Source organism: Mirounga angustirostris, unplaced genomic scaffold (genome assembly GCF_029215605.1).
Source record: "Mirounga angustirostris isolate CCGP_5_RB_7025 unplaced genomic scaffold, mMirAng1.0.hap1 SCAF_14, whole genome shotgun sequence".
Taxonomy (NCBI): Eukaryota; Metazoa; Chordata; class Mammalia; order Carnivora; family Phocidae; genus Mirounga; species Mirounga angustirostris.
Genome location: NW_026991722.1, coordinates 18,791,971 through 19,368,686, shown reverse-complemented (window position 1 = coordinate 19,368,686; position 576,716 = coordinate 18,791,971). Strand labels below are relative to the sequence as shown.

Genomic DNA, 576,716 nt, shown 5'->3' with positions numbered 1-576,716 from the left:
AAAATGTGTAAGTGTCGTAACAGTTAGACCAATAAATACTACAAAAGTTCAGAGATGAGAAAGATCATGTCTGGAGGAGGTACTGGCATCCCTTTGAATAACTAGTAAGATTTCAACAGGCAAGTAAGTGCTTAAGGGTAGGAGTGAGTATAATGAGCAAGATTATAGTGGGGAAAGGAACTGGCCTTGAGCAGCAGGTCAGTGGGTAAACTGGTAACAAACCCATGGAATCTAACTGCTGCACTCATGTTAGATAAAATCCCCTAATAGAGGATAAAGAGGCATCACCTTATGGATTTCAGCTAGGTTGTGATTCCCCCAATGAGTCAGCATTCTAAATATGCAAATGTTCACCTGGCATGAGGAGGATAAAAAAGCATCATTGACTATTGCAGACTTCTGGTCCCACCCTTGCTCACTGAAGTAAAACTATCCCTTTTACTGGTGGGTGATTCCTGGGTAATTCCCATGGGCTCTTTATTCTCACTGGACAAAACCTCTCTGAGATCTAGGCATGATGAAGGATGTAAGACAAAGAGCTCATTTTTAAAAAAACTGTACTCATTCCTTTTCCTTCCCAGCCCTCAGCCTGGTTTTTTTTGGTTTTTTTTTTACATCAATAGCCCATCTCCATATAAATGTCCGATTTTGCAACACTTTAGGTACCACAATGTCTGTGTGAATGAGTCAGAATATGCATTACCAAATAGTGAAAGAGTCTAGTTTTCCTAACCAACATCTATTTTTGAATTTTTTTTAATTCACATTGCTTCTTATAATTTTTCCATAAATATCTAACTATTCTCAAAGCTACCATTTAGACTACAAATGCATCCTTCAGTTTGTTAAAGAAAATTTGCATGACTTCTGACTATAAATTTGGAAAAATGCAATAAGCTTTAATGGCTGTAAGATACAATTTTGTTTTCTTCTATTAAAAAAAAAACTACTTATTCCAGAAGTAATATCTCAGAACACAATATTTTTTTGATTTTAAAACAGATCCACACATTTGATAATTCTTCTTTATATAACATTTTTGAAAATCTTTTTATTGTCTTAGATAATGCATGCATGGAAGTTTGAGGCTAGACAGCCAGCATCATTGGTAGCCCCTGTTAATGCTAATTGAGTTAGCATAAACATGTAAATCCCCTTTTATAGATGCCTGGCTTTTCCTTTATCCAAAACCAAACTATAATCTACAAAGATAAGTAAGATCCACGTTCTTGATCTGCTTTGCATGTAAATTATTTCACATAGATAAACTGTTGATACGCATTACTCCTCTGAAAGATCAAAGATCATTCTGCAAACACCAGATTTCTCTGCTGTCCTCCAGCTCCCCTCAGATTTGTTTCTTTGCCCCTTTGCCAATGTTCTCTGAATGGCACCAAATTAATGAATGCTGACGTTCTTCCTCACTATTTTGGTGGCATCCTGTGATGACGACATAACAACGGGAGTATCATGGTACCACATCTACCTCCTGATTACTGAGCATGTGTTTGGAAATATTATGTATGCATCCACACATAAGACAATCACATGCACTACCATGCCAATCAGTACCCACGGCCAACCAGAAAACCTGAAAATTAACCCAGTGAAGATGAGAAAGTGATGGCAGTTAATCCAAGTAAGTCACTAAACAGAAAACTTTTAAAGAATCACAAGTTGCTAATATCTCCCTCTAAAACTGGTTCTTAAAAGGTTCATTATGATGAAAGCCTCTTCCATGGTGAACTTTGCACCGGGCAGCCTTGGCACTGAATTTTTAATAGACAGAAGCTTTTTGTAAGTAAAAAGCAGCAAATGAACAAAAGAAGAAAACCATGATTTTGTAAAAGGGATAAATGTGAAAATATACTGATGCACAAAGCAATTGATGTATTATTTACATTTTATGTGTAACATTTATAGAATTGCACAATTTGTATGTATTAATATGATTCATACATTATCTGATATATGTATAATGCATATGTAATGTAAGATTTGTTAACATTAACATATAACACTAATTGAATATTAATTATGTGCCAGGCACAATGTTAATCAATTACTAAACATGCTCATTTGATCCACCCTGCCCTATATATTACTATAAATGTTATGTTTCTAACGATGAAAACAACCTCAACAAGATTAATAATGTGCCTAAGTTTAGAGGCAGACTGTAAACCTCATAAAAAACAGTTACCTCCTGTTTAACTCTGTATCACCAACACTTAGCGTAAAGAATGGCATAAATAACAGGCATAAATAGTGGTATAAATAAATAATAGGAGCTCAACAAACAACAGTTAAAGGACCTAATAAAGGCAGGCAAGTAGACGGGAGAGAAAAAGTGAGATAGTCCCAGGTAAGAAGAGAACACAAAATATAAAACCCATGGAAAGACATGATTCCGACCCTCAAATAAACTATAGTTCAATCAGCAAGACAAAACACTTCAGCAGGTGTGATAACTATTATGAGGACATATGCCCCTGAAGATAAGAGGATAAATTGGAGGGGCAGCCAAATTAGTCTCGGCGTTAAGGAATGCTCCCCAGAAGAGGTGGACCGTGAGTGAGTTTTAAAAGACAGTAGGAGTTAGAGAAGTTATGTGGTCCAGAGTAAAAGGCTTTAAAGATGTCAAGCAGTAGAAAGGCCAAAGCATATCAACTCGACATGTCACTCGCAACCTTAATGGGGAATTTTTGGAAAGTGTGGTGGAAAAAAGCCAGATCATAGTTGAGTATATAGAGAATGTGACATGAAAACACTTGGTTGTGTAAAGGAAAGAACAAAATGAAGGTGAAGTTAGTCTCAAAAGTTGGTGTGTGTGTGTGTGCGTGCGTGTGTGTGTCTGCGTGCGTGTGTGTGTGTGTATTTAATTAAAGACAGGAAAGACTTGAACATATATAAAGGCTGGAAAGCCAGGAGAAAAGGGAAGTTCAGTGATTCAGGAGAAAAAGGGAAAAAGACTCATGGGAAACATACACCCCCTCCCCAGGAGTAGGAGGATAAAGAGAATAGATGATACTAGCAAATTAGGTATGGTGATTTAAAGAGTCAAGTTGGCTTTAAAAGAAGTTTCCATAGAATAGTGGTGTGGTATGTGTATGGTATGCGGGGTGTGTGTGTGTGTGTGTGTGTGTGTGTGTGTGTGTGTGTGTGGTAGGGGGAGTGTGTGTGGAGCCGGATGCTGGGCTTGATCCCACAACCCTGAGATGAGGATCTGAGCCAAAATCAAGAGTAGGACCACTTAACCGACTGAGCCACCCATGCACCCCAGTATTCCTGACTTTTAAAGGAAGCCAATGAAGTCTACTTGAAGTTTTTTGTAACATAACATGTCTGAAAGCATGGAAACTGGTTCACAGAAAATGCTCAGTAAATTTTAGTTTACTCCTAAGTCTAAAACAATACACTCTCATTTTTTTAAACAGGTTTCTAATCAAAGTGAAGAGAAAGATGAGGCTTCCCATTGGCTAAACCCAACCAGAAAACTGAGAGAAAGAGTCGGATTACACAATTGTCAAAGGTTAGCCCCTCAGAGCAGAGAGCAGGATGGGGAGTGACCTGGAGGGGCAGATGGAAAGATACAAAGCTGGCAAGGGTGAGGATGAGAATTAGTACAGGGAAGTTGTGAACATGGTGTAGGTACTTTGACAAAAATCAAAATATGTTTTGGTAACACAAAAAGTGTTTAATAGTCATTGAAGGCTTGTTGCTATAAATCTTGTTTTTAAAGTTGATGAAATTTGAGGGAATAAAGAAATGTGTCAGTGTCCCCAACTTGTTTGTTTTGCATTTTCTGACAATTATCCAACATTTTAATAAAGAGAAATGTCACCACAGGTTCTTGAAAATGAAGATTTAGTTCCCTATATTATTACCCATTTATGCATATCCAAACGTGCCATACAAAGAGGATCAAGCACTCAACCCAAACTCAGCACATTAGACCATTAGAGTGGCACTAGTCAGACCTCCAACCGTTTCACACAAGGGAGGGTGGGTGTGAAAGTCAACTACAGTAGCAACATTATCAACAACCTCCAAGATTCCCAACAAGATCTTCCATCTTGAAAAAGCTAAGATGGGTTCCAATGCTGAGAAACCACTACTCCCACTGTCTCAATTACCACAGCTTTAAAACACATGGGATTTGAAACGATCTCTGAGCAAGTTTGAGAAATGTAAGAATACTTTTTATTTCAGAACCTAAAAAAAAAATCCCACTTTTATAAATTCATAAGGCAGAATGATGCGACTGTAGACATCGTTCACATTTCTGCTGCACCGAGACACTCTAGGGTCTTTGTATTCTTCTTGGAATTTTCCGGCTTAGTACACATGTATCCTCATTGTCTCCTCTATAGCTAATTAGCTGCAGTCCCCACTGATGCCATAAATAAAGAACCTGAGAATATCCAGGTAAGTGTCATTTCCCAACTATAAAGGCAAGCTGTTAAAAATACTCTACAGAAAATATAAAGTATGAACTGTGGTTACTAAATAATTGTAAAAAGAAAGAAATTACGGGGCCTCACTTCCTCCCTCTACACTTTACCAGGGGACTGAATATTCAGTTGGGTGCTCATGAGAATCTTCTCCACTCTCCACCTTCCCATCCCCTAAAGACCCTCCCCCCAATTACAAACATACTCATAACAATTGGAAGCAATGTCATAAATGAATAATTCAAATATGTCAAGTTATCCAAAGCAAATTTTAATTTCTGTCAAAGAATAATAATTTTCCTAGAAATTCTTTACCCAATGTAAAGGGACTGGTATCACAGGAATGTCTCTAGGGATCGACTTACCCTGTCAAACTTTGACTATCAGAAGACCATCTCATTAGTAACATTTAATCATCCCAGCATTGATAAAGAACTGTAAAATAAAGCTTGTCTATAAACGCACTGAGTCACTTAAATAAAAAGCAATATGTTTCACTTCTTCAGCTATATAAATATAGACTTGTATATATAAAAACAAGCATCATCCCACATCCACATATATATGGCATGGGCATATGAGTAGGATCGATGATGTTTATAGATGTCTATATGTATTTATATAGAGATATACATAGGCTCCCAAGCAAAATGTTCCTTGTTTTTAAATTCCCTGATTTTTGTTGGTAACAGTTATTTCTTGTTAACCACATAGTAAATATGAGACTATCACATTATGTAAACCATGCAAAGCTGAGTTACATTTTTTTCCCTGAAGATCATATTCTGTGAATTTATAAATGAAGATGCCACTTTTGAACAGGAACACGCAGTTTTAGTTACAAGCAAAGAACTGGTTAAAGAGAATCTGATCATACAAAAAAAAAAGCAATAGGTAGTTTAAAGAGAATAGCAGAGGAAAGACTGCCATTCATTAGGTTCGAATCATAACATAATTTTCTTAGATTGCTCCGAGTTTTATCCTATTACTAGTTAACCATAAAATTTATGTAAAAAGATTTCACTCTGAAATCACTGTGTTCTTTAAGCCACTATGGATTTGTGATATTTCTTCATTCAGTCTATTCTTCATAATTCAGAGTCTCATTATCTAGTTGTGAAGTATCTAGGCCGTGGGATCTTTTCCTTTGCTCAAATTTCTTATTTGGTTTCTGCACTATGTCATAGTGACAAGGGAGAGAGGGTCAGGGAAACGGTGACACTCCTATCAATCAGCGTTGCTACTTACTAGGAATTCTGGAAGCAAGTTTATTTGGAGAGATTGAAACAGCTGGTTAACAATTTTCCCCTTGAAACAAAAATAAATGGAATTATCATTTGCTAACAATAGATTATAAAGTCATGCAAAAATTAGGACAAATCAGATTCAAGCAGGAGAGGAAGTATTTTTAGTATGGAAATAACTTTCTTGAAACAGTTACAGTAATAAAGAAATAATGAACTTAACTCATTACCTTAAAAGCATGTTATGTAAATGTTATCCTTCAGCGTCTAGTGAGGAATAACACTTTGATTTACATTTCATGCTCTGCAATGACCTCAAATACAGCCGTCAATAAGCCTCTTTACTGCCTTGCAACACCAAAAGCAAACTGCACATTAAGTCAAATTTCATAACATAATACATCCTTTCTCCCACATGTATCCTCCCTACCCTATCCTCCAAGAAAACCACACCAGAACTGTTCGCTTACTCTCATCTCTATTTCTCTAGCTCCCCCACTGAGAATTGGCTAATGAGGGCCATGTGCCGTTTGCTAAGCCATCCACCCCCGCCCTAAAAGATACAGGTTAACAACCCTTTTACCCTAGATGAAGTGTGACATGCACGGTATTTATAAGATACAATCAGGTTTTTGACAATAAACATCTAGATAGACTTCTTTTTAAAGATCAGAGACATCAGTATATTATCATCCTCTTTCTGAAGTCTTATGTTTTAAAGGAAGCTTCTAGAAGGCTAATGGAAGACTGCCGCCCTCCTGAACCAGTACAGCTGAATGAGTGGCTTAAGCAACATATCTACAGTTCTCTGGTGTGGAGGTAAGAATCACCCAAGAGGGGTCACCTGGGAACAGCTACATGCCCAGGGCTGGGGAAACAAAGGGAAGAGGTGGGTTTGTAGAGCCTAGAAGCCCAGGGGAGAGGCAATGAGGAGGAAGTACCAGCAGGCTGATTTCAGAAATGTAGGGGAAAAAACAAAAAATGGAAACAGCTGATGCTGTCAGGGTGCTGAGGATAGCAGGAAGGTTGAAGTTCCTTCTTGCTCCACCAGCATTCCAGTCTTTCTCTAGCGCCTCCTATTGGCAGAAGCTAACAGGGGCGCTAGCTGGAAAAGAATAAATGCAGTTAGCTCCAGCATCCTAAAGAAGGGTGGGTTTGGAAATTATCAAAGTTTAACTTATCTTAAAAAGTGTTATGAGGGGAAAACAATCTACTAATTAAAATATAGGTGGACATACTCTCCTGATTCCAAGAGAAACCAGACTTTGAAAAACATCTTCACCTACAAAAATAAAAGTGTATTTTAGAAAGTATTACCTGTGATGGTTACGTAAAATAGAGCATATCTACCAAACAGATGCCAAGACAAAACATGAGAGAAGAGACATAAAAGTATAAATGGTGATAAAACACCATCAGAAAAGTAAAACTGTGTTGACAAAATTAAAATCAGCATAAGACTGTAGAAAATATGTCAGCATGAAGATAATAAACTTGAAAAGTTCTCTTACAATAGAACAAAGAGATAGTAATAATGAAAGATGCAGTACTGAAGATCAGAGGTGGAATTATAATCTATCATAAACATGTAGCCATCACGAATGATTAGGCATGAAAAATGGCAGAAATATCATTTTGGGGGTAAGAATTTAACACATCTGTCTAGGTCCACAAAAGATGCAGTTCAGTATAAAAAATTAAAAAGCAAATTAAAATGCACATTATAGAGAATAACCCTCCTTTTCAAATATCCATTAAAGATTTCCCCAAATCATCATTAAGACACAATAAGAGTGTAATAAATTTTAAGAAGAAACCATACTATTTCTTTACTGATCACACTGCAATAAACCTAGAAATCAGTTATGAACATTTTAAAGGCCAAAGACGATAATCTATTAAAAATAAGAGTGGCACTGCAAATTGGCTGGTATTTTAAAAGGAGAACAGGGGTGCCTGGGTGGCTCAGTGGTTAAGCGTCTGCCTTCAGCTCAGGTCATGGTCCCGGAGTCCTGGGATCAAGCCCTGCATCGGACTCCCTGCTCGGCGGGAAGCCTGCTTCTCCCTCTCCCACTCCCCCTGCTTGTGTTCCCTCTCTCGCTGTGTCTCTCTCCATCAAAAAAAAAAAAAAAAAAAAGCATATGCTATTTGATAAAACACTTCTATAAAAAAAAATAAAAAATAAATAAAAGGAAAACAAAGCTACCAATAAGAACTATTAGGAAACTATTAACAATGGGAATATTAGATATCAGCATAATATTTCGTATCAACAAAACATATGGATGCAGCCAAATTTATAGTCTGGCACAAATTCATAATCTGGAAAATAAAAGTACTGAAATAATTTAACTAAAAAGCCAACTCAAGGAAAATGACTTTTATAAAACAGGTCCCAGAAAACCAAAAGAATAATGAAGCTTAAAAATATATTAATAAATTAGAAAACAGGAAAACTAAACTAGTTAAATAAATCCATGAAACAAAAATACACATATCTCTGACAGAAATCAATTTTAAAAGCACAAATATAAAAAGTGAAAATAAAGATTATATAACCATAAACAAAAGCTAAATTATCTAAAATTACATAAATATGTGTGTGTGATTAAAGAACACCAGACAACACAATCCGCTTTTATAAGGGTTAACTATTAAAAGAGAATTTTATTTTCATCTTTTTATTTTTCATTATTTGTAAGATATTTCACAATGTACATGTATCTCCTTTAAAAAACATGTTTGTACTTTTGAAAAATGGCCTGAGGGGAAAGAATTGTTCTGTGATATTCTTGCCAGATTAATAAAATTTCAGTTCACCTAAATTTAAAATGGCAAACACTATCAATATTCCAACTGTTATAGGACCACAGCTAAGTCAGTTATTCTCATAAAGCTTCTGATAATTTACACTTAAATATTCATCAGAAATTTAAAAGACATCAGTGAAATCAATTTTATAACATCCAGTTTAATAATTTTTAACGATCATATAGAAAAGAACAGACATGCTATTTTAATGCTTCTACAGAACGGAAGACCACAGTGAAGTTCTGTGATATGAGATTGAGCATATATCTAAAAACAATGATTAATCCTCTGCAAAATATGTAGAACTGGCATCTCTCCTACTAGATAATGTCCTGTTGGTCAAGAGTGTTTTCCTGCAAGATTCACAGATATATTACTATCACTTAATACAATCTTGTACTTGTGCTGAGTGTAATATTCCTTCAAAATGCTTTCATGTACATTGTCTAATTCAGTTCTTGTAAAAAACAAACACAACTACGAGTTAAGAGGGCAGATGTAGAAGAATAACATACTCTTCAACCATGAACACTTGTACTTGTGTATCAGATGAAATTGAAGATGCCCTACTAACCATTTGTAGATAGTCTTCAAATGAGCTTTTCATGGTCAGGAAGACTTGTTATTGATTAGAGCAAATCTGATAAATCTGTGTAAAATAAAAAGGCAGCCCTCTTCACCATGACAAAATAAAAACCTATTGAGGAAGGACTATCCCAAGAAATGTGTTAACCGCCCCTTAGGCTAGATCTGGCTCTCAGCTGGATTTCACAAACCCCAAGCAGTATGGTGGTGGTCATTGGCAACTATAAGGCAGAGAATAATTTCCCATCTGGTGTGCAGCTCTGAGTATCCCATTCAAGGACTAGTCTCTAAAAGTTTAAGAATAAAAAGTAACCAAAGACCTGGGAACAATGGTCAATTATCTAATTAGCATTTCAAAAGGCAGTGATAAAAAGGAATAATACTCGGAGGCCCACTACTCAAATGAACAGCTGTGTGTGACAAGATCAGTTAATTAAGGCTTCAGAACTTTTCCAGCCCATCTCCTTTCACCTTTCTGGTCCCTACTCTCTCTCTCCTCTGCTTGGGTTCTCCCTTCACCTCCCCCTTCCTACCTTTAAGTCTGAGCGTGGCTTTACCTTTCTTCTAGATGTCTGCCCTATCGCTTTTTCCCTCCTCTCTTTGCTTGTCTTCCTCTATTTCCCTTTAATTTGCTCTAGAAAGCCAGCCTTCTTAACCTTTATGTCAGATTTAGGTATAGTTTTAAATTATCTCTTGTGTCTTCTAAATAAAATTTTACATGCTCTGATCAGTTCCAAATCAAGTGAATTTATATTTTAAATCTCTACCTAAAACAAAACAACACAAAACAAACAATTAAATGACATTGTTTTTTATTTCCATGTAACCTTTTGCTGACTGGTTTTTTTTTTTCTCAAAGTCAATGACCCTCTATAAAGAAAAAATATCCTTCTAACCATACTGGAGAAATAGCACATTCTAAATTAAAGACGGTAGGTGAAATTCCCAATCCCTCAATTTTACTTTGCTTTTTAGTAATAAGGAAAAGTACATTTGAGGGTCTTATTCACAGTAGAAACCTGAAATGCATTATCTTACTTAATCACCAATACAACCCTGCAAAATACCTATAATTAACCCCATTTTATAGATTAGAAAATTAGGCACTGTGAGGTTAAATAACTGCATTAAGTCCTGAGTCTCCAAACAACTGTTGGCACCAGAGGCCAAAGAGGCCCCTACCCTCTGTTACCTCCCTATTAAAATACATGATTAAAAATGCTAAAATCAGTTAGATTAACAACCCAATTCCCAGATCACTGGCCCAAAGCTTGTACACAAAGTAAACAAGCCTCATGTATACAGAGTTGAAAAACTCCATTCATTACTTGCCCTCAGTGCTGAACCGGCAGACTGTGTGAGCTTTGCACTACACCATGAGGTTTACCCCAGTTTCATGAAGGAACAGTGAGAAATGAGAAAAGAAAAAATAAGCTGGTGGTCCTTATTGTTGATAATAATTATCTGCAAACACACTTCCCCTGGAGGTGCTGTGAAATCACTGTCAAGGATCCTGAGCCATAGGTATATGTTCTAGGATTTTTTTGTCCTTTATAGATACTGACATCAGACATCATGGAGCCGTTCATAGCACCATTCCAAGTATCTTTGTCAACCAGCTATACAATATTTTTGTGTGTCATCAGTAGCCCCTTTGGAGTTCCACTGGACTCAACAGGGTACCTACAGACCCACAAAGAGGAAAGAAATGTGCTACGCTTCAGAAAACATAAAAAATTCACTTTACTGCACACATCACTCTTGTCTATCTAACATGGGATCTGACTGTTGGTCAAGATTGCTTTGCCTCCTCATGCTTGGAGCTGACTTCACCTCTTACACTGTGTGAGGCCAGATGAGTCTTAGGTGTTTGCCTATGGAAGGTCAAGGAACTGTTCTATTATACGGAGGGACTAGGGATTTCGATCTAAAATCCTTGAAGCAAGTCAGAGAAAAGGCTGGGTGGAACCTCATGCCCCTTCCACCGCTCTGCCGTGCTTTGACGCATTCAGATTAATCACAAACAACAGGGCAGTTTGGGGGCCAGAACTACCCCTGAAGCTGGTTCTTGACCATTCTTCCGTGGCAGTATGCCTTAACATTAGGGCACTGAATTTTCTTGAGAACCTAAGAAACTCCATTCACACACTCCCCAAAACCTAAAGGGGCACATATAGATTTAGGGGCCCTTCCCTTTCCTCCATGAACCCCAAATCAAGAATTCTGCTCCAGGCTCAATCCACCAAGATGCTAGAACCAAACTATCCCAGGGAGCTCAACAAGTACATTTCACCTGAGAAGCCCAAGCGAGGCAAAACTGTACACCTCCCACGTGAAAAACAGTAAAGAAAAGAGGAGATGAGGGGAGAAGTGGCTAACTCAGGTGTGTGTCTCCCCTTGCCAACTAGGCTGCCAAGTCACCACTGACATCCCCTCACTCATGTGAACCTCTAAGGCATAACCAACACTACCTTCCCATCCACATCTATAAAACTGCAATGGCAGATTTGCCACTGTCCTGGTAGGTCACATGGAGGTTCATCTAAATCAGGTGAGCAAAGAGTAATAGGGCCTGTAACAGCAGGAGAATCTGGAAGGATCTCTGTTCTGCTATAAAATCAAAACACAACTGTTTTCTCTCCAGAAAGAAAACTGGTAAGAAATTGTTTACATGAATACAAACAAATTCCTTCAAAGAATGGGAAATATTGAGGCAGCAAATATCAGATGCACATCTCTGGTTCTTCTGAGACCTATAAACACCATCGATGGCTGGAATTTAACATCCTGGATGGCCTGGTGCAAATTCAACCAGATGATAACTGCAAACACACAGTCAATGTATGAGGTTATTTGTTTTCTCTAAATATTCAGGGTACCAGCAATTAAAAAACACAATGCACATCATAAGCACTCCATAAACACAGGCTAAGTGAACAAAATGCAGACATTATTGAGCTTCAGCATTTTGGGGCGGGGGGAAGGAGGTGAATCCAATTTGAAAATCTCAAAACTTTCTACAATGACCTTCCCCAAGATGTCCAAGTGGCAAACAAACAAACAAACAAAAAACCAATAATGACAGCAAAATATATCTTCTGTTATAAAAATGCTCAGTGTAGACACACCCTCGGTGTAAATCAACAACACTGAACCTCAACTAATTAAGCTCTCACAGACCACAGCCAATTTAGCAGAAAGCATGAAGAAGAGCTAAGATATTTGTACCTGCTTAAAGGTAACCTTGAAACTATTTTGCTGAATCTTAAGAAATTAGTTTCAAAAAAAAAGTGTATGACCATATGATTCTAATTAGTAGGGAGCAAAAGGGTTGAAATTGAAAAATCGGTCACATGAGGCTGCCACTACTCCTTCGACTGCCATTCCAAGAGCAAAGAAATATTTTCCCCATGATCTGTAAGATGTATGATATTCTGCACACACGTAAAAAATAAATGCACTGAAGGGTGGTTGTTAATAAGATTATAGGTACCTCACATTTGATAAGTAATTTGGTATGGGTAAGAAAAACAACTTCATCTAATAAAAAAGAAGTCTAGAATTTTATTCTTCTATTATGTACCCCGATTTAGAACCAGCACCATAATCATGATCCATTCATATCTAGTCAACAGCCCAGAGCTTACCTATAATATACTACATACTTGTATAGTCAATAAATCTGGAAATACACTGGAAATAAAACTGTGTTTTAACCAACGACTGTTCTTAAATGAGTGGTAATTTTTTAAATCTTCCTGAGTCTAAGATGTACTAAGAGCACATTTTTGCCAAGATGCAAAAGCAAAAATATACATAAGCTACAAATTTGGATCCGTGCACATCTAATGATCAGAATTCCACGGAAATTCAACAACAGCAAAAATATTAAACATAATTGGCTGATGCATCAGTGTCGTTTAAAAGAAGACTTATGACCCTCAGCTAAATTTCTCCAAGAAATTCACATTTTCTCATTACTGACTGACTTGAAATTCCAAAAAGAAACCCAATCAGTAATATGCACCCCTTTGTTGTTTTTAGTGTCTTTTCAACATTTCTCTCTTTTTTTGGTTCTGATGTTCTTGTTGCAGTTAAAACCTGTTTCTTGAATATAAACAAAAAGAACTCTTTAGAAAGTCAGAGGCATTTGAAACTAAATGCCTTATTCTTTAGAGACTTCTGATTTTGTTCCTGGTAAAATATTTAGCTCCCAAAGGACTCCAGGAGAGCTACAGAGTTTAGATTTTTCTCAACATCTCGGGAGTAAACAGTTCCATCTTTCATTTTTACCATGACATTTCACCCTTACTGAAATAGAGTGTGAATCATTTTAATCGGTAACTTCTTTTCTTTCACCACAGAGAAGGGGGCGGGTGGGGAATGAGGTCCTAGCTATTGCGTTAACTTCTTATTAGCCCTCACTAGTTAGACCATATAATCAAGTTAGTTATCCCTCAGATTTCCTTTTTAAATAAATGGAAAAATATAGTTAGCATTTATAGTTTTTTAGATCAACTTTCAAGGCAATCTTACCTAGATCTACTTCCTGCTGAGCTAAATCTCTGCAGGGACTCTGTGAGTAAAATTATCACTGACACTGGGAAGGAAAAACATTAACAACTTTCCGATGGCTACAGTAACACATTTCTAAAGGGAAGCAAATTGCCAGTGTTTACTCTTGAATGGTGAGGAGGGAGGGGACTGTCGCTAGTACACAATGCTAGGAGGAGGATGTGGGACATCTTAAATTTCTAGAACCTCTGAGAGTCCTCAGCCTTGCCATTTCTGCGGGTTCTTGTGCGACATTCCTCTGGCAGCACATATTCTAGAACTCAGACTTGCAAAAGAACATATCTACCGAGTTTCGGGTTGCCAAGCACCCGGGCAGGGAGACTGCTGTTTCTGACATATTACGTTAATTTCTGAAGAACAAAAGGTTCAAACGTGACTCCTCCGAGAATAGCAACCGCTAGGCAGCAGAGAGAGATTGAGTAACTGGTTAGGGCAAAATGGTCTGCCAGGAAGAGGCAACAACTTTCCCATGAAGATATTAAATAACTTTGCATCCAGTACTACACAAAAATTGAAAAGGAACTGTGGAGATATTACAACGTAGGCAAGCAGCGAAGAGCAGGATTGAAACAGGTGATGGGAAGGAGAAAGTCTATTCTAAATCACAACTATGCTGTGCATCTTGGCTCTGTGCACTTTGGGTTTATTTGCACACTCTTTTTAGAAAGAGTGGGGGTTGGGGATCCAAAGCGGATGAAAGAGTTATTTATGAACAGACGGGACACCAGGATGGGGTGGTTAGAAAGCCTTGGAGGAGTGTCTGGACTTGTGGATAAAGGCAGAAGCAGACATATGGGGAAATCTATATAGAAGAAACAGAGAGAGTGAGGAAGAGGCTAAAACAGGCAGATGGCTGGACTGTAAAGGAATAGCATAATGCGGGGGCTCTAAAGAAAGGGAGATGGCCCTGGGAGGGGGGGATAGCGAAGGGAAAAAGAGGGTCAGGAGGTGACTGCTTGGGGAAAGTTTTTTAAAAGTTGCAGAAATTAGATATGGATAAAAATATTTTTAAAAAATATATATAAGAGCCAGGAGGGAAGTAAAGCAAAATGAAAGAGAGAACCACTTTAAAAAAAATCCATGAAAACAGTGTTCAAAATTAACAGCAGTTTTTACAGAAGCATGAAGAAATTAAAGCTAATAAAAACTAAAGACGTAGGGAAGGCCCTCTTGAGAAACAGACATTCTATGAAAATACCACTAGATTGCAAATGATACTGTCAAAATTTTTTGACTGCATTTCTGAGGCAGAGTAGGTACTTTCTGGGCTACCAGAGTATCTTCTATACAGGTTTCTTATACCATTGGGTGTGTGTTGGATAATAAGTAGTTACTTTCACTCCTGAGGGCAGCAACTGTGTCTTATGATCTTTTTATTCTCAATATTTAGCACTACGGTTGGCATCAAAAAAGGATTCAATAAGTAAACAATGGAGGAAGGTGAACAATTAAGTTAATTTATGAGTCCCAACAAAGATAGCAAATAGAACGAAGCTTTCCATGTCACGGTTTTGATATATATGGTCAGGAATACAGATACACGTGTGTGTAAGTGTGTGTATGTGTGTGTGTGTGTATCTGATGCATAACATATTAGGATAATTTTTCTACTGATATGGCCACTACTATTTTGTGAGCAGCAATATATCAGAGCTAATATTCATTAACTCAGTGTAATCAATAATCATCACTTAATAAATGGTGTCTGTATTCTCCTGCCTATCATGTGAATGACTCCAGTCTTCATTGGGTGGTTAGGGACATCAATAGAGCCTAAAGGCACCCCCTTAAACAGCCCCTTAGAAGCTGGTGTGATTAGCAGATGGTACCTAAGGTTTAGGAACTTAGGTCTAGCCATGGCATACCGATGATGAGAATATGTGATGGTGATGATTATTAGCTCCTTAATCCATTTTTAAGGATTTTTAAGGATAAGTTGCATTTGGCTGTATTCTACCTTTGAAGAATTATTATCGAGTTCATTAATGTTTAAGAATAAAAAGCCTCCTAAGACAACAAATACAAACATACTTAGTCTGATGATCATCATCAGACATGACCAATCAATACTATATTCAGGGCACCTGGGTGGCTCAGTCGTTAAGCGTCTGCCTTCAGCTCAGGTCAATGATCCCAGGGTCCTGGGATCGAGCCCCGCATCGGGCTCCCTGCTCCGCGGGAAGCCTGCTTCTCCCTCTCCCACTCCCCCTGCTTGTGTTCCTGCTCTCGCTATCTCTCTCTCTGTCAAATAAATAAATTAAAAAAAACTCTTAAAAAAAATACTATATTCAAACAGAGAACATAATATGGCATACCTGTTTAGAAAAAAAAATTATTTCTTCTCCCTGATTAAATAGAAAACCATCAGTAATATAAAACTGCCTTAGGACAACAATGTATCAAATTTACATTTCATTAATTAGAGTTTGCGCCCAATGTATGACTTCAAAGTTGGATTTATACCACTAATAAATTCAAACAAATAAGAAAGTAATTAGGAGTAAACAAGGGAAGTGGGTCATTTTTAGCAGTGTAAGGTCTACACACTTCAAGCCCACAGTATTATTTCTGAAAAGGAATCACCTAGCTTATGATTCATGAGGTGAGTCTTCCACAAACAACTGTCAATTCTAATGATGTGGTTAAAAATGCATTAAGGAGCTAATAATCATCACCATCACATATTCTCATCATCGGTATGCCATGGCTAGACCTAAGTTCCTAAACCTTAGGTACCATCTGCTAATCACACCAGCTTCTAAGGGGCTGTTTAAGGGGGTGCCTTTAGTTGCTCTTCCAAACCAATCTCTTCCAAATTAAAGGCAGAACACAAAGGAGGTGATTTTTTTTGGAGGCCTGGTGGCCAAGAAAGGCTGGAAAACAGAGGAAGATAGAAAAGCATGATGTGACCACCTCTGATAAGTGCTGGTGGCCACAGCATATGGAGACTTGTCCAATTCTCTCATTAGTTTGATATATTTAGAACATAAACAATGGAGAGATCCAAGCACAGCTGAGTCCCTCACAGTGCAGTCTCACTTGAAGAGATAAGGTCAGCTCAAGAGTGCAAGGTGCCCGGGGCACCTGGGGAGCTCGGACAGTTAGGCATCCAACTCTTGGTTTTGGCTCAGGGCATGATGTCATGTGTTGTGGGATCGAGGCCCACATCGGGCCCTGGGCTCAGTGCCAGAGTCTGTTTGAGGTTCTCTTTGTCTGCCCTTCCCCCTACTATGCACACACACTCTCTCTCTCAAATAAATAATAAAATCTTAAAAAAAAAAAGTGCAAGGTGCCCTTAAAGACCCTTCAAATCCCAAGGTTCTATGATTCAATGTCTATACTCTGAGTTCTAGTTGGAAAAGGCAAACACTCTCCCCTTTTGCCTTGAAAGAGTCCATAGAAATGTGATGACCATCTTCTATTTTTTTCACAAACCTAGTGGTAAGAGCGCTGAATTCTAATTTAGGTTCCATCCACAAAAAACAGTGAGCCGGTCTCCAAAATTCATGTGCCTTAACTCTGTATCTGTGAAATGGATATATAACAACTGCTTTCTAATGCGGATATAGATACAGATATAATACAGTAAAAAAAATACAGAAAATCACAACCACCATACAGTTCTATAAGTACTGCCATTTGTGTCCCTGAATGTTCCTTTCCATCCTACCATCTTTTCTAGCAAGTGGCCACATTACACAAGATGTGATGAAAAACAAAATACCAGCAGGACTACAGGTCTATCTTTAATATACTTCATTTTCAAAAATAAGACAAGAAACACCCACGATTTAAGTCTGCCCATCAACAACCTCAAGAAAAGCTGCACACTAAACCAGCCTCCCCAGGAAGCCCACTGCCACAGGGCATGCGACCCCCCCCATCATTATTAAACACAGGCCCAGGTAAAGCACTCTGGCTTCTATCAAAGGGCACATCAAAGAGCAAATACGTACCCTCACATGTTTAGAATTGTTATAAAACCTGAAAATGCAAGATCAATGCAACAGACCACAGGGACCCATAAAGCCCAAAGGAAACCAGGGAGGGCAGGGGTCTACCCGGCTAATGTTATCCCGAGAAGGTACATTCTCTGGGTACACAGCTGGACCCCATTAGAGCCTCTCCAGCTGCCCTCAAGATCACCTAGCAGCCTCAGCCCCCAAAAGCTGCAAGTCTGAGCTGGAAATTCATGAGAAAGTATCTTCAAAGATAAGTTCCTAGACCTTCTGCAACCCTTACTGACTTTTCCAGGAGGAAACATTTAACAAAAATGTTTAACTTTGAATCTCCAGGTAACACTGCCTAAACCCCTTACAACACACAAGACTAGGGCAACCATAATTTTTTAAATGGTGAACATTAATAAACTCCTTCAGTACTGACAATTTTCCGTTATCTCAAATGAGTATAAGACTACTCTTCATCACCATATTTCCGTCTTCTTCCTCAGTGTTGCTCCACCTCTCAATGTCTCATTTCTCCTTCTTCATCCCTTTATTCTTTCTTTTAACAAAATTTGCTGGGCATCTACTCTGTGTGCCAGGCACTGAGGATGCATAATGCACAAGACGGGGCCCTCACGGGACTTACATGGTGGGGATGGAAAGGAGAGAACAGAGATGGAAGGGAGAGAACAACAAAAGAATGCACAAATAGGTCAGGTAGTCAGTCAAGCGTCATGAAGAAAAATGCAGCAGTGAGGGTACTGCAAATGCTTTACTGGGCAGGGACATGTAACTGAGGGAGGGGCAGTATATCCATGCAAGGAATGGAAAAATGAAAAGGGATGGAGGAATTGAGAAGTCTCTCCACTTCCTGGTCAGTTGCTCCCCACTCTCCTTCTCCCTGATGGGAAGAGAAAGCTTAGGTTTCTGACCACCACAATGTCACCCAGACTTCCCCACTGTATGACAAAGTAAGACAGTAGAACAAGAGTTGGGGCCTAAAAGTTAGTAGCTGCCTTAGGTCCTTCCTGCAACCCTACTGTTCTTTGAGCAGGCAAATTAGGACTCTTCTCAAATTAAATTTAAATTTCAGTTTAAAAAGCCTTTTTTGCAAGCCTGTGAAATCTATCATATCTATAGCTTTTAGAATATCATGATGTGAACCTTAAATGCATATTACTAAGTAAAAGAAGCCAATCTGAAAAGGCTACATACTGTCTGATTCCAACTACATGACATTCTGGAAAAGGCAAAACTATGGAGACAATACAAAGATCAGTGATTGCTGGCAGCAAAGTGGAGAGGGGCACGCAGAGCACAGAGGATTTTTAGAGCAGTGAAAATATTCTGTATGATATTATCATGATGGATATATGTCATTACACATTGGTCCAATCCCATAGAATGTACAACCCCAAGAAGGACGCTAATGTAAACTACAGACTTTGGGGGATTACGTTGTCTCAGTGTGGGCTCATCCTCGATAACAGATGTGCCACCCTGGTGAGTGATGTTAATAGCGGGGGAAGCGGTGCATATGGGGGACAAGGGGTATGTGGGAGATCTCTGTACCTTCCTCTCACTTTTGTTGTGAACCTAAAACTGCTATAAACAATTTAAATCTTGAAAGAACCGGGGCCCTGGGCGGCTCAGTTGGTTAAGTGCCTGACTCGGTTTTGGCTCAGGTCATGATCTCAGGGTTGTGAGATCAAGCCTGCACGGGGGCTCCATGCTCAGCGGGGAGTCTGCTTCCCCTCTCTCTCTCTTTCAGCCCCTCCCCCCACTCGCGTGCACGTTCTCTGTGTGTGTGTGTGTGTGTCTCTCTAACACAAATAAATAAATCTCTAAAAAAGCCATGATGTTACTATATATTCCACTACGTTCCTGTGAGCACATGAACATAAAGACACAGTGGAGAATGAGTGAAAAAACTCTACAGTATGCCAGTCTAGCGTGCCTCAGCCGTTCTCAGAACAAATGTGCAAGAGCAATTCTTACCCTCACTGTACAGACAAGAAAACAGAGGTTCTGGTTCCTTTCTTCATGCTCTGTTGCACTCTCCAAAAAGAGACCTCACCATAGCTAACACCTTCTGGCTAACAGCGGTTATAATCTGCACTGAGGCTGCCAACACCACCACACTTTGTGGGAAAACTGTTCTGATACTCCACTAGGAATAGTCTCCATGTCCAGCATTTCAGGGCTGGTGCTCTCAATTCTTCAACTTCAGTGTGATCTCTACTGGCATTATTTAAATCATGATTAGCAAATGCCTACAGTACACGCAGATATGAGATTCTGCCATGAATTGTCAAGGTGGGGAAATCTTAGCAGTCTACAATGAATCCAAATTCTCTACTAAAATGGGAAAATATAAGTGTAGAGGCCATTCTTTTTTTAGTTAAGATAAAAGCGACAGAAAAAGAAAGAGAAAGATGTAAGCATAAATTTTCAAAACTGCCCTTTTAAAAACAAAAGTAGTACACATTTTTTATTTCTGACTTAGTAGAAGGAAAGAAGAAAATTGTAATACTACCAAACCTTAAGGATCCATTTTTTTAAATTCTTTTCATTGTCTGTGAACCTTACTAGATCAATGAGAACAGCGACAATAAAATATATATGTATATATATATATGTATATATTTTTAGAGGCAAATCCTAAAAAAGAGCAAAATCATCTCCGTTTTTGCTAGACAAAAACTAATTGAAGCAGAAATAAATATGGAATAGAAAAAATGACAAAAATACAGAGTTTAGGCCTTGGTCCAATTAATAGGTAGAGAAACAAATTATCAGTTGAAGGCATTCTATGAGTTTCAGCATTAAAAATCAGAAGAAAAATGGCTATAAAACAACATACACCTGGTCTTGATAGTAGTATAATCCATAGCAATTGCAAGAAAGTAATACTTTACATCTGGAAACGGTCCAATGACAAATGAGAACAAACCAGTAAATCCATAAAAGGATCTTAGTGAAGCTTTTATTAAAAAAAAAAAAAAAATGTGTTTCTACTTTCTAGATCCAAGATCTAAGATACATTCTACATAAAACTATACTTCATATTTTTAGCAGGCTAATCTGGCCCCAGTGTAAAATATTAAAGTCATTATTTTTTGTCATCTTGGTTATGTTTCAAGTACTCCCTAGACTTTAAAATTATAAAGCCTTCATTAGCAAATACAGAGAAGTAATATCAACAGTAATATTTTGTTATGTTTCTCATGTCATGATCTTGAAGGATCTCAGAACATTTAAACTATTAATACGTCCATTTTTTTCCTACTGTGAAATATAGAAAAAATATTACTCTTAAAAGTTCTAAAAACTTAATTCCTCCAATAGTCAAAAATGTGTTCTTATATAACAACAGTAGCAGTGTGAGGGGCAAAGGAGGGGAGCAATAGTAAGCTCCAAAAACCTCTTTTCAACTTCAGGCTATGAAACCGTAGCTCCATGGGAATAAATCTATAAGAACAGAATTATCATGAATATAATTATAGTAACCTAGTGCCACCCTAAACATACAAAGACTTTCAAAAACTAGTGACTTTGCAAAAGTACAACTGTAGTCAACACAATTATTCAGAAGTATCAGAAAATAGAAAATTTATAGTTATTAGAATGCGGCCCCACTATATAAGACATTATGACAGAATACTGTATTCAAGTCATATTATTGGAACTACCACAAGACAGATTTCCAAAGACTGAGGATATAAACAATAAATGAATATTTTAAAATTTCAGGGGAGTCTATATTTTGAGATTTGTTGCTGGTACAATTGAAAAAATGTGGACCAAGAGCATTCTTTCTTTGTGTGTGCCATCATACTTCTAAAAGTACTTCCAGACTTGAAAGCTTTTAAGAGAAAGCAAAGTACTATGGTATCGCTCTTTGCAAAAAAACTGAAAACAAGTGTTCTAGCATTCTGGCCACACTACCTTCCTTTCTCAACTGTTTCCTTCCCCTTTTGCCTGGTACTTTGAATTATGTGTTGTTAATAATAGGAGATTCTCATTCCCATGAAATAGGAAGATGTATGTGTGCACGTGTGTGTGGGCATGTGTGCACACGCTGAGGAACGGGTCTTTTTTGTTAGTTGCCGTGGCCAAGGATCTTAAGAAGTTTTAAGTTTTCATAACTTAGAAGCTGTTTTTGGAGGGCCTGCTGGGCATTTTGTCCCTTGCAGGACAGGTTACTGAGGTCCACCTAAACGACTCCCCTTTGCCTCCCATGTTATGGGACTTTTGCTGCCAGGAGTGATGAACAGATTTTAATTCAAGAGAATACACTGCTCCGACAGTACATGGAGAGTTACCCAGGTAATGGTTAACTTGATGGTGGGCCCTCATTTGCTTGTCTGGATTTAGAGGGCAGACACAGGTCTTTAGCTCAAATCAAGAGAAAAAGGGCAAAGGTGTTAGGAGTGATTGTGTTATCACTTGCTCCTTTGATTTGCATTACTGGTAAGTGAGTACGCTATCATTTGGCTCTGCTTTGCTTCACAGATGTCTACAATAAAATCAACGTGAAATGCAGTCTTGCAGGCTTTTCAACTGAGCCACAATATTGAATGTATCTCTAAAACATAATCCACCAGTGCCCCTCCCCACTAACAGGCAACCTAAATAAAATAAATCTTGATGATGTTCCTAGACCCTCTCATTGGTTGGGAACATTTGTCCTATGTAGTAAGACGACGATAATTTCAAGGCCCTCTTTTTTAATAGATTGATATTTATCTTTACTATCTGGATATATTAAAACATGGCCTAACAAAGAAGTCTGAATATAACACCATAGCTGGTGCCTGAGCCAGGAGGCTACACAGTAGGAAAGTCTTGAAAGGATTTCTTTAGTCTCTGGAAGGGATCCCAGATTAGGGTGACAAACTGTCCAGGTTCTCCCAGGACTTTTAGTCTTGGTTATCATACTGATTTGCCAGTGCCTCCCAGCTAAATACTAAATTCATATGAAGCAACAGAAAAATTATGGCAATATGAGGCATATCTGATGCAGTGATCCATTAGCAAACAACAAATACAAAAACGGACAACAAATTCATTTTCCATATCTTCTCTAGATAGCTATCTCTCTATCTAAGAAGACTATAGGAAGATTTCATAGACTAAAATGAAAGAATGAAGGTTCAATACTTCAGACAGAAACCCTCCAGATTCAGGAGTCATTTCATACCACATTCAGAAGTAAAAAGCAAATATCTACACAATAATTGAGCTTTGAAATGAAAGACAACTTCTCATTTCAGCAATATAGTGATTAGAGATTATGCACTCTTGCTCAAACACACACACACATGCATGCACACAATCCTGGATAAAATATAATAGTGGGAAAAAAAGTTAAATACATACCCAAACTCAAAAGAAATGAGATTCCCAGAGGTAATTCACAGCCAGAGTGGAAAACACATAAGTGGAAACTATAGCAGAACTATAGGCTCTAAGGGATAGGGGCTGGACTTTTAATGCCCACTGAGAAACGGGTCTTATGATTCAGTCACAAAGCCAAAGATTTGGAAAGGCTATTGACTCCAAGTCATTGATTCAGGGAAGTGGCAAGGTACATAGTTTTGGCAATGGCTCTGGTGGGCAAAAAGAGAGTTGCCTATGAGAAATCAAACCTCTAAACATTTTCAATATGTAGCTGCAAAATCTGAATTTATACTATTTGCATAGTTAGGGAACTCCAAGCCATAAAATTAATGTAAAAACTGATCCCAGACCAATGGAACTCCTGGGAAACTGACAGGAGCTAACATAAAACCATGTTATAAGAACTCCCATAACCCAGAGCACATGAAACTTCCAAAGAAAATGAACACCCAGATGAAGATGAGCTCACAATCAAAAATTAGAAACATATGCAAAGCAATCCACTGTGGAAGAGTCAGCAGAAACAAGATAGAAGATTAGCTTCTGTTTGTTTAGATCTTGACAAATACAATAATTTGAAAGAGATTAAACAAACAAATGTATTTAAAATGTTAGAGACAAAGAAGGAAAAGAAATCACAATAAAAGGACAAGTTTGAAAGGGAAACAACTAGAACACTGACAAAAAGATAACTTTTGAAATTAGGAAAACAGAAATTGGGTTAAGCAGCAGATCAGATACAATGAAAGCATATTAACTAAAAAACAGAATTATGCAGAAATCATTCATTCATTCAACAAATACTTCTATTGTACATTGTACATCCATTCTGAGTTAATCACTCTTGTAAAAACTTGGTTTATATTACTGAACAAAACAAAGACTTTGATCCTAATAGAGCTTAGATTTTAGTGGATGAAATTAGAGAAGTAAAAATGAGAGAAAATATAAGATAGATATCAAAGGACATGGTATAGAATGAAAAGTTCCAAAAACCTTCTAAGAATTCCATTAAAGAAATGGAGAGAATGAGGAAGAGGTGATATACAAATTATTAGCTGAGACACTTTCAGAATTTTTGAAAGATAACAAAATCAGCATACTGAAGAAACAGAATAAATAAATTTAAAAATAGATGTGGACATATCACAGGAAATCTATAGACCCTCAAAACAAAGAGAACATCTCAAAAACAGAGAACAAAATTTTTTTCACTAAATAATTATGATATTTTGTCTGAGAGTAAATGGATGTTCAACACAATGCAATTAATTTTAGATGACATCTCTTTTGACTAGTTACAAAGATCTTTACTTATTTTCAGGTCCTCATTACTGAGAAATGTAATTGATTTTTTTTGTATTTTATTGAATTTTTGTGTATTTTTTATACCAGTCCCCTAGTTTGCCTGATCAAGAGTTAAACTATATTTTCTGAGAAATTATAAAAGCCATTGTTACTACATTTTTACAACAGGTTAGAGAAATTCCTTACATATGAATTTACTATTCCTCATACAGGCTGGTAGCTATCTAAATAAGTCAACAAATATGTTCCTGTTCTACAAGGATTAAGTCTGAGACATATGAAAAACCTCACAATTAAGAAAGCAAAGGAAAGGATACATCTTCTCTTTCACAAACACCTATTTTATCAATAAACCATTGTTATTGGTCTATCAAGATTTCTTCTATATCCATAAGACTTCGCTCATTTTTTCCACTTTATAAATTCAATCACTGATTATTCCTTTGAAAGACTATGTCCCATATTTATTTTGTCCAAATTATTTCATTTAACAGAAAAATATAATACAGCAAAACAAAATATATTCTGAGAATAAGACCTCCACCAGTGCTAAGGTCATTGAGTATGTATGCCCATGTATGTAAAAATATATCTATCTCTTTCACATGATTAACTCCAGGATATGCTATTTGAAGACCACTGAATTCGAAAATGCTACCATGTGAGTGAGTAATAATGGCAATGCAAAGATCCTCTATTGCCTTCCACATCATAAAGAGATAAATTCCTGTTACATGCTCTTTTCTCAATTTCATTATATACATATTATCTCTAACATCGTTTAACCTTTATATGGCATTTTATGTTGCAAATTGCATTTTTAATATAGTGTTCACAATTTTAGAACTAGTCCTTTTTTATGCTATTCGTATATTATCCTAATTCAGCTAATTTGATCAAAATCACTATAAATTAAGAAAGCATGATCATTTTGATATGTAGCAACAAAATACTTAAAAACACAGGTACCTATATTTTATAGGATTAAAATTTCTTAATCTGTATCTGAACTAAAAATTCTCAACATTACATTCTCTTTCTTCTTTTTTTTTTTTTAAGATTATATTTATTTATTTGACAGTAAAAGACACAGCGAGAGAGGGAACACAAGCAGGGGGAGTGGGAGAGGGAGAAGCAGGCTTCCCACTGAGCAGGGAGCCCGATGCTGGGCTCGATCCCAGGACCCTGGGATCATGACCTGAGCCAAAGGCAGGCACTTAAACAATTGAGCCACCCAGGCATCCCTAAATTCTCTTTTTAATAAAAATAATTTTAATGCTACCACATTAGATTCTGGCTCACTATTAAATGTGTCCTTTAAATGCTTATGCATACATATTCTAAGCAAACCTCTCAGAAATAAATCAGCTATACAAGTAAAATTTTCAAAATAAGTAGTTATATAATTTACAATAAAAATTTAATTATAAAACATCAAGAAAGATGAGTTTATCTACCAGCACCTCTGCTACAAAATTAATAGTATTCTTACTATCTAATGCAATTGTGAAATAATTCATCTGCTTATTGGATCAAGATGGACGATAACATGTTCATCCCTGATTATGGCCACTCGACCCTTCTGTACTTATTTATCTCTTCAGCTGATTCAACTTATCAAAGGAAAAGAAAATATGACATTATTTAGCATAGTTAGAAAACCATTAGGCAATAATGCTCATTCACTTTTTTACCTATGCTTGACTAAGAAAGACTAAGACCAACATTAATCTAGATTTATATTTACTACTGCAGCACCATCACCACCACCACCAAAAAATGTATGAAAAATATGAACCTAGGAATATATGATTTTATATTATTCTTTAGTTCAAAAGATACTTAAGGAAGATACACTAAAAGTCTGTGAAATTGGTAGCAAGAGTTTGTTTCTGTAAGTTTCCATGAGCATAGTCTCCATAAATGCCATCAATGGAAGGCTGAGTATAAATAGAGCAAAATATCCACCGGGAATCTTAAAAATTAATTTGCTTGACTATTATTTAAAACACATATTATTTAAAACATGCAGTGGCAGGTAGTTGCACTAATAGCATCTCTGTATTTTATGTATTTGGAATTACTTGTACTTTGTGGATTTAAGAAAAAGAAATCTGCAAACTGGCACCCAAAATGTAGTGTAAAAGAGATACAAGTAAGTGCAGTAGCCACCACATAAAATGTGTTTCATATATACCACACAGATAAAAAATGGTTGCACAATACTTTACCAGTAATAATATTCTTTTACAGAGATAACATAATGAGAAAATAAAAGAATATTTGCTTCTGATTTAATTTCCCCACCATTTACAATTTTACCCTGCTACAGACATAGCAATGACCAACACACAGACATATATATGCAAACACATGCCCCAGCAATTTGTCACAATAGTACTAAGATCATGTCCAAATTTATTTATTTATTTATTTATTTATTTACTTAACTTACTTATTTATTTTTGAGAGAGAGGGTGAGAGAGCACATGTGCAAGTGGGGAGGGGCAGAAGAGGGAGAATCTTAAGCAGGTTCCCCATCCAGCACAGAGCCCAGTGTTGGACTCCATCTCACAACCCTGAGGTCATGACCTGAGCTGAAATCAAGAGTCAGATGCTTAACTGACTGGGCCACCCAGGCACCCCATGTCCACATTTATTAAATAAATTGTTACACATTTATGAAGGCAAATCCAGTGGAAAATTCATGATACTTTTATCAACCCCATCACTATTTTAATCTGTAAAATATGGTTAGAGAAACTCAACAGACATAATTTTGAATTTACAGACACAATTGAAGACTGAATGAATTAAACATAACCTAAAACTCTTAAGTTATGGTCAGCTGGGAATACACCATTTGTCAGTTAGTGATACTTAAATCTCTCAGGCACTCTCCATTTGTTGTGTGCTATGCACTGAGCAAAGAGGCTTACACATATTTTCTCCTTTAATGCTCACAATGACCTGATTGTTCCCATTCTACAGAGGCTCAAAGAAATTAAACCCTTTTGGACACACCTATTCTATAGGAAAGGATATGAAATTAGCATCTCGGTGACAATGGAGACAAACAAGACAAGGGGTGGGGTGCCTGGGTGGCTCAGTCAGTTGAGCATCTGACTCTTGGTTTAGGCTCAGGTTGTGATCTCAGGGTCCTGAGATGGAGCCCCAAGTTGGGCTCTGCGCTCAGCGAGGAATCTGCTTGTCCCTCTCTCTCTACTCCCTCCCCTCATTCTCTCTCTAGAATGGATAAATAAAATCTTTAAAAATAAAAATAACTAAATAAATAAAAAAGGTAAAGAGCGTGAACCCTGATGCCAGATCCTATAGGTCTGCACACTAGATCTTATTAGCAGCTGTGTACCTTGAGGTAAGTTATTCAAATTATCTGGGCCTCATTTTTCTCACAGGTAAAATGGGAATAATGTCACCTACAAGGCTGGGAGGATTAAGTAAGATTAAATGAGATAATGGACTGCCTTGGCTAATAACTAGCACATAACAAGTGCTCAACAAAGATAAGGTTTCCTCTGATCTTCTCCAACAAAAATTATCTTTGACAATATACCATAAAGGTAAAATGCTCTCCTTTTCCATTAGAAAAGCAGCAGAAATCAGCCATAGTCTGAATTCATCAAACTTGTCAAGCTGTTCAACGTCCATTATTCTTTTTTATTATATTTAAGGCACTTAAAATAATCTCCCAGTGATTTATTCTCCTTTTAACTAGATGCAGTAATTAGAATATCTTTTATGATACAGCGGTGTTTTCATTTCAGTCAAGGTGTGACTGTTTTAGAAAGCCACCGTTCACTGAAGAATATTACAACCCAGAAACTAACTGCTTTTATTCTCATTCTGAATAGAAGCACAAACACAAAATGAAGAGGATACATAGTGTATTTCTATAGCTGAAAGATGAAAACGCTCAAGCATACAGGAGCCAATAATTCCCAAAATACCTTTCATGAACTGAAAAACAGATATGTACGTTGCCATGGCATTCGGCAAAATTAATACATTTGAAATTTGGATTATGTATGAAAAAAAGTATGGTAAAGTTCTTTCCCCCCTTCTCATATTGCTGGCATATAACCATTAAATAAAAAAAAAAGTCAGCCCAATATCTATTTTCCCAGAATTAAAAATAAAGGACAGCAGAAAAGTTCAGCATATATTCAGGATCCAAAGTAAATGTGGAAATTATGCATCATTACTTGTCAAGTGAAGACTTGCTTCACAACAATTCTATTGAACATGCTAAGAGCAGAGACCACATGTGTGTCAGGATTCCATCCCGGCTCTGTTACTAACTAGCTGGGTTAACCTTGAGTAAATAATTTAATTTCCCTGGGATTCAGTTTCCTCAATTGTAAATGATAACTGCAACAATAATGTTTATTAAGCACTTCCTGTGTGCAAGAACTGTTGTAAGTATGCTGTGTGTGTTTATTCCCTCGTTTAATCCTCACAATATATTAGGGAGCTGAGCATTACTATTATCATCCCATTTTGGAGGAAAGGAGAATGAGTCACAGAGAGGTGAAATTACTCATTCTAGAGCTGGACTCCCCCGATCCGAAGGATTTTACCTATTTGCCTCACCAATGTGAGGTTTAGATCATTTCAAACATTCCTCACAAGAATAAAGATTCCAAGACTCCATGCTTTCTCTTTGGGGACTCGCTTTCATTCTTACTTCTGTAAATTATCTGTTTATCCTCCTGAACTTACTATACGTTTCTTGGGGTCAGATCCTAATTATACAGTTTTATGCACACCTACCACAAACGAGGACTGAATTCTGTAGGTTATAAGCATACTCTGCTTTGCAAGGAAATTCCTAAAGGCAAGAGCTGAATCTTTATGAGGCAGGAATGAATTACCTGTTGCCCTGGGGTCCATCAGCCAATACTTTCGAGAAACAAATATACACACCTATTAGTCAACTCAAAAGACTGGAATAAACAAGCAAAAAATGACAAGATCAGCACTCAGGGAGCTGATATAAGAGTTTTTTTGCTAACAGTTAAACGTAAGTGTATTTTTAGAGAACTTCCACAGTAGGTAAGATAAATCATGTGCAGGCACATGCTATGTAGAAGTGTGTATATGATACGTTGTCCGACGCAGCAAAGAGCCATGACTGCAAGTCAGGACTGTAGAACAAAACTGTTCCAATCAAATCGGGCCCAGCCAATTAAAAAGCCCAGGACCCTGGAAATTCGACTTAGCCTATGTGTCCCTCGGTCTTCTCATCTGCAAAATAGGAATAAGAATAGCTGCTACCTCACAAAATAGTTGCGAAGAGTGCCCGAATTTGTAAATGGAATGTGCTCAGAACTGTGTTTGGCATAGTTAAGTACCACCTAACCATTAACTAGTATTATAATGTGTGTACGTATTCATACAATTCTCCCCCACGTTAGTACATGTGGACATTCTTTTTATCACTTACGGCCAAACAGTTTTGTCTTCCAGTCAAGGAAATGAACCTTTGCTCTTATATTCAGCAAAGTTGTTCCATTTGCTTTTCCATTCATCCTTTCAGCGAATAATAATTAAATAACTTCCCTGGTGAAAGAATATACCAGGAACAAGAGATATAGCAATGATGGAGGGGGACCTGGATCCTCCCGCTAAGGAACCAATGCTATAGCAAGCAAGACAGACTTTAAAAGCAGTTTGACCCTTGGGTTGTTTGGGGTTTTTGTTTTGTTTTGTTTTGTTTTTCCCATAACTTAAGAGTTCTATTCAGGATCATAAGTTGCTTGCTTTCAATTTCTGTTGGCTTTTTAAATCCAACATGACCTCCCAGATAAAAAGACATTTCACATTTTAAAATGCAGATCTCTAAACAAAAACAGCCATGAATTAAATATTTAATGGAAAAAAAAGAGTCATGACGAGCAGTTTCAACAGACAATGCTCTTCATACTACATTTGCAAAAATCAATGATAAATCAACGTTTACGAAAATATCTTCATTGTAAGCATTAGTAATAACAATGAGAGTAACCAGGAAACAAGGGGCAGCCAAGTACGTCTGTAGTGGATTAAATTTCAACTTGTTGTTCAGTGATAGGAGGGGCCTGGAGAAGGTATAAAGGACCAAGTCTAAGTTTTGAAAATCTACAAATAAGTCCCCCCAAATTAACCAGATGCACAGCATGTTCCTATGATCAAGTATCAGCAACCAAAAGGAGGTGAGAAAAATAATAAATTTTCAGCTTTGAAGGCTGTAATAATATCACCATTATAATTCATCCCAATATATCAACACAGGCTTTACATTCACAGCCTTACGTTCAAAAATAGACATAGCACCACCCTAACATTTCATACTTTCAGTGTTTGGAATGAACGTCAGGAAAAGCTCCCAGCACGTGTTTCCATCAATCAGAGTAAGTGAAGGAGGGTGTGGGGTGGGGGGGGGGGGAGAAGGGAGAAAAATAAAGAATCGGGAAAGGAGAGCACAGATTCTGCATTGTGTGGGCCGCGGGAGGATCGTGTTCCAGCGCCCGAGGAGAAACATTCTCCCCAGTGCCGTGCCCATTCCAGACGGAGTTCCAACAGCTGTTGAGTCACTAGTACTTTGAAACAGACAGAGCTTTACTACAAATCCACTTTTACAGTTTTTAAACTTCAAACACCTTCTTTGCTGAGGCAAAGCTGCCTGCACTGTCATCGAAAAACGCACTTCCATTTAATTGTACTTTTCCTCTTCACTGGGATCAGTGTTGTCTTTTTAAAATGTGAGGGTATAAAATAATGTTCTGTGACGGGATTCCTAAAAGGCCACGGCTGGATGCATTTCAAAATCACATTATAAATTATTCTGTGAATAACGATTTTTGTCAAACCGACATCCGTGCTTATGTTCACAAGAAAACATTCTGAGGGGTTAGACTGAACTGGTCACCTGTTTGACAAAATTTATTAACATTTTTAGTTTTGACATCCTATAGATCGAGTCAACATAACCATCTACAACTACCACTGGTATCTATTTATACCCATTGTGTGAAGAATTTAAGGATTAGAAGGCCTCCTCAGAAGTGGGGGGGGGGGGGGCGGGGGGGAAACAGGTGCAAACTTCCCTAACAAAGCCTGTCTTCATCCAAATTTTCTAAGACACTGAACATTTCCTAGGCCATCTTTTTTGATGCACTATTTGAGAGAGTTGTGAGAAAACTTTTGCCCGGGGAAATTCAATTCAGCCAAAAGAGGCTGGAAAACAATGCTATAAAAACCCTTGCTTTGTGACCTGCTGCTCTGGTCCCAGACCTCTTTGGAAAACAGACTGCCATTTGTGCAGTAATTTGGTGATGTACAAAAATAAGGATGAGGACATAAAATAACACCTCTGCTTTATCAATTTAGACCAGAATTTTTTAAAAAGATTTTATTTATTTATTTATTTGACAGAGAGAGAGAGAGAGGGAACACAAGTGGGGGAGAGGGAGAAGCAGGCTTCCCGCTGAGCAGGGAGCCTGATGCGGGGCTCGATCCCAGGACCCCGGGATCATGACCTGAGCCGAAGGCAGACGCTTAACGACTGAGCCACCCAGGCGCCCCTAGACCAGAATTTAAACTACCGTAGAATATCTTAGCACTCATGCTCTTTGCCATGTAACCAGGGAGCTGAGCGAGGTTTTGTGACCTCACCAGCCCCACCCTTCCCATTTCAAGACCCCAGCGATCTTCTGGGTATTCAGATGAACCTCTTATTCTTCTCAGTAATTTGAACAAGTCTGAATAATGCTTAAAAAATGTGAATATGTAAAATTTAGGATAAGATTTGAATCCCAATTTCTTGAAATAGCAAATGTGTGAAATGATTTGCTGGGCATACTGCACTTAGCTTATTTTAATGATTCACATGTGGATTTATTGCTTTGTTTTCTGACAATTCTGAAAGGGAGTTCCAGGGGGGAAGATACTCCATCTAGGGGGTAATCTTCGTGTAGGTGGTAATCTCCAAGCAGTGGTCAGCAACTTAAATGATCTGTAAAATAATCAGATGCTATAGCAGCACAGAGATCTTGCCCAGGATGGAGTCAGAATAATTTATTCTTTCTGGTTCCTTGTGGCATGCTAGCATATGCTGAATAAATTTTGACCCCGAATGCTTACGCTGCCCTCGATTCGGATTCCTCCTGCCAATCTCAAGATCTTTTTTACTCTATCCAAAACTACTAAACCAATCATGAAACTACCTCCTGCACTTTACAATCAATTATTAGCTTACTTCCTGGCCCTGAAGACTCTTTCAAAAACCAAAACTAGAATCAGAGAATAGTCAAGTCCAACCCATACACACTGTGCTTACGTGGCCCATGAGATCGCCATGGAGACAACTCATGATTTCTAGAGGTAAATACTATTCATTGACAGGCCACTTGGGTTGGAACTCGTAACTTAAACCACTTGCTGGGATCTACAGATTCTCCAAGTAAGACGTCTAGAGTTTTCTAGAAATCTTATTCTCTCTGCTCTTGGACACACACCGGAAGAATCATTTTCTAATTTGTATTTCCAAAAGTGTGTCAAATGAAATAAGTTAAATGCAGTGAGAGAAAGACGACTTTAATCATTATTTTAATAGTTTGCTCTTACAGAATAGCACCCAACTTGGTGGCTATTTTCTCAGATTTCAATATTCAAAAACTCTTTTTCGGGACTCCTCCAAAACTCTGATTTTATATGTAGTATGACATGGGCTCCTTAACCTTCCTAGCACTATTTATTCCACATCCTGACCCTTTATTTCACCTCCAACGATATGCAACCCCTGCTGATCGGGACCATGCGACCCAGTGGTGGCAGGTCACCGAGCAGCAGTCCGTTTACTTAAGTACAAATATTGCAATGACAGCATATTCTCTGGTGAAATTACACAGGCCAGAAATTTGGTCTTGTGTGTGTGCAGTAAAGTGCCACGTATACTGTGTTATATAAATAATGAAAATTAAATTATAGGATTTTAAGGACACATTCCAAACAATCCACTTTACTGCCAAATACACTGGGCTCATGACCAGCTGTGGAGAAAAGAATATCCCCCTCCTCTTAAATCTTTATGTATCCATTCTCATCGATTCCCATAAACACAGACAGAATCGGGTATCCATCGTGCCCAACCTTCTAAAATATCAGATCAAAATCACTATGCTTCTCCCACAAAATCTTTTTGTTGAATGTTTAGTGCTGCATGGTTTTCAGTGAAACATCCTTTCTCCCCTCACTTCCGCGTGACCAAAACGCCAAGGCCAAAAACCTCTTCTTTATACGTGACTCTTCCAAACACTTTGAAAATTATTGTCCCCCTCCATGATGTTGCACATATAATCAATCATAGCTAACACTGTCAGTCTTGTTGTTTTTTAATAGATGACGTTGTGGTCAGTGCTGTATATGGATTAGCTGATTTGCTCCTCGCAAATCCATAAAGCAGACACTTATATTCTTGCCATTTTACAGATAAGCAAACTGAGACTCAGAGAGGTAGATTAACTCTTCTAAGTCACACAGCTGCTGAATGACAGAGGCAGGCTTTAAACTTCCCAGTCTAACTCTGGAACATAGCCTCCCAACTCCTACTGTGTCTCTTCCAACCTGTATTAAGCATGGTCCCAGCTCTCCTGTTTCCTGTCTCCACAAGATTTGACCCTCCGTTGCTCTTTACCTCTGAGGTGTCTTTCACTGTCTCCCCCGTACAGGGATTAACCTTGCATTTCACACTTGCCAAGTCACTTTCCTCAACTTATTTAAAAGATACCGGAGAATATATCATTCTCCACAAAAGCCTGGGGGGAAATAAGAGGAGGGAAATAAGATTTTTTTTAAAAAAAAGCACAAGGAGGAAAAAAAACAAAACCTTCTGGCTTCTACTTTTTCCTGGTAAAACGGGAAAAACTGTGTATTTTCTACGCTGAATTAAGTCCTAGCGTGTTAGACTAAACAACATCAAATGGCAATCACCATTTCCAGTCCGCTCTCGGGAAGTTCATGGTGACATACAAACAACTGAAATTCAAAGGTAATTCTTTAACACACTTTACTTCAACAATCATTTATTCAGGGCTTCGTACAGGCAAAGACTCCTCTACGTAGCTCCTTCAAATACCTTTTATCCTTCGGTCTAATATCCCAGTTAGTTTAAACCTAGGTGTCCAACCATGCTGTACAAAAAAGCTTTGTGAAATCAGGAAGTATCTTGTGCCCATCGTTTTATTCCTTACAGAAACTAGCAGGAGCTTTACACTGGTCTGCGTGCAGAAATGATGGTTAAAATTCAACTAAACTGAATTTCTGTTACATCGAACATAGCTTATGAATAAAATTAAGGTCACTAATATAAATAATGTAGGTTTAATCCTGACATTTATGCCATGGGAAAAACTTTACACCTATCTTAGAAAATTAGCTACTACCCTTCTTTGTCAGCCCCAAGATTAATTTACTTTAAAATAAACTAATTACTGGCTTGTGACCAATTTTTCAAATGTTAAAGAAGCATCTCTTGAGTAATTTCATTCATGCTTTTAACAGCACCTTAAAGTAGTCAGGTGTTTTTTTTTTTTTTGACTCACCAAGAAGAGAAAAGTGAGTGCAGGGCAGACAACATACCAGTGCTGACCCTGAAAATCAGGCAGAAATGAAACATACTGTACCAGTAATACGGCTTTTATACATCGCTTAATGGGCAAAATGCCACCGACTGGCTGGCGGCGGTACCATTGACGTGTTCTCCTGCCATCACAAACAGCTGCGGAACCCGGGACTCAACAGCAGCCTCTCCATTGAAGCTCATTTCATCCATTGTTACTCATAATATGATCCAAAGGAACACTTACAGGATCTCATAGAAAGTTTAAATGTTGTTTGATGAGAGTCATTAGATATTTAAATCAGAAATGAATGGAACAGCAAGAGAAGCAATCATAGTACACATAAAGTAGAGCACGAAACTTCCAGTGTATTCTCTCCACTTGCTCGCTGCTCATATTTGTACTTCTATATGTTAATACAAACCACAGAGGGAGAAAAAAATACACACACACATAGGTGTCAGATCCTGTTTCAGGTGTGTGTGTGTGTGTGTATACATATTTCAAAAGAAAAGAAAATTACATTTTAAAATCCGCCCCCCCCCCAAAGAATTTCCACTATTTAGTAACCCATATAAGCTTTTCACATGAAAAGGCATGGATCATTTTTACAAGAGTAACTCAGTCAGAGACATCACCAAAATTCCACATTTGCCATCAACCAAAGTATTCAAACAATTCTGAAGAAAATCATGTCACATATGGCCATCACTTAATGTCCTCTTTTGGTGGTTTTGTTGCCTGGACTTCATTCAGGTAACAATATTTGTTTCCAGGAAACCCTTAAGATCAAGACTCTCATGGTATTTCACAGCAGAGAAAGCACAGCACCCTGGGATAAAGGATGACTGGGACTTCTGCAAATGGACCCTTCAATACCCAAGAGCATTCCCACTGGGGTCTATGGATATACCCTTCAATGCCCAAGAGCATTTCCATCTGGGTCTATGGAAGCGGTACCCTGGAATACACAGTGACACAGGAAAAACATCAAACATCAGACGTCTTCCTGAGCTTCAACTTCATAGATATTTTTGGTACCAGATGCAAATAAATTTCAAGCTTTGGGTGGCAACTTTCAGCCAAGTCCCCGAGCCCCCTGTGTTTATGTTTTTATTTTCTGTCTTTAGTTTGGGTGGAAAAGTTTACGAAGCTCTACAGTCTATTGTGTACACAGCGAATATCAAGAATGAGTAGTATGGTCTATCACAATATTCAAGGCTTTCAGTGTGGTGAAGCTAGTGGCTTGCTCTCAGCACACGTAGGTGATAGAAAAGACTTAAAAGCTGTATTAAATATGCAAGTCTTAAACTAAGCCTCATGGAACCCTAAGATGTTATAACATTAGACAAGCCCAACTCAATGAAATCAAACATTTCCATTTACTTTAAGAGAAACAGAAAAGACAGAGATGATATTCTGAAGAGAAAGGAAGAAGAAAGGGAAGTAGAGAGGGAAGGAAAGAAGGAGGGAAGGTAGGTATGTTTAATCCAAAGTACAAAGTCATATTATTAAACAAATTTCTGAAAATACATATTGAAAGAAAAATCATAATTAACTGGCAAATAGTTATAATCTTATCTAAATTCAAAAGAAAAATATAAAGTGGCTCAGAATTTTTAAAAAGATTTATAGAACAGCTTTAATGAGTGATACCTAAAGCCAGCATAGTATACTGAGAAGTCTATCTTCTCTAATTCCACTTTAAAGGATTACAAATGTCATACATTAGACTCTTGGGGGTAATGCAATTATATTCTGTACTTAGTTATCCCAGTAAAATTTTAAAATGTAATTTTCTATTCTTTTGATTTTAGTATAGAATAAGGTTGAGGAGAGAGAGTAGAGCATCTATTTGGGGAAGCAGGAAAAATTTTAAGGGGTGTATTAACCAGTGTCGTTAATAAAGAATACACTTTGAATTCAAATTCCCTGTAAGTACTTCTTGGGCCACAGTCAATGAAAGCAGTAGTGACTCCCTCTGTAATCCTATGGCATCTGAAATTCTTATTGTATTTTTATATCTACCTTCTACTAATTCATGTGTACTTCACTTAGATTAGGTAAGTCACTTATAAGATCTCTGGGAACACGGTTTCTAGTTTGTGAAGCTGAAATAATCAAGCTATTCCTGAGGATCTAAAAGGACTAAAACTCTATTTGTGAAAGTCTCCTGGAAGCTCAGTGATGGGTATGGTTATCATCGTATGCTTCTAGAAGACACCAACCAGGAAGGCATGTGGAGAGCTGCCCATACACTTTCAAGGAGCGCCATGAGGTGGCCTGACCCTACCTAGAATCTTTCCCAGGACCCAGAACAGACCCTTCACACACATTTATTCTTTGATAATGGTTTGTAAAACCAAAGTGAATTCTAAAGTAAATGGAAACTAAACCAAAATGTGAATATAAAACCATTTAGCTAACAGCGGAGGCCGCCTGTTAATACAAAAATCTCATGAGGGACAAGGATCAATAGCAAGTGTTTCTTTCCTGTTCTGTCTTCAACTCAAAAAAACTTTGACTTGATATTATAACTGCAGGTAATTTTTTCCTGATGCATACCCATACTTTGATTATGTTTAAATAATTCACAAGGAAAACAATGTTTTGAGGAGCTAGCATTCCTTTATGTTTCCTTTCCAAAAATGTTTTTGTCCTTCCACTGAACTTCAGAGGCAAATGATTGACTAAATCAATCAGCATGTGTTCTTGGATTAACAATAATTTGTTAAACCTGGAAACTCAACTCACAACACACAACCTGTAAAAACATGAAAATATGATCCTACAAATTCAAACAATGTGAACACCAAAGAGAAAGCTGCCCATCCAGCCAGTGAAAGCCATCAGTTTGACTCCCTGAGCTAGATGCAACTCTCCAGCAGACTGAGAAATTTTCAAATTAATTTGGTCACTAGTATATCCATATACCCAAGGTACAAAACACAGTATAATTCAACTTAGATGGGGAGAAATCATAAACTGGTAACATTTTCAGAAATGTGACTTATCTAATAGAAAAATATTTGCCTGGAGATTTGACTTGATAGTACTGACGTTGCAGATTTGCAAAAAGTGGTAATATTAAGTACACTGAACAAAATGCAGCCCCTCGACAACCCGCTCACCAAGTATTTTATGTACATTGTATGCGTTCTCATAAAAATTGTTGTTATCCCCATGCCTACCACAGCCAGAATTAAAGCCATAAAACTCTCAGCTAAAACGGAGGTAGAGAAAAGTCCCTAATTCTTCTTTCTCAATATGTTATATCAAATGTCTCTTAGTAACTGCATTAGAAAGCAATTACAGCTTAATAGCTGTCTAAATCCATTATCAGTGTACATTTAACCTTTCAATATTTAAAGATAATATTTAATTTGAGCACATTAATGTACTGCCTGTGAGACCAAATACATCTATTTAGTCTTTCTGGTTTTCCATCAACGATATTTCTCTTTAGAGACTGGGTCTTGTGACAAGAAGTCTGGTAAAAATGCAGTTCTTTCTATTTGTAGTTTAAACAGATATTAATAAATGAGAGGCCAGCCTAACCCCAAATGAGAAGTAATGTCCTTATTAACTGCATGTGTCTTCTACCATTAACAAAGCTGCTTTTAATTCTCTGCAGATTAATTTGTATCATTAATAGTTAAGTGAGCTTATATACCTTTATCTTTCAATGTGATTTTTTTTCAAATTCTAAATTGTTTAATCTCTTTGACTTTAAAAGGATTGAGTGGTTTTCCAGAACAGCATTTTTTTTTCCACAATGCCCTGTATTTCACATCCCTGTTCAAGAATAATAATGTTTAAGAACTATGATAATGGCTTTAGTACTTAGTTATATTTTTAGGGACTAGATCAATCAGCAAAAATACCACCAATAAAGGAATGTAGCATAATTTCCCAATAATGTCATATTAATAAATGCAAATAAGGAAGATACTGAATTAACAATAGTAGGCCTTCAGGGTGCCTGGGTGGCTCAGTTGGTTAAGCGAGTGCCTTTGGCTCAGGTCATGATCCTGGAGTCCTGGGATCGAGTCCCGCATCGGGCTCCCTGCTCAGCAGGGAGTCTGCTTCTCCCTCTCCCGCTCCCCCCTCTTGTGCTCTCTCTCTCTCTCTCACTCTCTCTCTCTCAAATAAATAAATAAAATCTTTAAAAAAAAAAAAAAACAATAGTAGGCCTTCAGCTATCAATAAGCAAATACAAATTCTCCAGCTAAACAGTTTAACGTTTTAAGGCCTATTGAGAATTTCAAAGGGAACTTTTCTCATAGTAAAACAAATACACACATCCATATTACCTTTCTTTTCTTAAAAAAAAAAGGTTAAATCAATTACATTACTTATCAAAATAAAACTACAGAATCATCTCCTTTCATTACTGTTACTCAATTCAAGTGCATCACCTTCTACAAATCTGGAAGACAGATCTTTGTTGAGATCTTAGTCACATTTTGACAGGTTAAAATAATTCTAATGTAATCTAATGTAAGTAAAATGCTATAAGAATTATTTAAATTTTAGCCTGTCCCGAGCACTTACTTCTCCCAATCCCAACTTTATGTAAATTCCTATGGTCCCTGAATCCAGGAACAAACCCCTTCATATCAATTCCTAGTATTTCCATCTCCAAAGACCACTGGATCAGCCAAACCATATGTAAATGTACAATTCTTGTTGGAGGAGGTCATCTTGATGACATGACCCCTGGTTGACCCTCAAGCTGGACTCAGACAATTAGGAAACTGGAGGCTCCTTAACCTCTCTCCTCTCCTTGGAATGTATGTTCTGCTCACTGTTCCCATAGTAGGAGCCATTTCAAGGATGTAGCCTTGAGAGGGAGAGGTGTTGTTAAGGCCATCTGGACTTTGTATGTGACTGAACCCCATTAAGGACTCTATATAAACTCTTAAGATTCTGGTGGGCAGATGCAGAGATCGACTCATCTTGTGGCCACCCAAAACAAGCCTGATATGCAACTTCCCTTGCTTATTAAAACTGCCACCTCCCAGTGTGGGATGGTCCGCTTCTTTCCTCTCAATCTCTCCTTGCCCTCTGTGTACAGGGGCTAGTTTGCAAACCAACAAATTCTTGTTTAGCCCAACAATTTTCTTCCTCAGAGCTGTCACCAGTGTGATTTTTAATATTGCTGCATTATACAAATCTATGCTTTACAGTATCTAATATATTGAAATTGCCCCAAAGCTAATGTGAAAAAATGACCACACTAATAGGAATGTAATGATGATTACACTCTTAATTGCATCCATTTGTTTCTTATATTTTTATTAGAATTCTGAACAAAACAATCTAAAAGATATTTAAGATGTTTGCAACTGTCACCAAATTGTTTGTCTCAAAAAGTCTACATATAGTTATGAAAATACATTTACATGGTCCAGGAGTCAAAATTCAGTTACCCCCCACTTTCTGAAAGTTCACGTTACACCGATTTGCTCTTATAAAAGACCACATTAATACCTGTTGCCACTAATGGAAGGATATCCAAAAAATATACTCACTTTTACAAAAAAGAAAGGTGAAAAGTGAAAAGAGCATTCAGCATTTGTTTTGCAACAAAATATAAATATATATTCTTATTCTCCCCTTTTTACATAAAAGGTAAATTGTCAATTTCTACACTGACATATCCAGAATGCATTATCACTTTAAATGGTGATATTAAAAAAAAATTATATGAACTGATGGAAACTTACATTTCCAACCAAAATGCAGAGGCTGCATTATCAATCACAGTAATACTTGTATAACTGCCCTATATCTTCCAAATTATGAATAGTAGGAAAATCTTCCTTAATCCAGCAGAAAGTCAATTTTCTAAAAAGTCTAAACTGAAATATTTCAATTGTAGTCTTCCATTGACATTTTATTACTTTCAATCACAGATTATGAAACTGGAACCATAACCAAGTAATGATAACTAAAAACTGATCTCCCTAGTTATATGCCTATACAACCAACAAAATAACCCAGAATTATTTATTCCCATACAAAACCTAAATATTTCTTCAAGAGAAAATGAACAACACTAGATTCACACATCCTTAGGTTACAAACTGGAAATGGATACACCTGAAGGATGTCCTTAATAAATGATTTTAGGCCAACCAAAACAAAAACTAAATATTGACTCATTAAAAGCCAAATGGACTGTTATTGTTGCCATTGTTTTTAGGTAAAGTTTCCATCAGAAGAGATAAAGCTGGGGCATTTCTCTTTGGAAGAATGTAAATCACTTTTTTTTTTTTTAAAGATTTTATTTATTTATTTGACAGAGAGATAGCGAGAGCAGGAACACAAGCAGGGGGAGTGGGAGAGCCAGAAGCAAGTTTCCTGCCGAGCAGGGAGCCCGATGTGGGACTCGATCCCAGGACCCTGGGATCATGACCTGAGCCGAAGGCAGACGCTTAACGACTGAGCCACCCAGGCGCCCTGTAATACACTTATTTAGGTCACTCCTGTGTGGCACAACCAGGCTTCATTCACATTATTCAAAAAAGCACATTAAGCACACGCTAATATTCATATTTCCAGATTATGAGAATCGGTTGCTCGATTGACTCTCAATGGCAGGTAAGAAGAGAGAGGGCTAAAGAATGAGCATCATTTTTGAGAAAAATGGCCCCAAATTTACTGAATAGAGATTTCTGGATAAATAAAAATTATGTGTTGTAAATATATCCCCCTTAAAAAAAATTAGCATGATCAAAGCATCTACCAACACATGCCAAACGCCAGGCATTCAACTATGAGATTGTCAACATCAAAGCCAAAGAGAATGAGTTCCCCAAAGCAAAAGAAAAAAGTAATTGTTAGTTAGACTTCCGCTTGTGGCCATCAGAAATGTTACCTTAATTTGGCCTTAATGACCTATAATCTCTTTTCACATATGGCTTTTAAGACTGCTATTATTCAGCTTGATCTATGGATATAATGGAGCAGAACAGAACTGTGGGTATAATTAAAATAAGTTCCTGTAAAAGTGGAATATGTAGTACGTTGCTAATGTGTAAATGACTAAATAACTTAATTAGGTGAAATGAAGTGCACTTATAACCACAGATACTTAAACCAAATCATGATAATGTTGTGTATATGAATATATTCTTTAAAAAAATGTTTATTAACCAAATAGTAGGACAAAGAAATACAAAAAGACTAGGGCCTGCAAAATTAACACTGGTTAACATAGAATACTGAATATAAATTGATTGAACAAAACCTAAATTATAGCTAGCTGTCAAAAATATCAAGAATAATCATAGAATATTTTTTCCTTTAAAAAAAAAAGCTGAATTTTGGTAGCAATTAAATATAAGAATGACATAGTATCTTGATTCTGGCTCCTAACTTTTATTTTGATACATACTCTCTTTTATATTGCAAATTAAGGGATTTAAGAGTAGGGGTAGAAGGTGAATGAAGGCTAAAATCTCCATACATAGTCTGAGTTAAAATTAGGCTAGAGGATGGTTTTGTAAAATAATAATAATACATACATACATACATACATATATACATATATAAATCTTTTGTTGTTCTGGGTTTTGCCATTTTATAAACACATATAAGCACAACATATGATTACATGGAAGCACCTTCCTGGTTGTACCAGGAAAAACATGGATGTTAAAATTCACCCAAAAAGGCTGCTCCCTGAAGCAAGATAAAGAAGCAGACAAGCACAGCGGGAAAAGAGTGTGAAGTGCACATGTGGGGCCTTGATTCAAAACACAGCTGCTGGATCTAATTTTAGGCCAACTGGCCTTGTCAGTGTCTCTTAACAAGGAAAATTTCCCCACTGAATATTTGAAGCTGTTAAAAAAAAAACCCACATAATAATATTCATTAGTTAACTTATCTATACCATTACTGCTGTTTTATACTGAAAATATGTAACGCAACGTATCACCGAGAAGAGCTTAACCAGTGCTGTGAAGGATATTTCAGTTAAGGAAGTTTTATTCCAAAGAAATGACCCATGAAGATCCAGAAATTCATGGGCCCACACATACATCTACGTAGCAAATAACACAATACTATTCATATGCTCAATAAAGGAATTCAAGCATTTGTGAGCGCTCCATACATGAACTTACATAAATGAAGTTGCGGATTTTTCACAACTAACAATATTAACTGCTAACATCTATTGAGCTCTTACTGTGTCTAAACCAATGGCTTCATTTGATCTTCATAACCCTATGAGGTAGGTCCTAGGAGTAGCACCATTTTTTTGATCAGGAAATTCAATCAAAAGCTATCAAATTCTATCAAAACCTCTTCACAGGGGCACCTGGGTGGCTCAGTCGTTAAGCATCTGCCTTCGGCTCAGGTCATGATCCCAGGGTCCCGGGATCGAGCCCCGCATCGGGTTCCCCGCTCGGCGGGAAGCCTGCTTCTCCCTATTCCATTCCCCCCTGCTTGTGTTCCCTCTCTCGCTGTCTCTCTCTCTCTCTGTCAAAATAAATAAATAAAATCTTTAAAAAAAACAAAAAACAAAACAAAACAAACCCTCTTCACAGCATTTAGATGACTGAGGGACATGAATATTTTCCAATAAGTAGTCATCTCTGATTTTGCTTCAACCCTCTTCAAGGAAAGTATAGATATAACAGTTTCAACACAATCTCATACACTTCCAAGCCCTTAAGTAAATGAAATAAAAAACTTTATTTCAGTTTATCAAGAGCATCTGCTGCCACCATCAAACACCACAATAAAGCATTTGTACACTAATGTATCTGTTAACTCCTTTTATTTTTCAAGAAGGGAAGCACAAAGAAAGTTTGTGATGTTCATAAAGTGATCTCTAGATCCTTATTCCCAAAACTGCATGCAAAATACTAAAATCTTCATGCTATGTGAACTTTCCTATGGAAAATGTCCTATATTTCATCAGACTCCCAAAGCATCCTATGACTCCAAAAATGTTCAAATCCCCTGCCCTTCACTCCCTGGCCATAGCCAAACATTGAGCATCACATCCCCCCTTGCTTGCGTTACTCCATTTCCAGTCCTAGAAAACAATATGAGATTTGCAAAGTTCACAGTTGCACATACCCTTCCCCCAGCTCAAATTGTCCTTCAACCTTCTGTCTAAAGATTCCCCACTCATCCTTCAAGGCCCAACTGACACGGCAGTTCTCAATGAAGGTACTTTGGCACTTACCTCTACTCACAATAATTCTGATGTCCTAGTGGTGCACCATATATACATGCTTTTTTGTTTTTTAAGATTTTATTTATTTATTTGAAAGAGAGAGAGCACAAGCAGGGGGAAGAGCAGAGGGAGAAGCAGACTCCTTGCTGAGCACAGAGCCTGATTTGGGGCTCGATCCCAGGACCCTAAGATCATGACCTGAGCTGAAGGTAGATGTTTAACTGACTGAGCCACCCAGGTGTCCCTACATATATGCTTCTAATGGAGAATTTATCATACAGTATTATATGTTATGTAAATATTCTCTCTGAATGTGAACTCCCCAAGATCAAGAACTGTGTTCTTTATCATCATTTTTAGTATCTCAAGCATTCAGCACAGTCCTTCACATAGTTAAGGCTCAATAAATTTGTTAAATTGGGCGCCTGGGTGGCTCAGTTGGTTGAGCGACTGCCTTCGGCTCAGGTCATGATCCTGGAGTCCCCGGATCAAGTCCCGCATCGGGCTCCCTGCTCGGCAGGGAGTCTGCTTCTCCCTCTGACCCTCCTCCCTCTCATGCTCTCTGTCTTTCATTCTCTCTCTCTCAAATAAATAAATAAAATCTTTAAAAAAATAAAAAAATAAAAAATAAATTTGTTAAATTAATTGATAAATGAATATATAAACAAATGCTATAAAAATAATCAGTAACTAATAAGGTACTGTATGACACAAAATATACAAGTAAGGAACAATCTTTCCCCATAATGATCTGCATGCCTAATATTTATTGATTGATCTATTTATGTCCATCTTGGTTCCACAAAGAAACTGATCTACTCCTTACAACATTCTCTCACATATATATTATTGTCACAGTTTTCTTCTTTTATTTTTTTTAAAGATTTTATTTATTTTTTGAGAGAGAAAGAGAGCATGAGCGAGGGGGAAGCGCAGAGGGAGAGAGAGAAGCAGACTCCCTGCTGAGCAGGGAGCCCAACACGGGGCTCAATCCCAAAACCTTGGGATCATGACCTGAGCCGAAGGCAGATGCTTAACTGACTGAGTCACCCAGGCACCAATAATTTTCTTCTTTTAGTTCAAGTTTTAATGTTTAAATAGTTTGTTCTGCATACAAAAGTAACACAGGCTCATTATTATGGTATTTTATGTATATTAAATACGTTTTTTAAACCAAGAAAATAGATATCATCCATACAAGAAAATGTATGAATGTCCTACTTTTCAAATGACCATTCTCACTCTCTGAGATTTAGAGTGAGTTGTCCAATATCACAGAGCCAATGATAGAGCTAGGAGGAGAAGCCCATCTTTTTAACACTTTGGTGTAAAATACATTTCTGTAGACTGAAGGTCTGCAGGCCGTGCCCTACCCCAACCCTTCAATATCCAGCTGCTATCTGTTTTGGTAAATTAAGTTTACTGGAATACAGTCATGGTCTTTGATTTACTTGTTGTCTACAGCTGCTTTCACGCTACAACAGCAGAATTCAGACAGAAAATATATGGCCCACAAAGCCAAAAATATTTATTATCTGGTTCCTTACGGAAGAAGTTTGCTGACCCCTACCCTAGTCTATGTCATTCTAGTTTCAGAAACGTGTTTATTCTGAAGTCTTTAATAGAGAAGAATGATTTCTTCTTTTCAGGAAAATTGCTTTTTTAGATGCTAGACATACAAAAGGTAAAATGGTAAAATCCATAACATAAGGAACTCAGTATTAGCATATGTTTTCTTTAAAATTTCTTTAAAATTTTAGCTTTATACAATCAAAATATCAAAATGTATATCTGAACCAGAATGCCCTGCCAATAACCAAAATATTTAGTAGAGGAAGCAAAACCATGGAAGGCACTGGGTAAGCTCTGGGTGGAGAAGTTTGCTTACCAGCACTTAAACCGCCATTCCCTCACGTCCCTCCCTTTGGTCTGTCCAAGGATACCCTACTTGGCCCCAAGAATCCAACTCACCCAATGGTGCTTTCCAAATTTCAGTTCCACTTTCTTGATTTTTTGCCATGACCAAGTACTAACTAAACATGTATATAGTTAATACTTTTCTTTATAAATAATTAACTTTAAAAACTTTAGCCTTCTCCATAGAATAGTATCTATAAAATCCAGGCCAAGTTACGCTGGTTACACTTTTTCTAAAACATATTCAATCACAGATAGATATTGATAGATAGCAGTCAACCAGACACGACAGACAAAACTATTGAAATTAAAGAAGTCTCTATGTTTTCTCCTTCTCCAGCTATGAAAAAATACCCATCAGCAATTCAATATTCCTTACGTCATTTCTCTGAGAACTGCCTTAATCACTCTTTGCTTAACTCTTATCATCTATAAACTCAAAGACCTCAGAGGGATGCTCTGGGGAATAAAAGTTAGTAAATAAAAGGCTTGATCCATGATGCAGTGTCAAAATGGCATGCCCCCTCCAGAACCTGATGTACATATTATATGAGGTAATATATGTGAAAAAACTTTGTGAACTGTACGCACTATAGCAATTTGTCAGGAGTTTGCTCATAGAAGAAATAAAGCAGAAGATATAAAACAAGCTATCCTCTTGGAGTTCAAACACCTCGACTAACCCAAGGCTCTGCCCCGACCACCTCTATGACCTTGGACAAGTCAGAGGATTCTGAGTCTTGGTTTCCTCTTTAGTGAATTTTGGATGACCAAATTTCAGGGCTTTATATAAAATAATGACCTAAGAGTGCCTAACATATAGTACTCAGTTACTCAGAGCTGTCCAATCCCTGATTAGAGAATATTTTATCTGGTAATAAATTTTACATGCAAAATGTAATGTGAAAATGCAAAAAAAAAATTATAATATGATTATCAGAAATTTATATGACTTTGAAAATCTGACAAATAAACACAAAAGGAAAGAAGTTTGGTGACTTCCAATGACAATACTATGACTAAACTTAAAACGAGCCAAGATCCCACAGAACTATCATTCCTTTTAATCAGTAGATTCAAATTAAAATACATATGTATGTTTATTAAATCATTTATTAAGCAAATCCAGGATTTATTGAATCAAAAGAATTTTCAATTTAGATTAGGAGATCAAAGAAAGCCTCTTTGCAAAAATGGCATTTCAGATGAGATCTGAATGGAGTTAGTCAGCAAAGATCAAGAGGAGAGGTGCTCCAGAGCACGTGCAAAGACCCTGAATCAAGGAAAAGCTTGGCAAAGCCCAACACCTAAAAGAAGTCCAGTGTAGCTTGAGTGAGGAGAGCATTAGAAGGGAACCAAATGAGGCTGTGGAGGTACCTCTAAGATATGTTAAGGACTACAGAAGTTATTCTTTAACACTGAACATGTTTATAAGAGTGTAAAACACGGACACTGGGAGATGAAATGCTCTGCTTGACATATTTTAAAAACTCACTCTGGCTGCTTTGGAGTATGGATTCAACAGGAAATAAGTGGAAACATGAGCATTAATTGGACCAGACAAGAAATGATGATGCCTTGATCTGGACTGGTAAAAGTAGAGGTGGAGAACAGAACTCCATGACGATTAGAGGGGGAAGAAGGAAGAGAAAGAAGTCCAAGGTGTCCAGATCTTGGTTTAATCAACTAGGTTGGACCATTCCTAAGACACATACATGTAGAGGAGGCATATATTAAGAGGAGAGGAGGGAATGACATATAACAGAGAACTGGCTCTACAACTGACACTGAAAGACACCAATGGGACTGGAGCAATGTACATGAGAGCTCTTCTCTTAGAAACAGATGAGATGACTTAGGATGACCTAGGAAAATCCACATGAGAATAAAAGTAGACATGCACTGACTGCCCAATATATGTTGGACATGGATTAAGTACATAGCAAGTATTATCTTACTGAATTCTCCCAACAATCTGTCTCTATCCATTTTTCAATAAGGAAAACAAGGTCTCACTGGTAACAACTGTATGATAACCAACCCAATCTGATTACAGATTGAGGCCTCTCAACAGAAGAGGTAAGATCCCTGGGAGATTACAGGTAGGCAGAAGAGCAGCCAGCAAAGGAGAGGCAGGAAACAACACCAGCAAATGTGGTATGGAGAAGCCGGATGCCTAGAACTCTCACCAAAAAGAAATATTTTCTCAAAAGGTTTAATGAAATAGGATTGCTAAGTACCTAAAAGAGAAAGAGAGTCAGGGGAAAAGACAGATGTCCTAAAAAGGAATGGCAACTACTTAGACAGCAGACCTCTCATGGGCTACATGGAACTCAGAAGATAATAGAATAAAATCATCAGAGTAATGAGAAAAAACAAACATCAACCTGAAATTGTGTGCCTTGCAAAATTATCTTTCAAGAACAAGGACATCTTGAATAAACAAAAATACAGGAGTTGAACTTTAACATCCTTATTCCAAAAACCTTCTAAAGGATAGACTTCATGAAATATGAAAACAATCCCATAAAGAAGATCTAAAATGCCAGGAAGTGGTGAGCAAAGAAATTAGTAAACTGGTAAATTTAAACATTGTCTATAAAAAAATATCTAATTTATAGAAAATATCTTATTTTTATTTATTTATTTATTTGACAGAGAGAGAGCAAGCAGGGGGTGGGAGGAGGGGCAGAGGGATAGGGAGAGAGAGAATCTTAAGCAGACTCCATGCCCAGCACAGAGCCTGATGTGGGGCTGGATCTCACAAACCTGAGATCACACAAGAGCTGGACACGTAACCAACTGAGCCACCCAGGTGCCCCAGTAGAAAATATTTTAAAGCTCAAAACAAATATACTCTAAGTAGGAAGGGGAGTGATAGGAGGAACGGTATTCTATGGTCCTAAAATTATTTCAGTGGAGAATTAAGACTATAGACAATCTTTAGACCTTGACAGATAACTATGTATAGTAAAATCTCAAAGGTAACCACTAAAAGATAGAAATAAATTTCAAACAATGAGAGGGGAAAATAAAGCAAGAAACAAGCAAACCCGTAATCAATTTCTTTAAAAGAATGAGAAAGGAGAAAAAAAAATGTGTATAAGAAGCAATGCAAATGGAAACAAGAATTGAGATGACAGTAATCACAGAGCTACCATGTTGCACAATTCCAAGAGGCACCTTTATAGTATATAGAAATGGCCTAAACTGAAGTACAAAATTAAATAAATGGATTTAAGTAATTTGATATTATCTGATTAGATTAAAAATAAAATTCAGCTGAAGTTGGCATACCTAAAACACAACAACATGGATGGGTTGAAAAAAAAAATGTTTGAAAAATAGATAAGCTAGCCAAAAAGAAAGTGAGATAACTATACTGAAACAGAAAAAACAGACTTTAAGACAAAAGAGCAGAAAGAGGATGACCACATACAAAGCGATAAAGAGCTTAATTTACCAGGAAGATCTAGCAATTCTAAACTTAAAAGCATGTAATATAATTTCAACATGTAAAAAGCCGAAACAGAAACACAGGGAGAAATCTGCAAAATCACCATCATAGAAGATTATTTCAATCCATTTCTCTCTATGACAAATATGTCAGGCAGACAAAACATTAGTAAAGGTATAGATGATCTTAAGGCACAATTAACAAGCTTAAATTTCTGGACACATATAGATCCTTCAATTCAATAATAAGAGGATACACATTCTTCTCAAGAATGGAACATTTATGAAAACTGATTAATTAAAACTGACAATAAAGCAAGTCTCACAAAAACCAAAGAACTGTTGTCATATAGAACAGTTCTCTGACAATTAGATTACATTAGAAGTCAATAATACAGGATAAATAACACATTCATTTGTAAAATTTCCCAGGCACCAATAAATATTGCAAAGATCAAAGAAGAAACTATATTGGAAATTTAAAAATAGTTATAAATCAAATACAATGAACATGTTACCTATTAAAACCTATGGAATACAGTGACAGCAATACTTAGAGGGTATTTTATAGCCTTAAGTTCTTACATTTAAAAAAAAATGATGACAATTTAATAAGCTAAGTGGTCAACTCAAGAAGTTAGGAAAAAAATCAGAATAAACCCAAAGCAAATAGAAGGTAGGCATAATAAGGATTATAAATTAATTAAGTAGGAAACAAACACAGACACAAAAATAATCTATAAATCCAAAGTTGATTCTTTTTGAAGACTAATAGATGAGAAAAACCTCTAGTGATCTTGATCAAGGAAAACACAAATAAAATCAGGAATGATAAATGAAACTTAATTATAGAGTCAGCAGAGATTAAAAAGCTAATAAGAAAACACCATGTATAACTTTATGGCAATCAATTTAAAACTTTATATGAAATGGACAAAAATGATATACATCATATATATAATTTTCTTCACATATATAATTTTAGAACTATCTGAAAAAGAAAGTAATATTCTCATTCTCAATACTTTTTACTTAAAAATTATAACAGTGGTTAAAATCTCACATCAGGTTCAGATAGTTGGTTATACAGATAAGTTCTACTATATTTCAAGGAAGAGATGATTTCAACCTTATACAGACTCTTCTAGAGAAGACAGAGTGGAAATATTCCCCTATTCATTTTACAGTCAATATAAACTTGTAGCCGAAACTAGACAAGGACAATAAGAGAAGAAATATTATATACCAATCTCAGTTATAAGCATAGATAGAAACTATTAGAAAACTGAGTCCAGAATATTATTTTTAAGAAAGTAATGCAAACACATCATGATCATTAATTTTACCCCAAAAATACAGGAGGGGTTTACCATAGGGAAAAATATAAATGACACTCACAACATAAACAGATTAAAGGGCATTTAAAAATAATAATTTAAATATGTAGGAAAAGCATATGATAAAACTCAATACCATTCATGATAAAACTCTTAGCAGAAAATGTATAGAAGGAAACTTCCTTAATAAAGTATCTACCATCATCAATATCAACAGGGAAAATCAGGAAAAAGACAAGGATATCCACTATTGCTGTTTCTACTTAACAATATACTTGAGGTCCTAGACAGCTCAGTAAGACAAGAAAAGAGGAGGAGGGGGAAACAGCCAAATATAGGGGTTTCGAAGGAAAAACAACGGAAGTGTCATTATCCGCACATGATATGACTACCTGTAAGGTGAACTCTAAAGAAAAGACAAAGACATTTTTAGAATTAATAAGAGAGTCAGCAACATAGCTGAATATAAAAATCGATATACAAAAATCAACTGCATTTATATATACCACCAACAAACAATTTGAACATTTAATTTTTAAAAATCATTAAAAATAATAACAAAAAATAAGGTATCTAAGAATAAATCATGAAAAGACATGCAAAACCTCATGGAGAAAATTCTAAAACCTTATTTTGTGATACCAAACAAGACCTAAAGAAATGAAGAGATGCGTAAGTGGAGATAATCTTGTTAAAAATATATTAATGCTGTCCAAGTTGATCATTAGTTTCCATGTAACTTCAATAAAATCCCTAAAAGGCTTATGAGAGACCTTAATAAGCTTATTTTTAAAATGCTATGGAAGAACATAAGCCCCCAATAGCCAAAAGTAAAATGTGTACATGTGTGACAAAAGAAGGAAGAAGGACTTTACCTATCAGATACCAAAATGTAGTATAAAACTTATGATAATTTGGTACTGAGGCAAGGGTAGACAAATTGACCAATAGATGAAAATAAAGGACTCAGAATGGAAGACGCTTACGAATGTAGAAACTTAAAATATTACAGAAGTGGCATGTGGATGCCTTGGGAAAGGAGGAAGTTTTTGATAAATGATTCTAGAACAAATGGCTATCAAGACATTTATGGAAATGGTAGAATTGGGTCCATACTTCCCACTCTACAAAATCAACCCCAACTATATTAAAAATTTAAAGGCCAAAGTCAAAACTATGAAAGCCTTTTCAGAAATATAAGGGAATATCTTTATGACCTTGGAGTAGACATGAACTTTCCAACCATGACAAAAAACATAAAAAGGCACAGGAAAAAAGTAATATGAACACATTAAATTTATGGCTTTCTGTATAGGTCATAACATAAGGGGAAGTCTTTGCAGCATGTATGACTGAGAATAATTATTATCCAAAAATGTATTAAGAACACCTACAAATCAATAGGAAAAAAACAACTCAATAAAAAAATAGAGGGTGGGATAAGACTGCAGGGGAGAACAAACACAAATTATAAATAAATACATACATATAAGATGTTTAACCTCATTAATTATCAGGGAAATGCAAATTAAGACCACAGTGAGATACATTTTACATCTTATACTGACTAGATTGATACAAATTAAGACATTTGATAACACCAAAGGTGGACATATGCATCAATAGTGATCTTTTAAGCTGCTAGAAAGAGTGTAAATTGGTAACAAACTTTGGAAAACAATTTGGCACAATCTTGTCATTTTGAAGATTTGCATAACTCTACAGCCCAACAACACAGATATCTACCCTACAGATATCAAAAAACAAGATCAAGAGTGCATCAAGAGATGTTCAGGAAAGTGTGTAGTTCCAAAAAACGGGAATCAATCCAAAGGTTCATTAACTTAATCATTAACTAGAAAGTGCATAATTAAATTGAGGCATATTCACCAGCGGTGAAATGAACTGATGCTACATAGAACAACATGGACAAATCTTCAACACATAATACCAAATGAAAAAAGTAACACAAGACAGTATAAGAATGTTACCATTTTTATACTCCTCTATCAAGTAAAACCAAACAACTTATTATTTAGAAACGCATATACGTGTCATAAAACTACTTTTAAAAAACAAAAAACAAGAGAATATTTACCTCTGTGAGGGAGGGCAGGGGGATGTGGATAAGAAAGGAACCCACAAGGAAAGGCAAATGTTCTGATTCTTACGTTGAGTGGGGGGTCATTTCATTTCATCACGAAACTTCATAATTTATACATGCTATATGCATTATTTTGTAGGTGTCAAGCATTATAAGATACAATATGTTTTGAAATGTTTGGTTGGTGTTAGACTTAAAATAAAATGGGAATGGGTGGAAAGGATTCTGAAGTAGCCAGTGTAGACAACAATTGACAAAACTTCTTGCTGTGAAGGAGGGCAAGAAAGAGGACGGTGTTCAGAAGGGAATGTGAATGAGAACAAGAGTTTTTGCTTGGTTTGTTACACTTTTGTTTTATTTTTAATTATGAAATATTTCAAGCATCGAGTTGTTAACCATAATATTCTACCATTTTTTTCCAAAAAAATAAAGCACTGCAGATACTGTGAAAGCAATCTTCATGCCCTCCCCAACCCAGAAGGAAAGTAATTATATTTCATCTTACTTTTTAACTGAGAATTGCTAATGCATGCCTAGATGCTGAAGGAATTCTCCAGGGGGCAGGAACAACACATGAGTGCTGCCCATTTACATCAACATTACCCTACCAACTGATCAGCAGCAAGGCACATGCTCTAAGGAGTTATCCACCTGGTGCAGATGGGTCCATGACTCTCTCCTTTCAGCACCCTTCTGAGGAAGAAGGCACAGAGCTCTTGGATCATGGAGCCAAGTATTACTAACTGGCATTGAAGTCAGGATCCAACCTATACTCACAGCATTACCCTAATACTCTAACTAGCTGGCTTAAGCAAAGATGGGAAGGAAGGAAGGAAGGAAGGAAAGGAGGGAGGGAGGGAGGGAAGACAGGCTATTTTTTTCTTCAACTTTAACAGTAAATATAACAAAAGAATGGTGGTATTTTTCCTAACTAAAATGGACTAACAAACATACTAGTTTGACAGGTGACTCCCAATAGGAAACAGTAAGATTAGTGAGAAAATGGAGGGAGGGGGGCAGAGAAAGAATGAGGGGGTCAGAGTAAAAGTGGGAGGCCCTCATTAGAAAAGATGGAGGAGGACTCTTTCCTGGGACTCGTAAAAGTGGGAAACTTCATTTTGTTGCTAATCGAAAGTGAACTGATGATTTTCCCCCAAGGGCCACCTCAGACAAAATACAATCAAATAATAGTGTTTCAATCTCAGACACAGTATCATATAAATCAAACCCCCCTCCTAATGTTCACCAGCAAAGACACTCAACAACATCTCACACTTGTGCTACTTGATACCTGACTTCAGGCTTTCAAGGAATTCCACAGATTTAGCCAACCCATCATAATGTTGACTGGTAATAAGGACAGAAGCTACAGGAAGCCTAAATAGTACATAATTACTGATGACCACTGAATAAGAAAGAAGAGTCCTTTTGCCTGGTTCTTCCACTCCCACCTCTGTACCCTCTCTCAAGAGAACTGCAAAATCAATCTACCACTTGCCTTGGAAAATAAAAAGCACGTCTATGGTACTTGGTTCCTAAAAAAGCAGGGATATCACAGGGCAGTTGAATTAGGTCTCACAGGTCCTTTCAGGAGGTGCAATAGATTTTCAAGTATTAAAGTTATAGAAAGTTTCGCCAAAAAAGAGCAAGTGTCCAAGTGTGAGTGCTCCCTCCCCAATGGGCTAAAGTTATAGATATCAAATAAAGTCTATAGTCAATTCTCTGAACTGCACCACCCAAGCTGTAGGACCAGCAGCACCATCTCTCATCTGGCTTTCTGAAGCCTCACAACTGGTTCCTCAGGCCACCCACACTGACCACCCTTGAGATCTGTGTTCTAGGCTGCAACCAGAGTGTTCCCAGGCACAAATCTGACTGGCAGCACACTGCAAAGGCACCCTATTGCTCAGCCTTGCAAGGTCTGGCCCCTACACTCTCCCTGGCCTTGCTCAGACCATGCTCTAGCCCCCACCCCAACCACCATGCCCAGCTCTCCACCCTGCCAACTTCGCCATTGCACTACCCCTCCATCCCTCAGACCTCAGTTCAGGTGTGCCACCTCAGGGAAGCTTCTCCTGACTCCTCAGCTTGGTCAAATATCACTATGGCAAACTTGCCCAATGCTCAAATGTAGAACTTGATATTTCTTTGGTTGATTATTCAAGTGAATGTCTGTCTCCCACAATTAGGCAATGTAGGAACAGATCTATTTTGCTCACCATTTTATTTCCAGCACTCAGCATGGTAGCTGACACATGGTAGATGCTCAATAAATAATCATTTAATTTTAGAACTAAATGAATAACTTTACTGCACATAAACTGTAAGACTAAATATTAAAAAATTCAAGCATGAAAATAAAAAAAGACAATCATGCATATCTAGTGCCCTTGAAGTAAATGAGCATTATCTGTAAATCCAAAACTCTCATTTCTGCTCAAAAAGGACAAATGGAATGTAATTATCATTGCCTCCCAAAGAATCCCTGGTACTAAATTTGAAAGTACATTCATAACAATACTCTCCCAGGTCCAATTTCCCTAATCATTGGAACCCATTCTCCTTTCTTTATACTCACGTAGAGTACACTTGTACACAAATTCCAGTATTTCTATGCTGCAGTTGGAAACGTGAAGTCTGCACTTAGTTATTTTTTAAAGTATCTTTTCAAGAAGTCTAATTCTGTATGTCAACACCACTTATTTTTAAAGTCCTTTCTCATCGAATTGGTATAGAAATTCCACCTCACAAGAGCAACGTCATGCTTGCTCTAATTGCAATGCTAACATTGAGATTTGTTCTTCTTTACAGCACCAGAGTCTAGCTCTGTAATTTGTCTTAGTTCTCCAAAACATTTACTGAATTAATGAATGAATGAGTAAACGGAAGCTAATAATTCTTAATAATTCTATTGTTATTCCAGTAAAATACATTCACACTGAAAAAAAAATTATATTCATTCATCCCTTTCACTTTCCAAAGCTCTCAAAATTCTTTACACAATCAGCCCTTATAAACGATAATGGAATTTTTTAAGTCAAATCAGTTAAAGTAATTGTAGAATACTTCTCACCTTATCCAATGCTACCAAAATTACTAAGGATGAAAGTGGGACAGTGCAAATGCACATCCCATGTATGAGAAATAATTCTACATAGGCTGAAGAGATGAATTGAATAAGAGGTTAGGAAAATCAGGGGAAAATATGGTGTCAAAAGAAAATTAACCTTGTGGCTAAAGGTAATCAGACGAAGAATCACAGTGCCCACAAGAGTAGAAAGACATTCAATGGTTTGGGATACCAGTTAGTAGATAATGATGTTCAAGAAGGCACACAACAAAGAATGATTATTCAAACGAGGATTGAAACTGATACTGTTGGTCTTTGCTTTCAAAACTACAAAATTGGGTTATGTATGAAATTTTTTAGTCAGTCTTGAAATATTACCACCTGATGACCAAAACGTTTCCTCTCTGAGTTTAAAGTTAGAGCATTTCAAAATAGTTCTACTATGAATCCCTTATTTTTGAAAGTAAAAGAAAAGTTTGGGGGATACATAGGTTCATAACTGACATTCCTTAAAAAAGGATCCAGAATACTCTCTTGTTTCTACAATGTAGCAAATACAATCATGCATTAATAAGTTCTTCCTAAGCCTATTTCAACCATCACTTGAATGTTTGGCTCCTTGTGGAAACTGAAAGCATGTGTTACACACTGAAATACTTGGATGTCACAGAGAAAAAGACAACTTCAATCTGAACTCATCAATGCTTGAGGAGAGGATGGTATTTCTATTTTTTTTTCCTATTTGTGACATAATTACGATAGATTTTAACCAAAGGTGTATCTGGCCACTCCATGATGTTTTTACAAACACTATATGAGTTTTGGCTAGGATCACAATATCCTTGAGAATGTCTTTTAAATGCATTTCTGACTGTATAATATGGCAATTATAACTATCACATTTCCCTGCTAGCTTTTGAACCAAAAGATGTGGCACTGGTGATGGTGATGATAATAATAAAAATTATCTGAAAGTATTGTTAAGTATGGTATAAAATCCCTACTGAAGTTCAATGGAAAATTTCACAGCATTTTTTTCAGCTTTAAGATGTAGGCTTTGAGGTTCTATTGCTTGGTCAATATGAAGCAGCTGTTGAGCAGCAAACACCACAAAAGAATCGAGATTTCCAGAATTCAGTTAAATAAATCATTTTCTCCACAGTAGCTATCATTTTGACTCAAGAAAATTTCCATTGCTGAATGATGTAACAGGAAGAGTCTGGACCTGGGAACATAAAAACTGTGATTTCCATCCTGATTCTACCATTAAAAACACATACTTTGGGAAGAAACTGGATTATAATCATTAATACCCACAAGGAAATCCTAAAAGCAGGAAAGGGAAAAAAGTCTTCCCAAGTAGGGACACTGCAGGTGGAATTCCTTGCAGGGGTCCAGACCAGAGCTGACTCCACAGCAGAGCTGAAGAGCTTCTCTTTCTGGAGATCTCTTTAATCCACCCTTTGCAATAGCTTCCTCCTTGCCTGCTTCGCATGGGATCTTGACACAAAATGCTCAGTCCCAATGTGCGCATGTGTCAAAATGCTTCTCCTCCCCTTCAAGGATCGGAGTTGATTTGTCCATGAAGCCTTCATTATTCATTTCCCTCCAAAAGAAATCATTTCTATTTGTCTAAACTCTCACAACATAAACGGCACTCATCTTTTGGACACTGAATATTAATTATGTATGTGGTTTTCTATCCTTTCCTTTCAGAATCTATGCCCTCTCAGGGCAGGACCTATCTCCCATAAGTCCCTCTCTATCCTATAATTGCTAACACAGGGATTTGAGCATAGCATGTACTAAAAATATCTATTAGATGAACCATCAATAAGAATTATGATAGGCAGATAAGTAGCTAGATAGAAACAACATCCTCTCTCTATTGCCAACACATTAAAACCTGAGGGGTAAAACAGAAGCTATGCTGCAAGTCTCCAGATAGTGAAAGAAATAAATATACCTTTCTAAACCATACATTATCAATTTTTACTCATCATAAATGGATATAAAAGTAATCACTGACAAGGTACACCAACTTGCATGTTTTCATGTCTTGCTCTTCAGCATTTCACACAGCATGGAACGGTCGTGTCCAGAGCTGTTATTTCAATATCCTCCTTTCTATAAGCTAGGTCTTTTCCTAGTTTAACAGTCCCTAAATATCTTGTATTTAAGTCTTGGCTTGGGAAATTTGAGATTGAAAACCTTCCATTTGGATGCCCTGCCATTCAGCCAAGTACCTCAAAAGGGAATGTTTAAATTAATGGAAGATTAAAGCAAGGAAGAACATTCTAAAAGGTATTCTGTAATGGGGCTTTGTCACCACCTTCTCTGTTTTATTGGGAAAACAGTCTTTTCCTGGGGGGCTGAAAGTTTATATGCCAAACATCAGTCTAGTTTAACTATTTAAAGTTAAAAATGTCAGAGAAAAAAAAATTTGTAATGGAAATGCTGACATGCCATGAAGTAAGGAGGCATAAGCAGGTGCTCCTGTAACCCAGGGTCATAATTCAATCAAGCTGTATTTTGACGTCATCTGTTACAGAAAAAAGCCAAATGGTTTATGAACAGCACCAGAACCCCTGAGATTAAATTACAGCCCTGATATTTAATCATGGGTCTTACTTTGTTATTTTTAATAACACAATACATTTTAACAGTTATTCGTCAACTGCCTTAGCCAAATTGGAACACGTGATGACAAGTGAGCCGGATTATGATGTCCATCTCTCATAATCTAAATTTTTATTATTTTTTTTCAGAAATGGTAGATTATACACGTTTTCCTCTTCTTAAGAAACATACAGTTGGTACCAACGGATTGAGTCCAAACCTTAATTAAAAGCAGCATGGGTTCCCTGACCAGCGGGTCAGGACATCTGTATTTGTGTCCTATTATAGCCAATAACCAACTGTATGATTTGGGCAAAAGACATTTAATCCTCCCAAACCTTGGCTCTTTACCTAAAAAATAATAGAGCAACTCTAAAGTCTCTTATAAATATAAATTTCTATAAATTATTTTACAATCAATATTGTACAGTTCCTTTGAGATTCCCTGAGGATCTAAATGCAAAAATTTTATAGCTGAAAAGTTGATGAATTTTTAAATCAATTAAAATGACTCTGATCAAAGAGGCATTTTAGTACATGAGAATTTGTAAGCTAAAATTTTTAGAGGCAATCAGCAAATGAAACAGGTTCTTTAAAAAGTAATGTACAAATACTGCTGAACATGTGAAGAGTTGTTTGCAAAACAAATCAATATGGGCACATCCAACAATGGATTGCAGTTAATAAACTACATATAGTAATTACCACCAATGACAGTCTAGAAAGTCATTCATTAAATGTTAATTGTCACACAAAAGTACAAAAGCATCCATTTGAACAATCTTGTGGCTGCACCTTTAAATAAAATACTTTCTTACGGTCCTGAAATTCATCCATATAAACTGATTTTAAGCACACCTGGGCATTTGATATGCTGATTAACTGGGCCTTTATTTATTTTGGAAATGAAAGTAAACATGACAGCCTTTTTCAACACTTTTGCTATTCCTATGAGTCGGACACTAAAAAAATAGTACATATATTGCTTATAACAAAGCGTCAACCAATCTTCTCTAAAGATCAGATGAGTACCTCTCAAATGTCTCTCTCATAAGCATTAAGAGGCATATGGTTCAAAAGTATCCACCTAAAACTCATGTGCAAACTCACCGTTGAGTCTAAATGGGCTCACAGATTTAGAAAATGGATAACCCAAGTGTAAGTTTATAAAGGTGGTGGTCAATTTTGAAAATGTCATTCAGAGTAATAAGAAACCATTGACATAAATAACCTTTAAAAAAAAACACAGCCCTATGATGTGTTTTACTTTCTCTAATACTTCGTGCTATCTAACTTGGACTAACACCTGATCATAAAATATAGCTCATAAAAATAAAAAAATAAGAAAGTGGGGATTTTTTTCTGTTCCTACGTAACTTCATTTTGATGCTGTTTCTATGCAAGATCTGACTTACTCAACATATAGATTTATATTCTAAAGGTTTGGCCAAGAACATTTTGGTTCAAGACTTGTAAACTGAAGAACATTTCAAAACACACCATGTTCCTTATTAGGCAACTTGAGATCTGTTATCTTGGCTTATGGGAACAGATCTAAATAGCATCATAATACTAAACGTTGAAAATCACAGGCCTGGGGCCACCAGGACTCAACTCTATGCCTTGGGCGAGGTTGCAAACTTCCAATATAAAATGTAGTTTACCATTAGGAGTAAATGTTTGATCTGTAAAGCTTACAAAATTACTTTGTTTATCATAGCAGATGAAAGCAAAAAGGAATAATTTTAAGCTCAAAACAAAACTGTTTATATGACAGTCTTTACTGCTCCATGATTCTAAGCATTTAAGACAGATTCGAGCAATTAACAGCATAAACTTTCATTACATAGTTCTATTATATATGTTTATGTGACTTAGCTGTTCATCTGTTATTTAAGTGATCTTCTCATTACAATAGTAGGGTAAAGATAATTTGCTGATGCTGTCAAAAATGTTAAGCATTTCTGTCTCAACAGATCTTGGATCCCCACGCTTGTTTAATGCATTTTATTTACTTAAGTCAGTGTCAAATAGAGTACTGCTTCTTCCTTCTGAATTTAGAAAATGTAGCATTTTAAGCACATGTCTGGTAATAGACACATCAAAACTTCAAAACTGCTTATTTTAGTGATGCAGATGGAGTTTAGGATTATTTTTCTTGAATATTAAGTTTCAAAGATCTAACAATGAACTGCAAAACTTTTTTTTTACAGTTAAAAATAGTAAATCTTTATTTTTTTAGATATTAACAGAGCAGGCTCAGTTACCTCAACTTTTGGTTTGATGAGGTACATAAAAATAACTGAAAACTAAGTATTTTCGTGGGCACCCATGCAGACTGTCTATTCACAACCGAATGAAAGCACAACTTTCAAAAGATCTACTATATTGTCCTCATAATAATAATAATGATGATGATAATAGGGAGACAGACTAAGTTACATTGCAATCCAACATAAATTAGAAAGCCAGCTTATCTGGATACTAAGGCAGGAAAAATATCATGGTTTATATCATTATCTTAAATATGTTTTTAAAAAGTGCTTATCTACTCTGAAGATCAGGAATAATATTACATGCCAAGCCTCAATAATATATTCTTATATCTACATAATCTTGAAAAATAATCCATATCAGACTATGTGTGCAGTGTGAAAAGGACACGGAGTTAGGCAGACCTGGCTTTAAAACCTAATTTATTACTGGCTGCCCTTAAGGGCATGTCATTGAACATCTCTGAATCTCAGTTTCCTCATCTATGAATTGAGCATGGCAATCCTTGCACCTTGTGGTTCTTGTGAGGATTCAAAAAATACAATAAATATAAGGTGCACAGTGCGCCACTTGACATATTAAGAAGGACTTTATTTTGTCAGTGTCATGCCCATCCATACCCTATTACTCAATCTAGTATCTTGCAAATGGTCACAGGGGAGGTCAGGTAAAAGAGAATGATCAATAATCCAAAACACAGTTCTAAACCTTAAAAAGCATTCAAAGGGCACATGCAGAAGGATTATCAGTACACACATCCTATACCCTATTATGCAACACAAATTATAGAAAAACATAGTAGTGAAACCAGAGTCATTCCCATAAAGGATGTGTAGAGCCATAAAGAATTAGCAAATCAAAACTTGTTTTTTAGAATAGCAAATAAAGGCACAGGTTAGAACCTCAGTTTTTGCTGTACAAGGAAGGCACTGGGTGGTCTACTCCTAAGGGGTTGCTATCCCCAAAATTCTATGATTCTAATATAATGGGTTTAATGCCACTTGACTTATTTTTAAACCTATTAAATTACTCTGCTCCTTACAAAAAAAGCCAAACCACCATTGTGAATTGTACTACAATAGTAAGGCTGTTTGAAAACACACACATACATACAAATACACACACATACACAATTAAATGATTCTACTCAACAAATGCCTTTAAGGAGAGATCAATTTTTTTTTCACACCATAACCATGAACTCAAACTGTTACGGACAGAAATTAATTCAGGATGCTGACCATTTGAATTTTCTCTGTGATACAAAAAGCACCCGTTGGATCAATTTTTTTTCTCCCTGAATTTACTAAATTGATGTGTCATTTTGGTGTGTTATGTGGATAGAGGTTAACTAACCTGTATGAACATCAAAAAATGTTTCTCCTCTTCCAAAAATGACCACGACAGGGATGTGGTGCATTTTACTGCTGCTCTTAATTGTTCAAACACCCATTCATTTGGCAATCTTTAACAAACACTGAACACCTAAGTAAAACTAAACAGTTACAGAGGAAAAAAGCTCAACTTTTAAACTAAGAGAGGAAGATGTAGTATCCATCACAGACGAACTGTAAATACATGTAACAGATGTGACCAGGGCTGTTCTTGAGTATAGATCATTTTAGTGGCCCAACTTGAAAACTACTTTTTAAGAAGATGCCAAAGCTAGTATGTTTCTCTTTTGCTCATAAAACACTCAAAGGTAACCAAATAAACTGCATTTTTGTTATAATAGAAAATTAACCCCCGTTCATCAATAAATTATAGACTGTAGGTGCATTTTTTTTTCTTTTGGTGACTTTGCCACCCTACTTTTTAACAAGAATATTTTCCAATCATCCAGGCATATGTATGCTTTTAGTTTGTTTTAAGATCAATGATATAACGGTTATTAAATCCCTTTGTATAAGTTACCATATAGGTTACAACTATTTCTTAAAAATAATTCCAGAGCCCACCAATTCATTCTGTTAAGGTCATCGAAGCTCTGAACCATCATGGCTGAATTGTTTTAGTGCTCTCTGCTGAACACCTGCAAACATCAAACAAAAACTGCTGGTCCTTTCCTGGGTTGACAAAAGCCTTTCATGTGAAAAATGCTCCCTGGGAATGTCAGGCTGTAGCTCAGGTTACATTCCATTCTCCCTAGCAGCCTCACCATTTCTTAAGGTGGTAGGGAAAACCATGTTGGTGAAATGAAAGATTAAAGGGAATATGGCCACACTTCATTTTCATTCCCACATTGCAAATCACGATGGAGCATCCTATATTAATCGACTCAAAGGCTATTGGGAACTTTAAGCATGAAATATCACCATGCCTCACTTTGAAGAAATATGGCTGGTTTTGCAAATATGAATAGTTTACTTACTTATACTTTGGGTCTTTTTTTCTTAGACCCATGTTTCAAAGCTACCCATGAAAGGGACATCTGAGCCCACTCAAGACAACAGATATTAACCTTTAGTAAATTTAGAAAATCATTTCTCTGTCCAAAGTTTCCTAGCTCATCCTTCCAGTTAATGGGCAAAGTGTAGTTTTCCTGATTTTTCTATTTGATATTCTTTAAAAGAGATTTATCTTTGTTGTAGAGTGGAAATATAAGCCATTTTTTTCACTAATAGCCCTGTGTTCAAATATGTCTTGAATAGATGAGAAAAACCAACACTACAATCTGTACTCCATATATTATAGTCACCATCATACTGCATTGGATGAATACCCTGCATTTTCAATCCAGCTGCCGGAACAAAATAGCCGCAACACTTTTTTACCTTTACAAGTAAACACTGGGGCCTGAAAACTGCAACTGTGGTACATTGTAACTTAAAGTTCAACACCTTAAAATAATCACAACATCTTCATTAGAAATATCATTAACACGTATTACTAAGGATGAAGTCTCTTCTAGGATTATGCGTGTGTGTGTGTGTGCTTGTGTGCTTGTGTGTGTGTGTGTATTTATCTTAAGAACTGTGTAAGTTCAATATATAATCACTTACTAAAATGCATTAATACATATTCATACTTATCCAGCCTGTACTCTCTGTAAACACTTAAACATCATAGCAAGGACTTTATTTAAATGTGAACACAGAAAAGGGACCAGATGCACAGTTGTCTTTTTAAATGTAACACAATTTCATGCTTCTAAATCACTTTACTTTATTAAACCATACCTAAACTGATACACTTAAGTTATTCCAAATGTGTCAGTTTTCAGAGTGCAAAAGAGTTTTTTGCACTTTGAAAGCAGTCTATCTCTGGGCCTTTCTGACATAATCTACTTTTAGATTTAAGCTGAATACATATTTTCTTAAGTAAAATCATGAAGAAAATTACTGTCAGAGATAAAGTTGGTTACTGTTTTGATACTGTCTAACATGAAAAATTAATTTGTCCACAAGAGATACTTGTACCGATCTTCACTTCAAAGTTGTGTAGAGAATACAACACCAAAATTCGGAAGATATAATACTAAGACAACAAAAAAATGTTAAGTCCCTAAATGGAAAATATAACAGGGTCCAGGACAGCAAAACACAAATATATGGTCAACAGTACTTTTAATCAAAGTGACCCCCAAAATTTAAAAGATAAAATAGATCTATAGGAAGCATCTTATATTCTCTATTACTATAAATCAAATTATAGAGATTTAACTTAGTCTTATGGGGGCCAGAAGAAGGAGAAGTAACTTATTTGGAAATGAGCAACTTTTAAAAGCCACTAATTTTATAGAAGCATACCAATTATACAAATCACAAAGGTGAACAGATTTCTTTCATTGCCAGAGCATCAAATGAAAATTAAGAGATGTGAAATTATATTCAATAGTTAATAGAAAGTTCCATTGGCATCTCACAGCTAAAAGATGTCAACATTTACCAGCCTGACTTAAGAATGGTATTCTGTCTAATGTACTGTTATTTACCACTGCCAGAACTCCCAAAATACTACAGCTGCTTAAAAAGCATAAATGAATTTAAGCCTTAAACCTAAAGGATAGCAGGCAACCATGTATGCCTCCTTCCCATATGAAATTCACTAGACAAAAAAAAAAAACAAAACAAAAACAAAAAATCACCATTTTAAGTGAATATCATATTTTCAGTTTTCACTTTAATAAGAGACCTTCAGGGAGTCCCCTATTAAAACTCCTCCTTAGATGCCAGATAATCACTGCGCACAGAGATTCCTTTGTGAATAGCGCTAACGTCTTTTTTTAAGCATCACCCAAAGACCTTTCATTTATAAAATGTAGAAGTCCTTCCAAATTTGCAACTTTAAATATAGCAAAAATTCACTGCACAAGGAAATGCTTAGGGAAAAAAATAGCTAAAACACCAAAAAGAATATTTTAAAGATAAATGAATTCATATTTTGCTCTTAGAGAGCAAGAGGCTTTCTATTTACAGCTATGGTTTACAATGCAGCATTCATCTGCAAAGTTAAGTGCTCACTTCTTTAACAGGGTTAATTATACATAGTACCTAATAATTAATATTATTTACAAGGGATTTTCCCTTTTTTTGAAAGTTAGATTTTTCCCTCTATTTTCAAATAGGGAAATAAATTCATTTTCCCCATGTCAACACTGGCCTTATCTTCACGTGTTTGATTACAACTGCATTAGAAAATTGCTTTTAACTTAAGTAATGGAATTCTGAGACAGTTTCCTTGATTGATAAAAAGGCCTAATTTTAATTTTGCAAAAGATAACATTTTGTGTAAGTTATTCTACTGATGGCTAATGAAATAACCCTATCATTACAAGCTAAAATTTCAATGACTTTTTCAAAACACTTCAACAGAGCCAAAAATACACAACGAGTGAATAAACAGCTAAGAACATTTAACTACACGCTAAGAAAAGAATTTACATACTTGAGCCAGTAAAATGTCCACTCGCCAAAGAAGTTGGTCCATTTTTCCCACTGCTCACAGGAGGTGAAAACATCTACAAGAAACAAAGAAATATTATTGTCAAAAAGAAGACATTTGTGCCTTCAGAGTTTGTCAAAGATCTTCCATACTCTTACCAAATAGCTTAAGAGTTTATGCTAAGGGTTCATTTGAGTAAAACACATCACCATCCAACTTAAAACTAAAACAAGCATAACATTACCAGTCACCCCCCCCCCCCTTTACCACTCTGTCCTTTCTTTTTCCTCAGGTTCCTTCGATTGCCAGCACTAGGCAAGACTGCTACACTTTAAACAAACACAGTCCCCATAGTGTTATCGGGATTCAAGCTGGAGGGCAGCGGCCTCTCTAGAAAACACTAGTTTTACAAAGGAGAAGAACAAAGTTGTTTGTTTTATATTGAAAACCTTGGCCATAAACGTGGCAACGTCCATTTCCATCCCGTATAGGATTTGCCTGTCATATGTGAACCCAAATAAATAGAAAAGTGCCACCTGCACTAAATTCTCATTTCGCCTCTAACATGAGAGCAATTTGTAGCAAGACTCGCTCTCTCTCTCTCACTCTCTCACACTCTCTCTCTCTCCCTCTCTCACTCTCTCTCTCTCTCTCTCTCTCCAGCATTTATTTCGACCCTAATTGGTTTCCCTCTTCTTCGACGTATCTAGTGGATAATGCGCACCTTCCCTGAGTCAGAGCCTGCAAAAAGCAAAGGAACGAATGGAGAAAGTGCAGCAAGCAGAAAGGGGGCTACAGAGCTGCCTAGGGCTACGTTTCCTGGCAAAACTTCCGAAAGCCATTTCTCCAGAAGAAGGTCCAGAAGAGCAGCAGCGGCGGCGGGGGGCGGCGGCGGCGGCGGCGGCGGCGGCGGCGGCAGCGGCACCAGCAGCACCAGCAGCACCAGCAGCAGCGGCGGCGGCGGCGGCGGCGGCAGCAGCATCAAAGAGCCCCGCTTAGGAGGCGGTTTGGATTTTACTTGTGTGTTTTGTGGGTTCCTTTTATTTTGCTTTGCAAATGCATCTTACACCAAACTCATCCGGCATTAAAAAGGAATTAATTCCCCTGACAGGTCTGGGACTTGGTTTGGGGAAAGGGGGAGGCAAAGGGATGGAGAGGGACCAACTACAAGCCGTAAAACTCCACAAGTGTGTAAGTTTTGCTTTGTGCTGATCTCACGACTGTGACATTTACCAAGACAGTCTAAAGGATTCTAGAGACTGCCTGATGCTCAGCACACATATACGAGTTCTCAGAATCCTAGGAAAAGATGGAACTAAGAGGACTACAGGTCCTACGAACCCAAAGCATCATCAATTTAAAACTTTAAGAGACAACTGGGTCTCCTATTTTCTCTTTTCCATTTCCAGAAAAAAAAAAAAAATCAAATCAAATCAAATCAAACGAGTAGTGCGCAAAGTATGAGTACTCTCATGTTCAGATAAGGCCAAGTTTTAGGGTTGTCTGTTTGTCCTTTCATTTGGGGTGAGATTCCATTATTTTGGAGGTCCGGTGGGTAGGGAATTCAAGGCAAGTAATTACACTCTGGGGGGGGGGGAGCCTGAATCGTCCATCACACCCAAAAATTGTAGTTAAAAACTTATCAAAAAGACCTTCATGTTTGCCAAGGATTCAGCCAATTAAAAATTATTCCCGTCCTTTAGACTACTATTGGTTTCTAGCTGAAGTGTTTGGGCTTTTTGTTTTGTTTTGTTTTGTTTCACAGCTGTTGTTAGTTTCCACCGTTCTTTCTTACCGCACTGAAATCCAGTAAATCACTCAGCTCTTTGTCCGTCCCTAAGGCAGCCATTCGCTGTTGGTGATGCATTTTAGCAAAATCACACAAACCTAGAAACATGGAAATAACCGCAATCAGAAAATCCAGTCCCAATCCTTGGAGAAAACACAATCGGATTTTTGGAGACTGGGGGGGTTGGGGGTGGGGATGTGGGGGCGGGCGGGATTAAGGTGGAAAGGAGGGAGGGATGGGAGAGTTTGTTGGTTTTGTTTTTTTTTTTTAAGATGGAATAGGCAGCAATAGCAAAAAAAAAAAAAAAAGCGATATTGATATTGTATTTCCAAAGAGACGATCAAAACTGGTAACATCCACTATAAAACCAAATCCGGGAAGGAAAAAAAAAAAAAAAGCCGCTCTTCAGCGCATCATTTTATGCAACAGGAGGTAGAGAAATGAATGGATCACAGAGAAAAGAGAAACTACTCAGAACGATCCGGTCTCAACTTTCCCCCCACCCTCCACCCCACCCCCCTCACACACACACACACACTCACACACACGCACACACACGCACACACACCACTCCACTCTGCATTTCAAAGTAGCTATAAAGAAATTAAAGATGAGCGTCTCTGGAGTGAAAACACGTCCAAAGGGGGAGGGGTGACAGGGTCGGCGAAAGGGGGGAGCAGAGTGGAGGGTCGGGTCCTGTAATTGTCCAGCACCCTAATTTGTGAAAGAAAGGGTTGTAAAAATTAAAGTCAGGCCCTTGGCAAAGTCATCGGTCCCTCCAAGTGGCATTGCTGGGGGGGGGCGGGGGGGTAGAGATGAGGGGGAGGGAAGAGGCGCGGGAGGGGAAGGGGTGTCTCTTCTGGGAGCGCCGGGAGCCGGGAGCCCGCGGCTCCGGAGGCGCGGAGCCGCGTGCGGAGCCGCCGAGCCCCAGCCAGCCCCGCGCCGCCCGGCGCATCAGCCCGCCGAGCCCCGCCGGCGCCGGTACCTACCGCCCGCGCGCGAGAAGGGGCTCTCCGTGCACCGCCGGCGCCGAGGCGGCGTTCATGTCTAACCACTGCCTCCACCACCACCACCTCCTCCTCCTGCGCCCGCGCCCGCTCCTGCTCCTTCCCCGCCGCCGCCGCCGCCGCCGCCGCCGCCGCCACTACAGATCCGCAGACACACAGCCAAGATCCCTGACTCTTAACACCAACTCTCTTCTCCGGGGAGGGGAGGGGACGAGGGAAGGGGGGAGGGGGAAACACGCCGAGGCGCACGGAATTGCAAGTTCAGCAAAGAAATGGGTGGGGGGGCTCCGGCGGGGAGACGCGGCTCACTCGGGTCGGGCTGGCTGGGATGCACCCCCCCAGAAAAAAATCTCAACACCTCCCCCGCCTCGCAAAAAAAATACAAACGAAAATTCATCGAGCACCTCATTTTCCCTCAGATCGTCAGTTACAATCTGAAGCCTGAACAGTTCAGTTTTTGCCCGTTTCATCCATCGGAGGCACTTTGAAATTTATTCGAGTTTACATCCCCTCACTTCTTTCTTTCTCTGACTCTCGTTCCCTCTCACTCACACATCCACACACAGCAAAGCAAGTTTATACTAGGCTGCAAATACACGTGATGCAAAAAGACTTTGCCAAGAGGAACAATATTTCTCTTTTCCATATATAAACCAAGCCACATTTTGCTGGGGAGATTTTCATTTCGGTAGTTTTGCATTGGGGGCGAAACCTAAATTGCATACTTTCTTTCCCCTCCCTTTTAAGTCACAGATTAGTATAGCTGCAAACTTCGCCAAAAAAAAAAAAAAAAAAGGCAATTTTTGAGGGTGGATGTTGTTTTGTTTTTACACTTGAGTTCCTAGCCACGCTAAGTCCCCGTTCGCCAGCACTGTAAGTTTTGAATTCAACATTTACCATTACAGGCCTTGCATGCTCTTAAAACATACTTTTTCACATCACTTTTTAGGATTAAAATTAAGCTTCATAATTCTATCGTTTCGTAATAACAAGCGTGCTTTATCCAGTATATGCAACATACGCTATTTTAACGTGTGTTAAAATACACATTCCTGAAACCCTGTAATTGCTAGATGTGCAAGTACATACACAAAATGCATGCACACACTTTTTCCCATTGGCAATTATTTAATAGGTTGTTCCTTTTGTTTTAATAAAACATTGGGATCGACATTTTAAAAATTAAATTCAATTACAAACAGTTTACTCTGACAGCAAATTGTAACGTTACCTTAAATGGCCACAAATATGCTCACAATATTCCAAGGAAAGTGACTTTAAAAAGAAAGACAAAAATCTTCTGCAAGTACTTAGTATCTCACATGTGTATCCCCCAAAAAAGTATTTTAACTGGTACTCAGTTCTGCTCCAGGGATATCCACAGAATACAAGATTATGCACCTGGCTCTGGTTTTTGCATTTTCCACCATAAAACTGCAACAAAATTCCCTCCCCCAAAAAAGAAATCATTAAAAAAAAAAAAATCCAACAACTTTTTCTTATTGTTTATAAAAAAAATATCAATACAGGATAGTTAGAATTTTTCCTCAAACAAATCTTGTTGGTGGGTTTTTTTTCTTCTCCTCTTATAAAGTCTTAAACTTGTTCCAAGTTTAGAGGTGTCTCATCATCATCATCCTCCTCCTCCTCCTCATCATCACCATTGACTCCCCCGCGGAGTCACATTGATAATAATAGGTTTCCCTGAAAGATACATTGTAATCCATTCACATCCGGGCACTGCGGGCTTATAAAGAGAAGGCGCTGCGGCCGCGGCTGCTCCTCCAGACAATGACTGGGGAGGGGCGGGGCGGGAGCGAGCGGCCATAGAGTAGTAAACAGAGAGCCTAGAGAGGCACCCAAGATGGCGGCGCGTGCGGGCCACGCCTCCTCCGGGAGCGGAGGCGGGCGGCGGGGCTCCGTCTGGTGTCGCGAGTGGGGCCGGGCCGTAAGGGCTCGTGAGGTTGGGGCCGTTCGCAGGCCCCGTGCTCTTGCGCTCTTCTTCTTGTTCCCTTTCCTTAGTCTTCCTTATTTTTTGTTTTTGTTTGTTTGTTTGTTTTACTCAGAAGGGTAGTTTCTAAATAGATTAAGGCATTATACGCCGCAGAGTTCCTCGGGGCAGTGAGATCCCCTGGCCCACCCCGAAGGGAGGCCGGGGAGAGGCCGCGCTGGTGCCGCCGACAGAAAGCCAGAGCCCGGATTCTTCCGCAGTGTGGAGCCAGTCCTCGTAGCCAGGCTTGCGCAGCCCGGGCAAAGGCCGCTGAACCACGTTGTAGTTCCTGGGCTTGAAGGGGCGTGAGGGTCCCCTCCTCCACTACCCCACCCCATCTTTTTCTAGGACCCTGGGAGAGTGCGAGCTTTGTAAGTCCAGGAGGTCTTCACTCGGAGAGGACTTCAGTTCACTGCGTCGTAGACTCAAATCGAGTTTGTACCACGAACCACTACTGACCCAACTTACCGTTCTGGCCAAGCAGTTACCTTCTCTAGCCAGTTTCCTGCTCTGTGACATGCAAATAATGATCAATTTACGAATTTCATGAGTTAAAGGGATACCGATAAAGAGGGAGCCACCACAGAAGAAAACTTCCCTCTCCATCTCGAATTCCTCGCTAAACCGACCGATATCGCGAATCCAGTCCAAGGGTTTTAAAGGGAGATTTCGCTATTCCACCAGTATATTAGTACCCCCCCCAGGAGAAAAGCGAGTAATAACAATGATGGGGTAACACCTACATAGTGGGTTTACTATGTGCCAAACGCTGTTCTAAGAATTTCTCAAATGTTGGCTGCTCTAATCCTGAGAATGACTCTATAGGGTATTTTTAAAATATTTTTATATTATATATTTTGTATACAGAGAATCAGAAGCAAGCCATGTTGAGTGGCTTGACCCACGGCACTTTGGTAAATGACACAAACTTGTCTAAAATTACACAACTTTATTAAGTGACAGAACCCACGTTTGAAGCCGGGCAGTCTGGGATCCGAGTCGACATTCAGCCACCTTCCTATACCATCTGGCAGCAGGAACCGCCTAATCTCCATTTTCTGATGCAATTTTGTGGCAGTAACAGAGTTCAGATCAATTTTCAAGATCTTTAATTCATATGTAAGTTTTTAGAAAACAAGAATTAGGGCATTTATAATTTGTTTCCTGTGTATTCACACATTGTGAAGATTCTTTTCTTCGATCCCCATTCCATGTTCTCATCTTAAAATAAATTTTACATGTAGACACTACTTTACACTGCGTTATCACTGCATTTTCTGTGATCCTCAGAGTAAGCCTCTACAGGGCTGTACTGAGATGATGTAATAAAAAGTTCACAAACATTTGTTTAGGAGAAATATTCCACTGGTTCTACCTCTAATCAACTCTGTGACCTAAGGCTTGAAGTCAATGTCTTACCGTAAAATACAGAGGCTGGAAGATAATCCCTTAAGATTCTTTCTTAAGAAAGAATTAAGAAAGAATTCTCCTGAATTTCAAGGGGAATAAATGGTCTGTTTGGAAAGAAATGGTAGGATCATGTCTCAGACCTAAATGCACACAACTGATGGCTAGCACTATTTTTTTTTAGATTTATTTATTTATTTGAGAGAGAGAGCAGGAGGAGAAGCAGAGGAGGAACAGAGGGAGAGAGAGAATCTCCAGCAGACTCCCTGCTTGGCATGGAGCCCGAGGCAGGGCTCGATCTCACAACCGTGAGATCATGACCTGAGCTTAAATCAAGACTTGGATGCTTAACTGACTGAGCCACCCAGGCGCCCCTAGCACTTTTGTTTTAACAACACCCGACAGTCTGAAAACCATGCAACCACCCTTCCTATCTGAAATTCAGGGACAAATGTGGATTGCTTTTGGTTTGGTTTTGTTTTGTTTTCCCCCCGAACTATCAGAAGAATAGATATATCTACAAAGTTATACTTATGAAGATTAGAGACACCTTAGAAAGAAAAACTCAATAGAATATTGTGAAACTTGGATAAAAAGATAAGTGAAGCAGATATGTTTTGGGATCCATCTACAGACTCCCTTCTTTAAAAACCTGCCTATAAATCCTGATATAGAGGTAGAACTTGTTGTGGGTACCGCATGACTCCTTCCTGTCCCAGTCTCACCAGCCCCAGCTGATTGGATCACAGGAACTAAAAGAGGAAGAGATTGACAGTAGTCTATGCTGAGTGATAGATCTGACTTGTTGGAGTCAGCTGGCCAGGGCTGGTGCCAGGAAGCCAAACCATGTGAGCCATGGTTATGGGGAAACAAGAACCATGAGTAAGCAGAGGAAACTGCTCTTCAGATAAGAAAGATCTTGGAAGTTCTGAGAAAAGAAGACAACTTGAGTCCTAGGAAGAAATGAGTAGTAGAGATCCTTTCCCAGTTATTATGAGGGCCACCTTTCCTCCTGTCACAAGATAGCGGACTCCTGTAGTGTTCCCCTTCCCCAACTGAGCTAACCTGAGTACTTTTCTGACCCTTGCCACTAAAGAATTTAGAAAAGCAAAAAATTCTTTAGATTTCAGCGTTTCTAAACAGTCCTTAACATTAAAAAAATATAATAAGTACTGACCACTATTCTAAGGTGTAAACACTGGTCCACTTCCACATGGTAGCAATTCTGCCCAATTAATTGTGCCTCATATAGTCAGGACAGTATATACAAATGTCATCCCCCTTTCTACTGTGTTGTAACCTTGAGCAAATTTCACATCTTGTCAGAAGTAAAAAAATTAACTTGTCTTCAGTACTTTACATGATTGGTTAAAATCAAATGAGATGGTAGAGATGAAAGTACTCTGAAAATGACAAATTATTATGAAATGTAAGGCATCATTCTTGCATAAACTAAGTTGATGCCTAAAGATAACATTTAATTCATAGGTTTATGGAAGGAGTGGCAAATATTGAAACCCAATGAGTCATACAAAAGAAGAGATATTGAAGGGGGCTTGGACCAAACCCTTGAGTTTAGTTCAAAATTTCAAGGTCACATCACTAATGAGTTACAGAGGCAGAAGTAGCTCTCCCCTGTAACTGAATGCCAGTCTAGAATGCCATACCATTCCTCTTCAAATTTCATCCAGTTGGATCTCCCCCAATCTTGTCCATGTTAAAAGAAATAAGCAGACAAAACCACACACACACACACACACACACCCAGTTCCTTGATGATCTAATTAAATTCATCCAAAAATTCAGCAAATAATTTTTGGGTGTCTACCTTGCGTCACCATTTCTTCTTTTAGGCCCTGAGGCAAAAATGTAGTCCAAAAAAATCAGGATGATATAAAAGTCAAGGACAGGCTTGACTGAATGGCGAAGGCACAGTGAGCAAAATACGGCCTGTAGAAGATATGTGGGAAAGGAAGGGCTATCCCGGTATAATTTTAGGTTGATATATCAAAAGGGCACAACCATCAAGGACCCTAGACTGAAGCCCCACAGACAATGCAAGGCTGAGTCAGACAAGAAGGACAGAAGAGGAGGGATTAGTCAGTGTGTGTGGAAGAAGTCCAGAACTTTGGGGCGCCTGGGTGGCTCAGTCGTTAAGCATCTGCCTTCAGCTTAGGTCATGATCCCAGGGTCCTGGGATCGAGCCCCGCATCGGGCTCCCTGCTCGGCAGGAAGCCTGCTCCTTCCTCTCCCACTCCCCCTGCTTGTGTTCCCTCTCTCGCTGTGTCTCTCTCTGTCAAATAAATAAATAAATAATCTTTAAAAAAAAAAAAAAGTCCAGAACTTCATGACACACAGTCCCACCTACCCAGGGCCTTTTGTATTTGCTGGTCCCATGATTCTTTCTCTTGGTGGCTCACACAACTGGTTTCTAACCATCCTTCTCGTCTCAGCTTAAACATCACTTCTTCCTAGAGATCTTCCTAACCATTCTGTCTAAAGTAAGCACCTCTCTTGTTATTCTCTGCCACATCAGTTTTATATCCTTAGTGGCACCTTTCTCAATTGGGATCCTTTTGTTGATATATTTACCTTTATATTGCCTGTCTTCACCATGAGACTGCAGACTCAGTAATGCAGTTACCACATGAATCTTGTTTACTCTATTTTTCCACACCTAATGCAATGCCTGGCACATATTAAGTATTTGATAACTATTTGTTAAATAAGTGGATCAAGAATCTGTCTTTATTCTTAATGCGCACACTTTATACTGAAGAGTATAGCTTTCATACCTTTTCAAATCAGGCTCTCTTTAAGGTTTCATGTTAGCTTGATTTCATTGTTGGTAAATGTTGCTGGTGAATATTCAGTGTGACTTGAAACAGGCCACCGGCCTCTTGTCACCTCAATCCCAGACCCTAAAGGATAACTGCCTTAATTTACCCAACCCTGAAAATAGTCTCTTCATTATTATGAATGCATTAATAGTCATAGTATTGCTGTCATAGTATTGCTTCACTATTATAACATTTTATGGATGAGAACACTGAGGCTTGGGAGTACAACAAATTTCCTGAAGTCACACAGCCACTACATGGCAGAGCTAAGATTCAGGCACAGGCCGACCATGCTTCTGTTTACAGTTCAGTGGCATGTGTCATGACTTTAACAAGCTTAACAAATCATATGGTTAACAAACCATAACAAACCTTCCTTATTGGACCTAGGCACACAATACGGCAGAATTTTTATTTTATCTATTTTTAGATGTTTTGGGGGTTTGGGAAAGGGAAAGGTAAAAAAAAACACACACACACAAAAACAACTTTCAGTCTTAGTGTCCAAGGAGTTTTTTTAAATAGGACTCAAAAAATTTAGTGCTAGCTTTCTGGAAGTTTTCCTTCTAATCATAAAACTGTTTTCTCTGCTATAGTTTGAATGTTCTATTTTAAGGATTTTGTCATTTTTTTTAAAAGATTTTATTTATTTATTTATTTATTAGAGAGCGAGCGAGAGAGAAACAGCATGAGAGAGGAGAGGGTCAGAGGGAGAAGCAGGCTCCCCGCTGAGCCAGGAGCCTGATGTGGAACTCGATCCCAGGACCCTGGGATCATGACCTGAGCTGAAGGCAGTCGCTTAACCAACTGAGCCACCCAGGCGCCCCAGGATTTTGTCATGTTTTGAAGGATTTACGGATTGGGAAAATAAGGCAGGAACAGAGTCCCAGAGGAGAAACGAAGTTGTGTATAGACCATTTTGTCTGCACCTGGGAGGTCTCATTCTCCCTTGTGTGTGCTGCAGATTTAAAAGTTCAAGATGTGCAGACTTTTTCTGCAGTTGGCCATGACCTCAAGTCATGGCACCTGTCACTGAGCTATAAGCATGGTCTCCCTGTGTCAGAGTCTCAGCTCTTTTATGTAATAACCATGTGGCCTTGGGCAATTGGCTGTATCCACAAGCTTCATTTTCTTCATCCACAATATGGGTATAACAATCTGTCATGAAGTTATTATGCCAGATTAAATGTAAGAGTATTAGCAGATGCACCTGGCACAGTGCTCATCCAATGACTATAACCTAGCAATTATAATATATACTCTTTAGTGTCACAGTTTTCAAATTTCAGACCTCAACTCTTTAATGATCAGGAAATTGATTTACTGGGTTTGTTCAAAGTGAAATAGAACAACATAGACAATATCAACATGCATTGCATGAATTAAGGGTAAGTGTTGTTTTATAAAAGCCTGTTTCAGGGGCGCCTGAGTGGCTCAGTTGGTTAAGTGTCTGCCTTCGGTTTAGGTCATGATCCCAGGGTCCTGGGATCGAGCCCTGCATCAGGCTCCATGCTCAGCAGGAAGCTTGCTTCTCCCTCTCCCACTCCCCCTGCTTATGTTCGCTCTCTCACTGTCTCTTTTTCTGTCAAAAAATAAATAAAAATTAAAAAAATAAAAGCCTGTTTCGGGTGAATATATACAGCAAAGCATGTGCATACGAAGTTAATATAAAAAATATTTAGGGTCATCTGGGTGAATCAGTCAGTTAAGCATCTGCCTTCAGCTCAAGTCATGATTCCAGAGTCCTGGGATCGAGCCCCACATCGGGCTCCCTGCTCAGCGGGGAGTCTGCTTCTCCCTCTGCCTCTCCCATGCCCTCCTCCCCGTTTGCGTTCTCTCTCTCACTCACTCTCTCTCTCAAATAAATACTTAAAAAAATATTTAAAGCTGCCACTTTAGTAAATGGGCTTCATTGCTTTGCTAGCAAAGGTATTCATGAAGCATATCCTGGGATCATAATGGAGAAGAGAAATGAAAGCAGATCACCTCCTCATTCTATCTCTTCTCTTCTCAAACTGCATATTATTTCAAAACCAACAGCTACCCCCCACCAAAGAAAAGGAGATGAATGAAAAAATAAATGTTTTTTAAAAAATTAAACGATGTAGAAAGAATACAAGGAATTTTAGAAAACAACAAGAGAAACTTTTGCCTATTCAAAAGTGCAATAAAACTGATTGAACTTAATATACTTAACCTGCTTTTTAAAAAATCCTTCAAAAGCTGTACTCCCCTCGCTACTCCCACTTACCTCTGTAACTTTATCTTGATGTCTTTCACTAAAGGAAGTTTCATCTCTAGTCAGTTAACCATACAGCATACCTTTATTGAGCGGTTTGTCTAAGAAAAGTGCTAGGCAAGATGCAGTGAGTAATTCAAGATGAAAAAACAGAACCCCTGACCTCCTAGCATCCCATCCTAGTAGGTAGGCCAGACATATAAATCACCCCAACTCCTAACACACTGAGCTGAGAGCTATCAAGACATAAAATTGTGCTACAAGATATAGGCTAATGAGTATTTACCAGGTGGAGAAATCTAAAGACTTAGAAGAGACAAGGTTAGAGCTAGATTTGGAAAGAGAAGTGGTATTCCTTTCAAGTGGTAGAGAGAGAAGCACATTGTGGGCTGAAGTGCTAAGTCTGGCAAAGACTAAGGACTGGCTAAGGACTAAGGGTCTTGTTAGGGTTCATGAGTAGAACTAATGTATTAAAATTCAGTTGGCAAACTTGGACCCATTAGCTTTTATTCCTGATGCATGGAACCAGGAGGGTCATGCACATAGGAAGAGTGATCAGATATGCCTTGAGAAGATCATTTGGGAAACAATATGGACAAAGATGAAGGTAAGAAGAAAAGGAAGGCAGAACCAGGTTAGAAACCTGTTAAACTTCTTTAAACCGGTGATTGTGAGAGTCTGAAAGAGGGCTGTGCTATGGCTGTGGAAACTAGAAGAAATCATTCAACAGACGTTGTGTCTAGGTTATTAGAAAAGTTACTTGGGGGGCTCCTGGGTGGCTCAGTTGTTAAGCGTCTGCCTTCGGCTCATGTCATGATCCCAGGGTCCTGGGATCGAGCCCCGCATTGGGCTCTCTGCTCGGCGGGAAGCCTGCTTCTCCCTCTCCCACTCCCCCTGCTTGTGTTCCCTCTCTCGCTGTGTCTCTCTCTATCAAATAAATAAATTTTTTTTAAAAAGTTACTTGCGTTACAAAGCAACATAAAAATCTATTCAAACTGGCTTGAATAGTAATGGGCCTGCAAATCTAAAAAGTCTAGCACCATCAATTAGGACTTCAGCTTTGTAATCCCACATTTTTCTCAACTCAGCCTAACTTTTTATGTTAGGCTAACTCCCTCATGTTCCCCAAAATTGTTACCATCAAACACTGAAGCAATAAACTTTTTTGTTTGCTTTCAGGAGGGGATAGTTGCTTGTTCTCCCTAAGCTTTGATACTAAAGCCTCAGTTGGACACTAAAGCCTCAGCTGGACTCTAACTCTACTATCCTAGGAAGACATTTGCTTTTAACTCAACCAAGTAATGACTGGTTACATTCACCCCTAAATAATTATGTTGATAAGGCTCAAACCAATTAAAGCCCACTCCTGGAGTTAAGGTGAAGCAAGTCCTATCCAACCCACAAGGTTTCTATACTGGGGGGAAGAGAAGATGAATACTGGAGAGGCAAGCACAAAGTTTGCCAACCTTTCTGGACATCCATGCCACTATGCATTTCTTCGCATCTCTTCTCTTGCTTGAACTGATCTCCCTCATGTAGTTCCCTTGAATAACTCCTACCTTTACATCAAATCCAGCTTAATTCTTACTTTCTCTTTGACGTCTGCTCTGACTTCTTGATCTTCCCCATCACTTCCTCCTCTGAAACTAACTCATTTACTTAAAACAAAAACTTTTTTTTTAAAAAAAAATACAGTAAAAAGTAAAAATCTACAAAGGTCGATAAATTTTTACATGCACATATACCAGTGCAACGACCACCCAGCTCAAGATACAGAACATTTTCAGCAACCTGAAAGGCTACCACCTTTACCTTCACTATCCTTACCTATGACTCTGACTTGCATTGCCAGAAATTAGTTTTGCTTATTCTTGAACTTGGAATTATCCAGTATCTATCCATGTGCATCTAGCTTCTTTCACTTATCATTACATCTGTAAGATTCATCCATGTAGTTGTGTATAGGAACAGGTTATTCTTTTTTATTGTTGTATAGTATTCCATTGTAGTAATATACAACAATGTATATGTTCATTCAACACCCCCCAAATTCAGGCTTTCCAAATTTTGACTGATACAAGTAAAGCTACTTTGAAAATTTTGTACATGTCTTTTTGTGGATATATACACTTAATCATCTTGAGTATGTACCTAGGATATCCTATTATATACCTTGAATTGTTGGGTCACAAGTAGGCATATTTTCGTTTCAGGAGACACTGCCAGACAGTTTTCCAAAGTGGTCTGACCAATTTTTACTTGCACCAGCAATGTATACAATGAACTAATTTACTTTTAAAATAAACTATTGTGATCTATTTATTCATGTGTTGGTATTGCTTCATCAATTAGACTCTAAACCTCTAGAGGGCAGAGACTGTCAGAGTTCTTCATTGTTCCAGCGCCTAACATTGTGTTCTGCATGGGCATAATGAATGATTCCATCAATTTTCAACAAAACTCTAGCTATGACTTTTTAAAATTATATATTTATTATTCTGTTATTAATTCATAATCAATAATGTAATTAATAATAACATGTTCTCCCTTCTCACTTTTGGGTATATATCCAAAGGAACTGGGAATAGGATCTCAAAGAGATATTTGCACACCCATGTTCATTGCAGTATTACTCACGATAGCCAAGAGGTGGGAGCAACTTAAATGTCCATCAGTGAATGAATGGATAAAGAGAATGTGATAGAAAGTAATATTTATTCAGCCTTTAAAAAGAAGGAAATCCTGTCATATTCTACAACATGAATGATTCATAGGATATTATGCTAAGTGAAATAAGCCAGTCAGAAAAAGACAAATATTGCATGATTATTATATATCTATGAGGTACCTAAGGTAGTCAAATTCATAAAAACAGAAAGTAGAATGGTAATTGCTAGGGGCTTGGGGGAGTCATTCAATAAGCATAGAGTTTCAGTTTTCCAGGATGGAAATTTCTAGAGATCTGCTGCGCTACAATGTGCATGTTGTTTGTTAACACTACCATATACTTAAAACTGGTAAGGATGGTATATTTTATGTTATGCGGTTTCTATCACAATAAAAAATAATGATGGATTTTCTTTTCATTTTAGAATTTTAAAAGTTAAAACTAAGTAATTTTTAAAATACTAAAATGAAAAGAAAATGCATTATTTTTCATTGTGGTAAAAACATGAAATAAAGCAAAATAAATATACTATAACACATACATATATTCACAGTAAACAAAACAATGTGGTCATTATTTCTCTCAAGTTCAATTTTTCCCAGCAAATTTTGAGGATCTAAATTTTACTGATTTGATTCTTTAATCTATTTTTGGTTAGTGACAAATTTTATCATTTATCATTTATCAACTTTATCATATGCTGTTTTACCCATTTACAGATTGAATTTAGGCTGTATAGTTCTACTAATAGGATTTTTTTTTTTAAAGATTTTATTTATTTATTTGACAGAGAGAGACACAGCGAGAGAGGAAACACAAGCAGGGAGAGTGGGAGAGGGAGAAGCAGGCTCCCCACTGAGCAGGGATGCGGGGCTTGATCCCAGGACCCTGGGATCATGACCTGAGCTGAAGGCAGACGCTTAACCGACTGAGCCACCCAGGCGCCCCCTACTAATAGGATTTGATAAAGATTACCTTTTGTATTTATTTCTTAGCTCACCCACAAGAAACTTCTGAACAGTTCTCCTTGGGTCTTCTAGGACTGCACCACCGGCAAACTCCACTCTCATTTCTTCCGTATTTCAGTTGCTTCTGTGGCTGCTTTCTCTTCCTATATATTGTTTGGGCTCTTTGTCTTTCCGCCTTAAAATTTACTGATGAGTTTCCAGATTAAACTAAACTACCCCACACTCCTCTTTCGTGGGATAAGTTGTGGCTTCTACAAAGCTACCTGTTTGGATGCCCTCACCGACTGTACTTGCACCTCTGCAGGAGACCTAGGAGCCTGCTGACTTCCATGATGCTTTGCAAACTTTCATGAGTCTCGCAGTAATCCAGGAGACTTGTTAAAACTCATCCTCTGGACCTTCAATCCCAGAGGTTCTGATTAGCAAATCTGGGGAGGGAAAGGGACCCATGCTCTAACCCATGCATTGGAGCTAGCTGGCTCAGTAGAGGCCACTGTGCACATTCTTCCCAACTCCACATTCAGTGATGTCACATAGCTTGAAATCAACCAGGTAGGAGTATTTATAGCACTGAAATCAGCAAGTGCTAACAATCAGAATTCTGCCCCCACCTCACCTCTCCTTCCCCCCAGTAAGCTAGATGTTAAACATTTACCAGCATGTCACCAAATGCATGACTTTGCAAGCAGCCAAGTGATGGTGATTTTGTCGTTTGAGTTGCATGTGTGCAGACACACACACACACACACACGCATGCACACACATGTCCAGATTTTTTAACCAATATGAAATAGTTGCACCTATTCTGCAACTGCTAGGAATTCAAACGCATGACGAGGTCAAACCGTTTCTTTTTTAAGAAAGAGAGAGAGCACGCGTGCATGGGTGGCAGGGAGAGGCAGGGAGAGAGGGAGAGAGAGAATCATCCACACCCAGCACAGAACCTGATGAGGGGCTCCATCTCACGACCCTGAGATGATGACCTAAGCTGAAATCAAGAGTCGGATGCTTAACTGACTGAGCCACCCAGGTGCCCCGGTCAAACCATTTCTTGGGTCAAAAACTCTTGATCTATCTACCTATCTTTCCATCAATCTATCATCTATCTTTAATATATCTGTACTTAATCTACATTCACATCTACATCTATTTTGATAAATCCAGTATGTGCCACTTCCCCAGATTGTCTTCATACTCTAGGTAATTACTCAATCAAAGGCATCCATTTTACTTACAAAAATCAGGAGAGAGAACTGGCAAGCCTAGTCCATTCCTGCTGGGACTTCTTTGAGTGCCCCAGAGTCACTACTGATAGCCAGTCCTAGGCCATCTGATGGCATCATCCACAGCCACGATGATGCTCTTGCCGGTGGGAGCCTCTCAGAGATCACATTCCTGCTCCTTACGTGTGAGCTCCAACAATACACACTTTTGCCCATATTCACATGTGTGACTTCCAGGCCAAGGAAGCTGGTCCAAATGGGCTTCTTACCTCAGCCATACCTGGCAGAGGTGGTCATCCCCATGTTTCCTAGACTAGAGTATCTAGGTTTTGCCACCCAACCAAGCTTCTTTTCCCTTGGGGAACATTCCACTCTGGAAGTCTTGTAACATACTCCTCCCATCAGGCTTCAGACATGACAGTTCTAACACAGCAGACAGAGAGGTTCTAACCATCCTACTCTGAAAAAGGAAGGAGCAGGTAAGATCCCTATCCTCTCAGAAGGCTCAATGAACCACATTCAACTTGCTCTCCTCTTCCCAAGTGACCAGCTATGCTTACCAAGGACTCTTAGAAGTGGTAATTTTTGTTGGAAACTTAAAAGATCCTTCTACTCTCTTGCCCTTGTTCCAACCAGGTTTCCTAGGCTTACAGTCCATTACCGAGAAAAGTAGATCTGTTTCAGAGTGGCCATCTGGGTCCACTTCCTGACCAAGAAGTGATTGTAAACTCTCTTTGAAAAAAAAAAAAAAGTTTAAGTTCTTACTCCCTATGCTATCCATAACTAACCTATCTAGTCATCAGGGGTTTTAAAATATAAATGGGACAGTGCTATAATTATTTGAATTCCTTTCCTTTCCTTTTTTCCCTTAGTATATCATGCCATGTTTTCACATCACTATACATAGGTTTGCCTGATTCATGTTAATGCCTGCATAATATAGGAAATATATAGTATTATCACACTTAATGTGTACCAAGCACATCTTTAAATACATTTAGTTCTCAGGACCACACTATATGAGGTAGGTGGTATGTGGACTCCGTTTTATAGTTGAGTAAACTGAAGTACAGAGAAATTCAGTAACTTGCTCATGATCCTAAATTTAGTAGATATCCAGAGGCAGGATTGGAATCCAGGCTGTCCATGGCCTTAACTCTCTTGCCCCAGGCCATGGTATGACTGTACCACAGCTTTTTTAGTCATTGCTTTGCTAATCCTTTCCAGGTTGTAATCTTTGTTGGCATCCCCTGCTGACTAGCACATTCTTGGATGCCTCTCCTGCCTCACAATGATGTGTATTTAGGGAATTAAAAAATAACTGTTATAGTAGCTTACCTCAAAATTAAAGTAATTATTAGATAGATGACTCTCCTTTAAAAAATGTTTTGTATTCCAAAATCTCAGTAAAAATTACTTTTGGGTTATCACCAGCTTTGGCAAACCACATTACATCCACGGGCCATTACCATCAATAATTGAGAACTCACACACGCGTTAATCAATCATTTATTCCTGCCTCCCATCTCTCCTGCATGGTTCTAGATGTTTCCTATCTCAGTGTTAGTTTGGGGGAGATAGTGAAATTGTATCACCCTTTGTAGTCCAAAACACTGTCATCGCAGATACAATGAGTTAGATGAATTTAGAAAGGTGGGTGGGAGTGGGCGGGGGTGGGGAGGGGATTATGCTGAAATCCATTTTCACTGGCAACAATTTTATACTATGTAGCAACATTTCCTTGTCTACTAAAGGTATACTTTCTACTCTTTCTCAGAAGCTCAAGAAAAAGAGAAATGAAAATGAGCACAATGTAAAATGTAATAGACTATGGTTCTCCATTCAATTCAAGATGAAACTTTCCACTTTGGGATAATAGAAAAAAGACTGGATTAAGAATAATAAAACTGAGTTCAGATCTTACCAACTGTGTGATCTTAGACAAGGTTTTCTTTTTTTTTCTTTTTTTTTACTTTCATTTTTTTATTGTTATGTTAATCCCCATACATTACATCATTAGTTTTAGATGTAGTGTTCCATGATTCATTGTGCATAACACCCAGTGCTCCATGCAGAACGTGCCCTCCTCAATACCCACCACCAGGCTAACCCATCCTCCCACCCCCCTCCCCTCTAGAACCCTCAGTTTGTTTTTCAGAGTCCATCGTCTCTCATGGTTCGTCCACCCCTCCGATTTCCCCCGCTTCATTCTTCCCCTCCCGCTACCTTCTTTTTTTTTTCTTAACATATATTGCATTATTTGTTTCAGAGGTACAGATCTGAGATTCAACAGTCTTGCACAATTCACAGCGCTTACCAGAGCACATACCCTCCCCAGACTTAGACAAGGTTTTCTTAATCTTGGCACTATTGACGTTTGGGCTGGATAATTCTTTGATGTGAAAGATGGTTCTGTGCTCTGTAGGATGTTTAAAAGCACCCATGGGGGGCGCCTGGGTGGCTCAGTTGGTTAAGCGACTGCCTTCGGCTCAGGTCATGATCCTGGAGTCCTGGGATCGAGTCCCGCATCGGGCTCCCTGCTCGGCAGGGAGTCTGCTTCTCCCTCTGACCCTCCCCCATCTCATGTGCTCTCTCTCTCTCTCTCAAATAAATAAATAAATAAAATAAAATCTTTAAAAACAAAACAAAACAAAAAAATAAATAAAAGCACCCATGGCCTCTACCCACCAAGGGCCAATAGCAGCTCCCCCTCACGCTCCCCTGAGTTGTGACAACAAAAATGTCTCCAGACATTACCAAATGTTCCCCAGGAAGCAAAGTCACTCATTCCCTAGAGTGAGAACCACTGCTCTAGAAAAACCTCCAAATTTCTTAGAACTACAGTTTCTTCGTATCTAAAAATGAGGGTCATTTTATTTACTTTATGGAGTTATTGTAAAGACCTACAAAACTGTAACTTATGAATTGTTACTTAAATATTACATTAGGTATCACTATTGTTTATTATTTAGCTTATGCTGCTTTAGAGAGCTATATATGTTCTGAAATATCTGATATATTTATCAATTTCAGAATATATTTCTATGTATATTTCTAATTATAGATAGTTATAATACATGGAGCAAGTAGGCACTAACTATTCACTATTGTCTATAAATTAATAGTGAACATTGTTCTATTTCATAACCACTGGTTGTACCCCTGCTGCTGGTTAACCCATTTTCAAAAGGCCTGCTGTCAGTCCTACAGGAAGACAGGTACCTAGAATGCAAAGCAGATCCTCACCATCCCTACGGCCAGGAAAAAAATTACAAAGAGTGTATGTTATTCAGGAGGCCAGGAGATCATCTCCATTTGGAAAGCACAACATAGGAGATAATTCCTCCTACGGAAAAAGCACTTTCTCGGATTCCTGGCTTGTACAGTCATCCCCCTTATCTGTGGGGGATCCGTTCCAAAACCCCCAGTCTCATATTGTCACAAGAAGGGTGAGTACAATGGATATTTTGAGAGTGAGAGAGAAAGACCCCCAGTAGATGCATGAAACTGCAGATAGTATGGAACCGTATATATACTATGTTTTTCCCTATGCATATACACCTACCATAAAGTTTAACTTATAAATTAGACACAGTAAGAGATGAACAACAACAATAATAAAATAGAATAATTATAACAATATACTGTAGGGGCGCCTGAGTGGCTCAGTCCGTTAGGTGTCTGACTCTTGATTTCAGCTCAGGTCATCATCTCAGTGTCTGGGGATTGAGCCCCATGTCGGGCTCAGGGTGTCGGGCTCAGCAGGGGGTCTGCCCAGAGTTTCTCCCTCTACCCCTCCCCCACCCCCTCTCACTCTCGCACGCGCTGTCTCTCTCTCTCAAATAAATAAATAAAATCCTTTTAAAAAACACAATATACCGTAATAAAGGTTACGTAAAGGTACTTTCCCTCTCACTCTCAAAGTGCCCATTGTACTCACCCTTCTTGTGACGTTATGAGACGTCAAAAAGCAGAGGTGAAGAGAGGAGGTGGGTGAATGAGGCACGGGACGTAGTGTCAGGTTACTGTCGACCTTCTGACCGTGTGGCAGGAGGAAACCCCCCTGCTCCCGGAGCGCGAGGAAAGGCGGGATGTGTGTGACCGACACGGTGGAACATGAAGCCCTGGTTAAGAGGGAATACGGTACCGCTGAATGGTCTTCTTACTCTGCGCATCATTCAGAAGCTCGAATTGTCCCCGCTGATGTCCATGCCACAAGGGCTGTGTCCTTGGAGCTCTCTAGTATGGGATGTCATGTCGTTTGAAAGCAAAAGCTTGGGAAGAGTTGACACTTTTTTGTCATTCTTCCTGAGTCTGTCTATAGTGCATACAAAGTAACAGGTCCTTTCATGGGACAGACACTGGTCACATCTTTATTGAATGACTGGATAATTATTGTGCTATATCTTAACAATAGCTTTCAAAAAGCAGTAGATACAAAGATTGTGCACATAAATACTAAGGGAAGGTTTTAATTCTGCCACTTCATCAATTTATTTCAGGCAGATTCTTCCCTTTTTCTGCTATGCTCCTAACCCCACCCCAGAATTCTTGAAGAATTAGCTCTGATATGTGTCAAGGTCACACACTGGGAGGCTTTCAGTGGGGGTGGAGGCAAGTTTCCTTCCTTTCCTCATCTTCCTCTTTTTTTCTTCCTCTGGTGTGGGTAGGATGGGCCTTGCTGGGCCTTCTGTTGGGAGGTTAAGGAAGGGTTAAGATAGGAGTGCTGGAGGCCTGCTTGGAGCTGGCTCTGGTCCAGATTGTCAAAGCAGGACAAAGAGGGTCTTTGCTTTCTAAGTATTGCCGAACCAGTGTCAGCAGGGTAAAAGAATACAGGGATTTGGGAGGGGGAGCAGAATGGCAGGGGATATGGCAGGACATGATGTCCCTAAGGAAGGGGATAAGGAAACCCCAGCATCTCCAGCAACCAATAGATGAAAAACCAATTTCTACAAAGGAACAGCAATGACCTCAGTTGTAGGGAGCCCCATTTTATCACATTGGAAAATAGAGTGGCATTAGAAGTTTGGGGGACATTCTAAAGTCTACCATTTAGGGACAGCCTACTTCGTGGTGGGACTCCTCCAGCAGGAACCATGGGAATGGAGAGAAGTAGAAGTGGTGATGGCTGGTGAAGTCGCAAAAGGCAGACCCTTGAGGGAGGTAGATTGGCACAAGTTTGAGGACCCATCTTGGCAGAAAACAACTGAGATCCCAGCCCCTCTCACTTTTTAGTTATTAGAAACTTTCAGCTACACAGGCTTTGTCCACATGAGGGCAGCTGGGATTTCTGGAAAGGGCACCTGGAGGGGCATTTGTCATGAAAGGGAGAGACAAAACTGGTAATCCTGACACCATTGCAAGGTGTGGAGGTTGGGCAGGGGCTTTGTAGGGAGCTGGTATTAACACAGCATGTGGCCAAGGCTGAAAGTCCGCCATACCGTATCACCCAGGCATGGTGACACACTTGGGGAAAATGCCTGAAGCAATGAATATGAACTAAACGAGCTGCAATCTTGGAGCTCAAATTTGGGGCACTCCACTGTGCAAAGGAATTTGGTCCATCAGGGCGTTGTGCAGTTGAAACAATTCCACCTGGGGTGTGAGCTGAGTTTTCAGTGGTGACATCGTGTGGCAGGGCAGAAGTAAAAGGGCCAATGGAGGGACGCCTGGGGCTCAGTCCGTTAAGCGTCTGCCTTAGGCTCAGGTCATGATCCCAGTGCCCTGGGATCGAGTCCCGCATCAGGCTCCTTGCTCAGCAGGGAGCCTGCTTCTCCCTCTCCCTCTGCTGCTCCCCCTGCTTTTTCCCTTGCTCACTCTTTCTCGCCCATTCTCTCTCTCTCTAACAAATAAATAAAATCTTAAAAAAAAAAGGCCAATGGAGTGATTAGATTGTCCAATTCTCTATTCTAGAATGGGGAGGGACATTGGCCCTTTAGACAGAGCAAACTCCCTGGGCGCCTTTTTTGGGGAAGGAAGAGGTCTCAAGTGACAGGGATTGGAAATCTATCTAAATTGAACATATGGAGGTATGAATGATTAATTGGAAACATAAAAGAGATGGACTTGCATTAGTACTCCAAGCTGGTGTAGCAAATCATACCAGTGACATATGCATTTTCCACACACTTACATACAGATACACACACGAACACACAGAGTCTCACATACACACACACCCCAAAACCTGATGAGGCAGATATCATTGCTTCCCATTTCACACATGAAGAAATATGGGTGCAGAGGATTAAATAACTTACCCAAAGCCACAGAGCTGAGAAGTGGTGGTCACAGTTGAAACTGAGGTTTGCATTCCTGCACACATTTGTGCTTCAGCTCTGCTCTGCTGTCTTTGGGAGCAGTGGTTCTCAAAAAGTGGTTCCCAGACCAATTGCACAGTGTCACTTGGGACCTCATTAGAAATGCAGATCTTGGGGCCTCACCCCATACCTCCTCATTGGAAACTCTGAGGTGGGGCCAGCAATGTGCTTTACAAGCAATATTTTCTTTCTTTTTTTTCCCCCACTGATTTTATTTTATTTTATTTTATTTTATTTTATTTTATTTTATTTTATTTTATTTTATTTTGTTTTGTTTTCCAGTGCAGTTAACATACAGTGTCATGTTGATTTCAGGTACACAGGCAATATTTTCATTTGAAGAATGGTTTTGTCACTCCATCGTTTGGAGAATAAAGGTCTGAGATGCTTTTGCAAAATCTTCACTCCAAACAACAGGTAACACCTATAACTTACACAGGGTAAATATTTTCTAAGCAAAAAAAAAAATCTAGGCTAGAAATAAACCAATAATCCAGGCTTGGTCCTGATTAAAATCATATTTATTCAAAGGTATTCTTTTAGTGGATAGATGAAAATTGAAATACTAGATAATATTTATCTACTGTAACAATTAAATTAATTCATAATGTTCACTCAATAACATTGTTTGCATATACTCCTCTTCCTAGGGAAGTGCTACCTAATTTATTTCTCACACATCAAAATCCAGTAAATTGATATAATTATATTATTTTCTCTAGAAATACTGATGGGGTCTGGTCTGCATGCCTCAGAGGGAAGGGGAATGAGAACAGTGGGTGACATCATGTGCCATATGTTCAGCAATATCTATAGCACTGTAGGTACAATGAGCAGAGGTGAGAGTATTTATGCCAAATTTCCTCATTGTTGGGGGACATGATGAATTTTAAGTTCATATTTTATTCATTTCCCAAGTATTGTATTTTTTTATATGCTCTTATTTTAAGAAAAAATCACTGACACACTAGAATTTGTTCTCATCTTCCAGGGAGACCTGTAAACCAATGGAAATATTTTTGACTGTCTGACCAAATGTCTGATAAAAATGTGTTATTCTCCAAGGTTAGAAGGTCAAGTGATCGATTTAATTTGATGCAGGATTTTTACGATAAATTTTCCAACAAATTATAAGAAAAATATTGTAAGATTTGGTGAGGATTTCTCCCATGTTAAAAGGACAGTCGATTCAAAAAGCAACTAATTTCTACTTAACCGTGCTTCTGGCTGCCTTTCTTTGGCAAATTTTGTCCTCAAAGAATCACCAGGACAAACCTAAGAGAATCTATTCTCCAAGAGATTAAATAAGGATTTTGGAATTAAATGCTTTGAGTCCTAATCCTAGGTCTGTCCAAAAAAAACTTTTTATATGTCACTATTCACAAGTTTCATTTCCTAGTTTTTAGAAATTGAGCAATCTCACAATCTCAGCACCAGATAGATCATGGGAAGGTTGTCACTGATACAAAAAGCTATCATCCTCTCAATAATTATCATAAAGACTTAATATGTGTAATTCAATTTAAGGAATGAACTCAAGGAAAGAACCTGCCAAGATTTTTTTCAATGTAGGTTAACATCAGCACAGAATATATAATATGCCATAGGTGTGGACTGTGTACATACTTCAGTTATATTTTCACTACACAAATACTATTTTCCTGCCCAGCTTTTCATTCAAGTGCTGGTTTCTAATACTTGTGAACAAATGTGCTTAGCCCTGCTAACGCTGATAAAAACTACAAATCTGTGTCCACTGTTGATCTACGAATGAAAGTGGTATGCCATGCACTCCATTTCACTGTACCCTTAATGGAAAATCAGCAGGGCTGTTAGCAAAATTTCATATACCACAAAAAGATAATATTAATTCAAGCACTTTAGGAAAATTCCCCAAATCCATCTTCTTCTCCTGATAACATTATAGAGGTTTTTGATATACTGATATTTTTCAGCCTACGACTTACTAGCAATGCAATTTATGACACAGTCATGATAAATCATTTTCCCCATAAGCCCAAAACTTGTCTATCTTAAACTCCCACCCACAGTAGTGTTAAAGATTTACAAAGCATGGAGAAAATTAGACCCATCTAGCATCTAGCCACCATGTTTCCACAATATGGACCTTCAATATGTTTTAGAGGAAGACATTGAGGTATGTAACTGATTCGTCTATTTGACTAATTCTGGTTAGTCTATTTGAGCCATTTAGAGAGTCAAAGAGATGAGCCCATTTATTTCTGGTTCCAGAAAATTCTTCTGTGACTTGTTTTTATAGATCATGATAGGCAAAGAAAGCCCTGGGCCATGGGCTATGGGAATAATGACAACTAAGACAGTGTCCCTCCTCCTTCCTTTAGAAGATAAACTCCAGAGGTCAGGGTCTATGTGATTCATTGAGACACTCTCATACACACTCAATAAAGAGGTGTGAAGCCAATGGGGGATGGTGGGGAGTAGGAGGTGTGGACATTAGTGTATGCAAGTGCCAGCAACTACATCACAAAAAGGTGGGAGACTGCCGTGCTCAGTATAAACTAACTAGGTCTACAGTCAGCATTGTGTTCTAAAGAAAACCACTGTCACTGGAAAAACCCATACGCAATATTGAAGAGAAGTCCAGAGACATCTCCAGAGCATTTTCATGAAATTCTTTGAGGCAACAGTCTAGAAGTGTCATTCATTAAACATACACTGAGTACTTTCTTTCTGAAAGGTGTGTGCGGAGTACTTGATGGATTCAGAGGAATGCTCTGCCTTCCAGGAGTTGTCAAGCACTGGGGGCTGGAAGGCAGGTTCAGAGCCGCTATGGTGAATGTATGTATGGCTTCTGTGTGACTTGTGAGTGGTACTGAAGAACGTTGCAGCTGCGAACCCAAGAGCTGTAATAGAACGATTAAGAGTTTGAACTTTAAAATACACTCAGGAACAGGCAAGAGTAATATGCCATGGACATGAATTAACCTTGAAGACAGAGATGATGTGTGAACTTGCCTTACTCATTCTGTTGCAGCCACTCTCACATCTTTGCGTTTGCCTCCAGCATATGGGATATGCACCCCCAGGGCCTTTGCACTTGCGGTTTACTCTGCTTGGCACATTTTCCCCCAGATATCTGCAGGCTCCCTCCCTTACCTCCATCAGCCTTTATTGTAGTGTCACCTTTGCAGGGAGACTTTGCTAATCTCTTTATTTGATATTAAAGCTTCCATGCTCTAAGCACCTAGGTGGCTCAGTTGGTTGGTTAAGCATCGGTCTTCGGCTCAGGTCTGATCTCAGGGTCCTGGGATCAGAGTCCAGCATGGGGTATCCGGCTCCCTGCTCAGCGAGGAGTCTGCTTCTCCCTCTGCCACTTGCCCCGCTCCTGCCATTCTCTTTCTCTCATTCACTTTCTCTCTCTCAAATAAATAAATAAATAAATAAATAAATAAATAAATAAAATCTTAAAAAATTACTGAAAATATTTCTACGCTCATCCCTTGTTTGCTTTCTTGCTCTTAACAGCACTTATCTCTATCTTCAGTACCCTATGTTTTATTTATTTATTTATTTATTTATTTATTTATTTATTTATTTATCAATATCCCTGCTAAAATATAAGCTCGATGAAGGTTGGATTTGTCTGTTTCTTCACCTAGAACATTGCCTAGACTGTAATAGGCACTGATCAAATATTTTTGGAATGAATGAATAGGACTTGCATCAAGAAAAGTACATTCTACAGGTCTATATGCCAAGTACTGACAAAAATGTTTAGTAAAATCTGTCACATCTTTGACGATATGCAGAAAATACATTCATGTAGGGGCAGGGATGGGGAGGATATTCATTTTCTTGGCCTAATGTTTCTATGCAAAGGGTCTTCTGTTGGAGTAACTTGTCTTTCTTCCCATGCCTTCTCCTGCAGCTTTCTTAAGTTTGATTGACATTACTGAGCATGCTCAGCTCAATGCCTTCTTGGATTCTCTTTTCCTTGGAGGATGCCACGAGATATTTGCACTCTGGTCTGCTCATTCATGCACTACACTGGGAGTAGGCCTTTTGCTATCCTGCTCTACTGGCGATTGTGTGGGTGTCTCTCTCATTCAAGGGTGAAGTACTGGGGAGATTTCTGGGCCTCTAATCTAAAGCCACATTCTCTCACCATCTGTCCTGGGTCTGTTTTTCCATCGATTCCAAATTCAGAAGGTGGTCAAAAGGATAAAAAGGATACCATATATTGACTCCTTAACAGCTACAACAGGAAGATATCCATCAAGATGGAAAGATTACAGCTAAGGAGGTGGTTGACATGGCAGCATGAGGCATTCCAGAGGAAAGAGTCTGGGACAGCACAATTTTATTGCAAGACTTGGCTCTGCCTTTTGTGACATTTGCCATGCTTTGCAATATCAATGGTATTTTACATGAGCTGGAATTAATATAAGAGAACTGAGCACTACCTACGAGTCCTGGAATGCAGCAATTCTGCCAGTACCATGCAACTCAATCACCTATGGGACTTATGTGAAGTGTTAGCACAGGGAGCCCAAGAAGGGATTCCAAGATTCCCTGACACTCACATGAATCCAAACAATGTGGCAGAGCTCTAGCTGACTGAGAAATAAGAGAAGTAGAGAGAGCAGTTTGGTGCACAAGAGTCTGGCATGAGGCAAAGACTTTGAGGAGATCAAGATTTTAATCCACAGGGTCAAAAACTGTAGCTACTGCCTCAACTCTTGCTTTAGTAATAGTTACCCAGATAAGACTTTGGTTGGGTCCAGACAACCCTGGGTTGGCTCATCTTTCAAAACTGCCACAAACCCATTGGAGCTTGATGCACCAAAACTCTAGCATTGTACCCCAAAGCAGTCTAGCACAAGAACAGCCTTGACTTATAAAATTGATCTTAACAATTTGGATTGAATATTTTCCACCACCTACTATGAATTCATGACCAACTCTGTCCCCTTTTCTTTCTAATCACCATCTATTATTCTGCCTCACTTGGCCCATTTTTCTTCAGGTATCCCCTTAGATTCTCCCAGTGGCATCCTACTTAGAGCCTTCCACCCTCTTCCAAACTTGAAGCTAGACAGCACATGGTTAAAATTCAGGTTCATTATTTTCTAAAATTGTCATAATGAAAGGCATACCATTGCTTTGTATGATTTAGATCAGTGCTGTCCAGTAGAAATATAATGTGAGGCATGTGTAATTAAAGATATTTTAGGAACCACATATAAAAAATGAAGATAAATAACTGAAATTAATGTGATAATATATTTTATTTACCTCAATATATCCAAAATATTATAATTTCAACATGTAATCAATGTGAAATATATTAACAAGATATTTACATCTTTAAACTCTGGGCTGTATCTTATACTACATCTCATCTCAATGGGGATGAGCCACATAGATTTCAAGTGCTCAGTAGCTAATGCAGGGACAGGGAAGACTGAGATGATATTACCTTACATTTCCGGGAAGATTGGGAATTCAGAGTGATGGGGATTCTTGAGTTTAGTGAGAACCTCTTAGGCTGTGTGAAGGGATTGTAAGGGGCAGAAATAGAAATGTTTGAGGATGATTGTACTAAAATCAGGTTTGTCTTTTATTTGATTCGCTTCTAAGGATTTCTACATTGTGTTTGCTGATAAAGGTTATCTGACACTGGCAAAGTAATCCCCCTGAGCCTCTGATTTCATCATATATTACATAGGAACAATAATGTAATAATAAAATATAACCGTGATACAATAAAAATAATCAGTATCCAGCTCAGTGACTGTTCAGCTTACTGGATTGTTGTGGTGAAGAAATGAGAAAGCACTAAGCAAAATTGTTCACAATATTACTTATTTATTTGGTGAAAAATTGGCCTTTTCATACTTAAAAAGACAGCTCTATTGAGGAGTACTTGACATTTGGTAAACAGCACATACTTAAAGTATACAATTTGACATACATATATACCCATGAAATCAATGAAGAAATGCACATCTCCATCACCCCCTAATTTTTTTCATGCCCCTATGTTATATATGCTCCCCTCCTCCCTGCCCCTCACCCCCCATCTCTCACCTCCAGGCCCAGGCAACCAACAGTCTGCTTTCTGCCACCATAGTCTGCATTTTCTGGAATTTTATGCACATGAAATCATACAGTGTGGAATATATATATATATATATATATATATATAAAATCAGGAAAAATATATATATTTAACAGGCTTCTTGAACTCAGCATCGCTATTTTATAATCCATCCATGTTGTTTCATGTATCAACAGCTGATTTTTTTCTTTTTAAGATTTTTATTTATTTATTTGACAGAGAGAGACACAGCGAGAGAGGAAACAAGCAGGGGGAGTGGGAGAGGGAGAAGCAGGCTCCCTGCAGAGCAGGGAGCCCGACGCAGGACTCGATCCCAGGACCCTGGGATCATGACCTGAGCCCAAAGCAGACGCTTAATGACTGAGCCACGCAGGCGCCCCCCATTGTTGATTCTTTTATAATCCATCCATGTTGTTTCATGTATCAACAGCTGATTTTTTTCTTTTTAAGATTTTTATTTATTTATTTGACAGAGAGAGACACAACGAGAGAGGGAACACAAGCAGGCTTCCCGCAGACAGGGAGACCTAGGCGGGGCTCGATCCCAGGACCCTGGGATCATGACCTGAGCCCAAAGCAGACGCTTAATGACTGAGCCACGCAGGCGCCCCCCATTGTTGTTATTTTATAATCCATCCATGTTGTTTCAGGTTGGAGTCATGACCTCTGATGGACCTGTGAACGGAAGAGGGCGATCCCAGGCCAGGGGGCCCCTGCCCTGCGCTTAGAACGTGCGTTCCCATGATTCACCGGCCGCGCCGCGCGGGGAAGCACGCAGGCCGCCTGGAGAGTCACGTGTAACCACCACCGGGAGGGTGTACGTGGCGGATGAACACAGGTAAGGGCTCCGTGTAAACGGCCAAGATTCCGGCGGGTGGTGCCCGAGTACGTCAGCTCGCTTGCCTGTTGAAACTGCCGCCTGCCATCCGGAGCGGCCGGCCTCGCGCCGCCGTGGGTCTCCCCTTGCCCTCGGCGCCCAGTGGCGGGCCGCCCGGAGAGGGAGCGATGTTTGTGGGACGGAGGCGTCCGCGGGGAGATCCGGGTCGGCCTGGGCCCCTGTGTGGGGGTGCGGGAGCCTTGCGGAGCACACCACGGGACCGCCGGGACTGGCCCACCCGCGAGGGCGGCCGGCTGGGCGCTGGTGGGGGCCCTGCGCGGCGGGGGCGGCGGAGGGGGTGCGTGGCTGCGCCGGGGGTCGCCGCCCGTGCCCAGCCGGCCGCCCAAGCCGGGGTCTGCAAGTTTGGAACAAGAGCTGCGGTGAGAGAGGGCGGCGGGGGTCCAGACTCCGCGGGCTCCCGGGCTGGCAGGCAGAGCGGCGGAGCGGAAGAATATGTTGGAGACCTTGGCGGCCATTTTGCAGAGCGAGGACGGCGTCTCCTACGCAGGGCCACCGTTTGCATGAGATGTGCCTGGGTCGGCGGAAGGGATGGGCTGGGAACTGTTGGGGGGAGTACACCAAGGACTTGGGTCGCAGCTCTGGAAGGGGCAGAAAGCCCGTGTCCTCCCGGCCCGGCAACAGCTCGTAGCGGTGCGCATGGTGCTCGGAAAGGTCGGGCCTGCGGGGAGGCGGGAGGAACGTCCCTTCCTTATCAAGCGCGGGGTGGAGAACCTGTTCCATGGACCGACCCCTGCTGGGGCTCAAACCCCCATGGTGGCTAAGTGAGTGCCTACTGCAGCAGGGGGCACCTTGTCCACCAGCCCACTGTTTCTAGAAAGGTGGGTGCTACTAAGTCATGTAGAGTATGTAGATCCTCCCAGTGCCCCTGCCCCTATTTTTATGGAAGAGAGGAGGAAATGCCTGCTGATGGCGGGTGTATATATAGATGCCTGGAAATGGGAATGAATGCAGCAGCCAAGGGGGTTGAACTCAGTGATTTTTCTGGTGACCTGTCATGAGCCCTGGTAGATTCCGCCACATTCACTAGAGAAGTGGTCTTTCATGTATGTGCAGAAAGACAGTTCTACTTCATCTTCAGTCTTGATGCCTTTCTTGCCTTACTGCTCTGACCATAACCTTAAATGTGGTGTCCACTGGAAATGGCAAAACCAGACATTTTTACCCTCTGCCTGGTTTTAGAGGGACAGTATTTGATCTTTTAGCATTAATCGTGATGCCAGTGTAGACTTTTTAATTTTTAAAATAATTATCCTTTATGAGATTGTGGAAATTCCCTTTTATTCCTAGGTTGCTGAGAGTTTAGATTGAGAATGAATGTAGTTTAAGATTTTTTTGGTTTTAATATGGTGACTTAAATTAATTGATTTTCAGATGTTAAACTGGCCTGAATTTCTGAGAGAAACCCCACTCTATCATGATATATTATCCAGTTTATAATTGTTGTATTTAATGTATTAAAATTTCGTTTAGAATTTTAGTTTAGAATCTGTGTTCATGAGGAATACTGGTCTTTGGTTTTCTTTCTTTTTTAAAATTGTGGTAAGAACACTTATCATGAGACCCTCAACAACATTTTAAGTGCACAATACAGTATTGCTAACTATAGTCACATTACACAGCACATCTCTTGAATTTATTCATCTTGCATAATTGAAATTTTATACCCATTGAACAACAACTCCCCATGGCAACCATATTCTACTGTCTGTTTCTGTAAGTTTGACTATTTAAAATACCTCATGCAGAATTTATCTTTCTGTGATTGGCTTATTTCACTTCGCATAACGTCCTCCAGGTTTATCCATTTTGTCACATACGACAGGATTTCTTTCTTTTTTAAGGCTGAATAATATTCCATTGTGTGTATACACCACATTTTCTTGATCCATTCATCTGTTGGTGGACATTTAATTTGTTTCCATGTCTTGGCTATTGTGAATAATGCTTCAGTGAACATGAGAATGCAGATATCACTTCAAGATCTAATTTCAGTTCTTTTGGATATATACCCAGAATTGGGATTGCTGGATCATATGGTAGTCCTATTTTTAATTTTTTGAAGAACCACCAAACTGTTTTCCATAATAGCTGCACCATTTTATATTCCTACCAACAGGGTACAAGGGTTCTGATTTTTCCACATAGTTGACAAAACTTATCTTTTTTTTTTTTAATAATAGCAATCCTAACAGATTTGAGGTGATACTTTATTATGGTTTTGATTTGCATTTCTCTGATGATTTGTGATGTTTGACATCTTTTCACATAACCATTGGCCATTTGTATGTCTTTAGAGAAATGTCTATATAAGTCCTTTGTCTGTAGTCCAATCAGGATTTTTTCTGTGGGTTTTTTGGTTTGTTTGTTTTGCTATTGAGTTGCAGGTTCCTTACATATTTTGATTATCAACCCTTTATCAGATATATGGTTTGCAAATATTTTCTCTCATTCCATGGGTTGCCCTTTCACTCTGTTGTTTCCTTTGCTGTGCAAAAGCTTTTCAGTTTGATATAGTCCTACTGGTCTATTTTTGCTTTTTTGGTTTGTGCTTTGGTGTCCTATCCAGGAAATCATTGCCAAGACCAATGTCAAGAAGCTTTCCTTTTGATTATGGGCACAATTCCCAGCCCAGTGTGAGCACTGAGTAATGTTCCCTCTAATTTTTTCAGGTGGTTATTTCCTGGGCCTCAGGTAGATCCATCACATCATCTGTTAATCAGTACTTTGATAAATATTCAAGTATGTCCCTCTGCAGTTCTCTGGAGTCCTAGCTGGTCCTCTGTCTTGTCAACTCAATTTGCCTTGTTCTTCCCAGAGTTTCAATTCTGTCTTCTCAATTCAGAGAACCTGCTGGGGGCGCCTGAGTGGCTCAGTTGGTTGGGCGTCTTCAGCTCAAGTCATGATCCCAGGGTCCTGGGATTGAGGCCTCTGTCATGCTCCTTGCTCAGTAGGGAGCCTGCTTGTCTCCCTGCCCCGCCCCTGATGCTCTCTCTCTTTCTCAAATAAATAAACACAATCTTTAAAAACAACAACAGGGCGCCTGGGTGGCTCAGTTGGTTAAGCGACTGCCTTCAGCTCAGGTCATGATCCTGGAGTCCCAGGATCGAGTCCCACATCGGGCTCCCTGCTCAGCGGGGAGTCTGCTTCTCCCTCTGACCCTCCTCCCTCTCATGCTCTCTCTCTCAAATAAATAAAATCTTAAAAAAAAAAAAAAATTTAAAAACAACAACAAAGAAATCAGAGCTTCATCCTCTATAATGTTGACTCTAAAAGATGACCCTTCCAGGGATATGACTTGGTCTCTATTTTATGTTTTTTCATTAGTAACAATAGCTATGGGACTCCAGAGTCTCTAGGCCTTTGTTTTCTCATCGACAATATGGGGACAATTGTAGTAGATCATTAGAGGATTCATAGTGAGGATTAAATGACAGTATCTGCAGTGCTGTTAGCTTTGTACCTGACACATAGAAGTGCTCAATAAAGATTAGGAGATCATTAATCTTTAAAGATACTCCCAGTTCTCGTACCACTGTTGAATTTGCAAAATGATCCACATTTATCTTACTCCCTGCCTTGACCTGTCATCACACACGTGCGCGTGCATACACACACACACACACACACACACACACACACACATACTCTTCTTTTCTGTAGACTTAAGAGTAACTACTTTGTTTGGTTTGTCTTAATGGTGATATTTTAGTTAGAAGCATCCAATTTCAGAGTTGGATGTGCACTTCATGACCATTTTACCCAATATCCTCCAATATCCATATTCTTCAAAGAAGTAAAGTGCAGTTTGGAGATATGAAGTCATCTGCCCAAGATAATGGAGTTGGTAGTGGTGTAACTGAGTCTCCAGATTTTCCATCCAGGTGTTTTCTCCACAAAACAATACTACCCCTCTTTCTCGTTCTCTAGTCTTCTCTCAATTCTGGTAAATACTTTGACATTCACAAATAGGAATTTCACAAAACATTACAGACCCACTTATACCATAGTTCTATATAAGATTTTAAATTTTCTTTTCCCTTTTTATATTGGAGTGTGTGTGTGTGTTGGGGTGAGGATGAGGGTGGGGAAATGGGAAAATCTAACCAGACTCACTATAAACCAAATTAGCTGTCACAAAAGAAAATCATGCACTGGCAGGTTTAAGAGATCCCCAAGTCCATATTCATTTTATAGCTGATAAAGTTGTGACTTTGAGAATTCAACTGATGGGTCTTAGTTTGATATTTGGTTAAGCTAAATTTTGGGTAAGCTAAAATTTAACATTCTGTTAAACACAGTGTCTTTTCAATAGTTTGCAACAGCTTCCAGGATAGTGAACATGGATGGTTATTAATGTAGTGTGGTACAACTGAGTAAAAATTCCCATAATTTCTTCAAATGATACTTTTGGAGAAAATAAGAGCTCCATATAACTTTAAATATTAACACTCTTGGTTATTTACACTACCTTTTTTCTCCCTTTTACTTTAAACATATATAAACAACAACAAAAAGTAGTTCTTAAGCTTAAGCATTATGGTGGTAGTATAAAAACATATTTAAAGCTTGTTCACTTTGAGCATAATCACTTTTTAATCTTTTAGGTCATAACCACCAATTGAACACACATTATTTGAAATCTTTATTTTAAAAACACAATGAGTTTGCTGAAACAAAAATACTTCATAAGTAATAAAATACTTTATGCATTAAAAAAAGAGTGCACATAAAAAAATATTTAGAATTAGATTTTGGCTTTAGGCGATCTTTGTAAATGAGACACAATTTTTATAACTTTATAAATATCTTTACAACATCCAAATTATCTTGCAATAGAAGTATGAATTTTATTACATCACAAATGTATATTATGTGAATGCAAAATTGGATGCTGTTAAATCCTAGACAGTCTGATCTTTAGAATGATTATGTGATTGAAATTTCATAATAATAATTTGTTTGGTAGTGGATCAATTATTTTTTTGAGAGTGAATTTATCATTTTCTTGACTGTGTCTGATCCTTGGATCCTTGGGGGTAAATTTTCAGTACAGCACATGGGGATTTAGCTATGTGAGTCCCATTAGTGTGAAACGGAGTTTTGCAGCTAAATCCATGAGCTGAGCAGTTGCTCTTTAATGTTATTTTAATATTTAATGGTTATTGCAGGGTTGTCAAGCTGGGACTGTCTCAATGAGAGAGATTTCCAGAACTTATGAGAGAGATTTTAAACATCTATTTAGAGCATATTGCAATATCCTTCGTTATAAGAAGAAGATTCTTTAGGGAGAAACAGTCCAATTCAAAAAAGGGTTTCCCTTTAATTGTGGCAAATTTGAGACTGAGATAATCGATTTCTTATTTTTATTAGAATTATCCAAAGGACTCATTAAATTGCTTTCATGAGGTAACTTAGATATTAATTTGGTGAAATTTTAATGGAGTATCAGAGAAAAGAATAAAGCGTTTTTTTTGTGTATGGATTGTTACTATTTTTGTCATTCATTTTACAATTTTTTGAGTTAATTGGCACTCTTGATTTTCCTTAAAATTTTCTAGGCAAATTTATAGAGGTAATCATATGTGAGAAACCTCTATGAAGGATCAATAGTCTTTACCACAAGTTAGATTATTTAGTCATCTTGGAAAATTGTCTCACTATAAAGAATACACAGCTGCATTCTTCCCAGTGGGCATCTCCCTAAGTGCCTGGTGGCCTCTAAGAAGTTGTACAGGCCTAAGTGTTTTTGAAGAATCAGAGCATCTGGTGTCAATCCTTAAAATATACCCCATATTATTTTGGTCAAATCTAAGGAACATGAAACCTGTATCTGAAGTACCCAGCAAAGTCATTTAAGGTCTCCAGGTAGAAGTGTTGGAACGACTCAAAAGAAGAAGAAAAAAAGAACAGCTGTATCCATTTATCACTTATCCCTCCTTTTGTCCACAAGTTCAAATTTTCCTCCTTTTGTTTCACTCAACTTGTAAACCTGTACAAGTTTACACATTCTGGAAACAAGCAGACAAACCAATTTTTCTGTCACACAGTGCTCCCCTCCAGCTATGTTCTTAACATCTGCTTCCACCCACCTCTTTGGAAGAGCCATCAACCTCCACAATCCCCTCTTCTACTTCCTTCCTGCTTGGTGGTATTACCATTGACTTCATGCTGGCTGATTCTGACCTCTCCTCAGTGTCTATCTGATCTATCCACCCTGAGGTTCTTCATATCCTGAAATACCACCTTCTTTTCACTTCTTCCTTTCCCTTGCTCCTTTCTTTCTTAGTTCATTCATTACTAAATACATTTTATCAGACACTGCTCAAAGTACCTTACACAGATAAATAGGCATAGTCACAATCCTTCGGGGGGAGGATGGGGGAGAGGGAGGTAAGGGTCTAATGGGAGAAATAGAAAAACATCCTTCTTTTTTCTGCTCAGTGATGCTGGAGTCTGGACTCTGGAAACAACATTTCTCCCTTGATTGCTGGTTCCCTTCTAGGTTCTTGTCAATAGGGAGTATACAAGAGAGACCAGAAGGCTGGAGTTGGGCAGAAGGGACTTACTCTTCCCTGTTTCCTTACTCTCCTTGTCAGTGATACTTCACCAAGGCCCTTCACTCGGGCAGGGATGGTTGGCTCCAGTCTCCAGCTATTTGTTGGCATTCTCAGAATCAGCTTCATTGTGCCCATTCAGTGGTATCAGGAACAGTTGGGCACTGGTCCACTTCAGAGGTTTGGGTGCCAGCTCTCTGGAGCATATCCTCCGAGATCCTAAGGTATCAGTATCTCCAGGCAGCACTCAGGAGGCATGGTTTCCAGTTCTGTGGGCCTGAGCCTTGCAGAAGGTCCACTTGTATAGCAGACTGCTCTGCCTCTTGGTTCCATTATGACCCAGCAGTTCAAGGATACTCAGTGATCTGTGGCAGGTAGGGATGCTATTAGGAGCCTCTGGTAAGCCCCAGTAGGGGAATTACGGTGCAGACCCCTAAGCCCTATTCTTTTTTGGGGGGTTGAGGGAGAGATGATTTATGGTTCTTCATTTCTTAAAATTTATTTATTTATTTATTTGAGAGAGAGAGAACGAGAGAGATCACCAGCGGGGAGAGGGAGAAGCAGACTCCCCACTGAGCAGGGAGCCCAATGTGAGGCTTGATCCCAGCCCTGGGATGATGACCTGAGCCAAAGGCAGATGCTTAACCTACTGAGCCACCCAGGTGCCCCAGTGGTTCTTCATAGGTTCTTCTTAGATATAATTTATATACCACACAATTCACACATTAAGGTGTTCAGTGTTTTTTAGTATATTCACAGGATTGTGCAACCATCACCACAATCTAATTTTGGAACCCTAAACTCTCTTGTTTTTTTTTAAAGATTTTATTTATTCAGTTATTCATTCATTCATTCATTTATTTAGAGAGCGCGCGTGAGCAGGAAGAGGGGCAGAGGGAGAGGGAAGAGAGAGAATTGCAAGCAGACTCCGCACTGAGCCGGGAGCCTGATGGGGGGCTGGATCCAACAACCCTGAGATTATGACCTGAGCAGAAATCAAGAGTTGGATGGACGTTTAACTGAGAAACCACCCAGGTGCCCCTAAACTCTCTCTGCACACATCTATTCTCTTTTTGAAAAATAGCTCTTTACTTGTTACTGGGCCCAGATAGAGTAACCATGAGCCACTGAATGACTGTGCAGTATGACCTGGCCAGCATGAACTGAGTGTTGTCTGACCCATCAAGGTTTAACACTGGGTATGTACACTAGCAATCCATCATCCTATGGAAATGTTGGAGGAGACACTATCTCCAGCAAGCTCTGAAGACTCAAGTGAGTTGAATGAGCAGGTGGCACAGACTTTTCTAACTCCTACTGATACTGCATTACCTCACTACCTCAATTCACTCCTATGGCCTCACTGGGGAATTTCTTATGATAAGTTGACTGAGGAGTAAAATCTTGGTCCTGATTTACGTATGTATTAGTCTGTTCAGGCTGCCATCACAGAATAGCACAGATTGGGTGGCTTAAAGAACAGAAATTTATTTTCTCACAGTTCTGGAGGCTGGAAGTGCAAGATCAAAGGGCCATTAGGGTTGGTGTCTGGTAAGGCCTCTATTCCTAGCTTACAGACAGCTGCCTTCTCACTGTGTCCTTTTATGGCCTTTCTTGTGTGCACGTGCAGAGATAGAGACAAGGACAGACACAGACAGAGATGTCTGGTGTCTCTTCCTCTGTGATAGTTAATTTTATGTGTCAACCTGACTGGGCCATGGGGGGTGCCCAGGTATTGGTCAAACATTATTCCAGGTGTTTCGGTGAGGGTGTTTTCAGATGAGATTAGCATTTGAATCCATAGACTGAGTGAAGTAGATTGCCCTCCCAAGTGAGAGGCAACACCTTCTGCCTGACTGCCTTGAGCTGGGATCTTTCACCTGATTTCTTACACTAATACATCAGCTTCTCCTGGGTCTCAAACCTGCTGGCTTTTAGACTAGAACTTACAGAACTGGCTCTCCTGGTGCTCAGGCCTTTAGACTCAGACTAAACTATTCCATCAGCTCTCCTGGGTCTCCAGTGTCCAGCATGCTGACTGCAGATCTTGTGCTGATTGCAGATCTTGGAACTTCTTAAATTCCATATCACATGAGACAATCTCTTGTAATAAATCTCTTTATATTGATTTTTATCTGGAGAATTTTGCCCAATACACTCTTATAAGGACACTAGTCCTATCAGATGAAAGCCCCATCCGTATGACTTCATTTAGCTTGTATTACTTCCTTGTATTTCTATCTTCAAATATGGTCACATTGGGGGTTAGGGCTTCAGCATATGAATTTTGGGGAGGACACAGTTTAGTTCATAAAAACATGGTTCTACATGATATCTTGGCACTAATCAGAAGTGTACTGCTGTAACGTTACAATACAATCTGGAATGTTTTTGAAAGATAATGATGTGAGAGAAATTCTTCAGGTGGGTGGAACTTCAAGTAGTCCACTTGGTTGTACTAACAGTAGTCCGGAAGGATGGCTATATATTAATTCATAGTCAGCAGGTAACAGTTTGACGGGTGTGGGTCAAGGACTTGGAAAGAACAGGACTGAAGATTGGCAACAAGTAGGTCTGGAGAAGAGGAATGTGGATGTTTTTTTTTGGAGTGGGCACAGAATGTAAAGATAATTTGTGTCACATGTAAAAGCTCACCAAGGGGCATCCACTGTAGAGGAGTCTCTCAGTTGTCAGAAGGACAAGGTAATATATTCTATGGATGTCAATCATCCTCTATCTTGTCCCTGTTATTCCAGTGCTTGATCAGTGGGCCTAGGTATGAAGCATCTGTGGTAGCACTGGGGAAGGCTATGCATGAGCTTATCTTCCCTTAAGCAAGGATGACTTGGCTTCTACCACTGCCGAGTGCCTTATCTGCCAATAAAAGACCAATATTGACCCTTGGTATGGCACCATTACTCTAGCTACCTAGAGACAAGTTAATAACATTGAATTCCTTCCATTTTGGAGGGGCAACAATTTGACTTCAGTGGCTATGGATATCTCTTTCCTGCCTATAATGCTTTTACTGGCACAATCATCTGAAAATATAACATCTTATTGACCGTATTCCATATAATGTTACTTCTCTCCAAGGAACTTATTTCATAACAAAAGTAGGGCAGTGAGCTCAAGTGCATGGAATCCACTGGTCATAGAACCACCCCAACACCCTTTCTCCTTTCTCTCTCCCTTTATCTCATCTCTCTCTCTCAGGTATCTTTCTCTAGGGGAATCAAGCTGCCATGTTGTGATCAGCCCTATGTAGAGTTCAAAGAACTAATGTCTCCACCAACAACCACTGAGGACCTGAGGCCTGACAACAGCCATGTTAGGGAGCTTGGAGGTAGCTTTTCCATGGTTGATCCTTAAGATGGCTTCAGCTCATGCTGACACCTTTATAGCCTCATAAGAGACCCTGAGATTGAGGAACCCAGAAAAGCCATGGCCACATTCCTGAGTCACAGAAATTGGCAGATACATGTTTGCTACTTTAACCTGCTAAGTTTTGTGTTCAGTTGTTATACATCAATAGCTAAATTATATATATTAAATAAGTGAATAAAGTCTCTGATAAATTTTAAACACTGGACTGCTATGATTAAATATGTTTAAATATGAATAAATATTTTAGAAATATCACTGGCATCAATTTTTAAAAAGACCACTTTGGCATCAATATGGCCAATTATGTTGGGTTAGCCTATGGGCAGGAGAATAAGAGGATCAGATAACAGGAGCCTAGGTGTGAAGCGAACGAACGCACTGACAGTGAGAATGGAGAAAAGCTGGATTCAAGGAGGTACTTAGAGGAGGTCATCTGTCAGACTTGGGCAACCAACAGGATATGAAACACTTTCTCTATGTAAAAAAATGAGACTCCAGTCCCCACCATATTGTGTCTCTTTTACATGGTTGCTCTTCATTCTCTTCTCCAAAACCTCCCTCTCATCTGTCTCCCCTGAAGTGGTCAGAGTTCCACAGATTTCATGTTAGGCAATCTCATCTGAACCCGTGGCTTCTATTACCAACTGTATGCTAAGGACTCCAATATTCTTCCTCCCCGCACCTCTCCTGGGAGCGCAAGTTTTATATATCCAACTCTACACAAAGTCCACGTTATCTAGTTCAGGAATTAGCACACTGAGTTTGGGCTTTGTAGGCCACACAGTCTCTGTCGAAATACTCAGCTCTGGGGTTGTAGTTATGATAGTGGCCAGAGACAATACATAAATGACTGAGCATGCCTGTGTTCCAATAAAACTTTATTTATAGGCAGTGGAATCAGAATTTCATATAATGCTCACTTGTTATGAGGTATTTTCTTTTTGATTTTTTTGTACCATTTTTTTTCAAAATAAAAACTATTCTTAGTTCTTGAGCCCTGTGGGCTGTAATTTGCAGACCCCTGATCTCCACACCATGTTTCTAGCCTCATTTTCTGGTATTCTTTGCACTTAAGAGGAGGCAAACTTAATGCCCTTTTTTATGTCCTGCATTGACTGTCTATGGAGTTTCTGTTGCCTTTGATGCCCTCTTGCTCTCTTCCACCTTGTGAACTCCTCATTGATAATTACTGGCTCAGTTGTACCCTGCTCAGTGCAGCCTTCTTGGATTCCCCCAGGCAGAATTATTTCCTTGCTCCTCTGTGCTCTCAAAGTACTTTGTTCCTATCTCTGTTATAGCAGGTATCATATCATAGTGTCATTTATCTCTTTAAGTACCTGTCTGCAGCATTGGCCTATGAACTCCTCAGTGTCAAACGTCCCCCCTTATTCATCCAGTCCTCACTTAATAATGTCTTGAAGTGACTCATACAAGAAAGCCAACATTTTGTACAAGATACTACAGATTATTTCTAGAAAATTCGACCATAAAGATAAGTGTTTTCATTAAAATGCTCACTTTTTATCTTTGAAGTCTGTTTTTTTTGGAGAATAAGTATTGTATTCTGAAAGCTAGTTTTCATAATACTTCTCCGAGGATCAAATATTAAAAATTCTTGTAAAAATATTTCATAATCCATATATAAATATAAAAATGTTAATCTTCATTAATATTATTGCTATTACTCAAACTACAGCTTCTACAGTTACTACTGCCATAGATATTGCTATAAACCTGTTTTTAAAAGAAATTTGCCTCACTGGTAGTGGAAATCAGCCCCAGTAATATAAATTTATCTTACCTCCCAAAGCATGTATTTCCTGATTTGTTTTTGCAGATATTTTTGTTAATGACATGAACTCTTTTATACTTGTTATCTTTTGTTTTCATACTAAAATTAAACCGTTTTTTCCTTGAACTTTATATTCCTGTGATTTCTTTTTTAAAAAAGAAATAAGTGTTTTTCATTTCTTTCTTAAATATGTCCATTTAAATATGATTTCTCATTCTACCTTCATAAGACATGTTCTTTTCACCAAATGTAATCCTGGAGATAATCTCAGGCACAAGGACTGGCAGCCTTCGACAGTGGACTACTTTATGATGGAGAGAAGTATTTTCAGTCTCTCCCCTATTAATTTCTATCAAAAGCCAGCTTTACTCTCTTGTTCCTTAGTGGAACTATTTCTGTTTCATTTCAATTAAAAATGAAATGTCAGCATTTCAGGATGCATTGTGCTGCTTTATGGTGCACACGATTCCAACTCATTAGGGAGAAGGCAGCATGTTTGGAGGAAACCCAGTTGGGATGGAAAAGTAGATTTGTTTCACGTTTTTGTTAGGAGTATGAACCAAATGTGTTTTACAAGGCCTCTATTTAAAGGAAGAATCCATGGCAATAGGTTTCTCAATTCCCATATCATTCACTATCTTCAGCTTGTCCGGAGGTTTCTTCTATTAGATCATATTTTCCTTATTCCCAAGCTAAATTTATCTAAAAACAATATCACCGTCATTTCTTGTCTGTGAATACCTATATACTGTTGGAAAAGAGTGCCTGAAGATTGAGGAAGTAGTTATGGTTCTTTAAAAAGTTGATTTAAAGGTAGTATTTTAGGAGGGTTGGTGTTCCAAGAAAAAAATGTCTATGCTTCAAGTTTTTTTTTTTTTTTTTTAAGATTTTATTTATTTATTTGACATAGACACAGCGAGAGAGGGAACACAAGCAGGGGGAGTGGGAGAGGGAGAAGCAGACTCCCTGCTGAGCAGGGAGCCCGATGGCGGGGCTCGATCCCAGGACCCTGGGATCATGACCTGAGCCGAAGGCAGATGCTTAACGACTGAGCCACCCAGGCGCCCCTATGCTTCAAGTTTTGACAGTCTGAGACTTGACATATAAAAATTCAAATGCATGTGAAACTTAGGAGAGTTAGTATCATTCTGCCTCTCTTCTCGCAAGGAAATGGGCATATGTAGGTAGTTATAGAAATGCATTGGTAGTGTTGACAACCTGACCAGGAGTGTAAAATGCATGATAACGGGATCACTTCTAAAAATTTCAACAAGAGTTCTATAATATTTTTGAAGAGCCAGCATCTGGAAAATGGAATGTTTTTCCACTTAAAAGCAAGTAATATATTTTTCCAATTTTATTCTTGTAAAAGAAAAATGATGAAGGAATGTGCTTTCTGACTGCATCACATTTGGCAATACAGAGTACATAAACTCGAGAAACACAGATTGTATAGCCAAATTTCATAAGGAATTACAATCACCAAACACTGAAATAACCTGGCAACAATTTCTGAATATTGACAAAAAAATGACCTTTTCTGTGGTGCCAAAGATTAGCTAATCGATGTGATTACAATGTGAAGGTTCAGAAGGGAGGGACCTTTGAATGGTAACTCTTGCTGTTAAAAAATGTGCTTTGCAGCCCTTCCTAATACTGGGCTGATAGACTTGTGCTCAAAATTGGATAACTCTAGCTTCTTACATTCTGTGACTTATGTTTCCCAGTTATTTACAGAGTGTGCTGGTATTAAAGTTTGTGTTTTCTTTCTTTGAATATGTCCAGAAGAATTTAGTCAGTGAACATGTTAAGCATTGACTGGGGGCTAGATATTGTGTGAAGTGCTAGAGAGAAATGTATTCCAGGGATCACAGGCTTTGTCATCCTCCCCAGTAGAGGAAACAGACAGGTACACAAATACATGAAGGAAGGTGTCATAGATGGCCTGACAGTGGTTTCTTTGGGATACAATGGGGACACAAGAAGGGAGTGTGCAAGTGTATCCAGGAGAGTCAAGAAAGGCTTCATAAAGGATGTTGAAGCTACTGGTTTTTGATAAGAATCATTTCTAAGGCTGATGACTACCTGGTTTCAGGACTTGATAGTAATAGGTGACCTTGACTTTTCTTTCTTTTTTAAAAAATTTGAGATCTAATTGATATGTAACATTGCTTAAGGTTAAGCATGTGTATAGCATGTTGATCTGATACATTTATATATTGTAATATGATTACCACTATAGCTTAGCTAACAGCTCTATCTCATCACATAATGGTCATTTCTTTTTTGTGGTGAGAACTTTTAATATCTAGACTCTTAGCAACTTGAAATTTATAATACAGTATTATTCACTAATTACTTCGTTCTGCGTTAGACCTCCAGAATTTATTCATCTTCTAGTCGTAAGTTTGTATCCTTAAAAAACATCTCCCTAATTACCCTACTCCCCCAGCCCCTGGTAACCACCATTCTACTCTGTTTCAATGTTCAGCTTTTTTAGATTCCACATATAAGTGATATCGTACAGTATTTGTCTTTGTCTAACTTGTCTCACTTGGTATAATGTTCTCAAGTTCCATCCATGTTATTGCAAAGGCAGGATTTCCTTCTTTCTCATGGCTGAATAAATAACATTCACAGATACATAATTTTCACATGTATAATATTCACTATATAGGATATATAATATATAATATTCACATATATATGTTATTCAGCCATGAGTAAAGAAGGGTATATATATCCATCACATCTTCTGTATCCACTCATCCACTGATGGACACAGGTTGTTTCTATATCTTGGCTATGGAGAATAATGCTGGTAGTGAACATGGGAATGTAGATACCTGTTTTCATTTCCTTTGAATACATGTAACCAGAAGTGGGATTGCTGGTTTATATGGTAGTTCCTTTAATGCCCAGAGGATTCCGAGGGAGCATTGATGAAACATTTCTAGGGGATGGATGACATAAAGAAAGGAGGCCTAACTCGTGTGTGTGTGTGTGTGTGTGTGTGAGAGAGAGAGAGAGAGTTTGAGAGAGACATCATTTTCATCACTCTCCGGGCACCTGATTTGGCCACTAACATCACAGCAATGAACCTTCCAGTTAAGCCCCTGCTTTCCTTATTTTAGCTTTCACTTTTCAGGCTGAATTTGATAGAATTTAATTTTTATTGAAGTAACATCTATTTTTAAGGTTATACTATTATAATATATAATATATAATTATGTATAACATGTGTTATACATAATATAATATATATAATATATGAGAATATATATTATATGTAATAATTATATATAATAACGTAACATTATCAAAAAGGTTACTTTTAATAACCTTTTTCACAAATATAGAATTAACTTTTCTTTTAAAAGTTTTATTTATATGAGAGAGAGAGAGGGACAGAGAACAGGAGCAGGGGGAGAGGGAGAAGCAGACTCCCTGCTGAGCAGGGGATTATGACCTGAGCCAAAGGCAGAGGCTTAACCAACTGAGCCACCCAGGAGCCCCTAAACTATTTTTAAATGTAGTGTTACTGAGACTCCTCTTTCATTATTCATTGAAAAGTCTTAGAAAAATTAAAGTAGATGTGTCCATTAGCTAAATATAAAGTGTTGATGGTCATTGAAAAACATGTTTTGGAGGCTTGGTTTTATATGAAGTAAGTATGATGATACCCTAGGTTGATGTGGAAAATGTTTATCTGGACCAGAGTTAACCACACTTTCACATCCTTAAAACAAAGTATAAGGTATTTAGATCAATTTTTACAAAAGAACCTTTTTTTGTAGGTCTGCAAAATATCTGTTTGGTCAGTGACAGCAGTTAAGTGTATGTTTGGGGCTGGCAAATGAACATCACCTTGTTCTATGAAAAAATAGTGCATGTGTAGTAAAATGCTAGAATGGAAAGTAGTTTCCTTAGAAAAATAGACACAACTTAACAGATTTCAAAAGAATTGAGGGCAAAACAATATGACATATCTTTCTTCATAAATTTATGTCACTAGTAAATAATTTTATAAATGTGTAAAGTTCCCTTGTAATAAATGTTGTATGCAGCATAAAATTTGAGACTTTATTATGGTTTACATAATGATCTTATACCAAATAATGGTTTCTTCATGAGATATTTGTTCACTCCAATTTGAAAAAACTTCCTTGCTTCCACAAACATCTGGAAAATTCATGACAAGGCCTGTTGATGTATTTTGTATGCTGACAAGGAGGGCCTGGGATCACTATTAATGGAAACGCTCTTGATATCAAGTGAAAACATAAAATTCATGCCAATGTTTATAGCTTTCTGGCAAAGCATTGGCTATTAGCATCCTAAATATACCTAATTAGAATATCTGGATGGTCATGGTGGATGAAAGTTAAGCTCAATTTCGAGAAGTCTGCCCTGTAAGTCATGCTATAATAGGCCTGGCAGCCTAGTGGCCAAAAAATTATAAATATAATTCTAAAAAGTATTCTTAAAATAAGGTATAGGATACTATTATGTTTAGGTGCTAAAATAACATCAGTATGATTCATACAAATGGCAAAGAGAAGAAGTTTGCTGAAGCATGGGACCTGGATAGGCACAAGTATGTGTGCCACTGCTATGAAATTGGATTGTCATATGGAGGTCATATGGAGGGGCTGTGCTTGAAGCCGGCTTTGAAAGCACAGAGCTGTTCTTCATAGAGGCACGGAGGAGGCCAACAAAGGCACGGGAGTAAAATCTATCTAAAAACCTCTATGTAAAAGCCCTCCCTTAGACTAAAGTCATAAACCATGCGCAATAGAAATATGAGACAGAAGTCACTCTTCTGCTTGCTAAAATCTTGGACCACAGGGCTTTTGTAAAACAAATGATTTCTAAGTGCTTAAGGTCAAAGTGGAAGAAAAGGCATTTTATCAAACTTGTTCAGGGGGAGAAAGAACCTCCAAGATGAATGTCATGTCCTTGGCTCATGTATCATTCTTAGGGAATTCTTTAGGGCCTTTCTAAGTTTTCACTGCATGTTCACCACATCTGGGTAATTTAAACCATTTTGAACACCATCTGAAGATAGTTGTGTTTTCAGCCAAAGTAAAGCATTTTAAAGTTGTTTTTTTTTGTTTTTAAATTACTATGTCATTAATTTAAAATATAAAGGGCTAGAAATAATGGGCTAACATCCATGAAACTTTGCATTGCCTGATACTGTGTTAGATAATTATAACATTTAATTACTTGAGAGAAGCAGGCTTTAAAAGTTGTATACTACTTGTGGGAATAATTGAATTAGCAAAATTCTACCATGTTGACTATAATGGCACTAAGTTCTTATCATTACGATGAATAATAAGGATTTGTGGCTTGCATATTAGTACAGTGGTACTGTGCCAGACACTTAGAATTCAAAAATAATATAGAGGCCCCTGATCCTATTCAATAATATGCTGAGAAGACTAGGCCCATGGCAGGAAGAAAGGAAATACAGCAGGAGAGTTATATAAATGTGTCACAAGTTCAGAGGAAGGGTAAGTGTTACAGGTGGGAGAACACAGAGAGAGGGGGCGTGATGCAAGGTGGTACCAGAGTGGTGAGCAGGGGTCAGGACTTGGGAACCCTTGTGGGACATATGAAGGATTTCTATCTTTATTTTAAGGACAATGGGAAGGAACTTAAGACATGATGTTCTTAGTTTGATATTCAAAAAATGTCAGCTGCGGGTGAAGAAAAGATGGTAGATATGCTAGAATGAATGCAGGTAGAAAGTCAGAAGACGATACTGATAGTCCAGGGAAGAGATGGAGATGCTATGGATTAGGGTGAGGACAGTGGAGATAAAGAAAGGTGGACAGAGACTCCTGACAAATGACAAAGCGGGTAAGGGAATAACCCCTATCTGCTCCAAACACATAGGTTTGCTTAAAGTATATAGCTGAGCTTGAAGGCAAGAGGGAAATTGACATATTCCCAAAACTTGACCTACTAGGTTCTGAGAGTAGATGAGTGGATTAGGGGATGATATTTGATGCCTATCCTGGTAGTGGCAGTTCATTCCAATGGCAACAGTTAATCCAATTTGCAGTTTTTCCAAAACTTGTATAACCAGCTTCATTGCACCCTTTTAGGAACCCAAGTACCAGGTAGCCAGCACACCCTCCTCAAAGGCAGTAGTTTTAGTCTGCAGGCTCCCTCCTCCAAGCTTTTAAATTTTAATAATCCCAACCTCATCCCTTTGTTCTCCCAACCCTAGTGGAGGATAACCTCGTGCAGGCTCCATTCCTTGCTGCCTCCTTTTTACCTTTTGCCTGATTAATAATTTTTCAGATTAACCTCTGCCTGTTAAAGTCACTGGTGTGGGTTCTGTCTCCTGAATGGATCCTGACTGATACAGAGGGAATAGAGAGGATAGTCAAAAGTCAATAAGCAGGGAAACAATGGTTGAGAGTTTCTGAGAGTTAAAGAGCTGTATACGTCTTCACACTGTAAAAAATCAGACCTAGTGTTAGGATAAATAAAAACAAATCAATCTTTGGCTTCAAGGATGCAGACAAAGTCTCAAAAGCTAGTGGAGGGAAAGACAGCTTACCTTCAAAGAATGTTGCTTTGACAGCAGACCTCTCATAAGTAATAGATGCCAGACAAAGAAATTCATCATGTCATTTACTGAGATAGAGAATATTGGAGGAAGATCATACTTGAATGGGAAGAAACCACAAGCTTGCATGTTTGGGGTTTTAAATACTTTTGAGATATCTAAGAAGAGATGTGGAATAGGCAGTTACATACAAAGGCTTGAGTTCATAGGAGAGGTCCAGGCTGTGGTTGTACATTTGAAAGTCTTTGGCTTGTGGAAGATTGGTGCATTCGTTATCTATTTCTGTATAAAAAAATTAATCCCAACTTACTGGCTTAAAACAACAATAAATATTTAGTATCCTTGCAGTTTCTGTGGATCAGGTGCTGGGGAGTTGCTTTGCCAGGAGGTCTGGCTTGTGGTCTCTTGTGGTGTTTGTAGTCAATATGAAAATTGGAGCTGCAGTCAGCAAGTTCATGTGAAGGCTGCAGGAGCCTGGAGCAACACCTTCTAAGGTGGCTCACATAGAGTGGTGGCTGTTGGCAGTGGGCCTCAGTTCTTCTCTAGCTGGGGCTCGCCCTAGGATGAATGAGTGTCTTTGTGATACGGTGGTTGACTTCCTCCAGAAATGGTGACCCTGAAGAGCATGATGGAAGCTACAGTGCCTCTTAAGACTTTCCAAGTAGTCACATGCTGTCACTTCTGCCACACTATATTTGTTATAAGCAAGTCACTAAGTCCAGTCCATATTAAAGTCGGGGAGGGGATTGGGCTTCACCTTTTGAAGTGAGTTTTATTGAAGAATTTGAGGACATATTTTAAAACCACCACACCTAGGGAGAGAATATATAATGAGGAAAGGAAGAGAGCCTAGCAAATATTTTAAGCTTTGTAGGATGTATGGTGTCTGTCACAACTACTCAACTTTGCTATTCTAGCATGAAAGCAGCCATAGACAATACTTAAATAAATGGGTGTGTCTGGGTTAAACCTAAGGCAGGCTGTACTTGACCAGTGGGCAATAGTTTGTCAACCCTTGGCTTAGAACACAGCCAGGAGAAACTACATACAAAAAAAGACAAAAATATAACAGAACATAATCATAAAACCAAAGAGAAAACAAAATAAAAAAATCTTTCTTATCTCCAGGCTCATAAAAGGGATAAACCAGGTACAGTAGGGGGTTTAGGAGCTAACAAAAATATCATACTACTGTAATTTATACATAATTACATTTAATCTCCTAAATGGTCATATTAGTTAGTTGTCATTATCTTTATTTTTGCTTTTTTATTTTTTTTTTTAGTTGTGGAAACTGAGACTCCTATTGGTTTAGGAACTTATCCAAGTTACTAGTAGCAGATTGGAATTTAAAACGAAGTATGTCTGACTTAAAGTTTATGTTCTTTTCATTTACCCCCCCCCCCCCAAATTGTCCCATCGAGTGTGGAGAAATACTTTCAAACATGGCCAGTAAGATAGTTTGGACCATACTTGGGCATTGGATGCCAGAGAATTTGTACATTGAATGTGAGGGGGTGATGAATTAGTAATGGATTTTGAGCAGTGAGTTGAGAGTTACACGATTGGAGCTCCAGCCTATATTAAGTAATCCAACAGTGGTTTATTGATTACTTTGTGGAAGGGATATCAAAAGAAGGGAGATTAGACAAAAGGCTGATTCAGCAGTCTAGACAGGAAATTGTTAGGATGTAAACTTGAAAGATGGTAATAAGAATGTACAAGTGATATTTGCACACCCAAAATAGTCCAATTGAACTTTGGAAATATACTGTAAAAGGAAGAACCAAAGATGACCCTGAAAATGGTGACTGGATTGATGGAAGGAAGAAAGTCATAAGGGGGAGCTAGTTTATGCAGAAATTAGGAGTTCCATTTTACACAAGTTGAATTTAAGACGCCAACAAGACATGCAAGTAGAGGTGTGTTAGAGAAAATACGTGAAAGCAGTTAGGGCTGGAGATGTAGTTTTAGAAATGTCCCTGTTGGCAAAGTTCTTGGAGGGAAAGAGGTGACCATGGTCTATGAATATTGAGAAGCAACCAACTTTAGGGTTATGATGGGGAGGAGGGAGAAAGACAGGAGCAGTGCAGAAGGTCAGACAAGGCAGTGTGTAGTCTCAGCAACCAGAGGAAAGGATTTCAAGAAGGCATGCCAAGTGTAATGGAAGTGGGTGCCAGGAAGGTTGAAGAGCTAGAGAAGACTGTTGTATTTGGCTATGGAGAGGTCATTTATGATCTCAGTTTCTACCAAGATACTAAACTAACCCAACTGCTGGTTCCTGCCAGCAAGATCAACCTGCAGAAGATGGAGTGGTAGTTCTCAACCCTGGCTGCACATTGTAATATCCTGGGATGTTTTTAAAAATGATGTCTTGGTTCCGTCCCAACAGCTTCTAAATTAATTGGTCTGGGGTGCAGCCCAAGCATTAGGATTTTTAAAATCTCCCCAGGCGATTCTAGGAAGCAGTCAAGATTGAGAATCATTGCCCCAGAGGGAAAATATCAAACTACGGGAAAACCTGTGAGAGATTCCTGGAGTGACACTAGCTGATCTGAAGTTGTGTGTTTGTGTTTGGGGAGCAGTGAGGCTTTGATCTGGGACAGGAGGCAAATCAGTGCTTCAGTGGGAGGATACAATAGGAATGGAGCTTAGGAGCTTTAAGTTTTGTTCTTCTCCCAAATTTTTGATGGGACGAATAATGCCCAGCCTTTTACCCACAGAGACTCCGAACTCTGATCCAGATGTCCTAAAAAATAAAATCAGAGCAGTGCCAAAGTCTTAAGTTTGTGAGGTGCTGAGGAAAGTCGTGACACAATAACCTCCTGATCACTTCTGCAGTGATCCCCAGAACAGAGGATTTACAGACTATGGAGTGTCCTTTTAATGTAGCTTCTCCCAGGAAGGGCAAACAGCAAAGCGCTGAACAGAGCTTTTTGTAGAGTGAGGACTGATGTTTTCTAGTGTTCCCATCAGACTCTCCACCCTAAGTCCCATTCAGCTACCCCCACTCCTGCACTAATTTTGTTGATGAGCCTGAAGTCTGGCTTGACAAAATAACTGAAGCCATCAGGAGAAATGAGCTCCCAGCCCCAAATAACACATCTTAGGAACAGCACAGCTATTTCAAAGGAAAACAAACATTGGATTATGTATTTCCTCAGAAGCAGAACTGTTAGAAAGACATATAAATCATTTAAATCCAACCTAACAAAAAATTCTAAAAGACACTAGGAAAGGAAAATACTAACAATATGAAATAATAACAAAACATAATAATCAAGCAGAAATATTAGATAAGAAAAATATAATAGTTGAAATAAAGAACTCTAGTGAGATAAATGACAGAATGAATACAGCTAAGAAATGATTTAGTAAATTGGAAGATAGGATTGAGGACATTGCCAGAAGGAAGAAAAGACAAAGAATTATAAATGTAAAAGAAAGGCTATGAAGAGAAATATAGTGACAAGATCTGTATAATAAGAGTCCCATAAAAGAAGTAATAGGGGTGCCTGGGTGGCTCAGTCGGTTGAGTGGCTGCCTTCGGCTCAGGTCATGATCCTGGAGTCCTGGGATCAAGCCCCACAATGGGGTACCTGCTCAGCAAAGAGCCAGCTTCTCCCTCTCACTCTGCCTGCTGCTCTGCCTACTTGTGCGCACGCTCTCTCTCTGTCAAATAAATAAATAAAATCCTAAAAAAAAAGAAATAGATTTCCCACAATTTAAAATAAAATATGAAAGCCCTCATGTTAAACGATCCCTGAAAGTGGTACACAAAGAAAACATACATTTAAACATATTACAATATAGTAGTTTCAAAGAAAAAGTTCTAAAAGAGCAGATCACATTCAGAGGAACAAAATCAGATTGATATCATATTTAAAAAACCCCAATGTAATAAATAGTGATATTTCAAAAATATTTAAGAAAAACAGTTAAGAACCTAGAATTTTGTGTCTAACCAAACTGTCATTCATATATGAGGGCTGGATAGGGGCATCTGGGTGGCTTAGTCAGTTCAGCGTCTGACTCTTGGTTTCGGCTCAGGTCATGATCTCGGGGTCCTGGAAACAAGCCCTGTGTAGGGTTCTGTGCTCAGCATAGAGTCTGTTTGGGATTCTCTCTCTCCCTCTCCCTCTGTCCCCGCCTCCCACTCAGGTTCTCTCTCTCTCTCTCTAAAATAAATAAAATCTTAACAAAAAACAAATATGAGGGCTGGATAAAAATATTCTCTCACACACAAGACCCTGGAAGGTTTCCCACTCAAAGATTCTCACTGAGAAGAGTTTTAGATGAAGTACTTAAAGATGTGAAGAGACAAATTCAAGAGAAGCCACAATAAGTAGAGAAAAGGTAATTTAATACCTTGGTAGCTCTTTGTTCTTGTTGTCCTTAAACAGTTACTAAGATGAAAGAAAATACAATAGTGCATCCATAGTAATCTGGAAAGTATAAAAGTCTGAATAATAGGGGTGCATCTGACTTTGGCTCAGGTCATGATCTCGGGGTTGTGGGATCGAACCCCGCGTTGGGCTCCTTGCTCAACAAGGAGTCTGCTTGTCCCTCTCCCTCTGCCCTCCCCCTGCTTGTGCTCTCTTTCTCTCTCTCAAATAAATAAAAATCTTTAAAAAAAAAAGGAGTCTGAATAATATCAATGAAAAGAGGGTTTGAAGAGCAACTGAGGTAAATGTGCTCAAGATATTTTGAAGTAAATACAGAAACTCAGTTAAAAAACAAAGCATAGGGGCGCCTGGGTGGCTCAGTCGGTAAAGTGGCTGCCTTCGGCTCAGGTCATGATCCCAGGGTCCTGGGATCGAGCCCCGCATCAGGCTCCATGCTCAGCGGGAAGCCTGCTTCTCCCTCTCCCACTCCCCCTACTTGTGTTTCCTCTCTCCTGTCTCTCTCCCTCTCTCTGTCAAATAAATAAAATCTTTAAAAAACGAAATAAGCATAGAATAGATTTTTAAAGAGACATAGAAAAAGTGGGAAATAAATTAGGTAGTTAGAAAAATGTTTTAAAAATCTATAAGTATAGGGCGCCTGAGTGGCTCAGTTGGTTAAGCAACTGCCTTCGGCTCAGGTCATGATCCCAGAGTCCTGGGATCGAGTCCCACATTGGGCTCCTGGCTCAGCGGGGAGCCTGCTTCTCCCTCTGACCCTCTCCCTTCTCATGCTGTTTCTCTCTCCCTCCCTCTCTAATAAATAAATAAAATCTTTAAAAAAAAAAATCTATAAGTATAAAAGGACAAAAAGACAAATGTTGACAGATTGGGGGGGGAATTGAGAATTATGCTTTTCCTACTAGGTAAACCTTAGATATTATGATATAATAAGATTGAAAGTAAAAAGATTTTTAAAATGGGAATACCAATAAAAAATTTGTATACATATATTAATAACTAATTAAGTGAACTTTAAGATGCCCCCCTCCCCCAGGGAAGAGCATCATTGGGGAAGGGAATAATGATAAATGATGAAATGACTTCAAAATATATAAATCAAAATTGAAAGAGTTACCTCAATCCTCATATTGGTATCATGTCAGAAGCATGTTGAATAGAGTATAGGTTTCTATTTCTGTTGGGCAATAATGAGACCCTCTTCCTTCATGTCAGTGGAGACCATGTAGGAAGCCTGGACTTTCCACCCCCACCTGGCAATAAGAAGTCACCCTCCCTTTCCTCACTAGAGCAGTATGAGGGAAGGCTTAACACTAGGGAATACTAAGGAAGAGAGTTAGGACTTTTGCCACCACCCATTGGTAATGAGGCCATCCTCTCTCATGGTGTTAGCAGAGGCCACCAGAGAAGTGGTAATGAGGCACTCCTACCCCTCCCTGCCAAGGAGTTATCAGTGGCACTCTGCTGGAAAACTGGACTCCCTCCCCTTCCTGGCAATAATGAGGAGTTCCACCCTTCAGACATTCAAGAGAAACCTAGACTTTTACCTCTACCTGGCAGTAACACAACATTCCTCCCTTCCTTTGCTGGAGTGGTGTTAGTAGACGCCAGCTAAAATAGAGGTTTAAGTAAGATCAGGAGTCTTATAATATAATACCCATAATGACCATCTTTCAATTGAAAAATTACTCATCATATCAGGATGACTAGAATTAGAAAGATCTCACCTGATACAAACATTAAGATGACAGAAATGTTAACATTACCCAACAACAATTTTAAAGCAGCCATCATAAAAATGCTTCAGTGAGCAATTATGACTAACTTAAAACTAATGAGAAAAATAGAAAGTCTCAACAAAGGAATAGAAGACATAAAGAAGAACCAAATGAAAATTCTCAAACTGTAAAATACAGTAACCAAAATAAAAACTCAAAGGATAGACCCAACATTAGAGTAGAGGGACAGAAGGAAGAATCAGTGAATTAGAAGATGGAACTATAAGAATTACCCAATCTGAAAAACACAGAGAAAATAGTCTGAAAGAGAGAGAGAAGAAAAGAAAACCCCCAAAACAAAAAACAATCAGAGCCTCAGGGACTTACGTGACAATAACAAAAGATCTAGCATTCATGTGATCAGAGTCCTGGGAAGAGAAGAGAAAGAGGGTAGGGCGGGGAAAACAAAACAAAACAAAACAAAACCTGCAAAGAAATAATGGCTGAAAATGTTAAATTTTCTTAAGACATAAACCTAAAGATTTAATAAGCTGAGCAAAATCCAAAGAAGATAAACCCAAAGAAGTCTGCATCAATACACATTACAGTCAAAGTTCTGAAAACTGAAGTTAAAGAAAAATTTTGAAAGTAGCAGAGAGACAACTCTAGGAGAAAATAATCAGAATAACAGTGGATTTCTCATCAATAGAAGGCAAAAGGAACTAACATATTTCAAATGTTGAAAGAGAAGAACTGTCAACTCAGAATCCTATAGCCAGTGAAAATAGCCCTCAAGAATGTTCAAATTAACATAATTGAAATCATGTAGAGTGTATTCTCTAACCATAGTGGAATTAAAATAGGAAACAAAAATGGAAAGATAGCGAGAAAATTTGCAAATACTTGCAAACTAAACAACAAATTCCCAAACAAGACACAGGTCAAAAGAAAATCTTAAATGAAAAAAAAATTGAATTCAATGAAAATGAAGTGACAACATACCAATTTTTGTGATGTAGAGCTAAAGCAGTGCTGAGAGAAAAATGTTTAATACTAAATGCATACATTAGAAAAAAGTCTAATTTTAATAAGCTAAGCTTCTGCTATAGCCTAGAAAAAGAACAAAATAAATTCAAAGAAGAAGGAAGGAACTAATAAACAGTAGGTATCAATGAAATTAAAAACAAAATACAACGGAGGAAATTAATGAAATAAAGAGCTGGTTCTTTGAAAAGAACAATAAAATTGACAAACCTCTAGCAAGACGGACAAACAAAAGAAGACACAAATCACTATTATCAGGAACAGAACAGAGTATATTGTTATACACCATATTGATAGCAAAAGGGTAGTAAGGGAACACTACTCATGGCTCTCTATGCATAATTTTAACAACTTAGATGAAATGAACAAATTCTTCAAAAAACAACTACCATAACTCATTGAATATGAGATAGATAACGTGAATAGCTCTATAATTATTAAGGATATTGAATTTGTAATTAAAAGTCTCCCCCAAAAAAGAAGTCTTCAGGACCATATCTTTTATTAGACAGTCCCACCAAATGTTAATGGAAGAATTAGCCAAATTTTACACAATCTCTTCCAAAAAATAGAAGAGGAGGGGACACTTCCCAATTCATTTTAAGAAGCTAATATTACCCTGATACCCAAACCAGGAAAAGACAGTTTGAACAAAGAAAATTATAGAAGAATATGTCTCACAAATATAGATGTAAAAATCTTTAACAAGATAGTAGTAAATAGAATTTAGCAATAAATAAAATAATTATACACTGTGATCACATGGTGTTTACTGATACAGGGCAGGTTCAGTACTTGAAATGAGACAAGGATGGCCATTATCACTCCTTCCTTTCAACATTTTACTGGAGGTCATAGCCAGTGAAATAAACAAACAAAAATGAGATACATAAGAATTGGGAAAAAAGGAAGTAAAACTTGAGTATTTACAGTAATATCACTAACATAGAAAATGAAAAACAATTTACAAATTATTAGAAATAATTGGAAAATTTAGCAAGACGAACATGAAATCAGTTGCATTTCTATAAGCACGTAGCAGACAACTGGAAAATTAAAGACAAGATGACATTTGCAATATGGTCAGAGAATATGTACCTGGAAATAAATCTAACAAAACATGACCAAGACTTCCACAGGAAAGTACAAATTCTCATTAAATATTAAAGCAAACCTACATAAATAAAGAGATGTATCATGCTTATCAGTAGGAAGAGTTAGTATTGTAAAGATAATATAGCCTTCATATTGATTTATAGATTCAGTGCAAGCTCAATAAAGTCCTACATGGATTTTAATGAAGATGAATACAATCTTTTGAAGATTTATTTGAAGTAATGAAAAGCCGAAGGTAGCCATGCAAGTCCTGAAGATGAACAGAGAGGGGAGATGTGTTCTGCGAGATATCAGAATTTATTATGAGGTTACAGTAATGAAGATAGTGTGATACCAGCAATGGTGTACCCATGTTAGCCAACAGAATAGAAAAGATGCCCAGAATACACCTGAGATGTATAGAACTTTGGAATTTGATAGAAATGTTAAGTGAGATCAGTGGAGAAAGGTGGGGCTGTCCAATAAATGGAACTGGAAAAATGGTTACTATTTTTTTATTAACATATTATGTATTTGTTTCAGGGGTACAGGTCTGTGATTCATCAGTCTTACACAATTCACATCGCTCACAATAGCACATACCCTCCCCAGTGTCCATCACCCAGCCACCCCTTCCTTCCCACCCCCCTGCACTCCAGCAACCCTCAGTTGGTTTCCTGAGATTAAGAGTCTCTTGTCTCTTTCTCTGGCTTCATCTTATTTCATTTTTCCCTCCCTTCCCCTATGATCCTTGGTATTGTTTCTCAAATTCCTCATATCAGTGAGATCATATGATACTTGTCTTTCTCTGATTGACTTATTTTGCTTAGCATAATACCCTCTAGTTCCATCCACGTCATTGCAAATGGCAAGATTTCATTTTTTTGATGGCTGTATAATATTCCATTGTATATATACACCACATCTTCTTTATCCATTCTTCTGTTGATGGGACATCTGGGCTCTTTCCGTAGTTTGGCTATTGTGGACATTGCTGCTATGAATATTGCAGTGCAGGTGCCCCTTCGGATCACTACATTTGTATCTTTGGGGTAAATATCCGGTAGTGCAGTTGCTGGGTCGTAAGATAGCTCTATTTTCACTTTTGAGGAACCTCCATACTGTTTTCCAGAGTGGCTGCACCAGCTCGCATTCCCACCAACAGTGTAGAGGGGTTCCCCTTTCTCCGCATCCTTGCCATCATCTGTCATTTCCTGACTTAATTTTAGCCATTCTGATGGGTGTGAGGTGGTATCTCATTGAGGGTTTGATTTGGATTTCCCTGATGCCGAGCGATGTTGAGCACTTTTTCATGTGTCTGTTGGCCATTTGGATGTCTTCTTTAGAAAAATGTCTGTTCATGTCTTCTGCCCATTTCTTGATTGGATCATTTGTTCTTTGGGTGTTGAGTTTGATAAGTTCTTTATAGATTTTGGATACTAGCCCTTTATCGATATGTCATTTGCAAATGTCTTCTCCCATTCTGTCGGTTATCTTTTGGTTTTGTTGACTGTTTCTTTTGCTGTGCAAAAGCTTTTTATCTTGATGAAGTCCCAATAGTTCATTTTTGCCTTTGCTTCCCTTGCCTTTGGCGATGTTTCTAGGAAGAAGTTGCTGTGGCTGAGGTCGAAGAGGTTGCTGCCTGTGTTCTCCTTTAGGATTTTGATGGACTCCTGTCTCACACTGAGGTCTTTCAACCATTTGGAGTCTATTTTTGTGTGTTGTGTAAGGAAATGGTCCAGTTTAATTCTTCTGCATGTGGCTGTCCAATTTACCCAACACCATTTGTTGAAGAGACTGTCTTTTTTCCATTGGACATTCTTTCCTGCTTTGTCGAAGATTAGTTGACCATAGAGTTGAGGGTCCATTTCTGGGCTCTCTATTCTGTTCCATTGATCTATATGTCTGTTTTTGTGCCAGTACCATACTGTGTTGATGATGACAGCTTTGTATTAGAGCTTGAAGTCCGGAATTGTGATGCCGCCAGCTTTGCTTTTCTTTTTCAACATTCCTCTGGCTATTCGTAGTCTTTTCTGGTTCCATACAAATTTTAGGATTATTTGTTCCATTTCTTTGAAAAAAGTGGGTGGAATTTTGATAGGGATTGCATTAAATATGTAGATTGCTCTAGGTAGCATTGACATCTTCACAATATTTGTTCTTCCAATCCATGAGCATGGAACGTTTTTCCATTTCTTTGTGTCTTCCTCAGTTTCTTTCATGAGTATTCTGTAGTTTTCTGAGTACAGATCCTTTGCCTCTTTGGTTAGATTTATTCCTAGGTATCTTATGGTTTTGGGTGCGATTGTAAATGGGATCGACTCCTTAATTTCTCTTTCTTCTGTCTTGTTGTTGGTGTATAGAAATGCCATTGATTTCTGTGCATTGATTTTATATCTGGCCACTTTACTGAATTCCTGTATGAGTTCTAGCAGTTTTGGGGTGGAGTCCTTTGGGTTTTCCACACAAAGTTATCATATCATCTGCAAAGAGTGAGAGTTTGACTTCTTCTTTGCCAATTTGTATGCGTTTTATTTCTTTTTGTTGTCTGATTGCTGAGGCTAGGACTTCTAGTACTATGTTGAATAGCAGTGGTGATAGTGGACATTCCTGCCGTGTTCCTGACCTTAGGGGGAAAGCTCTCAGTTTTTCCCCTTTGAGAATGATACTCGCTGTGTGTTTTTCTTAGATGACTTTTATGATATTGAGGTATGTGCCTTCTATCCCTATACTCTGAAGAGTTTTAATCAAGAAAGGATGCTGTACTTTGTCAGATGCTTTTTCTGCATCTATTGAGAGGATCATATGGTTCTTGTTTTTTCTTTTATTAATGTATTGTATCACATTGATTGATTTGTGGATGTTGAACCAAACTTACAGCCCATGGATAAATCCCACTTGGTCGTGGTGAATAATCCTTTTAATATACTGTTGGATCCTATTGGCTAGTATTTTGGTGAGAATTTTTACATCCATGTTAATCAAGGATATTGGTCTGTAATTCTCCTTTTGGATGGAGTCTTTATCTGGTTTTGGGATCAAGGTAATGGTTGTCTCATAAAATGAGGTTGGAAGTTTTCCTTCCATTTCTATTTTTTGGAACAGTTTCAGAAGAATAGGCATTAATTCTTCTTTAAATGTTTGGTAGAATTCCCCTGGGAAGCCATCTGGCCCTGGGCTCTTGTTTGTTGGGAGGTTTTTGATGACTGCTTCAATTTCCTTAGTGGTTATAGGTCTGTTCAGGTTTTCTATTTCTTCCTGGTTCAGTTTTGGTAGTTTATACATCTCTAGCAATGCATCCATTTCTTCCAGATTGTCTTAATTTGCTGGCATATAGTTGTTCGTAGTATGTTCTTATAATTGTTTGTATTTCTTTGGTGTTGGTTGTGATCTCTCCTCTTTCATTCATGATTTTATTTATTTGGGTCATTTCCCTTTTCTTTTTGATTAGTCTGGCCAGGGGTTTATCAATCTTGTTAATTCTTTCAAAGAACCAGCTCCTAGTTTCGTTGATCTGTTCTACTGTTCTTTTGGTTTCTATTTCATTGATTTCTGCTCTGATCTTTATTATTTCTCTTCTCCTGCTGGATTTAGGCTTTATTTGCTGTTCTTTTTGCAGCTCCTTTAGGTGTAGGGTTAGGTTGTATATTTGAGACCTTTTTTGTTTCTTGAGAAAGGCTTGTATTGCTATATACTTTCCTCTTAGGACTGCTTTTGCTGCATCCCAAAGATTTTGAATAGTTGTGTTTTCATTTTCATTGGTTTCCATGAATTTTTTAAATTCTTCTTTAATTTCCTGGTTGACCCATTTAATGTTTAGTAGGATGCTCTTTAGCCTCCCTGTATTTGAGTTCTTTCCAACTTTCCTCTTATGATTGAGTTCTAGTTTCAAAGCATTGTGGTCTGAAAATAGGCGGGGAATGATCCCAATCTTTTGGTACCAGTTGAGACCTGATTTGTGACCCAGGATGTGATCTATTCTGGAGAATGTTCCATGGGCACTAGAGAAGAATGTGTATTCTGTTGCTTTGGGATGGAATGTTCTGAATATATCTGTGAAGTCCATTTTGTCCAGTGTGTCATTTAAAGTCTTTATTTCTTTGTTGATCTTTTGGTTAGATGATCTGTCCATTTCAGAGAGTGGTGTGTTAAAGACCCCCACTCTTAATTGTATTGTTGTCGATGTGTTTCTTTGCTTTTGTTATTAATTGGATTATATAATTGGCTGCTCCCTTGTTAGGGGCATAGATATTTACAATTGTTGGATCTTTTTGTTGGATAGACCCTTTAAGTATGATATAGTGGCTTTCCTCATCTCTTATTATAGTCTTTGGTTTAAAATCTAATTTGTCTGATATAAGGATTGCCACCCCAGCTTTCTTTTGATGTCCATTAGCATGGTAAGTAGTTTTCCACCCCCTCACTTTCAATCTGGAGGTGTCTTTGGGTCTAAAATGACTCTTTTGCAGACAGCATATCGATGGGTCTAGTTTTTTTATCCAGTCTGATGCCCTCTGTCTTTTGATTTAGGCATTTAGCCCATTTACATTCAGGGTAACTATTGAAAGATATGAATTTAGTGCCATTGTATTGCCTGTAAGGTGACTGTTACTGTATATTGTCTGTGTTCCTTTCTGGTCTGTGTTACTTTTAGACTCTCTCTTTGCTTAGAAGACCCCTTTCAGTATTTCTTGTAGGGCTGGTTTCATGTTTGCATATTCCTTTAGGTTTTGTTTTTCCTGGAAACTTTTGATCTCTCCTTTTATTTTCAGTGACAGGCTAGCTGGATATAGTATTCTTGGCTGCATATTTTTCTCATTTAGTGCTCTGAATATATCATGCCAGTCCTTTCTGGCCTCCCAGGTCTCTGTGGATAGGTCTGTTGCCAATCTAATGTTTCTACCATTGTAAGTTACAAATCTCTTATCCTGAGCTGCTTTCAGGATTTTCTCTTTGTCACTGAGACTCGTAAGTTTTACTATTATATGTCAGAGTGTTGACCTATTTGTATTGAATTTGAAGGGGGTTCTCTGTGCTTCCTGGATTTCGATGCCTGTTTCCTTCCCCAAATTAGGGAAGTTCTCTGCTGTAATTTGCTCCAGTATACCTTCTGTCCCTCTCTCTTTCTTCTTCTTCTGGGATCCCAATTATTGTAATATTGTTTCATCTTCTGGTATCGCTTATCTCTTGAATTCTACTGTCGTGATCCAGTAGTTGTTTATCTCTCTTTTTCTCAGCTTATTTTCCATCATTTGGTTTTCTATATCACTGATTCTCTCTTCTGCCTCATTTATCCTAGCAGTTAGAGGCTCCATTTTTGATTGCACCTCATTAATAGCATCTTTGATTTTGACTTCGTTAGATTTTAGTTCTTTTATTTCTCCAGAAAGGGTTTCTCTAATAACTTCCATGCTTTTTTCAAGGTCAGCTAGTATCTTTAAAATTGTCGTTCTGAACTCTTAGTTCCAACATCTTACTAATGTCCGTATCGATTAGGTCCCTGGCAGTTGGTACTGCCTCTTGTTCTTTTTGTTGAGGTGATTTTTTCCATCTTGTCATTTTGTCCAGAGAATAGATGAATGAGAGAACAAAATGCTAACAGGGTAACAACGACCCCAGAAAAATATACACTAAACAAATCAAAAGAGACCTGAAACCGGGGGAAAAGAAAGGGAAAGAAAGAAAAAAGAAAAAAAAAGAAAAAGATAACAAAAACAAAAACAAACAAAAAAACATAATATGATCAAATATGATCAGGCTGGTGTATAGATCAGTGCCATGCACTAGATTTTGGGTGTATTTTGGTCTGTTAGAAGAAAGTGCATCCTAAAATTTTAAAGACAGAAAAATTTATGTACAAATTAAGGATAAATATGATGAAGGGATGGAATATAACTGTAAAGATGAAAATTATAAAAGACTTTATAAAAGGAATTGATAAGATAAGAAGTTGGTTGAAAAAAGAAAAAGAGGATTAAAATAAAAAAAGGGAGAGAATGTGATGAGGCAGGAGACTAGAACAAAGCCGTACACTAGAGGTTTAGGGTATACTTTGGTGTGTTAGAAGAAACTGTATCCCAAAATTTTAAAGAGAGTACACCAAAAATAAGGTTAACTGCTATGAAGGGATAGAATATGACTCTAAAAATGAAAAATAAAAAAGATTTTTTAAAAAAGGGATTGATAAGATGTTTGTTGAAAAAGGGAAAAAGAAGAATTAAAAAAAAGAAAATTAAAAAATTCACTTTGAAAGACTAAAGAATCATGGGAAAAAAGCCATGAATTCTATGTGCAGTATTCTCCTAGCGCTGGAGTTCTGCCATTCTCATTGATCCGTAAACTTGGTCTTGGAGGGCTGTTCTTGCTGATTTTCTGGGGGAGGGGCCTGTTGACGTGTTTCTCAAACGTCTTTGCAGGACACGGAATTGCCCCACCCTTCCTGGGGGCTGGGCTAAGTAATCTGCTCAGGTTCGCTCTCAGTAGCTTCGTTCCCTGCAAGCTTTCCGTGTAGCTTTGGAGGACAAGAGTGAAAATGGCGGCCTCCCATCTCCACCCAGAGGAGCCGAAAACTCGGGCCCCCACTCCTCAGTGAGCCCCCAGAGAAAAGCAGTCAATCACTCCCATCTCCCCAGTCTCCAGCTGCACTCCGTGCTCACCCGGCCTTTGACCAAGCGTTTCTATCTCTGGCACACGACTCCATTTGGAATCTCCAAACCCAGCAGATTCCTGTGGTGTGCTACTGTGCCACTCCTCCCGGGGGAGGAAGGGGAGTCTCCCCGGATCTGCCGCTTGTTGGGTCCCTGCTAGAAAGCAGTGGCCCGACTATGCCGCGGATCATGGTTTATGGCAACCCCGAGCTGAGAGCCCACTTCTTGGCTCTGTCCCTGCAGCCGGCTTCCCTGCTCCTATCCCTGGGAGCTCTGCTGCACTCAGGCACCCCTGGTCTTTCTGTGACCCCGAGGGTCCTGAGACCACACTGTCCCAGCGAGGGTTCCACCGCCCGCCCCCCTCCTCCCCCTCAGCCACTGGAGAGATGTCTCTCAGCAGAGCAGACTTCTAAAAGTTCTGATTTTGTGCTCCGCTGCTTTGTCACTTGCCAGTAGTGGCTGATGGAGGCTGCCTCCTCACCGTGGTCTATCTTCCTGAACATTGCCTCGGTTTCACTTTTCTGCACATCCTACCTTCCAGAAAGTGATCGCTTTCTGTTCATAGAGTTGCTGCTATTCTTTTCTTCGATCTCCTGTTGAGTTTGTAGGTGTTCTGAAAGGTTTGATAACTATCTAGCTGAATTTCTGGGACCAGACGAAATTTAGGTCTCCTACTTCTCTGCTATCTTGCTCCACCTCAAAGGGTTACTGTTTTTTTTTAAAAAGTACCTAATACAAAAATGGTTCCAAATGAACTAAGAACTTAAAAATTAAGATTTGAAGGCTTAGTAGAAAAAAAATTGAGTGTCTTTTACACCTTGAGATAAGACAACATTTCTTAAACACTAGAGAAAACATTGATTATAAAAGAAAAGTTTAATTAAATTTGTATAGATTAGAGTTAAAAGCTTTTGTTCATTAAACAAATCTTAGAGATAATATAGCAAGTAAAGTCTGGGTAAGATATTTACAGTACCCACAACAAGTAAGATTTTAGTATTGATAATATGTAATTAAGTTTTAAATCAAAATAAATTTCAAAGCATTGATAGTAAAGTGGGCAAGAGACATGAACAGTTATTTACAGATGAGAAATCACTTATGTCCATTAAACACATGAAAAGATACTCATTATTAGTCATCAGGGAAATGTAATTATCTAGATCTTAATTAGGTAACACTTTATATCACTTTTATTGGTAAAATAGAAAAATCTGACACCAAGTGTTGAAGAGGATTTGAACCTATAGGGTCTCTTATTTATCACTGGTGGGAGTGTGAAATTATTCAACCACTTTAGGAAACAGTTTAGTATTTCTTCTTAAAGTTAAATATTCACATTCTTTAGGATCCAACAATTCCTCTCCTAGGTATTTATCCCAGAACAGGTTTTGCACATTCTTCAAACAGCAGAAATCTGAAAATAACCCAAATGTTTATCAACAAGACAGTGAATATACTGTATTGTATTTACAGAGTGGAATATTAGCTTTTAGTTGATATAAGTGAACTATTGTGACATGTAACAATATGTATGAATATTAACAATCATCATTAAATGAAAAAGCTAAGTCCCTAAAATATTTACAAAGTGTTTTTAAAGTAACTATAACTAAAACAAAAATATGTTCCTAAGGAATGCATGTTGTTTTGAATGTTGTTCATGTGTGCGTATTAGCCCCAAATAGGAAAAAAAAATATAACCCGATAGATATGCTTGAGTTGATAGAGTAATAGAGTAAGCACCATAAAACACTTTGTAAGAGCTGCATTTTGTTTTGTGAATCTTGGACATTGATGTAGTAGAGCATGTTACTAGATAAAGGAGCATGCAAGGAAGGAAGGATTGAAAAACATTTATAAATACAATCGATGATGGAGCAAATTCAAGGATGAGAAAGAATAAACACAGTACACTCAAGAGATAGAAGAGGGGTGCGTGGGTGGCTCAGTCGTTAGGTGTCTGCCTTCGGCTCAGATCATGATTTCAGGGTACTGGGATCGAGCCCCGCATTGGGCTTCCTGCTCGGCGGGAAACCTGCTTCTCCCTCTCCCACTCCCCCTGCTTATGTTCCCTCTCTCGCTGTGTCTCTCTCTGTCAAACAAATAAAATATTAAAAAAAAAAAAAAAAAAAAAGAAGAAGAGTTGGCCAGGTACAGAAATGGGAACAGTGTTTCTATAAAGTGGGAAATCTGTAAGCTCAAGTTTCAGAGTTTTTGGTTCTATGCTTTATTTATGTATTGTTGAATTCATTCTTTTATGCCTTGTGGGTCATTATTAGATTTATTTTATTGTAATACTTTGAAATACTTGGTTAGGTTGTTATCATGTGTAAGTGGGCTTTGAAACATTTCAGAAGTGAAATGAAATGATTTTAATACTAAAATTTAATTTTTTTGTAGACTGAAGAATAAATTTTTTAAAGAATTTCTGGATTTGTTGTAGTTTTCTCTAACATTTTACCATAAGGAAGAGTTTGATTTTTTTGTTTTGTTGTCATTTCTTGCTTGGTTTTGTTTTGATAGATTCTGTAACCGAACCTCTACCAAAAGCATGTGAAGAGTGGTCTCACTTTTGCTAGGGAGTGACTATGCGTACAGAAACATGTAGATAGAATAACTTAACTGCACACTCAAAATAATGTCAGTAATTATGCCACATATAGTTCATGGGGCATATACTTAGAGCAACAATTATGGTCACACTAGAAGTGGAAAATAATCTGTCTATTCAATTAATGTTGTTCCAAACATTAGATTATGGAGTTTAGTTGTTCATGTTGCCTTCCAGAAGAGAAGAGATGAAATAAATTGGGAGGAGCAAAGTGGCTTTAGGTTGACTCATGCCCCTAGAAAGCACATCCTAAAACAGTCTGGGTCCCCTTACTATGGCCACTCCTCCTAGTGTGGGCCAGATCCCTGGATGAGCCTGGATCTTGTTACATAGGTATGTCTGGACAAACTGTGAATTAGAACAATTTCAGCTTCTTAATTTTTTGACAACTAGGATCTGTCTCCTATTGAAAGTTGCTCAGACGAAAGAAAAAATTCTCTTAAGTCTAGGAAAATTTACATTTCAGTAAGTTTAAATCATTTCCCTCCCCCATCTGTCTGTGCTTTCCACCTGTAATTGTGGAGTACAAAGTTTACCTCCCAGATAAAGATATTCTCAGAGCAGACAGCAGGCTAGGGGTGGGAGAAATCTGGCAGGAATAGGGTGGGACATAGGCACTTGCTTCCTATTCCATAAGATGTATTGTGCCATAATCTGAACTTGCACTTGTCTAGGCTCCGGACACCTACATCTGAGACCGAACTTTTTGGGGGAGGGTGGAGAGGCAGGAAATGATACACTTAGTCCTTTCTCAGCTTTCAGAATTAAATCTAATTAGCCAAAATAAGAATTCTATAACCAGCTTAAAGCCAAATGGGAAATCCACGCACAGTGGAAGGCTAGATCAGATGAATTCGAGAGATTAAAGAGAAATAGAGATGTCCTGTGGAATAAAAATGGCAAAACCAGAAGATTTTACACTTAAGCCAAAAGATGCAATAAGAATAAGAAAAGGATAAAGGCAAATATCCTTTAAGCAGATTCAAGTCAAGCAAAACACTCAGTCAGAAGGTTGGCAAGGGAAGGTACAAAGAGCAGTAGAAGAATGTTTTCATGCAGTAGATACATTTGAATATACAAACCCTGATAATTTCAGAGAAGAAAAGAAAATCCCAGCATCACTATTTTTTTTGAGCATTTGTTGCTTATAGAGAATTTATGTCATGAAAGTTAATGAAAGACCAACATGATAGGTACATTTTTTAAAAGATTATTGTTATGTAAATAGCAATTTACATAGAAATAAAACATTTGATTCAAACTGAGACCAATACTGTCATATTTCACATTTCCGGTAAAGGTCTTCAATGGAGTAGAGTTGGAAAATAAATATAAATTTAATCATATACTGATGCAGGAGAATAAGTAGCATCATGGTCAATATCGTGTTTATAGTGATCTCTCTTCTTTTGTTTCTCTGTGTGTGGGTGTGTGTACAAATACATTTTTACATCTCCACTACATATACATGTACACATTTGGGGGGAGAATGAAGAGAGTAGGGCAAATCATTAGCAATAAAAAGTTGGCAATAAAATTCTGCCATTCAGAAAGCTCAGAGACCCATGATATATTGCAAGATGATGATCAAGGCCACTAAGTGCTTTAAGAGATGACAGAAGTAAGATTTCACTGTAGTTTACTTTGAACTGCAGACCAAATAGAGGTGTTGTGATGATTAAGCCTAGGGTATAAGAATTACACCTACTAGCTTCCTCATGGCCGCGTTTACCTGGAACTGCCACCTTAGATAGATAGCGCTCCCTCCCTTTGCCCTTTTTCTTCTCCTTGTGCCTTATCCTGAATACTGTGATTCCCGCTGTCTTTCCTTCTGCCCCCACTTTGCCAGCCACCCCTTTTGCCACAACACACATGCCTTCTCCTTCAGTTTGGTTGCTCTTCTGAGATGTGGGAGAAACTCCTGCTAGTTCTTTGTGCTCAGCTTTATCTCAGATTCTCCTTGTGGGAGAACCCCCTTCTAATCTTGTGTGCTCCTTCTAGTCCTTTGTGCTGTTTTTCTGTTCCACAGGGATCTAAGTAAAATGAGAGGGCACAGAAGGAGAAAACATTGATAGCTGTGTTCACCCTTGGAATCAACCAGGACTCAGTGTGGGGAGGAGAAATGAATCCATCAGGGGGTAGCTCCTTGTTTTGCTACCACTAGTGCTTGGCTGGCTGAGTATACTTCCACTGACTGACATCAGGCTTGGTCATGTGATTTCTTTCAGCCAATGGATTGTGAGTGGAAGTGATAACATTCCACATCCACATCGAAGTTTTATAAGGCATTGCTTACTTTACTCTGCTCTCTGTATCCTCTGCCTTGTAAATAGTAAACAGGCCTGATAGGGGCTGTTCTTTAGCTCAGGTCCAGAAATATAGGCATGTAGAAGAGAACTGCAGACTTGCACCTGGTCTGCAACTGACATGTGATGTGACCTAAAATACATTGAGTGTAATACTGAACATTTGGTATCATTTATTACTGAGGTTGCTTTTGGTACCTTGAAAGTGGGTCCAGGCTGAAACAAGACCTATTTTTTTAAACTTGGAGAGGAATAGTAGAAGTTTAGGTAATTATTATTTCAAAACATAGTGTATTGTAAAAAGGGGAAAATATATACAACTTTTGGGAAGACCATTCCTTTAATGACGATTTTCAAAGATTTTTGGTAGCAGAATCTTACTCAGATGGAACTCGAAAACAAGGGGCTTTCTTCCATGAACAAAACTGATCATTTTGTTGTCATTCTTTGAAGAGTCAGTTCCCATAACAGGAATTTTCTCCTTCAAGTCTGTGGACATTTGGAGTAAGATGACCCTCGCCCCTGCTTTCTGGGCCTGGATACCAAGGAATCTGGACATACTCAAGGATATTTCCAGGTACCTGGGTAAATATGGCTCCAGTCCATAAGTACTGAAACCATCTGAGACAGTTGACAGCAGAGTGGACAATACCCTGTGGGAAGGATCTCAGTTAGCTGGCTATTTCCTGTGACCTTGAAGGCATAGGCTATAGCCTGAATAGATGAGAGAATGCAAAAGACACCTCCTCTCATTCCAGTCAACTCTCTTTGACATATCAGAAGGAACCTTGACAGTGGGTTGATGGCCTTCCATTGGTCAAGTGGGGGAACTGAGTTGCTGAAATGTAGATACACAGTTCGATTAAGTTATGTCATTTATACCTGCAAGTTGATGAAATTTGAGGATGTAGTAGATTTAATTAGTAGCCCAATATTTCATCCCCCCTCCATATTTTGTCATGTAAAGATAGCAGTCCTTCCCACAAAAGATATAATGTAATTCTACGCCACTTGAATTTGGGCTTCACCTTGCAACTTGCTTTGGCCAATGAATTGTTAACACACTTGATACAGCAGGGGCTTGAAATGTGCTTGGGCATGGGCCTTGCCCTTTTGCTATCATCCCCAAAAGAATATGCCCTGGCTGGCCTGTTGGTCTGAGGAGGAGAATGAGAGATATATGAAACAGACCCACCTCAGCTCACAGACTGAACAAGAAGTAAATGCTATTGTGTATGCCACTGAGATTTTGAGGTTGATGTTGCATGGCCATAGTTGACTAATATTGGAGGATACTTGCATTATGATACCAAAGTTCAACGGAGACAAGAGGATGGGGATAATGAGAGGAAACTGTTCTTTTTCTGAGTAGATGAAAATAGAGAAATCCTTGTGGGCAGTAACAGGTGCTTAGAATGGAGAGGAATGAAGGCAGGCCATTCTCCATGGTACCTGAAGAAGCAAAAGGTTGGAGTTCCCCAAGGGTTATATTCCTTGTTAGATGTGAGCCTCTATGGATGGAGTTTCACACTGACTTTAAGTGGATGAACGCAAGTAAAAATGAACAAAAATGCAGACTTGAAGGAGAAAAGGAAAAAGGGGGCCAGCAGTTCTAATGGCATCACTATTATAGCTTTATGCTGGAAAATAAAAGTTTCTAGGCACACTGCAACCTGGGAGACATACCTCAAAATCCCCCAACTCCTAAATCCTCACATTTCTAACCATCTGATAACCCATCCAGCTGCAAAAACCATTTGTTACCTTGCTAGGGGTTTTGCTCTTAGAGGTGGGTTGGGCTTTGTATATTGACCATAATGGGCAAATCATAGTTGGAATGGTGAGAACAGGGGGAGAGGTGCATTTCTTCTCTGTGGTGTGGTCCTCTTTGATCTTCTCATTGTCAGAGAGAAAGGTCCCCATTGACCCACAACAGAGTTTGGTTAATGTGAAGATAACAACATGTGGATGCTACAGGGAGACCTCCCTTCTGCTCCCTGTTTGTAGCTAAAGCAGATGAAGCAAACAAAAAGGAAGATATTGAGAAAGTGAAGATCCAGGAAACAAAAATAGTTTGGCCCTTCTATGGACAATTTGTCAGTGTTTTGACAATTGATGCCCTTGTTGTGGAAAAAGAAATCAGTATTTCCTTTATTTCACAAATGAATTAATCCCAATTAATATAACACAAAAATACTGCATGGCAATATTAGACAATAGGAGTTTCACATTTGAGAAGTATTTATTTTAAAAGTTTTTGTGAGATATTTCTTTCAAAGTATGATTTTTCAATAAAATAAATTATGTGGTATGATATTCTGAATTGCTTTAGCAAGAAAAGGAAATAGAAGTCTGAGATCATAAGACTTTTTTGAAGGCAGATGCACCAGAATTTGTACATTTAAATGTTCAATTTTACAACTTTACTCAAAATATTAAATATGCTTTTCTTTTAGAAATGCTTTTAGAGCTTGCAGCTCACTAACATGAATATCCTCAGTGATGGTGCATGTTTATTTTTAAGGGTGAATTTTATTTCTGAAAATAAGTCTAAGTTATTTTGATTCAAGTTTTTGGGCAACCCAAAACAAAAGCTTTTAGGCTGAATTTCCTCATATGTTTAACATATTGGCTCGGATGCATCTGTGGAATGACTTACTACTCTCGGGGAGACAAACTTCATATCTTGATATATTTGATAAAATGAAATTAATCTCACTCTGTAATCAGATCTTGTACCTGAATCAAAGGAGATCAATGATGACTCATGCATTTTTCACTTTTACTTTTGGGCTTTGATTTTTTTTTTTCTTTGAATTAAATTAAAAACTTTGTGGCTCAGTTTGACTGGGAATTAGATACCTAGACATTTGGTCAAACATTATTGTGGGTGTGTCCGTGAGGGTTTTTCTGGATCAGATTAACATTTGAGTTGGTAGGCTGAGTAAAGCAGGTTGTTCTCCCCAGTGTGGATGGGCCTTATCCAACTGAAAACTTGAACCGAACAACAAGGCTGAGTTAGAGGAGACTCCTCTTCACTTTCTTGAGCTGGGATGTTGGTCTTTTCCTGCCTTCTGACTGGAACTGGAAAACTGACTTTTTGAAAGTTTTGACCCTGATGGCTTTTGAATTGGAATTTGCACCGGTCAAGCTTGCCAACCACAAATCTTGGAACTTCTGAGTCTGTAATCCTGTGAGCCAATTCCTTATAATAAGTAAATTTCTCCTTCCCTTCCTTTGCTCCCCTTCCCTTCCCTCTTCCCTCATCCCCTCCCCTTCCCTTCTTATTGGTTCTGTGTCTCTGGAGAATGCTGACTAGCACAACTTCTCTGGCTAAGATTGGTGGAGAATAATGGAATTGAACCTTCAGACATAGAGCATTAAATGACTTCAACTTGTAAAGGCTGGATAAATCTGAGAATGATGTTTGGTTTTATCTTAGTAACTACTGTATTGAGAACAATATAGTACTAAGCCATGTCCCTGAAGACTTCCATTTAAGCAAAAAAAGTGAGTTGTATTGATTTAGTGTTTTGGTTATCTATTATATCAACACATTAACTGAATGTCTGCCAAGTTTATGTGCATTATAGCTTCATTTGCTTATTGAGAGATTTGTAAAATTAAGACTGTATCCAAAACTTAGATGTCACTTAATGAAATATCAATATTTCTATTATGGTTTTGTACTAGTTCCATTGTATTTCAACATCAGGTTTATTAAATAAACTTTAAGGTTAAAATTTTGCCATGTAGAAAGTTTATTTCAGCTTTTTTAACGTTGAGATAATTGAACTAGTGTTAATAAAATATTCCAAGTGCATTTTGTAGTTTCTCCTTTACATATTTTTAGAAATACAATCAGGAGAAGCAAGTTAAGTCTGAAGGAGATTTTCCAAGGTCATTTCCAAGTCTACATGCTCTGGGGTTAGGAATTGAGACTGGATGTTTTATTGAGGAAATGCTTTGTCTCTATGACAGCAGGGCTATTGTTCTGTATATTAAGAAGGCTTATGTGCTCTGATAACATTTTAATAACAAATCATTCTGAATATTTCTAGAAGGTTATTTTTCCAAAGAAATTTTCTAAATTATGTACTAACTTGTTATTTTGCCAGCTTTTCAATTTTATGTCATTAAAGAAATAAATGCAGATAGCAGTAGCAAATTACAGCAACATAAAACCCCTTTGTAAACCACATTCTACAAAGTTGAATGGAGAATAAAATAAAATGGGATATACTAGATAAGGCATAGTAAATAGTAAGTATATTGAATATATTGGAACTTGCTTAGAAAATTAAAGAGTAATTTTACCAAATGGAAGTATTTTAGTGTGTAAATTTTTGAATAGTAAAAAACAAAACATCAACCATAACAATGTTAAAAGCACTCATAGCTAAAATATTACCAAGAAACAGTTTAACAGATTTTTAAAAGGCCTTCTTGTAGACCCTTCACCAAAGGAATGAGATCTCTATTCCTCCTGTTGTAGAATTTTTTCAGAGTGGAGAAGAGTTCTTGCTGACCTCCCATGGCCTCCTAATCACTAATGTCAATAGGAGGTAAAGTTCTAGAGGACTCCCCCAGGAGAAGCTGATGTAATAAGAGAAGTTTACGTTATAATCAGAGTAATTACTTGAAAATGTAAATGATATACAAAAGACTCACTACATCATTTCATATGTTTAGTAGGGATATCTTTAATTTTGTGGAAGACATGCTGGTTATAACAGAACCCCTCATCAGTAATTTAATTTGACTGGCAATATGGTACCCTTCTGACCAATAGAAGAAAACAAGAAAGGAGTGGGGGGCTCAATTTTCAGTAGGTAGCTTTCCCTTGATCCTTCTGTTTCCATCAAAATTCTTCACCTATGCTCTTGGGTTTACCAGATGTTCCCATATCCAGAATTTTTTGGTTTTATTGAGGATTGTGGGCTGTGGGAGAGAAGTTTCTATACCATGATAGTTGTGGTAGAGAAGGGTGGCGGGGATCCAGGAGTTTAAGTGTTTGTTAAAACAACTTAGAACCTCTTGCGTTTTCAATAGCTGCCGTCCTCAGTGTTTCTGATGTTCTTTGGGACTAATTGGCTTACTTCTTGCTGATTTCTCCTCCTGCAGACACCTAGTTTTTAACTTTCTCCTCTCTGTGAAGTGATTGGTACTTATCCTTCTGTTTTCAAACTTCTGACATGTTATTGACATCTCGTGGACTTCTGTCAGATCTCTTCTTGGTTCATGCTTTAATGATTTTTATTTCACTTAAAAAAATCCTTTCCGGGCACCTGGGTGGCTCAGTTGGTTAAGCGACTGCCTTCGGCTCAGGTCATGATCCTGGAGTCCCGGGATCGAGTCCCGCATCAGGCTCCCTGCTCAGCAGGGAGTCTGCTTCTCCCTCTGACCCTCCTCCCTCTCATGCTCTCTGTCCCTCATTCTCTCTCTCTCAAATAAATAAAATAAAATCTTTAAAAAAAAAAAAATCCTTTCCTGGGACACCTGGGTGGCTCAGTCAGTTGAGTGTCTGCCTTTGGCTCAGGTCATGATCCCGGGGTCCTGGGATGGAGTCCTGCATCAGGCTCCTTGCTGAGCAGGGAGCCTACTTTTCCCTCTCCCTCTGCCTGCCATTTCCCCTGCTTGTGCTCTCTCTCAAGTAAATAAATAAAATCTTAAAAAAAAATCCTTTCCTATTATTTTAGTGGGATTTTGGAGGGAGCAGAGAGAAATGTGGGTGTTTAATTCCCAATGTTTCATTCAAATCTCTAAAGCATTTTTTATTTCAAGGGTATTCTCTTTTTCTTTTTCATTAGAATGCTTCCGGGCATCAGGGCAGCACTTGAATGTGTTTTTTATTGGTATAAAATGCAATTGCTAACACCCATTCATGAAAACAACTATCACTAACTAGGAATAGAAGGGGAACTTTCTCAACTTGATAAAGGCTATCTACAAAAAAACAGTAACTAACATCATATTTACTGGTAAGAAACTTGAAGCTTTCCCGCTAAGATCAAGTATAAGGCAAAGATGTCTCCTCTTACCACTCCTTGTAAACATCATACTGAAAGTTCTTGCCAGTGCAATAAGGCAAGAAAAGGAAACAAAAAGTAAACAGATTTGGAAGAAAGACATAAAATCGCCTTTGTTCACAGTGATGTGATCATCTGTGTAGAAAATCTGAAAGAATCAACAAAAAAATCTCCTGGAACTAGAAAGTGATTAAAACCTGATTTTAGGATACAAGGTAATATACAAAAAAGTCAATTACTTTTCTATATGCCAGCCATGAACAAGTGCAATTTGAAATAAAAATGCAATACTGTTTATATTAGCAGCCCCTCAAACAAAATACTTAGGTATAGATCTAACAAAATATGTATAAGATCAATATGAGGAAAACTACAAAACACCTATGAATGAAATAAAAAGGAACTAAATAAATGGAGAGATATTCCATTTCGTGGATGAAAAAACTCAATATTATTAAGATGTCAGTTCTTCCCAACTTGATCTATATATTTAATGTAATCCTAATCAAATTATTTCATGGATATAGACAAATAGATTCTGAAGCTTATATGGAGAGGCAAAAGACCCAGAATAGCCAACATAATATTGAAGAAGAACAAAGTTGGAGGACTGATACTACCCTATTTCAATAATTACTTTAAAGATATAGTAATCATGACAGTGTGGTATTGATGACAGAATAGACAAAAAGATCAATAGAATAGAATAGCCTAGAAATAGACCCTATTGAGTATGGTCATCTGATCTTAGACAAAAGAGCAAAGGCAATACAATAGAGCAAACATAGTCTCTTTGATAAATGGGGCTGGAACAACTGGTCATCCACACATAAAATAATGAGTCAAGATACAGATCTTATACTTTTCACAAGAATTAATTCAGAATGGATCATACACCTATATGTAAAATGCACAACTATAAACTCCCTAGCTAATAAAGGAGAAAACCTAGATGACCTTGAGTATGGTGATGCCTTTTTAGATATAACAACAAAGGCATCATACATGAAAGCAGTATTTGATAAGGTAGACTGTTAAAATTAAAAACGTCTGCTCTGTGAAAGACACTGTCAAAAGGATGAAAAGACAAGGCACAGACTTGGAGAAAGTATGTGTAAAAGACACATTTGATAAAGAACTGTCATCCAAAACAAACAAAACACTCTTAAAACTCAACAGTAAGAAAACAAACAATGTGATTGAGAAATGGGACAAAGACTTTAGCAGACATCTTGCCAAAGAAGATACACAGACAGCAAATAAGCATATGAAAAGATGTTTCACATCATATGTCATCAGGGAAATGCAAACTAAAACAACAATGAGATACCACTACACACCTATCAGAATGGCCAAAATCCAGAACACTGACAACACCAAATTCTGGTGCAAATGTGGAGCAACAGGAACTCCAGTGGGAATGCAAAATGGTACAGCCAATTTAGAAGATAAGTCTGGTGGGGCGCCTGGGTGGCTCAGATGGTTGGGCATCTGCCTTCGGCTCAGGTCATGATCTCAGGGTCCTGGGACCGAGTCCCGCATCGGGTTCCCTGCTCAGTGCAGAGCCTGCTTCTCCCTCTTCCTCTGCCGCTCCCTCTGCTTGTGCTCTTCTGTCTATCTCTCTGTCAAATAAATAAATAAAATCTTTAAAAAAAAGAAAGAAGAAGATAGTCTGGTGATTTCTTACAAGGCTAAAACGTACACTTACTTTACAGTGCAGCAATCATGTTTGTTGGTATTTACCCAAAGGATAAAATTGAAAATTAATGTACACATGAAAATTTGCACACAGATGTTCATAGCAGCTTTATTAATAGTTCAGCCAAAACTTGGAAGCAAGCAAAATATCCCTCCATAGATGAATGGATAAACTGTGCTATGTTTAGACAATGGAATATTATTCAGCACTAGAAACAATGATCTATCAGGCCATGATAAAACCTGGAAGAACCTTTCGTGCATATTATTAGGTAAAAGAAGCCAACTTGAAAAGACTACATACTGTGTGATTCCAACTATATGACAGTTTGGAAAAAGCAAAGCTCTGGAGATAATTAAAGCATCACTGATTGCCACGGAGTAAGGTGGGGAGGAAGAGATGAAGAGACAGAGCACAAATATTTTTAGGGCAGAGAAAATGCTCTGTATGATATTATAATGAATATTTATAATTATACATTTGTCCAAGTCCATAGAATGTACAACTCCAAGAGCGAACACTAGGGTAAACGGTGATTATGATGTGTCATCTTTGGTAACAAATGTCATATTCTGGTGAGTGCTGTTGATATGATGGGGGAGGCTGTGCATGTTTGGTGTATAGGAAATCTCTGCCTTCTCAATTTTACTGTGAACTTAAAACTGCTCTAAGAAAATAAAGTCTTAAAAAAAAAATGCAACTGCTTTGGCATGTCCAGCAGTTGAGGTAAGCCCCCAGAAGGCTGTTGCATGACATTCTGGGGACCCTCTTGAGAGGACACTGTGCTGGGTGCTTTGCCTGTATTAGCTCTGAACTTCACAACAACCCCGAAAGGCACTATGATTGCCACTTTACAGATGAGGAGACATGTTCATTGAGGATAAGTGACTTACTCAAGGACCCGCAACTAATGAAGAATATACCAGAGTTTGAAAGTGGGTCTAGTTAATCCCAGGCTTATGGATTTTCCACTTATTACTGTTTTGGTTGTTCTTTGTTACTACTATAACAGTGTTTTAGAACTATTTACAATCTGCCTGATAGTACTTTATATGTGTGTGTATACATGTATTTATGTATCCCACTTTTAAATGATGTTAACTTTCATTGTGTAATTTTTTTTAGTGGTTATTTGAGCAAAATATAGACTAATTCTTATTTTGCACAAACTATTTAGGAAGGATTATAGCCTTTTGCTTTAATTTTATAAGCTCTATTGCCATAGAATCATAATATTGGTTGGAGCCTTGGGAATGGAATGGGTCTTGGTAATGTCCTCTTGACCTTGAGTAGTATGTAGTCAAACTAGTCCACATAATTGCCGCTTTCTGGGAAGCAGCTAAAACTGCTCCAATGAGGAAAGATGAAAAGATGTTTTTGTGCAATTAATTGTGTAAATTAAAACCTGTTAGTTGAGAGCAGGCTGCTTATATATAGGCTAGTGCTTCAGCAAAATTTCACAAAGGATAGGGCTAAATAACTAAAATCATCTTCACAAATAAATGAAACTCTCTGTATACACTTGGTATTCAATTTTTTAAAAAGATTTTTATTTATTATTTATTAGAGCGAGAGAGAGCAAGCATGAGTAGGGGCAAGGGGCAGAGGGAGAGGGTGAAGCAGACTCCCCACTGAGCAGGGAGCCCAACATGGGGCTTGATCCCAGGACCCTGGGATCATGACCTGAGCCGAAGGCAGACGCTTAACCGGCTGAGCCACCCAGCAGCCCCTTGGTACTCAATTTTTAATATTGAGTTCATCTACCATCTAAATTGTAAGTCCCAATGAATGAGCATATTAGGTAGGTTCTATCAGAGGCTCCTTATACTCATTTTCCTCTATGCCTCACATTTTTATGGCAGCCTTGTTCTAACCATAACTTTTTGATTCTCAAGACATTTTCTTGAGCAAGTGGGAATTACCATTTACTGAAGCTTAAGTTAACTGAAAATTAAATTAACTTTATATGAGATAAAGGAACTTGTGCAAGATAATGGAATAAGCATATGAAATCAGAGGTTTCTCAGTGCATAGGGAGATAAAAATCTCTTGCTGTTGTATGTTATTTTATATAGTATGTATGCTAAAAAGTCTTTATTAATCTTAAGAAAATACACATTATATCACTTTATATAAGGGGAAAAAACATCATTGTCAAGTGATATATTCCAAAGGAAATATGTCAGAAAATGTAATCTTTTGTGATATCAGAAATTTTCCGGAAAACAATTCATTGATTAAAGCTGTTGTCTTTATAAAATTATGCTTACAGAGAAAAAAAATTGTTGCCATTCCTCCCAAAAGTTCTTAATAGGAATGAAGACTTTCTCTGTCTCTTCCTGACTACTTGGCCATATTAATTTATATTAATTTGCTAGTGGCAAAGACCAAGTTGACAAGGTCAGAGATGTCAAGAACAAGCTGGAATTAATAAAGATAAGCACTCAGATTCCAAAGGAGGGGCCAGGGGCTCTACAGGCATTCCATAGGGTAAAGTATAGTAAAGTAAAAAGCAACCACACTCAGGCGTCTGCCTTTACAATTTTCCTTTTAAATGGCAGGACTCTTTTGCTTTCCACCAGGGCTAAGAATCTTTATCTCATGTTAAGAGACAGATAATTTATACATTTTTAAATTAGACTAAAATCAGAGTAAGTTAGTGATCACATCCTGGACTATAAATCTGGAGCCTGTTGCTGCTCATTGGAAGCTTTTCTGACAGAAGAAAGAGAAACTCATTGTATAGGCTTCAGAAGAGTGCAAGGCCAAGCACTAATTGGCCTGAGGTTTATTATTGGCTCTACTGCCTTAGAGCAGCTGTGTGACCTCAGGGAATTCACTTAAACTGTCTGCTCTTCATTTTCCTCACATGTGTTAAGATTCACTTAGACTAACAATTTCTAAGATCTCTTAATCCCAACAGATCTATAATTCTGATTGTAAGCCCCAGAGTGGGGGATGATCTAAGCAATTATGGGTGAAGACAACTTTAATATTGAGACAATACAAAGGCATACAAATGCATGAGGCAAATGGATTGGAGAATATAAGGAGTTGGTTTTTTTTAAGATTTTATTTATTTGACAGAGAGAGACACAGCGAGAGAGGGAACACCAGCAGGGGGAGTGGGAGAGGGAGAAGCAGGCTTCCTGCAGAGTAGGGAGCCTGATGCCGGGCTTGATCCCAGGACCCTGGGATCATGACCTGAGTCAAAGGCAGACGCTTAATGACTGAGCCACCCAGGTGCCCAAGGAGTTCTTTTTTTAGCCAAGACGAAAACTATTAGACTTACTATCCTACATAGTAAAAACGAGACAAAATTTCTGAAACAATAGTTTTCAAGACATTAGAAATAAAGCAACAGACAGTGCTCTCTGAGATACAGGAAAAAATGGGGTGAGCTGTATAATGGTCCCAGCTTTAAGGCTTTGGTGTAGCCTCCAGGGCATGAGGCAGAGAGGGTGGTCCCTGAGTTCCGTGGATAGAGTTGGGGATCTGGCGAGGCAGTGTGGTTGGAGTTCACGGGACAGGATACAGAGAGGAGATTGCTGCAGAGAGAGAGAGAGAGAGAGAACAAATTCTGGAGATTTGCAGAAGGTCCTTGAGTCCTGAGCTGTTTGTGCCCGTGAGGAAACAGTGTGAGACTGGGAGAGAACTACTAGATGAGGGGGAAGGGGACAGTCCTCAGAGCTCATGCAGGGCATGGTACAGTTCCTGTTCACCCAGACCAGAGCATAAAACCTCATCGTCATGGGGCATTGGGTCAGCATCAGGACAAAATCAGCCTTAGACTAAATGCTGCTCTAATCCCACCTCACAGAGATTGAAAACAAGACCCGAAAGGATTAAACTTTTCACTTAACTGTGAAACTTCTAACTTAACTGTGTCCCAAGAAGCTCAAGAATTTTTATAGGAATGCAAAAAGATCCAGTACCCCACAAGATAAAATTCGTGAGTGGCAGTTAATAAAAATTACTAGGCGGGGTGCCTGGTGGTTCAGTTGGTTGAGTGTCCGACTCTTGGTTTCGGCTCAGGTCACGATCTCAGGTTCCTGAGATCGAGCCCTGAGCCCGGCTCCACAGTCAGAGGGGCATCTGCTTGAAGATTCTCTCCCTCAGCCTCTCCTCCAACTCACACCCACTCACTCTAAGTAAATAAATCTTAAAAAAAAAAAAAATTGCTAGGTGTTCAGAGAAGTAAAAAAAAACAAAACCCAAAACAAAAAACCCGCACAAAACCCCAAAATAAACCAACAGAAACAAACACAAAAAGATCCAACAACCATTCAATGAATGAAAAATCATTCATTGGAAGAAATTCCATTCATTGGAAGAGCCAGAAATGACACAGATGATAGAAAATCATTCATTGGAAGAGCCAGAAATGACACAGATGATAGAATTAGTAGACACTTAATATAACTCTATCCCGTATATTTAAAAAGTTGTAAGAGAGATGGAATATATTAAATAGAGACAAGGAAGACTTAAAAAGAATGGGAAAACTTCAAGTGGTACTGTAATATTTGTTTAATTGGGAGGTGAGAGGAAAAGAAATTATTTGAAGAAAAATTTCTAAGTTGGATGAAAACTATAAACCCTCAGATATAAGAAGCTCAATGAATCCCAAGCACAAGAAACATGAAGAAATGACACCAGATTGCTTAAAACTTGTGATAACAAGAAAATATTAAAAGCACTCTGAATAAAGACAAGTTATGTACAGAGAAAGAAAAAGATAATAGTAAATTTTTCATCAGAAAAAATATATGTCGGAAGACAGCGGAGCACATCTTTAACGTACTGGAGGGAACAGAGACTGTCAGCCTAGAGTCCTGATAAATTGACCTTCGACAAGATTAAGAACTTCTGCTGTTCAAAAGATACTGTTAGAGAATAAAAAGCCACAGAATGGGAGAAAATATTTATGATTTCATGTACATTGTACTTCATTGAAAATTTACAAAATTTCATGTCTAAAAAGGGATTTGTATCCAGAATATACAATGAAACCTCAAAAGTTACAGGTAATAAATACTTCAGTTAAATAATTGGCAAAGCGTTTGCACAGAGATTTCATCAAAGAAGATACATAATTTTTATTATGCACATGAAAAGATCTTCGGCCTCATTAGTCATTTGGGAAATGCAAATTAAAACCACCATGAGATACTACCATACAACCGTCAGAGTGACATAAATTAAAAAGTCTGGCCAAACCAAATATTCATGAGGATGTGGAGCAACTGGACCTTATACACTGCCAGCAAGACTGTAAAATGGTGCAACCACTTTGAAAAACATTTTGGAAGTTTCTTAAAACTTAAACCTACGTCTACCATATGATCCAGGCATTCTACTTCTAGATACTTAGCCCAGAGAAATGACAAAGACTTGAAACAAATGTTTATGGCAGCTTTATTTGTAATAACCCCAAACTGGAAACAACTCAAATGTTCATCAACAGTTGAACTGTGAACGAATTGTGGTATATGCACATAACAGAAATCTGCTCAGCAGTAAAAGGAAATGCGCTATTGATACAGGCTATGGAATGGATGAGTCTCAGACTAACGAAAGTAGTTAGTAGTCTCTGAGCTCACTAAAGCTCTTGTAGTTTATCTCTTTTTGCATCCTACTTTGTGTCGGGTGTAATGCTGGTCAATTCCATGATAAAGATTGTGCTGGAAATGTGGGGAGGACTGTAGGGGAGATATCACTTCCTAGTAGAGACTCAGAGGGAAAGACAGGCAACTCACTCCTCACACTATTTGTATAGAAGGAGGAAGCTGACTGGCTGCAAGTTCAAGGCAAAAATCAGAGGCGATATCGTGGGATCTGCAGCATCCCTAATGTCTCCTCTATCTACTTATCTACCTTTCTGTCTGTCCATCTGTCTACCTACCTACCTACCTACTTACCTACCTACTGACCCACCTATCTCTCTCTCTGCTATGGAGATTTTAGATATTTTAGAGATCTATCTGTATCTCCAAAATGTCCAAAATCGGCATGCCTGGGTGGCTTAGTCAGTTAAGCGTCCAACTCTTGATCTCAGCTCAGGTCTTGATCTCAGGGTCGTGAGTAAAAGCCCCTTGTTGGGCTCCATGCTGGGTGTGGAGCCTGCTTTAAAAAAAAAAAAAATCAAATGTCAGCTTTTTTTTTTTTTTTAAGATTTTATTTATTTATTTGAGAGAGAGAGAGAGAGAGAGAGCACATGAGAGGGGGAGGGTCAGAGGGAGAAGCAGACTCCCCGCTGAGCAGGGAGCCTGATGCAGGACTCGATCCTGGGACTCTAGGACCACGACCCGAGCCGAAGGCAGTAGCCTAAACAACTGAGCCACCCGGGCACCCCTGTCAGCTTTTTAATGTTTATTTTTGAAGTGATCATTTGTGATATCAGGAAGAGTATTTCCAAGTTTTCATGGTCCTTCAGTTCTCTTTTCTTCCTTCCCACTAGAGGTGATCAGAATGTTTCCAGAGTTTTCAGGTGAAGGTTTTTGGTCCTAGTGCCAGATATTGGGAGTGAGATCCAATTACAACAATGGATTCTTTTTCATTTTTAAATCATAATTTCAAGTTTGCAGTGCCTATTTTAGAACAATGTAAGGTGAGGTACAATGAAGGGTGCTAAGTAGAGATTTGAAAAGGGTGCTATATGAGTAGAGGCATTGGAGCCAAATTACTCTGACAGAAGCCAGGATCAGGAATGACTTCCTGGAGGAGTGAGTTTTGGGTTGCACTCTGTGAAGCAAGTTAAAACTCCAACAGGAGCACATGGCTTTGGGCCAGAGGGCATATTCACCTGGTGGAAGATGAGCATGCTCAGGGACAGGGAGCTGTGAAGGAACCTGATTGGTTGGAGTGAGATGGAGGCCCTGTTTGGCACAGAGAAGAGTAAATGCTTTTGTTCAGCCTTTCTAGTTCATACAATATTCTGCTTAATGAAATAGACGATTGTCATGTATTTCATTCATAGATTTCAAGTTAGGATGTAGTAAAATGTGCTTGCATCAGTGAGAATTCAGTTGCAAAAAAATGAACTGCCCCAAATACCTTACGCAACATGGGAGTCAGGTGCTTTCAGAACTGTTGAGAAAGCTGGAGAAGGAGATTGCAGGTATACCAACGGGCTAGGTCTGGGGGTAACTGGGAGGCGCCACAGCTTAAGTGCATGTTCATTTCCTGATGAAAAAGAGCTCTAGAATTTTTCGATGCCTCAGTTTGCCTGGGATTAACACATAGTAGGCACCCTGGGAATGTTGAAAAAAATCAGCAAACATATGTGAAGGTCAATATTCCGTAAATGTACAGATGTGCTCGTTAATAGAAATTTCATTCTTGAATCTCCCAAGGGCCTGGCACCATGGCTCACACATTAGTAGGCAGTTCATTCATATTTGTTGAGTGAATTTCATAGGCACATAAATGAATCAGATATTTACTGTTATGGTAATTTCAAATAGATTGCATCCATTTTTACCACTCTTTAAAAAGGATGGTGTATGTATCTAACCTTGTGATTCTGTCACATCAATACAATCAATGATATGATGCTGTTTATGTAATAAACTTAATGATGAAAATAGAACTGTTTGTTTTTTTAAATCCAAAAGTGATGTCAAGGAAAACAGCTTTTAAGTCATTGAATTTTGATGTCTGCTGGTTTAAGAAATGTGCCTGAACACATTTGATCTTTTTCAGGTTGGGTGGCTGCCTCAGTGCATAGCCAGAAATGGAGGAAAACACTTGGCTAATAACATCCTAACTCCCCTTAATGTTTTTGTTTACTCCAGCCTTGCATGACCAGCAGCAGGGTAATTGTGTTAAGTTTGGGTAAAATAGTTCTCAGCACACAGACCCCCAGCAGGGCACAGGAAGTTAGTTTAACTAAACTGTATCTATTCTGGAATAGAAATACATGTACTAAAATAAAAACAAAATCTTTTTCACATTAAGGACATTAAAAAGCCAAATGCACTTGGCTGGTGGCTCAGTTAATAGAAGGTAGATGTCATAACTTAAGATTCTTTATTATTTAGGAATTTTGAGAGTCCTCTTTACTGTTAGTTGAAGAGTGTTTCTTTCTAGAAGCAGATACATCTATCTAGCTATCATCTATCTGCTTTGGAGATATGGGGTATTTTATATTTTATAGATATTTTATATTTTATAGATACTTATATATATTGATATATAGTATATGTATCATATTGTGTTTATATATATCTATAAAGTAGAGAGATTTTATACGTGTGTGTGTGTGTGTGTGTGTGTGTATATATATATATGCAGAGAGAGAGAGATCTCCAAAATATCCAAAAATCAAGCATCAGCTTTTTAATATTTATTTTGAAGTGTTTATTCTGTAGCATCAGGAAAAATATTTAAAAGTCTGTTTGGAGGAGCGTAATCTCTAAATAACCTGTAATGGTGCAGTATTGGGAGTATAGTCATTGAACCAGAAGTCAAGGCAAAGCCAAGTGATGTACTCTGCCGTTTTCCCATTTCCCTGAGTGATTTCATCTCCTAGTCTAAAAATAGGATAAAATGGAGATGGCTTCACGTGCTTTCACCTCCCACATATGTCCCAATCTTCTCCATCATTGAATTAAAAAAAAATGTACTTGCAAATGAATCATTAATTCCATAAGGAGTTTTCTTCTGTTTTCCTGCGCAGGTAACATTTTGTTTCACAAGCATCAGTCGCTTAGTATTTTGGGCTTGGCTTTTCTTATAATAAACTACATTACTCATAAATGTGAACACGCTTTGGTTGTTTGTTCCAATTTGTTTCCCTTTTTTGAAGCAATGCCACTCAATCCTTTAGTTTTCAACTTGACAAGCAGGGCCAATTGAGTATCCCAAAAGGTACAGATTTTGAGACCCTGTTCCAAATGTGTGTTTCTATTTAGCCTCTAATAAGACTCTGAATATGACTTCTCTATGACTCAAAAAAATTTTAGGAATTGCGATCACACGGGATGTCTTCTGAACTCAGTTTCTAGTAAAGGAGTTTTTAAATGCTCCCAGGCCCTCTCTCTTCACTCTAACCAGGAATTCGTGAGGGGAAGTGACTGATATACCAGCTTTTCCAGGCAACTTGGGGGCTTCTGTGTCACTCCTATCTTTCATAAAGGAAAGAGGCTATTATCCTTGTGCAATTGTCATTAGGAATGCAGTGGGAACATCTTCATTAAACAGAGAGTGCGCTTGATGTGCTCTGTTGTGATAATGAGGGGAAGGGTGTGAACAAGAAGATAAGAGGAGCAAGTATCTCACTGGAAGCATTCCACCTGGCTTCTGCTTCATTTTATTTAATTGCATGAGGAACATTTTCTGCTTGTGAAAATTGCCAAATGTCCCAGATTGGGAGTCGAGAAGCCAGGATTTGAGGACATCGTTGATGGCAGTGCTTCATGTCCCTCTTTCTTCTGCCTATGGGTGTCTCAGTTTCCTCCACTTTTCAGAGAGCGAGGGGACTCCACACAGGACATTTGGAAATGTGAGAAGGATGCAGTTTAGGGGACAGAGGTACTGTGGTCTTCTCATAGTCGGTTTTGAATAGAATCATGAATTAGATAAATTCTGTTTTCAAGCCTTTTTAGATTACCTTTGTGTATTTCTTTTCTACCTTTACCGTCTCTAGGCTTTATGTCCATGCTATTTATATACTTGTCCCCTTTATAAAAGCTCTTCTCTGTCCTGCCCCTTCAGATCTGTGCTAAATAATGTTATAAATTAGTAGAGTTGTCAGATTTATCGAATAAAATAACTGGATGTCCAGTTAAATTTTAACATCATGTATACAACAAATAAAATTTTAGTCCACACAGGTCCAATGCAATAACATTCATTGTATGTCTGTGATCCAAATGTAACGGATAATCCTATAAATTAGGGGTTTGTAAATTTATTTTTCAAGCATGCCTGCAGTTCAGCAGAAGTGCCGTTGGTGGTAGGGGGAGGATTGGGGGCGGGGGTGGAGGCTGGTGCTGCCACTGAGTAAGAAGGAGGTGGACAGAGCAGGGCACACTGGCTCTTCTGTGCTGACTGAGCTCTATTCTCATCTGATTTGCGTATTGGCATTGGGTATTTAATTTCATCTGATATAAGGGTTTTGTTGCTAAGAAAAGAAACCTGAAAACTACTGGTTGTCCTGGCTATCTTCCGTTGGTCTCTACGGATCCACTTCCCATCTTTCTGTCCCCAGCTCTGGGCCCCTAGAGACTGTATACATCAATGGGCTCTCTGCCTTCTGGCTTCCGGGAGCTGGGAGGAGACTGAAGGCAGAGAGAAGAGTGAAGCCAGGTTATTTAGTCACCTGGCTTGTTGCCTGCAAAATAATTCAGGTAATTTAAAATTGGGGGTCAAAAAGAAATTATCTTATCCGTGTGGAAAGAAGAACCCATTCACTATGTGTTAACCCAACTGTGGCTTATGTGAATGAAAATTTATTTATTTATTTATTTTTTAAAGATTTATTTATTTATTTGACAGAGAGACCACTCGAGAGAGAACACAAGCAGAGGGAGTGGGAGAGGGAGAAGCAGGCCTCCTGCCGAACTGGGAGCCCGATGTGGGGCTCGATCCCAGGACCCCGGGATCATGACCCAAGCCGAAAGCAGACACCCAGCGACTGAGCCACCCAGGCACCCCAGAAATTTATTCTTCTCACATACTAAAAACTCTGGAGTCAGGCAGCTGCTGGCAGTGGTATTGTGGTGGCTCAGTGATGTAAACTTAGTATCTCTGAGAGCTCATTGATATTTCCCTTATTGATATTTCCCTCATGATTACAAGATGGCTGCCAGAGTTCCAGATATCAAGTACATGTTAAGGCAGAAAGAAGTGAGGAAAGGAAGATGTGTAACCCATTATTAGAAGAGCAAAAAAATTTCCTCAAGGACTCCCCATGGACTTCACTTATGTTTCATTGGCTAGATCTTTTTTATATGCTCCTGCCTGGTTGCAAGGGATACTAGGAACATAAATACTTAGATTTTCCAGCCTCTAAACAGTGCAGATGAGAAGAGAGTTGAGAATCATATTGGTTTAATCAGCTAACAGTGTCCGGGGTGAATTCACTTTTGACAGGGCATGTCTAAGAAGTCAATGCCTCAATTCTAGGAATAGCTTTTTTTTTTTTTTAAAGAGTATTTATTTTAGGGGGGTGGGGAGGGGTTGAGGGAGAGTGAGAGAGAGAGTCCTAGGCAGACTCCCTGCTGAGCACAAAGCCCAACACGGGGCTTGATCTCAGGACCCTGAGATCAGGACCTGAGCTGAAATCGAGTCAGACACTTAACCGACTGCTCCACCTAAGGTGCCCTTAGGAATAGCTTTTTAATGCAATCGTTTACAGACACTCTAACTTGCTTATGAAGAAGTATTTAAGGTAAGCTATTTCATCGTGGCCCCTTAATTTATACTGTGTAGGTGATTTTATCTATTCTTTACCTTTGGACATAATTTGAAAGGCAGAATAATTCAGAGGATTAAGGCCTTGGTCAAATTATATTGCAAATACTTCTATTCCCCCTTTATTCTTCCATTTTTTTTTTTCCTCTGCTCTCTCTATTTCCTAAATATACTGGTGAAATCAGAGTAAAACAAATACAAAACCGTGGGAAAAAATACGTGTTTAGAAACCAAGTGACCTACCTGTTTGCCTGCCTGCCTGCTTGCCTTCCTTCCTACATACCTACCTTCTTTCCTTCCTTCCTTCCTTCTCTTTTGCCACCAAATAGCTACATGTTGAGATAGTTTTTTCCTTTCTGAATCTCTCTTCTTCATCTGTAAAAGGAGGGTTATGTTGGATTAGATGATCATTTTGTTCAACAAATACTTATTGAACATCAACTATGAAACATACTGTGTTCCAGGCTCCGGGGACTGATAGGATGGTGATGCCCCGAAGTTCTTGTCCTTATGGAGCTTACATTCTAATGGACAGAGACCCACAATAAGAAAATAAAGAAATGATAAAAGATGTCAACTAGTGATAGGTGCTATGCAGAAAAGCAAAATAAAGTGAGGTGAGAGTAAGTGCCCTGGTTCCTATTTCATTTAGTGAGGTCCAAAGACCTCTCTGAGGAGGCAGCATTTAAATTGAGATGGGGACGGGAGGGGAGGGGAGGGGGGAGGCACCTGGGTGGCTCAGGCTGTTAAGCAGCTGACTCTAGATTTTGACTCAAGTCATGATCTCAGGGTCCTGGGATCGAGCCCTGTGTTGGGCTCCGTACTCAGTGGGGAGTCTTCCTGAGGATTCTCTCTCTCTTTATCCCTCTGCCCCTCCCCTTGCTCTCTCTCTCTCTCAAATAAATAAATAAATCTTTAAAAAATAAAAAAAATAATAAGTTGAGATCAGAATGTCCAGAAACGAGTCCCATGAGGGTGGGGTGTTAAAGCTTCAGGAAGAGGGAGCTTATAAATGCATAGGCCCTCTGGAGATCAAGCTTGACATTTTTAAAGAACAAAAAGACACTGAATTTAACCACCATTCTGATTTTCATGGCTATCTCTCCCCTTTTCTGGAAATGCAAATTCTCACTAATCTCGTTTCAGTGTATGTTCTTAAAGTATCAATAACTTACTGTCCTGGGATCATTGAGGATCTCTTGTCTCTGCCACAGGCTTAATGCTCATGGAGACAGACTGAGTATGAGGGTTGAGAGTGTTGCCCTGGTTGATCCTGGTGGTAAGTCTAGTGCACTGATGGAGCTACACAGAGAGCCTCTCATTGCTACCCCACCTTTCATAGACCTGTCATTCACATGCTCGATTATTAGAATGTTCATCTCTAATACTCTAAAGAAAATGAATCCCGTGAGTTCGCTTTGTCACCAATTTACTCCCCATTGCATATGTTGCTTCTGTTTGCCCTAAGCTCAGTGTCCCCTCCTTTTAATACCCTGGGATGTGATGATCTAGGGTGTTAATTCCCTGATGCCAGTTTGTAAATCAGCACCCAGCTGTGGATGGTGGACTGACACCGGTCCCTGATGAGGTTTGCACCAATCTGCGCTGAAACCAGAAACAGGCCAGTGAAGTGATTGTTTCCACAAAGCTAAATTTATGCAACTTCAAAGAAAATCTTTATTTTTTTTTTAAAGATTTTATTTATTTATTTGACATAGAGATAGCGAGAGCAGGAACACAAGCAGGGGGAGTGGGAGAGGGAGAAGCAGGCTTCCCGCGGAGCAGGGAGCCCGATGCGGGGCTCCATCCCAGGACTCTGGGATCATGACCTGAGCTGAAGGCAGACGCTTAATGACTGAGCCACCCAGGCGCCCAAAAAAAATCTTTTTTGCCTCCAAGATCCTGTCCTTTCTCATTTTTTGAATTAATATAAATTTTTATTGTGATGATAAAATATTTCTTTTGGGAAAAGTAAATTATGTGTAACCTTTTATCAGAAGCCCATTTTCCCCCCACGGGATTTTACTGGGTCCTGATATCCAAAGGCCTGGAAACCATAGAATTGGTTAAAGCCCACGGATTCATGTTTGTGGAGCTTTGCACTGTGTCTCCTCTCAGGAACCCTATGAACACTAACCCATGTTCTGAGTGTTAACGGGATAGGATATGTGTGCATGGGAGGAGACTTGGTTTAGGTGCTTCAACTCCATTACCTGTTCCATTGGCAAAAAGGCACTGCCATTTCCAGCTCCTGCTTGTTTATTTTTGAGGGTGCGCTCTCCATGTCTCTGCTTTTGTTATCGTCTCGAAATGTATTTAACACTGAAATAAAGTATCGCAATAGCTTAGATGTATGCTTTGCTCTAAAAAACTACTTGTGAGATGCTTCCCCCTGATTTTCTTGGCAGTTTTATTTCTTAAGATAGTGGCTTGGTTGTTGTCTTACTGACGCTTCCTTGATAAATAAAGGTACATTTTTTGTTCACCTCGGCTTCTTTTTTTCTGTCTTCTCATTCATCCATTTGCTGAGCACTGACTGAATGCTAAGTCCTGATGGGGGGCCGTTGAAGAGCTTTGTGAGGGATTCCCAAACACAACAAGTGGTCTAAGGGCGATGCCTGGGAGAGGAGGTATGTGCAAGGGACAGACTGGGAAGACCCATTCCTTCTGCCTAGGAAAAATCATAGAGAATACGGAACAGGAAATCGAGTGAACTTCCCATTCTCTCTGACCATTACTGAAGGCAGCTAGAATTCTCCCATCACCCAAATGCAGTTGGCAGCAGAGTTTGGGAGGAACATCCTGGAGTCTGGAACTGTGGGTCAGCGAGCTTGAGATTACAGCCAAACCTGCTGCTGGGCTGTTGTGGGACCACCAAGGTCAGGCAACTCCAGTTTTCTGTGTTTGTTTGTAAACCAGGCATAACATATCTGTGACCTCGTCCTCCCTTTCTTCTTCTGACTACCTTCAGAAAACCTTGTATCCCACATGGTTTTAGGCACTAGAGGTACACAGATGAATGCAGTGGCACTCACTGCACAGAGTGAGATAGGTCTAACGATGGATGAGTTCCAGTGCCCACTCGGAGTGCCTTTAGAGGAACGCCTGTCTTTTGAGGTGACTGGAAGGCAGCAGGGAAATCTTGTGAAAGCATTTTTGAAAAGACATAAAACAAGGGATAGGGCATGGTGGTGCTCATGGGGGAACTGGATTCAGGGTCGAGATGGAGGCCTGCAGGCCTGCATGCTGAAACTCCTGTCCTGGTGTTGGTGTGCAGATACTCTAGGAAAAACACATTCATTGAAAGGAATTTCAATATCCATAGGAGGCTTCTGAAATTTTCATAGGGAGGTTAAGTTTAAGTTGGCATAGGGGAATATTAGCTTTAGTGCTTAGGAGGATTTATTTTATTTATTAGAATCAAATCCAAAAAGCACAATCAGAAGGCACTTTAGCAGTAAAGATATTTCATATTGTCCCCTGGAAAACTTGCTCTTCCTCTGACTTACCAAGATGTATAATGTAGCCATTATGTTCCCCTGCCTTCAGCTCCTCCATGCTGATTTTAGTGTAAGCACATTTTGAAATAAATATTGTCATTGGTGGCATGGAACCCTCTCCCAGAGCTGTTGTCATTCAGAATTAAAGATAATGCAGTCTGCTGTTAGTGGTATCTCCTCCTATATACAAAAGTGGGGCCAAAACAGAGGCACCAGAAATACTCGGGTTCAGAGGTTTTCAGGCAGAGTTGGCTTCCTGTTCCCACCAATGGGGCAAAGGAGAGTTTCAAATTAGACAAGGCATGGTTGCGTTCCCACCTCTGTGCTCCCTTTAAGGATTTTCTAACTCTGTTTGGCCCTTGATATACCTGAGAACTTGCTGGAGTACATCAGGGATTCTACTCTTTCTCATAGATCTTGCCTGGTTTTGGTCAACCAGTGATCTTGTCTACCACATCTTTTCAGACATGCTCATCCTCATTAGGGGGTTCTGAGGAAATGTCTGAACAGGGAAGGAGTCAGGAAGCCTCGTGTGGAGTCTGGTTCTCTGTCCCATTTTTGTTTCAACCCAGGCAAATCTTTGAACCCTCCAATCTTCATTTTCTCTAGCCATCAGCAGACATAGTGTTATATGTCTTGCCTACTCACAGGCATGTTGTAAAGATCACAGTGAGATAATTTGTGGGGCAACATGTTTGGAAAGTATATACAACATTATACAAACCCTCACATATAAATAGAGTTTAGTCACCCTAGTTCACAATTACATCCTGTGATGCAGATGTACACACAAACATGCAGAGGCTCACTGGACCTACCCTGTCCTGCCTCAGCATGAAAGGTAACAGCATGGAGAATGCATGTGCCAAGGGTGTGCTCATAATTCAACAAGATGTTCCAAAATCCTGGGTAGGAAGCTGAGCTTTTTGATGCCCCATGTCCCCTTCAGGATAGAAAATAGGAAAAATGACTGGTCTGTTATTCCATTGTTACTGTAGATGGTTGCTCTGTGTTAACTCCAGATTTTCCAGTATGGTCTGACCTAGGAAGGCAGGGTGGTCAGAACAGAGAATAGAAAAGTTAACGTCTGTCTCCTGGATTTCTGCTCCTCTTTCCTGGGACTCCCATCACCCCAGCCTTGATGGGCCCCAGTGAACATGCTTTGAATATCCAGGCCAGATACAGCAAAAGGTATGGCTAGTACCTCTTGTTCTCACCCATGTGCTATATATTACTGTAAGAATGATCCTCGTAATCCTCGTAGGATCCCAAAGACTTTGTGGTAAAGTTCAAACTCCTGAACTTGATTCATAAAGTGCTTCATGCTCAGACATCACATTTTCATTTTCTTGGGGATGGGTACTTGTCCATCTGTATCCTGGGCCTCAACCAGGAGAGCCACTTGCTTAAAGTTAAAACAAATGACTTCCCTTTTCACACAGGAACCCCTTCGGAACTCATCCTTCTACTTTGCAGACCTTTCCCCTAATTAAACTTTGGTTACCTTGCAAGTCTCATGAAAAACCACAGGTATTTGAGAAACCTTCCCTGACTCACTTAAGCTGACGAATATTCTTTTTGGCACTTCCATAGCAATCTGGGCATAACTTTTATTTAACATGTATTGCTCTATGTTCCAAGTTTTAAAAATCTGATCAGCCCACTACGCCTTAAAGGCAAGGTCTGATTAGTATTTGTATTCCCCTTCCCTTGAGTGGCACCTGAGAGGCTTCCATTTGCTGAATGAATGATGAATGAGTGAATGAATGTAAACCTTCTGAGTGGAGTGTTCATGTCTGATTTGTGGGCCATTCTCCCATGCTTTCCTCCAACTTCCTTTTTTTGCCCTTTCCAACAGCAAAGTGCTCCTAGCAAACTCTTAATAAATATTTATTGGAATTACAAATGAGTAGTGTCTTTTTATGCTTTTGGTAATGGTGAGTAGTGTCTTACTCATCTGTTCTACTTCCGTATCTGCCAGCTTTGGGAATTAGATCCCTTCACCATTACTACCCCAAAGAATTACACTTACTCCTGCAGTGGCTGATGGTGCCCTGACCTGCGGGTCTGAGGAATATGGCTCCATTTCCAGCCATGACACTGAATCATGTCCTGGCCTTAAGCAATTGCTACACCATCCATTAAATGAGGGCGGAAACCATTCCCTCCTTTCTTAAAGATGTTAGGAAGATTAATGAGGTAATGTCTGCAAAGAAAGGTATTATTCTAAATACTGAGCGTTATGATAACATTGCTTTCATCTCTGTTACCCATCGGTCTGTGTTCATCCAAGCAAGATGCTAAGGTAGGAGAGTTGCTAGAGCAGTTGAATTGAGAGAGGAGTCCAAGGTCTTATTCTGAGAACTGCTGATTACCAATCCCACACTGTGGGTGTTCCTTGTGTTTCCATCTCTTCTGTCTGCAAAAGCTTGCAATAACATAGCACTTACCCACAATCAAAAGGGTATGTGGAAAATTAATGAATTTGTTTTTGTAAAGTGGATGGGTCCTTGGATAAAAAGCTTTGTAAAACCACGAGATATTATTTCAATCCCAGGTTTCTGTTTCTCTTCCTTTCTTTTGAAAGGATATTCACTGAGCTTATCACTTTCTCAGGATTTTTTTTTAAATTACCCTTAACTCAGTCTTTTATGTACAGCTGTATACTTCTATTGAACTGCTTTGTTTCCCTCCGGAGAGGTTACTGTTTGAAATTTCTCACTGTCGTCTTTCTGTTTGTTTGCTTATAAACCAATAACCCAACAAACAGCTTTTGGACAATAGTCTCCTTTTTTTTTTTTTTTTTTTTTAAGTGAGGCATTATTTTTATAAGTCACAGCCCTTTTGAAATGTGTTTATTTATTAATTTATAAACGGCTCCCATCACACATTGCACCTGTGTGACTTATATTAATTAGAATAATAATGCAATGAGAAATGAATAGGCTGTTTTGATTTCTGTGCTAATCCAAGTAAACCTAGTGTATAGTATTTGAGAGTTGGATTGTTTATTGCAACTCAGAAGAGTACACAGGAATGGAAACAGTCTACATTATCCTGTGCCTAGGATAATTTTAGAATTTTTAGAATTTTACTGGATAAATGTCCGAGTTTGTATTTTTTTTTAAAGATTTATTTATTTATTTGAGATACAGTGTGAGCAGGGGGAGGGACAGATGGAGAGGGAGAGGGAGAGAAGCAGACTCTCCGCTGAGCGCAGAGCCCCACACTGGGCTTGAGTTCAGGACCCTGAGATCATGACCTGAGCCAAAATCAAGAGTCAGACGCTTAACCGAATGAGCCACTTAGGTGCCCCAATGTCAGAGTTTGTATTAATAAATTTTAAAGAATCTTAAAGCAAGTATAATAACTAGTATATATAGTGTGTAATTCTTCCTATCAAGGTTTTTTTTTTCCTTGTAAGTGAATAATTCAAAAGGCACGGTCTGTCTATATCATAGCAATATACTTAGTAATTAATAATTTTGAGGATTAAGCAATCAGAAATAGTTGAATGCTTATTTTACACCTAACACTATGGATTAGTTTGCGCACTACAAATTCACCAGATAAGTGCTATATTTAGACTTTCAATGGAAAGACTAGACTATAGGATAGGATAGGATAGCTAGGACCTACCTATCAACTTTTAAGACAAGAAAAAAATTAACTTGTCTGAAATTGCCATATTAAAGATCTTCATTGACCAAGGTAAATTTCATTTCATCCCTATAGACACAGACTTGTTCCGTATTCACAAGGAAGAGATTGCTATTTTTAAGAATAAATGTATCTCAAACCCTGAAGATATACCAATGTACTATTGATTATCTAAACTGAACCCATCGTTTTATAGAAAAGAAAACTGAAATGCTGAAATACTGTGAGGTTAAGTGATTGCCCAAGGTCACACCACTAGTTAATAATAAAACTAGGACCCAAGTGTCCTGGTTTCTGGTTATTAGTAATACCAATAATAATAGGTTTCAGGTGAAGATATCCAGCCAGTGGTTCTTGCTCATGAGAAAACTGTGTTATGGAGTGGGGAGACAGACCAGGCACTGGGTTAAGAGGAGATAACCTGATTCCATCATGAAATAACTACTTGTCCTTAGGAATGTTACCTACCTGATCTTCAGGTTTCTCATCTTTGAAATTCAGGGATTTTACTGGCATCTCCAACTTGCTTCCTCGCTCTGGATTCTCTGATTTTATGAATCAAATTGAACCAGAAAGTTGATGTCACAAGCATGTTGGCATAAAATCTCATCCATTTGCTATCTGCTAATATCTATTTGAAAATTCAGTATTGGTAAGGCCTGATACAAATCAAATATTTAATGTCCCTTGAGCTGAGTTCTCCTTCCCAAAGGCATGTCATATTCTGTTATGGACTTTGGTTATGAGGAGCACTCCATAAGACACATTCATCATATGTAGGAGTTTCAAGCACCAACCAATATCTGATAACTGTTACATCCAAGATGCTCTGCTAGGTGCTGACTGGGTTCCAAAGGTAAAATGACTGCATCCTTCCAACTTGAACATATGCAAGAACATTGACAGTATTTTTATAGTCATTCCATATTGAATGCTCCTATCATCCTGCCATAGTATTCTAGAATTAGAAGGGATTTTTGTGGTTTTCCATCCCACATCATTCATTTTATAGTTGAAGAAATTTTTTATCTGACAACTCAGCTTTAATCCTAGCTGCATGTGTATAATATTTATAATATATAAAGATAAATATTTCACAGAAACAGTGTTAAAAAGAGAGATCATCTTTTCCCCCCATGGACCACACCAACTGTATTTCATCCTAGATATAGGTCTCTGTATTTGGTGTCTTCTTTCGGAATGTTTCTTATCTCCTGTAGCTGCCATTTTGATGAAAATCAAGGCTGATAGAGGAAAGTATGTTGAGGTCACTAATCTATTTTGTTAAAAGAAATCAAAGAAAATTGTTTCCTGGAGGTTTCATCAGATATCTTCCATAAAAAGCAATAATGTTTTTAAAAAGTTGCTGGTCTATATGATTTTGGTTGGAATGCATATTTGTTTGGAATATTTAATTAGGTATGCATTACTTGGGATGCTCAAGATTAGCATTGTAGAGCCCAGTGTGCCCACAGTACATTTGTACATGGGAAGAATATAACTTCTTTGCTTTCTACAAAGTAAGCGTGTTTTTCCTTAAGAACACACTGATGGGGTTTCAGGAAACATCAATTAAAAATAGCTCAGTGTGTTCTGGTTTCAGTAGCCTCCTTTCAGTCCAGAGTTCAACTCTCTTTGTTTAAATAGTCTCTATCCTTGATTTCTTTGGGAAAGTGGCTAGACTTTCAGAGATCTGTCCCATTCACTGTTTTTGTTTTTTGTTTTTTTCTGCAAGATGGTGCAGGTAGGAAGGTATGAAGATTTTACATCTCCTTGGTGGTAATGGAGGGGTTGACCCTTGCACTTCCTTGCTTTGGAGTGGCCAGACTGTTGGCCATTTTACTGGTTTGAGCACTCAGGGTACTGAGTGGGCCTGTGATATACTGGAGGTGGTGGCCTATCATTCGCATCTGGTCTCTGCACACATTGCAGGCTCAGTGCTCTCATTCCAAGCATCAGGGCAGGTCCTCTAGCATTCTCTGTACCTCAGTGACCCTTTATGGCAGTGAGGGGAACTTCTGTTTTTCCATCTGCTCTGTCTCAGGGACATTTATCCAAACCTCTTCCTGCCATCACCTCCACGTTGAACAAAGCATCCAGCCAAAAGCAGCAATACTTCCAGGAGCCTGTTATGCTCACTTATCCTGATATTTTCAGGCTTTTAAATTAAAAAAAATTTTTTTTGGCCCATTTTTGTTTCTGTAGCCAACTCTTTAGCTCAAGGCTTGGCTTCGAGGGATGTGGGACAAGATTTCTTTTACTTCTCTTTCTTGGCATTTTACTTTTATTTGACTTTCCCTACGTCATAGCTTTCTGCTTCTGCTTTTACTCTCATAGCTCAATCCTGAAGGCCAGCTCATGCACAGGGAGAGAAACCAGCACCCAACCAAGTAGCACAAATTACAGGACATTTCCCAACCAACACGTCTGCTATTCTATAGACTGAGAAAAAGCCTCTTCCTCCTCCTCCCTGTTCCCCTCTAATCCCGTTCTCTCTCGCCCTCTCTGGCCAGTATCTTTCCCTTCCCTCCTCCTCTCACCTTTGCCCTTCTGTCTCTCTCTTTCTCTCCACCCACCCCACATCCTTGTGCAAATCAGTTTACATTTCACATTTGAAAATCTCAGTTTCTCTACCTTTTACGTGGGGAAAATACAGCTTTAATCCATCTTTTATTTCTTTGCAATCATAGAAGAAATAATTAGTTGGTGGTTATAGATGATCTTGAACAACTTTTAACCATAATTAATTTGAACAATTAACCACAGAACATTATTAATATTGCTCAAAGTATTGTCTAATATTATTTTATTCATAGCTATCTTTATGATATAAAATTCCTTTTCTGGGGGTGCCTGGGTGACTCAGTCAGTTAAGCATCTGCCTTCAGCTCAGGTCGTGATCTCAGGGTCCTGGGATCAAACCCCACATTGGCCTCCCAGCACAGCGGAGAGCATGCTTCTCCCTCTCCCTGTTGCTCCCCCTCCTTGTGCTCTCTTGCTCTGTCTGTCAAATAAATAAATAAAATCTTAAAAAAAATAAAATTCCTTTCCTAGACAGGAAGAGCACATGAGGCAGGACATCAGGGGCTAAGGAGCATGGGATATGAAATCAGATTGCTTGGATTCTTCCTGAATCTGCCCCTCTAGCTTAAGTTACTCATTCACCTCATGCTTCCATTTTATCATCTGTAAAAGGAATAATAGTTACCACATCAGAAGGTTATTGAGAGAATTGAAGGACAGAGTCCATGTAAATCATTTAGAATTGCACTGTTCAATATGGAAGCCCCTAGCCATAAGCTGCTGTTGAGCACTTGAAATGTGCCTAGTCCAAACTGTGGTGTGCTGTAAGTGTAAATTACACCCCAGATTTAGATGGAAAACACATATGTAACATACCTCATTAATAGTTTTGTATTGACTACATGTTGAAAAGATAGTGTTTTGGATAGAATGTGTTAAATAAAATATGGTATTAAAATTAATTTTACTTGTTGGTATCGAGTGAATGTTTGTATCTCCCTCAGATTCATATGCTGACCCCCAACCTCCACTGTGATCATATTCAGAAGTGGCGCCTTTAGGAGGTAATTAGGTTTCAGTGTGGTCACTCGGGGGGAACACTCATGATGGGATTAGCGCCTTTATAAGAAGAGGAAGAGACCAGAGTCCTCTCTCCATCATGTGAGGATGCAGCCAGAAGACTGCCATCTGCAAACCGGGAAGAGGATTCTCAACAGATGCTGAATCTGCTGGAACCTTAATCTTGGACTTCCAGACTCCAGAATTGTGAGAAATAAATGTCTATTGTTTAAGCCACCCAGTCTGTGATATTTTCTTATAGCAGTCTGAACTAAGGTACTGTTTCTTTAAAAAAAAAAAAAAATGTGGATACCAGTAAATTTTACTTTTCTTATGTGGCTCACATTTGTGGTTTGCATTATATTTCTTTTGGACAGTACCAATCTATCATATAGTAAACACTCACAAATGTTAAGCTATTATTCTAGGGCACTTCTCACTTTAATGTAAACAAAAATACTTGTTTTAACATACCTCTTTATGATCTAGGGCCACATTTTAAAAAAAGATCATGTTAGCATCAACTATAGTGGAGGTAAGAGTGTTATTTTGGTTTGGGGGGAAGAATTGTTCTGAATTTTGCTCAGTGATAGGAATGCTTTGGTGTGATCAAATCAAGGTTTTTCTCCAACAGTGGACTGAGTAATGATTGCAGACTAATTACAGCATGCATATTGCACTTTGCTTTGCAGTAACAGCTTTCTACCAGCTGTTTGCTTTAGCAGTTGTTCATTTCAAGTAGGTACCAATGTTGCTGGAAGTGTGGGATGCCAGAAAGCAATTTCAATTCTTTGCTTCAAATTGAAATCTGTATGTTTTTTTTTTTGCATTTTTTTTTTTTCCTTAAGGGCCCTTCAAAATCTACATAGCTCTAAGGCTAATTTCTTAGCACCTTTTCTGGTCCCTTTTTTAGAAAAAAAAAAACAAAAAACACCTTTTGAAGATCACATACAGAATGATACAAAATCTCAAGTTTAATTAAGCTTTAGCAAAAATATCCCTTAACCATTACATTTGTTTCTTGCTTTATTCCCTCATAGCCTGCAACTCTTCTGAAGTAGACTTTCAAGTGGAGATTCAATAGAGCCATTTAGAGTAGTTGTTACTGTGGATTAAATAACTATTCCCATCTGGCTCATGAAATATATAATCTGTATTCCTCTCTGGATAATAAATACAGTAAGTAACTACTTATCATCCCATAGACCATCGCTTTTGTCTGTCCTAGTGGGTTTTTCTTTATCATCTATCAATAAGGACTTTTCATTAACTCTTTCCTTGCATAGGAACATGTCCTGTGGGCTTATTTTTACAGAGAAAGACATTAGCCTGGTTTCTCTGACCCCAATAAGGCTTCAGATATGTAACGGTGGCTAGTAATACAATGGCTGACATTTATTGAGCGCTTACTATGTAGTAGGCACAAAAGCTTAGGGCCAATGCTTAATAATTTGTTAAACATGTTTATGTAGGTCTTTTCAAAAACCTTTGAGGGCCACTATTACCTCCCCCCCCCCATCATCTAGGAAAGTGATTCAGAGTCCCACAATGTGCAAGTGGCTAAACAGATTTTAATCTGGATTTGTGTGACTCCAAGTCTGGCCTGTCATTCTCACTCCAAAGTCAGGGGCTGTGCTGCGTGATACACTGGGGTGTGGGGATAATGTGTTAGAACTTTTACATGTATATATATTTTCTCTTTTTTAAATTTAAAAATTTTTTAAATTTCTATATTTGTTTATGTTTTACACTGTCTAAGATAGAAAAATACATTGGTGCATGTAGAAAATATCTGCATGAGTTTATGGATTTGGGGAATGCATGCTCAATTTTTTTTGGTAGGTTTTTACTATAAAAAAAGAGTCCCGGGGCGCCTGGGTGGCTCAGTTGGTTAAGCGACTGCCTTCGGCTCAGGTCATGATCCTGGAGTCCCGGGATCAAGTCCTGCTCAGCGGGGAGTCTACTTCTCTCTCTGACCCTCCCCCCTGTCATGCTCTCTCTCTCAAAAAAAAAAAAAAAAAAGAGTCCCAATTTTACCACAGCCCTGGAGGAACTAATAATGCCTATCGGATCATCTACACAAAAATTATAAAACAGGAGATGCATGATGATAATGCATATGATCCAACATAAAATAAAAAAGCTTTTATTTATTTGACAGAGAGAGAGAGACAGTGAGAGAAGGAACACAAGCAGGGGGAGTGGGAGAGGGAGAAGCAGGCTTCCCACGAAGCAGGGAGCCCAATGCAGGGCTCTATCCCGGGACCCTGGGATCATGACCTGAGCTGAAGGCAGATGCTTAATGACTGAGCCACCCAAGCGCCCCATCAAAACTCTTTTAACTGAGAGAAGAGTCTTTCATTAAAGCATTATTTGTTCTTATCTTCACTATAACTCAAGCAAAGCTCTCCATTCAGGAGTTACTTTCCCTTGGGGGTAAGATAATTTTTTGCCCCTTCATGTAGAGGCTTTAGCCACATGACCACTGCTGCCTGTTCCTACCACCTAGTCTCAGCTCACCGTGGGTCTCTGCTTGCTTTACTGCTGACATCTACTTCCGGAAACTCTGAGATAAATAATTACCCATAATACCGTGTTGCTAAGCCATGTGGCTCCAGCTAAGGCAAAGAAGACTGGCACCTTTTTTGCCTTGTGCTCTAATTATCCCCATGCAACTAACACAAAGTTGCTTTCTATACAACAGCCTTTATTAAGATTGATGGCTGAGGAGGAGAGTAACTAGAGGGAGTTATGATGTAGAAAAACTGGATTCTGAATACGACCAACTCCAGAAACCAAGAGAAAAGGAGAAGTTTTGTCTCCTTGTCCTAAGAATCTCATCATTTTATTTTTCTTCCTCCTCCTCTTCCTTCTCTTTCTTCTTCTCCGGGGACAGGGTGGGAGAGAGGTATTTCTTGAATCCTTCACAGTGCAACCTTCCATTCCCCTTCAGGAAAACCTTAAATCTTCATCTCTCCTTGGCATGGTCTCACATCTTCCCTCATCAGAGTAATACATATATACAATAATTCACAGTACCAAAAGACCACACATTTGTGTCACTTAGCCTAGAATAAGGACTTGGGCAGAACAGTTTAGAGTGGGATTTACATTATAACTGCAATTCCTTCAACAATTTTCCGTGAGCAGGAGGCAAAGATCTGTGCTTGCCCTTCTTCCTGTATCATTTCCGTCTCCTGTAGGGAACTCCAAAGGACAAACAATAGTTCTCCAAGATGGTAGGACTTAGAACTATATAAAGAAGAGGAGCAGTATTTGAAAACCATATGGTCCGCAAAGATTGTCCTTGCCACAATGTGTTTTTATTTTGCCAAACTGTTACAGTCCTCATGTTCTCAGCAACCCCCCCCCAGATCTGCACCACACCCACGCTGTCAATTTCAATTTGATCAAATTCAACAACCACTTTTTTTCTAACACCTAGTTTGAGTAAGATGTTGAGAGACTGAGTGTATGGGTCAATAAAACAGTGTTTGTCCTCGAGCACCTTATAAATTAGAACGGGGAGATAGACATACATAGTTGTTGAACACAGTGTGATAAGTTGTATACTTATGTGCAGAAGGCTTTGAAAATATTGAAAATGAGCAAGAAATTTTTTTGGGGGGAGGAGGAAATGATTTACAGAGGAAAGAATAGTGATGCCAGGCTTTCAAGAATACAGAAGATTTCACTGGGCAGGGGAAGCATGACAGAGAATGCAAATCAAAGGAGAGCTTGTTCCTTACTCGTTGTACACTTAAAATATCCCATTTTCTTTATGAGGTGCAGTGATATCATCCTGTGACTGTAAGGAATGGTCTAAATGTGGGGGACAAATTGTACCCTTCCCAGTCTCTAACATATTTAACAACACACAGAAAAGAAATACCCCTACAAAATAAGAAAAAAAAATCAATTTTCTATCCACTTGTCCAAAATCGATCCATTTCAAATATCACTTCCAAATTGGAGCTTTTTTCTTACCATATTGGTTGATAACAGTGACCGTATCATTCATTTGGAAGTTTTCCTATTCCACCTAGCCTAACAGTGGTTATTTTTAGCTATATATCCATCATCTCCCCAAGAGAGGAGATTATATATAGATCACATACTCATATACATGTTGGCCAACAGTTCTCTCTAACCCACAGGGCCTGTGCATGGATTTGCATATGGTAGACATTTAGCAGGGTTTGTTGACCACAGTAAAACCTGTCTCAGTTTGTGTAGAGAGCCACATCCAGAGTTGGAGAACTCTGACATTGGTGATGTATTTGGAGGAAAATACAAAATAAAAATGTAAGAGCATACAAACAAAAATATTCCCAATGAATTTGGCCTGGGTGGAGTGGGGGGAAGCAGGGACAGGACACATGTAACAAGGGACCGAGGGCCTTAGAGTAGGACCAGAAGATGAAGACAGAGCAGGTACTAGAGCATCTAGTGGATCGTTACTATGGGAAGTCAGTCAGGACCAGAACTGAGGACTCAGAATTTACCACAGCTGTGGACCAGAGAAAGCGGTCTAAGCGTAGTTTTAATGGTCAGATCAGGAGTGCTAAGGTTTCCAAACCTCTTATCAAGATTCTTATCTAGAATAGGTGCAAGTCAATCAAGGAGCTGCCCAAAACCACCTGCTGGGTAAACAGAGTAGGTAGGAGTAAGTAATTCTGACTTTGATATCAGGCACTGGAGGTAAGGGCTTGGTAACCTAAAAAATGGACAAAATCATCAAGACCATGGGCTGAGGGAGAGGCACGGGTATTCACACAAAGACAGGATTCCAGGGCTGGTGGGCCCATCAAGCAGGTGGAAGGCAGAGCCAGGAGAGATTCCAGACCACGGTAAGGAGCGAGCTTTTTAGAGTGTGGCTGGCCCTGGGAGTGTCCAGTGAGTTATGAAAGCTGCCAAGCTTGTCTGGAGGAAGTGGCAAGACTCAGACACTAATACTGTAGAATTGAATGTTCCCATCATTATCACTGTTTTCAGGGACTTAAGTCTCCTTTTTAAGGCCAGCATGTCTCCTCAATGGGAACTTGTGGATTCCACTACAGTTTTGATTTGGTGAAAGTTACCAGAATCACAGGATTTGAGAACTGAAAGACTTACCTTTAGAGCAGTGGTCCTCAACCTTGAGCATATATCAGAACCACCTGGAGGACTGATAAAATACAATGACTGGGCTCCAACCCCAGAGTTTCTAATTCAGTCAGTCTGGAGCAAGGATTGACAATTTACATTTCTAATGTGTTCCCAGGTGATGCTGATGCTGCTGGTCCAGGGAACATACTTTGAGAACTGCTACTTAAATGCATGGTTTTCAACCTACATGCACATTAGAATCACCCAGGAAGCTTAATTTTAAAATCTCCACACCCAGATTGCATTCCAGACCAATTAAATTGAAATGACTAGGGGATGGAACCCTGGTATCAGCACTTTGTAAAGCTCTCCCGATGATTCCCATATAGCCGTGTTTGACAACAAGTAGTTGAAAAGCTATCTTAGTCCTTTTCTTAGTGGGAAATGATCACAGTGCCTGCTATGGATTGTGGAACATCAGGGTGCATGACACTTACTGCTGTCCCTTAGCTATATTCTCATTTTATAGTTGGGGAAACTGATAGGATTTTATAATCAGAATTTCTCTACCACAGGTGGTAGACTTAAAGACACTCTAATGGTCTGGCGTAGCTGAACACCATGAAGCTAAGAGTGGTCTTAAGATTGGCTGAGAAATGCTTAGGCCAGGATATTGACAATATGGAATGGCTAAAGAGGAGATGGTGGAAACTTACTTGCATATTAATTCAAACCACAACAGACACCACCATTCATTGATGGAGTGTGATGCAACTTTGAGTGTGGGAATTTTGCAAATGTTTAATTTCTGTGCATGTAGAAGTGATGTCACAATGGGGGAAGGCATGCTGTCTCATGGAAAAGTAAGTTATCGGGCAACACAAGCATTCTACTAGACAAAGACTATTTGGACATTGGCTAGTAGTGTGTATTATGTAAAGAAAATACTACAAAGTTTAGGATCTTACACCACCACGTAAAGTTGTCGATGGAACATCTCACAAGTAAGATGGAGACAGCTACCAATCACCACTCCTACACATCATGGCAAGTAGAAGGAAGAAGAAGAAGCCCATGGCCCCTTACCATCTTTGAAGGGTCATGCAGTATGCTCCACTGAGGACAAAATCACTACCAATTTCAGCAGCAGGGAAGTTATTTGCTGCCTGGCACTTATTCTACAATCATTATGCTACAAACCAAGAAATAAATATGGTTTAGTGATGTAGAGCACAGTAAAGAGCATGTAGGGAGTGAGAATTGCTTTAATTTCCTCTGTGTGAAAAAGTCAGCAAATACTCTTCAGCCCTTTAAAGGGGGCAAAGGACTTCAGAGACTGGCTTTGGCCGCTTGTGTTTTTCAATTTGATTTTCCTTTACTGGTAGCCAAAGCCCCCAGAGAGAGGGGTTCATGTGAAGGAAAAACGAAAACTTAATAGAACTTAGAAACGAAATTTCTTTTCTGTCCAGCGTAGCACTCACTTCTGACTGTCTACTGAGCTGCCCCTCCCCTCCTGTTCCTTCTTCTTCCCAGGAGAACCAATCTTTTTCCCATCTCCACCCTCCTCCCCTTGGCCACCCACTGGGAGAGCTGATTTAGGACCATCTTGTTGGTCTCGTTTCTCTTGCTAATAAATTATATAGGTGTGGACATGGGATGAATTCTGGCTAGAGAAATTGGAGATGTATGCTGGGAAAGATCACTTGATGATTTAAAAGAGATAAGCAGAAAGGTGGTGGGTTCTTTTTCCCCCCTGGATGTAGTCATGGTTACAGAGTCACTACCTTGGGGCTTTGAGAGATACTCAGAGAACAAATGCAGAATAGAAAGATGAAGATGTTGAGCCAGGGAATTAACTATGCCCAGAAAGCTTGTTATATGAGATAATAAATGCCTTGTTTTTGAAGTCTGTTTCCTGTTTCCTGTTCCTTGTAGCTGAAGGCATAACAACGGATTCATTTGGTATCTTGAGTACGTGTGTGTGAGAATTAAGCCTTCCTAACATTTGCCAGGATGGACAATATTAGAGAAAAGCCAATATATATTGCCATACTGCTTTATAATTCCTTATAGAAACTGCTCTTAATTTAAAAATAACTTCCCACATTTTACTTTTATTTTTCTTTCCATTTAACTTAATCTTAGCAATTATCTTGACAGATTTAAGGTAAAGTACTTCATTCATGTAATAAAATTTGATTGACGGTTTTAATGTGTGGAGGAGGTTAAGACATGACTTTAGCATTAATAAGCTTTAAGCTTTACATAGTACAAGCCAAACACACATTTAGAAAAATGGATGCAAACCATGAAAGTCTTCTTAAATATTACCAGGAAAAATTCTCCAAAAATTAGTTTTACTTGGTGTTAATATTTATTTTTTAAAGTTTCATATTCTGTAATAAACTTTTTGAGGTGCTATTTATATATGGTAAAATGCACACACTATAAGTGCACAGTGTGATAAGTTTGTATATTTGTGTACCCACCAACCCAGTCAATCATCCCAGAAAATTCCCTTTTACTCCTTTGAGGTCAATACCTCTACCCCCACCCCATACCAAGCAACCAGTATATCACTATAGCTTAGTTTGGCTGGTTCTATGACTTCATATAATCAGATAGCACTATTTTGTATCTGGCTTAATTTTCTCAGCAAAGCATTATTGACCCATTATTCCAGGTTGCTGAGTATATCATTAGTTTGTTTCTTTTAATTGCTGTTTAGTATTCTATTGGATGAATGTTGAAGGACACGTGGATTGTTTCTAGTATTTGGTTATTATGGACAAAGTTACTATACAATTGTGTGCAAGTTTTTTGTGGGCGTATTTTTTTCTGGGTCATGTGATAAACTTTTACAAAGTTTAACTTTGTAAGAAACTGCCAAATTGTTTTCCAGAGTAGTTCTAACTTTTTGTATTCTGCTCAGCAGTGTTTAAGAGTTCTGACCAACATTTAGTATGGTCAGCCTTTTTACTTTTAGCTATTCTGGTGAGTGTGTTGTAATAGGTCATTGTGGTTTTATTTTTATTTTTTTAAGATTTTATTTATTTATTTGAGTGAGAGCGAGAGCCTGATAGAGACAGCACAAGCGGGGTGGAGGGGCAGAGGGAGAGGGAGAAGCCTACTTCCCACTGAGCAGGGAGTCTGACATGGGGCTTGATCCTAGGACCCCAGGATCATGACCTCCACCAAAGGCAGATGCTTAACTGACTGAGCCACCCAGGCGCCCCATCATTGTGGTTTTAATTTGTGTTTCCTGATGTCCAGTGATGTTGTGTATCTTTTCATGTTTTTATTGGTCATTCATATACCACCTTTTTGAGGTCTTTGTTACACTCTTTTGCCTTTTATTTTTTCTTTTGCCGCTTGAAATTCAATTATTGTTCTTTTTGAGTTGTAGCAATGCTTTATATATATTGGATACCTGTCCCTTTCCAAATATATATACTGCAAATATTTTCTCCCAATGTGTAGGTTTCTTTTTATCTATATTCTTAATGATGTCTTTTGAAGAGCAGAAGGTTTAAATCTTGATGAAGTCCAATTTGTCAATTTTAAAATATTGGTGACTTTTTGTGTCCTAAGAACACATCTTTGTCTACATGAAGATTTTTTTCCTAGAAGTGTTCTTTTAGAAGTTCTGTAGTTTAGTTTTATGTTTGAGTCTATTATCCAATTCCAATTAAATTTTTTTGTATACAATGATGTAGGAGTTAGGGTTCATTTTTAAAAATATAAATATCCAGTTGTATTATCGCCATTTGTTGAAAAGATAATCTTAACTCATTGAATTAACTTGGTACCTTTGTCAAAAATCAACTGAACATATATATATATGTGGATCTATTTCTGAGCTCTCTATTCTGTTCCATTAATCTGTTGGTTTATACTTATGCTATTACCACTCTGCCTTGATTAGAGTAAGTATTTATAATAAATCTTGAAATCAGGTAGCACAATTCTTTCAACATTGTTTTTGGTTTTCAAAATTGTTTTGGCTATTTTAGGTTCTGTGTAGTTCCATTTAAGTCTTAGGATCATCTTGCCAGTTTAAAAAAAAAATTCCTTCTGGATTTTTGTGTGGGAATAAATCAGTATGGGGAGAATTGATATCTTAACAATATTAAGTCTTCTAATCCATGTACATGGTATATTTCTTCATTTATTTAAACTTTAAAACAAACTCAGTATGTTTGTATTTTGCAGAGTATAGATTTACCCTTATTTTTCATGTTTGATGCTATTATAAAAAATATTTTCCAGTTGTTTTTTGCTTATATATAGATACAGTTGATTTTTATGTATTGACTATGTGTCCTATAACTTTGGTAAATTTACATTTTAATATGAAAATTTTTAACAAAGAAGAGTTGAAGTAAAACAACATTAAATACTCATATACCCACCATCTGGATACAATCATTAATATTTTGCTGTGTTATCTTTATCATATTTATATCCATCTGTTCTTCTATCCTATTTATCTGATTTCTTGATGTATTTCTTACTGAGTTGTAGACATCAGTGTTTACTTCACCCCAACACTTCAGCATGTGTATCATTAACTGGAATTCAATTACTCTTTATATTTTCTTTGTTTTAAAATAAAATCTACCTATAGTGAAATGTACATATCTTGTTTACTATTTGATACCTTTCAACAAGTGCATAGTACCTGTGTTACCATGTGTTTCTTCCAAGCCAGTCTCTTCTCCCGCATCCTCAGAAGCAACCAGTGTTCTGATTTTTAAAAAATGGTAGATTAGTTTAGTCCATTTTAGAACTTTATACAAACAGAATCATGCAGTATGTACTGTTTGGGGGAAGATTTCTTTCAATCAGCATGATATTTTTGAGTTTCATTTATGTTGTTGCATGCATATGTACTTTTTAAATTGCTGGTAGTATTTCATTGTAGGGTATCTCTCTCAATTTATTTAGGCTGCTCTAAGTTTATCTTACCAATATTTTCCATTTCTAAGTGAAGTCTTGTGCATCTTTTGTTGCACTTATTTCTAAGTGTTTTTTGTTTTTGTTGCCATTATAGATGGTGTTCTTTTGATAATTTTGCTTTCAAATTGATGGCAACTAGCATCAATTGATGCTAGATGTACAAAATAATTGATTTTTGTACACTGACCTTGTATTCATTTAATAGTTCCAGTAGTTTGTGTGTGTGTGTGTGTTCTTTAGGATTTTTCTGCATAGAAATCATGTCATCTGCAAATATTTTCACTTTGTATACAATTGTCACTTTTTATTTTTAGCACTTTCAAGATGTCATTTCTGTATCTTCTGTCCTCTTTTGTTTTGGATGAAGAGTTATTGCCATTCTTATATTTGTTTCCCTCTATCATGTTTTATCCCCTGTGTCTTTTTTCCCTCTGGATTATTTCAAAATGTTCTCTTTATTTTTGATATTCATAAATTGTCTATGATGTGCCCTTCTTTGGTTTTATTACACGTAGCCTGCTTGCAGTTCATTGAACTTCTTGGATCTGCAGTTTGATGTTGTTTATCAATTTTGAGAGAATTTTAGCCATAATTTCTTCAAACATATTTTCTACCTTATTTTCATTCTCTTCTCCTTCTGGGACCACTGTTAGATATATGTTAGGCTATTTGATATTATCCTACACGTCCCACAGAGTGCTCATTTTTCATCAAACTTTTATCTGTGTTCACCAGATCAGATAATTTCTATTGATCTATCTTCTAGCTCCCAAAATCTTCCAGCACCTCCAATCTGTTGTTTGGCCCATCCAGTGAATTTTTCATTTTTCTTATTGTATTTTTCAGATTTAGAATTTCCCTTTGTTCTTCTTCTTTTGTTTTTAAAGATGTACCTATTTTAGAGGGAGAGAGAGAGAGTGTGCTGGAGGGTGGGCAGAAGAAGAGGGAGAGAGAGAGTCTCAAGCAGACTCCCTGCTGAACACAGAGCTGGATGTAGGGCTTAATCTCAGGACCCCGAGATCATGACCTGAGCTATAATCAGGAGTGGGGTGCTTAACCAACTAAGCCACACAGCAACCCTTCCCTTTGCTTCTTCTTTTAATAGTATGATTTGCAGAGAAATGTTCAGATCTTAAGCATATCATAAATGTGTTTTCATATATTCATATTAAGATTCAGAATATTTTCATCACCCCAGAGAGTTCCCTTGTGTCCCAGTGGTATCCCTTCCCAAGATAGTATTCATGTATTATACTGGGTTATTCTAGATATCATATAAATGGGACAGTGCAACATGAATATTTTATGTGTGTCCAGATTGTTTCACTCAACTTAGTGTTTTCTAGAATATGTCCATGTTGTTGCATGTATCATGATTTCATTTCTTTTTATTGCAGAGTAGTAGTCAATTGTAGGAATGTATCACAGTTTCTTTACCTATTCTGTTGTAGACGTATGTTTTAAGTTCTTTTGAATGAATACCTAGAAATCGACTTCCTGGGCTATATAGATGCATGTTTAATTTTATTAAACATTTTATTTTCAGATAGTTGTAGATTCACATTTAGTTTGAGGAGACACTACAGAGAGATTTCATGTACACTTTACCCAGTTTCCTCCAATGGTAACATCTTGCAAAATGATAGAACCACTTCATGAATAGGATATGGACATTAATGTAGTCAAGATACAGAAAGTTTATCACTATAGGGACCCCCATGTTACTCTTTAATAACCATCTTTGTTCTCTCTCAGCTCCTTCCTTAACTTCTGGCAACCACCAATCTGTTCTCTATTTCTTTTTTTTTTTTTTTTAAGATTTTATTTATTTATTTGACAGAGAGAGAGATAGCGAGAGCAGGAACAGAAGCAGGGGGAGTGGGAGAGGGAGAAGCAGGCTTCCCGTGGAGCAGGGAGCCCGATGTGGGACTCGATCCCAGGACCCTGGGACCATGACCTGAGCCGAAGGCAGACGCTTAACGACTGAGCCACCCAGGCGCCCTCTGTTCTCTATTTCTATAATTTTTTCATTTAAAGATTGTTATGTAAACTGAATCATACAAAATATAACTTTTTGGGATTGGCTTTTTCATTCAGCATAATTCCCTGGAAATTCCTACAAGTTGTTGCATGTATTAAAGGTTCATTTTTAGTTGCTGACTTATCTTCTATATGTTTAATTTTCAAGAAAGTATCAAGCAGTTTCCCAAAGTGGTTGTACCATTTTACACTTTCGCCATCCATTTGATTCTTATTTTTAGTTTCTATTTTACCAGTAAGATTCCTTATCTGTTTACTCATTAAGATCATATTTCTCTTTAATTGTTTGAACATATTTTCTCTTAGTTCTTTGAACATATTTATAGTAATTACTTGAATACATTTATATGCTAAATCAAACATCCAAGCCATATTAAGTTTGGTTTCTGTTGATTTTACTTTCTTAACTATGGATTAATCTCTTGTATGGACATTTTTCTCTGTCTTTGCATATCCAGTAATTTTTATTGTATTGTAAATGATACAGGATTTTATTTTCTTCCTCTGAAAAATGATGATCTTTGTCCTTCAGCCACTGGTTGGTTATCCTGTGTTGTGTAAGGTTGATTTTATACTTTGCTAGGTTGATCTTTGGAAAGCCCAAGAGGTTTCCTAAATCCCTCTTAATTGATGGGACTTTCTCTCCTCTGTAGATTCCGTCAGGACTTGCTTTTATCCTATTGTGGGGGGATCTAAAGTGGGACTTACTCTAGGGCACAGTCCTTACTTTTGTGGTAGAGCTTTTCTGATGTTTCAACGGGATGCCAAAAGATATTATGTGATGTTAAAAATGTCTCTCCTCTCTGACTGGGAAGGAAAATACCTTCCCCAGCACTGCTCAACTTCTAGTGGTCTGCTTCTCTCTTACCCCAGCAACGGCTGCCCTCTGCTAGGCCTCAAGTAGTTTCACCCTGTGCCCTTGGCCAAGGACTTGTAGGGAAGCCCCACATAGACCTCTGGAGCTCACTCTGGTGCTCCACCTTGCACATTCTAGCCGCTCCAGCTGCTCCAAACCCTGATCTCTGCCTTCTTGCTTGTGTAGGACACAATGCATATTTGTATTCCAGCCCTATGTACCATGGGTAGAAAGTTGTCTGTCAGCAGAGGAGTCCATTGATTGTGGAACTCCCCGTGTGAGTTACTCAATTCTCAGTGATCACAATCTTGCATTACCTGTTTTCCAATGTCTTGAATATTTGTCCAGTTTTGCGGTGATTTTATGTAGGAGGGATAGCATGGTACCAGGAACTCAATCATACCTGGAAGTTAAAACTCACATTTTACATTTTTAACCTCTTGTTTCATGTTTTAGACAGTCTTTTTGATTTATGTGAACCTTATCTATTTTTTTTTGGCAGAGTATAAATTGCATGCTAGAAGATAGCCCTTAGCATGCAATTTTGAGTAGTAGACTTTCAGAATTTTAGAGTTAAAGAAGCCTTAGCAACCACTGATTCTAACTTTCCTCTGTAATGAATGAGGAAACAGGTCCAGAGAGATTAGGTGATTTACTCAAGGTTGCACAGGTTTTTCGTGATTTAAAGCATCTGCTCATGGAGGCAATAAATACCATAAAACTGTACCATGGTAATGAGTGGAAGCTGCCTTATCTTTGCACTATATATGAAAATAAAAGGATTCCAATAGTAAGCATTTTCAGAGTATAAAGATTGCAAAAGGAACGCTTAGCCTGGCTAAACTGCTTTTAAGTTTTTAAAATCCCTTTAGTCACACTCTTTTACATAAAGCATCAAATGTGCTAATTAGAAAAGATTCAGATCAACTAATCAAAAGTTCTTTACTTGGCAAAATTGTAAGTAATGAAATAAAGTTGTTGAAATAATTCTGCTTTTGTCTACCCTCTTCCCCCCAAGAAGGAGTAAATATTGTTATTTTGACACCTGAATTTGACATATAAGATAATCTATATTGTTATGTAAATTAGCATTTCAATTTTTATCCATGAGTGTTTAAGTATAATAAGGAAGTAATACAAAGTTCACTTTCTAAACTAGTATATATGTCTAAAACTCAGGTTTCTGATTCTTACTTTATTGCTTGTTTTATTAAACTGCCTTATATTAGGTTATGTATGAATATGCCCTACCTATCTTTAAATATGCTTTTATCAGAGTGGTATGCACTATGTCATAGAAGTGCCCTACAGCATTATGCAAAAAAGAAAAGAAGAATATGAATTTGAAAACATTCTTATTAAGATCACCCACACACCAACTGCTAAAGTAATGTTTAAAATCTTGAGAAATTAAGAACTGTAAGTCTGGAACATTTAAAAAATACCCACTGTGCACTAGACAGAGCGGCATTAATATGCAGTAAGAAGAACCTATTTACCCTGCTTCTGTCAACTGTGGCATTTATAATAAGTAACAATGACCTTCCAACCCTGGATGCTCCCTCAAGAAAGCAAGGCAGAGATGCTCTTTACACATTCTATGGAAGCTGTAAGATTTGCCATCAATATATCCGCTTTCACAATTCTATGCACTTATACTCTCTAGACTTTTTGTAGACTTTATGTGTTTTTGTCTTAGAGGATAGCATTTCCAAGATTCAAAGGAAGATCAAACTCTTTGGTTGTCTCAACTCTGAATCTTTAGCTTCAGTAAATTTGTTTAAAGAACTAGGTAATGTACCATTTATCAAATTCTTCATTTAAGTCAAAAGTATTTTGCAGAGTTGCATATCCAGAAAACAAACTTCTCTTTTTTATTCCCTAAATAGAAGCTATATTGTTTTAAGAAACTGCTTAGAATATGGATTTTTACTTGTTACTTGTGTATTACTAGATATGTATTGTTAAATGTTAAAAAAAAAACCCACTGTGTGCAAGAACCAGATGTTCTTTTAGAAAGAAAGAATTTAATAAAGGAAAGAAAACATGGTAAAAATAGCCAGTTACCAAGCTTAGTGAAAAATAAATACTATTCAATGGCAATAAAACATTATAAAGCTAGGAATTAGGATATGTTGGGATCTTTTTGAAGAAGACAACTTTACTGACGGATTTAAAAAAAAGAAAGAAGCAAAAGAACAAATGTTCATAGATGAGAAGGCTCAGTATTATAACAATGCCAGTTCCCCCACAATCAGTTTTTAGGTTTCATACAATTCAACATAAATTCAAAATGGAATTTTTTTAAATTTGATGTTCAGAATTAAAATCAAATGACATCGCCAAAATTTTTCAAATGACACATTTGAAGGAAAAATTTTGTATTATATTTGATAATCAATGAAAGTTTTTAAATTCTGAAGAATCTTTACAAATCTTAAAGGAAAAAGATGAATAATTCAATAGAAAAAATTGACAAAGAACTTGGACAATTTACAAAATGACTAATAAATATATTTTAAAAACCTTTTGTCTCATAATCCACAATATACAAATTAAATAACACAATTAAAAATTTCAAATACTGATTTGGTGAAGTTGAAAACAAACAACTTAATGTTGGCAAAGGTTTGGGGAAAGGAGTGTTCCTTACACTCTCTACTGGGAATGTAATTCAATATGACAGTATGACAACAAACCAGCTTATTCCCTTTAACAAGGTAACTTAATTTTGGGAATTTATGTTAAGGAAATAATCAGAGATATTCTGAAAGATTTCAATACAAGTGGGTTCACAACAGATTTATTTATGATAATGAAACTTTGAGAATTTTTAAGTAAGTTGTCATATATTTATATATGTAATATACTTCTATGATGGGATGCTGAACAGTCTTTAAAGTAATTTGGAAATACTGGGATTAGAAAATGCTACTTACAATGTTGCTTATTCAGTATTATTAATTTTATTTAAAAATATAAAAGCTAATATGCATAAGCTTTGAAGACATGCATCAAAATGTTAACTGTGGCTATCTCTAAGGGGTGTGTTTATGGATTTCTTTTTCCAAAATTTCTTCAAAGACACATATTAATTTTGTAATCATTAATTTTTATGTGGAAAGCAGAGTGGACTAATAAAATATGCATCTATAATATAAATAATGAGATCATGAAAAAATATGCCTAACTGTAACAGTAGAGAGAGACATTCTTAGAGGGTTTCAGTGTGGGTCTGCAGAATCATTTAACATAGTGATTCTCAACTGGGGCATGAATTTGTCCTGTGAAGGACATTTGTCAATGCCTAGAGACATTTTTGGTTGGGGAAGAGGAGGTTGCTATTGGCATCTAGCTGGTACAGGCCAGGAATGCTGCTGAACATTCTACAGTGTCCAAGACCAAGACTTATCCAAACCTGAGAGTTCAATGGTGTTGAGATTGAGAAACCCTAATCTAGAGGAAAGATGGAGACATTGGGATTCTGAGATCTGCATCTCTCTTGAATCCATTAATTGTTTCCTGACCTTGGCAGAATCACTTGCAGTCTTCTGTCTCAGTTCTTTCATTGGTAAAATGGAGCTAGCAATTTCTTTAAAGGGGATAGATGACTGAAAAGGAGGTTCGGAGACCAAATGGCAGTAACACATGTAGGAGTAATTCCTATTTGAGACGAAGGAGTAATTACCAGCATTATCCATTTCTCTTTGCTTTGAAGCAGACTTATAAGGATTTAAATGTTGCATAAAGGTTTAGAGGAGTGTATGAATTTGACTGATTCAGCTGTATCTCCTGTTGTATGCATTAAGCACATAAAAGAAGAATTTCCTGCAGTCCATTACAAGGGTCAATAAAAGCCTACAAAACATTTCAAGCCAAATTGCCTCACTCTTTCCAATGTCAACTTGGAGTATTTTGAAATTATAGAAAGAGAATTTCTTTTCCACTTGGATACACAGATCTCAGTTTTCTTGCCTTTTTCATTTTAAAAATTGTAAGTTCTCTTTGAAACTAAGCATTTATCACTTTTTATTTTTTAAAGATTTTATTTATTTATTTGAGAGGTGGGGAGGAGCAGAGGGAGAGGGAAGGGAAAGAATCTCAAGCAGACTCCCTGCTAAGCATGAAACCCAACTCAGGGCTCAATCCCACAACCCTGAAATCAGGACCTGAGCTGAAACCAAGAGCCAGATGCTCAACCATCTGAGCCCCCCAGGTGCCCCAGTGATCATTTTTTAAGAGGAAGTTGCTAGATTTTTTTTAAAAACAGGACTTTTGTATTTAAGTTATTTAGATATACAGCTAGAATTTTAGCTTATGGTGCTATATGCACTTACTAATTCCACATGATAAATTCTTTATTCTTCATATAAAAAATAGGGTGATAATATTTACTTGGTGGTCACTAGGATTAAATGCAAATAGAATGTGTAGGGCAGTACCTGACATAGAGTTAGATCCTGATGGTTTCCTGTTGCCTTCACGATAGATCCTGGAGGATCTGTAATACACTCCTTAATAATCTGGTCTCCTTCACCCTTTTCTTCTTCGGGAGCCACCCTTTCGGTTCTACCAGACAAATCCCTACTCATTCTTCAGGTGTCACCTGGAGGCTACTTGCTCAAGATCTTCCCATTCTCAAGATTAAGTTAGGTGTGGCTATATGTAACCATGGCACCCTTTACTTCCCAATACACATTACCTTTATGTAATTTGATTATTTGTTCAATGTTTGTCTTGCCTTCTCGACTATAAGCTAAGATGGAGAAAGAGGGAGAGTGGAATCAAATATAACTTATTCACTGCTGTATACCTGCTCTTTTGATCCGTGCCTGGTGCATAAATAGGTGCTCAGTAAATATTGAGTTGAATGAAGCAAGGCATGATAAGATTATAATCCAGAAAGATTATAATCTATAACCCAGCCAATACTGGAGAGATGATGATAAAAGTATCCAGTATATCTGCAGTAAATCCAGTATATATTTCAGGAATAACTGAAAGCTGATTTCCTCTAATAAAATAAAGCATTAATTAGAAAGTCGCTTTGTGCTCTCTCGGGTCTCGCTACCAAGATGACCAAGAAAAGAAGGAATAATGGTCGTGCCAAAAAGGGCCGCGGCCACGTGCAGCCTATTCGTTGCACCAACTGCGCCCGTTGTGTGCCCAAGGATAAGGCCATTAAGAAGTTCGTTATTCGGAACATAGTAGAGGCCGCCGCCGTCAGGGACATTTCCGAAGCGAGTGTCTTCGGCGCCTATGTGCTTCCCAAGCTGTATGTGAAACTACATTATTGTGTGAGTTGTGCCATTCACAGCACGGTAGTCAGGAATCGCTCTCGTGAAGCACGGAAGGACCGAACACCCCCACCCCGATTTAGACCTGTGGGTGCTGCCCCACGACCTCCACCAAAGCCCATGTAAGGAGCTAAGTCCTTAAGGACTGAAGAAAAGCTGTTCTCCAGAAAAAAAATAAATGGCGATTACACATCAAAAAAAAAAAAAAAGTCGCTTTGTGGTCCCACTGACAGTGGAGGCATGTGAGTTGTATATTGGAGAGTATTTGGAAGTTGCTTGGGCTGCCAGAGCAGGGTGCATGGCCAGAGGGCAGTGGAAGATGGGATGGAGGAAGCGGGATAAGGCATCTTAGGTCTCTGGAGGTACCCCTCACACTCTCTAAAGCACTGATTTACCCACAGGGTTTCTAGCCAGCAGGGTTTATGTCCCAGGATGTTTCTGTGGCTGAACCAGTACCCACCACCTGGGTACTTCAGGAACCCATTTTCCATCATTTTGTGGACATCAGTAAGTTTTCTGATACCGTCAGGAAAATGTATTCTGAATGTATCTCCATATAGTTTCTGAAACAAAAGTTTGTTGAAAGAAAGTCACCTAAACAGTTTTGATTAGGAATTAATATTGAGTATCCAGTCTATCAGAGAAGGTTTGGGGTTCTTGGTGCCAGGTATCATCAAAAATAGGAAAAGAACTGCATTATTGAGGTAGGATTCATCCTTGTCTGAAGCTATAGGGCAGAGTCAAAAACCCCTATCTTAGTGACTGATCCGACACGCTTCCAGTTCTTCCTATTAAGGAACTTAATTTACAGATGTAGCTCAGACCTGACTACCTTTCCTTTAAACTTTTATTTTGTATTTGTTTTTATTTTTGGTTTAAAATTTGGCAATATTGCTTGTTTGAATTGCATTTTTTTGTACAAAGATTTATTCTAGTAGTATCTAAAAGGGCAAAAACAACAACAACAACAACAACAACAACAAAAAACCCAACCCAAACCAAAACCATTAACTCAAGTGTTCAGATCGTTAAGGAGACAGTTAAATAAAGCATGGCACAGCCATGTGGAAAAGTATCATGCAGTCATTAAAAAATTGTATCTTGAAGAATTGTGAACACATGCATTTTTGAAGGGGGGGGGAATTGTTTCTTCGGGGTGTGAAAAAAAAATTAGGTATTAACAATGATTTGTGGCCTCCAGAAGCACAGCACATAAAAAAGTATCCAGGATATCTGCAGTATTAAACTTTCCTGGGGGGGATGGGTTGAATTGCATGTTTGTGTCCAAAAATAAATACAATTTATACTTTTACTTATAGCATATAATACTGCTTTTGAATTTACGGGAGTGTTAAAGGTTTCCTTTTAAAATAAAAGTACTTAGGTAAAACAAATGAGTAAGAAAAATACTAAGTGTTAAGTGGTAGACTCATAAAACAAGATTTGAAAGTTTGTATATAAGTAGTATTTTAGAAATCTTGGAATACTATAAAGTACTATATAATAGGGCTAGGAATATAGTGTTATAAAATATTTTAGTAGAATGCTTTCTCTTGGTACAAAGTGTGGATGGGCATTTTCTAATGCAAGAGGACATATACACCATTCAAATGATCTGGGGGGGATCTTCAAGATCTTTTGTTTCAGGTTATGTCATAGGCACAGTGTCTATTCCAGCTGTAAGATCTGAAATCCCAGAGGCTGGGGATTAGTGGGTATCTACTCTTTCCCCAACAAAGCAGACATTGACATATAGAGATTACCCTATGCCCCCACCTAATTTACTATTGTTATAGCTCAACTTGTTACCTTAACAATGTTAGAGTCCATTTAGATCTAAAAGCACTTATAACCCAGCCAATACTGGAGAGATGATGATAAACCACATTCTTTGGTAAAATGTTATAGTGAAGAGTCAGGTTCTAGAGTCTATTGAAATTTTTACTCCGCTATTTATTAGCTCTATAACCTGGGCCATAGCTTAACCTCTCATAGTGTAAATTTCTCTATCTATAAATAAGGGACAATAAATAGTTATTATGAGATTAAGTGAGATACATAGAGCATATGCAATCTTGGTTATTATTACTATTAGCTATTGTTATGGGTTGAATTATGTCCCACCAAAAAGAGATATTGACGTCCTAACCCCTGTATGTTGGAATACGATTTATTTGGAAATAGTGTCATTGTAGATATATGCGGTCATTCTGGATTAGGATGGGCCCTTAATCTAATATGACTGGTGCCCTTATGAGAAGGGAGGTGTGGAGACAGGCACACAAGGGAATGCCATGTGACAACAGAAGCAGAAGTTGGAGCAGGGCCATTGCAAGGTAAGGAGCCCCAAGGATTGCTGGCTATCACTGGAAGCTGGAAGAGACAAGACAGGATTCTACCCAGAGTCTCAGAGGGAGGATGGCCTCACTGACACTTTGATTTTGGACTTCTAGTTTCCAGGACTCTGAGACAATACATTTCTGTTATTTTAAGCCACCCAGCTTGTAATACTTTGTTAGGAGGACCACAGGAAACTAATACAGTAATACAGTGCAAAAACTGTAAATTTTATAAAACAAATTATACACATACAGATTCTTCCCCCTTTTGCTCTCTTTTCTCTGCTAAAGTCCAACTTTTTTATAAAACCTCCTTGGTTCTTGATGTACCTCTTTGTACTAATTTTATTTTTCTCCCATATCCTTTCTTGGTTGAGGATAATATGTTAAACACACACACACACACACACACACACGCACTGGCCTAGAAATATGTTTTTTTAAAAAAAAAACAATTGCTCAAACAAACAAAAAGACCAAACAAACAACACACAGGAGGAAAACAAGAAACGACCATGCGAGAGGTAAAAATGATATTTGCTAAGTCTGAAGGTATGAGAAAAGACTAGCTGAGTGAATAACATGAGGATAAATAGAAACTGGACATGAAAACTATTATTTAGATGAGTACACAAATGGAACCTTTCCTTGTCCAATTCCAGCAACCCTGTGTTTAAGAAGGGAATTTTTATATCATAATTTCTACATGCTGAGTAGAGTATAGAAACTAAATTGGTTCTCATTTGTTTTTCAAGATAAGTTCCTAAATTTTGCTCACTTGTTCACTTTGGAAACATTTAGGTTTCGTTTCTGCAAAACAAATCTTAACCCTATCCTCAGTGAACACATGAGGATAGAAAGATACTTTTTCGTCTGTCTCCCCAGGAAAAGTAAATCTGAACAAGATACAGTCTTCTCACAAGGAGAAAAGACAAGGTGGACCCCTCAAGCAAATGAGTCCACGTAACTCTCAGGCTTCCTCCAAATCCTGTGGTATCCCTTATTCTTCCCAGTTTCCGGGGTTTAGACCGAGGGTTGCATTCCTTTGGTGTCTCCTTGGACCACTGGAGGATTTAATCTTAAAATGGGAACTCTGGAGATACGTTGGCAAGATAAATAAAACACACGTTTCAACTGCATTATTCTGGTCATGTTGATATTTAATCCAATGCAAGTTGTGATTTGCTGAAAACATTTGGTTTGGTTTCCTTCTTTACTTCTTTCCTTCCTCTGCCCTTTCCAATGGCCTTTATTTTTCAAGTAACATGGAAAACTTGGGGGGAGCAGTTGGAGAGGAAGAGGAGACAGGGGCTGCAAACAAAACAAATGACTCCAGTACTCTGTTATAATTAAAGCAAGCAGCATTATGTTTTGGGCTCTGGGAAAATATACTGCAATCCTTAAATATAATATTTGTAGGGGCATTGCCTATTATTACTTATGATGATAGTAAAAATCATCCTACTGGTACAGTAACAAAATTTGCCCAAGACTGATTATTGTCCTTGATGTCCCTGACATTTTTTAAAAAACTCAAATATGAAGGCAGCTTTTTATTTAAAAGATACTTAAAAAATATAATATATCCTATATTGACATCTTAACATACAGATAATCAGATGTATTATACATATTTGCCTCAATTTCTGAAATAGGTTTGTTATTGAAAACTTTATTATTCACTTAGTAAATACTTATATGGCACTTCCTATGTATCTGGCATTATTTTAAGGGCTTTACAAATATTTACTTGTTTAATCCTTCTAACATTTCTATGAATTAGACACTGTTACCATTAATTAACCCTATTTTAAGATGAGGAAACTGAGGAATAGAAAGATGAACTAACTTGCCCAAGGTCCCATAGCCGAGGATGGCCCTTGAACCCAAGCAATCTCCACCACAGTGCTTATACTACATTTCCCGTTTCTGTTATTTAAACTTTTTATTTGTACTTTTTTTAGTAGAAGAAATCCTGTGGTAAAATTTGAAATGGAAAAATCCGTTTTGTTAAGTGAATTTTTATCCATCAAATTTATCTTGTATGAAAACTTCTTTATCATAAACTGTTTTCCTTAAAATAAGATCTATGTATAATTTCAAATGTCTTTGTAATAAATATAAAATATAAACATATGGAATCTTTCTCTTTGAGGAAAAAAGGATTTTGGTAATCGTGTATAACAGACTTCTTTCTACCATAAAAATTCATAGTCTTCTATCTGACGTTAGTGTTAGAAAATTCTAAAATTTCTTTTGCATTTCTGTGCTTCATTTGAATCAAGCAATATGTGATAGAAAGTGCTGGCTCTTGGTCTGGCCATTTCTTTAAGAAAGGCAACCTTATCCACAGTTATTTTTTCCCTGCCCCTCCCAGATTATTTTCCAGTGAAGTAGGGGAGTAACCATGGAAGACTGCCATATGGTAACAGTGAGCCATGTCAAACACACCCACCAATGGTAAGCAAGCCACCAGTGACTAGGTGACTTTCCATTTATGACCTGATAAGGACAAGTACTATCCTAGGTACACATAGTGCATGTTGTAACATACAAATTGAGAGCTAGCTCACTTTTGAATCCAAGGCAATTCTGACTGGTTTGTAGTGCAAAATCTGAATAGTTACACTTGCAGCCAGATGACAAAGAGATGAAACACACCCAGTCATCTCTGTGTATGAAAAACCTTGTCTGGGGAATTTGAAGAAATTGCCAGAATTTCCCTACAGTTTCCAGGTATTTTCTTTTCTATGGAACATACACAGATGCTTTTCTGTTGCTCTTGGACAAATAGTGCATGTGACGAGAATGTGTCTGCTCCTTTTGTTTCATTCACATACTATTTTAATGATTGGAAATTTAGTCAGAATTGCTAAGGATTTGTTTGTTGCTGAAAATCTGCAGGAATAAAAGGGAGAGGTGTCATACACGAGCTGGAGCAGTTGGTATTGTTCATCCAGTACCAAATTTTTAAAAGTATCACCTGTCCTCCATGTCCTCACCTGTACCTCAAATAAACAGCAGCCAACAACTACAAACTCTTATCTCCACTCCCAGAGGACTGTGGGAGTTTGATGACTCAGGTCATCTCAAAGAAAACACTACATCTTAGAGAACAAGCTGTTTCTTTTAGTTGGAACAACACAGTAGCAAACAATAATACATAATAATAGCAAAGGTAATGCCGGAGCATATGACCTCACTCCCATTGTGATTTTCCTTTAGGGCTTTCTGGGATGGTCCTGAGAGTAGATTTCCTAAGCAGCTGTGCAGATTCTCCAGAAAGGCCCATGTCTTTTACCCTCTTTTTTCATGAATGGATCAACACTGGGAGGGGAACAATTGAGTTGTGTGTATCATCTCCAACAATCACAAAGCTTTCACTATAGATTTCAAAGGAATATGTTCCAACCACAATAAGCATTGAAATGTGAGTACTGAGAAAAAAATCCATTGGATTTTTGAAAGGGTGGTTTCAGTTCTGTAAAAAGCAGCAACTTTATCAGCTTATAAAGCAAGCCAGTTCTCCGGTGATTTTAGCCCATCACATGTTACTTTCCACTTTCACAGTTACCTATTCAGAACCTGGTTGTCTGGTTTCAGTAGTAGGTTTGCGTTGAGTTGGTTGATTGAGTTCGTTGGTTAAGTTGATTGGGCTGTGAGCAAGGACAATTTTCAACTGTTGAAAAGATACAACCATTACCAAGAACAGATACATTTCTTCCCTTTTCTGAGGAATTGGTTATTGGGTCATTTGTGGCTAAGAAGTGGGAAGTGATTGTTATGTTTGAGTCTGGAGAACTCTAGCAATATCAGGACCTCTTGGATAGTGCAGGGCATTCCACTCCAGGGCTTCTAGTACCATGGGCAAGGTGAGAATGTCTGCATTCCTAGAGTGGCCCACAGTCAGGGTTTTATAGTTTTTCCCAATCTGCTCAAATATGAGGTTACTGTGAAGCCTCATCCAGGAAACAGATACAGATACTTTATATGGTCAGTGATTACCCAGTTATCTGGGAGATCAAGCAGAGTTATCTTCATTAGCCAAGGGCCCCATTTCACAGAGCATGACTGTGTGAATTAGTCCGGGTCTCATGGATTTGTTTTTCCAGGAATCAGACATTGAGATGGAGGTTAGCATGTAGGAGTTTATGGAGGATACTTTTGTGATCAACACCTAGAGAAAGAGAGGTAAGGAAGCAGGATTTAGAAGAAGTTGGAGGTTGTGATGCAGTCTCATTGTAGACTCCAGCCAATCTTATGGGGGATTGGGAGGATGGGAGGAACTTTCAGAGTTTTCTCACATTTGGATGAGGGGTCAGGCCTTCATATGCCACCACCCATCATTCAGTCAGTCGTTGTGGCCTGCCCTTAGATGAGGTATAAGCTTGGGTTAGGTGACTGTCTTTAGCAGACACAATATGTATAAAGCTGTCTACCAGAAGTACTCCCAATATCCGGGAAGTAAGTCCTTCATTTGTAAGGGGGAGTCTGAGTGGAATATTACCGTGTCTACCACTCAAGGATGTGTCTCAAAGGCCATTTCCATACATGGTCCTTCCAGCAACATATTCAGTAGAAATTTCTGAGATGATAGACATACTCTATATCTGCACTAATACAGTAACCTTAGCCACAAATGGTTATTAACTCTTAAAACATGATGATAGTTATATTGAGAAACTAAACTTTTAATTTTATTTAATTTCAAGTAATTTAATTTTTAAATTGATATCTAGTTCACATATCAGAAAATTCACCCTTGTAAAGTGTATAATTAACTGGCTTTTAATATATTTGCAAAGTTGTGCAACCCTAATGACCCTTTAATTCTAGAACATTTTCAGCACCTGTAAGAGAAACCCATACTCATTAGCAGTCAATCCCCATTCCTGCCTCTCCCCAGCTCCTGGCAAACACTAATATATTTGATGTCTCTATGCATTTGACTGGCCTCATAGAACAAATTAGCAAGTTTTCTCTCCCCTTGTATTTTTTTGAAGAGTCTAGGAAGGATTGGTTTTAATTTTTCTTTAACTGTTTGATAGAATTCACCAGTGAAGACATCTGTTCCTGGGCTTTTGTTTTTGGGAAAATTTTCAATTACTGATCCAATCTCTTTACTTGTTGTAGGTCTATTTATGTTTACCTCCTGAGTCAGTTTCACTAAAGTGTATTTTTCTAGGAATTAGTCTATGTTTTCTAGGTTATCTCATTTGATGGCATACAGTTGTTCATATCCCCTTAAAATTCTTTTTATTTTTGTGAGGTTGATAGTAATGTCCCCTCTTTCATTCCTGATGTTAGTAATTGGATCTGTCCTCTTTTTTCCTTGGCCAGTCCAGCAAAAAGCTTGTCAATTTTGTTGATCTTTTCAAATAACCAAGAAATGGTTTTATATATTTTCTCTATTGTTTTTTTATTCTCTATTTTATTTATTTCTTTTTAATTCTTTATTATTTTCTTCTTTTTTCTTGTTTAACTTTAGTTTGTTCTTCTTTTCCTAGTTTCTTAAGGGAGAAGTGTAGATTACTGATTTGAGATCTTTCTTCTTTATATAGGCATTTACAGTGATAAATTTACCTCTAAGCATTGCTTTAAATATATGCCATAAGGGCGCCTGGGTGGCTCAGTTGGTTAGGCGACTGCCTTCGGCTCAGGTCATGATCCTGGAGTCCCTGGATCGAGTCCCGCATCGGGCTCCCTGCTCGGCAGGGAGTCTGCTTCTCCCTCTGACCCTCCCCCCTCTCATGTGCTCTCTCTCATTCTCTCTCTCTGAAATAAATAAATAAAATCTAAAAAAAAATAAAAAATAAAAAATAAAAATAAATAAATAAATAAATAAATAAATATATGCCATAAATTTGATATGTTGTCTTTCATTATCTCAAAGTATATTTGTATTTCTTTTGTGATTTCTTATTTGATTCATTGCTTATTTAAAAGTTTGTTATTTAATTTCCATATACTTGTGTATTTCCCAAGTTTTCTTCTATTGTCAATTCCTAATTTCATTCTATTGTAGTCTGACAATGTACTTTGTGTGATTTCAGTCCTTTTAAACTTGTTGAGACTTGTCTTATGGCTGAATATGTTGTCTATGCTGGAGAATGTTCCATATACATTTGAGAAGAACATCTTTCTGCTGTCATTGGGCAGCGTGTTCTGTAGATGTCTCTTAATTTATATTGTTTTTCAAGTTTTCTATTTCCTCACTGATCTCCTGTCTAGGTTACTAAAGTCTCTAATATTATTGCCAAAATGTCTGTTTCTTCCTTCAGTTCTGTCAGTTTTTGCTTCATACATTTCAACCTATTTGTGTCCTTGAATCTAAATTCTGTCTCCTATAGACAGCATATAGTGGATCATTTCTGGGGGCACCTGGGTGGCTCAGTCGGTTGACCATCCAACTCTTAATCTCAGGTCAGGTCTTGATCTCAGGGTCGTGAGTTCAAAATCATTTCTGCCAATCTCTGCCTTTTGATTGGAGTGTTTAATCCATTTACATTTAATGTAATTACTGATAAAGTACAATTTATGTCTGCCATTTTGCTATTTTTTTTTTCTATGTACACTATAAATTGTTTGACTATTCCTTTATCACTGGCTTCAAAAGTGTTAAATGTATATTTTGTAGTGTGCCATTTTTATTCCCTTGGTTTTTTCTTTTTATAATTTAAAATGTTTTATGGTTGTCTTGGAGACTAGAATTAACATCTTAATTTATAACAATTTAAGATGGATTAATATCTACTTAGTTTCCAATACTATACAAAAACTTTGTTCCTATATAGTTCTGTTCCCTTCCTACTCCTTTGTGTTATAAATGCCTTACAAATTACATTTTTATAGTATGTGCCTGTCAACATAGACTTATTGTTATTGCTTTATACAGTTGCCTTTTAAATCAGATAAGAGAAAAATAGAGTTACAAGCAAAAATTATCTTAATACTATCTTTTATATTTACCTATGTACTTACCTTTACCAGTCTTTATTTTTTCATGTGAATGTGAGTTCCTGGCATATAAGCCATATTTCCTGTTTATTTACATGTCTCATAATTTTTTGTTGAAATTTGAACATTTTAAATAATGTGGTAACTCTGGAAATCAGATTTAAACCCACTGTAGGATTTGTTGTTGTTGCCTTTTGTTTGTTTAGTGGTTTTCCTGAATGAATTCTGTAAGTCTGCATTATTTGTCACTGTGACCACTAAAGTGTCTGCTTGATTACATTAGTAGTCAGCTAATGTTTGTACAGAGATTCCTTAAATGCCTGGAACCAATCAGCCCCCAGGCTTTATTGAGAGGCTCTGTGTGGGTGTTGGAGCATGTCTTCTAATATTTGGGCAGACAGTTGCTTGCACAGAGCTTCAGGGTCAGCAAAAGGTGAGAATTTAGGGCTTTCTCAAGTCTTTTCTGGGCATGTACACAGTTCTGGTCATCTGTACAGCCTTACTCATGCATATAGCCTAGATTCCCAGAAATATATTAGAGCTTTGCAAAGCATCCTATGGATATATTATTTTCCAGATTTTCCTTTTTTTTTTTGCTCAGCTTTTTTTGCTCTAATTGTTAGTGTTGCCTTAGGCAGGTGTGCTATTAAACAATTGCCACTGATTGTTTTCAACAGATAACTCCTGTTTTCACTGATCAAGCTGTGAGAAATCAGGTCAAATAAAGGCAGGCCCTGCAAGTGGAGCTTGCAGGTATTTGGGGGGAGCTTCAAATCTGGTGTTTTGGGGGAGCTTCAAATCTATTCTTCTCCGTCCAGTGGATGTTAGACTGCTGGTTTCAAAACTACTACAGTTGTAAGGCTATTTTTTTTTTTAAGGCTACTGCAGAGCTGAGAGAGAAGGATTGGAATTGGGTCAGTTAAAATGCTACAAAGCTAGTTATTCTTAGCAAGAACTAGTATTTTCTTTGTATCAATGCCCTTCAGATTATCACAAGCCTTTGGTTAATTTCCAGAGTTCTAAAGATGGTTATTTTGACTATTTTTTTCCCCCAGTGTTCTTGTTGCTTTTATAGGGGATTAGATTTTCAGAGGTCCCATTCTATTCTTGCTGGTGTCACTCTACAAGAGTACTGGCTATTGTGCTGTCCAGTTCAGATCTAGAGCTTTTGAGGAAGACTTGACCTCATAGAGTTGATGTGAGTAGTGAAGACTCAAACAGAGAAGTGTAGTAAGCTTTGAATGATGTTCAAGTTGAAGCTACATTAATCTCAACATTACAGAGTGCCTCATTCTTCTTTTCAAAGAATAACTGCTTCCCTTAGCAGGAGATAGAGGAACAAATGAGTTCTGAGTAAGAGTTGGTGTCTATAGACTAACAGAAGTCTTCAGTTTTGGCTCACAAAATAAGCATCCTTGCTAGTAAGTTTGCGTTGTTTAGGCATTTGTCTGGACTTTCTCATACTTGGGACACCAGAAAGAATTCCTAAATCTTGATCTAAATCTCCTCCTTATTAATGAACTTATTAATGTTTGGGTTTCCTGGGTGGGAAAGTGGAGACCCACAAACCCATGGAGTGTACAGACAATACTATTGGCAAATGCCTTTGGTGGTAGCACCAAAAGAAGTATAGGTTGGCATTTCCCAGACAACAGAGGCATAGATAGCCAGTAGAGGACCTGTGAACAATGATTAGTGATTGACAGCTCCTTGGTATAGTTTGATTTGGATGTTTTTTCTTCTTACCACAGGGGCTACCCAGGGCCATGTTTACTCACGTAGGACTGTGCTTGGATTGGATGGCCATCTGTCACTGGACCTTCAAGGCCTGGTTTACAAAGTTGCCTTAGTTTATTATGATTTGATACAGAAACAAATGCTCACTACTACCAATTCCACATGGATGCATAATGACTTTTGGTAGCTGAGCATGGGGAATTCTGAGGACAATACAAGGTGAGGTTAGTCAGTTCTTCTTATACTACTGGGCCGTGGCTGTTTCTGGACTGGGTGTGATGCTCTAGGCCTGATCCCCAGGCTGCTTCTTCATGATTAGGTGCTGCAAAGGATGAAGCGTTTGCTCTAGGAGCACCAGCAGGAGGTGAATTAGAGAAGCTCTGACTGCATGTGTTTCTTTCTCACACTTACTCTCCAGCCAGGAGCTGAGAATAAGTACCAAACCTTGCTTCACAGAAAATTTCAGAGGAAGGGGGAAAGTTTGGTGTGTAGGGTCTTAGGATGGGACAGAATTTGTTACATGGGGTGTAACATAGGTTCTTTATAGTAGTTAGGACAACAGACCAGCCCCATACAATAATCTTCTTTCCTATTAGGATTTTATTGTGAACTAAGCAATTTGTTCCTGTGTAGAGCTGCAATATTAGGAAGAAGCTGGACAGTCTGATGGGTTTTCCCTCATCTCTCAGGGCAATGGAGTATGAAGAAATGGGAGGGTAAGAACATTTGGAAGACTAGAATGACTAGCTCTGCTGGTTGGGCTCGGAGGACTGTGAGCCTTACTTCTGGCATTGTGATTATATCTCACAGAATTGGTTGTAAGGCCACTGGGTAAAGGGCTTTAGGACCTAAGGCCTCAAGTATGATTCCCTGTCTTGGTTGAGGCCTGGCCAGCAGTGGCACTATGGGCCAGAGGCTATAAAAAATATTAATTAATTAAAGAAATACAGCTCTCACCAGATCTGTGGCTGATGCTAGGACTGTGTGGAGACAGGAAATTTAGTTGGGAGCTGAAGTTGAGAAGCTCAAGCAGAGTATACATTGGAGTTTCTAATATTAGTTGTAGGGCCTGAATAAGGAAGCTGAATATGAGAGCAGGAACATAAAGTAGAAACTCTGTACTTGGAACGGTTAATGCTTACTGAGCGTGCCTACAGTGATGGGAGATGTTCCAGGCACCAGGGAGATGTTCTAGTAACTCATTTAATTCTTGCCACAACTTTAGGACATAAGAACAATTGCTCCCATCGTTTACAGATGGGGAGACCAAGGCAGGGCTAGTAAATGGTAAACCAGGATACTGGGGCGCCTGGGTGGCTCAGTTGTTAAGTGTCTGCCTTCAGCTCAGGTCATGATCCCAGGGTCCTGGGATCGAGCCCCGCATCGGGCTCCCTGGCTCGGCGGGGAGCCTGCTTCTCCCTCTCCCTCCCCTTGCTTGTGTTCCCTCTCTCGCTGTGTCTCTCTCTGTCAAATAAATAAATAAAATCTTAAAAAAAAAACAAACAAAAACCAGGATACTACCTTCGGAAGTCTGAGTTCTTGACCACTATTCTGTTGCGTCTTCTGATGCATATTGCCTGTGGCTTTCATGTGCATACTTCAGGATTACAGTGAGTGGATTCAGTCAGGACTGGAGTGGGCTAGCAGCACCTGCAAACAAAGACGTGCAGTAATAGAACTTTTGGAATAGGATTAGGTAGGGTGAGGTGACCTGGTACTGGGAGAAATAGGATCTCATGGTTTTAGAAAGGATGAGCTCCAAGGTACGGGTGTAAGGAGTAACTGAGGCAAGGAGAAGGGACAAGATACTGAGTGGCAACAAAATGGGTCTTGTTGACACTTATGGAGCCAAATGATGTTCATGTCTTTCATTTTTTTCACTTATGTACCAATCATTTCCATTCATGAAGTTGTTCTTGGTGAATTCTGGAGTCATCCATTTTAGGTTTGATTCTAGCACAACCTCACTGAATTTGATTTCTTCACCTATAAAATGGGGTGAGAATTGAATAAAAGAATTCATTTGTAGGGCCTGGCAATGGGCCCAGCACACCCAAGGCCCTGAATTAATGTCTGTTTGCTCTCTTTATCCCTGTGTCCTCTCCCCATCCTACCTACCAGCATATAATAGATATCTGATACATATTTGATGGTTGCTTAAGTTATGTCTAGTCTTATATAAATGTGCATAGTCCTGTAGGCTCAACTAAGAAAACTGAGCAAGTGTCCCTTCATCACCTTCCGTTCTGGAGCAACTGCTAACTGGTGCATCAGAAGCAGAGTCAAGCTCTCTGTTGACAGATGCACAGTCTGCACGAGCTTCAGCCACAGTGTCAGCACTAGACACCCAAGATGACAATTAGGAAAAAGAACAAACAACTCTAGAGGAAAGGTGTCCTTAAAAGTGGTGAGCAGCAGAGTAAACAAGCCAACGGCTATAAAGGAATCAATCACTCAATCACCACTGATAGCCCGCACTGTCCAGGGGGATATTATCTTTTGGATGCAGCTGTGGAAAGGTGATCTCAAGACCCGCTTTGGATTCCCAGGCCTGTCTCAGACCTTTCTCTAGTCTTAAGAAAAATCAGTTCACCTCCTTTTGGCTTTCAGTTCCATTAATAACAGCCCACTGTTATTGAACACTTACTATATGCCAGGCATGGTTTGATTTTAGTGATAACCCTAGAAGGTAGGTAATATTAATTATTCCAATTTACATACGTGGAAATGAGTCACAGGGAGGCTAAGCACCTCACCCAAAGATGGGATTCAAATCTGGACAGCTTAGTTGCAGAGCCCATGTGCATAAACACTAAGCTTTACTATTTCTCATGTTCTAGAAGGATGAGTAAAACTGTTCACAAAATTAGTGAAGCAGATTTGTTATTAAATGTTTGGAATCATGTTTGGATTTCTTATTTTTAAAGGCTGAACAGTGTTACAATTGTAATGTGTCATATGTAGAATAACTTCCTCAAATGCTTCTTACTGAAAGCATGGTCTTGATGCACTTCAGTCTGTTAGATGAAGTGACCTGATATTTCTTTAATGCTATCTTGCAAATTATGAGTCGGGGATTCATTATGACCATACATTGCTCAATTTGAACTGGCAAGCACCCAGAATAATTTTATATATTCTCACGAGGCTAGGAGCTAATGGAGCCAGCCCTCCAACTACCTAGGAGAACACAAAAACTTCAAGACTAGGTACAACACCAGTGCACACCTGCATGTCATCAGTGAAGTCATTAGCTGAGCAGACAAGAACAGCCTGCCATCATGTCTACTTATTGTCAACACTGAAGAAGTATTGACAGTGTTGAGACAGGTTGTCACTGGAAGAAACTGAGACCAAATCAACAACCAGCAGAACATTCACCCCAGTGGAACCCGTTCCTCGAGGTGCAAAACAAAATGTATGGAGGGCCTCCATCCATGGGCAATTCTCCACCCTGCCAGTTCAGACACAGAGGCTGTGGGTTCTGTATACAGCAGGTAAAGTATTGCATAGCTACATTGGTGAAGAAGTGACTACTGAACTGAGTTCAAACTCAGAATGTAAGTGGAGTCAGTATATTTTTCCAAGGCACAGTTGAATTTTACTCCTCTCCTACACACAGATCAAATAGGAGCCACTAAAAAGTGATTATCACAGCCTTGCTGGAAGAGCAGTCCATTTCTTTTCATTGAGCACGTAAGAATTTGCAGCATTTTTGGAGGAGGCCAAGCCTCACTCACAGGAAGATTGTATTAGTTATGTGAACATATTGTTAAGGAATGAATCCTAAATGAAACACCAACATTCTTAGTGACATAAGTGACTTGGTATATTCTGGAATGGTAATGAAAAATATGAATCCATAGCATCTGAGAATTCAAGTTATGTGGAAGAAGTAAGGAAAAATCAGATTCATTTCAAACACGGGACAAAGTGAGTTAAGAGGAAACAGAAAGAGAGGGACGGAGTGAAATTGTGTGCATGTGTGTGTGTGCGCACGTTCCATCTTTGCCTGAAGATTTTGTTCCACATTTGCTTTGAGTCCCAATTGCTTAGGGGGATCCATTGTAGATGAGCCTGTTCCAGGTATCATGGAAAATAGTTCCCTCCTCCATTGTTTGGAATTAAGACTCTGCCAGTGGTGGAGGGAAACTTTTTTTTTTTTTTAAAGATTTTTTTTTATTTATTTATTTGAGACAGAGAGAATGAGAGAGAGAGAGCACATGAGAGGGGGGAGGGTCAGAGGCAGAAGCAGGCTCCCTGCCGAGCAGGGAGCCCGATGCGGGACTCGATCCAGGGACTCCAGGATCATGACCTGAGCCGAAGGCAGTCGCTTAACCAACTGAGCCACCCAGGCGCCCGGTGGAGGGAAACTTTTAAAATACAATTACACTATCAAGATGTACAGTGAATTAGTCAAAGGCCTGGATCAGCTTGGCCTGAGATGATAGAATCAGAGGTAGGTCATAAATCTCCAGCTGTGTTAGAGTGTTTGCCACGATGCAGATTGAGCCAGTGGCCCTGTTTGCGACAATGTCCCTGCAGGGGTGATGGATGAGCCAGACTGACATCAGAACAGGTGGGAATATTACAAGGAATATTAACAAGAAGTTTGATGAAAGAGCCCCAGCAATTAAGTCCATGGGAGAGGTTTAATCCAAGTCATAAAAGACATTGTAGACTGGAGATATCTTTCCATTTGACCAATTAAAAAAGGCAAGCCATACTTGGACTGGTAACCTCAAAGTATTCCTAATAAGTCCATGTCATATTGTATTATTAGAATTAAACCTTGAGCTTTGTTTTTTCCCAAATAATTGGTTGACTGGATGACTGTTTTATAAATTCTGGTCAATTGCTGCTTGCCTTCACTTAACTATCACCACCATTGGTAAAGCTGTTATTGAGCATAATCTTTTAGAGAACAGGGATTAGTTTGTTGGTATAATCTGTTTGATGTCTAGGGAAGGGTTAGTCCAAGTATGAAGTTAAATGGCACCTGAGGCCATGGTGGATAATGTCTTGTAACACTGTCCTGGTTTACCCCTGCCTTCCTCTCCTCACCCTTGCCCTCCCCTCCTGTCTTTCTCTCCTCCCCTCCCTTTCTCTCTCGTCTCCCTTCTTTCCCTCTTTTCTGTTTCCTGTCTCTCCTCACTTTCCTCAACTTTATTCAGTCTTTCCTACTGAGCCTTCCTAACATCTGACTGCCTGTCAGGCTCCTGTAGGCATCACTTTGTGTCTCTAATCATTCAGAGCTAAAGTTATGACTGAGCTTTTAATGGTTCTGAATCTCCTCATATAGAGAGATTCACCTCCCTCTGGGATGGGAAAATTATACTTTCTGCAGTGCTGGTCACCTGAGACGGGGCTAAGGAAGGATGGGGGTAACCACCCTAGACTGTAGCCACCCACATGGAAATGGTAGCAAAATCTTGGAAGAGTGAACTGCTGAGCTGCTGAAGTTAAGAATGTTTAAAAGACCGGGCGCCTGGGTGGCTCAGTCGGTTGAGCGACTGCCTTCAGCTCAGGTCATGATCCCAGGGTCCTGGGATCGAGTCCCGCATCGGGCTCCCTGCTCCGCGGGAAGCCTGCTTCTCCCTCTCCCACTCCCCCTGCTTGTGTTCCTGCTCTCGCTATGTCTCTCTCTGCCAAAAAAATAAATAAAAAAAAAAAAAAAAAAAAAAAAAGAATGTTTAAAAGACACATGGAGGCTGTGTCCTAGGGTCGCTGTATTTTCTTGAAATGAGGAATCCATTTCTACCTCAAACTCAGTCTGAAAGCCACTTGCCAAAAATAAAAACAATACAAGACCCCAACTTACGTCTTCGGTAGCTGGCAGAACACATTGCACAGGAGCAGAGCACAGAGGCAACTGGCGATGCCAACGAGAGAGAGCTCCAATTAGAGAAGGGGTGATGGAATGGAGCTGTGTCACCATGTGAGCAGAAGTCTAACTGAGGTCAGGCTTTTAGAAGATGTTTTGGGAGAAGCCAACTCTTCTACCGCTATTCATAAAAAACTGTACTTGCATCAAAATTGGGCAGTTGAATGAGCAGAGAATGCAATGTAATATAATATGATGTAATAAGGAGTCTGACGGGTGAAAATGGCATCCCAGCGTGGACTAGTGCTTGATGAAAAAGAAAGGGGCACATAGAAGAAGCTAGATAAGGCAAAAGAAGAGAGATCCAGGTCCTGATCAGAACAATGGTGATTCTCTAGTAGTTGTTGATAATTTCTTAATCATATGAAATAAGAAGTTTATATCCAAACCCCTATCTGGGTCACTTGTAGTTTTATGTATATAATTATGCTTAAGATTATTCTAGAGCAAACCTTCTCAAACTTGGCTACATTTGGAAAACACCCAAGAAGCTCTTGATGCCCAGACCCCATCTCAGAATAATGAAACAGAATATCTGGGAATGTTGCCTGGCCTTCAATATTAAAAAACAAACAAACAAACAAAAAACGTTTCCAGGTGAGATGATGGACTCTGAAAAACAAACTGAGGGTTCTAGAGGGGAGGGGGGTGGGAGGATGGGTTAGCCTGGTGATGGGTATTGAGGAGGGCACGTTCTGCATGGAGCATTGGGTGTTATGCACAAACAATGAATCATGGAACACTACATCTAAAACTAATGATGTAATGTATGGGGATTAACGTAACGATAAAAAAATTAAAAAAAAAAAAAAAACGTTTCCAGGTGGTTCATCAAGATTGGGAACCACCACTCTAGAGTAAAGAGTATTTTGATTTTATTTCATTGTGTGGTTTCAGAGCTCTTCAATAAAACTTCTGTTGTTCTCATAAAGTACTGAGTCAAGCAACCCTTTCCAAAATGGGTTTCGTAGAGTGCCAGTTCTTTGGGATATTGGAGAAAAATAAATAAAAATAATAAAAATGCATTGGGGTCTGCACTGGGCATGGAGCCTGCTTAAGATTCTCTGTCTCCCTCCCTGTCTGCTAGCACCCCTCTCCCCCCAAAAAGAGGAAATCTGGGAAGACTCTAACCTTGATGACTCATAATGCTCATTAGCATATTAGAGACTTTGGGAACTCCTGCAATACAGAAATTGACCTAATTGAGCACTTCCCAACCTCACCCGTATCTCCCAGAATGGGCAAAATAAGGAAGCCCTACAGCTTAAAGTTGACTGATTTGGATGGCAGTTCAGCTGGGCAGCCAGAGTTTGCCTTCCAGCTCTGCAACTTACTGCTTCTTTGTCTTTGAGCAACTGACCAGCTCCCCATGTGCTTCAGTTTCCTCATCAGTAAAATGGAGAAAATAACATTTTGAGTTTTGAGGAGTAAATTTTAAAAAGCACAGTGAGAGCACTGACTGAACATTCGCTAATATTAAAAATTGGAAAGCACTCTACAATTTTACCACCTTTCCCATTTCCTGTTAGACATTATCACTTCAGTGTCCCACTGACTGTTCAGTCTCAGCAAGATTTAATAGTACTTATTTGTTTCTCATTGAAATGAATGCCAGTGCTTGATTTTCATATTTTTTTTTCTCTAGGACTATCATTATTATGGTCCCTGATAGTCTCCAAACCTACATGTCATCTGTAAATTCTTCTCATTCCTTGTGGTTCACATTTAATCTGATTGCTGCCTTCTTGTTATTCACAGTGGTCATTGCATCTACCCTTCAATTTCTATTCCCGGTATTCTATTCTACTCCTAAGATCAGGAGTTCCTTTAAATCTGAACTATTGGAATAGCCTCTCTTTGTTTTCTTTCTTCCAAGACATCCAGCTCAGTAGTAACAGGTTAATCTAATAAAAATATCCACTTGAAGATATTATTATTCCCTACTAAAAGTTTCCCATAGTCTCCCCAAATAATTAGTACCAATTATTATCACCAATAATTGGTAGCTAGTTATTACTAAGGTTTCTTGAGTACTCACTATGTGCCAAGTTCCAGACCAGGCCTTCAGTGTACAAAGACAGCAAGACAGGCTTGATCCTCATGACTTGATGGGGGAGCGAGCAGACAAATAAACCACTGCTCCACAATAGGCAATGCTGAAATTTCACAACATGCTACATGAGTGTGTGTAACATGGATGACAGAGAATGTGCGTGAGTGTATGTGCACATACATGTATATAGTTAATTTTCCCTGGGGAAGGAAGACTTCAAAAATGTGTCACTTAGTTGAATGCTTACCTAGCACCTACTTGCAGGTGAGTGGGAGTGCTAGGTCATCCTGGGCTCATCTCTCCTTTCCATTTGGGTCCCAACTTACCCAGTTTAACTGAGATCTCAGTAATCGCTCTCCACATGAATCCAATTATTTTACTCCCCATTTTCTAAATATGCCTTGCCCATATACAGACCTTTGGTCATTCCGTTTTGTCTGTGAATAGTGCTCCCCTCCTCGACTCTGATATTTACCATTCACTTTATTCAAAACACATTTGTTGCTCCCCTGATAGTATCTGCATATTTTGTGTACTGAGATGCTCCTTAAGGCAAGATTCACCAAGGCAATGAAGGTGGTTAATATTTACTATTAAATTTGTGTACATCTATGTCAGTGAGGCATTGCATTTGTCTATAGCTAACAGACTAAAAAGTAACAGCTTTTTATATTTTTCATATAAAAAAGAAATCCAAAGGTTGGCAGTCTATAGCTGGCATAGTCAACAGTTACCTTGGCTTGTTCTGTAGTTCTTTTTTTTTTTTTTTTAAAGATTTTATTTATTTAATGGACACAGAGAGAGAGATAGCGAGAGAGGGAATACAAGCAGGGGGAGTGGGAGAGGGAGAAGCAGGCTTCCCGCGGAGCAGGGAGCCCGATGCGGGGCTCGATCCCAGGACCCTGGGACCATGACCTGAGCTGAAGGCAGACGCTTAATGACTGAGCCACCCAGGTGCCCCTCGTTCTATAGTTCTTGTCTATAGTGTTAAAGGAAAGCCTTTATTCTCATGCTGAGAAAATGGCTGCCATAGCTCTAGCCATCATATGAGTTTCCACATATAAAGAAGGAAGGAGAGAAAAAGGGCAGAAGGAGCTCACCAGTTGAGTCAACCCCCTTTAAAGAACTTTCTAAGAAGCACCAAGTACCAGAAGTTGTCTTAGGCCCAGGCTTTACAAGGCCCGATCTGGCCCTTCTCCAGATATGCCCTCTGTATTAAGGATTCTTTAATCTACTAGGCCAAATGTAATGCCCACCAAAAGCCCAGCCACTCCTTCTAGACAGTGCTCTGAGTGCTCTGGCATTCCAGCCAAAAGGGACCTGAGCCCACTTCTAGGTCTGTGTGGGTCTCTTCTATGGGTCTATCCTCCCATGGGCAGAATGTGCCACTGGTGTGCATAACCAAAGACCTGGGAGTTGGCTGAGGGGAGATTGTACATGGGAAGTGGGTGAGCAGAGCTATAGATGGAGCTTGGATGTGAAGACTGGAATGTCCACATGCATGGCTTATTAAGTCTCCTTGCTGTGTGGGCTGTAGCTGAGGGTAGAAAAAGCAAGTTAGCAGGCCACCTGGACTTGGAACTTGAAAGAGGCCAAATATTCCAGGCCTTCCAGATGTTAGGAAGATACACTTTCATTTAGTAGTTCAGTAACTCAATATATAATATTTAAATATTTAGACATCTACTGTGCAGACCATTTATACTTTGTGCCTATCCCAAGTGGTGGGGCAGGCTTGTCTATACTCATTAACATTTGCCAGTCCATGATCACCATGTTTGCTTGGGAGACATAGTTCTCTCTAAGCTGGAAGATGAGTAGAATGGGTATTGGATTTCGGGTAGACAGCCAGCAGCCTACGCCACGTGTATTTGTGAGGGATGTTAGAAGGAAAGATGTCTTTGCCTTTGCCCAGAAGCATTAACAATTGCATCCCTATCACAATAAATTGCAAATATGGAAACCAGTAATTCATAGATGAAAATGTGTAGATAATTTTCAGTACACACAATTTGGCAGCAGGCTTCACATTAACAGCAAGGCAAAGGTAAAGGTAAGTAAGTCTGCAGAGTCCGCCTTGCAGGTGCTGGGTGTGTGGAAATGTAGAGCTGGAGCCCCCGAGAGAACAGGCAGTGCTGTGGCTCCTGAAGGGGTAACCCAGGACACCCCAGCGGTGAGAGCTGAGATATTCTGTTAGCAGCATCCAAGGGATCAGGAAAGGAATTCAGGGTGATAAAAGGATATTGCAGATTAGGGAGGAAGCCCAATCTCAAAAGAAGCCTGGATAATTCAGCTGAGTAGGTACTTCCATGTTGAATATTCTCCTTCTCACTATTAGGAGTTACTCATGAGCAAAGTATTTTAAATAAAGGCTATAATAGATCCAAAAGGGAATATTTAATGTGGTTTTGGATAGTTAGCATGTAATAATTTTCTTCCTGTCTGTTGATCCCTTGGGTAATGAATGTTAACAAAAACAACCCAAAAAGATATATAATCTGCAAACATTAGTGATTAATGTTTGCGATCTGTGAACACAATGTTAGGATTGACTGAAAAGGACACATTTCTTTAAAAATAAGATGCTTCCAGGGCTTGCGCTCTTTAGTAGAAATGTTCTAAGGAAGAAAGACAATCTCTCTTCGTATTTCTTTGGTGAGGAAAACAGAAATGCAAAGTGTCAATAAAGGCATGGGTATTGGATAAGCGGAAAAGCTGAGTGTCTAGAGTAAAGATGTGTTTCTTGCATGAATAACTTCCGAACAATCTGCTGAAGGAGTGATTTTGTATCAAGCTGAAACCCCAAACCAGCATCATTTTAATTTGCCAAGCACCTGTGAAGGAATACAGCTGCAAGGCCATGGGAAAACAATGGGAACTGTGACAGTTCATTAATATAAACCAGCAACTAGATTTATTTGGAAAAGTCATTGATATAGAATTACCCTGGAGGATGCAGTCACATTCCTGAAGCAGGCCAGCAAGCAGCTAACTGAGATTATAGATGTGTGCACATCATTTGAAATCGAACAGTAATTTGGTAACTATTACGATTTATTGCATATGTCAAACAGAATAACAAATGTGTAAAGAGCCATGATTGCTTTAGGAAAGTTAGGTTTGTGTTGTGTTCAGTTGTTTGGCTTTTTGCATGCAAGGTTATTTTGTTCTGGAAAATCAAGATAATGGTGTTGCCTCTAAAATGATTACTCGTGTGTATATATGCATAGAAGGAAAATATGAGAGTACACATTCTTGTCTAATGACTCTGAGCCTTAATATAATGCTGATAAGAAACTAAAGAATTGTTTATTGCAATCAAGTCATTGCCGTCTTGTGTCGGTGGTGACTACAAATATTTTACGAATTATAACTCATAAGCAATCTGGCTTGCATAAAATGAAAGGTATCCACAGATCTGGAAGCAGAGAAATAGATCTGCTAACCACTCACTTTTATTGCAAACAGTAAAATGTAACTAGAAAATGGGAGGGAAGCAAGATTCTTTCATATACTTAAAGCATCTGGGAAAATCTCAGTGTCTGGCACTGAGCAACCAGCCTGTCCATTGAACTTGTTGCCAGCCCTGGGACAGGCAACATTAGCCAATAATGTGGGAGCAAATGAAGAGCATGCCCTCACATTTCTTAACGTTTCCTCTTTAAATGCAAAGGGAACGCAACAGTCCTTCAGCTAATTTCCTTAGGTGGTTTTCTTAATCCTTCTGCCGCCAGTAGTGAGCATCCCCAGTGCTGTTACAATCACTGGAAACTGACTGACTTGAACTGTTGGTTGTCAAGAGTTTATAGCGACCACTGAAGCCTTGCTGAGTGGGTAGCAGTGAGTGAGGACACCATAACAACATTGCCAACCACTGGGGCCTGGGTTTTTATGAACCCCCTGTAAAGGTGGTCATGGCACATTGGTGTTGGCAAGGGACACGGGGAACCTAGCAGGTGTGTGCGTATAATCTGCTGCTGGGAGGGAAGGCGTTTATAGACCAAGAGCATCTCACTGGTCCCTTCAAGTATTGTCTTCATTCTTAAGATACTAAAGCTCTTTTTTTTTTTAACCCGAAAAAATAAAAATGATCTCACATCCAGGAAAGATCTGATTTGAAACAGAAAAATCTGGGATTTAGGAGAGACAATCCATTAAGAGACTATTTAAATGTATGATTCTAAAAGATGGCTCATGCATTAAATTATTTGTGCTACACGGTTCTTAATTTTAGCATTACTTTCATTCCTCTTTCAAATCCTCTGATTCTAAAAGACTCTTCGAGTGTTTGGAGTTGCAAAGTACATTATGTGATGGGAGAACGTCCGAGGCTGGTTCTCATTTTGTGAAATGGCACTACTTTAAAAACACAACTTTCCAAACAAACACCACAATTTTTGTTTTGTTGTTTGTTTGGTTTTCCCATCATGATTGAAAAGCATTCTGAAAATACGAAGCAATTATAAAATTCTCCAGGTTCCCCTGTAACAATAGTGCTAATGCATTCAAAGCAAAAGCAAGTCACATAGTAAGTGAAAGATGTGGAATTTTCCATAAAGCTTTAGCCACCATATTGACTTTAGTCCTTCCAAACAATTCGACAAGGTGTGGATGTGAATTGTTTTTGTTAGTTCAGCCCTACACGTTTTACGTGGAACAGAATGCATGTCTAGCTCATGTGTGACAATGCAAGTCTCGGACAACAAAGTTCTGCTTACAGTTGTTGACAAGTGTTTGAGGAAAGAAAACAGGTTGGAACCTAGAAACATAGAAACCAAATTTGATGTATGGACAGGTTCTATTTAGATATTGCCTATAAAATGGTTGGCAACATTTAAAATTGGGACTTACGCATTCAAAGTTGGATTTGCAACTTTTCTCGAAAAATTAAAAGATATGATACTAAGCTTGTGATCCTTTGTTGCATTCCGGGGGTGGGGGAAGGAGCAGTATTTCTCAGGTGGGGCAGAGTCTCTCTGTTAATCTTTCCGGGTGCCTCTCCATGCCTACTGATTCCAGATATTCACACATGCTACTGGGACAGAAATAATCCGCTTGGTTTATTCTAAGCCATATGTCTCCAAAGATGGCCCAGTGCCCTAAGCAAGACCAGCTACATATTTGCAAGGCCCAGTGCAAAATGCAAAGATAGAACCTATTGTTCAAAACTTATTAAGAATTTCAAGATGATGACAACAGAGAATCAAACCACATGTGAGGCCCTTGTAAACGTGGGGCTCTCTGTGACTGCATGAAGCCAGCCCAGGGCCCAAGAATAGCTTTGGATCCAGGGGCTACCTTTGGTTTCATTCTGACAACTCAAGAACTGTGTTGCATGGTTTTCCTGAAAGATAAAAAGTTATCAAAGATTTCTGAAAGAACCTATTATCCTAGAAGGAATTGCAATGGGCAAATAAATTCCCAGAACATTCAAGTAAAAGGGCAAAGATATCTTAAACTTTTGTTTATTTGTTTGTAGAAGGTTTTAAACGTTCTTCTTTTTTTTTTTTAAGTTTTTATTTATTTGACAGAGAGAGAGACAGCGAGAGCAGGAACACAAGCAGGGGGAGTGGGAGAGGGAAGCAAGCTTCCCGCCGAGCAAGGAGCCCAATGTGGTACTTGATCCCAGCATCCTGAGATCATGACCTGAGCTGAAGGCAGACGCTTAACAACTGAGCCACCCAGGCACCCTAAAAGTTCAGTTTTATTAAACATAAATATTTTTAAATGATAAGAGTAGTACCTATGTACGGTAAAAATTCAGTAGTATAAAACTTAAAAAATGTTTCATTCCTTCTCAAAGCTTCAAACTCACAACCTAGTTGCTTCTTATGTATCCTATTACAGATGAGTTATTACGTATCCTTCTAGAAATTTTCTACATGCATTCATTTGACACAAATGAGAGCATACCATATTTAACACCTGAACTTGAAAAAATAGTTTTTAATCTAATTTAGAGAACATTCTGTTACCACTAATGAAACTTACCCTAATCTCTTAAACTACTGCATACTATTCCATTTCATGGATACTTAATTTTGCTTAATCCAATCTAAAAAGATGAAATCACATTGTTTCCATTATTTTTGGCTGTTCATTTATTTTGCTGTTATACATAACCACTCTTACACTCCCTGCGTTCTTTGCCTAGGATGCTGTCTGCCCAGATGTTTGCATGGTCCTCTTTCCCCATAATTTGGATTCCTGTTCAAATGTCACCTTCTCAGAGCAAACCTCCCTCTGTCATTCTTCTTCCTCCTGATTTTATACCTCTTCTCACTATCTGAAATTAAATGAAATATTTGCTTGTTTGTTCAGATAAGTTGCATGAGGGCAAGGTTTTGTCCTCTTTATTCACTCTTCTATCCCTCCTAGGGGACTCAAAATTGTTGTTTAATAAACGAGTAAAAGCTTTACATGCATGTTTCCCCCTTTGGATGGAGTTAAACATGTTGGTAATACAAAGTCGAAGTCCCTGTGTGTGTCATTTTTTTCCTAGGTAGTGGCAAATTGCTTCACTGAAGGTTGCACCAATTTATACTTCTGCTAACATTCTTGTTTCCTCTCACTGTAGTTAATGTCATTTTTAGAAATACTTCTCTGGCTTCAGCAAGTTGTTTTTTTGTGTGTGTGCACTTCTTTAAGTATAGCATGTATTTATGTGCAGAGCTGGTATTCTGTCATAGGAAGTTTGGGAGGAGGGGGATAAAAAGGGACAGAAAAGTCTGGTAAAATTATAGGCTTCCTTTCTATAGAATTCTCCCTGAACTGCTGCACCAATCTGTGTGTTTAATACTATCACACTTGTACAGTGGCTGTCCTGTCAGCCTGGTGAATTCATCGTCCCCTCCTCTAACCTGTCACCATCCTATTCATTCTTTACACAAGGATGTGCTCAGAGGTCAGTTTTTCTAAGAAGACTTTGTCTATCCCCCTTCTCTGCTCTTGGTCAGGTCGGTGACCCAGCCGGTAGCCCTATCTGGTCTGACTTAGCCTGCCTTACGTCCAGTCGAAGGCAAGCCTGACCCTTCCATGCTTCTATCTGGTGTGTTGGAAAAATCTCCCATCTGTAATCCCTCCGCATTCGAATGTGTGTTCAAATGATGACATAATGTGGCATTTTGAGACCAAGGAGCACTTTCTCCCCTCAGAGAGCCCAGCGGACAAGCCCCCAAGCTCTCACTCCCCTCTTCCTAGAGTGCCCTGGCCTGACCTGGCCCTTGCTGAGATAAACAGAGCAAATACAGTAGCAGGCCGGCCCCCACGTCACCGCCCTCCAATGCTCTGAGGCATGAGGACGCGTTTTAAGCCCACCTGGGGCTTTTGCCAGTACTTTATCTGTGTCACCCATATCTCCTCAAAGTATGAGCAAACAAAACCACAGTGCTTTATCAGGAGTTGTAATTCCTTACATCTCTCTTATCACCTGAGATTACCCAATCCTACCAGAGCTGTAGGGATCTGCGTGCAGGATAACAGGACCCTTCTGGTAGCAAGTGGTCTTATCGCCTTCACAGCACTCGAAGGGTTGGAGGAGGCTTTCGTTTCCACCCTGGTATTTTTCCTGATACACTTGCAACTTTTCTAAAAGGCCTGGCTTTCTGACATGGGTTAATTGTCTTTAGGAGACTTCTTGCCTCAAGTTTGTACGGCATTTGCATCTGAAGCAAGTAAATGCAAATAGCTGCGATTTAGGAAGTGTTTCCTGTGTTTCAGACTCCAATGTGGTCTCATTTCATTCTCACCACTACCCTGTCAGAGATACCAGGGATATTTTATAAATGAGGAAACTGAAGCTCAGGGCAGAGGAATGATGCCTCCAAAGTCACAAAGCTTTTAACTACTGGAGCCTGAATTTGAAGCTAGGAATACTATGGACTCCAAGGCTTAATGTACCCACTGTGCTAGTGTGGTTGAATCCTGGATTCTGTCTGGAACCTGGCTGCCAGCTTTGAATCTTGACCACTCCACTTAATTAGCTGTGTGACTCTAGGCAAGTTACCTAACTTCTCTGGGCCTCAGTTCCTCATCTGTAAAACGGGATTAATAATAGTATCTATTTCATGGAGTCGGGAAAATAAAATGTGTGTGTGTGTGTATTTGGATCAATTTTTATTCTGTAAATAATGGCTATTAATAATTTTATTTCCATTAAAACTTCTGCCTCTCTGAAACAAGGCAAAGGAGAATTGAAGCAATTGTCCAGATGATTAAAAAACTAATCATATGGAAGGAAGGAGAAAGATCTAAGACAAGAGAACAGTGTTTGCTTGTTTGATTGTCATGTTCTTTCTTTTGTTCTTCCTTTTTCTGGAGGTATATCTATTTCCCTTTTTGCTTTGATAATAGATTTCTGTCCTTCTTTTGACTTTCCCCCTAGAATGCTTTTTACATTGAAAAAATATGAAAACACATGGACACATAATTATTTAGTTGTCCATGCACCTTTCTCCTTTGTATCTCCCTCACGTGCACATATATAGAAACACATAAAGGCATACACGGACACATACACTTACCTTTTGTTGGCAACTGAGAGCACTCCCAAGAGGGTTTGTGTGTGTGTGTGTGTGTGTGTGTGTGATAGGAATCAATTCCTCACTTGTTATCACAGGTGCGGTAGCTTGCCTTTCATGAAGTTAAATATTTGTCTCACTCATAAACTCCTACACTCTCAGGGTTGGGAGGGATCATAAAAGTCACCTAGTCCAACCACTCTTCTGATGCTTGAATTGCTTCTTGTGATGTCCCGCCTAGGTGTCTCACTAGCCTATATTAGCATATTCCCAATGATAAGAAGTTTACTAGCTCCTAAAACAGCCAGTTCCATCTTTCCATCTTGCTAGGGTCCATAGTCAGGCTTCCAGGCTAGTAGCGTACATCTAGACTCAAATTAAGCTTTAAAGCCATTTTTGGTAGAAAGAGCTATTTTCAGCATGTCAGACATTAATGTCCTTGCTCTACAAAAAAGAACTTACAAATTATAAGAAAATGACATACACTCCAAAAGGAAAAATAGGCAAGGTGTACATATTAGTAATTTACAAAAGAAGAAATACCAGTGGTTTAAAAAGTGTGCACGGGTGCCTGGGTGGCTCAGATGGTTAAGCGTCTGCCTTCAGCTCAGGTCATGATCCCAGGGTCCTGGGATCGAGTTCCGCATCGGGCTCCCTGCTCCTTGGGAGCCTGCTTCTCCCTCTGCTTCTCTCTCTCTCTCTCTCATGAATAAATAAATAAATCTTTAAAAAAAAAAGTGTGCACAAGATATTCAACCTCAGTAATAATCAAATGGATGCTATCAAAATAACAATAACAAATCCTTTGTTAGCTTTCAGACTGGTAAAGCTAAAATTAACTCTGAGTATATTGAGGATTGAGGATGAAGGTGTGAACAGGGGAAAAGGCAGTCTCCATCACAGCAATATGGATCAATGTTAAAAGTGTGCACAGTGACCCAGAAATCCCACCTGTAGGATTTTATCTAGATTTTTCTTCAGCGGATAATCAAAGAAGCACACAAATACATATATGGACACATGTGTCTATGTACATATTCATACACACATGTAAGTATCTATCACTGCACGATTGCTCTACCAAAACATTGGTAATGATTTAAATGGTGCGCTGTAGAGCTATTTATATATATTATTATATATATATGACATGTATATATATATAGGGAAATATATTTCAGTAGGGAAATATATCCAAGACATATTTTTGAGTGAAATGCCATGTTACAAAACAGCATGAATAGCATAGTCTCATTTCCATAAAATTTATATATGTAAATATGTCTAAGACCCTAAATTCCACTATGAAAGAAATAATCATATCTATGTATATGTGTGCATATGTACATATATCTGTGTATATATATATATATCAGAGTCCTTGAAATATAATTCACATAAAATTAATCATTTTAAAGTGTCGAATTTAATGGTTTCTAGTATATTCACAGAATTATGCAACCATCACCACTAACTTTAGAACACTTCCTAAATGACCCCGAAAGAAACCCTGTGCCCATTAAGAGTTACTCCCCATGTCCCCACACCTTCAGGCTCTGGCAACTATTGACCTACTTCCTATTCTGTATGGGTTTGCCTATTCTGGACATTCCTTTAATGGAATCATACAATGCAACTAAGCTTATTTCACTTAGCTTGATTTCAAGTTTCCTCTATGTTGTAGCATGAATCAATACTTAATTCCTTTTTATGGCCAAATAACATTCCATTATGTGGGTATACCACATTTTGTTTATCCTTTCATCAGGTGGACATTGGGTTGTTTCTATTTTGGGCCCATTATGAGTAATGCTGCTATGAAATTTTGTGTCCAGGTTTTTGTGTGAACATATGTTTTCAGTTCTCTTGGGTATATATCTAGGAGTGTAGTTTTTGGGTCAAATGCTGACTCTCTGTTTTAAGATTTTGAGGCATTTCCAAACTATTTTCCAAAGTGGCTGCACCATTTTATATTCCCCACCAATGAATGAGAGTTCTAATTTCTCCACATCCTCTAGGCTTATTATTGTGTGTCTTTTTGATTACAGCCACCCTCGTGGGTATGAGGTAGTTATATTTACTTTTTTTAAATAACTTTTTTTTAAGTAGGCTCCATGCCCAGCACAGAGCCAAGGGCGGGGTTCAAACTCACGACCGTGAGATCAAGATCTGAGCTGAGATCAAGAGTCGGACACTTAATCGACTGAGCCACCCAGGTGCCCCTATAAATATTTTTTAATCAATACAAATCCAAGTCCAAGCCTTTGTCCCTCTGTTTTGGGATGAAATTCAAACTCTATAATTCTTGAGGCCACAGATTTGTGGAAAAAATAGAAAGAATGGAAAGATAGAAGGAATCAGAGAATTGTTTTAAGGTAGAGATGACCAGGAGAGAGAATGCTGAAATGTTAGAGAGAGCTAGACAAGAAGGTCTCTTGTTTGATTCTAGATCAAGATGCTCCACATCAATTTGTTTGATGATCAAATTGCTGAACTTAGATATTTACCCAAAATGTTTCTTTTAACTGCTATAGCAATTCATACTGAATGGGATGGTTTTAACAGATGTTAAAGATTAAAGATTCTGTAGACTTTTAGTTGATTGGTTTTTATTCCGTCTTCATAGCAGTATTTTAAATATTCTACAGGTAGATGCTAACGGACACAGGGTGGTTTAATTTTATGAAATATTTAACATTCAAAATGCATTATTAGGAGCCAAATTTCTATATTTTAAATACATATTCAAGCAATTCATACTGATTTCTTTCAGGTCTTCTAAAAATAATTTTCTACTTTGCCAATGTTTTTGCATTTTTTTTTTTAGGTCTCTTTTGCCAATTTTTTAAAAAGTATATCCCATTGCCTTTTTAGTTTATTGCTCTTATTATTATTTACTTTTATCCATCCTTTGGCACTTTTTGGATTTTAAGTCAAATTATTTTTTAATCCTTTTAAAATAATTTCACAGTTATAGATAATGTATATCAAAATTTGAATCCTATGAATCAGTTTAGCAATCCTCTCAAGGTGACTTCAATCCCTTGGAACAGATTTATCCTTTCAAGTCCTGCCTTCTTACAAGCTCTTAGTAAGTCAGTATATCCCAACCTGTTCTTTATTAGAAACCAACTTTTTTGCATTTCACGAAATTCAAGAATTATATAATATTTGTTGCAAATCATAGGATTTGGTGGTTTTTTGGAGTTTTAGGTTTAATTTGGTTTATTTTGGATTTAGCTTAGGCTAAGTGCAGTCATTTTGCCAAGTGGTTTTTCAGTAATTTGTCAGACTACCTTCACTTAATGTCCATTTCATGTGTGATTCAAATTTCAGACACTGGCCATTTCTCAAATGCTTAAAACTAATGGAAAATATTCATTTCATTAAGCAGATTTTATGTAACTGTAAGTTTCAAAATGTGCAAAAGGCAATGATTTAACTCCTGAATACCACAAACAGTTAAAAGTGGATGATTAGGTGTCCATGATAAGAATTGCCCCCAAATCTATTTTTTTAGTAAACATTTTTGGAGAAAATTATAACTGTGTACCGTGCTGTGCCATTCTTTAAATTAGATTTGTCTAAATATACTTCCTTGAGCATGACCTGCTAGTGCCACCACAATCTGAATAAGCAGCATGTCATTCTTAGATAGTGTCCTCTGTGGAAGTAAGTTTCAGTTAGTGACTGACCCAGGACAGCATAACGTTAAATCAATGGAAAAGTAAATCAAAATAAATTCTTTTCATTTCAAATAAAGGGATTTCTTTTAGAGTTGGCTTCTAACATATGTCTTCCTCATAATGATAGAATTGAGGATCTGGTTAGAACTTATATTTAATGTTAAATTGGAAGATTCTAAAGGGAGGCTCTGTACCAGTAGGTGTTTACCATACAGTGATGTAATGGGCATATGATCCACTTTAGGAACTACAGCAGGGTTCCCCCCCACACACCCCCAATACCAGCATGAAACAAGCACAGTGACTGCTGACTGAAGGTGATAAAAATGGCAATGGCGTTATGGGCTCTGATTCTAGAAAACGTTCCTAGGTACAGATAAGGCTTCTACATTTTTTTTTTTTTTTTTTTTAAAGATTTTATTTATTTATTTGACAGAGAGAGACACAGTGAGAGAGGGAACACAAGCAGGGGAAGTGGGAGAGGGAGAAGCAGGCTCCCCACAGAGCAGGGAGCCTGATGTGGGACTCGATCCCAGGATCCTGGGATCATGACCTGAGCCGAAGGCAGTCGCTTAACCGACTGAGCCACCCAGGTGCCCAGGCTTCTACATTTTGATGCAAGGAAGAAAAAAAATGAATCCATATGCTCCACAGACCTTTATATGGGCTGAATTTTGCCCCTTGCCCCACCAAATTAATATATTGAAGTCCTGACCCCTAGCACCCCAGAATGTGACTGATTTGGACAGTGGTCTTTAAAGAGGTGATTAGCTTAAAAGGGGATCATTAAGATGGCCCCTAATCCAGTATGAGTGGTGTCTTTATGAGAAGAGATTAGGGGCGCCTGGGTGGCTCAGTCAGTTAAGCATCTGCCTTTGGCTCAGGTCATGATCCCTGGGTCCTGGGATTGAGTCCTGCATTGGGCTCCCAGCTCAGCGGGGAGCCTGCTTCTCCCTCTGCTTGCTGCTCCCCCTGCTTGTGCTCCCATCTGTCTCTCTCTCTGACAAATAAATAAACATAATCTTAAAAAAAATCCTATTATATTTTAAAAACTTATTTAAAAAAAAAAGAGAGAGATTAGGACACAGACATATACAGAGAGAAGACTATGTGAAGACACTGGAAGAAGCCAGCCATCCACAAGCCAAGGAGAGAAACCTCAGAAGAAACCAACCCTGCTGACACTTCGATCTTAGACTTACTCGCCTCAGAATTGGGCGAAAATAAATTTCTGTTGTGTAAGCCCTCCAATCTCTGATACTTTGTTAGGGCCGTTCTGGCAAACCAATCTCAAATCTCAAACTTTAATCTCAGATACTCAGCTTTGTGACATATGATATGGAGTGGATTTCCATTAATAATGATAAGCAGATATTCTTTTGTTTTAAGACACAAAGCAGTGTTGTTGGGCCTTTTCTTGACCAGTAGCTGTTAAAGCAGCAAGTTTGTTCTATGTGGATAAGGTGGAAGCCATATCCTGTATATCGGTAAGCACTTGAGGACAGTCATTGTGGTTTCTCTCATGCAGGGTAGTAAGGTGTGGGCAGCGTGGTGCAGTGGTCACAGGCATAGCTTGGGGAGTTTAAGGGCACCTTGCTCAGAGGGTGGCAGTGAAGATTAACATCATGAATATGTGTTAAGCAGTGCCTGGCATGCAGTGAATGCGGTCAAGGTGGTAGCTGTTATTTTTATTATTGTGGAGTCAAAGAAATTGGAAATAAAAGGGGCCTCCTAAATTATTATTCTTATTTTTTCCTCCTAAATTATTATTACCATGAGCAGTAGTAATAAAAAACTAGATAAGCAGCACTGAGTAAAAGCATAAGTTCTAGTGGTGGGATGCAAAAGTCTTGGTGTGGTGGATAGCCTATCACCATTTGCTACAACCTCTTCTCCTAATTTAACACATCTTCCTTTGGTACCTAGTCTCTGCAGTTCTTTTAATTTTTTTTTTTTAAGATTTTATTTATTTATTTAAGAGAGAGAAATCGAGCACGAGTGGGGAGGGGAGCAGAAGAAGAGGGAGAAGCAGACTCCTCACTGAGTGGGGAGCCCAACACAGGGCTCCATCCCAGGACCTTGAGATCAAGACCTGAGCTGAGATCAAGTCTGAAGCTTAACTGACTGGGCCACCCAGGCTCCCCTTCCCCAGTTCTTTTAAACTTTCACTAACTTCACCTTTTGTTTTTTTTGTACATCTTTTTGGCCCTTTTGATACACTGTTTTCTTTCTTCTGAATCTTGAGCTGCCTATGTTTTTTCAGTCCTCACCTCCAGCACCAGAATCTGACTTGGGGGCCTGCAAGAATGCTCAATTGTTCCTAGAATCTTCTCCATCTGGAGCAGATTTGAACAAATGAAATCCTCTGGGCTTCTAACTTAGGGAAAGATGACACCAATATAAAAAATTACAGTGCCTTGCAGGTTACCTCAAGACTAAGAATATGATACAGTTACAATTTTGAGTTTCAAATTGATGATGTCTACATCGGAGGGTAGCTGATGTTCTCCTGTCCCTCCTGGCAACATCCAGACCTGATCTTTGATGTCTATATTATCTCTGGTGTGCTCAGGAGAGTGGGTGTCTCTTCCAAGACTGCAAGGTAGCCACTGGTCATTCTATAAATGAATTCCATTTAAGTTCACTTACAAAACAAGAAAAAGAATCACACCACCAATTCACAGAACTTTTCTTCCAGGAGTGCGGGTAGCAGGGCTCCGGGGCAGAAAGGTTGGGAGCATCAGCTTTAGGCCCTTTTCTTTAACATGTCTCAGGAAGTGACAATGGACTGGAGACCTCCAGGGGGCTTGCTTTGTGAGGAGTTTAGGGAATCAACAAACCTCACACCATCCCATCCCACCCCAGTCACTCAGCCCATGTGGTGACACTGATGTGGCCAGAACACTGCAGTCCCGCTGACCTCTCAGGGCCTTCCAGCAGCAGGGCCCAATCCTGAGGGGAAACCAGCAGCCTGCAACATTTGAAGCATGTGGAATTTTGCCGCACCATCACTACTTTGCATCTTGTCTGTGTGGATATTTTCCTCTGGAATTGTGCCGTGTGGAGCCTACACAGCCATACACAGTAGCCCCTTTTCAGTTCCGACTTCTATGCCTTAGCCCCTGTCTGAACATCTTCCACTGAGTACCTCGGTCCTCATCTTGCTTCCTAGGGACCCAGACTCTCTCTTAGGGGACTTTCCATGGACCCTCAGCTCCCTGCTCAGGACCTTATATGCTCCCCAACCCTGCCTCTTTCCATTAGTACTTGTCTGTCCTTTGGGTGTTGGCCTTATAAAAGGTGAGACTAACCTGAAAAATCAATTTATAAGAAGTTGTGAATTGCTGTTGCTGACATTGTATGTATAGTATGGAGCCTGGATTCTAACGAGATTTCAGTAGAACTTGTTAATATTACTCTCATTGACGTTTTACTGTGTGTTGCCTTAGCCATGCTATTTGCCTTTAAACAGTGGTCTCTAAACTGTTGACTGAAGAAATGAATCTCTAACAGTAGAAATCCCAGCACTGAAGAAGTTAATTTTGTAGGAAACCTTTATATAAGGATGATATTGGAAGACCTAAAAAAAACAAAACTAACCAAACAAACAATCACCCCTATTTGATCTACTATAGTATCAGGAATTCTGTTATCAGGCAAATAGTTCCTTTAGTTCCTTTAATGAGTGGGAACATTGTGTAGTGTGGGAGTTCTTAAACATGAGGTGAGCATCAGAATGAGTCCTGAGCTGCATCCTTAAAGTTTCTGAGGCCTGAGGTCTGGGATGGAAGATGGGACTTTGCATTTCCAACAGTCTCCCAGGTGACAGTGATGCTCGGGGTCTGGAACCACTTTGAGAACCACTCATGTAGTGGAAAGAACAGTGGGTTGGCCAGAGGAGATACAGGTTCTAGTCCGTCCGAGTCTCCCAACATGTGAGATCCTAATCAAATTTCTTAAATGTCCTGGGCCTCATTCTTCTCATGTGTAACCAGGGGGATGGCCTGGATAGTCTCCAAGTCTCCCTCCAGCTCAAATTCCTTCCAGTTCATATTCTGAGCTGATCACACCACATGGCCCAGGATGTGGTGGGGACCTGCCATAGCCTCACTGGGGGCAGCTTCCCTTATTTCATTCACAGGTGCAGCTGCCGCCTTCAGGGGTCCAAAAGAGGCTTTTCTCCAAGGAAGCGGGTCCTGGAGGCTCAGAGGCAAGAACTCGCTGACTTTGGCAGCTGCACCTGCAGGCGCCACTGCTCCCCACACTCAGGGCTCCTGTCCTAAAAATCATCTGTGTTCCACCTATTCATCCCTCCCCTTTTCGCCTTCCCCTGAAAGCCACTCATCTTTGTACTGCCTCCATAGTTTTGCCTTTTCTAGAATGTCATATAGTTGGAATCATACAGTATGTAACCTTTTCAGATTGGCTTCTTTCACTCGGTAATATGCATTTAAGTTTCTTCCATACTTATTCATGGCTTGATAGCTCAGTTCTTTTCTTTCTTTCCTTATTTTAAAAATTTTATTTAAGTAGAGTTAACACACAATGTTAAATTAGCTTCAGGTGTACAAAATAGTGATTTGACAAGTCTGTAGGTTATATTGCGCTCACCACGAGTGTTAACTTCTGTCACCATGCAACACTGTGACAAACTGGGCTGTGCCTTTCATCCCCATAACTTACTCATTCCATACCTGGAAACCTATATCTCCCACTCCCCTTCATCCATTTTGCTCCCTTCCCCACCTCCCAGCCCTCTGGCAATCATTAGTTTGTTCCCTGTATCTTTGGGTCTGTTTCTGCTTTTTGTATGTTTTGTTTTTTAGATTCTGCGTGTAAGTGAAATTATACAGTATTCATCTTTCTCTGTCTGACTTATTTCACTTAGCATAGGTCTATCTAAGTTTTTGCAAATAGCAAGATTTCATTCATTTTTATGGCTGAGTAATACCCCATTGAATATATATATACTGCATCTTCTTTATCCATTCATCCACTGATGGCTACTTAGGTTGGATAGCTCATTTCTTTTTAACACTGAATAATATTCCACTATCTGGATGTATCACTTCTTTCTAATCCATTCAGCTACTGAGGGACATCTTAGTTGCTTCCAGTTTTGGCAATTATGAATAAAGTTGCTATAAACATCTGTGTGTAGGTTTTTGTGTGGATAGAAGATTTCAACCCCTCTGAATACATACCAGAGAGTGTGGTTGCTGGATCATCTTGTATGTTTGGTGCCTGACTCTCTTCCCAGTTGGGTATACCATTTTGCATTCCCACGAGCAATGTATGAGAGTTCCTATCAGTCTACATCTTTGACAGCATTTGCTGTTCTTAGTGTGTTCTATATTTTGGCCGTTCTAGTGGATGTGTAGTGGTATCTCCTTGGATTTACTTGTTCTTAGTAAACCTATGTTAGGTTCAATGATTGCTTCTTCTTTTCAAGGTTATTCTTCTCTTCTAGTCAATGATTAAAAATTCATTAGAAAATATGAATGAACGTAAGCATTAAACTCACTAGTCTAGTAGTTTCTGAAATTTGCCTTTTATCTTCTCCCCTTCTTTTTTGGGGAAGACAGGACAATATTTCCTTATATTGTTCTGGTATTTCTCTTCTTCTCCATTATTTTTCAAAGACTTTTAACATTGATTTTGAGATCACATTTGCAAGTACTTTGGGCATCCAGGGATATAATTTGTTTGGGCCTAGAGATTTGAATACTGTCAACATGGCCTGTTTGGGCTCTGGATGATCTTTTTCTGTATTTGTTTCTGATTATACAACTACATTGTTAACTCCTTGAAAACACAGACCCTTTCCTGTACCACTTTGTGCCATCCTAGCTCATAGCAACCTGCTTGTTACTGATGTGGCTATGTCAGTAATATTTTGATTATTCTTTAAAGAAAAATCTAAGAATTTAAAAAAATTGAGCTCTGGAGCTTTTATGCCTAATTATCCATTTATATAGAAGCATGTCTTTAACTATTACCATTTTTCCTCCATTTCCCCTAATACATACAAACTCCCACAAACATCTTGCAATTTCTACTTGGTCAAAAGATATTTAAGAGTTTAAGTGAAATCCCAGTATCATATTTCTGTTATTTCTCTGGAAACTTGTGCAGGGGAAAGTTTGCAGTTGAAGGTCTCAATTAATCTCTGTTGGATGCTTAATTCTTAGGTTTACTAAATACTTCAGGTGCAATTATAAAACTGGAGCTCAGAGAAAGATAGGGGATTAGAGAATCAAAGTGGAAATAAAAAAAAAAGCAACCTCCAGATGAGAGGCTCAGCCTGGTGTGTCATCACATTTATCTTGCAGAAATGAATGGTTTAATGGGTCCTGTATCTCAGGTCAGCAGGCTCGGCCAGCTGATGGGGCTCTGGCTGTTCTAGGATGGGCTGGCAAGCGAGACACCTGCTAGTTTAAGTTCCAAAGGTCTCCTGAGTCATACTACAAATACATTCCTGGGGAATTTCATTGGGCTGCTTTTAAAGCAGTTTATGTGCACTGCAGTAATGGGTAAACTAGCTATTTTGACACATTGCAAAAGAATGTTTTTGAAAAGAGAAGCACTCCTAGTGAAAACAGACAAATGATTGAGGGATATTCCATTGTAGCTGAACTCTCCTTGTTGATGTAGGTGTTTAAACAGCCAGTTCCCCACTCGCTATTTAAATATCTATATACTGAATTAGTTATTCACCAGGGGGAGATGTTGAAGAGAAGCAAAAATGATACAATTAAAGTTACAAATATAGGAGATACAGTCCAAAATATCCCAACTGTCCTCTTTTTCTTCTTTAACGAGTGTCATTATATTTTGATGTGTTTAATAATACAGCAGAGGTTAAATGAAACATGAAAAAGGGATGTACATTAAAATTGAGCTAACTCTTCCTTCAGTGAAGTGGAACCCAGCAGATGTAGCAGCACACTGTAATTGCTGCCTGTTTCCTGTCAGTCTGATTAAGTTGCCTTGTCCCGGCTCCAAGTGTAGGAATCAGTGGCTTCCCATAGGGCACAGCATGGGATGACGGGCTGAAGCAGTGGCATAACTCCGTGCACCTCCCGCTTCTCCTGCTCATAGTGTAGACATACAATATACATTGATGACATATAAAATCAATAGGCTGTGGAGTGTATTAAGAGCACACTGTAATCCATCTTCGCAAAGTTACATCCCAGGAAAGCCAAATAAACAGTAACACCCTGAAATCCGAGGCTCTGTGGACCAATCTGCTTGCCCCAGAGCCGACAACGATGACGGGGAGGCTCATTTTTAAAGAAACATGTATCTGTTTCGTTGTAATCAACATCTGACCAAATCTGAGATCTATCTCCTGCTTTTAATTCTTCCCCCATCCCGACTATGTCTTGTGGTTTCTGAACTATCCAGTCAATTGACAAATATTTCCCGGGCACGAAAGGAAGTCCGATCTTGTGCTAGGATTTGTAGGGGAGAGATCCCAGAAAGTTTATGATCCACTTGGGGAGACACCACCAACAGAACATGGAACAATTAAGAGATACACTGTATGAGTGAGAGTTTGGGGAAGGGGCAGCTTGGTGTAGCCTGGAATAGCAGGAAAGGCCTTGCGGGAGGATGGAACATGAAAGGGGCCTTGGAGGAGAGGTGGGTTTAAGTAAGGGAAGGGAAAGAGGGAAGGCACACCACACTGTGAAATCCTGGTGACCAAAGCCGTTCTGGTCAACATGAGCTTGGGAGACCTGGAAGAGCTCTAACTGGAATGCATGGTATAGGAATAAAGTGCAATAGGGATTTATTGTAGGAGTATCCCAATAAAGACACCACCCTGCAGTGAGTTTTCACCCTCTTTAAAAATAAATGTATCATAATAGCTATCAATAGAAGCTATTGATTTACTTTAGTTTCACTGAAGTTGGTTTAGTTTCACTGAGAAAGTCTCTGATGTGCATTTTCATATTTAACGAAATGCATGGCCGCGATAGAAATGGTTGACGGGTGAGAGGAAAGGCATCATTTGATTTGGTCCCCATGAAGTGATCTGACCAACTTTTTTCTAACTGTGTTAGAGAGATGTGCTGCTCTCATGTACATATATCCAATACTGACACATGATAAGTGAACCAAAATATACTGTATCATGTTGGATGTAAACAATTGGGACTTCTCATCTAAAAAAGGGTATAGGGACATTCAGTTCTGGAAACTGCCCTCAATGTGCTGACTTAATAAAGTCTGAGAGAAGATGAGAATTATGTTTAGTTATATATAAATGATAAACCATAACACACACAAGAATTATATATAAATAATAATACCACATAGATAGGGCTAAGAGGACAGTGTCTAAGGAAATTCAGAGGAGGGAGGGATGACTTACAGCTGCCAGCAATCAATGCATATTATTTCTTGTATGCAGGGTTTTTAAAAAAGATTTTATTTATTTATTTGTTTCTGTATGTATGTATATATGTATGTATTTGCCAGAGAGAGAGAGAGAGAGAGAGAGAGCACAAGCAGGGGGAGTGGCAGGCAGAGGGAGAAGCAGGCTCCTCACTGAGCAAGGAGCCCAATGCAGGACTCGATCTCAGGACCCTGGGATCATGACCTGAGCTGAAGGCAGATGCTTAACCCACTGAGCCACCCAGGCGTCCCAGGGATGCAGGTTTGACTCCAGTTTGACCTCAAGTTCATATCCTCAGGCAGTACCTTTCACTTGGGGGCCCTGGCAACTAAGTTCCTGGGTGTCAACAGCTTGGACTTAATAATTTCCAATCTAATGAGAAAACTTCAGACCTTGCAAAAGAGGGAAAAAAAAAAAAGATCAGCCAGTCAATCAATTATTATGCGTAAGCCCTTGATACAACTTTGGAATAATCATGGTCCTTATGGTCCTTTGTATGTCCAGAAAAAAAATATTTCCTTTGAGCTGTGTAGACACAAATTGACTGAAATGAGATTGAATTAACTGGATTCATTTGTATAGCACTCAGGTAGTAGGAAGCCAAGCTGTTTTAGATACTCTTAATGACTATACCCTGCTTCCCTAGCTCATCCCCCCCTTAGCATGACTGGAGGCAATCCAGGGACCCTTCAGTCATTTCACACTTCGCACTCTCAGGAGAGTTGGCCTCTGTTTCTGTCTGCAATACCACTGGCTTTCACGTGGCACCTGCTTTTCCTTTTCGCTGGCTCCAGTGTCTGGCCTTGTGGTGTTCTGTCAATATGCTGTCCAGGAGGGGACTTTATCTGATGGTCATGGTCAGGTGACATGCTACAAGGTGTTAACCCCTAGGATGTTCTCTGCTCCTTCCTGTCAGTCTCAGTGGTTTCATGGAGGACCAAGAGTTCCCTCCCCGCAAAGCTTTTACAAAGCCGATTTACTTTTTTTTTTTTTTTAAGATTTTTTATTTATTTATTTGAGAGAGAGAGAATGAGAGACAGAGAGCATGAGAGGGAGGAGGGTCAGAGGGAGAAGCAGACTCCCTGCCGAGCAGGGAGCCCGATGCGGGACTTGAATCCTGGGACTCCAGGATCATGACCTGAGCCGAAGGCAGTCGCTTAACCAACTGAGCCACCCAGGCGCCCCGCCGATTTACATTTTTGGTTACCATATTTATTTCTTAGCAGTCTGACATAAATTTTTGGTGGGAATGGTGGAATCAAAGGATAATACCATCAACTGTTTTTTTAAATAGCTCTTTGCCTCACACAACAGCCATTAGTCCTTGGACCAAGACCATATCTCCAAACATTGCCAAATGTCTCTTGGGGGGCAAATGGCTAGTTGAGAATTACTACTCTAGAAAAGTTACTAAAATCCATATTTTTTAAATCTAGAGCTATGCTACAACAATCATGTTCCCAACTTGAACTAATGTTGCTGTCCTGGAACTAAAACTAAGAATTTGGAAAAGGTCGTCCAATCACTGTAAATCTTTTCAAGTTTTCTACAAATTAAAGGAATTTCACATAAAATCTCCATATCAGCTGGTAATCCTTGTGAAATGCCAAAGAATGTGAAAAGAGGAGTTTGTAAGCTATGGAATGGTAGGATTGATAAACGTTCCCAGCAAAGTTATACAGCATATCATTTAACAGGTGGTTTAATTTAGAAAAGAAAGTGTAATCATAGATTCTATGATGGGTTTATGAGAACTAACCGAACAAACAAACCTAATTTATTTTTCTTTATCTTTTGGATACATTATTAGTTTGGGTAGTGCTCAGACACCAACTGGGTGCACAGCAATACAATTTTGATGCTAACCACCTGGAGTTAGCATCCGTTCTCATAAGTTAAGGGCTCAGTCCTCCATGGGATTGCCCACACTTCTGGTACAAATGGAGTCTTCAGGACACCCACACTTCTGGCAAACTGGCTTCTAGTCCAGGAGGTTCCCATGATCCCCACCCTCAGGTGTGATAATTCACTAGAACTACTCATAGAACTCCAGAAAGTGCTATACTTATAATTACAGTTTTATTATAAAGACCATACATAAGGCTAGGTCTGGGAAAGAGCACAGAACTAGCTTGCCCATTTCTTTTGGAGTCAGGACCAATCATTCTCTCAAAATATCAGTGTGTTCACCCGTCAGGAAGCTCCACTGAGCTCTGGTTTTTATTGGGGCTCAGGCATGATTGATTAAATTATTGGCCATGTGCTTGAACTCCATCTCCAATCCCCCTCCCTTCCCTGGAGGTTGAGGAGGCTGAAAGTCTCAACTCTAATCTTGTGGTTAGTCTTTCTGGTGACCAGTCCTCTTCCTGAAGCTATCTGGGAGTCTACTAAGTCACTCATTAACATAACAAAGACACTCCTATCACTCAGGAAATTCCAAGGGCTTTTGAAGCTTCCTGTCAGGAACCTGGGACAAAGACCAGAGGAATTCTTTATTATACCATAGGTAGATAGGGAGAATTGAACAAATCTATCTTTACTTTAGCAAGACATTTGATAGAGTGTGTTCCCCTCTTAGTGGAAAATATATAGAAATATTAGCTAGTTAATAGTATAGTCAGTGGAATTCATAGTTAAATAATTATATCCAAAAGGCATTGTAAAATGGACTGACCCAGAAGAATAAATATTAAATTGGGCCAAAGAAGGCATGCCTATCAAGTTTCCAGATGACATACAACTATGAGGGATAGCTAATGTTTTAGAAAAAAACAAGTAAAGGTTCAAAAGGACTTCACACAAAGAAGCAATACAAAGACATGCACCCCCATAGTCATCAAGGACTCAGGTTCCTTCCATCATTCTGCTCCACCATCTTTACTTTCCATTCTCAAGGTTACTTTATGGTCCAAGATGACTGCTGGAGCTTCAACAATAACATTCATATTCCAGGCAAGAGGAAGGAAAAAGAAGAAAGGGAAAATGGGTACATTTCCCAGTTGCCTTAGTGTCTTTTAAAAAGCCTTCCCAGAAGTTCCCCCAAACTTTCACCTACAACTCAAGGACTTGTGCTTAGTCACTTAGCTGCAAGAGAAGCTGGGAAACATAATTTTTTAAAAAAACTTAACATAAGGCTGTGCTACCTCCAAAACCAACCAACCAACCAAACAAATAAACAAACCAATAAACAATAAACTTTAACATCTTTAAAGTCTGAAATAGGATAAATACTAACAAAGTGAAACTAACAAGATGAGTAAATCATCTTGATTTTATATTAAAATGAGTTTAAAAATTATAACAAATACCACTTCTAAGTACAGGTGAAAAAGTTTGCTAAATAAAATATTAGCAAATGTAATCTGGCATTGTAGTAAAGCAATAATACTTGTCAGAGTAGGGATTATTTCAAAATGCAAAGAAGGTTTAATATCTAAATCCAATTTGTCAGTCCTCTGCTCAGAATTCAGGTGCTTGGGCTCCCCTTTTGACTCAGGAATTTTTTTTGTAATTCTTATTCTTCAAAATTAAAAGCAATGGTACAGAGAGTATACAGGCAATGCTGTGATAAATTTTTTTTTTTTTACATCTTTTAGGACAATTCATAGTTAAAAATTCTTTTTCTTTTTTTTTTTTTTTTTTTAAAGATTTTATTTATTTATTTGACAGAGAGAGACACAGCGAGAGAGGGAACACAAGCAGGGGGGAGAGGGAGAGGGAGAAGCAGGCCTCCTGCCAAGCAGGGAGCCCGATGCGGGGCTCGATCCCAGGACCCCGGGTTCACGACCTGAGCCAAAGGCAGACGCTCAATGACTGAGCCACCCAGGCGCCCCCATAGTTAAAAATTCTTAAAAATGGAATTGGTAGGTCAGAGTGCAAAATTTTACATTTGTTAAATCTGCCAAGCTGACCTTCAAGAAGACAGTATCGATTCACAATTTAAGGCATTCATTGTGCAGGAGTGCCTATTCATTCTTTGCCTAACACTGGTTATTATCATGTTTAAGGAAAAAAAAAAAAACTTTGGTAATGAGAAAACAGAAAAAAAGTCGAACTTCATTGTGATTTTAATGATTTTATTTATTTGGGAGAGAGAGATTGTGTGAGAGAGAGAGAGAGAGATCACTAGCAAGGGGCAGAGGGAGAGGGAGAAGCAGGCTCCCCACTGAGCAGGGAGCCTGATGTGGGACGCGATCCCAGGACCCTGAGATCATGACCTGAGCTGAAGGCAGACGCTTAACCCACTGAGCCACCCAGGTGCCCTATTGTAGTTTTAAATAATACTTCTTTATAAGTGAAATTACCATCTTTCAAATACCTGTTGATTATTTTTTTCCTTTTCCACATACCTCATTTTCTTGTCTTTTTTCATCTTTCCCCTGTTGATTTGGAGAAATACTTTCTATGTTAAAGATACTTTTCCCAGTTTGTCATTTACCTTTTAACATTGATTTTAGTGTCTTTTTACACAGAGATTTGTAAACTTTTTAGTTTTTTGATTTATTCAATTGTTTTTTTTTTTTCATTTTTTTAATGGCGTTTAGTCATACTGCCATGTTATAAAAAGTCTAGTATTTTCTTCTAGTATCCTTTTTTTTTCCATGTAAATGTTTAATCCATTTTAGTTTTGCCTTTGTGAATGGTATGAGATGGATATATGGTGTTTTCTCATTTAACATCTAGATATTTTTCTAATAATTATAGAAATGTCATCTTTATAATATACTAAAGTTTCATTTATATCCAGGAATAAATTTTAGCATAAACCTGTAGGACCTCTATGAAGACAATTATAAAAATGAACTGAAGAGCAATTAGTAAATGTGATAAATGGAGAGTTAGAGCATATTTCCAAATTGGAAGAATCGATACGGTATAGGTTCCCATTATTCCCACATTCATACATAGATTTATGCCACCCCTAAACGAAAGTTCCATAAAATATTTTTGGAACTTTACCAAAATGGCTTGAAATCTAACCTGAAAGAAGTAACCAACCAAGAAGAATTGGAAAAAGAAACATGATGAAGGAAAGATGACTTACAGGGTATTGAAATATATTTAAAAAGTGGAATAAATAAAATAGCAAAGTGAACTGTGCAAAAAGGAGGCAGATAAATGGGCAGAATTAAAAACCAAGAAATTGGGACGCCTGGGTGGCTTAGTTGGTTAAACGTCTGCCTTCAGCTCAGGTCATGGTCCTGGTCTTGGGATGGAGCCCCGCATCAGGATCCTTGCTCAGCGAGGAGCCTGCTTTTCCCTCTGCCTGCCGCTCCCCCAGCTCTCTCTGTCTCTCTCTGACAAATAGATAAATAAAATCTTTAAAAAAAAAGCCAGGAAACTGACTCTAGTAGTTAGTAATTAATAAAACCAACCACTTCAAACCAGTGAGTAAAATGCACATTATTCTAAAAAAGAATGAGAGAGAGTTAGGGGACTGGAATATTATGATACAGTTATTTTGCCAAAAATGTAGTTAGAGCCTTACATCACACTCATGGATAGCTTAGAGAGTTCTAATTTTAGCAAATCATTTCAAAAAATAATCAAATATGTATACATACACACACATATATATACATATATACATATATAAACATGAAGAACATGAAGAGTAAAGCAGTGAACACCCATGTGCCCAGCATCTGTTCTTTATATATTGATAAAGAAATAAATCATTATCAATAAAGTTTAAACCCTTTGTACATCTCTGTGTCCTGATGCTTTCACCCAGCTTCCCTCCAGGGGTGAATGCAGTGTTTAAAATTATGATGGGCGGGTGCCTGGGTGGCTCAGTCATTAAGTGTCTGCCTTCGGCTCAGGTCATGGTCCCAGGGTCCTGGGATCGAGCCCCACGTCGGGCTCTCTGCTCAGCGGGAAGCCTGCTTCTCCCTCCCACTCCCCCTGCTTGTGTTCCCTCTCTCTCTCTCTCTCTGTGTCAAATAAATAAATAAAATCTTAAAAAAAAAAAAATAAAATTACGATGGGCATTATTTGATTACAAACTTCCCATATGTCCAAGTTTGAGGGAACTGATTAAATAAATTATGCTACCTTAAAGTGGTGAAATGTTATTTATTAAAATAAGGAACTAAAATCTATTTAATTATTACACATATAATACATACACATTATTGGACATTTAGAAAAACAGTATCAAAATGAAACAAAATTATAAAATCACCCACAATTCCACCAGCTGGATATAACAATTATAACTTTTGTTGTAGTGTCTGTTGGTCATTTAATCTTTTAAAATATAGCTACATATTGTTTAGAAATTAAATCACACTATACATATAGTCTTACAATTTGCCTTTCCTCTTAGCAACCTTCAGTAAAACCATTTCATTTTACAAAATATTCTAGTAAAAAAATTTTTTTTTTTTTTAGGATTCTATTTATTTGACAGAGAGAGAGACAGCGAGAGAGGGAACACAAGGAGGGGGAGTGGGAGAAGGAGAAGCAGGCTTCCCGCAGAGCAGGGAGCCTGATGCGGGGCTGGATCCCAGGACTCTGGGATCACGACCTGAGCCGAAGGCAGATGCTTAATGACTGAGCCACCCAGGTGCCCCTTATTCTTGTAAAGTTTAACAGCTGTGTGGTATTTCATTGCACGGGTGAATATTTACTCTGGTTTTTGATATTTTTATATTATTTCCATTTTTCCTTGGTATAAATGAAACAGCAGTAAATTTCTTTGTTGCTAAATCTTCACTATGCAACAATAGTTACTTATTAGGTTAATTCCTAGAAGTGGGATTTTTTGGTTTAAAATTTTAAACAAAAACAATCTTTAGAAGGACATTTAGTGACATGATATATTGCTAAGTAAAAGAGTAGACTATAAAAATAATATATACAGTATGTTTGCAAATGTTAAAAGATGTATGTAAATGAAAGGCTGGAAGGAAATACAGTATATCAAAATGTTAACAAGGTATTTCTGGGCAGGTGGATACTGAGTTATTTTTATTTGCTTCTTTATATTTTTCTGTTGCTCAGTTTTTCTACAGTAAGCATTATTGCCTTTTTGATCAGAAAAAAAATAATAGTTTTTAAAATAATTGAATAAATATTGGAAAAATACACAGGTACAAAAAAGAATAAAGAAAAATTGCATAAGTACAAGGTTTGGTCAGGTTTCATAACTGTCCTTGTGAGAAAGGTCTGGAGGTTATAGTGAACCACAAGTTAACAAGATATTAAAGCTGTTTAAGAAAAAAAAATACATATTACATTGTCTAAAACAGAGCAAAATAATAGTTCTGCCACAGTCTAAGTCTGTGGGACTACAAACTTGGACATATTCTATAGAGATGATATGGTGTGTTCAGATAAGTGGCACTAGGTTGTTAAGAGGGGTCGGAAGCTGGTACAAATTACTGGGCCCAGCCATCCAGAGAGGCACCAGGGGCTGATTATATTGTATGTCAACACGAGTCCACTGTTGCTGGGGATGCCTGAACACAATTTTTTTTCATTAGGGTCCTAACCCCTTTTTTTGGCATCCTTCTCTTTTGAGCATGGAAGTGACTAGAAGCCTGAAGCACGGTATTCAAGGAGGAATGGTAAACTCAAGTTGAATCAAGGCCAGCATTTAATTCTAAAGGAGTACAATCTGGGGAATGGTGCAGTCAGACTTCCCAGGGACTGATGAGAAAGAGGCAAGTTAATGCGCCATGATGTCGCTGACACGCAGGGTTGGAACAGGCCCCGGGAGAGGACTCCCAACCCCTGCAAGAGCAGCTTAAGTTTTCCGGGAATGGCAGAGTCCAGTCCTATAGCTACACTATGGAACACAGCAAGGTTTACCCTCCGCAAAAATGCCCATGCTCAGGACCCCAACTAGTGTCACTGGTCGGACAGCAAGAAATGTAAAATGTCAGTATTTCTCTACTACACTCAATTTTTATTTTGAATTACCATTCTACCTAGTGGCAGGAAACTTAACCAGGTTCATCTTTGTTTATTCAATTACTGATCACTTCAGCATTTTTCTACTCACTTTGGGTCTATTCACAGACACTTTGGGACCTATGGTGAGGACCTACCTGCTTCTGGCTAGTCCTCCTCTCTGGGATAGAGTCTCGTCCTGTCAGCAGCCTCGTGGTTGGGATTCACTTGCCAGGTTCTGGAGTCATCACTGACCCCTGAATTCCTCACCCCTTGTTCTGCCTAATAATGGATTACTCTGCTCCCGGCTGCCCATCCAGAGTCAGACCCTGGGGCAAATGCCCCATGACGCACCTTGTCCCAGATGTCAGATCCTAGCTGGATCCTGATTCCCTCACCTCCCCGTCTATTCTTCCAGGGCTCTAGTTAATCCACAGTTCTTCATTTACAGCAACAATTGTCCTATTGTTGTTTTATTCTTACACAAGAACACTACTGACATTCTGTATTATACAGGGTGAAACCACATATTCTGAGTTCCTCCCTTGATTTCAGAAATTTTAGTAACATAATTGCACAGAGCTTGATAGAAATAAAATTTCATCATCAATCTCTCTTGAAGTGATTTAAATTATTTCAAAGCAAAAGAAAGGTAGTATGTAAAATTAGGACATCTTTCTGGTATATTTATCATGCAAAAGAAAATCCAGAGCCACATGCAAAATGAAGCCACCTCAAAAATGGCAAATATGAAATTCTTTAAAGAGCAGACAAACCATGGGAACAGATGGGCAAACCAAAAACTTACCAAGTTTATCACCTTCTAAAATAAGCTAACTGAATTATTGGTAGATGTGATTTGTGTCATATTAGGAGAGGGTGAGCTGACCAAGAGCAGATCTCAAAGAGCAGTGACAGTTATTTTAAAGGAGGGAGAAAGATCTGGCATAAAAAATAGGAAATTGATACTACTACTTATTCAGTAGCATTTGTTTACTATATTGGAGAGGAACACACACACACACGAGAGAGAGAGAGAGAGAGAGAGAGAGAGAGAGAGGGAGAGAGAGAGAGCCTAAAATAGTGCCTGCCAATAGTAGGGGCTTAACTGATATTTGTTGAATGAACACAGTGGGGCTAGTTGAAACTCCAATCACTCCAAATGGAATTGATAGAAAAGTCCCCCTCTTAAACAGCTTAAGTTCAATTAAACAGATCTTTCTTTGAAAGGAACCTCTTTTTGTGTGTGTAGGTACTTCTTAGGTCATATTTGCAGGGCTGGTCGTCAGCAGAGATATACTTACTGGCCAGAACTGATGCTTATGATGACTGGGGTCTGTTCTGATTGATGGATGCCCATGGAGTACTGGCAGTTTACTACAGTACTGTGACTGACATCTCTGCTTCTGTATCAGCCAAAAGAGATCTCTGATGTAGATGCACTGTGAATCGATGGGGAAGGGATGGATGTTGAATTGACAGTACTGGAAAAACTGCCTAGCTATTTTTGGGGAAAAAATCAGATCCTCACTTCACAACACAATAAATTATAGAAACAATAAAAACGTTTTTTTTAAAGATTTTATTTATTCGACAGAGAGAGACACAGTGAGAGAGGGAACATAAGCAGGGGGAGTGGGAGAGGGAGAAGCAGGCTCCCCTCAGAGCAGGGAGCCTGATGCGGGGCTTGATCCCAGGACCCTGGGATTATGACCTGAGCCGAAGGCAGACACTTAACGACTGAGCCACCCAGGCACCCCAGAAACAATAAAAACTTAAATGTAAAAAAAAAAAAATCATTATGAAAATACAAGTAAAAAAAAAATAGGTGAAGATCTGGTTTTCCATAGAGGAACAGAAAACAAAGAAAACAATCATCAACACATGTTTGATACATCGGTCGAAGTAAACTTTTAAATTTTATATATCAAAAGTCATGAACAAAATGAAAAGGCAAAGAATAAGATGGGGGGAAAAGCATTTGCCACAATTACAAAAAAGGATTGACGATATAAAGGGTTTATGTAAATAGATTAAAAAAGCATTAAGCCTTCAATAGAAAAATGGGCAAAGGACATTAATAGGTAATTCACAAAAGAAGAAATGGTTAATGAACATCTGAAAAAGCTGTTTGATGACAATAGTCTCGAATAAATACAAATAAAACAATAAACCTTTTTAACCTATCAAATTAAAAAATGTTTTTTGGCAATGATATTAGTCATTATTGGGGACAGTAGGAGAGAGGGCACTCTTTATATATCACTGCAAGGACTGAAAATTGCTACAACTCCTCCTAAAACTCCATTTGACCATATATTTCAAGAGCCTTAAAAAAGATTTATATATATGGATCTAGTAGTTCTAATTATAGAAGTCTATCCTACAAAAGAATCTTAAACTCAAAGATTTATGCACATGGATTATCATTTTACATAATTTACAGTAGCAAAACTGGAATCCACAAACATTCAACAAGACAGAATTATGTTATATTGGTATGATGTAAAATTAGGCAGTCATTAAAAATGAAGTAACAAATAATTTTTAGTCACACAGGAAAATAAGTGTAAAAAGCAGAATGCAAAATTTTATACACAGTAGGTTCCAACTGAGGTTTAAAAAAAGAATGAAAAGATAAAAAGACTGGGAAGAAATCATCAAACATTAACAGTGGATAACTCATTGGTGGGAATAAAGGTGTTCTTGTTTTCTTCTTTATAATTTATTCTCATTTTATACTTACGATAATTTGTCTACGATGAGATGTATTACTTTCATAAACAACAACAAAAATCATTATTTTAAAGGAAAGTCTCTAGAATTAACCTTTTACCTGACAAAAGACACTGAAGGAAAGCATTTTGATGACACTTTGTTTTGCAATACTTTTTAAAGCAGAATTTCATAGTTATTTTCAAACACAAGCTCTAAGGTAATAATAACCTTTTTTTTTTTTTTTGCAGAGGAGTAGTAAATAATAACTAGGCAAAAATTGTGTCTATTTAATTTTGTTTTTTTAAAAAACAATGGTTAAAATACCTCTATTAAAAAAACACTGAAGAATAAAATTCCCTTAGCTCAAGGTTTAAGTAAGGACACAAACATTTTTGTCTCATGTCATCTTTATTAGTTTTTTAAAAAATTACACAGGGGCATTTTGCTTCAGACTTCATTTCTCGCAGTTTCTGAAAGTATTATCGTTTGATCTCAAGATCAAGATGATTTATGATGTGGAGATAAGTTGCTCCATGCTTTCCATAATCATTCTCTTCCACCTTGTCAGACCTTCATGGCTTGCTTTTATAGCTGTCTGTCCTCTCCTTGGGAGCCATAGTAGATTCACACAGCAGTGAGAACCCATGTCTTTCCCCCAGAGCCAGCCCCAGGCAAAACTGTCGAAGAGCTGAAGTTAGTGGCACTTCCTTTCTCCAGCCCCACGTCTGGTGCATTCCCACCCTCTCAAAATCTGCTCTCACATGCTTTAATCACACTAAGCGACACTAACACTTTTGAGCATCTACTATACACCAGGCATTCTGTTAAGGGCTCTCACCCACACTATTTTATTTTATCCTCACAATAACCTTGCAAAGGTTTATTTGCCTCATTTTACGGATGAGGGTGCCGAGGCCCAGAAAGGTTAAGAGAGTTGGCTGTTGTCACATAGCTAGCCATAACCGGCCCAGTTCAAATTCACAGCCAGAGCTGTCTGATTCCGAAACCGTGCTTATTCTCAGGGGGTGGGGCTGATACTTTGGATCATCAGGACACTTTCCATGCCTTTTTAAACTCAAAGCATACAGATACTTTGTTTCCTAACTGAAATTCAAATTATTCTTAAATTTGAAAGAGTCCAAAGCTTTTTAGTTTTCTCCTGAAATAATATAAATTTCCTGAAGAATACTGACATGTACCTAATTATAACCAGTAGGTCTATCAGTTGAAAAGAACATTCCTAAATGAATATGGGCACCATTCAGTTTTCTCAAATTGTCACACCTTTCTTGATAGATAACAAGAAAATTCACAGGCTTGTCTTTCTGTGAGCTTAACATCATTTCTCCACTAATCTAAAGATCCTCCCAGAAGGTAATTAATTTCCCAGCTTCCTTCTATAACTAATTGAGATTTAAAAACACTAATTCTCAAGGAATTCTTCTTTACTCCTTAATCAGTTCTAATTCTGCTCCTAACTAGCTAGCTGCCCTCAGGCAATTTACTTTGGGCCTCTGAGCTACAGGTTTCTCATCAGTAAAAGGTGGATTGGATCAAAAATCAGACCCTTCTGCCAAGGTTGTGGGGAGAATTAAATGAGATAAGGCAAGTAACGATTTGGATATATGGGGGGCTCAGGAAGGTGTACTTCCTTATTCCACACTTCCCTCTCCTTTGCACATTGGTACTTTTTCTATTTAAAGGTCACTGGGTCCTCCTAATGGTTTTCTTGACCTTTTGTTACAAGACACTAAATAATTTCTATTTCTTAATTCTTTTCCAAGAGACCTTGTTTTTCAATCACGTACTGATCCGAATAAAGGGAGTAACAAATCTCTTTTCTGTCTCCCTTTCCACTTGTCCCCTCCCCCTCGGGAAATCCTCCCCCCAGACTACACCAACATACCCAGAGAAACAGGGAAGCAAGCCCCTCAGAGGGATCAATTACACAATCTTCCTTCAGTGGTAGAAGAAAGTATGTTTGTCAAGAAGAGTAGCTTAAAAGTAAGAAAAAAAAAAAAAAAAAAAAGCAAGCTTTTCCTAACCAGCTTTCTGTTTACCATCCATCAGCAGTGCCTTTGGAGTCCCTGCTTTGGACACGGGCAAGGTGCTGTGGGGCTGGTGAACCACCTGGCCAGTACCTAACATCTTGGGTCATAGAAATGTTTATGGTGAATATGATACAATGAGCTGGGGGAACAGAATATTTCCCACCCAGTAATATTTAATGGAAACGTTTTTGCTGGCTTGATTTTAAGGAATTCTCGGTGGCTAAAACCAAAGACTTGGGGAGCTAAAATCCTGCAGCTGGAGGACAGCTGAGGAACCCACTTCACCACTTAGAGCTTAAGGAATATGAAATCTGTGTTCAGACAACTTCCCCACACTCTCCTGTTAGTACATCTACCGATTTAGAAAGTGCCAGGGGCCCTGGAAGTGTGATGTTTCTGATGGATCTCTCTCCCTCTCTCTCTTTTAAATTTGCTCAGGGCTCCAGACAGTTGGTGCTTAAGTGTCTACAACTTAAAGTTTTACATCTCTTCCTTGGGCTGTCATATGTCTACCTATCCCGTCCAGGACATTTCCCTAAATAATCCCTGAGTGGAGAATGACGACCCTCTCCTAGGGGATCTAGCCGAGAAGGAACGCGCGCGGGCGGTTCAAATTCCGTAGCTCAGATTTCGTTGCCCGCAGGTCAGATGGTGCGGTCGGCGGGGCCGGTGATATGCGCAGCTGTCCCTGAGAGGCATGGAGCACAGGTGCTCGGCCTCCCGCCACCGAAGTCACAGGGAAACTGCTGCACTGACATGTGAGTGAGTGCCAGGCATTTTAACCTCGGATGTGCGAACCCCGTGGCAACAAGTCTGGACCACGCGCAGGGCGGCTGTCACGATTAGACCCCCTCTGTCCCTCTGCGGCCGGCCCTCCATTCACACCAACGAGGTGGCTTGAATTTGCACCTCGCTGCGGAAGCCGCCGCGCACTCCAGCCTGACGAGCATCCCGCGCTGTCTGGACGCGCGCGGCGGCGGCGGCGGGGTCCGTCCGACTCGGTCCGGGGCGGGCTGCGGTGAGCGCAGCGCTCGGCCCGCGGTGGGTGCGCCCCCCGCGCGTCCCGCACCCTCCTGGAGCGCGGCTGCCTCGGCCGCCGTCCGAGCGCGACGCGCGCTTCCTGCCGGCGGGGCTCAGCGCGCGCTCCTGGCGGGCCCCGCGCCGCTCCGAGCGCCCTCCAGCCCCGCCTCGCGTCCGCGGGAACCCGGCGCCCTGGCGACCCCGCCCGCATCCGGCCGCAGCGCGCCGTCGCCGCCGGCCCCGCCGCGCGGTGCCTCCGCCCGGGTGCCCGGCGGCAGGCGCCTCGCCCGGCCTCGCTGCAGCGCGACAACGGGGACCCAAAGGCGCCGTCTCCTCGCTGGCCCCGCGGCTCCCCTGCGGTCCAGCCGCCTCGCACCTAGGAGAAACCACATCTGATGGGGTGTTTTATCAATCCTAGCGCTTTCCCAGGTGTTTAGCCACCTCAATTTTTAATTGTTCTGCATCCCCTTATGACTCATCTCTTTCTTCTTGAGGGTTGCAGATGGTCAAAAGTCTAGGCTTGGAATATTAAAAAACGTTACCCACTGTTTTATAAGGAGGGCTAGGTGGGGATGGGGAGCTGGGTACTGAGTGGGGTTTTAATTTATGGACAAAAGTCGTTTCACTGCTGATCCAGGCTCTTAATTTCCCCCTCTGAACCTCAACTACTTCATCTATAAAATAAAATTTAAAACGGTTGTGTCTCACCTGCCTTAAAGTAGAGAGTTGGTCAGAAGACCTCTTGAAGTATCTTCCAGGTCTAGGATTTGTATGATTTTATGATCCGTGGATTGAAATTTAAGATTAAACATATACCATTTCGTTAAAGCAATGAGTGAAGAGGATTTATCTGTGAACCAAGTATCAGAAGCAGAAGGTCTTTTTCTCTCCCTCTCACCAGCTGGAGCAGGCTTGGGGTCTCCACACTCTGAATGTCAGTGTCACAAACACTTAACCAGGAAATCAGATATGTGGATTATCTAGTCCTTTAGAATTCTTTGTGCCATTGATTCTCTCTACTAATATTGATAACACAAAGTTAATTATATATTTTGAGTTTTTCCTTCTTGCCTCATGGTTCCATCCTGGAGAGATAGATAGAGAGAGAGAGAGAGAGAGAGAGAGAAAGCGACCAGTTCTCTTCTTTAAAAAAAAAAAAAAAATCAATCCCATTGATCAACATGGAATACCAAAGACCCAAACTCCTTCCATTACCCTCCACTGTGATTAAAATTGGAGTGTTCTGAAAAATGCCATTCAAATTGAAAGGAGGCAGAATCTCTCTCTCTCTCTCTCTCTCTCTCTCTCTCTCGCTGGTTTTCTGTCTTTCTCTCTCGTTTTAAAGGAGACACAGGGGCATCTTAGGGACATGCTTTTACATCTTTTCTTTTGATGCAGACATTTTAAGAGGCCACAAATTAAAGCTGGCTGGGTTGGCTGAATGCTGACTTGAGGTGTGCCCAATATGAGGACTGTAGTGTGTCTTCAGAAAGAATCCAGAGTATTTTTACAGAAGGAGCTACCTGTGTTTACATTACTGACTCATTTCATATATGTTGTTGTTTTGACCCATTCTTTCCCTGGGATGCCAGAGCCAACCCTCAGTGAAAGGGGGAGAAAAAGAAGGAAGATGTGTGAGCTCCCCCTGGTGCTCTCCTGTATTCAGGCTAACTGAAAGGAATTGCAAGGAAACAGGTCTACACAAGCATAAGGAAAAAAAAAATTATCTGGATTATTTCCTTTTGAAAGACCCATTTCTGTGCTGGTGGGCAGAATGATTCAGATCAAGGACTCCTGGCTTTGGGCTTGGGTTCTGTACATACCACCTTGTCAGTATAGACACGGCTTTATTATCTAATGTCACTTCTGTCAAGGAATCCCTGCCTTGTCAGAGAACGTGTTTACAGAGCGAAATTTGAAGTGGGGATTTGGCAGCTGCCCTGTGGATGGGATTACTCTTGGAATCAAATTGGATTACTTTTTGTCCAGAATTGTTCTCTTTGTTAGTTTAGAGTTATTCATTTGACTGAAAAATTTTCACACACTTCTCTGTGTGTGTGTAGACATTACAGACATGTTATGGGGCTCTGGTATGAGCCAAGTCAACCAGTGGAGGCTTTAATTCTAGATCGTATCTTCTGGCCCCATAATATCCTATGTTCTTAATGGCCTCTTTAACACTCAGGGTCAGAGACCTCTGAGGGCTCTGGTCATTTGTAAAGACTGGGGGAGAAATTCCATGCAGTTACTGGATAAATTCATTACGGTGGACTTCAACAATTTATTAACCTGTATTTAGTGAGTCCTGCCCTTGGTCCACGCTGTAGGAAGTATAAAAGATGCATGAAACATAATCCCTGCTGAGACCTGGTCAAATCAGCCAAGGGCTGAACTTCAGTGTTCATTAACATAGACGGGTCAATATTATCGTGATTCCTTTACCTTGTAAGTAAACGCAGAGCTTTTATTTCATTTTGTTTTGTATGTGGGATTTTGGTTGAGTGGGAATCTCTTGTAAATCCAAAAAGGGACCCCAGCTTTTCTGATGGTCCCTGGTGTACTCCTTTTCCCTGAACTTAATCACAAGACAGTGAAGCCCATTCAGAAAACCACAGCAAGGTTTAATTAATCTAGCCAGCTCATCATCTCAAATTCATTCTGCTCTCTGGTTTTTATTTCTCCCAACACATCCTGCTAATTCTCCCCTTACCTCTTCCCTTGGTTGGCACAGTGCTCCTTTCATTGACTCAGCTGTCTAGCAACTACAATTCCTTATGTCCAGGGTGAGGCTTGCCTCTTTCCTGACAATTCTTACCTGTTCAAATTCTTCCACTTTCTAACTCTTTGGGGACTTTTTGTTTGCACCCCACAAGGAGCTCTTCTTACAGAGAGCCCCATACTCTTGTTTATAAAACCCATGTGCCTGTGTTATCTCTTGTTCTGAACTGGGAGGTCTATGGAGAAGGGGTAATGTCTTTCGTTTCTTTTGTATCTTTATACTACCAAAGTGTTGCTGAGATCTTTTTTGTGTGTGTGTGTTGCTGAGATCTTTAAACAGTTCTCTGTCAAATGAGTAAACTGAAATAATAATCCTGAAGGATTTTTTTAATCTCAAAAAATTTTTAAGTCCCGTGTCTCTTAAAGGAACAATTGTCAAATTAAGGCGCCATTTCCAGGATTTTAGTTTATGTATTAGTTGTGCTTTGCCTCCACCCCAAAAGGATTTAAGGTGGGCTTAAAATATTATGAACACTAGACAAGATTATTAATTCCATTCCTGCAAGCTCTAAAATCATATAGTTTTTGATACCAATTCAAACAATGGAGAGGTTTTTTGTTTTTTTTTTTTAAAGATAAAAGGCATGCTTTATGATATCTCTCATTATCACGCTAAGGAAAAAAATCACAGATAAAAAATTTCAGAAATATTTTTGCATCTTTGCATATCGCACACACACATACATACACACTCACACTAGAACTGTACTGGCAATGAACATGGGTTGTTTAAAGTATAGCTATTCAACTGTCATATAAAGTGAAATCTATATTTTCTCTCCTTATATGACTATATATTTAACATCTCTATGCATATGTGTGTGCATACATATGTATATGTTATATACACACACTCCACATTATTATTTCAAAGGGGATTTTGCTCCTTCTGGCTACCAGCAATAACTAGTCAATATTTACACTCTTGAATATCGATGATATCGTGCATACACAGGAAAGCTGTGGAAAACATCTCCATTTTCAAACAGAGTTTTAATTATTTGTAAAGACTTCAATTGTTCACTATCTAATGTCATGGATTGGTCCTCACAGTGTGAAGTGCAACTGTCCAGAACCCCCACAGTATTATAAATAGGCTTCTAAAGCCTGCTTGATTGATGTTTGGCATAAAACGCTATTCCTCTGAGCACATATATTCCTTCTGTTCACCATTTTCATAGAAAAATACCAGGGCTGATTTTTTATTCAAATCTCCAATTTATGCAGGGTTTAAACTACTAAATACTTAAAGCCTTTTTCAGATCTTTTTTCCGTTTTCTGTTAGGTAGGTAACTAAATCTTTTGCTTCAACACAAATAAGAATTGGAGATTTAGCAGATTCCTGTGGGGGAGAGAAAGAGTTTATTAATTATATTGAGACTCAAATAATATGCTTCTTTGACACTAATGTTCCATCTTTCTCCACCCCAAGTATCCTATGGGACAACTTTAAAGCCTTTATCAGGGTCTAGATTACTGCATTTATGGTTCCTTAGAAGAAGGAATTTGATGAATGGCATTCTGTGTTGAAGGGAGAATTTGAGATGTTTTAAGATTTAAGCTGTAACAGTGAAGCGATTTTTTTCAAAGTATGTCCCAGGGATTGTAATATAAAACATAAAAAAAAAAAAGCACAATAATGTACATTTTCATGAGTTTTAATAAGTTGTTAATACTGATGAAATGTAAATGTTTCCTTCACGGACCCTTATCTGCATTTGACAGAGTCCTACAGAAACTTGAAGTACCCATTTAAAGCAATTTACAAGATAATGGAGAGATTCCCAGCAATAAAGAATGATTAGCGATCTTCTTAAAAATTTTTATATTGACAATATTAAACCAAGTGCCTTATCCGGATTGAACTGGTTCTGGCTGGTGTCTGTATTGGTACATTTATCAAGAGTGCACGTTTACTTTATAGACTCTGTATTAGAAACACATTCTACTTGAATGCCATTCTGAAACTACCCTTACCTGATGGGTAACAAAGTAGTTAATATTTACTGGGTATTTTTTACATGTCAGACACAGTGCTAGGCACATTCCCTGTATTCCTACACTGGGTTTTACTGTAATGGAGGATCATACCTAGTTATCACTCTTTTTTTTAAAATATTTTATTTATTTGAGAGAGAGCACGAGGGGGAGGGGCAGAGGGCGAGGAGAAGCAGACTCCCCACTAAGCAGGGAGCCCAACCCCAGGACCCTGAGATCATGACCTGAGCCAAAGGCAGACACTTAACTGACTGAGCCACCCAGGGGCCCCATGTTATCACTCTTTTAAGGCTGAGAAATTTGAAGCAGAGAGAGTGAAAGTGATCTACCCACTGTCTTAGCATAGGCTACTAGAACAGCATACCCTACAGCAATATACCCTAGACTGGGGGGAGTATAAATAGCATCAATTTTATTTCTCACAGTTCTGGAGGCTCGAAGTCCAAGGTCAAGGTGGAGTGGGCAAGGGATAAAACTTCGCCGTTTTTATATGGTGCTGATCCCATTTGTGAAGACTCCACCCTCGTGACCTACTCACCTTCCAAAGGCCCTCACCTCCTAATACCATCATATTGGGGTTAGATTTCAACATATGAATTCTGGGGGGACGCAAGCATTCAGATCATAGCACCTGCTTAGTAAAAGTAGTGAATGTGAGGACTGGTCAGTAGCAGTCCAGATCCACTATCTACTATCTGGAAAGGGCCAGAGAGTAACTGTTTTAGGTTTTGCAGGCCATGTCATCTCTGTCACAACTGCTCAATTCTGCTGCGTTAGTGTGACAGACATCACAGATAAGATGTAAATAAATTGTGTGGCTGTGTTCCAATAAAACTTCATTTAAGAAAAAACAGGGAGTGGGTTGGATTTGCCTTGTGGGCTATAATTTGCTAACCCCTGCACTGTCCTGTTTCGCTTGCATCTTCTATGCCAAGAAAACTCACTAAATGCACATGATTTTGGAACCAGCAGGTCTCCATGCCCGGTCAATCTTCTGAGCAGGCAAAAGCAGTGTGAAGTGAGGGCCTCAGAAACGACCTCACACCTGAGCACTTGACATAAACATCATTGTGTCAGAGACTTTGGAAGGCTCCACTTAGAATATACCATACTTACAAGAGTGGGGTCTTGAATTAACTCATGAATCCTCATTATTATTGCTTTGTGAGTTAGAATTACTATCATGAAGCTGAATTCCACGCCTGCCTGAATTTCTGGTGTCCTGAAGGCCACTTAACCTGACCCACAAGACAACCTTACTTCATTTTCCAGGGGTTGGTGGAGCCCCCAGTTACTCTTACTGTTTAATTGCAGTTTTAACCTGTTCCACTGGATGTGGCTGGGCTGGTGATTTACTGGTTTTCTAGTCCACTGAGGCCTGAAGATGTGTCTAACATGGCCAAGTCTTTAAATCAAGAACTAGATCTATTGGCCAGCCTCTCTGGTACCAGCTCCCGCCCTAGAATTCTACTTTCACCTGCTCCTAGATGCTCTGTTACAGTTCAGCCATGACCATGTGTTAGAAAGTAAATACTCTTTCCCCCTGTCAAGGCCAGATCCATTGTCCTCCTCATCAGATGCTGTATTCTACAGGACCAACTGAAGTTTTTGGCTACTAAGCCTTATCAGTGGCTGCCTGCCTACCCCAGTGGACAGATGCAGGTCTAGTCTTGGATCCTCTCAGTTCGCTCTAATGGTAGGTTATCAGCTCATGCTTGTCCATAGGGCAGGGAGAGCCACATGGGACAAGGCACGGAAAACAAACTCCCCTACTCTACAGCTTTGCCTAAAGTAAAAGGATACCTTTCTTTCATTCTCAAAAGCTAAGTAATATGATCATAGAGGTAGTTATTATAAGAAAATTGCATTAAGATTTGACTTTATATTTTCTGAAATGGGCAAGATAAAGAGAATACAGTCTTGGCCTGATTGGTAAAATTACAGATGCAACTGAGTGAAAGAGAAACCAAGATGATAGTCAATATTAAGAAGAACCAAGATTAAACTTTAGATAGCATATGATTAACAATGTTCTCTCTTCCTCACTCAGACATCTTTTATAAAACTCAATTTTTATCATAAATCTCAGTGATGATTTTTGTATTAAAGAACTAAGTGAAATTTTTAACCAGAAGGAAAATTCTCTGGTGTTGGATTTAATCCTTGAAATCAATCAACAAGTCTTTTAAGGTCCTTTAAATCATCACAACATGAAAGGGCTCTAGGGGCTCAAAGCCAAAGAAGTAATCCCTTGACCTGTGTATGACCGAAAAGAATGATTGTAAGCAGTGATCCCTGCTCTTAAGTAGATTATAGTGTCATTGCAGAGATAAAATTAAGACATGAGACAATTAGAACAACTAAACAGGTTGGCACTTAGTCTATGAGTTCAGAGTAGGAAAGGATGATGGAACAATATAATCAGTGCTTTGTAGAGAAGGTTGGGTTTGGGGCAGTTGATATCTGGGAGCCACTGATAGTTTTATACAAGGGAACAACTTGAATGTGGGTTTCTTGAAGGTAGAGGTGTCTTAATCTCTTTGGTAACTCAAATACAGGGCACACATCATGGCATTGTAGGTGTCTAAGAAAAATTTATTTAGTACGAAAATGGAATTTCAGTGGTATGGAAGATTTATTGGAGAGATTGGAGTCAGGAAAAAGAGATGATAATGTCTTGATGAGCAGCAGTATGCCTGATTGTTTTTGCCAGCCAAGACCTGTAATAGCTACCAGGATTGGGTCACCTCTCAAGACATATTCAGTAAATTCAACATATTAGTCTTGGATATCGATCAGCAAGTTTTTTCAAGTGTTTTTAGTACTCCAAATACTGTAGACTTCAAATTTAATGCAAAAAAATAGATCCCTTTCTTGAGTGAAACCACAGAATGATTGTGACTGATTGTATTTTCAAGGGAAATAGCGTGGTAGAGAATCTCATGGGCTCGGGCGTCAGGTCACAGTACATAGCTTGGTCACAGAAGTTGTGCGTTATTAGCCGGGGGACCTTTGGTAATGTCACTTTCCTGTGCCTCAGTTCTATAACCTGAAAAGTACAGATCATGGTAACTATCCAGATGGATTTTGGTGAGGATAAACATTTATGAAACATAGACTATGGTTCAGGATAAACCATTCATCGAAGCTCTTTTCACTTCCTTTCTCTGCCTACAGCATTGAACGAGAGCCTGGGCTTGGGTGAAGCCAGGGTGTCCTGAAGGTCCTGGGTCTACAAGACTGGAGCAGCATTGGGTAATGGGCACCAGTGCCATGGATGCCATCCGTGTGCAGGTCGGGACACTAGTCCTGAGCATGAGAGAACTCTTCTGGTGAGTGCAAATGAAAAGCACCGAGCACTGAGTTTGCCTTGTGGAATATCCGTTGTTACGGCTCAAGATGTAAAAGGAAAAAATGCTATATATATATTTATTTATTTGGCAGAGAGAGAGAGAGAGAGCAGGGGGAGTGGCAGAGGGAGAAGCAGGCTCCCCGCTGAGCTGGGACCCCGATGCGGGCCTGATGCCAGGACACTGGGATCATGACCCGAGCTGAAGGCAGATGCTTAACCAACTGAGCCACCCAGGCGCCCCTATATTTAAAAAAAAAATCAATTTACTTGCAATGAAAGGCAAATGAGCAAAAGAGATGATATTGTTGGTCAATAATAATACTATGTAAGTGCTTTAGATTTTTGCAGAGTTATTTCATTTGTATATACACTGGTGGGTTAACTAGTAAAAATGAGTCCTAATAGAAGAGTAAAGTGAGACGGTTGTGTTCTGCTAAAAAGGAGTTCTTTTTCTTCTTCATGGGCGCAAGAGGAGTGGGTCTGTTAAATTAAGGAGAAAAATGTTGGGGAAAATTGGGGCATGATTTTATTTCTGCAGTGGTGGAAACCAGTTTTCCAAACAATTGAAAGCAGATGCCTCCATACCAGAATTGGAAGTTTCTAGAGCCTGGGTATTTCCCAGAGGAGCTTCCATTCAATGGCTAGCAGGCTGTTCTGATAGGCAACAGTAGATGGACCAACTGAAGTCTGTGTGGAGGGTGCTGCTCAGAGAGCCCACATTTTCCCTCTGGCTTCTCCCTTTATTCTCTCAGCCCTTGCCCTGGGTGCATAGTTCTGCTGAGTGTCGTGTTTTTGCAGCGGCTCCTAAGACCCTCGGGTCTTCTGTATGTTGGTTCATCCTTGGTTGGTGTGGCCTTATCCTGAACATGGCTGGGTAGGTTCCTCCTAGTCTGGGTGTCCCAGGGCAGTGCACTGGGGCATCAGCTCAGCTGCCCACGGCCCACATGGGATCTGTTCATCAGTATGGTCTCCTCTGAAGTCGCTGAGCCATTTGCGAGCCTCACAGAATAGCAGATAATATGGCTGGGCTTAGAATACAGGTGTTCAGGTTCTCGAGCTGTTTCTGCAGACCAGTGATCATCAGATAAGGGAGGCAACTTCTCTATCCCTTCTGCCCCGACCAGGATAGCATATCATAATTAGGAGAAGAGAGTGAAGCTTGGAAAAACATATTCAAATCATTCTAAGTACCAAACCACCAAAGGTAAGGCTGCTCTGAATCTTTTTGGTTAGTGAATAAGCACATGTTGTAGGTGGTTCTAGTGACTATGTGACATAGTGACCCAAGCGTCAAAGACAGGAAGGAAAATGAGAACTGAGAAATGCCCCCTGGATTTGCCAGGTAGAAAGGAATGGTGACCTTTAAAAGCCTAGTTTTGGTTCTGTAGTGAACATGGAAACCAGGTTGCAGGGATTAAGAAAAGAATGGATAAGGAGAAAGTGTTGGTTAGGCATGAAAGAGAGGAGTAGAAGTATAGGAGGAAAGTGAAGTAGAACCTGTTGCAGGAACACAGCTCTGTCTCCTGGCAGACTGGATCAGGGGCACCTCAATGGCCCTGTCTCTCTCATTTAATGCCATGGGTTACTTAGCAGTTTATATTAGAAAAGTGGAAGAATTATATTCTAATATATTAATACATTTAATATATTAGGAGGTGTTTGTCTATCCCTGAGGTAATTTCTCTACTTGTATCCAAAGGAAATCCCCCATCCCGCTGCTCTCTGCAGCCCTCCCCCCTCCCCAACCCTCCTGCAGGACTAGACAGCTAGACAGTGAATCACCCAAAACAAAGGCTGAACACGTTTGAAAATCCTCTGGTCTTAGTGTAAATCAGAAAGATTTGGAGGCATACTTGTTGAGCAAGTTTTTCTGCCTTCAGAGACTAATCTAGTTCAGAGATTAGTTTATAGATCCCCAAGGGCAAGGGAGGGGAGGAGGTGAAGGTATCAGACAAATGAAGAGCAGGAGATTAAAAAAAAACAACCCACAGGTCTCTAGGAGGGAAGGCACCCCTTTGTCCCCCACTCCGGGTACATGGAAGTCCACTTAGCACCCAAGTTGTCCTCTTCATTGCCAACTGGTGAGAGCCATCCTTGGGCAGCATTCAGTATGTCACTCTAGAGACAGGTTTGTGCATTCCTCAAGACCCAGCCCACACGTCATCTCATTTATTATAACCCCAGGTGGTGGGGCCCAAGGTGGTGGTAACAAGGAAAGGAATGCCTTCCTCCTTCCCAAGGTGTCATTAGATGGAACCCGCTGTCCTGTTACGTAGGCCTTCATGAGTTTGTCTTCCCCACTATACTGGGATACTCCTGAAGGCAAAGACCATCTCTTTCTTACCTTTGCATACTCCAAATTTGGGATAATACCTGTCACAGAGCTTAATTAGTGTTTGTTGAATGAATAAATGAATGAATGGCTGATTGATGCATAAATAAAGGGAAAATGTTTAGAAGTGGAAGTCAGAAGAAGACAGAGGAGAGACTAAAGATGTTTGAAGAGGATGATTATTTGAACTGCACCAGGAGGTGATTGGGGAAGAAGAGGTTGAAAGATGAATCCCAAGTCCTTTGGGGGCTTTCCCTTCATAAAAGGGATAAAATGATAGATGGAGAGTCTCTGACATGTTGGGATGAAAAAAGAACAGGATTTTTTTTTAAATAGCCATAGTTAACACTAAATTTATCTTCTTCATATTTCCATTTCTGACCGTAATATGTGTCCAGTAGAGTTAGCAGGTAATAAATTATCAAGATGATCTGAGAATCTATAAAAGATAAAGTCATGGGGTATTATTTTAAGTCTTTCAGTCTTCATATTTAGAAAAGCATGTCACGATCATCATCAGATTATTTTCTTTATGATCTGAAAACAGAATTCTGCTGTACAAGTATGTTCCAAGTGCCAGATAAAAGTGTGTGTTCTTAGAGCTTCAAGGGGTTTCAGTTATTCATTCACTAATTTTTCACTCCGGTTCATTTATTCACTCATTTGGAGGCATGAACTCAGCTCCTGTTATGTGGAGATGCTATGAGGTTGCCCAAGATGCAGAGAGGAACACAACGCGGCTCATAGTCTAGCAGAGGAGACAGACAGCTGCTTGCTTCATCAGCTGCTCTCGGCCAGGATCTTCTACCTACAACTCCAGACTCCAGGACTGGAGCTCTGAAGCTCTGCTTGCTTCTTCCCAGTCTCTTCCTAGGAGCTAGATCTTGCCTCCTCTCCAGAGAATGTAGCTAGACCTTGTGTTCTCAATTGGCCTCTACCCCAATACCACCTTGTTCCAACTGTGGCTCAACCCAAGTCTGAATTTGACGTGGTCTTTGCACACTAGCTCTGGACTACCTGACTAGGGCCATTCTTGGCATTTAGGTCTAGGCATTTCTTCTCTCTCTTTATTGCAGCTCTCTCCTCCCTCATGCAGTGCCTTGCTTTGAGGTCTGCCAGCCTGTCTCAGGCTAAAGTCAGCTCCAGACAGCCCCTCTTGCCTAGCTCTGCCAGCGCCCCTGAACTGGGATGGTCCTTGTGGATACCTCTTTGGTCAGAGAAACTTCCTTTGGATACTGTTTAGAAGAAGAGAATGAGTTCTTGCTCCTGTCAGGGCAGGCCCAGGCACTGAGCAGCCTGGGCCTCCAAGGGGGCTGTTTCACTGGGTGGCCTCGAGGAAGACTGGGGAGATAAGAAATGGTATGTGAGCCATCCATTAACTCCATCACATAGAAGCGGTGCCTGGTGCCCATTTCAGGGAGGTGTAAAGCTGTGGAAGTGACTTGATAGACTATATGTAATGTTAGCAGAAGAGACATAAACGGAAGGAAATATTTCTCAATCTCTAGATCATGTTAATAAATTTTGGCATATACTTTTTGGTGTGAGAGGATATTTCATTTGGAATGTAACAAGGTTTAAGAAAAACTTTCTTTACATAATATCACTCCTTAATTTAACTAACCTTTAGAATTACTTTTGTTGCTAAACCGATTTGTCAATTTGCCTCACAATGTTATATTTCTCTGTGCAAGAATAACTGTTTAAAATATATAAAGGCACCACAAAAAAGGGAAAAAAGCAGCCCTCAAACTGTTATATTTTGGAGGCAAGGGAGCTATTTCAAAATCAGAGCGCTGCAGTCTTAATTTCCAGCCTTTCAAGTCTGTTAAAAAATAAGTATTTATGTATTTTAAAACAGGCAGAAATAACTTCTTTATTATAAACAGGATATCACTGAAAATTCAAATTTTTGAGCCGATGGAGAAAAAAATCGTGAATCATCAGTTTGTCAAATGTCAACATCAGCTCAAGCAAATTTGGGTTGACTTTTCAATAGGTTTCTAATAGCTGGGGTAGCGGAACCTGCTAGGTCTGGGGAGCGGATGAGGAGGAGCAGAGGTAGATATATTCCCTGTTTGGGATAAATGGCATCTTGCTGCTAAAACGAGCTTCACAGGTTAGCCGACAATCATTAGGTTGGTGACTTTACCGATACCCAGGAGATGCTTGCACTGGGAATAAATTTCTATCTCAAAGCATTTGACAAGCCTTAGTTCCTGATGTCTCACACCCAAGCCTTACTTTATAGTCACATCTGTTAGTTTAAAGCATTTTTAGTTTATTGAAGAAGGCTTCACAAAGAAAAAACAGATGATGAAAATCTCATCTGTCAAAACTGTTATTAAAACCAGTAACAGTGTGAAATTTTGTTTAAATTGAAAGCATCATTTATTTTTATCAAACATTTTATAAACAATCACATTTGAGAAAGATTTGGGGGACCTGGAGAGCCCTCAACAAAACGCAACTCATTATGTTGCTTTGTTCAATGTGTGGCTCAGAGATAGGCTGGGGCTACTTCCCCCTTTCCCTGCCTGAGACCAGAGGGGTGGAGAGATTCCCAAGGGCAGGGAGGGAAAGTGAGCAGGACAGAGGAGAAGGCCTGAAATGGAGGCTGAAGACCCATGTGGCGATGGCAGACAGTGGGGGCGCCTCACCTGCTCTCTTCTGATGGCCTATAGTGGGGGGACAGAGTGTGCACCCTGAAGTCCCTTAGAGGGTTTGGGGAAAAGAAAGGAAAGGAAAGAAAGGGTATTCATGGGAAGAATGAGCAAGGCTTCCTTTTCTTTTCTAGTGTGCGGACAGTTGATTTCATGCTCAGATCTGCTACTGATATCAAGGGTGTTTCACAGCCAGGATTAGAAGCCAGCCTTAAAAGGGGAAACAAGTTGAACATCAAATCCATTTAGTTGAATCTTCATTCAATCCAGATGTTTGGCAACATGGAGACAAAACATCCGACACTTCGCTATTGTGTAGACTCAACCTTAGAATATACAAAAGATCCAGTTTCACGTTCTCAACTGTGTCTCATACTCCTTTGGCTGTTTGGTATTAGCAGCGTTGGAAAAGAAAATGTATCTTAGGAAAGTAGAACCATGTAAATCTGAATGATTTGTCCAAGCAGTGACCTTTCTTTTTCTTTCTCCAGGCGATGCCGTGCTTCATTCTGTCACACTTTGAGATTCACCCCTGGGGGCCAGCAAAGGCTTCTCACGGGGCACAGCCTCTGGAATGGGGATGCCCAGAGTGTTAAGGAGCTTTCCAGAGCCTGGATTTTCCATTGATTCTTTCCTTTCCTAAAGCTCACTGTTCTAAGGACTTGTCTATTCTCCTTTCTTATCTCCCCTTCGCAATCCTTCCTGCTTCTATTTGTAGAAGAAAACCTTATCTCTTACTCATCCTGGATCTCACTGGAAAATTCTGGCCCCGGGGCGTCAAGAACTTTCTATCTGTTAAAGGAGAGTTTGTTTGTGTGTTTTGAAAGCGTATGATGGTGGATATGAAATTAGGTTGTGTATCTATAATTCAGGGGCCTGCAGGGGGTAGGTTGGCACACTTCACTGAGGGAATTGAGCTGAGTTTACTAGAAACCGGTTTACAAAGGTGTGGACAGGGTGATGTGACACCTAATTGGGGGCGAAAGTTGAATAGGTGTAAAGGGAGGGAACGGTCACCAGTTCCTGGAGAGTGATTTTATCTCAGGAGAGAGCTGGCCTGTGGTAGCCCGTTGGTGGAAGATAGAGCTGACCTGCGTTCTAGAAGGAGGGAAACCAGGAGAATAAATGTCTTGACCATACTGTGTCCCTGCTGTCCTTCCCATTGGTTCACCCCAACTTGTTACAAGTGGTGACAGGCCTTAATCTTTTACAGTTACTGCTGATAGCTGTAGGTTTTTTGTTTTTTGTAGATGTCCTTTCTCAGATCAAGGAAGTTCTTTCTCTGTTTATAGTTGTTGAGAGCTTTTATCATGAGTTTCTGTTGAATTTTGTTAAATAATTCACTGCGACTATTATGATAATCATGTTTTCACTTATATCCTTTCGATAAAGTAGATTATATCAATTGATTTTTAAATTTTAAAGTAACCTTGCATTCTTGAAATAAACTACACTTGGTCATGAAGTACTATCCTTTGTGTTTGTGGCTATGTTCATGAGAGATTTTTTTTTTCCCTTTCCCTTTCTTGTATTGTCTATGTCTTGGCTTGTTATCAGGGCAATGCTGGTATCACGAAAGATTTGGGAAGTATTTCCTCCTCCTCTGTTTCCTGGAAGAGTTTACATAGGATTGGTATTATTTCTTCATTAAATGTTTTAAGGAATTTACCATAATATCATTTAGGATGGAATCATGTGTTGTTTTTTTTTTTTGGAAGATTTTAAATTATGAATTCAATTTCTTAACTGATACAGATATTTTCAGGTATCCCTTTTTTCTTGAGGGAGCATTCATAATTTGTGTTTTTCAAGAATTTGTCTATTTCATCTAGGTTGTCAAATTTGTTGATGTATAGTTGTCAATATATTTCTTTATTATCCTTTTATTGTTTATAATATCTGTAGTAAGGCTCCCTTTTTCATTCCTGATATTAGTAATTTGTGACTTCTGTATTTTTTTCTCCTGATAAGTCTAGTTCCTAGTTTACCATTTTTACTAATCTTTTCATATTATAGCTTTTGGGTTCATTGATTTTTTTTCTATTATTTGCCAATTTTCTATTTTATTGATTTCTATTTTTAGCTTTATTATTGTCTGTCTACTTTATGTTTAATTTGCTTTTTTTTAAATCTTCAGGTGGAAGCTTAGATCATTGATTTGAGACTCTTAATTATAAGCATTTAAATCTGGAAATTTCCCCAAGCACTGTTTTGGCGACTTCCCATAACTTTTGACATGTATCTTCATTTTCTTTCATGTTAAAAATGATATTAATGTCCTTTTTGAAATTTTCTTTGAACTATGGGTTGTTTAGAAGAAGTATATTGTTTGTCAAATTTTCAGAGGTATGTTCAGGTACCTTTCTGTTACTGGTTTCTAATTTAATTACATTATGATAGAGAACATAATCTGTATGGTTTCAATCCTTTTATCTATTGAGACTTTTTTATGGCCTAGAATACAATCTATCTTTGTGAACACTCCATGTGCAGTTGAAAAGAATGTTCTGCTGATATTGGGTGAGTGTTTTATAAATATCAGTGAAATCCAGTTGGATGATGGTCTTGCTCAATCTTCTTCTGTTTTCACTGATTTCCTATCGAGTTGTTCTATCAATGGCAGAGAGAGAGATGTCTTGAGGCCTCAACTATAATTGTGGATTTATTTCTCATTTCACTAAATATTCTTTCATTTTCTGCTTCTTGTATTTTGAAGTTTTACTATTTTTTTATTTTTAAAGATTTTATTTATTTATTTGACAGAGAGAGACATAGCAAGAGAGGGAACACAAACAGGGAGAGTGGGAGAGGGAGAAGCAGGCTTCCCACTGAGCAGGGAGCCTGATGTGGGGCTCAATCCCAGGACTCTGGGACCATGACCTGAGCTGAAGGCAGATGCTTAATGACTGAGCCACCTAGGCACCCCTGAAATTTTATAATTAAGAGTGGTATTAGGTTTCTTCAGAGGAACAGAACCAATAGGATATGTATATGTATATGTATATGTATATGTATATGTATATGTATATATATAAATATATATGATAAATTAAATATTACATCATTTTATATGTTAAATTATATAAAATTAGTATAATCGTATAATGTTAAATAAATCCAATAGATACATAGATAGATGGATAGATAAATAGATAGATACATACATTTATTAATAGGAATTGGCTCATGCAGTAATGGAGGTTAAGTTCCATATCTGCTGTTTGCAAACCAGAGAGCAGGAAAGCCAGCCATGTAAGTCAGTCTGAGTCCAAAGGCTTGAGAACCAGGGGACCTTATGGTGTAAATTTCGGTCTGAGGACAAAAGATGAGCTGAGATGTCCTAGCTCAAGCAGTGAAAAGGGGCATATTCCCCCTTCCTCTGCCTTTTATTCTATTTGGGCTCTCAACAGATTTACTGAGATCACTAATTCAAATGCTGATCTCATCCAAAAACACCCTTATAGACACACCCAGAGACCATTGATTTTTAATGTGAATATTGATATGGTCAAGTTAAATTTTACCAACTTGCTGTTTATTTCTATTTGTTCCATCTGTTTTTTTTTTTAAATCCTTTTTTTCCTGTTTACCTGTCTTATTTTGATAATTTTTTTAATGTTCCACTTTATTTCCACTACTGACTTATTAGCTGTAATTAGTGGTAACTCTAGGGTCACAGTACACATCTTATTTAAATCTTATTTATACTACTTCAGATATAATGCAGCGGTTTTAAACAGTATACTTCTGTCCCCCACCCTTTATCTTTTGTGCTGTTGTTGTTATACATATTATTTCTTTGCATGTTGTAAACCCAACAGTGAGTTTTTGTTGTTTTGGCTTTCAGTAGTCAATTTTCTTTTCTTTCTTTCTTTTTTTTTTTTAAAGATTTTATTTATTTGACAGAGAGAGACACAGTGAGAGAGGGACCACAAGCAGGGGGAGTGGGAAAGGGAGAAGGAGGCCTTCTGCGGAGCAGAAAGCCTGCTGTGGGGTTTGATCCCAGGACCTGAGCTGAAGGCAGTTGTTTAAAGACTGAGCCGCCCAGGTGCCCCAATAGTAGTCAATTATCTTAAAAAAAAAAAAAAGAAAGAAACAGGAAAAATAGTTCTTTATATTTCTCCACAAATTTGGCATTTTTACTGTTCTTTATTTCTTTTAGTAAAGCCATTTTCCATCTTGTATCATTTACCTTCTGCCTGAAGAACTTTCTTTATGCTGGTAAAATATTTTCTCAGTTTTTGTTTTTCTTAAAGTCTCTGTTTCACCATTTTTTCTAAAATACATTGTGCTGAGTATAGCATTCTAAGTTGATTGTTGTTGGTTTTTTTTTTCCAATACATAAACTGGTTTCTGCTTCACGTAGTTTCTGATGAGAAATCTGGTGACCGTTTATTTTTTGTTCCTTTTTTTAAATAATGTGGATCTTTTTTTTTTCTGTCATTGCCTTTAAGATGTCTTCTTTTCACTGTTTTTCAGTGAATTTGATTGTGTCTTGGCTCCCTCTCCCTCCTTGCCCATCCTGCCTGTAATTATTTGAACTTCTTGGAGCTGTGGATTTATAGTTTTCACTAAATTTGGAAATATTTTTTGCCATTTTTTTCTTTAAATATATATTTTTTTCTGACACCTCATTCAACTTGCCTTCTGGGACTCCAATTATACTTATGTTAGACAGACTGATATTTTCACTCAGGTCAGAGTTGTGTGTGTGTGTTCTTTTTTCTCCCTTTTCTTCCTCTGTGCTTCATTTAGAATAGTTTATATTGTTATATTATGAAGCTCATTGATTTTTTTTTTATTCTAAAATGTCTAATCTGTCAATCTCATTCAGTGAATTTTTCATTTCTGATTTTGTATTTTTTATCTCTAGAAGTTATATTTGTTCTTTTTTTGTATCTTCCATTTCTTTTCTTATTATGTATATGTTTTTCTTTAAATTCTTGAGCATATTTTGCATATTTATACTGGTGATTTTAATGTTCATATCTGTTAATTCCATCATCTCTGTCATTTCTGGGTCTGTTTCTATTGGCTAGATTTCCTTCTGATATGTATCATATCACATTTTCCTGTTTTTTTTTTTCACATATCATAATATTTGATTTGATAAGGAACATTGCGAATTTATATTTCTGGGTACTGGATTTTGTTGTATTCCTTTAAAGAATGTAAGACTTTGTTCTGGTCAATAGCTAAGCTTCTTGTGGCTTAGTGGAACCATTTTAAGTCTTCAGGTTTTTTTAGAGCAGGTCTAGGTTAGTCTATACTCTTAGACAAATTTAGGCTCATTTTTAAAGTATGTTACTTCTCGAGTCTGTGCTGAAGAATATATTCAGTGGTGTATTTCATCTCTGACCAATGGGAAGTAAAATTATTCCTGGCCCTATGTGAGCTCTGAGAATTTTTTTTATCTTACAACTCCCTGGTAATTGTTTTTTCCCCAGAAGTTTTCCCATTCAAATTTGTGGAGTTTTATCCTGTATGTACATAGATTGGTATTTGGCCACAGACTCAAGAAGACCCCTTTTCAAATTTCTGGAGCTCTTTTTCTGTGTAGATTTCTTTTCTCTGATAGCCTATCTTGCATATTTTAGCTACATCTGCACTCTGAATTGTAATCTCTATTTCTTCTACTCAGCAATGCTTGAGATCCTCCTGTCTGGGCATGAGGTGTGCACACTACTTCAAGGCAGAATGCCAATGCAAGTGAAGGACTCACCTTATTTTCTCTCTCTCTCTTTTTCTCTGTCTCTCTCTGTTTTCAGAGATTACTGTCCTGTGCTGCCAACTGATATCTGAAAACAGTTGTTTCATATATTTTGTTCAGTTTTCTGTTTGTTTATGGCAGAAAGATATATCTGGATGGTGCTACTCCCTTATGGCTGGAAGCTAATGTCCTTGTGTCATCTTTAATTTCTCTCTCTTTTTTTGCTTCTGCATCCATGTTGTTTCTGTTCCCTCCAGGTCCTATCATTGCCGTATCTCTCACAAGTCACCTCCTTCCCATTGCCCTAGCCTTCCTTCAGTCCACAATTACCTGTCTCCTGATAATCATAAAAGTCTTTTGTCTGGTCTTCCTGCTTGTAGACTCCATCCCCCCCCCCCCCCCCAATATAGCTGATTCACTCTATTTGCCAGAATGATCTGCCTAAAATTCTCCCAATTGTGATTTAAAAATCTCTTAAAAAAAAAAATAACTCTTTAAAATCTTAAGTGGCTCCATCTTGGTAGCAGAGTCATTAAACACTTTTTAATATTGGTACTAAAGCAACTTTATGCTCTTCTCTTTTGCATTCATCTGTCATTTTATCTACCTTTATTTCCTTTCCCTTTCCTTCTTGTCTAACCTTACCACTATATTTTCTTTTCTCTACATATTAAAATTCTTCCTATTTTTTTGATCAAGACAAAATTTATGTCTTTTGCAATGCTGTACTCAATCTCATTTCTTAAAGTATCTCTTCCTTCTCTGAATTCTGAGAGTAAATTTTTCATACTTTTCATGGCACTTTATTTTTTTTAATTATTGAAGTATAACTACATACAGTAGTATATTAGTTTCAGGTGTAAAATATATTGATTTAACAATTCTATACATTACTCAGTGTTCATGGTAAGTATAGTCACCATCTGTCACCATATGTTATTACAATATTATTGACTATATTCCTATATTCCCTATGCTGTGTTTTTTATTTTTGTGACTTATGTACTTTATAACTAGAAGTTTGTACTTTTTAATACCATCTATGTATTTTATCCCTCCCCCAACCTCCTCTCAGCAACCACCAGCTCATTCTCTCTATTTGAGAGGCTGTTTTTTTTTTTTTGGTTTGTTCATTTGTTTTGTTTTTTTAGATTCCACATATAAGTGAAATCATATGTATTTGTCTTTCTCTGTCTGATTTATTTCACTTAGCATAATACTGTCTAAGTCTATCCACATTGTTGCAGATTGCAAGATCTCATCTTTTTTTTTAAGGCTGAGTAATATTACATCATATAAACAACAACAAAAAAAGGTATACCACATCTTTTTTATTCATTTATTGGTGGACACTTGGGTTGCTTCCATATGGATCTTGGTATTGTAAATAATGCTGCAATAAACATATCTTTTTAAAAATTCAGTTAACCAACATATCATTAGTTTCAGATGTAGAGTTCATTAATTCATCAGTTGCGTTTAACACCCAGTGCTCATCACATCACAGTAAGCCCTCTTTAATGCCCATCCCCAATTATGGCATCCCCCCACCCACCTCTCCTCCAGCAATTCTGTTTGTTTCCTAGAGTTAAGAGTCTCTCATGGTTTGTCTTCCTCTCTGATGTCTTCCCATTCAGTTTTCCCTCCCTTACCCTATGATCCTCTGTGCTGTTTCTTATATTCCACATATGCATATCTTTTTAAATTAGTGTTTTTGTTTTCTTTGGGTAAATACCCAGTAGTGGAAATACTGTATCATATGTTTGTTTCTGTTTTTAACTTTTTGGGGAACTTCCATACTGTTTTCCACAGCGGTTGTACCACTTTACATTCCCACCAACAGTGCACTAGAGTTCCTTTTTTTTTTTTTTAACATTTTATTTATTTGAGAGAATGAGAGAGAGAGAGAGCGCATGAGAGAGGGGAGGGTCAGAGGGAGAAGCAGACACCCTGCCAAGCAGGGAGCCCAACGTGGGACTCCAGGATCATGACCTGAGCTGAAGGCAGTCACTTAACCAACTGAGCCATCCAGGCGCCCCTAGAGTTCCTTTTCTCTACATCCTCACCAACACTTTTTTTCTTGTCTTTTTGATAGTAATCATTCTGACTGATGTGAGGTGATATATTACTGTTTTGATTTGCATTTCCCTGTGATCTGTGATGCTGAGCATTGTTTCACATGTCTGTTGTTCATCCGAATGTCTTCTTTGGAAAACACCCATTCAGGTCCTCTGCTTATTTTTAAATCAGATTGTTTGGGGTTTTTTTGGTGTTGAGTTGTGTAAGTTCTTTATCTATTTTGGATATTAACCCTTCATTGGGTACATCACTTGCAAATATCTTCTCCCATTCACTAGGTTTCCTTTTTATTTTATTAATGGTTTCTTTTGCTGCATGAAAGCTTTTTATTTTGGTATAGTCCCAATAGTTTATTTTTGCTTTTATTTCCCCTCCCTGAGGAGACATATCCATAAATATGCTGCTAAGGGACAAAGTCCAAGAGATTACTGCCTATGTTTTCTTTTAGGAGTTTTATGGCTTCAGGTCTCACACTTAGGTCTTTAATCCATTTTAAGTTTATTTTTGTGTACGGTGTAAGTAAGTGAGTGGTTCACTCTCATTCTTTTATGCATAGCAGTCCTGTTTTCCTGACACCATTTATTGAAAAGACTGTCATTTCCCCAGTGTATATTCTTACCTCTTTTGTCATAGATAAATTGACCATATAGGCATAGGTATATTTCTGAGTTCTCTATCCTGTTCCATTATTTATGTGTCTGTTTTTGTGTCAGTACCATACCGCTTTGATTACTATCGCTTTGTAGTATATCTTGAAATCTGGGATTATGATACGTCCAGTTTTGTTCTTCTTTCTCAAGACTGCTTTGGCTATTTTATGTCTTGTGGTTCCGTACAAATTTTAGGAGTATTTGTTCTAGTTCTGTAAAAAATGCTGTTGGCATTTTGATAGGGATTGCACTGACTCTGTAGATTGCCTTGGGTAGTACAGACATTTTAACAGTATTAATTCTTCCAATCCATTAGCATGGTATATTTTTCTATTTGTTTGTGTTCTCTTCAGTTTCTTTCATCAACGTCTATAGTTTTCAGAGTATAAGTTGTTGACTTCTTGGATAAATCTATTTCTAAGTATTTTATTCATTTTGGTGAAATTACAAATTATTAATTCCGCTTTCTGCTACTTAGTTCTTAGTGTATAGAAACAACAGATTTCTGTATATTAATTTTGCATCCTGCAACTTTGCTGAATTCACTTATTAGTTCTAACAGATTTTTGGTGGAGTCTTTAGGATTTTCTCTTCTCATGGTGCTTTTTACTTTGTGCACCTTTATCATAATTCTTTTTGAACAAGTATTATAGTCATCCCTATTGATGATAGATACTGTGATTTTTTTTTCTACATTTAACCTCCTATAACAAATAATGGCAGTGAATTTCATTGACTTGGTGCCTAATAAAGTGTTTCTGAAGAAATTATTGCCTATATGAACATCTTGACATTTGAAAATTATCTTTCCTTCAGGTTTGCTGCCTTGACTCCAGAACAGGAGTTGAATGTTGACCGCTCAATGGGGGGATAATATTTAAAAGCAACTCTTCTGTGTCATAGTCTGTATCATATCATTATTATCACTTGATATCACCTATAATATCATTAATTTGTCATTTTAAAGACAAATACTATTTTCTATTGATATTTAGTGCCTATCTTTTTCCTATTTTTATTTTTAGATGTTTATATTTCTTTTTTGCTAGACTGTGAGCTCCCCACAAATAAGTGTTTTATAAGCTCTTTAACAGTGCTTTGTATACACAATTAGAGGTAATACAGTGTAACTGTAAAAACTCTATTTTCTGAGACATACACACGTTTTGTTTTACTGAGCATGGACCATCACATATTAATGACATTATAAATAAATAATAAATAAATAGTATACCTTTAGGTAGTGCTCAATAGGTGTGCATTACATACAAAAATTGAATGTGAGAATACTGCTATTTTATTGAATATTACTTGCTTAATGTTAGAAAATAGTATTAGAATATTAGCCCTAATATGTGTAGTTCATAACTGATAGAGATACTTTAGTTTCAGTGTCTCAAATTATGAGGATTCAATTATTTTCGCTAGAAAATACTTGTTTCTCTCAACCTCATTATCAAAACACTTTCTGCATACTTTGCTTAAAATTACCTTTTCTTCATTTTAATTATACAACTCCAAATCACTTTTCCTCATTGGTATTTGATAATTATAAGCAAAGAAGCAAATATAAGAACAAGAAATACGTGAGCAATGCAGTCATGTGCCTTTCTCTTGATAGCCCTGACTTCATTGAGATGAAGTGTATTTAATTTCAATTCACTGAATGACCACATTCATAATTTGAGTTCATTTCCATTTCGGGCTGATTTCTTTTAAATTTGATTCAATATACATAATTTTTCTTTAAGCGTACATGTCTACATTCCTTTGAACTTGTTTTTATCTAGGGAAGGGGAGGAAGGAAATTAACATTCATTTTGTATCTTCTTTCGACACAGCCTGTTTTTGGCACTTGACACATATTATCTCATTCAATTCTCTCCATAATCCTGAGAAGCCAGAATTATTATTCTCATTTTAAAGATGAAAAACCGATGGCTAGAAACCAACATGCCCAAGATTGTTTAATTAGGAAATGACAGAACCAGAGTTAAAACAAAAGCATCCTCTTTTTCTTTTCTTTTTTAATGATATTACATCATTTATTTTCAGGCAAAGATTTTGCAAAAAACTCACAGGAGGTTAGAAAGTTAATAATTTTTTAAACATCATATTGGTTTATCTGTGGTGTGTGTGTGTATGTGAAGTCCATGTGTTAAAAATGTTTACCAGAACATGACACTTGAACAGGCTGCACATTAGAATTTTGTGACGTCTTCCTATTTGCTGAAGTAGGAGAGGAGACTTCAAGGAGAAACATTCTAAAACCACATTGTGAAACTGTTTCTTTCTGTAAGGGCTCTCAGGTTTGTTTTGTTTTGTTTTGAAGACAGTGATAAATTGATCTTAAAATCCTATCGAGATTAAACTAGGTGGGAACCATCTGTGCTTTTACCATCACCCACAAGTGTGTTAGGTTCTGGGTGACAATAATGGAGAACACGATCACATTCATTTCCACTCCCAGCAATTTGGTTTCATCTGACATGCCACAGGTTTCCCCAGGAGTCTTGCTTAATTGAGTTGTAACTTACCCCTTTTGGAATTATTAAAACTGTAAGCATCCCAATGAGAGACTGTAAATTGTATATTATGATGATACTTATGGTTGTTGTTATCTTAGTGACAACGCTGTTACAAGTGTGAGGCAGTCTATAGGAAACACTGCAGTCAGCTGGAAAATGTAAATTATCATCTCAAACTAGCTATATGAGCTAGGTCAAGTCACTTAACCAGTCCCTAGTCTTGGCTGTCTCCTCCATAAAATAAAGGTGTCGAACAACAAAATCACCAGTGACATTTCCTTTTTAAAACTATTTTCCCCATGAGGGAAAAAGTAATAAATGAATGTAGTAAAATATATCACACACACACACACACACACACACACATATGTGATAGAAAAGGAAATACAGTAAAAAACATTTGTCCCATTCCAGTCTCCTAGCCCTTTTCCTTAGATGCAACTGTTAGGAACAGATTTTGTGCACGTCGAAACACATTTTCTATGCCTATATAACCAGGTGTGTAGGTATATGTGTGTCATATACAACTTTTCTTTTGAGCTCAAATGGCAGTATACTATACTCACTGTTCAGCTGAATTTTATAAAATGGCATAAATCTTGGACATATTTTATATCCCCATATTTAGATCTACCACATTATTTTTAATGGTTGCATAATATATCTTTGTATGGATATGCCATGGTTTATTTAGTTTTTTGTTGGTTGACATTTAATTTTGTCACAATGACAATACTTGTATATGTGCTATTGCAAGTATATATAGGCAAAAAAATATGTAGAATGGATTCCTAGAAATGAAATTATTGGACCAAATTAATTTAAAAAATAATTTTAGGGTAATGCACAAATGATTACAATGTAATAACCTTTTGGGGGAGAAAAATTATACAAACTTATAAAAATTCAAGCAATAAACCAGAGTAAAAAGAAGAAAGCAAAAATCATTCTAATCATTTTAATTCACAACCACTTCAAAGTCACCATTTTTTTTTCATTAGGGGAATACCATAACAGACATCTATTAATGCTTATGTAAAAAGAAAGCTAGATACATAAAATTTCATTAAAAAGAACCATGATATATGTGCTAATTTAAAAGCTATATTACACTCAAATTTTATTTGGATCTAATAAAAAGAAACTAAGGTAAAACTGAAGATATCTCTAAATTTTAGATAAATGTTTTATCACCAGAAGAGATATTAGTTTCTAAAAGTTGCCTCTAAAATTAAAAAGGGGGGCACCTGGGTGGCTCAGTCCATTAAGCGTCTGCCTTTGTCTCAGGTCATGATCCCAGGGTCCTGGGATTGAGTCTTGCATGGGGCTCCCTGCTCTGCGGGGAGACTGCTTCTCCCTCTCCCTCTGCCTCTTCCAAGGCTTGTGCTCTCTCTCTGTCTTTCTCTCACTCACTCTCTCTCTCTCAAATAAATAAATAAAATCTTAAAAAAAAAAACAAAAAAACTGGCAGCTTCCATTTAAAAAAATTAAATTAAAAAGGAAGATTCCAAAAATATTGAGAATGGAATCCACTCTTCTATGATATCCCAGTTTGCTTCCCCAGAGATACCCACCTCCAGAATTTAACTTAAAAAAAATATTTTTTTTTTGTTAAGGTCTACAAACTTTACAGTTTAGTCTATAATCGTCATCACCTCAGTTTTTGTTATATTTTTATATTTAATGGATCCAAGACTCATTATATTTTTTAAATCCCATGGCTTTTTTATCTTTGAGTTCTTAATTTTGATTTATTTTTTGATTACCTGGATTTAATTGACATCATTATTTTTTCAAGAAGGAGTAAAATTACTATTTTTCTAAGTACTTTAGAACATGATTCAGCTGTTCTTATAGAAAAGGGACCAAATTGGCCAAGTATAATATTACTGGGTCCCATTTTCCTTCAGAATTTCCTAGACCCTACTATCTTTTAAAATAGAGATTTGCAGTGGAAATTGTCTGATTCCTCCTTTACTTCCCACCTTGAACATGACTTGCTTTTGCTACATAGATGCCTGAAGACTTATTTTTTCACATTAAAACAAAAATTTAATTTAGGCATGTTTTGATGTGATTTTTCTTCTATGAGAATTTCTTGGACTATGGTGTACATTTCTGATATGCACATTTACTTTTTCCTTCATCCCAAGGACTTTATAAAGTATTGTGTTCTGTAATACTTTTCTCTTTCATTTGTAAACATTTTCTAATTGTAGAGATAGAGCAAACATGTGCCAGTGGGGTTGGGGGGAGGGCAGAGGGAGAGAGAATCTCCAGCGGACTCCCTGCTGAGTGTGGAGCCAGAAGTGGGGCTCGATCTCACAACCCTGAGATCGTGACCTGAGCTGAAATCAAGAGTTGGGCACTTAACTGGCTGAGCCACCCAGGTGCCCCAACATTAATCATTTTATGTTGAGTCTTTTTTCTTGGTCCTTCATATCTACTTCCTTCTCTGTGATGTCTGTTTCATCTGTAGTTTTTCCTACCAGCAATTTGATTTTCAGGTATGTGGACTTTTCTCTTGCTGTTTCGAACATTTCTGTTAAATCTTCAGTGCTGTTTTTTTGGTTCTCTATATTCTCAACTCTGTAAGCGCCCTTTACTTTTTATTTTGTATGTTTCATTATCTTCCCCTCCCCCCCAGCTCTTACTGAAATTAATTCATGTTATTATTAAGTTCTCTTCTTCCTTTCATTGTGTTTTAGTCCATATGAAGTTTTAAATGTTTTTTATTAAATTTAGATGCCCCATTCACTCTACTTACTAGAAATGGAGCCTGTCTTTTTCCATTACTGAAATTCTGCAGGGCCTGGGAGGAGCCTCCGTTATCATTAGGTTTTGTTCCTACCATTTCCCCAGGCTGTTTATTCACCCACTCAATATGCTTCTCTCTAAATTGGGGAGTATTCATGAGATTAAAACAAAATTTTTCTCTTACATTTTTCTCCAGTTCTGTTTCTGGGCAGTAAAAGCATAGTGGTGAGTAGTGAAGAACAGCATCAATATCTTTTATTTATTTCCTTGGCCACAACATTGTAAAGATTACAGCATGAAGCTGTTACTCCTTTCTTTGGCTATTCACTGCTGATACATTTTTTTTTTTTTAAACCTTGCTTTGAGAGTTTTTATTGCTCATTTTGTTAGATATTAGTGGGATGTGTTTTAATTGCCTTTTACATAGAAATACTCTCCCTTACAAATCTCCTCCAAAATGGTAGCACTGATGTATACTCCACCCAAGGAGACAGTGTAAACCCAAACTACCAAACTTGTTAATCTTTCCCAGTTAGGCATGTAATAATGTTATTGTTTTAATGTACAGCTCTTATGAACACGTTTGGGAGTAAACATTTCCTTATTGGTTTGTAAGAGTTCTTTATTTGTTATGTGACATGACTTTTGCAAGCATTTTCTCCAGTTATGTTTGCTTTTGGCTTTGATTATGATGGGTTTGTTTTTTTTGGGGGGGGGGTATTAATTTCTAATTTTCATGGAGCCAAATGATTTATTTTCCTTATATTTCTGACTTTTGCAACTTGCTCAGAGAGGCTTTCCTCAGCACTAGACTTAAAAAATATATCTCCTGGAGCTGAAAAAAATAGATTCTTGATCATCCACCCGCACCCACAGTACACATACACACACCCACGGGCGAGGGACCTAATGTGCATTTTAAAAAGCTTTCCCTTGCTAAGACTCACTGGGCCTTGATTGTCCCTACCAGGCCTTGCAAACATGACAAGCTGTAACTGTAAGTGATATTTTACAAACAGGAAAGTAGCACAAGTCCTGTGAGGGGGCAAAAGCACTAGAGGCTTTCATTTTTTTTAGAAAAAGTTACATTTCTATATCAGGACATCGTAACATGTAGAGGTTTATAACGTACAATTTATTCCCACTCTTTAGTTTAGAAAAATGGTAAAATCTAATGCTGTCCCTCATTGGAGGACTTTGTTGAGATCAGAAAAGGGACAGGTTGGTCAGTCTTTTAACCAGAAACCTAAATATGCCTTCATGATATTAAAAAACATTTGGCGAAGAGCATGAAACGAGAATGGGTTATTGCTAGATTGGAAGGCCAGCAGATCGAAGGGACTAGAAAGGGAAGAAGAGGGGAGGGAATGAATATTTAGCAGAGCCTTATTGTTACTGTTATCTCAGGAACACATTTTATCAAAGAAAAAAAAAAAAGCTCAGTTCAATTATTACAGACATATGCCATCCCATTTTCTGAAGTGGTTCTATTCGAATATCCTATTGTTATCAAGGATGTTTTGTAGACAGGATATCTTTTCTGTTCCACCTGATAAGGTGGAGAACATGTAGCCAAGTGAAATTGTCCAAGTGGCAGAACATTCGCATATAAAATAATTTATAGTTCGCCATAAATGTGAAATCTGGGACTTGTACAAGGCTGAGTTATGAATTCAGCCCTTGTTAATGTTTCCTTTGCAAGATGTGGTGGGAAACAGCTATTAAAAATACTAGCCTCACTATTTATTCAGATTCCATATCACCAGAATAAATTGCCTGAGAGGAAACATCTTGTTCGTAATGATTTGGAATATAGAGCTTCAGGTTTCATGTGCTGAATGTTTAGCTTTATAATAAGGAAGCATTCATAATATATGTGTGATATTTGTTTGTGCTAAAGATACAACTAAATGTTTCATGAAAGACCTATTGTGCACTTGATTTTACAATAAACAGTTAAAACTCCTGGAGTAGATTGGATGCAAGTGGAATGTTTGCTTAGATTTAGCAAAGAGAAATACTGTAAATAATTCACGGGGTGTAATTTGACTCAATAGTTTCCCTGGCCTATGAGGTATATGGACCTACTATTTTTCTGTGTAGCTTTGCTCTTTTCTTCATTCAGGTAGCCACTCTTCAAGGTTTGTTTGCAATTCAACTGTGGGGTCCCCTGGAAAATAAATTCAAAAGATACATTGGTGGAAATGTGTGTGATGGATCAGAGAGAATCTTGTGGCTTCTTTTCTACATTGTCTCAAAGGCCTTCAGGGAGACCACCTGCCACCTCCTTTGAGAAAGACAGTGATGAAGAAGGGAGGTAGGAGGGCTGAACTCAGTTGGCACTCATTCATTGCCGTTCTTCAGTGGCAAAGGTCTCTGCCTCTGACGTCTCCCTCCAGCAAACCAAATGGAATTAGGTGAGAAGAGTAAGGCAAGACCAAAATAAATACAAAAACCTAGTGACTTAGGGCCATTACACTGTGGTGTAGGAGTAGTTATACATTACTAACTTGAACTCTGATGCCCAAGGCCTTCCCTAGGTCTTCTGTAGGGCTCTTTTCCTGGCAGTTATGTTCAGGCAAAATCAGGTTCCAAAGAATATCAGGGGCAGCTTGAAGGGAAAGTGGAGAAAAATGGGTAGTAGAGAAGGTCCAACCATCTTTCTTACTGATATTGAGGGCTTCCTCTGAAAACAATTCTTGGCTAATTTCCTTGCCCACTTTTACTTAAGTTACAGGGATCTAAACATGTTATTTCCATTTTTAGTGATTATGAAACTATAATGAAGTTCTTGGTTATTTCCTTTCTTTGATTTGCTATTGATATTTCTTTAGAATGCAGCAAAGCAAATATTATTTTAAAATTGGCTGGAGGACAATTTGAGTCTGCAGATGTTTTTTCTTTCAAGTAGGAGTTGTGCAGAAGTAGGCTTCTGAGAGGTGATTGCCAGGCCTTATTCTTCCTCCCTTCACCCCATTCCCCTGACCCCCACCACAAACCACTCGGAAGGAAAAATAGTCCCCAAGGCTGCAAGAAGGAAATAACCTCAACTGAATGATCAATCTCCTTAAATCAAAGAAGGAGAAACAACTGTGTAGAAAGACATCTATATCAAGAGTACTAAAGCTTTAAAATAATGAGGGAGTGGTGCATAAATCCTTTTTTATCTGCCTTCATGTGTCTGAGGTGGAGAAAGGAGTGATGAAATCATGTTTCCCCAATGAGCACCCTATAGATAGGATGCTGTTATCGAAAGCTCTGGGAGCCAGGAGATACGAATTCTGCTCTTGGCTCCAGCACCAATTAGCTAGTGAAATTGGCCCCTTTCCCCTTCGATTTCCTTATGCATAAGCTGATGGAGCTGGTGAGAAGTGATTCTCAAATCCTTTCCAGCTTTAATCTCTGCTTATTCAAGCCGAGTGTTTCCTGAGTTATGACCTGAGACCTACCAGAAATGGGCCAGAGTTGAACTACCAGGTTCAAGTGGAAGAAAATTTGCTCCCTGTAATGTGAACTAAGGAAATGTTCCCTTCACCCAGATATGAACTTGTTGAGAAGGAAGGATTCTGAGGATCGAAGTCTGGTGGGGGGGTGGGGGAGTGGGGGGCGGGGGTTGAGGGACAGTGACTTTATCTAAAAACAGAGGCTGGAAGAGGAATGGTTATTGACTTCAGGAAGCACAGAGACTCTTTGGGGTGCTTTGATGTACCCTGGAGGGCCTGGGCTATTTCAGTTACTACCAAAGACTGTAAAAAAGTCAACATATGCATCATGATATTACTGTGTGATATTGTATCATGCATGCCGCATCACGTTGCATCATAGCAGAAGGGTGTCGGAGACCACAGAGTGCTCCCTTGATGCTCTCACCCTGTGAGCACCACTGCCCTGAAGAAGGGGCCCTCAGACGTGTTTACCTACAGATCACTTCAGTTGGCCAAGCCATCCCTGTACCCCCTCCTCTTCTCTTCCAAACCATCCATGACAAAACCATTTAACTCCCTCTCCCAGTCCTGGCTCCCAATTACTAGAGCAAAATCAGCTAAACCAACTGATCAGACCAAGACCAAATTCATTTAAGTGGGAAGAAAAGGATTTTTAAATGAGAGAACAAAGAAAAAATGCAACAGATAAATCATTTTGTGCCAGGAACCAAAATACAGGCCCGGGCATATTTCAAACACTAAGATTTCAAGAGTCCACATGTTATCTTGAGGACCCTTGGGAATACACTTTGAGAACTCTTTCCTTAAAGCAAGTTATTTGTCCAGACAGGGTCATCTGCAGCTCTTTCTTCTTCTTCTTTCCTCCCAGGAGCCAGGAACTTAGGTTTTGAACCAGTTCAGGGGCTCACACATCTCTTTTTGAGTCACTACTTTCTAAGGCAACACTCAGATTTTCCTTGGAGAATGTCCATTCGGGCAGTGACTAGGATGGAACCTATTTAGCTTCTAAGACCTGACAGTTTCATAGCCAAAGGTGGGTGGGTTGAGAGGCAGTTCATCAAAGTTCAGATCATGATAAGGAATCCGGCCTGACATGGGAGACTGGGCTTGCCATAAAGGGAGGTATTATTTTGGGAAAGGTTGGCATGTTTATGATTCTTGAGGCTATGTGAGCTCAGTTTTTCCCCTTAAACATCTGCCACAGGTGCTAGGGAAACACTGCTTGTATTTTTGTATGAACATGGTGTAAATAATGTCCACTTTCAATAAACCTTTTAAACCAAAACAGCTGCCATTTGGGGCTTAAAAACAACTTGTGACTTCCCGTAAGTCTGAATGACCTTATCACTCTTACCCATTTAAACATGTTACCCCTCCCCCACCCTCACCTTTGGTCCGTAGCCTTGTAAAGTTCATAGCCCTTGACTCTGTTTTTCACAAATACAGGGCAGTAGCTTCAAGAAATAAACACACACTTGTCCTAGATTCTTGGAGGGGGTGCTGGAGTGGGAACGTATCCCCCTACCCTGGTAAAAACACCCTCAGTTTTGTGATTAAAAAAAAAATCTTTTTAAAACTCTGATACTCGGAGGGCCTTTTAAAAATGTGTGTGGCTGTCTTTCCTATCTGTGTTGTTTGTTATATATTGCCAGCTACAACTACTGGTACTTTATCTTCTAAATTCTTCTATGATTCCTGAAGGTTTAACCTAGGGCAAGGAAGCAATCTATAAAGCCTATGCATGTAATAAATACTAAGTTTGGGTTTTTAGGCACTGTATGTTTTCTTTCTTAGCCACGCAGGATTTTCTTCTTTCAACTCCAGTAGATTCAAAGTCTGGTAAAGATTTTCCTTTCATTGTAACAGCAGGCCCTTCTCAAGTCCTGGGAGCAGATTGGTGGCATCCAAGAGACCGTGGGGTTCTACTCTTACTTTTAATACAATGCGGTTTATCTCTTTAAAGATTTTCTTTCTTTTTTTTTTTTTTTAAAGATTTTATTTATTTATTTGAGAGACAGAATGAGACAGAGAGAGAGAACATGAGAGGGGGGAGAATCAGAGGGAGAAGCAGACTCCCTGCTGAGCAGGGAGTCCGATGCGGGACTCGATCCCAAGACTCCAGGATCATGACCTGAGCTGAAGGCAGTCGCTTAACCAACTGAGCCACCCAGGCGCCCCAAAGATTTTATTTCTAAAGATAAGATGTGAAACGATGGAGCAAAAATAATCCAGAATACTTTTGCATGTTGTGTGACTTTTTTGTGTATAAGGATTCTCAATCGCTGCAGGATTAAGTAGTTTCATGAAAGCTTACATACTTGGATCATTAGTTTGCCTGGTCAAGATCTCCGGCCCAGGTGATTGGGCCCAGTCCTTCTCATTTGGGAGAGTTTTACCTCACAGGGGACACTTGGCAATGTAGTTTGATTATTATAACTTGGGGAGAGGGTGTTACTGGCATCTAGTGGGTAGAGGTAAGGATTACTGCTAAATACCCTACAATGCACAGGACAGCTCTTCACAACAAAGCATTATCTTGTTAAGATGTCGGTAGTGCTGAGGTTGAGAAATTCTGGAGAGAAACGTGACAGTGGAACGAACACAGGATTGAGGGCCAACAGTTCAAGAGGGCCTAAGAGATTAACCTGGAGCTTGCAATCTTCAAATGCCAGTTCCTGGCCTGCCATTATGCAAGAAAACAGTATCCTTCAAGGCACCAGAGTAGAGTTTTGGGCAGTGGGAGACTTGGCAGCCAGCCCCAGAAAGCAGCACAGACCTCCATGGCGTTTCTCCCACTCTGCCTTTCAATCTCCAAGAGGCAGAACCTGACCTCTGTGAGAGGTATTTCTATAATTCACTGGGCATTCCCATTGCCCACTCGCCATGTTCTTTTTCTTTTTTTTCCCTTTGTTTCCTCCCCCCCTCCTTCTCCTTCTTTTTTGTTACTTGTAAGAAAATTTGTTTGTAGTATGAGAAGATACAAGCTAATGGCAACTATGTATATAATATGAAAGTGTCTAAAGTACTCTTTTCTCCCCGCTTTTCAATCATGCCCCCACTTTGCTGATGTAACATTGCATCAGCTGTAGATGCTGTAGAAACTGAAGATTTGCAAGTGGATCCACTCTTCCCCCCAAATATATGCATAACCCTGAAAACTTTTTTTCATTTAACAAATATGTGGTGGATACTTTTCAAGCTTATCTCATAGAGATTGACCTCGTAATTTAAAAATGAAAAAAAAATTAAGATTTTATTTATTTATTTGTCAGAGACTGAGAGAGAGAGAGACAGAGAGAGAGCACAAGCGGGGAGAGCGGCAAACAGAGGGAGAAGCAGGCTCCCCACAGAGCAAGGAGCCCAATACGTGACTCAATCACAGGACCCTGGGATCATGACCTGAACCGAAGACAGATGCTTAACCAACTGAGCCACCCAGGCGCCCCAAAAATTTTAAATTTTTTTAAAATTAAGTTTTTAATTTTAATTCCAGGATAGTTAATGTATTACAGTGTTATATTAATTTCAGATGTACAATATAGTGATTCAACAATTTATACATTACTCAGTGTTCATCGCAATAAGCATATGCTCTCATTATGAGACTTGGTAATTTTTAAATTGGCTACATAATATTCTGTAGAATGAATGGACCATCATTTATTCAACCATTCCTCTCCTCTATTTATCAACATTCCTGTTGTTTCTAGTGTTCTGCTGTTACTAGCTGTGCAGCAATAAATACCTGCGTACATTTTGTTTCAAATATTAGTACTCTTATTTATTTATTAATTACTCTTATTTCTGTTGGATTCCATATGGCATGACTAGGACAAAGATTATACATTTTTTTGGAAAGATTTATTTATTTATTTTAGAGAGAAAGAACACGAGCAGAGGGAGGGACAGAGGGAGAGAAAGACAGAGAGAGAGAGAATCCCTAAGCCTGACGCGGGGCTCGATCCCAGGACCCTGAGATCCTGACTTGAGCTGAAATCAAGAGTCTGACTCTGAACCCACTGAGCCACCCAGGTTCCCCAGGTTATGCATTTTTAATTCTAAAAGTTACTGCTATATTTCTTTAGAAGTTGTAATGATATAGTATTAATAGATTATGAGTGCCCATCTCCCCACAATTTTGCCAGTAAAAGTTGTTAGTTATCTTTATTTAATGCATCTAATATGCTGACATCATACATATGCTAATGTATCCTATTATCATCAAATAGTCCACTATAGTTTCTTATATATGCATATCTTTATCTATATTTATGTATATGTACATATGTGTATATTACAACATTTATCCCTTTAATCTGCACTTTATTTTTATGTATGATGTGAAATAAACACCTAATTCTATTTTCTTCAAATGGAAAACCAACTACCACAAACTCTTTATTGTATAGCCTCTCAGGTTTGCATAGACCTGAGATATGATCTTCATCACATATATTTCCATAATACCAGTGTTTATTTCTGAACATTCAGTTGTGTTATGCTGATTATTTTCACCTCTCCTAATACCACACTGTTTGACTCTTGTGGCTGTAGAGTAAATTTTGATATCTAGTAAGACAAGTTGCTCTGTTTTTATTTTGTAAAATACACATAATACAAAATTGCCCATTTTAACCATTTCTAATTATAGTCAAGTGGCATTAAGTACATTCACATTATTGTGCAGCCTTCACCACCATCTATCTCCAGGACTTTCGTCTCCCCCAGCTGAAAACCCTGCCCCCATTAAACACCAATCCCCCATCCCTTTCTCCCTGTAGCTCTTACTAGCCATTCTACTTTCTGTCTCTATGAATCTGACTACCCTAGGTACCTCCTGTAAGTGGAATCATACAATATTTGTCCTTTTGTGACTGGCTTATTTCACTTACCATAATGTCCTCAAGGTTTGCACTGTCTTAGAAAATTATCCATTTCATATACATGTTCTAGTGTATGTGCATAAAACCTATATGGCATTCTCTTAAGGTTTTAACATTTATTATACTTATAACTGAGCTCCTCTTCTCATTTCTAAAGTTACTTGTGTTTTCATTTTTTCCCAATCGTATTTGCCATACTTACTCTTCAATTAACAATCCTTTGCATTTATTGAACAAATGAACTATTTTCTGTTTTCTATCTCCATCTCTGTATACATATCTGATTTTTAATCCTTCCTCCCTCCACTCCTCCCTCCCTCCTTCCCTCCCGCCACCCCTGTCCTGGTTCTTTCTTCCTTTTAGTGAGAGGCTTATTTGTTCTCTATCTAGCTTTTAAAATGTGTGCCTAGTTCACTTATTTTCAATCCTTTCTTGCTTTCCATGAAGTTCCAAGTGTGCCTAAATTTTGATGTGTAGTGTTCTGAGTATTGTTATTTTATAAGTAATTTGCAATATAAATTATGAATTTCTTTTTAACTCAAGACTAATTAGAAAATGCATTTAAATTTCCAGTGGTTAGGGGTGCCTGGGTGGCTCAGTCGTTAAGTGTCTGCCTTCGGCTCAGGTCATGATCCCAGAGTCCTGGGATCGAGCCCCACATTGGGCTCCCTGCTCTGTAGGAAGCCTGCTTCTCCCTCTCCCACTCCCCCGCTTGTGTTCCCTCTCTCACTGTGTCTCTCTGTCAAATAAATAAATAAAATCTTAAAAAAAAATTTTCCAGTGGATGGATTTTAACTTGACCATTTGGGTTGTTAGTGTTTTAGTTTTATTGCATCATAGCTGTGGAATATGGTTTGCATGCTTTCTGCTATTAAAAAAATCTTTTGAGAATTTTTTGTGGTCGAATATATCATCAGTATTATAAGTGTTCCATGGATATTTGAAAAAGATGTTTATTTTGCTTCTTTTTGCTTACAAAGTTCTCCGTGTATTTATTAAATCAAGCATGTTAATTGTGCTATTCAAATGTTCTTGTGGTTCTTTTTTCTTCTACCAATTTCTGAGAGAGAAGTATGGAAATTTCCCATTTGATATTAAATTTGTCAATTGCCTTCTGGATTTCAAACATTTTTTAAAAATGTGGTTTGATAGTTGAATGTTCGATAGAATGAGTTTATATTTGCTTTATGTATTATACTGCCTTTGTCTTATTTAACCTTTTTGCCTTGACTAACTATAATGTTACTGCTCTGCTTTATATCACTAACTTTTGCCTACTATATCTTTGTCCATCCCTTTATATTTGATCTTTCTGGAATATTTTGTTCTAAGCGTATTTCTTGGAAACAGATATACCTGGATTTTGCTTAAAGAAAAACCTAATTTGAAATTCTGTCTTTGAATTGGGAAATTTATCTGTTACTGTTTACTAGGAAAATGGAAACATTTGGTCTAACTCTGACAACGCTGTTTGGTTTTCTATTTTTATGTAAATTAGTTTTTACCCTTTCCTGGAGTGATTGAGTTTTCTTTACTGACATTTTTTTGTTTACCCGGTTGAAAGATATACATACTACTACTATTTATCTATGGCTTAAGCTTATTTTTTATTAACACATTTGAATATGTACCCTTCTATCAATCGCTAACATTAGTTAGCATCTCTAGCCTCTTCCTTAAACAAGGCGAGACTGAAACTTAGCGTCTCTTGTCTTTTCTCCTCGACTTCCTCCTCTGGTAGAAATTTCATTTCAATCTTGTGTTCGAGTTTTTTTATTATCTTGCCTCTATTTTATAAGGCTTTATCTCTATTATAAATAATTGAATTGGGCTTAAAAGCGCCATTATGAATCATTTTGATCTAATTGTAAATTGTGTGCTATCCTTAACTTATCGTTGTTTCTTCAGTCATCTGTCTTTCTCTTCTTTGCATCTGTTTTTATTTTTTTCTGACACAAACTCTTGAATAAGTGTTCTTTAAGGGTGGTACATTTTTTGACTTCTTGAATATCTGTAATTGACTTTGTTGAGTTACTGGCTTAGGAATTGACACCCCAAATCTTTTTCCTTCTAAACTTTGAAGATATTTTTCCACTATATTTTAGGATTCCAATTTTGATTATTTTTCGAGTGAAACAACGAACGGCAGTGCAGGGACTCCTTCAGTTGGCTGGCTACTCTATTTTAGGCACAAAATTAGGCTACAGAAATTCACAGAAGGAAACACTGATCTATACATAAATGTCTGTGGGAGTAAGAGGAGTGAATACCTGAGCGTGCTGAGGGTGGTCTCCTTTGCAGAGGAAACCCTGAAACTAGACAGGGAAATTTACAACAGAAATTTACTACAGAATCTATAATCTTATCTACTCCAATTTCTGGTTCTTATATTACAATTAGGTCAATCTAGACTAGATTAGAATTCCATAGACTTAGAAATAAACATATTTTCCCCCAACTATCAATTAATCTTGTTCTAGTTCTAACATATGTAGCACTCTTCCCCTTTTCCGATTGCCTAGGCAATCGGTGAACTAAGGTGTACCTCCCGCTTTTGTAAGTAAAGTTTTATTGAAACAGCTGTGCTCATTCATGCACGTGTTGTCTGTGGCTCCTTTCATGTTAAGGCAGCAGAGTTGAGTGGCTGCAACACAGACTGCATGGTTCGCAAAGTCTTAAGTATTTACTCTTTGACTCTCTCTTTTTTTTTTTTTTATGTTATGTTAATCACCAGAAAACGTTGCTGATTGCTGCTGTAGGACGTTCATCAACACAGATGACCAGGGCTCACGCCAGTGCTCCTGCAAGCCAGTGAAGGTAGGCTACAACAGCAAATCGTGACTTCCTCGGGGTGGCCGATGACGATATTGTTGCAAATCTGGTGACTCAGTTGGCCTGTATTTTACACGGAAAGACGCCGAAGCTTCTCTCTCAGTATGTCTTGTTAATAATAACTTGGGCTTTAAAATATTTCCTTTCTTCATTGTTGTTTTTTTCTCATGTTCTAGGAGTTGTGCAATTCAGCATTGCGATTTTCATTTCTTTGCGGGATGCGAGGGAAGCTGGCGTATTTGCTAATTTGCTGTTGTGTGGGCTCGGGCTGTTGATTGCTTTTGGCCTAGGTGCTGTGCCGAGCTCCAAGGTTTGGCTTTGTGAACGCTGCCTGGCAAAACGGAAACATTTTGTGAAATTTCACAAATGTCACATGCACCCGCACACACACACATTTTAAATTGCAAAATTCTCCCCCTTGGCACACAATTTTACCCAGGTTTTTGTGGCTTATAATAAATCTTTAACTATCTTCAGTCCTACAGGAACACTTTAGTGGGTTGACTTGCTTTTGCTTTGATAAAACTTGCACTTAAAAGTCCTCGGTTTCCAGGGTGTTCGTATTGTTTCCCCTTTCTCAAACATTTAATATGATCTTTTGTTCCAGAAGTAAAGCAGCTTTATTTCAAGCCCAACTGTTCTCTCAGACAAAGATCCCTGGTTTAATTCCCAGTGAAAATCATTTTTCAAGATGGGACCCGTAGAAACTGACCTCACAACATCACTGTTCTGAACTCAGAATGAGACATGGGGAGTTGATTCAGAGAAAAACCAAGCAAATTACATTCTTTTTGTGCATAAATTAAAGCATCTAAGAAAATGTAGCAAGAGTGCTTAATCCCAATGAAAACACTTCTTGGTGTATTGCTATATTTTCCGTCATGGGTAGCTAAGAGCCTTTTAAAAACAAGTCTGTCACACAGATGAAGGGACATTATTATTGTCCCTTCATACATGACATATAATACAATTGTATTATATTAAATTATATATTAAATTACCCCCATCCTACCTGGCAATTGTATTATATGTCATGGGTCACAGATGACATTACACTATGGAGAGGTAAGCTTTTGCTCAAGGTCATTCAAGATGTCAGTGGGGGCCAGGCAGGCTTTCATTTTGTGGTTGGTGTATCTGTTCTAAGCATTCTGCCGATTTTACAATATGCCTCCGGTTTAAGAAAATTCTTTCAATTTGACTCCCCAGATTTGCACCTCTCTCTGGGCTTTAAGCTCTATAGTTTCCTGACATTCTACTTACTGAGACATAACCTCTGACAACAGCCCCCTACCCTCATTCCTTCAGCTTGACCCCAGGGTCCTTGTGCCTGTAAAGTGTCGTCCCAGCAAACAGGATTAGATGGCTTGGCTGCCCCGTTTACGAGCCGTGTCCTTCTCGGTTTAGATGTACTGGGTGACAGTAATCGGGCAGCCCTCTGGGTCCAGAGCACGCAAGTGCAACCAGACCAAATGGGACAGGCCCAGCCACACTGAAACACATCATGGTTACTGGAGAGCAGATAATGCAATTGAGAAACTCTAAAGAGAAAATTAGTGTCTTTATTTTGTCGCTTACAGATCTGGTCCCAACTGTTTGGAGAAGAAAGGAACTAAATGTTCCATTCAATCATTTAAATAGTACCTTTAGATAATGCTCAGTGTTCTGGGATAATTGCTCAGGACCTCTCATGGAAATGTTAAAGTTAAACGTGTGTGCTCTTGAGTCAGAATGTCTGTGGTTAAACCACGATTTTGCCACCGAGTAGCTTCGTGACCTTGAACAAATTACATAACTACTCTGTACCCCTGTTTCCTCGTGTGTAAACTAGAAAAAGAAATCTACCTCTGTGCGATTCAATTTGATAGTGACTAGCTACTTATGCCCATTTAAATTTAAATTTAAAGTAATTTCTGGATTACTTCGGGTGTACTAGCACATTTCAAAGATTCACTAGTCACATGTGGCTAGCGGATACTGTACTGGACAGCATAGAATAGAACATTTCTATCATAAAGTCTATTGGACAGCACCAGTCTACATCACAGGGTTAGAAGGAGGAGTAAATGAGTTAGTGCATCTAAAGTGCTTAGAACAAAGCCTGGCATATAGAAGGGGTTCAATATATTTATCATTACCATCATCATCATCATCACCGTCACCATCATTGTTTCTATACCTCTCTTCCTTCTCAAGTCCTCTTCAAAATGGTGGCTGGGTCTACTGCAAAAGGGGAAGGTTACTACACTTCCTGGTTACTAGTTTGTGTACAATGTTTTATTTCCTGTACAATCTTGTAAGCTTCCATGTGACAGGATTTTTATTTCTGAAGAGAGACACCATCATACAATAGCTATGAGTAAGGGCCGTAGAGCCAACCAGCCTGTTTTGAATCTCAATTCTGCCATTTAGTAGCTGTGTTACCTTAGGCAAATTATTCACTCCTTCTGTGTCTCAGTTTCTACATAAGTAAAAGGAAGACAAAATATAATAGAATCCCATAAAGATTGTTGGAGAGAATTAAATGAGTTAATGCAGATACTTAGAACGGGACCTGGCATTGCCCGTTCTCAAAAAAATATTACCTCTCATTTATATTATTATTTCTGCCTTGTTCTCCTCTCCTCTTCAAAATGACACTGGTGTCTACTGAAGAAGTTTGGGCTCACTCAGTCTCCTGGTGAGGAAAGATGTCAGAGTTCTTTCGTTCTTTTGGTCTTCGGGGTGAGGCCCCTTTGCCCCTTTGCTGGCTTTTGGGAGTGAGATTTGTTGTTGATTTGATCTGTGATTCAGTAGGTCTATAGCCCTTTCTGGCTGACGTGACCATTCCTTGACTCTGACTGGGGCTATAGACCCATTGCATTTCTGCCATACCTTCCTTTTGGTTTCTGTTTGGGTGGTCACTCCCAGCTTCCACTGCAAGGTCTCTCTCCATCTCATGATGGCTGGCCCCTGGACGTTCGACTCTTGTCCGCTAAGCTTGTTAGCCCCGTTTGGCAGAGCTTCAGGAACTTCTGGGCTCCATCCATATTGGATCCATAGGTTGATTTCAAGGTGACTACCATATAGGTAGATCTGAAACAGGTCCATCCTCCATACCTTCTTCAGTTTGCCTAGCGATTTGAGTTGGAAATTATCCCCATCCTACCTGGCAATCAGTTTCAGCCCATGTGGATCCTCTTAGAGGATGAGGTCATCTAAGGCAGGTCCCAGGAGAAATGAGACTTCTCCTCAGACATTCTTTAAGACTGACAGCCATGCCAAGGTGCCTTGAGGAGCCTTTGGATCATCATCTCCACCCTGGGCCTAGAGATTCCGTGATAATGACTCCACTACCCACCATTCAGTCATGACCTGAGGTTGGAACCTGGCTTTGGGCATGTGTATCCAGACATAGCAAATGGCGTTATGCCTATGGATTCCAACCTTAACTGGTAAGTGGAATTCTGAATCAATATGGTAGAAATTAACATGTCGGCAAAGGAGGGCAAGAAATAAATGCATTAAACACTGTGAAAGTAGAGTTAGTAGGTTTGGCCACTGACTAGATGTGGGAGGCAAGGAAGAGAAGATTCAAATCTGACTTCTAGGTGTTGAATTTGGTGATTGGGAAAACCAGAAGTTTACATGCTGTCCTCCCAGTTGGATCTGCCCCTAAAGCAGAGAACCCAGATATTAGCTATGTGGTATACCCTTGCTGATGATGTAAGTGTGATGGATTTGTTTTCATAGGTTCTGAGAAGGCAGGTCCAAGGGCAAAATCATACTTTAAAGGTGAGGCTGACATTTATGGGACTATATATGATGTGTAAATATAACTGGGTTGAAAAATATAATATTCAGGCAGGTAACAATTTGGACATCTTATCTCTAGTATCAGTAATTGGGGTTTTCAAATAAAGCCACAAGTAATTGAAATTAAAAAAAATGGATTCTCTCCAGGAATGGCCTGACAATGTGGGTAAGGTACCACACCCTCAGTTTAGAGTCCATTGTGTATCTCAGAAAAGGGAAGTTGCCTTTCTCTTTCTTAAATGAGAATTTGCATGGTATTTATGATTTTGGGCACTGCCATGAAAGAGTAATATGTCCCCAGGTGCACATGAATATTATTTGATGATGATGAGCACTTAATGAATAACTTTCAGAGTGTTGTTTATAATTACTCTGGTAATAGTAATTATAGATCCAAAAGCAAAAAATCCTGACTATTAGATTTAAGATAAGAGGTTAAACCTCATATAAAAGTGATCATTTTTAGTAGTTGTGGAGAAAATGTTGAAATGACTAAAGGAAACATATGGGGAACTACCAGTAGACCAATTCATGTGTTGCAGCTATTTAACTGAATTACAAATGCAAAATGCATTCTTTTCCCAGTTTCATTCCACTTAAACCCAAATGGCTATGTGAAATGGTGTCATACACCTGGTGAAAAGCTTTGCTTTTAAAAAATCTTATCGCTTCACCAAAGCGCCTGGTGTTGAACCAACAACATTCTTTCTGTATTTTTAAAACAAATTTAACCATTTTCCAGAATATCCACTTCTCTTTGCATGAAAAAACGAAGCACCACAAGAAATTTAATTTAACCCCCTTTTCTCCCTAATGGTTTTATTGACATCAGTGATGGTGCTAGTCACTGTTAGGAAAGTAAATGAGAGGAGATTTTTTTTTTTCACCTTAAATCTAGGAAAGAATATTTTGTTGTTGTGGTTATAAGTGGAAGGTTGTGTTATAAAACCGTAAGAAGCACTCTTCCAAACTGCTAAGAGAACGCAATGAACAATGGAGGAATAAAACCCACAAAGTAAAAACTTCAAATTGTACTTGAGAGTGCAACTGAAGAAAAACAGAAAGAACATTTAGTTGAGGCAGAAAAAAATTGAGCTCTCTTATAAAAACACATTAAAATAATATTTGATCTATTTGGGAACACGGGCTATATTTAGTTACAATGAGTTATATAAATTGGACGTTGCAAACTGTTGGCCCTTGAGACATATCTGGTACGCAGTTGTGTTTTATTTGGTCCATCTACTATTCAAAAAAATTCTTATTGACTACCAGCACTTAAAAATTGGGAGAATTCACATAAAGATACAGATTTTTAGTTCTTTTGGAAAAAAAAAAAAAAAAAAAAAGAACCTGGCAGCATTGGCTTGTATTTCTGCAAGTCGTCCCCTATACGGAACTGAGACCAACTGCCCCCTTGAGGTGGGGGGGTGTGTTTTCTTCCCTTTACCCACTTCCCACCACTCCCTATTGCCTCTGTCTTGCCTGGTCTGTTTCTCTAATTTTATTACCTGGCCAGTCTTGTTGGTCTCTTGAGCTTGTGATGCTGCTAGAAGTATGTAAGTTCTCTCACCATAATGTGATTGTGCGTTTCCATATAGTGTTGGACCATGGCTGTGAGGTTAACACAAGCACTGAGGCTGGCCTACAGCCCACTGCTGTGAGTCTTGGGTGGTTTGAGGGTGTGATCCTCCATGTCCTGCTGTGCCTTGGTTCACCTGGTGGCTGTTGTCTGCTTTGAACTTAAATATCAGTGGGATTGACTTTGGCTTTCTGTGACTGGCCAGGACTTTCAGGACAAAGGCAACAAATCTAGAAATATTTTTGTTAGTTGGCACCTTTAGTTGGCCTGATCTGGAGGATTAGGTCTGGAAATAGTCCACCTTCCACATCCCTTTGAGAAGATAAGGACTTTAGCTTACTCCTTGTTGAACATGAGGACTCAGTGGAGGATAGAGCCAGTCACCTTTGGTTTGATTCCAAATCGTCACTGGTTTGATTCCAAATGGTCATAGTTATAGGCTGTAGTGTTACAAGGTTGTAAATACAGGAAGTCCTAGTCCATATAAACTATGATGGAATGGGTTAATAAACTGCCACACATGTTTAAGCATCAGTGAAGATGTTTTAGGGTATAAAAAAAGTTAGTTCTCCCACATGAGTTTTAAAGTGTCTTCCAAATAAGAATCTACCTAATCATGATTCTGGCCTTTAGGGTAATTATGATTTAGTTGAGAAGCTGGGACATATGTATTAATGCCCAGTAATACTACAAGGCAGCACATATGTGCCAAATCAATGGGATAGACAGTAAGTGGTGTAGGAATTCAGAAGAAAGAGTTAGTATTTTGGTCTACATAACTTGGAGAGAACTCATTAAGGAACTAGGTCGGCCTTGAGGTATATTAAAGAACAATTCTAATGACAGGTTTGGTCAGAATAATCATTTATGGAGTTGGTTCTGGAGCAAAAGAGTCCTCGAGAAGTAGAGGAACAATCAAGCTTTTTCAATGAAGTTCTAACTATTTAAGCTTACCGGCTCTCCAATCAAGTGAAATTCATGTTAAAAAAAAAAAAAAGAAAAGAAAGAAAAGAAGAACCAAACCAGTCAATCATCCAGCCAGTATTTAATCCCTTCCATCCCATTCTTGGGAGTGTAGGGGTCTCCCCCGTCTCTCAGCAGCCTCCTTTTTCAGATGAGGAGACGAGTCCTCAGAGGTGTGTTGCCTGAGGTCACAGAGCTGAGGCTGAGGAGCCCTCGAAGGAGGGTGCACAAGGGTGAGAGAATTTATCTCCCTGATGGGGATTCTGCCTCCTCTGCAGCCTTTGGCTGCACTTAGGCAACTTTGGAGCTAGGAGTGAGCAGTCCTGATTCCGAGGCTTTCACTTGGGCCTACATCTCCCCTCCGGCATCTGAGACAGCTCAGAAAGCCAACTCAAGTGACGAAGACATAAAAATTTATACAGATACAAAGCTATGCAAATCTTTTCTTGATTTTCTGTAAGTAGATTTTTCTCATTATGACTTATCTTCAGTGATTCATATTTTAAGTTCTTTTTGATAGAATTAAACAATCCAATAATATCATTTGATGGCTCTATTCACAATTTACTTCTGGACCCCTTGTAGCCCCCAGGTGGCCTTTTAAGCAAAAGCACTTAATTACTTCCTACCACCTAAGGGAATGTGAAATTACAAATACCGCTAGCTAACTGAAGCACATGTTTGGTTCATAATTTGTTCTTCTGCTCATTTCCATCATGCGGTGGAATAATTTAGAGTAGGGAAACACGGAGAACAAGGGGACATTTTAACTGCATCACTTGTATGAACTTTAAATAAGATTAATTTATTCTTAACATAGAAAATTTGGAAAATGATGAAATGCATCGTGGCGTTCAATTTATTAATGTGACTCCATTATTTATTTAAAGAATCATAAATTTCCAGAATGTAAGACACTCCAATAGTAGATAAACATTACTGTGGAATTGCCCACTATTTATATTATCTGTATCTCTAGCCAATAATATGCAGAACTAAGAGATGGCCAATTAGTATTATGAATTAACTGGTACATAATCAGAGAGTTTATTTGTGTACTTTGAAATTTTAAATATGACTCTTCAAGTACAGCTTATGACTAGTTTGTTATGGGAATCTGAGGGCATAAAAAGTTCAGGTTTATTTTAAAAAAAGAAGTGATTTTGAATGAAGGGAATTCCAAAAGCTGAGGAACTTTAAAAAAAAAACCCAACAAAGTCAGAAATATTGCATTTTCATGACCTTTTCCTTTATGAGTAACTCAGAAAATTTGATTCAAACTTTCCAAAATAAATTTTTCTTTGGCTTCAGACTAAAGCATAATAATTTTTGGTTCAAAAGGAGCTGTTGGTGGACTTTTTTTTTTTTTTTTTTTGACAACATGAGAAAGGAAAGAAATTACAGCCCCAAATAGAGTAGTAGCTGTTGGCTTAATTAGGGAGCAGGGACCGTGCTGCCATAATTACTGGAAATGATGCACCCACATCATCCATGTTTTTAGCTGGTAAATTTACTTTCTTTTCTGAGAAAAACATGGATGTGTGATCTGAACTGAAAAATTCCTCCCGATGTCAGTCAGCATGCCATACATCTATGATTTGTCTATGCAAGGAAAGGAAGGTGGATGAGGAAAACAGAATATGCGTCTTAAACCATGAGATGAGAGTCCCGACAGAAGAGCTGGAAAGGAATGGAGAGTCTGGGAAGGTGGGGGGAGGTCGATGAAGGAGGGTAAGAACTTATGAGATCCAGAGCCACTTTGACACTTCCCTACACACTGCAATTCCAAAAACAAGACAGAACTCCTGAGAGTTCATAGGTGGGTGAGAAGACATACGAAGAGTTTTCTGGAAGCTCTGTGAAAAAGGGGGAGAAAAGATCAGAATCATGTTACAAGTATTGTGTTCACATGTGTCACGTAGCGTGGTCTTGTCTCCCCAGACCACTAGTCTGGAACCAAAGTCAGTCTCAAACATAACAACAGACACTGGGGAGCTCTCCAACAAAAGATCGCCTCCCAAAGAACAGGAGGTGCTGATGATTGAATGCCAGCCCGAGGAAACAGAAATACTGGAGAACAGCACCAGGGCCCACCGCAGCTCCTCGCTGCCTCTGAATGAACTGCTAAGAGACCAGGAAATGTGCTGGGAGATGAGAAGACCGGGGAACTGCCTTGCCTTGCAGGGGGTGCTGGGAAGCTCCAGACCCCTCTCCTGCCACCAGGCGCTGGTCATAGGCAGTGGGAACACCATTCTTGGTGCAGTGCGGGGGAGAGCAGGATCGTGACTCACATCTCCAGGTGGAGGGTGAGTCTCGGGTTTCCTCCTGGGGTGGAATAGACACAGAAGGCCCACTTGGAGGAAGGCTAAAGCAGTTCATTATGTGTTCAATTTTATACCATTTCCTCAAAACTGCCCCCTGACAATGGGCAACAGGGAAGGTGGTTTGGTTTCTCCTGACCACACAGTATAAGTTGTAACAGCCTTGTCACCTTCCATTGCATGGCTGTCTTACTGCACTTCCCTTCCATCAGTTTACACTGACATCCTCTACTGAGCACCTGCCCACCACTGGGCACTCTGTGAGACATTGATAGTAGACGAGTAACACTTAGTCCTTGGCCTGGAGAAGGTCACTGCCTGGGGTGGGGAAAAAATAATTTTGATACAAAGTATTGACTAAAAGGATAGAGACCTGCCTGAGGAGCCCTCAACTCAGAGGGGAGGACCTTACCCCAGCCAGGCCAGTAAGGGGGGCAGGGAGGCAGTGACTCATGAAATTGGCAAGTGATGAGAAGAGGGAAGCAGGTCCAGTTGTTGCTAACACAAAATTACTTAACTCTTCTTTTCACCAAGGCCAGCATTTTCGCGTCCTTCTTCCCATGCCCCTGGTTTGACTCAGTCTTGGAGTTGGCACCAGCAATGTGATTAATGCCTGTCTCAAATTCACCGGAGATGACCCACTCCCATCAGACTTCTTATTATCACCCAAGCCCGAAACCACAGAGACATCCTACCCTCTCCTTCTCCTTCACTCCTTACCCGCTGGTGAGCAATTAGTCACCAAGTCCTGACTCTTACCTGCAAGCATCTTTGGAATGGACCCTTCACTCTGCCCAGTCTCTTCTATCTCCACTTTTCCCTTCTAGATCAGAGATCTTATGTTATTCTACTGCTCAAATCTATCAATGGTTGCCTCTTGCAAACAGAATAAAATCCTAACTCTTTAGCATGATCTAAAAAAAGAATCCTTTACAAAATGCTTATACAGATACCACCAAAGTAGATGTGTAGATGTGTCAGATAAGCACATGAAAAAACGCTCATCGTTATTAGTCATTGTGAAGTGCAAATTGAAACCACAAGGAGATACCACTATACAGCCAGTAGAACGGCAGAAATTAAAAAGACGTGGGCAAAGAGGTGGAGGAAATGGAGCTATCAAGCACTGCTGGTGGGAATGGAAAATGGCACAACCACTTTGGAAAAAGTTTGGGTAGTTTCTTACAAAGTTGGACATGCATTTACTATATAATGCAGCCACTCCATTCCTCGTATTACCTAAAAGAAATAAAAGTATGTGTCCAGAGAAAGTCATACACAAATGTACATAGCAACTTTGTTCATACTAATGAGAAACTGGAAACCATCCAAATGTTCATCAATAGTGAATGGGTAAGCAAATTGTGTATTCATAGGATGGAATATAGCCATAAAAAAGAATAAACTAGGGATACACACCACAACAGAGCTACACTGAGTGAAAGAAACCATCCAAAAAGAGTATATAGTTGACCCTTGAACAACATGAATTTGAACTGCGTGGGTTTTATACTTGGATTTTTTTCAATACAGTACCATACTGTAAGTGTATTTTCTCTTCCTTGTGATTTTCTTAACAACATTCTACTTTCTCTTGCTTACTTTATTATAAAGATATAGTATATGATAGATAATACATATAACATGCAAAATATGTGTTAATTAACTTTACGTTATCAGTAAGACTTCTGATCAACCGGAGACTTAGCAGTTAAGTTTTTGGAGAGTTAAAGTTATACATGGATTTTCAACTGAGCACATTGGTGCTCCTGACCCCCTCAGTGTTCAAGGGTCAAATGTATACTTTACGTATTAGTTTGCTAGGGCTGCCATATCAAAGTACCACAAGCTGGGTGGTTTAAACCACAGAAACTTATTTTCTTACAATTCTGGAGGCCAGAAGTCTGAGATCAAAGTGTTGGCGGGGTTGGTTTCCGCTGATCTCTCTCTCCTTGGCTTGCAGACTTCTCTCTCCTCCCTATGTCTTCTCATGGTCTTCTATGCATATGCATGTCTCTATTATGTCTCTGTCCAAATTTCCTCTTTTTCTAAGGATGCCAGTCATATTGGATTAGGGCCCACCACAATTACCTCATCTTAATGTAATTATCTTTTTAAAGACCGAAGCTTTGAATGTAGTCACATTCTGAGACACGGGGGTTAGGACTTTTACCATATGAATTTTGGGGAAACACAGTCCATCCAATAAAACTGTGTGATTCCATTTCTATAAAATTCTGGAAAATTCAAACCAATTTATAGCAACAGGATAGCAGGAGGAAGGAGGGGGAGGCAGAAGGGAAAGACTTGAGGAGGGAGGAGAAAACTTTTGAGGGTGGTGGATATGTTCATTATCTTGCTGTGGTGTTGGTTCCATGGGTGTATACACAGGTCAGAACTTCCTGCATTTCACACCTTAAATATGCACAGTCTACTGTAAGTCAGTGATACCTCAGTAAAGCTGTTCTTTAAAAAATAACCTTTAACAATCTTACATTTGGATTCTTCACCACTTCTAGGTCTGGCCACTTCTTTTTAGACATCATACACCCTAGTTACACCAAATTCTTGTGGTTACTTGAATATGGCAAATGTTCTTATACTACCAAGCCTTTGCAAGTGCTGTCTGAATGCCCTTCCTCCTTCTCTGCTTAGTGATTACAACTCAGACATCACTTTGCAATAGCAACCAACTCTAGGCTGAGTTAATTGTCCCTTCTTCTTGCTTCCGTAGCTTTATTATAGCGCATTGAATATTGGCTTTTGGCTGTTTATTTTCTTATTTGTAAGAATTAGGTTAGGTTTCTTTCTTGAAGTTAAAGATTTTTGTGTTGATATCTTTTTTAAATATCTTTTTAAAATTTTATTTATTTCTTTTTAAGATTTTATTTATTTGACTGAGAGAGAGAGCAAGCACAAGCAGGGGGAGTGGCAGAGGGAGAGGGAGAAGCAGGCTCCCCACCGAGCAGGGAGCCCAAAGTGGGGCTTGATCCCAGCACCCGGGGATCATGACCTGAGCCAAAGGCAGATGCTTAACCAGCTGAACTGCCCAGCCACCCCTATATCTTTTTTTTACATAAATTTTTATTTTGGAATGATTTTAGATTTACAGAAAGATTGCAGGCCTAGTACAGAGAGTTCCCATATCCCCTCCATTCAGTCTCCCTTATTAAGGATAACGTTTCACATTGCTCTGTCAAAACTGGGTAACCAACATGGGTGCTTTATTATTAACTAAATACCAGACTTTGATGCCATTCATGCCCTTGTGTTCCAAGATCTGATGCAACATACCACATTACATTTTGTCATCATGTCTCCTTAGTCTTCTCAAATCTGTGACGGTTTCTCAGTTTTTCCTTATTTTGTGATACCTTTTCAACCTCAGAGTCTAGCCCCTGGAAATAAACAAAAAACAATGGCAAAATTTATGCTACCTGCTATGTGTCAGCCATTGTTAATGCCCTTTTGTGCCTCAACTTATTTAACCCTTGTAATAATCCAGTGGTAATTGCTATTCTTATAGCTGGTCTAGCGGAGGAAGACATTGATACTCAGAAGGCAGAAGACATTAACTAGCTTGGCTCTTAACACTATTTTGTAGGTAACTAATAAATGTTCATGAGGAAATGCATTAATTTATAACCACCTTTCTCCACTGGCTGAATTACTAGGAGGGATGAAAATGCAGAATTTGCACAGTATCAGATTTCCTTAAGTAAATAAGATACATTAAATCATGGGAGGACATTGCAGGAAAGGACGAGGCTGGGTCCTGCTTTGGCAGGAAGTGAAATCTCTCTGCCTGAGTCACTCACCATGCTACACGTAGCAGCGAGTCAGGCCAGTGTGGCGTTTGCCCTGCCTACCAGGGACAAAGACCCATTAGAAAAGACAGTGAGTTTACCAAACCATAAATGCGAAGTCCAAGACACATATTTATGATAAGGACATGATCTGCAATGCTACATTATTCTACAGGGATTGTGGAAAAAGCCCAAGTCTGTGAAGACTGGAAATCAGCTGACATGGCACTGAAAAACTGAAAGAAAACTCAACATGTGCCCAGTGAGCTTTAAACAACAAAATGGGGGAAAAACCCTAAATTAAATTAAAAATAAACAATAAAATAGGCAAGACAGCCTCAGTGATTTCTCTCTGGACACCCTTGGGGATTATTTAGAAATTGAATGCCTGACTGTCCCTCCCTCTGTGGCACTTCAGTGGGGCCTCAATCCAAGGAAATCTTTGTGAAAATCTCTTCAAATTAGATGGGTGGTACATCAAGTCAATTCACTGCCCACCTTCCAGAGCATGCTAGGGCATCCTCTACCATTGTCCTGGTCCTTCTTCTCCTCCTGGGGACAGGGGTGAGGCATGCTAGCAAGTTGAGTTCAGATAATGCCTTTGTTTAGTAAGTAAAGGGGTTTGGGTCTTGAAGAAAGACCCAATAGTTCACAAAAAGGCATTTTAACTAAGTTTCCCCCAGAAGGTTCTCATTTATGAGTTCTCATTGCAATAACAATCAAAACCTTTATAACATTTTCAAAGCCTCGAACATAGTTTAGCCAGGGAACTTGAGGGATTGTGCTACTGCTTGGCTTTTGGGGCTAAAGTCATGTGAGGGTAAAGTGGGAGCCATGATATAACACAGGTTTGGGGTTCTCTGCTGAGAGCCCTCTTGTATCCTTCTTGGATGAGGGTGCATCCCATTGCAACAGCTCTGGATCTCACAGGACACCCAGTCATATAAAGCAGGGCAATTACCTCTATTCTCTTCCCATTGTCAAGTTTCTGTCTCTGGAGGAGGCGCAATTAACAGCCCCTTCCTGACTCGGCTCAGTAGGAGAGTTGTCCCTGGAGGCAATAAGACAAGGAAGTGGCGTATAAACGTCTCTCTTTCCAGTATTTAGAAAGTCACAGAGTAATCTGCTACATATAAACTAGGGCTAATCCAATTTTCAGTTTTCCCCACTTTGATCTCTTTGTGTAGAGTCTGTTGCATCCCTTGGGCTCTTTACCTTAGATCAGGGGTTGGCAAACTTCTTCTGCAAATGATCAGAGAGTAAATATTTTAGGTTTTGCAGGCTGTAAGGTCTCTGTCACAACTACTCATTTTTGCTGTTGGATTTTCACTCTATTAACAATAAAAACATGGAAACAGCCACAGACAATATGTAAATGGATGAGCATGGCTGTTTCCCAATAAAACTTTATTTACAAAAACAGGGTAGATCCAGGGGTCATGGTTTTCAGGTGCCTGCATTAGATGACAGACTGTAAGAGCAAATAAGGATCATAACTTTTTCTTTGTAGCATATTCCTTTTCTTTGCTATTGGTATTTTTATAGCTAGCATGTTCTGGATGATGTTTATTGAAGGTACACATTATATTAGTATAAATATTCTAACTTGGAAAGGATGCAGCATTTGAATAGAATTTTATTTCTACAAAATAAAACTCAGTAGTGTCAGGGCTTAACCTTACACATCAAAGCTGATGCTTATTTGAAAAAGCCCAGTGAAATTTAATGCAAAATTTCTTCCTTGGGTAATTTTAAATATAATTATTTAGGATCTTTCACATGTGTTATGTTTTACCTTGTCAATTTTCCCAGTGCTCAGCTAGCTAATGATAATATCCTTCCTCTATACAGATGATGGTAATAATAATAGATTATTATTTTAGTTATCCCTTTGATCCTTCTGTCCCATTCACAGTTATCTCTTTGGCATAATCTTTAAAACCACATTTCTTCCGGATCATCAGGTGTGGCCCAAACCTTTCCTGAAAATTCAAACGAAGGTTTATGAAAGTCCAAATACCATAGTCTATCAGATAACCTAGATAAATAGTAACAAGAAAGAGAAATCTTTTGTAAAACACATTTAAGATAGTCTCCATTTGGCGAGCCCTGACAATGAGTTAGGTTCTTATATCTCCGATGCAGAACACTCCCCTGAGCTCATGTACCCACCTGACAGTGGATGCCTCCACTTGGGGATCTAATAGATATCCCCCCAATAGTAGTATTAATCTTAATACTCTGCGAACCCATCTTTCACTCCAAATTTATTTGAATAAGTAGTACCACCATCTATTCAGATGTTCATGCTCCAAGTGTAGGAATTACCCTTGGTTACTCTTTTCTCCTCACCCCCTCATATCAAAACCATTCCTAGGTCTTGCAGTCTGTATGGTCAGAGCATACTCCAAACCTGCCTTTTCTCTCCATTTCTGCTGCCACTCCACTCGTCCAAAGCCCCATAGCCTCTGGCCTGGATTACTTTACCCCTTTCCAACCCCCTGCTTCCTCTAAGAAGCTCACCTACAATCCATCCCCTCAGAGGGAGTTCCACCTGCATAAAGCTTCCAAAATTCCTATCTGTCACCAAGTTCTCTCAATTCTTCTTCCAAATCATAGAGTAAAATCCATCTATCTGTGTCTATCTAGTAGCAATGCATATAGACCACCATCCATTTTGGCTCAAGCCAAAGAAGGGGGGAGATGGATGTGTCACTCAATGACTTTATCCAAATTTGAACTTCAGACAGTCTAACCCTGGATCTGTCCCAGGGCCTTTGCATTTGCTGGTCTTTACCACATACAGCTGAGTGGCTGCCTCTTTCTCAACATGCAAGTCTCTGGACAAATGTTTCCCCTTCCAAGAGGGCTTCCCCTGCCATCCTAGCCAAAGCTGTGTGCCTAACCTCAGTCATTCTCTATCTCATTACCATTTATCTTCTTTGTAAAACTTACCAGTTTCTGTAACTACTTATTTGCATATGTGTTTATCATCTATCTTATCCTGATACACAGAAACACTCCCAGGGCAGAGATGTTGTCTCTCTTTTTGTTGCCATAACCCTAGGACTTATAAGTTCCTGGTACATAGAGGGTGCTCAAAAAATATTTATTGACCACCACTGGACTCGTTTCCTTCAGTCCTCAGAACAATCCTACAAGGCAGCTACTTTTATTAACATCTCATAAGTGGGCAAACTGAAGCTTATGGCAGTCTTTGACTCACGTGACAAGGCTGTTAAGTGGAAAAGGAGGGAATTCCACCTGCACACCTCATGTACTGCAGCGTTCATGCCTTTGTGCATGCTGCCCCATTGCCCTAGGATGTCTTTACTAGCCCTTTCCCACCATCTCCACAAGTTCACTTGTACCTGTTCTCCCCAGAGTAGGTCCATTGCTTCCTTTCCCTTGAGTCTTTCCTGATGCCTGCCAGATAAAAGTGTGCTCTCCCTCTGTTGTGTGAGCTTCTTATACCAGCCAGGTTAGACCTTGAATCAGAGCTATTTGGTGCTTCTAGATCGAACAGCTCTCAGATCCAGAAATGATCTCTGCTCATCTAGTTCAGGAAATACACACTGACATTCATTAATCCAACAAGTACTTATTGACAACCTACTATATTCCCACTGTTGTAAGCACAAAGGCTAGAGCATACAACAAAAGAGGACAACATTTCTGCCTTCCCGGATGTTTCGTTCTTGTGGGGAGGACAGACAGTGAGCAGGATAAATGATACATACTACATGCAGTGTAGACAGTGAGAAGTGCCAAGGAGAAAAAAACTCCAGCAAGGGAAGAGGACACCGAGTGCTGGAGAGAGAGTGGGCCTTGAAGTTTCAGGGGTTGAGGGCCAAGGCGGGCCTCCTGGAGCAGGTAACTTTTGAGTCCAGGCCTGAAGAAAGAGATGCGGAGCTATCTGAGGGCAGAGGATATAGGCAAGAAGAACTGGCCTGTCCAGTTGACTGGAATAGAGCAATCGTGCAACACAGTTGTAGGAACTGAGGTCAGGGAGGTATCGGGAGCCTTGCAGGGATGATGAGTAAGGATTTAGATTTGACTCAGTGGGATGGGAAGCTATTGAGCAGAATGACTGATTTGAGTCCCCGACTTAAATGTTACTTCTACTGAATCTAAAATAGTCTCCACTCAGCCTTAATGCCAATCATAATGCTCTTAAAAAAAAATCTCTGCATACAACTGTACACAGTCTGATACTTTTCTTGTTCATTTGTTTGACTATTTTTGGCCCCCCTCTTAAGCAAGGCTCTAGGAAGGCAGATACTGTACCTGTTTACTCTATGTCCTCAGTACCTTGTAATGGCATTTGGCACAGAGCAGGTTCCTATAGCTATTTGGTGAATGAATGAAGTAAGTACAAATGGGCTCTAGCAGAGTTTGCTAGCAAACAGTGGGATCTGACAGAATTTGGAAGGGCTTGGGAGCAAAGACAAGTTTAATATACTTCAGTGTTGGCGCTTATTGCATCCCAGCCCTGATGCTCTGGAATCATCCTTCTAGAATTAATCTTAAATGGCTGCCTCTCTTACTTACACTAAGTTACTGACCATTAAATGAAACCACTCTCGATTCTTTGATGCTGCAGTGCTTCTGAAAGTTGATGAGTTTAAGCCCATCCATGGATCTGTGGAGAAATGGTTTAAATCATGTAACTTCTGATTTCAGTCCTCCCTTCATTCCCCTCTGCAGGTAGAAGCAATTGCAACTTTGTTTTCTTGGCATATTACACAAAAATACAGCTTTCCCGATGGCAGAGTCACAGGCTAGATACGGCCCACATGACCTTGCCGTACTTACGAAGGGGGTCAAGTTAACAAATAAGAGAATGAAAGAGTACAAAACAGGATAGGAGCTACTAGGAACATGTTTCTTCAGACTTGAAATGCAATGGGAATTCAGGAGAAGAGAGTCAAATATTGGAGGATGAAATCCACCGTGAAGGAAGTTTGGAGATGGGGACTATTATTGTGGCCTGAATCCTTGGAAAACCTTGGATTGTATCATGTACATGGCTGGTGGCTCATAACCTTCCATGGTTTTTGGAACAGCTTGCCTCTGTGCCAGGGAAGGGTAATTAGACTTTGGTGGTGCGGATGTTTTAGCTCTTTTACCACTTATGTCCACTTTTAAAATTCCTTTCTCAGGTTGAGGGAATTTCATAGTAACTTCCAAACTTTTGCTCTTGTTCACGAACAAGATTTATTGATTACCCTTTATTTATCTCTTTATTTCTTTTTGTCACTTTTCTGCCCACAGAGTACCAGTCTTGATGGGTCAGATGAGGAAGTATGCTGACATGGTGGGGGGTGGGGAACTGTCAACAGAGAGGAGCTTCTGGGTCTTCAGATGGCAGCTCTCCCAGTGAGTGAGCACAGCAGTCAACTGTGTGGCAGAGCTGATGGGAAAGGAGCAGCGGGGCCAGCAGGCATCTGACGCTCTGTTTATGTAACAATCAAGAGGATAGTGGTTTGCTAGCTGGACAGGGCAGGAACTCCATCCTGCCAGCAGAGAACCAAAAAATTAAAAGGTAAAGATAGCCTTACCATGAAAAGAAACAGAAATGGCTCATCGGTTTGAAATTTCTCTAGAAGATAGCTAGTTGGGTCTCCTCTCTACCCGAAAGTAGTTCTCCTTGACCATGGGAGCCATTACCAAGGAAGCAAAGGTGCGTTAGAACAGAATTCCCAGCAGGCCTTTGCTGGCAACCCTGTTCTTATTGCTCCTCATGTATTTTTTTTTTAAGAGAACTGGTAGACCCAGGAGAAACTTAATTGACTATTGTGTGAGTTGATGGAAATTAGCAATTTTGACAGGTTAGACCGTGTTATTAGAAGTTGCAACATAAAGAGGACCATTTACTGCAGATGTCAGGGGCCACTGGGAAGGTGCTAGTGCCCAGATCCTTGGAATCACGGAGCTCAGGTGGCACATTGTGCCAGATCCCCACCTTATTTTGCTGTTAATCATTTTCTGGCCTTCTTCCACTAATGACTTTCTTTAGAAAATGGGAAATGAATTGGACTCAGAAGCATAAATGACAGCCCAGATTGTCATTGCTTTTCACAGCCCATATAACATTCTCTGATTCTATATATTTCGAGTGCAGAGAATTATCATGACTGAGCCCAGTTCAGGCATTCAGTTCGTTCACCTTTCTTTCTAATACCCTGAGTTCCTATGGGTTCCTTATTAAAATGTTTATTATGTCTAATTATGCCCTCATATTCTTCTAAATGCTGCAGTTATAATGATAAAATGAAATAAATAGGTATGGAAAGGAATTCACGCCATCCCTCCTTTATGATACCTTCACTCCCTACCTCGGCAAATGTTCACTGTAGAACATTTGGAAATACAAAACATCATAAAGAAGAAAATAAACATTAGCCATTGTCCCTTTACCTAATAAAAAGCACTGGTGACATTTTGATGGGTATATAATATAGTTTTATATCCTTTGGATAGTTTGTAGTTTCTCTAGATGATAAATTGTTTTCTATTCTAATTTATCTTGTTGTATCTATCTATCTATCTATCTATCTATCTATCTATCTATCTATCTATCTATCTTATTTTCCCTGTTAGAGTCAAGCTCTTTGAAAGAAAGGTCAATTTCCTACAACTAACATTGTACTTTATTTAAGTTAATTTATAAAGTGGTTAAGTTTGCTAATTACTAATGAATATCCATTCACCCCTTCCCCCACAATGAAGAACACTGTCAGACAGCAAAGGAGCCCAGTTAAAAAGAAAAGAAAAGGCCGGATTTCCCAGTCTTCCTTGCAGATGGGGAAGCCATTAAAAAGTTAAGTACAGGGGCGCCTGGGTGGCTCAGTTTGTTGGGCCTCTGACCCTTGATTTCAGCTCAGGTCATTATCTTGGGGTTGTGGCATCAAGCCCTGTTTCGGGCTCTGTGCTCATCGAGGAGCCTGCTTGAGTTTGTCTCTCTCCCTCTCCCTCTGCCACTCCCCACATGTGTGGGCTCTCTCTCTCTCTCTCTCAAATAAATAAATAAATCTTAAACACACACACACACACAACACGTTAAGTGCAAGTCATTGGGGGAGCTTCTGGAAAAGTCCCTTAAAAAGGGCTAACTCAGGTGGCAGGCATCTATTTTTTGTTTCCTCTTTTTTTCTCATCGTGCCTGAGATCTGAATGTATTGGCTGGAACTCCAGCAGCTATTTTGGGACCATGAGAGAAAGGCCAAGAAAATTGGAAGGTCTTTGGCCCTGACATTCTGCACTATTTGCTGAACCAACAACAAAATTGTTGAACCAGACTTTTAGTTACATGACCAAAATATGCCCTGTGTGTTTAATCCACTGTATTGTAACCTGTGGCCAGCAACTGAACTCAATTCCAAACTCACATCATCATAGCACTTTATTTCAAAAAAGGATTTGAGGAGACCACCAACTCCTCTTTATAGATCATTGTATTTTCAAAAGCAACAAGCACTGTGTATCTTCCCAGTGGTAGGTCTTCTATAAATGTGTATTGAATGGACTCTAAAGCGGTTAAACTCAACATCATTACACACATCATCTTCCTCCAGTGCCTTACCCATATCCTTTTCTTGAACTCCAGTGATCACTTTTATTTTTTCCATGTAGAAAATTTTAATGCTTCAAATCTACGAAAGGTATTCACTGTGGAAATGTCCAGCTAAGCACTTTGTTTATTTCAGGATAGCCTTCCTTTTGTAGCTTTTGTATCTTATTTCTTGCATTTTCATGTTCATTAAGTGTCCACACCATAAAAATAATACTTTGCAATTGTTCGGCATGTTTAACTTATCAGGAGCTCATTGACTCCTTTGTTTTCATTTTACCCAAACCCCAGCAAGGGATAAAAATAGTGTAAATGACTTAGGTTCTAAAAATAAGATTGAGATGAGAATGAAATCTCTTGCCTTCCATTGCTAACTTGTCTCTTTTCTCAAGAGATGTCAAAGGTTTCATCTCGTGTGCGAGCTCTGCTTGGTTGGTATAACACAGTTTGGCTTTCTGGAACACTGTGTTAAGTAGGATTCTGAAGCCATATTAGGACTCAGCAGGCAAAAAAGCAGTAATTGGTTTAACAGTGCCAGTCATAGACATTAAGAGTGAATAGGGAGTTGTCTGTGGTAACCCGTGTACCTTTTATTTGCCATCCTATCTATAACAAGATAGATTTACTGACACCCCCCTCAACACACAAAACAGCCAAAAGGCATCCCATTCTTTAGTAGGATTTGCTCAATCCCAGTCTTTCTCTGCCAACCTTTTTCTGCTCATTTAGATTTATTCAGTATAATTTATGTATTCATGTAATGTATATACATATACATATATATATACACACACACATATATTACTGTCTATTTTTCTGTGTCCCAATTTAGATGAGGTTCCCTAGTGTAAATCATGCATTTATTCTGAGTCTGTTTTTAATAGAATTACTACAATTATAACATGGTCACATTGTATGCCAAGGTAAAGTTTTCGATGACAGTAAGCTTCTGAAATAATTGGATAATGATCAGTGTGGTATGGTTTATATTTTATCCGGCTTAGGAGGGAGGAGATGCTACATGGCATCTTAGGTCCCCTTTCAAGTATTTAAGTGTACAAAAGCATAGACCAAGAGTTGACATCTTGGGGTGCCTGGGTGGCTCAGTCGTTAAGCATCTGCCTTCGGCTCAGGTCATGATCCCAGGGTCCTGGGATCGAGCCCCGCATCGGGCTCCCTGCTCAGTGGGAAGCCGGCTTCTCCCCCTCCCATTCCCCCTGCTTGTATTCCCTCTCTCGCTGTGTCTCTCTCTGTCAAATAAATAAAATCTTTAAAAAAAAAAAAAAAGTGTTGACATCTTTTCCTACAAAGAGCCAGATAGTAAATATTTTAGGCTTTGCAAATCTATCCGATCTCTAGCCCAACTACTCAGCTCTACCATTGGGGTTCAATAGTGACGGTACATAGTGCGTCAATCAGCGAGCGTGGCTGTGTTCAAGAACAAAAGGTGGAGGAGAGCATATTTGACGCTGAAGTCTCTTCGCTGACCCCTGGCATAGGGGACAGATCACTGCGGGGGGAACTAGAAATCTGGGATGGTTTTCTGCAAGGGGCTGTTTATCTCTGCATGTCATGTAATTATCTGCGACATGCCGACGATGACAAGGACGACGATGGCTATGATGATGGCTATCTTACGGGGTTCTTGTGCTGGTCAGAGGACTTGGTTACGGGTTTATCTGCATGGTACCCTATCTGGCTAAGAAGTGGACGCCTCAGTTGATTATTTAGATGTTTTATCAGCAGCAGGGCTCTCACTCCATCTACCTTCAGGGGCAGGTGGGTGGAGCAGGTGAGGCAGCAGAGCTGGTGGAGATGAGAGGAGACATCCTGTTTGAGAGGTAGGCTGCTGTTCAGCTCCAGGCCACTGTCGTCGTGTGGAAATGGGGTCTTCTTGTCCCCAGGTCTTTTGAGTTTTCAGAATCTACAAACCCACACTTTAAATAAAATTTTCTAATTTTTAAGCTTTTGCAAACTCTTTAAAATGTAAACAGACTGTAGGAGCTGAAAACATTCCAAGTATAAGGACTGGATCAAGTTGAAAAGGTGACGATTATCGACAAACATGAAGGATTGTAACAGAAGGTCTACCTATTAACCACATAGAAAGGACACTCATTGGCTGTGCTCTAGAGTCACTGATAATAAATAGGAGGAATCCTAGTACATTTTCAGGACAGGGGTTTAATAAGTAAGGTACCAAGAAGAACTTCCCAATAGCATGGTTGTTAAACAGAAACAGGTGGCTGAAGTTGATTGAGAACTCTATTCCCTGGAGTACTTTAGGAACAGGGTTGTCAACATTCATCCAAAGATACAGTATCTCTTGGGGATGGGGAGTTGGATTGCAGCCAGGGGCCTGAGTACCGTAGTGAAAAGAATTTTAATTTCTCAATTTTTTACTTTGGCCTGGGAGTCATCATGTTTAAAGTGTTTTTTAAAAGTTTGTGTTTAGAAAGGTCTCTCTTCCATAGTTCAAGCTACATAGATGAGCTCATGTAAGGAATGCGTTTTTTTAATTTTAGCACTTTCTATAAATGGGTTTTCCAAACCCTAAGCTGAAGTTGTTACCACGACGGGGAACATGGAGATAATTTTTCATTCTTTCATGCTATGCTGAATGTCAGCAGTAGAAGCTCCTAAAAATAATCATACCTTGTATTTATATAGCACCTTTCCCGAAGGTTCTCAAACTGCTTTGTAAGACATCATGTAATTAATCCTTATAAAGCATTCGGAAGACAGTTGTATAATATTCAGTTAATATTTGTCTTGTGTATAAAGGTTATGCATTTTATACTTATATGTTATTTTTATACTGTGTGCTGTGAACTCTACATCAGGTATAGAGGTTGCTGCCCAAAACCACTTTCTGATTATTGTATTGTATGGTCTGATAAGCAGGAGAGATCAAGAACATAAGCTGTAGGCTTCAGGGAGGTAAGTGTGAGGGAGTACAAGGGAACCCACACCAGGACTGCTGGGAGTTTGGAAAGTTTAATTTATTTGTAGGGTTCATGGGAAGCCATTACAGGCATATGGGAAGAGGACATGGAAAGAGGATTCTAACACCCCTAGAAAACAACTTTATGTGGCTTTTTTGAATGCGTGGAGGTAAATGAGGGCGAGAGGGCCTGGAATGAGGTAGGTGATACTGTCTATTTATTACTGTTTCTGAGCCAAGGCTCCCCTTTCTCGGCTTCCTCCCCACCATCTCCTTAAGATGCTTTTATCTTCATCTTTCTCAACTCAACTCTTCTGCACGTTTAGAAAAGATTATCCCAGGAACCGATTTGCAGCCAGCCATAAACACCTTAGCATGAAATAAGCTGGGATACCTCTGGCAAACATTTTGACACTTTAAACCTCATCTCTAATTTTGCAATGAAAAGATTCAGTAAGTTAATAAACGTCCAAGCTCTTAGAATAGCACCAGGCACATAGTAAATGTTTATGCGAGTCATTATTATTATTATTATTTTTAAAGATTTTATTTATTTATTTGACAGAGAGAGACACAGCGAGAGAGGGAACATAAGCAGGGGGAGTGGGAGAAGGAGAAGCAGGCTTCCCGCTGAGCAGGGAGCCCAATGCAGGGCTTGATCCCAGGACCCTGGGATCATGACCTGAGCCAAAGGCAGATGCTTAACGACTGAGCCACCCAGGCGCCCCGAGTCATTATTATTTTTATTTGTAAAAATATCAGACATGGTTGAGCGGGAATGACTGTATACTGGGTTCTTGCAAACATTTGTGCATCCTCGCAGTCGGGCTTCATGGGTAGCCTTCAACTCTGTCTGTGCATAAAACTGGTCCTGGCAACAACTACAACAAAGAAATGGTCACCTCAGCCCCAGCAGGTGGCTGGAGATTTGACAGGACAGAGGGAGGAGGGTCAAATCTGAGAAGCCTCGCTTGGGAGTGGGGGTGGGCTTTTGTGTGATGATAAATTGGACCGAGAAAGAAAAGAGGAGGGAAACTCTGGAGAAGACCCCCGGGTCCCAGCTTGGAGGGGTGGGCATTCAACTCATGAGGAGCACAATATGCAGGTTTGGAAAGGGAAAATGTTTACGTAGGCTCCAGCTTGTGCCCAGCCCAGCAGGCTGCATGCAGGTTTATAGCTGGACATTACCATCATGGCACTCTCTTCCCCGGAGTGGCCAAGAGGAAGGAACAGCCAGGGACATTTCCGCCAGCCCAGGGGTTCTGGTGCTGCCCTTGAGTGTTTTCGAATTGGCAAGAGTGGTCTGGTGATTTTCCACCGGCCAAGTCAATCTTCCATGCTCATGGACCCAGAATTTAGCATTTGTGTTGGTTCCAGAACTCCTTTCATTGGCTCTGATAAGCCCTTTCCAATAAGCTGAAAACTTAGCAACAAATCCACTTTCAAGTGTGAACTAGGCCTTGAGTAGAAGTCCTAGACCCTAAGCCAGAAGGATATTGTCTGTTTTTAGTTGTTTCTTCTTCAGGCACCTAACTTAGTCTTGGCTCGCCCTGAAAAGAAGACATTCTTGAGCAAAGGCCCAAGGCCATGGAATTCTGCCCCTGGCACTAAAGCAGAAGCTTTAACTGAGGCACTCAGAACAACCTCTGATGCATTGATTCTGCCATGTGGTAGCAACCTATGATTCAAGGCCATCCAAGAATAAAATGGACAAGTTTGTTTCATGAATATTAGCTGCAAGAAAAATACTGCTTTCCAAAATTTAATCATTTTTTAGACAAAAAGAAAGCCACACTGAACATTTCATTGAAAAATGGATATTTCAAAGATGTTTAAAAAATATTAAGATTAGCCTATGAGGTGATGGATACCGATATTAATGTCTATACCAACTTTATGTCTATAATACCAACTGTAGTGTCTCTCCAAAATGGGAGAAGGGAAGTTGAATGTTTGATTGTCCTAAAACCCCAGAAATTCTATTATTTTTTCCTGGAAATGTGTATTTTCTAGCTCAGTAATGGAAAAGAGAGGCCTTGCCCTATGTGGAATTGTTTTAAGTTTAATGATTTGGATGTGTTCTGCCTCCATTAGAATGATAATTATTTGGGGCGCCTAGGTGGCTCAGTTGGTTAAGCGTCTGACTCTTGATCTCAGCTCAGGTCCTGATCTCAGGGTCTTGAGTTCAAGCCCTGTGTTGGGCTCTGTGCCCAACATGCAGCCCACTTAAAAAAAAAAAAAGAATGATAATTTTTGAAGGTAATATTAGAGAGGTGTGTTCTGGGTGCAAGCGACAGAAATCCAGTTCTAACTAGCTTGAGTTGAACAGGGAATTTATTGGTTCAACTGAGAAGTCTAAGGAATAGGCATCCCTGAGTTGGTCCAGATGGTCAGTATACTTGGGTTTTCAAGGCTCAGGTTCTCTTACTCTCTGAAATCATTTTTCTTCGGTGCTTTCTCTCTTTGACAGGGATGCTTCCAGTCTGCAGATGTCCTTCACTCTTACTGCTTGGTTATTAGGCTCAGGCTAGTTTAGTGGCTGGGAAATGGGGAGGAATGCTCAGGCTGGGATGCAGTGTGGATGTCTAGGGGCAGATGGGAGGAGGAGATGTGAATCAAGAAGGTCCAATTTGAGCCCTTTCCAGGGCCTGAAACCAAGCTTAGATTCCATGATCCATCATTAAAACCATTCTCTTATCAATATTCTTAACCCTCTTGTCCCCCTCTTCCTCATATCCCCATACTCTAGAGTCACTGTCCATGCCTATGTAGAGAGGGGCAAAGATTTGTGCCTCAAAGACAAGAAACCACATAGAACAAGAAAGTGGCATACCCCAGGAGGAAACAAAGATTCTGTTTCCACAAGGAGGGGTGGTCTGCTGGGCGTTCTAGAACAAAATATGTCTACCCAGAAAGGGTAGAAGCTTACTTGTGCATTGCTATATTCTCCCCAGCACCTTCCCATGTGGGTAGCAGCGTGATCTTAGCACACTGTATAGGAGTCCTGGATAATCTTATCTTCATCAAGCAAGCTCAGGTTCAGCCCATGTAAATTGGGAAAATTAGGTGGCTTTTCTAGAGTCAACATCCCAATGCCTTTTCCCATTCCTATATACATTTTGATATGGACCAGGAGAATGAGCGTAGGTGCGCATCCTAAGACAGGGTTTCAGTATTTTGACAAATGTTTTAACTTTGGAGACTGTGGCAGAAACTACATCCTCTGCTTTTTTTCTACCGAGCAAGAGCTTTTGTTTTTATTTATATATTTGTTTGTTTTGTTGGGTGCATGGCCATACAAAATAAAGATGATATTTTCCAGTCTTTTTGGCAGCTGTGACCATGTATGTTCCTTGGATATGAGTGGAACTTAGGTGGGCACCTCTGGGTCATACACATAGGGAAGAAGCATGGTCCCTCTTTTCCCTTTCCCTATCCCACAGGTTGGAAAGTAGACACAAGATGCCCCATCTTGAGTGATGCAGATGAGGGCAAAGCCTTAAGGATGGTGAAACAACAAGAAAGAAGGCTCCTTGTAGCCCTACAGCAGCTGCTGGTTCTGACAACCTCCCCAAGTAGAGCCGCCTCTTCACAGGGATAGAGAGAGAAATAAATGTGAAAGAAAAATCACCTTTTATCTTGCTCAAGCTACTGTTATTTCGGTTTTCTATCACATGCGCCAAGCCTCTATCCTAACTAAAACAGTGAACAAAAAGCTTTTAGAGGAACATTTGGATCAAGCAATCCAGAAGGTGCAACAGTGAAAAAGTCTAAGAGAACTTACATTATCTTAAATAATTACTGTCTTGACATTCAGGGGGGGAAAACACATAGCTCAAAAAAAAAAAAAAAAAAAGAAAGTGATAAAAATAATTAATTGAACAGCCTGAGAGCATGGCATTTACAATGCATTATGGAAATCAGGGACTTATGAAGTTTTTGAGCTGGAAGGAATGGGAAAGTTCACCTGGGCCCATCACCTGGCCCGATCATCTCATTTTAGAGCTGGTTTTCTCAGTCTTGGCACAATCGATCTTCCGGGGAGATAATTCTTAGCGGTAGGGGCTTGTCCTGTGAATTGTAAACTGATTAACAGCAACCCTAGCTGTGACACACTGGATGCCCGTGGTGATGCCTTCCCACCCCCCACCAATCATGACAATCAAAAATGACCCGCAGGGTAGGAGCGGGAGGGGCAAAGTTGCTCCCAATTGGGAGCACTGTTTTAAAGATCAAGAAATCAAGAAGCAGCCAGCCAGAGAGTCAGATATCTTCTGGATGCTGCTGTATTCGCAAGTTTGAAAGATGCAAGTCGTTTATAATACTGATGTAGAATTTGGGAAAATATTAAAAGGAAAATACTTTAAAATAAATAAAGGTGAAATGACAGCAGTAGCTGCTATTTATGAGAGTATTAAGCATTGTCTTAATCTTTACTACGCCTCTAGGATTCCTCCATTTAAAGTTGGGGAAACTCAGCATGATAGAGGCTAAACAAACTACCACAAGACCACACGTCCAACAAGCAGCAGAATTAGCATTTGGACCTGGCCTCAAACACATAGGCTTCCTCACTGCTTTACTATGTAAGGTGAACAATAAGTGAAACGTGTTGTCATGTTGGATCAGATTGTCAAGTCAATAAAAATAAACTGAATATATGTGTTTGAATAAATTCACATTTTCTTTAATCAACTTACGTTATTTCCTCCGTTCAAAAAAGAGTTACCGAATGCTGATTATTTGCATAGCGTTGAAGGATAAAAAACCAAAAAGATTGAAAAAGGCTTATTGCCATGTTTATTGCCAGAGCCTGGTATAAATTTTACAGGTATTAGTTCTTTGATTCAGTACAATTACACTAAGATATTGGTTCTGTTATTATGATCATATTATAAACAAGGATATGGAGGCATCAGATATTTAAGTAAATTTCTGAAGGTCACACGAGCTAGCAAGCAGCAGAACAAGATTTCAGATTCAGGCAGTTTGACTCTTCTATTAATTTCCAAGGGCACAACAAAGGGCCACAAAGGGGGCGGCTTAAGAAATTTATTATCTCACACTTCTGGAGGCCAGAAGTCAGAAATCAAGGTGTCCTCAGAGACATGCTCCCTCTGAAACCTGTAGGAGAATCCTTTCTTGCCTCTTTCCAGTTCCTGGTAGCTTCTGGCAACCCTTGGCATTCCTCGCCTTGCAGCTACTTAACTCCCATCTCTGCCTTTATTGTCATGTGACATTCTCCCTATGTGTTTCTGTCTTTCCAAGCCTGTCTTTTGTAAGAACCAACCAGTTGTATTGGATTAGCAGACCACCCTATTCCAGTATGGCCTCATCTTAACTAGTTACATCTGCAGTGACCCCATTTCCAAATCAGGTCATATTCCAAGGTACTGGGGGTTAGGACTTCAAATATATCGTTTTTGGGAGACACAAGTCAACCCTTCTACCCAGTAGCAACTCTTAAATAGCATGTCATAGTGCCTCCCCATAAGTAAGATGGAATCCTTATTACTGGGATCTCATAGGATCACAGGACACAAATCATGTGCACAAATAATAGCAACCATACAAATGCTAGAATCCTTTGGTCAGTGTCATAAAAGAGGCAAAAGCAATGCACCATGGAAGTTCAGGGAGGTGCTGAGATTTAACTGAGGCTGTGGAAGGGGAAGCAATAGGTGGGCCTTGGCCAGAGAGAGTCACGAGATAGGTGAGGAGAGGTATAAGGACAGGCAGAACCGCATACAAAAAAATACATGGAGTTAGGAAAACCCAGAGCTTGTTCCTTAGAATAGGGTGCTACCCAATAGGACATAGAGGCTATAAGCAATGATAGAGGGGGTCATAAAAATCAAAGCTTTTCAAGAGCAGAACTTCATGAGGTCAACAAGACTAGCTCTCTTACTTAAGAAAGGGGGCAATATTGCACCACTGGGATTACTGAAGCCAAGAGAGGTTAAGTGGCGTGGCCTTGTTTGCATTAACTGGTTAGCGATGGAGAATGGTGAATTGGGACACACCTTTTCTATCTTCTATTGCAATTGCCCATTTTTTCGATATTACCAGCTAGAAAAATACACTGGGGAGGTATCATGAGGTGTTGAATGCCAGGCTGAGTCCAAAACTGAGTTACAGAGTAACAAGGTTTCAATGTCATCTTCAAAGGTTTGTGGGTAGACTGGATGCTCCATAAGAAATGGGTCCAGCAAGAAGAGGGAGGGGCTCGTAGCGATTCAGGACAGAGATCAGGAGGGCTTGAACTGGTATTGGGTAGTAGGAATAAAGGGAGAAGTAGAGAAAAGAGAATCTTCAGACATAAACGTGGGGGACAGGAGGCCAAGATGACTTTGAGGTTTAGGGCCCCAGAGATAATGTGCCATTAATAGCAATGGGAAATTCAGGGGGCAACATAGGGTGATCAACCATCCGGGTTTGCCTGGGATGGAGGGGGTTCCCTAGAAGGCAGAATTTTCTTTACTAAAACCAGGAGGATCCCAGTCAAAAGTCTTGGGATGAGTTGGTGACTGTAAAAGAGCCACAGGTCTTGCTTTTATTTTTAGAAAAATAATTTATATTTTATTTAAATATACTACTACATTACTAAATTTAAATTACTACTAAATCTGGTATTAAGGCTAATTAATGCTGGATTTAGACATAAAACCTAAAAGTAGGACACTTATTCAAAGATGTCTTTTAGCTCCAAAATTCTATAAATCTACAAATACAGCCAAGATTACTTTAACTAGTCATATTTACAGTGTCAGAGAATGGTGAAATTGACAATGAAAGAGTTCATTTCAGAGATCAGCGAGTTGGAAGGCCCCTGCCTTCTGTATTTCACAATTAGAAGTATCTGTAAAATCAGCGTTCCCTTTGCTTGGGTGTAAAAAGAATCACAAGGTTTGATAACACTTCTCTCCTTTTGCTGCGAACAGTCCTTGATCTCTGGGTTGTTCACATCAATTCTGCCCTGAGGGTATCCACTAATAATGCCCTCAGTATTTGTCTGCTAAATGACATGAGTCACCAGCTCCTCGTTCACACAGGGACTGCAAAGGTATGTTGGAAGAGCTCCTGATTTCCCAGGCTCTTCCTGAATCTTATTTTAGATAGTAAGAAGTAATTTTTCAGTGCAGTGCACATGAAATTAAGCATGCAACTGCTATTATTAATGGGATTTGTGCATCTCATTTCCCCCCCTACACAGTAACATATACACATGTGGGAGGCTGAAGCTCTGCTACAGTTGTTCTATCAGAATTATAAAATCTGTAATCTGTCCCTGGAGATAAATGTGCAATTTATTTTCTCATGGAAGGAAAACTGAGCATTGGTCTCTGACATCTCAAAGGACTTGCTCGAAAGAATCTCTTACTGGCTTTAAGTATTTGAGTTATAAGCTTAATTTTTAAAAATATCCATTTCACTAGAACGTGCTGAAAAATACACAGAGCCCTTTCCTTTGTAATGTGTTGAATTCAGTGTTGACCAGATCCTGCACACCACTTCAACCCAGGAAGAATGAATACCCTCTGTTTATTTACGGATTGCCTGGGTTTCATGACAAGAAAAGCTCTTCCATGTTGCTTTAGTGATGTGCCTCTACAATGGGGGTAAATACCTGTTTTTCTCGGGGTGTAACAGTTTTGGTCTTTGATGCCTGAATTTTGCCTAGAAAATTTTTTTACTTTTTTTAATCTTAAACCAGAACTGGGAAGCACTAGTACCCGGTAAATATTTCTGGGGACCTCATCTATTCTCATCCTATTTTGGTTGGTTCAGTTTTGGGCAGTTTACAATTTTAGTAGGAAACCTGGATCAGTTCTAGTGGACAAATGACATGGAATAAAGAAGAGAAAAGTCTAGAGACAGCAGCTCCCAAGAGCAAGAAGCCAGTGAAATGATCTGGCATGAAAGAACATCAATGACCAGGCATGATGGTACCACCTGTGATTTAGAAGGGGGGCTTACTTGTATCCCACTGAGCATTTTGCAGGTTTCTCTTGGCACCATTATTGATCGTGGCTGGAAGCCTCCGGGTGAAAGCCATTACTTCAACTACGAACTTCAGTAACTCTTCTAGCTCCATCATCTGGGCAGGCTTAGCTACCAGATCTCTTTGCTGGGAGCAGATCCACCATCCAGAAGGCCAGTGCTGTTGTTAATGTTGTTCACAGCAAAGTTCTTTTGTTTTGTTTCTGTGAGTTCCAAATTGACAATAAGTATGACTGACATTGGCTCAGGAAATAGAAAAAAGATGTAGAAACTGAAACAGATATTTTTTTCTAACCCAAATGGGCTATCAAAACTCGTAAGGTGTTTGGTTGTCGCTGTTTTTCCCCACAAAAAGAATTTTTTCTACTTAGTTTCCCTTTGTTAAAAACTTAAACTTTGAAATATGCTCTGCCACGGAGTGAAAACCACTGAACAAGTCTCTCCAGCTGCTATGGATGATTTTGCAGCCGTTCAATTAAGTCTCTTCCAGCCTTGAAAAGCTGCTTAATTTGGGGTTGGGCTTTATGTGCCACCCCATTTTGTATTTTCAATGTCACTTTTAACAGGCATGAAGATCATGACCTAGAACTGGAAACCGGGTGCTGTACGTAATGCCCATATTCCATATGCATAGAACCCTTCTCTTCTGTGGCATAAACTCAGGCTGCCCTGTGCCAGAGATGAGCTCACAAGAGCCAAAGCGAAGAGGCAGCTAATCCACCTGTCACACAGTTCCTGTAACTCTTCCAGCCAGTTTACAGCACCGCGGTCATTTCGAAAGCCCTTGATACAGAAAGCCATTTGTTTCTTATAAATGCATATCTAGATGTGGGAGAAAGTAACATCTATTTTTAAAAATTACCAAGCAGAGTATCCTGTGTAGTCCTACCAGGCGGGCAACAGCTGCGGGAAAATAGAATATTTAAAATAAGTTAGCAAAACAACAGCCCCTTGGGGACTTTCGCTCCGCCTTAAGATGGTGAAACAAAGCACCTTAAAAGGCTTAGTTTTATACACATATAAGTTATTTAATTCCCAAGGACACTGTTCTCGACATCGAGAATATGTGCATGTGTGTATTTTTTTTTCTTTGAGAACTTTCTTTATTGAAGGTTTGTGTAATCGTTCAGCAGAAATTATGCAGCATCTTTCCTCAAAGAGAGCTGCATTAATGTGCCAATGCCCTTTATTTAATGCACTTTAAAATTCTGACGCGCCTTTTAAAAAGTATGAGCTGTGTTGGGGAAGTCTAATCACCGTTCTGCATGAACGGAAATGTGCTATTTTTGTAAGGGTAGCGCTGGAGTCGAGTTTTAGCATAAGGGTGTCTCTATAGTACAGATGTCCGAAGACACTGGTTCGTTCTGATGCCCAAATCAACCAGCTAGAAATGTTACTTCTGCCAAAATTAGTCAGAGGAACTTCAACTAATCATCATTTAAGCAATTTGGGACCGAAAACTCTTTAAGTCTGTAGGGAATATTTAGAATTAATTCTGCAAAAACTCAGCTTCGAGGGCAAACTTCCCTTGCACTCTGGAGCGTGCAGCCACCCCACAAGATTATGCTGTGTGTTTGTAATGACTTCATACGGATTTTTTAGACGTCTCTTGGGATACTATCGTTTTGGTTTACTGATCTAATCCATTTCCCTTTCTTCTCCATCATGCACTCACCCTTCTCTCTCTGGACGCCTCTCTTTGGATCTCTTCCCATTTCAATCAGTGTGTCCTTTTTAAAAATGTTTCATTAAGGTTGAAGTTCCAAGGACATCACTTTTCCTCTTTGAATAAAATGTGCCTTCTTTTTTGAATGCAAACTGCCTGTGCCCTCACTCTACAATCAAAACAACGGGAAATACACCCAGTGCACTCAGGCAAAATTGGTGTGCGAGTGTCTTGGAAATATCTAGTAACAGGTGCAGTTAGATAGGCTGGCAAAGCATTCTTGTTTCATAACAATTACTAATAAGAAAATAAACGTCAAGTATGCATTATTAAAATATTTTCGGGCTTTTTTTTCCTACTAAAAACAACAACAACAACAAACCCAAACCTAGCCAGTAACCAATTCTATAGATCAAAACCCTTAATATAAACATTTGATTCCATCTCTGTTCTCAACACTCTTCTATTTAAAAAAAATTGCATAGATGTTTCTTCTTGTAGGAGGAAAATAGATATAATTTTCACCCAGATCTTTGGAATCTGTGTTATCCATCAAGTCAGTAGGAGATTCTTCTCTCTGTGGCTTTTGATGATTGAACAGTCACATTTGTGCCGTGCATGCCATGTTAATTGTAGTAAACCAGTAGGCATACGTATGTTGTTCCCCTTGTTAGTAAATGGAAACCTTTGCCAGTGATCTGGAGGTTTTGTGGTTTCTACGAATAAGGGTTCTAGACAGTCTTAGAACTGGCTCAAATGCACTTTGGTAAGGAAAGCTGCCTTTGCAATTCTTGGAGACTTCAGATGCATCTAGTAGGAAATTCCGGTGTTTAATTTGCCTTCATGCAGCCAGAAGCCTATATCCACACATGGAAATTTGATTATTTTAATGTTATTTGTGATCTTTGTGCTATTTTGTATAGAACCTGAAAAGAAAAGGAGTTTCCTTTTGTAATCAAAAGAGGAGCATAATATATGTCAGAATCTAATAACTTGTTTCTTAGACTTTGGATTTCTACATCTGAATTTAGTGTGCAAGTTTTGCTGCATCTAAAGCCAAAATGTCATATTTTGTTTAAAAAAAAAGGGATGGCTATATTATAGAGATGTTTGTAAATTGAAATAAATAGATTTTTTTTTTTGCAGATGGAGAGTATGAGTACTTGAAATATATAGCCGGAGAGTGGCGTGGGAAGGGAGAAACGGGGAAGAGCATGAAAGTGGGGGGCAAGGAGAAAATCTATATACTTCAGCAAAAATGTTTAGGAGCCTGAAATTCTAATGAATGTATTGAATTAACTGCACAGAAATGTGAAGATGTATTTGCTGGAATGGAGTTCTAATTTGACACACTCTACAGGATTTCTAGAGATTAAGGTTGAGGAAGCTTGAGAACGACATGGGTCCAGATATCATCAATGCACTAAAACAGGAAATGCTCACAGGTGAGAGGAAACAATCAATTCTGGTCCTACTTTGAGAGAGAGAGAGAGAAAGAGAGAGAGAGAGAGAAAATAAAAAGACCAAACAATTGCTCCAATTCTTTCTGTTCATAAAAGCTCTCATCACTCCCTCCTTTACTCCTAAATGTTCGCATTCGATTTAAATTCTGAAAAGCAAGGGCAGTGGCGAGTCAGTCACATTAAGCAGGGAGTGGGGAACAAACTCTCTTTAGGCCAGTCACCTGTTAAGTTTGGGATAAAACAGAAGTTGACACTGGGGAGGGTATGTGCTTTGGTAAGTGCTGTGAATTGTGCAAGACTGTTGAATCTCAGATCTGTACCTCTGAAACAAATAATGCAATATATGTTAAGAAAAAAAAAAGAAGAAGGTAGCGGGAGGGGAAGAATGAAGCGGGGGAAATCGGAGGGGTAGACGAACCATGAGAGACGATGGACTCTGAAAAACAAACTGAGGGTTCTAGAGGGGAGGGGGTGGGAGGATGGGTTAGCCTGGTGATGGGTATTAAAGAGGGCACGTTCTGCATGGAGCACTGGGTGTTATGCACAAACAATGAATCATGGAACACTACATCTAAAACTAATGATGTAATGTATGGGGATTAACATAAGAATAAAAAAATTAAAAAAAAACAGAAGTTGAAAAACGATTTTCCCCTCGAACTGTCTTAGTAGTTCCAAAGTATCGAGGACTAAAACTGTTGCAAAGTCTGCGTGTGTATGTCTGTGAGCCCTTTTGTATGAGAGACAAGAGAGAGAGACCAATGAAACAGAGGTCCAGGAGAGACAAGAGAGAGAAGAAAGTTGTCAACATGAATAAAATTGAGGAAAGATTTCCCTGAGGAGCATATATTTATATATATTCACATATTATATTCACATATTAAAGACTGCATGTGAAACTATATAAATGGAATATAAGTATTTCCAGCCACAGAATTAAAAACACAACACATATTGCGTGTGCATGTATATGTGCGTGTATTTTTGTAGTTGTTAGTAGTTCTTTGGAAAGAAAAAGGGAACAAGTGTTGCTTTACCAGTTTCATCATCATATTCACAACCACCAGCTCTGGAGCCTCCTGATTAAACCAATTAGACTTGTTTAGCTGCTCATTATGCACATTGCTCAACCTGCTGCTATGCATAATAGGGTTAATCATAATGAAATGAAATCTTTTGATTTTATTAATTTCTTATATAGTATGTCTTCCAGAATTCTTACCAATGCTTGGACATCAGGGAATACTGCTCGTGAACTAAATTTTGCTCCCTCTGCTGGCTATCTCTGAGGGAATGGTAAAACTACTGGCTCATACATAGACAAGGACTATTATTATTTGGGAACACACACACACACACTTATCCTTAGGAAAGCAGTACCATTGCATTGAGAGTTAGCCCTGTTCTCTTCTGGCACTGACAACAGAAGCACCACGAGGACATTCTCTACCCAGAATGCTATGGTCGCTGAAGGAAAAAAAGCTCAGGGTGGCGGTGGGAGGGGCAGTCAGGATGGGAGTCGTGGTATCTCTAAGGCTTAGATAAGCATAAGCTCCCACCTCATGAGCTTATTTCATCTTCTTTTCTTGCTGATATCTGTTAGTTCCTAAAGGGGAGCGGGAGAGCTTTATCCTGCAGGATACAAATAAATGTGTTACTCTTGTGGAGCATGAGAGAGGGTCCTGGAATTAGTGAAAAAGCATGTCCCCCTTATTAGAATCCCTAGTTTTATGCACATGTAAGTTATTTATATGAAATACGTAAAGTTAAAAAGAGTGAGTTAATTTTTCAAAATGAATTAGAAAATTTGAAAAAAAATCAGGGAGAATCCTGGAAACAAATTTTCATTTAAAAAGGCATTTTGTTTAGCAATAAAACTAGTTCAATGGATACTTAAGTTTCTATATATTTTATCTACAAATCTTGATGTTAGGGAAAAAATAAAGCAACTGTGGGAATATTTTAATAATGGATAGATTGGGTTAACCTAACATAAAATGTATTTTTGTCTTGAAGTTAGGAAAAACTGCCTTTCTCTCTGAAGTACACAAAATGATTTCTTGCCCTTTGTGAGAAGATTAAGGGAGCTAAATCTTAGCTTTAGATTTGGAATCATTAAGGAGATTAAAAAAAAAAAAGGAAGGAAGGACAGAGAGCATGGACAAGAAGCATGTTATCTACCATACAAATTAATTCAAATTCTTTAATAAAGTTTCTTAATATGACAGAAAATTTCACTTTCCCCTCCCCTCCTACTCGATGGCTTTCTTAGGGGGAAAAAAAAAGCCGCGACCAAAAAAGATAAAGATAATAAAAGAAATGAGTCTATAAAAATCTGAATAAATGGGAATTTATACGTTATTTAATGCTAATCTGCTCCAGTTTTTATGTTTGTTATGTGTACCCACATCCCTGCCTGGCATTGGCATTTAATGAATTGTTTTGGTATTGAAATATACTCTCTTGCCTTTTAAATTCATGCAGACCTTACTTGTCCTTCAGAAAGGAAAACATCCTGTTTTGGTTAATGGACTAAAAAAAAAAAAACAACAAAAGTAAATTGTGACAGCAATTAGGTTTCTCAGGGAGCATGCTCAGTGGGTCTCTCGTGGTTGCTAGGCAACCAGCTGAAGGTGTGTAGCAAAAGAGGGCCCCAAATGTAAAAACACGAGCACCTTTGGCATAGGTTTCACCTAGTCTGGAAGCCCATGTTCATTTATTGAGTTAATTGTGGGATGTCCTTGGATGCCTTTCATGAATTCCCTTTCCACATTTTTGGGGAGAAGTTTGGAGGTCAGGGATAGGGGACCCAGCAGGAAGGGTTCAAGAACCCTAGTGAATACTTCCAGAAAGAGCACCGCGTTTGAACCGGGTTGCAGTTTTACAGTGTGTGCGTGTGACAATTTATATTTCTTTGCGGGAAGTCGTGGTTCGCTCTTAACCACCGCACTCGGGCTGCTCAGGTGGTTCGGGCACGATCCGCATCCCACCCCGCCTGGGCGTAATGCATACGTCGTCGGACATATAAACCATTCCAATAAATCCATGTTCACATCCTCGAGTCCGATCACAGAAAATTCCCAGTTAAACCACATTGTTAAATCCAAGGTTGCAGCCCGTATTCAAAAGCCCATTCACACACTCGGGGGTTCTGGTGAAGAAGCACTTACAGTAGGTCAGAGAGCGGTGCCGTGAAGTCAAGAGGAATCAACTTTTAGAAACCACACAAAACGCTTCGTCTTTGGTGAGCACAATGCCATCTCCATCAGCACCTCTAAGTAGCAGCTCGACCAAACACCTGGTTCGGTCCACAGTGACAGCTCACTGTCTCTCCAGTGGTAACAATTTAGAGGCACAATGCTAAACAAGATATATACATGATGTCAAATATTGGCTGCACACATCTAAGCCAATCACTTCTAAATAAATTAACCATGGCACAGCCTAATACGATCCACCTGCTTTCTTCCTTGCGTCGTTCCAGACCCTACCTGAACCCCCCTTTGATTAAATGTCAAAAGCTTGCCTTGTGCCTACAGATTCCACTGAAGGCGGATAACAGAAAGGTTCCTCCTGTGACTCCATAAAACTGAAATAAATTCCACTGGCATCTTGTAAATTTTTATTTTCTACAATGACTGCAGGCCCCATCTGCGGCCCAGCTGTTATTAGAACGGAAAGCGTTGGCCCTTCTGCATTACAAAACAGCATAGAACAGTAATTGCCAGTGGAAGAGATTAAGTGTAGACACTAAAAATGTTTACTCGCAATGAATATGCATAACGATGGGTAGGAAACAGCACTGGAAGATTAAAAAGAGAGAAGGGTTTGTTTACAAGGCTGGGGAAAAAAAAAAGAGTGGAATGTCAGTTGGCCCCGAGCCTGAAATAGGAACGAAAAACCTTTGGGCAAGGCATTAGGGAGAAAAACAGATGGTTTGTGAACCTTTTATTAGATAGAAAAATCATTAATCAAGCCCAGGCTGGAAATGGCAGGGTTTTTGGTAGTTCATATTTTAGTTTATTTTTTCTTAAAGTGACAGTATGCTTTTTTTTTTTTTTTTTTTTGGTCTTTTTGGGACAGTCATCTATGGATCTTATGTCGATAGGCACCGCTTTGGTACAACGTTTCACATTAAAGCCAGCTTCACTTCATGTTAGTGTGAGCACTGATTTGTTATACAGAGAAAATTCCTCCAAAGGGTTTCACATTTCAGCACCTGTTTTTGCCTGTATAGCAATTAAAAAAAATTGCGGCATGGAAAATTTTTTTGTTCATTCATATCCTATTCCTTTGCTTTTGAAACTTGGGAAGAAAATGAAGAAGAGGAAACTTTTGCATGTAAGGCCTTGATGACTAGATTGATTCATAATGATTTAAGCAAAATATATAGTAACAATGATCACAAATTGATTCATCTCCTGAGAGGGAAATTCATTGGGAAAAAAGCTCTCAAGACATGAAGGGTCCCATTTGAAACTGTACCTCCCATAAAACTAATCGGTGCCCTTTGGGCTTGGAAAGCTTGTATTTTACATTTATTTTTAATAATAGTAGTGAAAAATCTCAGGGAAGAGCATGTCCTGGAGATTAACAAAATCCTGGAATTAATGGTGCAAAGCTCATCATCTGCTGCTAGCCAGTCATCAAACCCTAGGAAATGCCCTGTGCCAGGGACATTATTGTTTAAATGAAATGCATATAACATTAAAACACCCTCATGTGTTTTAAATACACAATGTATGTGTGTTCACATATGCATCCATTCACATACACCTATAGACACACACACACACACACACACACACACTGTGTCAACTTCAGGAGTAGTATGATGGCAGGGTAGGAAAATATCAGAATAAAAGGGCCTATAGCCAGACCCAGAATTAAGCTTGATACCACAGTCCTGGAGTTTTGCTGTGGTCTGCCATGTACTTGGAGCTCATAGCTCATTTTTACTTTGGGAAGCTCCCCTTGAACTCAACTGTAAAGGGTTCCCGGTCCTGGTCCATGTATTTAGTATAGGATGGGGATTGACTTCATCTGGGTTGTCACTCCTAGAGCTAAGCACTGTTGTTCTTCCATGAATATGCAGTGGGGCAATTTCTGTGTAAGGAATTAGAAGGTACTTAGAAAGTATCTCATTCATGTTTTCACTCTTTTAGTGGAAAAAATTTTTTAAAGATTTTATTTATTTATTTCACAGAGAGACACAGTGAGAGAGGGAACACAAGCAGGGGGAGAGGGAGAGGGAGAAGGAGGCTTCCTGCTGAGCAGGGAGCCCGACTTGGGCCCCATCCCAGGATTCTGGGATCATGACCTGAGCTGAAGGCAGATGATTAACTGACTGAGCCACCCAGGCACCCCAACTAGTGAATAAAATTATTTAAAAAAATTTTCCAGGGACGCCTGGGTGGCTCAGTTGGTTAAGTGTCCTGGGATCGAGCCCCGCGTCGGGCTCCCGGCTCAGCAGGAAGCCTGCTTCTCCCTCTCTCTCTGCCTGGCGTCCCCCCTGCTTGTGTGCTCGCTCTCTCTGTCAAATAAATAAAATAAAATAAAGTAAAATAAAAATAAATAATTTTATTCACTAGTAAATATCAGCAATTCATAGGGAAAGTTGTTTTTTTGGCAAAAAGCTCATAGAGAACCCATTGTTTTCCTGTCCTTATTTCCCATGAGAGGAATTGTGGAAGTTAAGGTCAGAAAACACCTGCTACGTCATCTGATTTTTCCTCTGATCAATGTACCTATATTCCATGTTAGGGAAAATAGACCCATTGAAATGGTCACATTAAAATGAGAAGCAGAGTGAAGAGAAGGGTTTCTGACTGCAGGTCTCTGTTCTGATGTCATTACTATCTCCCTCTGATGATCATTCCCCTGAAAGTCTGAGCCGCATGCCTTCCCTTTCCTTATCCCCTAGTCTCCTTCATGGACTTACTTATCTTCGTGCAGTTTGTTTGGGGTTAATGTCATTATCAATAAAGAATGCCAGAGAGGAGTGGGATCAGCAGTGACCTTCTGCACAGATTCCAAAACCTTGCCAACCTACCTCCGTGTCCTGGGCTGACTCATTCTAGAAACAAGTTCAAAGACATGGCTGCCATGCTCCTTTAAAACACTTTAAAGCACAGTTAACGTTTTCTGTTTTCTGACATTCTTTTTCTAAAGAGATGCTTAAAGCAAAAAAGGTTTCCTGCCACGAAAATGACACTAATATTTCGTAAATCAAGAACTAGGGTAATGTTTTGGCTGCTGCAGAGACGTTTACCTTATGTCGTTTATCTAAATGCTTTTCGATTAAAATATGACACAATTTTTGGACTGTCTTTAACCGGAAAAAACAATTCCAAGAACTTTCTTATTTCAGAGCCTGAAATTCTTTAGTATATTTCTCACCAGAATTCACTGTGGAGTATACAGTCTTTCAGCTCATTGAAAAAGGCTTCCCAAATAATAAATCTTTTCCAGTGATTATTCATGTGCACTAAGTCAAATAATTTACTAAAAGTCAAGAATAAACCTTCAGATGAAAACCATATAAATATGTTTGTAAACTTTTGAGTTAATTGCAATGTCAAGAGTTCTGTTCCTCAAAATGCTTTCTATATTGACCTATAAAAGAATTGATCTGTTTAAAAAACAGATTTTTTTTTTGTATCAGAAAGAGCAAAAACAAAACAAAACAAAACAAAACAAAGCAAAACCCCAAACACTTTAAAGGTAATAAAGCTTTCTTGAGTGAGCATCTGTAAAGGAAGTATTAAAATCACAAAAGTGATTATGAATTTTGAAGCTTTTTACCTATTTGAGAAATATGGGGGAGAATGAGGTGTTGGAGTCTGTGCTGTAGGGTAAAAATAGGATTTTCTGGTATTACATACACTTTACATTTTTTTCTTGCCTAGCTGCTTATAACGAGGATTTTATCTCTGACCCTTTCTTATCTTATTTTATCTATGGCTAATGCATTTCCTTTTCCTTTAAGGGTTTTACCAGTTGATTTTGACACATTTAGATTTTAGGAAGAAAAACACACTTATGAAGTAGCTATTTCAAAACATTGAGGAGAGTAACAGTTACCAAAAAAAAAAAAAAAAAAAAGCATTAAGATTCTGCCATAAACCATTCAGCAGCAAACGGAAAACTACAATTAAGGCCAACCTGCTTCTCTGGGGAATAGTGAAGAACAATTTCTTTTCCGTCTATGTGCACCATAGAAAACTGCCCACATAGTTCCTGAGTCCTGAGCTAATAACTCTGAAGTGAACTTCCTGCGGGAGATGAGCCCCCTCAAGTTTGCAAGGGGCTGAAGAAGCTGGCTGTGGCTAAGAGAATGAGGGAGAGGAGCAGGTTCTGGAAAGAGAATGCACAATGGCTGTGTAAGGAAGGGTAACTAGGATTGCTAGCCTTGCATATGTTATGGGACACCGTTAATAACAATGATCAAAAGAAAAAGGGTGTCTTAGCAGCTGCATTAAATTACTATGGAAATTGGCATTTTGAAATGAATCAGGGTGAGACAGTAAAGAAAGAGCCTCTCTGGGTAGTACAGGTCACATTGTAAGGCCAGAGAATAATTCTCAAAGTTAGAGTAGTTGTGATCAAGCAGAGATTCTTCTTTCATTTTTCCTTATGCTTATAGCATGAACAGGAAGATGGGCTTCACCGAAACACCTGGATGAAGTAGCATGCTTCAACAAGATTATGTTCTCTGGAAGATATGGGAAATATTCAATACCATAAAAATAGGTGAAAATACTTATAAGAAGAGCTGGGTGAAAGACTGCAACAGTCTATATTTCCAACTTAACAATTACTAAATATTATCAAACTCCAGTTTTGAAATGAAATTTTTTTCATGGAAGCAAAAGATTTTGAGAAAATTGACTTTGATATGAACACTTTGTATTAATAAAAAAAAATAAAGCACAGACGAGAGCTAGTGTATCCTTCAATGGAAAAATGGAAAAGATAAAAAATAATTTTGAGTTGCATCGCATTAGAATCTGATTGTCAAGATGTTATCTATATATTTTTTCTATCAATATTTATCAATCTCCGGTAGTCCTTTTTATGTGGGTGGGTTTTAAAAATCATGATTAAGTGATTTTACTGAAGTTACAAAACTGGTATTTTTATAAATTATCAAAGTAGCTGATGAAAAAGTGTAAAAAAAGTCAGAAAATGATGTGGATATTTGTCTCTGCAAACCAGAAATGCAAAGGCTGGCTGAATGTTTTCCCTGTTGCATGAAAGTTTTTGTCCCTGTTGTAGAGCTGACCTGGATTTCTCTAATTACCACTATGAAGCTATGAAGGATTGCCTTCTCAGAACTTTCTAGAAGGAGGGACAATTGCTTCATAGTCGATTATTAGTACTGTAAGAAGAACAAAATCCTCCATGAAACACTTAAAACTTATATACCTTAGGCAAGGGGAGCATTATCAGGCCAAGTTAAACTTTTCTTTTAAATTCAGTGGGGGTACTCTGGGGTTTCTTTTGATCCTTGACACATACTTGAAATGGATATCCGTTGACAGAAAGTAAGTAATATTTTTAATTTGGATGATCTGGATTTGGTAATTATTCTAGAAGAAGCTTTATCCAGTTCTCTCTGGACAGCAATTATATACATTCTGGGTGTACCCGTGTCTTAGGACTTTGTCGAGTGCTATCTCCCAGTCATTACTAGATGTTTAGAAATATACTTTCTGGACTATTAAAGGGAAAACCTTCCCAGGAACATCCTGAGAACCAGTTGCCATCAGAGTCTTTGTGACTGCTGATGTCACTATATTATTTGTGGGACAGGAAAAGAGCCACCAGCACAACAAACTTTAGAAGCTATCCATACATTGCTAACTATGTTCTCTGCTCGTGACCGTCTCCCAGTTCCTGCAGGATTTTAACACACAAGCCGGTAAGGACCTGCATAGCTGCAGTGGGCTCAATCACTCTGCATTTTCATGGGTCAGTAAATTTAACTTTGCAAGTGTGTGTGAGCAGCGTTTTTTGATAAACACTTAGCCTTCGTCCATGTTTTTTAGTCCTGGTTACATATTGAAAATTATCTAGGGATTTACATTTTAGAAAATATTCAGATATAGGGGCATCAGACCAATTGAATGAAAATATGGGGGTGATGCCCATACTCCTGCATTTAAATAAAGCTCTACCGGTCATTCCAATGCACAGCTATGTTTGAGAAGTACTACTCTGTAAGGTTTCATGAACCAGAATGGATACACAACCTTCAGATAGGGAAGGGCTATTTTTTGGTGCTCTCACTCATATGTTGACTGTGGAATAGTCGTTCAAATAAATAGTATACCATCAGTCAGAAAGAATTAATACACTTCTAGGAGTGCTCGGTTTATACTATAAGAATAACTTAAAGACCCAACAATTTCAAGCTCCTGGAACAAGGGGCATAGTTGTCAGAGTATAGATAAATATTTAACAGATATACTGGGAATATCCAAAATGATATTTGCAATATGTCCAAACAGCTTTGCCCTCTTGACTCCATTTGCTGTTTTTGCCCCAGTCTGAAGACTTAGCAGGTGCCTTCTACACCTCACCTTCCTCATCATCAATGACACTTTCGTCCTTGAGGAATCTTTGACTCGAGGAGAGAACTGCCGCGGCTGTGGAATGAACAGCCACGCAGCCCTTTAAAAACCCTGTGTGCACCTCCAGGTCAAAATGTCTTTCATTCACATTCTGCAAGAGGCTACATTTTCATTCCAAGAATGACTTTTGATTTTTTTTTCAACTATGTTTTCAGAATGGAAAAAATGTGGAAAGATACGGTCTTCTGGGGGAGTAGATCATCCCTGGGAATGACTTGGAATGAGTTTTCCTGATGAGTTATGAGAGCATGAATGCATATCCTGTTTTCCTTCTCAATTCAGACAGGTTTTCACAGAGATGCCTGTTTGCTCCAACTCATTCATGATATTTGCACTCCTTTTTCTAAGACATCTGAAACATTGGCTCAAAGGTTCCACCCCAGGTGTGATGAGGATTTCTGGAAGGACAGTTCTTGTTGAATGTTATTATTGTCTGCATTTGATTTTTCCTTTCTAAGGAATTCCAAAACGAGTGATCCACTCTCCACATCCCAGATGTTGTTGTAAACCAGAATTTTGGAACATTTGAACTAAAATGCAATCCCCTAAAGTTCAACTGAGTCCTAGCTCTCAAACCAAACACTGACAAAAATGTATTTGTGCAATGGTTCACATGACTTCCTCAGTGCACCGTGTTCTGGGCCGTGTGACTCAGTCCCAAATGAACTGACACACCGTACTGTAAATTTTATAACAACCAAACACCAGGATGCTAGAAATGAGGCCTTGGCTCAAGTGTTTGGAAAGACGAAAGCTCTGGAAATATCCTTTAATGTTGATTTTTATGAGACCTTTAAGCAATGTTGTTTTAAAAAACACCTAAAAAAGAACCCCTAAAAAGTTCAAGTCTGTTAAAAATTTTCCTACATAGTGCTGGCAATCATTTCAGTAAGACAAGTATTTTGAAGAACACATTCTAGGGGATGAGTGTTAGTCATTATTATCTTGTCCAAATTTAAGCAGATCATTTTGGAAAATGTAAATACCCGTGATTTAAAAGCATTCAAGAGACGGGCCAATATATAATTAATAAAAAATGCTTTTGAAGGTTTACATGCAGTCTTCAATGTTAGAATTTAACGCGTGCAAATCTCAGTTTTCCATTCCTCCTTCTGCCCGCCATTCACCTGTGTTTGTCTAATGGAAACCAGTTACTGCAGCTCTGGTTACACATCTGTTTCATGCATGTGCGATTACAAGCCGTTTTAGCAACTAGTAAAACTACAGGTGTCTGGGTTTTAATGTAACCATTTTAAAGGAGCAGTTCATGGGCCTCTGATTATTATTTTTTATAGCTGGCAATGTTCCTACCATAGACGGCCAGCTCAGGAGTTAGACGTAAGTCTGTTGTTCTCTCATCTGGTAGAATCTCTGAAGCCAGTTGTAAATTAATTTTTTAAACTTTGAATCCACACTGCTGAATACAGCTATCATTGTATTGGGCCCAGATAGCCTCTACTGCCGTTTCCACATGTCCCCAGCAACAAATAATTAACTGGATTTTGAATGCTGGATGTTAAAGGACTAAGTCTGTGTATCTAGTTGGCTTGCTTACTTCCAGACCAGAATAAAGACCACAATTACCATCACATCACTTTGATAAATAATGTTGACACATGGTTTCCTAGCAGCTGTGGAATGTCCATTCGTGCCCTTACCATCAGAAGTTCAGTCCCGTGTGAATGAAAAATCTGATTTGGAGATTTCTTCGTTTTACCTCTCATCATCTAAGTGCAGCTGGGAGATGTAAGAGTTCCAAGGACTGTCTTTTTTTTTTTTTTTTAAGATTTTATTTATTTATTTGAGAGAGAGAGAATGAGAGACAGAGAGCACGAGAGGGAAGAGGGTCAGAGGAAGAAGCAGACCCCCCGCCGAGCAGGGAGCCCGATGTGGGACTCGATCCCGGGACTCCAGGATCACGACCTGAGCCGAAGGCAGTCGCCCAACTGACTGAGCCACCCAGGCGCCCCCCAAGGACTGTCTTAACAACTACTGAAATCCATTATTTACAAATCAAATACTCAAATAACACATTCATCTGCTCTTAGAAGAGAAAGCTAGGTGTGTGTGAATTACAAGAGGAGAAACCTGATTTACAGATTAATCTAATTTGATAAAATTGGGATTTAAAATGTGTAAAAATCCTGCCCAGTGCCACCAGACTCAGCACGCATTATAGGAGGTACAAGTCAAAATCAATTACAAATTTGACTTTGCCACACAGTAATAGAGACACGTCGCACTGCTATATTTAAAGCTCCGGTGACATTTCTATTACAAATATAAGCATCATTTTCTGGGGATTTATTGCTCAGCCATAACAATTTTTAGACAGGATCATTTATGAAATTCTAGGCTCCCAAACCGGATATTTTTATTTACTTCTTTTAAATTAATAAACAGAGCTTAAATGTTCTGGATGAATGAAAACAAATTAATAGTGATAATTGTGAAAGTTTCCTTTATTAAATAAAGTTTAGCCATTTCACAGAAGCATTAGAGACTGTAGTTAATTTCTTGGTAATATATTTTCATTTGCCCTTTATCCATAACAGCATGATGATGTTTCTGTGGCAGACGTGGAACCTAGGATTGATGACACCCCAAACATTTTAATCCTCCATATGCTAATTAGTTACTCAAATTAGAGAAAAATTTCCTTCTATCTTATGATAGCTTTAAAACACAAAATAAATGAAGACAAACTTTCTAGAATATGTGGGAATTTGACTCTGGTGTTATTTTGAATAATCTTTCAAACATGTCAAATCCCTGAATAAAATCGTCAGTAGTGACTGTTGTCTTCCAGATAAAGTCGTCATTTTTAAGTCGTCAAACTCTGTTCCCACCTTCCCTTTCCTCCCGCAGATTTCCCTGCTTCACTTTATGACTCCCACTCTACAGCTAAGCTAACTCCCAGCAGCTTCTCAGACCCATCTGACTTACATGCACCACTCATTGGTTTCAAATCCTTCTCATTCTCCCAGCCCCAGTTTGACCGCCACCACTGCCAAAAATGTTTTCCCGACCCTCCTTACATAAGTAACTTCTTCCCCGTGAACGTGGAAAATATTTGCTTTTTACAGTAGCTATTTATGGATGTATTATCCGTGTCCTGTATACCAAAGAGGTGCTCAATGAAATCTTGTCAGTCCCATAAATGAATGAATGAATGTCTGCTATGGAAGACATCTCTTTTTGGACTTATTCTTTCTTTTAGGGTCAGGCAGTAGGTAACAGAGTATGACACAGAAATATGTTAATGTAGATATGTAATATATATGTTCATACTATATCTCAAGTCTTAGCCCATCCCAAAGTAAATAACATTTTGAAAAAAAAAGTATAATGGCAGCAAATTTGATTTGCTTTTGTAGGTCAGATCTTCTTATTCATCAAGGCTAGAAATACTAACCTGGCCCTTTCCATGTGATGTATCTGAAATGTCATCCTTATCTGCCCCCTGTCTTTCCTGCCTCAAGTCAGGCCTGTGCCATCTCCTGACAGCAAAATATTTTCCTAACAGTCTCTTTGATTCCAACTTAACCATCCTTCATGGACTGTCAGAGTGAACTTCCTAATATGCAGATGAGGGCATCCCAGGCCCTGCTTAGAGATCTTTGATGACTCAAAGTAAATTTCTCATGGTCCACACGTAAAGTGCAGATCCCTTCGCTGTCATTCAGTGCTTTCAGTCATTCCGCTCCGTTCCCCTCGCTTCCCATGCGTGCCCTATGTCCTGTCTCATGACAAACTTTGCCTCACCTGGAAAATGCCATTATACCTCCCTTCTATGCACAAGAGCACCCTGCCTCCCTTTTTGCTTATCAAATCCTTTCTGTTGTTCCAGGTGTGGCTGCGGAGCTCCCTTCTCCACTGTGTCTCCTCTGATCCTTCCATTCAGAACATATTGCATTTCTTTTATACCTGTTTTCTACACCTCCATTTCACTGCGCCAAGCCTTATGGTGAGGACTTGTATTTTCCACTCCACCAGATTATGTGAATACTTCTTGAAAACAGAAACCGTGTCACCAACATGTTTGGATCTCCTTGCATCAATAATGTCTTTTTTTTTTTAAGATTTTATTTATTGAGAGATAGAGAGCATGAGAGAGAGAGAGAGCATGGGCAGGGGGGAGGGGCAGAGGGAGAGGGAGAAGCAGACTCCCCACTGAGCAGAGAGCCCAACGCAGGGGCGGGGACGGGGGGACTCGATCCCAGGACCCTGGGATTGTGACCTGGGCTGAAGGCAGACACTTAACCGACTGAGCCACCCAGGCAGCCCAATAAAGTCTTCTCATATGACTTTTCACATAGTACTTCATTTCCTTGTGATGAATTCACTCACACCTTTTAGGTGTATAATATACTTTAATGAGACTTGTGTTCCTAGGTTAAAGAAATAGCTTCAGAAAATTCTGATTAATAATCATAAGTTAATAATGTGTTTAATTGATGAAGATGGAATGGATTTGACTGAATTACCTCTGTGTCAGTTCTTTCCTGCCTAAAATCTATTGATTAATGAGGAAAAAAAAAAGAAGTTTGATATTTAGCCTCTAAGTTTTTTTTTTTTGGAATGTAGGGCAGTTTGGAATAGAATGGTCTTTGTATGGGTAAGTATAATAATACCTTTAGTGTTGGTACTTTTACTTAGGTTTGGAAACTCAGGTGGAGTATAATACCTATGGAGTAAGTGATGACCTCATTCTCCATGGCAATAATCTACCTTTCAGAAAAGGTCAAACAAGCTCCTTTATTTTTTTTTATTAACCGTTTTATATTGAAACAAGCTCCTTTTGTAGAGAACAAAAGTAGGCTTGAATTTAACTTTGCTGGTTGTCTGGACTGTAAAAATGAAAGTATAAGCCAAGCCACCAAATGAAAAGAAACAGGGGGTCTCTTTCATTTGGAAGAGAAATTGTAAAACACTGGTCACACCAGCCATTTATTCATTTTTATATTTAATGCATTTTAAGAGTTGCTATTGCAACTATAATATTTTAAATGCTTAATTTTGTCTGTGTGTGTGTGTGAGAGAGAGAGAGAGAGAGAGAGACTAAGGCTAAGATTCTGAATGTAGGATGGATAGCTCATTCTCAGGTTGCAAAAGCCCAAGCACTTTTATGTATAAAGTCCTGTCCTATCGGTAAAGTTTTATAATTCCCTAAGGAGATATTCTAGCACATGTCTAATGTCAGATTTCTACAAAGGGCAAGGAACATTCCTTAGATGGGATAGAACTCTCCGATGACATTGGCAGTGAGGATGGGGGATTATTTTAGCTGGATAATCCTGGAAATTCTGCATTATGGCATTTGGTGGTATGAAACTGTGCTTGATTTATCTTCCAGATAGGAATACAATACCCGGAGAATGAAAATAACTTCTCTAGACAGGGGCCAATCTGGACCAAGAGTTGTAATTTTCTCAATGCTCAATTTTTAACACAAATCATTCTTCTCACTATTATAAATTTGGGGGGTTCCTCCTTTGTAAACACTGTGATCTATCCCTTTAATTGATTTTATTCCCTTTTGAGCTTGGCAGCAAGTTGGAGGTAAGCACAGCTGCCTGACTGCTGAGCATGCTTCCAGATGCTTTCAGATTGAGACAGAAGCTCTTTTATCCTGTAAACTCCAGCTGAATCAGGAGGCCAGAGGTCAGGACTACCTGTACACATTTTCTTTAACATCTCCAGCCAGCTTTGCTGACAGCATTGTATGGCTCCACATGTCCTAATTCAAGAGCGACTTAGTTACCCAGGGATTACTGGTGAATTACAGCATGTTGGAAGTATCACAAAGCTCTACAAATGAGTCAACTCAACTTAATTGCAAGGAAGGTATTACTTTGCATATTCTTTATAACAGTGCTGTCCGACAGAACTTTCTGTAATGATGGAGGTGTCCCGTATTGGTGCTGTTCAATGTGGTAGCCGTTATTAACATGTGACTACTGAGCACTTAAAATGTAGCTAGTGTGACTGAGGAACTGAATTTTACATTTAATTTAATTTAATTTTAAATAGGTACATGTGATTAGTGGCTACCATACTGGACAGAGCAGCTATATAAGAAATACGTGCTTGAAATGTTACAGGGACAAAAGTTTTATAAATGGTTGATAGTTATTAGAAATAACTAATCTTTCTTATATTTAATAACTGACATGTATCCTCATTGATAAATCAATGTAATAGGATGAGTAATAATGATCCATGTGATAATATGGCTAAATTATTCATTGAAACTGTAGTGCTACCATCAGATAATGAACCTGTTTGCAACATTTCTATTATTTTAGAGAGTCAGAGCCTGTTTTAGAGAACAAAAGGATCTGGAGGCAAAGGATTTGGATTTGAATTTGGCTCTACTATTTAGATCTGAATTTGGCTCTAACCTTGGGCAATTAAAAATATTTATTTAAGTTCTTTTCTTTTTTTATTGCCAGCTTGCTTTTCATTTTCTCTTCCTCTCTGTATCAGTTAGCTATTACCTCACTAATGCTGCATAAAAACCACTCCAAAATATAGTGGCTAAACATAACAATTGTTACTTCTTGTTCATGCACCTATGTTTCACCAAACTGCAGATATTCAGTAGATCGAGGCTAGGCTCAACCGGTGTTGGCACCAAGCTGCAAGTTAGTCCGGGTCTGCTCCATATGTCTATCATGCTCCTGGTCCCTGGGGGCTGGCTTGAGCATCCTACTCTCATGGTGATGGTAGAAGTGCAGAAGACAAGGCAAATTGCACCATCTCTTGATAATTTCAGGTCTGCTGAGATCTCACTGGGCAAATAAAGTCACATGACAAAGCCTGGCATCAGTGGAGCATGGTATTATATGCAAGGAGAGAGTGACTATTTGCCAAACAGTCATCTAATTGCTTGGCCACGCTCTCTAAAACCCCATCTTCCCCAATTAATTGGCATCTACCACCTGATAAGCTCAGTGTTCATTTGTAAAATAAGAATAATAGTAATAATTCCTGCTTCACAGGACTATTTTAGGAGTGCTTAAAATCTCAGACAAAAAGCTGTTTAAAAACTAAACTAAAGCAAGTGAGAAAATAATAAAAAATATTTTAAGGAATATTGTCCCCTATCATAGTTGTCACTTTATAAACAGAACAAACTTTAAAAAGTACATTTCTTTATCCTACTCTGGATAATTAAACTTAACTTAAACTTATGATCTTCCATACCCAATCAAATAATTTACCCCTGGGCATTAAAGGAAACAAGTCTCCAATATTCATTCTATACCTTCTAAGCAAGAGGCAGCAGTGTGGTTAGAAAAGCTGACTCTTGCTTAAAGAATGGAACAGGTTGGTCTAAGAATAATCCCATCCTTTTTGTTAGTCCTTTGTTTGGAAATGAATGTGTAATGTGGTTTTATCCAATGAGACCCAGCTAGAGGTTATTGGAGATTTCTAAGGATGTTTTTCTATTCTTGAAAGAGTTGTATTTCCATTCTTTCTCCCTCTAAATGTGAGTGAAGAAGCAATTTGTCTTTGTTGCTGTTAGAGGTATCCTGCAATTCTGGGTCAGAGAAAGCCTGAGCTAAGAGAATCACAGAGAAATAAAACCACAGTCCTGATAGAACTTTGCCCAAAGCGCACTCTACCTGTGAACTTTGAATTATGTAATTTATTAATTGTGCTAATCATTTAAGCCTCTTTGAGTCAGCATTTATGTCTTGGTTCTCTTTTAATTATTCATGCTACTTCATTACTTCCTTCCCCATTCATTCATTCATTCATTCATTCATTTATTCATTTGTTCATCTAATGTGATCACATCAAAGTCAGTGGAGTGCATAGGTCATTCCGGATATTAGGAAAGATGCAAACTAAATTTAAGAAACAAATTTTTAGCAATTTTGGGTAAAATCACTAAGTGAATTTATACTTTAACAAAATCCTCTATTTCAAACACTTGGCAGCCAAAGATGGAATTTTTTAAAAAAAAAGGGAAAACCAAAATGATATAGGTAAGTACAAAAATGAGTAAACATATCCGTGGATCACAAATAAAACAAGAACATAAAGTGTGAGCAGGGATGGAGGTGCAGACCTGCCAGATTCCATCTCTGGAAACAGGCAGTGGTAGCTTGGGGCCTACTGCATCAACACAGAGGGCCGATCTAGCCCAGCTTACAGCTTGAAGCCAGGAACTGAGGTAGGCCCACCACCTTCTGAAATGAGATTGAAAAAAGTTATTGCTGACTCACTGCCTGAAATTATAGCTTTATGGGACTCTATGGGCCCAGGCAGACAAGCAGACAAAAACACTGCCTCAACACAAAGAACTGAGCCAACCCCTCTATGATTAGATTTGTGGTATCTCTGAAGTCGTGATGGAGCATGAGAAAGGATACACTTTTCTATCACCTGGATGTTGATTAGGTGTCAGTCTCAACAATAGACTGGGAAGAGAGAACCCAGGAACATACACAAAAAGAGAAAAGGAGATAGAACTGAGGGAGGATAGAAAAATTCTGCATTAAAAATAAATATCCAAAACAGGAGAAGAAATCTAATGCTAAACAAAATAATCAATAAAATTACCAAACAGAAGAGGAATTAATTTAATGGTATAGTCAGAAAAAAGACGAAAATGAGAATGTTTAGAATGTTTAAAGAGATAAATAAAAAGATTATATTCATTTAAAAAGAAAAAGATTATGGAACAAAGGCAGGCAGAATTGAAACAGGGATAGAAGATATAAAAAAATAGGGATCTTAGGGCGCCTGGGTGGCTCAGTTGGTTAAGCGACTGCCTTCGGCTCAGGTCATGATCCTGGAGTCCCAGGATCAAGTCCCGCATCGGGCTCCCTGCTCGGCAGGGAGTCTGCTTCTCCCTCTGACCCTCCTCCCTCTCATGCTCTCTGTCTCAAATAAATAAATAAAATCTTTTAAAAAAAAATAGGGATCTTAAAAATAAAAATATGGCTATTGAAATAAAAGTAAGGTTCAATAAATGTAGTAACATCTATAAATGGACGGTTGGTGTTTTAGATAATAATACTAAGTAATAGCCAATGTCTCAGCACCTAAAGCTTTAAGAAATTGATGTGACATGTCTTTCTTTCTCTGTTGCAGAGAATAGAGAAGGAAGAAAAACTGTAACTTGGATAAAAATATTAAAAGGAGAATAAAGGGAGGAAATATAGATTAATCATTCTTTAAACATAGTTGCATGCATCCTAAATAAAATATCAAATTATATCTACTAGTGTATTTTTTAAAACATGAACAAATAGAGTTTACTTTAGGAATGTAAGACTAATTTAACATCAGAAAATTAATGTAATTTTCATTAGCTGATGAACAGAAAAAAGGATGTGATTATCTTAATAGATGCAACAAAAGTGGTAAAACTCTATATTTAAAAAACAAGATCAAAATACAAAACTCAGAGCAAGTTAGAAATAAAAGGAAATTTTCAGGGTGCCTGGGTGGCTCAGCTGTTAAGCACCTGCCTTTGGCTCAGGTCATGATCCCAGGGTCCTGGGATCAAGCCCCGCATCGGGCTCCCCGCTCCACAGGAAGCCTGCTTCTCCCTCTCCCACTCCCCCTGCTTGTGTTCCCTCTCTTGCTGTCTCTCTCTCTGTCAAATAAATAAAATCTTTTTTTAAAAAAAAAAATAAAAGGAAATTTTCCAAACCTGAAGAGTGAATTATGAAAAACTTTGAGCAAACATCATATATCTGTGAACCATTAATTAGAAGCCTTACATTTTGGTTAGGAAAAAGACAACAGTGGATGCCCGCTATTAATACTCTTCAGTACTCTTTACTGGCAGTCCTAGGCAGTACACTAAGACAAGAAAAAGAAATATAAATAAATATAAATATACACATTGAAAGGAAGAGACAGATGTGTTCTTATTTTAGGTAATATAATCGTTCTACATAGAAAAATCAAGGAACTCTATAGACAAATCATTAGAACTAATAGGAGATTTTAGAAAGGTTGTTGGATAAAACATCAATATACAAAAACTGAGTAGTGTTTCTCTCTACATGAAATAACTAATTAAAATGTTCCAAATAGCAACAAATACTGTAAAGTACTAGAAATACATTTAACTAAAAATGAGCAAGATTTGTGTGGAGACTCTTACAAACATTCTTGAAAGACACACTAGAATGCTCCAATAGAAAGATAAACCAAGATCCTGGGTAAGAAAAGTTAAGATTGTGAAGATCTTAATCCCTATCTCCACAATTGATCTATGAATTCAATCCTATTTGTTTTTTTTTAATATTTTATTTATTTGAGAGAGAGAGAGAATGAGCAGTGGGGAGGGGCAGAGGGAGAGAGAGAGAGAAGCAGACTCTCCGCTGAGCAGGAAGCCCGATGTGATGCGGGCTTGATCCCAGGACCCCTGGGATCATGACCTGAGCGGACGGCAGACGTTTAACTGACTGAGCCATCCAGGTGCCCCTCAATGCTATTTCAATAAAAAATCTCAACACATAATTCTAAAACTACTAAGACACAAAGAACCAAGAAAAATTAGTGTAATTCCAAAGAGTAATACAATAGTAGAACTAACTATATTAGTTCAATAAATATGACTATACTCATTGGTTTACCATGACATTAGATGCTTAAAGAAAGCAATGCTTAAAAATAGGTCCCAGGGTGATTAAATATCCAACTGTCATGGAAAACTAATACCTTCAGGAAAAAAAAGGAATATATCTTTGTGAGATCAGATATCTTCCTTAAATAAGATGCAAAAAGCATAAATCACAAAGGATATATTTCATGGAGAAGATGAAGGAGAGGGGTAAGATTTTCAGGATGGAGTGATGAATATGGATTTGTGAATGAAGAAAACACAGGAGTTCAAACAGTATTACAGACAACAAGGCTTCTGATAAAGTTGTTGCTCGGCTTCCTGAGGTGTGTTTTTCCAGGTCTTCCTGTCCATCACCTTCATCCACTTGCAGCTCAATATACACTTCTGGATTCAGACAAGTGGGGAAGGAGAAAACCAGTATTTCCAGGCACACTCTTTTTAGTGGGCAAGTGTGTGTGACTGGAATTCACTTGTCAAGATTACAGAAACAAAAGATATTTTCAGATAGTAATTGTCTGGGGCTTTAGGAGGTCATGGAGTTCTGGACTCGGTCCACAGAGGTAGTTAATAGGGTTGGGGAATTATATGTATATATTTCCAAAAGGCGAATAGAAATTTAACAGTTGCTCAAGCTACGACTACCAAGGCTAAGTAATGTTTCCTTTTTTAGCTTTGCATGGAATATATCAGTGACATGTGGTTTTACCAGCTACCTCTCGCTGTTACAGGGCTTTCATGGGCTCTTATAACATTATAGGAATGTTTGAGCATCTTAGGGAAAAATAATAGTCCAGAAGCCTTGTGGGAAAGATTGGGAAATAGAGATTTGGATCAATGTCCCTGAAAAAAGAAACACAGAGAGAATTCATGATTTATTCAGTCAGATATGGCAGAGCCTGGCTTAAGCCTGGTTCTCCTCATCCATCTGTTCAAGTGTTCTTCCCATTGGTGACAATCCTCTGTCCTGTACTACCTACAGTGTTAGGTCAGGCTCTAGTTCAAGTGTTTTGAAGCAAGCTGAGCCAACTCTGGATGCCTAGGCGGTGTGTTGTGGTAGCAAGAACACTGGACTTAAAGTTATCTATCTGTTTTGAGTCCTGGAAAGTCTACTTACTGGCTTATAGCATTGTCTTCTTCTTCCATAGAATAGAGTTGCACTGAAAAACATCTGCCCAGGTGGGGATTATTTCTTGGCACCATCCTCCCTTGTCCAGGTGCAGTTCATGTCACTTGTTCTAGCCATAGAACGAGAGCGGAAGTTATATATATCATTTCTGAGCCAAGGAGCTTAAACGCATGAATGCTTATTTCACTCCCTCTTTCCCCATCTGCTTTCTGGATGCAGAAGAGTTGGAAGTCTAGAGGAAGGTGATGTCCCAGATGCAAAAAACCTGGATCACTGAATCACTTCATGGATGACTCTCCACCAATCAGGAACACCTGTATGGGGCTGTAAGATAACAAAAAAATAAGATCTACTGTATTAAGTTGCCAAAATTTTAGTATTGTTTGTTGCAGCTGCTAGCATTACCCTAACTAGTGCAAGTTCTATGACTTTTAATGTGTCATTCATTTTTCTGTGCATCAGTTTCCTTATCTGAAAAGGGAATAATAGTCCTTAGATTCATACAGGATTAGTGTAGGTCTCCAGTGAGATGTAAGAATAGGTGCTTTATAAACTGTAAGATGGCATTATTACTATCTCTGAAGCAAATTGAGGGCAGCCACTTAGAACTCCACAATTTAAATATCCTCCTAGCAATTATAGGGAGCAGAATAGGAATCGTTCTGCAGCTGCCAACAAAACAGAATCAACTTTAGCATTTAACCACGCCACTATTTCACTGTAATTCCTTAAGCTTCATGCTCATTCCCCATTATAGTGACACCTTTTCAATCACTCACTCACTCACTCACTCAATAAAACAAACAAATAATCCATAGTTATTTAGTACCTGCTATGTTCAGGGTATGCAGTTAAACTGTTCCTGATTTTTATGCATTTAGTTCCAATGATTAATATTGACCTTGATGTCTGTTTCCTCATTTATAGAGAAAAGGATGAAAGGCATACAAAAATAAAATAAAATTAGCCATAATCCCACTTCAGTGATAATCACACATAGGTGAATATTTTTCAAGCTTTTTGTTTTCTATACATATGTAAATTTTTAATACAATAATGGAGACCATAGTCCACATAACAGCTTTTAAATATGCCTTTTCCACTCAAAATATCATGGACTTTTTTTGCAAGTCAATAAATAGACAATTACATAATCATTTTAGGATTTTAGTGTTTGGATATTTGATGATTTATTCAACCAACTCTCTACTGATAAACATTTAAGTCATTTAATATTTTTTGATATTATAAGTGACACTGCGACATTATTTTTTTTGTACAATGTACAGATCTTTGGTATATTTATTCAATCCTCCAGGGGAAAAATTCTAACATTGCATTTCAGCATCAAAATACATGCATGTTTTTAAGATTTTTTATCCAAGTGCTCAGTTACTCCAGAAACAGTTTTACTTTTCTCTTTTCCAATAAGGCTAAGTATTTACATTCTATTTAAAATTCCCTCTATATGAAAAAGTGAAAAGGCAATTAGGACCCTGTGCAGTGTTACTTGTTTTAGCCTTCACGTCTTAGAGCATATCCTGATATTTCCTCACTTCCCTCTCAAAGCTCCTTCTTTAGAGACTGAGCACCTCTGCTTCTCCTTTGCTGCTGATAGGCATCAACACGACCTGTGCTCCCAGACTCTACTCCATACTCCATACAGAATTGCTCTTTCCTCTTATTCCTCCATCAAAGCTGTCATGCTCATCGTGAAGGTTTATCTCATCTAATATTTAGTGGGGGGCATTCTTTTAATTTAGATAATTCACACTAAATGAATGTCATTTTAAGTGGCTTCATGTGTTAGCTCTCCCACCAGGCTTTACCTAAAGGATCATTTTGGTGAAAGACTTCTCTCAGTTCCAGATACCAAGTTCTAGCTACACAACAAGGCCTTACTTATAAGTACTTTGGAATTTATATTCATGCCTTTGATTGTCTTCCAAACTACCAATAAAAAAAATCCTAGCAGTTCCTTTCTGAGTGGCTAATTATTGTGTTTTATAGGCTAAAACAGGCCTAATCAATAAATAATGCATTAATCACTTGAAACAATTTTCATGATGTGGAGGTTATAATCAAGATGCTCATTGTTAATTAATATTGATCTCCCATTGCATATGCGAAAGTTATTTCTTTTCTGACGAAACAAAGAAAATGCAATCTAGCACTCATGAATTTTATAATTCAAATGAAAGAACGCAGATAATAAATGCAGAAAATGGTATAGGAAATAAGTATATTCACATTTAATATACATGAAACATCTCAACTGTCATATTTCAGTGACTGAACTGCATATTGGCTGTTTCTTGTGTGAAAAGGCACCAAGTAAAAATGAGTAAAAAGTAAAAATGAATTAAAGATTTTTTTGCATTTGTTTTCATCAGTCTCTAGGTAAATACAATTAAATAAGAATATTGAGAGGATTGTGGTCTTATTTATATTCTGAACATAAATATAATCCTTAATAGAATGTGAGCATTTGTCAGACTAACTGATATGACTTGGCAGAAACATTTAAACAGCTCTGTTCTCCCCCCACCACCACCACTTTATTGAGATATAGTTGACATATAACATTATGTAAGTTTAAGGTGTGCAAGTTATGATTTGATACATGTATATATTGCAAAATAAGATTAGTTAACACCTCTGTTACCTCACATAATTTACTCTGGGTGTGTATGTGTGCACCTGTGGTGAGAACATTTAAGGTCTATTCTCCTAGCAACTTATATATATATATATTTCTTTATATATACATACACACACTTACTCATCTTGTAACTGGAAGTTTGTACCCTTTGATCAACACCTCCCATTTCCCTCACCCCACATTCCATGGCAACCACCAATCTACTTTTTGTTTCTAGGAGTTCAGCTTTTTAAGATTCCACATATAAGTGAGATCATACAATAGGTTTCTTCTTCTGTCTGACTTATTAGCAAAATGCCCTCAAGTTTCATCCATGTTGTCCCAAGTGGCAGGATTTGCTTCTTTTTTATGGCTGAATAATACTCCGCTTTATATTCATGTACACACACACACACACACACACACACTGCATTCTCTTTATCCATTCATCCATTGAAGGATGCTTAGGTTGTTTCTTTGGTTCTGTGTCTTTGCTATTGTGAATAATGTGACCGTGAACTTCAGGGTACAGATATCTCTTTGAGAAAATGATTTCCAATCCTTCATATGTAGACCCAGAAGTGGGATTGCTGGACCATGTGGCAGTTCTGTTGGAACCTCTATACTGTTTTCCATAGTGGCTGCACCACTTTGCATTCCCACCAACATGGCACAAGGGACCCCTTTTCTCCACATCCTCACCAGCATTTGTTATCTCTTGTCATTTTGATAATAGCCATTCTAACAGGTATGAAGTAGTATCTCACTGTGGTTTTTATTCGTATTTCCCTGGTGATTGATTAGTGATGTTGAGCACCTTTTCATGTACCTGTTGATCATCTGTATATCTTCTTTGGAAAAATGTCTATGCAGGTCCTTTGCACATTTTCTTAATTGATTAGTTGTCTTTTGGGATTTTTTGTTGTTGTTGTTTGTTTTTGCTATTGAGTTGTATCTGTTACTGATGTATTTGGGATATTAATCCTTTATCAGATGTGTGGTTCTCCTATTTCCTACATTGTCTTATATTTTGTTGATTGTTTCTTTTGCTCTACAGAAGCTCTTTCGTTTTAGTCCTACTTGTCGATTTTTGCTTTTGTTGCTTGTGCTTTTGGTGTCATATCCAGTAATCACTGCCAAGACCCATGTCGAGAAGCTTTTTTTTTTTTTTTGAGAATTTTTTTTATTTTTTATTGAATTATAGTTGACATACAATATTGTATTAGTTTGAGGTGCATGACATAGTGATTTAACAATGATATACACTATGAAATGCTTACCACATTAACTGTAGTTTCCATCTGTCACCATCATAAAAAGTATTACAGTATTACTGACTATATTCCCTATGTTGTACTTTTGAGAAGCTTTTTCTTTATGTTTTCTTCTAAGTGTTTTATGGTTTCAGGTTTCACATATATGTCTTTGGTCCATTTTGAGTTAATTTTTGTGAGTAATATAAGGATCCAAATTCATTCTTTTGTATATGAACACCCAGTTTCACCAACACCATTTATTGAAGAGACTATCTTTTCCCATTGAATATTCTTGATTTCCTTGTCAAATATTAGTTGCCTGTATATGCATGGGTTTATTTCTGGGCTCTTGATTCTGTTCCATTGGTCTGTAGCATATCATTTTGATTACCATTGCTTCGTAACATAGTTTGAAATCAGGAAGTGTGATATCTCCAGCTTTGTTCTTCTTTCTCAAGATTGCTTTGGCTATTTGGAGTCTTTTGTGGTTTCATATGATATATATATATATATATTTATTTCTGTGATAAATGCCATTGCAATTTTGACAGGGATTAAATTGGATCTCTAGAGTAGTGTGGACATTTTAACAATATTAATTCTCCTGATCCATAAACAGGATATCTTTCCACCTATTTGTGTCTTTCTTCCATTTCTTTCAACAATGTATTTAAACAGTTATGTTCTTAATTATCAAGGAATCCTTCAGGGGACTTAACCTGTTTGTAATAGTTGTACACCTTTTACAGGAAATTTATTACTAAAAATTATTACTAATTTACAGTTTTTAGTTATGTGAGTTCTTGTCTAGCTGGGTGAGAGATAATTGGAGTTTGGGATATTAAAATATAATTCTTTTGACTCATTATGGTAATGAGTCAACATGTGGCTTTCATATATGTGATAAAAGATTTTATATTATGTAGCATATTAGTATCACCAATACTATATTTTACGGAAAAAGCAAGTTAGAGATTGTGGTGGCAGCCATCCAATACGAATACAAATTTTGGTAACTAGCTGGAAGTGGGATGCTGACTTATTAAGTACCTAAAAATGTGGAAGTGACTTTGAATTGGGTGATGGGCAGAGTCTGGATGAATTTTGAGAAGGATGATAGAAAAAGCCTACCATTGCTTTGAATGGACTTTTAGTAGAAATATGGATGTTAATGACTCTGCTATTGAGGACTCAGAAGAAAGTGAGAAGTATGGTAGAGAAAACATCTATCACCTTAGAGAACACCTAATTGTCATGAACAGACAGCTGGTAGAATCATGGACATTAAAGGCACTGCTGGTGAGGGCTCAGAAGGAACTGAGGAACATGTTATTGGAGATTGGAGGAAAAGAAATTTTTATTATACAGTAGTAGAAAGCTTAGGAAAATGTGGCCTTCAGTTATGTGGAAAGCAGAACTTGTAAATGATTAACTTAGATATTTAGCCGAGAAGATTTCCAAGCAAAGTGTGGAAGGTGCGGTCTGGTTTCTCTTGTTGCTGAGAAGAAGATGTGGCCCCAAAAGAGAGAAACAGAGGGAAGACTGATAAACGAGAAGGAACCATGACCTGAGGACTTGAGAAATGTTCGGCCTGTCCAGATTGCAAAAGATGCGAACAGCAATAGATGCACTGCCAGGAAACTGTGCATTGGAGAAGAAAGTGAGGTGTGAATGGAAAACCTTTGGCTAAAATCTCAGAAAGAGGGCGCCTGGGTGGCTCAGTTGGTTAAGCCACTGCCTTCAGCTCAGGCCATAATCCTGGAGTCCCGGGATCGAGTCCCGCATCGGGCTCCCTGCTCGGCAGGGAGTCTGCTTCTCCCTCTGACCCTCCTCCCTCTCATGCTCTCTGTCTCTCATTCTCTCTCTCTCAAATAAATAAATAAAATCTTAAAAAAAAAAAAAATCTCAGAAAGATTAAAAGGTCAGAGTACTCATTCACACAAAAGGCTCTTTGAAAAGATTAAGTGGGTGACTCCTACACCCCCTCAGCCAGCTCAACAGAAGCCAAAATAGAGATGGGATTATCCAGGATAGACCCGTGGAGAAGCTTCTGTGTATGAGTGACATACACAGGAGACCACAAAGTTCTTGATAATTTTTGTATCATCAGAAACACTGTCAGTGTGTACTGAGAGGGGCAGAGAGAATATAAAATGAAAGAAGGCAGGGTTGTTGGAGTGGGGGGTGGGGTGGGAGGGATGGGGTGACTGGGTGATGGACACTGGGGAGGGTGTGTGCTCTGGTAAGCGCTGTGAATTGTGCAAGACTGTTGAATCTCAGATCTGTACCTCTGAAACAAATAATGCAGTATATGTTAAGAAAAAAAAAAAGAAGAAGAAGAAGAAGGTAGCGGGAGGGGAAGAATGAAGCGGGGGAAATCGGAGTGGTAGACGAACCATGAGAGACGATGGACTCTGAAAAACAAACAGGGTTCTAGAGGGGAGGGGGGTGGGAGGATGGGTTAGCCTGGTGGTGGGTATTAAAGAGGGCACGTTCTGCATGGAGCACTGGGTGTTATGCACAAACAATGAATCATGGAACACTACATCTAAAACTAATGATGTAATGTATGGGGATTAACATAAGAATAAAAAAAAATTCTATAGGCGGGAAACGGGTTGATAAAACTATTTGGCTACGGGTATGCGCTACCTTTCATGAAAACTCAAGCCTTCCACCCGGTCTCCCTACCTCAGTCAGATTAATTTTGATCACTTGGGATATGACACTCGTCAGCTTAAAATTGAAAATGGATACCCTCAACCTAAAGAATAATGCCTCAGCCTGGCACCCAAGGTTCTGTACAATCTAGCTGCAACTTGCATAAACAGCTTCTGGTTCAGAAAAAAGTAGTTTTCGAAATTCTTCCATGAATATTGCTTATCACAACTTCCAGACATATTCTCATGCCATTTACCACACTGGGAATAAACTTCCCAATCCTCTGTTTTTCCTCTCTAACTCCACACCCAATAAATCCTTTCTTGAGATAGTAATAGCTCTTTCTGAAATTTTAACATTCTTGTCACTCTAAGGAGATTAACTCCCTGAGGCTGTGTATAATATCTTAACTTATTTTTAAATAGTACTTGATTGAGGTGTAGTTTATATACAGTAAAATGTTTAATGCATCTCAGTAATTTTTCACTTATAACCATCTCCCAGATCAAGATAAAGAACATTTCAATCAGCCCCAAAATTTCCTTGTGCTTTCAAAGGCAACCATTATTTTGATTTCTATCCCATATGGTTGGTCTGTTCTTAAATTTCATGGGAATAAAATCATACAATAATGATTAAGAATAAAATGTATTCTTTTGTGTCTGCCTTCTTTTGCTTAATATCACATTTTTTAGATTCATATATGTTGATGAGTGTATTAGTAGCTCTTTTATTACCTTTATTAATAGCTTCCTACTCAGTAACAAAGGAGAAAGAACTACTGATACATCCAATAACATGGAATGAGGGACTGACACAATCAATAACATAGATGTCCACGGATATCCCCTCTTCTTTTGATGGACATCTGTGATGTTTCTAGTTTGGGGCTATTATGACTAAAGAACATTCTTTTTCAAGCCTTTTCTGGACATAGGCATTTATCCATCTTGAGTACATTCCTAAGATGGAATGTGCATGTATGTTTAACTTTAGAAACTGCCAAGCAGTTTTTCAAAGTGGTTGTACATTTTACAATCTCATTGAGAACATATGAGAATTCCCATTGATCCATATGCATACCAGCACTTGGTCAGTCTTTACAGCTTAGCATTTGAGTATGTGTGTAGTAATATCTCTTTGTGGCTTTGATTTTCAATTCCTTGATTACTAGTGATTTGGTCTGTCTTTTCATGTGTATATTTATGGGCTATTCAGATGTTTTCTTCGGTGAAGTGACTGTTCAAGTTTTTGTTCATTAAAAAAATTTGGTCATTTATATTTTAAGTATCTTTTTAGTAACAGTTTATGACAGTTCTTTATATATTATACTCTGGATAGGAGTTCTTTGTGAAATATACCCATATATTTTTTTTTCCTCTAGTCTGTGGCTTGCTTTAACTAGTGTTTTCTGATTTTTTTAACAGCTTACAACTAAAGAGAACTGTCACAGTATTTAACCTGGTAAATAACTCAAAACTATGCATTTTTTTCATTACCTAATAAGATCCATAGGAAGGAAGATCAACAACAGTAATTATTCTGGTAGAGGTTGCTCCTGTAGGTTTTATTCTCCCTAAAGGCTGCTTATGAAACTGTATTCTACATTTTCTATCAGTCATTTATTTTCTAGATTATCTTAATTCTAGCAAATGATCATCATGAAAGTCTTTTGCCTCTTTGTTTTTGGTTGATTGGTTGTTGGAATCATTCGTGCATCACTCAGGCCTAATGAGGACAAGGTTATCTCCACGGGCTCTGGGCCATTTCAGAAATCATGTTTTCAGAATTTTTTCTCTTTCCTTTAAAAGAAGTTTTGAAAAATGGATGCTCAAAAATTGAGCAGCTCTCCCTTCTAGCATCTGAGAGTTTGGACACCTGGTCCGGTGAGGGCAGGAGCAACATGAGTAGCACTAGCCTTGGGTCCATTGGGAAGCCCTTAACTCCATGAATATCAAGTGGTTAAAAGATACACTAGTGACTTCGGAAACATAGCAATAATTTGCCTGGATGTTTGTTTTGTAGTAAACAGAAGAAATAGCATGATCTCATTTCACATAACTAACCCTGGGGATGTTTGTACCTGTGACTGAGTGGAGAGCAGCTAGAGCTGGGAATGTGACCCCATCAGGAAGAAATGCAGTTATGGCAGACTGTTGATGCTGCTACTGGGAACATCCGGTTTTCCTCCCTGGTTATATTGTTTTGGAGTCAGAGGACAATGACAACTACAGAAACAAGAGTCCTAAAAGGAGGAAGAGGAAGAGGAGGAGACTGTGGGAGAGAATGCAAGTGGCAAATGCTAATGATAGCAAACACTTATAAAGATGTTGAATGAATTAAGAGTTCGAATCTGTTCAAGTTACCAGTTGACATTTTTGGTAAGTTAGAAATCCATTCTCCATTAAACTTTCAACCACCAGGTTATTGGACATAAGTTGGCCCTAAGTTAAGTGGCTTGATAAATTTTACTTTAACTTAACAAATATTTTAGTGCCAGGGGACCATCACTGAGTTTCCTGGAGATAGTGTGGTTCAACAGACAGACAGGTTTCTTGCCCTTGGAACTTGGTCTGTTGGGGAAGACAAGTAGTGTGAACCAGAATGAGTATTGGAAGGGGCATTCAAAAGCACTGTGGGAGCTTGGGTACTTGGGTACCAATCTTAGAATGGGGGTACAGGGAAGACCTGCCTAAGGCAGAGTCACTAAAAGGAATGTGATTATAAATAGCACTTAGCCTGGTGAAGGTGGTGTGGAGGCATGGAGGCTAGAAGAGCAGGATGAAGAAAGAATTGGTAAAGAGCAAATGGGGGACACTGAGAGAAAGTCGATTTTCAGTGTATTCTTATTAAGATTTGACTCAATGGTGTGTTTTACCATTCACGAAAAACTATTACATAAACAACCTACATGAATATGACAAAGACCTTTCACTCAAAGTTCACAGTCCCTTTATATTGTTAAATTGATGCCTCCTCACAGAAACTTCCTATTGGGTATTAAAGGGTCAGCCACCTTGGGCCTCACTCAGCACACACCTCTCACCTCATCTCCCATGCAGGTACTCTTGCTTACTTATTACTCTCGTGTAATAGTCAGGATTCCATTAGATTTTCCAGGATAAAGAAACCATAAGACAAATCCCTTAAATTATCTTGGAAGTTTGTAAAGAGGAAAAATTGAAGAAGATGTCTGCATTAATTCTAACTTTTTTCAGTGCCCTAGAGCTTCTTCCTCCCTTCATAGTTAAAAGAGAAATATAAAGCCACAGAAATCATATAGAGTGATGATTGCCATAGATGACTTATTGTATTGTTGCCCCTTAATATATGCTGTATTTTATTTTAGATGGCATTATCATAATTAATTTCTTTATATTTTTTCTAGTCAGTAAAACCAACTTTATCTTGAACATATCTGCAGTATTGGTTCCTGAGATGTATCTCCATGTGTCTCCCTGTATTTATAGCAAATCCATATAATATGCAACAACCCGTCCCCCTAGAGTGCCCTGGGCTCACCTTCATTTCTCTGCGGTGACAAATGACTTTCATCCTCCAAAGCACCTCATACCTTTTTTTTTTTTTTAAATAGAAGACTTGAAACCAGAGAACTTGTAAGGCTGAACAGAGAATGAGAAGACTCTGTGAAGGAGGAGGGAGTAAAGGACAATGTTCAAGTGGTTATTTATTTTTTGAAAGACTGTTGCACAGATTCTTTGGATGCTCAAAAAGAGTTTATAAGTCTTTCTTTCTAAAACATAACAGATATGTTAAAAAGAGGTTGGATATAAGAACCCAGGAATATATTGCTGTGTATGGACATAGAGAAAACTTAGAATAAAGGAGAGGGTGTAATGTATTTTACTTTTCTCCTGCAATTTCTCTATTATTATGAATCTGTTTACTTTTTGAACATTTATTAGACATTGCTTTGCTATAACTAGCGGTAAAAACAATATGCTGATATTAGATCCATTTAAAAAAACCTAAGAGGAACAGAGGTGTTAGATAGGTTCCCCCAAGTATTAGAATGCACATTGCTTTATGAATTACCACATCTAATAAAAACTGACTTCTTGGTAATTCTTGGCCTGGGACTAGCCTTCTCCATTTCAGCTGCCCGTGTAATGTGCGCAGGTGAGGGTAACGTATTTTCAGAGCATTTTAGGTCTGGTAACTACAGTTCCTTGAGGTTACTGCACTTAAAAAGTATGTAAAAGTGAAAAAGAAGAGAGAAAAGGCGGGGCTTCTGGTGAAGAGAGGGGACTGTGGGGAAGACCGTGGAAGAGGTCAGAGAAGGTTCTGTGGGCCTGGAGGGAGGTGTCCTGGGCCAGGAAACAGGAAGAGGGACCTGCAAGCATGATAGGAATGTTTGAAAAAGAGGAAGGAATCGGCTTCTCTGTGGCATAGTGCAGAAGTGGGGACTTCGGTCAGACCTTGTTGCTGTTGTCTTGAAAGCATTTTTTATTCTAGCTGTGAAGGCAACACGCACTGTCATAGAAACCCAGGGAGGTAAATTTGCTAAGAGTAGATCTCCAGTTTCTCACCACACACAGACGGACACTAACCAGATATGTTAATTATCTTGTGGTAATTATTTCACAATGTATACATATATCAAAACATCCTCTTGTACACCTTAAATAAATATAATTTTTATTCGTCAGTCATTCCTCAATAAAGCTGGAAGAAAAAAGAAAACACAGAGAGCTATAGACTAATACAAAAGTGTTCTTAGGAATATTCCTTTGCTCCAAAGAAACCAGTTATATAATTAATAGCACCACATATGAGCACTGTTCCTTTTTGCTCTGCCCTTTGAATGGGGATCAAATAAAGGTGCATCACGGTGCTATCTTTTCCCCACACTCTGTCTAGTCCCAATCCTATTGAAGAAAATGAGGCAGCCTTTTACATTCATTACAGCAAATGGCCATTCCAGATAAGAGGGCTTCCTGAGAAGCTTCCGATCTCCGATCTCCGATTGGGGGCCTTTCAAGTCTTTATTCTATTGCTTCATTGTAGCCTTCCTCGAGGCATTCACCAAAGTTTAAAACAAAGCACAACAAACATAGCTGTTGTCTTCCAGATGAAATCTTCCCCTGATTCTGAGTATGTTCTCTTTCCATCCCGGAGCAAACCAAGAGGATATTAAGAAGCCTATAAGGTCTTGTAAGAAGCTAGTTTTCCCTTTTGAAAAATGTTAAATTTTCATAAATGGTGCTGCATTAGGGTCTGGTTTTGAATGGTCAGACTGGAAAATATTAATCTATTTCATCTTCTAACATCTTCAGTGTCCTGAAGTTTTGACTTTTGAGGGAGACGTGGAAAAAAATAGTCCATTAAAGAATCTTTTATTACGAGAACTTTATTATATAAATGATCAGCAATATATAAATATTATCAATTATATATGTATATATATGATTATATATGTACATGTGTATATAATACTGATTGTATGTATATATATCCAGTGATATATATATTATTGGGAGTATATATATTAACAATTGGGGATATTATTTTGTTAGAAAACGAACTAACTTTTGTCTTTTTTTTTTTTTTTAAAGCTCTAGCTAGCTTGAATCTAAATCTTTAAGTGGCTTACATTGGGCATCTACTGATAGACTTCATTTCTTTGGGACTTCTCAGTAAATACTCATTCTTTGTTGCTTGAGAAGTTTTATAACTTGGTTTTCCTGTAATTCCTGTAAAACCAGAAATAAAGCTCTGAAAGGTGGAGAATAAATTGCATCAATAGCCTAAATCTCTGGTGATATACTCCAAGGAATACTTTTTTCTTTTTATTGGAAAGCATGAGTTTTCTAAAAACAGTTTCTGTGTCTGCATATGTATCTACGCATGTGACATATGGCACTTGTGAATATATAGGGTTACCTTCTTACCGTGGGTTACCAGTGGCAACACGTGCACTGAGCTAAATCCTTCTTGGAGTTTAATATTCTGTCTGTAAGTCATGTGCTGGAAGATCAGAACATAATAAAATGGACTAGTCTGGCATAAATAATATGATATTTTCAGTGGTCATGTTATATGTATATGTAATGCAACTGGTGGAAAAAATAGCAAAAGGTCAAGAAAGCACCATATATATGTCAATTGAAAAAGGAAAAATAAATTAGTGGGCTTAGCGTCTCCCTGTGACCTACTTTCCATTGGACGTGCCTTTGGGGTCTCTCTCCATGACAATCCACTGAACAAGGTGTTTCCAGGTTTCTGTAGATCGAAACATGGCAGATGGTAAAGAATAAAGGCTCTGAGTGGACAAGAATGGGTCTCTTGTCTATAATGAAAATTTTTAATTTAGGGAAAGTACCCGACTAGGTTGATTTCAAGTTCCACTTATTAAGGAAAATTTAGCTATTTTTCATTCTCGTAAGTATTTGTGTGGAATATACGCATAGTATACCCTCTTGGCCTGGAAAATAGAACCCTTCTGAATGAAGTACAAGGCTAAGGACACTATCATAGAAAAATAGAAATTATTTCTCCTGGCAATTTGTATGCACATAGCTATCCATTATTCATGAGCTGCCTCTTTAGTTTTGAATGATCAGTGTCTTTGCTGTTCTTTATTCTGCCTTCTGTTTCCACCATGTTGGCATTTCACTGCTCATTAATAATTGTGGGAAGAAAAGAGGGAATACATTAATTGATGATTGCATCAATCAATACATGACTTTCCACTGGTATAGAAGTCCTGGTGGCATTTTTTAAAAGGTAGATACTGATGGCTAAACTACCAGCGTGAGCTGGGGAGTGAGTTTGTGATTATTCTTCCCCATCAGCAGAGAGTATGATGGTCATCTGGCTTTCATGAGGCATAATAAATACCCCAAATGAACATTTACAGGAAATAGAAATCCTACATCTTTGAAGCTTTTGTTTTGAAAAGAGACACGAGCAATAATTTTAGTCGAGGAAAGACAGGATTGAGAGTTTTCAAATATGTGTTTTATGTCGAGCTCCAGTATCAGGTAGCAGAGATGGATAATCACAGGGTAGCGGCGGCATGGATTTAGATGAGATACCGCCTCACCAAAATATTCGTCATCAACTGTTCTACGGTCATCCAAGAAGTCTCAGACACAGAAGCCTATCATGTGGACAAACAGAACTGTCAGTAGGTTCAGATTCCCTGTCTCAACTTTGCCCAATTTAAATGGATGATTTGCGATAAACTGGCTAACCTGATTTAGGAACATTTGCACATACTCTTTGAGGGCCATGTGCTTTTGCCCTTGCAAAAGAGCAAGAGTCTGTACAAAGCCTACTACCTGTCATACCATGTGCTAGAAACATAACGATGTAGAAAGTATCTGGAAGAGCATATTATCAAGTTAGAGTAAAATACATCTAATACTAAGAAAGCAAAGTTACAAGCAAGCCATGTGCCAAGGAAAAGGTCCAGACATTACATGTTGGTGGAATTCAAAGAGAAGGGCGAAGTCCCTGAGACCTGGAGTGTTCAGGGAAGGGCTTTAAAGAAGAGAGAGAATTTGAGTTAGGTCTGAAAGGAATGGGAAAAAGGAGGGAGCATTCCAGGGAAGGAGAATAGCAGGCCCAGTGGTCCAGATGTGGGAAGGGATGTGGCATTTTGGGGCAAAAAGGACCCCTAGGCTGAGTAGAGTAGAGAACTAACAGGAGTGATAGGGAGAGGTATGAGGGCAGAAGGTCTTGAACTAAGGCTAAGGTGTTGGGCTTTGCCCAATAGACAGTATCTTTAAAAGCAATTACAACTAATTCTGATTTTGTAGGCTTTTTTTTTTCTTTCAAAATCAGCGAAAAGCTACCCTTTTCGTCAAAGAATGTGGTAGTGGTTCCTGAGAAAGGAGTCAGTGGACTGGTTGTGACTGTTCCCTGGATTAGAACTTAAATCAGATCTGCAGAGCATCACCTCTCGGTCTATCAGGCCCGAGGACGTAGTGCCAGGAGTCACACTCTGGTCTGCTGCTTCCTGAGCTCAAGCCTAACCACTGCTTTGTACCGAAGTTTGAGTGGAAAGCACTATCCAGCAGGGATTACATTATAGGACAAATGACGTTTCATCTTTTTCATTATTATTAATAACCATAGTGATTGTCTTGCTACCTTCCTTGTGGGCTTTATAGTCTTCAGCACGTTTTCAAGTACATTCTATCTCTTGATGGCTCTGTTAAGTAAGCAAGAATTTTAAATTATAAAAGTTATTTCTGGGCTCCCAATTATCTGTGCAATTAATCCTGGTTACATATGCAGTACTCTCATTTGTATTGTCGTAAAAATTATAGTGAACAGTTTGTCCTTCTTTTTTTCCAAAATAGTTTAAAATTCAGGACAGGTTGTTGAAATTCTCTCCAAAAGAGTGCGCTTATTTTAGCATTGCATTTTTCTTCTCAGATTAAGAACCTCCGTTACGCATCAAAATAAAAGCTTGGGTGCCACGAAGAATCATTTAGAACAAGGCACTACATCTTTAACACTCCTTAATTACAACTGGATAAGGTGACTCACTTGGAAATCCTTGGAGAGTAGGCAGGTGATCTGCTACATGTGTTTATTTATCTAAAACAAGTTAGCAATTTACAACCGTATCAACTCCGGTTTGCCTGTCATGGGGCATTTTCCAGGACTCTTTGATTTGGTCTACATCAGATTTTCTTTTCACATCAACTTATCCTCCAAGTGGTATACTTTTGTTGTTGTTCCTGAGCCCAAACTTGCCCATACCCCTTGAGTAAATTAATGATAATGCTGTAAAGTACATGTTTAAAATTCCAGTCTGCTATGGACCAACTTCATTGGTATGAAACTCAGACCCTCTCTTATTAAACACTGTTAAATATTCTCTTCATTTTCAAGACAAATATGAACAGAAACACAACCAAACATGTACTGTATTAAAATCATTGATTCACAATATTTAAATTTTCAGCTAGCCTCCAATTAGCAGGCTTTCCAATATTTGAACAGAAGACCATTTTAATGTAATTACAAACACATTTTAGGCATCTAAATTTTTTGCATAATTAGTTCCCTATTAAACTATTTATGTAGCCCTTTTTCCATCAGAAACAGAGAAAGCAGAACAATTTTATTCCTTACTGTTACAATAATTAACTATGCAAGTAGAACAGCATATTAATAGAGTATAATTTGTTTACATTTAAAAGAAAATTGTGTTAGATTAGCATAGCAAAAGACTATTTCCATATCCAGGCAGTAATATGCAGGCCTAATAGCAATTTACAGTGTAGTTAAAGAATATTATTAATAAAGTAATACAGTGTAATTCTGTTTGCCCCACCATATTTCACAATGTCCTTAATTACAGCTAATTCCATCGAGACTAATTTGGTTGTTATTAAGCAGTAGACATAGGAATCTTAAATACAACCTTCGCTAATAATGAATTTAGAAGTTACCATAGAACTTGTTTTTGCAAAACCTAGGTAGAAGATCAGTATTTGGATTTTCTCCCTGGGGTGAAACCTATAAACATACACATATGTAATTGATACCTAAAAACAAGATTTTCTGGATCCAGGGTTCTGTTAACTGCTCAATGATAGGTTTATTATAAATAAATATAGTTCAGGTGAGATAGGATAGTGCATGACAATTAGGTAACAACTTTGGTGATTCTTTCAGTGAGAATTTTTACTTTATTAATGGCTTGATTTTTTTCTTTCAACTGAAGCAGTGATTGGTTTATGGGTATGTTAGTGTTTTTCCCTCAAGGGAAATTAATAACAGTACTTCCTACTTATTAAATACCTGCATTTCACCAGATACTGTGTGTGCTATATGTAGATTACCATCAGTCCTCAAATTAACCCTATAAGGTAGGTAATAGTTAATCTATTTCCCAGATGAGGAAAAACTGAGTCTCAGAGAGTTTACTAGGGATTCACTAGAAGCCACACAATTAGGAAAGAGTTAATGAAGATTCTGAGTGAGACATAGTGTGCCTTTGAAGCTCAGACTTTACAGATCTCATATTGTTTCTTTTTTGGTATATACACCTATGATCTGTTCAAAAGTGAGCTGGAAAAAAATTTACTAGGCTTTGTGGCCCTTTTGGTAAACTTCAGTTTATTTTCCTAGTTTTGAATTAAGTATAGATATGGAAGTAAATAATAAGTCTTTCTGTAACAATTGTGTAAAAATCAGTACAGATGAAAGTGTGATAATGTTCAGATTTTTCCTTTAATACATTTGTTTACTAATACATTTTTTTTTTAAAAGAAAATGTGGGATGATGAATGTGGGTAAAATTGCTGTGGTTAGAATTCCAAGTGGTATGCATTCTGGTCCTGCTTTTGCCTCTTTTTGGCTGACTCCAGATTCAGAATTAGTCTTTGAAAAGTAGAACCCTGTCACTAATGATATTTGAAAATTCTTTGGTGTTTAAAAGTCACAGAACAATAAAGACTTAATTTTCAGTTTACTAGTAGACATGCTTGAGATTTAGTTCTTTGCTCAGACCTTGAGCTCTATCACCCGGTATTTCAGTACATTCTGTAAACTCGAATGGGGCTACCTCATCATGCATCCTTTGAGGCAATATTAAAATTGGTTTGCATTTCTTTAGTGGACATAGCTAATTAAAGAGCAAGGGAACTATAGGCTAGGTGGTGAGAAGCTGTCCTGGGGTGGGGCCACTGGGACCTCAGTTCAGAAGACCAAGGCCCTGGCTCTGCCACTTACTAGCTGTGTGGAATTGGGCAAGTCACAGTCTTCTAGGCTGGCCGTCCAATAGAATGTTCGGCAATGGTGGAAATGTTCCATACCTGTGCTAAGCAATATGGTAGCCATTACCCACACGTGGCTGTTGAATGCTTGAAGTGTGGCTAGTGAGACCAAGAAACATAATTTTACATTTTATTTTATTTTAATGCATTTAAATTTCAATAGCTACATGTGGTTAATGCCTAACTTAGGAGAGAATGTAGTCTTGGAGCCTCAGTCACCGTGCTCGTAAAATGATGGTAAAAGCAAATATTTCTCATATTTCAGAATATATCTGTGGACTTAAATAAGGTGATATATATAGGTCATGTGATTCATAACCTCTAAGGCATCCCTCAAATATAAGGAATTAATAATAACCATGACAATAGCAAAACCACTAATGATGCCAGTAACTGTTATTGTTGGATATAACTCACCTAGTAGAAAATCTCAAGTTCCTGAGTGTGGACTTTATCACTACCCTCTACTCTTCTCTTTTCCATGGTTGTGTTGATCTGTGATTCCACACTTCCTGGGGCAGATGGCAATCATTGCCAGCTTAATTATATATACTATGGGGGACCGAAGTAGATAAAAAGCAGGGAGTCCAGAGAATTAGATTCTAATTGTAATTCTGCCATTGACTGACTGTATAATCCTGGCTTCCGCTAAAACTCCAGGAGCCAATTTTCTATAAGCTTTGACCAAGGAGTTCTCTTAAGGGTTTATAGACTCATAAAATGTTAGTGAGAAAAGGGACGTAAGAGATCATTTTGGCCAGTCCCTTTCTTTTCTAGATGAGGACACCGAAGTCTAGAGCTGGTAAGTGACTTGCCCAAGATGGCTTGACTAGTTGGTAGCAGAACCAAGCATAGGTTACAGGTCATTGTTCCCACTGTACTCCATACTCACTGTATGATAACTCAAGGGAGGGGGGAGTCACTGTTTAATGCCATTGAAGATAGATAGCAAATTGGTGATCACATATCCCCACAGGACTTAATCACAATTCTATAAAAGCTATATAAACCGTACTATAATTAGCTTGGCATCATGAGGTAGATTCATTCACAGAGCACACATTCCATTAACTAGCTGTGCAACTCAGCTTCCGCATTTGTAAAAAAAGTGGGGTTGGATGAGTAGATCTCTAAGGTCCCATCCTGCTCTGAAAGTCTGTAATTCTAAGACTCATGCACTGATTTTTTTTTAAATTGTAAATGAATTCTTATCTTATGATAGTGATTCCTACGAATATTTCAAGTACAATGATACATGTGTCTGTGAGTCTTATTATTCTGTCTGTAGATATGATTAGGTATACATATATGAATCTGCAGGATCCTTATGGATACTCCATAGTTCTGGAAGGGTCTGGAATCCCCAGGTTAGTATTGCTGGTCTAGGGAGGCCTTTTCTCTTGGGACCAAGATGGAATCAATCAATATTTTATGTTTTTGTATTATCTGGCACATTTTTGTCTTTTTTATCAAGTGAGTTGTTAGGGCTCCCTGTCATCATTTTATAATTTTAATTAAAATTTTTTAAATAAGTACTATATATACAATACAATATTCAGAGTTAAAGTAGGGTTTGCAATGGAGGGATCCTATCCCCAGGCACTGCTGTTAACAATAAGATCACCAACCATAGCATTTGTCCAGGACTGAGGGGTTTTTGGGGACATGGGACTTGCAATGCCCAAACTGGGAAGGTCCTGAGCAAACCAGATCAAGTTCCTCATCCTACTAGGTTTCTTGATATACCCAGTTTCTGATACCCTGGCACCAACCTTTGCAGTTGCCACTGATATGGAATTCCAGTGGGCATGAGGTATTTAGCATTTTTCTCCAGATGACATCCTGAAATAAATAAAAGTCACCACTTAAAAGATGAACATCCAAACGTCTTTGGATATTTCTTATTCTCTAAGTTTTAGAGAAAAAAAGGGTGGGGCTGAAAAACCAGACCAGCTTATTCAAGGAAAACAGACTGAAAGTGCAAACCTCCATTGTGCAACTAGTGACCTCTAAAACATTGGGAAGATTTTATTCGCAAGCAGAATAAATTATTACTTGTTGATGAAACCAGCCTCCTAAAAAAAAAAGTCACTTGAGTCATTTAATATCCATTTGTGAAAAGACTTGAAAATAGACTAAAACTGACTTCTGCTTCCAGTCGTGGTAAGGAATGGAATGAAGTCAAGATCTGGAGTTGACAGAGCGAAAACCAAGATGATCTAATAGTTCCTTTACACTTTGAATTTTGATGGATTTATGTTTGGGAGTAATGGTAATGCTTTCCATTTCTGAAGGGTGAGCTGTTCATTCCAGAATATGAATTATGTACATTCATTAAGATTTTCCCCTAAGATGAGTTTTTCCATCTACTTTTTTTTGAATGCATATTTTATGAATGTATAAGCTGTTGTGGAGCATGATGCCTTTCAAACTCTACCTCTTTTTTTATTGAAATGACATAAAATTGTGTTTTTCCTTCTTGTTGCATTTTACATTTGCATCTTATTCAAATCAGTGTGTATTTATGGAGAAGCTATTATGTCTAAGGCACTACTCAGAGTCCTGGAGGGAATACCAAAAATGAGTGAGATGCCCTGCCCTCAAGGAGCTTAAGCTTAGGTACAATGGGATAAGCACCCAAAGAGCTATAAGAACAGGCAACATAAAATAATTGCCATAAAGGATGTTTAATAAAGAAGAGATATTACATCTAACTGATGAAAAGAAACCTCTTTATAAGATAGAAATAGTATTTGAAATGAGTCTGAATAATGAGTAATGAATTTGAGTGCAATTATAAAGCATTCAGCTTAGTTTTAGGGAACTGTGATAACTATAATGGGACTGGCATGTCTAGTGTAGAGGGAGGCTCCAGAGTAAATTCAAGCCATAGGGCACAGACCCATGAAAACTGTAACAGAGAGTTAGCAATCTAATTGCTTGGGCAACAGGGAGTAAGTGCAGATTTCAGAGCAGGGGTATGATACACTCAGATGTGCATTTTAAGAGGTCACTCTAGCATTGGTTTATAGCATGAACTGAAATGAATGAAAATAGAAAAGAGGAGACGGAGAGACAAGACGAGAAGTGACAAGAGACTCAAGAAAGGTAGTAAGAACAAAAAAGGAGGGAACACACTTAGGAACGTGGTTAAAAATCTTCATGACTTGGAAGCTGGAAGTAACGAGAAGTCAAAGGTGACTCTGGGCTTGAACCATGATAAGGGGGAATCAGCTGGTGCCAGAAAGCAGAGGTGGTTGGGGGGGGGGGAGGGAGGGAAAGGCAAAGAATAAATCCCCTTGGAAGTTATTTCCATTTGTATTGCTTAATATCGATATGTCCCCTTACATATTTTCTACCTAATGTTACTTCATCTTTAATTTTAAAAATTTTTTTTTTTTAATTTCCTAATAGCCCATTGAAGATAGAATTTTATTGTGACTCCTCTTAGTATTTTGCTGTACAGACACAGGACAATATAAAAAGCTAAGCAGAGAGTCAACATTTGCATTGTACTAGATTGTATACTAATTCATGGGCTTGTACTCATTCCATCTTTCTTTTACTCCACACAAAATATCCAGTTGCTTCTCAGAATGTCAGTTGTCAAGGGGGATAACAGTCACACATTTTCAGATGACAAAATTATCATTATACTCCATACTCTGTTCCACAGAAAGTACAGTTATCCAGTGGTGCTTTGGATGGGGTCAGTATCGGCTTTATTGATACTGGGTTATCTATTGAGCTGTGAATCCTGGCAAACAAAACACTATAGTTCAAATCAAAATGTGGAAAGACTCTTGGGAGCACAAATCATTTTATTTCCCTCCTCTTTTAGACTGATAAAATATTCCATCCGTTTGATAGCAAAAGTGTTGTCCCAAATAAATGTGGGGGCTCTCCCCTGACTGCAGCTATTAGGCTGAAATCTTATCAGTCGTAGGGGTGGCGGGAGACCTACCAGCTCTCATCCTGAGTTAATCAAATTAGGGGTTTGTCATTCTTTCCCTCCCTAGCAGGAAATTAAGTTTCACTGAACCATTTGGGTCACACCCTTAGTATCTGAGAACGATCTCCCTGTAAGATAAGTTTACAGTATTCAGTTGCTTTGGGGCATTGCCTTTTGATTACTTTTCTTTTTTTTTTTTTTTTTTGTAGAAGGCCCATGTTTAAGGCAGCTTTAATACTTTACCCAGCTGTTCCACTTTTAGGATCAGGATCAGTGTGATCACGTGGTAACCCTGGCAAAGTCTCCCCTAATGTCAGAGGAGAATCTGGAAAAAATTGTACGAATGTTTTCTCAAATGCAATAAGTTGTATTTTTTCAAGTGGGTATTGTTTTAACTGTAAAATGGCATCCAGCTCTGACAGCAGTTAAGTCGTAGTGGCAGCCTAATCTCAAATGAAAACAAGATTAATCTGCCTCCAGAACGATTGCTTTCTACAAACGTGTTTTTCTCATTCCCTTTTTCTCGCCTTTTCCCCCCGATTCCTTTCCAGCAGCTGCCCAGGTCTCGCACCATGCTTGCCTGATTTCCCTTTTCTGCTTTTGAATATCTGGGGCTCACGGCTTCCGGGAGCACGTTCCCAAAACAAGTTAGACGCTCCTGGTATGTTCTCAGACATTCAAAACATGATGAAGAGCGTTCCACAGTTTCCATGTGGCACAGACTTGGAACGTCTCCTTCGAAAGTTCTGCTATCTCTACTTAGAGAAATGGTTTTAAAAGAAATCACACATGGATTGAAGAACTAGCAAATCCCTTGACCAGCTTTGTCCAAGTTTATATTCTTTATCTCACACCTGAACTCCACATGGTTTTCATGGCCATTTGATATAAAAAATTTAGAAAATTGCTCCCCCATCCCCGCCAAAAAAAAAAAAAAAAACCCAAAACAAAACCTACCAGAAGAGAGTATCAGTACTCTTTTCTACCATTTATCCATTTATTTTCTCTTTTGTTGACCCTATAAGAAAGAAGCTATGAGAGTGCGCGTACTTTTCATTTTAGAATTAAAATTCAAAATATGATGGGATCATCTGTGTTGTATTAATGCATGCGCCTGAAGCTTTTCAGGTTATGGGTCACCCAGATTTGACAACTGGAATCAATCCGAAGAATATCCATACAGAACACTTCTCTGTTTATTTCTTATATTCCTGACTTGCTAAAAAAGAGGCAGTCGATATAGTGGAGGACCCGTAGAAGCATGAGAAATTCTTAAGCTCATGGAAACCTACCACCCTGAGGATTGCTGGCAAGTCTGTACTGCCATTTTTATTTATTTATTTTTTTACACTTTGCACTTTTCAGTGGAGTCCAGAGTTGCCTAGTCAAATGTAATCTTTGTGCTTTCAAATCAATTCAAACAGTTTGTTACTGTTTGTCACAATTTTCATTTGGGCCCTTAGAATCTTGCTTTCTTTTTGTAAAAGCCACATTTTACATTCATAAACCATTGCGTGTTGCTCATTTAACCCTGTTCCCACGCTCCACTCCAAATGCATTACGGAGTGACCCCGCATGTCAGCACTCTAGCATTGTACAGTAAATAGAGTGTTTTGCTTCATAAATCAAGCATAGAACTTATAGCCAACTTCAGCATAAAAAAGTCACTGAAATAATATGGCCCAGCTGCAGGAGATAGACATTGTATTCATAAAGCTAGCCTTAAATTACTGACATTTAAATCCAGATTTGACAAAGCTAAGACTATTTTGGAGGATTCTGAGTAATCCTCATGAAATTCCAAATTTCTCTTTTGTTGTTTTGAAGGAGATTCATTTTTAAAAGGAAAGAGGGTTAGATTTTGTCCCCTCCACATTATCTTTGATGGTATCAGGAAGGCACACATGGGTGGCCAGTTCACCTAATTATGCAGGTCACTTTTGCAAATCATCTATTTTTGCGTTGGAAACCTGTTTTCTGGGGCAGAGCTCTCTTATTTTATAGCATCAATAAGCAGTAAACTGCAAAGGTGATTTGGAAAATTCAGGTTTGGATTTCTCCCCCATATAAATCAGACTGAACACAAACATCTCATTGAGGGTGTCCAAAGATAGAAACTAATTTTATTTCAAGCAGCAATTTGTATTTCTCTGTTGGGAGGGAAAAAAAAAAAAAAAAAGACAGTCTAAAAGCCCCACAATTGGCCAGACTTCCAGCTTTCCACGGTTCTCTGTTCATTTATAGGTAGCAATCTCTTTATAGGTAGCAATTTTAGCATTCAAAATTTAAAAATATGCCAGAAGAATGTATATTTACAGTGTTGTCTCTGAAAGCATGCTTTGAAAATCACCTATGATTGGAACACCTTGTCAATGGAGACTTGTCAGCATACCAGATCGTTTAGGCCAAAATCTCTCTAGCCAACACACTTGGCTGAAATGAATTAAAATTATTTTATTTTCCCATTAGATTTTACTATCCCCACCTCAAAAAAAAAAACTGAACTTTATTTAAAAGCACAAAACTAAACATTTATAACAAATGTAATTATAATAGGATGAGAATTAATGAGAGATGGGAAAAGGTAATGTCTGTATTTTATCTTTTGTGCAAATAGATTAAAAGCCATTACCACTATGTTAAAAACATTTATCTGGTAACTGTAAAATGAGTTAGACTAGATTTTTCAAAGTTTTAATGTCCTTCCTACAGGTGATTTCTTTGTTCACCTAAGATAGAAGAGTCTAACTGAATTATGTTTGGCATAAATTGCCTTCTGGAATTCAACTTCTTCTTTTAGGAAGTAGCAGTATCTTCAAATTAACCTCAGTTAACACGAATGGACTAAAAAAATTGTTCAAAAATTTATGTAGTTCAAAAATTGTCAGATTTGTTGAAATGAATAATGTGTTTGGATTTTTGGAAGACCTTTACAAATTTTGAACCTCCTGCAGTTCCATTTGGTGTAAAGAATTATACTATAAACAAGGGGCTCCATCTGTACTTTTGAAATAACTATTCAGTTTTCCATTTCAGTGCTCAGACAAATTGACACGACAAACTGAAAAGCAGAAGTTAGTGTTCAAAGAAGTTCAAGAGTAAACATTTAGTCAATTCGTCTGTCGGATGGAGAGAGATTCAGTGCACCAGAGTCCAGGATTCTGAACACAGCTTCTAGGCTGGTGGTGAAGGCAGTCTGCACTCTCTTCCCCATTGCCTCAGGTCACATGCAGAATATGCATCTACTCATAGGGTCCTCACTATTTCTGGGTGTTTTGTATACATTTTGCTACATTTATGAATGAGGAAGAGGTTTATAGGAAAATTTCACTTACTCACTTTAGTGTTTTTTCCGGTCCTTTTCACTGATGACTTAGGCAAGTATTTGGTCTTTCTGTTTGGCCAAGGGTATAAGAAATCACATCTCTAGGAAGAGAAATAAAATGATAATGGCTGTTGGAAACTTGATAGGGCTCAGCAAGACAAGTTATAGAATGCCGTTTTAGTCAAATTACTTTTCAATTCTGCTCGGCGGGAAATGACAGATCACCAATATACAAGGTTTTGTGAGAGGTGCCCTGTGATCTGCTCTTGGGAACTGTCATATTTAAGCTAAAATTTAAGGTAAACATAATTGGGGGAGGGGCAGCAATAAATCCATCCCCACCGAGAACATTTGGCACATGTCATTCTCCAGATGTCAAATTCTTTCTGTCTGGGCTCTGTTGTTCAAGGATCCAAGGATTCATGGCCTGGTCCCAGTCATTCTCGTTATGCCTGGAGCAGTGCATGCCCCAGTCAGTATTGTCTGCGTGAGACTTTACACATCCCCACATGAGCCCACTCTCCAACTGCTCGCCTTTCTTTTCCTTTGCCGTTCTTTACATGTGATTGCTCATTCTTGGCCCTACTGTAAAGTTCCCACTGTTGGTGCAGCCTGAGCCTGCTGTGCTACGCTGTGAGGCCGTGCTCTCCTTGACCTCCTACCACACACGAGGTCTTTGTCATTCATCTGGAACACGTTATGCGCAGGCCAGCATTGTGGGCTATCTTGTAATCTGTATATTTTTCTCCCCAATGAGATTATGCATTCTCTGAGAAATTATGATGCCTCTTTGTACTTTCTGGCCTTAATACCTCATAGGCTTTCAATGGCAGTGGGCTGATTTAGTGATGAAGCATTGTATGGATGTCTGTGAAATTAGGGTGAGTTGACATGGTGTATTCCCATGGCAGTTAATCTGTGCAGACTTGGGTTGGATCAAAGGCCTCATCAGGCTTAGATAAGATAAGACCCTTTTAGCTACCGAAGGATGCAGCATTAATTTTTCAGATGAAAAGACAACTAAATGTAAACCTCTCTGAAATATGGAATGCAATGGAAAGCAAATCGAGTTCTGATAAAGGTTATTTATTACAGAAATACCATTCCATTTCTCAAGTCCTCCCTTTCATGGGGAACATTATAGTGTGACTACAGCATATGCTTTTCAGGCCATCCAGAAGGTCATCATTTTGAAAATCCCTTGAACGGTTGGATTATCATCACTCAATGTCCTAAAACAGAGAGCAGGGAAACTCAGGATGAGGCTAAGGGAAGGAAATGAGCATTCGTTGAATCCAACTTTTTTGGCGTTTAATTCTCTATGGCAGCCTTACAAGGTGGATAGAATTATGTTCATTGTTTGCATGAGAAACCAGATATTTAGAGGTGTTGAATTAATTGTCCAGGATCACAGAGACAACGCACGCCTCTCTGTTTTATGTCCCTTGCCCTCTTTCACCACTGTCTCAATAAGGAAGGCTCAGCTCTTACGATAATGATTCAACATCTTAATAAAACTCTTCCTTTAGTTTTGGTCGGGACATTGCCAGCACTTTTCTCATGTGTGGTGCTTCTACGGATTTGGGAGGTTGGAGTGATTCTCTTCAAGAAAATCTGGTTTGGGGGCACCTGGGTGGCTTGGTTGTTAAGCGGCTGCCTTCAGCTCAGGTCACGATCCCGGGGTTCTGGGATCGAGCCCCGCGTCGGCCTCCCTGCTTGGCAGGAAGCCTGCTTCTCTCTCTCCCGCTCCCCCTGCTTGTGTTTCCTCTCTTGCTGTCTCTGTTAAAATAAATAAATAAAATCTTAAAAAAAAAAAAAAAGAAAAATCTGGTTTGATTCATCTAGTAGGATGAACTCCTAAGGCAAGAGACCTTAATGTCTTTTCCAGTGACGTTTTGCTTCCTGATCAGAATGTGCCGCTCCTCTCTTCTGAAGAAGTTGAAAGGTTTCCTGGTGCTGTTTGAGGGACCCTAAAGGCATGTAATACCAAGACAGGCATCCTTGAGAGGGTCAGGGTGATCACTAATAAAGAGCTTGCATGTAGAGCTTCAGTAGACAAAATTGGGCCAGATGTACAATTTTGTGTGTGTGTGTATGTTTATGTTAGACCCACCAGTGGCTATCCATCAGTCCTCTTATGGATAGCTGTGTTCCTTCAGATTGGCTGGTGGTCACCCTCATGGATTTTGGTTGTTTTGATAATGTTTTGCTTTCATAGGTCTCCAGCTGGTCGACTCTTCTCCACTTCCCTCTCTTTTCTCCCTTTTTATGATGGTTACAAAGCAAATTCTAAGTTACTTTTCATTTTTCATTTGTCAACTCTCCTGCTGACCAGTCAACTCTGCCAGACTTGCTGTGTTAGTCTCGAAAGCTGGCTACCGCAACTCCTCCTCTCCCTCTGTGTGCGTGCCATTCCTCTCCGTTCAAGGGAAAGCCTAGTTCCCTTCCTTTTAAGTCTGGGCTGGCCTCGTGACTGGCTTTAACCAATAGAATGTGGAAGAAGTGATACAGTGCTAGTTCTAAGTCTAGCCTTTAAAGGTCTGGAAGCTTCCACCTTCTCCCTAGGAAGCCAGTCCCAGGTAAAAAGTTCAACTACGCTGAGACTACCATGTTGTAAGAAAGCCCAGGCTAGCCACAGGGAGATACTCTGGGGGAAGAGAGAAAGACACTTAGCCAGCCCCCTGCTGTTTCAGCCATGATAGCTGAGGCACAAGATGAGTGAGTGAAGGAGCCAATTTGGGTCCCCGTGTCCTAGCAAACACCATGTGGAGCAGAACAACCACACAGCTTAGCTTGGCCAAGATTACAAAATTATGAGAAACAATTTATTAGTGCTGTTTTAATCCACTAAGTTTTGGGGTGTTGTGCAGCAATCAGTGATTGAAATATTGGAATCCTTGCTTAAAGTTTATATCCAAAATCCACTGCGATATTCTAGAGCTATGTGATGCAATAGAGTATTAGCCAAATGTGGTTGTTTAAAGAGAATTAAAATTAAACAAAGGTGAAATTGCAGTGTCTCAGTTTTACTAGCCACATCTGAGGTGCTCACAGCCACTGCTTTGGACAGCACATATAGGACATCTTCAACATCACAGAAAGTTCTATGAGATCTTAGTTATCTTCACGTTTTTCTGGAGTCTTATGTTACCTCTTTGTCAGGAGATGTCAATCCCAGCAAATTGCCTTAGTGGAGCACAAGGTTTTTGTAAAGCGAAAGAAGATCTCTGTGATTTACTATTTTCTTGGCAGTATCCAGAAGCTGGCCCGGGTACACATAATTGGGCTCTGTGGGGCCCTATCTAATGTCAGGTCAAGATGGTCTACCCTTGTTCTCTAGACAATGGGGTGCCTTTGAAGGTTTTTTGAGATGAGAGAAATGACCAAAAAGGTTATTTGGAAAGATGAATATCATGCAAAATGAATTCAGCTGGGTTTTACACTGAAAGAGCCTCTCTCAATCTCATTAGCTATTTGTTTCTCCAGAAATAACTTATTTTCAACTGTTTTCTGTTTTCTTCATTTATAATTTTAACTTACCTTCCTGGGGTTAGGGCAGGAGTAGAATCAAACCCATTTTCTGCTAATGGAATAATTTGGCCTTGATTATGGTAATTCATTGTACCTTGACCTAAGAGAACTGGCATAAAACACAACAAAAATTGTAATGTAGTTGAAAAGAAGTAAACTTCTAAAATATGACTGATAATGGTACATTATTTACATTCTTCCTAACTATGCCAGAAGAAATACACATCTAAAAACCCCTTAGCTCTGTGCTTTAGTCATTGTTTTTAACATGAGATAAAATTCCCTATCTGGGTTGAAATTAAATCACAAACAGCGTGTTACGATATATACCAAAGTACATTGTAAAATAATTATATTGAATATATATAATTGTAACTACAGGAAATTGTATTTGATTAATTCTCCTTTTGTAAAATGATGACATAAATATGGGTAGCAAAAAAAATCAGATTATCTCAATTAAAAAGAGAATTCTAGTAGTGTAAATAGTAGACTTAGTTCAGTGTATTTACTTACTATTTAAAGATTTATTTATTGGGGGGGGCAGGGGCAAAGGGAGAGAATCCTCAAGCAGACTCCCTATGAGCGCAGAGCCCAACGAAGGGCTTGATCTCAAGACCAATGAGATCACGACCTGAGCAGAAACAACAGTTGGACACTCAACCAGCTGAGCCACCCATGGGCCCCTCTATTTACTATTTAACAATAATAGTATGATAAGAGATCTGGAAAGCTTTAAGAATCTTCACTTAGGAGTTTGCAGATCCAGATCCTGGTTTTGGCTTGGCTATCATTGAGCTTTGTAGCCTTGGACAAGTTGATCACCTATTGGTTACATCTTTAGAGGGGGCCTGATTCTACCCTTCTTCATAAGTTTTTCTGGCTTGGGCCACTCAACAAAAGGTTCTTTTGACTGTAGTTGTTACTAAAAAATAAACCACAACTCTATTCTTGTTAGGTCCTGATTTCTTTCTCCTCAAATAGAACAAAAATATGAGAATTGAGTGTGAAGATCCACCTTATGCTAAAATGTGCCTCACTATGATTTCTTTGGGGTGGTTGAAAGAAAAGAAAAATAGGAAATCTCTGTCTTAAAACACGTTTTCCTGTCTTTGGCCCCTTGCCCTGATTTTAAAGTGCTGGAGGCTAGGTAGTTTCGTATTGTTTTGTTTTTTGTTTTGTGGCTCATCGTGAGTACCCATGTGTATCTGCAGAGAATTCTCTCCCACATAGATAAGTTTTTGTTCTCTGAAACCTTTGTAGAAGTAACCGTATGGATACTTCTCCTTTCTATCATTCTGGCCTTGGGGCTTTTCCTTACGTGCACTTACCCTTTCTCTCTTCATTCCTTCCTCCACTCTCAGTCCATAAAAAATTCATGATTACATATCTGTTCTGTTCATGGTACTGATCTAGGGCCATGAGAAATTAGAAGGTGACCCAGAAGTATCTCTCTCAAAGGGCCTTGGCTGAAGAGATTATCTTGTCTTAGAAAGAGAGGAGTCCAAGAATAGCCCTTTAGAGACTGTCCTTCAGCTCAATAGACTAATGCTGATGAACAGGACAGTGGCAAGAGACAGATTGTCTGCTTGACCCTTCTTACCTCTTTGTACCTTGTCCTTATTTCCATAGACACTAGCATCCTTTTTGATTTTGCCACTTTTCCCTTTATCCTGTTTCATCTATGGCTATTAGGGAAACATTCATCCTTCATTGTTCCTTGACGAAGGTGTACGTTGGACTATATGTGTGCAGTGCATAATGTAGAAATATCTTTGTTGAAGGTAAGATGCACATAGAGTTAGGAACATGAGTAAATAGGACACATTAGAATATTTTCTTGGCAGTATCTAGTAAATCACAGTGATCTCAAAGAGTGAAGAGCTCAGTAAGTCCGATACAGCAGCTTGAATGTGGGAATCGTTTTTCTAGGAAATCAAATTAAACATTAAAATTCTTTAATAGATAAAATTTCCTGAGCAGTTACCACATGCCAACTATTTCACTGAAAGCATCACAGTTACAAATTTACTTAATCCTCTCTGCAAATCTGGGAGGAAGGTGTCATTATTGTGCACATGTGTCAAAGGGGGAAATTGCTACTTGGTAACACGGCTAAAAAGAGGCTGAGCCATTTCTCAAATCTACGCAGTGTGGCCCTGGAGTTTCTCTCCTAGCTATCCCGTTTCCTTGGTCCGACCGTGATTATAAAACAAAGAAATAAAACCCAGCAAAACCCCCAAAACAACTTCTCTGTCATCTCCTGCTCCCACCCACAAGGAGCAATGTTAAGACTCAGGTTCGTCAATGAATAAACCCAGTAACTATGTCTGTGACCAAAAGAATGGTTATGCTTGGGGCGCCTGGGTGGCTCAGTCATTAAGTGGCTGCCTTCGGCTCAGGTCATGATCCCAGGACCCTGGGTCCTGGGATCAAGCCCTGCATCGGGCTCCTTGCTCCGTGGGGAATCTGCTTCTCCCTCTCCCACTCTCCCTGCTTGTGTTCCCTCTGTTGCTGGGTCTCTCTCTGTCAAATAAAATCTTCAAAAAAAAAAAAAAAAAGAATATTTATGCTTGGCAGCATAGGGAGTTTTAATTCTGTCTATAATGCTGATAGGACAAGTCTTCTGTGGACGATATGAGACCTTGTTTCTGATGGAGGCTCAACCACCTACAAGCTCTGTGACCAGCTCGGTGGTTGCTTTTGTTTCTCCTTTCTTTATCAGTCCACGTGGCTCTCTGTTCTTCATATTTTTCTGCTCACTCTTTGAAAAAGTTGTGACTTTAGATAGACAGGCTCTTCATTCTCATATATTTTCCCTATCTATTAAGACCCTAACAGCCTCTTCTGAGATCTGCAACAGCATCTCATGTTAGATAGTTGGATTGAGCTAATCTTATCTCAAGATTGCTAGTATCTTTTATTTTATCCTTCAATACCTCTTAGAAGCATGTCTCCTTCCCAAATAAAGAATTTTGGAGCTAAACAACAATAAATAGATCTCCATTAAGAGTTAGAGAAAATCCAGAAGCTAAGAAAAAATGAGAGTGGTCAAGAAAGTGCCGAGAAGTGAGACCTAGGCCAAGCGACCAGGTCACTCCATGAGGGTAGACTGATGCTGGGATCGAGGATGCGGGTGGGGGCATGGCAAGTGTTACCCTAGAAATTTACACAGAGTGACAGGTGTTCATGCTTTTACTTAGAAACATTTATTAACCACTCCTTATATGTCAAGCACTGATATACAAGGATAAATAAGACACAACCCTGTTTTCTGAGGACTTATATCTGATAGCGGAGGGAGATATCTAGACAAGTAAGATCAACGGTGTTAAGTGTATCCAGATAACCCCGAGGACATAGATGGGGTGATCAATTGCATGGAGTCGGTCAGCAAAGCCTTCATGTCAGCAAGGAGGGGTTTGATGTGGTGCCTGCACGTGGGCCGCGAGGACATTCCTGGGAGGGCGTGACAGCGGGAAGCAGGTGCACATCGCACAGACAGTAGGCAGCCCGGACCCATAGAGCCCATGCCAGCCAGAGTACAAGGTGCCTTTGGACTGTGGAATCACAAAGATCAGGCTGGGGGTATTGATGGACAGAGCTATTTGTGACGGACCTTGTTTGGTTGTAACCTGAGCGAAGGTGGAGCCTTGGAGCCAAGCATCGATCCAGAAGGCAGGAAGGATGGGCAGAAATGGAGGCTCTGCCAAAAATGACCCAGCTACTCCTTAGTCGTGTCAGACCTTGTGGCTTTTTTTTCCAATAATTTCAGTTTAGAATTTTAATAACAACAAACATGCCCAGAGCATGTGCCGTGTGTCCGACTCCGTTCTTAGCTCTTCACAACCAGTAAGGGTTACGTTTAAACCAACTGTATGGTTAGAAGCTGGGGAGGATTCAAAGGAGACATTACTTTCTAAACTCAAGGACCTAGAAATCTACATAGGAAGATAAGAAAACATAGAAGAAATAACTAGATAATGATATAAGAAAGTATACGGTTAATTTCTGGAACATCCTGAAAGTAGCAGCTTAGCACAATGGTACTCTTTAAACACTGGGCTGTTCTCTGGGGCTCGAAGCAAGATGGAGATTTGCTTAATGAACACACTGCAGACACCGGAGCTAAATACTATTGATTTCATGCTATTATGTTTACTCATCTCTCCTCTGTAAGCCAGAGGGTTCAAAGATGGATGAAGTCTAGAAACTGATAGGAAATAAATAGTTAACAGTCAAACCCTGGGCCCACTCTGAACCTTTCGAGGCAGCCAGTAAATTGAACGCAGCAGCGAGAAAACAGAGCCACTTCTGCTCACCCATGGAAACAGTCAAGCTGCTACAATTTGCTCAAGGTGCAAGTAACAGATCAGCCTTTCGGAGGACCCTGCACACGCTGCACATTGCGGCAGTCTCACCTCGGTCGCAGAGCCTCTGCCTCACAGCTGGCTGAAGGAATTAGCTTGCGCACCAGAATATTAATGTCAGCATCTTTTATCACATGGGCTGAGGATTTGCAACCATTTGAAAACACCCCCAACTCTGCTTGTGAATATCTGTGATTTAGAGAAAGCAGCAAAGTTATCATTAAAAAAAAAAAAACCTCTGCCTATCATCAAACACATTGATGACAGTCCCTGTGTAAATATATATGTATATTTATGCATGTATATATCTGTGTTAAAATATTTGGAATGCTTTCTTATTTATAAGCAATTGTGACAACGTAAAAGCAAAACAAACCCAAAAACATCTTCAGAAGGTGCTTTAGAAAGAGAATCAAAGGAATGCTTCCCCACTTCTACCCGTCCCCCAAACCCATCTTGCAATGAATTGCGTAAACTAGACAGAGAATTCTCATAAAATGCCTTTGGATGGTGGGCTGCTATTGGTGTATTTCCTAACACCCCTATTTATGCCTATTCCCTGGCCTCGAGGCTTCCTCTTTGGACTGCTACCCAGTCCTAACACACTGGGCAAGATAGACCACATCCCAGTGTCAAAGAAATTTCTCTTCATCCTTGGCAGATCCTGTCAGGGGCTGCCTCAGAATCAATAAGATTTCTTTGTCAATCAGTCAACTACTCTATCAAAAATCAATCAAATGTGTTCTCTGCCCTCAAGCAGTAACCATTCTGAACAGCAGGATGTTCACATCAGACACTCAGTGGCAATAAAATCGCATTCCAAGGAAACCCATTGCAACACAACTTTTAATCCATTTTTTTAAAAAAAGACCTCAAAATGAAATTCTAATACAACTTGTCTCATATGAATAATTTTTTTAATTGAGATCTTAATCTAGGTAAATCAGTCCCTTAAATGCTTCAAAAATGCAGTATTTGGTGCTTGTCATAATGTATGTGTTAACTGCATCTGGTCCTAATACCTACTGGATCTGCCCTTTGCCTTTTTAGGCATCTTGACTTGCTCTTTCCTTACTATCCTTGTTCTTGATCTCTTAAAAACTCCCAGTGTTGTGCTCATAGATGCATACTTTTTAAGAGATGAGTTAATGAATTCCATCTATCAGCAGTTACACAATCGTAATCTAGCAGTGATGAAGTGAACAGCATAAAACGTGAGGTTTTATGCTCTATCAAAAATCAATCAAATGTGTTCTCTGTGGATTAGCCACTTAGTAGCAGAATGACCTTAGGAAGTGTACTTAAATTTTCCCGACTTTAGTTTCCTCATCTGTACAATGGAATAATGGCAGTTATCCCAAAGTAGGTCATGAGAATCAACTGAAATAATGGATATAAATTACTCCAGAGTTTCTGTCACAAAGTGAATTTCCAATAAATGCCAGTCCCTACCACTTGGATTTCAGGAAATAATGGTTGATACGGATTAAATTAAGGGCCTCTTCTGGCCAAAGTTTCATGTTTGTTTATGGCATTTTCTGGATTAGGTAAGAATGTGGAATGGTAAGAGACCAGCTTACACATACATCTATTAATCTAGTATATATTTAATCAACTAATGCATTTTAGAGTGAAGTTTCTTGTCCGAGGATGATTCTTTTGTAGAAGACGACAGAGTGAATGATTGAAGCACGTTATCGTCTGGTTGAAAATACTACTTTCACCTCACTCAAAACTGCAGGCCCGAGTGGCAGTACATTAAATCACCAGCTGCAGACCCTGTAAACTCCAGGCAGATAGAGTCATTCGGGGACAATAGATGCTTTGAAAGTCTAGATGAAGAGGAGACGTCTACCACTATATTTCCAGGGACAATAACAATATTTCTAAAAGCCTGCCATAAGCTCTCATTTACAAAAAGTCTCATCAGTTTGGGACTTTATCCTTGGCATGAAAGTAGACTCTTGTCCTCTACGCTCACATACTAAGCAAATCAACAGCAGGCCCACATGAAAAGGTGGCATACTTACCATCTTAACAAAATACCTGAGTTTTAAACAAGGGAAGTTGTATATATTTTCATAAGACAACATACCAGAAATGCCAGCACAGGCAGATTCTGCAGAGTGAATCTCAATTTCCTTTCATTATTGCCTTAATCCCTTCTGGGCAGCACATGGTTAAGCACATTCCGGTTACCGCAGGATTTTAAAATTTAAGAGCAAGAAAGCAAACAAGTAGACAAGGATATAAAGAAATAGTCTGTAAGTCAGCCTTTCTTCTTCTGCGTACAGCATCTCTCCCATCCAGTCATCTAAATTATTTGGGATTTGGTCAAGGATGGACAACAAAGTTTAATGAGTCCCCCTCTGAATTTGAGAAGTATGTAGTATTTTACTGTATTGGATCTCAGGGCTTCTGTTGTCCCCTGATTTGGCCCATAACCAGCCAAAAAAGAAATTACAGACACTAGCACTGTAGTTTCTATAAAATGCAATTTCTTAAAAACATATTGAATCTTAACAATGTAACTGACAAAACATCACTAGAGATGTAAAATTAATGAGCCACGATGTTTCTAAGAATATATTTTAAAAAATGAAGAGTATCTTATCATTTGGTATATATTTCATGAACAAATGCCTACAACCAGAGGCAAATGACCTCTCTACTCTCTTGCTGTTCTTAATAAAATTTCTGTAATGCTTCCCTTTACAAAGATCTTAGACTGTAGGCTTCAGGAACAAATTTTACACCAACCAAGGGCTTTATTATAGTATGGTTCTTGCCTCTTCATTTGCTCCATTTAATTTTTTTAGAAATTAACTTCCTCTTCTTTTATCCATGTATGCTTGTCTTCCCATTAGAGTATTAACTCTTCAGAAGACAACAGACAGTATCTACACTCTTATTGACCTTCATCTAGGGCAGTGACATGCTCTGCAAAAAGCAAGCACTCCATAAAATTGATTCTGTTTCCTGTCTTTTCCATCTACATTGGAAATATCTTTGTTTCCACTCATTTTTGGAGCCAAATGGAATGTCATCCTGACGTGAGTCTATCTCTACAAGTATAAGAGGAAGGTATTTCTGAGAGTGGTGAGGGGTATTGCTCCCTCCTGTCCCCACCTGGCCTCCAGTACCACCTCCCCAATGGGACACATGTGACATCCCAGCATCCTTGAGGGAAAGTCAAAAAGTATAAAGACCAGATATGTGATAGAACACAAAACATGGTGATATACAGAATGAGCTGCACAAACTGAGAAATTTAAATCACAGTCTGTTGTTCCATGAAAGTGCAAGAATTGCAAATTTTTCTTCAAGATGGGAACTACAAATAGAGAAAAACTCTTTAGACCATGTTGTGGCGAGTCCACCACTACCACATTATACCATGTTTCCTTGCCCACTCCCAGCCATTCTAACCATGCTCTGTGTCTGTTTGGGTAGATATTATTATAGTTAATTACAAGAATTTTTTTTTTTAATTTGCTAGTAAAAAGAGTCTGTCCTTTCCATTTCTTGATTGAACAGGCAGTACATAAGTTATGGAAAGATGATTTCAATGAGAGGTGACCATACTGTAGCAAGAATTGAAAAAAAAAAGATTTTTCTTTTAATGATTGGGTCTCACTGAATTCACCAACTGGAATCAAATATCAGGGAAGCTTTCTTGCTTACTTTATCATTTATTATACACAGTAGAGCTGGAAGATAACTCAAGAAGTCTACTGTAGCCTCAGGGAAAACACTCTGAAACACTGTCCAGCAGGGTTGTTGATTGACTCCATGTGGACTAAAATGGCAAGAACACAATACTCTCAGCCTGGGCCATCTCATAGATATCTGTTCTTTTCTCCGTTATCTATGTACATTCCAAACTATTTTAGAAGGACATTCATTTCATTTGGCATGAATTCTTCTTTTTCAAAACCTTTTTGGATGTTTTGGTACATTTTGCCTTCCAGATAAAAGAGATTAATTCACCATTTTAGAAATTATAGGACCTATTTAGATGTCCTCCTACAAGCTTTCTCTTAAATATGAATGCTATCTATATCTGTACTTGACTAGTTCATAGTTTTTTGGGTTTGTTTGTTTGTTTGTTGGATTGGTTCTTCAATGAATTATTTAAGAAGATACTGATTTTAAAATATTAGCTCTATTCCTTAGAAAAACATTTTATTAACAAAAGTAATGCAATCACATTGAAGAAGGCATGGCAAATGGAGAAAATATAATCGGCAAGAATCCCACCATGCCAGTACAATCTCTGCTATTACTCCAGTGTATTTCTTTCCAGTCTTTTTACTGATACTCAATTTTGATTGCCCATAGTTATAGTAGAAGTTCTTTTTTTGCTCTTTTTTCAGTCAATATTATAGGAAGCATTTCCTAGCTTTTTATATGGTCTTTATATCATCACTTTTGCAATTAGATTCCATTAAATGGATCTGTTATTCTTCCATTGTAGGACATTCTGGGGGTTGCTCCATATTTTGATTATAGGTAATGCTGCAGTGAATATTTTCTTTTCTTTTTTTTTTGCAGTGAATATTTTCATTTGTATACTTGAGACTATTTTCTTAGAATCAATTTTCTGAAGAGGCTAAAATGTGTAAACACTTGAGAATTTTGATAGGCATTGTCAAATTTCTTTTCAAAAGAGTGGTGCTAATTCAGAGTACCATCAGCAACGTTTGAAAGTGTCCATTTCTTCTAATCCTCGCCATCAATGGGAAATATACACTTCTAAAATATGAACTTAACAGACCAAAACAATGCATCATTAAAAAAATAGATTTATTTCTAGTGAAAAGGAATATTTTTCTTTATATTTCTTCTTTGTAAATTAGCTCTTCCCTTTATTTGTCCATTTATCTGTTGACTACCCATATTAGGCTTTTAAAAATATTTGCTTCCAACCTTTTCAAACCACCAACAATGTATGGACTCATTTTTTTATAACTTGAATGTATCTGTTTTCTGCATCTTCTCTTCTGCCATTTCCCCCAGTTTTAGTTCTACTTAATTGAAAATACTCTGATTGTTAAGACAGCACATTTTTCTTGTCTCTTTTTTGGGGAGCTGTCCCTCCTTCATGATTTCATTTTGTTGATTTGTTCTCATGTAGTGACTTTGATTTTTGGCATTATTCTCCACAAATTTGGCCTGCCATAGACTATCTGCAGTTCTCATTCGCAGGACAGCACCTGCTCGAGTGTAGGATCGCCTCCTAATTATTTTACCATGCGCTGCCAATCTAATGTGACCCATCAGCCCAGTTATGGACCCCGGGCATTAGTGGAAAGGCCTCTAAGGCTGTGGCAAATAAAAAATCTTGTCATTTAGCAAGTTTTCCCTTCATTCCATGACACATCACACTGATGGGAGAGATGAGAATGTAATAGGAAGAGCACAATGATGGCGGATGTGATTTTGTTTTTTTGGCCACAGACTTTTCATTCCCAAGGTATAACACTCATGTCTGTTAGCTAAGTTCAGAAAAAAAATAATGAGAAACAGGTGACGGCCTTGAAAGCATCATGGAATCAGTTCCCTGAGCAATTGACTGCTCTCTAAAATGATGCCCTGAGCATGTGCAAGGGAAATTTAAAAGACCATAAATGCAGCAAATGGATCCAAGTCATGTCCGGAGTGAAAGATGTATCACGTTGGGACATAGAATGGCCATTAGGGTGGGCAAGAGAACAGGATCTGTGATTTCAAGAACTACAAACCATATCGATGTGAGAGCCTGACAACCTCTTAAGACAGGATTATATTACTCTTCTCTCTCCTGCGGTCCCTCTCTTCAGTCTCCTAAGAGATGGTCATTGTTATCTTTTATTTGCCTTAAATGTATAAGAGGCAACAGGGTTGAGGAGAGGGTGTGGGCTTTGTGACCAAACAGGTCTGTCTGTATATTCGTGGGCAAATGATTGAATCTCTTCAAGACACAACATTCTCAATGGTAAGATGAAAACAATAGAAATCTACCTGACCAGGCTGTTGTGAGCTTTAAGAGGCAATGTCTTAAAATATCACACTCAGATCTTAGCAAAGGGTGGGCTCCAATCAATGGTATTCTGGTTGCTATTGCTGTCTTTATTAATGTACAGAGTTAGCTCTTGAGATGTGATCTTGCTATGCATCGTACATTACCATGTGGAGAACAGAGCTCGGATTCAAGTGTGTACAAACTGTTAATTCATTTTGCAGTGTTTGAGACTGAGAGTGGAAAATATATACATTGTTCCCATATCCGTGCTTTCATTAAGGAAAAATACTTTCTTTTTATGTGTATTTTCATTGCATTATATTTTTGCAGGTTATTCTATGTTGTCTATATTGGAAAGGAGAAAGAGAAATGCTGCTGATTAGCTATTTGGGGGGTCAAGAAGGCAGAGTGATGTGTTCATTAACTTTTGAACCTCCTTCAAAATCACGGCAGTGCTTTCAGTAATTATTTTTATCACTCAAAAAGTGATATACGGTACTGCTTAGCTATAGGAAGCATCTACTTATATATCTACAAAGTAGATCTGCTCAAAAGGTCAAAATTTTACTTACTAAATTAGAAGGTAGATGTGGAAAAGTACTTAAATCTATGATCAAATTGCCCTTCTTACTACTTGGGCTAATTTTTTAAATAAATAGAATGCACTAGGAAGATGGCAAGAAAGAAAAGACATGGATCAATTATTTTGGCCCCCATAGAAAGGGAATCTTCAGAAGTCCCTTGCCATTACCTCTAACGATGTAAAGCACTGACAAGAAATTCTAGCCAACAGTGACTGAAAATGGGTTGGCAGTCATAAATTAAAATTAAGGAATTTAAATATGATATAAAATCATTTAATCTTGATGATTTATGCTGGTTCTCAGAGGCAATTATTTACCAATGCTTATGTTTATTGCTCTTTTGACTTTTTTAATTACAGTAAACCCAAAATTCAATTATACACTCCAGTATATATTTCAAGCAATAGTATTGTAAATAAAAGGGGAACCAATTAATAATGTGCTTAGTCTAGCAAAGCTAAATCAGGATAATACAAAACATAGGGCAACTTGATCCAGGTTTGAAAGCTGTGGAAAACATTCCATCTGGTTAAGTTGGAAAATCTGAAGGTTGGAAATGATGATTCCTTTTTTCTTTTTTTAAAAATAGAAGTGCTCTTTAATAAGTGACTTCTGGCAGGTAATATAAATTGTAACTTTCTAAGTTTAGACGCAATTAAAAATATATATCTGGAAGCTTCTTATCAATAACCAGGGATGTGATTTTTAGGCCGAAACTATAGTTTTGTGGTTTATCTCTTATTGTCCCCACTGGCATATGCTTTTGGAATGATATAGGCTGATCCAGCTGTGTTTTGGGTTCCTTAAACATCTCACACTATTCCTCAAATGTTTGGGGTTTGACAAAACCCCAAATGCATTTGGCCAAGCACGTTTTTCCTTGATTTTTAAACACATGTGGGTTTTATGGGAAATTTAATCCATGTGTTTTTGATTCCTTTACACTTAACTCATCAAAATGTTGTTGTGTAAGGTCTCTTTGATGTCCAAGAAGCTTTTGGAGGTTTTTTTTTCTTTATGGGACACTTTAATCCTTTTTTCTTAGAAACAGGAAGTTACATGATGCCAAGAAAAAATAAACTCTCACACTAGGATGGTGATATTTGATTGAACATTTTAAAACCTTAGGGTTCAACTTGGCTCAGAATTTGACTGAAATAATTCTCCTCGTCATTACTTTCTCATTAAATTTGTTGCTTCTTGGTGGTTTTTGAATGAGTAAAATGTTGTATTTTTCTTCAGGAGAAAAAAAAAGTGATAAAAAATCACAAAAGGTTTTTAAATTAATGGTGACCTCTTGGGTTGGCATTTTAACTATATATAGATAGATAGATCGATAGATTAAAAGAAGCTCTGTAAATAGAGCATAAATTATGTCCTTCTCCATATGCCACAAAGGAGCCCAGAGAAAAGGTGTCTGATTGGAAGTCACAATGATGGGGAAAACCCACTCAAGACGTTTTGGGAAACATGTGCATGGGTTTTATTAGCATTTTATGTTTAAGTGTGTCATGGAGAAATTAGGAAAATGTCATGCATCCACCTATAAAGGAGGGGCTTATATGATGAGAAGTGTGTCGACAGAGGAAGGCACCCTAGTGGATTTTATAGTCCATGAAATAAGAATAATGATAGTACTCACCTCCTAGAATTGCTGCAAAGTTTAAATTAGTTAATGCATAGAAGGTACTGTAGTGGCTTGCTGTAGGAGCTCAGCAGGTGTAGCTAATTTAATTGGTTACCTCTGGGTTTGAAGCCCAGCTCCAGTGATCACTGCAACCCTGAGCAAGGCCCTCCCTTCCTCAGCCTCAGTGTCCTCGTCTCTCAGAGGTCCTGTAAACACCATGTCATGTAGGCATAGCACCCAGCGATCTTCTACACGTTAATCCATGAAATATCATGTGTTTTACAGATGAATAAGTCACTTGCCCAAAGTCACAAAGCTGTGAGTAATAGCGTAAGAATTTGAACTCAGTTTCTCTGATGAAATAGTTCATGTTCTTTCCACTGCTTTTTAAGAGGACAGTGAATGTTAAAAATAAAAACAAAGAACAAGAAAGAAACACTGGTGGTTTTGTCAAGATTGTCAAGGGCCAATACCTTCATCAAAGAACTGGTATTTCTTCTTTCTTTGAGAATTTTCCATCTACAATGTGGAAGTCTTTCCAAAATCATGAAATTAAAGCCTGTTAAAGCAAAGCAAAGGGTTGTATTAATGAAAGACAATATTCTGATGCCATGATCTCTACTTTCCCAGTTCTAAACCCAGGCAAACCAGTACAAAAAGCCCATGGAACTTTTCCCTCTGTTCGCTCCAACATAAAGCCCACATTTGCAGTTAGATGGCAGATGGTAACGCTGGAGGCAGGATGGACAGGCAGACCTTACACTGGAGAGATCTTGTTCTCTTTCTAGAGTACTATGATACTGAAGGATTCTGTCTCCTATGACATCATTAGCTTCACTTCATTCCATCAACATCAGCAGAATTAACCTTCCAATTGAAATGGCAAACGTTTTCTCTTACAATATCTGGAGATAATCACTTACCATATCATCGGTGTCTCCATTACATTGATCCAGGAGACTGGAATGGTGGTGGCAGTAGACAAATGCCTTATAACATCACATGTATCATTAGCTACCTGATAGGTGAACTAAATAGAACAGGAAATACCAGAATTTTCTATTTCAAGAATAACAGCTAATTTGAGATCAGATATGAAATTAATAATGTCAGTTAATGGGAATTTTTTTCACAATCTATAAGATTACTAATTTGCACTCTACTTTCAGAAATATCTTTTGGGCAAAGTGAGAGGCCTGTATTGTATATGTAGGAAGGAAGGAACGTATGTGTACATTACTTTTTTGCTTATACTTGCACGAATCAGCAGATAAAATGATACTCTCATTTAAATTACAGGTTCCATGAACTATAATGTGGAAGAATAACTGAAATTGTTGATTAGCAGTAATAGATGGAACTTACTCAACATAATTATTACCCTGTTAACATTATTTGCTATTTACATATTTATTTAAATGACAATAATAATAACATTTATTGAGTACTTACCATGTACCAAACATCTTACTTAAAATATAAGTTACCTGAAAGGGTCACTCATTCTATGATTTCTGTGTCATTAACATAGTTTTTCTCTTTCACAAGAGCTGACTCTTGGAAGACATATTCTGTACTCCAACTGGTTCTCTGAGGTATCTCTGTCTGATTCACCTTTGTGTCCCAAAGGGCTAAGCAAGTGCCCTACTTATGGTTGTTACTTGCTGTAACCAAATCTGGACTTCCTTTTATATCAAACGAAAACTTGTTTCTACATTCAGAAAATCTAGCCATAGAGAGTTCACCATTAGGAATGTGATATCCACAGTTTTTAATAAGTCTCTGGATCAAAACACCTGGCCGGTGTAGGCCATCTGAGGGGGGGGGGAGCAAGAAAGTCTTCTGACGTCTATGCCTAGGGAGGCCTAAGAGCACACCCAGAAATGGCTGAAGGAACTGAGCCCAGTGCCCCGAATTATGTGACATTGGAACTTCTCATGGTGCTTTCCTTCATACCTTACCCAAGCAAACCAAGGATATAAGCCCTCTCCTGAAAGCCTTACTATGGAAAACCAAGCTTCAGACATGGTGAAAGCAAGCAATGAGAAAGAAAACTAAGGCAACAGGGACACTAGGTCACCATCATGCTTCATGACACAGGAAGTTACATAGTTACAGAAGTTATGTAGAAGTTAATTTTTTTCAATATACTTTTAATTTTGGAATAATTTTAGGAAAATTGCAAGGATAGTAGAGAGAGTTCCTAGATACTTTCCATCCAATTTCTCCAGTACTAAAATCTTAACATAACCGTGGTACATTTGTCAAAACTAAGCCACAAACATTGGTACGATCCTCTGAACGAAACTACAGACTTTACTTGTACTTCACCAGGTTTTCCATTAATATCCTTTTTATTTTCCAGGGTCTAATCTGGGAGACGACACTGCATATAGTCATCTTGTCTTCTAGACTTCTCTAATCTGTGACAGATTCTCCATCTTTCCTCATTTTTCATTAGCGGTTAACTTTTTTTTCTTTTCAAGATTTTATTTATTTGACAGAGAAAGAGAGAGAGAGCACAAGTAGGCAGAGCAGCAAGCCGAGGGAGAGGGAGAAGCAGGTTCCCCCCTGAGCAAGAGAGGCCAATGCTGAGCTGAAGGCAGACACTTAACCTACTGAGCCATGCAGGTGCCCCAACTTTTTTTTTTTAGCAGTAAACTTTTAAAAGGAGAGAGAGTTCTCTGTATGTATTGAACCATTGTGTGTGTGTGTGTGTGTGTGTGTGTACACGTGTACGCAAAATGGTCAGACAATGTTCTCTGGAGGTGACAGTTGCACAGAGACCAAAATTTAAAAGACGAGAAGAATCAAGGGATGAAAAAATCTTAGGAAAGAGAATTCTGGGTAGAGGGAGTCGCACAGGAAAAGGCCACGAGGGAGGAAGGCAGGAAGAAGTTTGATGTATCCAAGAAGGCATGGATAGCTAGAATGGTTGGAGTAGAGAGCCAAGCCAGATCACAGCTGGCTTGGAGGCCATGGGTTAAATGCAGTATCTTTCCTAGAGGATTTCCTTTGTGTCTTTCACAACATAAAACATAATTTTCCAAAAATCGTTCTGGGTGGAATTAAGCTGTGACTACTCTTTTCCAGACACCATCTCTTGAACCATCAGAACCAATCCATTCATGCTTCGGAGAGCGGGCACATACCTGACTATCCTCTGGGATAGACCAATGATATCCGTGTGAGGTTCTTGCAGAACAAACTGAAAGGAATTGCCAGTTTTTCTGACTACCTAGGTGCTCATTGTTGGATCTTTCCTTCCCTCTGGAAACTATTACCCTAGCTTAAGCTAACCCCACCTTCGCTGCTCTATCAGTTAAATCTATGCAAGATGACAAATTTGACAACCATAAAAAGGAGATAATTATTTTGATGGTCTGAAAGAAAGATTGTATCTGTTGTAAGAAGAGAGCAAGAAAGTATATGTCCTCAGACTGTTTATTTTCTCTCCAAATTCCCTTCCTTGAAGTGGGTTGTGCAATCTCTTGATTATCTGCTATTGAGCTAGATAGTTCATGATCTGAACACCTCTCCAGTTGCTAGGCCCTTACCTTATATGTGATAGCCAAGAAAAAAGCATGGTTTGTGAGCCATCCATGTTGCTTCTTCTGCAAAAAGCTGTCATATATATAAAATTGGAGAGTTTCAAAAGCAATAAGTAAAACTTCAACCACTTCTCTCAATAGAGCTCTTCAGATCTCTGTCATCTACAAAAATAAAGCATATAAATTGAAATTGATTTTTATAAAACCTTCATAAAAAAATCTAAACATTTGGAAACATCTGTTGGATGGCTCAGGAATTTTATTTTTATCATTTTTGAATGAGTCCAGCTTTGAAGAGCTGCAACCAATTAAATCTGGCACTATACAAAATCAATCAGATGTATAGATATACACAATAGGAATAGACCGTCATAACCTTGGTTCTCCTGTTGATCATATCCAATATCAACCTTCAACTATGTAGCATAATAGGTACGACCAGGGGCTTTGGAGATATGTAGTTGTGGTTTTTTAAGTTCTGGATCTGCCACCTATTAGCCCGGTGACCTTGGACAAGTTACTGAAACATTTCTAATCTTCAGTTTATAGATCTTTAAAATAGAGATAACAGTATTTCTGCTATCAGCCATTACAGTAATGGCTGAACAATGCTCTGCCCATTTTAAATGATCAATAAAAGTTAACTATTAATATAATTATTACTGTTAGTAAGATCAAATATTTATTACCCTTATTATGTGCGATGTAGTATTCCAAGGACTGTAGGGACTCAAGAAAGAATTGAACATGCTTTCTTTTTGGAGAACCGGGACCTGTTCACCTGGAAGGTTAACTATCAGTAGAAGATCTAAGAATAAAAATAAAAGGAATTTGGAAATAAAGGAAAGGATTAATTGTCAAAGAAGCATACAGTCAAAAGGAAGCCTCTGAAAGTGGAGATGTGCTGGATGCAAAAAGGCCAGGAGGAAAGAAGTATTCTATTATTATGTTTCGAGATTATGCAGTAGCAAATTATATATTAAAGATTGTATCAATAGAAAATGTAGTTATTGTTAAATGAATAGTTATAGTTAATCAAAGTAAGATATGGATGTGAAAATAATATGGAGATGGTTAACAACAGTTAACTAGATTAATTAATGTCAATTAAGCATACTGAATTCATTAAAGCCCGTACATAAATCAGAACTTCCCTTTTCATGAGAAAATCTCGTAATGGGTTGGGATGATTTTGTTGGACTTTGATTGCAGCTTTCACTCAGCGACTCTGATCTTGTTGAGCAGTTGTGATAAGGCTAGCTGCATCCAAAATGAGCATGTATCAGTATTGCAACACCTTTAGGTCTGTCACCCCTACAAAACCCTTGTCACTTTAGTTTAATTGGAAATTCCCCGGAGAGCCTCCTCTAATGACCCATTTACATTAAAGCTTTTAAATTAGATTTCAATCTTAATTTCACTTGAAATGTTACCCTGGAGTAATCATTCCATTATAAATCATTTTATTTGATTTTATGGAATTGCTCAATTACAAGAGAAGTATTGAAATAAAGTGCAGCTATATTGAGAAAAGCAGAGAGACAAAAGAGGAGTCTGTTTGACTTTGGGAAAATGTTATCAGTCAGGGCAAAACTTAGTCATTTATAAGCCACACAATGTCTCACAGTCCTGAACTGTGGTATATTTTGCACCAGAGATAATTGGAGGACTGTGACAGTTTGAATGGATATTAAGGCTTTAAACTTGGGAAGGAAGCTTTAGGAGAATGCCAGGACCATTCCAGATCAAGGTAGGATGCTTCTTTCTCTTCTGGAGAAATTGCTGACCCCCAGAGGCCATCTTTAATGCGTGAGTGGCATTTCAGAAATTACCTTCTTTCAATCTGTGTTCCATTTACACAGTGTATATGCTGCTGAGTATGGGTTGACAGCTTCTCACCCTATGGTATGTTTTGTTTAGGCTTTCCCTCTATACTTGGCCACATCCCTATGTGCTCAGTGTGAAAACTTTCTGACAGTGTCTTTTCAACCTACTTTCAGATGGGTCAGGATGCGTTTTATTATTTAGAAATAAGCCACACTACGACGTTCTTTGGTTAACAAATTTAGGGAGACAGAGAAGGAAAGACAGACAGGACTTTTGTATTGATAAGCAGTAAGTAAGTCTTAGAACTGGAAGGGACTGTTGGTACAAACGGCCCCACCTCCAAATTCTACAACAGGCACACTGAAGCTCTGAATTTAGTGCCTTGCTTCTGACAGAGCAGGAGCTACTAAGAACTGCAACATATTCCCTCTCTATAATGCCAATATTTCACTCTCTAGGAATACAGACTTCTTAAAAAAAAAAAAACCTGAAGGGGTCGATTTGCATTCTCTGTAAAGAAATGAGATGATGCTTATAAACACCAACTAACTAACTCTATGTCAGTCATTATCGTAGGACGCAGATTCCATCATTTGCAGTATTTTTCAAATTTTCCATATGGCCTGGTCAGTTTTATACGTGTGTTATATATACATACTTAAAAAATGTGTATTTTCTATGTGGTGGGTGCAGAGTTCCATATATTCATCTATTTTATTCATTATGATTGTGGATATATTATATTCTGCTTAGAATTCTGTCAATTTTTGCTTTAATTTTTTAGGCTTAGGTTTTAAGTAGAGACAAACATGTGATTGTTGTAGCTAATCAATTAACTGTACCTTTATTTTTATTTTTTATTTATTTTTATCTTTTAAAGATTTATTTGAGAGAGAGAATGTGCACGCATGCTCGAAGGTGTGAGGGTGGGGGAGTGGCAGAGGGAGAGAATCCAGAAGCAGACTCCCCACTGTGCGCAGAACCCTTAGGGGGCTCAATCCCAGGACCCTGAGATCATGGCCTGAGTGGAAACCAAGAGTCAGACACTTAACTGCCTGAGCCACCCAGGTGACCCTATACCTTTTATTTTTAAGAGCATCCCTGTCTTGGTGCTTTTTTGCCATAATTACATCTTGTCTGATATCAATATGCAGTTTTCTTTTGAGTTATGTGAAGTATCTCTTAATGATATTTTATTTTTAAATTTTGTGTTGTTTTATTTGAAAAGTATTTCTTTTGAACAACACACAGCTATTTTTTGTTTGTTTTCTATTTTAATTCAAACTCATAAACAGCAATTCATCAATCTCATGTTTTCCCTGGTAACCCCATATGTTACATACCCGTTTCCTTCTCTAATCTATGTTTAGTTTTCTTTAGACAAATATTGTCTTGAGATTTCTCTTTTTTGCTGTGTATTGTTGGGTGCCATATTTTACTTCTAAATTTATTTCCTTGTTTTGGGGAGCTAGCTCTTCTAGTAGCTTCGTCTAACAGCCTTGTGAGGGGTAAGCTATTTGATACTTTCTAAATTTGCCTTTATTTTGACTTCATGCTGGATTGATTGGTTGGGTATAGAAATCGTTTTCTCTTGAAAGCTTGAATTGCTCCACTATTTTCTAGCTTCTGATATTGTTCCTGAAAATCCCATGCCATCTGACTCCTAATTCTTTGTATTCAACATTTTTTTAAAGAAGATATTAGTATTGTGAAATATCTGGGAGCATTTCACTGTCTTTTTATTCTACCCCTAGGACTTTATTCATTTTATTGCTAGGTTATATTATCACTATCCCATTTTTAATTTTCAAAGCTCTTTCATGTTCTATCTTCATTTTTGAAATAGAGCTTCCTATTATTGTTTCCTGTGTGCATTGTCTTCCTTTATCATACAAAGTATGTCAGAGATAGCTTGTTGGTATTTTCTTCTGCTTCCTCCACTGTTTTCCTCTAAGGTCCTCTTTCCTCTTTGTTTTGGGTTCTGTCTTTCACGTTGCTGGCCATCTTCAAAGTTCTTGTGGTCTTTGGTTATCATTTTGTATTGAAGTGGTAGATTTTATGGTAGTGTGATTTGAGGGTAGAATAGCTTTTTTTTGTTGGGGGCTAACCAACAGAAATTTTTCCCCCCTGAGGCTTTTAGCTTCTCAGAAGAATCCTCCAGTCCTACATGGTAGCTAAAGTTCTGGGAGAAGGGGCAGGGGTGAGCGCCTTACCATTCAGTTTAGGCAGTGATTCACTGCCCTCTACTGAGCTTTGGGTCTCCAAGTCTAAGGCCTTTCGAGTTAGTTTCCCTCACCCCTGAAATGAATAAATCCCTAATGTGGCAATGGAGTCATTGTCTAGCTTGAGGAGGAGACTGTTAGATATATAAATTTTGAACCAATCCACTTATTTTTAGACCTTTTCTCATTCCTTTTCTAGCACATTCCATCAAGTCAGGTGTTTATATTTCTTGATGCCTTCTAGGTTTCTATCTGACAAATGTACTTGCTTTGCATGTTATCACAGTCTTGCATTTATATTGTAATCTCCTTTGTGCTGTCCATTCTCACCATCCTACCTGCTTCCTGTCTTCTAACATTTGGTGACACTTCTTATTTTCTTCTGAATCTTCTCCTGTTCAACTTGCCTTTAAGGGTTTATATAATTTTATCCTTTTATTTTGATGAAATTTTGGGAAGGACTGACACTAAATGCCCACATGTTCATTATTCTGTATTTAACCAGAAGTCATGTGGCCATGTTTTAACAGTTTACTTTTATTGTTGCTGACGTCTTAGGCAGAATTTCTATGAGCTGGGGAGGATGGTGTTTGTGGGAGTATGTATGTGTGTTGAAGGGGAGGTTAGGGTGTGTTCTTTCACATCAATCCGGTTTGGCAAGTTTACTCTTTATATTTATTTCTTATTAAAGCCTTCACAGTAGATATTATATCTCTGTTTTACAGATAGGGAAACTGAAACCCAGGGTTAATAAGGCACTAACTCAAGACTACAAAATCATTGTCAAGTTGCAAGGCCAGTATCTGACTCCAAAGCAAATGCATAACATAAACTGTATTTATGGTGAATGATTAACGATTTAAGAAGACAACAAGTGTGTCTATTAATAATAAACTAGTTTTATCTACCAATGGCCTGATTTGTGAAGTGTCACTGTCACTGTTTATAGTTTACTTAGATTCACCTTTCTACCATCTATTATTTAGATTCCCACCATGGGTACTAAGATATTTATAACAATAGATTTTGCCTTTTTGACTACTGAAACAACCATATATTATAGAAGGCAGTTTTTAATGACAGGACAGATAAATATGATCTAATTGGTTTACTGTGGCTGGGCTCCACCATCAATCTACATAATTAACAATTAGATATATCTGATGGAGTCATGTGGCAGTTTGATAGAGAAGCATGGTTCAGACCAGTTCAGGGAACCACCTCAAGCCCATACTTCCTCATGGAGACAACTAATAATCTTTGGATACTCACATTTTGCGTATAGTCTCTATACTCTCCCCTTTCGTCTTTCCCCCCTCTTCTCCCTTCTTCCTCTCTCCTGTCTCCTTACCTCCTCCCTGCTTTTTTATTTGATAATTCCTCAAAAATTGTGCTCAGGATAGACAAGTTGGAACAAATAATTCAGAAACATTTGATAAGAACCTAACTATAAGCACTGTGCTTAGGTAGCAAATACATGTTTTCTGAGTGAATGAATAAGGGAATGAGTCATTTCGCATTCTCTGGTGCCTTCCATGATACACACAACGAGCTCTCTAGCTTCTGTGCAATGTGAATAATCTACGCGGTGGTTTATTTTGTTTTCCCTATCTTTTCTCAAGCAACTTCAATTCTTAAAGATTATTTTTTTTTTTAAGATTTATTTATTTGACAGAGAGAGAGACAGCGAAAGCAGGAACACAAGCAGGGGGAGTGAGAGAGGGAGAAGCAGGCTTCCCGCAGAGCAGGGAGCCCTATGCGGGGCTCGATCCCAGGACCCTGGGATCATGACCTGAGCCGAAGGCAGACACTCAACGACTGAGCCACCCAGGCGCCCTCAAAGATTATTTATTGACCCAGGCTATAAACAAATACATTCATTAAAAACAAATGAATAAAAATACTACACTTTTGAGTTGGTCAAGGTATCAGGTGCTATAAATGCTTCATCGGAGAAGATATTATGATTATGGAGAATGGTGGGGCCTGTGGGAAACTATCACAGGAGTCAAACATTGAAACACAGAGAGTAAATATGTAAAAGTACATGACATGTGCTTGTAAGAAAGGCTTCAGCAACCCAATTTCAATGTATGTATGTACATGTGTGTGGTGGGGCAGTTTCCTCACACTGCCACGCAATTCTCCGATGCTAGCTGGGTGTGCTACAATTCAACTCTGTTCCGACACTGTCTACCCAGACGTAGCGTCAGATTCTGCAGGCTATGGGCTCAATCCCACACGACTGCCCTCTACTTCAGATGCAGGTCTCAAGTCCAGGTTGTTACCTGTGCTTCTGATTCAGTGGTTATAAATCAGAGGTTCCCGTGACCCTCTTCTTGTGTTTGATTACTTTGCCAGAGGGAGGATTACAGAACTCAGGCAACCCATCTACTCATTAGATGATTAGTTTATTAGAAAAGATACTAAAGGATACAAATCAACAGCCGGATGAAGAGATACATAGGGCAAAGTCCTGAATGAAAGAGCTATTGTCCCCATGGATTTTTGGGGCCTGGCATGGTGACATCTGGAAGTATTCTGCTTCCCCAACCAGGAAGCTCTCTGAACCCCCTCTTTATGGGTTTTTATGGGGCTTCATTTCATAGGTGTAATTAATTGACTTTAGCCATTGGTGTTTGATCCAGCCTCCAGCCCTCTCCCCTACCAGGAAATTGGGGTTGGAATGGAAAGTTTCAAACCTCTATTCTTGATCAGTTTCCCTGACAACGAGTCTCCATCCTTAGGTGCTTTCCAACAATCACCTCATTAACATAAACCTAGTTGTGATGGAAAGGGCTTGTTATGAATAACAAGACAGTCATTTCACCATTATGGCTCTGGAGAGATTTTAGGAACTGAGGACAAGAGATGAAATATTATAATAAAAGGTGCTCCCATAGCTCTTGTCACTCGGAAAATTTCATGAACTTTAGGAACTCATGAAATGAGTTAGATGAAGATCAAATATGTATTTCTTATTATAAATCACAATATCACAGCCTAGTATGAGTGGTCCTGCTGAATGTTGACCTATAGGAATATAAACTCAGGGTTGCCATATCTGCTGTTCCAAAATAAACCAGAAATTTGGGGAATTTGGTTAATGTTCTCAATTTTTTAAGGTTGAAAATTTATAAGTTGGATATGCTCCAGAAGAGGAGAGAATCAGTGCTAGAGTCTGAATGTCTGTGCCCCCCCATTCATATGCTGAAATCCTAACCCCTAAAGTGATATTGGGAGGTGGGGCCTTTGGTTGGGTCTTTGGGCAGAGCCCTCCGGATGGGGTAACTGCCTTTATAAAAGGGGCCAAGGATAGCTTGCTTGCTCCTTCCACCACGTGCGGACAGAGCAATAAGTCGGTGGTCTGCAACCTGGAAAAGGGTCTTCACCAGAACCTGACCATGCTGGCACCCTAATCTTGAACTTCCAGTCTTCAGAACTGTGAGAAATAAGTTCCTATTGTTTATAAGCTGCCTAGTCGGGAATATTTTATTACAGCAGCCTGAACAGATTAAGACAGTCAGTCCTAGTGATTATGCAGCCAAAAACAGCACCCAAAATATACTGCAGAGCTAGCCTAGTGAAGAGCCTACTATAGTTACCGTTGGGTATGGGCACTAAAACTCACACCAATCATGCTAACTACTAGACAGGAACTTCTGCCACTGCTGTTGTCAACCCCAGATAGACAGGATTCCTTTCAGTGCCTATTTCTGAAGTGAGCTCCACTTTAGCATATTTGACTGGGAGAACCTGTACTGTTGCATCAAGGAAGCCTGGGGAAGAGTACCAATCAGTCTGTTCTCTGGGAGAGATAAGGACGTATTGAGCAGAAAGAAAGAAAGAAAGAGAGAGAAAGAAAGAGAGAGAGAAAGAGAGAAAGAAAGAAAGAGAGAAAGAGAGAAAGAGAGAGAGAAAGAGAGAAAGAAAGAAAACAAAGAAAGAAAGAGAGAAATAAAGAAAACAAAGAAAGGAAGAGAGAAAGAAAGAAAGAGAGAAAGAGAGAGAGAAAGAAAGAAAGAGAGAAAGAGAGAAAGAAAGAGAAAGAAAGAAAGAAAAGAAAGAGAAAGAAAGAAAACAAAGAAAGAAAAAGAGAAAGAAAAGAAAGAGAGAAAGAAAGAAAAGAAAGAGAGAAAGAGAAAGAAAAGAAAGAGAGAGAGAGAAAGAAAGAGAGAAAGAAAGAGAGAGAGAAAGAAAAAAGAAAGAGAGAAAGAAAGAAGAGAAAGAGAGAGAGAGAAAGAAAGAAAGAGAGAAAGAAAGAGAAAGAAAGAAAACAAAGAAAGAGAGAAAGAAAGAAAACAGAAAGAAAGAAAGAGAAAGAAAGAAAGAGAGAGAAAGAAAGAGAGAGAGAAAGAGAGAAAGAAAACAAAGAAAGAAAGAAAAGAGAGAAAGAAAGAAAAGAAAGAAAGAAAGAGAGAGAGAGAAAGAAAGAAAGAGAGAAAAAGAGAGAGAAAGAGAGAGAGAAAGAAAAAAAAGAAAGAGAGAGAAAGAAGGAGAGAGAGAAAGAAAGAAAAGAAAGAGAGAAAGAGAGAAAGAAAGAATGAGAGAGAGAAAGAAAGAAAGAGAGAAAGAGAGAGAAAGAAAGAGAGAAAGAAAGAGAAAGAGAAAGAAAAAAAAGAAAGAAAGAGAGAGAAAGAAGGAGAGAGAGAAAGAAAGAAAAGAAAGAGAGAAAGAGGAAAGAAAGAATGAGAGAGAGAAAGAAAGAAAGAGAAAGAGAGAGAAAGAAAGAGAGAAAGAAAGAGAAAGAGAAAGAAAAGAAAGAAAGAAAGGAAAGAAAGAAAGAGAGAGAAAGAAAGAGAAAGAGAGAAAGGAAAGAAAGAAAGAGAGAGAGAAAGAAAGAAAAGAAAGAAAGAAAGAGAAAGACAGAAAAAGAGAGAAAGAAAAAAAGAGAAAGAGAGAAAGAGAAAGAGAGAAAGAAAGAAAACAAAGAAAGAAAGAGAGAAAGAAAAGAAAGAGAGAGAGAAAGAAAGAAAGAGAGAAAGAAAGAAAGAGAAAGAAAAAAGAGAGAAAGAAAGGAAAGAAAGAAAGGGAGAAAGAAAGAAAAGAAAGAGAAAGGAAAGAAAAGAAAGAAAGAAAGAGAAAGAAAGAAAACAAAGAAAGAAAGAAAGAGAGAGAGAAAGAAAGAAAACAAAGAGAGAAAGAAAGAAAACAAAGAGAAAGAAAGAAAGAAAGAAAGAAAGAAAGAAAGAAAGAAAGAAAGAAAGAAAAGAAAGAGCGAGCGAGCGCCTGGTGGCTCAGTTGCTTAAGCAACTGCCTTCGGCTCAGGTCATGATCCTGGAGTCCTGGGATCGAGTCCCACATCGGGCTCCCTGCTCAGGGGGGGGAGTCTGCTTCTCCCTCTGACCCTCCCCCCTCTCATGTATACTCTCTCTCTCTGTCATTCTTGCTCTCTCAAATAAATAAACAAATAAATCTTTTTAAAAAAAAGAAAGAAAGAAAGGAAGAAGAGAGAGAGAAAGGAAGGAAGGAAGAAAAAGAAAGAAAGAAAGAAAGGGGGAGGGAGGAAAGAGAAACAGGGAGAGAAGAAAGAAAAGAAAGAAAAAAGAAAGGAAAAGGAAAAACAAAAGAAAAAGGAAGATTAAAAGGAGTATTCAGAAGAAATGGGTGACCATAAAGCATGATGAAAATCCACTAAAACAATGAATTCAAATTTAAAAAGATAAATACCATGCTGGCCATCAAAACATGACTTTGTGTGAATTTGCCTGTCAGTCACTAGTTTGTGGACTCTGATCTGTAGGATGTTTCATCACATATATAAAAGTAGAGTAATACCATTAACACAAGGAAAAATAATTGAGACAGCCAGCCTGCCCTGTATAACAATGGCAGAAAATAGGCTCCCATAGCTCTACGCTCACTCTGCCAGTGGCTAGAGTCACTTCTAATCTACTCAGATCTGCCAGCAACATCATACACAACATCATGGTTTGTCATATATGTGTTACGTAGTTGTATAACAAAACTGTAGGGGCGCTTGGGTGGCTCAGTTGTTAAGCGGCTGCCTTTGGCTCAGGTCATGATCCCAGGGTCCTGGGATCGAGCCCTGCATCGGGCTCCCTGCTCCGTGGGAAGCCTGCTTCTCCCTCTCCCACTCCCCATGCTTGTGTTCCTCTCTCGCTGTGTCTCTCTCTGTCAAAAAATAAATAAAATCTTTAAAAAACAAACCAAAAAAAAGAAAAATAAAACTGTACTAGAAGATGAATGGAATAATGACTAAAATTTCTAAAAGATGTTGGTTAGGTCTTAGAAAAGTTTTACTTGAGCAGAAAGCAAAGATGGAATTAATAAATTCTTAGATTCAAAACATCCCTCTCATATTCAATGGCATATCCTATCCCTTTCTTCTATCTCTCCTAGACTTTAAACAGTTGAGTTTTGAACCCCCTGCCCTTGCTCCATAGGAATCCTGAATACCCTTTTAGAAACCAAGTCCTTTTTTAGAGATCCTCTTTTGAAGTTATTGCCCAGTAAATATAAGTTGTCTCCATATTTATAATTCCACATTATAAAATTAGTACCAGGAAATTAGTATGAAGCCATCTTGTCCTTGTTTACATTATATTACTGAAACATCTTTGAGACTATGATTTAATTATTCTGGTATGGTAAGCTGGGCCTCCCATCTTGTGGTTAAATTAGTCCTATGTTTACCCAGGAGGAAATTGAGAGTTTTCTATCTTTCAGAATTGAGGGCTTCCTCTGTTTTTCAGACATTACTCTCATGTTTAGGAAGTAAATGGGTTTTGAAAGGAGAACCTGATGTCATCATTATGGTGAAATTCCTTGGCCTTAAGACAAGAAACATATTAGAACTTCTGAATAACTCTAATGGTGGATTGCTTTTGAGGGTAGCTCTGAATACATCTTGATTTTTCTCTGGCTGCTGGTCTTTTATTCTATTCAAAATTCAAATGGGGAGAAAGGATGATCTATAAATAATTGTGCATTATCATGGAAATGGCAAATGGGATTAGCTTAGATTGAGACATTGCTTCAGCTTTCAATGCATACATTGTCTAATTTTCTTACCCATTAATAAATTATTAATTAAAAATTTTAAGTCTGCCCCTTAATCTTGGTGTCTTCCTCTTGATGAAAGGCCAAGACCATCTTGTTACACTCAATCCCTCCCCCAATAGAATTGCTGGCTATGTACAACATAGGCAACATACAAATAATTATAACTATTAATTACTTGAGATTTCCAAGCTCAAAATGTTACCATTTTCTGGCTGTGGGCTAGAAGAGAAACAGAGGGCAAGAAATGAGACTATATGGGTTATGGAGCAACCACTCAGGTTGGCCAATTTTCACAAGGTCATAGAGCTATAGCCATGAGTCTCCCGATGTCACACCATAGTAGAAGTCAGATCTATTGTGTCAAGAACACATGACTAGAGAAAGAACAGCAAACTGATAATTAATTGCCCCCCCAATAACCACTTTTTCTTCCTTTTAGAAGTAGAATTCTTTGGGTGGCTAGCTGGAGAAGACATATCTCAGCCTCTTTGCTGCTATATGTGTTCATGAGACTAAAATCATTGGATGTGAGTGCAAGAGAGTTGTCCAGTTTCTGGGTTGAATTGATAAAAGGAATCAGCTTGCTCTCTCTTTCCCCTTGCCAAGAACTAGCTTGACTCATACAGATGTGGAAATCAGTCTAGACAGTAAAGCAACAAGATAGAAGTGGTCTAGGTACTGATAACTTCGTGGAACAGAGCTGCCATACCAGTCTTAGAAGGCCTTTTCCTTTACTGCTCAGTGAGAGAGAAATGAATGTTTATCTTATTTATGCTTTTTTTTTTTTTTTAAAAGATTGATTTACTTAGTTTTAGAGGTGGGGAGAGGCAGAGGGAGAGGGAGAGACAGTCTTAAGCAGACTCCACGTTGAGTGTGGAGCCCACCACAGGGCTCAGTCTCAAACCCTGTGATCATTACCGGAGCTGAAACCAAGAGTTGGACATTTAACTGACTGTGCCATCCAGGCACCCGATATCTTTTTTTTTTCTAAAGATTTTATTTATTTGACAGAGAGAGACACAGCAAGAGAGGGAACACAAGCAGGGGGAGTGGGAGAGGGAGAAGCAGGCCTCCCGCAGAGCAGGGAGCCCTATGCGGGGCTCGATTCCAGGACCCTGGGATCATGACCTGAGCCGAAGGCAGACGCTTAACGACTGAGCCACCCAGGCGCCCCTGGGCACCCCATATCTTAATTATGCTTTTAAGGGTTTCTGTCATGTTTGAAATAGTTATGGGAGCTTTGTCCATAGCCTAATTAATATAGCATGGAACTTGAAAAACATTCTTTGCTTACTTTCCACTACTTCTTCAATTAGTAAAAGACTGGATACCACAGTGGAACAATCATGACATATTAAAGTTAGACACATTTGGGTTTGAATCCAAATCCTGCAACTTTTTGAGCTGCATGATCTTGAACATGTTATTAGTGTTCTTACTCCTCAATTTCTTTATTTTTGAAGAAGGCATTTTAATATCTATCTTATAGAGCTCCTGTGAGTTCAACAACATCTTTAAAATTTGTGCCACATAGTGGGTATATAATATATTACAACTATTATGCTTGAATTATCTATTGGAATTGCTCCTAAATGTGATAAAGGTATAGTGGTTATATTTTATTAAAAGAGTCCTTATTATTTAAGGACATATACTAGAATGTTTACAGACAACATTTAAAAAAAAAAAAAGGATTTTTCCTAATTGATTGCTTAGCTTCCATTCTCTTTCTCGGCCAGGCTTGCCTTCTAGCTTCTAGATTTAGCTTCCTATAAGGTTGGTTTCTAATTTTTAAAAATTGCTTTATGCTCACAGATTCTAGATACATATCTATTATCAAATACGAGATTTGCAAATATTTTTACCAGTATGTGGTTTGTCTTTTCATTCTCTTAACAGTATCATTCAAAGAGCAGATGTTCTTAGTTTCAATAAAGTCCAATTTGCCATTTTTCACTTTTATGTAGTATATTTTTGGTGTGTGTGTATAAAAAATTTATACTTAAGTCACAAAGATTTCTTCTATAGTTTCTTCTGGCAGTTTATATTTAAGGTTTCATATTTATTTCTATGATCCATTTTGAGTTCATTTTTACCTGTGATGCACATACATATTCAATTGTTTATAGCACCCTTTGTTGAAAAACCTGTGCTTTCTCCATTGAAGTATTTTTGCACCTTTGCCAAAAATTAATTGCCAGCAAATATGTGGGTCTATTTCTGGACTCTATTCTGTTCCACTGATCAACTTATGTATAATTATGCCAATTCCACCCTGTCTTGAAAACACTAAGTTTATAAATATGCCTTGAGATAAGACAGTGTAAGTCCTCCAAATTTGTTCTTTTTTAGAGTCATTTTGTCTATTTTAGGCCTTTTACATTTCCATATAGATTATAGAATCAGCTTTTTCAGTTCCTGCAAAAAAAAAAAAAAAAGCCTGCTATGATTTTGATTTGGATTGCATTGAATCTATATATCAACTTGGGGATAATTGAAATCTTAACAGTATTAAATCTTCAGATCCATGGCAATGGTATCTCTCCATTTATTTAAGTTTTCTTTTATTTCTCTCAAATTGTTTGATAGTTTTAGTATACAAGTCTTACACATCACTTGTCAGATTTACCCCTAAGTATTTCAGGTTTTTTGATGCCATTGTAAATTTTTAAAATTTCAATTTCTGATTTTTCATTGCTAGTACACAGAAATGCAGTTGACTTTGTGTATGTATCTTGTTGTCTGCAACCTTGCTAGACTCATGTGTTATACCTAGTAGTTTTCTTATAGATTCTATAGGATTTTCTGCACAATGGTCACATCATCTGTGAGTAAAGATTAGCTTTACTTCTTTCTTGTAACCTGAATTTCTCATTTCTTTTTCTTACCCCATTGAATGAGTAGGCCTCCAGCATAATGTTGAATAAGAAGTGGTAAGAGATTGTTGTCATGCTCCTGATGTTTGGGGAAAGCACTCAGTCATTCAACATTAACTGTATTGTTAACCATAGCTTTTTTGTAGATACCCTTTAGTAGGCTGAGAAAATTCACTACTACTGCTAATTTCCTGAGTTTTAAAGAGGAATAGATACTGGATTTTGTTGAACACTACCAAGAAACATAAAAGAAGAGTTTAAAAAAAAGACAAAAAACATTTTCTCTCATAGAAAAACTCAATGCCAAAAATATGCTAATTTTCATAAGTTAATCTGTATATTTACCTCAATCTCAATAAATATACAAGCAGGATTTATTTTAGAGCTAAATGTGACAAACTAAAATTTATATAAAAAAATGAATTGGCAAGAATAGCCAGGAAAATTTTTGGGGGAAAAAGAGTAATTAACGAAAACTAGATTTACCAGTTGTCAGTACAATGGTACGATGATCAATTGTGATTAAAATGGCGTGGTACTGACACACGAATAACAGTGAGGCTCTCTTGTGGGGAACGAAGCATCTTAACTGTTAATGGGAGTATAAACACCTACAACTTTCATGGATGGCACTATAGCAAAATCAGTCAAAATTTTAAAAGCATGTAACCAGTGATCAAGCAACTCTACTTCTAGATATTTATTTTAAGGATATACTTCCACAGGTAGGAAATAATTTATAATCAAGAATATTCACTATAGTGTTTTTTATAAGGATTAGTTTGAAGCAAGGGAATCTCAATGATGGCAAACCTGTTAAAAGATAAACTGAGACATATTTGAAAATTTAAGAGTCTATCTGAACAAAACTCTATTTGAACAGGATAGTGCCAAACCAAAAGTGGTTATGAGCCCTCTACCAAAAGGAGCTGGGGGAGAGATTTTAGAGAGAAAAGGCAGAAGCAAAGTAAGGAAGTTCTTGAGTGACCATAACTTCTAGCCTAGCTGGCTGTTTATGATTGGTTGTCCTTAAGTTTCAACTCTGTAATCTTGAGGCATTTACAGGCTTAGATTTTGGTTTACTTAGGTTGGCATTAGAGCAATTTCAGTGTAATGGTCTCGTTTAATTATTAATTTAATAGATTAAGTATATTGTGGTAAATCCATGCAATGGAATTCAAAGAAGCCATTAAAAATGAGTTTTTATTCCAGGGACACCTGGGTGACTCAGTTGGTTAAGAACTGGACTCTTGGTTTCAGCTCAAGTCATGACCTCAGGGTCATGAGATTGAGCCCCACAATGGGCTCCACACTCAGCTTGGAATTCTCTCTCTTTCCCTCTCCCTCCCAGTTTGTCCCTTTCCCCCGCTCATGAGTGCATTCGTGCATTCTCTCTCTCTCTAAAATAAATAAAATCTTTAGAAAAATAACTTTATTTCACGTGTATGCTATAGCTAAGAAATATTGTCAAGTGAAAAAAAAATAAGGAACAGGCAGCGTGTGTACTATGCTGTCATTTGTGAAAAACAAAAGAATATGTATGCTTATATACTTATATGTGTGCAGATTATCCCCAGAAGAGTATAGAAGAAAAGGGAGAATAGTTGTTACAGTGGCTGAGCGACTTCAGCCAGAGATTAATTTATCACTGAATATTTGTCCGCTTCTCCTCAACTTTGTGTCATATGTATGCATTATCTAAGTAAATAAAAAGAAAATCATCATTTAAAGTAATAGGCTAAAGAGTAAGGTTCACTTTAGGCTAAATTATATTATTCCTCATTTATTGTGTATCCCAGAATATCAGAAAACTGTGTTGATATTTTATTGATTGATTTTTAGTATAAATTATTATCTCATGCTCTATCCGGGATGTTTAAAGTTGACCTTCACTCTCCAAAAGGCTTCTGAGCTCGCGTTCCCTCCCATGACTTCATTAACCTTATTGAAACTGCTTAAGAATGGGATAAGGAAACCAGCACTTTGGCTAATCTTCCTTAGGACAGATCTCAACAACCTGAACCCTTAAATGGAAGTCAACCATCTTTCAGCTACACATTTTTAATATTAAACGTGTTCACTGCAATGTAAGGCAAATTAAAAATCACGAAGTCTTTTCATGCTCTTTCTATCCTCATCCACAGTGTATCCCTGTGGGATACTGTACTGTCCCCATTTGCAGTTGAGAAGAGTGTGGCTTTCAGAGGAGAGCCTGTTGGAGGTGGATGCCATGGAGCCGGCTCCCACAGAATTAGAGGTAGATTGATTTCCACAGTGGCAAGGTGTAAACAAAATTCTTTGCTCCCCTGAGAGAAGTCCCCAAAAGGAAGTAATTCATGGAAAAGGTAATTACCAATTAAATAGTAAACGTGCTACTTGGCCTGTAAGAAGAATTAAAACATATTTACACTTCAAAAAGAAGCAATTAGTGATAGTTGATTCACTAAGGAAAGTGCCAGACCAGGACAGAGGAAAGTGTGTAAATAGATAAAGACAGAGAGATTTATTATTAAATTAAAGTCCCTTAATTACTGCAAATGTTAAATATGCAGTTTTCTGACATTTAAATGATGCTTTTCACCAAAATGAAAATGAATTGTCCACCTTGGATTCCCACTTCTTAGGCAGGATGTAAATGTCAGTCCTAAATTAAAGTTAACTAGTTTCTGCTATACATTAAAATTTTTTAAATTAGAATCAATAAACCATTTAAAAAATTGAAGTCAAAGTGATCTAGTCCAAACATTCAGCCTTTTCCCTGAAAGGAGGGAAATGGTAGAAGATTCCCTGAGGTTTGGGTATTAAGGAGAGACCTCTGCTCCAAGACATGATGAGCTAAGAGCGGGTTGGACAAGTGCCCCCTCTTCCTTGGACCGTCAGTGATTAAAGAGTTATTCCCTGAATTAGAAACACATTTCTCTTTAGATATAATAAAGCTACCTTTTATGGATCATCTACTGTGTACATATATTTTCCTGATTTCAGCCTCCTCAGAGCCCTCCAAAATAAGTTCTATGATCATTAGTCTACACAACTCAGATCGGATGGCTGACTTTCCCAGGTCAAGAGGCTTAGAAAGAGCTGGGATTCAAACCCAAGTCTCTCTGCCACGATACCATACTTCCACTGTTAAAAAAAAAAAAAAGTTAAAAGAGAACAATAATAATAAACTTAAAAAATGCTTGTAATCACAGCTATAGAGAGCATTGTTGTCATTCTAGGATGTTCCTGGCTACATAGTCTCCAAACTTTTATCCCAGAGATGCTAGAAGCTACTTCCTATCCTCAAAAAAAAATTCTTTTCTGCTTAAATTTAACAAGGTTGGTTTATGTTGTTTGCCACTTAGCATCCCGAAAGCATGGTTTAGGTCCTCTACTTCCTCCTGCTCTAATCGTTCTGTGTGTTCACTGAACTCCAGAAGGACTTACAAAAGCTCTCCATGTGTTTGTTTGTTGAGTGCCAGGCACTGTGCTATACACAAAGAGATAATAAACTTCTTAACATGAGTCTTTCCAACTGTTCTCCTAAGCTGGATATTAATTAAGAAATAGTGCACAGTGATCAAATCTTTTGAAAATACTGGACAACTCTTTGTTCACCAGGTTTCTTTTTCTGCAGGACTTCTCAGACCCTTTATGTACTAATATGCCCTGTGAATCTTAAAAAAGAGATAATACATAGGAATTTCATATTCACATGAAGTTTATATGATGTGGAAGTTTTTTTGAGGATTCTCTTGTGTGAATAATGTCTAATTAAACATGTAAGGGAATGCAGTGATAACAGGGGCTATGAATGAAAGAAAAGGGAGGGATAATTTGACAAAGTTTGATAAAGACGGTAGGATTTTAAATAGGCCTGGGGAAAGAGCAGAAAGGCCATGGCAGAGGCAGATCAGTAAAGGCAGCGTTTTTAAAAAATGCTGGCTTCAGATTACTGTCATATGCAATATGTAGCAAAAACCCCTCAAAAAGAAATCTTATAAAGTATCCTCAAATCATAGCATACCCAGGATCTCAGTAGGCCTCATTTTTAAAAAATATTTATTTATGGGCGCCTGGGTGGCTCAGTTGGTTAAGCGACTGCCTTCGGCTCAGGTCATGGTCCCAGAGTCCCGGGATCGAGTCCCGCATCGGGCTCCCTGCTCGGCAGGGAGCCTGCTTCTCCCTCTGACCCTCTCCCCTCTCATGCTGTTTCTCTCTCTCAAATAAAAAAAAAATTATTTATTTATTTTTAGAGAGAGAGAGAGTGAATCATAGCATATCTAGGATCTTAGTAGGCCTCATTTTTTAAAAAATATTTATTTATTTATTTTTAGAGAGAGAGAGAGTGAGAGCACATGAGCACGGGGAGGGACAAAGGGAGAGAGAGAATCTCAAGCAGACTCCCTGCTGAGTACAGAGGCAACTCCAGTAGGGGCTGGATCTCACAATCCTGAGATCATGACCTGAGCCGAAACCAAGAGTCAGATGCTCAACCAGCTGAGCCACCCAGGTGTCCCAGTATGCCCCCTTTTTAATACAAAAGATTTCAATAAAACAAAAGTGAGATTCAGCTGTAAGTTACAGACTAGAGTCCAAGGTGGAAATCCACTTCCCTCCTGAGTTTACAGCAGGAAGGTCTTCAAGGTGCTGGTCATCATCAGAAACAAAGCAACAAATCTTATCTGTGGATGTAGTGCATCCACAGTTGAAATATATCAGGGGCTGTTCTGCTCTACTTCAAAAAATAAATAAAAAGCTGGAGAAAACTGAAAAGAAGATAATTAGAATTGTCAAGAGTATAGAGCAAATTTATATGAGGCATGAATGAAAAAAATATTTAGAGGAAAAAAAAAAGTTAAAAGACCAAAGTTTATATGTCAGTATTTATAAAGTACTTGTTACATGCAGGCCTTGTGCTAAAATAAAATCCTTAAGATATGGATAATGGGACATCAGTTTTCACATTAAATCCTGGAATAGTAAACTAACTTTCTCCTCTTGTTTCTAAAAGCTTGAAGCTTGAAGAAGTTGTTTTAGGGTTTAGGGAAAATAAAAAGAAATCCTTATTCACACAAGCCGATCTATACAGAGAAAACTCATTTTCTTAAAGGATTTCTCAAAGTGTGTTCCATGGTATTAACAGGTCTAAAAATAAAAGGGCTACCTGATTCACCCATGGCTTTTTTTCTGAGGGATTTTGATATGCTACAGAGCATCTTGACTCCCTCCAAGAATATGCGGTATTTCACAAACTTCTTTGATCATTCAGTGTTATTTTGAAACCATATTATGTTGTATAAATGTTGATTCAAGGAATACATTTTGAAAAATGTTCTTAGAGATGATAAATACAGAGCTGGAAGGGGAATTTGTGAGGTCTTACTAGATCATTAGCCTGTGGGTCTGATAACCTAAGGAAAAACTACCGTTCTTTGATTTTCCGTTAGCTTCTAAATGTTCCCAGTGGATTAGAAAGTAGGTATATGTTTATGTTCTTTTATGTATTGCTGAAATCTAAGGGAAAAAAAAGTACCTTTTTAAAATGTTAACCACTCACCTAGTGTCTGTACGTACACTCTACAGTATCCTTACAACATATTATTAGAGAATGGTTCAGAGATGGCCAGTTACTTTCCCAAGATTACACAGCTTGTAAGTGGAGAGGCCCAAACCTAATTCCACAACGTTTGTTGGCATGCTTTGTTTTCCTTCAATTACAATCACTCTTCGTAAGATTAGGGAATATGTGGCTTTATCTAGTTCAGAACTTGTCCTGAAATTTTATGTATTGCAATTTCTTGACACATGTAAGAGAAACCCAAATCTTCCTGTGGTCGGTTTAGATATTCCTTAAGTATTGCCTTAAACATATTACAGAATTCCATTCTCAGCTTTACCCCAAGGAGTCTTATAGAATTTGAACAATAAGTGATCATTACTGGAACACTTAATACATTGATACATTCATGGGAGGAAACACAGACCTGCCTCCTTTTATTGGGTTTAACAAAACCCAAAATGACTTTCATAAAGCAAGATCTTCCCTTTTAACTTTTAAACCCATGTGCACTTTAAAGGAAATTTAATCCACATGTTTCTAAATCATTTGCACTTAATTCATCAAAAGTTTGGTAAGAGCTATTTGATTTCCTAGAAGCCTTTGTTTATAGGATTTTAAAGCCTTCTTTCCTTGAACTAAGAAGTCTCATCTCATAAGGTTCTCCACTGAATTAAGCCACAAATGACTCAAACGCAGGATCCCTAATCTTGGATTTCCCAAGGAACATTTCCCAGATGGTCCTTTAAAGGCCAGTCTTTCCTTGGCTTCCATTCTATTGCACTGGAAAACCTAGTGCAACATCACAAAAGTGGAACTGAATCTCTACCTTCAGACTATTGTCATTTTTGCTGTGAATGCAAAAAATCTCTGAATTCTAGGCCTCCGTGCCTTTGTGGAAGTAACCACAAAACATCTTGTTCTGGAAATCAAATTTTTATTTCTTCAACATTCTTTCTAATTTTATTTCAAAAGTTTCCTGAAAAAAGCTACTAGGGTCTGTAGCCAAGGTGATTGGACACTGATATATGTTTCTTCTGATACTTTCATTCTTGCTTTTGAGCCGACGATAAAATAACCTAAAAGGAGGAAAGGAATAGAAAACCATTTAATTTTGCTACTTACTAGAAAAATGACAACCAAATTTCTTGTTAGAGAATTGGGAGTTTGATGTCCTTCATAATCAAGTATGTTCAGAAGGTCTAGGGCAGGGATCCAATACCTAGTATTGGTCAGTTACAGAAAAATATCTTAGCATCTTCATTAAGGAAGAAAAGACTTTTGGTAAGAGACTGGTCCCAAGCTTAGAAGTTATTTCTCCAAGGCAACAACTTTAACCTTCTTTAAAATTGTTAAAAGACTCAACTAGAGGAATTGTTTACAGATTTCTCAAAATATTTGCTGAGGTTCAGGAAAATCTGCACTAGGAAGGCAGAGAACAGATTAGAAGTTGAAAAGAAGAAAAGATGAAGTAGCTTGAATAGATAAACAATGTGTTATCTAATTAGCTTTTAGCATGCTGTTGATCCCTTAATTAATCCATTATTTGTGGTCAACTCAGACCCCTCTCAATTCCTGCTCCTTTAGCCCAGCACATTCTAGTGGCACAAACCTGCAATCTTTTCTGACATTTTTAGCAGTGTTTAGAAATCACTGAGTAGATTTTCAAAATAATGTCCCTCCCCTTTTAGTTACAACATGCTTTTAATAGAGAAGCATTTTCCGTGTATCAAGAAAGGGTACATGGATGGATTTGGCCACAAGTTAGGGATGGGAAAGCCTGGTTCATTTTCCTGTGTTTTCTCATGGTGGTGACTTCAGGGATTTTAGTCTAAGGTTTGCCCCTTAAAGAGTCCTGAAAGCCCACTCATCTTCTCCTTGGTCTACAACCCAAAACAATAAAATCACATGATTTAACACTGACCAGAAACAAAAATATCTGCCCTTAGTGTTCACAAGGATCTTCATTGCTTCCCGTCTTACTCAGTTCGGGGTGCTATAACAAATTACCATGGACTGGGGGGGCCTAAACAATAGATATTTATTTCTCACAGTTCTAATGGTCTGGTAAGCACAGATCAGGTGTCTGGAGAGGGCCCACTTCCTAGCTTATAGATGGCTGTCTCCTCATTGCATCCTCACATAGGGAGAACAGAGAGAAGCAAGCTCCCTTGGGACTCTTACGAGGTCACTAATCCCACTCATGAAGGCTTCACTCTCAAGACCATGTCAAATTTAATTACCTTCCAAGATCCCCATCTCCTAATATCATTACATGGGGTGGGGGGAGAAATACGGCTTTGGCATATGAATTTGGGGGCACAAACATTCAGTCTGTAACTCTTTCCTTGACTCTGGGTGTTGCAGATAAATGAGACCACCATGAAGCCTGATGTGAAGGGTTTGGCAGATTCATATGTTTGAACTGGAAGCATAACTGTGTCATCATTTTATTTTAATTAAAAAAACTTTAGTCTCTTTTTTTGTTGGATGCAATTGCGTAAGGCCACTACACAGCGCAACTCCGTGGAAATGAGCTTTTGAAACTGTTTAATACTGTGTGGCACGTGGCTCAGCCTGTCATCAACACAACATTGCCCCTGACTCCCCAAGCCTGAAAGAGAGACAAAACATTCTGTAATTGGAGATTGCTTTGAATTAGTTTTAATTTGATTAGTAATATCCCAGAAGGCTACACTAGTATATAGAGATTATGGACAATTAAAGCTGTGATCAATTAGATCTAAATTGTTAGTCCATTAAGAGGCACTAACTAGAACTCTGATTTTCAAAGTCTTTTTCCCTAATCCTCCCGCCCTAGTGTTCCTCATGATGACAGACAAAAGCTTTTCCTATTACTCCTGTATTATTCCATACATTTAGTCAAATCCACTCGTTTGCATTACTTAGGAGCATGCGACCAGATATCCTAGGTATAAATAATGTTTTAAAAATCTTTGCAAATGCAGCACACTTCCTTTTTATCACCATCATAAAACAAATAAAAATAATCATCAGAATGGCTTTAGCAATCCAGAATATGCAGACCATGTGTGCAGTACAAGGACCTATCATCTCTGGATAAATTAGGTACAAATGTCCTCAGATTAGTTTGTAAAAGCTTTAGAGCAATGTCTTCAAAGGGCACTTGAACTTTAAAGATATGAAGTGAGAAATAGCAATGTAGAAAAATCCTGACTTCAAAACTACACTTTATCCTTTTTCTTTTTCTATATTTAGTAATAAACTCAGAAAAAAAAAATATATCTGCTAGCGGAATTTTCAGGAACACATTTCAGTTGGCCTCTGTTCAGGCCTTGTATCTTCATCCAGGTCAAAAATATCTCTTTTATATTTCCCAGTGAAATCCTCCCAAGCCTTCAAGGCACAGCTCACGTGCTACCTTCTCCAAGAAGCTGTCCATGTTCCACCCAGAAAATGGGCCCCTAAACTCCCATAGGCCTTTATCTATGGGGACCCTTCCAGTTATGTTGCGATGTTCTATGTACACTCCATATATTTGGCATAGTATCCTGGGCCCAGAAGGCACAAATAAATATTTGCTGAATTTATCAATGATTTACTAAATTCAAATTACTAAACAAGTTTAGCCTTATGGCCTTTAGAAGATTACATATATCCTCTCTCTTTTTTTTATTACTAAAAAAAAAGTCCAAATTTGAGTTTCATTGAAATTTATTAGTATACTTGTGACCTGGATACATCTGCAAAAATATCTGGTTGTCCACTTAAGAAGGTTAGTAGATTAGATGGGCCACACCCTAGAATGACGAAGATGCTCTCAAGCTGTGATTAGGAGTAGATATGCTACATAGCCTTTGTAGGGCTTGACATTTGGAGGTATTTACCTACAACCTCTTGATAATTTATGGAATCTTATGTTCAGGGGACAAAGTCTGTATATGTGTGAGTTTTATATATATTTTGTGTGTAACAGAAAGTAAAAGATTTCAGGCAATGGTTTTTATTTGATTATACATTTCACAGGAGAACACCTATTTCTTTTAAGGCAATTGTACCCAGATAACGCAAACAGCAAAGGGATTGAAGATGCTAACAAGAGAGGAAGGTTGTCTGACTGTGTCTGTGATGACATCCAAAACGACCGCTTTCCAAGTTCAAGACTCTTATCTACATTTAATAATGAATGCTCCATAAATGTTAACAATAATCATTTGAATTTCTGGAAGGAGCCACTGACAAAGGATGCAAGAGTAATCGTTTAGGTAGGGAATCATAAGATTAGGGTTTTAATTCTACCACCATTCCATTGGAATTTCTCTTTATTATAATTGTAAAATAAGGTCAACATTTACTTTGATGCATTTACAGAAATCGAAGGGCCCACTATCATTGCAATACAGTGGGGGGCAGGGAGTACGAGAAGTGACCTTAGTGAGACCAAGCAAGAAAAGTCACTGGGGAGGAGCAGAGGTTCACTGGGAAAGATGTCCCGGTAGAGATAAGAAAGACAGAAACCAGGGGAGGACACTGAAATTGGCCTGCATTCCATCCCCAGCTTTGCCATATCACTTTGTTGATATTGTTTCACTTATTTTAGATTCTGTTTCCATAATTCTTGAAGCCTAAAGATCAGGGAAAGAAAGTGAGTTAAAATTAAGTTAGTGGGAAGAAATTATGAACGATTTGAGTTGGCAAGAACCTTAGTAATTGTATAGGGGTCAGCAAACTTTTTCTTCAAAGAGCCAGATGGTAACTATTTCTGGCTTTTCAGGCCCTGTGATCTCAGTTATAATTACTCAGCTTCTCCATGTTAGCTCAACAGCAGCTATAGACAATACATAAACGAATGGGTGTGGTTGTGTTCCAATGAAACTTTATTTATGGCACTGAAATTTGAATTTATTATAATTTTCACATGTCACAACATATTCTTCTTTTGATCTTTTATCAAGGACTTAGAAATGTAAAAGCTATTTTCAAATCATACAGAAGTAAGCATCAGGCCAGATTTGCCCACAGTCGGTAGTTTGCCATCTCCTAGTCTCATCCCACCTGCTTATTTACATATACAGAACAGAGGCCTGGAGGGGAGATGACTCGCCTGAGGTCACACGGCGAGTATCATGGACACTTTTCTTCTCCTGACCAGACTTGCTCCTTTCATTTCATTTTGGGAAAGAAAGAAAGAAAGGGAAACACGATTGATAGGGCATAGTGCTAGGGGTTGGATTGTTGAAAACTTACAATGTTGGCTTGCAGAACATAATGGTACATTGTAGGGTATCTCTGTGATTGTGGACATTCCAGACACCAATAGGGCATTGATCTGATGGGGTAAATGCTCATGTTTGTGGAAATACTGTTATCTGCTACCACGAGAAACCTCACCAAGACAGCAGCTCAGAGACCATGTAAACTTTTTAGCAGAAAAAAAGGTATATTTTTTAAATGGTGCCAAGAACATACAAAATGTGATTCTGCCCCAAAGCAAACTCCTACATTTGCCCCTGAAAATAAGATTTCATAAATTATCAAATGGTTTTATCCAATTTCTTTCAAATTTTATATAAAGCCCTATTAATATTAACTCCCAAGTGTGTTGTTAACTATCTACTCTTGGTCACAACTTCAGATACATTATTGTAATTTACTGCTTTCAATGGGATATTTCCCTAATTCCTAATCTTTTTGAGAAACTAGAATTAAAGGCTATATTAAAAGGCTAACTAGGGTCACCTGGGTGGCTCAGTCGGTTAAGCGTTTGCCTTCAGCTCCGGTCACGATCCCGGGGTCCTGGGATCGAGCTCCGTGTCAGGCTCTCTGCTCAGCAAGGGAGCCTGCTTCTCCCTCTCCCTCTGCTGCTCCCCCTGCTTGTGCTGTCTGTTTTTCTCTCTCTGTCAAATAAATAAATAAATTTTTTTTAAAATATAAAAATAAAAAATAAATAAAAGGCTAACTAGTACTTTGGCACCTGCTGTGCTGTCTAACATTGGATTAAAGATTCCTTCCATCTTCAAATATTCCTGATGTGGCCAACCCAGGCCCAACAGAGGCTGTTCGTCCAAGGTCGTATATCTGGATGCAGTTCTCATGGCCAAGGACATACAGTGCCATTACCACCATTGTACAGATGAGGAAATTGAAGTTCAAGCAGCTGAAGCAAAACCCATAGCTCATTAGTGCTATCCTTGGGAAGGAATGCTATAAGAAGACTAATTCCCACACAGGGCACAAGAAGTTAATGTTGTAGCTCCCCAATGGCATTGAATTTCATTAATTTGGTGTTAATATTTCCAAAGTGTTTATTTCCATGAAGTGTTTATTCAGTGAGAGGAGGAGTAGGGTTGATCCTCGGTGTTTTAACCACCACAGCAAAAGATTCAGAATTTCTTCTATTTAATGATTTGTGGGGCATCCTGCACTGCTGAGATATACAGATGTTTCTGTGTCAGAAATACCAACTCAAGGGAACAAAATTCCATTTTGGAAGTGATTATTTGTGCTGCAAAAGGATTCTTAACAAAAGATTTGTATTCTGTTTCCACTAAATAGCGAGTTAGTTAAGAGCATTCATAATATGATTTTATCTATGAAAATATTTGATTGATAAAATTAACAAATGGATCCATTTATTGGTTGTTATGAGATAAATGATAAATAGATAGATAGATAGATAGATAGATAGATAGATAGATAGATAGATGATAGATAGATAGATAGATGAAGAGTGAATGGAACCAAACTGAAAATGGAACCAAAGACTGAAGACTGGATGGAACCAAATGGACAGACCAATGAGTGATAGAAGAAGTTAGAAAAATAGAGATTCTTTGAAGGTAGTACCCCATTCCTCCCAAGCCATGGAAGCCCGTAATAGAGGTTGAAGCACAAAGACCAGTCTTTGCTGAAATAAGTCATAATGGGGAAACCAAATCTCTAATCTTTGGAAACATTCATATTTTGGTGAAATTTGCTTTTCTGATATCTCCACCCCATCTTTGTTCTATTCTAGCGAACAACAAAGAACAGGTTGCCCCTATTCCTCAAATTATCCTGATAATTACATGAAGACAACTTACACTTTAAAAAAAAAATCATACCCACTTCCTTGTTTCTTACAAAACATGATTTTCAAACTCCCTTCTCCCTTCAATTTGTCCTCTTCTGGACAATTCTGTTCTAATTTGTCACTGTCCCTCTTACATCTAGGGAACCAGCACTGAAAACAAACTTAATAAATGTGTTCTGAAGACCCCCGAGCAAGATCTGGACACTCTGCTTGCATTAATGCAGTCTAAGGAAAGAGTTCTTTGAGTCGTAAGCCTCTGTTCCTGCAAAAGGGTCACTGATTTACTTTTGACAGTTTTGAGCCAACATTATAATACTTGGTCCACATCTGCCAGTACTGTTTTCAATGAGTGACTGTTATGAAACATTTAATTTTAAAGCATTTTCTTTTACATTTGGTATTAATTCAAAAGAAAATAGGGGTACCAATAAATCAACTCCGTGAATGTTTACACGTACATTACAACGGAGCTGTACATGTTTCCCATACATGGACCTCTAATTCATTGAGGGAAACTAGCTCAGGGGCACTTGCCCACGGAAAGACCTTGGACTAACACAGATACCAGTGGATTGTTTCAGTGCTGTTAACTGAAGTGGAAATTCTGGTGACGAGAGACTTCTGTTCATGTGAAATTGGCCTGTGCAAAATGTGATTTCAAGATGGCTTTTGGTGGAAACCTGCTGTTTCCATGCCACTGGCTTATTACTCACATTTTAAAATGTACTCCATGCTAGGCAAGACTTACGCATGTTCAAGCACTTAAAAATTATTATGGCTGTCTTTTCATTAAAATGTTTCAATAGCCATGTGAAACTCATGAAATTAAAAACATGAAAAATATCTGGGTGATAAACTTGTATACAAAATTTCGATTAAGCAAGGTGACCTGGGCTTCCATGACAAAAGACTTAAAAAAAAATTCATGTCAAATGATGTTTAGTTCAATTCAATAAAAGGAGAGGGTGTGTGTATGCAGGGGGTGGGTGGGATGGTGGTGGTGGAAAAAGTAGGCAATCCATAGTTGTTTTAACAGTCCTGGTTATGTTGTTCGACTGTATCTATGGCAGAGAGAAGACACAGTACTCATCGATACCCAGGGGTTGTCTACAGGCATGACCTTTCTGTGAAAAACAGGATCTATGGCCCTTGTTTTCTTATTTACTTTATTACTACTTCCCTGTATGCTGGCCTGCCTTTGTAATCCAATGTGAACCCCTAACTACTGGACCAAGAATGACATAAACATGTGGCTCTTAAATTGGGCCCATGGCAGAGCTCAGTAATCATCCTTGACTGGTATTATTCCTATTGGTCCTTGATACAAGATCATACTCACTCTCAATATGAGGTTCTTGGAGCCAGTATACACAATTGGTGTAAGAATTTGCCATTCTCATTCAATCTCATTCAGGGAGTCCATTTCCTTTTAGTGGTCTCCTTCCTCCACCTTTGTTTTCTTTGAGCAAAGACTTCTAAGGAATCTTTATTCATCCTGGGCTAGTGCATTCCTGTCAACTCCAATCCAAGGGCTGGAAGACTAGATAAATTAGAGTAATAGGTGAAATATCAAGAAACAATGGGCAGCCAGGGAATGAAGGCAACCTGAAGGAGTCTTAAATAATCCCCAGCATCCTCCATTATGTCATTTTATTTTGCAATAGCTGGGTCATATGTTTGCCAGTGAGGTGCTAAAGAAAGCAAATAGTTGGAACAGGAAGATCTAGTCCCATTCAGGAAAAGTCTTTTCTATGTTTTAGTGGAGTAAAAACACTAAAGCATGGCTCATCCTTGCAGAATTGTAGCCCAGCAAATGCCGACGTGATGGATATCGGTGCACCTTAATTAGCAGGAGATGATGTCGATTAGTCTTTCTTTCTATTCTTTTAAAATTTTTATCAAATAATTTTATTCGTAAAGTCAGTTATCTTTTGCAATTCTTGCTGGCTTGCACTCCCTCCCTCCCTCCCTCCCTCCGGTCCTCCCTCCTTCCCTCCTTCCTTTCTTTTTCTATTTACTTGAGTATTTTCTCCCACTCATGAACATTTGGGAGAAATTAAGCCAATTCAGGGATGACATTTCATGAAAATTACACCTAGTAAGATAAAACATATTTTGTCCCCTTTCTGGATGCTTGAATTAGAACTAAGCAAATAAACACAGGTGGGAGGTGTCACTCATGCAACAGAAATTACTATACACTGACATCTACCTCAATATACCACAACTATTATTTCCTACATTGGAAAAGGCCTTGAACACTCACCATTGCTGTGGGTGGCGTCATCATTATAACAATAGCTAATGCGTATTGAACGCTCACATTATACCAGGCATGTTATATGCATTACCTCACTTAATCCCTAACAAACCTACAAAGTAGAAACTTTTCAAATGTCTAATTTAGTGCTGGGGACATTGAAGCTTAGAATGGTTAAAAGTCTTGTCCCAATGTCTCTGTTACCAAGTGGTGGAGAAGGATTTTAAACCAAGTCGGCTTGCCCCAGATCCAGAGCCCTAAATCACTCTGCTTTAGTGCCTCCATGAATATAGTAGGAGAAAGGATTTCTCTCCCACCTCTGTCATAAATAAGCTTTTGTCTACGAGTTTATTACTGCTACCTGTAAGAAATGAGATACATAATGATATGAATAGATTAACTCAAGTACATTTGACTCCAAATTAGGAGGTACTAAGCATTGTTGATAAACTACTAGCTCACCACCCTAACTCCACATTTCCTAAGAAGTCAGAAGGAAGTTACAACCTCTCTTAAATCTCTGGATGTGCAGGATGATAATTTCCCAATAAACTAAATCCTGCTACTATCAGAAGATTTGAAATTTTCTAACGATTATTACCGATGCCTCTAAACAACATGGGTTGGAGACAGCCAGTCAAAAGCCTTGGCTGGGTTATGCTTCAGTTTTATTTCCAAAAGGTAACTTAGCAGAAAGGGAGTAACTGTTTATTATTTTCTGTCATTTTTATATCATTTTTTGCTATGCATATTGTGCAGTAATTGCAGGAAATTAAATTTGAATCTTGTGACACAAGCATGTTGTGAATATCATAAAAAACACATATGTTCATAAATGGCAAAAAAAAAAAAGAAAAGAAAGGTGATAAAAATTACATTTAGAAAACTTTTACAATCTTACAGAACGATGGAAAAGAGAATGTTTTAAGGTTCTTTGTTCAGGCCGAATCCAAGGCTGAAGTGCTTTCAGGAGGCTTGGTGGGCATCTCTGTGTTACTGCTGTTTTCTCCAGGGCCTTTTAAATTGTATCATATGAGCAAGAGGCCATTTGAAATCCCACAGAGAGGACTGGCTTGAGAAGAAGCCCCAGCCATGTGGAGTAGATCCAGAGCCTGTGGAGGAAGCCATTTTTAATTCACCACGCAGAAGTGAGAAGAGACAGAAGATCATCATAACTCTTTTGGCTTCTGCTTTTGTTGTGTCTTTTCTCCTTTGTGGCACCTGCTACCACTCTCCCGGCTGCCTTTTCCCTCTATCTGATCCTTTTACTGCTATTGTGGAAACGTTCATGAAGCTGAATGCTCGCATCCTACTGTCTGGTTTGACCTGGAGTCAACCTTAGCACTTGACATGCTGGAAAAGCAAGTGACCGTCTCCTGAATGCTGGCATCAATACCATCTCACATCCAGCTGTCATTTTCTGATTTCTCTGGGTCCCTGGGAGGCTCTCTGGGGTTTGCAATAATCTCCCTCGACATTTTCCGATGCTGATGGCAGAAAATGAATTCATCCTAACATATTTGCACAATTATAAACCACTAGTTTTACCAAATGAATGCCATCCAGAGTTGGCAGTTTATGTAAGCACCCAACTCTCTTCTGGCCCAAATCCTCTATCAACCATCCAGACAGTATTGATGGTCCCGATCGATTCTAAGCTTTGCACGAAGAGTTCTCTGATGATTTTATTTTGCAGTAGTTCCTCCTTTTGAAGTCCTTAGTGATTGAGTTATTCATTTCAGTTTAACTGTTAAGTATTAATGACTAAGATTTTTTGTAAAAATTTCAAATCTTTGTGAGTAAGAACTAAGTCTTAATTATCCCTTAGATCCTGCAGGATCTTTAAGCAATATCTTCATCTTCATCGAAAGCCACACTTAGCCTATTTACCTTCCCCCACCAGCCCTGCTGCTTTCCTTGTTACTGTTGCTGGTGCTACCATTGTTCCAAGTACTCAGGCCCAAATCTTACAAAAGAAGTCTGGATTTCCTGTGTCCATCATGCCCCATAGCTAATAAGTCACAAAGTTCTGTAGATTGGCAATTTTTATTTTTTTTAAAATTTGATCTAGTTGTTTGTGTCTAGCATCCCTTTGTCAAAAGAAATTTTAGAAGAAAACCCAATCTGTAAGAAAAACAGAGATGGTGAGAAGAGGCTGAACTGAGAGCCTTGAGCCTACAATAGCAGCCCTCCCAGAACCTCTGAGGCTGAGCGCTCTTTGAAAGTTCACAGTTGTAGAGTTGATCTCCAGGTTGCCAAAAAGCAGGATGGGATGGTGAAAAGAACCTTGGCATAAATCAAAGGATCTGAACTGAGCCTTGATTTTCTTGTATTCTCACTTACATCACCTGGTTGTTATAAGGATGAGATCCTGTGTGTGAAAGCACATTGTAAACTGGCAAAGGCCATGTCAATTTAGGGAACCATTAATTCTTTCCTGATCCCCAGAGTCCCATTCTCCTCATCCTACCCACCATCTAATCTAACCACTCTTTCCATATTCATCCTCCTCAAGTACATCTGTTTTCATATTCTTGACTCAGAAATGTCTGACAACCACCAGTGGCTAACTAACTTAAGAATGAGCATCGCAGCTTATGTTTTAAACCCCTTCATGGTGAAGTTAACTTCCCTTTCCAATATTAGCTGCCACCATTCTTCCACATTATCCTGCTGCTTTAGCAAAATCACCCCACCACTCCTTTGTAAAGGCACTGCCTTTTCCCCATCTCTCAGCCTGTGCCCTGTCCCCTGTGGCACTATGCCTGAAATGCAATCCATGCTTCAAGTCCTGTCCTCAGTACTTCATACCCAGTGAAGCCCTTCCTGAAGCCAGCCCCCACTTCTCTCTCCTCAGATTCCTATCAGAAGTCAGGATAAATCCTCAGGTATCCCTGAAATGCAGAAAAATGTAGGATTTCAGTCACTGTAGAGAGGTAATAACAATTTATGAAATTTTCTCATCAGAGCTTAAGAAATTAAAGGGAAGAGTTAGGTTTGTGAAAACCATCTCTCTTTTTTAAGAAAGGTAGAACCTTTACTTGAGGATAATTTTTCTCAGTTTGTAATCTTCTCCTCCTTTCTGCTGAAAGACTGAAATGCAAGTCAGAGAATGCCGTTTTGGCAAATGAGCCCTGCCGTTCTGGGCTCTGTGAAGATTTTTCTTTTCTGTAAACTTCTCTTTCCTAAATGAAAGAGTGCTGGTATCTGTGCACAAAAATACTTCATTTTTTTAAATGCTGCCCATTTATCAATATATAATTTAGACTTAAAGAAGAGAAAAGCAGGCTGAATTGGAGAATATATTTAACAGAAAAAAATTGTCACTTCAAGGTATAAAAGAGAACAGAGCCATCTGCCACAGAGAGCGGTTCTTATCTGTGTTTGATGTGGTAACTAAAAGAATTTGTGGAAAACTAGTGATGAGACAGAATAACTCAAATAGGCTTTAAAAAATCTCGTTCATTTAACTATTTCATAGAGATCTTAAATAACTTATTTAAATAAATAGTGCTTGTTTTTAAATGATCAGACCTTTTGTACATAATTATCTGTTTATGTTAAAAGCAATTTTCTTTTCTTTTTTTTAAGGATTTTATTTATTTATTTGACAGAGAGAGACACAGTGAGAGAGGGAACACAAGCAGGGGGAGTGGGAGAGGGAGAAGCAGGCTTCCCACCAAGCAGGGAGCCCAATGCGGGGCTCGATCCCAGGACCTTGGGACCATGACCTGAGGCAGACGCTTAACGACTGAGCCACCCAGGTGCCCCTAAAAGCAGTTTTCTTTTAAATACTTTAAGCTTTTCTTGTTGCCATCCTTTACACTGTATCCTTGTTCTTTCTTTTTCTAATGAAGACAGAGTCAACTGAGTAAAGATAAACTTATTCTATTATCATTTGTGTGATTTCTCTTATCAATTAGAGGGTTTGAATCAATAATGTTCTACTCCAGGATACCTGGAAACATGATATTACATGGAAACTCCCCCTGAAACTTTCTATTTTCCTCTGTCAGTTAGACAGAGAAAATACTTATATTTTTACAGCACTGTCATTCACTTAGGTAACCTTGGAGACTCAATGGTGAACTGGAATGTCCAAACCATTATTTTGGAGATGTGCTAAGGACCAGAACTCTCTGTTAGCTCACAGGAAATCAATTATAGGTGCTGCTGGGGGAAGAGGCAAATTGAAAAATAATAACAACACTTCTGCTTCTGCCTAAGGTGAAATAACAGGGATCAGATTTATCTTCCTGCCTGAAACAACAAGACAAGAACAAGAATAAAAACAAACAAAAAAACCAACATCAATACCAACCAAGTATGTGAAACAATGGTTTTCAAGATACTGGCCAACAAGCTATTAAATAAAGTTTAAACCAAATTAAGTAAGCCAGCTATACAGTTGCCCCCAGATTACCACTTGGAGAGAATTTCTAGGTTACAGTACCGGGGGAGGGGAGCCCAGACTGAACCAAGTGGAGTCCCTGAGTTGAGGAGGCAGAGCTAAGAAAGTTCAAGAGGGCTGGATTATACAGGGCAGAGTATGGGTAAAGAGAGAACTGCACAGAGAAGGAACTCTGGACATTTACAGAGGGCTTCCTCAAATATTTAGCTAAGTGCTGACCAGATCATGTATGTGAAGAAATTACTCCAGGCCAGGAAAAGACCCACCTGAAATGATTAGAGGTACTAATGCTTCACATTCACACAGAGTTGAAAGTACTACCTGTTTCCATTAGCCAGATTGGAGAGTCCCTTGATTCACAGGGTATTGGGGAGGGTATACAGATGGATCTTGCCTCAGTAGTGGAGAATAATTAACCCTCCCACAAGTACTGTTATTATTTTGCCTAACAAATCTGAAAAGTAAGACTGGAAAGGATGAAATTGTTAATAAGTAACTTAGGTTGCAGAACAAAAATTAAGACTATAGGAATACAAAATTTTCAGTACCCAAAAAATGTAAAAATCTGGTATCCAATCAAAAATTACTGAGCATGACAATGGAAGGAAAATATAACCACTGATGAGGAGAAAAAAATTAATTGAAAAAGGACCAAAACTGACCTAAACATGAGAATTAGCTTACAAGGACATTAATATAGTTATTATAACTATATTCCATATGTTTACTAAGTTAAGTAGAAAAAAATGAACTATTGTCATGGATTCAGACATACACACTACAATGTGAGGTGAAAAATATACTGGGTTAGACATCACACACAAAAAAGATTAGTGAACTTGAAGACAGTGATAAAGGAAAGGAAACACAGAGAGAAAAGAGAATTTTTAAAAATGAAGAGAGCATCAGTGAACTGTGGAACAATTTTAAGTGGTCTAATATAGGTTTAAGTGGAGTTCCCAAAGTGGGGGAGGGATATTTGAAGACACGCTGGCTGATATTTTTCCAAATTTGATGAAAACTATAATCTGAAGAGGTAAGAGCCTCCATGAGCCTTAAGCACAAGAAATACAGAGAAAACCACACCAAGGAACATCATAATCAGGTTACTAAAAAACAGTGATAATGAGAAAATCTTCAAAGTAGCCCAAGGTGGAGAAAAACACTTTACATGCTGAGGAACAAATATAAGAATGACCGTACCTTTCTCATTTAAAACAACGCAAATGAAGACATGAGGCATAATTTTAAAGTACTGAAAGAAAAAAAAAAGTTCAACCTAGATTTCTATACCCAGTAAAAATGTCTTTCAGAATCAAAGGCAAACTAAACACATTTTAAACATATAAAAGGTGAAAGAATTCATCACCATCTGATTTGCAGTAAAAGAAATGTTGAAGTCTTTCAGACAGAAGAAAAATAACACCAGATGGAAATAAAAATTTAATCAAAGGAATGGAGAGGAGAGGACTGGAAATGGTATCTACAATGGTAAACCTATAAATGTTTTAAGTAATATTTGAATTATGTTAAAATGTAACTGTTTAAAGAAACATAATAAAAATTTACTGTGGGTGTTATATCTAAAAGTGAAATGTCTGAGATCAGTGGCACAAAGTATGACAGGAGAAATGGTAGGATACCATTGCAAAGTTCTAGTACTATATGTGAGTGGTATACTATCATTTGAATACACGAAGTTGTATAACATTACCTAATAAGTTAAAAATCTGTATTATGACCCTAAAGCAATCACTAAAATAACAAAATAGAAAGTTTTAGCTAAAAGTCAACAAAAAAAGATAACAAAGTTATAAAAAAAATATTGTTAATCCACAGGAAGTCAAAAAAAAAAAAAGAGGGAAAGGGAACAAAAAACAAATGAGATAAAGTGAAAACAAATGACAAGTTGATAGATTTAAATCCAACCATATGAATAGGCATATTAAATTTCAGTGGTCTTAATGCCTCAGCTAAAATACAGATGTATAATTAGATAAAAAATCAAGACCCTACTTTATGTTGTCTATAAAGACAGCATTATCTATTTATTTATTTATATTTTTTAAGTATTGCTGATACACATGCTACATAGTTTCATTTGTACAACATAGTGATTTAACAAATCTGTATGATATGCTATGCTCACAAGTGTAGCTTGCATTTGTTACCATACAACGCTACTGCAGTATCATTGTCTGTATTCCCTATGCTGTGCCTTTTATTCCTGTGACTTATTCAATCCATGATTGGAAGCCTGTATCTCCCTCTCCCCTTCATCCATTTTGCCCATCCCCTCACCCCTTTTCCCTCTGGCATCCATTAGTTCATTCTGTATTTATAGGTCTGATTTTGCTTTTTGTTTATTCATTTGTTTTGGGTGTTTTTTTTTAGATTCCACATATGAGTAAAATTATATGGTATTTCTCTTTCTCAGTTTGGCTTATTTCACTTAGCATAATACCCTCTAGATCCATCTGCATTATTTCAAGTGGCAAAATCTCATCCTTTTTTTTTTTTATGGTTGCATATTGTTCCATTATATATATAATACACACACACACACATATATATAATACATACACACATATACACACACACATATATGTATATATGTATCACATCTTTCTTATCTATACATCTATATATGGACACTTAGGTTGCTTCCATATCTTGGTTATTGTAAATAATTCTGCAATAAATACAAGGGTGCATTTATCTTTTTGAATTAGTGTTTTTGTTTTCTTTGGGTAAATACCCAGTAGTGGAATTATTGAATCATCTTTATTTCTATTTTTAATTATTTGAGGAACCTCCATACTGTTTTCCTAGTGATTGTACCAATTTATATTCCCACTAACTGTGTATGTTGGTTTCTTTTTCACCACATCCTTGCTAATACCTGCTATTTCTTGTCTTTTTTATTTTAGTCATTCTGACAGGTGTAAGATGATATCTCAATGTGGTTTATATTTGCATTTCCCTGATGATTAGTGATGTTGAGCATCTTTTCATGTGTCTGTTGGCCATCTGTATGTCTTCTTTGGAGAAATGTCTATTCAAGTCATCTGCCCATTTAATACAATTAAAAATTGGATTATTTGTTTTTTTGGTGTTGTGTTGTATAAATTATTTATTTGGATATTAACCCCTTATTAGATATATCATTTACAAATATCTTCTCCCATTCAGTATGTTGCCTTTGTGTTTTGTGGATAGTTTCCTTCACTGTGCATAAGCTTTTTATTTTGATGTATTCCCAATAGTTTATTTTTGCTTTTGTTGCCTTTGCTTCAGGAGACATATCTAGAAAAGTGTTGCTATAGCCAATGTCAGAGAGATTACTGCCTATGTTCTCTTCTAGGATTTTTATAGTTTCAGGTCTCATATATAGGTCTTTAATCCATTTTGAGTTTATTTTTGTGTATGGTAACCCATACAAGAAGTGTTTGAGAAAGTGGTTCAGTTTCATTCTTTGGCTTGTAGCTGTCCAGCTTTCCTGGCACCATTTAATAAAGAGATTGTCTTTTCCCCATTATTTATTTTTGCCTTCTTCATCATAGATTAATTGACCATATAAGTGTGGATTTATTTCTGGGCTCTCTATTCTGTTCTGTTGATCTATGCATCTATTTTTGTGCCAGTACCATACTATATTGATGATTACAGCTTTGTGTAGTATATCTTAAAATCTGGAATTGTGATACCTTCAGGCTTGTTCTTCTGAAGATTGATTCAATCAGAGTTTTTTGCATTTCCATACACGTTTTAGTATTATTTGCTCTTTTTTTGTGTGAAAAATGCTATTGGTATTTTGATAGGGATTACATTGAATCATAGATTGCTCTGGGTAGTATGGACATTTTAATAATTAAAGATGGCACTTTAAATGTAAAGTCACAAATAAGATAATAGTAAAAGGATAGAAATGATATGCCCCTCTATGACTTATCAGAAAAAAAGCTGGAATTTACTTATCAAAAGACAAAGTAGATTTCAAAGCAAATACACAAGGGATAAAGATGGTTATTTTGTTGTAATAAAAGGGCCAATTCCAGGGTGCCTGGGTGGCTCAATCAGCTAGGTGTCCAACTCTTGATTTGGGCTCAGGTCATGATCTCAGGGTTATGGGGTAGAGCCCTGCAGCGGGCTGGGCATGGGCACTCAGTGTGGAGTTTGCTTGAGATTCTCCCTCTCCCTTTGCCCTTCCCCCAACTCAAGCATGTAAAAAAAAATTTTTTTTTAAAGGACCAATTCCTCAAGAAGACATAGCAATCTATATATTATTTGACAGAGTAGTCTCTTGTCAACTTGAGGTCTCCCGTTTCCTGGTATTGTATCTAAGTTGTCAGTACTTATGGAGTACCAATAAGTGTGGGTTTAGGTCGGCTAACCTTCAATATTATCTATCCATCTAGGAGCCTATTACCTTATATGGTGCCCAGTGCTCTGTCCAAGCAGGTTGCTTTTTGAGCAGAGGATCCCACTTTCTTATTTGCCTTAACAAAGGATTTATTGACACCGCTTCTGTGCCGTCCTTAGGGGCACAGGAATTATAGCACTTTGAAGCAAGAAATTGGACAAAAATGGGTTTGTCTATGGCTCTATGGCCCTGTTGATCTAAACCCACCATGTAACCGTATCCTCCTGACTTGGTGCTTCCTTAGAGGCCTGTCACAGAAGCAGAGAGCAAGTACCACAGCTTTCAGAAATCACACACCTCTCCAAGGTTTTGCATGGGAAGCCACCCAAATAGGGCTCACCCATGACTCTCATACTCTTCTCTCTATCTTCTAGAAGACTTTTCCTACCTGGGGATTTTTTTTTTTCTTTTGAGAGAGGGAGAGAGAGACAGAGAAAAGTGTGTGTGTGTGTGTGTGTGCACTGTGCATTCAGATACAGTATAGCTGTTTTCAGATGTTCTCTGTGCCTCACTATTTCCCACTGTTCTAAAACACAAAGCCAGAATGTACATCTTTTTTTTTCTTTGCCTTTTCATCTATCTCATTCTATCTCAAGATAATGAGTACTAAAAAGCCTGATTTTGGGATGCCTGGGTGGCTTAGTCAGTTGAGCATCTGACTCTTGGTTTCAGCTCAAGTCATGATCTCAGGGTTGTGGGATCAAGCCCTGCATTGGGCTCTGCACTCAGTGGGGAGTCTGCTTGAGATTCTCTCTCCCTCCCTCTAACTCTCCCTCTCCGACCCCCTTCTTTTTAAAATAAATAAATAAATCTTTTTTTAAAAAAGGTCTGATTTCTTGAGTAGAGAGCAGATGAGGAGAGGAAAATGTAAAAAATCATGAGAAGAATGATAAAATAATGTATAATATATGATTCAATTTCATCGACCTTCCCTAGTTCTTTAACTGATGGCCATCACAAAATTAGCATTTAATCATTGTGGCTTCACTAAATATCAGTTTAAAAAATTACTATTACAGGCATATATCTCAAGACCAAAAATATGGTTTTATGGCAAGTAAGGACTATATGGCATCAACAGGTCCTCTCATCATCAATATTGGCACAAGGATGTTGTCTTGGAAATAACCTAGTATCCTGCTGTAAGTAATTAGCTGCCCCTCTTTCCACCATAGCATTCTGAAGAATATGTTAATGCAAGACCTTCTAAAGTTGGTAGCCACGTTATTCCAAAATAAGTATAAATGTATTTTAAAAGGTTTCGAATGCCTTTTTGCATTATCTTAAAAATGTGTAAATTAACTCTAGATAAAATAAGAGATGGAAATATACACCAAGGGTTAAATCACAGCACCAGAGAGAATATGACAGAATGCCAAGTAAATGGCGTAGACCAGGTTCCTCAAACTGATGTCTAAGGAACCTTGAGCATCCACAATTTCTTTGAGAAATTTAGGATTTAATTTAGCCATTCCAATACTTGAGTTTACTTCTGTTTACAAATGCATTTCTTCCAGGTGAGGGTCAATTGGCAGCACCGCTCACTGCATAAATGCACGTTTCATAGAAGTCCATATAGAGAAAACTAATGGCAGAATTGAGTCATGAAGTGTACCATATCATCATGAGGACTCTAAAAGACTTTGAACCATAGCAGAATTTCATCTTCACTGGGCCTTAAGCAGACAAGGAGGAATTCTTCCATTTCTGACTCCAGTAATCATTGGATTAAGCACCCATTTAATGCAAATTTCCATAACACCATCACCTCAACCTTTTTTCCAAGTAAACAAGTCGGTTTTACAGATAGGTCAAGGGACATTCCATTAAAATTGGTGTTTGAAGATTGCTGATCATCAGAGTTTTGGTTAAGTATGAGACTTGATTATCTTCAATTATCAAATAAAGCCTTGATGTTAGTGATGCCACTTTAGTTGTTCAGAGTTAAATGGACATTCTCTGTATCAATATTACTAAAGTGAAAACACAAAAGCAGTTTCAAGTTAAAACTAAGGCTTCATTTTTCCCCATGATTAAACCCAACATCAGAGGTCTAGTGTCAGCAAAACAACATAATCCATCACATTTGAATTCATATTGTCAAATTGTATTTTATTAGCTAGGTGGTTTCAGTGACATAATTTCATTAATACTAAAACCACAAGTATAAATATGCTAACGCACATGAAGAGCTTGGTGCAGTCCCTAGCATATGAGAAGCATTCAATAAAGGTTAACTATTATTATTTTATGGTAATTTATGGAAGTTTTATTTTAGTACCTGTTTACGGAAAATTATCAGTACATCTCATTTAGGATAGCACTGAGGTTCCCAACTTTTTTCTGCAAAAGGTCTCTAAACATTACCTGTGTAATGAACACTAAGATGGAACATAACTGCCAGGAGTTCATTAGTAACCGGGGGGTGGGGGGAGCTTCCTGGAAGATTTCAACAAAGCTGCCTCATTAATATGACAAAAACTTATGATTGAGGCAGAGAAAAATGAAGTCCCTTATTCCAGCCCATTTCTCAGGGCAGTAGAAGAGCTCCTTACATTTTTAGTTCCTGGTCTTTGGGACTAAGAATCCTTTCTTTCTCTCTTGTCACTGAAGCCCAAGAATCTTTGTACTTATTCTTTTGTCTTTACATACTGTTTTGGGAAGTAAATAACAGTTGATTATATTTGGCAAACAGTACTTCTTACTGTATTTCGATATAATAATTTTTTTTTCAGTTTGCTTTGGAAATTGACAATTATGGTGACATTGTGTAGAGGTTAGAGGTGACATTAATTATCAGCATAACCTAGATGGTTACATGAATGCCAGTTTTGATGAAGCATCAGACTCTTATTTGACATACACATTATCTCAATTGTGAGCATGAAGACCACGTGCTGTGGAAAGGCTGACAGAAAAGCTCTCAATCTGCTTGCCAAAAAAACAGAAACAAAAACAAAAACCCCCACAAAACCCACCATTTTTTTTAAATCAAGAAGTATATCACACCTACTTAAAGGCTACATAGATACCACATTTGAAAGGAGATCTATATATGTGCTTAAACAGAAATTACACCTAAAATATAAGCTGTGGAGGACAATCATAGTGATTGGAGCTCTCCATTTAGAAATCATAACATGGCAAAAACTGGCTACAAAAACTGAAAAGATCTGCCTCCCAACAACAAAGAAGTAATGTGAGACAAAACAGGCACAAAAGTAGCCATTGCTGAAGCTTTCCTTTCTGAGCTATTTAGCGAAATAGCAGAGAGGGCCTTCCATGTGCAAGATGCATTAATTAGGAATAGAACCTTTAAAAAGCTATAGATAGATATGTATGTGTGTTTGCATACATATGTGTATGTGTACATATAGGCACATGCATGCATGTGTGCATATATAAGTAACATACACATATATATACATATGTATCTATATAGGTATGTACATACATCTATATAGATACATGTTTTATATATACATGTGTATATGTATGTGTATGTATATATGCCACATACATACATATGGTGCAAACCTAGTTTTCCTTTAGGAGCTAAAAACCTACTTAGAGAAATGAGATTGATACATGAAGAAAAGTAAACAAAAACGAGTTATAGCTGCAAATTGTCTCTGAGCCCTCTAGCCTTCTGGGTCACAGTCTTTATGGTTTTCATGTTCTATATACTTATTCTTTATCCAGGCTGCTTGTTTTTGTTACTGAGAAAGATACATTAAAATTTTCCACTGTATTTATGGATTAATTTATTTCTAGTATAAGATTTATCCCAATTTCGGGGATATGAAAATGTGACTTAGAATCAATGAAAATGGGAAAATATCACACATCTGTACATATGAATAGTGTGTACATTCTTAAGCCTAAGAGAATAAGAAAAGAATTTCTGTACATTCTGGACAATGGCTAGAATGGAAAAATGCCAGAGTGTCTAGGATTGAGTTGTTTTTTGGCGGGGCGGGGCAGGGTAGGGACACTATAGAAGGGAGCCTCAAGTGTTCTTTATCTGTTCTTTGAGCCAAGAACAAATCCTAACCAGCTTATTTGTTGTTTCCTCAACTGAGGGCCTCACTCCCCACTCCTTTTCGAGGGATTGGAGCTCAACCTGGGATTCCATGGACACTCCAATTTATAGGTGTAAGGAGCCCATTCAGTTATCTTAAAAACACATAGAAAATTGTGTGTTCATAGGAATATGGGCATTTATCTGGCGAGGAGTCCCATCCTCTCACCACATTGTCAGAACTCTCTGTCTTCCTAAAGTAAAGAACACTGCTCTGGAGCCAGTGAAATTTCAGCTAGCGTTACATTCAGATCCAGATGAGAGAGGACAGGAGGGGCACAAAAAGGCACAAAAGCCTGAAGCCCACTCCCTCTTCCCTGGAATGCCCCCCCCCATCCCTCCAAAAGCCAGTCCAACTCTTCAAGATGTCTTTAGACATCATTTGCAAAGCAGGGGTGAAAAGAAGAAAGAACCTCAACAATCCCATTCTGTTCTACACCAAGGCATTAACATCCTACCATTTTTAAAAACAAATATTATGAGTGTTACATCTTTACATTTCTGCTGTCTCTTTGTCTCTTCACCAAATCTGTCTCCCCTCGATATCCCTGGTTCTTCCCTGAGGGCAAGGTGCCTGACATAGTAAATAGGGCCATCACGCAGAAAAGAAGCTGCCCCACTTCTCAGGGCCCCCTGACTGAGCATGGTCTCCATGCACGGTGATGTATGCATTCCACATGCTGGCTCTTCTGCAGCTTATAGACCATATAGGAGTCCTGATTCAAGAGTGGGTTTTGATCCTGGATACATTTCTGCTATGGCAGCAGTCCTAAAGTCTTAAGGCTTATCCTGGGCTATGACCTCATACTTTTTTCCACATTTTATTTATAAACATTTCAGGATGACAGTTGACAACAAGGTCATACACAGGAGGGAGACTGTTGTACAGACAGACTCAGAAACAGGAAACACTAATTTAAGTTCCATGGTCTTCCTCAGGTGTATGTCTTCTGGACCTCAGGCATAAAAAGCTGGATTAGTTGACTCCTTTCCCCAAAGAAATCAAGGAAAACAAATGTGCCAAAGATATCACAAGGCTTAGTAGAAGTCAGAAGGAAAAAAAAAAGGACAAAAAAGCCTTTTATCTGATAGGGTCATGTACAAATCCAATTTAAAAAGTCACCAGTAGAAGGGTACTTTTTTAACCTAAGAAATGTGGAAATACCATCTAGCTTTTCAGTGTAGGTGAGGGGAAGTCTGCAGCCGTGATCTTATGGCTTCTTAGATTTTAAAATCAGATTTGAGGAAGAGATAGTCTTTTTTTTTTTCTGGTTATTAGTGGATAAGGATGTGATGTATGGAGCTACAGCAGTTATCATGTGATGATGAAGAAAACCAGTAGACACAGAGATGGCAGAGCAGAAAGACAGAAAGAAACTCAGTCCTTATTTGAATCACTAAATAAACCCACCCTTAAACCCTTCTCCTCTGGAATCCCTGTCATATGAAATTACAGGGTTTTTTTGTGTTTTTTTTGTTTTTGGTTTGTTTGATTTTCTTTAAGGCAATTGAGTTAGGGTTTTTTTACTAAGAGGAACTGAAACCTTCCAAGAGGACTCTTCCAGGAGTCATACTGTGCAATTAATTTCCAAAGTGTTGCACCAGCTCTTCTGTCAGCAATGTGTTGATTTACCAGTTTCACCGGAACCTCAGTGGAGATTGTGTGCAATGTCAGAAGCATCTGCATGTGTGTGGGTGTGTGTACACATTTATTGATGGGGTATATGCATTTAATTTGTGCTAAATAAGGTGGCTAAATTTAAAGTATTACCTCTTGATTGTGTCTTACTGATCCTAAAGTAAATTGGGCTGAAAAAAAGGACTTCAGTGTTGAACATATTCTCTCTGCACCACCACCCTACATCCTTATTGCCCCTCTGTGAACACGCCCCTCCCATTTAGGTGCCCACACCTGTAACTTGACATCCCCTTCATATCCTCAGTTTCATCCATTTCCGAGTCCCCATGCTTCCATTTCATTTAACTTTTTTTCTTTTTTCTTTTTTACCACATGCACCGTACCTCATCTTATCCACTCATTCTCTCTTCTGAATTCCTAGAACAGTGTCCTAACAAGTCTCCTTGCTGACAATCTCAGCCCCCTCCATCCCACCCCCCACACTTCTTTCAGTAATCTTATAAGAATACAGGTCCTGTCATGTCTCTGCCTTCTTGAAACCATAATTGAGCCTTCTCTGTGTCCAGCATGTGATTGGGATCCTCACTTGGCATTTAAGGAATTATGCACCCTTCCAGTTGACCTTCCCATTCTGTCCTCCTGCCATCTTTAATTACCAGCAACTACCAAATGCACCACGTCATGTCATGTGTTCTTGCTTTGGACTTCTCTTTCTTTTCTTCCCTTACCCAACTCCTTTTCCTTATTGTTTAAAAACTTAGCGTGGACATTACCTTTTCTAGAATGTATTTAACACCTTGCTCTCATCTGTGCCTCCACACCACTTATCACCATAACTGTCTTTGTCTCCTCTTAGACTGTGAGCAGGGATTATGCTTTATTGCCTGGCACGCACTACTAATAATGCTAATTTTAATGATGACAGATTACTTACGACACGAAAGTAATGGCCACATAACTGCTTCTTATGTTTTCAGTTTAACTCTCATACCTACCATATCAGGTGAGCTATCATTATTAGTATTCTCATTTTAGATGTATTTATAGAGGTACAGAATGCTTAAAAAGTTTCCCAAGTTACACAGTCACTAAATAACAGAGCAAGGATTTGAACTCAGGTGGTCTGACTCCGGAGGCCACGTTTTTGTCCATGTTGTTGGATGGCTTCTCTGGTTGATAAATGTCTGGCTCATGAAAGTTGAGATGATGGTGGGGAGTTTGGGAAGAAGCTCCTGACTCTTCCAGCCCATTGGTACCTCTTGAAGGAGGCAAAAGGGTTAGGCTGATGTCAGGTCCCTTTCCCACTGCCAGCTTTTTTCTTGTGAGCTCTTTGATTCCACAGCGTGGCATGTGTCTTCTTCTCATCTCTGATCCTTTGAAAGCTCGGTGTTTTCTTTCTCAGGAAATCATCTGATATCTTTACAGTCGTCATCATCATAATGCTGCTGCTGCTGATGGCTAACAGTTACTGAACGTTTACTACCTCTTAAAATTTTTACCACTGGTAGTAGAATAAAGACTATAGCCCCTTGTATAGCAATTCTAAACCAGGAAAATTGATGCATGCTTTCGTGCCATGAAAGTGACTTCCCCCACTGCTTGCATGCAGGCTGCCCTTTTTAAGATGGTTCAGCTTTCTCCTGCTGTGATCAGGACAGAAAGGCTGGTTTGTTCCTCCTCTGACTAGCTCTGGCCCCCCGCCCTGAGAACCCCCACTTAACGCTTCCTCCCACCACCACCCAGTCCCACACCCAGAGCAGCTCTGAATTAATGGAAGGGGAACCAGGCTGGGAGGGAGGAGACCTTGGTCTTCCTTTAACAGCTGGGTTACCTTAGGGAAATCATTTGATCCTGATGAGCCACGGTTTCCACATTTTTAGATGAGAGTGACAATTTTTACTGCCTCAAAATTCATCTCTTCTGGGATGTACCCCCTGACCCTGTCACCTCAGGAAAGAATTATCCTCCCCTTCATGTGAGTACTTATCTACTTTGTTCAGACCCATATGTGTCACACCTTATTGTAATTGTCTGTTAATCTGTCTGTGCCATCGTCTACATTGTTACTGTCTCTAGATCAGGGGCTGGTTCATAGTTGTCTTTGGGTTTCCTGTCCCTAGAATACCTGTTGACCTAAATTTCCACAACTGTTCCCTGACTTTCCCTTGAATCTTCCATGTGTGGAAATTCCTTTCATCCTCAAACCCACCCGTGACATCTGTCTGCATCTAAAACCACTTGAGGAAAACTGATGGAGTAACACACTAGGGATCCCATCTATCCTAGACCAGGAGACCAGCAAAATGCTTCTGGTCCTGGTATTCAACTTCGGTCCCATCTAATAATACTCAACAGACCATCCTGTGTCTAATGCTAATGAATATACAAGGACTTCTGCTGATGATCCAGCCGAAATACCTATGACATAATTCAAGATGTTTTAATTTCTAAAGCAGAACTTGGATGGGGGTTATTTTCCAGTAGAGTGGCTCTAAGCAGGGGAATCAGTGAAGACACACTATTGAGGGATATTCAGACCTGTGGAATTTGTGGTGATGGCTGTTCTTCGGATATTACTCTTTCCCATCTTCTTCCCAATCCCGTGGTCTATTCTAGCTCAGGTGTCCCGAGACTTGTTTGAGCTGAATACTGTTTGGAATGTCAAAACAACCATGCATATTTTAATGATTAAGTTTACCCCTTCTACAAGGATACTACTCATCTGGATAATTTCACCTCAGAGTGTGAGGGAATGGAGCCTGGAACGCGTGCACTTCCTATCATCAAAGAGAAGAAGCGAGGGAGAAGACAGTCTAAGTGTGAGCAAGAGGAATTACTCCTACAGATGTGCCCTTTGACTCCCATTTCCTGCTCCTGGCCAACCCTTTGGAGATTATTTTCAGGGCGATCTCTCTCTTCCTGTGAGGCCAGAGACTTTTCTAGTTATAAGGCTGTTGTGTGTGACATGTCTGGGCAAGCATGCAGCAAAACCACAGAGAAACAAGGGATTAAAGAAATAAAGCTGAGCAAACTCAAAAACGCCGTCTGCAGAACTTCTCTCAAGCTTGAGGTAAACATCTCCACCCACCCTCCTCCTTCTGCAATTTCACAGTTTATTTTTCACTGCATTCGACTTGTGGCGGTTCCCTCTGCTACAGAGAAGGGGAAGTAAGTTGTCCTCTAGGAGTGGCTTTCCCAAGGAGCCCAGTTCTCTGAGTTCGGGAATGAAAGACAGAGAATGCCCTTTCCTGACTGAGACAATGCCCACAGGCCTCAGTGCCTGGAGGGTGAGCGCACTTCCCCAGTTCTCCCAGGGAGGACAGCCTTCCTTCACACCCGTGCCCTGTGTCCTCTTCATCTGGGCACTGGCTCCCCCGAAGTCAGAGAGCGGACAGCTCTGTCCCCTTTTCCAGACACGTCAGACTCACAGGGAGATTTCCTCCAAAGATTACCATCTTCTTCCCCTCACTTGGAATGAGCAGTATCTGACTGCTTCTTCCATCGGCCAAGATCCAAGTGCCATCTTTACAAGGAAAAGTCCCAGAAGTCCTCGCAAATGATCCTCAGCCTTGGCATAGGCAGCGGCCTCATCCAGATTCCAGCAAAGAGGAGTTGGCAGGGCATGAAGAAGGGCAGAAGGTAATTGAGGAGCTGGGGCTGGTTTTAAGGCAGGACAGAGCCCAGCTTCGCGAGCTGAGCTGGAAGGAATTTGCTGTATGTGCCAGATGTCGTAAGGAGCTGCTGAGCTAGCTGAGCTTTCTAGTGCTCAGGAGCGAGTCAGTCAGATGAAGTGAGGCTGCCGCTCAGCTACAGACCATGAGCTAATGTGGGCTCTACCCCAGCAAGCCAGTAGCATGGGCCCTGCAGCGGCGGTGGGAGAGGGGGAGAGCCAGCGTGGCAAACGCCGGATGCCTGGTGCCAGGAGGGAGAGACCAAAGGGGCTCTTCTTTAACTCTGCAAATAGCCCTAGAGTGAGCAGGGCCTTCAACAGCTGTGGTTGCATTCTCCTCACCGCTGGGCGAGCTGGGGGTGCTAATTGTGGAGCTGGAGAGCTGTTAAAATCAGACCAGACATGTTAAAGGAGATGAGTGACAATACTTAGACCAGCGTGTGTGGCTGAGCAGGCACAAAAGCTTTATGTCAGGAGAAGAAGTGAAAAGAGAGGAAAAAGGCCACGAGAGAAGGAAGGAAGTTGGTCGGCGATGGCTCATCTTCGTTACCTCAGCGGCTTGTCCGTATTGTGGTTATAGCCCTTATCACATGGTGATAAGCTCGTAAAAAGAGTCTCTCTCATGTATTGAGCTTTTACTCTGTGCAGCCTCCACTGTTACGGGATTTAACACACATCATTTCATTCAGTCCGGACTCAGAGAGGTTAAGTGACTTTCCCAAAGATATAATAAGTAAGTGTGTGGGTGTGTGAGCACGTTACCATTGAATGGCAGTCAGGTTTCAAAACCAGTTCTCCCTGACTTCAAAGCCAAAACCTTACCCATTATGCCACACAGTCTCTCAGTTTCAAAGCAGGTACTTTATAAGAATTTGTCAATTAAGAAACTGTGGTCAAGAAAAGAAAATTTACCTAAGTCACCCAGTTTGGGAATTAAACAGAGACTATTCCCTGGGAGCCAAAGAGAGGGACATACATTGGACATATGGTCACAGATTGAAGTTTTCCGTTTTCTCTCCCTATAATAGCCCTGGCAGACAGCTAATAAGGGAAACATATTGCAGAAGGAATCTTCTCTTCTCTCAAATCACATGGTACAGATTTCTGGTAGCAGCAGAGTTTGCTGAAAACAAATCATAATCTGACAATAGGTAAATTCTGCCCCTCTCATCCCAGTGGGATAAATACACCCAGGGAATCAGGAGTTTATCCTTTTGAGAACTGAGCCTATTGAAGGAAAAACGGCAGAGTGGGGGCATGAAAACAGTGACTGCCTTCTTCGGAAACATGTGAGTTCATCAGATACCACAACCCTCCCTCCATGCTCAGATTGTTCACTTGATGGAATCACTTGAGATTGTTTTGGAAAGATAGATGATCATCCCTACCATCTGTATGAGGGTAGACAGGCCACTATTATATTTTTATAAAACTTCCGACAAGAAAATATCCAAGCTAGCCTAGGCAAAGGAAATTACCTTTGAACGTAAACAATGGGAAAACCTTTCCTGACAACAGAAAAACTCCAGGCCCCTACAATCCTTTTGCCCCTCTGTTTTCTTTAATTTAGATCAAGGTAAAAAGATGGGAAGCACAACTCCTCCGAGTGGATAGAATCCGTAGCACCTTTTAATGAAGCTGTCTAACCAGTATTGAGTTCAGACATTTCGACCTCTTTGGTATTCCTTGCCAAGGAAAGTCCAGAACAGGCAGCTGGTTTTGCTAGATTCTGTTGGAGCTCCATGCTAACTCTTTTGCTGAGACATAATAAGAATAAGAACCATAAGAACACCTCTCCTTGACTATTCTGTTCTCCTCTTGGAAATTTCTTCTTTGAACCAGTGCCCTGTAAGCGCTTGTGTAGTGTTTAGCAAGTCATCTAAAAACCGATTCTAAAGCATCAAAGGTTGTGTCTAATTTACTTGCAAAAAGTGGATTTGAACATATTCTAAGTTTTTATTTTAAAATAAAATAGTTATTTATTTTAAAATAGCACTCTCAAAAAAATAATAAAATAAAATAAAATAAAATAAAATAAAATAGCACGCTCTCGGGGCGCCTGGGTGGCTCAGTTGGTTAAGTGTCTGCCTTCGGCTCCAGTCATGATCCCGGAGTCCTGGGATCAAGTCCTGCATCGGGCTCCCTGCTCTTCGGGGAGACTGTTTCTCCCTCTCCCTCTACCTGCCGCTCCCCCTGCTTGTGCTCTCTCTCTCTCTATCAAATAAATAAATAAAATCTTTAAAAAAATAAAAAATAAAATAGCACTCTCTCTCAAAAAACTTAAACTAAGTTACCCTATAACCCAGCAATTCCACTCAGAGGTACATACCCGAGAGCAGCAAAAACATGCTCACCCAAAAACTTGTGCACAAATAGTCATAGCAGTATTATTTGCAAAAGCCCCGGAGTGGACACAGCCCAAATGTCCATAACAGATGAATGGATAAACAAAATGTGATATGTCCATACAATAGACTATTATTCAGTAATAAAAAAAGAATAGCGTACTGATAAATGCTCTGCGTGAATGAACCTTGAAAACATTATGCCAAGTGAAACAAGCCGGACACAAAAGAGAATTGGCAAATCTATAGAGCTAGATAGTAGCTTAGTGGTTGCCTGGGTCTGGAGGGGATGGAGTGACAGCTGATGGGTCCACGCTTTCTTTTTAGGGTGATACATATGTTCTAGAATTAAACAGTGGTGTGGTGATGGTTGCACAATCTGTGAATATATTAAAAAGCTACTGAAATGTGCACTTTCAAAAGGGTAAATTTTATGGTAGGTGAATAATATTTCCATTTTTAAATAGTTTGGGAAGAAAAGAAAAAACAGTATCACCCACATCATAGAGATTTGCATGGACCATACAGTCTATGAGCCACAAGGAGGCACAGCCCATGCTTGGGATTTGTATCATCCAACCTCATCCCTCAATGAGACAATGTAGCACTGATGTTACGAACACAATCTCTGAAGCCAGATTGCTTGGGTTCAAATTCTGGAACCTGCTACTTGCCAGCTATGTGAGCAGAGTACTTAACTTCCTTGTGCTTCAGCTCCCTTCATTGCAAGATGAAGATTCTAATCGGAACACACTGGCGCTGTTACCATGACAATTAAGTTAGCTAATACGTGAATAGTGTACTTTTGTCAATCCCCGTCATCTCGAATGTCACCGTGGACACAATGTAGTGACCTATTTTCTAGAGTGCTTGCAACCTCGATTATACAATCAGCATCTGTTTCTTGATCACACGTAATTGATGATACAGATTTAATTTTATTTAGGAATCACATAATAGGGGCACCTGGGTGGCTCAGTCGTTAAGCGTCTGCCTTCGGCTCAGGTCATGATCCCAGGGTCCTGGGATCGAGCCCCACATCGGGCTCCCTGCTCCGCGGGAAGCCTGCTTCTCCCTCCCCCACTCCCCTTGCTTGTGTTCCTGCTCTCGCTGTGTCTCTCTCTGTCAAATAAATAAATAAATAAAATCTTAAAAAAAAAAAGAATCACATAATAAATAAATTGAATAATTAAATAATAATCTGATAAAGTATTTCTTTTATTTAATTTATGAGCCATGCAACGCCATTATAGATTATTTAAAAGCAGGAACCTACATCCATCCTTCATCCTTTCCACTTGTTTTACATTCCCCAGCATCCAGCCCAGCACTGGCTCATGGTCAGCACCTCACAGCTACTGGCTAGCTGTTTCCCCAGGGTCTGGGTCACCGGCTAGCTTGTGCCAGGACTACTTATGGTCCCACCACGGACCTCGGAAAGAATGCCAATCTGACTGTGGAATGAATTACAGGAATAATAACTAATGCAGCCACGTGTTGAGAATTGTGACCCCCAGGTATTAAAGTTGAAGTTTTTACATTGTCCTGGGTTCAAAGAGCTGCTTGAAGGTGCCTAGAGACTGTGGATCCTCAAACTGGCTACATTAGTTATTATTTGGGAGCTGAAGTTTCTTCACTGTCACCAAGGCCCACAGCTGGGAACAATAATGTAACCTGGACAGTAACAAGCCCCATATTGGGCAAAAGTCTTCCAAGAGAAAAGTCTAAGCAAGACCGTGAACCTCGCATGCATGTGCGCACACAGCTGTCCCTCATTGATGGGTGGTCCGGGAGACTCAACTTAAAACAGCTGTCCTTCCTTCAGTCTCTTGACCAAGATACGCTTTAACCATCAAGACAGGCTTTAAAGGAAAGGTGACTGCTTCCTAAAAGACAAACTCATGGGTTTTAATTGCATTCCAAGAGACTTCAGTGGTTTCCTAACTCTGTTTTCTTCATTAGGGTAGTGTGCTTGTTAATCTTTTTCTCCCTGCTCATTTTATTATCAAAATCAACTCAGTTGCTATTTCCTGTTTATTGTAGAACATGGGTTCTGAGGTACTTGGGAAATACCACGATCAGGTATCTTGTGATAGCTCTTCAACATCTTGGTGAGTCCTAAGACTGGCGGAGGTGGGGGGGTTTTCCCCAGCCCCTTTCTACTCCAGAAATGGCCCCAAATGCCCCCACTCCTAAGAGCAGACAGCTATTCAGAAATTATCTTCAGGGTTAAATCCAGGACCACCAGATGTATGCATTTAGAATTTTTTTTCTTCATATTATTTTGGGATACGTTGGAGATACTCTTGCTTACCTCTGTGTCCTGGACTTTGGATTCTCTATGGGTGGAAATTGCCACAGGGCATAGAGACTGACTAGGGTGTGCATGATTGTGGGGGTGTGGGAGATACTGACTTAGAGAAAACTGTGTCAGTGAGGGGATGGTCCCAGGATGTGTTCTGTGATCCTCATGGAAAACTCTGTAAGAGATCATGAAGGGATTTTTTTTTCTCTCTCTCTCTACTACCACAGATGTGGTGCTTCTTCAGTTTCGTGGTCTAATTAGCAATAAGTAATTGATGCTCAACCACCTTGGTGGGAATTGGGAGAGATGAAACTGGAGAACAAAATGGTTGTCGAGCCCCGCTCCCCACGTCTCTGGCCCTGGAAGAGTTGGGATGGGATAATGTCCCAAATTTTCCCTGGCTTCCTGCTGCTCCCTGTGAACCAGTGTTCCTGCTTCCTGTATGGTGGCTTTGGTGCAAGTCCTACTCATTCAAGTCTATAATCAAGCTCTGAAGGGGAGAAACGTGGCTTTTATAGTTGTCTCTCTTTGCTGTCATGTCAAGCCAAGAGCACTGGAGCACCAGTGCTACTCAGGAAAGATCCTTTTGCCTAGTAACCGAGAGCACATTTGGTATGCTAGCCTTCTCCTCCTTGTTTATTTTCAGGGTAAGTGATAAAAGCATGGAAAAAACATCAGGGAAAATCAGTAAATTTCAGTAATATTTCAATACATCTGCAAAGGGCAAACAGTTTAGAGTTTCTCCTGCCCCGTCTGAAGTTGGAAGCTCTCACCACAGTGGGAAGCACAGCTATTTTGACTTGGCAAACCAAACCAAACAGCACGCACCTGCAACTGTACGTCTCTGACGTGAATAGCTGTGGCCAGAGGGTCAGTCTGTTCTGTTTTTCATCCAGAAACCACATTCTGCAAATGGAGAGAAAACCACTGTTGGATTAAAGGAAATCCTTGCCATGGAGACTAAGCATACAACTTTAATTAACTCATCATTTTCTAATTAGCATCCCCAGAGCCCTGTGCATGGGCAGCTTATGTTGCAGAATGTGCCATCAAATTTTTCCAAACAGTTTCATAAAATAAAGTTTTGTTTTTATAAACATTTATTTCAGAAAGTTTGGAAAGTATAGGACAAATTTAAAAAGAGCTGCAATATCCAAAACTCATCACTCACATCAAGTCATTCAATCTTTGGTATATTTCTTTTCGGTCTTTATATATGTTTTACATTTTGTATTTTATACATAGTGGAGACTATATCATCTATAGAAGTTCTGGCTTTTTTATTTAATATTTTATATTCAGCATTTTATCCTTCAGTACAAACTTCACAAAAATCACTGTCAGTATCTGCATATTGCACCGAGTACAGGTGTGGTAATTTGCTTAATTATTCCATTATTGTGGAATTATTCCAAATTTTCCAAAATTATCTCAAAATTTTGCTTTCATAAATAATGCTGCCGTGAATTCATTGTGCATACAGCTTTGATATCTGTATTAAGAATTATTTCCTTAGGAAGGATTCCCAGAAGGGGGAACTCATATTAGCTTCTGATGCAAAATGCCAAATTGATTTCTAAAATTTTCACTGCTATCTGGAATGAGGTAGTTCTTTAATTAATAAATAACCCAATGACTTTCATCTAATAGGATAGGCAAAACTATAATTGAAATGTTGATTTACTTTGCATTCCTTTGATTTTTTTCTTCCTTTTTTACCAGTTGCAATCCAGCTGTGTAAATGATCTCTTTTAGTTCTTTGCTTATTTTTATTTTAGGATCTGTTTTCTTATCAATTTATATGAGCTCTTTTTATTTACATAAAAGATCAACCTTTGGTTCAACGTGTTTGCTGCAAATAATTTTTCTACTTTATTGCTTTTCTGTCCATTTTAGTTATGTTTTGAGATATAGAAATGTGATTTTATAGTAATCATATTATTGATCTTTTCCTTGGTGATTTTTTTTTCTACTGATCAAATGCTTAGAAACTTCTTACCCTCTAGAAACTTTATAGATATTCATCTCTATTTTCTTTTAGATTTTCTACAATTTGAAAATTTTCATCTCTTTAATCTATCTGAAATTTATTTTAATGAATCATGGGCAGTACAAATATCTAAACTAGATCTCACGTAACCCATCCTACACATATCTAACAAATTCCGTATTACTTGTCAATTTAATACATCCCTTTTACTCTGGATGCACCCATTGTCCTTATGGAGCCGGTGCTCCATCAAGGTTTTTACCCCACTTTCTACTTTGTTTTGTTAATGTGCTTGTAAATTCTTTTAAATGCTATGTTCTGTACTTACATAATTTTGTAATATATTTCAGACTCTGGTGGGGTAAGGTTTTAGCTTTGTCAAAAATTTCTTAACTGTTATTGCTGTTGCTATGCCAGGTAAACTTAGGAATTATTTTAAGTTCCTAAAATTCCTGATTTTTATTATTATTTTAATTATTTTTTAAATTATGACCTCATTCAACTGAAGACTTTCATGTGGATTAATTTCCTCATCAAAAAACATGGTAGGGCACAGCACATACTCATTTTTTCATTAACATTATCACCTTGTATTACTTAGTGTTTTTAAATACATAGGTGCATGACTATGTATTCTCATTTTTAAAAGTGGAAAGAAATGGGAAAAACTTCATGCTGGTAAATTCCACTCTGAAAGGTTACTTGGGTCAATTAAAAAATTTTACTATGATAAAAAAAGTGATGCCAGAATAAATCTGTGAAGATATCTTTGTGCTTATTTGCAAGTATTTCTCTGGGATAAGCTCCTAGAATGTGGGTGAAAGAGAATTCATAATTTTAATTTTGATAGTTTCTGCCAAATGGTCCTTGAATAAGACTGTGCCAATTTACACTCCTATTAACAGTGAATAAGAAATTCTGTTTTCTCACACTGGATGTTATGGAAATTTAAAATATTTGCCAGTCTGGTGAAAAAATACAATCTCAATGTTGTTCTAATTCATATTTCCTTAATTACTAGGGAAGTGGAACATATTTTCTGATGTATGTGACCATTTGCACTTCTTTTTCTTTGAATTGCCTCTTTTTCATTTCTTAATTTTAAGTGGGGCTTATTTTATTTATCTTTTTATACATTGCATATATTAAGCCTTCATCTGTTATATATTTTGCAGATATTGTCTCTTAATCTCTTCCTTGTCTTTTGATATTGTTTTGCCATCTTTCCCAGTAAAGCAGTTCACTCATTTTCATATGGTAAAATCTGTCATAACTTTAATTTTTGTCTTGTGATTTTCCTCCAGTTTTCTATTTCATAATTTTATAGGTTAAAAATGTTTCAACATGTAAGCTATGGATAACCTAACTTCTCTATGTGGTGTGAGAAGAAACTCTAGATTTGTTTATTCTTTCTGAGTAGCCACTTGTCTCGGTTCCAAAAGTGAGGAGTGTGTCCCCCTCAGGAAGTGTCTCCTTTACGATGTGCTAAAATTGTGTGTGCGTGTGTGTGTGTGTAACATACATATAGTTTTAGACTTTATTTCCTCCAAGATCTGTTTGTTTATTCCTATATTAATGTGACATTGTATTAATTACCAAATTAATGATTAAAATAGTTATTTGTAATAATTCAAATAATTATTATAAACATAAGTGTAATTTAAAACTGCAAAGTCACATTAATTACTGTATGTAATATTCTGACAACTTATAGGAAATATCTCTTTTACCATTATTTCTCAAAAATTTCACGGCCAATCTTGTATTTTCTCTCCCAAATTAGAGTGTAGAGCTTCTTTACAACTATTTTTTGGGGGGGATTTTGATTGGGGTTGTTTTGTACTTTCATGTTAGTATGGGGAAAATTGATCTCTTTATAATATTGTGTCTTGTGGTCAAGGCTCAGAGAGTGACTACTCCCTCACTCAGGCCGTTTTCAAGTTCCTGCAATAAGTGCTTATATTTCTCTTCATATAGCTCTGCATACTTCTTGTTAGATTTATTTTCAGGTATTTTAAAGTTCTATTGTGATAATAAATTATATACTGTTTTTCCATTGCACATAAACATTGCTTATTGCTTATGGACCTTTCATTATATTTGGGGAGGGACTTCAAATAGTTTCACAGTTGATTCTTTCTAAATTTTTGATAGACATTCGAATATAATGACAATTATTAGTTTTCATAGTTTTCCTCCTGAGATGTCCACGTATGCAGCAATTTTTTTGATGTATCTTATTAGTTTTTTATTTTTCTATTTCCTTGGATAAGCCAAGGTTCTTTGGCTTCCAGATTCTGTTATTTTAAGCAGAAACATTCACTCACAGGCTGGACCCGAGGCCAGAACAAGGCTGAGGTGAGTGAAGCAGTTTCCTCAGAAGCCAAATTTAGGGTGGTGCTAAAAATCTCAGTAATTGAGATAAGTAACACTTTAATGCAATTTTTAAGAAAATATATATATTTTTAAATCCATGATGGACAAAATACCAAAAATTTAAATAAAGTTAGGATCAGTATGGAGAAGCAGGCTCTGGAAAAGCCAGGAGCCAGGCAAATGTGGAAACCACAGTGGCAGCTTCCAATGACAGCTTTATATTGGCTGCCAATGGGATGGATAAACTTCGAGAAAGAGACTGGAATCCTTGACCGGGGGAAAGTAGGGACCTTCCATTGACTGTCAAAGATGCCACATAATGGGGTGATTCTCCAAAAGGAAACAGGGGTACAGTTGGCAAATTCAACAATTGTCTACCATGTTACAGTCCCAGGATGCACTGTTCTTATGGACCCCATCTTCAGCTGAAACCACAGACCTTCACATGTTAGGGCTACACCTCCCTTGAGGTCATGTCCCAATGTGCCAGTCCTCCTTTACTTCCTGCTCTACTATCTACTCAGAGCTGCAACCCTCACATGGATAAAACCCTCACATAGCATAAAAGACATTGATAAAGAAACTGGTGGCTTCAGAGAGCACCGTCTGTTGGAAAGGGAGTGGCAACCTACGTTCTGTTTTGAACAAACCCTGTGGGAGAGGCCAGAACCTCTTCCTTCCCAAATGGGTTGTTCTGCTTCAGGAGGAAAAGTATGTTTTGTCGCTCATTGTTTCTCAGGTCCATAGGCCTTGTTAGGATGGTGAGAATTCTTCTCAAAAATATTGACTACTTAACCTTCATGTTTAGTCATGTGATTATCTTCATTGGCATTTTAATGCACATTTAAGTGGATTACATTTACTATAATTATTGATAAGGTAGGTTTTATGTCTACCATCTTTCTATTTGTTTTCTATCTTTTCTGTTCATCTATTCCTTTATTACTGCCTTCTTTTGGTTAAATGGGTATTTTCAAGTGTACCATTTAATTACCTTGTTGTTTCTTTTGCTATATATTTTTTTACTTATTTTCTTAGTGGATGTCCTGGAGATTACAATTAGCATTTTAACTTAATATAGGTTGGATTAATACTTTTTTTCAATAGTATGTAAAATTTTGCTCAGGGTTCCAGTGTGATTCCCATTAAGGATCCCTTGTTTCTGATGAATTGCTTTTCTCATGCTTCTTTCAAGATATTTTCTTTGACTTTGTCTGTTAACAGTTTGATTGTGAGCTATGTAGGTGTGACTCTTTGGATTTATCCTACTTTACATTTGTTGGGCTCCTCAAATGTGTAGATTAATGTGTTTCTTCCAACTGGGAATTTGGGGGCTATTATTTTTTCAAATATAATTTTTTGCCCTTTTTTTTTTTTGTCCTTCTAAGACTCCCCGATGTGTATGTTGGTATGCTAGCTGATAGCCCACAGGTCTCTGAGATTCTGTTTATTGTTGTTCATTCTTTTTTTTTTCTGTTCCTTAGACCGAAGAATCTCCATTGCTTCATCATTGGGTTTGTTGGCTGTGTCATCTGCCAGTTCAGTTCTGCTACTGAGCCCTTCAATGAAGTTTCTGCTTCAGGTATTGTGCTTTTCCACTCTGTGATTTCATTTTGGGTCTTCTTTTATAGTTTCTCACTGTTCATAGCCTCTACTTGGTGAGACCTCATGATCATACTCATCCTTTTCTTTAGACACAGTCTCCTTAGTTCTTTGAATATATTTATAATATCTGATTTAAACTCTTTGATAAGTTCCAACAGCTGGGTTTCCTCAGGGAACTTACCCACACATGTCTACTGACTATATTTTTTCCTGTGTAAGGGTCACACTTTCTTATTTTTGTGTGTTTTGTGGGTTTTTTTGTTGTTGTTGGGAAGTGGACACTTTAAGTATTTTAAAGTAGGTCTTCTGAAAATCCACCCCCCATCTCCTCCCCCTGAACCCCACCCCAGGTGTATTGTTGTTGTTGTAACTGCTCTTGGTTTTTAGTCTGTTTCCTGGACTAATTCTGTCAAGTCTGTATTCTTTTTTACGTGGGGCCACTGAATTCACTGCTAGAGATTTAGTGGTCAGCTAATGATTAGTTAGTTTAGTGGTCAGCTAAAGATGAGACAGAATTTTGTTTAAATGTCTTCAGCCGAGAATTCCCCCTGCCTTTGCCAATGGATTCTGTGTGTTGGGGCACACCTTCAGTCCTCTGACAATTTACAACTCTGCCTTAGCCTTCACTTCCTGCTTGTGTAGAGCATCAAGATTAGCCCAAAAGGAGAGATTAAAGTCCTCTCGAGTCTTTCTTGAGCATTCACACAGCCCTGCACCTATGTGGGGCTTTCTAGATTCTCAGGGATATATTGGAAAATTTCAAGGTCCTGTAAGAACATCTTATTCCCCATATTTTCCTTTCATATTTTTTTTTGGTCAGCCTCTTATTTTCCCCAGCTGTTATGTGCCTGAGGCAGCTGCTTGTTTTTGACAAATACCCTAGGGACAGAGTTGTTCTCACTAAGGGAGATCAGAATTAGGTCAAATACAGAACAGGGTTTTTCTAGGGAGCTGCCAGACCAAGTAGTGACAAATCTTGGGGGATGAGCTTTGGGGGAAGCTCCAAACTCATTCTGCCCACCTTCAGTGACTACTAAGGTGCTGGCTGTTACAGCCATAATAGTTGGTCATTCTCAAGTCTACCTTGGATCTGGATAGAAGGGGATGGGAGTAGGGCAAGTTAAAACATCACAAAATGCAGTTTGTGCTAGGCAGAGTAAGGTCCCTCACAAAAAGTTCGTGTTCCAATTCCTGAATCTTGTGAATATGTTACCTTATATGGCAAAGGGGACTTTGCAGATGGGATTAAGATAATGGACCCTGAGATGGGGAAATTATTCTGGGTTATCTAGTTGGTCCCAATCTAATTACATGAGTTCTTAATAGCAAAGAATTTTTCCCACCTGTCATCAGAGGTAGATAGGACCATGAAAGGAGGATCAGAAAGATGCAGTGTGGCTGGTTTTAAAGAAAGAATGGGGGCCATGAGCCAAGGAATGTGGGTTGGAAAAAGCAAAGAAACAGGTACTCCTTTAGAGCCTCCAGAAAGGAATGCAGCCCCATTGACACCTTTGATTTTAGCCCACTGAGACCTGTATCAGACTTCTAACCTACAAAAGTGTAAAATAATAAATTTTTGTTGTTTTAAGCCTCTAAATTTACGGTAATTTGTTACATCAGCATAGAAAAACAAATGTACTGTTATTACTGAGATTCAGCCATTTAAAAAAAATAACACTCCTCAATGTTGTAAGCATTTGGTCAATATCCAGATTTCTGAAAAAGTTGATTTTGACAGTTTTTTTCCAGTGTTTTCATTGCCTTTATAAAGGGGTGGATTTTTAGACGTCTTTACTCTGCCATTCTGGAAGAGCTTTCCCCCAGTTCCTTCTGGCATCTGGTATTGCAAATGAAAATCAGATTTTTGTTGCGCTGTGGATATGTTTTTTTTTTTTTCTTTTGGGAAGCTTTTTAGACTTTCGCTTGACTGTTCTGAATTCACTACATTGTGACTAGATTTGCAAGTTTTGTTTGCTTTTAATTCATTCTGTTAAACATTTGGTAGAGACTTTCAATTTAAGAACTCAAATCTTTCTTACATTCTGGAAAGTTATCTTTTTTATTTACTTAATAAATGTTCTTTTCATTCTTGCTCATCTCTCTTTCTGGATTTCCTACTAGATAAATGTTAAACTTCTAATATGTAGAAGATATATTATGTATGTCTCTTAATTATTATTTCTGTCCTTTATTTTTTCCCCTCTTGTACTATATTTAGGGAAATCTTCATTTCAATTTTCTAACTCTCTCATTAATTCTTCAGCAGTATACCTTGTTCTGTTTTGCCCATGAATTGAATTTAAATTTCAACAAGCAAGTTTTTAATTCCCATGATATCTAGATGATTCTTTCTTATAGACACAATACTTTTTTTTGCCATTCTGAAGATAATACATATAAAAGTCCAGTACTGGAGCACTGGGTGGCTCGGGCGCTAAGCATCTGTCTTTGGCTCAGGTCATGATCCTGGGGTCCTGGGATTGAGCCCCGTATTGAGCTCCCTGCTCAGCGGGAAGCCTGCTTCTCCCTCTCCCACTCCCCTGCTTGTGTTCCTGCTCTTGCTGTCTCTCTCTCTGTCATATAAGTAAATAAAATCTTAAAAAATAAAAATAAAAAAGAAATAAAAAATAAAAGTCAAGGACTGGTTCTTCTCTTAATTTTATTTTCTCCATTATAAATTCTTTTTAAAAATTTTTATTAATTTATTTATTTTAGAGAGAGCATGCATGAGCAGGGAGAGGGGCAGAGGGAGAGGAGAGAGAATCTCAAGCAGACTCCCAGCTGAGTGTGGGGCCCAATGTGGGGCTCAATCCCACGACCCTGAGATTGCCTGAGCCAAAATCAAGAGTTGGATGCTTAACCGACTGAACCACCCAGGTGCCCCCATTGTAAATTCTTCTATGCATTGTGTTTAGTGTATCTTTCTTTGTGTTACCTTTCCCAAATGTTTGGTGATTTTTAGATGTGTGTTCCTTTAAGCAGCCTTTGTAGGAATGGGCTAGGATTCTTTGTACTACTGCTTGTTTAAAGTGACATCAAGATAGGAAGCCTGAGTTAAAGGAGGATGGATATAGCCCGTCTTCCTGGGCTTTGCCACTCACATGGGACACTGCCCTCATTCTCTAACACAAGCTGCCACATTCACTGATCTTGCCTCAAGGCAGATTTCCATGTTACTGCTATGTACAAATGCTACAAAGGGGTAAAAGGTGGAAGACAGCTGTATTTCACTCATGCTTCCTGATACAGTATTATCTGATACATAATGGTTTATAACTCTTATTCCTGCTATGTAAATTATAATTGCTACCAATATAAAGTTACCCTCTTATTTCTATTAGTTGACTATTCTACTTTATCTAATACTGACATTTCTCCATGACTTCCTTTTTCTTAGCCTTTGCTTGATATATCTCAACTTTCCTTTAATTTTCAAAGTTTCCAAGGTACCTTCCTTTGTATGTGTCTTTGGTGGAGAGAATATCATTGAGGGTTTTTTTTTTATATTACAGTATGAATATTATGTCTTTAATAAGGAAATTCAATCCAGGTCCAACATTTCCAAGTGTTGACTTTATTTGTATGTTTGCCACTGTAAGAATGTCTGTCTTTGGGCGCCTGGGTGGCTCAGTTGGTTAAGCGACTGCCTTCGGCTCAGGTCATGATCCTGGAGTCCCGGGATCGAGTCCCGCATCGGGCTCCCTGCTCGGCAGGGAGTCTGCTTCTCCCTCTGACCCTACCCCCTCTCGTGTTCTCTCTCTCATTCTCTCTCTCTCGCTCTCACTCTCAAATAAATAAATAAAATCTTAAAAAAAAAAAAAATATTTAAAAAAAGAATGTCTGTCTTTGATGGCACTCAACAAATATATGTTAAATGCATGAAAAATTTATGATATTCAGGTTTCACGGCTTTCTCTCTTTCAGTATAAACATTTAAAAATTTCCTCTTATCTTCTGTAGACATCTTGTTTATAATTTTACTAGTAGTTAATTGTGGGTTTTAAAAAATATTCTATTTATGTGTATGTTCCCAAGCTTTATTAGGCATTTGTTTATACTGTAATCACAATCCTGAAATATCTGAATGATTTTCAACTCCATAGCAGACTATGAACAATAACTAGCAGTCTGCATCTGAAAGGTAGAGAGTAAACAGAAGAATCTGCTGGATACAGCAGCAAAAAGCCAGGACCAGACATCTTGTGTTTTAACAATGCAACTGAAGTTTATAAAACTAACTCCTATATCAAGAATAATCCATATAGTATGTTAACAATAAAGGAATTACTTATACTTCACAGAAAGATCACTTCTAAAATAAGTTAAATTTCAGAGAAATGTTTGAGAAATTAATTGTGTAAGATTCAATGAGCTAATGCATTCATTATGTAGAAATGCCTCCAATGTCTTAATTATATTGTATCAGCTACCTGTTTGGGTATTTTTATTAATTTCATGTGTACAGAATCTTATTTTAAACTGACTTGATTTGGGCTCTGTTATTTATCTCTAAACTCCATCTTTTGCATGTATAAAAAATTGGAGGATGTTAATACCTAATAGGGTACTAATATGGATTATGTTGAAAATTGAATGAAATAATCCATGTAGAGGCATTTGGCACAAAGCCTGGCATCCATTACCCCCACCGCTTACTAGGTATGTGACCTTGGGAAAGTTCCTTAACCTTTCAATGCCTAGATTAATCATCCCTAATATGGGGATTATAGTAGTTTTTACCACACAGATTTACCATAAAGAGCTTAGAGCAGAGCCTGGTACATCCTAAGTTCTCAGTCATTGCAAGCTATTATTAGTATCTGAACACAGTGAGGGCTACAACATACATGCTCTGGCAGCAACAATGAGAGAGGAGAGTATTCTTTATGCACACCGATCAAGGAAGCAATAGTTGTGATATGGTCCAAAGAGTAGAGATGGGCTTGAGTCAGAAGGCTGGGGTCCAGGTCCAGGTCCACTGCTTGGCTATGGAACCTTCCCAAACTCTCGGTATCTACTTTTGTATCACAGGGAAAAATACCTAATACACATTTGATATGGGAATTATAAGATTTGTCATGTATATGAATGTTCTGTAATGTAATATCAAAACTGTACCATAGTATCAGTTACTATCAATAATTGTAGTATCAGTACTATTTAGCGGGGACTGTTTATAACCTCATTGACACCTCCTATTAATGTAGCTAGCCCCATGAACATTCAGAAAAGAATTATAGATCCTTGCCCACATAACCACCTTCTTGTTTACTTCCCCATTCCTTGGATGTATGTGTCATTAGTAAATCTGAGTACAATTACCATAAGGAATAGAACAGAGGTAATATTTTGTGAATTATAAACAAATTTCTAACTCTCCATTTTGGCAGAACAACTCTGGCCCACCCACTATAGCTGTCAGCGTGATTTATGATGTTCTTTACCAAGTTGACAGCCAGTGGAAGAGAAACTCCATGTGAGAAAAAATTCCTTATATTTATTCTACCTAGTTTAATACCTGATGAACCATGTTATAAGAACAATTCTTAAAATAGCCTTGAGGAGAGCATCTCTACATTTCCCAACACATACAATACATCATAGAAATTCTCACAGAGAATGTAAGGTGAATGGTAATAGCCTTGCTGTGAACTTGACTGGTTTACAAAACAGGCCTTGATTAGAGACTTAGCAATAAAAACAGCAGGCTCTAAATTCTAACTGGCACAGTTCTTCTTGGTTTTGATCATTTTATCCTAACAATAAGTCTTCATCATAGGCAATACTATTATCAGTATATACAATAATAAATAAGAAGGCAGGACCAATGCTTGGAAGACAAAGCATGATTACCTTCAAAGCCACTTAATTTGGAGAGAGAAGAGGGGACAGAGTCCATCCTAAGTAGGGTTGTCTCTGCTTCAGGTCTTTCCTGAAACCTTGTCTGATGACTACAGGCCGTGGTAATCTTCTCCTTCATCTATACAATTCATACGACACCCATTATATTGACTTACTTTGTAGTGCTCTCCAAGAATATGTGATTTGTGTACCTTTTCTTCTCAACCACATGGTGTCTTCAACCTCTCCCATTTCCTTTGGCCTCTTCCTCCCAGTTTATAAACACAAAATTCTCTTCATATAACAAACCAACCAAACAAAACCATTCCCTTACCTTTGTGTCTCCTTACCTGGCTGAGTTTCCCATGATCTAAAAGAGTAGGTAGCACTCATTGGTACTAGTTGGCACTCTATTCTCTTGGCTTTGAGGGCACTACTCTCTCTTGCTTCTATTCAATGCTCTTTCCTGCTTCTTTTTTTTTTAAGATTTTATTTATTTATTTGAGAAAGAGAATGAGATACAGAGAGAACATGCGTGGGGGGAAGGTCAGAGGGAGAAGCAGACTCCCCGCTGAGCAGGGAGCCCGATGCAGGACTTGATCCCGGGATTCCAGGATCATGACCTGAGCCGAAAGCAGTTGCCCAACCAACTGAGCCACCCAGGCGCCCCTCTTTCCTGCTTCTGTTGAAACTATCTTTTCAACCTCCTTCACTGGCTCCTCTCTCCCTGTCTTCTCCTTACACTTTGATATTCCCCAGTGCTTGTCTATCCTTAACAGTCCCTGGGATTCTTCATTTACTCCAATATCTTAAATATGCCAACAGGTCTCAAACACATATTTCTAGTGAGATAACCTTTCTTAAGTCTAGAATCATGTTTCTGATTGCTTATTGTATACCTCAAATGTATCAACAACGGAACTGATTTTCTCCCCAAAACATTTTCCTTTACTCACCCTCTTCATTAGGGAAACTCTGGGAATCATACTTGCTTCCTTCCTCTCCTTTATTTCTATGGCCTTGTCTATTCACTTCTAAATATCCCTTGAACATATCTAATTATTTCCATTCCGTTTCTCATGACCTCATTATTGTTCTCATTATCCTCCCCCTGATGTCCAGAACCCTCTTCATTATATCTCTTATCATCATTTTCGCCCACCTCTGATGTTATCCTCACCCATCACACATGTCATCTGGGTAGACTTTAAAAACAAAATGATGCTAAATGAAAGGCAAAAATCCCTCATTGTGTCCTTCTCTTGTTAAATGTCCTTGAATAGTACTCCACTGATTTCAAAGCAAAGTTTCAGTTCTTTGGGCAAAGTTAAAGCACTTTTCAATACAACTCTCTTTTGCCTTTCCCAGTCTAATCTGCATTATGCACCCCCCCCCATGGTACCTTTGGTTTCTATTCATGCTGTTTCTTGCCTACATGCTTTTGTACATGAACCTGGAGTCCCCTCCTCCCACTGTTCTGCCTGGCAATCTCCAGATTCTCCTTCAAAACTTCATCAGAGCACTACTGCTTCTGGGAAAACCACCCTAACCTCCAGTAGTGTAAGACACTGTGTCCTCCAAACCACTTCCACAAATCTTTATTAGAGCCCTTCTGACAATGTACTATAACTAATTATTATTCCCATGTCTGTCTTCCTTGCTCATCTGTGAACCTCCAGAGACTAGAAGTGTCTCATTCATCTTTACATCCCTATTGCCTAGCATAGATTCTGGCACACAGAAGGAACTTGATAAATATTTGTGGAATAAACAAAAGACTAAATAATTGAAGCCCCTTCCTTTATGAAAGTATGGTGCATGAAGCCATCATTACGTTTTTTGGTATCTAAAAAGTACACGGTACTAATGAGTAGATGCGCTGCTTGGCTCATTTTATTACAATCCCTTTGACACTTCTGTTAGAGAACACTGGCTCCAGGGCAAGTGTGAGGGTTCAGTATTTTTAGCTTCTAATGACCTCAGATTTGTTCCGTATGCTTCCCAGTTCCAATCATGTGTATGTGTTAGCCATGGAGATTGGCCGCGTGCACACACTTTCAAGGAATTACCTCAAGGAAACATTTGAGCAGCAATCATCAGTAGGAAGTGAGAGCCTTTAACATGTTGCTGCTGTAGGATTCCTCATTATTGGGCACTTCTCTTTGAACAATCTCTCCCAATGTTTCCCATTTCCTGTGGTTGAGCCTTAGAAAACGTCTTTGGTCCTTTTGGGGCTATATAGGGCATCATTAGGTCATCATGAGATCAAACAACAGGTTATTAAGCAGAAAGGCAGGTGCATTGTGTTAATAACCCAATCAATTTTACTATCCATCTGCATTCCTGACTCATGTAGATGACTTAAGAGTGCCTATGGCTTTCTTTAACACTCACATCCCTATTTTGATGAGTGAAAAGTCACCCAATAACTTCATATTCTGGAGACTTATTCAAAGGATGATGTCTTCATGGATAATGATGGACTTGATTTATTTCATTACCGATTGCTGGCTAATGTTTGCAAAGAAGTTTGGATGAAATTGGTCATTTCAGCATCTAGTTACACAGTGTCCTATGGTTTCACATGCTGTAGTCTTGTTTTTGGAGCTGTATATTAAGTTCCTTGATTAGAGAGTCCACATATCCAGATATAATCTATATTCTCCACAAGCCTGAGTATGTATGTGTGTATATATATATATATATATATATATATATATATATATATATATATATATATATATTTATATATATATAAAGTTACAGAGTCTTAGAATGATAGGGTTGGATGAAAATTCGTTTTCTTTATGTTTTCCTCAAAGTTTGACATAAATATTTTATGAAATGTCTAAAATAATGTCCAAAATAAAAATAGCCATTTTCATTCAAGGCTGATTATAATTACAAAAGTTTTTCCCAAAACTATATAAATTATTGCTCTGATTAAATATATGTCTCACTTTTTAATTCAGTGATTGCATGGTAGAATGATGTAAAGAGAACTAAAGCTGAGAGGGGGGTAATCTATATCCAGTGCAGTCTAATTTAAGTTGATCTTTATCTGATTTGGCTTCTCTGGGGGCTACTTGGAAATAGCTGTACCAGAGGCATTCACTAGCGTCCCACAGATGTTAATAATAGAGGCTTTCTGTAGACTTTAAAATAAAGACGATGTCTCTACAGTGCAATGACAACCAATTAGAAGATGAACATTTGGTCCATGAGTTGATGATTTTAATGCCATGCATCATGCTTGACTGATTAAACACCTTCCCTCTGCCCTGAATTAACCAATTTATTGTCCTAGGAGGTAATGTTGTAAAAAGCTGCTATCTGCATAAAACTGTGGACCCACTACCCTCAATTATGTACAATCAGAAAGAACTGTTTATTTCAAAAGGGTCTTTTAAGAAATAATAGCTTTTTTGAAATGAAACTCAAATGCCATAAAATTTACCCTTTTAAAGTATGTAATTCATTATTTTTAGTATATTTAATATATCATATTAAATATATAATATATATTAAACAGTTATCATCACTGTCTAATTTCAAAATGTGTTCAGTACCCTACCTCCCCACCACCATTAATGTACTTTCTGTTTCTGTGGATTTGTCTATTCTGAGTATTTCAAATACATGGAATTGAAACATTCAATATATGACAGACTTCCTTCACTTAGCATGATACATTCAGAGTCCATCCACGTTGTAGCAGGTATCAATTCCATTTTATTGTTAAGTAATATTACATTATAGAGATCTATAGCATTTTGTTTATCCACTCACAATTGATACACATTTGGGTTGTTTCCAGTTTTTGGCTATTATGAATAATGTTACTGTGAGTATTCACGTACAGGTTTTTGTGTGGACATAGTTTTCAGTTCTCTTGGGTATATACTTAGGAGTGGAATTGCTGGAGCATATGGTAATTCAATGTTTAACATTTTAAGAAACTGCCCGTTATTTTCCAAAGTGGCTGCACCATTTTACATGCCCACCTGCAGTGTGTGAGGGTTCCAATTTCCCCACATCCTCACCAACACTTATTATCTGTCTTTCTGATGGTAGACATTCTGGTAGGGTTGACGTGGTATCTTATTGTGATTCTGATGTGCATTTCCCTAATCAAGTGACTAATGATGTTGAGCATCTTTCCATCTGCTTCTTGGCCATTTGTATATCTTCTTTGAAGAATTATCTATTTAAATCCTTGGCCTATTTTTTAAAATTAGGTTGTTTTTTTTTTTTTTACTATTGAGTGTTTATATATTCTGGATATAAGACTCTTACAAGTCATGATTTGCAACTATTTCCCCTTATTCTGTGTGCTGTCTTTTCACTTCCTAGATATGTGTCTTTTGAAGCAAAAATATTTTTAGTTTTTGCAAAGTTCAATTTATCTATTTTTGTTGTTGTTGCTTATGCTTTGGCTGTCATACCTAAGACACTATTACTTGCTCCGGGGTCAGAAAGGATTGCTTCTATATTCTTTTCTGAGAATTCTACATGTAGGTAGAAGATTCATTTTTTAGTTTATTTTTGCATATAGTGTGAGGAAGGTTGAGAGGATTTTGTCAAGCACTCTCCCCTGATGTGTATCAGTTTAAAATGTGAATGCAGAAATCTGTCACTTTCCTGGAAGCCCACATTATAAAAGCAACTTCTGTGGCAAACCTGGCTTTATTGATTATTTATTGAGTAGAATTCTGTTCAAGATGATGGAGGGCTAAAATTGGGCTAAATGAAACTTATAGAATTTGGGGGAGGACTATGAACCAATTTTAAGGACTTTTATAAAATTTCAAATGTGATTTTAAATTCTCAAAGCTGGACTGAGAACTTGAAGAAATCACTCTGGATGTTTTTCCAAACATTTTTAACTTGGTTCAAACCGATTATTTAATATTGAATTGTATTTTCACATGATTTATTCCATATGGGTTTGGTTAATTTACGTGGAATTCTTCAAAACTCTGTCTAAACCACATTGTTGTTATCAAAGAAACTGATGAGTGTCTTCTAAAACCCTCTTAAAAGCACCACAAAATCATGGTAGCAACTCCAGGTTCTAAGTTGAAATCCTTCCACTTCGTGTAAGAACCATCAGCTTTGAATGTGTCTAGATACAAAAACCCATTTTCCCATTTTGAGGAGAAAATCCTTTTTCAGACACTCTTCCTTGAAGGTAAATTTGCTATAACATATTTGGGCTTAGGACTAAAACCTTTGGTTTGTAAGTTGAAGTTTATCTTTTGCTCTTACGTTAACCGGATATAAGCTGAAAAGAATCTTGAATCTGGTTGTCTTGAGGTACTGCAAAGGAGAAACCACTGAGAATAAGAGCATTGCAATAATCACACATCACAGATGCTGCCTGCTGCCATTGTTCTTTCATTCAAGGAGCATAATTATTTGAAATGATATTTGTAGATCATATACCTGGCACATCATAAGTTCCCCCAGAAATGTTGATTCCTCTTTTCTTTAAACACTCTTAAGGCATGGAGAGAATGAGTGTCTTAAAATGGTTTTCATTTGTAATCACTTTGGAAAATTAGGTATGGGGAGGAAAACCTGTGAATAAAGGAGAATTTACAAATGCTCTTCCACTAAGCACGTGACCCAATGGTTATGTAAGGAGTGAACATCCTCTCAGCATTAATAAGCAAATATAAACCAATAAGAACACAAGTAAGGACTTTTTTCCCAACCAGAAGTGAGGGCTAGGGTTTATAGGGCAAGAGATTAAACAATTTGTATTCCAGGCAATATTGTTGTCACCACCAATTCTAATGAGCATTTTCTAATTTATGTCTTTAATGTATTTATTATGAATATATTACATAAGTGGAAGCCTGCCTCAGGACTGGAAATGCAGGAGACTTCATTTTCAGACTCAGCCTTTTCACTAATTACTTGATCAATTGGTTACAATCTTATTATTTTACAAATGTTTGAGAGAGTGGAAACTTGCTAATAAAATATAGTTCAGTGTTGAAAATTATGCCATGTCCTCTGTCTTAGTATCTATGAGAACATTGAAAATTGGCCCAACAGTGACTTAAGAAATAATTATGCAAAAAAAGCATATTATTTTTACTATAAATGTAGTTTACTTCAAAAACACAGAGACTGATCACAATCATTGCCCTAGGTAACAAGGCAAAGCAATTTGGCAGCAAATAGATGACAAGACTTATAATAAATATTTCCCGGAGTTGATAAATGGAAGCAAGGAACAAATAGGGTGGGATTTAAGTGAGTTAAGAAATGTTTTCTAATTCTTAAATTGATTTATTTGAAATACAAAAAAGGGTCTCAAACCTTTTCATCTCAACCTAAAAATCTGGGAGATTTTTTTTTTTCAGTTATGTGTTTTTATTTAAATTCTAGTTAGCTAACATATAGTGTAATGTTGGTTTCAGGAGTAGAATTTAGTGATTCATCACTTACATATGACACCCAGTGCTCATCACAATAAGTACCCCCCTTAATACTCATCACCCATTTAGTCCATCCTCCACCCACCTCCCTTATGGTAACCTTCAGTTTGTTCTCTTTAGTTAATAGTCTCTTATGATTTGCCTCCCTCTCTCTTTTTTTTTTCCTTCCTTCCCCTATGTTCATCTGTTTTGTTTCTCAGATTCCACATATGAATGAAATCATATGGTATTTGTCTTTCTCTGACTGACTTATTTTGCTTAGCATAGTATACTCTACATGCCCATGACACTGAAAATGGCAAGATTTCATTCTTTTTTATGGCTGAGTAACATTGCATTGTATACATATACACATCTTCTTTATCCACTCATCAGTTGATGGACATTTGGGTTCTTCCCATAATTTGGCTGTTGTTGATAATGCTACTATAAACATTGAAGTGCATGTACCCTTTCAAGTCAGTATTTTTAGTATCTTTGGGGCAAATACCTAGTAGTGCAATTCCTGGGTCATAGGGTAGTTCTGTTAACTTTTTGAGGAACCCCCATACTGTTTTCCAGAGTGGCTGTACGAGTTTGCACTCCCAGGAGCAGTGCAAGAGGGGTTCCCCTTTATCCACATCCTTGCCAACATCTGTTGTTTCCTGTGTTGTTAATTTTACCCATTCTGACAGGTGTAGGTGGTATCTTATCGTAGTTTTGATTTGTATTTCCCTGATGATGTGTTTAAAAGGCAGTCATTAACTACTCACTGGGTGAGGGACACAAAGGAAAGAGAAGATACGCTCTTTAATGTGAAGAGACACAATTTTTTGGAGCCCAAAATATATAGGAATAGTTTAAACGCAAGTTTCAAAAAAATAAAAATTAATACAACATTTCCTAACATGGAATTATGAGAAAATAACTGATTCCAAATATTACCTACCTATTGCACGTGTCTTGTGAGGTCATACTTCTTTTAATGCCCCAAATCAGATTAGACTGAACTTCCAACGTACTTTCCTGAAGGGTGTCTAGGATCACTGATCCATGTGTTTCTGAGTATCCCCAGGAAATGCTTTCAGTATTCTGGTTTTTTACTGTTTGGGTTTTTTAAATTAATTTATTTACTAACTAATTAATTAATTTTGGCCTTCTGCATTTTCCTTTAGCACAACCCATTGGAATGTGACAATATATTACATCACTATATAACCCCAAATTTAGGCTATTCAGGTTTCCAGAACCACTACACCAGGACTTCAGCAGAACAATAAGGGTTGTGTTCAGGTTGTGTCTTGGCATGGACAGCGCCTCCACCATAACACAAAATGGTGAAGGTATGCTTAAGGTCCAACCTGCAGCCTTTCATTATCTACTGAAAACTGAATGTTTGGAAAAGAATACATCCAAGTCTCCCAAGAATGAAACTAAATTCTTAGAAAAGAAACTTTTCACAAAGGATTATGATTTCTCGAGATGCAATTTTGCCCACAAAACAAACAAAAACTATATTTTACTAAGATAATTCAGAATGACACCATTTAACCCACGGCACTCACCTCCTCCAACCCAAGGAGCCAAATTTCAGAGTTATAGAAGAAAGATAAAACCTTTTAAGTTTATGCCTGCCTTTCTGGAGTCTGGACAGAATCACTTGATGACTTCCATTGCTTTGGATCCTTATTAGCCAGGGAAAATGAACTTAGAGGAAATAAAGGGGAGAAGTATGACATGCAAGAAGCTGCCCCTGCAACATTCTCATTAGGCTTCCTTGCCTCACGGCACCAGTCCCTCATCATCATAATCGTCACCATCATGATCATCATCCTTATCATACTTGTGTTCAGGAGCAGCTGCAGCTCTCAATGACCATTTATGGGGTGCTGGATATGTGCTGGGCCCTGTGAAAGGTTATAGGGGCAGTGGACAACCAAGTGTTTGCAAATGGGTAGCAGAGAAAATGCTTCTCTCCCTCCATATGTGTCTTTGATGGCTAAGAATGAGGTACATTTTTGCCCGTGCAGTTGGAAAAACAACCACGTGATCTACCTTATCATGCCCCTTAACTACTGCAGGTTGTAGAGTCTCAGAGCTAGAAGAGACCTTAGCAATGACTGGATCCACTTTACAAATAAGGACACAAAGGTCCAGAGAAGTTTTGACTTATCTGAAGCCAGATAACTCAGTCATGAGAGAGCAGGGACTGGACCCCTGGATCTCCTGAGTTCAAGTTCAACAGACTTCCTGGTATATCAGCCTGTTTCTCTTGAATAATATCCCAGGGTACTCCAAAGCATCTTAGAATATATCTAATACTAAAGTTATTTTAGTACTGCTGGTAGAAGTAGTAAATAGAAAATATTTCTGAAATGCTTATAGGTGATCTAATTTTCTGGGATTCTAATTTGCTTTCATGATTTACATTTTAGAGTCTCAAATTTTATTATTAAATTATTATATAACTATTAAGTGGTATATAGTCTCATGATTGAATACAGTAATGGTGTTAGGTACGGAAAAGGTAGCATGGCCCCTCCAATAGCTTCATGGCAGAGCCCCTGTGAATGCAGAGTCTACAAATGTAATTCATAATGTAATATGGTGTATGTGTACCCCCGTCATGATTTTCTTCTCATCATACAACATTGAATTTGAACACTTTTTTGTAGATTTTGGTATGAGTTCACAGGACTTGAACAAACAGACTAGTTCTAATCTTTATAAGCACACATGACCTGTAATTCAATAAAGAAATATATAGGTTTTAGAGTTTAAGATTTGAGCTCATCTCCAAATTATTCAACCTCTCTGAATTGTAATATCCCCAACACTAAATGGTGATGATGACAGCTTTTTTAGATTATATCTGGATTGGGTACATATAAAGTGCCTGAGACATATAGGTTCTCATTAGATGGTAGCACTTCTGATATATTATTTCCCTATAGTTCCACTGCAAGGAAGTTAGACTGAGAGAATTTGGGTCGTTCACTTAGTGCCTCTCCCAGGGCCAGGTCATAAAAGAGCTGGGACTGACCTGAATTTGCCTTCTTAAATCTCAGGTAAATGTACTATTTTTTGAAACACCGTAATGGCTAGGGGAATGGGGTAGGAAGAGAAGGTAGTGGAAGACTGTAGGCCTTCAACTTTGCAAAAATTCAATACCCCTTCTCCCCCATTCCTTTGTAATTCCAAGATAGGGTACATTGGAAATCTTTGGTTCATCCAATATGTGTCCATTTTTCCATATCATTCCATATTTCTGACAAGACTATAAGTAACTCATTCCAAGCTCAAACCACACACCCTGAGATCAGTGCCAAGAGGAATTTAGTTGGTTATTAGGGGACATGCTAACATCCTGCTAACATCCCATATCCTCTACCTTCCTACCTGCTTTCTGGCTGTCAGAATGTTCTTCTTTTGCACAAGGCATCCAAGAGCTGACAGGTTGGCAAGATAATCAATAGAAGAGACAGCAGATGATTATCAGGGGTGTAGAAGGCAAAGGTTATCACTATGTGTTTAACTTCTATTTAACTTTCATGGGACCTGTATGAAAAATGGTGAGTATGAAAAAATTTGCTGTGAAGTGCAGAACTAATTAATCTATTACCATATTCTATTCTAATACATTTGAACAAGGCACCTACTCCCTTTGTAAAAGCCATGCATCCAATTCTAGCAAGCTGTTTTCCCCCTTACAATGTGAAAAAAAATTTTTTTCTAGTATGCTGAAAATTAAATTGGCCATGTGTACAAAAAAAAAGACAATAAAGGCCTATGGCACTAAAAACTCATTAAGATTTTTTTTCAGTGGCAGTGCACAAAATATTATAAAATAATGTGAAATTCAAATATTCTTAAATAATCAAAAACTAAATGAGATGGAATAGACTCTTTCAGTACCAGAGTTATGTGTCTTCCAGAAATCCTCTGTTAAAGTTATATTTATAACCAGATTTGCTGGCATAAGTTGATCTAGGATATAGAGGATAATTTGTAGAATGTTCAAGTCATAAGAAATATAAAACTATGTTATCTCTCACGAAAGACTTATGACATTCAGAATATTGTCTTAAACAGTTAACTATCACTAGAGAGTCTTCAAAAGAACATTTTTCTTCTTTGGTGTCTCTAACTCAAGCGGTAAAAGCCCTAATGCGCCTCAGCCACAGTTATTTGGCTAGTTAAAATGCTTAGCTTGGTGAATGATTTGGGAGTGGTAATATGATTAGAAGCCAGCATTTTTTTTTTCCTATTAACATTCAAAGTTTAGCATTAGGGTCATCGATCTGATTTATTAAATTCCCTGATGGCAAAACCCAAGGCAAATCTACCTGACATGCAGTATTGGCCTTATTCTTAGGCAGAGTCAATTTTTGCTACTATGAAATGATTTTAAGTTAAGATGTTATTCTTGCTAAAATAGAAGTTCCCCTCAGGCCTGTGAGTTTAAAAGTTTATCAGTTTCTAGCTAACATTGATCAGTTTTTGATTTGGGGGAATGTCTGAGGTCTAAGCGTGGAATGCAGAGAAGAAAGGTCTCTTTGGAGACTAAAGTGGACATCTGTTGTTCTGCATCCAGAATCCACAATTTACCTTCTGGTCACAGCCCCCCAGCCTCCCTTTTGGGGATTTGCCCTCTTACATCGCCTGTGGTCCTGATGGAAGTGCCCAGCAGGATATCTCACCCTCCTCGGGTCCAGGATGGCCATAGGACACTAGCCAGGATAATAGACTGTCTTGGAATTCAAATATTGAGACCATGACAATGATGATGGTGGTAACTGTGAAAATAAGAATAATAAATGATTGGGGATTGATTCATCCCAGTGCTGGCATGCTGAAAAGACATGAGTTCCTGCCATTTAGATTCCTAGAGCTACTCATAGCTTTCCAAGGCCTATTTTCTCTACATACCTTTTGGTTTTAGTTGCTACCCTAAAGGTAGTTTTTAGAAGGGTGTCCTACTCTTCCAAGGATAGGATATCCTTCCAATAAATTGTTTTCAATAAAAGTAGCCACAGTTGTTTCTGCTGCTAGAAAGGGTAGTAGGACATGCCAACCCAAAATATGCTGCTTTGGTATATTGATTATTTTGACCTGTAGGCACTTGAAATGAAAACCAGCAAATGCAGTGAGAGGCTTTCTCTGAACTCCCTTTATCTTCTTAAAGATAGATCCTCCAAAAGGAACTCAATTGTCGCAATCCCTTCCCTAGGAGTTTCACGAACCAGGGAAGACTGACTCATTGCAGGAGAGGAGACTAGAAATGGACACCACACCCACACACACCTTCATCACAAACTATCATACCTCCCATCTATTCTTCTAAGGGCCCATCCATCCTCCCTAAAAATCATTCACTCCCCCCCTAAGAGGCCTACATCTCCCCTCTTCTTTCCTTATTAAGGCTGTGTTTAAGTCTGAATTCTAAGCCACCTTGAAGTTACTTATTTTTCCCTGGGTATCTCCCATGTGTACATGAGGTATACATATTAATAAACTTTTTCTCTTGTTAATCTGTCTTTTGTTATAGGGGCTTCAGCTTAGAACTCAGAAGGGTAGAAGGAAAATTATACTTCCTCCCCTACACTTGCAACAAAGATTCCTAACCAGCACAGATATTCCTAAGGAGATGTAGAAAGTGAGGGTCCCTGGGAGACTTGGAATAAGCTCTATCCAGAAAGGGACACGGGCACACAATGAGGAGGCTAACGACAGACAAATACAACCTTCAGCTTTGTACAGACTAGTCTACTTTTGATAAAGGAAGGTGGCCCCCAAAACTTAGACTTCTGCTTTTCACAGAGTTCAGTGCCCTCTATAAATTCTAAAACCATTTGCAAAGTCTACCGAGGAAACTATATGTTTTCTCAGAGTCCTTGAAAGCCCCAGATAAAATGAGGTTCGGCCTTTGTTCAGAATTTCCCAACTATGGAAGTCTAGTGGCAGGAAGGGGATGGAACAAAAGACTTAATCTTCCCATTTCCATGTTCTCCCAATGTCATTGGATTTGTACCTTCACTGTCCTGTGGCCAGGAAAATGACCCAGCTAAAAACTTGTGAGTGTAGATCAGTAACTCCTGGACTTTCGATTTCACATGCCAGTAAACTTTTAAGAAAACATCAGACTGACTTAGGGTTGTTACTTTTTTGATATTAAAGTAGGAAAAAAATGACCAAATATTATTACCACTGATATTTAAAAAAAAAAAAGATAAATTTAAAGATCAAAAAGCAGTGCATTTACACACACAGAAAAGCGATTAGGTGAATTTTAGGAAAAACCCAGTTTATATTGTCCTTATTTTCCTCAGTTGGCTGTGTGAAAAATAGGCCCTGGTCCAGAAGTAGGCTTCTGAGGAGCTCCTGGAGGAAGAGGTTAGACCCCTTGTGGAGAGTTGGAGGATCTACCCAGCTCTGGGGTTCTGCTTTCCAGGCTCACCTTTCTGGAGGCTGATCACAAATACACTCACTGCTGGGGCACCTGGGTGGCTCAGTCATTAAGCGTCTGCCTTTGGCTCAGGTCATGATCCCAGGGTCCTGGGATTGAGCCCCACATAGGGTTCCCTGCTTTGCAGGAAGCCTGCTTCTCCCTTCCCCACTCCTCTTGCTTGTGTTCCCTCTCTCACCTGTCTCTCTCTGTCAAATAAATAAATAAAATCTTAAAAAAAAAAAAATACACTCACTGGGACAATGGCTGAGCCCAATTTTGTTCATGTATACATATAAACACACTGAGCTGATGAGGGCCTGAACTGGTTTTGTGTTGTTAACAGAAACCTCCATACCCAAAGGCAAAACCAAAAGCACGTTACAATACCCTGGGGCCCAGCTGGAGAGCCCCTGAGAACCTCTCTCACAATTCCCTCCCTTTCCCAGCCTCCTCCCAGACTCTGGTCTCATTTCTTTTTTATGCCTGAACTCCACCTCTCTGCTCAATATGGCCACTCAGGTGTTGACTCCCTGGCTCTATCCCCAGGGACCATGGCCCTACCTACCTACCCCTGGTAGACCTCTAGCCACGTCTGTCCCACCCTTGACTTCAATCTAAGTTCCAGGAACCTCTGCCCACATATAGTATCCCCAGGCCTGCCTTTTCCAGGAGGTATTTGATACAACTCCTTTGATCCCTTTTGGGAGTGACAGACAGTGAGCTCAATATGACCATGTTATCACCATGCACTACCATGCACTACTGTATGCTAGCGTAGATCAGCAAACCTTGAAATACGGCATATGGTCTCTGAATTCTTCTCTTAAGGTGGTCAGAAGGGAGAAAAATTGGTAGGCAGTAGGAGGTCAGACAAGTAAGAGAACAGGATGCACCAGCAGCTTTGCATGCAAGAGTAATGGCAGACTCATGCTGGTTGCACACTGCTGTAGGTCAACCCAAGGAATCATGTACAAGTAGAAGAGAAGGGTCAACGGCAGCAGAAACTAGTATATATATATATATATATTTTACTGAAAACCAATCCTCTTATCATCATTTGTTCAGGTTCATGGGTTGCCAATGTTAAATGTTACTGTTAAAGCAATTAGAATTAAATAGTCCATATTATCTTAAACATGTGCTATGATCTATATCAGCCATCTTAAAGTAAATTATTCTGCAGTAATAAATTATCCCTAAATCTCTGTGGCTGACAACAACAGCAGTTTGCTTCTGCTCATGGTCCGTGCTTATCATAGGTTGGCCGTGGCTCTGCTCCACAGGTCCTCACTTCAGTGCTCAGACTCGTGGAGCAGTCCCTACGTGGGGTTCATATACCTGGCACATCGTAAGTACTATCCTTTGTGGGATAGTACTGGCCTCGTGGCAGAGGGAAAGACAACATGGCAGAATCATATGATGCCTCTTAAAGCTCATGCTGAGAATTGGTGTGAGACATTTTCACTCACATTTCACGGGCAGGTCACATGGCAAAACAATGTCAGTGAACAGGGAAGCAGAATCCTCCACAGGAAGGGTCAATGAATGTTTTAGGTAATCATACAATATCCCCCGTGAGTACTCTATTTTATCTTTCTCATTAGATATCTCCTGAGAAGTACAAGTGCCAACAGTCTTTAAAAATCGTTTTTCTCTGGAATTAAAAAAGAACACAATATAGAGACCAGAGTCTTCAGAACTCCTTAAGATTTCAGATCTTTCCCAGTTAAAATGCCAATCCTTCAGGGCTCCTGTGTTCTGCAGGGGAGCCTGCTTACAAAATGGCAGGTATGCTCACATATCTGTCAGTGTTTAGAGTGGATAATGCAAGCACAGCATTTCACAACAACCCTGGTGGCTGAGTTGCAAAATTATTTATGGCTTTACCATTTATGACATGCTGCTCAGTTTCCCATGAGTTGCTAGGAAAGATTCCTGATAGCTACTATGAGCCATTGAAACCTATGAGACTTCATTTATTATGGCATAATATACACATTACCTCACTTGTGTTAGACCATATGGAGAGCTCTCTGTTGAATTTGGCATAGTTACTGGGGTGAAACGGGAATGGATTCTGTTCCTTGTCCTCTTCAATTATGCTGTATGTTGGATCAGGCAGCCAACTTCAACAGATCATCTGGGCATAGCAATCAGTCCTCAGGACAACATCACTGCCATCACCTATGCCAATGAAGAATAATAAATGTGATATTGAAGAGTGTCTGAGTGACAGGGAACAGCAAAATCTCAAGAGTGGATCAATAGGACTCCCTGTTGATATTTAGCTCCTGTTTGGAAGTTGATGGAGAAGCAGGGTACCCATTTGTCACTCATTGTAGGGTGGTATTTGGAAGGAGAGGCAAGAAGCTCAAAAGAACCTGAAAAGCACAACCAGTTCCGAGTACAAATGAGCAACTAGCAACAACTCCTTAAATGGAGAAATGTGCCCCTGGGGGGAAGCCACAGTCCACGATCTGCCATATGCCAATTTGCCTCTCGCTTAAAAGGGGAACAAATGAACACTTGGACTCTGTGGGCACCGCGGGACAGAATGTTAATCTCTATAATGTAGATATGAGGGGGACATGACCAATATACGGTTATTTCCATGTACCTTTTGTCATTCTGGGGCCTGTTTATATGATATGAGGTAAAGACTCGGTGTGTTCTCTTGAATACAGGATTGGAAAAGCCTCCTTTGGTGGGAGGCTTTTCCTATTTGGATGGCAGGATGGTAGTGGGGAACACTGACCTATTAGGAAGTCTCGGGCATTTTTCTAATCCTTATCATAAATTCACCTCAGATAGAACCACCCAATTAAAATTGGTGTGAAAAGTCACATGATAGCCTCCGAAAATCATCCTAATAGTTTTCTCCTTTTATAATTACAATTTTAAGAATTTTTCTACAATTTCCCTGTTTACATTGCCAGTCCATCTGTCTATGATGTTTGTGAATCTTTCTCTGTTTCTCTCTCCCTCTCTCTCTGTCACACAAACACCCGCACTCACACGCAGACACAAAGACACCGTGACCTAAAAATCAAAGTAAAGCTCAGCAAAGAGTAAGAAGAGTTAGCAGCAAGTACTCTACGAGACCTGCTGGATAAGTTCAATCCATTCTCATATTTCTTTTTTTTACTTGCCTCTTCGATGTTTCTCATCTGTATCAAAATGGAACATTAATAATTAAAGAGTTCCCATTGCAAGATATTATCACTAATAATGAGCTGTGGGTAAAACAGACCCTTCTCTTCCAAAGGACAAGCTCTAACTTTGCTTATGGTTGACTATTTGAAATAAAAGCAAAAGATCGGTGCCCAACCCCGCCCCCCCCGAAAAAAAAGTCTAATTAGTGTTCGTCTATTGGAGAGGAAGCTGAGCAAGCCGCTCCACCACTGCCAAATGAAATTAAGGCCCAATTATTGATAAATGAAGAGTGGTTTGTGCTGGAGCCTGGCCTGGAGTCGCGGAAATACATCTGTCATTTGGCCTGTATAGGAGTCATTCATGTGTGACATAGCATCCTGTGCATTTATCATGCATCTGTAGATTTTTGTTTTAATTCAGTTAGCTGTCTAACTAGATTCGGTGCTGGGTGCCTCGAATGGAGTCAGGATTTGGACTGACAGATGCAATTCTAGTCTGAAATGGTGTGTGGCAGGACTAGCTATCCCGCATATTAATTATTATTAAAACCATTATAGACAGTGCTTCTCCACTAATGGTCGATTCCGTTATCTGTTCTGTGGCTTCTCCCGTTAACAATTGCCCAGTTTGCTCCAGGGCAGGTAGGAGACACACTGGATCAATGGACCATTGTTGTTAAGTGCACCGACTATTACCATGAAAATTAGAATGCACGTGCTTGAAAGACAGGAATGAAAATGCCCCTGTCTTACCATTATGCAAATTACCCATTCTCTAAATGAGATAAGTGGGGGGAGAAACACTTTTCATAAATCTTAACTAGGTAAAAGGGTTTATTAAGTCCATTGTCAAAAACAAATTGAAAACAAACATTTGTTAAGTTGATAAAAAAAAAAAAAAAGAAATGTCTGCAGGGCTATTCCCAACCTAGCTTTGCACACAAAGCTTAGTTGGGTAGCACGCTAAGGTTTAATTTAAAGTTCCTGTCGTTTTATCACTCCATTGTATAAAATATTGAAAACAACTGTCACCTTCCAAAAGAAGCCACTAATGCAATTTTTGTCCCAAGTTCTGAGAAAATATTGTGTTGGGAGGACTTTAATAAGACCAACTCGCAGGGCAACTGTCTTGCCTCAACCTCTGTGGCTTCCTTCGTTATTTGCATGTTTCACGCCTATCCTGGTCACATGCCCACCTGCCTCGCCTTCTTATTTCAATCAGCTAATGACCTTTGGTAAGCCCTGCAAAAAACATTCCAGACACAGAGGACTGATCGAAGCAAATGTTGCAGAAATGTACAGTGTTTCTTGCCATTTGCTTATCAACCTCATGTGATATGAACTGTGTGATTATAAACTGTGTGAGTTCTGTCGCAGGCACAGATCGAATTACACATTTCCATTTCGTAAAGAATTTGTAGAGTTGCTGAGGACTGTAATAAAGCAAAAGACAAGATGGTAATACAATGAAATGTAATATTTTCTGTTAAATAGAAAATTAATGAGAGAGGGAAAGTAATAATGATGAATTTGCATCTTTTCAAAGATTCATATTTGTTAAAGGACATTTCATATTGGTATTTCAGGGCCAAAGAAGCTTGTGCTTTCCTAAACAATTAAAAATTTGCATCTTAGAAGAAATGCTTTTTCATCTCCTGATGTTGGAAAATGAGGTGCTTTAAAAGAACCGAACTTCAATTTGAAAGTGCAATAGCTTGATTATGATATTGGGTTGCAAGATTTTCGTTGTTAAAGATCATTTTGAGTAAAAGAGCAAGTTAGAAAGCAAAGATATATCTCAGTATAAATAGATCTTAAAATATGAATAGTCATAATATTCAGGAAATATAAGTAAATTTTGACTTTACAGTTTGGAAGCTATTATCATTTTTTTTGTGTGATTAGCTACTCCAATTTACAATGTTTGCCTCACTGCTTTATTTCTCTCAATAGGTTTTTTTTTTATAAGACTCCAAAAACTTAATTATGGCTTATGCAAATATCATTTGAGGGAAAAGAGGGTAATATTAAATCTTCGAAAGCATTATTAGGTTAAATGCTAGGAAAGTCACTGTAGGTATTAAATGGCATTCAGAGAAAAAATGGAGCTGAGGTAGGAAGGCCCCTTGGAGAGGTTTCTCATGCCTTTCTTAAAGCCATCTACCTGGATCAGTTTTTCCCAAAGTTTGATCAAAGGTGAGTCTTGTAGAAAGCTGGAGAAAGAAAGACTTTTTGCTTCTGCATTATGTACAGATTGGAAGCCAAACTAAGTCCACATGATGCTGGAACTGCTAAAAATGAATCCATGAAGCATGCAGGTACTTTTTTCCAGACATGAAACAAAACCTCTTTATTTTTTTAAGATTTTATTTATTTATTTGAGAGAGACACGGGGGTGGGGGTGAGTTGTAGAGGGAGAAGAAGCAGACTCCCCACCGAGCAGGGACCCCCCCCGCCCCCGTGGGGCTCGATCCCGGGACCCTGGGATCATAACCTGAGCCGAAGGCAGCTGCTTAACTGTCTGAGCCACCCAGGCGCCCCGCAAAACCTCTCCTTATTTCTTTATCGAATGACCTAAATTTTTCCTCCATTGGTTGGAATCACCAATAGTGTGTAAACCCTACAAAAAAAAAAAAAAATACACAGGCCAATTAGAGTAACAGTCTTGTTGAAGCGGCCAAATTAAATGTTTTACCTAAGAAGACATGAAGTGTCAGCCACTTATCAGCCTCTTACTTTTAAAGTACCCGTAGCCTACTGAGCACAGAGCTTCGAGAGTGAAGAATGCTTAATATCATGAAGTTATTAGCAAATGATCAAAGTAAAAATAATGGTTGAGAAATATGAGAGTGAAATGACAGGTGGAAAATGGGACAGACACACAAGAGAGTAGATGGAATCCTGCGGTTCCGGTGTTTCCCCAGCTGTGGCACTTGGGGCCACTGCTAGTCTCTGAGCACCCACTAGGCTGCTGCTGAAAGAGACAAAAGAAAGTGTCAGGGAGGAAAACCTTTCCTCGACCCTCTTAGGTTATATCTGGGGGCCTGTGAATTAAACTAACAAAAGATTATTAGGAGAAAGGCACCAAATTTCTATTAATATTTCTGTGCCTGGGGGGCGCCTGGGGGGCTCAGATGGTTAAGCATCTGCCTTCGGCTCAGGTCATGATCCCAGGGTCCTGGGATCGAGTCCCGCATCGGGCTCCCTGCTCCTTGGGAGCCTGCTTCTCCCTCTGCATTTCTCTCTCGCTCTGTCTCTCATGAATAAAAAATAAATAAATAAAAATATTTCTGTGCCTGGGAGTTCACGGAAAGTAATGATTTAGACTCAGGGGCTTATGAATCCTTCTTCACAAAGGACTAGGGGTTCGGGTTCAAGGGCTAACAAATTTCGGGGAAGTGACTAGGAACTATCTGGGGGAGCTAATGGAAGGTAAGGGCTATTTTAGTGAGGTCTGTTCATGCAAACTCATCTTGGTGTCGACTCCCCATCTTCAGTGGTGAGTCTCTCTTTTCCCTTTGGTGCTTGGGGTGTGGGGGCATCGTCTTCAAAGGGAAATTCATACCCTGCATTTAGGAGGGAGAAGGGGAAGGCAGAGAATTTTTCCTCAATTGCCTTCAGCTCAAAATAATCCTTATGCCAAAGTGGCATATTATGGGGTGGCATAGTCTGATCTCCTTCAAAAGGTAACGTTGTGTTTTTAAGACTATTGGATAAATTCCTTAATTACATAGGCTGACTTTTATTCTAAGATTTTCTTTCCTCATTTTCAGCTTTTAAATAACCCTTCTTTCATGAAAAGATGTCTGTAACCAGTGGCATTTTTTTTTTCCTGTCTAATGCCTTTACTTGGCAAAATAAAACCTTAGTGACTCAGTGTCATTCTGTCAAATTTTTCTTCTTTATTTTTTATTTCAGTGGTCCCCAATTTCTCAATCCCTTGGAAACAGTGCTCTATGGCACTGTCTCTAGAGGAAATGTTAATGATGGTCATCCTTTATTGAGTCCCTGCTATGCCTCAAACAATATTCAGGGAGTTGCACATATATTCTAACACTAACACTGATCGTTAAGAAGTAGACAGGGTTGTGCTGGTTTATTAAATGAGGGAGGCAAGGCTGATGGCAGTGAAGTTGCTTGCCTAATGTGGCATGACCCTAGGGTGACCTAATCATCTGTCATTTCAACAGGACACCCTTTAAAGTCCAGTTACACCAGGACATCCAGTATAAATGACGGTCTTTCCAGGACAGCGCAACACATGGGGTCACCCGGCAGATCCTCTTTGTAGGCCAGGATTTAAATTGACGTGTATCCGATGCCCAGGCATGCTCCTGTGACTGTTTAGGCTGCCTCTGAAAGTTTTACAAAAATCAGGATATCAGTGTTGGAGAAATGGGGTTCAGCAAACTGCATGACACCAGGGTATACAAAATAATAATTCATTTAGTACTCATAGGATTATTTGTATCCCAGGACACCTGCTTCCAATGGTGATTTCACAAGTGATTGGAGAATGAGAAGGAGATCCTGTGTAGAGGACATAAGGCTGTACAGAATTATGTTAATGCCTGCTCTTCCGAGAGGAATAAATTTTCCACCCTTGGAGGTTAAACGACTGTAGCGATTTGTGGACTCTGACTTCAGCTCATGGTGCACGCAGGACAAAGATAGGGATAGATGGCCCAGGTGTCACTTACCGCAGCTGAGCAAGGCACCCCCGAGATGGTTCTGGGGCTGTTTGAGCCTAACCCTCTGGGAGGGAGACAGAAGTTGGCCAGTTATTTGCCTCAAAAGGAGAGCCCGAGCGTATACAGTGGTTGGTGCTGTGTGCTTAACTTTCCCTCTATTATCTGTGGGATTGCAGGCAAGAGCTGCGTGTCTCAGACAGATTGAGGTGATAAGGGGCTGGGGCTCAGCCACACAGTCGGGACAATGCGCCCTCGCTCTCCGTGTCCCCGATGTTGTACTGAATGGGTGCGGTTCGACGTCGAGGTCAGCGCCCGGCTCTCCCACCTGCACTGTGACCTGCACCTTTTTAATTTTTAGAGAAAAGTTCCTCCCTTGCGAGAGAGGGCTTTCTGTCGGTGAAAGAATATGTAAAATAGCACCAGGTGAAGGACGACTTTTTCACCCAGTCTCGAAACCATCACAAAGAGACAAATTTTGCTACTTTTGCTTCGTGTGTGAATTTTTGTCCACACAGCTCTATTCATTGCCTGAGACAATGGGGCCAGTGTTGGCCAGCAAAGAATGGTGCTATTCACGCACCCTGTACCCTGCACAGTGCCTACACTTGTTAGTCTTGGCCGCCCTGCGCTGCTGGTTGCTGGCAAGAGAATCGGGTCTATGTCGTTGGATGGAGCAGGGGCAGATCCGAGGATGGACGTGGGCAGCCAGATTCCCAGATAACTTCAGCTCCTCTAGAAAACTCTTGTTGACATAAGCCTGTGCTTTAAGGGGTGTCTGGAATTCCAAGAACTTGGGCCAGGTGTGCGGGCAGGTGCTTGGGCTTCCATTCTAGCCTCCCCACTCCCACCCCCCCACCCCCACTGCAATCAAATGCAGCTACAGTAGAGCTTAAATGCCTGGTTTAGGGAGGAGACAATGAGATGTGAATTCTGGCTCCAGAGCTGACTCATCGTAGGCACTTGGACAAGTCTCTTCACCTCTCTGAATCTCCACTCCTTCCTCTGCAGAAAGGGGATATCAGTGCTACCTCCTTCCTGGGGATCCTGTGAAATTCCATGACGGAGTATTATGTTATGATTAGCATGGGAAAATGTTAGCTATTATTGTCATTAGCAAAAGGCTGATGTTGTGATTACTGTCATTAATGAAAGACTGGTTTAGGGCAATCTCTCGGTACAAAGTTAAATGCTATGAAACCGTGGGTAACATCACTGTAGTGATGGGTGGGTGGAGGAGGGAGAGAGAAGACAAGTGTCAGAGCTCTGCTCACAGTAGCGGAGCCGGAGAGTGTTTTGCACAGGGAAGAAAATGTACTGACAGAGGCCACTCCATTTCTCTGAAGGACAGAAGAGAAAACTGATTTGCTTTCATATGGTGTTATCCCGGGAGGGTGGTTCTGCTAATGTATGCTGGAGATGGTCTTGAAATCCTCTGTTCTATCTCTTCAACCTAGAGTGAGTGCAGCCCCAAACCTGGACCCTGTCCTTAATGTTCTTTTTCTTAAGTGAGATGAAATCTTCTAGCTCTTGTTTGACATCCGTGGGGGAGCAAACCACTAAATGCATGCAGCCTCGTGGAAAACTTAGAAACTGGTAGATTCTGAGGTCACCAAGGGCAGGAAGCCTGCTTATCCTTTCCTAGAACTACCCCAGTGCAGAGCGTAGCCTACTGCAGGAATTGAAATGTGTTGTCGGGATTCGTGCAGCAAATCAGGGGAAGTCGAAGATGGATGGAGGGCTGGAGAGAGAGTATTTCAAGTTCCTTCCAACCCAAGATGTTGTGTTTTTTGAAGTCTTCCCTCTCAATAAACGTTCTTTAGCTATGTTGTGTCTTCTGTGAAGTTGCCACCATGAAAGCCATACACATTTGGCACCAATTTGCTTAGCACGGCTTATATATCAGTACACTTGTTAGAGGATCGGTACCTTAGATTCTGTTAATGTACTATATGCAGCATAAAGAATCCTAATCATCAGGGCCACTTTCTACCGTTACATATATTACAGAGTAAAGATAATGTACTCTTGGTGCTTTTAGACATCTTAACCAGTAGTCCTGTGAACAGCAGACTTCACTTGGTGTAATCACGTAATTAGAAGACATTATTGCAGTTCATAAACGGAATTAATTAAAATTTTAATTAAATTTTCAAAAGATAATTTAATAAAAGTAGGATTGATTAGAAAATTATCAATGAATTTACAGATTCATTTGAGACATTTATCTCTGTCACTTTTAAATTTCATTGAAATCTGTTAAAAGTTAGAGTAGGTATGTCCACAGTAACATTTAAATAGTCACCATGTTGTTTTAAGAGGCAAATAGTTTCTAAGGTGTATCTTACTATCTTTCATTGAAGAGTGGCCTTTATCAGTCAACTCCATTGAACATTATCCTGAAACAAATTGACAGAAAGATGTGAACTATCCATGTTCATTCTGCAACCAAAATGTTGTTAATTTTTTTGAAAACATAAGTAAGGATTTCAGAAAATAAAATGTATGTCCGAGGCAATTTTACTGATGGCCTAATTGAGTGGTTGTCATACAGTTGACATAGAACAATCACAAATTCTAGCAGAAGATGGACGTTAAGTCTAAAATTTGTAAAAAACATAAAAGCACGGCTCTAGCACTGGCCAGAAAGCAGGAGATCTAGTATACATGCCAGAAGGTGTGGTTAACAGTATTTACGTTAGACCCACTTTAACTGCAATAGAAAAACAGGCACAGTTTTTCATAGTGTTTTGATTAGTTTTATTTATCAGTGAAAATGATGTCAAAGAGGGCCTGAAAGTTATGCATTCTTCCACTTACTCATTTGTTCAGCCAACAAACACAAAGCTAGTCTCTCTATTAAAGAGTTGGCCAGAGTCATAAAATAGAGTGATATAGTCAGCAAACCCCTCTGACTCTACCCTCAAAGTAAGTCCAGAATCCATTCACTTCTCACCACCTCTGAAGTGGATATTCTACTGAAACCACTATCCTTTTTTCCACTTAAACAATTGCATTAGCTTCTTGATTAGCCTCCCTGTTTCTGTTACAACAAAGCCATCAGCTGTAGTCTTCTGAAATGTAAGCAAGATCATTCAAAACCTTCCAGTGGCATCAAACCTCACTCGTAATAATTCCCAGAGTCTTTTCAGTGGCCCCCAAATTTTGTCTTGCCTGGCTTCTTCTCTGACCCCATTGCCTGCTCTCCCCCATCACTCATTTCTCCCCAAACACAAAGCATTAAAATTTTAATTAATTAGCATATTATTTTTTAATGGACACAAACACAAAGCATGCATCGCTGACCATACACCCATGGCTTGTTTCCTCATCTCACTCACCTCTCTGGCCAGGTTGACAGCCAACCCTGTTTCCTTCAGGTGCTAATCCTTGTATCATTCACCATCTCCTCACCAGGCTATATTTTTCTGCATAGCGTATGTCCTCACTTGTGTGTCTCATTCACACTGGCTATTGTTCATTTTCTCTCTCTGCCCCTCCCTGGAAAGACAGATGGGAAACAATTCCAGTACAGCGTGGTGGGGTTATGATAGGACAAGCAGAGAGAGCAGTGACTATAGCAAGAACTTTGTGGTTTTCTTAAGAAAGCGCTTTTAGTTGAGGACTGAAGGATGAATAGAGAGAAGACAGAGTCCCAAGAAGGGGCAACAATGTGTTTATTCTACTTACTGAGTTAGTTAATTTATCTCCAGTCATGTCTTCTTGTCCTTGTCGTTTTAATCCTGAGGATGTGACATCAGCTTCTGGCAGTAATTTAGATTAGATAATCTGAAGAAGGTCTTGTCCAATATTTAGTTTCACCTTCTTTTTATATCCTACCAAGTTATTCAGAAAGATAGACAGAATATTTATAAACATGTCTCTAAATACACAGCTGGGTCCTGAAAGTAGTCAGGAGAGGGAGAGCATTCTCAGTCCAAACAAGAAGCACTAAAGAAGTGAGCTTGACATCATCATTGTCCTGGGGTGGGGGGTTGTTGCAAGTGAGCGCCCCACCCACGATTATGGAAACTGGAAGAGATGATCCATGACGAATGGTAGGTAGCAGACACATAAACCAAAGGATGAAACCTGAAGAACTTCAAGTAATAGATTATAGAGGGAGACTATAAAATAATATGCTAAAAACAATTAAGGAAAGAAATGAACATGTCAGAAAAGCATAAAACAGTATGAGTAAGGAATGGCAAGCTTTGAAAAAAACTAATGTAGGGCGCCTGGGTGGCTCAGTTGGTTAAGCGACTGCCTTCGGCTCAGGTCATGATCCTGGAGTCCCTGGATCGAGTCCCGCATCGGGCTCCCTGCTCGGCGGGGAGCCTGCTCCTCCCTCTGACCCTCCCCCCTCTCATGTGCGCTCTCTCTCTCTCTCTCATTCTCTCTGTCTCAAATAAATAAATAAAATCTTTAAAAAAAAAAAAAAAAAGAAAAAAACTAATGTAAATTTCTAAAGTTGAAATATATAAATATTGAAGTGAAAAACACACCAAATAGTTGAGCCAAGAGATTGCTAAAATGTAGCACAGAGAGATTAAGACAAAGAAAATGTTTAAAAGAGGTTAAGACACACTGAGGAGAGAAAGAGTCCTCTAATGATTAGAGTAGCAGAGGGAGAGAACAGAATGGGGGCAGATGAAGCATGTGAAGAAGTAAGGCCCGGAATCTTCCAGATTTGATGGAAGATATGAAACGTCGGGCTCAGGGGGGGTCCAAGTGGGATTAGACAAATACATCAACCCATCTTTTAGAAATGCCAAAGACTAGCAAAAAATCTTAAGGGTGATATAAATATGTGAGTTTATATAAACAACCAGTGTAAAACAGCAACACTATATAATACACAAAGCATGCATCATTAATAAAAGAAAACAACAACAACAATAATAATAATTATGAATAATTTGGTAGGAGATAAAAATAAGGTGAAACTAAATATTGGACAAAATAACAGGTAAGGTGGGACAGGTGATCAGAAGTGTTCTAAGGCTCTAGCTGTATTAGAGCAGAATAGAAAGATCAGTTAACTTTAGACCCTATTAGATTGGGACCCATATTAAAAATTTAAGATAATAACTAAAATAATAGAAATAGAATATATGTCTTCCAAACCAGTAGAGGAAAACGTGAGAATAAGGGAAACTAAGTCACTTCAAGAAAAATTGGAAAGGGAGAAAAAAAAAAAAAGAATCTTAGAACAAGTATGGTAAGAAAGCAAAAATCAGATGGAAAAAATTGAAATACCTGTGCAATTATAATAAATCTAAACTGACTAAAATGATACCAGCAGTGGTAGCAAAAATATAACTCATCTGTAAAATTAAGGTGACAGCTAGATTTAATAGTCACCTCATGTATGAATTAGAAGGTCCCTGACAGCTGTAACATCTGTGATTAGATATAATAGATGTACAGACATAGCTATTAGAGTGGTATAATAGATACATAGATACACATATTTCCATATAGATTCTGATTTTTTGTATATAAATTTATAGATGTTATGAATACATATTATATTCATACTTGTATCTATATCTACCTGTCTGTTCATCTATCTATTATATTTCACTTAAGCAAGCACTAGATTCCATTTCCCGGTGTGGGAAATAAACGTGGCCTGAGGGTATTGGTCAACAGAAAGGCAAATGAGCCCAGGAGGGAAGGGGCTCAGCAAAGTCGAGGGTGCTCAGTATAAAATCCAGGATTTGAGGCAGTGACCAGCAGTACAGCATCTTAGGGCTGCATGTTTTAAGAACCGTGAGGATAGGGAGATGAGTCCAAATCAAAGCAGTAAAATAAATAGAGAAATAAGTAAATAAGTGTCTGTAGAAGAGGCAGGAGTTTCAACTTCAGAAGAGCCTCGGGTAAGAACAAGTATAAACGGCGCCCTATATCTCTCCAATCTGGAGACGTCTTGGAAATACTTTGAAATCTGTTCTCCCAGGTTTGTTTTTCTTCTCCATCACACCTCACAAGGAACACAGAGAGTGATGTCCTGTCACTTTGATGCATCTCTCTACTCAAATGGCAGAAACCAACCAGGTGAGTTGTCATAACTTAGATGAGGCTGGGATAAAAATACACCTTGGAGAGCTTGCTTTCTGATGACAGACTGAGAGTAGCTCTTTTTGATTTGAGTGATTTGGAGCTTAAATTCAGTGCCAACCCATATGAGTGTCTCAGGGCTCAGGGTTAGGGAAGAGATTATACCAGGAGTAGAAAGTCTTTTGTCTGTCTTCTTGAGAATTGTCTTTGACTGATAGATGGGTGACTCTGTCCAACATCCTGATTTAAAATTGTCAGTGAAAACAAACAGTCGATTTTTTTTTTTTTGAATTCAGTATTCACTTCTGGATTTACCTTTAAAAGCAGCTCAACCACTGCAGGGTTAAGCATCCTAATTAATTACACTGCCTGAGACTACATCTATTCCGTGCATCCACTTTAATCATTTTGTTTCATGAAAAGCAAAAACGCCTTCCGTGCAGTTTCAAAACAACAATTTTAAAATCCTTAACCCTAAATCTCAAATCTTGGCCTTCGGTTGGAGTAATTTGTATGTACTAGTTCGCAGGGTGGGTCTCCCAAGTGACTCAAAGAGGGGTTCAACAAGCAATGGAGGCGCGCATTGAGACAGCCAACGGAAACGCAAAGATACCTCCCACCATGGCTGCAAAGGGGCTCGTAGTGAAGTGAGCGTCCATTGTGTCGAGGGTGCTTGTGGTTGTTAGCAAAGTGGAAGGATGGCTTTTTTTCACCCTTTCACCTTACTGTCTTCGGGTAATAATGACCTTCAGCTCGTCACAGTTCTTGGCTGTTCATGGCTGGCAGGTGTCGTGTTCTGCTCCGGTGATATGCTTGCCTGGTTTTATAAATGTCTTACAAAATCATCCCTGGATTGCAGGGTATCGGTGCAATACGATTGCTTGTTTTTGATTTTTAACAAAGCAGCTATTTCATTTTTTTTATAGCCTTCTCTCACTCCAAGACCAAGGGGTGAGTCTATGGGATTGATTCTAAAGTAGCTGTGAGTGACTTAAAATCATTTCTTCCTGCAGTTATGAAACGTTTTAATTTTTAGTGGAGTCTAATGTATTGTTCTGATCTCATTCTTACCTTAGAATCAGTGATTTCCACGGAGACCTTCAGTCTCCCATGAGGGTAATCTCGCTCAACATTTTACCATATATGTACAATCATAACTGAATCCCAGTTTAGGTTCAAGGGAAGACTTCAAAACACTAATGTAAATACTCATGCAGGTCTACTCTGTGCTGGACACTTGCCATTTCATGTAGTCCTCACGTGACCAGTTTTTCAGGAGAACATCACAGAATGCTCACATTCAAATTCAGATGCAAGGACCCAGAAGCCTAAGCACTCTCTTTACACTCTGTGGATAGCCTCTTCTTCTTCCCGGATGAGGCTCTCAAAGGATTGGGAGGCAGGGAGATAGTAAGACCACATCTTCCATGCTTGCTGAAATATCTTTGCATTTTGGAGCAATAAGTTGGACATTAGCACGTCTAGTCATGGAACTTTTCCAGAAGCTTGGGAGCTAGTGGGGTTCTTGGGGGTATCGGGCACTGAGAGAGGACAAGATGGGTTCAGAGTTGAAATACTGAGGCTAACTGCTTTGGACTTGCTTCAGGATGTAGGGCTTCAGGGAGGAAAGCTGAAACCGCCCAACACTTCATTTTTTTTTTTTTTTCTGTATTTCCTCTGTTTTAGTCTTGTCCATCTTTAATCTATTTTTACATAGCTTTCAGAGTTACTCTTTTTAAAAACAAACCTAGTCGTGTAATTTTCCTGCTTACATTTTTTTAGATAACTTCTTATTGGACTAATATAAAATAAGCCATTTTAATGTGAACAGTGACATTCAGCACATTCACGGTGTTGTACAACCATCACCTCCTTCCAGTTCCAAAGCTCTTTCATTTTCTAAAAGGAAACCCCAATGCGTTCAACAGTCACGCTACTCAGCTCCTGGCAACTGCTAATCTGCTGTCTCCATGGATTTACCTAATCTGGATATTTCATATAAATGAAAGCATATACTCTGCAACATTTTGTATCTGGCTTCTTTCACTTGGCATAATGTTTACAAGGTTTGTCCACATCATAGCATATTATCAGCACTTCATTTCTTGCCATAGCTGAGTAATATTCCATTGTGTGGATATATCACATTTTGTTTAGCCTTTCATCCCCGGATGGATATTTGGATTGCTTCCACCTTTTGGCTATTATGCACCTTTTGTCTTTACCCATTCTATGCTTTCCCATTCTAACTTGGAGTTACCTAAGTGAGCCAAATTCTGGAAGAATCTGGGAGGTGGTGAATGCTATCTTTGAACAGACCTCAAAACTTTAGTGCTTAGCGATGTGTTTCCAGGCTGGTACCTTTCTGTAAAAGCCAAGCTAAAGAGTTGGGGGTTCAAGAATAACTTCTGCGTATACTTGATTCTTATTGTTTTTATGCTACTGCATAATGGTCCCAAGAGGTGAAGTGATTATTACCATTCATTCCATAGACTTTGCCTCCAGGGAGTGAGGCTAGGCACGAGGATGGTCGGTTAAACCTGGCCTGAAGAGACCTGCCACACTATCGTATATATAAATGTTTTATTCTGGAAAATTTCAAACATGCATACAAATAGAAAGGCTACTTTAATAGACTCTCACATGCCCATCACCTAGCTTCAACAATTAACATCTGCTGCTCTTTTATTTATTCCCCTGCTGTCACTTTTTTTTATTGCTTATTTGTTTTTTATTTGTTCTTATTTATTTGTTGCTGAGATATTTTCTCAGCTAATTCCAGACATACTATCATTTCACTCACATTTCAGTAGGCATATCTAACTTTTCTTTTTTAACATAGCTACAGTATTATCAGCCTCCCCAACCCAAAGTTAGTCAATATCATCAATTTGTGTTCAATTTCTCCTGATTGTCTCAAATGTACCTTTTTTATACTTGTTTTGCTCAATTCAGAATCCAAACAAGATTCTGTGAATTTCACATATGGTTAATATGCTCTTATATCTCTTTTGATGTATAATTATTTCCCTTCTTTGTTTGGTGCATTTATTATAGAAATTGAGAATTGGGTGTTTTGTCTTGAAGAATTGCTCAATTTGTCTGGTTATATCTTTTTGGTGTCCTTGAACATGTTCCTCCATCCCCCCAGAAATCAGTAGTTGGAGCTAGAGGCTTGATTACATTTAGTTGATTTGGGGAGAGGGCAGGAACAGTGTATTTGTATACATTGAACAATGTATCCCATTTTCCTTAATATTAACATTGATCAATGGTTCTGTGTTCTGGTAGGCTGAAAAATTATTCCCTAAAAAATATCTATGTCTTAATCCCTAGGACCTATGAATGTTATATTATATGGCATACATGCATACCTACACCTACACCTACACACACACACACACACACACAGAGGAAGGTCCTTGCAGATATGACTCCATTAAGAATCTTGACATAGTTATATTATCCCAGATTATATGCTTGGGATCCAAATGCGATCATGTGTCCTATAAGAGGGAAGCAATGTGACTAAAGAGATTAAAGTGACACCTCCCCCCCCTTCCCCACCAACCAATCCTATTGAATTCAAGTTATTCTTGAACCCCCAACTCTTTGGGGGTGCCAGCAACCACCAAAAAATAGAAGTGGGGCGTCTGGGTGGTCAGTCATTAAGTGTCTGCCTTCAGCTCAAGTCATGATCCCAGGGTCCTGGGATCGAGTCCCACATCGGGCTCCTTGCTCCGTGGGCAGCCTGCTTCTCCCTCTGCCTGCGGCTCCCCCCTGCTTGTGCTCTCTCTCTGGCAAATAAATAGTAATAAAATCTTTAAAAAAAAATAGAAGAAGCAAGGAGCAAATTCTCCCCTAGAGTCTCCAAAGAGAGCATAGCATTGCCAACACCTTAATTTCCACCCAATGAAACTGATTTTGGACTTCCGGCCTCCAGAACAGGGAGAGAATAAATTCCTGTTGTCTCAAACCACCGAGTTTGTGGTCCGTTGTTACAGCAGCCCTAGGAAACTAGTACAAATGTGATCTGCATGATCCATTGTTTATAAAGTTCCCCCTCAATTTTCCCAATAATAAATTTTAGCTGCCGTGGATTATGTTGCCTAGATCCATTGTTTCACTTAGGAGTGGAAAATAGCAATTTTCTAAGTCTGTCGTTTTCGTCTCCATTTAGTACACGTGATTCCTTTACATAAAGAAGAAATGTTTTCCTCATCAACTTTTTTGATTAGCCTGAGTTCTAGTCCAAGAAGGGAAAGGCAGGAGAGAATACTATGAACTCAGGCTTTTATGTATTTGATAAGTTTCAATTCATTGCAGTAATTATTATTTATAATCCTCAAACTGTCCCATCTTTAAGTCAGGGGAGCCCTTCCAAGCTTTTTAAAAACCAAAAATAGCCCTGGCAACCAAGGAAAGAGGGGGTACCCCAATTTGAAGGGTAACAGCTGGTGCTGCAACATTGACCTACATCCTGGTCTCCTTTGTGTGGGTCACACACACCCACCCTCCAAAAATGTCTTTTTCAAAACATTGGCAAAAATGAAGAACTGGGAAGACACTTAATAAATCTAACCTCTCCATCTCTTAATATACTCTCAACCCTTACTTCACAGCAGGATCACCTGGGGAACTTGTGAAAAATACTCCTGCTTGGTCACCACCTCCAGAGGCGCTGATTCCCTCCCCTGGGGAAGGGGAGGGGATTCATAGTCTGTAAAAGGTCCCCAGGTGATTCTAATGTGTAATCAGGACTGAGAACCACCGTCTAACGTATCTATCGTATTTCTGAGATGGGTTTTTCACAAAATAAGCCCTGCGACTAAGAATCTCTAATGTTGACCACACAGGTTGAAAGGCTGCTCATCATCAATGTGTTTTCGTGCCTTCTGATCCAAGGAAGATTCTGTCATTAACCACATCACCAGAACTGAATTTAAAAAGCAAAAATTACCATCCTCCCTAACACTAATGCCTCTGTTTGATATTTTAAGTCCATATTCCACCTTTCTCTCCTGGTTTTACCTTCCTTCTCCAGAATTTATCACCTTACGACATTTTCTACAGGGAAACCTCCTTCAATTTGTTGTATGCAGGGGCTGTGTCCTGTTGACCTTGTAGTCTTACTTTCCCATATGGAGCAGAGAATTAAATCTAAGTGACATTTAGTAAAGTTTTGATTGGTGCAAGAAAATTACCAGGATGGGGGCGTCTGGGTGGCTCAGTCGTTAAGCGTCTGCCTTCGGCTCAGGTCATGATCCCAGGGTCCTGGGATCGAGCCCCACATCCGGCTCCCTGCTCGGCTAGAAGCCTGCTTCTCCCTCTCCCACTCCCCCTGCTTGTGTTCCCTCTCTTGTTATGTCTCTCTCTAATAAATAAATAAAATCTTTAAAAAAAAAGAAAAAATTACCAGGATAATTCTTTTTTCTCTTTCACATCCCCCCCTTCCCCACCAACCAATCCTATTGAATTCTATTGGATAAATGAAGAATTCTTGAAATTTCCATGTTCTTTGTCTACATAAGGTATAGATAATTGTTCATTTTGTTTCAATTTATGCAGTAAGGGACTCTGGGTAAAAGATTATAAATTTTACAAAGACACATGAAATTTAATATGCTAAAAGTTTCTCTTTTTGAATATATCTAGTGATAATAAAGGTAAACAGGTGTTTGAAAACATACTGTCATGAAGTACCAACCTGGCAGAAAACCTGTAGCATTTATAACGAGAACACAATCCAACTGAATTTGTAATTAGCACTTTTGAAATGTGCTCATTATTATTGTTATTATTAGCCACAAAACTATACAGCTTTGGCTCACACCCATTGGAATTTTAGGGTGTGAATCTAGCCCAAAGCAGTCAGTATAGAACCCAATAAAAGAAATATGTTGCAGATTTTATAGAAGAAATTTTAAGTTAAATATCCAAGCAGGACTATCAATTAGGTAGACATTATTTACTGTTCTGGATCAAAGAAAATATTCACTTTTGAAGGTGCAGATCTTTATGAAAAACATCCTAATGATTTGAGGAAAATGAATGGAATGTATTTGGGAAGTAATCATGAAAAAAAAAGAAAAAAAGGAATAATCATGGTTGAAGAGACATATCCCAATGGAGCAGAGAGAATTTCAGAACTTAGGGACTTGTTTTCAGTGAGCTTCCAGAGGAAGATACATATCCAAATACTATCCAGAGCTTACAAGAATTGGGACCAACTTAATCCTGATGGCTCTCATAGGAAAAGTGACTGAACGCCCAACAAGCTTGCACCTCGCTCATTAACAAACAGGTATTGAGTAACCACAGAGCACTGTATTTGCTGCTATTAGAGAAATATGGATGATCTATTAAACTGGATACATTTGAATGGGAGGGGACCTACGGGATAATCATCGATGAGTCAAAGCAAAGATCATGGGCTTAATACTAATTGCTAAGGGAGATGCCAAGGAAAAGTAATCAGGTAAGGGCCAGGCTAGTCAAAAAGGGGAGATTTCTGAAGAAGATTCATCTTGATTCGGATTCTGAATGATACCTTGGCTTGATTGGTAGGCAGCTTAGGAGATGCCTTTCTAATAAGAGGACTGACTTGGGCTTGGTGTCACCTGAGCCTTGTGGAGAGATGGCCAACATACTGATTTGATTAGATCAGAAGAACTTACCTGGCACCATGCATGGTACATGGTCAGTAAGTGTTTATAGGTGCTCAACAAATGTAAATACTCAAAAGGTATTTGAAGGTGCTCAATAAATATTTGAGAATCAATGACTTTTTACATTCCTGTTTTCCCAGGAGGGCATATAAGTAACGCATTAAGGGAATCTGACTCAACACTTAACAATGATTTAATTCAGTTCTAGACAGGACATGCCCATTTGATTCAGTCTTCATGAACTTTCTATCAGTCCAACTCTGCTCATTTGTATTACCGACTTGACTCTGACTTTGTATGGCCCTTGGTTTGGTTGGCATGGACAGAACACATATTAAATTCACCTGTGTGATCGTAATTCTAGATGTAGAGACCACAATGCCATTTTCAAAGAAAACAAAATAAGCATATATGGAGGCCACCTTGCCTTTCAGGTAATCTCCTACTTCAGTCTCAGGGTGGGCTCTTGGTTGCCATATTTCTGCAGAATGATCCTGTCCCTCACCCCAGCCCACCATATTGCTCTTTCCCCCCCCTCAGTAAACAGTTATTGAACTCCTTCTATTTGCCAAGTCCATTCCTAGAAAATAAGACCATGGAAGTCTCAAGGATCTGTTTCAAGAGGTGAGTCAGTGGTTGATTTCACTACTAAGCAGTGATGATTTCTGTGAGTGAGTTGCAAGAGCAGACCACTCCCTAGAGATTCTGATTTTATGGGTCTGATGTGGGACAGGCCAATGATATTTAACCTCCACTGCAGGTAATCCTAATGTGTAGTCACGGTGGAGAATCACTATGGTTCTCAAATCGTGGTCTTTGGACCAGCAGCATCAGCATCTCTTGGTGACTTGTTAGAAATGCAAATTTCTGGACCGTACCCCGGACCTACTGAGTAAGGAACTCTGGAAGGGTGTGGGGAGAGGGCAATGTTATGTCTTAAGAAGCCTTGCAGGTGATTATGATGCATACTCAAGTTTGAGAACTGCTGAGCTAGAGGAATACAGATTGACTCTGTGTCAAGATATTGGGCAACTCTACTAGCACCCTCTCTGACCCCTTCTCCTCTAGTGAACCCCAGTCACATTCTTTACTGCTCCAGTACTCTCTTCTGCATATACTCTATTAACCAATTTCTTGTTTTCCTTCTGCTTATTTTTTCCCATACCTTGTATGTGCAGGGCCCTGAGGATGACAACTTCATTCAACCCCAATTCAACAACTGTCCATGTGTGAACACAACCTTGTCATAAATAACATGTGGGATTTTTAAAAAAGTATATGACATTGTTCTTGAAAGAGTCAGGAGTCAGAATCCAGAGCATTACAACAGACAATATGCTGCTTGCATAGGCATTGCATGCTTCAAGAGGTCAAGGGAATAATGGGAATTATATGGGAAACATGGCAAGGAAAATCCTAGAAAGCTTTCTGGACCAAGGCAGATGTGTGCTGAGCTTTAACGCATGAGTAGAATTCAGATCAGTGGGAAGACAGAGGGGATGTTAAGAGCAAAGAAGCTCTTTATGAATACCACTGAAGACATTAGCCTGACCAGGTGCAGAGCCGAGAGGCACATCAACCTTCCCTCCCTAACTGAGAACTCTGAAATATCGGGTATCTCAACTGACACCCCAAAATACAAGTTAAAAAGGCAAATTTTCATTTTCTTTAATGGAAATCTGAGTTCAGGCAAATTGGCTTTCAGTGGTTAGCTGAGCTGGCTACTTTAGCTTGTGAGAGCCGCAATAGGAGAGGTTGGGAATCAAGCTGAGTTGGCTTAGAACAATCTATTAGATGTGAGGCTTAACCTCTCTGAGCTTTAGTTTCCTCTTCTAGACAGTAAGGGTAATTAATATTCCCCAAGCTATTTCCAACTCCTAAATAAGCTCCCAAATGTTCAGTGGCAAGCACTGTGGTAGGACAGCCTCTGGTAGATCCATGGACATGGTCCCTCTTGGGCTCCTTTTGACCTAACTGGAATCAATTATTGCACTGGCTCAGAGGGCTGCAGTGGTGGTTGAGAGTGAAAGCTGTGAGTTCAGAGGGCTAAGCTGGATCCCAGCCTCCCACTAAAACATTGTATAACCTTGGCCACAGAGTGGAGCCTCTTGAAACATCAAGTCCCTCTTTGTTATAATCTGGAATAATGATACTATATACCTCCTGGGATTATTGTGAAGGTTTAATGAGGTCATGCTGGTAAAGTGGCTCGCTCAGTGCCTGGTACACAAGAAGTTTAGCAATTATTAAGGAGGGAAAGGCTGTCTGCTCATGAGATAAGGTGGCAGTGGGGACTGATGTTCTCTGAAGAGATTTCATGTCTCTCTAGAAAGGAAAGATGCACATTGGGGGAGTGGGTCACCTTCTTCCCCTCTGCTTTCTTAGCCCCTTTCAGGGCACCCCACCCTCGGACCCCCCACTCGTAGCTCTGCAGTCTTTTTTTTTTTTTTTTTCAGACCAGCCGTCAATTATTGAATCAATTTTAGCTATGCTGCTCAGGGCACACAATGGCTGACCTGGGAATATCTTTTTCAGTAAAATTAATACTGGGCCTGCCTGCAAGCCAATACTTAAATTCTCTTCCTTATACCCAGGTATGTGGAAAATTGTCAGTCTTCAAAAGACAAATGTTCTCATCTCCAGCGTGCTCACTCTCTCCACTCACACCCAAACGTCTCCTACAACTCCAATCCTCATTTCCATTATATCCAAGTGGAAAAATCCAATCCAGGGGTAACATTTTACAGCTGATTTACAAATCCCTTAAAAGTGCCAAATTTAGCCCTGACATTCTTCCTTATGCATCATAAAAATAAATGCATTGAGAAGCCTTTGGGGTCCTTGCTCTGCTGAAGCACTTCCTTTTTATATTTTTTGCTTCTCATTTTACCTCTTATTACTTCACATGAAGCTGCAGCTCTTGGGACGACTGCACACCCACCGTAAACCCCTGTTATTGATCATGTACTTACATGGTTGGCAGCGTTTTATGTAAGAGGAATAAATGATATAGTTGTTTCTATCCATTAAACTATATTGTTATCAAGGGATTGAAAAACTGCCCTGAACATGGCAATTATTTTGGAGGTTCTGTAATGTTTAAATATAATTGCCTAGTAATCTTTTATTTACTATGTGGTGGCAAAGTCTAGCTGGCTTCGTGTTTGCACCTTATAAAATGTAAGGACATTTAGCATGTTTTAATTCTCTGTTGTCTTCCTTCTCTCCCTGGCCTCTCCCTTTCCCTAAGGCTCCATGCCCTCCGCCAACCCACCCCTCCCCACCCCCCCGCCGGCATTTTGATATGTGGCTTCTAGAGACTTCCCAAGTGCTGTAATTTTTTTTTCGTATTAACTCATCCTTGGAGATCAGTAACTTCCTACTTAGTATGATGCGGGGCTTCCCGGGCTCTGGCCATGTGGGAAGGAAAGCTGGGGTCTCTGAGGCACAGAAGACTTTGCATGATTAGTAGGGCCCTGAGATCTGGGGAGACGTGCCTTGTGAGCGAACGCCCCAGCCTAGAGGAAGCTTAATTATAGGCAAGGGAGACTAGTCCTTCCTCAGCAGCAGCTGCCCCTGCCCACATGCACGCACACACGTGTGCACGCACACAAGCACACGCAAGCACACGCATGCCTTCATGCGCCATCCGTACGTGAATTCTTTTTGGAAGCTCCTGCGCTCCTCTCCCCTGGCAGGAAGGCCCCTAACGGTGGCATTTCCATCTTCAGCTCCCCAAACAAGCCTCTTCGGAGTTCGCTTTAATTTTTTAAGCCTTTGGTGGAGAAAGCCTTGCACCTTTCAAGCCCAAATACAACAAAATGATCCAAATAAAATAACTGAGAGGTTGCTAAACATGAGGCCAGGAGCTGCTTCCACTTTTTATTGAAGTATAACAGAGGCTGAGATTTTTTTAATGTTTTTCTGTTTCTCTTTGAAGGTGCCAGGAATTCACATGTGAGGTTTTAAATGTGCTTCTATTAACTGACTCGCAAGAGGAGATTTCTGAGCTGTTCATGCTGGTTCTGATGGTTGCAATATAAAACCCAAGTGCTTGATTCTTTCTTTCGATAGGACTTGACTTTTCTGGCCTGTGAAGGAGGAAAGAAAGGGAAGAATGTCTTCTTCTATCCCTATCAGCAAAGTGTGTAAGAGGAACCCAGAGGATTTAGTTTGATTTTAGGAGAAAGGAGCTTTAGACCTCACTGTATTTTGAGCTTCCTATGGGTGCCATCTTGTGCCTGCTTTTCCTCATCTGAAGTTCAAGGGCTTCTATCTAGCCAGATTTCCGGGCCCTGGGAGGCCGTTTGCTTCTGCTCATCCACACAGTCACCATCTAAGCCTCTATGCTCCTTTACGCTGCTTTTCCTTCAACTTGATAGAAAGCAGCTTTGGAGTTTCCCTCATCCATTTTGCATGAGCTGGCTTAGAGGAGCAGGACAGGGTTGTGGAGCAGAACGTGGACCCTGAAATCAGCTGCTCGGGTTCAAAAACCTGGTTTTTCTTTTTATAGAATGCTTTATTGTAGACACTTACCATCTCTGCCTTAGTTTCTGGTCTGAAAATGGAGACTACTGAGAGGCACTACCTTCCAGGGCTGTTGCATGAATTAGTTGACTTAACATGTGTGAAAGACTCAGAACACTGCTCCTTCTTACCATTTCCTGAAATCTCTTTTTAGACTAACTTTGGCTCTTTGCAACTTAACGTGTCTTATCGCCACTTAGCCGTCAGTTTTCATCTTGGTCACTGCATCTGTTCACAAGCCTTGACTTCACTACAAAACAATCTATTGATTGATTCAATCATAATAATGACAAGCATAAAGGCAGTGGAATTCTTCCTCCCAGAATTAGGTAGGGGTGGTGAGTCAAGCCAAGTGGTTAATTGCTTGAAATTTTTCATGTCATCCATTATTTCCTATGAAAGCCGGTTGGTTTTTCAGAGTTGCCTTTCCTAGCTACTCTGTTTTCATTTCCCCTCCTTTATACAACCTTGCCCCGCAAGGAGTTTCTTACTCCAGTGTTCCATTACAAGAGGGCAGACCCCAAAATACATGTGCTTTCTCCCAGCCCCGCTTTGAGCTTCCAGGGAGTCTGTGAACATTTTCCAGGATAATTCACCCGCCCCGGCAGAGATCCCCAAGGGACCAAGAAGAAAGTCCGAGGAGAGGAGAGAGGGCAGGAAATTCTACCTCAAGATCATTCCCAAGGTCTCCTCCTTCTCCTCCTCCTTCTAGCTGTTCCTGGTTTCTTGTTTGCAGTGCAGACTGTGGGCCTCCTGAGGCCCCAGTGGGTAGGATGCTGCACTTAAAATCTTTCAACCCTTCAAAATTAAGGTCATTTTCCTGGTTAGCTTAATTTTCCCACTCTGTTTGGGGGGCAGGGAGCTGTTTTCTGGTGAGGAGAAGGAAGAGTAAGAGAGAGGGTGGCTGTGGGGATGTGGAGGTGTGGGGATAATTCCATCGTTGCCCCAGAGGGTTGTGTATCAGGCCTGGTAAATTCTCAAATTCGACACCGCATTATGACATAGATCAGCTGTTATTTTTCCAGTCTCAGAGGAAACCTTGAAGGAATCTCATTCCTCCAACTGTATGAAATTATCTGCCAATGCTGTCCTTTCCACTCAAAGTCCTGTGATTGAAGCATTGGGCATGGGCTGCAGGAACAACAAAATCCCTTTAAAGCCATTGTTTCTTTGAATGTTTGGTTTACCTTTTGGTTCAGCAACAAAATAACTTAATAAATGAAGGGTGAGTAGAATTGTTACTATAGCTATCCCCATAGTAACATCAAAATGCCACGCACATTTATTCTTCAAACACTGGGGAAGCCTCCGCCCAGCCCTCCCCATGGTCCAGGTTCTGCATCCCAGATTTCAGCTCTGACAGGTTGAGATTTTAGGATATTAAATTAAATCCATTTTATTTCCATTCCAAAGGGTTAATAGACTCATGAAATACCAAGAATTCTTCTCCACTGAAGTCCTTTGCAGAGAAGTCAGAAGTGGATTTTCTGTGAGGCTGACAGCATGCACAAACTGCTTGCACTTGAGCTGCTCTTGCGATTGTGGGTCCGTCCTTAAAAATGACAACAACAATAATCCCCATCAAGGCATGAATTGTTCTTTGTTGATTTTATTCGTCTTACATAACCTACACGGGGGCAGGACCAGGGGAGAAAGCGTCTTCGGAATGCAGCATTGTGGGAACACACATGTTTTTAATCTCCTATGTTCCAGAAGATAGCCAGAAGGAGTCCCCAAGAGGTCATTTGGAGAAGCCTTTTGCCACCTGGTAGGGTTATAAATTGAGTCTCTGATTAACATTGCTGTTACTGGGTTGAATGAATGACTGAGAGACTATAGAAAAATTAAATGGGAGGCCAAAACTGATTTTGAACATCATGTCATATCTTTATACAATAGGTATTCATGCATACATGTAAATATGTATATCACTGTTTGTGCATATTTAGCATAAATTTATAAACCAGCTGCTGAATATCAAACAGTGGATCTGCGTATCCTGTTTCTTAGTTCATTGTATCTCGAATGTTAATATGGACACCCTCAAGGCAGAAACTACAATTGGAAAGCAGTTGTGTTAAATTCAGAACCAGTGGGGCAGCCTGGAGACCTCGGGTCAGTTCACTTCCCAAGGAGAAAGCGTCAGTAGATAAAGAGGGAAACGCAGAAGAATAAAGAGCAAGCCATAAACAGGGCAATTCATAACAAGAGAACTAAGATTATTAGTAAATATATGAAAACTGTCCAGTCTCACTACTGAGCCAAGAAGCACAAATAAAAGCAAGCGTACCAGGATGTGGAGTGGGGCTTCCACTGGTGCTCTGCAATCTGCAGCAGGCCCCCGGCCACAAACAACAGGTGCTAAGCACTTGACATGTGCAAGAGCAACCAGACCCCAGCCGCACGTCCCCATTATCTAAGCAGAGGACAGGAGGGGGGCAGGAGGGAACGAGAATCCAAGTTGGGAGTGGTCAGGCAACAGGGCTGTGTTGCTCCTCGGAGGTTACTTTCTCTCTCCCATGGATAAGGGAGGGCGTTGCCTTTGCTCCCCCAGTTCTCCTCAACCTAAATAGCAGAGGAACTTCCCAGAGGAACGTCCATTGAGAATGAAGGTACCAGCAGATAAGCAGACTGAAGTTCACTTCCCTACCTGGGACGCTGCTTTGGGAGTAGACAGACTTTCTAATGTGCACCTGCACCTGTCTCATCTGGGAAGAGAGCTATGAGGCAGTCACAAGATGAGATGACAGAGGAGCGGCTTGCCCTTATGCCAACTGGACCCCATGGATGCACAAGTTTCTGGTGTGTGATATGGGCACCAGAGACCATAGCTAGCTAGCATTGAGACACCCAGCAAGTCTGCCTGATGGGCGAGGCCATTCGTGCGTTGGGAACAGAGAGGAGACAGAGAGAGGGAGAGAGTCAGATCTCTCGTGTCAGAGAATGTGCAGAGGGGATCCTAAAAAGCCCTCCAGAGAATCCAAAACCCCAAACACCTGACATTCACCCCTTGGAAGAGCCAGGCCCCCAAATAGCTACTACACAGAGATCTCAATATCCGGTTAGTCTAAGTCATACTCCCAAAGAATGAATATTGCCATTGAGTCCATAGCAGTACAAAGATAATAAAATTGTTTCATAGATGTACCGACAGTGAATTGAGATGGCTCAACAAACCAGTCCCATAACGATGTGATTTTGTTTGCCTATTGAGTTGCCATAACTCTTTAATGACAGGCGGGTTAGGTACTGTGAAGGAAGGAAGACAAACTTGCTGCTGTGGGTGTGCATTGGTTCATCTTTTCTGGTGGGCATTTTGCCAATTATGTCTTTAAAAAGCCTAAAAACTGGCATGCTCTTTGACCTAGTGATTCCACTCCTAGGAATTTATATAAAAGACATATTCAGAAAGGTGCATAAGTATACACAAACAAAAAATTATTCATCGCAACATTATGTACAAAAGAAAAAGGAGAAAACCTGAATTTCACGTTGACAGTAGCTAACTAAATTATGGCAGATGCGTAAGATAAAATATATGCTGCCATTAAAATTATGCCCTACAGACCATTTAATGATATAGCACAATGCTCATAATATAATGTTTAGTAAAAAACAAACAGGATAACATCTGCCATTGCATAAGACATAGAAAGGGAAAGCAAGACTATCTCTAAGAGCAGAAGACATGAGTATGTAACTGCAAAATTCAAAGACTCAATGGGAAAAGCACCACAAGCAATAAGATAATTTAGTAAAGGAGCAGATAGGAAAAGAAATCAACATAAACAGACTTCATCTATACCAACTAAAAGTAATTAGAAAATATATGGCAGATACGTTTGAGATAGCAATAATGATGACAAACTTAGGCATGAGAAAAACCCAGTCATTGTATAAAAGCTGTACAAAGAAAACTAAAAATGCTCCTAGTGGATGCAGAAGGAGACATAAAGAAATGGAAAGACATGTCAGTTTCTTGGATAGTCAGGAGTCAGGTCTCCCTCAGTTAATTGATAAATTTAATATCATCCAAAAAATACCACTTGGAAGAAAAAAACTAAGCTAGAGTAGTCAGAAGTCCTTGCAAAAGTAAAGCAGAGAGGATGGTGACTGGCTGTACCAGATATTAAAACTATTATAAAGCCTCTATAATTAATGAAGAATGGTATAAGCACATGAATAGATAGATCAATGAATAGAAAATCCGGAAATAGACCTAATTGCATATGGAAATTTAATACACAATAAAGATGGCATTTCAAATTGGTGGCAAAAGATGGACTTTTAAATAAGTGGTGTTGGGATAAGTGGATAGCCATATGGAAAAAGATAAAATTGGATCCATTTCTCACATTGTACACCAGGATAAATTCCAAAAGGCTCAGAGATCTAAATGTGAAATGAATGAAACTATACATATTTGAAGAGAAGATGGGTATTTTCCTCCAATAACTGGGATGAAGAAAACGGTCTCAACTATTTGACAAAGTCCAGACGCATTAAGGAAAAATATAGTCAGATTGATAGCATTAAAAAAAATCTTTTGCCAGGAAAAAATGCTCTAAGCAATGTAAAAATAATGAAAAATGGGGAAAATTTGCAACTTTTATCACAAAAGGTTAACAGGTTAAATATATAAAGAGCTTCTTAAAATAGAGAAGAAAAAGACTATAAGTTGGTAGATAAATGGACTGGGGAAATGAACAGACTGTTCCCTAAAAAAAGAAAGGCAAATGGCTCTTAACCATATGAAAATATGTGCAGCCTTGCTCCTAATAAGAGAAATGCAAATTGTAACACCCCAAGATACTATTTCATCACATATCAGATTGGCAAAAATCCCAAAGTTGCAGAAACTCCTCCAGAAGTGGTCAAGACGAGGGCCACTGGGAATGGAGGCCCAGGTAATGGAGCAGGTGGGCACTTGGTGCCCTCTGCAAAGCAGTGGGGCATCTGCTTAAGGGGTTTCCTCTGGGGCTAAATCACTGGCTGCCCAGGGAACATGGTGGAGACTGGGGAATGAAAGAACACAAGTATAGGAAACAAGACCTAGATGCAGGATGCCCTGTTTCCAGAAACATAAGCACTGGCTGCATCATAGCCCATTAAAATTTTAAACGGACCTAATTCACAAAGTATTTTCAGAGCGCCTTGCCCATGCCAAGCACTGTTCTAGGATCCGGAGATTCAGCAGTGGGCAAAACAGCCCCAAGTCCTCATTCTTCTGGTGCCTACCTTCTAGACTTCTTTATCACCTTCTAATTATTTTGTGCCCATGCTCCGGAAATATTCTAGAACTCAAACCCAATCACCCATAAGGCTTACCTGAGGATGCCAATCACCTCTTTGGCAGCATAACTTCCTGTGACAAAAAAACAAATCCAAGTTAAAATGCTCCAGGACTTAAAGATTGTCCAATAGCAAATGGCTGACTTTTTTTTTTGGCTCATCTCTTGTAAGTCAATTATCACTAACCATTTGCCACTTTCATTTTGTAAACTTGTCAGTTTTCATTTATACAGGTGCAAAAACTGACATTCTCATAGGCATAGGGTTGTGTGCATTTTTGTTTGTTTGCTTGTTTGTTTTTTAACATTGCCTACATTTGGAAAGGGTCAAGCTGATTATTTTACAATCTGTTTACATGAACTCCCACACTGGGATGCAGCATGCCAAATCTCATCTAAGTTCAGATACTCACAAAACCTCCTGGAAAATTATAGTAGTGTTTATAACAGGAAACAGTGATCCCAAATACACGGGAACCACACTATAGATGTCCTCAGAGCTGTCCTCTGGGGCCTTTTTTATAAATGAGATTGCCTTCTAATTGTCTTCTTTACTTCCAGAAATTACCCCCCTCCCCACCCAATGAGGCCCAAGACACTTCCTGAGTGAGAAATCTGTATTGAATTCTGCTCTGTAGCATGTGGTGGGGTTGCATACAAGGATCTAGAGGAAATTTCAGACCTGATTGCCTATCTTTGTTTTGATGCCTAGTACAATGCTTTGCATATACCAAGTTGAGTCAAAGAATATGTAAATACAGTCAGTTCTCATTGTTCATGGTAGTTATGTTCTATAAAGTCACCAGGAATATGGAGTGAATCCTGAACCATTGCCCCTGGAGGAAATATAGGGTTAGGTTCCTGTGAGCCTCTGGTCACCATGTTTTGGTCAACTGATCAATACATAATCTCATTTTATGTGTATTTCTCTTTAAAGACACCTTATTTAATATATATTGTTGATTTGTCGCACTGAACTCATGGCCATAGCACTATAACTGCACCTGAATAAAATTTCTTTACCGCATAGCCTTTCTCCATAGAGCGCATCACCGCCTTCTTGAGCTTGGGACACTAGACAGCACTTCAACACTCTGCTCAGGTCCTTTTAAGCAGCACAGTCATCCCCAAAAGCACAAAAATGTGAGTCATTGGACAGGGAGCTCTCCAAAGCACCTTTCCATTGTAAATATCTATGATGTATTCCAGAAAAGTGACACATCCATAGCATTTTTGAAAATCGCGTCATAGAAAATGGGGAATTGGATATTCAGATGGATAATGAATAGTTTCATTAGTGATCTTTCCTAATTTATGTCTCCTGTGAGTTTAATTTCATTATATATCCTATTCTTTTAATATTGGACTCATCACAAACTGTTAAAATGATAGGCAAGTCAAAGAATATTCCTGAATCTGAGGGGAAATCCAATAATAGCAGCTACTCTGTTTATTAAATCACCCCTCGGCCCCATTTTATGTTTTTGATTATGCCACTTAAAACTGTGAGCCTCGGCGTCTTCACCTGAGAGATGGGGTTGGTAATATCTGCTTCACAATTGCAATGATAGATCAGTTATTATACATGAAAATACATGATGAACTATGAAGTGATATTAAATATGAAGAATTATTATGAATATTATCCCCCCCCTTCATTCTTATCCAAATTCAAGTCACTGACCAGGGCCCATAGAAAGTCCTGTCTCAGTGAAGCTTTTCATAATCTGTCCAGCCAACAACCATCTCTTTGTTTTTTGCATTCTAACTACTCACTCTAGTACTCAAACACTTGATTTTTATTTCTTTAATGGGCTTTGCGTATACATTAATTCTTGAAATTAAAATCTAGAAGAAAGAAACTCTGTCTCCTGTAGTGTAGTACTCCACACATAGTAGGTTCTTGTACTTACTGAATGACTGTTTGGAGGGATAGATGGGTGGTGGGTGAATGGATAGATATCATCATTGTTCTGTGCAATCAGATAAGCCTGGTCAGGAGGAACCTAGATGTCATTAGCTTGATAGCTCCCTTTTCTTTACTACCCAGAGGAAATGGCTCCAGCCTCCATCCGATATCTGGCGGAAAGTTCCCTGAACCCTCTGAGGACTCCTGAGGGGGCCTTATGTTCTCCTGGGTCAGTCTCTGTGCAACCTGCCTCCACACCAGCTCTCTCGGTATCCATGGCCGACATCCTCTTTCTTCACAGCTTTGACCCAGGCTGCACATCACTCTGCTTCTGCCATTCTCTTCCAACTTCCTAATACATTTCTAGACAGATCTCTACTAAGATAGATCTTTACTGAAGCTTTCAAGATGAGAAAAGGTGGTTTCACCACAGTGCAGAATGGGGAATGATTGGCTGTTGATTATTAATCACCACTCTTCTCAAAAGCCCCTTGGCCATGCTTTCCCCCTCAACTTTCGCATTAGTTGTCTTTTCTTCTCTGGCTCCTCTCCAGCCTCTTGCCAAGTTGCTTGGCCCTCTCTAACCAACAATGAGGCCTCTGTGACCAATCCCCAAATTCTAGTTAATTTTTTCGGTAGTGCAGTTTAACTCTCTCTTGTTTTCATCTTATCTTTTAAGATGGGGGAGGCAACATTTATACAAAAAGGGGTTCATCAGGATAGTTTCCCAAAACAAAATGCTATCTCCTCTGAGATTAATGATTCCACCTCTCTGCCAGGCAAAAGTAATGGAAAGTCAGTGTTCTGTGGGGCACCTGGGTGGCTTAGTGGGTTAAGCATCTGCCTTCAGCTCAGGTCATGATCCCAGGATCCTGGGATCGAGCCCCACATTGGGCTCCCTGCTCACTGGGGAACCTGCTTCTCCCTCTCCCTCTGCCTACCACTCCCCCTGCTTGTGCTCCCTCTCTCTCTTTCTCTGTCAAATGGATGAATAAAATCCTTAAAAAAAAAAAAAAAGTCAGTGTTCTGTTTTAAACAGTAAATATTTCCTGAATTTGTCATTTTAAAAGTTCTTTCACTTGAGATTCCCAGGACGATGTAAGATAAACTTGTTCTCTCTGGAGCCTTCTCTCTGGTAATCAAACACCCCAAGGACCACTCTTCCATCCATCTCCAGAAACCATCACAGAAAATTAAGTTCTCATCTCAGAATGCTGAATTCCAGTGGAAGTTAATGACATGAGGTTTGGTCTGTCTTGAATATATTCAGGAAGTTATTAATGCATACCAGATACAGGAGTGTAGATTTTTTTCACATCATAAAAATTGATTATAAGAAGTGTTTATCTTGTCACCAGCCACTCTCTACTTGGTTAAAAAAAAAATTAGCTTTAGGGTTTTAGGACAAGAAGCTTAACAATGTATATGGTGGGCCTACCAAATTTGCAATTTTAAACTACACATTTCTTTCATATAAAGTATAACTAATCCCACAATACTCCTCCCTAAAATCCAGTGTCCTATCTGCCTGATTCTGTTACGACCATTCCACTCCAGCTTATACAATGCCTCTCACATGTGATAACCTGGTTCCCCAAACAAACCGTATGATGTTTTACTGGCAGAAAACATGGATAAACAAGCATAATAAACAATACAGCGTGTTTATTATAAGTTCACCTTGATGCCTAGCATAGTGTTAAGCGCCATGGAAGCTACTAAAAAAATGTCATTTAACACGTAAGCAACATCTAGAATTGTTAAAAGCATATTTTATCATTTGAGAGTAAAATACAGAAACAGAACGAAGGGTGAAATTTAGTCCTCCCGGCTATGCCACACAGAGCAGTTGATTAACCTGGTCATTAATCAATGACTATCAGGTGCTATCAGAATCCAGTTGTCTGGTAGGAGCTGCGGCAGGTACATATGCAAGATAAGGCATGGTGTTGCTCTCATGAAGGTTAAGATTGCTATTTTCCTTTTGCTCCATTGGAAAGGCCTCCAATTTTTCATACATTTATAAGCCAAGAGCTATGAAATACCAATACATTTGAACTCAGGTAACATTATGGTAAACAAAAGGAAAAAAAGGAAGTAGCGTCCGTTAAAACATCTCACAATTACTAATTCTTTCGAGGCTAAAAACAGTTGTCTCCACAAAGTCATTTGAGTCTAGTCCAATTGTTAGACAAAAACATTTTATACCGCAGATAGTTTTGGTAGACAATTGACCAAGTCTTAAAAAAAAAAATCTGTATTTTAAAGCAAAGACAGTGGAGTGTTGAACTTTCTGTCGGGGTCAGCTCTCCAGTAGCATATGTGATGATTTCATTACTGTCTTGCCTCCACTTCTTTTAAGAAATGGTAATGAAAAGTGTTTGGTTTCTTTTCTTAAATTTTCAACACCTCGGTGAGAGACAAAAATTACAGTTTCCCCTTACAAGTGATTATTTTAAAATGTAAAAGTCAAGCAAACCATTAGCATCCTACCAGATTGTCAATCCTAATGGTCATGAAAATTGGAAGCAGGATGGTGACCCCAGCACATGCTGTCTTTTTGGAAACATTTGCAAGGGTGGCCTGGAACCTGTGGGGTTAGAGATAATTTAAGAAGTAATCTTATATGGCAAGAAAGCCAGCTTGGAATCTTCCTGGAAAAATAAGCAAAATCAAAGGCCATTCCTATAATATTTCCAAAGCACTTCACTAGAGTATTGCAATCATTAAAAAAAAAAAAAAAAAAAAAAAATCACTGATTAAAAGGGTAACATGAAACATCAAATCTTATCCAACTTTTTGACAATTAATCATGGCTATGTCAAGTATGACTGGGACTAGAAGCTTGAATTGTGTCATTAATCCTTTGCTCTCTGAAACACTGGTAGATACTTTATGTATTTCATATGTAGTGGAGCAAACCATCAGCCCAGCCTGCGTAAGAGTCTTCTCCCATTGCTTTCTTTCCCATCAGCTAAGAACTAGATGGCACAGACCTTGCCAAGGCTTTCTGGGCACTGGTAGAACCAAGTTTTTTTCCACGCAGTTCGTTCCTCCCAGTCTTGTCATTCAGTAAACAGCTCGGCTGCACTTAGGTATTAGCCAGTCTGGGAAAATCCAACCCTACTAAGGAGGGGACAGCAACAAGTCTCTCATTTGCTAACTTTTCCCCTCATTTGGTTTATTTTGACTACGTCATTAAAAATAAAGTATACTATTACCTTTTCATTTATCTTTCATACCCAGGTTTGTCTGAAAGATTGACCTAATTCCGGATACTGTGGGAGCATTACTTTGCTCGGGATTTGCTGGTATCTTAACTCAATGGCTTTTAATAGGGATGTGTTTTCCAGTGCAGGCTTTCCAAGGGGTGCTTCTTTCCAGTGTGTGTGGAGAAGCAATGCTCACAATTGTTTGACTTATCTTTTAAGTTACTGAAAGGTGATCATCTAGCACGTGGCTGTTAAGTTTAACTAAAACTACAGGGGAGGCAGATAGAGTGGGGTAGAGGCCTAGCCATGAGTGGTCAGGAAGCTGGGGGCAGCGCCACCTGAAGGGGCCGGGAGGCTGTGGGCCGGATGTGCACAGATCCCTGGGAGGGAAAAAAAAAAAAAAAGAAGAAGAAGAAGCCAGAGCAGCTTAAATGGTCAAAGAATCAAATGTAAAGTGAGCTGCAAGGGTCAGATCTGGATTGAAGCCCAAATTCTGAGTCTCCGCATCCGTCCGGGGATAAACTTGGCTCCTAATCAGGGCTGACAATTAGGCCGTACAGTTAATATTTTTACAGCTGTTTTATTAATAACACATACAGTGCATCCAGCCAGGATTTGTTGGAGACACCTCAGGAAAACGAATGATGTAAATAACAGATGGATGTAGAATATTCCTACAAACAGGCATAAAGATATTCCCTTCTTGTTTAAAAAGAATTTAAATAGACAGATTGTAGATAAACAGGCAGACAGAAAGGGGGAGAGAGAGAGGATTTATGATATTTGAGGTAGTGGCTGCATGCATTCACATGGTGGAGAACACGGACATAAACACACACGCTCTCTATATGGCAGGAGAGACTCAAAGCCTTGGCTTCCAGAAAAAATAAACTCTGTGGTGTGAGGGGCTCAGCGTGGCGGCAGGGGGGCCGTTTGAAGCAGGTGTGCTGACGCGTTCCTCTAATACCTCCTCCGACACACGTCCCCGGAGCAGAGACGACTCGTGTGGCCTGCCCAGCCCTGCCCGAACCCAGCCTTGACCCACAGGGTGGCCTGGGGGCACCCTTTCCTCTTTCTGCATCTGTCAATCGCCTATTCGAAGACCCAGGGCACGTTTTCAGTTTTGCATCAGAACTGGGAGCCGTGATATTTCAATCTGAAAAGAGAAATAAAAAATTCAGGATCTTCATGTCTTTTGTTTTCACTCCTATTTTTTTTGTACTGCTTTTTCATGTGCCCGCTGCACTGCGCTCCTACCATACTTTGCAACCAGATGGCTCAGCAACGAAGAACAAAGGCCACTAAAAAGTGGGCGGGGAGAAAAGGAGAAAGAATTAGAGCCCTGAAAGTCGAGGCGAAATCAGAGATCGGAGCAAAGCTCAAATCCCCGATTTAATCCCTGATAACTTTGGGCAGCATTGTGAATGGAGAACAGATACTCTTCCCGGTGACCCTCTGTGTGTGTGTGTGTGTGAGTGTGTGTGTGACAGTCATTTCTTTCACTGACAGGGATCAAAGCCAGAATTCTATTTTCTTTGGTTCATCCCCATGTTTCCTGATACAAGTCAAAACCGGTGTGAGGTGCCTTTACCCAGAGGGAGAATTGCTGAGCGCAGATGTGGACACAGAGGGCGGGTCCCTGCTCCCCGGGAGAGGAGTGGGGGGCTAGAAAGGGCCCAGGAGTTGTGAGACCTGCCTTTCACAGGTGGGCTACCTTGGGCAAGTCACCCCCTTTCTCTCACTCTTCTATTCCTTCTCAGGAAATATACCTCAAAGGGAGGCTGGGAGTGTTACGTGGGCTCACGTGTAAAACGCCTTGTAACTGGGAAAGCACTGTCTCAAAGCACCGTGGTTATCCTACAGTAATGTAGCTTCTTCCCAAACTGCCAAGCTGGCTGAGAGCCGTCTTCAGTGCGCCATGCTCTTGAGCTTTATACTGCACTTAGATCCCTACCTAAGTCCACCTCTCCAGATTGTGCCCAGCACTTACCAAGCTCTCCCTTGATCCCCAGTTGAACTTACTGTTTGTCTACCATTGGAATGTTGTTAGGATGAGCTAATTGTGACATAGGTGATCAATTACTATGTATGTGAGCCATAGAAAAGTTTCATTTTTCATCAGGAATTTCTGTAGATATAATGCCTGAAAGCAAAAGGAATGACTATCTCATGGTGAAATTTCATACGCATTGCTAGAACTCAGTAACATTCGAGGAGAAACATTTGTTATTCTAGCCAAGGCTACACACACAGGCTTACTCTGAATCCTTATAAAGCCAGGCCAGCATCCATGCATTTGTGGAAGTCTTGAGTAGGAAAGGCGGAAAAAGCTAAAGCCTTACTTGTTCCTTTACACCCTCCAGGTGGGCTAAAATTTTCTTCTCACTGCAGCGTGCATAGTTACACCCCTCTTCCCAGCCTCAGGCAGGGTGGGCCACTTGTGAAAATGACAAGGTTTGATATTTTCATGTGAAACCATGTCCACAGCTTTAGCCTTCTCTGATGTCGTGGGGACTCAGGGAGACAGAGAAGGGAATTCAGTTTCCAGACGAGTAAAATGAAATGCAGAGATAAAGTGACTGACTTCCTTGTCTTCCCAGGCCAAGCAGGCTTTGAAGTGTACTGTGTACCTTCCCTAGTCAGGAGGAAGGGGGCATCACCCTTCACATGGGGACCTAGGCAAAAGACCTGCACCTCTCTATACCATGGGATGAGTTGCTGATTGATGCTCAGAGTCTCACATGTCTGGCAGCAAATCATAAGAAAAATTAAGAAGGACTTGCAAGTCAGCCTACAAGTTTCAAGTCTTGGGTTTCTTGCCAACTGTATGTTCTGAACCTCTCTAAGATTGCTTAATTTCCTCAGTCCTTGTAAAACGGCATCAAGATTATCTAACACATAGGGTTGTTGAGAGTGTTCAGTGAGATGATGCATGGAAAGCAATTAACACGGTGCCTGGAAGCCTAGTAAGTGCTAAAAGTTGCTACATTTAGTATTATCATTATGGGCTTAGCGAGCATGCTCCTTCCATCTCTTGGAATCTCAGAATATTAGAGCTGGACAGAAAGGAGTGGTTTTCAAACCATTGGACCGAAATCTCTAGTAAGAAATGCATTTTATTGTATAACCTCATACCAAAAAACCCAGAAAACAAAAAATATTACTTGCCAGGAAAATAGAATTATTTGAACATTTTTCAAAATTGGCTAAGAACTGGAGCTTATTTGTGATAGCTTCTGATGTTTGCCTCTTTATATTGTTTCATTTTTTAAATTTAATAAGCATATTGTAGAGGAGCAAAATGATTTCCATATATATATATTTAAAACAGAAATTTCATGAAATAAGATGTACTTACTATCGCGATGCACTCTAATATTTCCTCTTTGGTTTGATTCTGTTTTGTTTTCCTTTTAAATGTTGGTTGTGACCCAGTAAATTGTTTTCAAAACTCAATGGGTCCCTGCTCATACTGTGAAAACACTGGTGTAGACAAAGCATTTCTCTTTACAGATAAAGAAGTAAGACCTAATGTGTCTTGTCCAATATCCTTCTGCCCCAGACAAGAGTAGAACTGGGCCCTGAACCTAGGTATCCAGGCCTCTAAAATCCCAAGAGACTTAGAGTCACGGATGGGTATTAGGCTGTAGGGCTTTGCCTTTACTGTTTTTATATCCTGAATATCTAGAGCAAGGGGTTCTCTGTGATTCATTGCCACTCAGAGCAGCCAAACAGACGTGTGCAGGGTCATTCTGAACATACTTGAAAATTTCCCGAATCTTAAGAAAGATCTGTTTTCTCCACTGCATTGGCAACACAGTTGGAAAGTTACTTGAATGTTTTTCAAAAATTGTTTATAGATTTGAGAACTGTTTGGGGTTTGTGATTGCTTCTGTTGTTTGCCTCTTTGTATCATCTCATTTTTCAAAATTTAATAAACACTTTGCAAAGGAGCAAAATAATTGGTCACACATTTGTGGGTTCCCAGATTTGTTTTACATGTGTATGCAATACAGCGTAACTCAAAACGCGTTCAAGCCCAGTGCGTCAAATCATCTCTGATGCTGTGGTCAAGACCAAAGCAGAACCCAAGTGAGCACCCACGGCCTCAGACCACATCACTCACTGGGCCTCCAACCACAGTGCTTGGGGGCCAGATTCTGGCCCCAGTGACGCATATGGCGCCATCACGGCCCATGGCCAAAAGCTGCTGTAACAGGCTCCTCAGAGGGCTGAAGACTCAGTCTGGGGTCTCCTAGGTTGGAGACTTTGCCCAATTCGGGCCACTGAAGGAAGCAGAAGCCCCTGTAGGGAAGCCACAGGTGGCGATGGCACATCTGCCAAGTTCCCGTCACCTGGCCAACCCCCTGGCCCCCAAAGGGCTACCAAGCAGGGTTTGTCTTGGGCCCACTTATAAAGGAGGTGAAGACTGTATTGTCTCTTTTCCTTCTGTATCTCACACTTTCAGGACGTTCCTTCTTCCTGTGACGCACGCGTCAGAAGGGTGCTGAAGGCTCAGTGGATTGTCTTTTGGTCCCAAATCCTTTGTGGGTCTTTCTCTCTAGATCTCATTGATCTCTTTTTACCTTGAATCATTTCATTGTCTAGAATGTTGAAATTCATGTGACAATTTCAAAACAATGTTTCACTTCCATCCCACCCCACTTCATCACAACAAAGCTGGTTAACTTGCAGGCTATTTTCTCTGCTTTACCTGTCCGATGAAAAAGAAATAGGTTGAGAAGGTTCTGTGCAAACACCAAGAGATCTTTACATTGCAACAATTTGGTTCCTAGAGAAATAAAGAAAAGTAAGCTGCCAAGACTATAGAATCAATGTCACAACCCATGTGGGTTATTCAAGCCCCAAATTTTGATGTCTCTGAAATCTACCACAATCACATACTCATTCATTAACTCGTTCATTCATCTGCACATTTATTTATCAGACATTTCATTTAACAATGAAGTTTAGGTATTCACTGTACTTCACACTAGGCTAAGATTCGTACTGATGAAGTGGATTGGAATATGGTATTTCCAGTTCACCTGGGGGCATCTATATGTCTGACACAGAGTGAAGAAATCCTAATCCCGCGGCACAGAGTGTCTTATTACTTGTCAATAGGGAGTTATAGCTTCATCTCTTATTGTCCTGGAAGGTTTTGTACCAGTAGCCATAAACCCAATGTGGCTTTTCCCATACACTGTCTCCAGAACAGTTTTAAAATGAAAAAGTAGTAATTCAGTTATGATTACAATACTTAGAATGCTCCATTTTAGCCATGATTAGACATTCAAACTTTTAGTCCCTTTTTTAGACATTCAGACTTTTAGTCACTGAAATATAGCCAAATTGGTGTAAGAGTTATTTGCCCCAAATGGCTACTTGATTGATTATTTTAATTCATAGCTCTAACTACTTAAATGCAGACACTGTGTGAAAGATCTGGCCAACACATGTCCCTCATATAAAACTGTAAACTCCTTTCTGGTTCCTCACTCACTGTGCAGAGATTAAGTTAGAGTCTCTCACTCTAAACATAGCCTTCTATTGTCTGCTCTATGAGACTGGGACTAATACTTTGCAAAGTACGTTTTCCTTTTGTTTCCAATAGGAGGCAGAAGAGGAAGGAAGCCAGGAGTAGAGGAGAAGGCTGTTCTTCCTTCTGGTTGTCTACTATTCCAACAGCATTGTCCCAGTAACGGCACCTGACTCCGGCTCTTTTCACCATGTTCAGGACCAGCTACACTATACCCCAAGGGACTGCAGCATCAGGGCAGTTTCCTACCCAAGGGTCTACATCCTATCTCCATGTAGCCCCTCTTCTGAACTTCCAGGTTTCTGGCAGTGTTGCGTTTTTGTACTTTAATCCTCTAACTTCCCTTATTAAATTTCCCAGTTGAAATACTACCATGGTTTCTGTTTTCCTCATAGACTTTGATTGTACAGAAAGGAGGCCCTCCAGGATGGGGATATGGCATTGGTCTAGTTCTATCCCTGGGCTTGGATGTAGTTCTGGCCCCTGCTAACAGAAATGAAATGTTAGTATTTCATGCATGGTGGCAACTCAATTTATTGTGGCTAATTGTGATAAAGTTCCTATTAAGTCAATGTCTTAGGAGACCAAATGCCTGCTGATCTTGGCCTCATGGTAGCAGAGTGATAGTAGTGATGACAATTTCAAGGACACTGAGGTAAGAAGGCTGCTTTGAATGTACTGGGGGGTTTATAGAGGGACAATAATGAGGTCAGGGCTTTAAACTCTCCACTTGCATTATAGTCAGAAAACTCAAGAACTTTTTCTATGGTGGCCCCCAAAGATTGTCTTCTTATAATCACATAGCTGAACTCATTGGAAATCAGACTCAGGGGGTACCTGGCTGGCTCAGTTGACTCTTGATCTTGGGGTTGTGAGTTCGATCCCCACATTGTATGTAGAGATTATAAACTTAAAAAAAAAATCAGACTAAAAGCTTAATTGTGTTGATTTCAAAATTATACACACTTGCCAAACCACTTATGTGAAAGTCAGGGCATTGACTGGGAAGAAGTGGGACCCTGACACATGGGATGGGACATCTAGGTCAACTGAGCCAAAGCTGAGAATCTTGAATTTGAATCCTTTGAACTGCTTGAATCCACTACTTGCCAGTGGAAACAGCTCATCCTCCTTGGTTTGACAAGTCCAGCTTCCCTTTGCTTGAAGAACCTGGAATAACCTCACTTGGTTACAAGGCAGCTGCCTTGTAAGAGAATGTCTATTCTCAAGACTTACCCTAACTGCCACTCACTGTCCCTGTAACTAGGATCATATCTCAGCAGGTTCCAGGGGGGACAAATGCAAAGTCTGATCCTGGAGGAGATAGCTTATACTCAGAAAGAAAGAAAGAAAGAAAGTAAGATTTTATCCATTTACAATGACAGAAACTTAGCATATGTATGAGAATGATTTCTAAGAATGTTAGAACAAAGGCGACAAATACATAACACTGGATTGAGCTAACTTTATTGATATGAATGCACTTAACAGAAACTCTGAGTTTGCCATAATTGCCCAATATCCTCCTACTTCTTGCCCATTCTCAGATCTAACTACCACCTCCCTCTTGTCTTGTTCCTCAACTCACCAAAAATGATTAACCCTTCGCTTGCTCCACATTCTCCATTTATCATCCCCTCCGTCCATGTCCATTTCTCTTTCTCCTCCCCTCCTCCCTTTCCTTCTTCTCCTTTCCTCAAGAGAGAAGAATTGGAAGAATAGTGCTAGTAATGGACCTGTTTCCAGGGCAAGGAAATCCATAAATATTGGAGGGAAATTAAACAAAAATAAGAGTCCATGTCATTCAGTTCTAAGTATATTCATGTTCCCTGAACTCCCCCTTCAGATTTTTCACCACAATTTTCATTCACGTTCTTATTTTCATCTAGTTGGGATCTTAGGCTTAAGGTCTTTCACAAACAGGGCAACTGAGACCTGGAAATCTTAAATCATCTTCCTTGGGCCATTTCTATTGTCCTCTGTGGTATTTTTCTTCTACTATTTATCATTACAAATTATAATTTTTTATTTCCATTAGGGATGTGATTTTTATTTATATATTTGTTTGCTTTTCTTCAGTAACCTGAAACAGCTTCACAATTTTAAAGCAAAATTTTAGGGGGAAAATGCATTCAAAGTGACAAATAACCAACTTCAAAGAGAACTGAAATAGAACGCATTTTTAAGTTGAGCATTGCTTGGCTAATTCTTCAAGTAATAATTGATGAAGGAAACCAGTAATTAGATTAAATAGTTAAGATCACAGATTCTGAGCCCAGACTGCCTGGGTTCAGATCCCAGCTCTGCCATTTCTTAGCTATGGGGCTTTGGGCTAAATACAAAGAATCTCTCCGAGCCTTGGTTTCATCATTTGTAAAATTATACCTATCACATGGTCATGTTGTGGGAATAAAATGAGCTAATAGGTGTAAAGAGTGGAACAATGCTTGGCACTTAGTAAGCTATGTGTAAGTTTTACTACTAACAGCCTTTTGAGGACTTTATTTTTATTCTGATTTTATAGATAGGAAACTAAAACTTAGAGGTATCCACTAACTTGCTCCAGCAGCATGGCTGGTAAATGAAAGAGCTTAGATTTGAAACCATATCCATTATATTCTAAAGTCCACGTCCTTTCTTTTGTGCCATATGCCTTCCCTTTTAATAAACATATAGAAATAGATGTACCATATCATAGTACCCACAGATTAAATAACCTCCCATGTATAGGAGTTTCAATTATGTAAGAAGCTTTTTTTTTTTTTCATTTGGAAGGCATTTTTCAATTCCTAATGTTATAAATGGGGTTAAACAGTTTGGGGGGGAAATGATAGTGTTACTGACTATATGGAGGAAAATGAAAAGAAAGTGGAGAAAGCTGCTCTTTATTTTAATGGGCCACAAAGCTTCCTGAAGGAATCATGTGATTTTTTACTTCTAGACTCAGAAATGGCCTCTTGTTGATGCTCTAGTCTCTATCATTCATCTTATGTTTTGGGAAGAAGAGGAAAAAAAAAAACCCATCTTTCCTCCCAATTTATAACTTATTATACAAAGAAGAACCTTTTAAATGTTATGAATTTTTAATTTTTTTTCATTTAGTTGATTCTCTTGCTGAGAAAAGTGGCTGCCAAAGAACTATGCCTAGTATGAGCAATAAACACCAACAGTATCTGCTGCATTAATAATTTAAACATAAATAGTCAGACAGAATGATCTGGCAGGTCCCACAGGTGCATCATGCAGAGTTTTAAAGATGCTGGTATGCTTAAACCAGGCAGCTTTTAAATAAAAATTTTACCCTAAATGTGGTCAAAGACGTGTTAGAGAGGCCACTGATTTAACATCCATTCTGTTACCACACTGATCTTACTGTTCTCACCAAGATACATCCCCACCCAAGACCTCCATTAGTTTTGTATAATCCATGGGGTCAAGTTCAAGGCCTATATTGTAGCTATATTTCATCCACTCTGAGCTGATGTTCAGCAATGGACTTCTGACTGGTTGGGCATCCATTCTGACTGGTCAGTCTCTGTATCTTATTTTTTTTATTACAGTCTCTGTATCTTATTTTTTTAATTAATGATTTTAAGTACCATTGTATTGGTTTTCTATTGTTGCATTAAGAAGTTATGATAAGCTTAGTGGCTTGAAACAACACTAATTTATTTTCTTGCAGTTCTATAGATTAGAAATCCAACACATCTCCATGTACTAAAATCAAGGTTTTGGCAGAGCTACCCTACCTTGTAAAAGACTTCAAACTTCTCTTCTGCTTCCCTCTTCTACTTATAAGTACCTTGTAAATAATGGGCCCACTCATATAATTTAGGATAGTCCTCCTATTTTAAGGTCAGCTGGCTAGCAAACTTAGTTCTATCTACAGCCTTAATTTCCCTTTGCCATATATCCTTACATATTCACAGATTCTTCAGGTTGGGTCATGGACATCACTGGAGGCCATTATTCTGCCTACTGCACCCATTCATGCAGTTATCCCTATGTACTATCAACTTCTCACCCAAACAGCCCTTTGCTGAGATCAAGCTGAGCTCCTCATTGACTTTACTAATTGTAAAGGAGAAAAAGTAATGAGGTGAGGCAGAAGAGGTACAGAGAGAGAGGTACACCTATGTCATTTGGACACTGGTAACATTTGAGAAGACCAGGATAAGGAAAGACAGCTTTAAGTTGGTGACTCATTTAACCAGGAGCTGTGCCACCTGTGCTGGAGGCCAGTAAGGGGCAGAGGGAAGAATATTTCTTTTTTAATCAGGTAGATTGACACTTGGACAAACAATTCCAGTGCAATGTAAGCAGCTCTACATAAGAACCTTCCATAATGTGCAGAAAGAACTCAAAGGGTCCCTATGATCCAGAGGATGAGAAGAAAGGGGACATTGAGGGAGTTTCTCTAAGAGGAGGTAAGTTTTGAAGGATACATAGGAAACAGTTATGGTCAGGAAGGCAGTCCTGAGGAAATGCATGTAAATGAGTGAGAATCTGATAAATTTAGAGAACTGCAAGCAGTGAGGTATGATTGAAGTGTATCACTCATGATGGGACTTTGGGGATGAGGATTCCAAGAGATGAGACTGAAGACATAGATCAGAGCCAATTTTTAAAAGGTTTGAAGGCTGTACTAAGGCATCTACTTCTTAAGCTCTAAGGAGTGGAGAGTCTCTGGATATGTTTAAAGCCTGTACATTACTGACAAGATCAGATTTGCTTGGGGGACAGTGTGAAGGTTGGCCTGGAATTAAGGATGACTCCTGGTTTTCTGGTTTAGGTAGCTGGGCCAATGAGGTACCATTTAACCCAGGATTGATTTCTAGGAGGAGGAACAGATTTGAGAGGAAATAAAATGACTTTGGCTTGGGCAACTCCTCATGTCAATATCCAACAAATACTCAAAAAGGCAGGGCAGAGCCCAGGAAGCATGAGCATACAGGGAACAAGAACTCACAATGATGGAGAAGGTTGGGGATGGAATTGTGGATGAGCTTACCTAAGGAGAGCAAGGAAAATGAGAAGAGGGATAAGAACAGAAACTCTAGAGCCACTGACTATTAAGGGTAGGAGGAGGAAGATAATCCAGGCAAGAAGGCTCAGAAGAAGTTAAAAGGTTAAGAGAAATAGAAAAGAAAAATTGAAATAAATCAAGAGAAGAGGATGTGTCCAGAATACAAGTTGCTGTGTATCCTTCAACTAAGGAGAATTCAGTATTTTCCATGGATTTCTATGGATTTTCCATGGATCTCCATGGATTTGGCTACTAGGGAGATACTGGTGATCCAAATGGTTAAACTCTGCTTGCATGGTAGAGTCAAAGTCAGGGAGTTGGGTGTAAAGGGCTGTCAAAGAACTGGGGACACAGAGACCATTGTACTGAGAATGAAGGAGAGAGATGGGAGGTGGTAGATTGATGGTAAGGAACAGTGTTTTCAGTGGATGAGAGGCAAAGAAAGATGTGGAGAAGAAAGGTTGGCATGAGGGTGAAGAGGATGAAGGGGGGAGTTGGTGAATAGCAGGAAGGGACAGATAACTTTGGTCTGGAAGAGATGGTGCAGTTTTTTCCCCTGGGACAGAGACACTCTATTTAGCTCACCCACAGTTCTTTTTCTTCTCTTTTCCTTAACTTCTCTGGCCTTTCAAAATTCCGTCCTAATATGGGAATCATGCCTAAGGTCATGTATGCAAAGCACCTGGCACTGTGCTGGTTATAAACAGAAGCTCCAGTAGCACCCTGTCCTTTGCTCCTTTTCTCTCTCTTTGGGCTGGACCACTCTCCCTTTCCATTTTCCCTTTGCCTGTGAAGGACATGAAATGCTTCAAGACTGAATTACCAAAATTGACATTATCAAGCAGCCGTGGCATGTTGATTGTAAGAAAGAGTTGAGAAACAGTTGGCTACAGCTCCTAACTTCCATCCTATGACAATGGACTTCTTACTGAAACATCCTCACCGTGGACTTCACAGAGTTAACCTGTGCAGACATTCTCATTCCCTCTTCCACAGACCTGCTGTTTCAGGTCAGAAGTGAACAAAATGTGGTTAGGTCAAAACGCCCTATCCAGAAAGGTCTAATGGAAGTAGAAGGTCAGCATCTGAGGAAATAGATAAGGAACGTAATTCTGATGGTCTGTTCCATTTGTCTTGCTCCCATCGCGGGTGATGGCCACAGTGACAGCATGCAGGAAGCTAAGAAGAAACCAAAAAATAGAAACATGTGGGGCAATAGCAAGTCACCAAACCAGGATTTCCCTGGTCTAGTGAGATGTTACACGAAATGTTCCTTGGACCAATAGATTTAGGAAACACTAGGTGCAACACTTACAATGCATACTGACGGTAAAGGAATGAATTTTTTTTTTTTTAATTTATTTGACAGAGAGAGAGAGACAGCCAGAGAGGGAACACAAGCAGGGGGAGTGGGAGAGGGAGAAGCAGGCTTCCCGCAGAGCGGGGAGCCCGATGCGGGGCTCGATCCCAGGACTCTGGGATCATGACCTGAGCCCAAGGCAGATGCTTAACAACTGTGCCACCCAGGCGCCCAAAGGAATGAATTTTTAAAAAAACCAAGTACTTTCACAACTTTGATCATGGATTCAATTTTTAGAACCACATCTGGTAGAACAGCTATAGAACAAGATTTGACCATGGTCATGGTAAGCATTCAAAAAAAAAAAAAAATCAAATTGATTTCCCATCATAGTTCAAATACAAACTATCACAAGTAATCCAAAATCAAGAAAATATGTAAATGGACTTATCCACTATGGATTTGAATGAATAAAATTTCTATAGCATTGCAGAAAGATCTATCTTAAGCCTATTTTTAGAAGATAGTCTTAGTTGGGTATTCCATTTACTCTGGAATCCAGTATTTAAAAATTGCCATCTTTTTGTTGTACTTTACCCTAAATATATTCCATAGTATATTTTCATAATTAATATGCAAATAGATGTATAGTTTATAATTAATTTCAACCGGGCACAGTGAAAAACTTGAAAACCTCAGCATGAAGGCATCTTTTTTGGTAGAAGTTCAATGAAATCCCCAAATGTCTTTGTTTTTGCAATCCATAATTTGCAGATTATTAATACAATAAATCCTTGTTGTCTGTGAGAGTTGGCATCATACCCACGAACTCCTGTGCAGAAAGCCCACAAAGTAAAAATCCAAATGGAAAGAAAAAACCATGTGGTTTCTGTGTATGTTCATTACCTGCTTCTGAAACCATAATATCTCGGCCTTTTATAGATCTTATAACAGGCTCTGCAGGAAGCAGCTGCAGTCATTAGCCATAGGACAGACTAAACACACAATCTGCATGGAAGGAGGCCTGGATCAGCTTGGTCTTTGGGCCCCTAGTCTTAGGCACAGGACAGAATACCATCAATGGCACATTTTGCACGCGTATTAAAAAGGGAAAAAAAAAAAAAAAAACCCAGAAAGTAGCATAGCATATAACTTGGAGGGATTTGAGAAATCAAAGAGTCCAAATCCTCTCTCTGTCTTCTTTGGTGTGAAGTTTGGATTGGTGAAGGGGCTTGCCCAAGATCAAGTGTCTAGGAAGACATGGGTAGGATTGAGAACCAATTCTGGCTTCTGTGTCTATATTCTTTCCGTTCCCCTCCAGTGATTCTTTCAGGGACCCTGCGAGAAGGACAGCAACAGAGTTTGGTAGCACCCACCTATGCCACGAGCTTCTTCAAATCTAGACGTGGAACTGTACCCACAGTGACTGCCAATTCAGAATCCCTCTCATCACACCCTTCTGAGGAAAACACTAAAATGGAGACACTCATTCCCAAATCCCAAGTTCAAATTCCATACAGCAGTGTCTTCATTGGGAAATCACCCAACTCGTCACAAATTCCGCCAGACTACTTGGGGTTAAAGCACTGACAAGACCACACACTTTGTGACAGAAGTGATAGCTGCTTCGGGAGCTAGGGTTCACCTTTCCGAGAGCTTTTCAGTGCCAACCCAGAACCAATATCCCAGCATCGCTGGAGGGAATGATGGCGCCCTGCATTTCAGAGAAGATTTAAAACCAAGATCCTAACTGCTCATCATCATTAAAAATCTCCAGGCAGTTTTCATAAGAGCAAGGGGGTGGTTGCCTGAGGTTTTGGCTGACAGTCAACCCAACTAATTACATTCTGTCTACTGTGTCCTCCTGCAGTTTCAATTGGATGTGTTATATATTTTTTTTTAACTTCCTGTCCTAATCTGAATGTAGGGTTGCTACGTGTTCTTCAGCACATGGTGCTGTTCTTCCTGGTAAGAGAGGCTTTTCGGATTTGTTTTTTCTTACAAAAGTTTTTGAGACTCTAAATCAAAAAAATATATATTCTAAATGGTCCTAAAATCCTGATACCATATAATTTCCAATGCAGTGTTTGCAGATAATGAGTTATTTATATTGTTATTTTCTCCAAACAAACATTGACATGAGCAGACATTCTTAACCCCAAGGAAGTAATGTCCTACTTACAGTCAACATCACAGAAATACCCTTACCTTTCCTTGTCCCCTCTCCTTCCAGTGTTTCCTACTGCTCTTCCTACTGGTAAATTTCATGGTTAATTCCCACATTTTGTGGCAGAATCACAACGAGAAAACTTTCAGTTAGTTTTATCTATCTGTTTGTCTATCTACCTAGATACCTATCTATTTTGTCTTAAGTCAAATTGTTAACATCCCATCTTTTCTGGGAGAGCTCCTCTGTGAACTCCACCAGATATAGCCATCAGTGGAATGAGTCCTTTGGTGGGAGCTCAGAGACAGGGAAACGTGCCCTTCATTCCTTCTTTCTCACGCACCTGGCTTCCAGCTCCGTGGCCTTGGACAAATGCTCTCACCTCTGTGAGGCACACGCTCTCCAGCACTGACAAGTGAACAGGTGCCAGTGGGGGATTCTCCAAGGATGCTTGGAACCTATAACTTTATATACCTTCCTCTATGTGTAGAGATTAAGAAAATACGAGCTTGCACATAAAACATTTTTTAAAATGTTAATGCCAGACGTCAACTAGACTTATTGGGGTGGTCATTTCCCAATACATATAAATATCAAATCATTTTGTGGTATACCTGAAAAAAAAATTTTAATAGATTTTGTTTTGATAATGAAATTGCCAAAGCTTCTCGGATATTTCAGTTAATCAGATTAAAAATTCTGGCTCATATTTTGAAAGGATTTCTGTATACGAGGTGCAGATCGAGGCCCTTTATTTATATTAATTCATTTGGACCTCACTACTGCCTTTGTTAGATTCACTTTAGAGATGAAGAAGAAGAAACATGAAAGGGTAATTTGCCCAAACTAGGGAGGATTCTCAACCCAGAAATTCAGTTCGACCCACACTCTTCCCCATGCTGTACCACTGCCTTCCTTGGAGACAGGCATCTTATAAACTTCAATTCCCCTCAAACACTCATAATTTCCACAGGAGTAAAATGTGTGGTCTCTTCTCTCCTTCACCCTCAAATAAGGATTTAAAAGAGAAAACTAAGTTTGTCTTCTGGGAGTTAAACTATAAATATACACATGAAGTATCAAAGCAAAGATATCCAGAGTCGTTTAAAAAAATAGAAGACATCCTAATTCGCTTCCTTCAGCTCTGTGTGGACTTGGTTTTTAAAATAATTTCCTTACTTCTCGGCGTGGCCTTGCTCAAGACTTGGGTCTCCCTTGCCCACATCGTCTCTGTTTCTTGCAGTGATGCCAGCAGAAAATAAACTATCTAAAGAATAATTTATCTTTATTAAAAATGGGTCAGTCAGAAGGGGTTTGGGAGGCCATGGAAACACCGAGGGTGTGTCCTTGAGTCAAATATCACCCGTGCCTGTGGGAATCCAAGGTGGAAGGAGGGATACTCTGGGAAAAACTCTACTTTAAATTGTTACGATGGCATGTGTGTTCCTCTGGGAGAGTAGGTCTCAGGTATCTTGGCTTGAGTACTTTGTCTTTAGACTATATAGCTACATCCCTCTGTGCTCACCGAAAGCCCATTAAACTTCCTTCTGTTGTCTACCTGCCCTATCATGGCAATGCCTCCAGGGGGTTAAATGCAGCCCTATCAACATGAGCACACCTTAACAGCTATCCTTCTTACAACAAACCAGTTATTGGCATTCTGATCGGACATAATCTCAGGAACTGTGTTCATGTGAGTCTGTCCTTGGAACTGCCCGTCGTCGGTATGATTGCAACCCCAAAGTCAAGGGCCACACCCAAACCCATGGCAAGTTCATGATGTAAATGCCCCCTCTTGGGGCCTCTCAAAAGTGCCTCTGATGCCTCCCCATGACACGCCTCTATATCTTGGACCCTGCATACACACTCCTTTACACTCCCTCACGTAAAGGTTTCTTTTCCTCCAGTAGAAAGTCACAACAGGTGTGTTTCTCAACCCCGGCTTTCTGTCTTCAGTACAATAAGCTGCAGTTTTCAGCAAGGGATGAACATAGCAATATATATTTACTTCCACAGATACATATTGGTATTTATATTCACATGTGTTCTTCAATTTGCAAGACAAAAAGAAGTTCAAAATGTGAAATAGCAGCAACACTAGAAGTGCGGAATTTGTATTTATCAGAATGGGATAGATGTCAGGATAGAAAGCATTTCGAGGGAACAAACAGTCTCCTCGAGCATTCCTGCCTGCCAGGCTGTGTGTGAGGCACAGAGCAGAATCCCCCTTGCCTCCTCTTTGGCTGAACATCTCTAGTGATTTAAAATTCAGACGTCGTGACACCAGTGACAAAGGGATTTCAAGAAAGACGTCTTCAGTGCATCTGAGATATTTCCAGTTCATTGTAAAGAAGGAAATGAATAGACAGCAATTAAAACCAAACTTTATATATCCCAGCTATTGTGTGAATTATGTACGGAATTGTGATCAGAGAAAAGACAAAGCCCCAGCTTGAGTTGTGTTACGTATTATATGGGAAGGATGTGTTTTGAAGTAATTGACATTTCAAGAGTTAGCAGAAATAATTAGTCTTGATGTCACCTCTATTTAAATCAATCTTGGTACAAATCTGAAATTAAAATGTCAACCAACTAGCTTGATTGCCTTTTTTGAGGGAAGCAGTAAGCGTTTGAGTGAAGTCTGAGTAGCCAGCACCATGCTGGTTGGTGGGTGGCATAGAAGGGTGGTCCCTGTCTGCAGATTGTTATAGTCTAGTAAAACGGATAGATTTACGTACCAGAAAGAGCTAGAAAATGCAATCTTCATAGCCAGTATGGGGTTACATCAGTGGTTCTCAATCGGGGCAATTTTGCCTCCCAGGGGACCTTTGGCAACGTCTGGAGACATTTTTGGTTGTTTCAGCTGAGGGTGTGCTAGTGGCATCTAGTGGGTAGAGTCTAGGGTTGCTACTAAACATCCTACAATGCACTGGACAGCCACATACAACAAAGATTTATCCAGACCCAAATGACAGGTGGGCAGAGACCACATGCGCATACCCAATCCTACTGTAGCATTGTTTCAAAAGCTAGGACAACTCAGTGAAGTTCCCAGGGACGGAGAACTGAGGTGGTGCTGCAATCCTGGGAGGACTGAAACTGTCAGAGTACTTGGATGGGCCGAGGAGCCCCTTTGTTTCACCGCTGAAATTCTCGGTTGCTCCCTAACTCCCTGCACTCAGCTGTCGACTGAACCCCCTCTTTCCACTGCCAAGCATCAGGCACATGTCAAGGTTTTGCTAACCTTTCATTAGGCACTTATTATGTGCCAGGATCTCACAAGCAGTTTTACAGGTTTTAAGTCATTCAGTCCTTGTAATCATTTTATAAAGGAGTTTCTATTGTTATCTCCATTTTAAAGATGAGAAAACTGAGGCACGGGAGACTGAATAGTTTTTTTTTCCTATGTTATACAGTTGGTAGGTGGCAGGGCTGGATTTGAAAACCCGGGTGGTTTAACTTCAATCACTATGCCACCTCGGTCAGATGACTTCTACCAGGCAGGAGTGACCCAGTTTCCTTCAGCTTTCTGTCACAATAAAGTGTGTGTCCACAGGACCACCTGCAGAGGTGCCCAGAGAGGCAGCAGATGTACTTGGAAGATGCTGAGAGTTGACTTATAGCCTCTCCTCTCTTCTGGCTCCAGGGCCTCTCCCTTGCAGTTCCGAGGGAAGCTGGTGTGTGTGTGTGTGTGTGTGTGTGTGTGTGTGTGTGTGTGTGTGTGTGTGGTTGGGGTGCTACTTCCCCTCTGTTACTGAGCAAAATTCTTGATAGGAAGAACTGGACTAATAAGTTTAGAACCACAGAGCTTGAAACACATAGAGTATATTTCAGATTATTAAAATAAATTATGTACCACTTTACAATGGAATTGTCTTTATTTGTTTCTTCTCCAAAAATTTTTATTTAAATTCTAGTTAGTTAACATACAGTGTAATATTAGTTTCAGGTGTACAATATCACTTGCACACAACACCCAGTGCTCATCACAATAAGTGCACTCCTTAACACCTACTTCACCCATCCTCCCACCCACCTCTCCTCTGGTAACCATCAGTTTGTTCTCTATAGTTGAGAGTCTAGTAAATCAGACTTGGTTTGCCTCTCTCTTGGTTTGCCTCTCTCTCTCTCTCTGCTCATTTGTTTTGTTTCTTGAATTCCACATATGAGTGAAATCATATGGCATTTGTCTTTCTCTGACATTTCGCTTAGCATACTACTCTCTAGCTCCATCCACATCATCGCAAATGGTAAGATTTCATTCTTTTTGATGGCTGAGTAATATTCAATTATATATATCACATCTTCTTTATCCATTCATCAGTCAATGGACACTTGAATTGTTTCCATAGTTTGGCGATTATAGATAATGGTGCTATAAACATTGGGGTGTAGGTACAGTGGAATTGTTTTTATGTAGTTACATTAAAGTGTACAGATATGGAATGATATCCATGTTATATTGTTGATTAAAAGCAAAAGAAAAATTGTAGACCAGTGCATATAACATAATCCTATTTTTTAGAGTAAATTATGCTATTATTGTATAGAAATAAGTCCAGAAGAATCCATACCAGTCCATTAACAGTGATGGTAGAATTTTAACCTTAAGATGTGGATTAAAACAAGTAAAAAAGTAAAAAGCGTCTCTCCCAGATCCCGAAGGAAAGTTTACTGAGATACCATTATCCAGGGGCAGAGGCCATGTCCTTAGAGATCCTGCTCAAGGCCAATCCATGGCAGAACTAGGGATGTATAAAAATATGCCTCCAAGCAGCTCACCTTTCTCTTCCATGCCTGCTTTTGCCATTGAAAATGCTTCCTCTACCCAACATCAACCCCCTCACACCGAACTCCAACAAAAAGGAAGAGAGTACATCCACTCCATCCCCCTTCCACTTTCTGAAAGGAACTGCTAGCACATTTTTTTTTACCCTGTGGTATATTTAAATTGATGGAGCTCTCCCTCCCAGGAATGTTTTTAGTTTTAAACTTTATCTTTCATTGAAGCAAGAGGAAATTTCAAACACAGCAAGTAGATAAAAGAGATACTTCAAAAGAGCATCCAACTTCCTATAAGTAAAGTCTTTGCTCTATTATACCTTTTACTCAGATAGATTCAATTAAAAAAAAAAAAAAAAGCAAACGTTTATTTTCTTTGAACACCTAACACCAAACAGTATTCAGGGTACTATAGGGAATATAGCGGTATAATACTCTAGTTTCTGCTGTCAAGCAATTAAAAAACAGTTGGAGAATAAAGCAAATGCATGAATACGCTACTCTAAGTGGAGTATTTATACGTGCTTCATAGAGTAAGTGTTGGTTTCATGAAGAAGGAGGCACTTAGAGTGGACTTCAAGGGAGGGTAGAATTTTAACAGGTGAGGATAAGTAGGTAAGACATAATTAACCAGGGAGAGTAGCCTGAATAAAGTCTCTGAAGCAGGACGGCAGGGGATTTCAAGAAAAAATCTAGAGAACAGTATGGTTGGAGCACAGGGGATTGTATGAGAATAGTAAAAGATCAGTTTGAGAAGGTCAAGTGTAGTGAAGGTTAAAGTGTAGTTGTATACCAGGGAGACTAAGAAATACCCACCTAAAATGGTAGTGGACATATATAGAAGACAATTGCTTCAAACAACAAAGAAGAGTATATTACCTAAAGAAAAAACCCTCTATAAAGAAGGAGGGGGGATGGGGAGGGAGGGAGGAAGAAAAGAAAGAATGAGAGGGAAGGAGAGAGGGAGGGAGAGAGAGAGGGAGAGGGGGGAGGGGAAGGAAAGCTGCTGAAATGCAGAAGGAATTGAACACTAGAGTTTTTGAAGGGAATGCCTGCAAGAGGTATTGAACTTAACAACCTTAAAGTTGGAATAACCTTAAAGCTAAGGAATTAACATAAAATACCGACAGACTGGTAGTATTTCTGGGACACCAAGCAGAAGTGAGTTTGAAATTCCTCCAGATTTAAAAATTTCACCACCTAACCAGGCCACACATAAATATCTGCTGAAGAAAAACTCACAATTCAAAACTATGAAAATAAAGAAACAATTCAATATGAGGGTGAGTCAATAAGACACATTAGGATTAGAACCCCAACAACATCAGGTAGAAAAAAATTTATAGAGAGTATAGAATAAGTGTTTAAATGAAGAAAAAAATAAGTAACCCATACCAAAAAAAGAAAAAAAGATACTATGGGGGGAAAAAAGGAAATGGTTGATAAAGAACCAAATGGAAATTCTAGAAATAAAAATTTAATCATTGAAATTAAAATCTAAATCAATCAACCTGCAGATTAGATACTGCTAAAGAGAGAATTCATGAACTAGAAGGTAGAACAGGGACAATTTTCAAGAATATAGTAATAACATAGAGACAAAGAAATGGAAAATGTGATACAGAGGTTATGAAATTTGGAAGAAATTATGTATTTATCTATGATGAGCTCTAGAAAGGGAGAATAGTGTAATTGAAGCAATAGGATATTTGAAGAGACAATGGCTGAGAATCCTCCTATGTACATGATAAATGCAAATCCTCAGATTCAAGACATGTCCTAGGTGCCTATTTCTGACTCTGGAATGGACCAGAATGAAGTGTGCGGGTTTGACCATAGTGTAAGGACAAGACCCACATAGGAAATAGTGGGTTCTGCAGATGACCTGTCTTCTACTCTGTAGAAGTCCCAGTTTGTGAGCCTCAATCCAGCCCCTTCTCTCCTCCACTCTCCTGTACTTGGGTTTTTGTCTGTATTTTGCCATCAGACCTGGCCTTTGGAGATGTGCCAATTCAAGCCCTCTTTCCATTGTGACCAAGGTACTAAAAAATCCCATGTCTTTAATTTCAATGGAGACTACACAAGAGTTTTACAAAAGTGAGTGGGGCGGGGGGAGGGTACTGGAAAACACCAATATGCTTTCCCATTGCCAAATCATGCAGTGTAAAAGAAAAAAAAAAAATCAAATTCAAGGGAATGATAGCTTCAGTTGACTTGTCCAGCACAGTTCCTGAGTACACCATCTTCACGTTCTTTGCCACTTCTAAAGCACGTTCGAAATATCCCTATAGGTCAAATTATGGAAAGAACCAGTTTGAAGGTCAGGAGGCCTGAGTTCGGGTCTCAGCTGTGTCAGTGTCTAACTGCCTGAGCCTGGGGCATCTCCTGACCTAATAATAGTGCCCAGTTTTGAATGCTTGCTGTGAACGAGATCTTTGCTGGGTGTCTTGCATGCATGCTCTCACTTAATCCTAACAGCAGTATGTGAGGTGGGGTTTATTATCTCCATTTATGCTTGAGGTCACTGAGATCCCCCACCCACAGATACCTGATGATAAGAAGGAGGTCCTGTGAGCACAAAACCCAGAATCCCAAGAGCTACCACCTCTAGCTGCACTGCTCTTTTGTGTCCTCCTGTCTCCAATGGGGCCTCATTACTGCTCTGATGTTCTCTGATGTGCTTGTGTGCCTGCGAGCGTGTGTGAAATTCAAGTTCCACTAAAGACAGTAAGGAATTTGCATCTACCTCCAAAGCAAAGAAATCAAAGATTTGGTTCAATCTTCTTTGGAGATCATGGCTGATCACTTATAACCAAATATGCTTTGCAAAATTAAAAAAAAAATAACAATTGTATTTTGTAGATGTTATAATCTTATTTTGATAAATTATCAAAATACTGGTGTCCATAAAGAAGAGTCAGTCTGCTTAGTTAATAACTATCACCCATTCAATCAGTTTGAAATCCTGCATTAGAAAATTAAGCTTTTAGCACATGAAGAGCTTCCAACTCAGGCCTGTTGGGCCTCTCTAGAAGGAAGGGACTCTGGAAGCATGTATATAGCAATTTACAATCTCAATCCTCTACAAAGCAAGGCTGTCTAATCACTTGCCAACTCCCCAAACACATGCTGGGTTGCCTTTTTCCTTGTTGTTTTTCTCCTTATTCCCCCTTGCTTCTTTCTCTCGTCCTTGATTCCTGTCAAAACCCTGCCTGGGCATTCGCTGTAACACGCGGCCCGCTTCTTACCTTCCTCCTCAGGAGTCCTTCCCTCTACTGACCAACTCAGTCCATAGGATACATGAGCTCCCTCTTCCAGATTCTTTAGAGCCTTTACAGTGCTTTCCTCTCCCTGAGCACTTCCCTTTTACTGACTGTTTCCTAAGCTAAGAGTCACATGAAAATAGAGGCCACATCTTAGTATTTGTCACTGTTTTAAACTTAGTCTCTTTGCACATAGCATATATCATAGACAAATATAAATGATAGCCACATGCATATATATATATATATATATGGTAAATATGGATGCATGATCTACATGGATACATGTGCATTATCTTAGTATTCGTTTGGGTGCAAGAAACAGAAATCTGATGCTCCTAATTTGAGACCAGAGGGATTTGTTATAACGGTACAGGGATACCACAGAGAACCTCAGTGCAAGAAGTACAGCCAGTCCTCAAAAGGCTGGACTGGGACCTGGAAAACCATCAGGAGCAAAAGCAGCTACTTTCCCAGTCTCCCTTTTCTCTCTGGGGCCACATGATCTACCATCTGCTCCATTCTCTTGCTTTTCTTAGCAGACGGCCTCTCTCTGCACCAAGTTTTCATGGGCCAGGGAGCACAGTGACCTCTAGTCTCTTGTCTCTTAGTTTAAATTCTTAAGAGAGAGAATCTGAATGGCCCAGGTCATGGGTCAGGTGTCCCGCCCTGGTCCCATCAACTGTGGCCTGAGAGGAGTAAAATCCCATGACAAAATAAGGCAGGAGGGGTCCAGCCCTTCAGCTGGAGTTGGCACAGGAGCTGTTCTAAAGAAAGGAATATATATACATATTGTTTTGTTTTAAAACCATATCGATATGTACTGTGTGTACGTGTGTGTGTGTATAATGAACAAGCCAGCAAGTTAATACTTTGAAGGTTTGCTTATAAATTTTATGCTGAAGAAAAATGAGAAATGAGTTTTTTCCAATGGAAAAATAAAAGCAAGAAAAAGTTGTTGGAGGCTTGTAAGGACAGAGATCAAAATAGATAGGATAAAAAATTCAATAGAAAAGCACTTTGTGAAAATGTTATTTAAGAAAGAATATTCTGACATCTATATGCAGGGTGGGCAGAATCTGGAGACAACAGTGGGCAGGAAGCCCATTTGGAGTTTGGATTTTATAATCTTCTGTTCATAATATAGAACCAGACCACAAAGGTTTAAAGAATGTGGGCTAAGTGTCCCTCGCTCAGCAGACAGCATTTTGTTGAAGATATTTAAAGATTAAAAGCAAAAGCAGTTAGTCTGCTGTGTAATATTTACTGATTTGAGCAGCTCTACCACACAGACATCTTACACATAAATTTAACTATTATTATTGTGTTGCCCTTTTCCAAGAAAGGGTAAAGTAGATTTGTAGGAGCACTTAACACATGTAAATCCCCCACCTCTTTAAACCAAAGCGCATTGTATTAAAGAGCTACATAAATTTTACAAGTACTCTGTCCTTTTCAGATCATAGCACTGTTCTTTCTTGCAACACAATTAAGCGATGTCTCTTTGTAAGCTGATTCCACAAACTCAGATCGAAGGTACCTCACAAAAGTCACTGCCTTTGCCAAGTGTGTAATTGCACCAAGGATATCACTCTGTGCAGAGGTTACAGACTTGGGTATTATAAGAGCTCTATCAGCAAATAGCTATTTCATTGGGCACCACAAACTTCTTTGAACTTTATTTACTCATTTACTGTGGTTTACCCATTTTTCTTAAGACTGGCTTTAAAAAATGATTTAAAGTGTAACTTCCTTCAAACATCTAATAGTCCATAAAACAGCTTAGTGCTTGCAGGAGAATGCTCAAATTGATAGTAGTGGAATCTCAAATGCTATATTTTTCCACTGACAATGGGTAACCCAGGCGTCAGGAAAGCCTGATTTTTGTCTGTCTCCTCACTAGCATATTTTCCCCGACTCAGTGCCAAAAGAAACAAAGGTTTCATTTCATATTGAAGGTGGTCCGTGCCAAATGATTTTTAATTTTTTGATTAGCTTGAATTATTAAAAATGTAATTTGTCCAAGAGGTTAATGGCAATTATTTTGACCAAATACATACATTATGTGTGTGTGTGTGTGTGTGTACTTGACCTAATCATCTAAGTTCCCATAAATTCTACTGGTAAAGGAAGAGATTAGTAGACTTATCTAATCAGGCTTAGGTAGTAACTTTATGAGAAAAATTATTTTTGGTTTGGCAAAATCAGGTTTGGAATGCAGCTATTTCTAGATCATTCTTCTGGAAGCAACACTTCATTGAAAACATGATAGTCAAATATTCTGGCTGTACTCAGAGCCTCCAGAATCTAGTTTTTTATCTCCTGTTTCCTCATGATCCCCCAGTGATCTTCCAAAGCTCCCTCACTTGAACTTTGGCTACTACTACTGCTTGATCTCCACACTAGCATCCAAACCATTTTTCCTTAGGGAGAGGGAACCGGGGAAAGAGAGTCCACCAGAGTCCTTCCTGGGAAATTTTGGAATTAGAGCCAAGAAAGAGAAACTGTTCTTTCTCCAGACGCCTGAGATAGTAATTTGTAAACCTTGGAAGCTGATGCTGCCATGTGAACCCTGGACAAGAAGAAGGTTTGTCTGCAGCGGGAGAAGAGTGAGCCGAGGTAAAGAGGAGGAGGAGGAGGAGAGATTGGGAGACAGAAAGAGAGACTGAATGGCATTTTAACTGAGATGAGTGAAAAGGAAAAGAGGGATCAAATCATCCCTTCCCTGGAGGAATATTAGCACAGACCAGGAGAGGATGTGGGAGAGGACATTCAAGCCTCGGAGAGCAGCTGATCTACACATCTCACCTCACCACTGTCCAACATCAAACTCCCGAATTAGATTGAGGGAGTAGACCACCCAAGTATATGGTACATCACTTTTGTAAATGGATTAAAATATTCTTAGGGATGTTTTACCAACACTAGAATATCCTCAGGTGTATTCCAATGACACTAGAAATGCAACACAATGGAGTGAATTGTATTTCTAAAACTCTTCTCAGGGAGATTCCTACACATGGAGGCCTTCTTTGACAAGCTGCTTGGAGGGGCAGAAGACACACCCTTCTCCCGTGAGACATGTGGAGGCTCAACTGATGGTCTTAGAATAACCTTCAAGTGGGATAAGATCATCCTAGAGTCAGGACTTTCACTGTGTTGGGTGAAGTGTATGAGCTTGGAGCCAAAGCTGAATTTATCTCAGAATAAAGAACTTCGGGTGCTGCCACTCTCCCTCTTACCCTCTGCCCTTCCCTTTATGAAATGTCTTATTCCTTTCCTTTTCTGAACAAATTAAGAGAACATCAGTTTGAAAGAGTGGCAGGTTAAAAGCCTACCCAGAGCACCCCTATCTCAGCCCATCAAGGACACCTGCATGTCTGACCCTGCGTAATCATCCTCTTCTGCACCTTTGATTAGGCTCTTCTTCACTTCTCTACATAATGCTTTTTTCAAGAACCAGTAGAATTCTATTGATTTCAGCCCACAGTGGTTCCATTTAAGCCAACAACTACACCAACCTTAGATCTTCTGCAGAAGGGTTAATGAGAGCTAGAAACTCAACAGATCCGTACCCTAGATGAAATCCCCGCAAATGCTGGTTGACACAAGGGGCATTCATGCTGTTAGTTGGCCCCAGAAAGCAGGTCTGTCTCTTAGGTAGGGGCATCCAAGAATCTCCATGCCCATATGACACCTTACGTCTTCTAGAACACCCAGGCCAGAAGGCTTAAACAAGAATTCCACATTGTCATAATTGGGTGCCGTTCTTCTTATTTAAATCGACTTCTGAGTGGTCCTTGAGTTTTGACAAGAATCTGTTTCACATTTGAGCAAATGCGGAGAAGGAAAAAGAAATATAATCACAAAACCCAGTCTCTAAGGGGCAGCAGGTGGAGGCCAGTTGAAGGGCCAGCGTCCCTTCTGACTGGAAGCCATGATGGCACTGCCAGCACCTCAACATTTTCGTGAAGGAAGTGAAAAGAAGAAAATGTATTTGGCAGTTTTAATCAGATAATTACCTAAAAAAAAAGCTATGTTGAATATAATTCCCAGGTTTTTTCCATCTGTTTAAGCTTAAGCAGAAGAGCGTCACTCCTAAACTGACCAGACTACGTGATGAATATGCTCTGGAAATGAACGCTTTCAGATGGTTTCTTTTTATGAAACGTGCACAAAGATGTGTACTGTGGTGGTGGAGGCAGCCTTGTGAGACATCTGGCCACAACATGGGCCTCATTAAGTTACACCTGTAAGTGTGGGGTCATTTTTTATACCAGTAATATTAATAATAAAGGGTTCATTGAACAGGATTATTAATGGTGCCAGGTGGAGGATGTGGTATCACTTACAGCCTGGTAAGGGATTGGTTAATGTCTCCTCCTGCCAGCGTTTCTGGTTTCATGTTTATAGACAAGAGTGCTCCAGATGATGGCTGGCCATGTAGCCATTGAGAAAAGGAATTCCCTCCCTCTTTCCCATCAGCAAGAAAATGTAGAGTGGTTGGTGGAGAACGTGAATGAATCAATTTTCTAATTTTGAACTCATAATCTCACCGAAGGGCAAGTAAGGTATTTGCCAATTAATTCAAGAAATTCGGAAGCCTCTCTCAACGTTTTACTTTCTCTGACTTGACTCACAGCTTGACTCCTATTGAAACTTTTCAGTTCTGGCCATCTCCTATCACTTCTTATTTCAAGAGATATTCATCTCTGCATTTCCCTTTGTGGTCACAAATGGAAAATCGGGCGGGGGTTGGGGGGGTGGGAACCAAGAAGAAATCTAAAACCTTTCCTTCCTTCTGTGGAATGTTTGCTTTTGCTGTTTTACAGTGCAAGACTTGTAGCAGAGGGAAATAGATGCTGCAGGTAGGGTCCTTTTTAATGTGCATTATTACAGGTGCTAGCAAGTCTGGTAAATTCAGAGTATTGTTTGATTTGGCAACAAGATCCCAAGACTTAGAGCGCCAACCCATGTTCCAGCTTCAGCTTACATGCAACTAGAATAAGATTTTCAATTTAACAAGGCAATTGTTGAATGTTAATTGAATTGCATTTGAGTAATAAAACTCAATTGATTACTAAGAACGTACTTATAAAAGGCATAATAGAAAAATTGTATTTTACATATCTTCAGCTCTTTGTAAATACTCCTATACATCAATTTGTGCACAAACAATAAACTGGTGAAAACAGTTTTTAAAACATCTATTTGTGTCACACTTTACAGTTTAAAAGTGATTTTTTTCACATACATCATATTAACAGCTCCATAAAGTAGGTGGTGGTGTTTCCTTCATTTTGCAGAGAAGAAAACTGAAGTTCCGAGAATGATATTCTCAAGATACACAGCTAGCAAGTGGCCTCTTCCAAACTGAAACCCACCCCCATTGAATCTAAACTTTTATGTTTTTTCCACTCCACCATCTGTTTCCCCTTTCTCAGCCAATTAACTCCCCTTAAGAAAATCCTAAAATCCAGGAATGACTTCCACTGCTACCCCATTTTGGTATGAAGACATTTGCATAATCTGGATGCATCTCACCGAGTTGGTGAGTGGAGAAAGACAGACAGGAAGAATACATGCTGTATGGCTCCATTTCTGTGAAGTTCAAGTCAGTCAAAACTAATCTGAGGTGGCAGAAATCAGAGCAGAGGTTACCTCTGTGGGGAGGGTATTGACCGAGAGGCAGCACGAGGGGGCTTTCTGACTATGGAAATCATTCCACATCTTGATCTGAGTGGTGACAACGCAGGTTTATGCACATAAAAATTTAGCTGGATGCTTAAGAGGTGTGAAATTTATTGTAACTATATCATACCTCAATTAAAAATTAAGTTTAAAAAAGAGGTTATTGCATTGCCAGCAAATAATTACTAGATGTCCCTGAAATATGTCTTCATCTTGGAAAGACTCATATCCCTTTCCAGATCCTCCAGGCCCTTTCATGCTCCTCCCATCTATTCTAATGAGGTCCAACTATTTCTCCGATCACTTATCACAATATTTTACAGTTTTCTGACTGTAAGGCTTTCACTCTCTCTATGGGCAGGGACCACGTGTTCCTCATGTGGGTATTCCCAGCACCCAGCATGGCATGAGACGCTTACTCGATAATTGCCTGTCAAAAGGTAAAAAGATGAATAGATAAACCCAAGAGCTAAAGGACTTTTCACTTCACTCTTTTATAGCTCACGCTTGGGAGAAGGGTCATGTTAGGATATCCTATAACACCAGGAAATCATCCCGTAGATGAGGCTTTCTAAGAAGTCCCGGGTCCCCTCCTTTAAATGGCTGTAATGAAGCCACGGTCACCACCACCAACAGTCTGAACATAAACACACATGCCAGTGAGGCCACTCACTCCCGCAGTTGGATCTGATTGTCCCCTTTCCAAGCCTCCTGTTTACGTAGCTTTTCCTGCTTACGCCAAGGAGGAGCCCTCAACTACAAACCTTCCTGCGTTTCTACCTAAGTCCTGGCCTTCTGACCAAATCTCCCCCAGATTCCTGTGCTGTGGGATTTTCCTCACAGCCTGTCCAAGACAAAACAAACCCAAACCCGGGCTCCTGTCGCTCTGGGCTGCTTTGCATTCTTGTCATTGGCCAGCCTCTCTTATTCACCTGAGTTCCACGCTCAGAGTGAGCAAATGTCACCATTTCTCCAGGGCTGAACAACAGCCTCTTCTTTTGAAGGTTTACAGTTTCTGCTCTAGTTTTTGTTTGTTTTTTATGTTTGTGGCTCTCCTTAGAGCAGGCCTGGCTTTTAGCAGAACAGTGAAGGAAGCAGCTTGTTCTGGGCACATTCCTTTCTTTCTCTCAAAGAGAATGTTTTACTCCATCTGTTTTACTCTTTCTGTTCCATACTGGATCATAAGGACCCCAAATGGGCCTGACCAATTCCAGGAGAGTCCTTGGGTTGCTAATGCTCTGATACCAGAATAGTTAGACTGTGAATTTTATCCTCTTGGCCTAAGCCTACTCAGTTGACTTGTTTACTGTTGTCATCTCCACAATGTTTTCCATTTGGCTTAAAAATTCTCTAGAAGATTGCGTTCCTTGAGGGTCTTGCCTGAGGGTCTGTTGGTGTATTGGAGCAGCTAAACAACCTTAAACAAGTGCTAACTTTCACCTGTTTAGCAAATACATCTGAATATGATCGTTAGCCATGGCCAGGTCATTTATGAAACTGTGTTTTATTTTATTTGTCTTTATGAAGTCGCTTGAATTGTATAGATGTTCGGCATTTAATGGGGTTTGTACTCCTTATTCTGTGAGCAGGAATATCAGGCAGCCAGATGCAGGGTACATGAAAATGCCCTGGAGAGCCATATAAGATTTCAGGTGTGAGGAAAAGCCTATCTGTTTTTCTTTCCTCCATTCATACTCCCTAATGTCTTATCTGGGGTATCTGCAATGGGGATAAAGAAGAGAGAAAAGCCAATAGGAGGTGAATTAGTACTGAGGAAAGAAGTTCTACTCCAAACATAAATGTCACAATTTTGCACTGTGCCAGTGCCGGAGTCTCTGAGACCAAAAAGTATATCGTAGTTGCTCTCTCTCTACTTTAATCAAAATCAGTATTTGTCTCATGCACCTGGGCTATGGCATCTTTTGATGACTGAAGATACATGTTAGTGCCATGGTCAAGTGCAGGAGTCAGAGGAGACTGCATTCAAGTTCCCACAATTTCTTACTGGGAACATTGGATCTCCTCCCTAAGTCTTACTGTCCTCATTGGTGAAATTGCAATAACAAACGGTTTTAAGAATTAGTCGAGATGCTGTATAAGAAAAAAAGCTCTATAAATGGAAAAACATTGCACATAATGTTCAAATATTAACTATGACAATCCTGCCTCTTTCTGGCTACTTACAACGCACTGAGGATTTTCCCTTCACTAGTCAGGCTCATGTGAGGATGATTCCAAACCAGGGCATGATTCTATCTAGGTAATGTGTTTAAATGTGTATGTTGGTGGTGATGGGGATATAGGGTGTAGACAGTGGAATTCAATGGGTTATTCTGCTCTGCTCTGGGGTCAGGGGGTTTCCTTGCCAGTCATTAGACATGGATCCATTTTTTAGACACTGAAACAGTTGACATATTTAGTCGCTCTATGTGTTTTTTAAAATTAATGGTAGTGGATTCTTAAAATAACACTTTAATGGGTTAACAGCCAATGAATGAGTCCTATGTTGATTAAATTCCCTTTCAATACACGTTTGGTGATTATGGGAGTAAAGCACTATGTAGATTGCCTTTAGGGTATTATTAAATCTAAAACATGTGAAACATTGTTTGAGAGAGGAACCCAATGTATCCACCCTGCTCTGCACTCCTCCATTTCTGGCTTGAAATGAAATATGACTTGATCATTAGGGTGGCTGAAAACTGTCCTTAAGCACACCTCCTACCCTAAAGATGGAGACAGGAGGAACCTCCAAAATGTCAAAGCAGGACACTGAATCCAGCTAGAAGCCATCCTATCCTGTTGTCAAAGCAACACGTCCCTGCTGCTTGTGCAAGCCTCCACTAGTCCAACCAGCGACACACATCTTAAGTGGAGGTACAACCCCATCCTACCAACTTCTGCTCCTCCATTTCTCTTTGGCTCTGCCGGAAGCAGGAAGAAGGTAATTGGACTCCCAGGTGGTTAGTGTAAAACCCAACCAGGCTGAGAATGAGAGGACAAAAATGGCACAAGGAGAAGAGAGTCGGATCTGGTAGACACTGGAGGGTAAGCACGGAGGAGACTCCCCCATCAGAGGGGACCCCATGGGCCTGACTCACTCCTTCCCTTTGGGAAGCACAAATCAAAGAGGAACAAGAAAAAGAAAGGAGAAAATCAATTCATGGATGGATTAAAGAATATTGGGGACAAAGATGATTTGTAGGAACAGAGAATACTTCTTTTTGCTGCATGTTCTAAAAGTCAGGGGGCGGAAGAAGAGGGAAGGAACATTTATTATGTGCCAATTCTGTGCCAGACATTCTGCTCGCACTTTTAACTTTACCTCATTTAAACTTCATGGGAATCGGAGTAGGCTTTTAAAATCCTTCTCATTCCATAGGAAGAAGCCAAGGTCCATAGTGGTTAAATGACCTAAGGTCACGCATGAAGCTGCCAGGTTGGACCAGGTGTGCCTCCCTGCAAAGCACTCTACCACCTTGCCTTTCAGTGGCTGTGGATTCCTTGGTATTTCTATAGGTCTAGAAATAGGGTCAGCAACTTATGCTTTGACACGTTGTTTTTTAGGATTTTCAAGGACTAAAAAAAGGCAAACCAAACATTCATAAATGCAAATTATTTATGTAGATAAACCAAATACATTTTGTGAAAATCAATTAAAATTCTAAATGGCAATAATTTTCTAAACAATGATTTGAGACTAACAGTTGAGGCTTGAGTTACCTAATAAATTGATCACATAAATTAAACCCCACAAGTGTGGCTGACTTCTAACAGGTTCATGATAGTCCCAAGATTTACAAATCAAGTGACCAGGTTTCAGAGACCTCTTCAGGGTCAAACTAGACTTATCCCAGCACTTAACACATAACACATGTCTTGAGTTGGGTCTGGTTTGGGGTGGGGACTGGGTAACGTGCATTCGCAGACATTATATTTCATCCTGGATTTACCCTGGAGGTGGTTGGTGATTGGGTTAAACTACCTTAATGTATTCAGAAGAAATTTAACTGTATTCCCAGCTTCACCTAATATCATCCCCAAGTGTAACCTGGGCCTCCCAAGGGGAGCAGATAGTCAAAGATTAAAAAGGCAGAATTCAAAGGGTATTCAGGAAGAAAAGCAGGGAATGGATGCTGATTAGGAAAGAGTGAAAATCTTTGAAGATTACCCCACATCCTCCCATGGAGCAAGAAATGCTGCCCACCAGCTCTTCCCTGATGGGTGTGTAATGCCTTACAAACTAAGTGTGTTGTGTAAAGAAAATCCACAGAGGGACACCTGGGTGGCTCAGTCCATTGAGCGTTTGACTCTTGGTTTCAGCTCAGGTCATGATCTTGGGGTCATGGGATCGAGCTCTGCAACGGGCTCCATGCTCAGCAGGGAATCTGCTTGAGATTCTCTCCCTCTGCCCCTCCCCCATTCATTTTTTCTCTCTCTCTCTGTGTCTCTCTCTCTCATAAATAAATAATCTTAAAAAAAGAAAAATTCTATGGAAAGCCAGAGGAGAGGCAGTGCTGAAACCTGCAAACCAGGCCCTGAGAGTCTCTTTCCTGAGATTTTTTTTTTTACCCTTGATAGGACAGATTCTTGCAAAGTTACAGAAAAGAGAATCTGCCTTTGCAGCGGTGTGGGGGTGACTAAGTGAGATGCTACAGTTAAAGTATCTGTCTGTACCACTCAATACCTATTAGCCATTAGAGTGATGATGGTCATGATGCAATGGTGGTCATGATGGTGACAATGAGCACGGTGCCTTACAAGGCACCCCCAGGTGTGGTATTCCGCTGCATTTGGGTTGCTCCCTGTGACAGAGATGGCAGGAGTCCATACCAGAAAGCCAAGTCTCCTGACTCCCACCCATCATTTCTCCCTTACTCTCTGCTGCCTCCCAGGGGAGTTTGTAAGGAGATGGGAGGAGAAGGAGGCATGGAATGAAAAATCAGAGTACAAACAGTGATCAGCAGAGGATGCACTGTGGTCCCATTCCTGCATTTCTCAAATGGGGTGAAAAGGCCTCTTTGTTGGAGAGAACAGAACCCAGAGAGGAATCCCTCCCTTTTCCCAAGAGGGTAAATATAGATGGGTCTCCTGGAGATTTATGTCTCTTCCAGGCCTACAAGCCAAAGCTGGTGCTCCATCCCCCTACAAATTTCCAGGAGCAAAATAATACTTTCGTCCCTTAAAAAGAAAAATTTACAAATAATAATCAGAAATTTTTTTTAAAAAATCCTAAATTCCTGTTTTTAAGTTAGTCCTGAAAAGCATTAATCTCTTTCACTTGATGTAGCTCACTGTCATTCTTCCATTTTAATATCTCAGGGGAAAAAAAAAAAAACCAAACACCCAAATAACCAATAACAGTTTACAGCTTTGACGCAGAGCACTAAAGTTGTTTTTCTATGAATATAGATTATTACATGTTTTTTACAAAGCAAGTAAACAGATGCATAAAAATGCATTATTTCAGGAGCATAAGAAAACCTGCAATAAGTATGGTGGTTTTAATTTGTTTTTATGATTACTTGTAATTAATTAGCATCAAAAGTAAATTATCAACCTCTGAAATGGTACCATCAGATGTGAGCAGGGTACTCCATGAATGATTGGCTGGTTCATCTTTATACCAAGGTAGGAAAAAGAATGATTTTTTTCTTCTACTTCCTTTTTTTTTTTTTTTTTTTTTTTGACTGTGCTTAAATGCAAGTGCTGAAAGCCAATGACAATGCAAAGGAGGAAATTTAAAAATGACTGAGAGGAAGGCCCAGTTGGTTCTGTGACTCACGTATCCAGGGGTGAAAACGATGGACATTAGCAGTCCCATCATCTTATGAGGTTAGGCTGGGGAAAGTTTCCTTTTAAAGAAAACAAAAACAAAAATAGTTCAGGTCTGCTAAATTGGAGAAGGTTCCCATACCTCCTCCCAACCTTCACTCTTCGGCCGTAAAACGGGAGACATTTTGACAGGTATTGGTATTTTTTTAAGCAACTCTTGCTCTTTGTCACCATCTTTTTGCCCCCTCAAGATTAATGATGGAATTGTTTGCTGCAGCTTTGGTCAATTTAAACTAACCAATAAGTTCAAAGAAGCTATCCCCTTGACCTCTTTCCATTTCCTCTGAAATTTACTGCATGAGTTCACCCTGCTGTGAACTGTCCTTTGCTGAGGGAGTGCCAACAAGAAAGAAAAATGGGTATTTAGTAAGCAGACTGGTTTTTTTATCTGCGAGGAATATATGCAGGGATTTAGAAGACTCACCCACGTCTATTTTATTAACAAGAACGTACTTGAACTGAGAACTCAATCTCGCAATACAAATAGAATTCAACAACAGAAGGGAAGGGAGGAGAATAAATACGATTAAAAACCCACAGCCTTCTTCCCTGCTTAGTATCTCTCCTAAGAGTTAGGAGCTCTCACAATGGGATTATGGAGCTTCCAACAAAGTTAAATAAAATAAATAGATTCACTTCAAACAAGTTTCATTCCATAGCAAGCCCTCCAAAGACACACAATTTTTTTTTTTATTTTTGGTAAGCTACCTGAAATGAAACTACATGTCTCTATTTTTCTAAATAATCCACTGGGATGAATAAAAAGTGTTACATGTTCACAGGGAGTTGGGGATAGATTTACATGTATGTTTACTTCAATTTTGATGAAATAATATAAAGTAAATTCCTCCCCAGTCAAAACTTAGCCAAGGAAGTGATGACCTCAGACACATTCATGAGTATCTTGTCCTCTTCCTTCAGGGATTCTACTCCAGGTAACCATGATGCTACCAGTGAACTTGACTGGTTACTAAGGAACAATGTCAGAGTTAACAGTCCCTAAAGAGAAAATGCCAAATCAAACCAAGGATGTCTGTGTTGCAGTTATTATACTATAAGAGTCTTGACTAAATCACACTAAAGTATTAAATCATGGTCAAAGGTCAGGCTTCGTCGGTTTCATTCTCCTTATTACATTTGTAAAAAAAATGTAATAATCTATATTCATAGAAAAACAAATGTTTCAGTGACGTGTTCGTCACAAGCCTTGAATTGCTATAGTCACTCTCATCTGCGGGAAGTGAGTCCGGGAGAAGAGGAGAGCCCATAAAGCTCCTGTTACCAACAGTGAACACACATTCCCATTCCCCAAGGTTACTGCCTGCCAAATTTGTCTTTGGAAGGTTATACCACTCTTCCCCAAATACAGTGCTCCAAGGCACATACTGAGATGTTGGTTATATTTTTCACTGCGGAGAGGAAAGCGATAAGGCCATTCAAGGCAAACTCAAGGAGAAAAACAGTTCCTTGACTTCTTGAAGAAGTGGACCCATGTACTAATAGCCCTTACAGAAGTCACCAACATGGAAAAGCCTATATTTTGTTTCCTATCATCATTTCTAATTTGGAACATAGGTGCCTGGTTAGACCATATCTTGGTGTTCCATTATAAAGCTGTTCTTCTGTGTGTCCAAAGAGGCCAGTTAGTTTTTTGGCCACTGGATGGCCATCTTTTTTTAGTTATTGGTCTTTTGTTATTCCTTTTTGTGTGAATGTGTGTGGAATGGGGGAGGTGAACTTAGGTCCAGCTGAATGTCAGATCTCAGAGATGGTTCAAATTGCCAGCTATAAGAAGGTGCCTGATTAGTAGAACTACTTCAAAGCCTTCATGATGCCACAGTAATAGGGTACATTTGGATGAGGACCAAGACAGACAAACTATTTCAAAACTTGTTTTATAGTGAATAGGCTTAGAATAGACTTCCAGAAAGTCTAGCAGGGACACTCCTAGAGAAGATTATTAAAAAGACAAAATTTGTATTTATCACCCTGCATCCTTCTACTGGGCTGTTTTCCCCAGATGTTCTATGTCCTACTGAAGCCCCATCTGAGGTATAGGATCCAAGCTTTTTCCTCTCTGAGTGGTTCCCTCAGGTCTGTAACTTTGTAAATACCCTTTCTTGTAAAATCGTTTTATCCTGGCACTAGACCCTCTGGATTCAGCACCTAGATTTTCAGGCTACCTCAAGTTTTTATCAGATCAAGTTAATGCAGTAACAAGTAATCTTGTATTGTTGTATTTCCCTCCTGGTTAGCAGATGTGCATTCTAGCAGGAGTTCTCTAAATATATTTTGATTAAAAAGAGTGGTCCTCAGGGGTGTTGATTCCAATTCAATAAGGGAGATGTTTGGGGGTAGATGAAGTCTTTTGACTCCCTCTAAACCACACGGGGACAAGGCAATGACTATATACTCTGACTCTACAAAGACTTGCCCTAAAGGTTTATGCTCTATTAATAAAAGACACATGATTTCCCCGATAATTGCTTTTATCTACCACTTGATATTTGCAATAGAGGCATAGTCTCAAGAATTGCCTGGGGCAACTGTCTTGTTTAAAACTCATATTGCTTTAAATATGCACATTTTAAAAGCACACAGTCATACTTTACCCATTTCCTATTTGTGAAGTTTCCTGGGGACACTTTTTACCATAAATATTTTTGCAATACAAATATACAAGCTCCGTCTCTTATTTTAGAAGAAACGATTGGTACCCAAGACTTCCTTCCAAATTCCTTTTCATCAGCAGTTTATAGTCCTCTTTAAAAGCTCCCTTTTACTAAACTCCTTTCAGAGTTACAATTTTCCCTCTTAATATTATGATATATGAACATTTGAATACTTTTTTCCCCTGTTCTTCAAAATTCATGCTTCAATTGGCAACTTCTTGTACCTTTATACTTTCTTCTCTCTTTTCTCTTTTTCTTCCTTTGATGACTTTTTCTGAAACACACTGCTGAAAATCTTTCCCATTTCTCTAAACGGTGTTAAGCTGTAAATGGTACCAATTCCACAATTTGCTTGTCTCATTCTTTGCTCTAAGGAATATGACAGACAGAAAGGGGAGGCTGAGAAAGCTTAGAGTTTCACCAGGAGAAACCCAACAAATAACACTTTAAGAAGAGCGAATGATCGGGCGCCTGTGTGGCTCAGTTGGTTAAGCGACTGCCTTCGGCTCAGGTCATGATCCTGGAGTCCCGGGATCGAGTCCCGCATCGGGCTCCCTGCTCAGCGGGGAGTCTGCTTCTCCCTCTGACCCTCCCCCCTCTCATGTGCTCTCTCTCTCCTCTCATCCTCTCTCTCAAATGAATAAATAAAATCTTAAAAAAAAAAAAAGAAGAGCGAATGATCAATGTTAAAATATGTGGCGCTGAAAATAAATATTTTGAGGGTTATAAAGATTAATGTCCTTCAGTACTAGACACACAGAAGTTCAAAGAACACTTAGGTTCTTCCAACCCCAATACTTACCGTACTTATCGTTTTGATTGATTAAGGTCATTTTCCTTCACAAAATCCTAAAATATCTATAAAGCAAACAAACAACCTAACAAGGGAATGTCAACAGGCATAAAGGGATTCTAAAAGGTTTTATCTTTAAATTGTAACCTGAGCTGATGTTAGGGGAACTTCTAAGAGTTACAAATGTGGTTTCCTAGGAGTAGTATTAGCCAATTGCTGGAGGCATGCTGTTCGGTCTGTTTGCACAAGAGATCATAAAAATTGCACATGGCTCAGCATGGCATCTGCTGAAGGATAAGAAGGTTTTTTTTCCTTCCATTATCCTAAAGAGATACCTCTGGCATTAAAACTCACATTAATCATTTACTCGTGGTTCAATTATTTTAGTTATTTCTGATTTAGATAAAGACCTTAATAATATGTTTCTATTGTACATGCCTAATTTTGTTTTTATTTGTTCTAAAGAGTAAGCTTTCAATTTATTTTTTTTATTCATTTCACCATTAATGAATGCTCTATCATCTAGGATTATTGGCACTACCCATCCAATTGTCCATGGTGGGAAACCTGGACTCATCCTTGCTTAAAACTTATTTACTAAATCTTATAATTTTTTTCATCAAACTTCTTCATTAAGCAACATCTGAATGTGAGTAATCCACTGGGTACTGTATATCATCTATAAATTTTGCCAGTTGACACCCTCCTGATTTAATAGTTCTGTCTTCAGGGCCTACAGTGTGATGCCATCAAAATCCCTCTCCTGCTGATCTAGCCACATCAGGTTCTGTGCTCACCAGTTGTAGAAGCCAATTCCCTTCACAGTCAGCAGGTTCTTTATCAACTTTTGCCTTCATGAGAAAATTGGTGAGTCATGACTGTCTAAACCTGTTCTGCTCAAGTGGTATTGGGTAACCAGCAGTCATAGAACCATTCAGTTTTAGATTTCAAAGATAATTGCATTTTGTTTTGATCCTGAGGACTGCATGGAAGAAACTCCATAACGAAGCTTTTTCTTGGATGAAGCAGGATAAAGAATTAAAGGAAAATATCCTAATTTGATCATATTCCTTATGAGCTTTAACACTATTTGTTCATAAGAGATCTGTGTTTTAAGAGACAAATTTCTTCTCAGAATTTTAAGGTGTCAGGGGCTTTTTTGTTGTGATGGTTGTGGTCTTTTTCTTGTTCTATGACTGGACAATGTACCTTTGGTAGATGTAAGGGTGGGCTGATGACAGTGATTTTAGTTAATAACAGTAGGAAAGTGTCTAAGACACCTGGATTGCAAACTCTAAGTTTATGACTTTCAATCTTCATTTGACTCATTCAAAGGAGACGTCTGTCTGGTTGGTGCAAATACTGAGGAAAGAGCACGGGTTTTGTGTTCCAGATATATATAGATTAAAATTAAGATTCAGCCACTAACTCTGAATTAGCCTCACACAAAAAAGTGGATACTCAAACCTGTATTTCAGGGCTATACAGGGACAAGTGCACAATAAGAACTCAAGTGTAGACGTCATTATCATTATTATGATTTCTCCTTTTGCATAATTCTACCAATAAAAAGCCTGAGAATTCATCAGAAGGTTAATCTGGATTTGGAATCTCTTATACTCAGAAATCATAAGGCTCAAAAACGTGAGGTAGGGATTTACTGATGCATAATCATCATAAGACCTAAAAAGGAGAATTTAATTTTTATAGGCTACTTTTTTAAAGCTAGTCGTTGGGTCCCATTATTTGATAATCACAGTTCAATACTGTTCAGTCGTAGCCCATCAGGTTTACTCTTTCACATATGTATTTCATGCTATGTGTCAGACACCATTTTGGTCATTGAGAAATGTTTAGGACCAACTTTACTTTCACTTCAAATGAAAATTTTCCTAGAGATTACTAGTTATTCTTATTTAATTATTATCTCTTCTCTGTTTACCACTCCCAAGGATGAAGAAGTGAAGATTACAAATGATAATTTCCCCACTAAATATGCACTCTCTTAGACTAACTGTTTAAAAAACTGGGATGGAGAAACTGGTAGATCAGGAGGATCAAACCAGAGAGAAGAGCTCTCTGAACATGTAATGGCTTCTGTGGTTCAAAACACTCAAGTCTGGCTACCTTCTGGGAGAAGGTTTTAGACAGATAATAAATTGAAATGTACCTCATCTAGGGAATCTGCAAGACTGACTTTCCCCTTTCCTTTGGTTGATAAAGCCTAGAAAAGTTATCAAGAGAACTTTCTCTCAAAGGAAGCAATACTTTTTAACAGATAGACATTCAGATGTCCAAGGGAATGGGCCTTGACCTAGCTGTTGGGGCACATAATATCTGCAGACTTGGGCACCACTTCTGTTCAAAGTTTGGCCCTGTGTGAGCAACTTCTCTGGCCTTATAGCTCTGCCATTTTGGAGAGCCTTGGAGACATGACGTAAGGCACAGGAAGAAGAAGAAAAGTTAACCTGCAGTTTTTAAAATCCTTCCCTAAGATGTATACCCCAACCTTGCACAGCTATTTATTTCTAATTAACTTGTTAATAAAGAGACGTTCTCTACCTTTTAACAAAATTTGACCCAACAATCAACTGATATCCTATCTAGACTTGACTCCCGCTTCTACCCCCCCCAAAAAAGTCTGTCGAGAGCTTCCAGATATAACATTTTGCCTGGTGAACAGAAACACTTTAACCATAACTGCAGTTCTGTTGACTATTATCAGTGAAATGGAGCTCATCAAGAAAATGGTGAGCATCCATGAAAACTTTCTGCTGTATATTCATTCACGGATTCATCTAAAAGAAAATTTCAGAGCAGTGGTAGGTAAATGAAAGGCTCTAGAAATATACAGATGACTCAGGTCTCATTATCCTGGAAGTTAGACATGTCAGTGAGGATTCACATTATGGAGTTGCATGTCTAGTAGAACATTATCTAAGCTCAAAGGAATGAGAGATTTCTCTTGGAGGAACCAGGATGGCTTTGTAAGTATCACTTCCCACTGTGAGCCTAGACTGAGGAGTTGCCCCAGGAATCTGGAACTTGGAGCTTTATCCAGGGATGTGAAGTGTTTGCAGCACACAAAGACTCCTGCTTCACTACACACCCTTAGCCATGAGCCCTGGCAGGGAGTGCTGTCTGCTTGAAAGAAAGGACGACATGGAACCGGGCAACCCTAAGGTCTCTAAATTGGCTGTTCCCTCTAGGCAACTTTTGCTAATTCACATAAGGGTAAGCTGATGCCCTCTTGGAGAAGCAGTATGTTTTACAAAGAGGAATAATCCAAAAGGCTACCTTCTCCTTGGGGAGAAGCAAAATCAAAAGCCAGCAGACTCTTTACATGAATTTCCGTCTCAAAGAAAAAAAGACTCCAGATGCCAGGCACTGAAATTGAAACCAGATAGAAACACAAAGATTTGAAGTTGGGTGTAGAAAGCAGAAGGAATATATTTCCTGAATGGACCATTGACCTACAATGAATATAATGGGTATAAGTGGCCTTGTTTGTGGGTGTGATGAGAAGGGGGGACAGGTGTCAAAGAGGGGGTGAATTTGAGCTGTATGACGGAAGAAGAAAATGAGGAACAGGAATTCCAGGCATAGGGACCAACCCTGCAAAAACTCCAAAGGGTGGAAGGCCATGGAGTGGTAAGACCACATCAAGACTTCTGGAGCAGCTGTGACATAGAGTGCATGGGTGATGAGGGTCAGGAGCTCAGGAGCAAACATCGAAAGGGAAAGGAAGGCCAGCTCTCAAAGACAATGCACACACAATCACCAGGACAACAATTTCCTCTTCGAGGGAACTATTTGCGCACTTGAGTGCTTCCTTTTATTAAATAATTGGATCTGTACACCAAATTAGCTTCCCTTTTTGCTTTGGTTGTCACAAAGCTCTGGGCTCTGTTGTAGACCAACCACGGCTTGGTGCACCACATCTTATTAGTGGGATCTTGTGCTGTTACCCTTGACCTAATGTGATTGCAAGGCACCCATTGTCCTGTGTATTGAGCCACCATAAATCCCTTTAAAAAAATCGTCAAAATATGAGTGCTTCATAGAAATAATATATAATAATGTCTTCTATTTAACAAACAATCGGTAAGTGTTTCCTGAACACCTCTGATAGTTGGTTCTATCATTTGGAGAGTGAGAAGCACAAGATTAATTTCATCTTCGATTATTAGTTTGTAATCTCTTTGAGAATATAAGTCATGTGCAGATAACATAAAAAGGAGTAGTACAAGCATATGCAGGATTAATATTTTATCTGTTTTCACTGCTACAGGGGTCCTTGCAATAAAAACATTGCAATACTTCTTCTTTGGGTGATTTAAGAACTCCACTGAGATTTCCACTTGCTACTCAGACCCCTTGAAATCTCCCCTAAGGCCCCCCAACCCCTGGCACCACAATCTAGCAGCCGAGGAGCTAGTGCTGGGCACAGCAGGGACCTCTGCCCAGGGACTGGGGCAACTTGGCTCTGCTGGGGTGGGGCCCGCACCCTGGCTTATATTAAATATTTTGAACATCACCCCTGAGTTGGTATTAGGTGCTAAATAATCTGTCTTAATGAGATCATTGCTATAAATAATAATAGTTACTATTAGCCAGTCACTTACTATGTTCCAATTTAACAATTATAATTACCCATTCAGGGAGTCCTTTTTAATCCCATTTTACAAACGAGGCAACGGGTGCAGGGAGTATAAGTAACTCGAGCCACGGAGAAAGCCTCGTTAGCAGAGAAGTCAATTCTCCAACCCTGGTCAGTCAGATTCCGCATTTGGAAAAGGCTTTGTCATCCTGCATGGGATGGCCAGTGGGAGAAGCAGCAGGAAAAAGTGAAGGGGGAGGGCATTCCTGGTTGGAAGGAAGGGGGGCATCAAGGCATGTTAGGCAGGCAGATGAATCTTCACATGTTGTTCTGGATTCTTTCATTTTCAGTTAAACACCCTGTAAGTTGCATCCACTTCTTTCTTTCTTTTTTTTAGGTCACTAATATACTTCATAGTAAGTTCAGCTACCACAGAGTAAATTGGGCCTTCTTGGCCCCAAAGGGCACCATCTGGTTTATAAAACAACAGTGTATGCCCTCTGGATAGTTTTCCCTTAGGAAATTCCTCCTTATCTGCTGTCTGGTTACGAACTTAGGGATAATTTTCAGACTTTCTATTCTAATCATTTTGTACTGTGGTTGTTCGGTTTATTTTGCTTAATTTATGAAGGAAGAAAATACCTCTTGTAAAATATACACAGGTTTAGTCTAGCAGTAAAAAAACTTCCTCAGATTTCCAGGGCAGGAATAAGTCAATCCTCCACAGTTAAGGAAAGATTTGAGCAATTCAGAGAATAATTGAGAAAGGATTAATTGGAGACCCATTGTGGAAGTGAAGAGGTTTGAAACAGAAGGAAGAATCAAAGGGAAAGGAGATGCTCTTTTTGGTGATTGTTTCCTACTCTTATTTTTTCTTCTCTGGTAGTTTAAGCTTTAGGCATAATGGTAAGGCTGGGAAAACTTTGGGGGCAAGTAGGGGAGGGGGTGTCAGGGGTCTACAATTTCAAAATAAGGATTCATCCTATTGAAGGGCAGAGATGAAAAAGGTCTTCACCAGTGGCATTCAGTCCTGTGGTTTCATAAGGGTCCCTGGTGATTCTAAACACACTCCCCCACCCCATTTCCAACATCCGGGGAAATGGCCGGTCTGCGCCTTCTGGAAATGTTACTGTCCTCTATTCACTCACTACCTTTGGTGGCCACAGTTTGTTCTTTCTCACTCTGATGTGAAAAATCCCAAAACTCTCCCGTCCTCCATCTCTCATTGCCACCCACCAGGCCTTATGTCAGTCCAGAGTCCCAAACAACATCATTAGAGGGGAGGAAAAAAACCCTGTACAGATTGGCTGGCTCCCTGGCCTGGGCTGGTTCAGGCAGCTCTTGGCTTAGATACCCTGCTTTCCAAACACAATCTGTTTTCAAGATTCCTGGGCAATTTCAGGTCCAAGAGGGGGGTTTGGTCTTAAGTTCACCAAACTCCGTCTCTTCTCTGTTATACTCCTCTCAGGCGTAATGAGACCCATTTGCCCAGACTCAGTTTTCAGGCTTATGTGACTAAGCCATGTTCTTGGCGCTGGAAGGATTTCCTGCCCTCTCCTGGCTCAGTGTTGTTTTCTTTCTTTCATAACTTTGCTCTGCCAATGGGCCAAGCATGACTCCATTCGATTCTACCCTGGAGGATTTTGGAAGTGGAAAACTACAGAAGATGCTGAGTGGCCACATTTAAAAAGGACGGTGCTCTTAATAGGACATAAAGACAGAAGCTCAGAATGTGGGCCAAAACCTTACCTTTGCAGGTCCCACCAGAGCACCCAATTCTGTGTAGTGTGGATCCTGCTGCTGGCAAAGTGCCAGAAAGTGTGGCGCGGGGGGGGGGGGGGGGGCAGGAATGCAGAAAGGTTTCTGAAGCACTCTGAAACAGATTGATTATCTATATGAGAAGTGTTGCTTCACTGTGTGTGTGTATGTGTGTGTGTGTGTGTGTGTTTATCCTAAGTGAAGAACTACCTTACAGCTTACTCTCTAGTTCTAAGAGTAATAGACAATTCACTTCTTTTTCAGTGTTTTTGAATATGTTTTTAATATGTCCTTGGGTTATCCTTGGAACATCATTTCCTTGTTCTTCTGTGACACAGAGATGCCCTCAGAGGAGGTAGGAGCCCCATTTGTCCCCACTCCGAACGGCCCTGAGATGCCATTTTTGGCCTCTCTCTGATCAGCAGTTCTAACAGTTCTCAAGGTAAGGGGAGCTCCATTTTTAATCTTGGAAAACTTGTTTTCCTTGCAAGTCAACTTCTTTTTTACACCCTTCTCATTATTTTCAGGACAATGGCTGTGTTCAGAATGATTAAGGTTTCCAGAAGTCAGACCTTCAGACAAGTGGAGATTCCCAGAATTCTGGATTCCAAAAATGATGTTATGGCAATGTTCTAAAGTAAGAGAGTTACTAAAATAGTAAATATAATTTATAAATACACCTTGTTGGTTATTAGGCCAATTATTTTTCATTATTATTAATTGCTTATAATTACTATCAATTACTTAAATTAGTTCATTTGATCTTCACACAGTCCTTTGAGATACATATTCTTTCATCTCCATATAATAGATGAAGTAGCTGAAGCTCAAGAGGATCAAAACATGTTTTAAGTCATGGAGCTGGTAAGTAATGATGCTTTGATTTAAGCCCAGGTCAGCTGGACCCCAACTACCCTCATCTTAACCACTTGCATAGAAGCCTAAATTTCAAATATGACTTATTTTCAAAATATATTATAAATAAAATATGTAAAATCATATAAAATACATATTTTATATTTTTATGAAATTTTAATGTTTTTGAAAAAATTAAAGATTAATTACAGGCAAAAAAAGCACTTACCTTTTTTTTAAAAAAGTTTTATTTATTTATTTGAGATAGAGAGCTAGCGAAAGAGAGCACAAACAGGGGGGAGGGGCAGAGGGAGAAGGGAGAAGCAGGCTCCCTGCTGAGCAGGGAGCTGGACTCAGGGCTCTTCAGGCTCCACCCCAGGACCCTGGGATCTTGACCGGAGGAGAAGGCAGACACTTAACCGACTCAGCCACCCAGGTGCCCCACTTAGCTTAGCTTTTTATCAGCTACTCAGTGGTGAGTTAAAGATCAGTTAGAAACCATTGGTTTAAGTGGACATATCAGAACTCTAGTCCAGGGAATGCATAATAGTTTCAGTTCCCCTACTTTGACCCGTGGAGTCAGTCTGGTTTGGAGTGCTGGGTTGAGAGAGACTCTGGGCCGTTGCTGGGTTAGCAGAAGAAAAACACACTTTAGAACTATCTGCTGTGATCTCATTCGGATAATGATTTGAACAGTCTATTTTAAAAAATCATGAGACATCAGGGAAATTTGAACACTGAATATTTGATGATATTAAGGAATTGTTAATGTTTTAGATATGGTAATAGTGTTGTGGTGATGTGTTTGTGCTTGTTTCTTTCAGAAACACATTCTAAAATATTTACAGATGAAATGCTATGATGTTGTAGATTTGCTTCAAAGTGATTAGGGTGTGGGGGAGGGTTGGGAAATGATGCTAGAAAAGGAAACAGGTGGAGGTATAGAGAAAACCAGATTGGCCCTGAGTTGATAACTGTTGAGGAATCATTAACATAGTCTTTCTTGCATATGCTTCAATTTTTCCATAATACAAAATTTGTTTTTGGAAAGGTTAAATCAAAAATGTTTTTGAAGGAAGGTAAAAGACATATCTACCATGGACATGATGAGTGAGGTAAAGTTGGAAAGCTGGTGGAGAGGGCGAGGAGGTGCACTCCTGTGGACTAAGAGCTAGCTCTATGCTAGTCTCATAGAATTCTATAAATGAGAAAACAAGCTCAAAGCAGGAAGTGACTTGCTCAAAATACACTGCTAGAGAATAGAAGGGTTCAGCTTAGTGTCCAGGGACCTTCCCCCAGCAGCCTCTCCACCACACCCAGCCACACTCCGTTGGTACCATATTTCAGAGTCAGAGAATAAAAAATATTGAAGTACTCTTTATGTTCTTCTGGATCCAAAGTATCCAAAAGAATTGTGTGAACAATTCAATGTCAACTAACCAGAAAGGGCTTTTTAAAAAATAGTTTAATTGTATTTTAATTGAGGTTTCGTAAACTGTAGTTTAATTTTGAGCTGACTATAGATTAGCATACAGTTGTAAGAAATGATAGAGAGATCCTGTGTACCTTTTACTCAGTTTCCCTCAATGGTAACACCTCGCATAACAGTAATAGAATACCACAACCAGGAAATGGGCATTGATACAATCCACCAGTCTTATTTGGATGTCCCTGGTCTTCCGTGCACTAATGTGTGTGTGTATGTGTGTGTTTCTTTCCATGCCTTCTATCACATGTGTAGACTACTGTAATCACCACCATAGCCAAGACATATAAGTGTTCCATCACCACTGAGATCCTTACAAAGGGGTGTTTTAATAGATTACTACCACTGAGCATAAAATGTATAACTAAAAAAAAAAAAATTACTGCCAACCCATAAATCCTTTATTTTCTACCTGGATAGGGACTTGAGCAAGGAAGAGAATCAGGCTAACTAAAAATGGAATCTGAATAAAAGAAACTCAAGTAAATTAGTGCAGGTACATAAATGGCAAAGGAGCCCATTTTTAAAAGTCAAGAATATTTTTAAGAGACTATTTTATAAAGCTGTATATAATAATAAAACCCAACTTTCACACATTCAGATAACCAGATTTTTTTCTTCTCTTTTAGTAAATGACTTAACTTCTCTCAGATGGAGTTTTTCATCTGTAAAATGTGGATAATTATACCTATTTATGGAGCAACTTGTGAAGATGGAATAAAATAATATATAAAAAAGCACTCAAGAAATGGTAAAGTACTACTGCTACTAAAAGTCTTGTGATGATTTCCATGAAGAGAACACAAATGATAATTAGGCTGACATCAAGAATTTATTTTGGAAGAGAATCTTCCAGGATATACCATGCAGCCAGTCCTAGTTTATCCAATCTACTACACATCCTGTTCCTATAGGCCCATAAAACTGTCACGGTGCTCTTTATGCTAATTCAGAGAAGCTGAACAATTCTGAAACATCTTGTGTCTCATCCAGGGAAGAGCCCACTGGGGGTTTTCAAATTTGGGGAGATAGACAAGATCTTAATCCAATTGGTAAATGACTGTGTTGACACCCAGAAATATAAAGTGACTTTTGAACGTGTTATTGATATTTTACTCTAGTCTAACGTTGTGACGTAATCTCTCAGACATATAGTGATTGCAAGTTTGCACTTTGGTATTTGATTCACTGGGACATGAGATGCCTTAAGAAATTGGTGCCCCCAGAGAGGGGGCAATGTGGGGAAGTTTGGAAGGATTGAGATCATGAACCAAAAGCCATGGATACTGGAACAGGCCCTGCAACTAAAGGCAAATCACTTCACTTCTTTCAGGCCCCTGAATAGCTCAAGGGGTTAACCCATCAAACTCCTTTGATGCCTCCATTTCTCCATTTCTTTTGAGTATTTAAGCTCTCTTTGGCTGATGTGACATATCTTCAGCTCTCAGGAAAGTGGAAACATCAAATCAAACATGCTTCTTGTGCAAGAAGGAAGGTCCACTTTTAGGACAATTCATTAGTCATCAGAATTATTTTTATTCCTACCGTGTAAAGATATTTCAGTTTTTAAAACAAGTATTATGAAGCCCTCTCTTCTCAAATACCTCCAAACAGAAACCACCCTGGAAGGATCAGATCTTAAAGAAAATTTTGGAAGTGGTGGCCTTGCCTGATAGGCTCTATTTAAACACTACTTGTAGTATTAAATGCCAAATCCTCAGCTCTATGCACTGCTTCATTAGTTATTAATGAGGCAACATATTTGTTCAAAATTTATGACTGTTGATTTGCTCCCATCACTGTATGAAATATTAACATAGCATTTGTACTTGCAACCATTTGCAGACATTAGATTGTATATTTGCATATTCATGAACACTCATAAATGTTTAAGGAGACAGCACAGAAAGCATGGGAGCTGTCAGACAGCCAGTAAAAAGGCATATTTACAGCGTTAATAAGTATTTGAGTTTATAGGCCAAAACGATGAGTAACAAATTAAGTGAATTTCTGGTTTGCCTATTGCAGAGAACTAGGGGTTTTATCATTTTTTTTAAAGCTTTGTAAACTTAAAATTCATTTCATAGATGCTGAATAAATGCTTATTGTTTAGTCACAAAAGCTACGGCCTCAGTGTAAAGAAATTCCTAAGAGTGTCAGGCTTTTAGAGATTACATTTGCAGTCTTGGTGATACATAGCCTTTCTGCCTTGGGCTTGCCTCTTATCAAAGTAATGTGAAAAGCAAAATGTGTCATATACTGAGGCAGAGTTATTTTTGATTTTAGTTCCATCGAGGAATTTGGACAAATAATATGCCCTGGTGTTGCATCATCAGCCAGTGTACTTGACCTAGTCTGTCAACCTATTAAAACTTGATCCTGGAGATTAAAACATTAAAGGATGGAGCATTAATGGACAATAAGAGGGATAGGCATCCAGCTGACAAACACCTGACTTACAAATAATCCATTTATACAAATTGCCACTAACGTCCCACCAACCTATTCTAATACAAGGAATATCACCCTTTGCATGGTGAAAAACCTAAGAACTTTTGGAAATTTTATGAGTTGATAATGGGAAAAATGTTAAATTGGATCCCTACCTCACACCATACACAAAAGTCAATTCCAAGTATATTGATGAAATATATCTAGATGAAAGGAATAACTATAAAGTTTATATTATACAAAACCAATATAGGAAAATATCCATGTGACCTCAGGGCAGGGAAAAAGCAATCACCTCATCTTATGAACACTGCCGCTACCTGGGTCATATCATTGTTAAATATCTCAAATATCACCTCTAGGTAAATGGATGTGTGAGTTCACCTTATCCTTGTACCATCAGGAAAAAGGATTATGGATTAGCATGTGGGTCATAGTTGGCCTCTGTTGTGATGGCTTAATTGTTCTATTGGTCACTGCTAGCCCCACTGGCATTTCCTACTGAAATCTGGTAGATTTATGATCTGTTCCTTCTTGGCTCACCAAGGACCTGGTGGCCTTCTCAGGTGACCCTGTCCCAGTTCAACTTTTGCTCATCCTATTTGTCTCTGACATCTGAAAATAATTTTCATTTGATATTTAGACTAGGTAGCCTCCTCAGCAGGTTGTGGCAACAGAGCCACTTCACCAATCTCACCTGCAAGAAGCACCATCACCTTCCATCTGTGTCTCTCCATAGAGCCAACTGGAACTTGTAGATATTTTTGAAGGCATAGGAAACTAAGCAGAGTAGGGGACCTGATTATAGGGCACTAATTTCAACCTGCCCCCCTCCTAATCAGGCCATAGCAGCAATTTTACTGATTCATAGATGGTATGGAGAAGGTACGGGATGACTCTATGAAATGGTCTTCTCTTGGAATATCTAATAAGAAACAAGGATAAACTTCCTGCACTCAGAATTTTTGTGATTTATACTGAGGGGGGAGGGGGACCTGGGGGTAGGCCTGGCATATTTGTGTTTGAAATATTCTCTACATCTTTTTGTCTCCCTTCCCTTCCCCACTGTCATTTTGGACCAAGAGGGGTAGGCTTTTCTTTCCTTTTTCTGTGCCACAATAGCCTCCCCTACATCATATCCTCTCTTTCCAGAAACACATTTATTCTGCTCCTTTCCTTGGGGCCATGATGGCAGGAAAAGTACAATGAAAAAGACATTGACTTTCTGAGAAGGGAATAAATTCTAGACTCCCAGGCACACAGCCTTTGATGATTCAGTTGACAACACACACACACACACACATGCACACACACATACACCATTCACACACATATTTTAATTTCTACTAATCGGAAGAAATTCATTTATTAATTCAACATGTATTTGTTGTGACTCCCATGTAGGTACAGTGGTGTAGAAAGCAGAAAAATCTCCTTTTTAAGTGAAGTTATATTTTCTATTTCAAGAAAAGAAGTAATAAACAAATTAAATAAGTACTTAATATATCAGGTTATCATAAAATGCTAAGGAAAAATAAAGCAGGGTAAGAGCACAGAGATTGATAGACTGATGGAAAGAATGCTTTATTGGATATGGTGACCAAGGAAGTCCTCTCTTAAAAGATGATTTTTCTAGCAAGGGCCAGAATAAAGAGAGGGAATAAGCACAGTGGACATCTGGTGAAAGATCATTTGAGGCAGAGGAAATAATAAGTTAAGGGCCCTGAGGCAAGAGCATGCTGGGCATGTTTAAGGATTATTAAGGAGGCCACTGTAGCAAGAGGGAAAGAATGAGAGGGAGATGAGGTCAGGGAGATGGTGGCAGGACAAATCATAAGCTTAGATCACAATTTGGGCTTTATTCTGCATGATTTGAGAAGGCTTTGGAGGATTTCTAGCAGAAGAATGGTATGATCTAATTTAGATTTTCAAAGAATCCCTCTGGCTGATGTGATGGGAACAGACCATTGGGGGTCAGCGTGAAGGCTGAGCGGAGCCAGGAGGCTAATGGAATAATCCAGGTGAGACTGACTCAGACCTAGCACCTAGTTGCAGAGGTGGGGAGAAATTATGGCATTCTGAAGATGTTTCCAGGATAGAGCCAGTGGAATTTGGATGTGGAGTGTAAAAAGAGAGAGAGAGTCAAAATACTTCCAAGGTCTGTGACCTGAACAACTTGCGTAATGTTGAGACAAGGAAGACAGTGGGTGGAGCAGTTTGGAGATGAGGATCAGAGTTCAGTTTTGGACAGGTTTGAGATGCATATCTCAACCAAGGAGAGATGTTAAATAGGTGTCTGGATGTAAGACTCTGGAGTTCAGAGAGTAAGTCAAGAACAGAGCTGCAAATATGAGAGTCATTGGCATAGAGATGACGTATTACATTTAAAGCCATTGTACTGGATGAGATCACCTAGGGTGGGATTCTAGACTGAAGAGAAAATAGGGGTGGGCATTAATCCTTGGAGCCCTCTAATATTTAGAGGTCATGGATCTGAGAAGAATCCAGGAAAAGGAGACAAAGTGGTCATTGAGAAAAGAAGAGGACGAGCAGAATCGTGACATGAAGGAAGTGTTTCCAGGAGGAGAGAGTGTATGGAATGCAGCTGATCAGGGGAGTGGGAGGAGGCAGAATTGGCCATTGGCTTGGGATGTGGGAACCATTGGTGCCTGGTGAGGTAAGTGTCTGTGGGGCCTTAACATGATTCAACAGAGAAAGGGGAGGAAGAAAAAGCTTTAAGAGCAAGTGAATTTTGATAGAGATATTTTTAAGCCTTTACTCTATGGCCTAGTAAAATGGGTCCCTTTGAAGGGCAGAACAACATGGAGAAACCACTTTCTTTTCCTCCCTGAAAGGGCCTGCCCTGAGCGGTCTGGTGCAGAGAATACGAGTCCCTCAAGCTCCTCCAGCAGCAAGAAAGGAACTCAGCCTGCCCTGCCGAACCCTACTAATATGCTCAACAAGTGGAACTCATCTTTGTTAAATCAGTGCCTCTGTTATATCCTGTTCCCAGCTCCATCCTCCAGCCCCTCTGCTGATGTTCCAGAAGCATAGTCCAAGTTAAAATGGGCAGCCTGCCTGTGGGAGCGATGAGCAGGGGGAGACTGTAGCCTATTCGTGCAGTTTGGTAGATTGAGAAGACTGAGGGGCTGAGTGAGTGGCATAACTAATAAAGCTATTTATCTAACCCCACTTTCCCAGGAGCTCCACGGACCTTAAGGACATGAGCTCATTCCTTCTCCTTGCCGAGGTAGGGAGTCAGGCTCCTTGGGCTGTGTGTTACACATGAATAAAATATTGTGAGAAACCAAGGATCCATGGCAATCTCTGGGCCATGGGTGATTCAGCATAACAAAGTGGCCGAGGAGCCCACCAGGGCCAAGAAGCCACATTAGAGTATATAGCTTTGAGGGAGACAGGACAGGAGCATGTCACCATGCAATCTAAATACGAGTCTGTAAATGTGATACTGATCTGAACTTTGTATACCGGGCTCAGTACTGGGTTGTGTGAGGGTTTGCCCCTGGCTTTACATTCTGACTCTACTCAAGATGCTGATTTAATTTCTCTATGCCTCGATTTCTTCATCTGGAAAATGCAGAGTATTATGGAACCACTGGAGGATTCGGTGACATAGCACATGTAAAGGACTTAGAATAAAGCCTTGGCACAGAATAAGCACTCATTACTGACATTAGTTTAAACCGTTTTATATAAGAATAATTATTATTATTTAAAGAGAATAATAATAATATTAAATATATAAATAATTAGCCAATTAATTGATCCCTTTCTGGCTCATTCTATCAAGAGAGAAAATAAATATTCTATGAACCTTTGTCTACTTATAGAGATGGTGTTTGAGAAGGAAATAACCCTATCTAGGAATTTGGCATCACCAAATAGAAACCCATCATATTAGGGTCATTCTAGCTATTCTAAGAAGTAAAGCCCCATATTTCAGTGGCTTGACACACTAGCAGATGATTTCTTGATCATGTAATAGCACCAGGCAGGTGAACAGGTTGGCAGAACAGCCTACCTCCACATAGTTGTTCAAAGATCCAGACTGATGCCGCTTGCGACAGGTGGATTTCAAGGTCACCTTGGAAGTCATCTCCAGTGCAGAAAGGGAAATAAGCATGGAGGAGCACAAATGGGGGAAGAGGGCTCATATGGACCAGGTCTAGAAATGAAACACAAGATTTTCATTTTCTTTCCATTGGGTATAACTCAATTAGGATGCATATCTCAGCCAAAGGGAGATTTTATGTATTTATGTATTTTAGAGACAGAGCTGTGGGGAGGGGCAGAGGGGGAAGGAGAGGGAAAATATCAAGCTGACTCCCTGCTGAGCATGGAGCCCAACCTGGGGCTCGATCCCACGACCCTGAGATCATGACCTGAGTCAAAATCAAGAGTGGGACGCTTAACTGACTAAGCCACCCAAGTCCCCCAAAGGAGATTTTAAATAGGCAGTTGGATGTAAGTACCTAGCGTTCAGAGAAAAGGTCCAGGCTAGAGCAGCAAAAGTGAGAGTGAAACCCTAACACTGGAAGTGGGATACTAGAAAATATAAACCTTGGATGGGCAACCAGGCCCCAGTGTGAAATCCGTGGCATGGAAGCAGGAGGATAACTGTGGAGTGAACAGCTGGGTATCTACTTCAATTCTACCTCAAAGACTGCTCATTCTGTGTTTCAAAGTGTGCAGATGAAAGAAATGTGGTTTTTCTGGTAAGAAAATTCTTCCATGGGATTCTTGGATATAAAAGATAGGCCTTGAACCTCTTATGGGTTGAGGTTTGAATCAATTAGTTGGCAAAACAAAGTCAAAGGGAAGCGGCTTCCACCCACTGAGAAGGAAGGGAGATGGAGAGAAAGGATGGTGACTCCACAGCAGGGCAGAGGGCATAGTCTACTGAAAATAATGGCCAATGAGAGCTTTCATATGAAGAAGATGGTCTGGAACTTTTGTGTATTGACTTGCGGTAATTGCCCTGCCTGAGACAGTACTCCTCTGCCCTCCCAGGGCAGACTCAGGCTTTGAGTGACCTCATGCTTATACAATTTGGTGAGCCCTCTTTAAGAAAAAGAACACAAAATGACAAATATGAAATTTAGTTACCAAAAGTGAATATTTATTTAGAATGAGAAAAAGAATCACAACAAATTATACATCTTAAAAGCAACAAATACCACAGATATCATGAAATCCAGATAAACAACACAGAATTTTTATTAATTAATGGCCTGAATCACTTCTATAATACTTTTTTCTTTTTTTTTTTTTTTTTAGAGATTTTATGTATTTGACAGAGAGAGACACAGCGAGAGAGGGAACACAATCGGGGAGTGGGAGAGGGAGAAGCAGGCTTCCCGCAGAGCAGGGAGCCTGATGCGGGACTCGATCCCAGAACCTTGGGATCATGATCTGAGCCGAAGGCAGACGCTTAACGACTGAGCCGCCCAGGTGCCCCTATAATACTTGTTTCTACATCTTTTAGCTGCATCTGTTTGGATTACCACTTCTTGTAACAAGGTTCTTATTAATACAATGTTTCATAGAAGTAAAAGATAAAATAATTCCTTTAGGATAATTCATTAAAATATATTTTTATTGTTGACAATTTTTAAATGTTTCTTTCAGGTTCACAATTTGTTGTTGACTATGTCATGTAAATTTTTAGGATTTTTGTCAAATTCAGGAAAACTACGAAGTTTCTTACATGAGCTGTTACAGACAATACTTGGGCTCTGTAGGACCGCTGGGTGCTTATACTCTACCATCACAGCTATTATAATATCATCTGTTCTAGACAATTCCCACTAAGAAAGAAAAAAATATGTTGCATTTATAACTGCATATGCTGAAAAACTGAATATACTTCTGACAGGAGATCACTTTTGTTTTGATCAGTCATCGGTGAGACCTGAATCCTCCACCTCCAATTGTAAACCTCTGGTGATTGGGAGATTTTGCTCAGACTAAGCTTCTGGCTTCATTCTCTTTACTGTTTCTCCACCATCAGGCACAACCCTGCGGTCTTGGTGCTATAGGATAAACGCATTTCACCATACAACCTCTGACTCACCCCTTCCCACGGAGGGGGAGGGTGGCGGTAGGAGGACCCTGGGAGCCAGTCCAACACTGGGACCTCTAGCAATCACTAAACTAAACCCAGGAATTCCTGTGGACCACATACACTAAATTCCTCTAAACACAAACTAAACTCCCCCCCAAACCCCATCTTATTTGAATCTAAAAACACTCACAGGCACTTTGAGACCCCCTGATTGGTGGGGAAGGGTGCTTGAGTGGAAAGGGTCAGCAGTCTTAGCTGCTAATAAGATAGCTGGTATTTTAATATGTTAAATCATTCAAACTTATTGATGTTATTTAATTAAAAAATATGATGATGTGAGCACATTGCCAGGACCTTCAAAGAGGTCAATGCAAGTGAGGTTCCCTGAAGCCTTAGCTTTGTTAGCTTTGTGGGAAATCTGCCTCTGGTTCTCCCCATACCTTCAATCAAAGGGGCATCCGGCGCACATGTTTATGTTAGCACTTTGTTGTTGTGTTGTGCCCTAATGAGTTGCCACAAACTGGGGAGCTTAACAGGACAGAAATTTATTCTCTCACAGTTCTGGAGACTAGAAGTCTGAAATCAGGGTGTTAGCAGGGCTGTGCTCCCTCTGAAGCTCTAGGGAAGAAACTTTTCTTGCCCCCTCCAGCTTGCGGTGGCTCCCAGCTGTCATTGGTATTCCTTGGCCAAGGTGGGAAGAAGGGAAAGGTCAAGGCATCTCCCCTTTCCCCCAACTTCGGGCCACATCCCCAACCACAGTTTCATCTCCTTCTAGACTCCAGCTCCATAGCCAGACTTTCAGGGTCAAGCTTCAGTTGGATGGTCCCAGCCCCTAGGCTCTAGTAACACCACCTGCCATGAGGCATAGGAATTGTAGGGACTTCCTGCTGCTAAGCTCTGCATTCTTCCCTGTTCTTCACAGCTTTTATCACTCTTGGAAACAGTTAACCAATTCGCTATATTAAAATCCACTGGTTTTATATACTGAGATTGGCTTCTGTTTTCCTGGTTGAAGCCTAACTGATACAAACTACAAATGCTAAGAAAATAAAGAAATTTTCCATCCATATTCGTTAGTGTATTAGTTACAGTAATAAACAATGTAAGTCAGTTCATTAGTTTATACTGATAGATATATAATATCTATGTCTATACCCATACCCATAACCATATCTAGCTATAGAGATATAACTCAGAGGTATAACTCAGAAATAATTCCTAATAGTGATTTCATAAAGGTTAACAATTATGATTTATGAAGAAAGCACTTGGTTGCTACTCTAATCACAAGGAGGTCCTATGTGGTGGCTGATGGGGACTTTCCTGGTCAGTCCAGTACCAACGACACCCTTCCTATCACCAGTGCCTACAAGAATGGATGCTGCAGCTGGAGTTGCTTAGAGTTAGTCTGAGATCAAACCTCAGGGCTTAAAAGTGTCAAGTCCTTCTCTTAGTGTATCAGCAAAACATGCCAATGTTTGAGGAATGGTGCCTCACATTGATTCTTTTGTGTCACATTCCTCTGTCTGGCTGTCACCCCTCAGCAAAGTGGTATCCCCAGTGATCACAGGTTTGCAGGCTCAGCTTTGGCAAAGCCATGTGGAAGGCCTAGCTTGTCACTCTTGACCTCTCTTTTGTGGCCTCATTCAGATTTTTCCAGAGCTTTCCTTTCTTTCCTCCTTTTGTGGGCTTCTATCTACTGCCATGGCTTTGAGATTTTCTACTTGGGAGGGAAAATCTCATCAGGGCTTTACTGTTATTTTGGTTTCATGCCTCCTTTCCCAGGATGATTTTACATGCTTTCTCTGTTTCCAGGAGGAAACGAGGGGAAAGAAAATAAAAAGGAAGGGAGATCAAAAGAGGAAAATCCCAAATACCTTGGTACCTGATTAGGGGAGATATTTTGCAGCAAGGAGTTCCCATCATCCCTCGTTGCATTTCATAGGAACAGCCTAGCCTTCCATAAGAGAACCCAGCTCTTCCCAACTTGCAATGCTAATAACTCCGCATTTATTTTTTTAAGATTTTATTTATTTATTTATTTATTTTAGAGAAAGGGGACGGAAGGGGCAAGAGAGAACCTCAAGCTGAGTGTAGAGTCCATCATGGGGCTCAGTCTCACGACCCTGGGATCATGACTTGAGCTGAAATCAAGAGTCAGACACTCAACCGACTGAGGCATCCAGGTCCCCCCTAATAACTCTGCATTTGGAAGCCACAGTGTGATGTAGATATTGATGTCTCAGACCAGGTTGATCCTTCCTGACAGATGGTATTTGAGTCATGAGATTCCCCCCTAGCTTCTTTACCACTCTTCCCTCTTGCAAACAAAAGCTCTTTACATGGTGAGCAATTTGTAAAGCATAAATTGGACTCATAAATGGATATTTATTTTTATTTAAATCTTGGCAAACTGAGGCAGCTACTTTACAGAGGTGATTAAAATTTAAAAGGCAGCATTGTGAGTAGAAGATAATAAAAGGTTGTTATTTACAATGGCCATATTAATAATAAAATGCTAAATTTATTTTAATAAATAATAATTTTATATTTATGGATAGTCATTTATAGACAAGACAATAAAAACTTCCATTTCTGCTTACTGGATTTTTCTGCATGGCATATAAATCAAATCCTTCACTCAACACTGCATTCATACTTTGAGCTTGCTATGTTTTATCAGAGTAGTCAAGTCTGTTGTTTCTTAAACCTGTTTTCTTTAAAATAAACGACTTTATTGATTTGGTTCGAGCTCAGCTCCAAATATAGCAGAATAATGCTAATGGTCCAAGAAAGAGAGGGAAATGAGAGAGCATTTTATCAGCATGTTTCAGAGTCACAGGTAAAAACCATGGTTGTTAGCAATTTCTTTGTACAGTGACCCCTTACAAAGACCTTAAATAGGAGGCTGTTAATAGCAGAGACCAAGTTACTGTGTTTTCTTCAGGTTCTGAATTTGGTTGACTTTTTTTTTTTATTTTAGCAAATTATTTTACTTGATTATTTTTAATAACCTTAACTGATGACAAAGGGAAAATTTTTGTGTGGGAAGAAATATTGTGTGATTGGAAGTTTTCCAAAGTTCTGCCTCATTCCATCATTGAAAAAGGCCTATCCTAGTTTGTACCCAAAATACAACATTGTCAAAGTAGGTTTGATGGGTTTAAAAAAAACTCCCCAAGTTGGACCAGTGAGAAAAGCCAACAAACACTGAGCTATTATGCCTAGCATTTTATTCAGGTAAGAATTTTTTATTGAGCACATACTATGTGCCAGGCTACATTAGGTGCTACAGGTAGAGTGAGTTGTCAGCCAGTTAGCCCACCCCTAAGACATAGCTGAAGGCAAATGCATGTCAAAGGTATCCCCTGAAATGATGAATAGATAATGTCCAAGATTTGTGTTTGTAGACATAAAGAATGGATGGGCATAATCAAGACACCAATAAGCAAATTCTTTCTCATGGTAAGTGGGTAGAAGCAATGGAACTTTGATGCACTTGACCAGGACTCCTGTTTTAACAACTTGTGATTATCACCACCCAATTGAACCTTAAAGTGAATTCTGACAACTGAGTGAATGAGAATCTTAGGAACCTTTAGGGATGAACGTGGGATGCCTGGCCCCTGCTTTGTGCTCTCTTCAGCATCAAAATGTCACAGTCTTTGAAATATTACAACCAAATATGAAATAATGCAACAAAACAATGAATTCCTTAGCTGATATATCTGTTTTCATAGCTGAACAATGACTCTAAACTTTACATTTATCCTCATTTTCAATAAATTCTGTAAATACATGTTTAATATGGGGACAAAAACAGGGTTATCTTCTGATACAGCACTATAGATCCCAGGAATTTAGACTCACACCTCTTATTAGTAATGACTGTGTGTGTGGTCCCCTTCCACATTGACTCTGTGTTTGGTCAATGGGATATTTATAAACACAATGTATACAGGAGATTTTTAAAAAGCCCTTGTTCAGGGGTATCTGGGTGGCTCAGTCGGTTAAGCATCTGCCTTCCACTCAGGTCATGATCCTGGGGTCCTGGGTTCGAACCCTCTGTCAGGCTCCTGCTCAGCAGGTAGTCTGCTTCTTCCTCACCCTCTGACTCTCCCCCATGCTCGTGCTCTCACTGGCTCTCTCTCTCAAATTAATAAATAAAAACTCTTTAAAAAAAAAAAAGTCCTTGCTCATTGGAGCTCATTCTTTGAACATGCTGCCATGTAAAAATGTCCAAACTAGCCAGGGGGACTGAAAGAGAAAGATAGACAGTGAGAGAGTTTCCAACCTTCAAGCCATCTCCCTCAAGGTTCCAGACATATGAGTAGAACAGTCTATGTTATTCCAGCCCCCAGATGTCATTTGACAGCAACCACCTGAGAGATCCTGTGTGAGACCAGCAGAAGAACCACATAGCTGAGCCCCAGCCGTCCTAGAGTCATGAGAAAGTTGGTTTTTATAAGGCAGCATGTTTTGGGTAACCTGTTAAACAACACCTGATACCTGATACATCAAGAGACTCTGAATAAATGTAAAAAAAAAAAAAAAGAGAGAAAAAAGAAGAAGAAAAGAGAAATGAGAGAAGAGAAGAAAATTTAGATGTATACATCTCAAAGTTTTGCAACAAGTAAACAATAAGACTTGCTAAGAGCTTTGCAGATCTTAACCATTTCCTCGGTTTATATATAACTTTTAAAATTAATTATATTGTCACTGTCCAGTATATGTCTTCATAGATAGCAAATTCCAAAATCAGCCTCCCAGTGGAAAATTCACCCAATGTGAAAATCTGTGTGCAAGTTTGTGGACGAGCAGCAAATTTAGCATCTACGGCACGGCTTTCAGATGCAACAATTTCATCTCAAGGCCCATATTAACTGAAAATTGCTCCAGGGGAATTATAAGCTGACATCTGCAAAGAATGTGCAGAATTGTTATCCAACACCTGCCTCTCCAATTAAGAATACTGACCTTTCTGAAGTTTTAAGGAAGGATAGTTTTTAAATTTGTTTCTCTTCAGTTACTTTAAAATCAATCTTTCCATCGTCCTTGGACATTCAACCCTAAATCACATGGTGCACTCTCTCAATTTAATTACATCGAGCTGAATTAAGTAGCAAGGAAGGGTTGGCAGAAATAGCTTACAAAGAAAGGCCTGGGGGTAACGTCATGGAGGCAGAAAAAGCAGACATCTGAGGGTGGTGGTCCTCTTTGCTGGGCTGCCATTCCTCTACAGTTGCTCTTTTTAACAGAGAACTAAGAACGCTTGATGCCTGTATTTCTCAGGGGGTTCTGGGAATTTGAAGAGGCCAAATTTTCCTACCTGCAGCTTGAAGATTAAGGACTTAGAGACTTCTGGAGAAGCTGCGTCTCCCAAGCTACTGATGGACTGAGGACAGGAACTACTGACTGCTAAAATGGAAAAAAACAGACCCAGTTGCAGGTCATCCTGCTCCTTGGATGGCAGCTGTCCACCATGACATGGTGGGATATTTATGGCAAATAAACCTCTAACGATGGGGAAGAATTTGAAACAAAAGGAATGTGAATTCCTAGGTCTTGCTGGGGGAAGACATGTTTAGAAAAGTATTAATTCATTAGAAGAACTGCTTTCAAATAAAACCTAAATTAACCAAAATCTTCAGTGAATGTGCATTAAAAAAAACTTAAATTCCTCATTAACTGTTATCTTTATAAATTGTATTAGTTTCCCGTTGCTGCTGTAACAAATTATCACAAACTTAGTGGCTTAAAACAACACAAATTTATTCTCTTACAGCCCGGAGGCCAGAGTCAGAAGTGAATTGAATTGTACAGGGATAAAATCAAGGTGTAGGGGCGCCTGGGTGGCTCAGATGGTCAAGCGTCTGCCTTCGGCTCAGGTCATGATCCCAGGGTCCTGGGATCGAGTCCCGCATCGGGCTCCCTGCTCCTTGGGAGCCTGCTTCTCCCTCTGCTTCTCTCTCTCTCTCTCTCTGTCTCTCATGAATAAATAAATAAAATCTTTAAAAAAAAAAAAATCAAGTGTAGGCAGGACTGGTTTCTTCCAGAAACTCCAGGAGAAAATTAGTCTGTTCCTTGCTCCTTCCAGCTTCCAGAGACTGTTGATATTCCTTGGCTCGTGGCCATATCACTCCCACCTCTGCTTCTGTCATTGTATTACCTTGTCATCCGACTCTGGCTCCTCCATGTCCCTTTTACACAGAGATTACATCGGTCCCACCGAAACACTCCAGGATAATCTACCCATCTCAAGACCCTTAATTACATCTGCCAAATCCGCTTGCCATGGGAGATAACTTTGACAGGTTTGGGGGATTCATATGTGGGTATCTTCGGGGCCATTATTCAGCCCATGACACAATTCAACTCTTCTTTTTCAGCCATTGCTGTTCTTAAGCCATTCTTATTAATAAGTCTACTTTCCTGACTTGTAAGTTATGCACTCTGCTAAAAACATGGAATCTTTGCTGAACAAGGATTTTCAGTGCCCAGGGCCATTACTGTGGACAGTGAATTTTCACTGAGGAGTATTAAAGATGCCAAACAGCAGCAAGGCTGTGCTCTAATGGGGGGCGGGGGTTGGTTCAGTGTATAGTTCCAATGGCCAGGGCTCTGTCAGAACAAAGGTGTCTAAGGCAGAAGACTGCCTAGTGCCATCCCACAGCAGGAAGGAAGTTTCGGGGCCCAGAAAGCAGGACTTGGCTTAAGATGACTACACCAAGGATAATCCCAGAATGTTAGGTAGGACTTTGAAAATCACGGGCTCCAGACTTTTCCCTCTGCTGACGAGGAAGCCCAGTCCCGGGAGAAGTGAGGAGACTCACTCAGGGGCTCTTAGCAAGACGGTGGCAGAGCCAATATTTGAACCCATCTCCGCCTTGTGGCACTGTGTCTGTTACATTCCACCATGGTACCCTCTACAGAAAAGATGTACACTTCACTCAGCCCAGACCCAGCAACTCAGGGTTCCTCTATTTTGCCATCAATTAGGAAAAGAGGAAAGTTTCACATTTCCCACACGATTTCATTTAGGTGTAAGCAGCTCTCCACCTAAAACTCGGCCCTTTTCACAGCATGTGAACAAGAATCAGGATGGGCGGGTGACCCCTGACTTCAGACTTATGAGGGCGGGTGCCTCCACAATCCCATTTTCCTCCCCTCACCCCGCCCTGCTGAAAGAAAGCTGCCACCCCTCCAGGGAACAAGGGAACACTCATCTGTTGAACAGGGGTGAGGGGAGTGGGGGGCTTGGGGGGGTTTAGCAGGCAAACCTACTCCAGTCAGTTTGATAGAATCTTTCCAGACATGAAAAATATAATTATATAATTAAAAAGTAATAATTATATAATTAATAACAGTATTGATTATCAGGGCTCCCCACTTTCCCTAGTGACTCTTCACCAAACTTCAGTGGCTACAGCCCTGCAGGTTGCCAATGTCCGGCTCTTCAACAGTGAATGAGGAATGAGAAGGAACAATGTAGTCAGTGTTCAAATCGAGAGAGCGCTCATTTCCTCTCCCCGCGGCACCCCAACATACCTGTATTCAGAAAACTCGTCACTCCTCAATCTAATTCATTTATCTATTGACCAGGCACCTTTTGTACAGCATGCTTTAATCCCAAGAGCTTTTGTGGCTGGAATGCTTTTTAAGGACTCTGTTGAGAACGGGAGAGGGATCTCAATGCCTCAAGCAAAAGTGGCCCCAGACTTGAAGAAGGTTAAAGAACCCCATCTCCCCCTCCTGAATTCCGTATGCATTCTGAGGGTGGTATTTTTCATGCCAGGGTGAGGGCAGTGGCTCTGGTCTTCCACACACACCCCTGACAGTGACAGGAGAGGAGATTAACTTTGAACTTGCGCTTCCCAGCTCACAGTCAGAGCTGCCCAGAAGGCTATGCTGGAGAGGGCTGCGGGAAGCAGCAGGTGCTTAAGGAGGCAAAGAGGCAAAAGCATGTTGTTAGGGAAAATTGTCCCCAAGCCCTGAATTGGCCTTTTATCACTGTCACTCTGGCTTATAAACCCCTGTAACGTGTGGCTTTCAAGAAGGGGGACCTAAGTTCAGTGCCCGATGCCCTGCCAAGAGCTTTATAATGCATAGAATAAAAAAGACAAAATGTTTCTCCAGTCACATTGCTTTTCCTCCCCACCCAACTCCCTTCCCTGGGGAAGAATCATAAACACAGACAGCAGAATGATGCTCCTTTATTATTTTGCCGAGTTCTTTCCCTGCAGATGACCTATAGAAGTGATTTAACATAGACCTGCTGGAGTTCCCACACTTTCCGTGGGCTCCTCAAGCCGAGGCTGGTTGATTTCTTTGGGTTGTTATAACTATGACCTGCTCCATTAAGTAGCAAACAAAGTCCAGCTGGATATATCAAGCTCAGCTGGACTCTTTGCTTTCACACAACCTGCTTGATTAGGAGAATCGCTGTGCCCTTGTCACGCGGTGCCTCGTGCAGTCTGCAAAGATTGGGCTGCCATTGATTTCTGCATAATATGGATTCACACTGCCTTTCCACAACAGTGTGGCTTTCACACCCCACAATAACCTAGCAAGGATTGTTTCTTTTCTTTTTTTTTTTTTTCTTTTCTTTCCAGTCTTCTGCTGCTTCAGACTTACACTGGGGGTTAGTTCTAAAAATGAGTCAGTCCTGGAGGTCATGTGTGGCTTATTATCCAGCACTTTATGACACATTAATTGCAACTTGATTTAGACATTTCCCATTTGGTGACTTAGTTACGATCATACAAACATGTCATGCTCTAAGTCAATAACTCGGGAGCAGAAAGAAGGCCAAACGATTGCAAGTGACTGGCCCTTCTCAGGGGAGGGACCAGGGCAATTGTTACAGTAGCTCGATGTTACTTGTTTACTGAGAAGTGGTGTTTATCTGGCTCCTCTTCTTAGAGTGGTTATCCATCCTGGGCCTGTCTTCCGTAACTGCACCTTCTTTCTATGCCGATGTTTTTCTAATAAAATTATGAAGCTTAAAAAACAGGTAGAGAGATTTTATTAAACATTCCAAGACATTTGGCATACGATGCAAATCAGAGGGGTAAAATATGGGATTTGGTGGCCAAATCTTACCTAATTTACTCAATTGTTATTTTAATTTGTGGCCATCTTTTTAAAATCATTAAGGAAGAATAACTCAGACCCACATCATCATGTTCATTTTGGCATTGTGTGTATAGTGACTATTGCATACAGAGTGAAAATTGGAAAACAGCATAAGTATCCACCGATGAGGATATAATAGATAAATCATGGCTCATTCATACTGTGGAATAGTATTCAGTCATTAAAAATTATGTAGACTTATATTTGATTAGATGTTTATAATACTTTTAATGAGAGAAAGTCAAAAAACAAATTTAAAGCATAATTCTTTTTTTTACTTTAAAAAGACACACTTTAAATGTGAATATATGTGCATATTTTCTGGGAATATGTAATATCATTGAAAGGATTGTAGAGAACTATATTCCAATATGTTATTAGATGTTTTCCCTGAGCGGAGACACTATAACTTTTAGTAAGTTGAACTATACGAAATCGCTGAGAGCCTACCATTTTGCCCTACAGAACATCACTTCATACAGTTCAGTCTAATTTTCTTATTGTGCTTTTATGCATTTTTAAATATTGCTCATACTTTATGCTCACAGTAAGGAAAGTTTCATTATTCTAGTGTAATTCTCTGAACTTGTATTATGAGGGCACTCGTCATCTTGTGTTGTAATTCTGCATTTGTTCTCTTTTTTCTCTCTACCCACCCCTGCAATTTGCCTACCACTAAACCAGAGTCTAAGTATCTTTTATTTCTATGTCCGCAATGCTTAGCACAGTGCTTGAATCTAGTAGACAGCTACAAAATTTTGTTTAATGAGGGAAAAATGCCTTATGATTGTGAAACTAAGAAGAAATTGCCTTGAATCGACTAGAGAGCATCAAGGCATACACACCTGTGTGCACTGATGACCCTGAGCAGAAATGCCTTTGGAATTGTTTATCCAAGTACAGGTAGACTAGTCCTGATCTAGGGGTATTTATGGTCATTGTCTCTTGAAGAAGGCAGTACCCACTGTTAGACACAGAATTTTGTTGTTAAAGTTTTATTGTGTAGTTTTTGGTTTTGAATATATGACATAACTAGCATTTAATAATTATATAATAAGGCCAAAATAATAGTCTTTGTTCTACATGGAGAGGTACTAAAATAGATTATCAAATCCTCCCCGTCTACAACAAATCCAAGTATTTTGAATAATACAGCTCACTTTAGTATGAGAGAGAGACAGACAGAAACAGAGAAAGGGAGGGAAGGGAGAAGGGAGGAAGGAGGGAGAAGGAAGAAGGAAGGGAAGGAGGGAGCAGGGAAGAGAAGCAAAAAATACAATAAGAGGTCAAGGTGATTCTGTGTAACTGGATAAACTGTTCATCAGGATTTCCCTGCATTGATATATTGCACACTGCACACTATCTACATAAGACTGTCTGAATGTCTACCTACGTCCTGAAGTCCTTCTAGAAGAAGCAGTTGACATGCTGGATTTAGAAGGCCGAAAGTGATTTAACTTATTGGAAATGGATGGCATGAGTAAGACCAAAATTAGCCAATTGAGAGCAATTCTAGGGCGCAAACTAGCTGAACTTCTATGAGAGGTACTGAGCAGGGACCAGTGGGAAAATGAGGCAAAGTTGTATGGGAGAAGAAACAGCTGGCTTTTGCAGCCCATAATTAGGATCCTGAGCTTGGTGAAGTGTTTTAAGGAATAAAATAATGGCACCAAAGATTACTTCTTTAGAAGTGTTAAGAATTGACTGTACATAGGGAAATCACCAATAAATTCAGGAAAAGTTTGAATATGATGGCATGATATGAGTAGTGGGGGCAGAGGAGAAAGGAGTAGAAAAGAACGGATATTTTATCTATTCTTTTCTACTCCTTTAACTCCTTAAACTAAATCTTAAGGAAAGTCTATATTGAAAAATAAAATGGTAGAATAACTGAACTGTTTCAAAACCTAGAGCACATTAAACAAGTAGTTCAACCAATTTTCTCTTATAGGTGTTGTTTGGTGTTTCCCAGGAAGACATTGGGCACCTTGCAAGAAATGTTGGAATGATGCCACATTTGCATCATCCGCTCCATAAACTGCACCGAAATGAAGACCTGCCTAAAGGTGTGGAAACACACTAGGGCCGTTTCTCTTTGCCCAACACAAATTCCCTCTGAACTTCACACAAGTTCACCAATAGCAGTCATTTTGGTTGTGAGTTCTGTCTTTTCATGTTAGCTTTTAACTGACAGCTACCGGGTACATGGGACTTGATAGAAACCCTTGTGCCTTCCCACATTTCGAATGAACAGTCCAGAAATAAGTAGGAGGCAACATAAAAACCTGAGGTGAAAGAATAACTGGGAAATTTAATAAAGAAGAAATGACCTGTTCAATTTGAGAATGAAATTGCTTTACCAGAACAAAATTCAGTAAGATTTGAAGCCCAGACTCCAGTGCTACCACGGTGTGAAGAAACCTACCTCCGACTCTGAGCTGGAGTTTAAAGAGTCATTAAAAAGCAAAGCGGGGCGCCTGGGTGGCTCAGTCGGTTAAGCGACTGCCTTCGGCTCAGGTCATGATCCTGGAGTCCCTGGATCGAGTCCCGCATCGGGCTCCCTGCTCGGCGGGGAGTCTGCTTCTCCCTCTGACCCTCCCCCCTCTCATGTGCTCTCTCTCTCTCATTCTCTCTGTCTCAAATAAATAAAAATTTTTTAAAAAATCTTAAAAAAAAATAAATAAATAAATAAAAAGCAAAGCAAGACGAACAAAAACAAAAGCAACCATGTGCGATAAGACTCCAAATCATTTGATGTTAAGTTTTACGAGGAGTGTTTCTTCAGTGTTTTTTTCTATGTTAAATTTTATTAAATTTACTTTTTATATCACACAGCTGAATGCTATTCATTGAGCAGATACTCCAACCATTCTTTTTAGATTCTCTGGTTTGCAGCTAAATCAATATTTTCTTGAAGATATAATTTGAATTCTTCAGAGGTCAAAATATTTTGAAGAAAAACACCCGTGGTAATTGCAACCTACTAGTTGGATGCCAAAATCAATGGCAGCAACGTTTCTGCAGAGAGGATTCCCTTTAGCATGGAGTTGCCCTTTGTCTTACTTCTTCCCATGAAAAGACGAAACTCATTCCATCCATGTTTAGGGCCGGTGCTCTGCAGAGAACAAGAATCTTCTACGTTAGATCTCTATAGTTTCCTAAACTCTTAATGGTCACGCTCTCATTAATTCATTAAAATATTCTATGAGTGCGTTAAAAGTAAGAAGCCTGCCTTACTCTCATAAACATCACCGCAGCATAGCGCAATGCCTGGTTAGTTATTCAATGAACATTCGCAGACTCGGTGGGATAAATATTACTAGCCTCGCTTTATAGGTGAAGATACTAAGATCAGGAGAAAATGTGTCTAAGATATTATAATAATTGAAAAGCAGAACCAAGAATCATCTGAATCTTCTGATTCCAAATCTTTTCTTACTAGAACATGCTGCTCCACGATTTGCCACCCTGACGATTTTGCTGGCTAAGATGAGACGCTAGGATTCACATGTAATTCTACAGAAATGAGTAATATGGTAAACTCTAAACAGTCTTTTTGAAGAATGTGAGGCAATATTAATGAACAATGTGAATAATAGTCAATCTCCACAGATTCAATCTCCACTTGTCCAGTCCACACCCCTTTTAATTATGGGTTTATGTGATTTAAGAGTTCAATCGGATTGATTAATAAGGAGATACTTCCATAGTGTTTGAGAAACACTTTCCTGTAAGAGATTATGACTCTGCTATTACTGGGCTCTGCTATTACTCCCCCTCTCTGGACCACTCTGCAGCTTGGACGTCTATGGTACCACTTCCCAGCTTTATGGGAATAATAAACTTATTTTGTTTGAATTTCACGAAGCTTCAACTCTACTCCTAAATATGCTACATAGCCATTTTAAAGATTGTTTCAAAACATTCTGCAATGTCTATAAAGTCTTCCCAACTTGGTTAACAAGAAGAAAAAACAAGACTGCGGGATAAGGTTTCTTAAAGCGCAATGCCTACTGGGCCCACGGTACTACCTGGGCATGTGTTAGAAACACGGATTCTGTGGCCACACCAAGACCTGCTGATTCAGAGGTTAGATGTAGAGCCCAGAAATCTGTGTTTTAACACGTCCTGCAGGGGACGCTGATGGCCACTCAGGTCTGATGAACCACTTCTCTGCAATATGGACTACAACTTTTTGGATCCTCAGCTAGAAAAAAAAATTAAAAATAAATTTAAAAAAAGAGATCTCCCCTAGGAAAAGAAGACAACCTAAATGAAGAAAGAGTAAAAGAGTGAGGTAACTTTGTCCTCAGAGGGAATTATCGAGTGCCCTCAAGGGGCCAAATTGCAGGGCTTACATTTCTAGATAAATGTTCCTTTAGGGTCCTAATAAAATGTCTCCTTAAAGCCTCCTTTTGACCTTCACCATCTTGCCCATAGTATAATACTGATATTATCTTAGGTGACTTATCTGTGTTACTCATGTCAGGTGAGTTTTTTTGTTTTACAGAACTTGTCCCTGTAAAAAATTTAAGACAACCATTTTCAAACATCTAGCACTTGATTTTGAGTCATTCTTTGGCAAAAAAACACAAAAAAAACAAAAAACAAAACAAAAAAACCCCAACTCTTTCAGAAATGGTTTTAATTTGATGGAGCAATAGTTACTGGACTAATTTCTGATGGGAAAATTACAAATGTAAATAAATTAGAATAGACCAGGTTACTATTCAGGAGAAATTCTTTACATTCAAACAGTAACTTTATAATGTCAAAATAACCAGTAGGTATTAATCAGTATCTGAGCTATGTAAATATTTGCTTGTTTCCATAGTGATTGGCAAGCCCAGATACAGAAAAAAATCCACACATGTTATCACTTCCTAATAATATGATCATAAAAACACGACTCAGACCAGACTGAGAGGAGAATAAACACCATTAATTAAAAGATTTATAAAATAGAGGAGGAGGTGACAAGTGAAGTATTGAGTGCAAAAATGCACAAAGGAGGTAAACCATACCTTTTTTTTTTTTTAATTCTGAAGGAAACTTGAGCAACCCTTAATTATCTTCCAAAATGTTATTTGAAATTTTCCAAAAATAAAACATCTGACAACTGCTCCAAGCGCACCGCACCCCCACCCACAAAACATACACTTTTAAAGTGGATACACAGCCATGGCTGTGAAGTGTGTTTGAAAAAAAGTGAGACTGTTGGCATTTCACTTGAAATCAACTGAGAAGTTCTTTACTAAAGAAGTGAGAAGCTTAAAGCTGTTCTCCCAAGCTTTAGGGGAGTACAGCATATTACGGAAGAGGAGCATTTGGTCAAAGAGTAAATTAGTAGTGTGGTTCACACATTGCACGAGAAATCTACACAGGAACCACAGTTGTCTTAAATAATCAGTCCTGTTAACGGGCCTTTGGTTATGAAATTTCTTCACAAAGCAGTCACCAGCGCAAAGGCTGTTTTTAGAAACAGGCTTTTGTTCTTCTGGTATCTGCTAGGATAATGCGGCACCTTTCCCCCCGCCCCGAATGATTTCTAAAAATAAAAACAAACACAAAAAGCACAAACATACCCTCAAGTAGCAAGAGAAGAAATGAACATGCCACAGAAGGTTATTTCAATAGGTACTTAGTTAAATAGACACTCAAGGGTGAAATGCAGACGCAGATCCTAAATGGAGAAAAGTCCAAATTGAAGACTATTCTGAATGATCCTTTTCTGAGCACATGGTAAGACCAAATTTAAAGCAGCTTACTAAGGGGAGAAATTGAAGGGATTATACAGCTATTGGAGACTATCTCATATATATAAGCAAATATACAAGTTAATAAAATATTTAAATAGCATTAAAACAAACTATATAAATTATAAAGGGACAATGAAGAATTCCTAAAAAAAAACAAAAAACAATACCCAGATCACTGACAGATTTGACTCTGCAACTCAATATAAATTTTTAAACAGAAAACTTGATAAGCAAAGTTAACATAGCAGCAGAATAGAAGAAAATATATGTGAACCCTATAATAGACAAATACTTTGCATCCTTAAGATACAAAGAATTACTATAAATCAATAAGGAAGAGGCAAGCAATAGGGGAAAAACAAAAAACAGACTAAAGAATGTACAGGAAAAAGGTAAATCTAATAAATATTCGAAAATGTGATCACTACACTAGCACTGAGTGACTTTATAATTAGAAGAACAATTATACTATTTCCACCCATCAGATCGACAAAAATGTTAAAGATTAAAAACACCCAGTGTTGCCAGACGTGGGCTCACTTATATAGTGTGGATACAAATGGATAGCGTTTTTAAGGACATTTTTGCATCACCTTTCATAGTTTGAAATGTGTTTGGCTTTTGATCCAGCAAGTCAACTGCTAGGAATCTATACTACAGAAAAATCACATACTTGCTCAGAGATTCATCACAATGCACTGTGGTATTTTGCAATGATGGAAAATTAGAAATAATCTCAATGCCCATCAAAAGTGAAATAAATGGTTAAAGAAATGATGCTTTAGGTAAGAGATACATCCAGCCCTCTGTTTATTGCAGCATTATTTACAATAGCCAAATGATGGAAGCAGCCCTAGTGTCCACTGACTGATGAGTGGATAAGGAAGATGTGGTGTATATATACAATGGGGATATTACTCAGCTATAAAAGAATGAAATCTTGCCATTTGCAATGAAATGGATGGAGCTAGAGCGTATTATGCTAAGCAAAGTAAGCCAGTCAGAGAAAGACAAATACCATATGATTTCATGCATATGTGGAATTTAAGAAACAAAACAAATGAGCAAAGGGGGAAAAGAGAGAGAGAGAGACAATTCATGAAACAGACTCTTAACTATAGAGAACAAACTGATGGTTACCAGAGGGAAGGTGGGTGGGGATGATGGGGATTTAGAGTATACTCATCTTAATGAGCATCAGGTGATGCATGGAAGTTTTGAATTACCCACCATATTGTACACCTGAAACTAATATAACACTGTATGTTAACTATACTGGAATTGAAATAAACTTAATTTAAAAATATCATGCTTTATGTAGAATACTGACTATTTACAGCCATATATTAACTAAATAAAGTAAAGCAAACTATTACTTGAATTATTCCTTGAGAGGAGAGTGAGACTAAAGAAATTTAAGGAATGGAGGGAGCAAATTAAAGGAAACTTTGATTTTTACTTTGTATGGTAATATTATTACCATAATATTTTTTTTAAATCTAAACTATGGAGCGCCTGGATGGCTCAGTCAGTTAAGTGTCCGACTCTGGATTTTGGCTCAGGTCATGATCTCAGGGTCATGAGATCAAGCCCCTTATTGGGCTCCACAATGGGCATGGAGCCTGCTTAAAATTCTCTCTCCCTCATCCTCTGCTCCTCCCCCCAGCTCATGTGCATGCTCTATCTAAAAAAAATTTTTAAAAATTGAACGATGGTAGGATATACATAAAATTTCCCATGTTAACCATTTTAAGTGCACAGCTCAGCGGCATTAAGTACATTCCCACTGTTGTGCCACCAGCACCACCATCCATCTCAGAACCTTCACAACTTCCCAAACTAAAGCTCTGTGCGCATTTAACAACGACTCCCCATTTCTCTCTCTCCACGTGGCCCCTGGAAATCACCATTCTACTTTCCGTGTCTATGAATGTGACTACTCATGGTAGCTTGGCAGAGTTCAGGACATACTACCCCAAAATAAAGCCACTTGGCACATTGAATATTTTCAGCTAAAGGAATTTGAGAAACAGCAGGTGCAGGAAGGACTCTCTGACCTTCCCCTGAAGTAGGTTAGAGACCCTCGTGTGAGAGGTGCCCTCTGAGTACCTGGTGGAAAGGAGCATCCTGACCTCCAAGACAGAGGGACACCAAAAGGAGTCTGAACAAACAGGCATTGCTGCTCTCCCACTTCCCTATAATTAGCTCCTACCTATACCATTGTCCTATCACATTTTTCCATGACTCTCCATCCTCATCAAAGCTGGTCTAAAAACACTCAGGTTTCACTGCTTCTTTGGGTCCTTGTTTCCTTATGATGGTTCCTGTGTCACCCAAAACTTATATTTAATAAATCGATATGCTTTTATCTTGTCAATTTGTCTTTTGTTATAGGACCCCTGGCTAGGAATTTGAAAGAGTAGAGGGAAAAATATTTTTCCTCTTCTACAATGTCTTGTAAACAGATGCTATTATTTGTCCTTTTGTAACTGGCTTATTTCACTGAGCATAACATCCTCAATATTCCTCCTTGGTTAACATGTAGCAGAATTGCTTTCCTTTTTAAGGCAGAATAATATTCCACTGTATGTATTCCACAGGTATTTTTAATAATACACATGAAATCTTACTTCTATCATATACAACAATTAAAGTAAAAATAAAACCTAAAACTGTGCCTCCTTAAGGGTACATTTATGAAAATCCTTGTGTCAAAATATTTCTTGGCAACAATAATGACAAATTTCAAGGAAATTACATCTTGATTGAATATGTATTTCTATAGTCTGAAAACATATACTTGTTTTCACTTAGCTATTTGGGAGAGAACTGTAAAACCTGGTAGAGTTTGAAAATGAAGAAATACAGAGAACAGAGAGAGAATCTTCTATTGAATGATTAGTTATGTGCTAGGCACTGTTGTAAGTACCTTGCATTTTTAAACTCACTTAATTGTCAGTTACCCTGTGTGGTAGATCTTATTATTGCCCCCAGTTTACCAGGGTCCTATGACTTCCCCAGGTGCTATGGTTGTTAACAATTGAACACCTGCCCTCCAACTACAGAGCCCACACTCTTAGTTCTCAACACACCTGAGTATTCTATTTAGGACGTTACCACATCTGTTTACGAGGCTTGGGAGGTGGAATTGCCAAAAGATTTTGCATTAATTTTATGCTTCCTATCAATTCAGTTGTAGATACTAATCAATGAAATGACCATCAGGGGAGATGTCCATAGAAGGAACTACGATAAACCAGCCTGGAGGGAAAAACAGTGTAGACGTGATTGTGGTCAAAGTCAAGGCCTTGATGATCACAGGTTTGTGAGATTTGTTTCTTCACTTTTTTGTTTTTAAGATTTACTTATTTATTTGAGAGAGAGAAAGAAAGAGAGAGAGAGCATGCAACGGGGAGGGGCCGAGGGAGAAGGAGAGAAAGTCTTAAGCAGACTCCCCACTGAAAGCTGATGCTGAGGCAGGGCTCAATCTCATGACCCTGAGATTATGACCTGAGCCGAAACCAAGCGTCAGTCACTTAACCAACTGCGCCACCCAGGCACCCCTATTTCTTCACTTTTTAAAATGTTTATGGATTGCTGGGGCGCCTGGGTGGCTCAGTCGGTTAAGAGTCCAACTCTTGATTTCTGTTCAGGTCCTGTTCTCAGGGTCATGCTGTTGAGCCCTGTGTTGGGCTCCACACTCAGTGCAGAGTCTGCTTGAGATTCTCTCTCTCTCCCTCTGCTCCTCCCCCTGCTTGCTCTCTCTCTCTCTCTCTCACTGTCAAAATAAATAAACAAAATCTTTTTAAAAAAATGTTTGTGGATTGCCAAGCAAATGTATACTGAAGTCAAAAACTGCCTTCTCTTCCCAAAGATACACATTCCAGAAACATCTAGAGAAGACTGAATTAACAAATAATTGACTCATTTGCTTCAAATTAATTCTCATGTCTTCTTATTATAGATGTGGACTGTTTGGCAGGCCCCACATTTATAGTTTTGATAAATACATGTAACCAAACAATGAAGTTGTTCATGATCTGATCCTTTCTCTACAAAAAGTTGAACGCCACAAAACATGTGGGAAACCCTGTGAAGATGGGAAAAATCTCTCTGTAAATGGACTGAGAAACATTGACAAAAGAAACACTTCCCTGATTCTTTGCCATAGATTTCCACTGAATGCCCCCAGGGAGCTTACAGTCAAGCAGGAACAATGGACATTACACAGACTAACACATAAATATATGTGATCGCAAGGTATGATACATTCTAGGAAAGAAAAGCACAGTGTGTTATGAGAGGAGAGGCGTGGCTTGATTTAGACTGGGGGTTCTGGGGAGGCAGAAAAGTCTGAAAAGTGACATTTACACCCAGACTGGAAGGATGAGTGGGTACGGTGAAGTGTAGAGGAGTGGGGTTGGAGATTTTGAGATTGGGAAGGGTTTGGTCCAGCAGAGATCGGACAGGACAGTGGCACCAGATAGCCAAGAATCCTGGTTTTGCTGGCCATGTTGGATTTGGACTGTTTTCTGTGCCATGGGAAGCCAGCGATCTGAGGGAAGAGTTGAGATCTAATTTGCAATTTAAAAGAACCCTAGAGGGGCGCCTGGGGGGCTCAGTCATTAAGTGTTTGCCTTTGGCTCAGGTCATGATCCCAGGGTCCTGGGATCGAGCCCCACATCGGGTTCCCTGCTCCGTGGGAAGCCTGCTTCTCCCTCTCCCACTCCCCCTGCTTGTGTTCCTGCTCTCACTAACTCTCTCTCTCTGTCAAATAAATAAATAAAATCTTTTAAAAAAATTTAAAAATTAAAGAATAAATAAATACAAGAACATTAGAGGCTGCCAAATGGAGCAGGCATTATATTGGGGTAAGCAAAAAGGAAGGAAGAGGCCTCTGCAGGGGTCCTATGGGATAGCCTGCCCTTTGGACTAAGGTGCTGACAGTGAAGGTGAAGGTTGAGGCAGATCTAAGAGGTATTTTTGAGATGATAAATACTCATGCCCTCCCTGCCATGTCCCAATAATAAATCTACACTTCTTTTTTTTTTTTTTATCCCAGATGGTTTAAGTGGAATTCTGTTATTTACTACCAAAGGAATCAGGACTACTGATCAGTCTATGCCTGTTCAAGTGTCTGAGCCTTGGAGTAGGTGCTCCCACCAGTAAGGATGCCGCTACCCCTTTCCAGATGGAAATTTTCCCAGTAAGGCCCAATTAACTTGCTCAGAATTGGTTACCCACTCTAAGTCCCCGTCCCGCTGCATATGCACCTCTGTTTATTGCATGATATGTGTTGGTCTGTCTATCCAGCCCCTGGCACATAGGTTTACTCAATAAATGTTTGAATGAAGCAACAACGCAAGGCTATAGGAAGAGAGGGAAGGGCAAAGAGGGGAAGAAGGAGGAAAGTAGAAGACAACTGGCTTTTCTTGGTCACTCCTGCTTTGGTCAGCACCAAAGATGTTAGTGGGAAGCAGTGGGCAATCCACTCTAATATGGCTGGCTACTTCTGCAGAAATCACAGTTTCATCGGGACAGGGCTGATCAGGGACTGGCCACCCTTGAGGTTCCTCTCCCCCATCAGAAGCTCAGTTGCTTCTCAGACACGGAAGTGATGTACAGGAGCACGTTCTCTCACTCCTCCCCCAGACGATGTCCCTTCTGCCCTGGTCCCTGAGAAGTTGGTAGCTCCAGCTGAAGCCTTGGGCTAATCTGGCAAGCTTGCTCCTTTTCAAGTATTTTGTGCCCTCCGCTTGAGAAGGCTTGGCAACCTATTTGTCCCCAGAGCCTTTCTATCAGGGCATTGGGTGGGCATGGAGTTCTCAGTGAACAGTCATTGACCAAACAAGCACCACCCTGGGTGAGCCCAGAATCTCGCTGCAGGTGGAGTGCACACCCACTCCGGGGGGCTTCCGTGAGTTTAGAAAAAAATTAAGTTGGAATCTGCATTCTAACTCACAGGGCTGCATAAACAAATGGACACTCCAAATACAACCACAGCTAGGCTCAGACTATGGCCACAAAGAAGCCATTTCCAATCTGTTTAGACCACGAACATCCAGCTATTTGGCATCGTGGAGACCAAGTATTTGGACCACCGTATTTCTCTCCTTTTTGATCGATGTCCTATAGGCAGGTCACTGGATATTGTCTTTCCTAAAAGTCAGAGGAAACAAGTGTAGATGGCTGTCCCTGGAAGGGTGTGGAATGAAGGGAAGCTCTCTGTCCCACTTGGTGAAAACTGTCAAGCTTAATAGAATACATTTTATATTATAAATATATCATTTGTTTGTGCTTTCAAGGGGCTCCCTAAGCACTGTATCCTCTCTGCTCTGTCATCCTTCATGGTTAAAGGTCAGATATATCCAGGGAACAAAGACCCACACTCAAATATGTTACAGGTAAAGTCATGTTTTTAAACCAATGCTAACTCCTTAGGTCTAGCTTTAAGTTTATAACTCTCGATTTCTCTTGGTATGAAGAACAGAACCAAATGCTGATGAGTCAGTGTTGCTCATGTTCAGAACCAGAACCAGCTGAAAATTTTCCAGAAAAAAAAGCTTAAATAAATACTTCCTAGAATCAAATAATTTATTTATTTTTTCTAAAATAATTAGAACAAAATTGAGAGGGGGTGGTCGGGTGAGAAAATTTGACATAAAAAAAATTCACATAGTTTGGGAGTTTTGTGGAAAGCTGGAAAAGAAAAATAGACACAACTCTCTCTCTCTCTCTAGGAATTTGCTCTCCAAAACAAAAAATATTGATACAGGCTCACAACAAAAGACACATAGACAACTGCACAAACATTAAAAAAATAATTAAACAAGAGACCCAAATATTGATAGAAACACTTCCTCAGACTTGTACAATTTGTTTTTGCTGCACATTTACTTTTCTCACTTTCCTTTTATATCAAAGAGGCATGTGGCTGAGAAAGTCCAGAGACGAACAGATCAAAGGCTGGCTGTAGAGAGCAGGGGCCCCGGGGCCCGGGGAAGGGTCCCTGCAGGTCCTTCCTGGAGAGAGGTGGCAGAGTCCATGGCTAGAACAGGGTCTTGCCAGGGAAGAACTGGGTTCTACACCTGCCCGCCACCAATTTTTTAAAACTTGGGTTGTGGTGCCTTGAATCTGGGAAATGGAAGTGATAATCACCCACTCGGGTTATTTCACCCTGTTGTTGGAGAACAAAAGGAGGCAATTGGTGAGAACACACTTTAAACAACCATGTAAAGATACCTATGGGAGGCTTACCTTTAGAGCCTTCTGGAAGGCTCTTTCTTTAGGCACTAGCTATTTTGTCCAGACAAAATTCTAGAATCCAGGATTCTAGCATTGTTTCCTGCTGTTCACAATAAGCCTAAATACATCTAGAAAGAAAAGAGCCTCGTTGTGTTAAAAAAAAAAAAAATAAGGCTGTAAAAATTGCTGCTGAAATCTTGCTCAGCGAAGAAGATATTTATTCAAAGTAATGACTCACTGAAGAGAAAGGAAGAAGGAGCCCGGAGGAGAGAGAAGATTAGTTGGCAGTGAATATAATCCTCCGGGCTCTCTCCCGACATTTCTTCCTAAGAGATATTGTAATAGAAAGGAGAAGTCACCAAGAATGTAAAGGGGAGGGATGGTCCAGGGGTCTGGAAGAGTTTGAAAAATCTCCTAAAGGGAGAATATTGCCCCAGGGCGCATGGAGGGTGGAAGAGGGAAGGAATCTTTTTCTTGGTGAAAAGGGAAGCACAAAGCTGGTTCTTTTGGGAAAAGTGAGACACTAAGGGAGAGAGCATGGTGACAATAGCCGGAGTTTTGGGGTTCCAAGGACTACTGTTTACGTCTTCCCTCTGCTTCCCATTACCTATGTGACCCCAGATAACTAGGTCAACTTTTTGCACTTCTGGGAATTGGGGGACAATAATAGAACATCTCTCAGGCTGCAGTGAGGGATACAGAGGAGATCATTTGCAATCTTCCTAGCACATAGCAGGCACTCAAATGGTATTTTTCCCCCCAGGAAAGGTCCACAGAATCAGAAATTGTTATGCATGCATGAATTTTTCATTGATAACCATCGATGACGTATAGCCTCTTATTTAAAATGTGCTTAAGTATTTCGAAAGTAGTTTAATCAAACTTATACCAAAGTATAATTATACTTACAAGTGTAATTGCTAAGTAGGAGTCAGTTTAGGGAACCAGTCAATTACAAGTATAGCATTTGGTAACATGAATTAATCTCTATCATCAAAAGTCCTGGGGAAAATGTTTGACTTTTTGAGTCATTGAATAGACTTTACACTAACATGATATTGCTGCCAGTGAGGAATTTGAGAAGTCTGGAAATATTGAATTCACTTGCACAGATGAAGCACCTGCAAAAAAGAAGAAAAAAAAAGGATGGGGGTTGGAGGGAATGTTGACAACAATTTAAATCAAAATGGAAGGCTCCCAGGTCCTGCTCCCAACTTAACATCCTCTATGACAGTTCGGGCTTTGATCTTTGTACATCTAACTTCTGACTCCAGGTTTGAGTCACTGAAGGAAGCACCTGGCTTTGATTTTAGCTGCTTCATTAAAAAGATTATAACCCAACTGTTGGCCTAAGTTTGTCCACAGAGCCAGAAATGTCAAGATGGTCTCAGATCCCTGCAATGTCTCCTTGGGGAGCCTCGATAGACTGACCCCTACCAATCCAATGACCTCACAACACTTCATTCCGCAATATTAGTGGCACTGACTAGATGCTGTGGACCACTCCAAGTCCTAAAGGTGGTTCTCCAAAGGCAGACAGAAAAGCTTAAAACAAGTTTCAGATGTGTGACTGTTTGTGAATATCTTTAAAAAAAATCTACTTCAAAGTTACACACACGCACACACAGAGATACACACACAGTTGGTGATTCCATCCATTCCAAGGAAGATGGGCAATGAGAAATGAGTGCAAAGTGTAAAATTCAGTTGCCACACTCCTAATGGAATTGAGTATCTATATTTTCTTAAATCATAAGGGTTTGTGCTTACTAAATCACTAAAATTTCGAGTTTGATACCACACTAAAAAAACATTCAAATGTTTTTTTATATCAGTTAGAAATTGCATTCTTATGCACCACAGAGGACATGAAAAGTTCCATAATTCAGAACCCTTGGTTCTAAACAATGTCTTTGATCTGATGGGGCAGCACAGTAAATTGTTTTAATAAGATCCTTGAACAGGAGCACCTGAGTGGCTCAGTCGGCTAAGCGTCTGCCTTCGGCTCAAGTCATGGTCCCAGGGTCCTGGGATCGAGCCCCGCATGGGGCTCCCTGCTCAGCGGGAAGTCTGCTTCTCCCTCTCCCATTCCCACTGCTTGTGCACTCTCTCTCCCTCTCTCAAATAAAAAAGTAAAATCTTAAAAAAAAAAAAAAAACAGGATCCTTGAACAAATTTTTAGGCCGCATTTAATTTAATTAAGCAAGAACTCATTTTCTAAGTCTCTAATCCTTCCCAAATAGAGAAGAGATTCCAAATACAAATGACAAAGTTAGAGTCATCTTCTCCAAGGCATCTTGCCACCTGGTTCATCTGGGAGCTCACCACATTCCTTACTCAGGGCCAGCAACACTGTACTCACCCAGGACCCTGTGTTCCGAAGAGCTCCATGCTTGGGATTTAAGCTCTATAGTTGCTGCCTTGAAACTCATAATTTTATGTTTGAATACACTTTGTAAGCAAAGTCCCCTAGGATAGTGGAGCTTGTGGGAGGGACAGGAGGGAGCATGGAGGGGAAAGTGGAGCACCAACACACAGGCTGTCCCACATCCTCCAGTCTGCCGACATTGGCCCCACCTCCTGCTGCACCCAGCCCTACTTGGGTTTACTCTCCCCACCTCCTGGAAGGTGAGAGTATTGTCATCCACCCACTTCTGGACATCTCAACACCCAGGGTTCCCTCGAAGAGTCAGGGTTGGGCATGACGAGGTCATAGCATCTGCTGTGGGCAGCTCAGCAGGGATGAGAATTTTGCTCATCCCCATTCTGATACTTAGTGCACCCTTGGGTTTGGAGGTCACCATCTGCCATGGATTGGGGCAGTGAGTCTATGGGGAAGGGAGATGCCTGGCTTATCTTCCCACTCTGGTGGGGCCCAGCTTATAAATCCTGTCCATGGCAGGAGAGGGGAGTCCAGCAGTTGTCTGGCTTGAGTGTACTCAGTTTCTCTGACTTTCAAGGCAAGGATCCCCCAGGTGCCTATAAAGTCTGCAATCACCCCAAGAGTATCCATTGCAGGAGGGAGCGCTTCCCCAGGCTAGCTCTGTGCTTTAGGAGACGCTCTCCCTCCTTCCAACAGTTATGCATCTAGCTTGCTTTTGTCTTTCTAGTCAGCTTGAGGCACCTTGCAGGGACAAGCTACGGAAAACAAAATTCTGTAAATTCAGTGATGCCACGTGCAAACCAAATGTTATGATATTTGCATTTAAAAAAAGACACTATACAATCTAAAGATGAATAAGAAAATTCATGTTCATAATATAAATTTTAATTTTTCTTGACTTAGAATAACATTAAATGACAAAAATTCATTGACAAGTTGAGACACAAAGGACAGAAGAAATGAAAAAACTTCATATATTAGTACTTTCAATTTTTTCTACTTTTTGAACAAGGGTGCTTACATTTTTATTTTACACTGGGTTCCCTCTACCCAGTGGAGGCTCAGGCAAAAGCTATGTATGGATAAAGAGTTTAAAAGAAAATCACAGTTTAAAATTTTCACTTCTCAGTTGATTGGTGAATAGTTGTGAGGACACAGGAATCTTTCCATTCCCAGATGATTACTTACATTTCTGATAGATCCCAAGGCCAGATCTTCTTTTCTTCTGTTTTCCTGTTTTCTTTTAGGAACTATTTTACATGTGGAGTTTTTCTCTTTCTAGGGCTCCTGTGTGGTTGGAACACAATTACTTGTGGAAAACCATAAAATATATACTCCACAACTCTTCATTTGTGAAGCTTTTTGTAAATATAAAACTTACAAAGCTATCTCCCAAATAGTCTAGTCTAAGAGTGATTAAAGAAATATACTCCATTAACAGGAAATAAAATTCAAAATAATTCAAATTCTTTATTTGGGCTTTTCATATTCAATGGCAAAGGCCTTGGATATTCTTGAAATTCGATGTCTTTTTTTTTTTTTTAAGATTTCATTTATTTATTTGACAGAGAGAGACACAGCGAGAGGGAACACAAACAGGGGGAGTGGGAGAGGGGGAAGCAGGCTTCCCCCCCGAGCAAGGGAGCCCGATGCGGGGCTCGATCCCAGGACCCTGGGATCATGATCTGAGCCGAAGGCAGAGGCTTAACGACTGAGCCACCCAGGCGCCCCCTTGAAATTCGATGTCTTGCTCCCATTCACTCCCCTCTTGCTCTCAAGTTCACCCAACTGGTGATAGAACCAGGATCTAAATCTATAGCTGATTCAAAAGTTACCCCCTTTGCCATCATAGTCATGTCAATGGTTGTCAAATTTTAGCAAGCAGAATCCCTTGGATGTCTTACAAAAACAGATTGTTGAGTCCCACTCCCAGAATTTCAGATTCATGGCGTTTCCTTTTTTTTTTTTTTTAAGATTTTATTTATTTATTTGAGAGAGAGAACACAAGCAGGGTGAAGGGCAGAGGGAGAAGCAGGCTTCCCGCCGAGCAGGGAGCCTGATGCAGGGCTCGATCCCAGGACCCTGGGATCATGACCTGAGCCGAAGGCAGATGCTTAACCGACTGAGCCACCCAGGCGCCCAGATTCTGCGTTTCTAACAAGTTCCCAGGTGATGCTGCTAGGCCAGGAGCACACTTTGAAACCCACTGACTGTGTAGCAGTTTAAACTCTGATATAAAATAAATGGCAGAAAGAAACTTCATTTTCCTAGAGCTTCCTCGCACAAAGGAAGGATACTTAGCCTTATGATGTTCCTTGCACAGAGGAAAGATACTCACCTGCTAATAATTTTCTTTACATCTTCGGGCCCATTCTGCAGTGCCGGCCACAGCCGCCAAGACCAGCTCTTGCACAGGTCTGGTGGCCAGTTAGCCTCCTGTGCTCTGTGCGGGGGTGTCGAAACGGATCTGGGCACTTCTCATCCAACAACTGCAGAGACAGGAACTGCTCTCAAAAATGGGGATGACAACTCACTTTGACGTTCTTTGCAACCGTAGAAGTGGTCGAACGCTCTCAGTCAGCTTGGAGTTTCCAGTTACACAGAACAATGAGAATCACCAACCACGCTGCTAGAAGCCTGCTCAGTTTTGCTCTGGCATAAGTTAGTGTAGTAAACTCTTTTTTTTTTTTTTACATGTGTTCATTATAAAAATAATTTTAAAAATTTACAGGCAATTTGGAAAAGAAGGGGTAAATGACCCATAATCTCACTACTCTCACAAAACTGATATTGGCATTCTGGTTTATTGCCTTCCAGTCTCATTTCTATTCATATTATTTAACATAGTCGTAATTTGTAATTACATTGTCAATAACTCTTCTTTTACTTAACATTATACAAGATAATAATCTGCGTAATTACTTAGACTTCAAATACAGAAGAGTCTTTAAATGTCCACAGCATTTCTCCCCGTCGGTATTAGAGACAATCAACGGTCATATTTAAGATAGACCCAGGCTTTCACTTGGATTCCAGGGGCTTTTTTGTTTGTTCATTTTTGCTCTACAGTATTTATTCAGATGGTTCAGTGCTTACCCCAAGAGGAGGGTGTCTTCTCAAGCTCTACTCAGAAATCTCCAAGTTCACAGATCAAAACCAGTGACCTGTCCTTTGGGTGGAGGCCAGCTCACTCCTTGGGTTTCACATTCCACTCCTTCACTCCTATTTCTGTCTCCACAGAACAGGGCAACAAAGGCGCTCCTTCATTCATTTCTTCATTATAAATGCTTCTTCCATTTATTTCGGGAAAGAAGCACCCTTTTCCCACCAGAATTCCTTCACCTTCTCATTCATGCATCTGAGTCCTACAGATCCTGCAGGCCACAGTGATGGAGTCTACGTCCGAGCCCATTCAGACAAGAGTGCAGCTTCCCATGGGGTGCTAACATACCCTGTTCATGTCGGCTCTATTGTCCCAGGGAGCACCGAGACCCCTGGGCTAAAGGGCCTTTGTCTTCCAGTCTCTGCTTTTGTGCTGCATTTACCCACAAAAACAGGGATCAGGACTGAAGTAAGACATGATCAGGGCACTGAGCATCCTGCAGCAGGCCCTGCTCCATTGTATGAGGTTTCCTGCTGGAAAATTAATTTATAAGGTTTTGAAAAATCAAATATTGATTAGCAAAGAAATAAATCTTACTAATCAAGATAATCAAGGATAACTTTAACAAAGGATATGCACAGAGGAGAGTGCCTTAAAACCTATTTTTTTTTTTTAGACAAAGAGCCTTTGTAAATAAACACACACATACACACACACACACATTAATGAAGAGGTAAAGACAAATGTGTAGGAACTAGGATGAGCTGTAAAGCGTCATGAAGAAACTAAGAAAGTAGTTCATAGTCTGGAATTCCTCCCTGCTCTAACTCTGACCCCTCTCCCTCTCTATCCACACATCCCCCCACCACACACACACACAAACATGCACAGTCTACACATAAACTCACACACACAGTGTCTGGCAAGACATTAGAAAGTTTTAAATTCATGTATACCACCATCGAACGGGAACACTTCAAATTTTCAGTACCTTAAGAATCCGTGGAGAATAATTGAGTAAAATGAACCTTTTAAAAAGGCAACTACTCATAACATATAAACTTGTCAAATCACTACAATTACGCACCTGAAACTAAGGCAACACTGGGTGTCAACTAGAGTCAAACATAAATTAATAAATAAATTCATCAAAATAAAAGGCAGCTATTAAATTGGTCCCTCGAACCACATTTATGTACTGCAAAAGTGAGTTGAGCTATTAAGCAATTATTCAGGACTTTCAGCTCATACTAACCTCAAGCTTTCCTTATTGCAGTTGTAAGTTATCTAAATACTCGAATCAGTGCTACATTTTGACTATGAAGACATATCCTAAGTTAGCTTTATCTTCTACCATTTGGGGGGGGGGGAGAGAGTGGGGGTGGAAAACAGCATTCTATAAAACAAAGAAAGACAAATTCCGCCTTCAGATATTCACCCATAAGTCCCTCTAATTTCATGTCAACATGCACACATTTTTCTGAGCAAAGAATTTGGCCGAGCCCAACCAAATGCTAATTTAATGTTCTTGTAAGATTTAACAAATTATGTGTAACTCGGTGCATATGCTCATCAAGTTTTTAGAGATGAAGAGCATATTTACCCTAGTCAATATTCATATCTTTGAGAAAAGTTCTTTATATATATATATATATAGGTGCTTTGACATGAGCTCAAGTGAATCTGCTTATTTATTCTGAGAGGACAGTCTTAATTTGTCCATCAGAAGATAGAAAAGATTTGCTATCTCATTATGATGTTTCCTTAATCATACCTGAACTTTGAGCAGCTACCTTGATTGGTTGGCTCTATGTTACAATCTATAACAACCGGAAAATACATATGGGTTGCATGAATTTGAAATCTCATCTGACATCTGAGTAATGTTAATCTTGTTTATATGACAACCTCATTATGGCATATAATTGCTCAGCAATCTCCTAGCAAATACTGGGCTAAAAATGCCTGGAAGATGCTTGTTCTTCTCATTATTAATTAGCACGTGTCCACTTAGCCAGATCCAGTGCCCAAACTTCATTTGTTATGTTCAGCCAAATGCATGAATAGCTTTGGAGTAATTATTTTCCAACATCATCTAATACCTCTCTGCACATCAATTAAAAATCCTCTTAACAAGGAACTGCATTTTGTTTGAGATCAAATGCCTGGTCCAAAGCTATATCAATCATGTAGAGCTAATTAGTGGCTCTGCTTTATATCATTTGTTTTACTTTATTATTTCATTGTACACTTCCTTATGAAACCAATTGAACAATTTAGAAATCTTTGTTCAATTAATTGACGGCTTAAAGGCCAGCTACCTAGTCGGGCTTTCTTCGCTTTGAAAGGAAATACACGTAAAGATGGGCAGTGAAGGGGAACCCCATAGATGTGTTATTATACCTATTTACTTTCTGAAGTGCCTGCTCCATAGATACAAGTTTTAAAAGGTTTGTCGCCATTCTTATTCGGCTTGCAAATACTTCATTGCTCACCATACCTTTATAGCTTTCCTCTATGTGGAAACCATTTCGGAAGGATGAGTTGAAACAATAATAGGAGATGCAGGGCAGTTAATCTTGGAGACTGCACATAGAAGCTCTCTAAATTACTGTGTATTTCTGTCAGCATTTTATAAACTGGTTGTCCAGCTTTCTTCCTTAGTGCAAAAAAGTGCTGAGCTGTGAAAACTGTTTAGTAGCACTCCTTTGGGGTCTGGATAGAGCTGTGGATTCCAATACAAATATGAATGAATTAAATGCATACTAACTACCCAAAGTGGGAAACTATAATGAGGAGGACAAACTCCAGCTCTTTAGAATTTCCGCTGGCTCATCAGAACCGGGCCTCCGTGCAGGACAAACAGGGGCAAGAGAGGGCTGCCTCGTTGGCCCCAAATGTGCGCCATCCTGGCCTGTGGCCTCTGTCACACCCACCCTCCCTGTGGGTATTCCTCTTGATTTATGAAATCTCACCAGTTCACCAAATCCTGGGGTGAAGTGGCCCTGGCAGTCACAGAGCCTATCACAATTAATGCAAAATCAGGGAGTTCACACTGGTAGAAGAACTCATTTGCTTCAACACTGGTTCCTCTAAATGGCCCCCTTCCCCACAAACGTGAATCTACTTTAACTAAAAAAAACTGACAAATTGGCAGATGTCAGGGCCTCCAACAAATGGGCTGGGTTCTCTTTGGTCTGTGCCAGAAGGGGGAAAATAGAGACCAAATTTTCTGAATAGTTAGGCTGGATTAAAAAATGCTTCAGGGCTCTGCAAGTGTATAAACGAATGGCATGTATTTACACATTTATTACTTCAAAAATAAACGGATGGGAGAGATTCTGTCCAAGGATAAGAAGGATGAGAATTTTTTTTAAGAAAGCTTTTACAAGGTTTGAAAATCCTCTAGAATCTCGGGGCAGGGGTGGAGATTAAAAGGCTTGGGAATCCCCTAATTTACTCGTTCCTCACCCAGACGTCTGTTCTTTATAATGATTAAGTTACTAACCTTTATTTGTCAGTAATAATTGAATTTTACACCAAAGTGAATTATCGCAACAAATGAACTGCTCTGCCGCAATTTTAAATAGCCTTCTTTGCAAATTATCTCCCGTGATTTATATTAATCCTATAGGGAAGGCAGAGAAAAATTGTATGAGGATGGATGGTTTGGATTTAATGTAAATGGATAAAAGTATGTGATTGCTTCTCATGGTTCTGCAAATGAATTTAACATGATACCCTCCTGGCTCCAGTATTCATTTCAAAGTCTGGGTAGCAAGTTTAAATATAAATCTTCAAAAGATCTGCAGGTTAGACCATGGCGTGCTCTAGTCTAATGGGGCGGCGGGGAGAGAGAGCCTGATCGAGAGAGAGAGAATTTCACTTATGGCCACATTACTTTTATTCTCCCCCCAAATCTCTGATCTATAGGGTTAAGTACCTCTATAAAACCCCTTCGGCAAGTAGCCAAGGGACTCATTTGGTTGTATCAGTTTCCCGTTTCCTGTTGATATGGACTTAAATTCACATTGTTTCTTCCACGAAGCCTTCCCTAGAACTCTTGCCCTCTGACTTTTCTGCCTAATGTCTGCCCATCCTTTAATGTTTTTCTCATGTTCCAGCAACTCTTAAACCTTCCCTGGTTGTTCTCGTTCATGTTTTCCCCAACATCTGTGATAACAGGAATCATCTGGGAAGTATAGATTCCCAGGCCTCTTCTCTAGAGATTCTGAATGAATCAATTTGGAGCGGGGGCTCAGGAATCTGTATGTTTAACAAGCAACCCAGTCAATTTATATCATCAAGGAAGTTTCTAAAAACACACTGGGAGAGGGATGGGTCATGTTTTCTGAAGGCCTAGGCAATTACAGCATTGACCACACATTTCTGTCCATGTTTTTACTGCTGTGTAATATTCTGTAGTGATTTCATGTATGTCTCCCCTGGGGCGTTAAAAATACCTGGAATGTGGGGGCACCTGGGTGGCTCAGTCGTTAAGCGTCTGCCTTCAGCTCAGGTCCTGATCCTGGGGTCCTGGGATCGAGCCCCACATCAGGTTCCCTGCTCAGCAGGGAGCCTGCGTCTCCCTCTCCCACTCTCCCTGCTTGTGTTCCCTCTCTGTCAAATAAATAAATAAATAAATAAACAAATGAATAAATGAATAAATAAAATAAATACCTGGAATGTGGAGAATAATTGATTTTGGGCACTTCTTCTCCATCTAATCCTCCTAAAGAACCAAGAATACCTTGTGGGATCTTGATAAGAAATAACTGGATATAATTTAAATGAGAGTGTTGCCAACACTTAGAAAGACTGCAGGAGACACAGCAAGGAAGGTGTGGAAAAGGGCGAGAGGGAAAGGACATGTCCTCTGCCTTCCAAAGGTAAGAAAGCTTGCTGTGCCATCTTCATAAAGACCAGTGATATTTACTGACTTCTTTCTGATGAAGGAATATTTACAAAAATTTCATGAAACATGGAAAAGTGCAAACATTAAAAAAAAAAAGGAGGGGAGTAGGAAAAATGGTTGAAGGTGGTCAAAAGATACAAACTTCCAGCTATAAAATAATTAAGTCCTGGGAATAAAACATAACAACCATGAAACAAAAGGCTTATCAGTGCAACCACCAAGAAATTGCCATTATTAATATTCTGGCATTTATCTAATTATTACATATCTAATTATTATAAATCTCCAACTTGCAAAATGTCCATTTGCTTCATGGGCATGCAGAATTGGTGAACTTGGCCTCTGCCCAGGATGGGGCCAGTCAGGTATGTTTATCTCATGTGTGTCTTTGTAGCTTACATTTTTGGGTTGCCATGAGCCTGGTACTGAGGACAAGCCCTGGAAAACAAACAAAACAGCAAAATCAGTTGTTGCTAAAACAGAAATGAGTAAGAGAACATTCAGATCCAAAACAGAGTCCTGCCCCTGACAAGATAGGAATGTCCAACCAATAGAATAGGATGCAAGGCAGAAACATGGAAAATGGGATGTAAGTTTATATATGAATTTCAGGTTGAGGAAAAGGATTTAAAACTTAAGGGGAGGGGCGCCTGGGTGGCACAGTTGGTTAAGCATCGGACTCTTGGTTTCAGCTCAGGTCCTGATCTCAGGGTCATGGGATCAAGTACCGCATCGGGCTCCATGCTCAGTGCAGAGTCTGCTTAAGACTCTCTCTCTCCTTCTGCGCCACCCCTCCCCCCCGCACTCTCTCTCTCAAATAAATAAATAAATCTTTAAAAAAAACAACAACAAAACCCCAAAAAACCTAAGGGGATAAAAATTAGAATATAAATTTCAAAAGTACCTGAAATTAGAAGGCTTTGAAAAGTGTCCACAGTCATGGGCATTTTAACATAAAGAGATGACAGTAAAAATTCTAATCATGGAGATGTTGATGATATATTGAACTTTGGGGCACTTATTTAGATGTTTGATAGTGGACAAATCTAGCCACATTTTACAGAGAGCTCTGATCCTCCCTTCTGCCTTCTTGATATTATATTTTCACCGATTTTTCAAGAGGAACATTATTTCATCAATGTCATGCTCACTTTCTACACAAAGCTCACAATATCTTTATGAGTGACACATACAGAGATGGTGTCAAGGTCTTTGATTTGTGCCTGTGTGTATTTGTAAAATACATTTAGCCCTAGTTCAAATATGAGAGCTCTCTTCAAATTTGAGGGTCAGGAAAAAAAGCATAGATTCTCTTACTAAACAATGTCTTCCTGAATATTAGAGAATATTTTGAACCCTAAATCTGCATATAAATAAAACTTCCATCTAGGAGAAAAAATTGAAGATACGCAAGAGAAAGAAAATCACAGCTAAATATTGTGTCTAGCATTTGTACTGCTGAATGATAATTGCCATATTTTCTTCATTCTTCAAAACTCATTGAAAAATTTAAATGTTTAAGGAAGTGTTTCCCAGAGTTTATCTCAGAATACTAGTCCCAAGAGATGCTCCAGTTAAAGATACTCAGAGTTTGAATAAATCTGTGAGGTTCTTGTTACCCACTAAACCATTCAGTTGGAGCTTCTGTGAAGTATTTTAGCATATTAAAGTCTCCAATAAATCCTGCAGCAAAGACATGAATTTGCTTGGCTTTATCCCTTGATTCCTCTAAATAATTGTCTTTTCTCACACATACTTTGACAATCTCTATGGGTATCCTTTTTTATAAAACAACAAGTGTGATATTCTAAATATCTAAGGACCAGGATAGCAGGGAAATAAGCACTCAAGAGAGACACTGGCTATAAACATCCAAGGAAGCTGGAGCACCACATCCTGGCTGCATATTAGATCTGATCAGTCCCATGAAGAACTATATGGGATTTTGTATTTGGGGGCCACACGAGTGGAAAAGACACTAAAATTTAGATTTTTTTCTGTCCTACAGATTAACCTGTGTCTCTACACTAAATCAAAATAAAGGCAATATTGATCTTTAAAAAATTTTTTGTATTACAATGTTTAATAGAGCTTTAAAAGCTATAAAGGGCTTTTGGGTTAAGATAGTACATTAAAACTCTGTTAGAAAATCTCTCCTCTTCAATATATAAGGACATGATTATTCATAGAGGTGAAAGGGCATAATGAAAGAAGTGTCAAAGACCAGTTGCCGAGGTAGGAAGCAGAAGCTTCTGGAGTGAAACAGATGCCAGGCATGGTTCAGCTCCTGACTCTGCTCTCACCCTCTAGAGATTGTACCAGTGAGTCCACAAATCTCTAATATTCCCCCATTCTGGTGAGAAGCAAATTGGATCAGTATGCACATCTTTCATTCTTCTGACCTGTGGAAATGCCCTTTGGGAAGAAATGGGAAAAGATGTGGTGGGTTTGACTCTCTGAGGTGGAAGTCAGGCTCAGGGCTACACAACGAATTAGAAGAGCAAACTGCACCCTAATGGTCATGGTCCACACCCACCAACCGTGTAGCTAAAACCCTCATAAAGAACAATATCTCTGAGAGAGCACAGCACAGCTATTTTAACAAGGACCACTTTGGCATCACCTAAAAACTCCTACCCTTGCCAGCCCTCCAGACTGCTAAAAAATAGGTAGAGCAGTTTTGATTAGGAATTGCCTTCAAAGGCTGGTAACAGAGACCTAATTATAGTGGCTTAAAGAATTAAAAGCTTGTTCTTTCACAAAAAATAATTCCAAAGCTGGGTAATCCAGGGTTAAGATAGTGAAACCACAAATTTACAAAGCATTCAAATTCCTTCTCTCTTTCTTTTCCTTCATCAATAATTTATGGCATTCATTCTAAAGTTGCAGTACGGCTGTTAGAGATCCAGCCATCGTGCTGACATTCCAGGAGGGAAGAAGGCAAAGAGCAAGGGAAAAAAAATCCTCAGAGCTAAACTGGATCTTTTAAAGAGATAGTCCAGAAGCCTCACTTACTGACTTGCAAATATATCTATCTCATTGGCTATTGCTATCTACAAATGAAGCTGAGAAATAGTCTTTTCTATCAGGGCACATTGCTTCCTGGAAAAAATACAGTTCATTTGGTTTACTTTCCTTCTGATGTTTTAGTGACTGCTTTTTTTTTTTTAAAGATTTTATTTATTTATCTGACAGAGAGAGAGAGACAGTGATAGAGGGAACACAAGCAGGGGGAGTGGGAGAGGGAGAAGCAGGCCCCCTGCTGAGCAGGGAGACCAATGTGGGGCTCGATCCCAGGACCCTGGGATCACGACCCGAGCCGAAGGCAGACACTTAACGACTGAGCCACCCAGGTGCCCCATAGTGACTGCTTTTTAATTTTAAATTTTGTTTTGGGGCACCTGGGTGACTCAGTGGGTTAAGTGTCTGCCTTTGGCTCAGGCCATGATTTTAGAGTACTGGAATCAAGCCCCAAGCCACATGTTGTCAGGCTCCCTGCTTGGTGGGGAGCCTGCTTCTCCCTCTCCCTCTTCCCCTACTCCTGCTTGTGCTCTCTCTCTCATGAATAAATAAAATATTTTTTAAAAATTTAAATTTTGTTTTATAATTAAATAAAATATTTACAAGTTTCTAAAGTCAAAACTACAAAAAGATGCATATTCAGGTAAGTCAAGCTTCTATGACTCCTCTTTTTTAGTAACTTTAAAAAAATATTAATTCTTCCATTTTTTAAATAATTCACAATATATCAAAATTTAGAAATATTCCTCATTCCTGTTTTGATCTACATAGTACCCTACTGCAAGGATGCACCATGTTTTACTCAACTTGGTCCCTATTGATGGACATTTGGGTTGTTTTCAATCTTTTATTACTACAAATAATGCTGGAATTAGTAGTCTATAGTACACATCTCTTCAATTTTTGCCAGCATACCTTTGTGACAGATTTCTAAAACTGAGATTCAGAGGTCAAAGTTTATGTGTATGTAATTTTGCTAGACATTGCCAATTCCCTTTCAAAGTTACCATTTTGTTATTCCCATCAGTTAAAGGCCTTTCCCCCAACTGCCTTCCCAATAGAGTATGTTGTCAAACTTTTGGAATTTTGTCAATTTGAGACACGAGAGATAATATCTTTTTTTAAAAGATTTTATTTATTTATTTGAGAGAGAGAGAGCACAGAGGGAGAGAAGGAGAAGCAGACTCCCTGCTAAGCAGAGGGCCCAATGTGGGGCCCGATCCCAGGACCCTAAAATCATGACTTGAGCTGAAGGCAGACACTTAACCGGCTAAGCCACCCAGGTGCCCCAAGAGATAATATCTTGATGTAATTTTATTTTGCATTTCCCTTATTATGAGGAAGGGAGATTGAATACCTTTTCACAAGTTCAAGAGTCACTGCATCTTCTTTTCTTTGAATAGTTTCTTCATTTCATTAGCTCATTTTGCTAGGGTTCTTGGTCTTTTTCTTCTCTAATTTAAGAAACTGTGATGTCAGTTGCAAATGGTTTTCTCCATTTGTTTGTTGTCTTTCTACTTTGCTTATGATAATTTTGCTATGAAAATGTGGGTTTTTTCCAAGCTCATAGAAACCAGAGAACAGGTTAGTGGTTGCCAGAGGCAGGAAAGCTGGGGATAGGGGCTGTGGGGCTGGGCAAAGTAGATGAAGATGGTCAAAAGATACAAACCCTCCAGTTATAAAATAAGTCAGTTATGAGGATGTAATGTACAGCATGGCAACTAAGGTTAATAATGCTCTATTAATAGGGATGCCTGGGTGGCTCAGTCGGTTAAGCGTCTTCCTTCTGTTCAGGTCATGATCCCAGGGTCCTGGGATCGAGTCCCACATTGGGCTCCTTACTCAGTGGGGAGCCTGCTTCTCCCTCTGCCTGCCACTCCCCGTTTGTCCTCTCTCTCTCTCTCTCTCTCTCTATCTGACAAACAAAATCTTAAAAAAAAATACTCTATTATATATTTGAAAGTTGCTAAGAGAGTAGATCTTCAAATTCTCATCACAAGAAGAAAAATCCCTTAACTATGAACTATGCATGGTGACAGATGTTTACTAGGCTTATTATGGTGACCACTTTGCAGTGTACAAATATCAAATCATTATGTTGTACACCTGACACTAATACAATGGCGTATGTTAATTATACTTTGATAAAAATTTTTATTAGAAAATGTGGGGTTTTTAAGGTAATACAATTATTCTGGATTTTTAGTCATAATTAGGAAGGTTTTCTCTCTTATGTATTATAGAACCATAATCCACGTTTTATTCTAGTAGTTGTATATTTTCTTTTCTTAATATCTAAATATGGGATCCATTTGGAATTTATCCTGAATGTAAGAGAGAGTTTCAATTTTATCTTTCACCAAACAGCCATCTAGTTATCCCAATGCACTCGAATATCCAAAGACAATTACATTGATTTCTGGGTTTTTGGTCTG

General features: G+C 39.1%; 2 protein-coding genes and 2 long non-coding RNA genes across 36 annotated transcripts in view; 3 read left to right on the top strand and 1 right to left on the bottom strand.

The window, feature by feature from the left end:
- TCF4 (transcription factor 4) overlaps positions 1–70,339 on the bottom strand; it is a 353,491-nt gene extending 283,152 nt beyond the window's left edge. For 7 of the 32 annotated variants that reach the window (XM_064578851.1, XM_064578854.1, XM_064578850.1 and 4 more), the window contains exon 1: positions 65,807–65,879. In XM_064578851.1, coding sequence (XP_064434921.1) covers positions 65,807–65,879 — 73 coding nt within the window. Of the gene's footprint in view, positions 1–65,806; positions 65,880–66,527; positions 66,640–67,598; positions 67,691–68,581; positions 68,730–69,003; positions 69,099–69,830 lie in introns of those variants that run through there. The other 25 variants (XM_045886655.3, XM_045886652.3, XM_045886651.3 and 22 more) reach the window with 16 other exon arrangements.
- Positions 70,340–95,089: 24,750 nt separating this feature from the next.
- On the top strand, positions 95,090–550,635 carry LOC123852571 (uncharacterized). 2 transcript variants are annotated; one of them, XR_010407436.1, is made up of 9 exons: positions 95,090–95,195; positions 242,747–242,901; positions 272,704–272,786; positions 430,067–430,164; positions 528,182–528,285; positions 528,371–528,480; positions 528,655–528,707; positions 530,814–530,935; positions 549,807–550,635. It is a non-coding gene; the product is annotated as an uncharacterized LOC123852571 (long non-coding RNA). The 2 variants fall into 2 exon arrangements; XR_006792925.3 differs by having other exon boundaries at positions 528,617–528,707.
- LOC123852326 (small ribosomal subunit protein eS26-like) lies at positions 181,269–181,720 on the top strand. Its single transcript, XM_045886326.3, has one exon. It carries the CDS (start codon positions 181,308–181,310, stop codon positions 181,653–181,655), a length of 348 nt encoding a protein of 115 aa, XP_045742282.1. The 5' UTR covers positions 181,269–181,307; the 3' UTR covers positions 181,656–181,720.
- Positions 550,636–556,836: 6,201 nt separating the features above from the next.
- Positions 556,837–558,932, top strand: LOC135362441 (uncharacterized). The gene is made up of 3 exons (XR_010407142.1): positions 556,837–556,935; positions 557,786–557,874; positions 558,677–558,932. It is a non-coding gene; the product is annotated as an uncharacterized LOC135362441 (long non-coding RNA).
- The last annotated feature ends 17,784 nt before the right edge of the window (positions 558,933–576,716 follow it).

Coding starts and splice junctions, on each gene's coding strand:
- LOC123852326 (XM_045886326.3), top strand. CDS start 181,308: ATGACCAAGAAAAGAAGGAATAATGGTCGTGCCAAAAAGGGCCGCGGC.